The sequence below is a fragment of the Drosophila erecta genome, unplaced genomic scaffold (genome assembly GCF_003286155.1).
Source record: "Drosophila erecta strain 14021-0224.00,06,07 unplaced genomic scaffold, DereRS2 tig00000294-arrow-arrow-pilon, whole genome shotgun sequence".
NCBI lineage: Eukaryota > Metazoa > Arthropoda > Insecta > Diptera > Drosophilidae > Drosophila > Drosophila erecta.
In genome coordinates this window covers 810665-1387380 of record NW_020825218.1, presented here as the reverse complement: position 1 = coordinate 1387380, position 576716 = coordinate 810665, and the positions used below count along the sequence as shown (strand labels likewise).

The following is a 576716-nucleotide window of genomic DNA, read 5'->3' as shown; positions in this document are numbered from 1 at the left end:
ATCCATCTTTATAAAAACGATTGACATTATGTTAATTTCCGAGACACACTTCACCAGCAAATCATATATCAAGGTTGTTGGATATGATATAATTAGAGCTGACCATCCCTCGGGCAGAACTCATGGTGGCGCAGCTATTTTAATTAAACACGGCCTAAAATTTCAAATTATGGACAGCATTAGAGAAAATGCTATGCAGGCTGTCAAGATCAAATGTATGCATGCGGACGTATATGTAACAGCACTATATCTTCCCCCAAGATTTGCTCTCAAAGAAGCAGATTTTAAGAACTTTTTTCAAAAACTTGGACCACAGTTTATAGTAGGAGGCGACGTCAATGCTAAGCACCCTTGGAGGGGCTCCAGATTGACAAATCCGAAGGGAAGTGAACTGTACAAATGCATAGTTAACAACATACTTAACAACACTTTCAAACGGCAAGCCTACATACTGACCTACTGACAGTAGAAAGATACCAGACTTAATAGACTTCGTAAAGTATGCTACAGTATGGAATCCCACAATCACATATGCGAATAATGGAAAGTTTTGATCTAAGCTGAGACCACTCTCCAATAATAGTGACATACAGTACAGTAGCTCATATATTGACAAAACCATACAAAGTAATTTCTGCAAGTACTGATATCAATGCGTTTAAAAGCTATCTGGAAACTGCTATCAGTCTGGATATCTCGCTAAAATCAGGGGAGGAGATAGACCATGCTGTGGAGCTTCTCACAAACAAGATCCATAAAGCAAGCTATATATGTACGAAGCTTCCAGCCAGAAACTGACAATCAAATCAGCCCTATCTCTCAGCTGAAATCCAATAACAAATACAACACAAGAGAAATCTGCGTAAAAGAATGCAACAAAACTTTCTACCCAGCAGACAAAAGATTGTATAACAAGGCTGCATCTTAAAAAACTACTGTCAACTTTAAGAAATGAATCTCTCGCTGAATATCATAGCAATCTAGATCCACATTCTTGTAACAACGAACATAATTTATGGAGAGCAACCAAATATCTTAAGCGACCTGCAAAAAGAAAGTAGTCCGAAACTGTAATGGCGAATGGTGTAGATCTGATGACGAACAAGCTCTGTATTTAAGCCAAATGATATTGATAACCCGCAAACAGAAAGAGAAGTAGATAACTTTCTCGAGTCACCCTGCCAAATGAGCTTACCCATTCGTAAAATCGGTATTAATGAAGTTTCATCAGAAATTAAATGGCTGAATAGTAAAAAGGCTCAAGGTTCGGACAAAATAGATGGCATAACCTTAAAAAATTTACCACCAAAGTGTATATGATTTCTTACGCTTATATTTAATGCGATCTTAAGAGTTGACAACTTCTCAAGCCAATGGAAATGTGCAGAAATTATAATGATCCTTAAACCAAACAAGGCTGAAAATTAAGTGACATCGTACCGTCCCATTAGTTTGTTGTCAATATTTTCTAAAGTATGTTGCCAATCTTGGACGAATTCGCTATCATACCCGAACATCAGTTTGGATTCAGAAGAGGCCACGCAACCCCTGAGCAATAAAATAAATGAAATTTTATCAACATTTGAGAGCAAAAAATACTGCACTGCAACATTTCTTGGCGTTCAACAAGCGTTTCATCGAGTCTGGCATGACGGCTAATTATATAAAATCAAAAAGTGGTTACCTGCTCCATATTTTTTATTATTAAAGTCATAATTAGCCAATAGACACTTTTACATGCAACTAAAGAGGATGCCTCACAACTCCTGCAAGCAGAGCTACGCCTTATTGAAAGCTAGTTCCTTCTTTGGAAAATTAAAGTCAACGCCCTGAAATCTGCGTAAATAACTTTTGCATTAAGAAGAGGTGACTGCCCAGAAGTGTCATTTAATGGATCAGCAATCCCACAAAGTAAATGCAAAAAGTACCTTGGCTTGCACCTCGATCGCAGACTAACATGGAAAAACCACACAAAAGCAAAGCACCAGCAGCTAAATTTAAAAAGTTTGAAGATGACTTCGTTGCTTGGCCGAAAATCTGCAACCACTCTGGAAAATAAAGTCCGTTTATACAAAGCTAAAGCCCGTGTGGACTTATGGCATACAGCTCTAGGGTACTACCAGCAACTCAAATATTGAGATTCTACAACGCTACCAATCAAAAATATTAAGACAAATTGTTAATGCTCCATTTTATATCTCAAATATCCATAAAGACTTAGGAATCCCTCTATTATTATATCTCTATTTATGCAATTTTGGTTAAGTATGGTTTTTGGTAAGTTCCAAGTTAATATTATATTAGGTTCGACATAATTGATTTCAAATTCTTTATGAGTTTTTACATATCTGCATTCTGTATTAAATTGGTTAAGTATGCCCGTTAAGCATTTGTTTATTATTAAAGTTTTTGAAGATGCCAAATAAGTTTGATTATTTTGAACATAAAATTTATTTGTACATTTTCTATTAAAATGTTTTGATTACTATCTGGATATGGAATTATTGTACAGATTGGGGTTTTAATTATTTCTTTTGGAATATGGGAAAATATTAGAATTTCATTTGTATCCGTTTTCAGCCAGGTGGAAGTTTTAATATATAGAAGTTTTTCTGAGTTTATATTTGTTAGATAATCATGTTTTAGTAATTTATGATTAAAAATGCCAAGTCGTGTTAACTGCATTGCATCCCAAGTTCAATATCTTCTACATACTCAGTAAACTGTTGTAAATTAAATAATAAAATGTTTAATATTTGATCGCTTTCATGTAATGCACTTAATAAATTTATTAATTTTATGCCTTCATTTACTGTTTTTATGACTTCGTTGAGTTCATTAGCTTGGACGCCGTTTTCGGACAAATTTTGAATTTTATATTCTAGCTCTTCTTTATCTGCTCGATCTAAGGTTCCAAAAAGGTATTTATAAATTGTGCCCATAAAATTAGCTAAGCCGCGTTTGCTGGGCTATGCTATTCTAATGCCATTCATTTCTCTTTTTAATTTATCTGCTAAATATTGAACTTGGGATAAAGTTTCATATTCTTCTGATTGTTTTACTAAGTTATCATATGTTTGTTCTATTTTTGTAATATTTACAGATAAGTAGTGATACTCGTAATTGATTGGTAAACTTATTGATCCAGTATTAAATATAAGGTAGCCATTTTTGGCTTGAATTGGGATAACTTCAAGATTTTGTCCTTGGACATGTTGGATAAAACATAATAGAAAATAGTAAAGGATCATCAAAAATGTGTAATTATGTTGGATTGCCTTGGTCGTTTTGGGTTGTGCTGGAATTATTGTTATATTTAGTTTCATTAATTTTCTTTTTCTTTTTATATTTTGATTTATAGTGGTTTATTTTCCTGCCTCTGTTTTTCTCTTCATAATGTTTTTCGTCAATCTGTGTAATTTATCCTGTCTTTCTATATGGGTTTGTTGTCTTTGATTTTACTAATGGTGCTTATTTATATTTTCCATGTCGTATGCTGAATACTCTAACGATATATTTTCTAGTATAAATTAATAAATTAAAATAAATCGGTATTATTGTACATTTATTCACCTTTTACAATTTCTATGATGTAATTAAATAATTATCATGTTAAGGCAATGCAAAATTAGAGTTTTTACTTTTTAATTACGAGTACTTTGTACTCGATTGCCAGACTACAAATAATATAGATTGAAAATCCATAAACTTCTGAAGTGAAGGGCATATTTTGTCAAATTTACAATATATGAGCATACGTGTGCACACATACAGTGATCGGCTGTCGCTATATGCGTACAAGAGAGCTGCTTGCTCCAGAGCGCTCTCTCTCTGGCTCTTGAACAAAAATTCGAGAGAGCCTGGAGCCAGCTCTAGAGCCAGCCCGAAAAAATCGTGTGCAAAAAAATCATATGGCGTTACGCATCTTATTATTCTAGTGTCTTTGGTTTCACAGTGACTTCTTTAATTAAGTTAGAAAATGAACTGCACTCGCCAGATCTGTACAGCTTTCTTTGGGGAAATGGGAAAAATCTTGACGAGCAGCAAACGCAAAACCTCGCGGACTCGCCTTGAAAACTGGGAGAAAAAAAAAATATAACCTCTACATACGTACTTACATCTATACTCTGCATCCATATACACCAACACATATACAACTATATATATGAAAATTATAGATACCAGTGCAACTACAAAACAACTATAATTAAAGAATTTATACAAAATGCAACATAAGATAGTGATGCACAAACTTACATATTACATTCACAGTTACACATTATCAATTAATTACCATTTAACAAGATTAAAAATACTGCCATAGGAAAAAAAAATTACACAACAGAAGTAGCATTTACATGAGCAATGAGAAAAAGAAGGAACCAAACAAAGAATTAGTTAAACCGACCTTTAATTTAAATTTTCATGCATACTTTTTTATATACTTCATTTCTATTCATTTTTTATTTTCTTATTTGTTGATTATTTTTATTTTTAGTTCTGGCATTGCTAATTTGAGGACGAATGCCATTCATTATTTTTATTAGCTATTATTTTTGTGGGAGGCATGGCATTTTATTTGGTAATATACCTTTCATGGGTATATAATTTTTTAGTCAATTAAATTAAAATAATTTAATCCCAACAAAAATTCGTCTGGCCCATAGGATGGAATGAATTTATTATTTTCTTTTTATTTACACTTGCTTATGTTAACATATATTAACAAATACATACATACATAAATTGCACAATCCATACATAAAGAAAATTAAAGAATTGAGAGGACCAAATTAAAAGGGAAAGACAAGAAAATGAAAATTACATTCCACAAAGGTTAAGTTAAATTAAATTAGTGAAACAGAAATAAAAGATAGAATTAAACGAAATGACAGAAATTTAAAAAAGAAATAAATTAACAACATCAATTAGGAAAGAAAACAAATCGGTATTAAATAAATTTAATTAAAATTTACAACTGAACCGGAAATGGATTTTAAAAATTAAAGAAACAAAATGGAACAAATAAAATGTAGGTAACGTAATTACGTAACGATAAAAAGAATTAAATTAAATTAGGTTGACTAAAACTAAATTCTAATTTTGTTTACTCTTATCAGCTAGACAACATGGCCTTATATACTATATCTTATCTTATTATTAAATAAATTAAATTATTATAATGTTTGGATAAATAAATATAGTTTTACTTCTGTGAAAAAACGAAAAGTATGATGAAAGGGATGAATTTAGGGATCTACCATATAGTGCCAAAGGTACATCATGGAGGATGGGTATAGAGGCGGGTTACTACACCATCAGTGTAACCTCATTTACATTAGATATACTGGCTTAGCGGCATCATACACCAATGAGCAGTCAGAATTTCATTCTTTCTATTAAATTTTTGTATGCATTAATTATAAATCTTGACCATTTACGTAATGGGCACGGCACAATGAATTAAATTCAATGTGGCTTTCTGATCGATTGAGGGTTTTATTATTTGGCCAACGAACCCCCCAATGCCGATTGTAAGCTAGATGTAACTAGGGTCCCAATCGGCCAACAAGGCAAAAATGAAAAATATGTATCGTATAAAAAAGCGGCTCATGTGGATAGCACGGCATAGCAGAAAGTTCCAATGTATTTACAAATGCAATTGTGTAATTCCTTGCCACATCTTGATTCATTAACAGCCGTTTTTTTGATTATTGTTATGCATTGTTATATTCTTCATTATTTAATTTTAAATTTTAATCGTTATCACATAAAGATTTCTGTCCAATTAAAAAAAAATTGACCGGTACACCGAATTTGATTAAATTAAAACCAGCATTATATGTTCTCAGAAAACTATGCACAGCAATATAAAACACTTTATATTTCAAAACAACGAAACTATGATATCTATTCCATTAATGAACTAATCATTTTGATCAAAATCAGTTCTGAAGAGGAAAGGAGATTGACGGAGAGGTCAAAAGCGAGGAGTTGAAAACGAGAGACGACGCTGTGAGGGCGCAGAAAACTACGACGAAAATATATTAAACGGTGTTAAATTCTGTTCAAATTCGCATTATATCCTAAACTACCTTATCCGAGCTATACTTAGCACTATTTTTCAGTAATCAAACTATTAAACATCATTTATTAAACATCAAATAAAACAATAAAAGAGTGGGCTTTATCATTAAAAACCAAAACCAATCCCAACCAATCTGCAGCTTGCAGAGACGCAGCGCAAGTTTGTTTTCAAATGTTGCCACGCCCACAAACCGCACAAAGCTGTCACTGCCACACTTTTGAACAATGTTGTGATATTTTTCATTTTTTTTATATATTTTGTAAATTTTTATAGATTTGCCTAAACACTTTTTGTTGCCACGCCCACTGTAACGTGCACAAACCGCCCAAACTGTTACGCCCACACTTTAAAAAATAATTTTTTTTTTCATTTTATTATTTTTTTTTCCACTTTTTACCGATATTTCAAAAAGTTTTGAAATTTCTCGTTTGCACTTCCCTAGTTGAGTAACGGGTATGTGATAGTCGGGGAACTCGACTATAGCATTCTAACTTGTCTTTTTACATATAATGAACAAAATTTCGTAATTTTTGTAAACGTTAATGGTAGAAACCAATAATAATTATATCAAGCTAACGGGCTGTCAGTCTCTGAATTCGCCAATATCGGAGTTGTCCAGAATCGCTTACAATAATATTACAATTAAGCCTTTTAAAATGTTTTGTAGGTCCGTGATAACAATTCTATTCTTTGCCAGAGTAATTTCTAAAACGTACATATGTTTATTTGTCGGTTTCAAATATTTGGACTTGATTCGTCGCAGCTGCAATTTCTTTCAGGCGTTTCTGAAAATTTGATAAATTATAATAGTTAAAGTTAATAAATTAAAATAGTTCTCACAATTTCATTGTCTTCTATCAAGATGTTATTAATTTTACAGTCGCGTCCGACCTAACAGTCGTCAGTAAAAGGACTAAGATGAAATTGCGTACCCTAGAAATAGATAAAAGGGTTAAGTCGAAATTAAGTCAGATTAAGTCACCTAAACCATCTACGAAATAGTCAGAAAATATAATAAACTAAACAATTTTGTATACTTTTGTCGGTTAAAGAATATATATTAGAACTATCATTCAAACAATTTAAATCCAAATTAAAGGATCCTTTTATAAGTTTCAATTCTGTATTTTCTTCAGGGTGTAGGCGTCATTAATATTAGGGATATTAAATTATTAGGGATATTCGCGTGGGAAAGGGTTGAACTGGACCAACAGGAAACTGATATTTTGATTATATTTCCCCTTTGTAACTTTAGAAATATGAATTGTTTTAGACTCGTATAAAAAACAATCAGAAATTAAATTTAAGAGTAATTGAATTATCGAGAACCCTAAAAATGGCAGTTTAGATATATATGTGTTTACATAAGACATGTAAGATGGTTCCACATACTTTAAAGTACTATACTTTGCACTTAACATTAACATTATAAAGTCTACTAGAGAGTAGTGTACAGTGAAAGAAGAATATAAGTGCCAAAATACTTTTAAGAATGATTAAAAAATGTTAAATGAAAATAATATGTCTATACATTACGAAGCAGTAACGGCTTATGAAATAACCCCTCCATGCTGTAGATATAATTTGATCTACAAAATAATTAACATTATTTAGTAATTTGACAAAACTTTGTGTATTTTTCTTTGTAATAATATCGATAGTTCTTATAATACAAAGCCGGCTTTTGTTACATACATATCCTTACATATTTTAAACTAATTTTTATAATTTTTGTCAAGTGTAAATAAAATGTTATCTTGGCAAAACCCATGAATGTTACAAAAATTCTTAAGAAATCATATGGGTGTCAGCAATTAGATGTACAGTCACCATCTAATGTAGCAGCAACATTTCCTAATTTTCTTGAAAGGTGCATCTTTCGGCAATTAATATCAGTATCAAGTGATTCCATAATCTTAAAACAGAATAAATGGATTAGAACCAAAATTACTATAAATACAATTATTTGGCTTACCTGATCCTTATATTTAGTTATATAAATATATAACTCTTTTAATGCAGAAATGGTATCAAACTCTTCACTCTGCCTAATTGATAGTTGTTGCATAGCTGTACTCATTTCCTGGTCGCTTATTTGTGGAAGTCTTGACACATCACGGTAAAACTCTTTAACCATAATTCTATAGTTTGGAATATCCTGCCATAAAAAATAAATACAAATAATATTAAATAATTTTATGTGAACTCTATACTTATAAATAAAAAAAATTTTTTATAAGTATTTATGCTTATTATAGATATAAGTAATAGCGTAAGTAATATCATATATGTATGTATAACGTCAAAATCATTTAGGCCACATACACCCACACCTTTAAAAAAAAACTTTAGATTTTGTCTCATTTTATTATTTGTCTTACTTATTTCTGTCGATATGACGAAAATATTTTAGCCATATCATCTTTAGCGTCCACACCAACTTTGCCAACTAAATTTTGAAATATCTATTTAGCGTCTAACATTGCGTTTCTTTCTTTTTTTAAATACTTAGTAAAATGTAAAACTTAAATGTAATCCCAAAAACCTCTCCACGCTACAGAGGCGCCACTATTCAACCTGATGAACACACAAAAAAGAAATCAAAGTTACCAGTGTACAAGAGATGGAGCAATCTGCATGCAACGTTCTATTTCCTACTCCGCAATAAAATTTAGTTTATCCAAAAAAAATTCTACCCACTTTCGATGCGCATGTCAATTTACAATACTACCTCGCACAGCATAACAAAAACCAAACCGCTGTAATAGACTTTCACAAGCTTCAATAAAAGCAACATCTCTGTACTCTCTAACGAAATTATGGCTTTTTATGAAAAAATACAAATGTGTTCCATGAACAGTGGGAGGCACTTGCACCACTTCTTACCTCACAAGCCCTAATACCCACTACTACTATTCCACATCAATTCGTTTATCAAATACTTCACTAAACTGCTTTAAATAAGGAATCCTAAGCTAGGCATTAGGCTAAAGCCAAAAAAGAAACACCATTTTAAAGATATAAACCATTACTTAAAACTACAACTTTGAAACATAAATGGAACTACACACAAAATGTAATATTTGTTATATTATAAGATAGTCCCTAGTTTTATGAGCCGTAGGACTGTTGATAGTGTTTATTTGAGACAGTTTGCTTTAGATTTCAATATTAAGTTTAATTTATATAAATAAATAAATAAGTTTGTTTTATATACAAAGTAAATAATCTTTTGTCCTTTAATGGCAGTTGAAAGTATTTCAGGTTGTTATTGTTAGGTTATTAGGTTGAAGCAGTTGGTATAAACATTCTGGTATAAGCATATTTTTAAGTCTAGCAAATACTAATCTGAAGAACGATAACTTCACCACACTTTAAAACATGCTGTATTAATATCTTTGATACCGTCTGTGAACCCTGCGAATCGCTTCGTTTTTTTCTATTTTAAAAACGAAGAATTGCTCAAAATCAAACCCTCAAAACTGTCACGGCCACACTTTTGAAAAATTTTGTGATATTTTATCATTTTTGAATATAGCTTGTTAATTTCTAGATTTTTCCACCACCACTTCAACGCACACAATCAGCCCAAAACTGTTACTACTTTTAAAATTACGATACTTTACATTTTTTTTTTATTTTTTCTCATTTTTATATTTTTTTCGCACACTTTACCGATATTTCAGAAAATTTTGAAATTTCACGTTTGCACTTCTACTAGCTGAATAACGGGTATCTGAAATTTGGGGAACTCGACTTTAGCATTCTATCTTGTCTTTAAGTGGTTTCGAAAACGTTTTGTTAAAAGAAATTACTTAACTAGTTTTTATTACTAAAGCATATAAATACTATGGAAATACAAAATAAAAAATTATGTTTCTTTTACACTTACTTTTGCAAAAAGTAACTTATTCGACGGTGAATCCTTTCCAAGTCTGTGCTCTGATGTTGAGCAAGCGTCCATAAATGTTTGTGCAATGACACTTAAACAGGAATCAACAGTGTATGTTTTATTAACGTCAAATATAAAATCCGGATTCTTTATAAAATTAACCCAGAATCGAAGGGGCAGACAATTGGATTTCCAAGCGTGCACAATATCAGTATCAGCAATATCATGGCGTCGCGCAGCTTCGTCAAGTAAGTCGAAAAGCCATTTAACGGCAGGTGGCAACTCCTCATTAACAGTTAAAATAATTGAGAAGAAATCGTCAACAAATTTTTGTATAGTTCCTTTTGTGGCCAAAAGCCGTGTAAGGTAGACTTCTGGTATTGTTTTGTTCACCCTGTCAATACAATTACTTACGACATGCGACGATTGAAATGCTGGTGATCCTCCAGATAAAACGGAGTTTTTAATGTTCATATAATGATCAGGTATATTGGGCTTAACAAGATGGTAAAGTCGAGGCTGCTGTAGACCTGATTCAATATCATTGTTAATTATAATATGACTTTGTGAATTATTTATAAAATAAACTGAAAAAAGGTTAAAACAGTTAATTTGAATATTCTTTTATATTGGGCTTAGTACTTACAATTGTGGTATGGTGCCGAATTTTGGTTTTTACTGTATGGTATATGGTAATTATCATTTTGCCTTGCTATTAGTGACATTACTGCAGATTCTTTGACTCCATAATGAGCTAAAGTGTTAAGACGTTTCCATCCGTTAACGGTTTTGGTTGTTAAGTCTTCATCTTGTAATGTAAGATGACCTCCTCGGCCGTGCCTCCATTCTAAGTCTACTTCGTGTACAGATGGCCTCATGGAGAACGGAGTGTTTTTAAAAATTGCGTCAAGGATTTTAAGCTTTACTTGAGAAATGGTATCCCAATCGTTCACGCGACACTGGACTTTTTCATCAAGATCATCTTGTAAAATATGCAATATTACAACAGAATGGGTAACTTGTTCGTGCAGAAGCCTTTCTTCTGAAAGTGAGTAACGGGCATCGTTGGTTATTGCGTCCACTAAGCCCTTTTCAATTTGATGCTTTATTGCTTTGAAAAGCAAAAATAAATTTGACCCGGCGTACTCTTTAAGGTAATCGTACATACAAATTGCTAAGTAGTTTGTCAACATTTTTTCAACAACGCTTTCAGTACGCCTAAGCATTAGCTGAGGATGTTTGCTAGCAAGTGATTTATCTATCAAACGCAATAAAAGGGACTTCAGAATTTCCGTGGCATATTCCATTTTGTTCATCAAAACAACCATTAGTAATGAGGCCACGTTAACTCGGTCTCGAATTGAAAAAGATGACCGTTGAGCTTCTAATGTTTCTATAAACATTAGTAAAAAATATTTATTTCCAATCAGCTGTTCAAATTGTATCATAGCAGCGTCATAGTTAGTTTGCGGGCTACCTCCACGAAATTTTGGAGAATTTAAAATGGGATGATCTGATACACCAGGAAAAAACACCTTCATAATATAGTTGACGTGATCTAAAGTTGGTATGCCTGTGCTCTCCAAATCTGCTGTTAGGTCGGTCATGTCCGTTTGGAGCTCAGCGAATGCCTGTTTACACTCAGAACGTACGTTGCTTTCCAATGTAATCATCTGTATCTGAATGCGTTTATACTCGCGTTCTGCTTGTGTCGATTTCCTTCTGAATATTATGAGTACAATTACAAAAACGATGACAAGAAGTGCTACCGTTAATATGACGACGAACAAGGCATGTGAGAAAACATAGGGTTTATTTAAATCATACTTGAGATATCCTATTACAAAACGAAGATTTCGTCCAACTTTAACGACAACAAGAGGTAAATCAGTAGATTGATCCACACCATTTTCATCAGTTGGGAGTGGCTGTTGCTCCGGTGGAATGCATAAAAGTTGGGTAAGTGCCAGGCTGGTAATATTACATGGGGAGGTTCCAATAGTTACATTTACGTCGTACTCATCAGCTGCCAAATTTAATAGCTCGCCTTCTATGACCAAGCTGTCACCCTTGTAGAGTTTAATTCCGTCGTTTGGAAATGGCAAATATTTTGGGTCAGCTAAATAGACAATAATGCTCCTTATGTCATGGAAATATTTATTCAAGTTTCGAACTAATTGTACATTGTCCATTACAAAACTTAGTTGTAAATTTAGTTGAGTTTCATGAACCTTTACAAAAGTGGTGACATCCATATTATTGTTGACAAAATAGCTGGCCGCAGTTCCTCCAGTTGTGTATAAGCGAAAATTGTCTCCGAAGTCGGCTAGCCGTTTTTTTCTATAATATTCATTTTTAAACCTTGTTTCAGTTGGTAACGATGAATTTTGTAAGTTCATTTCGGTATCGAGTACTTTGTTCGTCTTTTTAAACGTCTCAAATTTGTAATTTACCGGGGGAGATGGACATTCCATTTGATTAGAGTTGATCACTACGCAAGAAGTTTTATTGATTCGTTCATTGTCATAAAACACCTCTAGCTCAGGCTTTTGGATTGAATTAAGATATATTCCATGAACGGTCAGGACGCGACCACCACTTACAAAACTACGTAATGGCTTAATTTGCATTATACGCGGGTCCTGTGTATAGTTAAAGATAGAGCAAGGCTGCCGCGGTGGTGTACGGAGTTGATAAGACCCAAAATTACTTCGATTCGGATTTGTATTGGTAATGCTTGGGGCTGAGATCTGGCATTCTAATGTCCTGTTCGCACCATCAATAACTAGGTGAAGGGACCGGATTGGTTCTGGTTGAGTTGCTTCTGATGTAATACAACTGACTTGGGAAGATGAAGCTTGTGTAACGTCTATATGACACTCATACTCATCTAAAAATGCTCGCACAGTAGAACCAATGTTCAAAAACTTCCCTATTAATGACAATTGTGTCCCACCCGACCTAGGGCCAATTGTGGGATATAAACCTGTTAACATCACATTCTTAAAATGAAACTGAACACTTGATTCAGTATATCCTGCATCATTTGCAACTTTTATGGGTGCCGACATTTCGTACAATGCCGCTCCAGTCCGGCATTCAATTTTTACCGATATTTCATAATTTTCTAGTTCACACGGTACAGAACCGATAAATATTTTGCCACGAACATCTTCTTCTCGTATACCCAAATTACTTCCTTCAATTGTAATAAGAGTTCCACCCTCGATTGGCCCAGATAATGGTTTTATAATATCGATTCTTGGTAAAGGACACTCGTTTTCTATAGAGGCTTTAAATCCTGAGCTGATAGAGATTCTATCTGATATGCAAGTTTCATTATATACACATGAGTTGCTGCACCAAGCACATTTATATTTTGGATCACGAGTGACACACAAACTGCAGTCAGCGTGCTCCCGATGTGAGCCCAATACGTCGCACTTGTATAATGTAATGATTGCGGTGTCCACATAGTGCTGGAAGTTCCAAGTAACTACAACCTTCGCTTGATATTCATGTGTATTAGTCTCGTAGAAATATGGTGTTTTTTCGCAAACTACAATTTTGTTTGACTCAACGTGAGCAGGGAGTAGCATCTGAGCAGCTTCAATATGTATGGTACATAAAAAACCAGCATGTGCGCTCTTGGGTTTTGGTAAATTTTCAATCTCTAGCCTAATTTCTATGGGCACTCGCACAGGTAAAAGTATTTCCGGACGATTCTTTTTTAAATGGGGGCAGTGACCAACAGTACTTACAGAATTTTCTATGTTCCGGCATTGCAATGATTTGTGAACGCACTTATTGTCAAAAATACACCAGTTGCAACCCCACGAACTTTGCAGGCACTCCTGACACTTTCCATGATGCGAGCAGTCAAAAAATGCAAAATACCTTGATACAAAATCCTTATTTGTCTCCGAACTTCTTACTGATAATGGCACCAAAATATGATCAGTGTTGGTTGGTATTAATGGTCTTTCATCTAATGGGGGTGTAGCACATCCAAGTCCATTTTCCAGAATTTCCGCATCAATGGGTGTTGAGTTCCCAAATACGCATCGGTATTTTGCATTAAAAGGTTCGGGCAAAGTTCGAATTATTAAATGCAAGTGCGTTAGTTCGGAAATTGGTATTTTGTCTGGGATAATAGATTCAAACTCTATGCATTGCTGTCCACTACCCAATGAAAGCCATCGCGATGCAGATGTATCTCGCTGGCACGTTGATCTTACAGTGCACCGCTTCTCCAAAGAACACCATCCACAAAAAGGATCCCGAGACTCCAAGCAAGCTGAACAATTCGTGTACACAGAACAGTGCTCAATTCTAAGCTTGGTTATTTTTCGTTGAGAAAGCACGTAAAGAAAATCTTTTTTAGGCGACATCATTGTATTTGGTAATATAGGGTTTCCAGCGTCCACAACTATTTCCTCGTACTCACCTGGACTTTGACCAGACAATAAAACTTTTTTGATCACTCCCATGTTTGTTCCAAGAAATGCAAGTGAATGTTGTTGATCAGTCGTTGAAGTTGCTGTGACTGACGTAACGGAAACATTATCAAAATGAAAAAGTGCGTGTGCAGTGATTGGGGATACTCCGCTTATTTTAAGTCCCACAGAGCAAAAGTTGTATATGTTACCGAGCGAACCAACTATTGGACATCTGCCATCATTAATGGTGCCCGATATATATCCCAAATTTCGATCTTTTATAGTTCCGTTAAAACACAAATGGATATTTTCAATAAACATGTCTTCAATATCTTTAATGCTATATATACACATAGCAGACTTGCTTTCTGGCTGATTACTTATTTCTTTTGAGGGCGAAAAAACAGTTATTAAGACGTGATCGTCTTTTTTTATGCCCATTTTTTGTGCCAATTTGTGGCTAGCCGTGGTAACCTTCGCATCCCGCAGAATATTGTAGTCAACGTTGTTCTCAGTTGCAGTGCATTGAACAGTTATTTCAGTATAGCTGTCGTAATTACGATCTGTAATACAAATGCGTGCCAAGCGTGTTACATAACCTGCCTCATCAGCTAAATGTGATTTTTTTTGAACAATTATAAAGTACGCATACTCAGAAGAATTAAAGCCGTATACATAGTCGACTAGAAAATGATCCCGATATTTTACATCGATATTTATAATTGACTGCTGTATTGAGAATTCTGCATAGTTTAAATTATCAAGTCGGCGGGACGAAATGGCAGGCACGTCATGGCGGTAATCACCAACATTTGTATATGTTGTCCCCACATATAAAATATCCTCTTCATTCCATGCATATCTGGCCGGACCTACAAATGCATATGTAGACGCGTTTTCATCGTTAGCAGCCAATGGAACTGCAAAAAACTGAGGAGTTGCCGGGAACCGTGGTAGGCTGTAAATTTCACAGGCTCCTGAAAATAAACATAATAAACATAAAACATTATCGCTGAATTTTTAAAAAACCTTAGTATCCATTTGACTCTTGTTGAAAAGTATTTAACGGAAGCAAGAACTATAAAAGCTAGAAATTTTAGATTAGGCATGCTGATTCTTGTTGCGCCTACACTGCCCAAGGTATTATCAAACGAATATAAAATTTTTGACGGTGTAATAAGTTTATGATAATAAAAGCGCTTGCTTATTGCATTACGTGGTTTATTTATAAAATAATATTTGTACACTAGTAGAGTAAAAGTTTTTAACATGTTGAAAGAAGCGTAGATACTACAATTATACCCGTTGTAGAGTACAAGTGTATAACAGATTCGATTAAAAAAATTTAATATTAAAGGAAAGCGATATTTTTTAAATTGCTCGTCTATCTGTCCGTATAAGCGTCGTGGTCTCGGGAGCTATAAAAGCTAGAAAGTTTAGATTTAACATTTTTTTTTATGATTTGCGTCGCATTATTGTTTTATAATATTGCACCCTTTCTATCGCTATCCAATCTTGGTAAGTCAATACTTTTAAATATTTCTATTAATTTTGCTAATTTTGGTACATATTTGTCATGCCAATTTCTATTAATAAGGCCAAAACATTTTGGTTACGCCTATTCCAACGCCCACAAACTGGAGGCAACGCTATATCTGTCACGCCAACACTTGACAAATTACTTTTATTTTATAAATTTGTCTTGCCCATTTCTATCGATTTGTCATAAACAAATTGCCACGGCCACTATAACACTCAAAGCATTTTTAATAAACTAGGTTTTAAATGATGGATCTATATCGTGGCAGTCAATAGACATTTAATTATTAGTGTAAGCGCCTAATTGCATATTCTATAAGAGCTCAGCTATAGCTTTTTCTTTTGTTACAATTTAAAAAATTGTTTTTTTTTTCAAGTTTCCTTCCTAAGTTTTTCTGTCCCCATAGTCGCGGGGTTTTTATTAGGTTTGATTGATCATTAGGTGTGTGCGACATTGGTCTACAGTGTACACTTAAAGTTATTAAGACAAATGACAATAAACTTGTATAAACAAATACGACTTCTTTTACATTTATTTATTTAGATGTAGGAGATTTTACCTTGTCGAATGCTTCCACACGCTATAAGAATACCATCGTGAGCGTAGCTTACTACGAGAATTTTGTTAAAGTTATTTACAAGCGATGTCTCAATATCTTCCGGACAGCCTCCTGCGTGGCATTGCGGTGAATCATGTATGGGCCCAGTAACAGCCTCAGCCAGCACTCGTAGGTTTTCGTTAAGCTTAAGTATTTTATTTGTAGCACCCGCAAATATAACATTGTGCATAAAGTCGAAGCTCAAGTGTGTAAAATAATTCTTAGATTGAGAGTCACCAACATTTTCTATATGGTTGCCAATTGACCGATTGCCATAAGTGGATACTGTTGCTTGAGCTGGTATTGATGGCAAGTTAAACTGGGCGACTATGTCATTTAAGGGAGACAACAGCTGTGGCGGCAGTTCTTCGATGCAGCTAACGGAATAGTTATGCGAACCGAATATGGTAATAATACACAGTCCATGTAACACATGTATGAAGTTTGCACAATAAAAGTCTTTTCGCAACATAATTATTTTTGTTTTCATGAATTGTAGTTGCTTGTAGTTGCTTTTGGGCATCAATTCCACAGATCATTTTTGTTTTTATTTAACACTACATTCTCTCCTTAATATTTTAACTTTCTAATATCGAAAAAAATGAAATGCAAATTATATGTGCCGCTGATTCACAGTTATGCATCAATATTTATAAATTAAAATTATCCATTTAGCTATTTTACATTAACTCGTTTGTTCGTGAAAGGTTGTTTAACACAAAAAACCTATTTGTCAATGTAAACAAATATTTATAAAATATTTCCAAATCAACGCTCAAATGTTGTGTGTACACTATCAGTCTAAAGCAGATTATCACTTTGGAATCGGCCTATCGCATGCAAATTAAATTATCGATAGATCGCGTAATACTGTATTTTCACGGAGCACAGAAAAAATAAGAGTTACCACTAGTATCATCTATGTAAATATCCCGTAAGTCATTCAAGTATTGAATCCTCATACAAGCAACAAAACTCCTAGTGCTTTTGATCTGTAAGTCACTTAATAATTGTTAAAAATTTTATAATCTATAAGTTTCAGTTTATTCATTTATAAAATCGAAACTAGCTCGTAAAAAAATTCACAACATATTTAGCTATGAAGAATGATAACAAAACGCGAGCTCATTATTACTCGCAAAGTAAAACTAGATTGTGTTTTTTTTTTTTCATTTTTTTTATATTTTTTTCGTTCAATTACAGTTTTGCCAAAAAGCACAATTTTGATAGAAATGATCACAAATGTTGTGATATTTTTTCATTTTTGAATATATCTTATAAATTTCTATAGATTTGCCAAAAAACTTTTGCCACGCCCACTCCAACGCCTACAAACCGCCCAAAACTGTCACGCCCACACTTTTGAAAAATATTGTGATAACCTTTAACCTTTTTATATATTTTGTAAATTTCTATAGATCTGCCAAAAAACTTTTTGCCACGCCAACTCCAACGCCCAAAAACCGTCACACCCACACTTTTGATAAATGTGATACTTCTTCACGTTATTTATATCTTGTAAATTTATATATATTTGCCAAAATACTTTTTGCCGCGCCCACTCTAACATCCACAAACCGTCTAACACTCTCCTGCCCATTTTAGAAAATGTTTAATTTTTTTCATTTTAATTTTTCCCCACATTTTACCGATATTTCAGAAAATTTTGAAATTTTTTGATTGCACTTCCACAAGCTGAGTAACGGGTATCATCTCATTCATTCCATTGTACGGTGGTTGGGTGATATGCAACTACGCTTACTATTACATTTGAGTTACTATCACAGCGATAGATTTCTTTTAGTATTTAACTTTTGAAAAATTTCAGACCTAGTGGTCTTAGCCTAAAAAAGGCTAAATTGGCAGCGCTGCTGGAGGAGCTTCGGGCAGAGCAAATTATGCAGTCGCATACTTAAGCAGAAGTATGCAGGCCCCAAAACAGGCGTCTAAAAAAAAAAGCAGCATTTAAAAAAGTGGCACAAAATTTTTGGTAACAAAATTTTGGTAGTGGTATTCACCCGAAAAAAAAAACTAAATACCGCCAAAGAAATATTTACTCGTAGAGTAAAAGAGTTTACTATTACAGGTAGAAGGAAGCGTTTCCGACTATATGAAGTATGTATACTTTTGATCAAGATCAATAGCCGAGTCGATCTGGTCCAAAATTGACACTTTAACACTTTCGGAAAATGTTAAGATATTTTTATTAGTTTTGTAAATTTCTAACGATTAGTAAAAAAAGCTTTATCCCACAATGAAACCAATCCCATGTTTGGTACCAGCTATTGTGAAATTTTTGATTTCAAAACATGAAAAACAAAAAACCAAACCGGGCTGTTGTGGAATTTTCGATTCCAAAAACGAAAATCAATTTAAATTGGTATATTCAAATATCGAATATCGAATATTCAAATATCGTTTTCCGTCCATCCGATACCCATTACTCCGCTAGTAAAAGAGCGAACAAGAAATATTCAAATTTTTCTGGCATATTGATAGAAATTTAAATATTGTAAAAATGTTTCAATGTGTGACAATTTTGGTCATGTCAACAGTTTGAGAATCTATCTCTAGAATCTGCATGCTCTATCTCAACACTCAACACACGGACATGCCCAGATCGACTGGGCTATTGATCCTGATCAAGAAAATATATACTTTATAGCGTCGGAATCGCTTCCTTCTAGCATTTACAATATATATAGCAAATCTAGTATACTCTTTTACTCTACCAGTATCGAGTGTAATAAAATATTGCCATTGCAGGTTACAAAGAGCCATACTCTAATTTGTTAATATCTATAAAAGGCCAATGAACTTTCATTAGTGAGACTGAAATTTAAAGATAATGCAAATTTTTATTTTGTATATTATACATATATATACACGGACAACACGACCACAACACAAACTTGATAGAAAGAGTATTAACTGACGAAAATTTTTTTTTGACTTTAGAAGATATTTTTATACAAATTATAGAGAAGAGATTTGCTTATGAAATTACCCAAAAACAAAACAATATAAACAATAAATTGTTGTTACAGTAGATTTTTGAACCTCTTTGAACTCATGATAAAATATATTATTTCGTTAATGTGTACGAGAGGTTCGAGTTACAAATTTCTCTTTGTGATCTCTCTCTCTGCGTTTTTGTGATTCCCACCAAAGACAGTAGATGGAGTGTGGGTGATTTATTCCCTTAAAGACGACATGCACGTGCGATTGTGTAAAATAAAATATAAAAGATAAAGAAGAACTATATGTAAAGGGATTTTTCTATTTGCTGGTTAATATTTGTATTTTGTAATTTTAAATTCAATGAATAAGAACGAAAAATTTGTATCGGCTACTAAAACTTTATCAACTGACTGGATCGGGACAAAAAAACATTACGGGGCATTACGAGACAACAAAGTCAAAAAAATAAATTATGTTTGTAATATGAAAAGTAGACCATTATGCTTATGGTAAGAAAAGGAATATAGATATGGAAATAATCAGCAAAAGTTAAGAAGCTTATGTTTAACGTAGACATAGAAAAAAGAAAAACGAATTGGAAACTATGGAAAATTATATAAAAGGTATTTATAATTATATATAATTAAAAAAAAAACATATTTATAGTTTACAACAAGCTTACATTTTGCTTTTAATAAAATTCCGGAAATTTATGTAAACAAATTAAGAAACATAAAATTAAAAATTTACCACTTACGAAAGAGGTAAACCTAATATCTAAAATATCTAACCTAAGGAGATTGCCTGGATTGTCGGCCATTATTGTTTCTTTTTCTTTTCACTGTAGTGAAAAGAGTCGCAATGGTATCGTTCTAGCAGTTATTCTGTTCTGTACGAAAGGACCAGCTCGAACTGACTTTCTCTCCTTTACTTCTTCTTCTCTATATAACATCGCACCACTCTAAGCAGTGGTTTTCCCTTCATACCGTTTAGAAGCTCTCTCATTAGAAAGCTCTATTTTTCATTCCCTTTTATCTTAATCTATTTCTATAACAATTACACTGTGAAACTTACGACTACTAATCAAATCTAGGAATTCAAAATAATTCAAGATCTTAATTTAAACGCAATAAGTTAATTTGAAAACTAAATATTTTAATAACCAAAAACAAATTTTTTTTTCAAAAAGCATTGCAATTTTAGATAAGTGTTTTTAAGTGTTTTTTTAATAGAAATGAAACTTCCGTATTAAACATTTTTCATTTCAAATAATTTAAGAAATCAAAAGGTTGCTGAAAGTAATTGAATCAGTTTAATACTCTGAACTGAATTAATACTCGAAGCCTATAAGTGCATATTCCCACGGTACGGAGCAAACTCGGATTTTTGAGCTGGAATCAGTATCGAGGGTGCCTATATGCGCAGCGGATTAGGTAACTCCAAGAGATCGGTGGGAGACCGGGAATAAAACCCAAATCGGCATCCGCAAAGACCAGGACGAACTTGGATGACAAGGACGATAAATCAGATGACGAGCTATCTCGCAAGCACCACTGTTAGGAATCTGACCGCGAAGGCCCATGCTACGCTTAGTTCGTAAGTTGGGGAACAAGCATGAGATTGTTCCGTAGTGAACTCGTGGAGAAACCTGGACGGCAAGACGATAATGCTGGGCGAACCAGCAATACCAATAGAAGTTCTTGTGGCCAAGTTTAAGCAGCCGAAAGACAGATAGGTAAACCCAACGTCCAATGTCTTCAAGGGAAAGGTGGTCCCCTCAATCTATACCTCGGCTAAGACCACACCGATCCCGCCCCAATAAAACTCTTTTTCAGAATCTTGATGTTTGATTGCAACACGCTTTAACATAAATACTAAATAAGGCACAGGTGAACAATTTTCAAAGTTCAGGCAGGCAGACAGACAAGTTAATCTCAGGCTGGGAGCCCCGCTGCAGTGAATATTTTTGTACAATCAACCGGCAAAAAAAGATCTTTAATAATATAATTCATTATCGAGAGATATCACGGAGCTGGTACATTTAACTAACGATCACATGGGTACCCTGCCACTACGGCATAACAGATAGCAAACCAGTGTATCAGGCGAGGAAAGTGATCTATCCTAAATCACGGAGACCGTGGAGCACCTAATATGCACAACAAACCTGATCAAGAATTACAATACATATTTTATAAATGTTGACGAACAGCGACAGTAAGCGAATTCGAAGACTATTTTTTTTGTCCCACAAATCGCACAAAACTCTCACGCCCTCACTTTTAAAAAATAATTAAGGTTTTTTTTCATTTATTTTTTTTTTCCCAAATTTCTACCGATATCTTTTCGCAAGGGAACATATTTATTTGTGTTTTAGGGTATGGTAACCATAGATTAACCATCCGTCACAGGGAAACAGATATACAAAGTAGCCATATAACTAGTTCGACTCGCCACCTCAAGTACTGCAGGGTTAGCAAATGACTTAGTTTGTAACAAAATGTAAGCAATCTATTTTATACCCCTTACTTGAAGACGAAAAGCGTCTATTAAATTCGTTAAAAAGTATATAACAGGAAGAAGTAAGCGTTTCCGAGCATTTAAAGCATATATATAGTTGATCAGGATCAATAGCGGAGTCAATATGTCCTAATCAGTATGTCTGTCCGTCCGTCCGTCTGTCCATCCGTATGAACGCCGAGATCTCAGGAACTATAGGAGCTAGAAAGTTAGGATTTATTAAAAAAAAAAAATTTAATTTTTTTTCATTTAATTGTATTTTTTTCATTTCTAGCGATATTTTATAAAATATTGCAATTTTTTCATTCGCACTTCCACTACCTGAGTAACGGGTATCTGATAGTCGGGCAACTCGACTATAGCGTTATCTTTTGTTTTCATATTATTGTCTTACCAATTAATATCGATATGCAAAAAAAAAATTATGATGATTACAAATATTTACCGACCTTTATAAACATTATTGAAAAATATTAATTATTTCACATAAATATAAGCCCACAAGTATGCACCGCTTTTTGTTGTTGGTAGCGCTATGTTTGTTAAGTAATTGTCAGCCAATAATCGAATTGCAACATAATCATTGTATGCAAAAAGAAACGGGTAATAAATAAACGCTGTCAAAATAATTATTTAATAAGAGTATAATTTGCATTTTAATTTCTTAAATAGCTCGGAAGACATTGTTGCATTATTTTAAAATTAAATTCTCGTTTTTGAAGAATAATAAAATGATTTTGATTATAAATACTGGTGTACAAAATATGACAGTTGCTTAATCAAAGAATTCAATGTAAATTCAATTTTTTATTGCCTATTTCCTATTGCCTATAAAGGAAGTTCAAACTAAAAAGAAAATCATTTATTGTAACTGATTTCTTGTCAGTGTAATCTAGATAACATTTTTTACTGCATCATTTGAAGATATCTATTCTCCTCGAGTAAGGACGAAAGGGATGTTGTCATATCGTTGATCACCATATTTGTCCCATGATATGGATGTGTAGAGCTGCTAACATCAGGCCACAATGTTGTGTTTACCTGCATTCCCCCCGGAGGTGCTTGAATTGGATTGGTAACTGTGCTGTTCGTCTCCATCCAGTTTTGACAACTTTGTACATATTCCAGAGTACGCTGGTATGTATCTAAATGCATAACAGAAGAATTATTCGTCTGTGTGTCACAAACTATTTTTTGTGTTTCAGAGGAAAATAATTTGGATATTGTTATTGGTTGTATATTTGCGGTAGAAATCTGGCCTTCATTATTCAAATTAGTAGAAGGAGACATTTGAGACTGACTTATAATTCCGCATTGGATTTCATTATCATGGTCTCTGTGTACTTCAAAAATATTTTCTGTTTCGTTTTGTGTATATATTGAAACTACATTAAGCTCTGGCAAGCTAGTCATCGATGAGTCTATGATTTGATTAAAATTTGGTTTTTCTGTTTGTCGTTGATATGCTGGCGGTAATGGTGTTTGCTGCTTGATATCAATGTCAGTGTTTATAATTTTTTCACACTGGTGATGGAAGCTACCGCATTTGGCATGCCCATGTTCATTTGGTACAACTAGAGTACTTGATTGTCTCTGACTGAATGAACCCCCGATCGCCGTCATTGGAAATTTGTCTTGTATTGTATTTGTTGTATTTGGTTGTATATCAACGTTAGAAGGCGGTGCTAAAATTTGTTTATTGGAGTAATATATATTTGATTGTTCTCGGTAGTGGTTTGAAGTTAATGTTTCGTATACACTAGACCCCATAGCTTCAGTTTGATGTTCTTTTTCCGTATGATTTGTGTCTTCTTTTACCAAGCTTAAGTATTGAAGCATTTCATCGGGAAGTATAAGTTCTTCAACTTCATCCAGATTTATTCTTTCGTTTGGATGTTGGTCACTAGTCATTGCCATGTCAGCCTTAATTGGAACAGTGCACAGTTCCTTTCTTAAACTATCCTTATTAATAGACGATGCTATATTATTAGTCTTTCCAACAGTAATATCAAAGCTATTCGGTGTTGTACTTAAGCGAGGAATATTTGTTAATGAATCTAAATTTAAGTTTGGCACTGGCTCAGTTTGACGTCGTAATGTATTATTCGCTATTACTTTATCAAATTCGTTTTGTCCGACAGGATTGCTGTTTTTCATGTGTAGGGAATGCATACAACTAGGAATACAAAATCGACCGCTAGTGAAATTGTGATAACAATTTTCTGAATCTTTCCCCTGTAAGCGCTTTAAATTAGTTGCAATTAAGTGGGATGATGGAGGCGGGGGAAGACTGCTATTGTCAATTCCAACACTATTAACTCCAAGATTCGGTTTATTGATAAATGCATTCGTGCTGTTGTTCGAGTCCTTGTTTATTATAGGTAATCCTGATGTGGAAGAAAATGCATAGCAATTAGCACTATTTGACATTTGGCTAGAGCGCCGTGAGCACCCTGGTGAAATGGGATCATAAAAGGAAGCTGTAGTCGTGGTACACGTGGGGCTTGGTCGCATAGTAGGTATAGAAGACACCTGTGATGACTGACTGCTACGACGACTTTGCATACTACCGTAATAAGTGCTTGCAGTGGAATTTTGACTATCACGTCGAAACTGTCCTTGCACCGAGCCGGATGCAGTGGAAATTCCTTGCTTATTCAATACTGTATTACGAGAAGTTCCTTGGTTTTGTAAGAGTTCTTCAGGAAATCCTCCTATGGCCGTGTTGGTGGGCATAGGAATTTTTATTTCACCAGCGGTACCTGGCTCCATTTTCAGTTCTGTAATACGCTGATTAAGTTCGCTGATTCCAATGGTATGATTGCTTTCCGGAATGTTGCAAAGCATAATCGTACTTGAGTTTATACCTTTCGTTTGAAGACGACTTCTAAACCGTTGCCTAGCCAAAACAGCACCTCCAATAGTCGAGGCAGACGCATGTCCGCTACCAATATTCACCATAGCACGTAAAACAATTGGTAGGTCTGCTACGTCCACGTCGTCGTCACAATTCCAGCCGTCATCCAAATTAAGATTTTCAGCAACATCGTCTGGTGAATATGTTAGCAAACTGTCAGATGCTCGAACTCCATTTACTAACTGATGGTTAGATGAGCTAATATCTGATTCTGATTTAATGCTAGGACTAGACGTGCCTAAAATTTTTCCCATATGTGAGTCTTCACTGCAAGGGCTTGAATCGATATTGTGCTCTTGAAGATTATGCCGACTGTGACTGTTGTCTCGTTGTAACCGAGAGTTTACGTCATCTAAAGGTAATCCTTTATGTTTTTTATTTGCATAAAACTCAGCACCATGGACTGTTTTTACATGTTTTCTCAAAGAGCTTGGGTCGGTGTAACGTTTTGTGCATCCAGGTGCTTTACAAATGTACGGTTTCTAAAAATAGCTATAAATTAGAAATATTATTATTTAAACAGAGGAAATGTTTACCTCATTACTGTGTGTCCTGTTTTGGTGCTTTGCACGATCACTAGCATTACTAAAGGCTTTGCTACATCCCGGATACTCGCAAGTGTATGGTTTTTCACCTGTGTGTGACCGTAAATGTGTTTTAAGGTTTTCCAAACGTGAATACGCCTTAAAGCAGCCTTCAAACTAATTTAAAGAAGTTTAAAAAAGGAATTCAAATAAATTGTTTTATATAATTAATTAATCTTACCGTGCATTTGTGTGGCTTTTCACCGGTATGACGACGCATATGCACAACAAGCATATACTGCGCTTTAAATGGTTTTTCACCGCGAGTACAATCTTCCCATCGACAGACAAAAGCTTTCTTGTTAGTTTGGATATGGTCATTATTTATATGTTTAACAAGTTCATCTTGCGTAATAAATTCAATGCAACAGCTACGCCAATGACAATTCGTTTCAATGAAATCTCCGGGCTCATCCTTGATATCCGTTGTGTCAGCATTAGCGCAATCATATTCATTAGATGGAGTAGAAGCTGTTCCGCAATTAATATACTCATCCAAACGGGTGCTTACTTTAATGTCACCAGGAATGCTTTTAATATTATTTACTACGTTGTTGTAACAGCGGTCAGACAAGTGCGATGAGGCACTGTCAGCTTCTACTTGAGCTACGGCTCCAGATGTTGATGAAGGCTGCTCAGTGACCACATCTTTAAAATGTCCTTTTTTCCCTTTACCATCATCCAAGTTCTTCAACTACAGAATCGAAATAAAATTATAAATATTATAATATTATAAACTTTCTTTATTTTTAATCATGTGAAAATTACCGATAGTGCCGCCGCTGCAATCTGGTTTGGATCCTCATTGACAAGCCTTACAGTTGAAGATGTCGTTATATGGCTAGGTGAATCGCTTAGATTAGGATGTACGTCATTTACTCTCAAACATGCAGATGCTGACATATGCCCTATAGAAAATCCGGATGCCGCAACTTGTTGTGATGTCATCGGATTTAACAGACCTGCGCTTGCACGCAACAAATGAGCTTGTATCTGTTGTAGACGAGTTGAATGTACATGAGACATTGGATTAAGGGCGTTAGCAGAAATGTGACCGTATGAACCACTAGCCGTGCTACTTCCTCGAGAACCGTTCATAATTGTAGCTAAAGAATTTGGCGAAAATCGAATCATTGAATTAATATCAAATGAATCAGAATAAGGCGATGACGAAAGGGCCCGTTTGCGGCTTATGCTGGCACGTATACTTCCTCCTGGTGGTCGAGGCCTGTTTCCATCGACGCTAAAGTGAAAATCTGTACTGGCTAGAGATGATGCTGCTGCTGCTGCTACAGCCGCATGATGCAGTTCACCCAGAGAGCTCATGCCTCGGCTGCCCAAAAAATCACCTGATCCCAAACCAAGTCCGGCAAGATGGAACGCTGATGCACAATTTACATAAGGATCTAAAGATGCAAAATCCATACTTTTTAAGGTTACTTTTATACATGTGCAAGAAATGAAATACCGTGAAATGATGAAGTTGAATTACTTCGTTGTAAAGAATACAACTGTTCCATGTATCCGGGGATTCTATAAGCCGGATGAAAGTCGTGTACATGTGGCTGTCCAGTAACATTTAAATTGTGAACGTGTTGAGGCTGATGATTGTGCTGGTGGCCAGTAGCATTTGCAAGAGTGTTTTCATTGCATATTGGTGGTTGAATTGAAGTTTTAATTGAATCTGATGGTCCAACCGTTTGAATTATTGATGGAACTGTTACCGAGCTTGAAACGTCAGTGGGGTGAAGTTGGTTTATACATGGGGATCCTGGTAATACTGTTGCCGCTGCAGCGACTGCAGCTGCTCGTCTGGATGCTAAAAACTGCAATTCAGAATACCTATAGAAAAATAAATACATTTTTTGGGTAAATTTTTAAGTTAGTATTATTTAAACAGATACGACTTAAGCTTAATCAATACGAGTGCATTTTGGTCGCAGCATATTTTAATTAAAAATTATGTGATCAGATGAACGTCTCTACGAAAAAGAAAATCAGGTAAAAATATCGTGTTTATACCCGCGTATACCCATCTCCGCCCGTTTACGGAGGGACACCCGAGATCTCAGGATCTTTAGATGCTAGAGATTCAGATGAATCGTGAAATTTCTAGTGCAAAGCTAGTTTCAAAGCGTTGTCCCGCGAATGTAACGTCCAATAATATAACAAAAATGATTTGATTATTTTTCATTTAGCCATTTACATGGCTTTTGATTTAAAATACGGCAGCCCACTTTGTGGCAAAGAGCAATTTGCTGGTAAGCATAAGCAAATACTTCAGCTACATTTATATAAAAAAACCTGCTGTAAAAAAGGGATTTTAAACTAATAAGGTTCAAGAGAAAGATCGATAAAAGTGAAAATTAAAAAAAACTGTATATCAGCTAAAAATACGTAGCGAATAACAACTTCGTTGATTTCGAATTCAACGTTGGAAAAATATACAACTCCTGAACCTACAAAGTTATACACCGTTATACTAGATTCGTAAGAGAGTATTTCTCATAAAAGGTAAAAAAAGCGTTTTTTGGTCTGATCCTAAATACTACTAAATGTTACAATTTAAGATTAGCCATGCAGATTCAAGTGACATCTCCCAAAATCCGAAAACCAAGTCACACCCACATTTTTTAAAATATTTTAATTTATTATTTGGGATATATTTTTTATTTAAATATTTTTTTTTAAAAAAAGTTTCGATTTCAATGCTAGCCTTGTCACTAATATCTTTGAATACATCGTGTAAAACTAGATAAATATTTGTAACAACTTTGTGCCAGATTAGAGACGAATTTTGTCGATTTCTGTCAACATGCCAAAATCATTTTGTGACTGCTTACTCGTTAAATTCGACTATTGCGTTCTCTATTGTTTTAGGTGAAATTGGTGGGAGAAAAATAATAGGCAAAAACCACTGAGTTCCTAAATAAATTTGCGCTATTTTATAACTTATATATATATAACTAAAGGGAAGTTTTAATTGTTACTTATCCAAACAAATTATATAATGAAAATAAACTTATATCATAATACATTTTTTTAGATTTTTAAATCAAAAATGAGATTTTTTTGATCTTTATTATTATTTCGTTTTTTAATTGATTTCCACTTTCTTTCCCTTGTGAATTTTCACATTTCGAAATCGGTTAGAATCTCTTGTCTATTGTAAGGCTTACTTTTCGAATATACATACAAATAAAAACTTACGCAAGTGGAAAATATGTTGGTAACGCGTAGGCGTCCATTTTAATGAAGTTAGTCCACAACAAGGACGACGATATTTTATGAATTCAAGAAACCGAACAGCATATATCCTTTTATTTAATATTCACCGTCGGCGTGAAAATTTTTGACAGAGAGGCATTTCATCAACTTCCACAAATTAGTTTCCACTTTTTATTAGCAATTTCAACAATTTTAAGGAAACTCTTTCATTAAAACGTTGGACAATGATTAATACATTGTAGTATATAATACTCATATCACATATTTTAATTGTGTAAGCTTATGCTCTCGGCTTTCTAGGTAATGAATTTCATCGCGAAATCTCACACGTGCATAAGATTAACAGTCCGGAACTTATATATTTATCACAAAATTTTAAGTAGGGAACAATAAAAATTAGTTTTGTAAGACAAGTCAATAATTTTCGAATGCTGCGTCTTATTCCTGTGTTTCTTACGAGTGGACTGAGCGACATTAACACAAGCTGTTGCAATGCTTCGTTAGTTTAGATGGAGCAGTTCAGATCTCTTCTCACAAATACCATTGTCCAAACACAGATACTGGTATAGATGCTTCATAGATACATGTTGGTTCACAAACATAAACACAATACAGTAACAAGTGCATTGGCGATTTAAATGTCTGTGTGTACCTACGGATCACAAACAGTCGGCGAAGGCGGGCTGATCGAAGATGGCTACACAATACATACATATGTATAAGCGAGTCAAGATACTTTTCGGTGCCAGTGCTGTTAGCCTGGATATTTTTACGCTAGCATGTGGTAAAGTGCCATTCCTTCAATTTTGTGTCACAGTCTTACTCTAATGTGTTTAAGCTCGTGCACTTGCCATTGCCAAAATATTATTATTTATTTATTGAAACAACACTTACTCTTATAACCGCTTTGTCAAGTCGAATATTCCATTTACCTATTGTATTCAATATGTCCATATCAATATATGTATATGTGTATACATAAAAATATCACAATCGATCAAGACACTCATATGTACATACATTCGGAATTGTTTCTTGTTATATCGAGACTGGTCTGGTAACGTTTGTGCAAGATTTTTGTTTTGCGATCAGGACACTTAAAGGATCGCATTTTTATCCGTATCTTATGGAGGTATTATATTGGGTATAATTGTTTTTTTAATATTATATGACGATGATATACTCGGTAATCTAAGAGCAAAAGTGAATATAAAAATAATTTGAAAGTATGTAACAATTAAAAGATTTCCAACCATATTAAGTATGTACGTACATACATATATATGTATAAATGTCCCCATAGAAAAGTCGATTAAGCCCAAAAAATGTTACTCCTCGCACTAACTCATACATACATATAACAAGATCGCTTTAGCAGCTCTTAAAAATTTGCTCATAGAGGATATGTCTAGATCGAATCGGCTGAAAAGTAATGTATATTCTTTCTTTCTATCGATTCCTTCGATCTGATACATACATTTCTACAATTAGAGTAAGCACCTGCAATGTAGAAGAAATGTTGGGCTCTAAAACGTGAGACAAAACTAACTTAAGACTTAAGCATACTTTATGAAATGTAATATCAAGTAAATAAATTCATGTCAATCAATGTACTTTTTGAATGATGAAAACGAACAGTAATTTATATACATATATGTCTGTGTGTAACGAAACAGGTATTTAATAGTCTTGGCATAGGATTTTAGAGGTACTGCTTAAACAAAAATAAAATTGCTAAGAAGTAAAGACTTTATCGAACATATAAGTACATATAATTAACAAAAGCCCAGGTTGAACAATTAAATAACATTTAGATTAGTAGTCCTTTTCACATCTGTGTACAAAATTTATATTCATATTTATGTAAATAGTTTACAGCTTTGGTAACCGATGTTTTGAAAAAGACAGACATAGAAAGAAAGGAAATAATTGTTTTCATATCATGTTATTATTTTTCGATAAACTTAGTTGTACAAGAATACAAATATGTATTGTACATAGTTTTCGGAGAAATAATCCTACGCGTCTGAAGTTTTAAATTAGGAACCACCTTTTAAAAAGATTTTAAATAGTTAATTCATATATTTATATTTTTGTGCGGTAGATGGAATGATTTTGACAATTTTTGGTGTTTCTGTAGAGAGTTTTATAGTACTCTAAAGAAAAAGTCTTTAGCAAGCCTCCATGGGTTTTGTAATTTGTGAGCGTTAGGGGGATGGCATAAAAAATAATAAAGGTACATACATAGATCAAAAAATCTAAATATCTTTAAATGTGTAGGTGTGACAGTTTTGTATACAATATTATCCTGGGACTAAATAATATTTTGTTTACTTATACAATGTTATATTATAATATATAATATATATAATATATACTATATTATTTTATATATAATACATACTATATTATATATTATACTGTATTATACTGTATTACATACTTTATTGCATTGTCGTCCTCGTTAACGTAGTGGTCTTAATAGAAAGTTGGTATACCCAGTTTATTTAAAAAATATTAACTATTCTAACACTAGCAAAACTTTCACATCCGTATCTTGGAAAAAATGTCAGATTATTACATGTACAGTGGCTCACAGCTTATTTCAACCACCGTCTATCTGAAACTTCAACGGTCTGTAAAAGCAGAACTAAAAATTTTATCAAAAAAATTTAAGCGCAACATATTTCTTGAATGTTTCAGGATATTATTTACTAGCTTATTTTATTTTTAATAATTTTTTTAGTATTTTTTAAGAATTAATAATGAAAATGTACCTCAAAACAATGCAATAGCCTATTTCAACCAGTTTGTAAAATTAGTATTTTTCTTATGCTTAAAACTATTACATTTTTTAAAAAAGTGTGTGTGACCTCCTTTGTTATTAACAACCATTTTAAGCCTTTTCGCCATCGAATCCACTCATTTTTGGGTAAGTTTTGGGGTGATTTTAACCTTAAACAGATATCTTTAAAACTCTGTCAAGACTAGAAAATAAGTTGAAAGCTTCCTAACTAAATAAATTAAAAACACCTCCTGCAAGGGTATGAATAAATATATGTACATACAAATGTACATATAGATATGTATATTTTGATGCTTCTTGTCATAGTTAAAATATACATACATACATATGTATGTAATTGTCACAATTGCTGAATATGTACATATGTATGTATATGTTTATATATCTATAGAAATTTATTTATTTGTTACAGGTCTGATTTTCACTGTTATACTTGGATATTCGATTTCATATTTGTTTAAATAAGGGTAGTCATAATGTCAATTTTATACCAACTGTTTAATAGCCCAGGACAATTAATTTCCCAACGTCAAACAATGTACATATATATGGATTGTATAGTATTGAACATATATATATATATACAATACATGTGTATGGTGTGGGTGTGTATTTCTGTCCGGCTTTAAAAGCGGAAAAATAACATTTTTCCTGCAAGTGCACAGCAGGATTGAGTATTGTATCGTCAGATAGTCTTGATACACATGCCTTTAGCGTTAGTAGTATATCTATATGTATAAATATATGTACGTGTGTGTGTATGTGCCATCCCTTTTATAATTTAACATCTTACTCAAATCTTCTCTCTATAAAAGAAGCGGACACATGCCGTGCTTCTGCAGCTTACACATACATACTCATATCTGTATGTTTGCTTAACGTGCATTCGTGTGATTTTCCAGACCTTATATGTATGTAAATATGTACACATGTATGTATGGACATATAAATATCCACACCAAAAAATCGTATTTGCAGGTACGTCTGTACGATTATTTATGTATGTACATATGTGTATATATACACATACATATGTATCTATGTTTGGTGGTCCCATTCCCTTTTTTTATGACAAACGTTTTGTCGGTTCTTGGTAACTACAAAACCAGAATTTTTGTAATACATACATATGTACATACATATTTATAAGTATTCAGTCAGAAATATATATACATGCACATTTATATATATGTACGTCTGAGTACATATTTTCCCATTCACACGAAGCTATTACCTCCCACCAACTCCACCACTCCAACCAACAGTCGGACACACACAAAAGTATGTACATACCTAAATATTTTTAAACGACTTCGCAAAACTTCATAGTCTGCTCAAAACTACCAGAGTGCGTGGATCATTCTTATACATACATATTTGTATGTATACGTATTATAAAACATATGCACATTCATAAATATTTAGTTACTTAAAATGTACATACATATTTTTTCAAGAATTAAATAACTATTTACAGATTTATGTCTGTTCATTTAATATTTTATATTTAATATTTTAATGTTTATTTAATTTTTTTCGACTTTTGGCTTGCATTGTATAGCGGTGTACCCAATGACTTTATTTTCTTCTCCTTTTCTTTGGTCCAGTACAAATTTTAAAGGCTTAATTAGTCAGCGGATCGGAACCGAAAAGGGGAAAAATGTTGGGCTTTAGCGGTATGCACTCACTATATATGTATGCACACATAGATAAGTGTGTTTGCCTATATATGTAAGTATACATGCATATACACAGACATATACAAATGTATATACATACATTCAAGCCGTAAACGTAAAATGTCTTCTTGAATCCAGTTTCTTTTTCGATTAAGACGGAGCAGGCACAGATTGAAGCATCATCATTATCAAGAAACTGAGCCGAGAAGACCTTTGAAATAATGTTGTCCGTCGAAGCTAAAAATATAAAAGGAAAAGCAGACAAACAAACAGGAGCAATAACAAAATTAAGGGAACGGTTTTAGGTTTTATATGTACATACATATGTACAATGTATGGTACATACATGTATAAATTAACCTTAACTTTTATATGTATGTATAGAGTATAGTAATTTATTAATAAAAAGTATTTACACGCTCACAACTTTTTGCTTGATTGGAGCAGGTATTTCTAATAAAGACATTCTTAAGTCTTAAGTCTTAAGGGGTTAAGGCTTTAAACTGGATATTGCATACATTCATATTTACATATGCAAGTACATATGTATGTATGTTTGTACATTCTCACAAGCGTCAATACACATACAGCCGTGTGATACTTGTATAAATATTTCGAAAAAGAAATCCGAAGAGACTATTAGTATGTATATGCATATATATGCGCGTGTGAATTAGGGCGGACTTCAGCTTTATTAGAAGTCCTGCACTACCACCTTTTTAAATTAAGTGAAAGCTCTCATCGAGGCTAGGTACATACATACATAATATGTACATAAATACATATAATTTAGAGTACTACTTTTAGTTCTCCCATTTATTTGTTAAATTATAAGAAATGTAATGAAATTACACATTAAACGGTGGCCTCGGGATAAGCACATTCTTCTGTAGTCTTAATCATGTATAATTTTTGTTTTTAAATGAAGGGTTAGATTTTTTATTTCGTTGCGTTATTGTTTTTGTCCTTTTACATAAGTCGTATCATTCAAAAACAAAGTGCGAATACCGTGGCCATCACTGTATAGAGCATAACTGATTCCACAATCAACGATTTCATGTTTGAGCATTCATAAATAGTTGATTTGGAACTTAGTCTCTAACTATTCACTGAAAAATTAAGAGGTTGTCTTTTGATAAAGAAAGTAGTATTATTTCCCTGACTAAAAGTTGATGTTCGACACGCACTATTGCTGAGAAGCTGCAAATTAGTCAATCAGTGGTTGTCAAAGTCCACAAAAGGATAAAAATGTTTGTGCTGAAAAGTTGAATGGTCGCCGTCTCTTCTAAAAGACCCTGACGCTCGACTTATGATGTCTAAAATGAGAAAAAATAGACTTTTAACGGCAAAAGATGCTTCTACAGAAATAAATAAAGGCGTGAGTCGGTGGACAGCTAGAAGAGCGCTTAGGGTAGGATTGGGCACGTCGCAGTAGTGAATACAACAAACCAGCTTTATCCGAAAAAAAATGTTAGGGCTCGGCTAAAAATCGCAAAGGAACACAAGGAACAAGGAACAACTGGACAATAGAATACTGGAAACGTGTTATCTGGTCGGGCGAATTTAAGTTTAATCGTTTTCAATCGGATGGAAAGCAATACTATTGGCGGAGACCTGGTGACAAGCTTCAAATGCATCATGTGAAGCAAACCGTGAAACATGGAGGTGGCAACATAATGGCATGGGACCGTTGCATAAAATTGACGGGATTATGCAAAGGAAGACTATTTGAGCATTTTGCAAACCCATCTTCACAATTTTTTTGTCCAGCGTGCGTACCAAGAGCAGGAAATCACTTTTCAGCAAGATGGTGATCTCAAGTACACTGCGAAAATTGTTAAAGAATAGCTCGGGAACCAAAATTTTAAGATTATGGAGTGGCCAGCGCAAAGTCCCGACCTCAAACTGATTGAAAACCTATAGTCAATCGTAAAGCGACGGCTCGCACAGTATCAGTTAGCCCCATCCAACTTGGACAGTCTTTGGGGGCGTGTAAAACAAGAATGGAATAATATGTCGAAAGGAATATTCGAAAAATTAGTTGAAAGTATGCCAAAACGTATGACAAATGTCTTAGAAAATAAGGTCTCTGGACAAAATATTAAAAATGCATTTATTATGAAGTTTTTCTTAAATGGTGCAAAACATGCCGATTTGTTTTTTTTTTAATTATTACTATTCTATAGCTTCTTCAATTACTTTATTACATACGCCTTGTTGTAATTATTAAACAAAATATAAAAGTTGTATCACTTACTTCGTTCGCTTAGTCTTATGTGCTCCCAAACATGTAAATTTTAATCGTGGAATCACTTTTGTTTCCCACTGTACATATACATATTTACAAATTATACATATATCTTAAGAAACTAAAAGACTGTAAGTTATAATGGCTCAATTGCCATGCCTAACAAGGTGTGTACTGGGAAAACACATTTTTTATAGGCGGTCTAAGTAAAAAATTGGAAATGAAAAATCCTTTTTATCCTGCACAATGAAAATCAAAATAAGATAGTTAAAAAAAAAAAAACTAATTAGCTTTAATTAACCTACGAGTTTTCTTAATTCTGACATTTATAGAAGAAGAAATCTCCAACATTGGGTGATGGTCAATAATTTATCATCAGTGAAACACCTTTAAGTCATACATGTTACTCATAGACAAAACGAGTATACTTTTACTATCGTTACTTACAACTGGTATATTAAATTTGTTGTTGTTACAGTAAAAATTTGTTGTTGTAACAGATAAAAGAAAACGTTTAATAGCGATTCAAATATGTATGTATTATGCTTCATCAACCACATGAGCGTAAAGGTTTCGAAAACTATAAGAACGATAAGCTTGATGTTAAGCATGTAGATTCAAGGGACGTAGAATTTGTGCATCTTTGTTTCAGAACATTTCCATGTTCTCACAACCCGTCAACTACTTTACGCCAAATCTTTAAATTAAGCTTAAAAACATTTTTAACCCGAAAAAATTTTCAAGCCTACATTTTTAAAAAATACGTAAATTTTTTGTTTGTTCCAATTTTTGAAAATATGCAAGCAAATGCCACGTCCACAAATTACAATTAAAGAAAGCGATAAACGATATATATAATCGATCTAAACTAATCAGTCACGGAACTATAGAGTTTATTTCTTATTTCTTAATAAATTCCAATGTGGTGTAGTGACTGACAATTTAGAAGTTTCGTTAAATTTCTTCTAAATGATTACGATGGAGAATTTTTAATTGGTGTTGGTAGGTGTTGCTAAAATGTTTTTGGCACGCCTTTATAGCTTTGGCGTTGCTACCGTGCGAACCGTAAAGGACCTGAATAAAAAATTACCCCTTCAAATGGCTAAAGAGAGTAAAGGAAGAGTGTTTTAAATTGTATTACACGATGGTATTATAACTTGTAGACTCATTCAAGCGGTAGTTCCGGTATTGCGCATACAGATGTGTATTGCCATTATTTTTAAGGTAAATTCCGTATTCATGTGGGACTAATATTTAAAAATAAAACATAAATATGTACTAACAAATCTATTTATTTGGGTTAATGGACATAGAAACATCACTATTTACTTTATGCCGATGGCAAATTCTGTGTCGAATATAACGAGTTTATTTGGGAAGTGTATACGCATTGAGTAACGTGGCTAACAAAAAACTGCAGTTCATAAAACACAAAATGATCACAAATTATTTGGTAATGTAAATTTAGATCGTGTCTACGATCTACTTAAATAGAAGGAAATTATACTTTCGATTGGGTTAAGTTGAGTAATCAAAACAAGATAATATGCTATAGTCGAGTTCCCCGACTATAAGATACCAGTTACTAAGCTAGTGGAAGTGCAAACGAGAAATTTAAAACTTTTCTGGTAAAAAAAAACTTAAACATTAGACCTAAGCGTTAGAGTTTTGGGCGGTTTGTGCACGTTCGAGTGGGCGTGGCAAAAAGTTTTTTCGCAAATCTATAGAAAGTTACTAGATATGTATATAAAAAAGGGAAAAAAATATCACATTTTTCAAAAATATTTTTTAATTTTTTTATTAGTCTTGTAATATCTATCGATTTTCCAAAAATTGTTTTGCCACGCCCACAAACCGCCAAAAAGTGCCACGCCTACACTTTTGAACAATTTTTACCGATATTCCAGAAAATTATGAAATTTCTCGCAGGCTCCGAAAACGCGACTATAACATTCCATCTTGTTTTTATTTCATGATAATGTTTTAAAAATTACATTTTGTTATCGGCCAATACCGATGTTGTTAAAACCTTTCCACACTAAACTGAGTTTCCTATCGATATCAAATAAAAGGTAAGATAAGTGTTCACACTGTGTTAAGACCAAGTTTAAAAATAAACTACAAGTTCACCGATGTAAAATATCATTATATACTATTCGTTTGGGGGACCTCTATATTTGTAAATCTTTATCAAAGTCTTCAGGCCAATTACATTTTTGCTGATATGGCCACCGTGAGAGTCCGACACGAATTCCATGATTGTAATGTGTTTTTATTTCACTTCATTAATTTTTTATTCATGTATTAATTATTTAATTTAAACTTATTTATGGTTTTGTTATATATATTCTTTGCACACATTGTATGGCAAGTTAACCGGAGGTATCGAAATAATATAGCGAAAGCCATACAAGCCACGTGGACCAATTTCAAGTCACTATTAGATAACTGAACATATAGAATGAAAACATTTTTGTTGTATATTTATTTAATTATTTTGTATATTTGTTTTTAAGAGTTTATTTCTGAAATCCAACTTCGGCGCATTGTAGGAAGATAATGAACTAAACTAACACAAGCTAATCTATTTATAAAGTTGATATATGTACTTTATTAAAATGTATCTGTATAATAAGTTTCCCGATTTTAGGAAGATTTACATATACCTCCCGTTTTTAATTTCGATTTTCTCAAGATTTACCGAATAACCGAAAAACTATGTTACTTAAACATAATCTGCGGTAATTAACATTAAACTAATATTTTTTTCATATTCCTTGGAGTTTATGTACATTATTCGACCATCAGATGTTCAATTAGTTTCATAAATGATTTTTGAATAATTGATTTATAATCTACATCTTTTGCAAATCCGAAAAGTTCACCCTACTACCAAAACAGCTGAGTAATTTATTGAGTTATGTGCCGGATATCGCAGTTGAAGGTAGATTCCGCCTTCACAATTAATTCTTTAAAGAAATTTTTATGAAAAAGTCGGAAAGTCATTAGATTTTTAAAATTGTTTCTTAGCATTATCTTAAGAAGGAAGAAGATACTCCTTTTGATATTGTTTACTACCATAACCTGGAAAACCATAACGGAAGCAAGATTGAAAATGGAATCGAGTACTACATTTTTTAATTCGTCGTCGAAGGATCAGGTCCGAATATAATAGTCGATACTTCGAACGATAAATCGGTGGTATAGTGAAGTTGTTATTTGCCGTAATTTGAAGTTGATATTTAATAAAATAAATGCGCATTTAATGCTCAACAGCAAACATTTTTCCAACGGAGTAATGGAATTGAACTATTGGTTTTGACAGATTTGTTAAATTTTTATACCCGTTACTCGTAGAGTAAAAGAGAATACTAGATTCGTTGAAAAGTATGTAACAGGCAGAAAGAAGCGTATTAAATATATATATTCTTCATCAGGATTAATAGCCGAGTTGATCTGGTCATGTCCGTCTGTCCGCCCGTATTAACGTCAAGATCTCAAGAACTTTAAAAACTAGAAAGTTAAGCATTCAGATTCCAGAGGCGCACCGCAAGTCTGTTAATAATATTATTAATAATACCGCTAAAAACTGTCACGCTCAAACTTTTGAACATTTTGTTATATTTTTTAATTTTTCTTTATTAGTCTTGTACATTTTCTATCGATTTTTCCACGCCCACTCTACCGCTCAAAACAAGAACATTTTAGATTTTTTTTTCGCAATTTCTACCGGTGTTTCAAAAAATTTATGAAATTACTCGTTCGCATTTCGCTGAGTAACGGGTATCTGATTATCGGGGAACTTGACTATAGAATTTTTTTTTTTTGGTCTAGCCGAAAAAACTTTAAAATCCTATTATATACTGGCTGTCACATTTGGAGTTAACGCTTATATATTGAACATATTTGAGAGACTATAAAATTTAGAACTATACCCCAAATAATACACAAATTTCATAAGAGTAACCAAAATCAGGTCTATCACATGGCTAATTGCTTCACTCAGAAAGCAATCCATTTAAGAAAAAAATTGTATTAATGATTGTATTTATATTTATTTAATACTTCTATCGAACTGCTTTCAAAAATGTTTTTTCTGTCACCTCTGCTATGGGTCGCAAATTACCTCATATACTGCAGGCAAGGCTTATGGAAAAAGTTATCCCGATAGATTTAATGCCAAGAGACTAACTAGTAATGCCAATCAGGAATACACATATGTCCTTTAAGTGGTGGAATATGTCTTATTCACTGATCTTTGACCCTTATTTGATTATTTAAAATTTAAATACCAAATTAAGTACTTAGGAGTGGCGGAATTAGTTTGAGATGATATCATAAGGTCTACCATAGTACACTGAACTAAATTATGTCGTAATATTCGACTATTTTAAAACTTAAAGAACACTCTTTTAACGTCTTTTAAATTAAAATATGTTGTCCCTTTTCAGCTTGTACGCCTCGGAACGTTTACGATCATACGACCTAAGACCGATATACAGCTTATACAGACCGCAGCTTAATATAATTTGTTCGTGTGTATATCGTAGTCGTCTTCGCACCTTCTCTTGTTCTCAGTAGTGTTGGGAATGGTATCCACCAAGGTGTTTGTCGTGCATTCATAATTTAGATATTTAACCAATCGACAAACCTGCAAAGACAAATACATAGACATAGTTGTATAAATAAAATCATTTAATTTAAAACATGATATTTGAGAAACGGTATTTCAGCACTTTAGTTTTCATCATAAAATGACAGAGACGAAAAATAACATCATGTTAATTTCTCAAAAATAATATATGCAACTATTACCGATTTGTCAATTTCTAAATCTTAAAATATTTGTACTAATATTATAAGCTGTGAAAAGTGGACGACTATGTAGCCTGAAAGAGGAACACACTTTCCAGCCGTAAAATAAGTAAAAGGGAAATATATTGTAATAGTCTACTTAAACAATTTTAAAAAATAATAAAAAAAAATGTTAGTTTTTCACCAATAATTTTCTGCATTTTCAACATTTTTAAAATAAAATATAAATGTACCAGCAGTACTTTTAAGCTCTCTGAATAATTTAAAGATGGAATCTGGGCGACAAAAAAACAAAATCGGGAAGATAAACAAAAAAAATCCAAAAATTGGCTTTTGTGTTGCATATTTTATTCTCATTGACAAATTAAAGGTTGAACATACCTGTGAATATTCGGATTCTTTGTATATATCTCGATCGTTTTGGAACAGAACGGCAAATTCTGTGTCGAATATAACGAGTTTATTTGGGAAGTGTATACGCATTGAGTAACGTGGCTAACAAAAAACTGCAGTTCATAAAACACAAAATGATCACAAATTATTTGGTAATGTAAATTTAGATCGTGTCTACGATCTACTTAAATAGAAGGAAATTATACTTTCGATTGGGTTAAGTTGAGTAATCAAAACAAGATAATATGCTATAGTCGAGTTCCCCGACTATAAGATACCAGTTACTAAGCTAGTGGAAGTGCAAACGAGAAATTTAAAACTTTTCTGGTAAAAAAAAACTTAAACATTAGACCTAAGCGTTAGAGTTTTGGGCGGTTTGTGCACGTTCGAGTGGGCGTGGCAAAAAGTTTTTTCGCAAATCTATAGAAAGTTACTAGATATGTATATAAAAAAGGGAAAAAAATATCACATTTTTCAAAAATATTTTTTAATTTTTTTATTAGTCTTGTAATATCTATCGATTTTCCAAAAATTGTTTTGCCACGCCCACAAACCGCCAAAAAGTGCCACGCCTACACTTTTGAACAATTTTTACCGATATTCCAGAAAATTATGAAATTTCTCGCAGGCTCCGAAAACGCGACTATAACATTCCATCTTGTTTTTATTTCATGATAATGTTTTAAAAATTACATTTTGTTATCGGCCAATACCGATGTTGTTAAAACCTTTCCACACTAAACTGAGTTTCCTATCGATATCAAATAAAAGGTAAGATAAGTGTTCACACTGTGTTAAGACCAAGTTTAAAAATAAACTACAAGTTCACCGATGTAAAATATCATTATATACTATTCGTTTGGGGGACCTCTATATTTGTAAATCTTTATCAAAGTCTTCAGGCCAATTACATTTTTGCTGATATGGCCACCGTGAGAGTCCGACACGAATTCCATGATTGTAATGTGTTTTTATTTCACTTCATTAATTTTTTATTCATGTATTAATTATTTAATTTAAACTTATTTATGGTTTTGTTATATATATTCTTTGCACACATTGTATGGCAAGTTAACCGGAGGTATCGAAATAATATAGCGAAAGCCATACAAGCCACGTGGACCAATTTCAAGTCACTATTAGATAACTGAACATATAGAATGAAAACATTTTTGTTGTATATTTATTTAATTATTTTGTATATTTGTTTTTAAGAGTTTATTTCTGAAATCCAACTTCGGCGCATTGTAGGAAGATAATGAACTAAACTAACACAAGCTAATCTATTTATAAAGTTGATATATGTACTTTATTAAAATGTATCTGTATAATAAGTTTCCCGATTTTAGGAAGATTTACATATACCTCCCGTTTTTAATTTCGATTTTCTCAAGATTTACCGAATAACCGAAAAACTATGTTACTTAAACATAATCTGCGGTAATTAACATTAAACTAATATTTTTTTCATATTCCTTGGAGTTTATGTACATTATTCGACCATCAGATGTTCAATTAGTTTCATAAATGATTTTTGAATAATTGATTTATAATCTACATCTTTTGCAAATCCGAAAAGTTCACCCTACTACCAAAACAGCTGAGTAATTTATTGAGTTATGTGCCGGATATCGCAGTTGAAGGTAGATTCCGCCTTCACAATTAATTCTTTAAAGAAATTTTTATGAAAAAGTCGGAAAGTCATTAGATTTTTAAAATTGTTTCTTAGCATTATCTTAAGAAGGAAGAAGATACTCCTTTTGATATTGTTTACTACCATAACCTGGAAAACCATAACGGAAGCAAGATTGAAAATGGAATCGAGTACTACATTTTTTAATTCGTCGTCGAAGGATCAGGTCCGAATATAATAGTCGATACTTCGAACGATAAATCGGTGGTATAGTGAAGTTGTTATTTGCCGTAATTTGAAGTTGATATTTAATAAAATAAATGCGCATTTAATGCTCAACAGCAAACATTTTTCCAACGGAGTAATGGAATTGAACTATTGGTTTTGACAGATTTGTTAAATTTTTATACCCGTTACTCGTAGAGTAAAAGAGAATACTAGATTCGTTGAAAAGTATGTAACAGGCAGAAAGAAGCGTATTAAATATATATATTCTTCATCAGGATTAATAGCCGAGTTGATCTGGTCATGTCCGTCTGTCCGCCCGTATTAACGTCAAGATCTCAAGAACTTTAAAAACTAGAAAGTTAAGCATTCAGATTCCAGAGGCGCACCGCAAGTCTGTTAATAATATTATTAATAATACCGCTAAAAACTGCCACGCTCAAACTTTTGAACATTTTGTTATATTTTTTAATTTTTCTTTATTAGTCTTGTACATTTTCTATCGATTTTTCCACGCCCACTCTACCGCTCAAAACAAGAACATTTTAGATTTTTTTTTCGCAATTTCTACCGGTGTTTCAAAAAATTTATGAAATTACTCGTTCGCATTTCGCTGAGTAACGGGTATCTGATTATCGGGGAACTTGACTATAGAATTTTTTTTTTTTGGTCTAGCCGAAAAAACTTTAAAATCCTATTATATACTGGCTGTCACATTTGGAGTTAACGCTTATATATTGAACATATTTGAGAGACTATAAAATTTAGAACTATACCCCAAATAATACACAAATTTCATAAGAGTAACCAAAATCAGGTCTATCACATGGCTAATTGCTTCACTCAGAAAGCAATCCATTTAAGAAAAAAATTGTATTAATGATTGTATTTATATTTATTTAATACTTCTATCGAACTGCTTTCAAAAATGTTTTTTCTGTCACCTCTGCTATGGGTCGCAAATTACCTCATATACTGCAGGCAAGGCTTATGGAAAAAGTTATCCCGATAGATTTAATGCCAAGAGACTAACTAGTAATGCCAATCAGGAATACACATATGTCCTTTAAGTGGTGGAATATGTCTTATTCACTGATCTTTGACCCTTATTTGATTATTTAAAATTTAAATACCAAATTAAGTACTTAGGAGTGGCGGAATTAGTTTGAGATGATATCATAAGGTCTACCATAGTACACTGAACTAAATTATGTCGTAATATTCGACTATTTTAAAACTTAAAGAACACTCTTTTAACGTCTTTTAAATTAAAATATGTTGTCCCTTTTCAGCTTGTACGCCTCGGAACGTTTACGATCATACGACCTAAGACCGATATACAGCTTATACAGACCGCAGCTTAATATAATTTGTTCGTGTGTATATCGTAGTCGTCTTCGCACCTTCTCTTGTTCTCAGTAGTGTTGGGAATGGTATCCACCAAGGTGTTTGTCGTGCATTCATAATTTAGATATTTAACCAATCGACAAACCTGCAAAGACAAATACATAGACATAGTTGTATAAATAAAATCATTTAATTTAAAACATGATATTTGAGAAACGGTATTTCAGCACTTTAGTTTTCATCATAAAATGACAGAGACGAAAAATAACATCATGTTAATTTCTCAAAAATAATATATGCAACTATTACCGATTTGTCAATTTCTAAATCTTAAAATATTTGTACTAATATTATAAGCTGTGAAAAGTGGACGACTATGTAGCCTGAAAGAGGAACACACTTTCCAGCCGTAAAATAAGTAAAAGGGAAATATATTGTAATAGTCTACTTAAACAATTTTAAAAAATAATAAAAAAAAATGTTAGTTTTTCACCAATAATTTTCTGCATTTTCAACATTTTTAAAATAAAATATAAATGTACCAGCAGTACTTTTAAGCTCTCTGAATAATTTAAAGATGGAATCTGGGCGACAAAAAAACAAAATCGGGAAGATAAACAAAAAAAATCCAAAAATTGGCTTTTGTGTTACATATTTTATTCTCATTGACAAATTAAAGGTTGAACATACCTGTGAATATTCGGATTCTTTGTATATATCTCGATCGTTTTGGAACAGAACGGCAAATTCTGTGTCGAATATAACGAGTTTATTTGGGAAGTGTATACGCATTGAGTAACGTGGCTAACAAAAAACTGCAGTTCATAAAACACAAAATGATCACAAATTATTTGGTAATGTAAATTTAGATCGTGTCTACGATCTACTTAAATAGAAGGAAATTATACTTTCGATTGGGTTAAGTTGAGTAATCAAAACAAGATAATATGCTATAGTCGAGTTCCCCGACTATAAGATACCAGTTACTAAGCTAGTGGAAGTGCAAACGAGAAATTTAAAACTTTTCTGGTAAAAAAAAACTTAAACATTAGACCTAAGCGTTAGAGTTTTGGGCGGTTTGTGCACGTTCGAGTGGGCGTGGCAAAAAGTTTTTTCGCAAATCTATAGAAAGTTACTAGATATGTATATAAAAAAGGGAAAAAAATATCACATTTTTCAAAAATATTTTTTAATTTTTTTATTAGTCTTGTAATATCTATCGATTTTCCAAAAATTGTTTTGCCACGCCCACAAACCGCCAAAAAGTGCCACGCCTACACTTTTGAACAATTTTTACCGATATTCCAGAAAATTATGAAATTTCTCGCAGGCTCCGAAAACGCGACTATAACATTCCATCTTGTTTTTATTTCATGATAATGTTTTAAAAATTACATTTTGTTATCGGCCAATACCGATGTTGTTAAAACCTTTCCACACTAAACTGAGTTTCCTATCGATATCAAATAAAAGGTAAGATAAGTGTTCACACTGTGTTAAGACCAAGTTTAAAAATAAACTACAAGTTCACCGATGTAAAATATCATTATATACTATTCGTTTGGGGGACCTCTATATTTGTAAATCTTTATCAAAGTCTTCAGGCCAATTACATTTTTGCTGATATGGCCACCGTGAGAGTCCGACACGAATTCCATGATTGTAATGTGTTTTTATTTCACTTCATTAATTTTTTATTCATGTATTAATTATTTAATTTAAACTTATTTATGGTTTTGTTATATATATTCTTTGCACACATTGTATGGCAAGTTAACCGGAGGTATCGAAATAATATAGCGAAAGCCATACAAGCCACGTGGACCAATTTCAAGTCACTATTAGATAACTGAACATATAGAATGAAAACATTTTTGTTGTATATTTATTTAATTATTTTGTATATTTGTTTTTAAGAGTTTATTTCTGAAATCCAACTTCGGCGCATTGTAGGAAGATAATGAACTAAACTAACACAAGCTAATCTATTTATAAAGTTGATATATGTACTTTATTAAAATGTATCTGTATAATAAGTTTCCCGATTTTAGGAAGATTTACATATACCTCCCGTTTTTAATTTCGATTTTCTCAAGATTTACCGAATAACCGAAAAACTATGTTACTTAAACATAATCTGCGGTAATTAACATTAAACTAATATTTTTTTCATATTCCTTGGAGTTTATGTACATTATTCGACCATCAGATGTTCAATTAGTTTCATAAATGATTTTTGAATAATTGATTTATAATCTACATCTTTTGCAAATCCGAAAAGTTCACCCTACTACCAAAACAGCTGAGTAATTTATTGAGTTATGTGCCGGATATCGCAGTTGAAGGTAGATTCCGCCTTCACAATTAATTCTTTAAAGAAATTTTTATGAAAAAGTCGGAAAGTCATTAGATTTTTAAAATTGTTTCTTAGCATTATCTTAAGAAGGAAGAAGATACTCCTTTTGATATTGTTTACTACCATAACCTGGAAAACCATAACGGAAGCAAGATTGAAAATGGAATCGAGTACTACATTTTTTAATTCGTCGTCGAAGGATCAGGTCCGAATATAATAGTCGATACTTCGAACGATAAATCGGTGGTATAGTGAAGTTGTTATTTGCCGTAATTTGAAGTTGATATTTAATAAAATAAATGCGCATTTAATGCTCAACAGCAAACATTTTTCCAACGGAGTAATGGAATTGAACTATTGGTTTTGACAGATTTGTTAAATTTTTATACCCGTTACTCGTAGAGTAAAAGAGAATACTAGATTCGTTGAAAAGTATGTAACAGGCAGAAAGAAGCGTATTAAATATATATATTCTTCATCAGGATTAATAGCCGAGTTGATCTGGTCATGTCCGTCTGTCCGCCCGTATTAACGTCAAGATCTCAAGAACTTTAAAAACTAGAAAGTTAAGCATTCAGATTCCAGAGGCGCACCGCAAGTCTGTTAATAATATTATTAATAATACCGCTAAAAACTGCCACGCTCAAACTTTTGAACATTTTGTTATATTTTTTAATTTTTCTTTATTAGTCTTGTACATTTTCTATCGATTTTTCCACGCCCACTCTACCGCTCAAAACAAGAACATTTTAGATTTTTTTTTCGCAATTTCTACCGGTGTTTCAAAAAATTTATGAAATTACTCGTTCGCATTTCGCTGAGTAACGGGTATCTGATTATCGGGGAACTTGACTATAGAATTTTTTTTTTTTGGTCTAGCCGAAAAAACTTTAAAATCCTATTATATACTGGCTGTCACATTTGGAGTTAACGCTTATATATTGAACATATTTGAGAGACTATAAAATTTAGAACTATACCCCAAATAATACACAAATTTCATAAGAGTAACCAAAATCAGGTCTATCACATGGCTAATTGCTTCACTCAGAAAGCAATCCATTTAAGAAAAAAATTGTATTAATGATTGTATTTATATTTATTTAATACTTCTATCGAACTGCTTTCAAAAATGTTTTTTCTGTCACCTCTGCTATGGGTCGCAAATTACCTCATATACTGCAGGCAAGGCTTATGGAAAAAGTTATCCCGATAGATTTAATGCCAAGAGACTAACTAGTAATGCCAATCAGGAATACACATATGTCCTTTAAGTGGTGGAATATGTCTTATTCACTGATCTTTGACCCTTATTTGATTATTTAAAATTTAAATACCAAATTAAGTACTTAGGAGTGGCGGAATTAGTTTGAGATGATATCATAAGGTCTACCATAGTACACTGAACTAAATTATGTCGTAATATTCGACTATTTTAAAACTTAAAGAACACTCTTTTAACGTCTTTTAAATTAAAATATGTTGTCCCTTTTCAGCTTGTACGCCTCGGAACGTTTACGATCATACGACCTAAGACCGATATACAGCTTATACAGACCGCAGCTTAATATAATTTGTTCGTGTGTATATCGTAGTCGTCTTCGCACCTTCTCTTGTTCTCAGTAGTGTTGGGAATGGTATCCACCAAGGTGTTTGTCGTGCATTCATAATTTAGATATTTAACCAATCGACAAACCTGCAAAGACAAATACATAGACATAGTTGTATAAATAAAATCATTTAATTTAAAACATGATATTTGAGAAACGGTATTTCAGCACTTTAGTTTTCATCATAAAATGACAGAGACGAAAAATAACATCATGTTAATTTCTCAAAAATAATATATGCAACTATTACCGATTTGTCAATTTCTAAATCTTAAAATATTTGTACTAATATTATAAGCTGTGAAAAGTGGACGACTATGTAGCCTGAAAGAGGAACACACTTTCCAGCCGTAAAATAAGTAAAAGGGAAATATATTGTAATAGTCTACTTAAACAATTTTAAAAAATAATAAAAAAAAATGTTAGTTTTTCACCAATAATTTTCTGCATTTTCAACATTTTTAAAATAAAATATAAATGTACCAGCAGTACTTTTAAGCTCTCTGAATAATTTAAAGATGGAATCTGGGCGACAAAAAAACAAAATCGGGAAGATAAACAAAAAAAATCCAAAAATTGGCTTTTGTGTTGCATATTTTATTCTCATTGACAAATTAAAGGTTGAACATACCTGTGAATATTCGGATTCTTTGTATATATCTCGATCGTTTTGGAACAGAACCTATATAATGTACAGGTAAGTGGAGGCTTGACACAAAAATATTAAATACATACCACATTCAGAAAAAACGGCTGGAACAAACATATGCCTGAAAGACGGAAGACTTCCCAGAAGCCCACAAATATAACAAGCCAAGAAAATAATTTATGCAATTTGTAGAGAAATGTATTTTATGTTTGAATGCAATACATTTAAAAAAAATACGCATTTCATATTCAATTAAACAGCTTCCTGTACGGGGGGCTCATAACCTTCGGGACGGTCGATTACGGCTCCCTCGGAGGAAACAACGGCTTCCACGGATTTGCCACCACCATCGCCATGTAGTTCCAGAAGCTTTGAGACATCGAAGCGCGGTTTCTTCAATACCTTGACTTTACGAATGTAAACATCATGTAAGGGATATATGCGCTGACAGCTCTTTTCAATATCTTTTGCAATCGAGTCCAAGGCCAGTTTGTTAACAAGCTGCTTTAGATCGGCACCACTAACTTCGTTTGTAATAATGTCGGTCATGCGAGCACGAATCTTCCGAACTTGCGATTGTTGAGCATAACATGTTTTGCGCTGAGACTGCTGATCTTTGGCAGTAAATCCGATGCAAAACACTCGCAAGAGGTACCCATCTACAGTCTTGGCTTCAACAATAGCTTCAATTAGTGTTTGCCACTTTTTAACCATTGACCTAACCAATATTGAAATTTTAATATGCACTTACATTTGTATATATAAAGTAGACAACATGGACGCTTACTAACCTGTACTTGTCTGTAGTCAAGTCCATGCCATGAAAGTTACAGAGCACATTTCGGTCTTGAACATCTTCAGCAATAAGACGGAACTTGCGAAAAGAACGTTCTGGATCAATATCTTTTTGCAAGTCCGCTAAAGACACCTCGAAAACGCGGCCCTTCAAATAATCCGATGCTATTCTTTGACCCTGGGTGCGGTTTACAAGTGTTTTACCGATTTGACGGGTTTGAAACATGTTCGGAGCTTTAACATCGTACCAATCCTTCCGCGAAAATGGGTCTACCACCTTCTTTTTACCGCCTTTCTTGCCACCCTTGGAAAGACCTTTATTTTTGCCGACTGCCATGTTCAACGAATAAACCGGAAAAGGTCGAATCACGTTGACGACGTATGTGAAAAGAAGGAAACCAGTGGTGTTAAACGCCAACACTGTCATTTTATAATTACAGACCTTTATGTACTAATACACTAATAACACATTTCAACAGGATGCGTCGTTCCGAAAATTTCTTGGCGCAGTGTAGACGGTCATCTTTTATTGATTCAAAAGAAATATACCCAATTGCTATATATAAATATATACCAAATATATACCTATACGTTTGTAGTTTTGTAAAAGGAGAAATTTAGTCTTGACTCAAAATCAAATAACTGGCAGCATAAATATTTTAATGGCTACACTAAAATTATAATTTAATACAAATCGTTAGTTTCGGTTAAGAAAAATTAGCCAGAAAGTTAAAAAAAAAACATTTTTTCTTTGTTAGTTTTTAATTAGTCTAAGGTGTTAAGATTGTTTTTCCGCTATCATTCGGGTTTTTAAAGATTAAATTATTTTGGGATTTTAAAATAAGAATTTTTTGCGAACAGACAAGCAATTTTTTGTAATTGTAATTTCGAATAATTATTTTGTGGAAATTTTTTGGACATAACATTGAATTTTAAAAATGTGTTAATCGATAAATACTTTTAAAAGCAATTTTTGACTATTTTATTAGGTCCTCCATGACCTCTACACCATTTTCCTTAAATTTTTTCTAAATTTTCAAAATTTTTTTTGTGATTTGGTTAATAAATACTTAAGTATTTATAGTTTACATTTCAATGTTTTGATGATTAAGAAAGTATCAGCCTCGTGTGTTTTTATGCAATACATACAATAATTTAGCTTAAAAAGTTTTAGATTTTTTTTTTAGTACAGTTATCCCTGTGCATGGTAGATAGGTCAGTTATATTATGTGGTCGAAAGGCTACTATATAGACTATATGACTACTATATAGAACCTTAAAATTAAAATCTGAAACGTAGCCCAAAGTCTTTAAAATTTTAGAATGCTTGGCTTCTTACTAAAAATATTGAAGCTTAAACAATTTATTAATAAATATTTAGTTTATAAATAAATAGGATTTAAAAAATTGACTTATACAATTAGATGGTAAATAATAAAAACTCAACAAATGAACACAATTAATATAAGATTATTTAGTTTTATTTTTTTCAATTTAGTTTTAATATGATCTAATAAAATATTATTTAAATATTGATGCCGTGACTATTTTTTTTTTTAATAAGGCATTTTAATATTCGTTAGTTAAAATTGCCGCTCGAATTAGCTACCGTTTACAACTGAACTTTACATATAAACTTTTATTAAATATAAATACGGATATATTATTAAAATTTGAAAAAATAGTAGCAAACGATAAGCTCTATGTATTTGTCAGTTTAAGTCAGCTTTAATTAAGAGGAACTAAGAGAAGAAACAATAAATATGGCGCGCCTTTTTACCCACCCATAATTGCGCGGTTTTTAATAATATCAAATTAGAATATAACAAAAAACATTCAACAAAATAATATTTGCATTTCAAATACTGAAAATTAGTCATTTACATAAGTATGCATATATTTTTTACTTGTATACTAGTCATTTGTACTAATAAATATACTAAATAGTTAAAAAACTTCATATGCAAAATTGAATTCTTGAGGTAGGACCAGCGCACCTAAGAATCACTAACTTTAAATATATTATCCACGTTGCGAGCTGAATATTCTTACGACATATTTTGTAGTATAAAGTAATTTATGAAATTAATTAGGTATTATTATGTACATTTATTCACCTTTTACTATTTCTATGATTTATTTAAATAATTATAATGTTAAGGCAATGCAAAATTAGAGTTTTTACTTGGTGGCAATTGAGTACAAATAATATAGATTGAAAGTCCACAAACTTTTGAAGTGAAGGGCATATTTTGTCAAATTTACAATGAGTATGAGCATACGTGTGCACACATGCAGTGATCGGCTGTCGCTGTATGTGTACAAGAGAGTTGCTGGCTCTCTCTGGCTCTTGAACAAAAATTCGAAAGAGCCTGGAGCCAGCCTCTAGAGCGAGCACGAAAATATCGTGTGCAAAAAAATCATATGTCGTTACGCATCTTATTACTCTAGTGTCTTTGGTTAAGCCCCGTATTATTCAGGCGATCAGAAACTGAAATGCAAAATTAATATACTAAACCAAAATACATAACAATTAAGAACACAAATGTAAACATGGACATTGTAATAAAAAAACGAATTTAAACTAATGATAGTAACAGCTGCTGCTAAATTAGTATTGAATGATTAAAATTCATATTCAAATTTCACCGCATTTAGATTGCTTTAAGGCAGATGTAGCGGAAAATAGACCTGGCAATACTGGTTAGAGGTTTTTCCTATGACCGCACAGTGGTCATACACTTTTTAAGAGTTGCCATCCTGGTTTCTGTACATCTGACTTTACACAATTCATAAACTACCATCTGAATATCTATTCATTTCTGGAGATGCCATCCGATTTATGCACATAAAAAAGATACCATCCTGAATTCTACACAACCCGACAGTTGGCATAATGGAGTGGATATCCTTATTTGTGTAGATATCAGGAGCTGCCGTCCCTATTTGTAAACGAATCGAGAGTTGCCATAATAAGTTATGCACTGTGTATAGATACATAACTCTAAAAATTGTGATGGCAGAGTTGAAATTAAAAATATTGGGATAAAATTTGCAAAATGTTTATCACGTACATAACCCTTTTAAAAAATTAAGTAAGAGTTCAAACCACTATTTGGAATTGAAATGTATTTATCGACATTTAGCGTAAATTAAACCTAACTGCCCTTAAAATTATACAAACGTCATTATACGAATTTAACATTTAAGAACATTAAAGCAGTCGTGTTTTGATCATATGTAGATTTAATGCACATCGACCCAATCGATAAAGGTAAAGTATCGAGAATTGTCGCCGCAGAACATCGATGTACGCTTGCTTATCGACAGTTGCCATCGTCGTTATTCCAGCTCTAATTTAAAAAAATTCGATCAACGCAGACGTGGTACGGCTCTGTAAACCGTTTTAAATCTGATAACTTTTTTAAGCGGGAATTATTTTATAGTACCATTCCTTGTTTTGTGCCTGGTTTAATATAAATTAATTATGCGCCTAATGTCAAGTGCAAAATGTGTATATATATCTGGTGTCCGTCGCGGGTGCGCGCAATTGTGCTTTGATGAATAAATATACATATATGCATAAGTTGCTGTCTTAGTATCAGTGTATGTAAGCCAAAAACAAATATATATGAGTGTTTATCGGTATTCGTGTGCTGGCAGAGCAGCGATCAAAGCTGCGTTCGATACTCGTTGACTGGCCCAAGAATGAAAACTCGTGCAAGTGTGTTGATAAAAATTATACGTATGTATGTATGCACATACAAAAATATTGTGTCTGATTATTTAATGCTTGTATAGCTTTAATTGTGAAACCACTTTTAATGAGTATTTTTCTGCCATATAACAGTGTGTTAAAAATAACATTAAAGTTGGCTGCAAACTTGTTAAAATTTTGAGTGCTGGCGGCTTTGTGGATAGATTTCTATAAAAACTAACGTATAAAGGAATATAATTTTACTTCTTAAATCTCTCGGATTTTCTAAAGTATCACTGTAAGTGTCTCTTCTAAGTTCTAATATAATAACATCCACCCCCATCGGTTCAACATGATTATACAACATAGCCAAACTTGCGCACTTTTTCGGTCTTCAGTAAGCCTTCCAGATCTGATTTTCTGTTTTAGTGGAATATTTTTATAATTTAAATATTAAGTTTGAAACTATAGAGCATATTGGCGTGTTTGTTCGTATAGATACCCATGAGCTATACATGCATATGTACACGTACGTACTCCTATGCATGTATATGTAAACACGGGATCGGATCCTCTGCTTCGAATGCAGAGAGCCGACATTACTCACACACACCCTGATGTTTGTTTATTTATTTGCTGAAAATACAGTTTTCTGTATTCTGTTTTACGCATATATTTTTTGTTTAGGCTGTCGTTTCCGTCTCTACCTGTTGATACGCCATAATCTTGTCTCTAAATAGAAACTCGTTGTGTCATTAGTCTTGAGCCGATGCGTATTCTGCTTTGTTTTTGTTATTGCCGGTGGCGTCGTCTACAAAGTTGTTACCCTAAACTAGTATGTAGTTATCTATTTCCCGCAGCACGTACTGCCTACCTATCCGTTTAGTTCCAATCTCCGACGGGCCAGTCAGGTAGCGGATAAATCCCGCTGCGTCCAAAGTCGAAATATATATGTAGTATGTACATATATATCATGCTTTTCCAAAAGGATCATTTAGTTCTGAGAAAAGTAAGAGTAAGGGAAAATTTTCCCTTGTAGGTCGATGCAATAATTATTTCAAAGTAAATTTAAGGACAAGGTTATTTAAACTGTTTGTGAAATGGACATTATGTCAATCTAGTACTACTTTACAAATTTTGGGGCGGTATATACATATGTATGTACATATGTCGATGGAGAACACATTAAATTTTTGCAAGTCCTTTAGGGAATTAACAATTTTTTTCTTAAATCCTTAACATACGCTTACTGAAAAGACAGATTAATAAATTAAATCGTTTAACATCGTTTTTGGTTTCCAAAAAGCAGGTATCCATAAATATTGCTATTCAAATATCGTTTTTTTTTTATCTATAACTCGGTTATTTTTAATTTAACTTATTAAAATTTTGGTATAACGTTATGTCTTACAACGTTAAAAAAATATTTTTTTATCCAACCTTTTCATTTAAAAAAAACGCCATGACGGGCAATATTTCATCGTATTAAATCCTTCAAAAAAACATTGAACGGTCCATCAGAATAAAAGTAGTGTTAAGTTTAGATGTTTTCAATTTGAGTCTAAACTTTTTCAAGGAATTTTATCTTTTCGTAACGACTCTGTCTTTTGTACAATGTATGTATATATCGCATAATAATAGCTCTACGTATCCTAGACTACACTGTTCTTTGGTTTACTCTTAGTTATCACTTTACACGGACCATACGCGAAGCCGAATATGTGCTCAAAATATATTTGCAACGCCAACTATAATATCCACAATTTAAAAAACGTAGAAACATAGACGATTTTTCTTGGCAGTCAAGATTTCTTTGTTTAGAATCACTCCACGACTTTAGAATGCAAAGCAGTTGCTTCCTCTTTTGAATATGCCACTTCACTTATAATGACTAAAAGACTATTAAAAAATGAAAATACCTTTACCATATTTACAAAATAATTAAGGCATGAAGACGCTAATAGATAGCACTTCCTACAAATCACTCAAAATATTTGAGTTTTTTTCTTTTATTATTTGTTTTGCAAATATGTGGGTATACCATTTTGGTCTCGCCTACTGTAACGCCCACATTATTGAAAAATGTTGTTTGATTTTTTTTTAATTCCACTTGCTTTTCAATATCTTCCATGCATTCCCATTAGATAAGTAATGATAGTCGTGGAAATCGACTTCGGCTTAGAAAAGTTATCCCTGTAAAAGGGTGAACATCAACTGCAATCCACTATTTGTCTTTTGTTTCAATATTTTTGAATAATAATTCGTGGTTGTACTATACTTTCGATGATCGACATTTTTTTTTAAAATTCGCAATCTGAAGCAATGCTTCTACATCCAAGATTTAAGACGATATCCACCAAGACAATAATTTGTCAATTGTGTCGAAATTTGTCAACCGGCTATTGATGTAATTAAAATATAACAAATCATATATACCATATTAGTTTTTTTTATGAATACTGAGTGTTATTAATATATACACTATATTTCACTAGTCAATTGCTATTTATAAAATTTTACCTTTTTGGTTTAATTTCAGATATGCCCTTGAAGACTATGAATTATTTTAAAATTTGGTACAATCGTATGCAGTGCAAAGAAGTCTCGCGAGTCTATGTAACTTCTGCAGTTGACAAAATTTAGGCAAATACGACCCAATCGTCAAAAACATGCCTCATACACACAGCAGGCATGGATCATCTGGAGATGATTTATGCAGTACTGATGAAGTGAAGATTTTTAAGGACGAAGGAGACCGTGAGGATGAAAAAATATCATCTGAGAACTTATTAGTTGAAGAAAAGTCGAGCTTAATAGACTTAACTGAAAGTGAGGTAATAAAGATTCTTAAGAATTCATTAAAAACTAAACTATTTTCTTCCTCTTATGGCCCTTAAACAATATATTTTTTGGACTGAAAATGTTTTTTTTCTATTATTATTTGGGAAGTATAATTTAAAATATGTTGCACACATAAATTATTCATTCCAAGATATAAATATTCCTAATATGTTTGTTTACATCGTATACCAAACATAATTATGGTTTAAATATAATTTTTTCTTTATACATAGGAAAAGGGTCAAAAAATTGCTAGACCGGATCACAGCCCTGTTTTTAGTAAGTATATTTATATTATTCAGTACAATATGTACATTAGTTTAGAGTATTAAGTATAATTTTTTCGCCAACACTTATTGTGCGAGGATCGCAGAGCTAATATTATACTACGTTTATAACTAGCAATTGATAAGATACTCTCCTATTGACTTCCACCCATTCTAAAAGAATACATAGTTACATATTAAGTTTTTAATTAATAAATAACAATCACTAAGAATATTTTGTAACATTATTCTTGAATAATTTGGGGTGAAATGTATGATAATATGAAATTTTCATCCAAACAGAGCTTATAAATGTTCGGCCATGCTTTGGCTGTATTGCCCAAAGCAATATATTTGATTGTATTGAGGTTCAGACTGAGCTAAAAGTTAACGTTAAGAGAGTATGTTGACTAACGTAAGAGCGATTGATGGAGTGGTAAGGTTAAGGTGAGAAGGCGCGTCGGATAAATAACCGGCTACGTTGACTTATCCTGGCATCCACCGTTTTATGGTGCTAACAAGGTGATGAAGATCGTTCACCGGCACGCTACTTACCTTCTTATATTTTGTGTTTATATACACTTATGTGTATGCGTAAAAATTCAGTAAAACTCGAATGTGTATATATGTATGTGTGTATACAAGCAAAGAGATTTTAAAAAACTTCTACACGAAGTGAAATAAACCTCCGATAAAAACCAATGGGGTTTAAATGGTTTTATCTGTCATACAGTTGTTACCATTCTATATTGTTTGCCTTAGTAATATGTGTTCTTGACTAGAATCGAAATTACCATTCGACTTTTGGGCAATAACCACCGTTCATCGAATCATCATTAGTGCTAGATGACTTTGACATAGGCATGTCTTTGGAATTATGGAGATGAGACCACACAACAATTAAAGGGAAACATCGTGCGATAGAAAGAGTTGCAGAGTCGGTAAGACCGTATGTTGTAGAGCCGACTACTCACTCATAGTGATATAGTAGCCTTTACAATGGTTTTAAACAGTAATAATTTGCGAAACTGCAGCCTATAAATATTGGTTTAAGTTTTACACCTCTTAACGAGATAAAACTATTGAGTTTTTAAGATATTGTATTTTCTTAGTTGAGTTTTTTGTTTGAAGCTGCGAACTTCAATAGTTTTTACCTCTTTAAGAGGTGTAATTGTTTGATATCAAAAGTTTTCAATGGACAAATATATGTTACCTGTCTTATTAGCTTACCTCAACATTATGACAATAACTTAGTTATTTTAAAAATAATGTACATAAATTAAACACTTAAACCACTTAAAACACTTAAATTAAACGATAAACCAGCGATTTTTTTTTCCAAAAGTGGTAGAACTAAAGTTAGATCATGCTATCTTGCATTATTTAAAGGGTTCCATTACCCTAAAATAACTTTTGGATATGCTCATACAAAATGGGTTAGTTGTTTTGAATTGGTGAAAGGTGCTAGTTTGTTCCTTAACTTTAATGGTGCTTATCTACGGAAATGTGTTGTATATAAAAAGTTAGGGAATTTCAAGGATATAATTAGAGTTTCTCATATTAAAGTGTTACAGACAGCCAAGCAAGCCGACAAAAGTGTCCACAAAATCTTGTTTTTGGAATATTTGAACGGCAACCAAAAGTGTCACCAAAATCTTTTTTTGGGAATATTTCAACGGAACGTCGGATGTTAACGCGTGGATTTTTAATAAGAATTTAAAAATATTTTTTGTTCATACTGCCCATAAGCCACATTTTTTAAATTTGTGATTTACGCATTCACTGTTTTTTCTCCTGAACCATATATATATTGGGACTATTATATACTATTATATAAAGGGACTATTAGATTTTGCATTTTTTTTGTTATTACTTGTTATGATCGGTATATTACAGCAGATTTTCATTTCTTTGCATATATGTACATATATAGTAGCCGCCTTCGCACACTCTCCTGGTGCATTTCGTCACTATTGGACTGCCGTCCACAGTGAGAAAAGTAAGTCTCTACGTGCCTCTTCTTAAAATGTAATGAGATTTTTGGTAATTACCCCTTGCCTGGTGGGCTTTATTAACTAAGTAACTCGTTGTAACCGATCCAATTAGGTATTTATATTATAAAACGGGATCAGTATTTAAATCGATCTGTGTACGTCTACATAAAAATCGACTTCTCAAAAATAATGAGAGATAGAGGGTTAAGAGTACCGTTTCTTGTTATGTCTAAACTGCTGAAGCATATTCCTTGCCGACCTAAAGAGCTTTGACCAAAAGTATATAACAGGTGGAAGAAAATATTTCTTACCCTATAAATTATATATATTGTAATCAGGATCACTAGCCGAGTCGATTTGGTTATGTTTAAATCCATATATATTTATCCATCAATATTTAAAAAAAATAAAGAAATGTCGTCCTTATTTTTTTAAAGGTTTTGCAATTCTTTTTGGAGTTATTATATATAGTGGTCCAATCTGGTCCTTGCGGAATGTTAGATTAAACTATTTTGCGTAGGCATGGACGAATAAAATGTGAAACAGTTGGTCAGACAGAAAGTCTAGGTCGACTATGCCGTTGATGCCGATTAAGAATACATACTATATTAAAAACTTGTGATAAACATTAATAAAAGGTAAAACTAAAACGTGAAATAATATTAGAAAATTTGTGAAATTTAAGAGCCTATAACTACAAAATTTTACGCTTAATAGAGAAACCAGAAAAACTCAGCTAATAAGAGTGCGAGAAAGAAATTTACTATACGATTATTACGTGCGTCATATAATGTCAACTCCAAAGTTCGCCTAATATATTTATTTTCTTATTTGACCACCAGCTTTGCGAGAAAACTAGTATAGTTAAAATAAAGCCTGTATAACAATTTCTTTGAACATTTCAGATAAGCTTGATACCCACGCTCCTAGTTTCAACATGGGATATTTAGTTTCTCCTTATTCGTATGCCAATGGTACTCCCAGTGGCTTACCGGTAACTATGGTAAGTACCTATTATTTTACATATTTTTAATATGTATGTATATATTTTTTCTGTATTATTTACAATGCCTTCTTGCGTTTAGCAAATATTATTCTGTTACACTTTTCTTTACTTTTGTATTTACTTTTAGGATTTCGCACTCACTAAATATTTCCAATCTTATCATTAAAAACGGAGTTTTATGTTATGTTATGGTTATGTTTTATAACCATATGTGTCTTTATACCTAAGCTTGAAACATTCAAAATTATTATCCAGTATTTTTATACCCGTTACTCGTAGAGTAACTGGTACAAGAAAGCGTATCCGACCCTACAATGTACATATCTGGCCATTTCCGTCTGTCTGTCCATATAACGGAACTATAAAAGGAAGAAAGTAAAATAGACGCAGGGAAAACAGGTCTTAGAAGATTCTTGGGCGGGGTAACGTTTTGTAACAAAATTGCGCTTCTTATAGACAACCAAATGGACACGGCCAAATCAAACAGGCAAGTGATTCTGATCAAGAATATATATACTTTAAAGGGGGGAACTCTTCTTTCTATCTGTTACATACATTTCAACGAATCTAGTATATCCTTTTACTTTAAGTAACGGGTGTATATATTTGGTGGTGGCTTTTATATACTCAAAAGCCTCTGGCTTATAGCTTGGTGGTTGTTCCTCTTGTTTTCTTTGATTTTGCCGTACTTCTCATTCTCATTATGCTATTGAAATATCTGCATTAATTGAAGTTATCATGCTTTTCAATGTTACGTATTTTTATAATCACATCAATGTGTAATGATTTAAGCTTTGTCATTATCTCTGTTATAGCTCTATTTTGTAATTCTGATCAATATACAAAAACAAACATGTAAAGTAATTGATAAATTAGTTCTACTAAATTGGCGCGACTCCCCACAAATAATTTATTTAGTGTTACAATGTTTGTTCTGATGCACAAATAAGAAAAAAGATCGGAAATCTGGGAAGAATAAAAACAAATATGTACCGTTCACATCTGTTTTATCGATGGGGGTAGAAACCCATATAGTGACGGTCGGCACGTTTCATATGCGTTTAGCAGCGGCGACATCAAAGAAATTTTCAGTTTCACTGAATTTTTTGCCGCTGTACTCATCGCAGCTTGTTATTATTATAGGTTGCGTGCTCCTTATTTGTTTCTTTTTTATTCGTCAACTCGTAATAGCATGGCTATTATCAGGAATCAATTGAAAGTCCACCTAAACAATATTAATACAAAAAATAGAGAATCCGGTGTGCATTTTTTGATATTATTTATTGATAAGTTTTTGTCTACCCCTGCAAAAGATATTTAAATGTAGTTTACAAATTTGTTCTGTAGTCAAGAAGACTTTTTTAAGGTATTGCCAAGCAGTCCGTCTCTTTAACAAAATTGCGAGCTTGCTTTTAACACTATGTAATTAAAACTTCTTTACACGATTTAATATATATCCAAGAAATTTTCTTATAATTTCTTGTATATCCTAAATCTATTATTGGAGCGTACTAATTAAACTGGAAGATTTAAGGTTATGTATAAACATTGAATGTGTAAATGTGTATGATAAAAATTATGTCAAAAGGATTTGCTGGCTAAGAACGTCAGTGTCTACTTTATAAATTAAAATATAAATTTCAAGTAAATTACGTCAGTGTCTACTTTATAAATTAAAATATAAATTTCAAGAAGGGTACCTGTTATTCTGTGCTCAAAACTTTGTATGTAAATGTAATATGATGTAAATTAAATTTGTATACCTGTTACTCGTAGATATACTAGATATACTACTCGTAGGTATACTACATTCGTTTAAAAGTATGTAACAGGTAGAAGAAAGCGTTTCCTACCATATAAAGTATATATATTTTCTTGATCAGGATCAATAGCGGAGTCGATGTCCGTCTGTCCGCATGAACGCCTCGGTCTCAGGAACTATAAAAGCTAGAACACACTTTAAAACAAAATTTTTGTTTTTTTTTTGTTTTCATTTAAAAAAAATTTGTTTGCCATTCCCACTCTCCCGCCACAAACTACCCAAAACTGTCAGTCCACATTATTGAAAATTTTTTTTACATTTTTGTTTGATTTTATTATTTTTTTAGGCTAGACTTCGAAATTTTCCCCTGAAACTCGTACACTTTAAACACTATAGACTAAAGAAACAATGTTCAACAACTTATAATTCGCAACCTCAAAAACTATTGCCTGGAAAAACTATAGTACAGGAGCCTAATTTCCAATTAATATACACGTGACATGTGACCATTTATTTCCCAAAATCTCCGTTAAAAATAAAATTTTAAAAAAAAATGCATATCAGAGCTTAAAACAAATCTAAAAGTTTAAAAATGTTGATGAATGGATAATGTCTAAACCCACTTTTTTCGACTTTGAGATCCTATTTCTCTGAATTCTTGTTTGATCATGATCATAATATTTGGGTACCATCGGTTCAATGATTGTTACAGTGTTTTTTTTTAATTTTTTGGATTCTTCAATTACACCACTCGTCTTGATATATTTGAAGTAATATGCTTGTGTATACTAGGCCAACAAAATTGGACTGCCTCCGTTTTTTTGTCACAATGCTGATCCGTTATCGACACCACCTCCAGCGCATTGCGGAATTCCTCCATATCAACTTGATCCTAAGATGGGTAAGTGCATAATAATTGCCATAATATAAATATAATAATAGCTTTAGGGGCAATCAGGCCATTGCAACTACGATAATTTGGTTATATTGATTTATAACAAAGTCCGGACTTATGTTGGTTCATATGTTGATCATAATTATCAGTTATATAATAACACTCGAAAAAATCCGAGAAAATGTTTTTTAAACTATTAGAAATCGTACGCTTGAAAATAATTGGTGTTTTTAATTATGGAAAATGTATCATTACGTTTGATTTCTTATTTATAGTCTATAAAAACAAATTGCAAAAAAACTACTAAAATCTTTAAAATATCATTTGCCTTATACCTTCTTGGACGAATGGGAGACAAATGGAATCCAACAACTTATACTTTTGAGTTTTATGTTTGCGGCTTGCCAATGCTTTTGTTCTTTTTTTCATAAAGTAACCCCACCAAATTATTGACTTTCTCACCCTAGTTATCATAAACGAAATTCATACAAATTATGAAGTAATAATTGCGTATGATGCGATTTCATTTGTACACATCGTTAATCCTATAGCAATGATTCTGCCAAATTTCCCTTGTGCGCTCTGAATAGAATTTGTGGTGGGTTGAAAGTGAACCCCATATAGGGCTGAGTTAGTTTGCCGATCAAATGGGAACCAGCGGCGTAAATAAAAGGCGTACACTTAAGAGGACCTATGGATTACGCGGCGTTATGGACTTTCACAATCATCAAGTAGTCATAATTGAATAATACAATAAAACTTGAACCAGGCATAAGATAGGGCAGAATCCATTACGGGTAAAGTAATTACGGACTGGACTGAGGAGGTTATGTGTGGCAGTGCAAGGAGGCACCAGAAGGAAGGAAAGAGAGAGGAGAGGAGGAGGAGGGGGAGGGGGAGGAGGAGGATGAGGAGGAGGAGTAGGAGGAGGAGGAGGAGGAGGAGGATGAGGAGGAGGAGAGGAGGAGGAGGAGGAGGAGGAGGAGGAGGAGGAGGAGGATTATTATTATTATTATTATTATTATTATTATTATTATTATTATTATTATTATTATTATTATTATTATTATTATTATTATTATTATTATTATTATTATTATTATTATTATTATTATTATTATTATTATTATTATTATTATAATTTTTATTATTAAGTGTTCTATAAAATTTGTTCTTCTTTTTCAACTCTTATTTTAAATATATATTTTATTATATATTTATATATAATATATATATATATAATATATATATATATATTTTTCAATATTATTAATAGGCTGTGGTTCACTGTACATAAGCGGTTAATTGCTGAACTAATAGAACAACACAAATAGGGGCGTTTTCCATTTTTAAGGAATACAGAGAGACCGCCCTCTGAGTGAAGTGGTTAAAAGAACTTTGCACATGACCTGAAACTACCCCCATTAAACCAAGGAAACCTTTATACAACTCAAACCTAATATAGAAAGCCTGTTTGGTATTGCCCGCTTTACATTTACCCAGAATCCACAGCAATAATATATAATTTAAGTTCTAAGTTCATTAGATCCAAAAATTTTATTTTATTGTTAAAAAATTTATTCACGGTTTCACAACCAAGCAGTGCTTTTTACAAAATCGGATAAAAGCTTATGGAGCAATTGTAAGAAACTCCAGATTATTTATTTAATACAGATTAGTTTGTAGATCGAAATGGATAAAAGTGCTTGTTAAACTAATTAAATTTAACAAAGCATTTTTAACTTTATAAGAAGACTCTTAATGTTACAGTAAAGGAATATACAATTTTTAACCACGAAGCTGGTTTGTTTTAATTTAATATAACAAATTCATAACCGAATGTACACGTATAATTCGTTCTACATTTTTTTAGTACCCGAGATCACAGCGTTAATACGATCAGACAGACAATCTTTCTCGACAGTCTGACATAGACAGATCGACTTGGCTAGTGATCTTGTAAGAAAATATGTGTACCTTAAAGGGTCGGAAATGTATCCTTCTATCTATCACATGCTCTTGAACCAATCTAGTATATCCTTTTACTTTAGAAATCACTAAAACTTATGATCCTGATTGCGTTTATATAAAATTACTTCACAGTTCCTTGTTGTTGTTATCTACTCCAAAACGGTAGTTCTGACAATCTTAGACGCCATGATTAATTTTTAAATCAAATTTCATGTATAATATGTCTGGAAATTAAGACTTAATTTTTAGTTCACAGTCGTTACCTAAGCCCATTATCAAAAAGGAAATAAGTACAGACTATATTTAGATTAAATATTTAAATATTAGTTCGTTTTGTAATAAATATAAATAAATTTGGAAAAATTTGCACATTGTTTTTAATCTTAAAAAAACAAGCGTTCTGCGGCTATAAGGTGCGAGGTGTAATTTCACGAAGTAATTTTGTTATTCTTTGTTTTACTTTATTCTTTCTTTCCCATTTCTGTCGATATACCAAAACATTTTCACCAGGCCCACTATAACGCAAACAATAATTGAATATTTTTTTTTGTTTCATTATTTCTGTAATTAATTTTATTCGATATTTCAAAATAATTTGTAAATTTCTCATTTGCGCTGGTGAATGGAATCTGATAGTTGTTTTCTGCTGATTACTCAACGTAACACACTAAAACCGTTTTTTTCTTTAGAAAACAGTTCTTGTTAGTTTTCGATCGAATTTTGAATTGAATATTTTACTAAAACATTTAAATTACAAATGAAAGTACGTAAACATTTTTTGTTTTCTGAATTATTTAATCATATTAAAATCCTTGAGTAAACTATTGACGTGCTTATTTATTTTTTTACTTTTACCTTTTAAGAAATGTACTATAATACCATAATATATATGACATTTTTTTTTATTGAAATGTCGGTTTTTCAAGATGTTGTATAGATTATTTTAAGTTAAAGTAAGCTTTTTTCAATATACGGCGTGATACAACAGTATTGGCACTTAGAGCTCAAAAAATGGTTTCCCTGTTGAAATTGATAGTAGTTCGCAAATCCCTTTTAAGGGTTGCGCGACAGACGAGAACAAATGTTAGGGGAGGACATTGCTAATAGGGCATGACCCTTTCAATGGGATATTGTAAGGGGAAAAACATAATGCTTAAAAACATGTTGCACAACCACATAATAATGACATTTTTTCTGTCGATAGATTAATTCATGCTTGCCGTCGTTTGCTATGGGACGCAGTACAGCCCGCGGGTGATTGCAGTAACCGTGTCGTCACCCTTCTTAGTTGTGATTCCTGCTGCAACGCGTAACAATTGAACTTGAAAACGACAACAATAGAACAAATTCTAGGGGCAAGAATAAGAGATAACAGTGTAGAATGAAAAAGAGAGGCCAACAAATTTTCAATTAAAATAAAAAGGCTTAGGATTGAATCTGAAATTGCCTAATAATCCTATATTTACACATCTACTTTACGGTTGATTAGAGAGAAATTTATTTTCTTTGCCCGCTGTACACATTTTTTTCGTGCTATTTTTCAAAGTTTTTTTGGGACAAGGGGTCTGCCGACAATGATTATCATTTTGAAAAGTTGTCCAATATTTTTTAATATCCTTCAAACAATGCTTTGGATTAAAATAACGCGTTACAAAATATAAATTAACAGAAATTACAAGATGGACTCTTAAGATCAATGTCCCATAGGACATAGCCTTTCATGAAAAGCTTAAAAATATAAAATTATTTCAATGTGTTTGAAAAAATGCTACATATATTTAAAAACTCGCTGCTTATAAATTAAAAAAAACTTATATTTCAGGATTAACTCGACCAGCGTTATACCCGTTTGCAGGAGGTCAATATCCTTACCCAATGCTGAGTTCAGATATGTCTCAAGTGGCATCATGGTATGTTTACTATAATGATCTTTAAGTTGTAATTAATATACATTTATTTTTAGGCACACTCCTTCCGTTTACTCTGCATCTAGTTTTAGAACTCCTTATCCCTCCTCATTACCGATAAATACTACAATTGCAAGGTAATATTTTGATTTTGGGACATTACAAGTATTTTAAGCCACCCATGCTTCTATGAATCGAAAAAAAAATAGCTTATACCCTTTTAATGCATGTTTATTATACCCCTAACTCGTAGAGTAAAAGGGTAAACTAGGTTCGTTGAAAAGTATGTAACAGGCAGAAGGAAACGTTTCCAACCATATAAAGTTTATATATTCTTGATCGGGATCAATCACCGAGTTGATCTGATCATGCCCGTCTGTCGGTCCGTCTGTCCTTATGAACGCCTCGATTCTCTAGAATGTTGAGAATTAAGTACGTAAGTTTGTTTCCAAATGTTGCCACGCCCAAAAACAGCCCATATTTGTCACTCCCACACTTTTGAAAAATGTTGTGATATTTTTTCACTTATGTATCTTGTAAGTTTCTATAGATTTGCCAAAAAACTTTTTGCACGCCCACTCCAACGCCCACAAACAGCACAAAATATTCAATAATATTAAAGTTTTTTCATTTAATTATTTTTTCCCCAATTTCTACTGATATTCCAGAAAATTTTGAAATTTCTCGTTTGTACGTTTGAGCAATGGGTATCTGATAGTCGGGGAACTCGACTATAACTTTCTATCTTGTTCTGATTTAACATGTACATATGTGACTTGTTATGAAAACGTTTTTGTTGTCCCGCTTAACTATGTGCACTTTTTTTTATAAATTTGAATAGCCATTTAAAAACTATGAATACCATTCTTATAACGAGTCAATATAGCCCCATGCATTCGTATTTTGTTTCCCAAAGAAACCAAATAGTAAATAATAATAGTAATAATAATATATAATAATAATTATATAAATATAAATAAATAATAAATGAATAATGGTTTCTGCTTACATAATTGCAAAAAAATGTTTAATAATTTTGTGGTGTCTTTAGGTCCAGATTCTTCATTTCAGACGTTTGGCTCACCACAGGCTGTAATTAAATACTGTACTTTGGGAGAAAAAGAGTATATTGCATTTATTAAATAGGGTAGTAAGAAGCATTTCCGACCCTATGAAGTTTATATTTTTAATGATAACTGATAAGGTCATTATACCCTTAAAATACATGACCCGGCAGACCAACTTACAGAATAATGGTTTTCCAACAATAATTTTGTTGGAATAAATTAAACAATTTTGTTATATTTCTGTGTGCGGTGGCTAAGTTGTCATTAAATCTCCAATTTTTAATGTTATATTTCCAAAGAATACAATTTTTTACACTTTATTTGCAGTGATTTTCCATTCCGTTTTTCACCTAGCCTTTTGCCTTCAGTACATGCCACATCGCACCACGTTATAAATGCTCATGCTGCTATTGTGGGGGTTAGCTCAAAACAAGAATGTGGTGTTCAGGACCCAACAACGAATAATAGATATCCAAGGTAAGCAAGTTACAAATATAAAAAAAATAAAAACGGATACCATAACGATAATTTTAATAATAAACTTTTAATATTTAACTGAGTGTTAGGCATTCCCATTTTACTCAGTTGAAATTTTATTTATTTATGCCGCTTTACAGTTTAATTTTGTGGGTGGGAATTTTACATCCGCCATCTTGAATTCACCAATGGCTTTTTTCAATGCATATACACACATAAGGTACGAATAGACAGACTTCTAACTATATATAAACTCTCTCATTGGTCCTCTCATGGATATAGCGCCTGCGCATTGAAGACCAACCCCTAAAATGAATTTTGAGTTTCATTTCCCCTTGACTTTAAAGTTCTTCATCATATTATTTCGAAAATTTACATAAACTCTTGGTGAATTAGCATATTTAAGTTATGTTTAAATGAGCAATTAATAATAATTTCCTTTAAAATGTATTACTTTAATTAAATTAGGCTATACATTTATTTTCCTTCTGAAAAAGAATGAACAGCTTCTCCCATACAAGTTACTTGGATTATATATTTACTAATTTACTAAATTTATTATTTGTGTTTTACATTATTTCAACGTTGTTTCCTTTATCTGAAAATGTTCAAACAATATACGTAAAACAAGAATGAAGTTATCTGAGTCAGCTTATAATCATTAGTTTTTGGCATTTAAACAGTGAATTGATATTCAAAACAATATTACATTTACTGTAACTATTACAGTCGAAATTGTTAAATAAAAGATAAAATGCAAATATTTAAACTGTTCAATCAAAAACCAAAAATTAGTTATACTCATTTTTATACCTGTACCGGTTAGAAGGGTATACTAGATTCGTTTTCGAGTCTATTAATTTATATATATTCTAAATCGGAGTATGCAGATTGTAGAGACGTAGATGCAGCACAAGTTAGTTTCAGAAGATTGACATGCCAACAAACTGCCAGGCCCAAATTTTTGGAAAATATTTTGATTTTATTATTTATTCTAGTGAATTTCTATCGATAAAAAAACTTATTTATCACTGGCGCCCACTTACCGCCTAAAACTGTACATCAAATGGCGTAATATTGCAACGTATACACTTTTCAAAAATGCTTTGTTTTAGTTTCAGAGCTTGGTGCGCAAAAAATATAGAGCCGTAGTATTAAAAATGTGTTTTGAATGTCTCAACAGAACCATCTTGACCGAAACGTATGTGAAAACTCTGAAACTTACATAAGATTAATTTATTGGTCTTTCTGTGTGTGTCGCCTCGTATAATATCTTAACTTTAGACTTGGAGCTCTTAAGCTTAACCCCTCTTGTTTTACTACTTTTTAAAAATACGTTAGCTTATCACAGGTTCTAAACAGATTAAGCTTTGGAATGTGTTATATGTCCTTATAAACGGGGTTTTCAACGTATTTTGGCACGGATCCTTCACATAATTTACATACCATTTTAAAATTAGAAAATTTTAGTTATAATATCGTATTTTTTAGAAGTTTTGGAAGTTTTTTCAGAAACGGTCATAACAGATTCGCACCTCAGTTACCTTTATCTTATCTCGTAAACTTTCAAAATACATAACACAATATATATGACATATGCAACATTTTAATAGAGTCCTATTCGGATTTCAAACACTTCTATTTATACCTGTTACTCGTAGAGTAAAAGGGTATACTAGATTTGTTGAAATGTATGTAACATTTAACAAATAAATTATATTCTGGATCAAAAGCCAAGTCAATCTGCCTATGTCCGTCGGTCAGTTTTGAAATAATACTCAAGACTACGAAAATACAAGTAATGCAAGAAGTAAAATTGTATACTAGATTCGTTGAATAGTATGTAACAGGCATTTCCGATATAAAGTATATATATTCTTGATCAGGATCAATAGCCGAGTCGTTTGTCCGTATGAACGCCTCGTTCTCAGGAACTACAAAAGCTAGAATGTTAAGATTAAGCACGCAGCTTCCAGAGACTTAGACGCAGCGCTACGTCCCACTCTAAGGCCACAAACCGCACAAAACTGTCACGGCCACACTTTCGAAAAATGTTGTTAAATTTGTTCAGTTTTGTATATATATATGGTAAATCTATAGAAAGATTTGCAACAAAAACTTTTTGCCACGCCCATTCCAACGCCCACAAACCGCCTAAAACTGTCACGCCCACACTTTTGAAAAAAGTGATATTTTTTCATTTTTTTGTATGTCTTTCTATATTTTTTATATAATTTCTATAGATTTGCCAAAATATTTTTTGCCACGCCCGCTCTAACGCCCACAAATCGACAAAACTCTCTTCCCACACTTTTACAGCATTTTTAAGTTTCTTTTCATTTAATTATTTTTTTTCCCATTTTCTACCGATATTCCAGAAAATTTTAAAAATCTCGTTAGCACTTCCACTAGCTGAGTAACGGGTATCTGATAGTAGGGGAACTTGACTATAACATTATATCTTGTTTTATCCAATACCGAAAAGAAACTTTCTTCAAAACGCATTAACGAATATCTAGTTTAATCCTCTTTATCAAAAGCCTTAAATAACAATCGGAATTTAAGTACCACTTTTTTAATCGTTTTCAGTATATAAGTGCATAAATAAATGTTAAACTTATAACCTCGAATAAATAATTCACAGTAATAATATTTTCCATAAACCCAGAAATTCTAACTTCGATAACATTTAGTTATCACGATAGTAAGTTACTTTATACTGTGGTAAAAGTCTAGTACAATAATGTATTCCTAGATATGATTTTGACATGTTGCGCCATCTACATCTGAAGACACTCAAATGTTACATGTATTGTTTAATATATTGTCAGGTAAAGGTAATGTAACATGAATATGAAATTAATTAAAAAATTACTTTAAATCTTGACCAAGATAATTTAAATGATAGGGGAATCTATTTTGACAAATTCTTCATTTATGAACAGAGAGGAAGGGCCCACAATCTATTTGCTATTTGCAAGTAAAATATTTGTAAAAAAAATGTACATAATTATGCGATTTTACATGGAAAAGTACATGCGCTTCAGTAAAAGTTTACATAACACAGAAGTTTTTTTATTGATCTAGATTTAACCATTTTATTTTTTCTTTGGATTATTAAATAGTAATTTTAATAAAAATGTGTTCATTTTAATTGAAAACTCTTTACAAAGAACGTATCAAAGTGTATGCGCAATGGTTCTCACGCATTTATTTCCTTTGGATCCGATGTCTCGTCCTTGTCTCTCTCTTGTTCGTTAAGACTTCGTACACTTTTATCGTTAAGTTTTATTTTTAAAGGCCGAAAGAGAGTAAATCAGACAATTGTTGTGGCAGTATATACAATTTTGCGAAAATTTATATAAGTGCACTATCTAAAGAGAAGCCTTGCCCACAAATAGTTGAAAAATATTCTGAAATAAAAACAACAAATGAAAACATAAAATTAAAAACAATCTTTATTCGTTTTGTCCATTAGAGAATGACTACAATAATATACCAAAATATATGTTAAATAAAAGTGTTAAAAAATTTGTGTCAACTTCTGTTTTCATACTTACTATAATAATAACATAGTACTTATTGATTTAGTAATATAAGGTAAAAGTACAGTTAAATATGTCCAAAAAAATGGAGACAGTATTTAAAGCAAATATGGACCATATTACTAGTGAACTAAATAAGTAAAATAAATTTTATTAAATGAAAATAATGAAAAAATAAAGCAAAACAAAACAAAATATTTATATGGCCTTGCATTGTAACTGGCGGCAACAGGGCAACGTTAATTAACGCAGTGATTTACATACAATTAAATAAAAACAAATAAATGCTAGTTATGACCTAACATATAGAAACTCACATAAAAATAACTGGATTATCAAAGAAATATTACGTTGTCAAAATCTCTCTAATAGTGCAAGAAATTATTATAAGCATCGAACCCTTTATAAAAAGAAAGAATGTTGTACAATGTGGGCTTTAAAAAGTCGTAACTTAATTAAATTGTAGTCATCAAGACTACTAAGATTATGAAAGTTAACAGAAGTATTTAAAATATAGACAAATTAAAGCGAAATTCTTTCGAAATGGAATGTATCCAATAATTAATATACTTAAAGTATAAAAAAAGTTAACTAATGGTTGACACCCGACGGATTATAACAGTAGGTTACTACAAATACCTATAATGCCACACTGTGAAACATCTAATGGTGAATGGACTTTGAACTCAAACGAATTAAACAATTACCAGCAAAATAGGCGCAATGAGGAACTACAAAGGAAGAAAAGTCAATCCAAAGCCAATAAAAAATCGTCAATCAATTTGAAAACGGGACAGGGGACTGTTAGTGGGTTCAATGACCAATATACGCAAATTACTGACAACATAATAGAACAAAATAATTGCAATGATTTGGAAAACATCTTTATTGTACCATCAAGTAGTTCAGGCGGAATGGAGTCATCGTTATCCGAACTCCTTTTAATTCCGCCAAAAAAAATTTCTCATCCTTGGCAAACCGCAGAAGAAAAAGAAAGTTGGCAAAATGACAGTTTTCGCCAACGAAATGAAATGTTTTCTTGTATATATACAAATAGTATGCTAAATCAGCAACAATGCCCGCAGCAACAGCTTTTGGCCACACAACTTTTATATGCTCGGCTTCTTCGGTCTCAGCTAGCTGAACAGGAATCTCAGTCGAATAAATCAAAGATGGTTCATTATTCAGGATCGAAAAAGACCATGCTTCGGCAAAATGAGCTTCTATCAACCCCATCTTCGCAGGATAATAATAACAATATTAAGTTAATAAATGATATCGAAAACAGCTTAAGCTGTGTAGATCCCCATTTGTTTGATTTATCTAATGTTCACCAAAGTCAAAGAGCAGAACACAAAAATAAGCAAGAAGATAAAAATTGTTACTCACCAAACTTAAAATCGAACAAGGAAGCCATAGATGGGTACGACTTACAACACACATTTGATTTTATCAGAGAGCAAAAAAACGTATTCATCGACATTATAAAAAAACTCGAAAATCTCTCCGAGATCTCAGGTAAATTTAGGAAAAGGTTAAGTGTGCGTCAAGGTCACATTGATGTAAATTATGGCTCTGATTCAGCCCTTGAGGAAAGTGTAGGAAGGCAAATAGATGGAAATCGCAAGTCTATTGAAAGTTTATTGGAAGAGGTAAAACGATTGTATAATCAATGGAGCAGCGCTGAGCTCTATTATGTTCGCAGCTTACAACGCTTGGGACTAACATCAGAGGATGGAGGTGAATATACACATACACCAACACATACTATTATGGCATTGGCTGCTATAGCACTGTCTAATGAAAGTGGTATTTCCCTAGAGAAAACATCTACAGTGCACTCTAAGCTCCTGGATGTTGATAGCGAGTCCGATTTGTTTTTGACCTCAGCAAAACCTAAAACGTTGGTCGAAATAGAGGATATAATATTACAACTCGCATCATCTCTTAATATGCCTCAATCTAACGCTGCTAGTACCACTCCTGGGGCCTACAGTGATAGTGTTAAAAGCGATTGCGAAGAATCAGACTCAGCACCCACTTGCATTTGGCATTCGACAAGTCGAACCTTTCGCCGCAAAAATGAGGTAGAGCCTTGTAGCACTGCAGCTGAGATTATTTTAGAATATGCTTCACTGTCTTCGACTTCTAACTGTGACACCTCACGCTTGCTTACATCTGCATCAAATATTACAGATGTTACTGAAAATTATAATGTCACAACACAATTGCCTATTATGTTTAATTATAATCGAGAAAGTTCAGCTGTGTCAATTATTACCGATCCTTCCATTTTTCCTGAGTTTTCTACTGCACCTTCACCTCCGTCGACTAGTAGTAATAGTGGATGCTCTACTGGAATTTTCGGCATGAGTCAAAATCGAAGAAAACAAAGACTTGCAAAGCGCATTGAAACTTTGACTACAAATTCTTTTAAATCGGATGCAATAAGGGGACATGGTGACAAAGAAAGCACCAATCAGCTAAAAATATTGCCATCAATTACAGCATCGACAACTGAAAATGTTTCCCATTTAATTACTAAGACATTGTCTTCGCCTAATGTCTCTTTAAGAGCGCAGGAACATTCCATTACTAACTTTTTTAAGGAACGCATAAGCGCTTTACAGGCGAATACCGGATCAATGAAGTCTGAAATTTTTCCAATGCTAGATGCCCCATACGACTTAAGTGTTGGAAGCAAGACAAAACACATGTAATTTTATATCGCCTTACTTAGTTAAACATAAGAACTAAGAACATAAAAACCCCTTTATTTCTTTGTAAAGCTGTTGAAGTCGATGCTCACTCCCAAAATTACCTATTTTTTTAGTGGACTGATGATAATTGCAAGCAGCTTTTTGTTGCAAATTATCAAACAAATTTAGTACATTAAATAAATTTGTTACAAATTTTTAAAGGGTGTGCTTCGATTTCTAAAACATTATATAATATATTTTTTTCTGTTTATATGGAATTTTCATTGTGTAGACTTTTTATTTTTTCGACTATAATACTAATATGCTTATATTTAAAAGTATTTCATAATCACCGGTTTTTTTAAAAACTTAAGGTGAAGATACTATAAAGTAAGAAAATGGGACTCTACATTTTTGTAGTATTACCGGCCAAAACTGTCCCGCCTACAAAACAATTTTGGCACCTTAAACAATCCGAACACACTCGAAAAGTTTTCTAATGATACCCAGTACTCGTAAAACTAATTCGAGAATCCTAAAACAAGTGCGTAGGCGTAGGCGACGGCGCGATCTGTGAGACAGGGTGGCTTTGGAACATGACACTGTGTCCAAGGTTAATCGAAGGGCTCTCGTTCTTTTATTATATTTTGTGCTTAGACTTTAATATATTGTGTTTAGACATTAATGTGTGTATACGAGTTTTATACTAGTGTATGTTACTTATTATTATGTTATGGGGAGTTGTGGGTGTAAGAATGCATATGTTACTATATATATTTAATCAGGATCACTAGCCGAGTCAATATGGCCTGTCCGTATGAACGCCGAGTTCTTGGGAACTATAACGCTAATAAGTTAAGATTAAGCATGAAGGTTTATAGATGCAGACACCGACGCGGATCAAGTTTTTTTTTTAATACGATTTCCTAAAATCTAACATAAACAACTAACCCATTAAAACTAGAAACAACAATCTGCTTTAATTTTTTTTTCGTCTTCCAGTCGTTAGCAATAAATTTAACCGCTTAAAAGTTACGTTGCTAACGTGGGAACAATTGGCTACGCCCTCCTTTTAGCTGAGTAAAGGGTAACAGATTGTAGACAGATTGTAGAGTTTTAAAAGCATGTAACAATTTAGTAACTTATAACTTACATATGTTTTTGTGAACAAAAAGTTGAATAAAATGTTTAACAGACTAAAGTCAACCATGTCTTATTTACTACCAAGCAGCCCAATTTTTTATTACAAAATGAATTGAAAAGGCATTGCTTAGACTTATAACACACATGTCTAGGGTATAATGAATTGCAATCATAATTTTGTTTTGTCTTTTAGGAACCTGGAAACAAAAAACCCATCAAATACCCAATCAAATGACTCTAAGGACACTTCAAATGATAAAAAAAAACCCCATATTAAGAAACCATTAAATGCGTTCATGCTCTATATGAAGGAAATGCGTGCTAAAGTTGTTGCCGAATGTACACTAAAGGAATCCGCTGCTATTAATCAGATATTAGGACGACGGGTAAGAGAATTAGTACAAAAGTTTGTTTTGTATTTCTAAGAGCGACTTAGGTTAGATCCACATTCTTTCCTATTATAAAAGTTGTAGGCCTTGTAAAATTACCCCGTTCCAGAAGACGACAATTTTAATATATTAAAATCATAAAAAGGGTAGAAATTTACGATATTTAGATAAAGAATACAAAAATATCAATCGTACTTCTAATGGATTAACTTATTAATAATACTTTTGTAGTGGCACGAACTTTCCCGCGAAGAACAAAGCAAATATTACGAAAAAGCTCGACAAGAGCGCCAATTGCATATGGAATTGTATCCGGGGTGGAGCGCACGAGATAACTATGGTTACGTGTCAAAAAAGAAAAAGCGAAAAAAAGACAGATCGACAACGGATTCGGGAGGTACTGCACAAAATTTTCAAAATATTACTCCTCCCTTCTTTTTATTGCATTTCACTTTTGTATTATTTCATTTAATCACTAACATACAAAACGTATAGCACACATCTAACATAAACAACTAACCCATTAAAACTAGAAACAACAGTACATTAAAAATACGTCTTTGTAATTTGTGTACATACATGAAACGTAAAAATATTGTAAGGTTCACAACTAAAATGAGTACACAAATAGTTCTCCACTTTGAAGTTATAAACTTTGATTTGTAGAATTAAAGATAGCTTCGTTGTGTTTAATCATAGTTAGTCACTGTAAAATAGCTTGTAATCTTAAAATTCATAAAAATCGGCCTATTATTAATTTAATTTTATCTTCGTTTTTAGTTAAGTTTTGACGCAGTAAAAAATATCGGAAGTTTCTTGATTGTGAGTCTTACATCGCTAAAGAAATGTTTTTATACATCGCTTGTTAAACTGAAAATCTACTTTTTTTAATGTTTAAATTGAGTGATGGCTTAAAGGATTATAATATTATTCAATCAATATTAGGTTTTTAGTATGAAAAAAAATATATATAAGGACACAAACCACAAACACAATCAACAAATTACAAACAATTTAAAAAAAAATCATTGAAAATCTGTTTAACTAATGGATAGAGTTTATTTGGAAAATTCATTACCTAAAGAAAAACATTTTAAGTCTACGGCCGTTTTTTGTCTTCGCTTAACTTTGGTTTATTCCTTTTTTAATCAAGTCTTAGTTACTTTCTTAAGAAAATTTAATTAATGAAGAGAAAATGGTCCTCAGAAGCTCAGAGGATCAATTTTTAGAATTGGAATATTTACAAACATTTTTAATAATATTTAATTTAAATAGCGAACTACGAACAATTGGCTGTAAAATGGTGTAATTCTAAAACTAAAAATCAAGGCAATCATGAATTAAAATATTTTCCTATATGTTTTATTTATACCAATTTATTGCTAAATTATCAAGCAATCGATGGTAATCAAGCAATCTTTTTAAACTATGTTGGACATCTGAAATACAATTGGCGAAAGCATGCGCCCGAAACCGTAAAAAAGATCGATCAGTCCAAGCTTTTCACATATTGTAATGTTGTCCAATTGTTGACCGCATTATACACGAATTCATCACTTGGAGCTATCCATCTAAGCTAGCATTCGTGATGCACAAGTAAACTGTTGACAAAAGAGTCATATGACACAGTTAACATGCATATGTAAACTGTTGACAAGAGTATCATATGATGCAGTTATCATGTTAAACTAAATATAACATATATTATTTATTTATATAAAGCAAACTTGAGATCGCAATCTAAAAAACAAACTAACTTATATGATGCACAAGCATCAATGGTCTACAATTCGTATAACTTAAAACTATTTTGTAGTATACCTTGGGGTTTTTTTTATAACATTTTAATTTACATATTGTGTATAAATTGTGTTTTTCAAGAATTTTAGGATGTTTTCGCAGTTTTGTTGAGTGGTGTTAGCTAAGACGAAGTATATGGTTTTGGACGATAAAATATATAAATTCTGGCGTGGTAAGTAAATGACATGACATAAATGACATAGTAAATGACAAGTTTTTAGGATCTGGAATACTTATAGAGCGGTCTAAATGATATTGCTGAAATTAGAAATTACTTTATTTTTCTTGTTTTTTTTGGTTATGTCGTCGGGGGCTGAAAACGTTTTGTGGAAGTGTTTCGATGATTGTTAGGGCTGGGGAGCAAAGAGAATCACAACAGAAGGCGCATTACCCAGCAACAGCGACAGATTTCTGTCAGAAGTCTAATTTGATCAAAATCGGATAACTTTATCATATAGCTAGGAAGTCAAAAAATGACTAGCTAATTAATGGAAAAGACTACCGAGGAGTAGATTGTCAAGAATCCGGGCATCAAATTTCTGGAAAAAATTCCTTTGACTACAATTTTGTGCTACCTCTAGTTTGGAATATACATTTTTTAAAATATACAAATATTGTAAAATCTAGATTTTATAGGGTTGCCAATGTTTCCATGTTCCATAAATTAGACATAATCAAATCTGTGATTTGTTTAAAAAAATAAGAATTTGGGTTTGTTCTATATTTATCATTTTTTTTCTTCATTTTATATTTGGCTGCTCCTAAAAACCTTCTTTACATCAAAACTTCTGATTCTACTCTGTTAAAGTATATTGTCATTGAACAATACATATTGCTTGACTACTGTTAAAACGAACGTTGCTCACTGAGGTGCGTTGTTCTGACTGCAATCTGCTCTCTTATTTCTGACTCACTTGATTCAATATAGACATATTGAGACCAGACAGAAATTTAAACTGTTAAAAATTGGAATATACGGTCGAAAATACTTTTTTAAATATTTTAAATTGAGATATAAATTTGTTTAAGTATTTCATTTTATTTGTTATTTGTTAAAATTTTATTTGTTTAAAAGTTTGCGAACTATGTGCATAGTTGATTTTTTCTATATACAAAATTATTTCTTCGTCTTTCTAAATCTTTCTACTCTTAATTTTGGAGCATATGAATTTTTAAACGTATTTTAAATTGGGGTACAAGAGTACAGAATCACATAATAAGAGCTTCTCATACTTGTATATTGCAGAGAGTAAGGTACCATATTATAGGTACAAGGTTTATATCTAGGCATATGTATGTTCTACAGAAAGCTACATTTCATCTTAGTGAAACATGTGCCGTTGTTCATTTTGGTCGATGTTATCTGCCAAGAGCCTTCCCAATATTTTTGATTATCAGGTGTACTCTTGATATGAATATGCACGTGAATACTGTAATGTAGGGATCCTTTAAAAAAACATCTCAAGCTTGTGCTTTATAGCAGAGAATCGACCAGGCAGTATTTTCTGGTCATCTTATTATCGTAAGGATTTTGGCATTTCTGCTTAGATGACTTGTAACCTTCAGAGTGTTTATTGTTTCAACAAATACTTCAACTAATGCAAATCATTTAAATATAGCAAAAAAGTGGCTCATCACACCGAAGTCTCCGTAATCTTTTCGAATGAGCTCTTTTAATTTTAATTATATACTGTCTTTAATTATTTACATATATGTTACATTTCGAAAGGTACAGCAAGGGCTCATGTATGTATGTTTATGGGCTCTGTTTATCTAATGGTGGAGATGGTAATATCTTTGGACAAATGACTATAAAATTTTCTTAAAGTTAAACGAATTAGAGTTTAAGCTTTGGGATCCCTCCATTTTTTTGGCAGGTGATATAGATTAAGCTTAAAAAAACTCGGTTACAAACCTTAAGCCTTAAATTACTATTATAACAGAAACAAAGCGAACGTTTTTTTGATATGGGCTATAGAATAACAGGTATTTTTTTAACTCTTATAGTGTTACCTTTTTTTTTTTTAAACGCAAGCCAAAATACTTACACATGGAAAAATTGGATGTCAACATCGAAAGATATTTATTTATACACTTATTTTTATATTGACAAATGTTGTATTTCTTGATTTAGCTAACAATTTTGTTTTTTCGGATTTATCGATAAAAAAACCCCAAGTTTTTAGAGTCAGCTTTTTTTTTGCTACATTCTAAAAAACGAACTCAGTTTGGAGTGCGCATTCCAAATTATCTTAAAGTTATTAAAAAAAAATTTTGGGTTACTCGAGTACCGCGTTTAAATGGTGTTCAAAGTCCTGGTTAAATATATATGTACATATCAGCGTAGCAATTCGTATCAATACAACTTGAATACTGTTATTATATACTATTTTTCACGAAATATCGCGTTTATCCCACTCCCAGTGGCATGCCTTGGGGCGTGAGGAGCAAGCGAAGTATTACGAGTTGGCGCGAAGGGAGCGACAACTGCACATGCAAATGTATCCTGATTGGAGCTCTCGTACAAATGCCTCTCGTGGCAAAAAACGGAAGCGGAAGCAAGATACCAACGACGGAGGTTAGATACATTTTCTTAAACTAAGCTAAGAACTTCTATCAGTTTAAATGAGGCCAGATATGATTAATTAAATATTATCAAGGTCAAATATAAGAAAATTGATTTACTTTATTTATAAATGTAAAAAAATTAAAAACATTACTTATATATAAATGTATGAAAAATACATATACATATACGCCAGTAAGATCGGAATAAAATTCTGCAAAATTGTGTTAAAGCGATTGGCATAAAAAAAAATCAAAATTAAAAAAAAAATACACTAAATTTATAAATTATAAATATAGATCTACAACTTTTTTAACATATTCATTAACAAAATTTTAATTGCATGAAAAATTTAAACCATATTATCTAAAAGTAAGTCAATTGCATGAAGAAATCAGTACATTGAAATCAATACATTTCGAAGTAGCATATAAGTACTTGCATGAAATTATAATGTCTTATTTTGCAGTTGAATAATTTGTATATACCCGCCACTAGTATAGTAAACTATATCGTATTTTTTCGAATGTTTGAAAAAGTAAGTTCACTGGGTTTCCGATCGTGCCTTCTATATATATTATCTAAATCGGTCTTACCAGCTGCCCGTTTGCTTGTCTGTCCGTATTATTTTACAGGACCCTTAGAGCATGTTTTTTTCCAAGCTCACTTAACTGTTAATAACTGTTAAAAAAAATATACGAATATGGTGTTGCTTTAAATGTGCATAGCGGGTATTGATAAGTCGAGACAGTCGACTGTATGTTGTATCTGACAATATCGCAATAAATATTTTTTTATTTATTTTGTATAACATGTATATTTCCATTATCTTACTATCAACATATAACTAACAAAGCATTAACAATGTCTTCATTAATATGTATTTTATTAAATTTGTATATTACAATTGCCTTTATATCCATAGGTAATAATATGAAAAAATGCCGCGCCCGCTTCGGACTGGATCAACAGAATCAGTGGTGCAAACCGTGCAGGTATGTTTTACCTATATTTTTGTGTACATTACTTTACATATTATTGCAAATGGATTTACAAGATTCACGCAAGGAATTATAAAAAAAAAAAAATAAAATATGTAACTTACATATTAGTGATTAGGATAAACTACAATATTTTCAAAATTCGCGAGGCCTAAAGCATGATTACTTTGTAACCAGTGATGTTTAAAGGAATATTTTCAATTTGTTTTAATGTAATTCATGTGCTCTGACTTTTGATTGATAAATTCCCTTAGGCCGTAATCTATCGTAAAATACATTACCGTACCGTCGATAACGGGAACGGGTTTTTCAACTATCCAAGTCAAATTCAGAACATATTTTCATCTATTTTTAGATTAATTTCAATTTGATTTCTAATGGGGTGAAACGGTACATGACAAATAAATAAAAACGGTTAGAACATGAATTTTAGCCAAAAAATCATAAATCATAAAAGGAAAAAGAAAAAGAAAAAGATTTAGTTTTTCAAAAACTTCTTAATGTTAAAAAATTTTCTGCCATACCTAGGGAAGTACATTTAAAATAAATTTAATTTATATTATATTATACTCTATACATATAGTATACTCTTTATATACAATTATACTCTACGAGCAAATGCGTAGTTAATCGCAGAATATATCTGAACATAACTCAACATATACTCTAGGTTAGATCACTAAACGAGTCGATCTGGCCATGCCCGTATGTCTGTCCGTCCGTATGAACGTCGAGATCTCAGGAACTATAAAAGCGAGAAAGCATGCAGATTCCAGAGACAAAGCGCAGCGCAAGTTGGCTTCCTGATACTGTCACGCCCGCTCTAAAATCTAATAACTGAACACGACTAATGACTTAAATCGGTGCAGAACCAAATTGGTTTAACGAAGGTTAGAAGTCTAGATATCTCCTTTTGATTACTTAACGTAATGCTGCGATTTCTTTATGACTTGCGTGAATTTTGCTTATATCAACTGATAGATACTCTAATTAAAAAATGATTATGCACCTATTAGACTTATTATGAAATCGTCCACATTAAAACACACTGACCAAACATCTCAGAAACACATTATTACATTTACTATAAAATGATTTAGTCCAAACAATAGGACTACTTTTATTAACTGCACGATATGCAACCTTATTTAATACCTTTTAAGACCTTCAACCTCGAACTTGATTTTGTATTTAGTTTTTCAGTTTCTTAAATATTATTTACTTATTTTAAAATTGCGGGAGGCACATTAAAATTTAGATCGTATATAAAATTCATACAGTTTTATTTTAGTCATTTTGACGACATTGTTTTTAATCGTTATTTTCGTGGCACTAGTAAAGTTACTACAATGGCATGTGGTTATGACAATCAAGGTTTAGCCATTTCAACGTAAAAAGTACAGTTCCTGGATAACCAAGCCAAATGTAGGCGCATGAAATTGTAGTTTATGTGGTGTTATCTGCTGTCCGTGACAATAGAAACACCACCCTTCATAAAGTAAGCAGCAGTGAACAAAATATATCAAAAGAATCTAGTTTTATAATACGAATACAAAATGCCACATTTAAGCTTTTATTTAGGATTTTATAGTTTTTAATTTTACAGAGAACATAGCAATGAAAAGTGTTGCACAGGTTTTAACCTTTTTGCTTTTAAGCATATATTTTTGACAAACAGGGGACTTTTTTATTGCATATTTGATATGCAAAGGAACGTAAAATAAAAATGAACAGTTTCGTTTTGTACTTCACTAATCAGCAATAAGAGAGAAGTATCACCTCATGGTATAGTTTACTCCTAGAGGCAAAGTAAGCTTATTAATAGATGTGGATTATTTTCTGTTTTTATATTCCTAGGGCGGGGGCGCTAAAAATAAGGTGTATTTTATAAGTTTTTAGGTAAAATTATTTATGTGTGTCAAAAATACATCATATATAGTTGATACAAAATATTAATGTCTATAAATACATATTTTCCCCATTTTAATAATGACGGTTAATTACATTGTTTTTGACTTTTTATTGACTCTTACCTGACCTATATCTAAGTCCCAATTTGGGTGTCATTTCATCCGTAAGCAACAATGGCAGCAGCATTGGCATCAACAGTAATGCAGCAGTCAACAGCATTGGTGTTGGCATGCTGGCACCTATTGTAAGTGGGGGTACGGTAATGTTGCCCAACTCGTCATCATCGTCCTCCTCATCATCATCCACCTCGTCTTCTCATACACATGTACAATTGATGGCTACCAGTAATGGAAATGCAGTACCATCTTTAAATGGAATAACAGTTACAGCTGGAGGAGGTGGTGGTGCAGCAAGCGCATGTTCACAACAATTGTCTCCCCAGGCACCACCGACATATGTAAATTTATAGATCCAAATAAATGAATTCAGCAACGGAATAAGAACATCCGAAGACCCAGGAATCAATAAACTAAACCACTGATGACCAGTTTTAACATCCTAAAATTGCTTCAACATCCAAACCCGTAAATAACAAATCAAACAATTAAAATAAATGCATATCAGGGTTTACAAATTAGCTCCTGTTTGTGTATATAGACTTTAAAGGCCTATATACATTTACTTATTGCATGAATTTTATTTTTTTGTTGTAGAGTTAATAAAGTTATTTCTGACTTAAATTAAAGATGGGCAATAAAAATATCATATTACTTTTCATATATTACAATATGTAAATAATATGGTTTTGTTTTCTGATAAACTATTAAAGCTTGTTACTGTAAATGTTGTTTTTTTCTAACAACCATTACCAGTTTTGTTATAATATTTCTGGGATTTAAGAAGAGTTTTATGTCAGTTTCATAAAATGCAGTGCATAGTCATATAATAAAAGAAAATTTTATATACAATACTTTTAAAGCAATATTGAAACAGATTCAAGAAAATGTTATCAAGTAGATCTAGAAAAGCTTTTCTGTTTCTCCGTTCGTCTTAGTGTTTATGAGATATCAACACTTGTGTAAACTATTCTTGGCTCCAGCCGACACAGCAGAGTCAAAAATATAATAAATAAAAACAAAGTGATCACTTATTCGAATAATCAATAACATACCTTGTTATAAAGCAATAATTTATAAATTAAATTTTTGTAATGTTTTACTTTTCTGCGCTTTAAATACAATACGTTTTGTTAAACCCTGATATATGTTTTTAAAATGGACTTAATTGTTTTTTTTTTTCTATTTGATGTGTAAAATATATAAAACTATAGAATATTTTCTTTAATGTTTAATTTATTTATATTGAGTTTACTTGTGTTGTTTTTGGTGATGCATTTTTTTTTTTTGCTTTTCATAGTATTATAAGCTCCTATTTCTTAATGTTGTAACAATTACAATATTTATTTGACTTTAAAGTCAAACTGCTTTAAATTTTTGACTCAAACCAAAAAAAAAAAGTGATATTATTCATCCAATACAACGTTAAAGCACTATACATGTTTTCGTTATGTTTTATTTCATTGAACATTAACCACAACAGTTTTTTAACATATCTTCTTAAAAAAATTGTAATCGAATTAGCCAGAAACTGAAAATGGTAAATAAATTCTTACTATGCAATTTTCCTTAGTAATCGGTATACTGTCCAACATGCACGACCAACGTGACATAGTGCGTACATAATGTGAGTAAAGAAGTTTGACACATTGGCAAAATAATGATGGGCGAAAATTGCTTTAGAGTTTGATTTAAAGTACAGTATAAAATCTGCTGAACTGTTTAAAATATATTTATTAAATTGATATTATACAAGGTGTCGGCAAATAAATTTTCAAAAACTGTAAAACTTCAATGTTGTCTTCTGAAATGATTTCAAGCAGATATATTATTTAAGCTTGAATGGTCTGTCAGCAGATTTTGTCGTCAATAATGTTAATCAAAAGAGCTAGTTTTTTGCAAATACTATCTTATAATCTATAGGTCAAACTGCTGATATTTTTTTACCTAATAGGAACATTTTTAAACCCGACTTAACACTTCGGTGGCTTGTAATCGTAAGAAATTAAAGAATACCCATAAATGAGTTATTATTGTTCATTTAAATGGACATTGTTTTAATTTAAAACAAAATATATGTTCACTTTACCGTTTGTTCTGTATTTTTTTTACATTTTCTATACATTTTTTTTGTTGTTTTCTTTTGGTACACCCCTGCAGAGGGTATTATTGACTGACCTAAATAAGAAGTTTGCAATGAAGGAAACATTTAATCAGTCGGTTCGTCGATCCGTTGTCCTTCTGTATGTCCGTCCGTCTCAACTAGTGTCTAAGTGTTAAATCTATCTGCATGAAACTTTCCCAGAAGTCATATTTTTTTTGTAAATAATATTATAGTCAAAGCACTGTATTACATATATAAACAATAATGTACGTCCTTTGTTTTTGATCTAACTTGAGTTATTGTTTTAATTTGATAAATATCGGCAGACTAGGATATATTGGTACCATAGAAACATGGGGAAATTTAAATGAAAATAAAAGAAAAGAATTCGAAGTATTCGTGTTATTTTTATATATAATTAACTAAAATAATTAGGAAGATCAAACATGATTTCATTAAAATAATCCTGCGAAATTCTATTACCCTATCTTATAAAAAAATAATTTTTATTTCGAAGGGCGCCCTAGTATTGTTCCTCTCCCCTACGTGTTAATATTTGTGAAAGTGTTTTAAAGATATTTAAATGACAATAAATAATGTATAAAAAGTCTAATTGAATGTAAATTAATATATTTCCGTTCGCTTTCGGTAAACTGAAAAGGAAGTTTAACTTTGTGATTATTCGAAAGAGAAACTCAATGAAGAATATACTTCGTGCATGCACGTGTTACCAAGATAAAAAAACCAACGAAAGATATCCAATGATAGATAGCCATGGTTTTGATATCAATTTTATAAAATAAACTAATAAAATATACTCATTTCAATGGGCACAAAGTTCGTTTTCGAAAACACACAGAAAAGCCTACATAAAGTCTACATTTTTGGTTTGTTTGTATGACCACAGACTTTGACGAAATAGGTTTGAAATGCATATAAAGCATCTGGATATGCATTTTCAGCAACTGGTATTTAAAAGTTATTTACTTCGGAAATTTGGATATTTGAAATTATTATTTAAATTTTAATATATCGAATATAAACTTCTTAAAAAAAACAACGAAAGATATCCAAAGAAAGATAGCCAAGGTTTTGACATCTATTTTATAAAATAAACTATAAAAAATTTACTCATTTTGATATACTCATTTTTTAAAATATACTCATTTTTTAATTGGTTTCCGAAAACAGACAGAAAAAGCCTACATTAAGTCTAAATTTTTTGTTTGTTTGTATGACCACAGACTTTGAGGAAATAACATTGAAATGCATTTAAGCATCTAGATATGCATTTTCAGCAACAGGTATTTAAAAGTTATGAACTTCGGAAATTTTGATATTTTAAATTTTTTTTTATATTAACAGGCAGGATTTACTTTTAAACTAAAATTAAAATAAATTTAAAAATTAAGGGTTGATTCAAAATTTTTTTTTCAAAAGGGCTCCAATTGATACTCGCAAAGTAATAGGTACTACAATTGCTAAAATATTTTTGTAGCAAATTTTTCATCCGTTCCCTTCTTTTTTATCTTAAACAAATTTACTAAAAATTGATTATAATTGAAATTTTGTTAAGGCATGATCAAAAATAATATTGGATTGCTTACACCTTCGATTATACCACGATTAATATTTTAATATATATGTATCGGATCGGATGACTGTAACTTGTAGCGCTCATAAGAATAATATAATATATTTATAAATTCTTGGTAACTCCAAATTTACAAAGTTGCAATACGTTACTTACTGTAACTATACTTTTTTCCCAAACTTTTTTCTCGTCGGATTAGTAATAAGTAATTTAAACCGAACGCGGCAGCCAACGCCACACTTTCGTTTAAGGTGTCAGTGTCGCGGCAGAGCGTCGGCAAAGCAACTCCCGGACTCGCGAGGCGGTAATAAAAAAAAATCTCGCAATATAGGCATGCTGTTTATAAGATAAAATTGTTTATCTGTTGTGTAATTCTTAAGGCTGAAATCATTGCTGCATGAATATTAAAATATTTGTTTACGGAATGCAAATACTTGGCACTGTTTGTTAATTATATATAAAAATAATTCTTATATTTAACTATATTTATTTGATTTTCGTTTTTACATAGGCGCAAAAAGAAATGTATTCGTTATATGGAAGCCCTGAACGATAATGGGCCCGCCGAGGACGGAAGTGGTTTTGATGAACACGGAAGTCAGTTAAGTGATGACGACGAAGATGACTACGATGATGATAAACTGGGCGGAAGTTGTGGAAGTGCCGACGAAACAAATAAATTAGAAGACGACGACTCAGAATCACTAAATCAATCCATGCCCAGCCCAGGCTGTCTTAGCGGATTGTCCAGTTTACAGAGCCCATCGACAACAATGAGCTTGGCAAGCCCACTTAACATGAATGCCAATTCAACAACCAGTGTTGTATTTCCTGCTACTTCTAATGCGCTTTTAATCGTCAGCGCAGACCAGCCGACTGCACAGCAACGGTCCACATTGGTGTCAATCGCGGGATCGAGCAGTGGCTCAACCAGTAGCATGAGTACAACCCCAAATAGGTCAAGTACACTTTCGCCAGTTACATGTACGACCGGCCCGTGTCTAGGTTCATCTCAGGAACGAGCCATGATGCTTGGAAATCGTTTTAGTCACTTGGGAATGGGGATAAGTCCTCCAGTAGTTAGCACGAGCAGCAGTAAATCTGAACCATTTTTTATGCCTCATCCCACAATTTGCAATAATCCTATCTTTTCATTGCCATCAATTGGTAATTGTAGTTTAAATAATTCTCCAATGGCGAACACATCCCGAAACCCTATTGGTGCTAACCCACGAGATATTAATAATCCCCTTAACATCAATCAGTTGACTAAAAGACGTGAATATCAAAATATTGACATGATTGAAGCTAGTGAGTCAAAGACTATAGTTGCCCACGCCGCTACATCCATTATTCAACATGTAGCAGTGCACGGCTACCACGCGAATCACTCGCTTTTAAATAGTAGCTTAAGCCAACATTTTCATCACCAATTAAATAACCGTACGGAAAAACCCAATAGAAGTGAGCAGACAATGCTGTCCGTAAATAGTCATTCTGTAAATAGCAGTGAATGCCATAAAGAATCTGATTCGCAGGCAATTGCATCTAGCAAGACTCCAAACGCTGCATCTAACGATAACGGCGTTATTAGCGTTTCATAACGGATTGCAATGGATTTGTAGAATTGATTCATCAAATTTTAATGTTTATGTGTGAGAAAATAATTAAAATAAAAACATACGTGCAATAATTATTATTCTCGCCAGCCCAAGCCATCTTATGAAACAAGAGGCCATCAAAACTAGTGCCACGCTTACATCGCAATATTTCGTTTTTGTTTTTTTAATATAAAAAAACATTACTATAAAGTACACTGAGTCATAGAATTTGTGCACAAAAATATTTAGGAACAATTCCAACAGAGGCCAACCTTAGATATTTCTATAAAGAAACATGACTCAAATCTCAATCTTGGCCGTGCCAAATAGAATAAACAGACACACTAAACTTAAGTTACATAAATACTTATATTGCTTTTGACACCTCATCAAATACTACTTTCATCCAGGGGTATAGACTTCAAAGCTCTATGGGTATATCAATAAAACAATTTTGTATACTTTTCTTTTTATTTTGCTTAAAATTATGGTTATTATTTTTTTTACAAAATTGTTTTTTTTTTTTTTTTTTAATTGCGATACAACTTTTGAAAATCTATATTAATAATGCCTCTCCGGCAAATATTTGGTTGTGAATATAAATTGTTTCTGCACTAAAACTATGAGAAGGCCGAAATATATGGATTTCGAAGATTAACGAATCACTTATTTAGCCATTAATTTGGTCGTTTGTCATTTATTGACTGTTTCATTAAAGAAGACAGAATTTAACAACGTCTAATATCATAACGCCACCCTCAACCCCCGTGACGTGTATCTAGCCTCAGGATTTAAATTAAATGTATCATATATATTTTAATTTTTCAATATCCTGAAACATTTATATTATGTATGCAATGCCAGGACAATGAGTGATTAAACTTAACAAAAAGGATATTGTTAGTTCCGAAGAGATAAAGACCACAAAAAGTTACCCAATCTAAGAGTCTGTGGGTGTTATGGCACAAGCCGCTTGGATGACCCCGGACACGCCGCCATTCGCATTAAAACATTAAATTTAACCTTGCTTGTAATGATAACTATAAATTGTTAAAATGTAACATGCTTAAAGTATATGATTTCACTTTAAGATAAATGATTCTATATAAATTAGTTCACTACCTCTAGAAAGTTAACGAATTAAATGGTTCATCATATAGTATGCCGAAAAAGCCGGTCTTATGTTTATTTTATTTGAATGATACGTAATGATACATAATTTTTTAATATCCCACAACATTTAACATAACTACCTAATTTTTATATGGTTATAGAATATAACTAATCCAAAAGAAATTATGAAAATACAATTATGTTTAAAAAGATACATTCTCAAATACGACTGCACGTGCACGTAGAAAGTTCGATACCGTTTTCTTTGGTTAATGGCAGACAATAATTTATTTTATATATTTTCACAGCTTAGGCTTCATAAGCAATATTTAATGATTGCATACATACAAGAAATTCATTTATAATTTATTTTGAATTCATTCCTAATTAAAAAATTGTAATAATATATATTTTATTATTTTAAATTAAACCTGAAATAATATATGTGTACAAAACATATATAACAAACTAAATGTAAATATGTATTTTCTTACATAGAACGTACTGATAATCCTTACGAATTTATTGACCATAAGACCTGATAGCCTTTATTCCGTGTAAAACTTAAACTCCTAATGAAATACCATGTCTACAAATTAAGAAATAGTTACCTAGTACGAAGAAATAGATCATATTTAAGCATATATGCAGTTTTATACTAGTCTCCATTCAGTTATTAAACATTTAATTATTTAATGTACAAATGTATTTTAAACCTCAATTTCGGGCTTGTCGTACACGGTTATACATTTCACTAATATATAAAATGTTTTTAATTTGTTAGCTATTATACAGATTTTAGGTTTTATTATCTAAAATCTTGGATGTTTGTTTATATATGTACCCTGTACTTAAAATACATATCTTGATTTTCCGGAACAACTATCCTAAAGATCCTATAATACTAGAGCCTTATGTAAATCCATCGCATACAAAACATATTTCACAAAAACATATAAAGAAAAGTATAATGAGGCCAATTTACAGGCTCTTAATTATAATACTCTCCACTCGTAGATTAATAGGGTATAGGGATTCGTTGAAAAATATGTAACATGTTGCCGATCCTATAAACTATATATTTCTGATCTGGATCTCTAGTCGAGTCGTGTCCGTCAGTCCGCATGAACGCTATGACCTCGGGAACTATAAAAGCTTGAATCTGAGACATGCATATTATAGTGACACCTACTCTAACGCTCACAAACAGGGCAAAGCTACCACGCCCACAATTAAAAAAAAAATATTTAATTTTTTTCTTTATTATATTATTTATAGATAATTACGAAATATTTTGAACGTAACATCTACCAACAGTTCAATACATTTGACAATTTTTCTTTTTTTTTATATTTTTATATTCGCCTTGCCAATTTTAATTGGCAAGCTAACAAAATTTTGAAATATTTTCCTAACACACTGAGCTGACCAACGGGTAGAGAAGGAAATCGAGTAATAGCGTTCGATTTAGTTTTTTAAATTTATCTAATACTTTATGAAACATGAAAATATAGAAAAAATGGTAAACAACAATAATAATATTTTACTTTTTTATCTTAAAATAAAAATCTTAATTTATTTGCCAGTTTTTAAATAAAAACATTTTTAATATCCTCCTTTAACTAATTTACAGTATTGTTAAATGTTGTTGGAAATATATAAAGAAAGTATTTAATAACATAAATAACGTAATATTTTTGTCAATAAAATTATATATAAATATAAAGTATTGTGCATACTATGTACTTCTTTTTTTCTTTATTGCCTTTCTCAAGCTTTACGTTAATAATAAAATTTGTAAAATATTGTAATGCACAAATTTTTAAAGAGGACATAATATATCTATTTCGATTCTTAACTGCAACATTTTAATTTCCTAAATTATATGAAAAAGGTGAAACAAACGTTAAAAATGTTCTTATAGCTTCATGTTTTAAAAATAAAGCGAATTAATAAGTTCAGTGTATTTAAACTATGAAACTATAATAAAATGCATATCTACAACTAATTAAATGATAAAAGTAGTAATAAAAAAGTGTATTGCAAAAGTTTTCTATAACTACAAAGCACATGAAGATATGCGTTTCTATGCTTGTCAGAAAATATAATTAAAAGGAATGAATTGGTCTCAAGAAGTTCCACACTTTATGAGAATATTACTCGTATAGGTTGACTCAATCAAATGTATGTAACTCATATTGATTAAGTTCTCTAGCCGAGTCTGTCCGCAAAGACATGCAGATCTCTGTTTCGCCAACACTTTTAAAAAATGTGCGAATCATAAAAAAATTTTTCTAGGTACTCCATTTATTTAGAAGTTTTATATAAACTCCGACTTAAAAGATTTTAAAGCCAATAAATGTTGGCGCCATTTTTAACATATTTAATAATAATTTCAATAAGCTTTCGCATTAGTAAGCTAATTTTCTTTTTATACTCGTTACTTGCGTAAAGTAATTGAGTACTAGAATCGCTGAAAAGTAGCAAAAAAGCGTTTTCGATTCTAAAAAAAATATCAGGAGCGATAGCCGAGTCGATCTGGCCATGTCCGTGTGAGATTTTGGAAACTATAACAGCTTGAAAGTTGAGATTAGATATGCTGATTTTAGGGACGCTGATTAAACTTGTTCACAACGTTGTCACGCCCACAAACCGCCCAAAACTGTCACGCCCACACTTTTGAAAATGCCAATTTCTATTGATATGCCAAAATTGTTAAACTTTCTTGTTCGTACTCCCACTAGCTGAGTATTCGGGTATCTGAGATTCGAGGAACTCGACTATACCATTATTTATTGTATTTTATTTTAAAACAGACAGACAATTTTTTATAATTAAAAAAGGGATATTGCTTAACTGTTTATATTATACGAAATTTTCATATCTTTTTAGATGCTAACACTTTTTTAAATATTTCTAACAATTGATATTTGACAACACATACATCTGCATGCATTTCATTATGATCAAAATTCCAATCTTTACATAACGTGCAGAAATGCTTTCCTTTTTTCCGTTGAAAGTGTAGCGCAAAGTTTTCATGACAAATGTTTATAGTTAAAAAAAAATTTTTGAAAATACAAAATCAACATATATAAGCAAATATGTCTTTTCGTATACAAATCGTATACAAATGTCTTATAAGCAATATTTTATAAAATGAGACCATAATAAAATTACAATGATATCCAAAAAAATTTTAATTAATGAAGATCATCGGACGTTACATTTACAACAAGACCAGAAATTCAACAAATATACTGCTGTGATAAATCTAATTGACGATTTATATAGGGCTCTAGTCACATAAAAACATAAGATTATAGGATTATATATATAATTATGTATAAATATACAAAATATTTATATGCATATGTATATGTATATGTATATTTATATGTATATGTATATGTATATGTATATGTATATGTATATGTATATGTATATGTATATGTATATGTATATGTATATGTATATGTATATGTATATGTATATGTATATGTATATGTATATGTATATGTATATGTATATGTATATGTATATGTATATGTATATGTATGTATATGTATATGTATATGTATATGTATATGTATATGTATATGTATATGTATATGTATATGTATATGTATATGTATATGTATATGTATATGTATATGTTACACATATAAACATTTTTAGAATATGTGTTATAATAGTTTGGTTGTCCTGATTATATAAACAAACAAACAAAGTAATGTATTAATTATTTAATCAGAACAATGTATGAGGCCATTGCCAATTTAAAAGACTGTTTAATACATATTTTATATGTTTACTCCGAAAATTTTGTCAATACATACATAAATAGCTATATAAAGCTTTAGTCTTTAGGTTTAGTACAATTCGTTAATGTGTAATGTGGGTATGTATGAAAATTAATAGCATAAGTTTTATTACATTCTATTGATGAAAAAAAATTCTGTGTTTCTTTTGTGCTTCCATTGTGTTTACTGTATTTGTAAAATTATGCTTATTATTCAATCGATTTCGCAATTTTATTTGTTTGATTGATTAATTGTAAAAATTAAAACGTCTATTTGTATGATGTAAACTTATGTGTATAAGAATTCTTTAAATAAACACTATAATAATAGTACCCCATCAAATCAATAAAATGGACCCACAACGAATATGTGAACTTATTTGTATATACATAAAATATACTTTCTAGGAGATATACATTTTTATCAGAATGGTAAAAAGTTTAACTTATTAATGGAGCTATGCTTAAAATTAATATTTAAAAATTAAATTTAATATTTATGGCATAATTATCATTTCTAATACCGCAATATTAATTATTATGTATCTGTCGGCTGAAGGATTCTTAGGCTAAGATAAGGTAGTAGAAAGGGTTGACAATGTTGTACTAAATCCATGCAGATATACAAATTTCTAAAATTAAGATAATGGTAATCAGAAATATAAAATTAATAAAATAGAATATATACACATAGGTATTAACTAATGTACGAAGTATAGAAATAATGCAAACTTACTGAAAAATAAAAAAATAATGTTGAAACCATTAACTTTTTATGTACCAATATAATGCAGAATTATTGATAAAATTTAAGCGTCATTTAGCCAAAGTAAGGGAAAAGTTGATGAATATAAGAAGCAACAGCGATGCATTTTGGCGTAAGAATTGGATAAATTACAAGAGAGAAATATATTTAAATATATTTCAGCCAGTGGGAGTGCTTTGAAAATATTGCAATATTTTTTTGTCATAGCGAAAGATTGACAAAAGAAATAGCAAAATCAAAAATATTTTAAACCATTTTCAGAAGTGTGAACCGCACCTCCTGCTAAACCGAGCGTAGGTTATACGTACATACATATATCCAAAGTAGAAGCCATATTGGAAAAAAGTATAGAACGAGGAAAAAATATATATTCAAAAATATAAGTTCTAATTTTGTGATAAAAAAGTTAGTTTCTATCGCTTTAAGAGTGACAAAGGGCCTTAACTGATGATGATACTAGATGATACTAGGCTTATCCCAGTACTAGCCAGAGGGAACCTCATAATTAGATCTACAGTGATTTAAAATTGGGGGAACTACGGAATACTACGGAAAATTTTGGGTCCAGAAGATCGTCAACCCGTGTTTTTCCACCCAAACAGCACTCACTTACTTATAGTGTAATTCGCTTGTATTGGCGAACATTCAAGTTTCTAGAGAGCTAGGTAAACAATTTCAGAAAAGGCTTGCATAAGGCTTCCGCAAAAAACCTAAGCACACAGCCAGGAATTCCGTCAGGATTGTAAAGCAGGGAGCTTTCGCCTAAAGTGGAATAAAAATTAGTTTTACGTTTAGTATTAAAAAAATAGTTTTTGTAGCACTGATCATTAGGCACGAAACAATTTACCAGTTTCATATTTAGAAATGTCAGACTGCGGTATCTTTAAATTTCTTAAAACGTCTAATACTCACATTTCTAAGGTACGTCCACTCTTTATTAATCCATGCAGGTTAGTTAGAAATAGACATAAATATAGTAAAAATAGTAAATCTGTAAATCGCAGTATACGAAATTATTACTGCAAAAGTAATATATAAGTACAATATATTTATGCCACATATATGTTAAGCCAAGCGCCCGCTCCTTGAGTGGTCTGAGAAACCAGGATTTAATTTCGTATATGAGTTGGTGACCCCGTCGACAGTTACAACATGGCACAAAAGAGGCATTGAACGGAAAATGTGTCGCGACGTGAGTTTTGCGATGACATACAATGTAATCATACATACATAGATGACTAGATGACTGCGTCAAGGGAGAGTAGGCATGACGACTATAGCAGCAGAGAGCCAGTGAGAGGGTATAGGAAGATTCATCCGTCTAGTCATTGATACCGTAGCCAAGGGAGCAGTCGGGGTCTGCGCAATCCCAGGGATTCCTGTGGAGAACTGTGATAAAAAGGGGACAGCCACCGAGACGCTGCATGAAATTATGGTTATGACTTTCGGAGCAGTTAGTAGCGCGCTCAACGCGCTTCATTAAAGCTTTTCAGATGAGAACGAAGCTGGTCTCGATTTATGGCAGTTTTCTTCCAGCTTGGAACATTTCCATGAACCACAATCGTCTAATAAGAATGTTCAGTGGACTAATAATGGGGATGTTGTGGCAGCCGACGACGGATGACTTTAAATTCAGCTAAAAGTCGACCATATTTCCAGCAGCGTGATGGCTGGGAATTGAGTTTCCGAAGGTGCCATGGACAGAGAGAGAATATTAAGAGGTGGCGCTTTTTACTTGTCTAATCACCAGGGTTATCCACTAGAATATAAACAGATTCTCTTATTATAGCAATGAGAAATTTTATGATCCGCTGTGGACCGGTGGCCGGATTAAGAAGCGACAGCCAGAAAATTTTATAGCAGCCCACAGCATTTTATGAAACCCACAGGTTCGCCAGGTTGGAATACCACTTAACTTAATAAGAATTTAATACGTGGCATTGAACTTATTAACTTATCGACTTGGGAACTCTTACAACATTCCTGAAAAATGCTACTACTCTAAAATAACCGACCCAATACGAAATTTAACGAACAAATCGATTAATTTATATATACCTTCGACTGGTATATACACGAAAATGCTATTCAGTAAGACGTTTCCATAAATTTATAGAAAGAAAAATATATTTAACTTGTCAATTGTTTGAATAATAATGGCCCATACAGCGGGTTTTTCTATATCGTTTTGAAACACTAAATTATTTTAAAACAAGTGTTTTGTCTTATATATAATTATATATGCTTACATTATTTAAAATGTAGAGCGTGCCTATATTTGATCTTCCTTGTGGCCTATAAAATGTAGTGAAAGTAAACGCTTTTACTAAAAGCACAATCATACCATTTTGGTGCTTTATTTGGGACAAACGGAATTTTTATAAAACGTGCTTAGGAAATAACTAATTTATTTTTCACTGTCGAAAATGAAAATATTGTAAGGGTAGAAATATATTAAATCATTCTTTTGTTTCGATTTTATATATGAAATTCAGCGGAACAATACTTGACTACCCACGACAGGCAGCGGTTTTATTTGGGAACAACAAAAACATTTAATGTACTTAGCAAATAATGAAAATTCGATTAAGGTTATTAAACAACGTCATATATGCCGTGTATATAAGGCATTTTTTAACTCCCCCTAAAACGACTGGAACTGGAACTGGAACAACTGGAAAATCCTCCTCTTTGCTTGATGTGAATTACTAAGTGGAATTGAAAACTACAAATGATTTAACAATTTATATAATTAGTACGCTTTTTTTTTTACTCTAATTTGTAACACTGTTAATATGGTTTTATTAAAATTGCAATTATAAATATAAAATCTAATACATTGGACAAACAATTTTGATATTCAAATAAAAAAATAAAATGGTATATTAAAAACAATGTAAAAATTGGACCTTAGTGTAGATTAATTGAACTATAGGCAACTATTTCGAATGATGATTACCGCTGATCCAATTTTCAGGTATATCGATATTCCCCTGGAATAAAATAATATTAATACTACATTTAATAAGACTTTATGTTGTCATACCCTTTACTTACCTGGTTTTGAAATTTGTTACTCATCTTTCTCAAATGTTAAGTATTGTGTTAGTATTTATCAATTTAGGATAAGATTGATTCGTTTTTACTCCTTGTGATACCTGCGTTGCAGTATATTATATATTATATATTATATATTATATATTTTAAGCATATATTGCCTTTATTTCTTTATGATCCCCGCTGCATTTAATAATAACGTGCAGTCTCCTTTTGAGAAGGTTGGATCTAGCTAAGAATCAGTAGGCATTGTGAATTGCTGTTCATATTCGGCTTGTTTTTCTGTCCTGGCAGTCGGCAAAGCCTGTTCCGGGTTATCAGTGTCAGACTCTAGATTGTTTATGCTTTTCTCCACAATATCTGCGCGGCCAATTTTGTAAAGCCCTTCAGTTAGTACATTGCCCGTGAAAATGCCTCCATGTTCTTGCCATATCTGTAACATTACCATGCCCTGCTTTACGCTGTCGTCTAATAAAGAATCATTTTTAATAAGCTCGATATCGGACTCGGAAACACCCAATGCATTTGCTAGCTGAGGCCAGTCACTTCCTAAATGGCTACATATGTCACCTAATATTACATCAGCCCCCTGAATCATTATACAAGATTTAGTAAGATCACTTTCTTTCATATTTTGTTCCATTACTCCAAATTTAATATCTTCATTGTGATTTAATTTTCCATGCACATTTATACAATCGTTCAAACTATACAGCTTATCCCGTTCAAGATGATTTCTTATATCTTTAAACTCCACTGAAACATTCAGACTACAAAGCGGCTTCAGTGGCGCTTCATCCGGTCCTACCATGGGGTCGGTCATAAAGGAGATGCGACCTTGTGGAAATTCTTGATCTTTAATGTGAGCACTAAATGAAAGCCTGTTTTCGCAAAAAGCTTGAAATTTGGTATACAATTGGTCGCCTGTCTTTAAAATGGGGACGATGTTTCCAGCGAATTCAAGATATATAGTTTGGTCTTGCAATACTTCAATATCCCTGCTTTTTGCAACTTCTGTAAAATATTCTTGTTGTTCAAGGGTCTTATCCTCTTTATCATCGGTCATGCAAAATACTGAAAATTTTGCTTCCCGTTGAGAAATTCGTTTTGCAAATATTACAAACTTGACAAGAAAGGGAACTTTGGTCAAATGACTATAAAGTTCTGTGGCCATTCGTCCTGCGTCTACGATATTGCGACAATCCATTAACCAAAAACGAGCAGAAACAGTAGTGGTAAATGTTATACTGTCTTTAACAAATGACAGCGGTGTTGATCCAGTAACATCCTCCCAAGTTGCTCGAGTTTGACCACCGGTAATGGAACACAAAAGACGAAGAGTAGGCGAACTGGAATTTCCATTGCCATAACATGCATTAACCATACTATTGGTACAAGCTTTTGGAGATGGAATGCTTAACGTAATAGCTTTGTGAAATTTTCGTCGTCGTGGTTCCACAGTGACCACGGGTGAGACAGCCACCCCTTGACCGAGCAGCTTAGAACATCCAACCAGGTCTACTGGCTGTGCCTGAAGACCGACTCGAATTTTTTTAGTTAACGCATTAGGCGGAAATATAGCTTTGACCTGGGGCACTGCTGTAGAGCAAACGGTTCCACCATCAGGTCCAATAACGTGCACCTCCTGACGAACTCGCGAAACAACGGCAAAAAAGTGGGGAACATTTTGAGTAACAATCCGAACGATACGATCCGAAGGAAATTCTTCCGTTTGATTTAAATCTTCACTTATTGTGTCCTTATATATGTTATGCTCACGCCAACTTTCTCCATTGTCGGACCGCAGTATAATAATTTCTCGCTCGTTTTTTCTTAGGGTGCCATAGTGTGGGACTTCTAAAGTTATTGGGCTGGAAGAAAACTTAATTAAATATTAGTTGGGTAAAATATCTCCCTAATATTTACCTTAAAAACATTCCATCAACAGGTGACAATTCCAAAATTCGACTCACAAGTGCTTCACCCTCCATTAAAGGAGGAGGGTTGACTACCCTTTGCGGCTTAACATAACGACAAGTGATTCGAGTGGGTTCAGCGCAGGCCTTTGGAGGCACGATAATACGCATGCCACTGTGCCGATATCCGCGCATAGACCCACCACGTGCATCTACTAAGAATGATACCAGAAACCTAATCAAGGGAATCGATTTTATTTGTTTATCCTTAAAAATGCAAGGTGTAAATTTACCCTAAATGAATTTGGGATCGGACGATAACGACGTCATCGGGTTTGTGCCCCATTTCAGATGATTTAATACATTTCACGTCCTTGGGTAGAATTTCTTGAATGAATAAAAAGTTTTCAATTATATATGAAAATTATCTTGATATGCAAAACAAGAATTATGTCTGTCAAACTATTACAGCGGTAATTGATGTTTTACACATCATCAAAGAAATTAAAAGAGCGGCACCTTTTGATAGTTAACACTACGTACATAAATAAACATACATAATTTAATTATTTATTTACATTTTTTATTAATTTCTTATTTTTAAAGAAGGGTAACTATACCATGTTTATAGAGGGAAGAACTTTATCCAACCGCTCTGAGAAGACACTAAAAACTATTCTGGCTAGATTTTTTTAAATTTAAATTTCTCTGTCCGTATAAATACTGCGATCTCGGGATCTAAAAGTCGATAAAGATGATTTAATACACGCAAATTCGAATAACACCTACGCTTTGCAAGTTTCTTACCGCCCACTCTAATGGTCATATACCGTTCAAAACTGTCACTCCCTCATTTATAAATTTTTTGTTTAATTCTTTAATATTTTATTATATGTCGATTTATCGAACAAAAAAATCGCTACGCCCCCAAAAGCCTCAAAACTGAAATTTAACCGTTTTAAAAATGTTATACTTATTTATTTTATTTTTTAAGAGTTTTAAATTTTTTTTTCTTTCACTTCTGAGTAATGGACTCGCTGAGTATAATGTACCTGATAGTCAAGAAACACTAGTACAACGTGCCACATAGTTATAGCTTCGTCATTTGTCTATTCTTTCTTTCTAAAAGCTATCGTTGTTTATTTGGTCATATGAAAATATGCCTAGCTGGCCAGAAGATGGCCTAATGTAATATAAGTAAAAAGGAGGTACTAGATTTGTTAAAAAAGTATTCAACAACTGAATAATGTTTTCGCACTTCCTTGACAATTGTGTTAAGTACAACCTTTTTACCGATGCCATATTAAATTAGGAGAATTTACCTTTCTCTACTAGTACTGGAACATCAGTTATATCGTTGTCAGTGTTTGTAGTGTCGAAATTCTTGTTATCCTGGCCGTAATTGGCTTTTAAGTCATCAGTTGCCATGTATTTGTAATGATTATGGTCCAAAAGATCATCACCAGTTTCGTCATCGGAATCGGAAAGTAAAGTTTCATGCATAACCTCGGGAGCCATTACCTTGAATTTCTCTTCAATCGCACCAATACTTGAATTAATAACGGATGTTGAAGTGACAATTTTAAGGGATTCCATAACAGTTACGTATCCAAGGTTACTAGCAATGTTAAAGGCAGTGGTCCCGTCCTAATTGAAGGATATTTAATGCATTAATAATGAAAAACGTAATATGATATATAATACGGGATATATATTATAATATTAGTTTGGCAAATATCTCCCTTCCGCCTTTTTGTCTTTTGAATTTCGCGGCTATGTACAAAGCGCTACGTATCTGGCAATACTATACATAATTTGAAAGGTCTTGACATAACCTACTAAACGACGCTATGCATGATTAGTTTGGATATGTGAATTGGCCGGTGAATCGTCCCAAACAGTGGCCAAGCCGGGATTGACGGCCAGGAAGGTTTTGCTGTGTGTTTGGTGGGATTGGAAGGGAATCATCCACTATGAGCTGCTTCCATATGGCCAGACGCTTAATTCTACCATCTACTGCGAACAACTGGACCGCTTGAAGCAGGCGATCGACCAGAAGCGTCCAGAATTGGCCAACAGGAAGGGTGTAGTGTTCCACCAGGACAACGCCAGACCACACACTTCGTTCATGACTCGTCAGAAGCTACGGGAGCTCCGATGGGAGGTTTTATCGCATCCACCATATAGCCCGGACATAGCGCCAAGTGATTACCACCTGTTCCTGTCCATGGCGAATGTCCTTGGTGGTGTAAGGTTGAACTCGAAAGAGGCTTGTGAAAAGTGGCTGTCCGAGTTCTTCGCAAATAAGGAGGGGGGCTTCTACGAGGAAGGTATTATGAAGTTGCCGTCTATTATTATAATATATATACAGAATATTAAACCTCACAAGTAAACGTTTACTTTAATTTAAGAGAATCATACAACATTGGTTGTATGTGGTCTTCTTTTTTGTGACATTTATACTTATTACTGTTATTAATTATTACTTATACTAATTTTTTTATAGTCTTGGTAGGCTATTTTTTTACTTTTGCATTTCTGTATCTCTTTTTATAGTCGAATTATCTCAACACGCTTCAGTATATAATTCAGTCGCCTTCTCACAGTCACCTTGTGCGCTTCTTCACGACTTGGACATAAAGATTAAGCCACATGACACAACACATGAGATCATCATCGCACGTTTTGGTTCAAAAAAATCATCAAAGCGATTTCCTTCTCCAACAAAAGAAACAACGAGAAAATCACTTTCTATTTTTTGCTCTGACAGCTTCGGGTCACTTCAGAGTAAGAGACCACTGAACAGCAAAACGAAATATATTCTACGCGAATAGCTTTTTTAACAATGGCTGTAAGTAGCACCAATACATGCATGGAAAGCGATCACCATACAAATATTAATTATTTCCATTATTTTTGACTAATAGCTGGAACAGGCTTGGAAAGGTTTAAAAGAAACCGACCAAATGTAACCATACTTTTTGAATAAGGCAGCATCGAAATAAAATAAAAGACTTACTTTTGTTAAAGCATTTGGATTCGCTTTATGGCGTAATAGAAGATTAATAATCATAATGTGACCTTGCTGAGCGGCTTGATGAAGCGGGGTATACCCGATATTAGTACACATCTCGATGTCAGCATCGTTTTCAATAAAAAACTTAACAAGATCGAAGTGTCCATAATGGGCAGCAATATGAAGAGGAGAATAACCATTTTTAGTGCGCTCTGATATGTTAGCACCGTGCTCCAGCAAAATCCGGGATACAGGAACATGGCCCTCCTGTGCAGCCAAATGTAATGGTGTTAGGCCATTTTTTGCAGCGGCGATGGTAACTCCATACTGGAGAAGTATTTGGACCATATCAACGTTTCCGCCTTGGGCCGCCAAATGTAACGGAGAGAAGCCACTCTTGCTAATAACATTCACGTCTGCACCAAGTTGCAGCAGCTGCATCGCAATTTCCAAATAATTTTTTTTGCAAGCTATGTGAATGGCACTTTGACCATTTCGGGCGCATAAATTCGGCGATGCGCCGTTTTTTAAAAGGATTTCTACTACTGGCTGATAATTGTAGTGCGTGGCCACGTGTAATGAGGTCACATCATTTTTCCCTTGAAAATCAATAGAAGCTCCATTTTGTAGTAATATTTGTACCACTTTCTGCTTCCCGTATTTGCTAGCTAAATGTAGGGCAGTAAACCCTTTTTTGGTAACAGCATTAAGTTCCGCACCATTTTCCAATAACACTTGGACAATATTCTCTTGCCCTTCTTTTGCAGCAATATGCAGCGCCGAGTACTTATCTTTAGATTGAGCATTAATATCTGCTCCATGCTGCAGTAATAACAGAATTATATTAATATTTCCTAATCGGGAAGCTACATGAAGTGGTGTTTGGCCTTCACGGGCAATAGCATCTACTCTTGCGCTGCGCAGTAAAATTCGAATAATATCCGCCTAAAATAAACAAATATATTTATAAAGAAAACTGTAAACAAAAAATGATTTCGGCAATACCTGATTAGAACGAACGGCCAAGTGAAGTGGTGTTTCTCCGCGTATTGTTGGTATATCCACACTGGCTTCATGTTGAAGTAAATATATTACAATATTTATACATCCTGAAATAAAATTTTTTGTTATAAATAGCTTTTTTAAATTAAGTTTTTTAAGCCCATTAAACAAAAAATATAGTACTAAGTATACCTAGAAGGTGTTAAGACTACTTATAGTCTTATATATAACTTATATAGTCTTATATAACAATTTATTAAGGAAGAAAATATCAAAATAATAGGGATACACTAAAGGATAACTAAGTAGTTTTTTTTTGTAATATTTATACCTACCCATAAAACTTGCTACATGTAAAGGTGTCAAGCCTGATTCCGTGGTTGCACCAATGCTAGCTCCGTGTTTAATGAGTAGTTCAACTATCTTAATACGGTTTTTCTTGCAGGCAATATGAAGAGGGGTGAAACCGTTGAGCGCACGGGCATTTGGATTTGCCTTGTAATCAAGTAAAAGCTTAGCAACTTTAACATGACCACAGTGAGCAGCCACATGAAGACCTGTTAGATAATCCACAGTAACTTCGTCTACTGGAGCCTTGTTATCCAATAACAAACGTGCTGCTTCATCGTGCTCTCCCTGTGCAGCCATGTGGAGTGCAGACAGACCATTCTTTGTTTTTGTCAGTATCGGGGCGTTTTGATGCAACAAATGCTTAATAACCTCTACATGACCAGAGCGGGATGCACAGTGAAGTGGTGTCAGACCATCACGAGTCGCCGCATCTATTTTTGCTCCTAGAGACAGTAATAAACTACAAACTTCTAACTTTCCCCATTTACATGCCACATGTAAGGGAGATATGTTATGTTTGGCCACATAGTTAACATCTGCTTTGTTGTTCAAAAGCAAAGTGGCAATGTCCACGTTTCCATAATGAGCTGCTATGTGCAAAGGGGTGAATCCCGATTTGGAAACGATGTCAGCATTGGGATCGTGTTGAAGTAATAACTTAGCTGCATTTACATCATTTTTTTTTGCAGCAATATGAAGAGCTGGTAAGCGAACCTTACCACGTACGTCATTCTCAAGCAAGACACCTACAATTTTGTCGTGTCCCTGCTGCATTGCTACCGCAAGTGGAGTGAAGCCATCTTCTGTAGATAATGACGGGTTTGCTCCATTTGCCAATAGGATCCGACAACAATTATCATGGTTTTCTTGTGCTGCCATATAAAGCGGCGTGAAACCATTTAGAGACTGTACGTTCACACTCGCATTATATAAAATTAGCTGATTGATAACCTCTTGCTGCCCCGCTAAAGACGCAATGTGCAAGGCTGTGTTTCCCTTTTTTGTGGCATTATCGATCTTTATGCCCCTTTTTAGCAACTCGCAGCATATATCCACATATCCGTCCTTTGCAGCTAGGTGAAGTGCATTAAGACCGTTCTAAAATACAAAAAAATGCTATAGTAATTAATGAAAGTAAATGTACACAAATATTAAGACGCAAAAATCTGTAGCTGCAGGAAATTAATTTGCATGTGTCGCGTTTTTCTTTTTATAGTAGATTCCTTAAGAATTGAGAACCAAGACTTTAAAAAATGATGTGGTTTTGGAAATAAAGCGTGAAAGTGAGTAAATTTGAGTTGTTGCCACGCACACTCCAAACTTTATACTAATTCTTGGGTGGACATTATTCTTTAGTAGTAATATAGCAAAAATACCTTCTGGTGTTGAGAATCAATAAATTTCTTTTTGTTTGTTTCGTTTTGGTCGGTTTGTGGGCGTGGCAAAAAGTTTTTGGCAAATCTATTAAAATTTACAAGATATATAAATATATAAAAAAATATCACACAAAATATCACTATCGGCGTTGAAGTGAGAAAAAGTTTTTTGGCAAATCCATAAAAAAAAAAAAAAAAAACATTTTTCAATGCGCTTATAAGTGAGCGTGGCAAAAAATATTTTAAATATATAAAAAAATATCACACAAAATATCACTATCGGCGTTGAAGTGAGAAAAAGTTTTTTGGCAAATCCATAAAAAAAAAAAAACATTTTTCAATGCGCTTATAAGTGAGCGTGGCAAAAAATATTTTGGTAAATCTGCAGAAATTTACATAATATATTCCAAAGTGAAAACCTATCAAAAAATGTTTTAAGATTGTGAGCTTGACAGTTTTTTTCGGGTTTGCGGGCGTTAGAGTGGTCGAGGCCACATTTGGAAATATGTTGTTATGTTTTTGTTTTAGTTATTTCCCTGGGTTGTCCCACGCCACAGTACGACGGGAAGGGGTGATGACGCCAGTCGTTGGTCGGCCTCTCGATCGGGGAGGGGAGCGGAGATTTTCTCTGCTTGGTATAGGTTTAGTATATGTTGGGAGAACTTTCTCCGTTATTGACTGCCCTTAAGGCTAGCCAACCAATATAAAATATGCAGCCTTCGCTGGAGTAGGATTCTTGAGCGTGTGCTCTTTATTATAATTGAAATCAAACTCAGCAAACTCCAGCTATTCGCGGCCGGCAAGCCGACCGCTCGTCCAGCAAAGTGCTGACACTAGCAAAAACTGCATATCTCCCAATACTGGGAAACCGTTGATCTGCATTTAAAATACTAGGGTAGCGACCCTGAACTTATACCGACTTAAGTTTACTCATTAACCGTGTTAACTCATATGTTTCTGGAATCTGCATGCCTAATCTCAACATTCTAGCTTTTGTAGTTCCTGAGATCGAGGCGTTCATACGGACGTTACCTACGAGTAACGGGTACAATAAGTTGAAAAACTCCTAAAACTTTAAAGTTTTCCAATAGTGCACTTTTTGGACACAAATCTTTATTTGGAAGAATTTGGGGCTACTTGGACAAACAACTTGAATGTTACTGGTAATCTAGGCCAGTAGTATTACTGGTAATGTAGGATGACGAGAATAAAGTTGACTGCCATAGTCATTTACGCCTTTGGCTCTATATATCTTTATTAAATCCGAGAGAATAAAGTGGACTGTCATAGTAATGACTATGTACGCCTTGGGCTCTATACATCTTTATTAAATCTCAATATGTTTTTGATCTTCTTGATTACATACCGCATTGCAATTGTTTATGTCCGATATTTCGCCACTGTCCAACAAATTCACCACCTTTTTAATGTCTCCGCTGCGTGCAGCACGTAAGAACGAAATGGTCGCGTCATTCTGCAAATATAATTAGGAGTTAATAAAAGAAAAACACCAAACACCAAATCACATTAGACCAGAAACAAGAAAGAATGCATTAGTTGAGTATCCCGATACCCGTTGGAGGGCGAAGTAGAAATATAAACATTTTTTGGATAATTGGCAGAAATATAATAAAATCAAACAGTAGCGGTTGCCACGCCCACACTTTTAAAAAATGTTTTTATATTTTTAAATTTTTATTAGTCTTATTTCTATTGATTTGCCAACTACTTTTGCCCCTTGCCCCTTCTAACGCATTTTGAAAATGTTTTAAATTTAAATTTTCTTTTCATTTAATTATTTTATTTACCAAGTCCTACCGATGTTCCAGAAAATGAGTATCAGGTAATCTGATAGTCGGGGAATTCTCCCCTGTTGATTTTTTTTAACTTTTAAGTATTCCTAATCATAACATTTTTCTTTCTTAATAATGTAGATGTATATACGTATGTACCATATATACAGTTGCGGAGACATTAATAGCACCATAAGCACATTTCGTGTTTGTCCCAGCGTTTCTGTATTTTCTGACACTTTTTCATCATTTTACTCACTATACTTAAATTCTACAATGATTTTCAATCGAAATAACAAAATTAGTAACAGATCTAATGGATATTTTAAAAATAATTGGCAAAACAAAAAGAAAACCTTCAAATTTAGGCGATAACAAAAATAGCACTTTTTTTCGTAGTTTGCTAAAACTAAGCAAAAAAATAAAAGAATTCAACAAATGGATTATATCTTAAGAACTATGTTTAAAAAATCTTAATATTTGGTTGCGTAACCTTTGTTGGCGATGACAGCTGCGCATCGTCCTGGCATGGAGTCCACCAAGTCCTGGCACCGTTTTTGAGGAATTTTGCTCCATGCATCCTTGAGCTCACCCCAAAGTTCCTCGATATTATTGGGTTTGGCTTCAGAAAACTTTTTTCTCACGTCGCCCAAAGGTTTTCGATTGTATTCAAGTCGGGTGACTGGGCAGACCATTTCATTACTCTGATCGATTTCTGCTCAAACCACTTTCGAGCTTTCTTGCTCGTGTGTTTTGGGTCGTTACCTTATTGAAATGTCGAAACTAACGGCATTTCATCCTCGGCATATGGCAGCATCACATTTTCCAGGATATCTGTGTAAATATGCTGATCCATGATGCTTTGAATCCAATGGATCGGACCTACTCCATAGTATGAAAAGCACGCCCATACCATTATGTTTGATCCTCCGTTCTTAGAGGTGAAGCGAGGATTATATTCAGGTCGTGGTGGACGCCGAACATAAGACCGAGAGCGTTTTCCACCAAACAACACAATTTTGCTCTCATCTGACCACAAAATGTTGCGCCACTTCTCCACAGGCCAATCCTTGTGTATCTTGGCATATTCCATTCGCTTTGCCACATGCTTCACAGTCAAAAGCGGGACTTTTCTGGGACTCCACGCATTAAAGTTGTTTTGTCTTAAGCGTTTGCATACTGTTTTCACGCTTTCAGCTATCTGAAGCTCCTTCTTCAGTTCCGTTGCCGGCTTAAAAGGCTCCTTCTTGCTTTGCCGAACCAAGCGCTTGATCTCCACAAACAGCAGTGCGTTGCGGATCATTTTGTTTGAACAACCGAAAATTCAATCAATTTTAGCGTAGGTTTTACCTTCAGTGACCATGTTTTTAATCAAATTTCTTTATTCGACGGTACAATGCTTTCCGCGACCCATGACTTTGGTCTTCGTTTGGAAAAAATTCAATTAAAACCTTTAATGCAACTCCTTTTTTCAAAATTTGTCGAAAAAAACCCAAAGCAATCACTCCTATTAATTTTATTCAGCAAATACGTGGTCAGTGCTAGTTTTGTTACCGCCTCATTTCGGGCGCTTTTGCAGAAAGTGCCCAAAAACAAAAAGAACCGTTACATTGAGAGAGTACAAATTTCTTGCTCAGAGAGACAACATAAGGTACTTATTTTTTTTATTTTTTCTATTTTCTATTTTTTTTAGGAAATAAACTTTCCACCTGCAATCGTGCTATTTTTTTAGCCGCAGCTGTACATATCATACATGTTATATGATATATACATATGTACATATACAACTATTAAATAATTTTGTATTAATTTTAATTAAAACATGAGAAAATATTAAATACATATGTATTAAGTACATACATGTACATGTATGTATGTATAACGATATGTTCAAGCTCAAAAATATACATGCATAAGTAGGCATCTGCCACTCAATTAGGAAAATTAGCACTAATTAACCTTTAAATAAACTGGAAACGCCCATATACGAATGTACATACGTATATCATTAACGTTTACATCATTAATATATTTGTGACAACAGATAATAGCAACAAACTTCATATAGATTACCTGTTTTATATTTATATTAATGTTGTCTAAAGCCATTCCATTAATAGCACAAATTTCACTTCTAGTTTGAATTTTGTTCTCAAGTCGTATATCACCAAGCGTCATAATTTATAATCAAGGCCTGAATGTTAAAAAAACATATATTTATGAGAAAAGTTCAGGTATATAAAATTTACACACTTTAAAAAAATAAAATAGAAATGCATATTTATATTTTTAATACCTATAATAATAACATCGTTTCTTATGTTCACTGTATCAATAGCTTACCTGTATTTTAAAACGAAGTAATAGAAGAGAAATTAGGAAAATGTGTTATCTTAGTTAATAGCAATATATATTACTAAGAGGTTGAACATATATATATATAACTTGGTATATATACATAGATACAATGTTGTATGTATTTAAATAAATTGTGCAGACGACTTATTACCAAAAATAGTTCGATAAATATATATACTTTTTTATATCGTGTTTCAACCATATCCAAATTTCTTTTTCGGCGATTAGTGCTGACCGTCTTTTCACCTTTTCAGTCATATTTTCTAAATTTATTAAAAAAAAAGAATTAGTGAGACTAGAGAAATTCTTGTTCTTATTTTTATTATTTTATTATTTATATTTATTATTTAAAAAGGAAACAAGACAAATTAAATAAATCCATTATTCTGATATAGGTTTGGCTCAAAGGTTTGGCTCTAAGGTTTGGCATAGTGTCACAGATCACATCTCTGTAAAACGCCTGGGATATTTGACAGATCAGTCAATTGTTTGGCCTCATGCTTGTTTTTCGCCATATGAACGTTGGTGCTTTTTTATTTTTTTTTATATCCCACAAAACGTAATAGCTAAACTGTCTTTTATGTTGAATGGCAAGCGAAAACGGCTTTAATGATATCGCCCACATTCCCCTGTGTCAAAAGTCTTGGACTGCTTCATGACGGAACATACAGACGGATTAGGTTGGACAAGACGCAGCTAGACTGTTGAAGCTGGCCTTGAGTCAGTTGTGGCTTTATTTATTTCTCTTTTCCACGGTATATCTTAGTGTTTCATTTAACGTTTTGGTATAAAAATAAACAATAAGTAAATATAATTAAACTACTTATTTGAGGATACATTTTGCTGATTAGTATTCCGTCTTTTATCAAATTCTCAAATTGCAACTGTCAAGAAGAAGAATTTTTAGTTGTATCTCATATGTATCAATTGGGGAGTTTTCGAAAAGACAAAATCCATTAAATTTTTGATTTGATGTTATACCTAATATGAATAATAAAAAAACGTCCGCTCATTTGCACCTTCACAATTCAGACCTCCTATGTGGGAAATTTAATACACCATCGTACCAAACTTTCCACTCTGTCATTGACGCTAGCTTGACGCATATAAGTAACCGTCAGTGTAAATAAAGTATTTGATCTTTTTTTTGCCAAATATATATGTTTTTGGATGCGTTTTTTTTTTAAATTGTTTTAAAACCCATCGATAAAAAGGATGCGGATACATGGTAGTTTTATGGTGAAGCCAACATAAGAATTCTAATTAGTGTGAACACATCAACCTTGCTGTAGTATCGTGTGTTTTAAGTACGTACATATATAACATGTGAAGCTACTATGAGTTTATGATGCCCTAGGAGAAGTTTACGTACATTATTTTGGTTTTAAAATAACGTATATGTACATAAAAATAAATATTCTAGAATTGATACAATGTACAACTATATATATATATATATATATATATATATATATATATATATATGGTCACCACATACGCATGTATTTAATACATGTATCGACTGGGTAGATTGTATGTTATGTCACGAAATCTAAAAGTTTTAATGAATTAATGACGATAATGATGCCATTTTACTGATTTTTGATGTAATTTAAATTAAATAATTATTTTCTTTAGCTAAGTGAAAAACTTTATAGTATAATAGCTTAAGTAACTATCTAAAGATGTCATACGTACATATATGGATATGCATATTATCAGAGCAATGACTGGTACTGCAAATGGCAATAAAATGCAATCTCATGCCCATGAATTTGCTTCTTGTATCTACGGAAATAAATTAAACTAAAACCCCCTAAACCACCTGGTCAATGCCACTAGTTTTAATTGGATGAAAAAACGTATAGCCAATGTCGTTGACAAATTAAATTCAAGAGCTTTTTGTATGTGGGTTCATCATGATTAGCGGAGTCGAGAAATTCCCGTCTGAATGAACGTAGATATCTACGTATATAAATAGAGTTATGTGCATATGTACATTATATTCAATTTGTATTAAATTTTGTATTGGATATTTTATTAGAATATATTATTTCCTTAATTTTTAATGATTAATATGTATTATATTAAGATTAATTAATTTTATTTCATGTACATCTTCATCTTTTAAAATGATACTCCTGTTCAAAACAAAATCGAAAGCAAGATTTAAATGGGAATTTTTAAAATGTAAACTTTTGTTTGTCTGTATATTTCAAAATATATATGTAAGTATTATTTCATTACACGTAGTTGCCGAACCTATGAAGTTCGGCAAAAATTATATGTAAGTTGTCAAACGTTTTACTGTATGTTGACTGAATGTAAATTTTATTGTTAAAGAAGTTTATATTGCCTCTACATGGCTTTGTTTATGATATATCAATATGCTTAATCTTAGCTCCTATGGGAACCATTGATATGGATAAAGCGAAATATGGTAGTTATCATAATCACTAATATACATATTTTTTTATACATATACATTTTTTTTTATTTATTTATTTATTTTATTTTATGTATTTATGGTCTACAAGAAACGAATAATATGAACCTTGGGCTACCACCACCTTGTTGCAAAAGCGTCGTATTTCTAAAACTTTCTCAACATAATTTTTGTTGGAAAATTTGTTCTTTTTTTTTTTTAATTTTTTTGATGCGAAGACTAACAAAAACGTGTTAAATTAAAAACTTAAATTATTTATTTATGTACTGTAGATGTTGACACGACTGTGATGCCAGCATGTGATCGACTTTCTCTGCTCTTTTAACCATTTGTGAGAGGTCCGATGATAATTTTAAATGTGAATTTGCACGAGATAATTTTTGTCTCAAGAAGACCATTAAATCAGGACCATTAAATATGAATTGTAATACGTATAACTGCCTGGAGAAACGTAACTCATGTGGTGATGATTGCGGGTCTTTACTGGAACACTGCGTACGGTTCAATAATTGATTAATACAATGCATCGATTGATGCCCACCCACTACAGTAGCTTAGAGATTCCGGTAGTGTACACTGGTGCTACTTATTTAACTTTATCTTTCTATTTATGAAGTGTGAGATGGAATATGCAGATATAACCCTTGAGAACTCCCCCTATATGGGTTTACATTTTCGCATATAATACTTTTTCGAGCTGCTGGACGTATATGAAAGCAGCCAGAATCAGAGAAAACCCGAGAGAACCTCTCACGTGATTGCTCGCTTCACTGCTTTATTGTAGGTTAACCAGGCTAGCATTGTAAAATCCTAATAGCATTCTTTCATTTTTAACTTTAGGAGTAGTAGCTCCTTAGTGTGTGTAATACCAACTAAGCGTTTTCCTTGAAATTTGGTAGCCGTTTTACATTTAGCGAGTCGGAAACCGTCCACCCCATTTGGAATTCTCTTCTGCTTTGGCGTCGTGTTGTAAACGTTTTTCATTGTTTGTGAGCTTATTGAGGATTAAGCTGGGTTTATTTCGTTATTGCAACAGTGTTTCGAGTATAATTTCGATAAAATAGTGAATGTAATACCTGTAAATAATACATTCCGTTAGAAAGAATCATCAAAAAAGTTTAAAAGTATTGTTTTATTGAAAATATGACAACATTGACATTGACAGGTTTATTAAATTCACCTTAGAATGAATAAAGTTATTCTACCTCAAACTCTTTACCAATTTTTATACCCTTTACTCGTAAAGTAAAAACCTCTACTAGATTCTATTAAAGTATACAAAAGGTAGAACGAAGCGTGTCCGACCTTATAAAGTATATAAATTCTTGATCAGAATGTAATTTGGTTCATATGAACGTCGAGATCTCAGAAACTATAAAAGCTAGAAAGAGATTAGCATGCCGATTCTAGAGGCAGCGTATATTAGCTTAGTACGATGACCCACCCACACTTTTAAAAAATATTTTTTTTTGTTATTTACCTTTTGTCTTTAATTTTTAATTTATTTTTACGATTGGAAAATTATTTTACAGCTTACGATGCAAAAGCGTTATGGATATGAGATTAATTAAAATTTACAATTTTCCCTTCTTTTCAGAAATTTATTATCACTATGTCAAGCAAAAACAACTATTGAAGAAAATAAACAAATACATGCTTTGGCATGGGTACTTTTTAATATGCCATTGAAAGAGGTTATTAATAAAATGATTGATATTACAAAAATCAATTATATACCAAATTATATCGAATATAAAAAAAATTGTTATGTTCACTACGTGATTTTTTTAATCGATACTTTTTTGCACAGGTTAGTAAAATTCACGATTCTTAATTACCAATTAAGCTCGTAATAATTTATATGAACACCGACTTTGACACTGCCAAGCAATTCGAACCTGTCATTCTAAGAATTAAATCCGAGGGATTGTATCGTAATGAATTCATATCAAGGTGTTATAAAGAAGAAACTGGAAAAAAGTAAGATACTATACAAAAATGTGCTCAATGCGTGCTTTGGTGTATGTGTATTCACATTAACACTTAACAAGTTAAATGGCGTCCTGCCCAGCGGGACCAGATTAAGCTTGAAGATTTTACAGAAGGAGTACATCAAGCAATTCTTTTTTGAGAAACGTGTGGGAAGCGGAGGAGCTTGTTTCAAGACTATTACAATTTTTGGATGATTAAGAAAGAGCTGGAGAAGAAGCATCGCAACAGGAAAACGGACCCTACATCTCTTAGGTCTGCGAGTGCAATTTTCATTTAAGCAACGGCAGCGAAAAATATTGCACTTTAAATTAGCCAAAAGTCATGTACCATTTAACTTAGATATTGAGCCTCGTCCAACATTTTTGAGCAGCTTAAGCATATCGAACTGCTCTACAATGGTATTACAAAAAATGTTCGCTTATTCCCTATGTTGTTTAAGAGAGAGATTTTACAAAGATCAGATGTGTAGCTGACATTTCCAATATTGCATAAGTCTTACAACCAAGAATAATAACAGTATATCCAAGCTGTCGCAGAATTAAATATTTGCTTGCCTTTGTAATTTTAAATTGTTCAGAAATGTTCACAAGTCAGAGCAAGGCGTGTGAGATTACCAATTCTCAAAATGAAACAGTGCAGCTACAATCGTTACCAAATCACATTGAAGAGCTAAAATTTGGAAATTCGGATGTTGAAACGGATGAGGATCTTCACTTCCCTGGAATTGCAGCTAAAAATAAAATCTTGAAGCTGAGCTGGTGGCATTCTCCTGTTGAAATGCATTATGTAGCGACAGCATTAGTGCAGCCTAAAAAAAGTGATAAGGGATCCAGCAATAAATCAAAAAAAGTTGTGAACAATAATACTTTAGCTAATGGTTGTAGTAAAACTCCGTCGAGATCTGTTGCATTACTGAAATATATTCGTCCAGACCAGGAAGAGGATAGTGAAGAAAACGAATCAAGCGTTCTTGAACCAAACGTTGATGAATTCTTTCCTAAAGACCGGCTTGACGATGGTAAGTATTCAGTCATATTTTCAGTTCGCTAATAACTTTTAATCGATTTTTCACTATTTACTCGCGAGAACAACCCTCGTTTTCTCTACAAGCATCGCGATTAAGCACAACCAGTTTTTAAATAATATTCTTTTCAGTGCATAGTAGCATTTGATTTTAGTGTTATATAGATGTATTTTAATCATACATTTTTCACATTTGTTTGTATTAATTGAAGTTTATTGAAGTTGAATTTAACTAAATTGAAGTTTAGTTTAGAGAGATCCAAAATTTATACTCCTGTCAGACTTTTGATGAAAGTTTGAGTGACCAAAACTTATTTTTCGATGAAGGGGTGTCCCGTAAATCGTTTCAGCCTTAAAAACCGGGCAAACCCCTTTAGCGGTCCTCCGTACAAATAGCTAATTAGTTTCAGGCTGTTTCATATTGCACTTTCAATAACAAGCGGGCGTTCATTTGCGCCATTTTCTTCGAATGTAATTTTAGAGTCCATAGTAAGCGACGCCCCATGGTTTACTTTTATTTATTTTCGCGGCAACTTTTTAAACAATTATCAGTCATAAAAGTGAATGACTTAAAATGGCAATTTATTAACCAAATAAATTTAATGAAATTATTTAAAGAAATAAAAACCTAAAATTTTATGAAATTAAAATGAAGTATTTGCCAATTAAATACATTCATGAGTTCATCCGATAACAATTCAGCCAATATCGAAATGGTTCGTGAAACTGTTTAAAACTTAAAATTTTTTGATGCTGTAGAGCTTTGGACGAATTTTTTTTGTTGTGGCTAAATTGAACATTTTCTATTTTTTAACTTGTTAAGATGTTAACAACTATACTAAAAGGGTATATAAGCTTCGGCCTGCCTTTTAGTTAACTAGCTTTTTGTCTTTTGAAAAAATGAACATTTGTGGATTTTAGTCTGATAGCTGAATGCTTGGCAAAAACTTTGGTTTAGGTAGGTTTTTCGGCAGTTAGATAAATAAATAACTAATTAAAACGTGGCGTATTATTATGATTCATATAAATGACTTACCTACATACATACATATGTATGTATGTATTTTAAGTTCCCATATAAATTTATTGAATGCAATTTCCTACGAAGAATTTTAAAAGTAAAAAAGCTTAAATAGGTGACCATACATATACATATAGTATATATGCATATATGATTGCATATGTAGGTATATGAAACAACGAATCTGTTTGACAGTGGTGCTATATTAATATGTACACACATATGTACACGTATTGATCAGCACATGCCAGCTGCACCTAAAATTGTATGAATAGATGTATGTACGTATATGTGTATGTGTATGTGTATGTGTATGTTTGTATGCATTAATTGATGAAGATTGTTTCTTATTGTATTCGTTATGTCCATCATGAACGTGTGGTACAAGTGGCTCAAAATTCATGTTTTCACTTAGTACATGTACATACATACATACATATGCAAAGCTTCATATATCAGTGAATTCAGTGGAGCAGTCAATATTCCTACAATAAACGTTTTTTGTTGGTACCAGTGACGCAACTACGGACTATAAAAAGGCCCATAATCATATAAGCGAATAAAAAACGTATACGAGAAGAAAAGTGTGAGTGCTTAAGCGAACAAACCATATCAAGTTCGCGCTTTGGATTCTTATCACTTCTCTTTTATCTATTGATGTTGCCTTTTCGATTAGGCGTTTAACGACTGTTCGTGACTACAACTTTTTCATTAAAATTGTCTGTTAATCGCCTTAACGATGTTAGTTTCAAGACATACTTTTATTAGATAAATTTTTAAGCTTTTTTCTTTGATGATTATCGAATTCAAATATTTTTTGTTTGTTTCACATATAGGAGTGTAATTGGTCATACTACTGTGAAATGCAATACTTTTAATATAATTTTACAAAATAAAACAGCGAGTTTTCGTATATTTAAATGCATATTTCTTCGTGTAAACCAAAGTAAGCGTACATAGGTAGGAGAAAAATATTGCAAGCAAATTATGTCAAACTACAATGATTCAAAAGGTATGCACTTTAACATAAACGAATTTAAAATATATACCACGACAACGTTTTATTACATTTTTTTTATTTTTATTACTATTTAAAGCTTTTTTACTTATTTATAGATTCAAAATCATGTACTGGGCTATTAAATCCAGATCAGGAGGATCAAATGAATGTATGCGGTTATCGTCGCTCCCTTTTGCGAACTGGTTTTTGCTGGGCATGTATCTTCTTAACTTGCGGTCTATTGCGCCTCGTGCTACATTGGTGGCGGCATTTATATTTATATGCCACTTGCTCTCAATGCTCATTGGAGGAGGCAGAACAGGTTTTGGTAACAGAGGATTATCAAGGAAAGCACAAAATGTACCATGTAAAGCAAATTCAAGTCTTAAACTCAAGCAACCTTAAGTAAGAACACACCAATTTCCACAATAAGAAAATACTAAAAGATTACGTTCATCAGGACACTATTGGAAAAGGAACAGCAGACCAGAGAAAGCAAACATATAGGATGCGATCATGTAGAAAACCTCTTGCAACTGTCAGTTCATTTTAACTCGGCGCAATTCAAAAGTACGTTCCATGTATACATATTAAGCTGCAACAATTTGCAACATTATTTTTTTAGGATGCTCATCATTACGAATTTTTCGCTGCAAACAATTAGTCTATGCTTGGAACACTAATATGAATAGTTTTCAAAGGATAAATGGTCTCGACCTAAATATTCCGTGTTCATATTATCACCAACAGCGTGGATTAACTGTCAATGAACAGATTTCAAGGCGAATTGTTTTCGGAGACAATGAAATAACTGTACCATTGCGAGATTTGAAGACATTGCTGTTCTTAGAAGTACTTAACCCTTTTTACGTGTTTCAATTATTTTCTGTAATTCTGTGGTTTACATATGATTACTACTACTATGCTTGCGTAATACTCTTGATGTCAATTTTTGGTATAACTATGTCTGTTTTGCAAACGAAAAAGGCAAGTAAATGAATTTTAAGTTATTTATAAAATATAATTCATATATATTTTTAGAATCAGGATGTGCTCCAAAAGACAGTATATAACACTGGTAATGCTTGGGTTGTTGATCATAAAGGACTGTCCAAGGAGCTTCCTACGCGAGCGATAGTACCTGGGGACATCATTGAAATTCCATCATCAGGCTGTACGCTGCATTGCGATGCCATCTTATTATCTGGAAACTGCATTCTAGATGAGTCTATGCTTACTGGTGAAAGTGTGCCAGTGACCAAAACTCCTTTACCGTCGAAACGTGATATGATTTTTGATAAAACAGAGCATGCTAGACATACACTTTTTTGTGGCACAAAGGTTATTCAGACTCGTTATATTGGCTCCAAAAAAGTATTGGCATTTGTAATAAACACTGGAAACATAACGGCAAAAGGAGAACTTATACGTTCTATTCTATATCCCCCCCCTGTTGACTACAAGTTTGAACAAGACTCTTACAAATTTATCCAGTTTCTGGCAATAATTGCATGTGTGGGATTTATTTATACGCTTGTAACTAAAGTAAGTTGGCTTCTTTATAACGTTAATGAGGAATAAAAAATAAAAGTAAAATAAATTATTACTTACAGATCTTGCGTGGAACGGATCCTGTTAAAATAGCAGTTGAATCACTGGACCTTATCACAATTGTAGTCCCACCAGCACTTCCAGCGGCTATGACAGTCGGTCGATTTTATGCACAAAAGCGGCTAAAGACTAGTGAAATATTTTGCATTTCTCCTAGGTCCATAAATGTGGCAGGAAGCATAAATTGTTGTTGTTTTGACAAGGTTCGTACCATTAATAAATACATCTGTTCTGTGTAATCGGAAATTTACGTAAGCTATGATAAAATGTTTTCTTTTTAAATTTTCCCACAAAAATAATAGTTTGCCTTATAATTTAATTTATTATTTAAACCATAATATCAAATTTAGTCATACTTATTATAATTGTACTTTTAAAATAATACAATCTCTTTAACCTATTTATATTTATTTATTTTTTCAATCTATTCAATATTCATTTATTATTTATTTATGCATAAATAGACAGTAAACCTCAAAAAATGATTAATATTTCCCCAGTTTAAAAACGAAATCACGATTACTTTACAATCAAACTTTAGAAAACTCTTTAGGAAAAATAGTAAAAATCGAAACATTTTTAAGAAAGCGAGTGTGGCATTGTTAAGTGGTTAGTGGGCGTTTCAGTGTATAATAATAAAATGAAAAAAATTATATTATTTATTTATTAATTTTATTTATTGATTTATAAATTGTTATATTCGTCTTAACGAATTCTATCATTTTGTTTAAAAACATTTTGGGCATGTCTACTCTAACGCCCACAAAATAATAAATTAAAAGAAAAATGTTTTGATTTTATTATATATCTTGCCAATTTCAATCGATATCCCAAACGTATTTTGGAATTTCTCCTTGGCATTTCTACTAGCTGAGAAACAGTAACATTACGTGGTAGACGAAGAACTAGTTTACCGCGTTTTTCTTGTTCATTATGTTCATTATACAACTCAAAAAAAAAAACAGATTTTTTAACATTTTCAAGCTTCTTAAATACAATAATTTTTAACCTTTGCTTAAAAAAATATATCATTGGTAAAAAAAAAGGAAAAGTAAAAATAACAAAATGAAAAAATAAAAGTTTTTTGGCAAATCTATAGAAATACAGGATATATAAAACAACGAAAAAATTTCAGAACATTTTTCAAAAGTGTGGGCTTGGCAGTTTTATTCGGTTTGTGGGCGTTAGGGTGGGCGAGACAATATTTGGGAAAAAACTTCCGATGCTTCTGTCTCTAGAAGCTGCATTCTTAATCTTAACATTCTAGCTTTTGTAGGTACTCTACGAGTAACGGGTATACATAAAAAAAAATGTATTTGGATAATCACTATATCCGTTCATTAAAATTAACATAATTTATATACATTAAATTTTTTACTTTATTTCAGACTGGTACTCTTACTGAAGATGGACTTGATATGTGGGGTGTTGTGCCCAAATCATCAACTAATCAATTTCAAATTCCCTTACAAAATGTGGTCCGATTGCCATACGATCACTTCCTTTTCGGTATGGTAACGTGCCATTCTATAACTATATTAAACGGCAGAATGATGGGCGACCCGTTGGATTTAAAAATGTTTCAGTCTACAGGATGGAAACTGGAAGATTCAAATAACATACCTGACACTGAAAAATATGGTATTCTTTATCCAACAATTTTAAGACAGCCTAGAGTTTGCCTTTCCGGAATGACTGAACCAGAAATTAAGCGACAATCCTCTGTAGACGATTTACTAGCCACTGTTGGAATATCGCCAGCTCAAAAAAATTTTGATCATGGTATCGTTCGTGAATTTCCATTTACATCAGCTCTTCAGAGGATGTCTGTCGTTACTCGTTGCCTTAGTGACCAAGTATTCAATGTTTACTGCAAAGGCTCTCCTGAGATGTTAGAAAAACTGTGTATACCACAAAGTTTACCAGATAATTATTCGCAAACTCTATCGGAATTTGCAAAAAAAGGTTACCGAATCATTGCCATTGCATTTAAATCTCTTGCCCACAAGATGAACTATACAAAAGTACAGCGTTTATCTCGCGAAGAGGTTGAAAACAACTTGGAATTTTTAGGTTTTGTGATCCTTGAGAATCGCCTCAAACCAGATACTACTAAAGTAATAAATGCGTTAAACTCAGCCAAAATTCGAACTATAATGATAACAGGCGATAATATTTTAACTGCAATAAGCGTTGCTCGCGATTGTGGCATAGTAAGTGCATCGCAAGCAGTTATAACAGTGCACGCAGATCCGCTTGGTGACAGTGAAATCTTTCAAACTAATACCACTGCGCTTGATACGGAATGTAATGTCGATAATAGTTCACATAAACACTACAAGTTACAATACACTTTAGATTTGGGTAGCAAGACATCTCGAGAATATTTATACAAATCAAGTTTAAATAGTAACCTTTTTGGCCAGGAAACAACTGAGTTCAGGGCCCACGACGCAAAAACTATTTTTCGTATGGAGTCGACAAATTCATTAGATAACGAATCGAGTTCCAGTTATGCAGAAAGCGTTTTGCCGACAAGTGATAGTTTGGCTAGTGTAAAAACCACAGACACTTGGACCCACAATGAAGCAGCAGAAGTTGATGCTGAACTTGGAATAAAACACTCAGAAGACGAAAGCTGGCGCCAACAATGCACATTTGCAATGGATGGTAAAACGTGGCAAATTGTAAAAGATCACTTTCCGGAGGAAAAGGAAATTCTATTGACACGAGGTTCTATTTACGCCCGAATGTCACCCGATCAGAAACAGGCACTGGTTTTAGAACTTCAAAATTTGGACTATTGCGTTGCCATGTGCGGTGATGGCGCCAATGACTGTGGTGCGCTGAAGGTGGCTCACGCTGGTATTTCCCTTAGCGAGACTGAAGCATCTATAGCGTCCCCCTTTACTTCCCGAAATCCCACAATTTCGGCGGTTTTAAGAGTTATTAAGGAAGGGCGCGCTGCATTGGCCACATCATTTGGTATATTCAAGTATATGGCGGCCTATTCGCTAGTTCAGTTTATATCTGTTATGATTTTGTATTCCATCGACTCAAATCTAACGGACAAGCAGTATCTTTATGTCGATCTTGGACTAATATCGATATTTGCCTTCTTTTTTGGTAAAACTGAATCGTTTGATGGAAACCTGGTGGAACAAGTGCCGCTCAGTTCCTTAATATCCTCCACGCCATTAGCATCCCTTTTACTACATCTTACTGTTGTAACAGGATTCCAGGTAACTTGTAAGTATATATATAAATGCAAAGTTAAGCATAACGTAATCTTATTTTTAAATACGATTATAGGTTGGATTCATCTGCATCAACAGCCGTGGTTTAAACCTTTCAAGGCTACAGATGAAGATCATTTGGGTTGCGTTGAAAACTACACAATGTTCTGCATATCCAGTTTCCAGTATATTATACTAGCTTTTGTTTTCTCCAAGGGTGCGCCGTACAGAAAACCACTGTGGTCGAATCGGCCACTCTGCTTAGCATTTATTATAAATTTGTGCATTATTGTCTATTTGGTTTACTTTGTTTACTCCAGCGATTGGGTAGCCACCTTTTTTCAGCTTATAGTACCTTCTAAGGAATTTCGATACATTATGCTTGCTTACGGAGCAGCTGCATTTATGTGCCATATTTTTGTCGAGTCATTCTTGGTTGAATATCTGGTGTTCAAAAAATACCAAGTACAGCGAGAAAAGAACTGGGTCACATCGAAGCAAAAATACATGCGTCTAGAGCATGATATATCCAAAATAAAAAACTGGCCACCCATAACGGAAGTTTATGAACCAAATAATTTTGCCGACTGGGAAAGAGAACAGCCCACTTACGTGAGTTTGCACGCTGAACAAAACCATGATACCCAGCTTGGCAAATTTCCCGGATTTTCTTAAAGAATTAAAAAAAATGTAGCCAATAATTATAGCGTAAATAATTGTCGGTGATCCCTTTGTAAATTTTACTGTAAACTAAGGCGTACTATTAGGAATTTGCATTATTAATATATTAGGGAATGTAGACAAAATTATTTAGTTCCTATTTAGTTTTGTTGATATTCTTTGTATTTTTAGTCATAGGTAATTGTACTTACATCAAAGAGAACTATGTATTAACTAATACCATTTTTGTCATATTATGTTACAAACGGTGTCACGTATTCTTGATTATAATTAAGTGTTTGATGTTTATATACATAAGCTACAATTTCCATTTAGGCTGTATTGTAAGCATTCAAGTAACTTTAATTCATTGGCTTTTTAAGCATTTGCTTCTGTATCAAATCGGTTTGACTTCGCTATAACATTAATAAAGTAAAAATGATATTGCAATGATTTTGCATAAAAGAGTAAAGTATCTACGTCTTAGAAGGTGACGACAATGGACAACGTAATTTCTTTGTTCATTAGGTTTGGCATAGAGCTCTAATGATTAAAAATTTTGCCTTTAGGGTTTTTTTCTGGGACTATATCCTATGACTACGGAACCATCACTGACGTGTTATCTATGCCAAATATAAGACCTAGATAAATTGTTTCTAATCGGTTAACATGTTGATCATCTTTGAAAATTGGTATTTTCCCTTTGTTGTTTGCAATGAAAGAAGTGGTGACGGAACGATTGTGAACAACATCCTGCGATTTTCTCAAAATCCAAAAAAAATCGATGAAAGCGAAGGAGTACTTACGCAGAACTCAGTTTTTATACTTGTACAATATAAAATAAAAGCGTTTTCGTTGAAAAGTTTGTACCAAGCTTTTTCGAACAGATTTGGCAATGTCCGTCTTTCTGTCCATCGGTTGAACGCTGTGATCTCGGAAAATATAAAATCTGAAAAGGCAAGATTGAGCATACTTCTACAGACGTAGACGTAATTCCAGTTTCTTTCGGAAGATTACCGCACTTGAACCGCTAACAAAAACTGCCACGGCAACACTTTTGAACCATTTAAAAATTTTTTAAATATCATTAAAAAATTAGGAAAAAATAATAAAATAAAAACAAAATAAATATAGAAATTTACAAGATATATAAAAAGTGAAAAAATATCACATTTATAAAAAGTGTGAGTGTGACAGTTTTGGGCGGTTTGTGGGCATGGAAAAATTATTTTTTGCTAAATCAATAGAAAATTTGCAAGATATATTCAAAAATGAAAAAATGTCACATTTTACAAAATAATGGACGTGAGAGTTTTGCGCGGTTTGGACGTGGCAACTTTTGGATCTCAACTTTCTAGCTTTTGTAGTACGAACAGACGGAAGGACATGGCCAAATCGACTCGGCTATTTGATCCTGATCAAGAATATATCAACTTTATATGGTCGGAAACGTTTTCTTATCCATAGCATTTTCTTTAATACAATCCATTTTTAGTTTTCCTTAAAGGAAAGTATGATCCATTAAAAATGCAAGGAATAATAGTTTATATTGGACTATTTATCCTGTATATTATTTTTGCACCATTTGAATTAAAATGGTATCCTAAAATTGTACACCCGGCACTTGTACAAAGAATTGTTTCATACCAATTAAAGCAGAATTAAGTATGCAACAGACAGAAGGAAACGTTTCGGACCATATAAAGTATATTTAGTCGTGATGTCAAGTCCGTTCGTCTGTCCGTATGAACGTTGAGAATATTGATATAAAGCTTGCAGCTTCCAGAGACATAGACGCAGCGCAAGTTTGTTTCAAAATGTTGACACGCTTACTCTAACGCTCACAAACCACACTAAACTGTCACGGCCACACATTTGAAATATGTTATATTTTTTCACTTTTTTATATATTTTGTAAATTTATATAGATTTTCCAAAAATTTTTTGCCACGCCCACTCTAACGCCCAAAACTCTTACGCCCACACTTCTAAAAAATTTTGTATTTATTTTTTAATTTTATTATTTTTTTCCCACTTTTTAACGATTGTTCAGAAAATTTTGAAATTTCTCGTTTGCACTTCCACTTCCACAACTCGACTATAGCATTCTATCTTGGTTTTTTTGGCTTATTTCTATAGATATGCCAAAAAGAATGTTGAACTTTCTCGTTCGCACTCCCTTTAGCTGAGTAACGGGTATCTGATAATCTCATTCTATATTGTTTTTCTTCATTGTTTTTGTTATGCATTAATCGTTAGTGTCCTAACGATTAAGTAGCATGATTTAAAGCAGAGAATCACAAATTGAACTTAAAAATTCTAGTTACCGGGATTTTTAAACATAATACATTCTTTTCTATTTCTTATAGTCGAAAAATACTGATAATAAAGCAGTCGAACCTAGTTCCTTTTTACAAAACCCTGTGGTCAAAATTAAGGGCATAATGGTTCCGGTATAAGGGTGTAAAAGGACAAGTGGTTTAGGATTTTCACGAAAAGTGGTGGATATAGTGCAAACGTACGACTCTATGTCCACCTTAAAAGTAATTATATGTATGGCTGAGTAGGGTTGTTGCTGAGAATTTTTTGGATGTCTACCTTCGGCATGAAGCCGACTAAACTAAACTAAAAACTAAACTAAACGAGTCCGACTACTTGAGACTTGACCACCCTAGCGACAACCACTTCGACACTATAAGCCCGAGAGTAATTTCCTAACCTCGAACAATTATTTTGGTTGTAAAAAATGAGGGTTGCTCATATACTACAGATACAGGTGCAACGGTAAACAGTAGCCTTGCAGTACATTTCAAGCAGTTCGTCCGATACAGTTTAATTAAAAAGACTAAAAATAATATATAAATAAAAAAAGATACAGTCGATAAAAAGGAAGTAATTAACTAAGCCTAACTGAAAATAAAACGGAATAGTTTGTAAACTTATATAAACAAATTTTTCATCAAAAAGTAAATAAAGTAAAAATCTATATACTATAATACATATTAAACTTGGAAGATGCGACATCAAAAAATCAATTAAATATTGAAACACGAATGTATTTATATAATCGTTTCATGAACCGCGTTAATATGTATTGCGTTGTTAAAGATTAAAAAATCATTTTTTTTTTGTGATTTTCTCACAAATTTGTTTAAAAACATTAGCAAATGTTTATTTTATTTAAAATAAATTCCTATTTGTATACGTTTTTCTTTAGCAATTAATTGGTTTATATACCAGAAATTTAGTTACTTTTATTGATTTTCATATAGATCACATTTACACCTTGGATGAATACTCGGAAAAATATTTGTAAGTTCAGTGAGTTTTTATTTCAATTAAAAGAAAAAGTTTTCAAAAAGTCGGTTCGAATTAAAATTTCTAGGCATATTGTGAAATATTTTTTCATTAAATTAAATTATCTATTTCATCAAAAAATATTCATATAAAATGTAAATATAAACTCGCTTCTGCTTGACAAGTGATCCCGTATTTTAGTTTCTAAATACACGTTATTTGTAAAGTAAAGATTCAACTAGATTTGTAAACAAAATTTATTTGATTAGGCTAACTAGCTAAATCGATTTAGTCATGTCCGCTCTACCGTACAGAGATCTGGTGAATTATGTATGAAAAAGAGAAATAAAATTTCTTTGCAGCACTTTAAAATAACTAAACATAAGATTGAAATCACTCTCCAAAGGCAGACAATTCGCTATTTGGGACTCTTGACTAATATATTCGAATAATAACTGAACGAACAAAAATTGTTTACTTAGAAAAAGGATATGACATATAACCTTACTTCGTCGGCAAAGAGGAATGTTGCATTACAATCATGTAAGGAGGAGAATCCTTACTATCAAGAAGCAGAGGACTCTGACGAGGAACGAGAGCTAACCAATCTTAACTGGCTTTTGAGGAATCAGAATTTAACTTGGCCGAAAACCATTGATTCCAATCCAGCCGAAATTTTAAATACGAAAAGATACGCAGAACAACCAACTTACAAGTCAAGTGTCCACGAAACACAAATTAAAATGGTTTATTCTAGGCGTGAGAGCACAGACAAAATATCGCATGTAATTTTAGAGGCTAAAGCACAAAAATCTATCACAAAGAGACCGACTCCATCAGAACGGTTTGAAACTTTCGTGAATAAAGTCAAAAGGTTTGTAAAATTGAATTTATGCCCAGAATACAGACACATAAATTTATTTTTATTTTATTAGAGACTTATCAGAATACGAAAAGTTGGCTAGCAAATATGAAACCGACGTGACCGAGAAACCGCCTTTTAATTATTCACATATTATTGGAATGGCTATGTTACAGAATGGGCGAATAACTTTACAACAATTATGTTCTTGGATAGAGGCGAAGTTTGCATTTTTTAGAGTTCGAAAGAAATGGAATGTGAGTATTATTAATTTTGTTGATTGGAATAAGCCATTCATTTTACAATTTTAAAATAGAATTCCATTAGGCATAACTTATCATTGCACCATTGCTTTCGTAACCTAAAAAGAGAAGAAAAGGGAAAAGGTGGTTACTGGGAGTTGGGAGTGGACCCAAAAAAGTGTGAACGGAAAAGAATTCGAAATAGAAAAATTTGTCATTCAACGCAAAATCTAACTGCTAAATACCAGCCTGAACACCTAACTCAAATACAACAATCTAAATCTGCTCAGCAAAATCATTCAAGATTCGTTAAAAAATCAAAGACAAATATCCTTCCAGAAAAATCTGAAACAAAATCACCAGATGTAAAACTGGCATTGACTTATAATAAACGTAATGTAGCTGGTGAAAATGATGTGCAATATGAACAACGACTATTACGAACAATAAATAAAGTTGACATTTTAAAAACTAAGTCTGAGCTTGACACTATTATATCCAACACTGAACAATTTTCAACAGATTCTCAAAACTTAAATTGCTTTCTTTCGCACAAGGTAGATACTACCAACACGGTAAGATTAATAATATATACATATATTAAGATTAAGATTATTCTTTAAAAAAATATACATTGCAGCCCACTTCTGGAGAAGAGAATTTCTGCACATACAATAATATAAATTTATTTTCCGAAACAACAACTGTGCTTGCTTCAAATTCGATTATCGTAGAAGAGCAAAATGTATCCACTGACTTATCCAGTTCTAGCCATCCATGCAACATAACAATTAATTATGATTACACTAATTTTCAACAAATAGTTGACAGCATTGACGACGACGTTGACAAGCAGTTTCAATACCTGCATGATAGCGCTGGCTACGGCCAAAACGACGATATTTTAGATAACCTTCTCGATGTTTGTGTTACGCACTATTAAAACAAACCCTAATGCAATACAAAAGCCCAATCTATTTCTTTACAAAGTTATCATACAAAGTTTCAATGAAACGGCTTGTTTATCTCTGGCGCCATACCAAAAATAGCAGGAACACTTAACCACTTCTATAGTACATAAAGCCAAAAATAATTCTCATTTTTACAAATATTGGTCTTTATTTTAAAATTATTTTATTAAAAGTAAGAAAACTCATCTTTAAGAATCATGTTTCGGAATCACCTTATTTAAAATTTAATAAATAAATTATACCCCAACCCTAAATTTAACTTATCCTAAAATTGTGAAATACTTTCAAAATAAAAGGGGTTTCTTAAAACTATTAACATGTACTTAATATTGGGAATACATATACCCAAAATCTAGTTACGCAAAGAAAAAGAAAGTGTCTTAAGTCGTAAGAGTCTTAGGAGCCTTAAGAGTGATTTTAATGCTCTTTCTCTGGCGACTACTACAGTTAAATGACATGATCCCATTAAGCCTTTACCACAAAGGTCGCAAACTAATTCATTCAATTTGATGTGTAACTGTATGTGCAATAATTATAAAATTACGGATATAACATGGGTGCGTTATGAAAGTAATGCGCATGGTTTCATTGTCACGTAACTACCTGTCGTAGCACGCTCGGACCTGTCTGAAAATTTGGGGCGGAGTCTCTCCTTTCCAACGCGCTCGGTCTCAGTTCGCTCTGAGCAATAGAAGTGGTAGGACGTGTCGTAGAGCGAAGTCATTTTTTCTGTTGTGTCACTGTGCGATGGAGCGTTCGCTGGAACAGCGGTACGCCATATAGTTTTGTGTCCGAGCGTGCTACGACAGGTAGTTACGTGACAATGAAACCATGCGCATTACTTTCATTACGCACCCTGTATATATTTAGATTATTAAAGTGCAAAATGTATGCGTAAATTTGCAATATATTCTTGATCATGATTACTAACCAATAGATTTGACCACGTCCATCTGTGCATACGTCTGTTTCTCCGTGCTCTGAATGTGCAGGTCTTGGATTCTAGAAAATTAAGAAAGTTAAGGTTAAGTATGCAGATAAAGTGACGATTATGCATGGAATGTTTAAAAATTGCTTTATTTCATTTTGATTTCACTTTTGTTAAGCTATACATATTTAAATTGGCATACAGGACATTGTAATTGATTTCCTTTTTTTTTCCTATGCGGACTATCAAAGATTAAATTTAATCCGTTACAAAATTACAAAAAAAAAAAAAACGTATTATTATTATTCAATTTCATCTTTCGGCACCTGTGATATCAGATTCGAAAGACTCTGAAAAAAAGCCTTTTGGTAAAATCGTTAAGATTTGGTCAGGAAACTATGTTGAAAGGTAACTGTTTTCGATATAATCGGCCCTTAAAGCGCTAGGAGAGAGTGTTTACGTTACCACGAGATTTGTGTCCCTGACAGAGAGATTGTAAAGGGATTGAGCAATAAAAGAAGGATACATTGATTCCATGAAGGATTATAAGCCTCACGGACGTGTGAAAGAAGTACTTCTCATTACTTTTTTCTTCATCATGGAGTACTTAAGCCCTATAGTTAAAAAATCGAAAAATTTGGCAACGAATCCAATTAAACAGTAACCTTTTTGAACTTCAGTACTTAAAAAAAATTTGTATAATGGATGGCTTCATTTGCTATACAAAAGTAAATCTGGGGAATAGTATTATGAAGAATAAGTGCTTTCAAACTTGCCAGTCAAAGCATTTAGTTTTATGGCTCATTATTCTAATGGCCGCAGCTATTAACCATTTGTGCAAGAAGAAAAACCGATTGCAGCTGTGTTGGCATCCGTTAATAATAAAAATATAAAAGCTGTCATCATCCACGGAAATTCTCTCATCAAGTTATAACGGATAGTAGTTGGCTATATAATGCGTTTTAAAAATAAACCATCAGTTGTCGGCCCTTAAGAATTAGAACCGTGATATAACATTACCCGTGGCGCCCCCCTACATTGACGTTTATTTGTTAGCAATCCGAAAAAAGACAAAAAAATCTAAAATGTAATTAAAAAGTTGCCTTCGAAAAATAAAATTTCGCCTGTCGCTGGCGTTAAAAAATCACAAAAAATAACTTTTATTCACAACTTTGAGGATCTTTCTTTTCCGTCTTCCTTTTTTTCTAACCAGATTAGTAATACAATGACATTAAGTGGTGCACATCGGCTTTAAGGCTGTGCAGGATAAACAGGAGAAGGATTTTCAACAGGGCTACAACGACCACACCAAAAGCGCTAGTCGGAAACGAAAGCGCATCCTGGCAGGCACCACAGAAGCAGCAAGCCTTTGACGGGTTCTTGCAAAGGTCTACCGTTCGGGTCACAGGACGGCAATCACACGGCAATCAATGGATTATCCAAGGAGTTCCCATCTGCAAGCGAGGCAAGACAGATCAAGAAATCAACTAGGCAGAATCAAGGTCCCTTCCTATTGGTCAAAGATTTTCAAACGCCATCCGAGTCGACCCAAATCGACCCATGATCACAAGGTGGCTTGGCTCTATGCTCATTAGCCGGCTGATCAACTCCTCTCTCATACGCATAAAGTTTAGGCTATCCAAGGAATTTAGGTGTCTTGGCTTCGTCCTGGATTGTTTGCTCCCCTGCAAAAGGAACTCAGGGGAAAGGACGAAGAAAGCACTCAGGATCTTCTATATCTGCAAAAAAAAAAAACATTCGGACGGAGGTTGGATTGCAATCGTGCATTATTTTTATGCTACAGTCGGGTAGCCTACTGTGGTCGAAAGCGGCCAACACAAAACCTTTTTGGTAAACCTCAAAATTGTCCAAAGCTCAGCACCTGCTGAATTAAGTACCAATACCTTAGGCAGGTGGTTGCAAGAAACAGATCTCTCAGCGAAATGCAAAATGCCACAGATCAATAATCCAGTGGTGGGGTGCCAAGCCGTATCAAGGGAATGTTAGGGTCGACAATCGCTGTCAACTTCTCTCAGGGGCGTTTCCAACCCTCTTCACCGTGCTACTCACTACTCACCGTCCTGGATAGTAAGGTGAGGGCCAATGGCGCCAAGCCGACGGATGCATAATCTCCAAAACGATCTGGCCTAATTAAGGTGTAAACGAACAGCCAAAATTCTACTCGTCAACAAGAAGGGACTCAGATGGGCACATGGGTTATGACGGGTTATACCGTTTTCTCGGACTTTGGCCGGTCTATAAGGACTTGGCTGTTTCGAAGGTCACTCTATCTAATAAGCCCAAATTTGTGGAGTTATGGCTGCTTCCGCGGAATTTCAAAGAGTTAGAATAAGACCTCTGCAAAAGCCGTTAAGGCCTCCAAGCGTTCTCGTCCATTATCTGGCTAAACCTATAAACCCCCATTACCAACATAATAAAACACAATATTATTCACATATATGCCAAAATTTTTAAAAATCAATTAATTTTCTTAATAGTAATAATAATAAACTACTAAAATGAACTACTGTAGCTTTTTCTTTTTTGAATATAGTATTACCATTTTAAGTAAGCATGTAATGAATTTCAAATTTTCATTGCCATGTATTATAGATGTATCAACCTTCTAATGCTCTTCGTCACCAAATATATAAATTGGATTATGGTACAGTTTTGAAGTTTTGATTTCATTTTCGCAGCATATATATTTTATTTTTATAGAACAGAAGTAGCTGTTTTTTTTTTATGACTAAAGCAACAAATGTTTTAATTGTTTGGACACATATAATAATATATCAAAGGAATTGGTTTTTAATCACTCAATCTTCTTTTTGTCATTATCCCTTCCAATCTCGGGGTATTCCAATTTAACACCGGGGTCACATGTAAAGATGGGGCAGCAATAAGGAAACGATGCAGTTTTATTGGTCTTTTCTGTGTCCAATTTACATTTGTCATTCGCCAGTGGCAATGGGCCGCAGTCTTCTACGAGTTCCAAAAGCCTACAAATAATTACATATGTTCGTTAAAATATATATTAAATTAAATATAAAAATACAATTACTTTGTATCATTTTCCTCATTTTGAACACAAGTTGATCGACCGCAGAATGGAGTCAGGTCCCACGACTTTCCAGGCTCAACAGTGGCACATCGAGTAGAAGCAAAGCACATTGCCGGAAAATCTGAAGAATTATACATTTTTTTAAGGAAGTGCGAGTGCGGGAGTTTCATCGAGCTACGGTTATATTTATTGCGTTGAAATGCTTTTGTACCTATGTATGTACATATACACTTTTAATAATAATATGGCGTTGGGAAGGGCGTGGCTAAAATAATTTTGTCACATATACATACATACATTAAAAATTTATTGAAAATAAAAAACCCACAAAAGGATACTATTTACGGCAAGCCAAAGCTTATATGTATAATAGGGCTTTTGACACAACTGATGAAACTGATCAAGAATATATACATATATACTTTATATTGACTGAAGTTAATAGATATATATTATGTATATGTATATGTGCACTGCAAGGGTTTAAATAGAGTTTGCACGGTATTGTTGGTATTTTTTTAATGAACTTTAAATGTACTTTAATAGATTTTTAATGCTCCGATCTGAACATAAAGTCGGCTTGGCAACGCGCACAAAAGGTTTAATCATCTTTGCTGAATTTGAGAATTGAGAATACTCAGTAATGCTCATATTGAACTTAAAGCTTTTAACTACTTATAATTTACAAATAGTATGATTGGCATATATACCTCTTAGAACGTCGGCAGGAATAAGGCGTTTGAAAATTCGTATTTCACCTGCTTTCGTAACGTCATCCTTTGTGATTTTTTCTTCAGCACACAGAGAGGCTGTGAAAACTGTTAAAACGAGGGCCAATACACCAAAATGAAAACTCATTTTAAAGATACCAAAGATGTTTAATATTTGTAATAATCATAAACGATCGGCTCGGGAAATAAATAAAAAAAACGATCACAAATACGATCACAACCAGTCTACATGTAGCGAAAGTTCACAATAAATTAAACCAACTGGCCACTCGCACCTATACTTATGGGGATTTCATACATACATATATGCAGCGACTACCTAAGATAAAGCTTTTGTGCTGGATTGAATACCACTTTGAAAGTTGTTACATTAAAAAAAATAAAACAGTGCAAAGCTTTGTGCTTTGGCCCGGTTTTTACCAGCATTGTCGTATACTTTTAAAACCACACGAGCATTGTACGTACATATGTATTTGTATGTTACTGCCACTCACATAATATTAGGAATCTCGTTGCTTTTCAGAGTCTACATAATATATATTCTATACCGTTTCCAACAAATTGAAATTATCTTAATAAAATTTTATTAATAAGAAGACGTGCTCAATGTATAGATTGGTAAAGTATGTAACAGGCAGAAGGACACGTTTCCGACCATATATAAGGATCATTCTTGATCAGGATCAATAGCTGAGTCGATCTGGCCGTGTCCGTCTGTCCGTATGAACGCCTCGATCTCAGGAGCAACGAGTATCTGATAGTCGGGTAACTTTTACTTCCTTTTTGATTCATACCACAAATAAAAGATGAAAACGTATTAATTTTTTTTTTTAATTTATTAAGTTCTGACAAATAATATGAAATTGGGAGCTGGTAATTATGCTGAGCAATAGCGACGTAGGCCTTCATATCTGTAAATAATCATAATGTATGTAATTTTAGCGTCCGACTGAAAGCTGTGATCTCGTAAACCAAATAAGTTCGAAAGTTGAGACTAACCGTGGAGATTCCAACGACGCCTCCGCTGTATTGTATTAATTTATATTGATTTATTTTCAATTATTATTTATCCTATGGCAGATATGATGATAGTTATGATATTATATAGACAACCAAATTTCATCAAATTAAAACTTAAATTATAAAATATTTCAATAAAACATTTCATGATAAAATTTTTTTTATCTTTATGCTGTGCCAGCTATATGATATTGCAAAATGTCGTACATATAGCCTTCAAACTGAGGGACTAATTTGCATAGGAGCGGACGGACCAACAGTCGGCCATGGCTTTATCGACTTGGATGTTGATGCTGATCAAGAAGATATAATAATATGGTCGCAAATATCTCCTTGACTTGGTTGCTAACTTCGGACCTAAATAAATATAACCTCTGCAAGGGCTTAAAAACTTTTCACATTTAAACAAAATATCGAAGGGAGTGCTTAAGGAGTGCTTTGAGCTTGAATTGTTTTTATCAAAGCTAGTAAAATATTATGTAGACGTTCTGCTATTTCTTGTTTAAAAAAGAAAATGTATCCTAAAACTATCTCTCTCTCCTTATTTTACACTTATTTTTATCGATAAGATCATAAAGGCAGATAGTCATTATAGGAAGGCATTGTCATTTCTTAGTTCCGATCGTTGGTTGCTCTCAAGATTTACATACTTGTGTATGTTTCTATATTTTCAAAAAATGTTTTTTTAATAACACGTTCTATTTGACTTTTGTAAAGTAATGTGTATAGTGGCCGGTCGTACGACAAAAGATGATCGGCGTAAGAATAAGTGAAAAAATCGGCGTTTAAGATTGTATATGTCAATGCCCATCTAGGAAACGAAAAGAGACAACGGATACCAAATAGCCGATTTACTCGACTATAGAAATCCCTTTTGGTCTGTTTATTTTTGTTTATATTTTTTTTATCGGCACATGCCAATATTAATGCATTATGTGAATAAAAGATACATCATTATTTGTAGTCTCCTTATATTGATCAGAATGACAACATTTTTGCATAATCAAGTATGAGAACGCGCCTTGATAGACACATCAGCAATCTACAATGTTTTGATTAGAGTAATAATATCTTAGGTATGTCCATTTTGTCCTTTCTACTTAAGGAAATTATAGCTTGCTTTTTTTAACATAATCATTAACAAATTAGAAGTTATGAAGAACTCAACCGAGAAAAGTCATATGGTATCTGAAATAAGTTCAATTTATTGAAGTTTCTCAAATAATATCGGTAAGAACAGCATACCTCGTCAGACTTATAAAGATGAGTATGTGGTATCAAGAATGTTGAACCCAAATCTCTTTCAGTCATTGTGTTAGAGTCCTTTTAATAGGATGACATCATAAGTCAAGAAAGTTTCACATTATATACAATATTAAATAAATTACCTCATTTAAGGCGCTTGTGCTTTTGGAATATTCCTTATTAAAAGAAATATTGTCTTCTAATCTGAATAATATTTACAAAAAATATTCGTATTATTAAACAATTAAAGTGTTTTATTAATTAATAAGTAATGTACTGATATAAATTATTTAGTTATGGTTTTGTTTTTGTTTAAGTACCAAGAAGGTTTTTATATTCACTTCACCGTTACCGACCACAGAATCGAACGGCAGTTCACGAGCATCGTGCTCGAATAATATAATATGTGTATGAATAGACTACATCAAATTTATTTATTATAAAAGCAACACAATGTTTGATTTGTAATAAATCTTATGGAAAGCAAACATGTGAAAATACCTTTTCAAAGAAATACAACATTATAACTTTAAGGGTTCAGATGCAATGGCAGTGCAAAATTGAACTATTAGTAGAACAGGTGGAAAAGTTCCTAATTAAGGTATTTTACATAATTTCAATAGTTCCATGACCCAAAAATAGCGTTTTTATACTCTCGTACAAACATGTTACTTTTCACGAAAAATTTGTTGTATATGAAATAGGAAGCGTTGAATTTTAAAAGAAATCGTTAAACTCATTTTCGAAAAATTACCAAAAAAATAAGAAAAATGTTTGGTCAAAACATATTTTAAAAGTATAGCTAAGAAATTAGAACCGAAATTACATATTGTCAATTAAGAAATTAAAACATGATCAAAAACAACGAAGGTACATTTGGTCCATTTATAATGGTCCCGTTTCGGCTTCCGGAATATAAAGAAGACAAAAGTTTCAATGTATTGAAATCAGTACGCCCTGTGCAAGGATATATTTTATAAATAGGATAGTGTACTTTTATGATTTTAGACTTATACATTTAAGCAATAATTTTAAGGACATTGATCAATACAAATACAACTACCTACTATATCATACAACTGCTTTAGGGTCGTAATACAAACCAAATGGGAAATATTAAGGAAATCGACATATAATTTACATTAAAAACCTCTGATTGCAAAATGAAATAAAATTGTGTCGCTTGAAATAAACCCATTGTTGACAACTTGGTAGACTTCAAATATTATATTGGTCAATGTGCGATACGAAATGTTAGTTGGTACGCGTATTTCATTATTTGATTTGTCGAACAATAAGAAGTATAAGCCACTCACATTGAAGTTTCACATCCTATTTTATCTGTTATCAGGGCCGATATCTCATATCCAGCAGATACTAGTGAAGCTTTGGCTAAAGTGCTACCTCTGTAGATAAGATTATCTGATAAAAGATTATCTTTTAAATGTTTCTCACATTTTGGAGCAAAATATCGATAGGCAGGCATACGATCGTCATCTTTATGCACTAATCTTTGCCTTGTATTATCCATACTAGATCTTTTACCATGATGACTTAAACTAGAATTCTGAGAAATATCGGGAAAGCAAAATTTTGCTCGTGGAATCCTTAGAGTAAAAGAACGGTTAATTTGGTCTTCGTGTTGTGTGCTTAGGTCGGTACAACCATGTAAAAAGTCATGATGTTTAAATGCACGTGTGATATTTAAACCATGTACTTTTCTAGAAGCTATCGCGTTCGTGTAAGTTTGAATTATACTTCTTTTTGTATGTGATCCTGGTATCATAAAATGATTCTTCACTCCATTATATTTCTATAAGGTAAAACCAAAATTATTATTTGAATTCTTTAAAAGTTTTAAAGTTACCTTTTTAGACATTAATGTCATGGGTTTACATATTTCACCGATATTTTCCGTCTCACGGACTGATATTTGACCAATTTTGGTTGAGGTTGTTATGCTTGGATTTAATGACGAAGATGCAAAGAATAATTGGCTTGTTTTCGGACGTACTTGTTTTTTGCGCTTGGTGATTATTAGTAAAAAGAGGAACAGAACCAATGAAGATAAAATTGCGACACTTGTAAGAATCCACAGTATTATAATTTTTAAGTTAATTTGGCAATTCGTTCCGGCATACCAAGCATTGCACTTGCACACTGCTATCCCTTGATGGCTCTTTTCGAATGAACTATTGATGCATTTGCCATTATAGTTACATTTATCGCAACCGATTATATTATCTAGGCAATAGCGACCAGGGTATAAGCTGTTTTCTGATTTATCTATGTAACCCTCCTTGCAACTGCACGTGTAACTTCCAATTAAGTTAAAACATTGCGCATTCGGGGAACAGTCATAAAAATTTTCGTTGCGACATTCATCAAAATCTACAAATTTAAAATTCAATATTTGTAAGAAGTGATTGGCAAGTAGAAATAGTTACCCTTGAATGATAGGAATTGGAGCCCTTTTCTTGAGGTGTACAATCCCGTGCCTCCAATACTAAAGTTGGTTTGCCGTAAATATTTGTTAAATACAGTTGTAAGTTGATCCTCATTGCTATTCTCTGATAGCTATATTTTTTGAAAATAATATTAATATAAAGTTAAATAAGAGTTTTTAACGCTGACCTGTAGGAGGTAGGTGACCATTAACGTGTCATTCGTTTTAGTCAAAGCAGTTAGTAGTTGCACACCGTGAAATATATCCCTATAATCAGATTGCATAACCATGCGATCAGCGGCTTCTAACAATATTTTACTATTATGTCGATATTCGATTGAGGAATTACTTTTGTTTTTATTGCTGAGATTTAATAGGTAACTTTCCGCCCAATTGGCTTGAATTCTCATTTCGTACGTATATGTAGCTAAAATAAATTACAAATAATTAATATTCATTCATTATAATTCATATTAAAAGCAGTCAGACATAATACATACGTTTGCATGGGCGATCCGGGAACAGACGTCCAAAACTTGGTCGACACTCACAAATACCTAAAGATTCGGTACTATTTCCATAGGTAACGCATATTTCATTTTTATTTAGTCTGCATGTAGAGTGGCAAGCAGTATCAGATTTTTGTTTTATTAAATCAATTCTCTGTGAAGGAGAATCTATTAGATCTGCTCTAAAGGGCATACTCCTTAAGTTGCTGGAGGCATACATATTCTGATTTGGGTTCGAGTTAGAGATTAATGAAGAGTTCGATTTGTTTATAAAATAGGTGTGCTTCGAGAAAGTTAGGCTATTTTCTACCTCGAAATTATCTATAGTCCCAGCGGATCTGAGATCATCTTTTACGATATAAGGCTCCGTTAAATAGTCTGAGCCATTCAGAATGCTAACATCAGGAATGTCATGAGATATAAGTACTTTGTGCACACTAATGCAAAGCGGTTTTATTGCATATGTTTTCGAAGTATTCACAACAAAATGCCTAAGAGATATATTTTTTGTTTCATCAATACTTTCTGTTTTGGTGAGCTGCAACGTATTTAAATAGCTCGTAGTTTTTTCTGTGATCGAATTTTTAACTGCCAGTGAAACGAAATCCACTTCCATTGATTTTTGTGTAAAAGAATTTGTATCATCCTGCATCATTTCAGATGGTTCAAGCATTTTATCATCGTTCTTTAGTTTTTGTATCAAACCATTTTTGCAGTCTTTAATATTGCATATAATCGCACTACGCAAATCTAGACCATGTTCAAAATGTGGCTCTTGTATTGAGTTCAATGAACCTAAATTATATAGAGGACTATTTGGAAGTTCGAAGTTGGATGTGTGCAGCTCGATATTATTTATCGACGTTAACACGCGAGAACTAGACTTTATAGATACACTTGATCTTAACTGAGGGACCTCCAAAACAGGTAAGGAGCTTGTAAAATTAATATATTTACTGGAAATAGATGCGTAGTAAGCGATGAAATTTGTTGTTCTCGGAACAATTGTAATGTTTTCAGAATCATGCCTTGTAAAATGTTTAATGCATGAACTTGCATTTGTCGCTAGAAATAGCTTACATAAAATTTCAGTGCAATTCTTTTTGGTAGAAGACACAGGATTTGTGCTTATCACTGAAAACCTTTTATTCAATGCAGCGTTGATGGAAATATTTTTTTTCTTATTGGTATTAAACATCAAAACACTGGATGATGATTCGTTTGGGTTTTTTGCTGTGTGATCTGGCTTTGCAAAAGGCTTAACATTTTGATTAGGAGCTCCATTGATATGTCTAGTTTGTTCACCACTATGCATGTTATCCAGTCTAGCAGTTGGTGGAGAGGGAAAGTCATTTTGAAAGACAGCGGCATTTGTAGTTATGTTACTTGGTGTCTTAATATTTGCAATGGAGATCCCGTGAAGTTGAACTTTATTATATTTTTCCTGGTCTAACTTGTTGTACTCAAGAGAAAATAACCTTTTGCGATTGGGTGTTATATAAACATTAAATTTTTCGTCTCCTATAGGTATTTTTATATGCGACATAAAAAAAGTATCAGTATATCCTTTTACGGTTGTCGCATACGGAATGCTTTCAGATTCCTTTTTAAAAGTTAAAGGGCGGGCATGCATATTAATTGTATGGCTAATTACATTATTTTTTAATTTTATTTGTTGAACAGTTGATAGTGTAGATAAAATTAGGGGCGAAACATTGGATAACGACGTCTTTATGGGGTCTTTATGGCCGTCCTGACTAAAGGAATACTCAGGAGTATTGGACATGGTAAAATAACTTTTAGAAACTGGTAGACTTGTAACAATTGTTTGTGGTATCCGAAATATTTGTAAGATGTGATGATTGTAAAATTCAGTATTGAGGTCAATTATTGGATCAAAAGAAGAAGAATATTTAAAGCTGGGGTCTTTCTGTACGAGTTTACTGGGGGGAAACCAAACCTCGGGTGGTTTGTGGTCCAATTGTGAATGAAATGTTGCACTCTTTAGATGTTTTTGATGATTTATTGGTGTTGGAGGCGGTTTTAATATACTGGCATACTCTATCTTAGTTTTTTTATTATACGAATTATTATAATTATTCAAAATATTGGAATAAATTGGATTTTTTAAATATAATGATAGCGATATTGAGTGACGACTGTTTACTGCTGTTGTATTCCCGGTAAACAATGTGTGGGAAACTCCGATATTTACATTTGGCCTTCCAAATATAACATTAGCGCTGGCCGTTATGACCTCTCCGGGTCTAATAGGAATTCCCGTGTTCAACAACTCGTTTTCATATATCCTTGACGTTTTTAGTCGAGGCGATATATTTTTTTTTGTATTCCCTACTGTGTTTATCTTCGGTGGATATATATGTAATGTATTAATATTTGGTTTGTCTAGAATGCCGCTTTTTATCCGCTTTTCGTTTAATTCTTCATATACATTTTGGGCCAATGGTATATATACTGGTTTTTCAATTACTGCTGATGTAGTTTGGCTTTGAAGCCTATTAGACTTTGGCCAACCTTTTTTATATGTTGGTCTGTACGGCTGATCTTTTTGTAAGTGTTTTTTTAATAAGTGTGCCACAACATGTAGCACCGGACGGAAACTTTCCAAACCAAATTTCTCAATAGTACTGGTCTGGGAAGTTACAGAACTAAACCGCGACTGCATTAATTTGTTTTTAGTTTGTATGTACACTTCGCTATTTTCAGACTCCAATAATATTAAATCTTTATTGTTGAAAAGGCTACTGTTGGGGCTTGAATTTTTGAAATCCTCGCTAAAATTCTCATAAAATTCACCATTTTTAGTAATTAATGTTGGTTTTCGCTCACTACTTATTGGCGTAGCGCTGAGTAAACTCATTGCTGAGCTTATATGTATATTCTGTTTCTTCGACGTGTCAAAATTGTTTAAATGTGGCGTTTGGAGAATATAAACACCAGTTACTCGAATAATTTCACCTGGCAACAATGTGACCATTGTAACAATACTTTGCCGTTGATGTTTTCTCTTCTTAAGCATAAGTTTAGATTTCAAGGAAAGTAAAATATTTGAGTCTAACAGCGAACTACACACGGTATCGGTTAATATGTGTTTTTTAAAATGAGTGTGACGCATTAATTGATTGTTGGGAACTCTTAGATCGCTTTCGCAGGCTTCCTTTGATGTGGTCAAACTAGAATTATAAATACTTGTGCAATAAGTCAGTTTTTCTAACAAGGCTTTTGTTGAATATATCATAAGATAGTCAGATTCTTCAAAATTCATTGCAAAAGTAGATGAATTTCTTAATTGTTTCACACTCGAAACAATATCAGTTACTTCTGTATTCATGTGATTTGAAGTGGTAACTGGAAGAGGCTCTGTAATAACTACTTCAGTAAGATTTTTTTTACTTGTGCTATATGTTCGAGTTCCGAGTTCATCAAATAAGGTTCTAGTAAATAATATGGAACTGAAGTAGGTTCTTGTGCAAGGCGAAATATTTATAGTTGAATGTGGAAACCAAGACTTCTCTGGTTTCGTAATTGTTTTTGTAACAGTGTATTTTGATGTGACCATCGGATGTCCTCCATCAATTGTGTTAAAATAATGATAAGTTGTTGGAAACGTACCAACTACTAGATCTGGAGTCTGAGTTTCATATAAAAGTACAGCCATTATTTGACGGTAAATACAATATAAGCTTTTTGTCTTACCCTTGAGAAAGTGACGTCTGTTATCATCGAGTTACTTGCATGAAGGTAATTTCGGTCCTCTGTAAAACTGTTGGTAATAACCATGTTTTTGGTAACCAAATGAAAGCCTCCATTTTCCACATTGGTTGTGTGATATGTGTAAGTAGTTAGACAAATTTTTCTTACAAATACGTTTTTGGGAATTATAAGTGTGTCCTATGGAATGAGTAAATAAGACTTGTTAAATTTTCTCAATCGTATAAAAAACACTTACCTGTCTAATTAAAGGCAATGTTAAAATCATCTGATTTTTTAATGTACTTGGGGCCAATGTCAAGGGCTTGTCGGATCGTACGGTTATTAAAATTGCTTGATCATTATTACTGGTTAATTTTTGGGTTGTCCTCGCTAGGTTTTCAGTATATTTCCCCTTTTCGTCGGCAATTATTAGTTCCACTCCATTTGACATAACGTGAGTGGCAAGATTGTACCTGGCTTCGTCTAATACTTTTGCCGAGACGGAGCCATATAACAAATTATTTTCGTTATCCAGCTCGTACCTTTTATTAAATTTCTCGGTCTTGCTATGTACTTTGAAACTATAACCTTCTAACTGATTGTGCTCTATAGGAATTTCAAAAGAATATTATATTTGTGAGATCACTTGGCTTACTGCGGTTTTGTTTAAGACGATATGATAAGGGAGAAAATGTGGAAAACGTAATATATTAACCAGAAAAATATTGAGAGAGATTAAATAATAAAATGCATTTTCATCTTTTTTTATTTGCTGTACAGATAGTTTAGTGGTATAGGAAAAGAAATATTGCTGTTAGCCATTAATCTCCATTATGAGTTTTGTTCATCGTAGAGTTTGATGTATATCATTTTAGATATACGGTCTATATAGGCTATACGATCTAGAGGTAAAAGTAATGAGATCAACAACATCTTATAATTTAGCTCAAAAGCGTTACTTAGAGAATTTACCTCAAAGGATTAATTGACTATAAAAAGTCAATACAATGTTGCATTCCGTGGACGCAACACTTTGGGGCGGCATGTGGGCGTGGCAATTTTTGAAAAGAACTTTCCCAACGTAAGCGTCATCACAATAGACTTGCCTAGTGATCATGGTACTTAGTTTTCAACCGTTTTACCACACAAGGAACGGGCGTGGTCTTCTTTATAAACGTTGCCGGGTTAATCTCCTAAAGCATTTGGTATTAGCGATCACTGATCGCAGCCTTGTTGCTATTCGTCACTGGTATTACTGCTGCATCATTATCACAAAGTATTGGTACCAAACTGTAGGTTTTCTAAAACTACAGAATACTAAATCGTAAGACCTCATCTGTACTTGAAGGACCTACAACATATTAAAAGTATTTTTAAGCAACGCACGCGCGCACTTATAAAATTGAAACAACAACAATACTATCCAGTTAGTCAGTACACGCTGAAGAAAGGTTTGACATCAAAGACTTTACTTACCATTAAGTGCGAAGCTGAATTTTTCCAGTGAATTGTTACTGTCTGTACCAAATCTTTATTCACGGCTTACTACTACATATTGTGGATCGGCATTGAGATAATCTTACTAAAGCATGGTTTTAGTTCTTATGGAAGAGCACAAATGATCTGAATTACGTCTTGACCTCATATAAAATGTAGATTTAATTCAATAATATTAAAAAAAAATTAATAAAAAGGGTTACAAACATCCAACAGTTCTAAAGTTTAAATACAAGAAAAAAAGGATATAAAACGAGACGTGTTCAAGATACCCGAACTGACTTGAAGCAGAACTGCAACCATTTACAAGATTCAACGCGATTACCACCTATCGACGGGTACGGATATTGGTGCTAACACTTTATAATTGACTTTGATTTAAACAATGTGATTAACAAAACAAATTCACCATTTCCAGCCTTTCATGCAATTCACGCTTTTCCAGCATCACCATACAGAGTACAGTGTTATGGACGTCAGTGTTATAGATTTCTCCTACCTCTTGCCTACGTTTCAAAGAATACAGTGCAACGTCTTACAATCCGAATAATGGGTATAGGGATTCTTAAAACAAAAAATAATACTCAAAACGGTCAAATATTATTTTTAATTGAAATTTTAGTTTAGACCTATTTTGTACAGATTTTTTAAATAAATTCAAATACCTCAAAACAACATAATTTCTTTTTATTTAACGAATATATATACATTTTTGTTATAATATATTAGTAGCCTTATTAAATAATCTCATAATTTTACATATATACATAAGGTTCAGTTTAAAGTATTGGTATACTTATTTTTTACTTATATAACCAATAACTGAAGGAATAAGTCGTAACTAAGCTACACAGTGGTTATTATATGTTTAATTTTGAAACAAATTTTATTTAACTACAAATTATCGAAAATTATTTTCTAACGTTTTTTCAAAGTTCACGTCCTTGTAGCGTCCAGGGTCCTACAAATTTGTATTTTTTTAGTAATAACATTGTTAGCCTGTTATTATTATTATTATACTCCAATTAAACAACTTACAAAGAGGTCATCTGGGTAAACTGTTATAAAAGAAATGTCGGTTATCCGGGAAAAATTGCAATGTAAACGAATCTAGTTATTTATTTTCTACATTTCCGCATTTCTTTATTTCAAGCTTAACATTTATCTTTATATATATATATATATATTATATATATAATATATAATTAGATATATATGCAATGCAACATTTTAGTTTTTTTGGGCGATTGCCAGAAAAAAGCTATCGAATCAGTTTTGGTTTTAATATTATACAAAAAAAAATTTTAAAGTTGTAAAATCAGAGTTGCTGTCTGTTGGGCATTGTTGGGTATTGAAGAAGTTCCTAGTGATACTATATTTATCTTTGACTAGTATTTGGACATCTTCCAAGGAGTGGCAGGACATATTTCGCTTACATTCTGAAGTAATAATTTTTCTTGTAAGATGAAGTGACAAACGGCCTTTAACTAATTTAAAGTAGCATAAGGTTATTTTAATTTAGAAATTATATTACTACAGATTTTATTAATGTTGCCGCCGTTGTAGATTGTCCATTAGAATTTTCAAACCAAAGATGCACATCACCTACAATGCTTTCTAATGATGCAGTTTGATCAGGTAATTCGTTAAATCCAAATTCAATCGTCAAAGAACTTCTTAGATCTTTTAAAATAACATTTTTGTCCATCATATTTTCGATCTTTTCTGTGCTAGAAACATAATTCTTAGAATTGGTTGGCTGTATTTCTAAAATTGCGTGCCTCTTCTGCAATGAAACAGAGTGCTCAAACTCTCTCACAGTTGACAATACAGTACTAAATTCACCAGGTCTACGGCCCGATACATAAAGTGTTATTATACTCGATTCCTGATGTTTCTTGCTGCCACTGTTTGTTTTTCGTGATTTTTTTCGATGGCTTTTGGTAACTTGAGACTCATTACTGACCGACACCAAATCCGAACCATATTCAACAATTTCGCTGGCATCCGACATTATTGATGACCGTGTCCCATCGTCCAAAACTTGCAGGTTTTCACTTAACAATACTTGTGGCGGAGTAGTGTTTGATATAGCTTGGACGAGTGACTCCTGCTGTTGTTGAATAAGTAAGTGCTGCAATAACAAATTATTTACATGAGCAGCCGGTCCAATAGTCTGCACACTTTGAACTGATGGCTGAGTGTTAATTATGGTATCCACACTATATTCTGTAGCTGTTATAGTCTGTGCGGTAGTGTCATAAACAGTAGTTAAAATCTTTTTTCCTTGAAATGTCACTGGAAGAATAGTAGACATCCCGTCGAATATTGTAGTAACATATGTTGAAGTGTGGGTGCGATACTCAGTGATAGGCTCAACAGATGTGGGAATCGCAGCGGATGGGACGTTGTGTTGTCCGACAGCTCCAATCAAGGGATGAGCAGGTAAGTTTAAGTTTCCTAAAAGCAACTGGGAAAGTAAAATATTGGCAAGCGGTGCGTTTTCAGTAATTTGAGGCTGTATTGTAGTTACAATGTGCTCTACAGAATACGCTGTAGATGGAATAATATGTGAAAAGGATGTCTTTCTTCCTCGAATGGTGGTTGGTGTAAAAGTTACAGAACTTGTGATAGATTCATGCAATAAATATTTTGTATGTTCGGTGGCACCAGCAATATTTATAATAGATGTTTCTCGATTTAAGTATGTGGAACTCATCCCGTTTGTACCTAATACTACTGCAAACTCATTTGGACCCACGATCTCAGTGCTTGATTTGGCAGTGACAATGTTTTTGTACTCAGTTACATGTCCGCTTACTACAGGTACAGCGACCTCAGATGGTATAAAATGTGTAACTGTGATACTTTGAAGTTCATGTTCTACGGATTGTAAATCCGATGCGTATTCGATTCGTTTTCGACCACGACTTCTTCCTCTATTTAATGTATTAGAGTTCGAGTTTCGGGAACGGGATGAACTGGATTGTCGCCCATTGTCTACACTATTTTTGTTATAGCTTACATAGCTCTTTAGTCTACGACTATTTGAATTTCCAGCAGGGCGCCTTTTTGAAGAATTTCCACTAGCTGGTTGGCGCCGAAAGTTATTAGATGTAGTGCCTTTTAAATTACCATCTTTCTCTCTCAACGTAAATTGTGGTCGCTTTGTCGTCGGTCTGCTTGGGCGAATCGACCTATGATTGGTTGCTGTTGTTGAGTCTACGATTAATGCCTGCGTATATAGCTGATGTCCCTGGGGAGAATGAAATCTTGATCCAAATCTAGAACCAGACTTATCACGAGGGGTTAATATAGTCTCAGTATTATAGTCGGAGTCCATAAGCTTTGACTCAACTTTGGTAGTTATTGTTTGGTTTTGTCGACGAAATCTGAATTTATTTCTCCTTACTGTATCCGCTTGCCGACGGAATCGATGCCCAGTTGTGAAATATGCCGAATTTTTAATAGATCGCTTTTGACGAGGAACATTTTTATCCAGATCTTGTTCTTCGACACTTCCTTCATATTCAAAATCATTGCTAGAAACACTATCGTTTGTCTTAACTGCCTTAAGGTTTTCATTTTTTAGCTGACTTTGAAAAAGGCCTCTTGGCGGAAAAAGTGTGTTTTGTGGTCTTGATCTTGGATGAGGGCCAATAGGTCGCTGAAAACTTCGCGCCCTTGGCTTGGCGGTCGTTGTCGTTGTACTGGTTGTCGTAGTCGAAATTTTTGCTCGGGAAGATAGCGGGTTTCGTCTGAGCGAAACAGCTGGCGAATTGCCAGTCTGTCGAATTGCAGGAATAAATCCACTGGGCGCATTTATAGGTCGACGAAAGCGCAGTAACGGGCTGTTGTTATTGTTCTTAATTCCTTCTTCCACATCCGCTACTTCATCGGTTGAGGTATCCTCTTCAACGCTGCCTTCCGAGCTTGACTCCGCAACGAACGTTGAGGACTGTGTCGACCTATAGCTTGATACTAGCCCTGAGCTAGTTGGCTTTATGCGCAACCTTGAGTTGGTTATAACTCCAGAGCCACGAAACACAGGAAAACTTGATGATCGATATGAAACATTTATATTTTGTCGCCTGGAACTAACGACTGGGCGAAAAGCTGAAGCAAACCGGGTGCTCGATGGTGAAAATGCGTTGCTAGTGTCATTCGCTTCGATTAAATCTGACGACAATGACTTACTTGGTCGCCCAAACAGGCGCCTGGATGACTGACTCTGCGACAAGTTAAGCTCGTTGGCATTAATTGGAACATTAGAAATAATACCCCGACGAGATGCGGTATATCTACCTGCAGATTTTAAGGCAGGCGTTGCTGTTATAGTAGGTGTGATGTCGGATCTTGTAATAATAGTAGCGCTACTTGGGACTAGTGTTTTTTGTTTAGGTGCGAATGTAGGCCGGTTTCGTGAGGCAAACGGCCGAATTACTGGTGCAAATGGTCGCTTTGAACTTTGTGGTGAATGATTAGACAACCAGTCAATGTTATCCGACTCTGGTTTCGTGTTTGTCCGGTCTTTATAAGGAACTACTGAGTCATCATTTTCACTTATGGTTAATTCTGTTATTTCAATAATATCCAAATTTTTCGTAATCATATCAGGAATTTTAACACTTGTCGGAAACAAATTATGGTCAGACTTTGTTTTTTCAAAGAAAAAACTTGATGTACTTTCAATTATTTGCGCGTATCGATTGTCTATTACAGTTCCTATAACTCTAGATTGGTATAATGTGGTCGTACTGTTTTGTATGCGTTTTCCTTCAATAAGCCTTACTAAGCCTGTTTTATACAAATTTATGTTCGATATGCTGTAATCAGGGATGTTGCCAATGATAGGCAAGCTAGATTTTTTCGACTGGTCAACGTGTAACCTTGATGTGCTACTGGTTATTTTAATATCATGTCCCTCACTATTTATTGACGATACAATTTCCGTTGTAAAATACAAAGTACTTATTTTTTCCGCATCAATTATTTGCTTATAATCATACAAAACAACATTCGGATTAATGGTTTCAATTGGATTTTCAAAATGAGCAATGGGGTGACTAGGTTTGATCATTAAAAGTGTTGCATCTGTAACTTCCATTGGATTGGATATTTCCCTGGATGTCATTATATTGGTAACGGTTTCGAGACGAGAATCAATAAATGTCGTATTAACGTCATATGATGTAGTATAATACGTATAGGTGGTATAGAATGTGGTAATGTCAGATTGAAAGTTTGGGTCTTTCAAAGTAGATATCAATGATCCTTCGGATTCGGAACTCTGATTATTCTGGGTTTTGCTATCAGTTGCGGCTGACAGACTTGATACCATATCTGCTGTTTTTAAATCGTTAACGGCTAAAGTTGTACCGTTACTGTGTTGTATGACATTAGATAAAGTTTCCTCCCTGCTTAATGTTGTAATCTCACCATCTTTAGCCAACTTTGTCCAATAAGTAAATGTTGTAAAATAAGTAATAGGGAAAGAAGAATCCTCCACACTTACTAATTTTGTAGGCTGCAAAGTTTCGGTAGCTACATTGGTAATAGTCTCATGTCGACTAATAATACTTGTATCATCCCCTACATACATTGTTGTATAAAAGGTAAAGGTTGTAAAACTTGTTTGAAGAAGAAACGTTGCTGACGGTATAATCTCCTCTGTGTTACTTTCCGAACTTACTTGGTCTTCAGTAAGGTTTTGGTTATTAAAACTAGCTGGACTTGAATCACTTACAATGCTCGAGTTTACTCCTATTCCAAATGTCATATTTTCTACCTTATCGATTTTATTCTCGACTAAAGAATATTGTGATTTTACAATATTTTGATTTGTAGTTTTGGAATTAACGACACTTATAATATTAGTTTGATCGTTTGGTACATTTTTAGTAATATAATTGGTTACAATCTCTATTCGTGATTGTACTGCAGTTTCGTTACTTGTAAAAATTGATGTATAATATGTATATGTTGTGAACAAAGTCTTAGTAAATTTTAAATCGTCGAGATAGGTGGTCATCATCTGTATAGAACTCTCTGCAGTATTTACTTTACTTTCCTGGGCTAATAGACTAGCAATTTCATCAGGTATAGTATACGTCCGAGAATGGTCAATCTCTCGAATTGCATTTTCAGAAATATGGCTCTCTTCAACATAATTTAAAGTGTTGGATTCTAATTTACTTTCAGGCAAAAATGTTGAGGAAACGATGTTTGTTAAAACCTCAGTATGGCTAGATATGGTAGTTCTAGACCCTTCAAAGAATGTGGTCAAGTATGTATAAGTTGTATATAGAGTTTTATATATTAGGTCAACTTCATCACTAACACTTTCGTCTTCTTCATCTTCGCTTTCATATTCGTTTTCTGTGGTCACTTCATAATCCTGTAAGTCTTGAACCGTTGTTTCGTCTTTATCATCATCTATTATATTAATTGACATGAATTCTCCACTTGACTTAGTAACAGTATCGTGGGGAACACTGATTATATTTAATTCTGGGTTTTGTTTTGATTGTGAAGCTTGTATGCAATAATATTTGGTAGTCTCTATAATTTCATAAGCATGAAGTGGATTCGCATTAATAACAATAGTATCCCTACCATTATTTTCTTTGTTTGTATTATTTGCCTTAGTCATTTGAGTAAGAAAAACCTGTGAAGTTGTATGGTTGCATAATTCGTCGAAATTGTGATTTTCATTACTTGTTTCAAAAACTTGATAATTGACCAAGCTGCTCTGTGTTATGTTAATATTAGTTTGATGTGTCACGGTCTCATGGACTTCATCTCCCTTTGATATTTGAATAGGTTTTACGGATTGTATTTGGTCAGCGGAATTCAAGTTTAAGCTCGTTGAATCACTAAGCTTATCAAAACTAGAGAAGGGATCATCATCAATAAATACAGTTGTAGCGCCTTCATGTTTTGGAATGCTATGTTCAAGCTGCTTCGTTCCTACTTTCAATCCAGCATTAGTAACATTAGAGGGCGATATAAGATCTTTAAATCCATTGGAGACCAATGGAACTATTTCTTTAGATAACACCGAACTGGCATTCTGCTGTTCTTCAAATGAATTTAATGCAAATGTGGTTAATGAGTTCATTGGTTTCAATTTCAAAACCAAAAAGTTGTTCGAATCATTTTTATCAAATATTTCACTAGCAATAATATTTGACCCCAATTCTTCATTTATTTTCGAACTGGTACCCATCGTTAAAGTACTCTGTGGTTTTTCCATAGTCTGAGCGATTTCTATGGGGATTGAATCATGTTGTAAAGTAGGCTTGCCTTTTATTGATGTAACGTGTCCGTAATGCAGGCTGCTTTGTGTAGTACTAGGAGAAAAAACTATTACGCTATCACCAACAATGGTGGTGAAATCCGCGAAGCCATAATACGTAACGGTTGCTAGGATTTGCTTGCGGGCGGATCTACTTTTTTGGTTATGATCTTCGTAATTTTGTTCTCTATGCGGTTGCATCACACGTTCATATTTTATTTCTTTTCTTGGAGCATGTGGGTCGAACGCGTATTGGTTAAACGTTGTAGTAGTAGTGAAATTTTCACTAGGGCTTTTTACTGTATATGTTTGCAAATGTTTAATTGATAATACCTCAATCAATCTGTTCATTTCATCTTTCTTATTTAAGTCAATCTTCAACATATCGTTGCTGTCTTGTGCTACAGATGTTATTGTTTTTTCATCATGCAAAACGGGAGCTCCTAAGGTTTTGATTTTTGTGCTTTGCTCGATTACGAAATCTGTATTACCCACGAACTCTCGGTGATGAACACCTATACTGTCATCGATATCCTGCCAGTCAGAGTCATCAAAGTTAAAAAGATCGTTGTGGCTTTGTAAAAATAGTGGTGTGTGGAGAGAATCTTCTTCACCTACCCAACTAGTAACCACAGATGGGCCTACATTTTCGTTTTCATAAAGGACTCTAGAACTCTTTCTTAGGTATTGTGCGTAAAGGCGGCCATTATTTAAAGTAGTCCCCAAAATCTTGGTAGCAAACTCTGTTGTTATTCCGTCCTGAATAAATGTTCTGGCTGTTGATGTTAAAACACCTATATCTGGGCGTACTGTTAAGAACCTTCCATGAAAATCGGCCACATGCCCTGATTCGTTATTTACCAAGAGTACCGTGGTAATATCTATTCATTTATGAAGAGATTTGCCAAAATCACAGTCATTAAGTAAAGTAGAAATTACAAGTAAAAAAAAAAAAGCGTCAAAGTCGTTCATATATACATTAGCAGAAACAGAACAATATCAAGGCGTAAGATAAAAAGTAAAGTAAGTTAATGTTTCCAGAATGTACATTCCAAAAGTTGGTGAAATCATAGAAAGAGATAAAGAAGATGAATAAGAAAATATTTTAATTGATAAAATACTATATAATTCTATAAATAGACTATGAACCAATCCTTAATTCGATTACCATTTTGAAATGCTTAAATAAGAACATAATTAAAAATTAAATTTAATCTGTAACTAATTTAAGAACAGCGCTTTTTGTTTCAAATTTCTTACCATCCCCGACTCTTGCTGGCAAACTGGGTGTCGGACTCACATAATAAGACTGATCTGTAAGTATATTAAATACCTTTTTTTTAAATATTTATTGTTTTTATGTATGTTAGTATCTAGGAAACTATATTAAAATTACAGAATTGTCACGTATTTTCTGGGTACAGAAACATTTATATATATAGACTTCACTATTCTCGTCAATTCATATTGGCAGTCAATGCATGGTTAAACAGTTTTTTGGAAAGAGTAAGAACGAACGGACGGACAACAGACGAATTATCCATATCGACTCGGTTCATAGTGTATAAGAACGTATATATACAGAGGTGGTCAAAAGTATTTACACAACGTGCTTTTTTTTCAATTGTCAACTTTGATCGCTTATTGCTGCTGCATTTGTACTCAGAAACGAACATAACGGTATTTGTCGTGTTTCTACATCTATACAGAAGCAAACGAAAAAAGAAGTGGAAAAAACTGTTCATGGGCTAAAAATAGAAGCATTGAACTGATGCTTGTCTGTTGTCAGAAGTATTTACACACAATTTTTACACGTCAAAATTATTTACACATTGCAAATTGAAGATTAGTCTTTGATTTGCATTGAGTAAGTGAAGTTCTAGTTGATGTTGATCGCTTAATTGGAACTTAAACTAACTGTTAACAGTTAAATTAATAGATTAAAAAGCATTTAATTTGTAAAATGGCAAAAACAAAGGAGCTATCAGTTGAGCATCGAGCCGAGATTGTCACTAAGTTTAAGGCTGGTACTTCTGCATCCAAATTAGCTGAGTTGTACAAAATATCACGTAAAACTGTGTACAATTTAGTTAAAAAAAAGGACACACTGGGAAATTTGGAAAATAAAAAGAGAACTGCCCGAAAAGTTGTATTGAACCCAAGAGACTGCAGACACATTATAGGAGTTGTACTAAGTAATCCCACCATAAGTACCGTTAAAATTGTTGCAGCTTCGAAAAATTTAATTGGAAAACATATTAGCGATAGTACACTGCGTCGCAGAATGAAGGAAGTTGACATCAACACCTACTTTGTTCGTGCAGTAGTTGATATTACCCCAAGAAACAAGGAAAAACGTCTCGCATTTGCCTTGGAGTATAAAGAGAAGCCTCTCGAGTTCTGGTTTGATGTTTTATGGACTGATGAAGTTGCGTTTCAGTTTCAGGGATCATTTAGCAAGCAATTTATGCATCTCCCAAAACAACTAAAGGGTAATGCCGTCCAGCCAATCAATCGGTTTGGTGGTGGCACGGTGATGTTCTGGGCCTGTTTAAGCTACTATGGATTTTGAGACATGGTACCGATAGAGGGTACCATGCCACAAGGGCCGAGTACCAACCAAGTTCTTGAAAGACATAAATCAGGCCGTACTTCCATGGCCCGCACAAAGCCCCGATCTGAACATTATCGAAAATGTCTGGGCTTATGTTAAGAGTGAGAGTATAGCCGAAATTACGGAAATTTGGTCAAAATTACCTCTTGAGTTTGCGCACAACTTGGTCCGGTCAATACCAGCAAGGCTCCAAGCAGTCATTGATGCCAAAGGCGGAGTAACTAGATATTAGTTGGCTTAACATAATCACATATTAAAATAATATAAAATATTTCGTTTAAATTCAATAAAAAACGCAAAAATCAATTAAAAAAAAGCTGTGTGTAAATAATTTTGACGTGTAAAAATTGTGTGTAAATACTTCTGACAACAGACAAGCATCAGTTCAATGCTTCTATTTTTAGCCCATGAACAGTTATTTTTTCCACTTCTTTTTTCGTTTGCTTCTGTATAGATGTAGAAACACGACAAATACCGTTATGTTCGTTTCTGAGTACAAATGCAGCAGCAATAAGCGATCAAAGTTGACAATTGAAAAAAAAGCACGTTGTGTAAATACTTTTGTCCACCTCTGTATATATACGTATATATATATTTTTTTTTTATATAGTTTTTTTATATATATAGTACATATATATATATATATATAAATGTTATTATATGTATATATATCATTGTTTTCTTATTCATTATACAACAATTTGTCGACTATCCAAGCTTTCGGTTATAATAAATAATAAAATAAATCATTGTTCGTTGTCTTTGGTCATAAAGTTTGTTATTTTTAAATGTATAATTATTCCTTTCTTATTTTTATTTTTATTTGTAATGAAGAAATACGAATACATATATTTGTGCAGCAAAGATAAACATTGAATCACCGTTAACTTAAATGTTTGCTTATTTCTTTTATGAGATTCCCACTTATACCAAACGTGGCCACGGATTAAAACAGGTTTGGCCTGTCAATACCTTAGGTAGCCAGTTAAACGCGGATACACCGAAAATTACATATATGTATACACGGCTTAGAAATTTCACAATAACTACAAGGTAGTGTGAAGTTTTTAAGATTATATAATATTTGGTAAAATTTATCGGATACATTACGACCACTAGAGCCATTTTCGTCATACTCACTAATTGCTTGGGAAGTTTCAATGTGGATCATGATCAATACGAGTGTGGTAAACAAAACACGGGTCAAGTTTAATTTGCAATAAGTAGAATATATCATCCTTTTTGTAAGGGTTGAAATGTTGTATTTTTTATGGTAAATATCCGATATTTCGTTGTCTTCACGTGGCTGAAGCATATTTAGTTTCTTTAAAATGCAAAAAAGAAAAAGTAAGAAATAATAAACAGCTTCAGATTCAATTTATACTTCACATAAATTTGCAAGACACCAAAGCGATTTTTGAAATTAATTGAATGTGTGAGAAACACGCACGTCTACCTGAAGAAACGAAAGCCAGAGAACTGATTTCACTGGCACAATAACAGACTCATCCGGTTGTTACTATGCGGTTAAGCTACACAAAGGTGGTTAGGCTGGTTTCGACAACTTCAATAATTCCCATTTAACATATATTAGCTGCCTTAAAATTGTATGTTTTGAAATGATATGCCCTACATATGTATGTCGATTCCCATATAATTAAACACTTTTTAAAAATCAATTAGTGTGAGATTATGGGATTCTAAGAATATCGAGGCACAAACTTATTATTATGAAACTATATTCATTGACTTATGACTTATATTTATTTGATCTTAAAATGCAAGAAATGCTTTTATATCCTTACAGTAAGTACATATATTTTAAAAACACTCGGTATAAAAAAAAATTATTGATCAAAACTTTGGTTTCTTCTCTCTTATTTTCATTTAATTTTCTGACGGTTTTTATGTCAGCCATATAATAAAGTCATCCGATTTTTATTAAATTAAACATCACATTTTTTTATTGAACAATGGTTTAAACGAATTATAACAATTTGTGTTCAAAAGCAACGAGGGCACATATATTTTTTTGGTTTATGACAGCTTTACAAGGTGCGTTTCAAAGTAAACAGGACTTAATAAAAAAGACAGAACTAATGGTTTTATCGGCAAAATCAAAAATTGTCTCCTGCTTTAATACAGCTTTTTGGACGGCCCAAAAGCATGTCGAACGACAGTTTTAGCTCGTTGCCCGGTATGGCCGCCAGTATGCCGGTGCAAGCCTTTTGAATGGCCTCTATGTCTGCATAGTCGTTTCCTTTCATCGGCAAATGCATTTTCCCGAAAAGGTAGGAGTCGCATGGTGCCATTTCAGGTGAGTACGGGGAATGGTTAATTTTTAAAATGTTATTTTTGGTCAAATAATCGGACACAAGCGTCCATCAATGAGACGACGCATTATCGTAAAACAAACGCCAACTTCCATCCTCCCGATATTCGGGACGAACACGTCGAGTATGGCTCACCAAACGCTTCAAAACTCAAAGGTAGAATACCGCATTAACGTTTTGGCCGGGTGGAACACATTCTTTGTGGAAAGTACCTTTGGAATCATAAAAACAAATCAGCATTGTCTTCACTTTTGATTTCTCCAGGCGCGATTTTTTGGGTCTCGGCGCCATTCAGCACTTCGGCGTTTCGTTTCGGGATCACCACGTTTCGTCACCAGTCACAATCTTGTAAGGGTAATTCGGGTATTTTTTTTGCCACTTACCACTATTCAATACCAACGGTATTAAAAAATGTATAACGTTTTTTATAAGTAACCTAATACTGCCAAAATTAATGTATTTATATTTTCTCATATGGTGAAACACAATCATTTATTCCATATTATTCCTAAAACTTATGGGGGAACATATCTAGGTGGATTGCTTTTACAACTGTAAATCTATAAACACATAAACAAAAAACTTGTTAATATACAAGGTAAGGGAATTGAATTTATTCGGCCGCTACCGGTGGTGGTCCATACAACCGGTAGTGGCCCTAATAGATGTCGAAGGTCGCTCTATGCGGAATCCAACAAATGGTGGACGAAATTGAGTCTGGAGTCCGGAGTCTTCGGTCATCGGTAAGCATCCAGATGAGTCCACTGCTTCCACAGATGAAAGTCCAAAATGCGAAAGTGCGAGTCAACCTCAGTCTATGGAAGTCTACAGAATGTACTGATGAAAATTGAGTTAAAGAAATCTAAGGCTAATGAATCATTTTTTTTATTTTAATTTACAATGTTTTCAACGATGTCCAACGCTGGCCTTTGACTGTGTTATTTCGTAAAAAGAATATTTCCCCTTTGTATTTGATTCGCCACAGTATGTTTATGTGGTTCCCATGAAGAAGTTCTTATATTTTGACAGGCTGACTCCTTCCAATATTTTTCACAACTATTTCTGTCTTAGGGTCAATCTGGGTCGTGAATTGTCTGGCTTGGAACTAATGGTAAATAATATCATTACAACTGAAAACGATGGTATCGATAATTGTCTTGTTCTATTAGCTTGCTTGTGTATATTCTCTTAATCTTTGTACTTGGTACTTATGGTCGTAGTCATCTCCAAATATAATGGGGCAACGCTTTAAATTTATCGTTTTCATCATTTCGTCATCTTTGTCCCAATGATTATGGTTGCTGGGATGATTCGCTATTATTTTTCTTGTCAATTTCTATCGATATGACAATAAAATGTAATTTCTCCCTAGCTCTCCTTATGATTAAAAATAAAATGATTATAGAATTTCTAGATTTGGTGAGAAGTATGTAAGAAGTAGAAGGAAGCGTTGTCGACTATATAAAGTATATATTCTTGGTCAGGATCAATAAACTGTTGATCTGGAGCGCAAATCGTGGGGATAAAACGGTCAACAGTTAGATGCGAGCTATGTATGTTAGAAACCATCACAGCTTATTTCGCAACCGCCACAGTAAGTTTACAAGCTTTGTTACAGTGAACAACTGGTTTTAATTTAATTAAATTTTGTTGCAATTAAAAAAAAAAAAATTGATTAGTTTTAAGCATTAGGTAATAGAAATAAAAGGTGTGCTTAATCGAATCTGCTTTCAACTTTAATAAGCTTTAATTAAAACTTCATATTAAACTACAATATATAACGGTCAAGGTCCGCGAATTTTTTGCACCTAATTTTAATTAAATTAAATTTCGTTGCAATTTGTTAATAAAAATGGATTAGATATTAAGCATTAGGTAATAATAGAAATAAAAAGTGTGGCTAATCGAATCTGCTTTCAACTTTAAATAAAACTTCATATTATACACTACAATATATAACGGTCAAGGTCCGCGAATTTTTTGCACCTAATGGCTTGAAACCATTAGTTTCCGTCACATTATCACTTTATCTATTATTTAAAGCATTTATTATGCTAATTTAAAACGTATTACCGTAAAATGTGCAGTTAGTTTTAAAAGTATAGTTACATTCTAATAAAACGTCAATTATTTGTATTTTTATTTATTTAATTGTGCTAAAATGAACAAATTTAAAAACACTGATAGTCTGTCAGACTGTGCTCAATTATTTATGCTACAATTTTTTTTTATGTGACTTATTAAATTTTCGGCGTTTTAAAATCATATCATACAGAGCGTCCAAACCTTCTTGGAGACCCTCGCCAGTAATAGCACAGGTCGGCTGTATATACCACCCCCTAAATTGCACAGAATTTGATGAAACGCTGTTAGTTTTTTTGTTATGAAAACCATTTTTAACATCTTGTTGGTTTTTCTGATCCAATACAGCAGAATTGTGGTGAGATTGCGGATATATAAATGCTGTCAAATTGTGGTCATTACTATCAAGTGCAGGTTTTATGTGAATCATATTAGAATGCAAATGACCCTCTTTTTTCTCTTCTAAAGATTTATCTGTAATACTTTGGTTTGAAACGCTACAGCCGATTAAATTAATTGTAGAAGAAGAGTCGGAACCAGGAGGCATTGATATATTCGGCACCAAGTTGTAAAGTTCGTTCAGTCCTAAAAGTTTTTCCAGCTCCATTGCACCACAAGCATTGGGCAGATCTTGCTTATTTGCTAGTATCAGCACGGGAACACCCTTTTAAATAAACGAAAATAATAATAATAATAGGTTAAATTTCATATTTTATCTTACATAGTTATTAGCAACTTCATTTTTATATATAATTACGTAAAGAAAGAAACCGCAGAGAAAGTTGCGGAGATCTCGCAGTTTCCTGCGAATACGATAACTATATACAGCTGCGAAAAATAAAATAGCACCACTTGCCCAATAAAAGTCTGAATAAGTCACCTACCTACAATTTAGGGTTTAAAAGGAGCTGAAATACCTTTTAGAAAGGGTAAACAATTCACTTATTAGGAAATAAAAAAGAACTACAATTGTTCTATTTATTCTTATCTTAAATAAGGAACTTTATTAAGAACGACAAAATTAGGCGAAAAATAAAATAGCACCACCACCTTATGAAAAATGCTTAAATTTTCAATTTCAAACTTAATAGTACCAAATTTAGTGATAACAAATGTTTGTTATTCCACTAATTTTATATTTTGAAGTGTACCTTATTAGTTATAACAGCTGCGCAACGTTTTCGCATGGAGTCAACCCAGGACCTGGCACCGTTTTAGGGATATTTTTCTCCAGGACTCCTTAATTACAGCCCAAAGGCTGTTCCTTAGTTGGTTTAGAAGCTACAACTGCGTTTTTAATATCCGACCAAAGATTTTCGATTGGATTTAGGTGTGGGGACTGTGCAGGCTACGCCAAAACAAGAACAGATTGTTTTTTTTTTACCTTGGTTTTCCTGCTGGTGTGCTTGAGGTCTTGTTGGAAGACCCAATTTAGCGGCATACCAAATTCGGCAAAGGGTAGCATCACCGTCTCCAAAATATCCATATAGACATATGGACGGTATTCTTAGGGCGCCTTACATACGATCGAGATCCCTTGCCACCAAAAAGAACCTCTGACCATAAAAAGTTCCTCCATTTACGCATGGCCAATTTAAATGTTCCTTGGCGAACTTAATGTACTTGGCTATGTGTCTCCCATTTAAAAGGGCGACTTTCCTGGTCTGTAGTACTTTTAAACCATGTTCCCTGAGATATGTTACACTGTTTCGGATATGTTGAGCACCTTTTTCAGTTCGGTAGCAGCCTTCAATGTATCCTTCCTGCTCGCGCGCACTAGCCTTTTTGCCGTTTTATAATCATTTTCTTCAACGTGTTTCGGGCTTCTCACTTTATTATTTTGTTCGAGCATTGAAGAATTCGACCAATATATCTGTATGATTTTTTTTGATATATGACTTTTTGATCATGTCACGTTTTTTCTGAAGTGCACTGCTTTCCACGTCCCATTTTAATAATTTTTTAAGGTAGGTTTTTAAAAATAATGTTGAAAATAGGAATACAAATATTAAGTTTATAACTATGTGCTTTTACGAAAATAGGCCGCCGATAAGTATCGAATATTTGAAAAAACATATAGAGGTGCAATTTTTTTAACCTTATTTTGGATCTTTCCACATCAAAAATTAATAAAAAATAAAGTAATTGCCATTTCGAAAAATTTTTTATCATATTCGGATATGGAAAATACCCATATTTATGCGAAAAATCTGTATTTCTTAATAACGGTGCCGCAACCTTTATTTATATGATGGAGAATAAAATACGATATGGTGGTGCTATTATTTTTTTCGCAGCTGTATGTACATATATAGGGGAAAAAAATATCATAAACATGAAACGAAAAACTTAAGTCAGCTCAAACACCAAAGGACTCCATAATTGAAAAAATAGGTCAGGGAAAAATAAAAAAATATATATTAATGATCATCATTAATACCAGATGTCCGTATGTCTGTCCGTCCGTCTGTCTTTCGGCAGATTCCAGAGACGTACTCGCAGCGCGAGTTTGCGTAGCCACAAACACTCTTAACGCTCACAAACAGCTCCAGCCTGCCGAGCCCACACATTTGGAAAATGTTTTGATATTTTGTAATTTTTTTATAAAACTTGTAAATTTTTGTCGTATCGCCAAAAAAGTTTTTGGCACGCTCGAAACAATGCCGTTCACCCTCATAAAAAATGTTTTGATATTTTATCCATTTTATTTTATCGCCAACAAGCCGACCAAAACTGTCACGACCACACTTTTGAACAATTTTTTTCAAATTGATTATTTTGTTTTGCAATTTCTATCCATATGCACTTCCACTAGCTGAGTAAGGGGTATCTGATTATATAGCGTTCTCTCTTGTTTGACATACATTTGTGGGCTTCGTCGGTAATAGCGTATAAAACGATACTATGGGTAATAATGTTCATGTTTTTAATTATATCTTAATTACCTTCAATATTTAAACGAAATCCAAAAACTAAATCTAATCACCGAATTTCAACAATAAATAAATAAATAGGTAGCTTTTAATTTACGGACTCAGCCCGAGAATTAAATCATATAAACGATTTTAAAATACAAAATATATGCTTTGAAAATTTAAGCTTTGAATAGGTTAATTAATATAAAAATACAATTAATCCTTACTGTTTAACTAAATTGGTCAAAAAGAAAAATTAAATTTTTTAAATTTGAACTGAAATCTTTGCCCACCAATTAGTTCTTTTTTGCACACATCCAGACTTGAAGATATAAAAAATCAAAATATTGACTTTTTAAAATTTTTTTTTTTAATTGCAATAACATTGTTTGCACAAGTGTGCAAACACACTTTAAAATTTATTATAAGTTTAAGTTTAGAAAATATAAACCCTTAAAGAATTAAGCATCCCATATCTAAAAACTAAATACTTTCAAACAAAATTGTTTTCCCACCCTTAAAAACTAGATTTGTTTTCATCGTTTACCCAGCCTTAATAAAAATGTTGTTTGCACACCTCTTAAAACTAAATATATTCAAGCAAAATCGTTAACCCACCCTTTAAAAATTGTTTTTATCGCTTGCCCAGCCTTAAAAATAAATATTTTTTAAGGGCTTACATTTTCTAAATTTAAACTTTTTTCAAAATTCTAAAGGGTGGGCAAACAATGTTATTGCTCTTACAAAATCCAAAAAAGTAAACTTTTTGATTTTTTAAATTTGATATCTTCAAATTGGACGCGAGCAAAAAAAAAAACTAATTGGTGGGCAAACATGGGCGAACGATTCCAGCTTTCAAATTTCAAAAATTAGAATTTACCAAACCCAGCTTCTTTGAGCTCTAAGTGACGACAAGGTAATCTCTCAAATTTCATAATCTATTTTAACCGATCTATGTATGTACATATATGTATGTATGTATGTATGTACCTGCACATATTTTCAGACATTTGTAAAACTTTTGTTTTAAACATTAAACTTTCTTAGGGTGGCCTGCATTTTAAGAACAAATAATTTTATTGGGTTGGTAAGTCTCCTTTACTGCGTTATCTACATATCTCGTTAAATTATTTTAACGACATAATTCTTTATAACAGCACGCAATCGTATGGAAAACGTAGCCCATGGACAGAAAACAAAAATTTCAAATTTAATACGATTTTTTATAAATTCTTCCCTTACAATGACATAAATAATATATTAATATAATAATAAAAATATATATCAATACATTAATACATAGAAAAATAAATAAGATAAATAAATAAATAATAAAAAATAAATAAGAAACCAAAATCAGTTGTAAAGAGGAAAGAGCTGTCGAAATACATAAGCATTGTCAGTCAAAAGCATACGATATTAATCGCTGTGTGGCGCACACATTTTAACATGCATACATATTTGAACTAACAAGTCCAACCCACTCGGAGGTACCACATTAAATAGGGATTTAAATGGAACGAGATTTCAGTGAGTTTTAGCTACTGTTATAAAATCTCATAAATTACGAGCCTTACGGTTTTTTTCTAATGTAATGCACAACAAGCATTAGCGGTTTATTCATTAACGCAGAGGAAATGTACAAATTGTGCCAGTTATTTCTTACCTGGTTATCAGGACATTTAGCGGTACGCATTAGCTCCATCTTAGCTTCTTCCATTCTTTCCGTATCAACAGAATCAATAACAAACAAAATTCCATCAGTGCAACTAAAAGCGATTTAATAAACCTTTACTTTACTGTCAATTTTAATCATTTAAAATATAATACCGTGTATAACTTCGCCAAAGTGGTCTCAATTTTTCTTGTCCTCCGACATCCCAAACCAAAAAATGAACTCCTTTTGCTTTGCCAAGGGTACATTGTACCTAATAGTATAAATGTCGTTTGACAACCTATAGAAGATAAATATTCAAATACACATACCTTTTCGCAGTTAAATCCAATAGTTGGCACTGTATTTAAGTACTGATCAAACTTAAGTCTGTATAATGCCGTTGTTTTACCCGCAGAATCCAAACCTAACATAACTACATGTAGAGTTGCCTTAAATCAAAAATAAGTATGTTTTATATATACTTGATAATTTTTTTTTACTACCTGCGATGGCAAAGCATCCAAAATATTTCCATTCTTTACTAAAGGTTTTACCATTGTAGCCCCCATTCTGTCAAGAAATCTCGTCGACTTCACATTACTTCTGCTCTAATACATTTGTTTCATTCGATAACATAAGATATAACAATGTTACCGATTAAATAATTTGATGTAGCTTAAATTACACATCGCTCCCACTATGCTCCAATTATGGAACTATCTTGTATAGTTATTAGTATCGCTCACGTATTTTCTCAATAGCACCGCTTGCACTATGAAAAACAATTGTAAGATGTGAATCTTATGTTTAGATCTAAATTCGTTGAAAAGTATAGTAAAAGGTGGAAGGAAGCGTTTCCAACTATCTAAGGTGTATATAATATATTAATGATCATCATTCACAAGTGTTCCCACTTGTTATCTGACACCCGTTTATTGCCGAGCTGTATTTTCTGGATTGCATTCCGTATAGCTCAACGAAGTGGTTGTACACCTTCCACTGCTTTAGATTCAGACTGGTTTTATGAGCGAATCCGCAGAGTCTTATTAAAAAAATTTATTATTTTGTTTTGGAATTTCTATCCATATGCACTTCCACTAGCTGAGTAAGAGGTATCTGATTATATAGCGTTCTCTCTTGTTTGACATACATTTGTGGGCTTCGTCGGTAATAGCGTATAAAACGATACTATGGGTAATAATGTTCATGTTTTTAATTATATCTTACTTACCTTCAATATTTAAACGAAATCCAAAAACTAAATCTAATCACCGAATTTCAAGGACGATTTCAACAATAAGTAAATAAATAGGTAGCTTTTAATTTACGGACTCAGCCCGAGAATTAAATCATATAAACGATTTTAAAATACAAAATATATTGCTTTGAAAATGTATGCTTTGAATAGGTTAATTAATATAAAAATACAATTAATACATTTCTTTGGTGGCATCAAAAAGGAGGCTCTCTCCAATCACACAAACTTGAGCGTGTAAAGATCTCAAATGAAAAAGGATTTGCTAGTGTTAGTTAACTCAACAAAAGTTCTTGAGAATTCGTGTGTAAGTAATCACAAAACTATTTTCCCGTTGATATTTATACACCTTGTTAATCGGTTTTAATACCATTTATTTTATTTGATATTTATTTGGAATCCATTTGGATATAAATATAATTTATTTATTGGATTGTTATTAATTGGATTATTTTTAAATTTGTTAGGAACTAACTAATGTTTACTCAAATATTCTTCTACATTCTTCTTCAAATATTCTTCTTCTATTGCACCAGAAGTTGCAATAATAAAAATTGACGGCAATAGTACTTCTTATTCGATGCATAACCCGCTGCATACTTCTGCAGTCTTTGTCAGCGGGAACGCAGAATGAACGCCTCGTGCATTGCCCAACCCCTTAGAAACTTTCAGTTGTAGACTGCAGATTGAAAGTGTCGCAGAGTGCCTATTTTTTCGGATAACTAGCTTCTATATGAACAGTATTAAATATAATTTAAACTACACTATACTTATAAAATAAACAACGTTTTATTCAAGTTCCCCGACTTAGCTAGTAGAAGAGCGAATGAGAAATTTCATAATTTTTGATTATCTTAAGATTTCTTATGTGTTACTTTTGAACCATCGGATTTCCTTCGCAAGGTGCTCGCATGACTTCCTGTCGGTTGGCTCAAAAAAGGTTGATCATCCTTTGAGGACGTGTCCTTTGGCCCATCACTTGTCTTTCCCGTCCAGGACTCTGTAATCCTGTAACTTGGTGCAGGATTGGAGCGAAGATGTCCTCTCCGGACTCTCTGGACTTCTTGACTACGGAATCGATACCATTCATTTAGGACAGCAATCTTTGCCTTGCCTTCAGACGGTCTTCTCCCGAGTATGACATCTCCCGAAAAGAGGAAGAACTCCTTTGTCTCGGTTCTCTTGTCATCGGGCTGATAGGCCAAGTGTTCCGACTTGTAATCTAACACCCGTTTATTGCCGAGCTGTATTTTCTGGTTTGCATTCCGTATAGCTCAACGAAGTGGGTGTACACCTTCCACTGCTTTAGATTCAGACTGGTTTTATGTGCGAATCCGCGGAGTCTTATTAATTCACGAATAGGACGTACGTAGCAGGCTCGAAGTGATCCAAGCGTTTCCGTTATAGAATAAATTCGCAAAAGAAACTCGTACGCCATCTGTAACTTGATTTCTTTTATCTTCAGGTGCCATAAACGTGTGGCTTCGACCTACTCCTGAAATTAAGAGTCGCATGTTCTACCGACTGAGCTAGCCGGGCACAGAGAATTTTTTGTTTTTTGTCAAGGACCCCATAGGGAATACCTTTTTGTACGTTCCATCTCATATATCCGGTCTACGTCGCATCGCCTTACCATGGTTTTTGTATCCATCGACCCACTCGGAGCCCTTCCGTTTTAAGCTCTGCCAGGGATCTTATTGGGGACATCAACAGTAAACCACCCATTTGGGAGTTGATGTTATCCTATACAAATTCATCCTCAGCGATCTTGTGGTTCAATTTAAAGTGCAAGTTGTGCATGTCGGAAACATAATCGCTGAAGGGTTTATTATACCCTTGTTTCCTCTCCATCAGTTCCTTACCTTCATTAATTCACTTCCAGTTGCGGAAAAAGGCCGTTTCATATCCCTGGTAAGTGAATAGTAGTCAAAATTGTAATCCTCCGCTCTATTCCCCATTAGTTGCCAATACCATTTGCTAGCTGCGCCGGCCAGTAGACTGGAATTCTCGGAAAACTTGTTGTCGACTTATTCCATCTAATTCTTGTAACCTTTCGACATGGAATAAAAAACTTTCAATGGTCATACCTCGGCCGGTTCGAATTTCAAGTTCCATTTATCTAGCCGAACCCTAATTCGGGGTGAAATGGATGACTGGTCTTCACTGCTACGCTTTGTGGAGGTATCTGTTGCGGGGTGGCCGTTCGTCTAGGCTACCTCAACCGATGCATCTGGCTGTTAAAACACTTCTGCGACACTGGTTCTCGTGGCGGGGTATCTTAATGCCTTAGGAAGCTATCCGTAGGGTCTCTGGGTAGCCCAGGTGGTGGTGCTATTCTTGGTTGCTCCGTAAAGGTTTGTGCGGCTTGCAACTCAGCCACATTCTTCTTCAAAGCGTCGATATACGTTGCCTCTCTAAATACATCAGTTCGAGTTTCCGCCGATCAGCAGAATCCGACCCGGTACCGCGGAAGCATGCTGGAGCGACCTCTAGAAGGTCATGCACGTCTCTCTTCTTGAGTGCGTGATCGGGTCATCCTCCCGGTGGGTGGTTGGATTTATTTTCTTTTCATTTTCGCCCCCTTTCAATTGTGTATTTGGGTTTCTTTACTTGAGAATCGTTTGATATTCTGCCTGGTATGCAGCTAAATATATGACACGATCTATAATAAACGTTGCTGACTACAACATCTTATAATAAAATAGGTCCGGTATTTAAGCTCCAAAAAAAAAAAAACAGAGATGTCGGTCGTTGCCCTGATATGGGCACTCGGGCAACATGTCTCCGTCTTCCACTGCTTGGGAAATTTTTCTAGGCTCATACGGGAACTGGACCACCTGGAACTGTTATTCCTTTTGTTTGTGCGCTTTTACTAGGTTCATCCGCCTGTTACGTACGCCCTATTCGTATCCTAAAACCAATCAGAATCTAATGCGGTGGAAGGGGTACAACCATTTATTAGTCGGAATTTATTCTGCTCTTTTTATATTATATTGTAATCCGTTGGATTATTATAACACTAATATAGTATATATATAGGAATCTATGTATATAGTATATAGTATAAATAGTATATTTAATGGGTTTGGACAATGTCAAAATAATTATTTGTCTAACATGTAACAATTGTCTAATGTGTTTAGACATGATAAGTAGACAAACTATAAATATGTTCTATTTAAGGGCTGCAATAAACATGTCACGGGACAGCATAAGTGGCAACTACAGATAAGTACGATTGCCGAAGTGTCAAGAGGTATGATTACGCGGGAGGTGATTAGCGCGGTCATAGGCCACAAACATAGATTTAAGATAAATCCCAGCTGCATTGACCAACGCAGACTGCAGCGTCTTACAAGCGCTGCATTATATAATTAGATGCCCTCGCAGTAGCGAGTCAGTTAGATTCAAACACCCGAATTGAACTCATTAAGTGTACGCATTAGTTTATAGTGTGAACAATAATTAATAATATGAACAAAATAGATGACAGCGTAATGGGCAGAATGCTGTACTTTTGCATTCGCCGCATAGCCCGTTGTGCCACTCGGCCGACTTGGTCAGCGGGACAACCATGGGACCGCTGACTCAGTGCCTCGTGACCGCTGCGTTCCCCTACCCATTCCATCAGGTGTTTCAACACTTCTGGGCTAACTTATACATATGTACATCACAATTACACAACACCCCGCTTTGAATGCCTAAAGTCATTACTGATTGAAATGTGGATGATTTTCCAATGCTTTTCTGATCATCTGTCACAACTATGTTCGTGCAATATGCATATGATATCTATATATTTTTATTATTCTGGATGTATCTTGGCAGTGCCTCCAACGATAAGTTTATGTACAATATGAAAGCGAACGTTTACCTTAGTCGATATTTTTAGTCACCTTTTGGACCCACCATTTATAGACCGATGCATTATGCTACGATTTGATCAGTCAGACGACAGACTTTAGTTAAAGTAAAAACGCAGCAACACAAACATGTTGATTTTAATATACCTTTTATTTCAATTTACTCTAATTAAAAAAAGGGTTATTTATGACGTTTTAAAGTCTAGGCTTCTTTTCTTGGTGAAATATTTATTGAAAAGGCGATATGGCGATATATATATACATATATATAACTGCAAGGGTATATAAGCTTCGGATTGCGGAAACAAGTTAAGCACTTAGATGGTACTACAATAGAAATTGTTCTTTTTGTTCTTCATCTGCATTCATTTTTCTAAACTGCCAGCTTCCCAGGCCGTCAAACTCCAAAATATGTGTGTGATATTTCCTAAAATGGTAGACATATTTTTAAATTTAGGGAACTTTTTATAATATAGTGTCATCTTACCACAAAGTAGGCCTGTGTGTTATGGTTAACAATGTAATTCCCATTCCTTTAGCAATTTCATAAATCGAGCTTTCAACATCTATAGATACTGCACTCGTGCATTCATCAAGAAGGGCATAGCGCGGTCTAACAGGAACAAGAACAGGAAAAAGATTTCCGATAGTCTTGATTAGCAATTCAGTATAAAAGTTTGCGATGTGAAACTTTGTTCACCGTTTTAAAACATAACATCTTAGGAATAATCGGAAAGAACATGAAAAACTTTGATCACATACATTTTTTCCCCCATTTAACGTAGAGTAAAAGGGTATACTTGATACAGCAGAGCCAGCTATTAGCTCTTCATTCAGACAGACAAACTGATGGACATACGAGCATGAAAACAAAGCGCTCTTCTCTATCTATTTATATGTCAAAACTTAATGACGCCAAAGCTGGGAAAGATTATTTAAAAAACCTTCGAAAACGGACCAAATTTCTTATTAACTTTTTAATTTTTTTTTTTTATTACCCTTGCAGACAGAAGTTTGCATCAGTGAAGGAGACATTTGCAACCAAATAAAGAATATATATTCTTGTTCCCTATCAAGACGATATAAGTATGTCCGTATTTCCGTCCGTTTCTATGCAAACTAGTGTGTCTAAAGCTTTTTGAATGAAACTTATATTATATATTATATATATTACATTATATTTCATTTTTTTAAATCTACCTTCGTAATTTTCGTTCAAAAAGTGTTTTCATTCGGTATACATAGCTGACATACGAACACTCGAATAATTAATAGATATTTAATGAACAATAAACCGAAGCTTTTTGTTTTCGAGCATACAGCATTCTAATTCGATATTAATTACTGCTAGTTCATATCTGGTTTTTTTTATCTAATTTCTATAAACATGCCAAAAAGATTTTGGCTACTCCCACTTAAATGCCTAAAATCTAGTCGAGCCACTGAACAGTTTTTTCTAGGAAGTAAATATTTCTTCGGTTACTATATAGTTTAATCTAAGAAAATGTTCTAATCAATTTCTGCATAACCTTAGAAGCAGTCAGTGCCGTCAGAGGGTTGTAAGCATACATGTCACCGCCGCTAGGTGACTGTGTAAAATTTCGAAAACAGTCGGTTTGTTAACTATAATTAATAATTATTCTGAGATCCCGACATTCTAAGGACAGCAGATCGACGGACAGATATGGCCATGTCAACTCAGTTAGTAGTAACTCGGTTATAATACGATTGTTAAATAAAAAAACGAATACCCTTTTACATTACCAGAAATTAATATGTGCAAGAAAATAAATTCATTCATACCTATGGTAAAACAAACGAGCTATCGCCATACGTTGTTTTTCGCCACCGGATAATATATCCTTCCAATCACGAACAACGTCAAAGCTATCCCTGAAAATAAGAATGGAATTAAAAGTTCCTTACCCTTTCATATAATTAACTAAATATTATTTACCGTTGAGCAATGTGCTGAAGGCTGACCATTTTCAAAATGGAAACTAGCTCGTTCTCAGTTATATGCTTGCGATTCATATCTTCCCGTGTGTCAGGGTATATAATTTGATCGCATAGGCTCCCGATTGACATATATGGACGTTGAGGAATGTAAAACATACATGGGACGTCTTTCACAGGCCTTGGTATTTGCAATTCACCTGCGTATATAGGCCAAAGTCCACTTAGTATTCTAAACAAGCTCGATTTTCCGCATCCATTTGGCCCAGTTATTAACAAATGCACACCAGGTTCTATGCACAATGTAAGTTTTGGTACAACTATATCACAGTTGGGTGTCACCACTGGCACTGCACGAAGGCTTATGGACATATTTTCTGGATCATCTGAATAGATTATGCGACCCTTTGCTATTGGTTTTCCATTCCGAAACTCAATAATACCGTTCGACTGATTGGATTCGATTACACTCGTCTTGCAATAAACTCCCAGAGCGGTTTCCTCAAACACATCCATCATACCAGCCACCCTAAATGTGTAGCCAGCAAGCGACACGATTTCCTTGTAAGAAGACATCAATCGCTCAATAGCATCTGCTGCGGAAATTAGTAAATTTCTAGCAGTAGTTAAATATTGAGTGCGTTCGCTAACTCGCGATTCCGAAATGACCGTGTTGCGAACGGTTGCAAGTCCTACGTCACTCCCTGTCAAAATCGGAAGTGATACCATAATCATTCCAGTACCCGACCAAACATATTTCATAAAAAATTGTTCAAGCATTATAAACCAAAGTTTTTGGTTAAAAATTGTAGTCATTTGATTTACAAGGCGGTTGTACGCTTGCCGTAGCTGCTGCATCTCGACCTAAAATATGCAACAAAAAAATGTTTACTATATGTACATATGTATATTTGTATACAAACTAGTCTCTGCTTTAAAACTATTGGGAATAACCTTTTGAAGAGTTTTGCATTTCCAAGTATTTATATTTGTATTTATATTTTGCGCTGCCTTTGAGGTGTTTTGTTTCAAGGCTAAAAGTTAACAGCTTAGTGGCAAATCTAAGCTATTAGATTGTTTTTATAAATGTTACTCTTAGTGTGAAAGAGTATACTAGGTTCCTTTAAAAGTATGTAACAGGTTGTCCGATTGGACAATCCGTTTGTCTGCCCTGCAGTATACAGAAATAGGTTGGATAATTACTCGCGCCGGCTTAACGTCGTGGTTGTGGGTTAGCCTTAATAAATTTTAAACACCACAAAAATATATTTACATAAAAGGGTCGTTAACGCTTCTATTTGTAACTGTTTGATTAACTCTTGATTAACATTTTTCAACAACATTTTCCCACTGTACTCAAATATATCAACTATTTCATAGGAGGTCACCATTACTTTTAGATTTATATTATTTTACGTACTTTTACAATTTAAACAATTTAATCTTTGTTCTAGGTAAAGGTTCTTGTTTCTAGAGAAAGGTAAACTCACCTTATGACCTCCGTAAAAGGCAATTTCTTCCGCATTTGTTATTATGCGGGAGTGTATATGTCTTAGATACCCATATCTATTTGCCTCTTCCGATACCAGCTGTCCAAACTTCGGTGAAACAATTCTTAATATATGGGCTGTTAGGGCAATAACACCAATTGATAGGGCTGGTCCTGAATATTGGAATAAAATAGTCAGATATGCATATCAAATAAACAAATGAAATCAATTAACCAGTTATAATGTTAGCTTTCATTTTTCTAGACGATCTCATTAGTGCCAAGCCAATAAGCATCAGATCGAAGCATGGTTTAGTCAGGCTACTATACAAATGAGCTACAGAACTTGCAAACACAGAAATATCTTCCGTAAGTCTATAAGAGAGATGACCTTATTAAATGTTTTGTAGCTTTTGAATTATTAAACTTACCTATGATCCGCGTTTTCAATGCGTCCATCCAAATTTGATACTCTGTAGTAGTTTTGATTTTTAAAATAGAGCCGATATGAGTGACGCACAAGCCGGGTTCTAAATTAAAAATGTAATCTTTATATTGCCATAAGTAGTCAAATTTTTATTTACCGGAACGCCAGAGACAGTTTACTTTCGAGAAATCGTATCATGGAATTAACGAACGTAGCAGGGATAGCAATTCCGAACCATTTGAGCAACACTAGGGCAAACTGCTTAATATCCTTTCGCACTATAAATTTAACAAGAGCCCCCTCCAAAGCGGCAACATAAATACTAAGAAACGTTCGAGAAATCAAGCAAAAAGTATGAATGCTTAATAATCCTGTTTCATAGCAGAAGGCCTGCGGAATCATTATTTTTGCCAACATTTTTAAATGTTTTAAAAACTCCTTATTTAGTCCAGGCTCAACAAAATTATTTGTAGTTTTTTTTTTAAGCTGCTGTGCAACCAATAACTTTTCAGCCTCTGCAAGCTTGAAATCCTCTTCAGCGTTACCTCTTATCGATGTTGAAAGTTGGCCATTAGGTTTTCCTTTTTGGGTCCTTACACTATACGTAGTATGAACGTTTTTTACGTAAGGAATGGTAACCTTTATGGTGAGTGCTAGTATAGCACTAGTTACAAGAGCATAGCTTAAAGCATGTTTCGTAATTCCATTATGTTCACATTTTTCTGCAATCCGGTCAACATATTTGGATAAAACACTCATTGTGGAAAGTCTAATTTGTTTGACGTTAGGTTTTATCGTTGGTCAAAACAGTTATTGGAAAATCGGACTGAAAATTATAAATAATATATTAAATTAGACATAGGTAAGAATGAAAATAATCATATTTCGATATAAAATATATTTTCATAATACTGTAAAATAAAGATTTGTTATTTCCAATTTTGTAATTTTGTAATAACGTAAACCGAAAAAACACTTAAATATTTTAAGAGGCCACAAAAATAAAGTCCGTATTGCGTGCGCTCTTATATTGGACTAGTTATTCAGGCCTTTAAATTCATTTTCTTAATAGAAACACGTAGAAATTGATAAGTTCCCAAAACCTTTGATAAGAAACACTTGTTGCCCTACAGATATCTAAGCTTACTCTTCATAGCTATATTTAAAAAAATTTATATTTCTTTCATACATTAAAATACAATTTTTATTAATATGAGCAATTATACAAATATTTACAAATTCTTTTCGGCGAATATATTTTCAAACATAGCAAGGCCAACAATTAAGTAAAATCTTAACGACACATAATAGACCTTTTAATCTAAAAGGCTTTAAACGGATTAGATTAGTAATATAGTCATGCATTTGCACCTTGTACCGACACAAGAAATAATGAAAATAAAGTATTAATTATATGTGGCAACAGAAATGTTTTCAAATATAAAATTTCCCTAGAAAGTACTAAGCTGCTGCGTGCGCTTTATATTCTGAAATGCGTTTTACATCTCAGTCTGCAGAGTAAAGCAGCTAAACCGGGCAATAATTACTTCTGAAAGAAATAACAACGCCCCCTCTACTTTAGAAAGAAAAAATTGAAACATTACAAATTATATACATTACCGTAACTTAGCAATTAATTATACATTTATTTTACTAATCTGTCGATCAAAGCCTCAAAGTTAACTTAATATTGAGGTTTGACCTTAAATGGGCTTCAATATGCATTTTGTCACTCATGGATAGACCGAATCGGCCGTTGATGATGCGGTTCAAGAAGATATATCCTTTATGGAGTTGGTAAAGCATCCATGTAACTGTTGTATACATTTTAACGAGTCTAGTTTACCCTACTAGAAAGGTATATAAGATCACGCAAGTGAATGCCCGATGACAAGAAAATTACCTTTGCAGTACGATGTGTTTAAGCACACATAGGTCTAAACAAAAACCAAAAGACTAAAAAAAACCCAAGAAGCCAAATGGATTCAGCATGGAAAAATCCAGGAAATGCTGAAGCAGGCTTCAGCAAATGGACATCCCCAAATGTGCATCAACAGAAACCAGGTACCAGTACCAATTGCAAACACACTCTATTATATCATGTGACATGTGCAGCAAGCAATTAAATAAAAATAATTAAGAATTCGAAACATATTACAGTAATTAAACAACTCTCTATTTATATATATGGAATATCGTAGAATTTTTTTTTCAAAATTATAAGAATATTTAAATAAATTTGTATAGCACAATAAGAGCAAATGAAAATATACAAAACGGAAATAACTTTAGAAAAAGAAACAAATGTTAATAAATTTGATAAAATGGCTTTAAATAATGTCTTTTTTTTAATAAGTCGAGAGATGTAAAATAAAGAACCTTTGATAACTTACTGATTAACTCAAACCAATACTGCTAGAATAAAACACCGAGTGTACAAAAAAGAATAATGATAAGTAAGCGGAAGAGGACTTTGAAACTACGTTATCGTTTTATTGACTGTAACGAAGAGCTTAGTCCATAACAGACCACATTCTCCACCAATACAACTGTGTACGGCAGTCCGCGTAGTGACGATGAGAATTGAGAGTGTGGTGTGCAAGCAACTCAATTTAAATCTTCATCGCGTTTGAGTAATAGGATTAGATCAGAAAAATGGGGTGAGAGAGAGAAAACTAACATTTTGAAAACCAAAACAAGATGGTTAACTATTAATAAATATATATTAATAGGTAGTAATAAGTAATAAGATATTTATTAAATCTTGAATTAATACAAACTTACGTATGTATGTCATTAAAATGTCATATGTTTGAAATACTAATCAAGGTACATTTGTACGGCTTTACTTGTACGTTTTAGTTTTTTTTTTTAAATTGCTATATTGATTTGATTTTCTTCATGAAGCCCTTATGATACTCAAGTATCACAAGTATCAAGTAAAAGTATATATCAGTAAAAACTAGCTTCTTGCTCCAATCTCTCTACTTGTTTATTTATTTATTAGCCGTTACTCGTAGAGTAAAACCCGCAAACCGACCAAAATTGCCACGCCTACACTTTTGAAAAATGTTTTGATATTTTGTCATTTTTGTATTAGTCTTGTAAATTTCAATCGATTTGACAAAGAACTGATTGTTTCCCCGCCCAAAAACCCTAAAACTGTCACGCTCATACGATTGAACCTCACCGTAGATATGTCACCCAAAAAATGGTTCAATCAATGCCAAGACGTTTGGCAGAAACCATCAAAAGAAAAGGGTATCCCACTTTTTATTAATTTATATTTTGTTAATGTAAGCACCGTTTTTTCAGTGTTTTTCGCATACTCTTTCTTATGCCATGTCCTATAAATTAGTACTTTTTTTTTATAAAATAAGTTAGGTACTTAAAGCTAATTGATATTATTAATAATAAATGTATTAATAGCATAAAAAAATGAAGTCGATATCATTTATATAACTATTATTTTTTGCCATTTTTGCCGGATTAAATAATCTATTTGTGGCATCAAAGTTATGCATTAGAGTGTACGCATACTTTTTCTGGCAAGTGTAAATTCTATTTTCGAAAAATTTGACAGTTCAATTCGTGACATCAAATTACATATGTACATATGGATGGGTGAACAATTTTTGAAGCAGAAAAATTATTTAGAAGGATGGTTCATATTTTTAAGCAACGTTCGACATATTTAGCGGTCGAGATCTATAGAAATGTACATTTGCATGTATGTACATACAACGAATCCAACGCAAAGGTAGCATAGCGCATACGATTTAATTTATAAATTTGTAGTACCTTTGTTGCCAATTTTATTTTTATTGGTAAAAATACTGCAGCGATGCCATTACATTTAAATTCTTACTAAAAAAAAATGTCGTTGTATATAAACGTATACATATCGATATGTACATTAGGAATAAGTATACGAAATATTTGTACATATAATACATACATAGGTTTGTATGTGTACATTAGTATAATACACAATTAGATTTCGTGAATCATGCTTGTTTCCCTAACGTTCAATAAGAATACATAAATACATCTACTTGCATATTTTGTTGGAACAATTCCGTTGCAGTTCAGTTGCATATCTGATTTAAGGCAATGTTGATTAACGATTCGTACTGTTAGAAAAACCCGTTTTTCCCGAAGGATAAAAAGCCAGGCGCATTAAAGAATTTAATATTATGAACCGAACTACACAAGAGCTTAAAGCTTTTTCTTTTCTAAAAGCGTGTACATATCCATATGTGTGAAGTATATGTAGACTGCTTTGAGCGTTTTGTACCATTTAAGTTACATTAAACGTCAATACAGGGCACTTAACTAAATGAATTATCAGTACTTCTTTTTATAGGTACATACAAACATATGCACATTTTGACATGATTTGTCCATATGATCACACCATTTCAAAATGTTTATACGATGGTTAAATGGTACATCAAAAGTAATTGATGGACAATGCATAAGCTGCGAAACACAGGTTTCGTACTTTCAGATTATACATACATATATAAAATAAGTTTATTGAGTTCAGTTACGTACTTTTCCAAATAATATTTTGTGGTAGCGCTATGCATAAAGATAGCGCCGCGTGCTTAGCTACGATTATGGAACGGTGAAAATAAAAAAACGAGTATTCATTTTTAAACTGAAATAAGAGAGAACGCTATAGTCGAGATTTCCGACTATCAGATACCCCTCACTGTGCTAGTAAAATAACAAGTTCAACATTTTTCTGGCATGTCGAACGATAGGAATACTATTTTTTTTTACCTACTCCACTGCTCGCGTCAGCCCCATACAAAAACAAGGCTGATACTTGCACTGAAAACTTAACTCTCTTAATAAAAAAATGTAGTATTAAGTATTTAATTATGAGCAGTAAAATTACATTGCCAGAAAGAGGTTAAAATTAAAATGGATTTTATTCCTAATACACTTTTGTTAACATTACAAAAATATGCTGTGTCCCGTCAATCTAATCCTTGGCGAAGAGATCTCGACGCGTCGGATCCTGGGTGTTACTAGACATGAAGTTGGAATTATACATACATATATAAATAACATATTACAGATAAAAACGTTATAAACATAACAAAAATAACGTAAAGAAAGTATTTTATCTGGATTCGACATTTAACGTCCACCATGGACACGAAATCGGTAGTCTCCCGTTGAGCATCGTCTTCTCCTGAGACTGTCATTCCCCAAGACTGTCTTTTTCCGAGACTTCCTCTCCCAGGATCCTCCCGAGAGGAGATTCCTCTTTTAGTGGGCTCAGATTTTTTAAAATCGGTTCTGTGGGCTAAGTGTTCCCCCCACCTAGGACTAATATATTATTTCACTATCTTGTGAGTCAATGGCCAACAGATTTTTGGAATTATTGTGGCCGTAACAAATTTTATATATTTCTTGAGCTATCGACCACTTTTAATAGACCGCCACGTTTTGTTCACATTTAATCAAATTTTAAAATTAGTTAATTATTCATAACTAATATGTTGTTTTTGAGTCAGTTTCTGTTCGCCTGAGTACTGGCCTGTGTACTTTAATGCCCAAAACTGTCACGCCCACCACCTTTACAAAATTTTACATTTTTTATTTTTCAATTTCTACCGATAATCCAAAAAAATATGAAAATATGAGTAACGGTTATCTGATAGTCGGGAACCTAGCATTCTCTCTTATTTCTTTTATTAAATACACCATCAAAGATTACTCATGTGTTACTGCCATTCACAGTATTAAAAACCTTAAAGCTAATTTTTTTCACTGATAGCATCTCAATATGTCTGAACGATAAAATTGTTTGATTACTTTAATAATTTACTCGTAGCTATAAATATTTAAAATTTTTTTCGCTGGGGCAGATAAAGCTATAAAAAAATTAGATGATTGTCTGATCATCAGGTTCATTCTAACTTACGAAATTCCTGCAATAGATAAATATCCTGGTCAAAATATCCAAAAAGATAAGTTAACCTAAGATAATCATAAACAATAATATATATAATTACTTACTTATAATTCCATATCTTCCTACTAAATGATGTTATGTAAATGCTGTATTTAATATTTATTTTTGCTTGGCTAGCTTATTTAAGGTAATTACATTCAAGAACATGCATACATGTTGCTTATTTTTCAATGTGTACAAGTTTATGAATAATTATAATTCGGAAATATTGTTCGTAAATACTTATCATTTTATTATTATTAAGAGAAATTAATATTCCATATAGATATAAAAATATTTACAGTTTATCATTAATATTTATATTTTATTTATGGCTTCCTAACATGAAAGTTTTTCGGTGCTGCATAGAAATCTTAAAATTATAATCTTACAATTTTATTATTAATTATAATTATTTTTAGAATCCATTTATTTTTGAAGATTTTAACAATAGAAAATAAAATTGCCTTAACTAATCAGTACTATATATTTAAAGTTTAATTGTAACAGGCTTTTTACTTATATTAAACGAATAGAAATTTGTATATTCTTAAGTAAATATTTAAATTTTCATAAGCCAATAAATATGAGTTTATTTTTGAATGTCTTAAAAAACTTATTTTGCAATGTTATATACGTCGGCCTTTTCAAAATACTTAATTTATATGAAAACGAATAATCCTTTTATGATCTTGATTTTTTTTGTTAACTGACAAAATTGTATTTTTCGCGTTTTATTGTCCTATACATATGCGTACAAAATCATTTATTTTCATGGTACGAAAAAACTCACAAAAATAACTAAAAAGATTATGCAAAATTATTTTAAAATCATAATTTAAGACAAATACTTTGAAAATAAAAATAATCAGTAAATGAAATCAAAAATATTTTTACACGGAGAAATGCTATGATATTATATTCATTATTTTATTCATGATATTATTCAGTATATTTAATTATTATATACATATTTACTAGGCAAATAATAAATGGTTGCGGACGAAATATACATTTATGAATGCTTTGATTGTTTTACGATATTGATTTTTAATAAAATATATATATCTAATGCAAAAATCAAAAGCTTTTTAGTATGCAGTTAAGCATTTAAGTTTTTTTTACAATGAAATGTTAAATTAATGTATAGTTTTAGAGTAAGCACTAGATAATTATTTACTGAATGATGGGTTGATATACTGAAAATTCGCATATATATAGATTTAATTTTGTTTTGTTTTATATATATATATATCACAAGTTTGAAGATAGTTGAAAGTGTCTATTTTACTACTTATTGGCATAAAACGACAATCAAACACGCGCTTGATTAATAGTGAGTTATAAAAACAAGATTGTTATTGTTATGACATGCAAAGCTATGTATCTCGGAAGTAAAGAATCTTAGCAATCGATGCCATTTACAGTCGCACTGCAACGAAGAGATGAAACAGCAGTCCTTTCGGAAGAAGGATTGCTTCCGGTTTGAAGAGAATTTTGATCATCTATGGACCGAAATCGTAAAAAACCTTGGTCTGCTACAAGCATACTATCGGAAGCACTGGATGTTGTGCATGAATTCGAGCATGCAGACGCCTCCGAAGCTGATGAAGTCGTGCATAGCTCCGATCGTTGTTTTCCATTATTTGGAAAATGTAATTGTGTGCGAGAACTTGAATTTTTAGTTGCTGCTACACCGACAAGTGAAGATGTTTTTCCATTCATAGGTGTAGAATTTGGTGCCGTATCTTCAATAGGAATTACAGAACCGTGATCGTTGTTTATCAAGTTTGTACACTCTACATTATTTTCCGATGTAATATCGTCTTCTTCATCGTCTTCATCCTCGGAATTGTGATCATAAGGTAGCTGTTGTAGATGGGTCTCCCTTATAGGCATAATTTGGAACAGTTCAGTTCCACTTTCCAATGACCTTAAGTTCGAATTACGTCCACTTGTTTTTTGGTAATACCGTGGTCTATCTTTATCTGGTATTCCTAACGTCTGCGCTCCATTGGCGACTATTCGTTGAGTTTCAGCCGAAGCAATTGGTGACTCAAGGGTTCGACCTAAAGCACCAGCATTGGCTATACTGCTTAGAGTACCACTTTTGCAAACGCCGTTGTAATATCCGCGTTCAAAAGAATTAAAACTAGCATATCGTCCTCCACCTCCCCCATTTGATGAAGAGCACGAATTAGCTGAATTGGAACTTCGGCGCTCATGAGTCTTGCTTTCAAAAAAATGGCGTTCAAGTGCACCGTTAAACTTTTTTTCGCGACTATTTGTAATTTTTTGTCGGTCTTGAATACATTCATTATTTGACTGAACACTATGAACTGATTTTTCTTTAAACACCGGTCTCTCGAAGATGTTAAATTCATATCTCTTGTTTTCCTGCTCTAGTGGTTCAGAATAACAATTGTTTTGTAACAATTCTACTTGCTGCTGCAAAGTCCCAGAACTTGAGCTAGAACAAACTCCATTTTGATCGTAAATATCTCTTCGCTTTTGTTCAGATTTTGCAATGGCAGTACTGTGCAAACTAAAATTAGGATTTTCGTAATGATCTGGAACAGCATCAGTTATATAGTCTGTACTCATATACGTCGGATGCTCGTGGAAACGCATTTGATGCAATTGATGTTGTTGATTATAGTCTTGGGAAGCTTGAGCATTTAAAGTACTTCCAATCGACCCCGTATCATATGGCCTTTGGTACATAGGTTCCTGTAGCTGATATTCACAGGGACGACCGTTTGAAGATGCAGCTGTTGCTTGTCCCATTGAATTTAGAGCATAACTGTCATCATATATAAGTTTTCCTGTCCGCATTGTGTATGTATGGAGATTGGTATTTGCATTGCAAATAGCTGGATAGTCAGTTTCAAAATGCTCCTGACTAGAGCTTGATGTACACGGAAGAAAAAAATTTGTCACATTTGAGTTGTGGGTGCCTGTGCCGTTTCCAACATGTTTTTCTCTGATTGCATTGCTAGGTGTACCACCATCTTGGCCATATGCACCCACACCAGAACCAATCATTCGAACATCGCCAGCAACAGCGCTCAAAGAATCGTGACCGACACTTGTCTTAAGCCCAGCTACCCAGGATATTAAAGTAATTATAGCTATCTCTATGAGACGCAGAGAGAACTGATATCCCCATTGCAGCCAGTCGACATCGACAATACTTGTTTGACTAGATGAAATATATATAGCTCCGAATATCTGAAGGGCTGCCAGTAGTACAAACAACAGAGCTGTGGCAATCGTAATGTGAATGGCATAAGACAAATTTTGATAGCCATGTATATAGTTTTGAGATTTGCTGCGAAGGATGCGTTTTAGAATGCGGTATAAGTAAAGATATAGTAGCCCCAGGCTCAGGCATATAAAAATGTAAATTATCTGACATATTAAAGTCAATACCCGGGGCGGTGGTGGCAAAATTGCCGATGGAGACATTGTAGCAGTAGGTTGGCCTTGTTGGTTATAAAGTTGCTGCCGACGAAAGTACTGATGTTGCTGCTGTTGTTGAAAATATAAGTGATGATTTTTTAAGGTATAGGATTCAACGTAATGTAATGTAATGCAAAGTACAACGTGAACTCCGCAGCCCACAACAACGGTCAGCGGTCTTATCAAAGCAGAGTATCTATTGTTTTTGTGGTTTAGGGCCTTGAGGAAGAGAAACAATATAAGAACAGAAAAAGCAACTGTTAAAAATGTTGAGGGTAGATTAAGCAAGAGCTCTGAAGTCAACAAATTAAATCTCCCATGAACATTGTATGCATCAATGCAAAGGAAAGATATTCTCAATATGCAGATCATAATCAATATCAGATGAATGCAAACAAAATATGCCTGTGCGAACAAATGAGTAAGCTTGTTATAGGTAAGCAGTTTGTAAAGCGAATATACACATAAAATAGTGAATAGTACAACTGACAGATAGATGTGAATATTCCAGGCCCATGTCCAAGTTGTGTGTACTGCCGCAGCTGCAGCTGCCCCAATAGCATTGTGGTCCACTGCGCTCGTACCAAGCTCCCTAAAACCATCAGTTGTCTTTCCTGTATGTCCAGGCTGACCCGCATTTGTGGTGGCGTATGAAAATGAAGTGGCTGATACATCTCCTATAGCAGCAGCTGCTGATGGCGTTGTCCCTGCAGTCTGATTTGCATTTTCATAATACTCCAACTGACCGGGTTGATATTTGCTATGGTTAATGTTAGGACTAACCACGGAAGGTACATCAGCATCTATAATTTCCTCGTTAGTTGTAGACTTTTCGATCAGCACAATTGGGGAAGAGGGAGGGTGCCGCATTGTAATTATGGGTCGCTGTGTTACCTGCTTCAACAAAACCGCTGGTATGTCACCGTTCTTTCCGTTTGATCCCAAAATCCGCCTAATGTTTGGTAAAACTTCCTGTCTTTTATTTGGACCAATGACATCCGGTTCATAGAACCCCTGTCCTTTTGCGCTATTTGCCTTTTCGTTTAAAAGATCCTCTCCGTTGGTACGTGCTGGTGTATTTAAAGCTTTTTTTCGTTCATTTACGGATGTATCCGACTCTGTTCCGTGGGAGAAATTTGTTTCTAGACGATGCTTTGCATCCATGCCACCCGGAGCGAAATTTAAGTCCGTAATTTTATTGACAACGGCATCGTTACTATTGCTTCCTAGGTCTGGTGGTCGAATTGGTATTCGGTCCTGGCTGGGCATCAAACTAGGCGGTGGGATGGGACGCCTATTCACTGCAATTAGACCCTCATTATTGGTACCACGTAAAGTTGGCTTGTCCGCAAATGGGTTTTGATATTCTGGTGGAAGTGGAGGTGTGAAAAAGGCCCGAGATGGCGGAGAATATGATGGAATATCACCAGGATACATTGGTATTGTTGGTGACTGGGCTCCATTTATTTTTTTGAAAAGGTTCGGAACTACAAAGATATGACATTAAAGAAAAATATTATTATAAATAATCCTATCGTACTTACTCAATGGTATTGGCGTGGAAGTATATTGTACGACGTTCCTGTGACGATCCCTATCATGTGAATGGGGGCGGTTTGGATTTGGGTATGTCGGATTGTTATTACTTTTTAGTATGTCAGCGTTGGGCGCGGATGTTGGCAAGGCATGGTCCCTTTCCAAGTCTAATTCATAATTTTTTGGACGTCCACCGACACCATGTTGTTGATGATGTGCCGAGTGATATCTGAAAACATATACAGAATATATCATTGCGTTATGAATATAGGTATTTGTTAAATGTGGTTTATTAATTAAAGAGGATTGCAATAACATACTGGTTTTTTGTTGATTATTTTAACATTGCCACATTTACTTATTTAAGTAGGTCTGTCTCAATGCTTAAGAAGATAGACGCGTTATAGGGAAAGAGTAAAGAACGAGGAAAATATACAAAGAACCGGGGGTAATGGGAATGAAAAGTTCCGTTTTTCTGGCACATCGATGGAAATTGGGGAAGAAAATAATACAATTAAAAAAATATAAAAATGTTTCAAAGGTGTGAGCATGTAAGTTTTGTGGGGTTTGAAGGCGTTCGGGTGTGGAAAGATTTGGAAACATACATGGGCTGCGTTTATGTCTGCATCCTACGTTCAACTTTATAGTTCGCTAGATCATTTATAGTTCCCCAGATCTCGACAATCATAAAGACGACAAAACGGGCATGGCTAGATAGTTGGCATTATAGGGTTCCTTCTACCTGTTACATAATTTTCATTTTCGAATCATCGAATTTAGTAATTAATATAAAAAATTAAGATCTTATTTTGTGATAAAAAATTAGTTTCGATCGCTTTAAGAACAGTCGAGAGTCTGAATATGTTATAGTAGGATAAAAGCTATTATAGTCACAACATAATACTCTGTAGCAGTCATGATCATAGTTAGAGCTAGTAATTTAAAATAAGGGGAAAGTAATTTCTAGTTAATCTACTTAGCACAACCAACCAAGTCGGGACTATCAACTTAATCACAAATATGATTACATATAAAATTCAAAACATCGTTTTACGGTTGGCTGTGTAATTAACAGTAGTCTAATGGTATAAGGAAGTAATATGGAAGTAATATATGAAGTTGCGAGGGAAGGCAACAGAAGAAAAGTACCGATTATATGTACGATTACTTGTTACCATTTCTCTCTCTCTCTCCATTGACGAAAACTCGTGAATTAAAAAAAGGTTTATTTAAGAGAATGGTTGGACTTTAGATAGATGCAAAATACTTCCCAACCCCTTACGCCAACTTCCTTACTACAACAACTCAATTTCTTTATGATTAACCGTGGCTGGATTAGAGCCAAGACTAATATAATAACTTAAATGCGTAGGGCCAAGGCAATGCCTTACTTTTTTTTGTACACGTTGTTTCGCGCTCTCTTGGCTCCAAGTTCTCTTGCATTTTATGTTTAAAACTCAGAGAGAAAGAGAGAGAGATAGCGCTCTAACCAGTCTTGTAGACATACAGCGACAACCGACCGTATTCTAATGCTTTACAAATTTGCCGAAATATTTTATTTAAAAATAACATTTATTTGAATGATGTGCTAATCTAATTTTATATTTTTGGAAAGCATGCGCTTCGTATCTGCCTACATCAATTATTGAAGAATATTTTAATAGATCATTTTAAAACTAAATTGCGTAAATCTATTACCACACAAAAGCTATAGTCGAGATTTCAGTTTCATCGATATTAAAAAGAAAACAAAAAAAAATTGTAAAAGTACAAGCCTTAAGGGTTTGGGTGGTTCGTGGGCGTTAAAGCGGAAAACTTTTTTTGGCATATCAACAAAAAATGTCAATACAATCCCTTTTGTGTGCGTGCCAACCATTTGAAGCAAACTTGCTCTGCGTACTAGAATCTGCATGCCAAATCTCAACTCTCTGGCTTTTATGGTTCCCAAAATCTCAGCGTTCATTCTCTGCTAGTAATCCTATCCTTATCCAGACACCCCCAAAATTGTCTGGATACGAATTTAGCACACTTGAGCACTTTGATCATTATACTTACAGTTGTTGGAAGCAAGTGAATTTTTTCGATCTTAAATTAATTAATTGTGCTTTATTATATTCAGTAAATACAAAAACCTTCGGTTTAAAATGGTTTTAATGAAAAAAATCTATAAAAAATAAATAAATATAGCAATAATATATACAAAAAAAAAATAATATATAAAGGCAAGAATTGAATTCGCCAAGGAGCATATGGACAAGCCTCTGATTTTTTGAATTCTTTGCTTTAGAGCGATGAATACAAGTTTTGTCAATTTGGATCAAACGAAAAAAAGTATGTTTGGCGTCCTCCGAACATGCAACATCATCCACGATAAAAAAAAATGCTTGGTCTGCCACGCCGCAGATGGGATGAGCAGCTTTGGTGGAGAGTTTGCCACATAGACTTCATGAAGTATATAAGCATAAAGGATATCCAACATAATATTAAAAGTTAAAATAAAAAAAACATTTATTACTGTATAGAAATACACTGTTTTGTCAAGTGTGCTAAATTCGTGTCCAGCTAATTTTGGGGGTGTCTGGATAAAAACGAATGGCAAAGAAAGAACACAAAAGCTAGAGAGATGAAAATAACGAAACTTCTTCTCTACTTAGTAACCTACCCGCACAATAAAATATTACTGATTCAATCATTTTATGTATTTTTGTATATACCTAAATGAATCGGATACTTCCTTCTACACGATTACAAATTTTTCAACGAATGCTATGCGCGTAAAGTGTACAAAAATATATGAAAAATGCGTTTGTAGTTTCGGAAAAAGTTGTCGATTGCCTTAAAGATTATTATATAATGCTCAATCAACGAAGTTTATTTGACCCACCCTTTTCTCTACAGCTTCGAATCTCTTCTTCTATGTTTTTTGTGTTCAGTCACAAAGACACTTAACTTTAAGAAAGCGAATGGATCACGAATGTTGTCGTCACCAAAATAATAGCTGTATAATGCTATGCCCATTTATAGCCGTTACGCATCTTATGTTATGATTATATGGTCTTTCGGACTAGAAGAGGAAGTAACAGCAGGAAAAAAATTGGGCTGAAGGGTTACTTCCCCCACAAGACCTGTTAATCCAAAATCTAAAGAAAGCACCAACTTATAGCTCATTTGATAAAATCATTTTGCAAACTCTCTTTCGTCATCGTTTCGATTTTTCGTTGCAAAGTAAAAAATTGCTTCCCCCATGCAATCAACCATCTTCGAAATTTTCATCAATGACATGTTAATATTGCGTGATTAGCGAGTTTCTCGATTATCGAATACACCTTACTCAGATAGTGGGACTGCGAAGAAGGAATTTTATAATTTGTTGCCAAGTCGATAGAAATTGTGCAAAAAAATAATTAAATGAAAAAACACCCATATTTTAAAAAGTGTGGACGGGACAGGTGGCGCTTTTAAGGGAACCGCTTATATTAAATATTCCCAGTCCATCATCGTTACAAAATCGCTCTAATACAAGGTGCGTTCCAATATAAGCACCACTTCAAAACAAACAAGATAGAATGCTATAGTCGAGTTTTCCGACTATCAGATAACCGTTACTCAGCTAGAGGATGTGCTAACGAGAAATTTCAAAATTTCCTGGAATATCGGTAGAAATTGGGGAAAAAATAATAAAATATAAAAAATATAATATATAAAAATATAATATATAAAATATAATATATAAAATAATAAAAAATAACTTAATAACATTTGGAAACTTGCGCTGCGTCTAAGTCTCCGGAAGGTGCGTGCTTAATCTCAACATTCTACCTTTTGTAGTTCCTGAAATCGAGGCGTTCATACGGACAGACGGACAAGAATGTATATACTTTATATGGTCAGATATTGTATTTGATATTGAGAGCATAAAAATCTATAAACAGAATTCACTTGCTTGTGTGAGTGAAAACAGTAAGCAAAAAAGTGTGCGTAGTTGTGCTAGAAGACGATTTTCGGTCCGAAATCAATTTTGATCTAAGAAACGAATTTGATTATTGTTTTGGTCAATTTCGATGTAATATGATCTAATAAAATATTATTTACAAATTTATGCCGTGACTATTATTTTTTAAGAAGATATTTTTAAATTCGTTAGTAATATTCGTTATATAAGCGCGCAAAATTAGGAAAATAAATTTTCTATATTTGTTCTAAATTTTTCTATTTTAAATTTCTATATTTTTCTAAATTTTAGAATAAAATTTCTAAAATTTCCTTTATTTTTTTCACAATTACTTATCGTACTTATATTATTGTGGTTTACTAAATCAGAAAATCAACTTTTATTGAATATAAACAAAAAACGGAAAATAGCAGCAAACGAAGAGCTCTATTTATTTGCCACCTTTAAGCAAACGTATTAAGAGGAACTAAAAAAGAAACAATAAATTTGGTGCGCTATTCTTCCCACAAAAATTAGAATATAACAAAAACATTTAACAAAATAATTATAACAAAAAGTTAAAAAACTTCAATGCAACCTGTTTATTGCAAAATTGAATTCTTGAGGCAGGACCAGCGCACCTTAGCATTACTTACTTCAAATATATTTTCCACGTCGCAAGCTGAATACTCTAACTACACATTTTCTGGTATAATGTAACTTATGAAATTAATTAGGTATTATTATGTACACTTATTCACCTATTAATATTTCTATGATGTATTTAAATAATTATCATGTTAAGGCAATGCAAAATTATAGTTTTTAATATTGAGTAATTGTAATTGAGTACAAATAATATAGATTGGAACGTATACATAAACTTCTGAAATGAGGTGCTTTAATACAGCTTTTTGGACGGTCCAATGCAATGCAAAATAAGACTTTTTACTTGGTGGCAATCGAGTACAAATAATATAGATTGAAACTTATACATAAACTGAAGTGAAGTGCTTTAATACAGCTTTTTGGACGATCCAAAAGCATGTCGAACAAGTGTTTTAGCTCGTTGCCCGGTATGGCCGCCAGTATGCCGGTGCAAGCCTTATGAATGGCCTCCATGTCTTTATAACAGTTACCTTTCATCGGCAAATGCATTTTTCCGAAAAGGTAGAAGTCGCACGGTGCCATATCAGGAGAGTACGGGAAGTAATTAATTGTTAAAATGTGATCTTTGGTCAAATAATCGGCCACAAGCGTCGATCAATGAGACGGCGCATTATCGTGCAACAAACGCCAACTTCCATCCTCCTGACATTCGGGACGAACACGTCGAATACGGCGCACCAAACGCTTCAAAGTAGAATACCGCATTAACGTTTTGGCCGGTTGAAACAAATTCTTTGTGGACAATACCCTTGGAATCATAAAAACAAATCAGCATTTTCGGTGATCACGGATTTTAGTAGGTCCATCATGTTCATCGTCATTTATGTCCTCACGACCACTTTGAAAACGTTGAAACCACTCCTGCATTCTGATAGACAATCATCATCAATTGAAACCTTTCGGTAAAAGTTTTACCAATTTTAAAACAAAATTTAATGTTGGCTCTTCGTTCAAAGCTCAATTTCGCACCGATGACAAAAACATACTGAAAGTTAAAACACAATATCTTCAGTTCCAATAGATACAATTTTTACTGGAAGTCGATAAAGGATGGCAGATTCTAACGCACTAGTCGACATATAGATGGCGCCACAAGAGGCGATAGATTCAAAAAGTTATGTTTACTTTGAAACGCACCTTGTAATATGGTAAGACACACATGCGTATTTGTTATACGGGGTATTTTTAAAAAATGAAAATTTATATTGAAATATTTTATGTTTTATGACATCAAGTCTATTAGGAATAATTTTCTGATAGCTAATTTTGAAACTCCTGACGGACTTGTTGACTTTGATGTCATCCGAGAGCTTACGAATTAAATCAGGGATCAGTAACCAGAATGACTAGGTTAACAAGAAGTCACGTTAATCCAACTAGATTAGGGCTTATGCGGGTATGTCTGGCAATTCAAACACTTAGTCACACTGTTGTAGCGGCAATTAAAACTTGTAACCAAAACAAGCAATTTCATCGAAATACTCCCGAAGTTCAGCCTCTACTGCTGCATTTGTCCAAAAAGTGAACGATTACTTTAATTGCCTGAATAGCAGAGTATTAATAAGTAGAGTATTATAAAATGCGCGCTTCAATTTAATACTGTTTGGAACGTCTAAGGAACGTTAAATATCACGGGATTCTTATATATTGTCTTGATGGCTTGATACAAACTACTGAAGCTATATTTGGACTCGTATTTAAGGACCACGGACCACTTTTTCTTTCTAACTAGTAGAGTTAATATTCCCATTGAGAATATATTTTCGTGCGCTTGAGCAAATGGTAGTAACGAATTTAATATAATAATTGCCAAACTAATATCCCTACACATTTTTTAATTCTTGCGCATTGCGAATCAGATGATGATGTTATGTTGCCCATAGAGTTCGATTCAATTATATATCAGCCTCGCCTTGAAAAAAAGGAAAAAAAAAACAGCAGCAAGAATGTTCTATATAATTTTCAGAAATTGTACAAGGCAATGAGAGGTATTTTGGTACACCAATCCCCATCTGATATTTTTTTAATATCTGCAAAATACGCATTAAAGTTTTTAAAAATAATAAAAAAAACAACAGTGTTTAAAAAATGTTGTGTAGAGCAATGGATTAAGTGCACAAATGAATGTAACTATTTGTCATAATGGATTTACTCAAATAATGACTGTTATGTGCATAAAATTGATCTTTTAAACAAACTTATAAAAGTTTTACTTTCTAAGCATTGCATGTAGACTGTGATACCTGATATATCTAATAAAAAAAAAAATAAACAAAATATATCGAAAAGCAATAGATAGAAAACTATGTAGCTCAGCTGGGGAACTATTTTCATGTTCATGTTTAACATTTAAATATTTCAAGCCGAGGTTTCAAAGGTCAAATAAATATACAATTGTAATGGCCGCCCCGTGTTGTTCCACGGGTACCCATACATATATTATTAATATATATTATATTATTATTATTATATTATTTTGGCAATGATCTCCCTTCCGCCTTTTTGTCTTTTGAATTTCGCGGCTATGTACAAAGCGCTACAGAGCTCGTATCTGGCAATACTAAAGGTCTTGACATAACCTACAAAACGACGCTATGCATGATTAGTTTGGATATTGCGTTCAACAGTTATAGACGTGTAAACATGGAGTTCACTAACGCCGAAGTACGCGCTATTTTAAAGTTTTCCTTCGTTAAAGGCAAATCCGCTAGAGAAACGTTCCGTGAGATTAATGGTGTTTTGGGGGATGGTACTCTATCACTTCGAACCGCGGAGGAATGGTTTCGACGATTCAGAGCCGGTGAAAACGACACCATGGATAAGCCAGCCGGCGGAAGACCTGTGACGACAAATACCGATCAAATCATGGAATACATCGAGTTAGACCGGCATGTGGCATCTCGTGACATCGCCCAGATGGGAGTTAGTCACCAAACCATTTTAAACCATCTGCAGAAGGCTGGATACAAAAAAAAGCTTGATGTTTGGGTGCCGCATGATTTGACGCAAAAAAACCTTCTGGACCGAATCAACGCCTGCGATATGCTGCTGAAACGGAACGAACTCGACCCATTCTTGAAGCGGATGGTGACTGGCGACGAAAAATGGATCACATACGACAATATCAAGCGAAAACGGTCGTGGTCGAAGGCCAGTGAATCGTCCCAAACAGTGGCCAAGCCGGGATTGACGACCAGGAAGGTTTTGCTGTGTGTTTGTTGGGATTGGAAGGGAATCATCCACTATGAGCTGCTCCCATATGGCCAGACGCTTAATTCTACCATCTACTGCGAACAACTGGACCGCTTGAAGCAGGCGATCGACCAGATCGTGTAGTGTTCCACCAGGACAACGCCAGACCACACACTTCGTTGATGACTCGTCAGAAGCTACGGGAGCTCGGATATAGCCCGGACATAGCGCCAAGTGATTACCACCTGTTCCTGTCCATGGCGAATGCCCTTGGTGGTGTAAAGTTGAACTCAAAAGAGGCTTGTGAAAAGTGGCTGTCCGAGTTCTTCGCAAATAAGGAGGGGGGCTTCTACGAGGGAGGTAATATGAAGTTGCCGTTTAGATGGAAACAGATTATCGAACAAAACGGCGCATATTTGAACTAAATCCGATCACTGTAACACTTTTTATAAAGCATTGAATAAAGAGCAAAAAAAGCGGAAGGGAGATATTTGACAACCTATTATTATATTATAATTTATGTACATATGTATATATAATTATGTAAACGGTATCTAATTAGAGCGGCAATTTTAACAAACGAACATAAAAAAATTCTTTAAAAAAATTGTAGTCACGGCTTCAATTTTAAAATAATATTTTATTAGATCACATTACAACAGAATTGATTTCGGACCGAAAATCGTCTTCTATTATTGCCTATTGCCGCCACCAAAAAAAGTGGCTGCCGTTGTGTATTGCCGTTACGCACTTGTTATTCTAATGTCTTTGAGGTAACAAATGTTTCAACGACTTACCTCTGTGTTGTTAAAAATGGTGTGGCAACAGTAGTTAGACCTAACGAATAACTTGTGTCTGGTATGCTTCGCTTAGTGGTTGAGGTTGTACCATATGCTACTTTTCTGAGAACAGCTGCGACACTGCTCTCAAGATTATTTAATTTTTCGAAATAATCCTTTTGCACTATAGATGAGGTCCCTGAAATCATGTTGATTCCAGTGCTGTTGCCGAAGTTATGATTTCCATTAGACTTTTCTTGTGAATTGGTTCTGTTGCCCGTTGAACTACTTTCCTCCAAAAGTAATGACTTCGTCAAGGAAATATGGTGAATTGCAATTAATAATATAAATAAAAAATTGACATAACGTTGACGTGAATGCATTTTAGGCGGTAAGATAGAGATAAATATGGAGCCCAAATAACGCTTTAACAGCGTAATGTAGGAATTACATTCAGTGAACGTTTTATGAGCACATATCAGTAAAGCAGCTGGTGCAATTATATCGTTTTTTAAAACTGTGATATCGCTTCCATTGGTGGTTGTGATTTCAATACGATTTTCCCTTAAGTTTCCATTTATTTCCTTGTCATAACAATTTTTGTTGCCTTAAACAATGTACAAATATTTTAAAAGATATAGACGGCACAATTAAATGTGTATACCTTACCTGATGTGGACAAATTCTTCTTCTTCACATTGATTCGAAAGCTGTGGTACGTGTCATTCATGATATCGTATTCTATGATGTGAATCGGTGACTGTATTAGTGGCTTAGCTAACTGGACTTTTAGCTCGATAGTGTATGCCGTTTGTTACACCTAGTAAAACCGTTGCAGCTTGTGACAACCTAATTAAAGGTAAATATGTAAAAGGTTAGCAGTTTTTATATATTTATGTTTTTTATTACAATTGTTGATTTTAACAAAACTTATTCTGCAGAGATTAGTGTTTTTTATATTTATATTTAAGTATTAAATAGTTTTTCAAGTCACTGGAACCTGCATACTTAGTTTTCTAACCGTTACATATAGTTCCCGAGATCTCCCGTTCATAAGAACGGAAGAACACACGGACATGGCCAGTAATACGGCTCGGCTAGTAATCCTGATCAAATTACTTATACAGAAATATTTTATATGAACACGCTTCATTTTACCTATTACACACATTACCTAACCATTTTATAAAGTTACTTGAGAACCAGGGCTATTCCTGCAGTTCAACAATTCATCACTGCTCAAAAACATCAGAAAATTGTCGGCTTCTACGCCACCAGACCCAACTGCTCTTAGCAAACTTTCGTGCACGATCTCTTCTTAAAATGTAAAGTAATAAAAGGGTGATGATTGTTAGCTTAAACGACGCAAGGTATTGAGATATTTAAACAAAATTGAGTTTTGAAAATCACGAAAAAATAAGAGAGAACGGTATAGTTGACTTCCTCGACTATTAGATATCCGTTAGTCATCTAGTTCGATTGAAAAAAATAATATATAAATACATTATATGGTCGGAAACGCTTCCTTCTACCTGTTGCGTACTTTTTAATGAAAAAAGTATATCCTTTTACTCTACTAGTAACAAGTATAAATATGGTTATATCGCATTGTGAATCCTAAAAAACTGTTTTAAATATTTTGTGTAGTCGGTTATGACAATATAGACTCGATTCAGTTAGAAGAGAACGAGTCAAACGAAGGAAACAGATACGAAAAAAAGGCAGAATGATATAGACGAGTTCTTCGATTATAAGATACCCGTGGAAGTGCGAACGAGAAATTTCGACATTAGAAATAGAAATTAGAATAGAAATTTACAAGACTAATAAACTAATGAAAAAAAATCTAAACACTTTTCAAAACTGTGGGCATGGCAGTTTTGGGTGTGGCAACATTTAGAAACAAACTAGCGCTTGTCTGCGGAAGCTGCATGCGTTATCTCAACATTTCAGCTTTAATAGCTCCTGAGATCGAGGCGTTCATACGGAGAGACGGGTATGACCAGATCGACTCGGCTATTGCTCCTAATCAAGAATATATATACTTTATATGTACATACTTTATATAGTACATACTTTTCAACAAACCTAGTACCTTTACTGTACGAGTAACTGGTATACAAATATTATGATTTCTTACCAAACCGTATATTTGAAAATATTGAAAAACAATGGTGGGTATACTAAATATTAAATACCTCCAAAGCTGTCTTTTAATCTTTAAAATTACCAGATGTTTAAATTTTGCTTTTGGTTTTAGTAGTCTATTCAGTTGAGTTAAAAACAATGGAGATATAAAAACAAAACTAGCAGACCCAAAACTTTACTGTTTTAAAAATTACGAATTTCTTTATCTAGCAAATTTTATTTGGTTTAAATCGGAGCCCTCTTTACGGAGAAAATTTAGAAAAGTAAAAAAGTCAAATTCAGCGGCATTAAAAATGTATGTATTTTAATATTTTAAGTTTGATTGGCCATGTGGAGATCCACCCGAAATACGTTAAAGAAAACATTGTGTTGCCATTTTTTAAAAATTTTACGAATATCCATAGAAATGGTTTTTTGTATTTAGTGATAGAGCGTTAAAAGGGTTAAATTAACAAGTGCAAAAGCATTAAAAGCTTAGAGAAACTGAACCCAAGTTGATGAAAATTGGTGAGCAGGGGATTGAGCTTTTTTTGTAAATACTAGTCAGTCAACTAAAAGGTAAAATCGGAACTACAGGGATGTTAATGAAATCTGAAATATGAACATTTCAGCTAAAAAAAAATGAGTTAGTGAAAATGCCCACGATATAAAGGAACAAGATGTTTGATAGCGATTCGATCACGAGTACAATATATTTAAAACTATATTTACAATATTAAAAATCGAATAGACATGTTAATCTTTTACAAAAAAAAAAAATGAAAAATGTATCAATTACTGTTTTGATCTAATTATAAGATCAAAAGAGGGCACATGCCTATTGGTTTCATTTCTAGATATCTCCCAAATTAATAGAAATATAATAAAACAAAAGTGATTAGGTTTGAAATAGATCAATTACTTATGTATATAAGTACAATTTATTTCTTTTACGGTAAGAAATATTTTTTGTTTCTAATTAAATGTTTGCTTATCCTGTTATTGGAAACGCTCATTTGTAGTATTTATAAACAGGTACTAGGCAGATGTGCATCAAATGAAATAGTTTGGATAGCAAACAGTCAAAAAAAAAACCACAGAAATTCGTGACACACGATACTGTCTAATCAATGTCAATACATATAAATAATATAAATTAGAAAACGAACTATATCAAATTCACCTTATTAAAAATGACAAATTAGTATCGCATTATTCTGTTCCGTCTGAATTTTTACTAAATTAATTTAACTCAGCCAATAAAGTCCGAATATGTTGTACACAATATACACACACGATGCAATGTAAAGTATAAAACCTTTTGTTAGATAACTTCTTTTAAATATACTGTTATATATGATACAATTATTAACGAAAACATAAATTTGAGCACTAGCGCAAAACAACATATTGGCTGTTTAACTTCAGATTAAATAGAATACGTACATGTATTCCGATGTGTACACATTAGTAATAGATGTTTATATACTTTGGTTATACAATCGGTTTTAAAATAGGCTTAAATAAGCCATTGGTTTTAGCACTACTCCTAAAAAATGCCCACTATAAACACATTTTAATAATATCTTTGACAAAAACAAATTCAGTTTATTATGACGTCTCGACTTTTCACTAAATGAAACACATAACTACAAAATGGTGGATATTATTTCGATCAATAATCGATAGCAATTGTATATCGTAGTACTTATACCTTGTCACGAAGTCCATGCATTGTGATTATTTTCTTTACAGGCTATATGCACTGATACGCTTTAGTCAAAAGCTCCAAAGGTGACAATATAATACATAATATAATAAGATATATAATATATAATATATAATATTATATATATATATATATATATATATATTATATTCAAAAAAATATATATATATATATAATATAATATATATATATAATATAATAATATATATAATATATAATATATATAATATTTTTTTTCATTTTTAAAAATTTTCATTATAATAATATATAATATATCAATTAAAATAAAATATATTCCTGAACTGTACTATGTTTAAATTGATAAAAAGAAAAAAAAAACAAAAAAATCCGAGTTTTTTATACATATATTTTGTGTTTTCCGCTTCTACATTTTATTATTTATCACAAGTTTTGTTCACTCTCTTCCTTTCTAAAGGATAAAGGTTTTAATACCAGAGAAGTTGCGTAACGGCTTATAAAATCATTTGGATGTGGTCTGTGCAACTACCGCATTCCTATACAATATTGCCACCAATTATTTAAGTGGAAATGATTTATCAAACAATTATCGATAGTGTTTCTTAGATAGCTAAAGTGTGGCCCAGCTAGATACACATGCAAAAGGCAAGACTGTAATGTGTTTTAGGGAAGAAATTCAAAAATGGAATCACTGAAGAATTCTGGTATTTAATCGGCTATATGCGACATTGGAAATTGTATCACATCATTTCTGTTTCTTTAATCTGGACGGAATTTATTGTAATTTGTCTGAGATAAAGCGTTAACGGAAATGGATACATTTGACGTTTCTGATAGGAACAGGTAATTATCAAGTTAAGAGTTAATTGAAAATATATCAATTGTTTATTTAACATAAATATGTGTTCTTAATAGCTGGTACTTTGGTTCCATGTCCCGACAGGATGCTACCGAAGTATTGATGAACGAACGTGAGCGGGGAGTATTTTTGGTTCGTGATAGCAACTCGATAGCAGGGGATTATGTACTTTGTGTGAGGTAAGTAAACAAAATAAATCTATGCAGACTTGTCATTGTGTTACAGCTCCATACTCATGGTTCTATTGCTGTTGGCTATTACTTTGATCTTTGATTTGAGAACGTATGTAAAATACATTTGCCAATCTTATCAATCTCCATGCAGACTTCGCTTTCATTGGAGATACATCTTAATTAGAGTTAAGAATAGACGACTTTTAAAATTAACCTAAACATTTTACCAAATTTCACATTCCGTGTCAGACATTACAAACCCTTGACGTCCAATTATTTAACGAAATTTATGAAGTAGTCTTTGAGAAATACCTTATGTCCGTTTGTCTTAAGTGCAGCTTACCATAAATGTTAACATACTGATATTAATTTTTCATATATTTCCCATTTTAGCTATGTACGTGCATATGTGTCTGAATCTGAAATTTAAAATAAACATATACCTACATACATATAATTATACATACATATACAAAAGTGTCGAGTTAACAACGTGTTATTATTAAGCCCCTCTCGTTTTCTCGCGCTGAAATAGCAATACAAATGTTTAGTTTGAATTTCTATAATTGTAAGCACAACACCAATTTACCGGTTTTTACTGGTACCGAGAAAACATATTTCCACCTTTTTCACGTCTTACGTTCACTTTACGTTATTTTTCACGTTAGACGTCTGCCAAATTTTCTGAGATACCCTAATTAAAACTAAACACCTTTTGTGTGGTGGCGAGACTTTCTAGACGGTCCATCCGCGATTTAAACACACATGAGACGTCTTGCGCCGGAGCCGGGAAACTAAAACACAATTCGTACCCTATTCCTTGGAGCCACAATCCTCTGTTCGGCCAACTTTAAGCGTTTGTTAGGAATCAGATTTAGACAAAATAGCGGAAGTCACATATAAGATGCTCGAAGCCTCGAGTACCAATACTACTAAATATTCGATTGGATTCGACAACGCTCAGTCATTGGATAATTCTGTAAACGCGGTTGTCCAAGCTGGGACTATCAAAGACTGCAAATTCATTGTATTTCTTGTCTGAACATGTGAAGACCTTGCAGAATAAGATCAGCAGGATCTAACCGATATTCTGATATTCACTCTATATTCATCATTCAAGAGAATTAAGATAATTAAGTTAGAATACGTTGGTTGATGACTGCATCTTGATTACCAGCGATTAGCAAGTAAAAGAAATCCAGTTATTCTGAGCATAAATTTACGATAAGAAATCAGAAATGTTTTTTTTTAAAGACTCTGACTCCGTGGTTTCTGTTACCTTGATGACTGGTTAAACAGAGCGGTAGGCTTAGCAATGTGTTGTTGCTTGCACCCAATAAAACCATGAACAACACATTCCTCGGTAACAGAAAGACGGGGCTGGCGTGCTTCAGGAGACCAGATTTATGATTTATTATAACTTAATGAGAGACTCGGCAAAAATGTTTTTGGTATAACGATAAAAACTGCTAAAACAAATAATAAAACAAAAAAAATCGAAGTAAGAAAGTAAAAGTAAAAGTAAAACAAGAGAGAATGCAATAGTCGAGTTCCCCAACTATCAAGAATTAAAAATTTTTCAAATGTGTGGCCGTAACAGTTTTGGTCGGTTAGTGGCCGTTAGATTGGAGGTGGCAATAAGTTTTTTGGAAAATTAATAGAATTTAACAAGACTATACAAAAATTAAAAAATATCAAAACATTTTATAAAAGGACAGTTTTTCGTGGCTTAGACATTTAGAATCAAACTTGTCTAAGTCTCTGGTAGCTGCAAGATTAATCTCAACATTCTAGCTTTTGTAGTTCCTGAGATCAAGTCGTTCATACGGACAGACGTATATGTAGTAAATATGTACATATATACTTTATATAGTAAATATGTAATACATAATTTATATGGTCGGAAACGCTTCCTTTTGCTTGTTACATACTTTTCACCGAATCTAGTATACCTTTTGAGTCTACGAGTAACGGGTATAAAATTCAAAATGTGGGACTAAAAATTAGAAATAGAAATTAGCAAGACTAATAAAAGATAAAAGTGATTCGGACCAAGCAGATTATACTTATACCACGGCCACACCTCCAACCTTCCAAGGGGCACTACCGTGTATCGTACGGCTCGATTCGCGAGAAGATAGATGCGATATAGAATATAGTAAACGAACGAGGAAATATGTAAATATTAATGAGATCTAATTATATGTTAAAAAAGTTAGTATTGATCCCTAGCGACAGAGAGTAAGGGATAATAGGATAAAGTCTATTATAGTGAGAACATAATACTCTGTAGCGGTCATGCAACTCATTTGTTCCAAGACAAATAAAGACTGTTAGCTAGGGAAGGTAAATTTATTAACATTAGCCGCCGTCAGCCAAACAGTAAACATGTTTTATTGTACCGATTCAATGCGGTAGGGATAAGGGATAATAGGATAAAGTCTATTATAGTGAGAACATAATACTCTGTAGCGGTCATGCAACTCATTTGTTCCAAGACAAATAAAAACTGTTAGCTAGGGAAGGTAAATTTATTAACATTAGCCGCCGTCAGCCAAACAGTAAACATGTTTTATTGTACCGATTCAATGCGGTCCCAGTGAACTCCGTATTGCGGAATCCAAACGGGTGATCCATACACAAGAATCGAACCGACTAGCGAAATAAATAAGGTTTTGGTCATGCAAAGATCACTAAATTCCTTTGACCAACTTTTTATAAAACCAAGCACACCCATGGCCAATAAGGTCAATAAGACAATAGATGAAATATGGTCTGAAAATTTTAGTTTAGGGTCAGAAGAACACCAAGAGCATAAACACATGTTATTCTGTCCAAAGAGCGTTAGTCGCGTTGGTTGGGTTGACACGACAAAAGGCCATAACTTTACACTTGGATCCATCTAAGTTTAGTACGTTATCACGGCACCATATTCAAATGCTATCTAGATCGGATTGTAATTCCGAACGACAAGAAATGTCCTTATATCGCAGGCATAATATAACATCGTCTGCGTACATAAGAACACGCGAATGCTTTATTATCAGAGGAACCATGGTGGATCCCTTGTGGGACACCGGATGTGACTCGGAGAATACAAGAACGAGAACTTTTAAAGGGGACCCGTTGTGTCCTACCATTAAGATAACTTAAAATCCAATTTAGAAGATCCACAGGGAAACTTAATAAATCAAACCTGATCAAAAGTGAATGATTAACAGAGTCAAATGCTTTACTAAAGTCAGTGTAAATGGCATCTGTTTAAAGATTATTTTTGAAGCCCTGTATTAGGAAGGAAGTTAGCTCCGAGGGTATGTGGTTGTTGATCTGCGTTTCATAAAACTGTGCTGACACGGTGATATAAATGAACTACAAAGGTGCTGGAAATGAAGAGTGATAACATTTTTAAAAAGCTTAGGGATAGCTGACATTTTATATATTAATCTGTAATTGCTTGCATCCAATTTGTTACCTTTCTTATGGAGAAGGATCACAAAGGACTCCTTCCATATATGGGGAAACTGTGAAGATTCCAGACATGAGGTAAACAGTTGCAGTAGGGGGTTAGACAGGTCTTCCCCACCTAAGCATACAGCCAGGAGTTCTGTCGGAACCTGTCGAATAGACACGCTAATAGACAATAGGCTTAACACGCTGAAGATCGTTAAGCAGCGAGCTTGCATTTAGAGTGGGACAAAATATTAAATTCGATTTTGATATTGCGTAAGAGTAAGGCTGTTTGGTAGACATAGAATATTTTGTTTGAAAAAACTGGGCAAATAGATCGGATATTGCTGGATCCGATGTTACAGTAGTATTTTGAATAAGGTCTTTACATTTCTTAGGTGTGTTAACTCTTTATTAAACCCAGCAGGTTTGTTGGCAATAGAAACACATCGAAACACATGAGTTAAAAAATGATTTTATTGCGGTATAAACAATATTTATTGCATCCGCCATTATGTTGCAGGCGTATAGATCGGACCATTTAAAGCTATATATATTATAAAATTATTTAGCGTCAGAAAGTTTGCCTTCCGAAAACAATGGATTCATCTGGTTGACTTCTCTGATTTCTCTTTTATTGCGGTACCTGTGTCTATTGTCACCTCAAAATTTGGATCATATGGATCTTCAGGTTGAGTAAGTGGTGCTACTCTGGACAGAAACACGTTTTCAGGACTTGTTACAAGACATAGATCCAATAATGGAACAAGAGAGTTTCGAATATATTTAAGTTATTGTTATATGCTATAGGAAGAAAAATATTCGATTTTTCTTCTGTGGACCACGTAGTGCTAGGTATATTTTTGAATAAATGAGTTTGCTTTATTTTCATAAAATTTTTATAATATTTTTGCTTAAAACTAGCTTAAATGTACTTTATAGTGACTAGGTTTTAAGGCATCTTTACAACTGCAAAATTTAAATTATATTTAATATCACATTTTATTGATTCAAAAAAAAAAAAAGTGAAAAAGTGGTACAAAAAACCTTGAGCATTGCCAGGTATATTAAAATCACCTAGAACTACCAATTGGTCCCTATCGGACAGCTTATTTGAGACGGATTGAATAGCGGAAAAATTATTTAGATATTCTGGGAATTCGGAAGACGGCGTATTGTAAGAGCACGTAAAATAAACAGAGCTGTCGGAAAATGAATCATCAAAAAATACCTCTGACGTGAGTGTAGACCTAACCGCAATTAAGACTCCAACTCCCAGCTTGGAGGGACGATCGTGTCTATATCCGGGGAAAACTTCAGAGCTAAGTATCTCCTGCTTTAACCAAGTCTCTGTGAACACAATGATATGGGATGCAAAGGAAAGACTATCAGAATACAATTTAGTTAACTTGCTTGCCTTTTGTATATCATAGGTAGGATATTAAGACCAGATGTTAGTTTTTTTAAGAAGAGGTAGATGAAGTGGAGGCAATGGTCTGGCCACGTGAGGAAAGTTTAATTCCCACGGCACTTTTTTCCTATTTCTCGAACTCTTTCACTACCATACTATCCGGTTAAAAATCACCAGAACATATGGTCGAAAACATATCATTAGGGACAGTTATCTGGAAAGATGAAGTGCCCCTAGCCTAAGAAAAATTAATTTTTTCCACTTTTATGTTATCGGCTTTTGCATTGTCTCGTATAAAAGACAATGCATCAGATGATGTTTGATCAGGAGAAAGCCGAGAAACCACAAAATTTATTTCTTTAGTGGAACCACCGTGAGGAGTTTTGGCACTGCAGATTGTGTTTCTGAAGGACCAACTTGCACCAGTAGTCCGGACTCAGCATTCCTTTTTGGTGGTAAACTAATCGGGAATTACTGGTTGAAAAACCATTGCAGACAAAGCGGAATCTCTAGCAGTATTAAATTGGACTCCCTCCACAACGAATTGATCGAATCTTTTTTAACTGCCGACATTATTTGAGGATTTGCTACGATCGACAACTGATCAGCTGTAGAGTCCAGTTGATCACTTGCCGGAGGCAGCGTGGCATTCCATTTAGGCACCCTACCACAAGCGGCTTTCTTGTGCTTTGGCGATTATTTTAATAGCTTAAAGCTATTAATCTGCGAATCTAGCGCGGAAAGGGGATTATCAGCTCGACGAAAAATATCTCTAGCCACGCCAAAACTGCTGGTCAGTCCTTTCAAGCAACCTTTAGTTTGGCGCATAAACGATTTCATCTCGTTCGCAACCCCTAGGCAAGCATCACAACTGTATTTTAGATCTGGGCCCTTAGCTAGGTTATAACTTGTTCGCCCTCTAAAACCTGCGCACATAGTGTGCACCATTTTATCACACAGCCAACAAGTCATTTTGGGTTGTTCAGGCTTTATTATTTGACGGCATTCGTTTTGGAAGCAGATAACATTAGTTTCCACTTTTGTTTGTTTCAGACCACTGTACAAAGACATAAAATCAAAAATTGCAAACCAGCTGTTAAATGTACCGTAAGACCGCAGTTAGCACGCTAAGAACTTTGGATTTTGTATGGGAGAGCGAGAGAGCGGGTGCACAGTGCAATTAATGTGCATACAAAAACAAGACCAAACCGTACTATAAACAATGCAAAAAAGAAAAAAAAAAAGGTTTAATTAATTGGTTTGAAACAGAATCTGGTTTGAGACTGCACTTTCTTATGAACTCGCCAAGCTAACATTCTCCGTATCTTAAATGTACAAGGAAGGGACCCCTATAAATATTCTTGATCAGGATTACAGCTGTTACGCCCTTAAGTTTGATATGTGTTTTTGTTTTTAATTTTACTTTTTTCTTGCCAACTTTCATTGGTGGTATGCCAACAAAAATTTAAAATTTCTCAATACCACTTCCACTAGCGGAAGAGCGTTCTATATTGTTTTTTTTTTGTTCCTAAAATTATTATTTATAAAGCGGCAGAGCGCCGCTTATGAAATTTAAATCTAGCAACTTCATAGTTCCCCATAAATAGAGGAGTGGTTTGTGATTCCTCTCCGTAACAAATTGGATGCAAGCAATTACAGTGGTGTCTCTAAATAATCCGGTTTCCAGTTTAATGTTGTACGTGTCAGCACGGCTTATAAAACCGTTAACCGGTTGATCTTTCAAATTTGATTGTTATTTGAATTGCAGGACGCAAATGGTCGTCTTTAAAAATTCTCTTTATTGTATTCTACTGCTACTTCATACCATATTAACCTTTCAACGACCTAGGCAGCCTTAAAAAATGGTGAACACCTACTATACTTAAATGGCTCTAAGTTTAAGCTAATGACTTTTTAACTTGTTAACCCAATACACGCTACTTAAATTCAAAGTGCTCTTTGGACGCAATGACACTTGTTGACGATCTTGGTGTCAACATTACATTTTCCAATTATATTTCGTCATATCGTTATAGTCCGTCCGATTCTTGAGTTTGGATTACTTGTTTGAAGTGCGCAATTTAAAAAAAACCTCTTAATGTTTGCCTTACTGGGCCTAAACTCGGATGAGAACTTTTTATTACCTTCTTTTTCCAGTAGAATATTGTTATTCGGCTAAACTTTTCAAGTGGATTAACTAGAAAATTAAATAATTTGATCTAACATACATATTACATTACATACATATGTATGCAGTACATGACTATAATAGACTTACTCTAAGCAAAAAAAAGGTTAGTTTACCTTTTTACCGAAATGAGACGTATGGACACTCGCGTATTAATGTTATACAATAAATTAATAATTAAAATAATATTGTGCTTTATCTTTTTTTTTTTAACTTTTTAAATTGTTGGTTCGGTTTAGTTTTAATAGACTGTTCGGATGCGTTGGAACTTATAACATCAGTTGGGTTCAGAATTTTAATTTCTATGCTATTTGTAGTCAAAGGTGACAATGTCCTTTTCTTGGAAAATAACTTAAAGTAATTAAAAGCAAAATAAAACAGGAAATTATAAGAAAAATAAATTAGTGTTCTAATCTAGAAACAAATTTTGGTTATTACTATGGAATTAGAAGATTTGGAGAGGTTTTGGGAAATGTATAAAGTGATGATATTGAGGAATAAATGTGGAAAACCATTCCTTAAAACTCGCTAAAAAAATATAAGTGGGGATGTGTGGTGAAAATTCGATTTAAAAATAAGTAAAACTTGAAAAGGTCGGGGTTAAAATATTTGTATTTGTTTGAATGGCTATACAAGCTATCTATTTATCTTATTTATCTTTTAAGGTTAAGAAGATTAATTTTCAAAAGAAAAAAATATGCGCAAATGTGTTCTGATAGCGGTACTACGTTTTTGGCGCATCCAAACAAATTCATTAAGACTAGCAGAAAGCACTTAACGGAAATTCTCAAAAATATTCTCATATGACAAACACTCTTAATAATTCCCCCTGGTCCTCGATTCTAAGGTATTTGGGAGGCTGAAGAGAAATCTGTAAATTATCTCCTTATAATAAGAAAAGGGTCCTCTGAGACAGATCAAAGGAATCGGAGTAGTCAAAGAATTCACAAACTTAAAGTTATTGCTATTGCTATATCAGTTTGGCAATTGTATAATAATAGACTGTCAAATATCTCCCTTCCGCTTTTATGCTCTTTATCCAATGCTTTATAAAAAGTGTTACAGTGATCGGATTTAGTTCAAATATGCGCCGTTTTGTTCGATAATCTGTTTCCATCTAGACGGCAACTTCATAATACCTCCCTCGTAGAAGCCCCCCTCCTTATTTGCGAGGAACTCGGACAGCCACTTTTCACAAGCCTCTTTTGAGTTTAACTTTACACCACCAAGGGCATTCGCCATGGACAGGAACAGGTGGTAATCACTTGGCGCTATGTCCGGGCTATATCCGAGCTCCCGTAGCTTCTGACGAGTCATCAACGAAGTGTGTTGTCTGGCGTTGTCCTGGTGGAACACTACACCCTTCCTGTTGGCCAATTCTGGACGCTTCTGGTCGATCGCCTGCTTCAATCGGTCCAGTTGTTCGCAGTAGATGGTAGAATTAAGCATCTGGCCATATGGGAGCAGCTCATAGTGGATGATTTCCTTCCAATCCCACCAAACACACAGCAAAACCTTCCTGGCCGTCAATCCCGGCTTGGCCACTGTTTGGGACGACTCACCGGCCTTCGACCACGACCGTTTTCGCTTGATATTGTCGTATGTGATCCATTTTTCGTCGCCAGTCACCATCCGCTTCAAGAATGGGTCGAGTTCGTTCCGTTTCAGCAGCATATCGCAGGCGTTGATTCGGTCCAGAAGGTTTTTTTGCGTCAAATCATGCGGCACCCAAACATCAAGCTTTTTTTTGTATCCAGCCTTCTGCAGATGGTTTAAAATGGTTTGGTGACTAACTTCCATCTCCTGGGCGATGTCACGAGATGCCACATGCCGGTCTAACTCGATGTATTCCATGATTTGATCGGTATTTGTCGTCACAGGTCTTCCGCCGGCTGGCTTATCCATGGTGTCGTTTTCACCGGCTCTGAATCGTCGAAACCATTCCTCCGCGGTTCGAAGTGATAGAGTACCATCCCCCAAAACACCATTAATCTCACGGAACGTTTCTCTAGCGGATTTGCCTTTAACGAAGGAAAACTTTAAAATAGCGCGTACTTCGGCGTTAGTGAACTCCATGTTTACACGTCTATAACTGTTCAACGCAATATCCAAACTAATCATAGCGTCGTTATGTAGGTTATGTCAAGACCTTTCAAATTATATATAGTATTGCCAGATACGAGCTCTGTAGCGCTTTGTACATAGCCGCGAAATTCAAAACACAAAAGGGCGGAAGGGAGATATTTGACAACCTTATACAAGTTCACATCCAAAGGGGCAATATAAGTGGTCGGTTAAAAAAATTAAAATTAAAAATTAAAAAAATCACTGCGTAAGGTACTCTACCCACACCAAGAAATTAAAATCTCCTGTGGTAGCCCGATGTAAACAGACAAGACTTTAAAAATGGTTCATAAGAAAATTTGGTAAAATTATAAAAGCTATAGGTACACAAAATTGTGCAGTGATTGATAGAACATTTTTGTTAAAAATACGTATCGATTGACACCTTGTGTTTCTAGTGGGAAACATTAAAGTCATAGCAGCATCTAGGCTTTCAGTTTGTATTTCTCTACTATAGTATGGAATGCACTTTTAGAACAGTTGATAAAATATCAATGATGAGCTCATTATAGCCAATAGCAATTTTTTATGTATGTAATTTGTCGTCAAGTATTAAGTTAGAAATTCTACGAAATAAACGAAAATCATTACGAAGTAAAATAAATTAATTTCGGATGATTTAAATTTAAATATATATTAAGATGAAATAATGTATTAAAAATGTTCGTATTTATCTAATATTTAAAAATAGCAGAATATTAAAAACTGCGACTTTCATATTTTACATTGAAAAACATATCGTAATTTTTAAGGAATTTGCGCTTATCATAAAATAATTGTTTACTTATAAAGATTTTTATTATTTAGAGAAGATACAAAAGTTAGCAACTACATCATTAACAAAGTTCAACAACAGGATCAAACCGTTTACCGCATTGGGGATCAATCCTTTGAGAATCTACCGAAACTACTAACTTTTTACACTCTTCATTATTTGGATACAACCCCTTTAAAACGGCCGGCGTGTAAGAGAGTAGAAAAAGTAATGGGAAAGTTCGATTTCGTTGGCAGCGTGAGCATTTACACAATTATCAATTTTCGTAAATAATTTAATTAATATTATTTATTAAAGGATCAAGATGACTTGCCATTTCAAAGAGGTGAAGTTTTGACTATAGTTCGAAAAGACGAGGATCAATGGTGGACTGCGCGTAACTCATCGGGAAAAATTGGGCAAATTCCGGTTCCCTATATACAACAGGTGAGTAAAACAATATCTTTGGATCTAATCACTCTTTTTTTTAAAGGGTAATCAGATTCGTTGAAAAGTATGTAGCAGGCAGAAGGAAGCGTTTCTATCGATTTGGCAAGAAACAAAATATTTTGCCACGCCCACTCTAATGCTTACAATCCGCCAAAAACTGTCTTTTATTATTTGACTTCCCATTTTTCTCGGTGTACTAAAACCATTTTGACCACTTGTCTTTTAACGCCCACAAACCGCCCAAATCTGTCACGTTGTTGAAATTTTTTAATTTTTTCTCAATTTCTACTGTAGTTCCACTAGTTAAGGGGCTTAACTTATTTTTTTTAAATATTTTTCTCATGCTAAAACACAAAAAGACTGAGTCTAATAAAATGTTGGCCTTTTTTTTGCTAACGTCTTTCTACTATACGATCTCGTTTGAAAAATGTTTTGCGTTTTTTTATGTTTGTCGTGTAAATTTTTTATAGATCTGCAAATACGCCTTTGTTACGATGACTCTAATCTCACAAATTATAACGTTTTCTTTTTAGTAAGTATTCAAAACATTTAAATCTGATAAAACACCAAAAAGATGTAACAAAGTGTCAAAGAGTCGTGAGAAATAAATATAACCGCCGCTAAATTGCGCTCTCCATCACATTTGATGACTAACTGGTGTCTTATAGTCCAGAAACGTGTTCAGGAATAGCGATTGAGTTCATTTGATAATAACCCTGTTTCTTGCTATGTAGAAATCATAAAAACCTGATTAAACAACCAAAATGTTTTAAAATATCTTATTAAACGAACAAAAATCAATTGCAGTGATACTGATTATTGTCAGCTTTATTGCTCGTCAAGCAGAAGATGACAAATTGAGATTGAGGTTGGATAAAAAAAAAACTTCGTAGACACATTGAATTTTGAAAAGTATTTCATCATTTTTAAAATGGTTCTTTTCAGTATGATGATTATATGGATGAAAACGCAATTGATAAAAGCGAGCCATCGGGATCTAGCAATATGTTTGGAAGTACACTTAAAAGGACAGATTTAAATGTAACGGTTGCAAATAAGTATTTTTATAAAAATAATGTTTTACATTTATTTTAACGTAGCGAAAACTGCCTGCATACGCCCGCGTAAAACAGTCAAGAGTCCCAAACGCATACGATAAGACTGCTTTAAAATTGGAAATAGGTGATATTATTAAAGTCACTAAAACAAACATCAATGGGCAATGGGAGGGGGAATTAAATGGAAAAAATGGCCACTTTCCCTTCACGCACGTTGAATTTGTTGATAATTGTGATTTAAGCAAAAACTCCACAGAAATACGCTAGCTAAGAACAAATGGAATAAATATTTCTTTGGACCATTTCGATTTTTAAGCTAATTGTATGAATAATAAGTTGTGAAAACCAATTGTTAACATAATCAGAAAATTAAATAATTAACTGAAATGGAAATAAACGGGTATGATGGATACAATAAACTTTTTTCCCGTTAAACATTTTCCTCTACGATTCTTATATAAAAAGTTCAACATAACTTACTACGTTATGAATTTGAAAATCGGTAGGATAATATGGATTATGTATGGATGTCCTACAGAAATATCTGCCTGATATTTTTAAAATCTATCTTAGGGTGACAAAAAAGGATTTGCTGAAATTCATTTCGACGGAATGCTGTTTTTGTTTTGCTGTGCTTGCGTATTGCGTCTTAAACATTAAGAGTCTATATTACATTTGTTGACTTTTAACAAGTAAAATATTGAGTTAACGACCCTATAAACTATAGACATAGATGGTCAGGTCCGGCTGTAAGAATGTTAAGATCTTATAAACTTCAGGAGCTAGAGAGTTGGGAATTTGACAACGCTTGCGCGTTGCAAGATTATTTCAAACAGGAATGCGTAAAGAGTGAATAGCATAAACACAGTAACTGTACTACTATTTTAAATGAAATTTACTTTCCTGTCAAAATGTATCAATATGACGAAACCATAGAAAAAGTGTAGATATTAGATATTAAACAGTTCTTAGTTTGAAGGCATAACATTGTCGGTGGACGTTCCTATTAATTTTCGGTTGATCATATAATTGCAACATTTTGAATGGTAACTTTATTTACACATTCTTTTCCGGTAATGTAAATTGTTATCTTTTAGCTCTATAGTGGATAGTATACACTGTATACAGTATTCTAGGTTAGTATTCCGTATCTTGCCAACACAAAGAACTTAGATGGTGTTGTTTCCAAATTTAAGACACAAATAGACATTGTCTTGTGATTTATTGACTGTCTTTGTGAATGAAATTGAATATGTTTGTATTAAATTGGACCATCTGTACAATTTTATTAGTGGCTACAACACATTTTTACCCAGAAACTTGAAATTTCAGTCATCATCATTGCTTACCTTATTGTATTAGTATTATCCTTACTAATCCAAGGATTCAGTTCGATCACTCTAGTTTTTAAAGCACCAATTTGTTAAACAAATACTGGATATTACTTGTTAATATATTTAATAGACAATCCACATTGGGAGTGTGGTAAATGGTCACCATTCGTAGGTATTCAATTCTGGCTCTCTATCCCATTAAGAGAAGGATGTGGTTTGATCGTGTATGTCGTGCTAATTCATGTATAGTATTTCATGACAGTAACTTTCCCATACTTAAAAAGTTGCTTGGAAAAATTTTCGGCGGATGGATTCTAGCCAATTGGACACGCTTGCTCACTACAGTTGTAATTTGTGTTGATTTCACCAGCGTGCATTGTACGTGAAATAACAGGAATTGATTATGGGAAATGACCTTAAAGTATCAACAAATATATCGCTGTTTTTTATATCCTTAAGTGTTCTATCCAATACCTCAAACGAATAAGATTGTCAAGGTGTACACTAGTCGGCAAAAGTATTTAGCCTGCGCTTGATGCCGTTAACTAAGGGTGCGCATATGACGAGCAAAGCAAAGAATGAATATTTAGCACACTGAATGCAAATTTTTATACGGTTTATCCATTGCATTCTCTTTCTACTTATATGTAAGAATGCTCGTAGCCAACCAATTTTTGTTTGGCACAAGTATTTTAACAAGAACAATTAGTAAATGGTATTCTGCTTTGAGCACGTGTAAATCAACAATTGTTTAAATTTTACTTTTTTGGATATTAAACGTTATTAAAAATCAAATAGTTACAATAGGTAAAAAGGCCGAGTTAAGTTTGTTTATTAGATCATCAATAATGTTAGCACAGTCTAATGTTGGAATTAAGGTAAAAAACATTACGGAAGAGTTTAATGTGTCAAACTGTGTATTATCAAATTAATAAATTTAAAATAACAATGACTTGAAAAACTTAAAACGAACTGGTCGTATGCACAAAATAACAATCGCTGACGACAAAATCTTTACAACCTAAGGGAACCTAAGGAAATAGAAGGCAAGCCGTTGCGAAACAGTGGAATCTAACCGCTAGTCTCCCAAAAAGTGAACGTAAGGCAATCAGTGAGCGCACAGTCCGGCGACACTTAAATTTTTTGTAAGATTGCCAACTCAGTAAAAGCAAATGGGTTGGGTGACTTGATCCCTATCTCCGGCTTTATGAACCAAGGTCAATATTTCATGACCCTATTTAAATGCATTTCCTTCTGGACATAGTCTGATTGGGGAATCACTTATCCATGCCACAAAGCCCGAATGATAATCAAGTTTCTAAAGGATGTTGGCGTTACCGTCTTAAATTGAAATAATCAATTTTACCATATCAGCCATTTTAAAAGTTTCACTGACAAAATGTGCAGAATTTATTTTGTCGAGACACCTATGGCCCACTAGTGTATTTATCCGACGAATTCTGAAGGATTAACGAAGTCCCATGAATATCGTCTTCTAGTAATCCTATTGCAATGCCTTAATTTTTTGGATTTGTATCTAACTTGCGCATATCTTGTAAAGTTAAAACAGTCCCAATAGCTATACATTTTTGTTCGAACGAAACAAGCCGAGCACGTCGGCCGAAGCCACAGGATCTTTTACAGTGTTCAGTGTGATAATTTCCAAGGCGCACAGGATAGGTAATTGTGCAAGCCAAAATTTTTACTTAAGTTGTGGATTTAAGTTAAAAAATGTTTTTTTTTTTCAAAGCGCAAATGAATAATAAACTAAAAAAATAAATAATACAATTGGCAAATAGAAAGATTATATACAAGTTTTTCAAAAAAAAAAATGTAGTCATAAGATTTTCCAGCCGCATGAATGTACATACTTGAATAATTATATACTCCAGAAATTTCAGATTAAAGAACAGAACAGCACTGAGTAGCAGTACAGATTCAATCGACATAAAAGTACTTTTACTTAAAGTTTGAAATATATATTGATCGAAAACTTGTTATATTATAGTTTAAACAAGGTAGTTCCTCCGTCAGGACAGACAGATTCAACAATCTCGAATTTTACCTCTTAAATACGAGACGGTTGATAAAATGACAAAAAAAAAATATTTTAAGGCAGCACATTGAGGTATATAATAATTACTTCAGTATAATTTTTATTTGTGTTTTCTATATAGCTTCGTAGGGTATCTAGAGGTATACATTGTAGTACCAAATGAAATACACTATTCTCTTAAAATGTATGTTGAGAAACAAAAAGAAATAGTTTTGCTACACTTTTCCCACGAGGCATTCCGTTAGTGTACACCGTCATACTTAACTCCAACTCGATATCCTGGGGACCCTCCAATGATTTCTTTAGTATCACGTTAACTTGGTTGTTGTTTTTTAAAGTGCTGTTAATGTTTATTCGACTTTATTGTAAAATTTAAGCTAAAAATATTTTTGAAATACGTACTCAAAACATCCATCTGTTGCCCTTTGAATATGGGTGGTTGCTTGTATGCGAACAATTTGAAGATCAAAATCGATATTATCATACCAAAGTGGACCTCTCAATGTAAATATGGTACGACCCTCTGGAGGTATCATTAGCTTAGAAACGAATGTTATAAAATTATATGTGTAAGCTGACGGTTTGGTGTAACAATCTTCTCCTTCACAAAAGTTAGTGCCCTGGCGGCATCGGCTGCAAGAAGAAAACCATATTAAAAGGGGGGCTTAAATGGTTAATATAACACTCTAAGCAAAGACATTTCTAATGAAATGCGTAATGCCATACGATTTTTTGTGCACACAATTTTTTTGTGTTGGCTCTAGAGCTGGCTCCAGGCTCTTCAAAAGCAAGAGACAGAGCAAAAGGCTCTAGACAGCAACTCACTTGCCCGCATACAGCGAAAGTCGACCACTGTATGTGTGCACACATATGCTCATGTATTGTAAATTTGACAAAATACGCCCCTCAGTTTATAAATTTATATAAAAAAACTTTAATTTTGTATTGCCTCAACAAGAAATTATTCGAATTCAGCATAAAAATAATAATAGCCGAATATATTCACATAATAATTTCATTAATAACTTTATGCTAGAATAATAATAGTTAAAGCTTAAGCGACGAGGAACACATATTTGAAGGCAATTCTTAAAGTGTATTTTGTTAATATTTGTGCATATTATGTGCACAGAGCTGTTCGATTGCTAAAGTATCAGTGAAGAAATTATATAAATATATCACAATATTGCAATTGTCTCCGTGTTTTTGTAATTTTGCCAGCTAATTGATTATTTCCTTAAAAAAGTTGATTCGTCCATTTGAATGCACATATGGCACAAATTTAATTTAGATTTAGATTTTTTACACCGAAATTGCAAAAATCTCTAAATGCATTACTGTCTTAGATCAATTATGATTTCGGCTCGCAAATCGTCTACTCGCACAAGTATGCACACATACACATTTCATACTTATGATTTTAGATTTTTAAGCTCTCAACATTGCGTGAGCGGAGAAAGTGAAATGTATTCTACCAATAAAGTGGCTGCATAGTGCAAAACCATAGTTGTAGTACAGTTATCATTTTCCATTAATTGTTTTACATAGGAGCATGCCAGCTATGTATATAGTTGTACTACAAAAACTTCAGTTTGAAAATTTAATTTGTTCCTACATTTCGCAACCTAAAATAAGAAAAATTAAATTACTTAACTTAGCAACTTAGAACTCTATATATCGTTCTGAATTTTGCAACTCAAAAATCATACCAATATAACATAAAATTATGGATTTTAATATATTCATATATATAAAGTAGACCGTAATAAATTCAGATAAATAAATTATTCAAATGTAAAATTTAGATCTTAAATTTCTTTCTGAGTTTTGCAGCTCAAAAACCTGGCTTAATAATTTTAAGTTTATATTTTCAACAAAGCCGTGCATACTTAAATACTCGTAACTACTCGTAAAAGGAAAATTAAGAATTTTACGCATTTTGCGACCATTTACCAGCTTTGAATTTTCGAATTTTAGTTTGTTTTGCAATTAAGTGTAAGTTATTTTGTTACTTTTTCGAGTTGCGAAATGCTAGAACAAACTAATATTCAACATTTTTGCAGAACAATCATCCAGTTTTACTTACTCTCCGGCAACTACCACATATAACTGAGCGGAACTACAGGCTGACATACAACTGGGGAAGGTATGGGAAATATGTTTGTACTCACATGAAACCACCTCAAATAGTACTTACCGATGAGTTTATCGAAAGTATTCCAACCAAATCCTTCTAGCAACCTATTTGTCATTCAGTTTTTAAAAACATCAAATAACATTCAGCCAAAAAATATCATAGAACGCCCACCTTGTGCGGTTCTCTCATCCCTTCAACGCTATTACGAAACGAAGTTCGTACTGATTTTTAGCACCGGTAAAAATGCTCAGCTATATTCTTAGATGTTGCATAAGCATTTGAAAGAGTCTGGCTGGAAGGACTAATGTACAAGATTCCCCAGAAAACAAAGTGAATTAATCTTATCTCATCAAAAGTGTGTTCTTAACCAGGTGTAACCGACTTGTTATCAATGCTGGAGTCCCCCAAGGTAGTAAGATAGGCCCCGTTTCATACACCAAATACACGGCAGACATGCCTAAAAACTATTAGCTCACAACCTGTAGGTTAGCTGCCGATACTGCAAAACTCGGAAACTCTCGATCTAGATGCCCAGCAAGGCAACAGAAATACTTGCCTGTTACCTTAAAAGAGTGGAAAGATGGTTTGCAGACAGGCGCATTAAGATAAACGAGGACAAAAGCAGACATCCTTCACTGAACAGACAAACTTGCCCACCCTGTACCCTGAACAATACATTCATCCCACAAGCAGATTTGTATCGGGGTTCACCTAGACAGCCGCCTAAGAGGACTCATATGAAGCTTAAAGCAACCAATCTTCACTGGCTTATGATTGCAATTCTCGACTGAACCAGGCCTTCCAAAAATATTGTCCTATCGTAAAATATTGTGATCATAAATAGTAAATCGACTTACACATGTAGTTTAAAGTGAAGACCAACGGAAAACTCAACTATCGTCAACAATTATGGTCTTATTTTGTTTTGATTGTGACATATTTATACTCTTCCACTTACTTTTTTTGTTCTGGGTCAATGCTGTATCCAAGTGGACAATTAATGGTAGTACATTTGTAGCTTCCTCGGATATTGGTGCAAATGTCATTCTATGGTAAATAAATATACCAATAGTGTAAGTATATACTGTTTAATTAAATAAGACTAGAAAGGAAGCTCTATTCGAAAAGCCGAATATAATATATGTATATACACCCAAAAAAAGAGAACGAAAAAAACCGAGATCGGTTGCGGGAATGTGTTCATACGTATGTATGTAAATACACACTTACACACTTACAAATAATAGTAGTATATCGATGTATATTTGTACATATATTAATAATAATTTTGATGTCGAATGTTCAAGGATTATAACTTATAAAAAGCAATGCCTTAATTTAGATGTGTGCGTTTTGCTATTTTAATTTAATATTCGACATATCCATACACATATATGTGTGAGTTTGATTAATATCGACAAAAAAGTATTGAAATACAATTTTTGTAAGTGCCGAAGGTTACAAGAAGATCAATCTCCATCAGAAGTTTAACAAACAAGGTTTGTTTTAAATTTATTAAATTTAATTTAATTTTAACAGTAGTGCAATTTGTTTCTTTAAATTATTGTTGTTTTGTTTATAAAAAAATGTTTTAATTTTTTATACACCTTCGTTTCGGCTTAAATTTTTAAATATAGAATTACTGCAAGGCAATAAAAGTTAGCTTTTTTGTTGTAATTTAATTTGTATGTTCATATTTTCTTTGCTCTCTATACGCGAAACTTTATTAAATACGTACCCGTCCAGTACAAACTTGATTAATGGAATCCGTTGCACATTCATCGACATCGCGACACGTATTCATATCTGCAGACAACATATATCCACGTGGACAGGAACATTGATAGGATCCAGGAGTGTTAATGCATAATCTTAAATATTATAATAGTAATAGAAAAAACGTATAAAACAAAATTGATAAACACACACCCCATACATAGCTTGTAATCCTTATGTACTTCGCATTCATTTATATCATTGCATGTCCGGTTGTCCTGTCCCAGTTGGTAACCAGAGTTACATGTGCATCGATATCCTCCCCAAAAGTTAAGACATTTTTGTTGACAAAGTCCCGGAATCACTTGACACTCATCGATATCAAAACATTGTGTGCTATTATTACCGTCAGATTTCTTTTGAAAGCCAGATTTGCACTCACAGTAGTAAGACCCAATAGTGTTAAAGCATTGCGCGTTTAATTGACATACACGTTGTTCTAGCGCGCATTCGTCAGTGTCAACACATGTACTAGAACCATTACTGTGCCGCTTAAGCTCATGACCTATAGGGCAGGAGCACACAAAGCCCCCGTTTCGATTACGGCAAATCTGCCTTTCGCCACAGTTGTGTTCACCAGTATCGCACTCATCAATGTCTATTGAAAATAATAAAATATTATTTTAAATGTACATGCCTAGGGAATATTCCCTAGTAATGTAACTATATAGTTACATTGATATTGAATACCTACTGAACATCGGAAATACAAATTGGTTACCCACATTAGAATGTTAGAATAAGTAAATATTTATGAATTTGTTTTGCCAAAATGTTTTAGGTATATCGATAAAAATTTGCAATATAAACAATAAAATGAAAAAAAAAAAAACAATTTTGATTTAATATATGTTTATTTATTTTGCTATATTAATTATATCGTATTACTGCTTCTACTCCCTTTCTTGTTTTAACTTATTTAACTAGTTTACTATCGGTACTATGCTGTACAAAACCAGACTTTGTAACTAAAGACTTAGACAGCAGAGTTTGGAATTTGATACTAGTTAAATTAACACTCACTAACTTATCATTTACTCACGAATGTTACTATCAAACTTCAATATTAAAAACATTATTTTTCTACCTCCAAAATTTAATTTTTTTTTAGACTTCCTTATTGTTTTAATAGAAGTTTGGCACGGCCACACTAATACGCACGATCGTTTTGTTACAGATTTTGTAAAAGTGTAAAAATGCCGCCATGTATTAAATCAACATAGCACTTTTTAGCCCGTATTTGCTTCCACGACCACTATTTTAATGGGTGGCATAATGAATATTTTAAGAAGACTATTAGAAGTTTTTATGTTTTATGAATAACGCAAAGATAATTAAAAACTCCCACCTACCTATGCAAGATTTACCGTCCGCTGTTGATTTGTAGCCGGGCGAGCACTGGATCAGGCTTTCACATCGGAAATGGCCATTTGTGTTAATGCATCGTTCATGGATAGCGCAGGGATTTTTTTCAATACATTCATTTGTATCTTGCAAACATAAGGATAATTAAAATCGAAATTAACTTTTATAATCGTTTTTGTAAGAAAGGCTTACTTTTATGAAATTAATAATTAATTACTTCAATATTTTTTAGTTATTCTACATTCAATATATTCCAGAAAAAAACAAAATAGTTAATTATATTTAAAGAAAAAAGTTGGCTTTTCTTAGGAAATGTGTTTCTTGTAACCACAATTTAAAGTACCACGTCTCACAGACGATCCGGTAATCTAATGTACACGACATCTGCATCTAATATACTAATTTTGATATACAATATAATATATACTAATAAATGTAAAATCATTGTAATTGTTGAGATATACGGGCCAACGGTAAGGCTAACATATGATCCTGATACATATGGACATATAACACTTACTTTTAACAATTTTAACACTTACCGATGCAGGCACCAAGAGTATTCCTATAAAAACCAGGAGAGCAGTCCATATGCCGATTTATGGCAAATGAATTGTTGTGTGGTGAATATAACGGGTGTACTAGTGGGTATGGGTATCGGCTATCAAAACCCCTTCGTGCGTTTTCAGAAGATGAAGGCGGAAATGTAGTTGAAGTTGCTATTCTTGTTAAAATTGTTGTGATTTTTCTATAACATCGGAATGATCCCTTCGTGTTGTGACAATCATAGTTTGAAGGACAGTTATGTGTACTAAGCGTGCATTCATCATCATCTTAAAAGAATATTGGTGTCAGTTTCACAATTATAATAGACGTCACACATGAGTATTAACTTTATGGCATTATCTTAATATTTAATATAATATAAAGTTTTTCAGTACTTAGTATCAACATTTATGTATAGGTTTATATTTTGTAAAGCGACTTTATAAACCTTCCTCTTTTATTCAAAGAGTTGGCAATTCTAAGAGGTATGGAAATTCAAAGGACTGTACAGTTTACAATTTAAAACAAGAGAGAATGCTATAGTCGAGTCTCCGACTATCAGAAAGAAATTTTATAATTTTCTGGGAATCGGTAGAAATTGTGAAATAAAAATAATAAAAAAAGACAAAAAAAAAAAAAAGGTTTTCAAAAGTGTGGACCGTTTTGGGCGGACAGAGTAGGCGTGGCAAAATTTTTTTGGAAAGTCCATAGAAATTTGCTAGACTAATAAAAATATCAAAACATATTTCAAAAGTGTGGGCGTGGCAGTGTTTACAATATGTGAGAAAAGGCAACTTTTTGTTCATAACTTTTGAATTGTAACAGTTAAAAGTAATAGGACAATAAGATAGCGGTAGAAGAAATAGGGGAGTCGTTGCAATGGAATAATACATACATCTGACATTTAGCTTGCCCCCGGGTATATATGTATAAACACATTTTTTTAACAATTTATATATACATGTATGTATGTGTATTATCCTGCTACCTATATTCAAAGTGAATTTATTTATAACTTAAGTGACCTAAAAAGTATACAAGTTTTTAAGATAATACAAATATTCACTTCAGTCGCAATATTTAATTAAGCTAGGCAAGTGAAATACCTATAATCTATTTGAATTATTATTTGTATTATTTTTATTTACCTTCTTTTCAATAATCTATTAAATTGTTTATTTTTACTAAAGGTAATTTTTCAGCGTATTAGCCTTTGACCAAACAAGAAACTCAGTGCGAGTTATGTAGTCATCAATTTACATTTTTTTTGGAAGCTCGGTACTCAAACACGGCGAGCTAGTGCTGGCAAATTGCTGCCTGAACAACGGTAAACCTATTTCCAAAGTCATTTTTCAGGACAAAGGAACTAATTTCCTATGTATCACATTTTATTCAACCAACAATGTTAAAAAAAAGTATTATTCCTTTATCTAAACAAAAATATGTATTAAAACTTTGTGTTTCGAAACTAGAAAGTAGACAGTGGAATTTTTATTTACAAAATTTTACAACATGCAATTTTTGGAGGCTTTTGAACTATATAGTTTTATATAAGAAAAGCTGTTCTTTAGGAAGGTTTCTTACCGTCACAATTCCCCGTTTCTGCATTTAAGGTATATCCTGTGCCGCAGCTTTGTAAACGCTATATAGAATACGGGATGTAACAAAAGCAACATGTTATATAAGGATTGATATACCGTGCATATATATGATCCGATCGTGTTATCACATCTCTGAGTTGGAAGGCAATTGTGATTATTTATTGAACATTCATTTATATCTATGGAAAATAAAAAAAAAAAACTAACTATTTTTAGTTAAATGAAAAACGTACTTACCAACACACTTATTTAGTGTGGCATCCAAATGAAATCCAGCCAGGCAATTGCAGGAATAGCTTCCCACTGTGTTAATACATTCCTGATTACTAATGCCATGACAGTTGTTTAATATGTTATGTGAGCACTCGTCAATATCTGTACAGGTACCGTTTTTCAAACTGAACCCTCTATCACAAGATTGACCTTCAACACACTTACGATCGTTGCACTTGTAATCATCTATGTGAATAAAATTGATTTAAATTAAAAAATCTAAAATAATAAAATTTAAATATTGCTTTAGATGGGCTTTCCAACTTTACGTTAACCGATTTTTAGCTTTTACCCGTTACTCGTAGAGAAAATGGTTTGATTTCGAACCTATAAAGTATATATTTTCTTGAGGATCAATAACCGAGTCGATCTGGCTACGTCCGTCTGTCTGTCGATATGAACGCTGCGATCTCGGGCACTATAAAGGGTAAAAAGTTGAGATTAAGCATGCAGGTTTTAGTAACGTTTACGTTGTGCACCTTTATTTCACGCCCAATCTAACGTCAACATACCTTCCAAAACTGCCAGTCCCACATTTTTAACAAATGTTTAGATTTTTTTATTTAATTATTAGTATTGTAAATCGATTTCTCAATAAAATATTTGGCCACCCCCACTCTAACGCCGACAAGCCGTCCACAACTGCAACACTCACTCTATTAAAGATTGTCGTCTTAATGAAGAATCTTACCAATTTCTATCGATATGTTAAAAATATGTTTAAAAATCTCATCCCGCTCCCATCAGCGGAGTAACTGATAGTTGAGGAACTCTACTACATTTGAAACAGTCTTTAAAGTTACCTTTACATGCATCGTAATCACGCTCATAATGAAATCCTGGCGGACAGTCTTTTGCTTTCACAGTTAAGCAGTGGAATCCGCCATTCGTATTATGGCAGTATTGTGATGATTTGCAGTCATGAAGATTTTCCCGGCATTCATCAATGTCAATGCATTTGTTATCCAGCTTATCTAAATTGTACCCACTGGGACATATTTGGGTTTTCATCGGAGAGCATGTTACGTTGTTATTATCTAACACAAACCCGGGGTGGCACTTACATTGATATGCGTCAAAAGTGTTTTCGCATATGTGAGCACAAAGGTTTTCAATTTTCCCACATATGTCATCTACCAATAAGCAGAAATAAATACTATGATTTTAAACGATATACATATACTATTTACTTACCATCGCCGGTAAGGACAATAGTTACATTCATATCTTCTTCAGAATCAACTGATAATTTACCACCATCAGTAATTGAATTAGCCTTATCAATTTTGTCGATATCGGGCTTGTCGTTAAAGTCACCAGATCCGTAACAGCACGCTCGGTATGATTCAATTGAAAAAAGAAATGAAAATAATGGATCTTTGCAATTAGCATTACTCGCTTTAACTGCCAGTCCGATTTGACAAGAACGACAACATGTTGCGTAAGAACTAGATGTAACATTTCCTTCTCCTTCGCAGCGAGTACCGTCTAAGGCAGCCAGTCGACCTAGCTCACAATTTTGATGGTCCAGTTCTCGAGAACAGCAGACTTCAAGTGTAGAATGACAAAGTCCAAGCCAAAGCTGTGGGATTATTGTTGGGGCTATGTCCATATTTTTGCAGGAGGAGGTGGTACGCGCATGCCGAAGTCCATTTATACAACATTTTCTTATATAACCCGAAATGCTGTCTAAAAAAAAAAAGAAACGCTGAGTATTCCTAATCAGGATCGACAAGCGAATGGATATAGCCATGTTCGTCTTTCGGTTGCCGAAGCTTGCTTAATTTCTTGTTCCTATTAATCTTAACTAAATTTGATACAATAAATGTAAATAACTTAATAACTTAAAACCTTCATAACTTAAAAACTTAACTTAATAACTTAAATTAATAACTTAAAACCTTAATAACCTAATAACTTAATAAATTAATAACTTAATAACTTAATAACTTATTCACTTAATAACTTAATAATTTAATAACTTAATAACATAATACCTTAATATTTTAATAACTTCAGTTTAATACAAGTCGGAAAATTTGTACATAAACCGCAACGTTGCTTCAATTCATACAATTTATACGGAGCGGTCACGAGCTACGTATGTTCTTAATGTGAGGTAAACGCCAGTATACAAATTACTTACCACTAGACATTGTGGTTGTGATATGCTCCACAATGATCAAAAAACACATAAATGCACATAGTTTATAAAACATAACGGTTCCGGACAACTAATCCCGATAGAAACAAATTTAAATGAATATTTGCTTTAAATGAACAGGTCAGGCAATGAATGAGAAAATATAGAACGTTCGTGTGCATACGCTATCTGGAATTATCTCAATCACTTAGCACCGCACATATGCATGTTTATATATGCGTGTACATACATATGTACAAATATACAATTTTAGAACAAAACGCGTGTGGGGGCCAAGGCAAGTTTTTTTTACATTTGTGTAATTGTATTTAAACATAAGCTATTTGTTACACGTACGTAACAACATTGGATTTTTTACCATGATATATTGCTGTTATATTTTATTATATTGAAAATTTATTATATTGAAATTTGATCAATGTGATTATTAGGAACTAGCGAAAGGTAGAAGCAAGCATTTAAGATACATACATAAAATCCATATATACCATACAATATTTATACATATTTCGAACTGCCTTGGTCGATTTAACCATACCATAATGAAAAGCCAATTTAAAAAGCAATGGAAATCGCTATTGTCGCATTGCTCGACTCTAAGATACCTGTTACACAGATAAATGGTGACCGTGGGTAATAAAGACAAATAAAAATTGAAAATGAATTGAAGAGTTTCAACAAAAATAGGAATAAGAAGATCGATTGGGCTAAAACTTATTTAATTGGACCCATATCGGCTTAAAATAATTAGTTAAGGGTATATTTTTTGGGTGCTAAAATATGAAAATGTTTATTATGAGTATTATCTATCAAACAAAACCAATTGTGAAAACATTGTGGAAAGCAAGGATCTTATATTAACATTTAAACTCATTCGCCAAGCTTTATACAAATATTTAATTGTTTGAATATCTCAGACTGGTCAGGCAATGGCCAAAGTAACAAAGCCGAAATCCAAAGCTATTAACAACCTTTATTTTATTGTGGAAATTGCGGATAAAGGTCGTCATAAAGCAAAAGCTGAGTAACGGGTATCTGATAGTCGGTGAACTCGACTGTAGCGTTCTCTCCTGTTATACTTGCTATAATGGTAATGTTAAGGGAAATTCGATAACTGTTATTAAATTTACTACACAGACAAGTCTGATATTTTGTTACTTAAGACCTTTTATTTAAGTCCAATTTTTAAGACAAGAAACAAAATATCAAACTAAAATAAATTCGGCTGGTAAAGACCAAGACAACATATTGATACATTTATACATAATTGAATAAGCTTTGGCCATAAACAAAGCTTAAGCTTTTCCTCTAATATCTTACAAAAAAGCTCTGACCTGCATCAAAAAGCCTGTAAAAGAGATCTTAAACATACAAAATATCAGTATAAGTCTTTAAACGTCGGTAGATCTGGTGGACTGATTCCATAGACTAAATTGAATTATTATTTGTTATTTGGAATTATTAAATTTGTATGCAGTTATGATGCACTTCAGGAAAATATTTAATATAATTACGCAGTTCGTTTTCTTATTGAAGACTTTAAATGGAAACTTAAGTGTTCAACCAGTTTTTCAAACACTTGATGACTATGAATATACTCCGCAGAACTTAAAAAGTGAAAGTCAACTGGAGATTGTTTATGAATGGAAATATTTGGATTTCCAATACTCAACTTTCGTGCAACGACAACAATCTATTTTAAATGGGTAACGACACTTTACTTGCTTATAATAACAGTTTCCTAAAATTAAACATTAATTTGAAAATAATACAGAAACAAAATGTAGTTATGGGGAAAATAATGAATGAAAAAATCTGCTGATTACATTTAAAACGTTTGTATTGGAAAAGTAACAACATATTAAATTCTTGCTCTTAGCCGAAATTTCAGTCATAAAAGAAATCGGTAAGAAGAAAACTAATTAACGGTCTTATGAAACCATGTTTCCGAAAATTTTGGCAAAAAAAAAAAAAATTGGCAAAACAAATAATAAAACGAAAAAAATCATAACTGAGGACGTGGCGGTTTTGAGCGGTTTGTGGTCGTTAGAGTTGGCCTAATTCCTTTTTTGCCAAACATCCTTGTTGATTTCTGGCTTGAATATTTTGTTTACTTTTTCTTAAACTTTTAGTTTGCTTCGATTTCTCGACCCATTTCATCAGAAGGACCAATGTCGCTATACATAGCTTGGTGAAGGAAGTTTTGGTTTCTCCAATTAAATACTAAAATTCCACGTTGCTTCCATAGTAGGTTAGGTTGGTCAAGCGATTAGTTCATTCAAAAGAAAATAAGAACTTGACACCTTAGCCCACTGTGATGCCCAGTCTTGTAATAGCTCCTTGGGGTGGATGGAACTTCCCCAAGATTCCACAAATCGGAAACCAATTTTGTTGATAAATCTTGGAAACACGCTTCTTTAAGTAGGCGTGCTGTGCACTGCAAATGTTGTGAGTTTAACTGCATCTGACATTAGATGCAATTAATGTCCGATTGACCAACGCAAGATATAGACCTGGAATCAAGACAACGTTCACCTCCCTAGGAAATCAGGTTCCCGCTGATTTATTTAATATTGTCCATTTGATTTTCTCATCTCACGAACCAGGAAATTTGAATTAAATTGAAATTTGAAATATGAATTGAAAGATATCTTGGATGGATTCAGTGTGATTGGCTTCTGGGTCATACTGATGATCCAGTAGGACAAGATTCTTTGACACGTCTAAGTCTTGCTGTTTCTGTGGTGTTGACATGTTTCTGTGTGACATGGCTTAGTCATCATAGAATCAGTGCGGACTTGCGTTTCGCTCTCCTGCAACATCTTGTTCACTATGTGAACCCCACAAGACATATAACTCCTTCCGTTGTGTTCCTTCGTCAACGATCTCTCGTTTTAAGCAAAGTAGGACGGCCTTTAACTTTACTTGATAATAATTAAAAATGTCTAACAATACGCTCTGTCCGGATCGGACACTATCTAGCGAAGTCTAAACGTATCAAGATCCATGTTCTCTTTTATGATTATGATATTATTTAGCGTGGCTAAAGTTAAAAGAAAAAGACTTATGATATGTTCCCAGTTAGCCTGTCAACTAATTTTAATGCGAGAATGGTGACACAATCCGCTACTCTTACTCCAGAGGATCCTTGACATACATATGTAGATGTTTATGGAATTCGGTAGCATGACTATTTGTTTAAAATTGGAAGATATCTCGGCAAAATTTATGCGTAATACTAACATACTTGCCTTCAGTTTGCAGTCCAATCCCCTCCAAGAAATGTTTTAGCGGAACGACCGACCGACCGACGAATTGATAAAAGTCTTTGTCGAGAACCCTGAGTGAAGAAGTGAACCACCATATGTTATATTACATTAACTTAATGAACCCTAGGTCCAACTTCTTAAATTCAACACAAGCCATAAAATGGCATAAAATGCTTTCATCTGCTCTTATATGCTAAATTTATATAACAACAAGAGAGTACGCTATGGTCCAGCTCCTCGACTATCGGAGTGCGATAGTCCTGCCTAGTAGGAGTTTGAAAGAAAAATCGATACAATATGGCCACAAAAAAAGGTTCAAAAGTGTTTGCGTGACAGTTTCGTTTTTAAAAATTCAAAATACAAAAGATTATACCAGATTTAGATACAAATAGTTATGACCGGGCAATCGTAAAGGCTTTAGAATTCTCCGGCTTATATAATAGTCTCTTTGCGCTAATGTAATTTACTAATTATTTTAATATATTAATATTTACAGAGACTTTGTATCAAAAAATAATTTACCTTTAGGCATTGATGTCCATAATAACCGACTTTTTATTACAACTCCTCGTTGGAAGAATGGTGTGCCTGCTAGCTTAGGTACACTGCCGTTTCCTCCAAAGGAGTCAAGCCCAGCAATAAAGCCCTATCCAAACTGGGAGGCTCATGGAAACCCAAACAATCCTGACTGCTCAAAACTGATGTCCGTTTATCGAACAGCTGTAGATAGGTGTAATCGAATTTGGCTAATTGATTCTGGAGTTGTCAATGCTACAATAAACTTAAATCAGATCTGCCCACCAAAGATTGTTGTTTATGATCTTAAAAGTGACGAACTGATTTTTCGGTACAATTTGGAAGCATCTCATGTGAAGCAAGATTCGTTGTTCTCCAATATTGTTGTGGATATTGGAAAAGATTGCGATGATGCGCATGCTTTCGTATCAGATGTGTGGAGATTTGGTCTTGTTGTTTACAGTCTATCTAAAAACCGAAGCTGGCGTGTAACTAATTATAACTTTTATCCGGATCCAGTTGCATCCGATTTTAATGTTTACGGATTAAATTTTCAATGGCTGGATGGCGTTTTTGGAATGAGTATATATTACAATAAGAAAATAATGCAACGCGTTCTTTATTTTCATCCAATGGCAAGTTTCAAAGTGAGTATAATGATATTACAAGAAACAAACGATCCCATTGCTTTCATTATACTCTTGCAGAGATTATAGAGATTTCAGTCAGAAATTTTCACCGCAGTAAAGTAAACTTTATATATATTATGACCTAAATCAGTATAAACAGCGAATTTTGCCGTCTGTCAGTTTTTACGCAAATACACTTTTTTATTAATTTCAATATAGACATATATATTGAGATATGATTTAATTTTAACGTATTTTAACGTGTCTATACCCCGGTATTAATTCTTTTAAGCAAGGCTGTAGTTATCTTATTTCGTTTGTATTAAAATCACAAGAATCAAGAGATTATAGACAGTGACTTAAATGCCAAATCTGGGGTTACAGCATTCGCCAGAGGAATGATTTTAGGTTTAGGTTAGGTAATTCACTTAACCTCTCTGGTTTTTTTATCTTTATTTTATTTTATTTTTAAATGGGGGTCTGCAAATACGAAGTCATAAAATATAAATAATTTTCCAATCATAATTTAAATAGACCAATTATTTGCAGCTTCAAATATATTGTAGGGACCGAAAACGATTCTGTCTTACTGTTCCACTTTTATTAATGAAACTAGCAAGCCGTTTTACTCTACGATTATCTGATGTAATAGTAATTATAAAAATACTGATTTTTCATAAGTATTCCCTAAAAACATTTTTATAAAAATATTAATAAGTTCTTAATATTTCATCTAGGAATTTATGGTGCCTCTGAATCTCTTGTTAAATGAATCTGTGTGGCAAAGGAATTCTCAAGATTACGCCAAGTACTTCATTTCGATTGGTGACCGCGGGTACAATTCTCAATCCTCTACCTCAGGAGTAACAAGGAATGGCATTATGTTTTTTACCCAAGTTCATGAAGATGATATTGGATGCTGGGATACATCGAAACCATACACTCGAGCGCATTTGGGAAAATTGCTTAATTTGGAAAACTCAAATCTTATTCAATTCCCAAATGATTTAAAAGTAGACAACGAGGAAGAGCAAAGTGTGTGGCTTATAAGTAACCGACTACCAATCTATCTTTACAGCAATCTAGACTATGGAGAAGTAAATTTTAGAATTTTAAAGGCGAATGTAAATAAGATTATAGGCAATAGTATTTGTAATCCGGTTAATAGTTACATTAATAAATCAAAATCTGCTTTTATGTTAATAGAAGAAGGACAATGTTATTGAGAACTTTGTTAAATAAACTAATACACAAAAAAATCTTGAAAATATTTGAACTGCTTTGTGGATTTGGATGCGCATCAAATGTTAATCAGCTAGTCCGGAGATCGAGATATGCAAAATACAGAGCAGAAAATACCCTTTTTGTGATTGTTCACTTGTGCAACCTAAATATGGTAACATTTATTGTACTTGTGATTTGTGGGCATAAGGGTGGGTACATTTCTTTATGGCCATACATATAGAAATTGTGGGCCCAACAGCTTAATGCGGCTTGTGGGCGTTAGCAAATGTTTTCGTGTTATTGGCATATTGATATAAAGTGGCTAGATAGCACTATGTATAATCTTCTAAACAAACTTGCATAAGTTCGAACTCTTAAGCATTTCTAATTAATGTCTAATATCAGCTTTCTATCTTTTATAATTCTCAAAATCTCGAAAATTATACGGATGGACATAGCTAGATTAACTCGGCCAGCAATCCTGCTAGAAAATGTGTATTCTTTATAGGGCCAGCAATCCCTCAACCTACGTTCTACTTTTCAACCTTTCAGCAATGAACAGTGGGCTCGAACTCAAACGTGAATTCAAATGTTAAATTACTCGTAGAAGAAAAGGTTGCTACATTCGTTCAAAAAATAATGTAAAAGGCTCAATAGGATCAATACCCCAGTCAAACTGGCCATGTCCGTCAGTCCGTATGAACGCCTCGATCTCAGGAACTACAAGAGCTGAATGTTGAATTTAAACATGCTGCTTCCAGAGACATAGACGCAGCGCAAGTTTGTTTTCAAATTTGGCCACGCCCACACACCGCACAAAATTGCGACGCCAAAACTTTTGAATAATGTGATATTTTTTCATTTTCTAAACTTCTATAACTTAGCCAAAAACTTTTTGCCACACCCACTCCAACGCCCAAAACTGTTATTTTTTCCCCAATTTCTACCAATATTCCAAAAAAATTTTGCAATATCTCGTTCGCACTTCCACTAGCTGAGTAACGAGTATCTGATAGTCGGGAAATTGCCTATCTCTCTCTTGTTTTCATTTAATTTTAGCACAGGGCCTTTTGCAGGGCCTTCGCTGTAGCCAGTTCTGTTATATTGCCTTTGTAATCGTCTATATCGGTTATAATAATACTACTAATAATTTTAGTACTAAGCTGTAATAAAGTCCTAGTCTTGTAGTTACAGATTATTTGAAATTGAAGGCGTCTGTCACAGCCATACGATAGGATGAGAATGTTATAGTCTACGTATTTAATTATTTGCTCTAGTTTAAGATGCATTTTAAGCTGCATTTATTTATTGTAGCTTGGACATGGCTATGTTAATGTATCTTGTAATGTGTGGCAAACTTTTAACTGAAATAATAATTCCCAATGCCGAACTGACGTGATCGTCTCATAAAAAAAGGCTTCTGAGAAGCATAATGAAAGTTGGACGAACTTAGTTTAAAGATTAAAATAAAGCACGTTCGAAGATTACGCATTTTTAATTTTTTTTTTTTGATACATATAAGACACTGCGACTTATAATTTTAAAAATAATAAATAAAGTGATCCGTTCCAATTAAAGGGGCTCTCATCGATGTGCTCGTTTGTCGAGCAAAGATACTGATGTACGTATACGTATAAATTTACGAGTAAATATGTTGGTATTTGTGAAAATATCTGTATTTGTGTGTGAGTTTTAAATATACATTTCCTAAATGGCTGTATGCGAAAGAGCTGATAATCAAGTAAATAAGCATGTGGACAGTGTGGAAGCTATCTTTGATGTGCAATCATATTCTTGAAGGCGGGCGTATGAATTCATGTTCGTTCTATTGGTCTATACGGATTTTAGTTTTATTATTATCATTCATTAATTCGATACTACAGCATTCTTTGCAGTAAATATTTTAAATATTTTTTAAATAGGCAAGTAAAAGAAAATATTTCCTATATGTGTAAATTAATATTATGGATAAAATGTATGTGATCAAAGCAAAATTAACAATTGTGTATGGTTCATATTATGCATTACATAAGGACAACACCATCGTACTTTATTTGAGTGCGTCTATATATACATTCAGGATAAAATCCGATGTTTTATAACTATGTGAAGCAAATGCTTTACTAAAAATTACATATATAAATATATTCATATGTACGAAGGACCTGTCGGTGTTACTTTGATACGAGTAAATTTTTACGTACATATTGATCAATTATTAATTCCTACTTTTATTATTATTTTATAGATTGGTACAGAATTGAGAAATGGATTCTACCTTAAATATTGAGGTAAGTGAAAAAATTATGAATTGATTAATTCAAATTCAATATCAGCCTATAGTCAAACTATTAACATTGTCTGTCTAGATGTTTTTTACAAAACTTGAATTTATTCTGATCTTGATTACCACTTCTTTAATGTATAGCTTGGATTTGACAATATTTTTAAAGAGAAAGTAAAACAATTTAGTTATAATAACTAATGTAATTATTATGTGACTTAAAATTTTTAAATTTATTATTTTTTTGCCATAGTAATATTACTCGTTAATAAAAAAAATAAATTTTACATACGCATATTTTCTACAATCTTAAGGAGAAAGGAATTGATACACAAAATGGAAGCCAAAAAGTTAACGCTGATGTGATTAAAATTAATCCCCAAGATAACCTCAATGGAAAACAAATGGAATCTAACATTGACAGTTGTTTGGATAAATCCGTCACTCCAGATAATGAAAATGATGACGATCTAGAAATTGAAGGAAGCGATACTGAAGACTGCAATCCAGAAGACAAAAATTCAACAGATTTAGGAGAGATCCCAGCTACCCTAATTGATAAGCCGTGTTTAGATATTGGCTCATCAGATGCGGAGAGAACTCTTAAGATGGAATACTTAGAATCCAATGACCCCATTATTATAGATTCATCTATTAAGACGGACCCATCTATATCTGTGGAAAATTTGCACACCGTTTCTGAGAATAATTTAGAGCTCAATCTACTGCCATCTACTGGCAATACTAGCAATACTATTAGTGAAAACTCGTCGATTGCGGAAAAGTCATCAGCCGCACAAGATGGATCGAACATTCTAAATAAAGGCGAAGAAGATAATAGGACCAAAGTTTCTGTATCACAGGACAGCACTAAATCTTCTGCGGAAAAAGTATTTGTATTTTTAAAAATAAATCGCTTTCAAGCTTTTGAAGTTTTGCTTATTTAACTTTATATTTATACAGATATACAGATTTGAGTAATCAATCTTTAAAAAATTATTTATTACTTAAGTTGCCTGAACATTTTTATATTTTTAAAGAAATTCAAGAAAGTATTAGCAATAAACGACCTTGACTTCAAAATAATAACTATCCCGTTTACTCGGTAGAAGGAAACGAATGCGACTCTATAAAGTGTATATATTCTTGATATGGATCTTTAAGACTTGTTCTCGCCATGTCCATCAATCTGTCCGTATAAGCTTTAAGATAGGAGTTAGTATATTCATTCAAGCATCCTGATTCTAGGTCGCCTCATGCTCTAAACTGAAAACTCCACACTTTCGGAACTTTTTTTTAAATTAGCAGGAAATGTAAGTTGCTTTCGTACTTGCAGTCTCCAACACACTTTATTTAGCTGAGTTACGGGTATATTTTCTCTATTGCTTAAACCAACCAAGTACAAAGAACACAACGTTATTTAATTTTTTTGTTATGGCCAAAGTACAAAATCGCTCCTTAAATATTTGAAATCGTTGCAGCAACAAGACAAAAAATAATTTGATTTATTGGCTTTATAGTTAGTTATAGTTTTAGACTATATTTTAGCATGATAAAAATGTATTAAACGTTAGGGGAACGCTCAGTATATATTAGAAGCGCACTTTATTGTTGTAGCAGTCGTATTTTTGATGTAATTGTTTTATCAGATTAGGATCACAGTATTTACCTTTTTATGTAATTTTTAAATTTAATTTGTTAAGTTAACAAGTGTGCTATATGTTTCCATTAATTTATCCATCGAATAGTCAGGGTTTCAGAGTATCGACTTTTCAACAATTTGTAAGATGTATTAAGCAATTGAATGACAGTGAAAGAGTTACTAAAATGGTTGGGATGGGTTTTTTTCTGTCAAACTGGCTGGTTACGGCTCCTTGCACAGTGTTTTTCACTTGCATATGTTTAATATTATAATTGTTTTATTAATCATTACTTGATTTCATTGAAAACGATGTCCCATTATTTTAGCTGTACTTGATTATTCTTATTATATGCAGCTTGCTAAATAATACTTACTGTTTCGTTCATTTCAATTGGTGATTAATAAATTACTTTATTTGTAGAATGTCGATCTGATTGATCCCAGTGCATCTGATTTGACGTCCGAAAACACTAAAGCAGACGTTTCGATAAATGAATCTGTAAGTATGACCATAATTAGTTTCATAATGACTCTACCAGCATCAAATTCAAGTGTAATACAAAACATAAACACCCCTTCATATCATTTATTTGTGACTATGTAACATTCTGAAATAGCTTTGGTTAAATTTTCATGAGAAATAGCAAGTTGGGACAAAGTTTTTAAACTCGTTACTCGTAGAGTAAAAAGGTATACTAGATTCGTTGAAAAGAATGTAACAGAAAGCGTTTCCTATCATACATATAAAGTATGTATATATATTCTTGATCAGGATCAATACCCGAGTCGATATGGCCACGTCCGTCTGTCCGTCCGTCCGTCTGTATTACAGAAAATTAAAAAATTTTTCATTCGCACTTCCACTAGTTGAGTAACGGGAATCTAATAACCGGGGAACTCGACTATAGTATTCTATCTTGTTTCAATATTTGGGGCGCGACAGTTCTGCGCGGTTCGTGGTCGTTAGTGTGGCATCATCACGAAGAAACTTGGGATGCGTCTATGTCTCTGGAATCTGCCTGCTCAATTACGAACGAACAGACATCGACCCTTTACTCTCTATAAAAAGTCCGTTAGACTAAATAAATATATTTTTGTACTTTTAGAGTGCTATTGAACCTAAAAACAGCGTTGTATCGACACATAAGCCTGTAAGTAGCATAACCTCACACTGAAAAGGTAGCAATGATCGACTTTTACACAACGTACACCGATCGATATCGAAGCAATATCAGTTTGCAGATGACTATCGATAATATTTATCAGTATTCAGAAAAAGTTGATCATCTTTTGTTTTTTATCATATAATGTTCTAAGTATATTATTATTAATTGTGCTTTATTTCCCTTAAATTTGGTTTTGACACTAAAGCTTATATAGATATATAATGCGCTTTTCAACTGATTATTTTAAAGATTTTAAAGTATTCATAATAATTTTTTATATATTTTATGTTCTAAGTATATATATATAATTAAATTAGGTTACAGTTTTTCTGTGCCTTTTGTAATTTTTTAATTCCTTAAGTTTTTGTCTGCATATTTCCATTAGTTCGGAAAAATTCAGATGAAAGTACGATATTTATCCATCGAATAAAATGCTTCTAGGACAAGTGAAAATATGTATTAATCAATTAACTGTAAAGTTTCGGAAAAATTCAGATGAAAGTACGATATTTATCCATCGAATACACGGCCTTTTCTGGATGCTTGCTTTCTGGCAAGCTTTTTAAAATGCTTCTAGGACAAGTGAAAATATGTATTAATCAATTAACTGTAAATGAAAAATTATTAAAATGGTGATAATTGGCTGATGGTGATAATTGTGATAAATGGCACCCTTGATTTACAAAAGCACGGACTTATAGCGCGAATGCCTTGAATCGCAGCAATAAAGGTTATCCTTCAATATAAATTTTTAAATTTATATTTTTAAATATTTTGACGAACATTATACATTTATCCGTGCTCTTGTAAATCAAGGTTGTAATCATATTTGTTTTAATTGAAAAGTACACTAACCTTTGAAAAGCTTTAGAAGATTTTACGATTTACGACTTAGAAGACCATAAAATTTTGATTTTGCTGTGTATTTAATGACGAATATTGTTTATTAAAATCGGTCTGTTATCAACCGAAATAAGATATAACAGTAAGGGTTATTTGAAAATAAATGTTTCGTAGATATTTACAAATTGTACAGACACAACATTTACAGCACTTACACCCAAAAAGAATGAGGAGAAGAACTTGTGAGCGAGAAAAGTTCTAGTTTAAGTAAAGTTACTATAGGTAAGGTTATGAATGGCTTTGCATAGATATGTATGAAAACCAGCTATGATCTTTCGCCTATGCCAGTAAAATTCGGCAAATATAAGGCAACCTGGCTGGTTACGGCTCCTTGCACAGTGTTGTTCACTTGCATATGTTTAATATTATAATGGTTTTATTAATCATTTCTTGATTTCATTGAAAATGTTGACCTATTATTTTAGCTGTACTTGATTATTGTATACAGCTGGCTAAACATTACTCACTGTTTCATGCATATCATTAATTTCGATTGGTGATTAATAAATTACTTTATTTGTAGAATGTCGATGAACAAACAACAGCCAGTGCATCTGATTTGACGTCCGAAAACACTAAAGCAGACGTTTCAATAAATGAATCTGTAAGTATGACCATAATTAGTTTCATAATGACTCTACCAGCATCAAATTCAAGTGTAATACAAAACATAAACACCCCTTCATATCATTTATTTGTGACTATGTAGCATTCTGAAACATTAGAGCTTTGGTTAAATTTTCATGAGAAATAGCAAGTTGGGACAAAGTTTTTAAACTCGTTACTCGTAGAGTAAAAAGGTATACTAGATTCGTTGAAAAGAATGTAACAGAAAGCGTTTCCTATCATACATATAAAGTATGTATATATATTCTTGATCAGGATCAATACCCGAGTCGATATGGCCACGTCCGTCTGTCCGTCCGTCCGTCTGTATTACAGAAAATTAAAAAATTTTTCATTCGCACTTCCACTAGTTGAGTAACGGGAATCTAATATCCGGGGAACTCGACTATAGCATTCTATCTTGTTTCAATATTTGGGGCGTGACAGTTCTGCGCGGTTCGTGGTCGTTAGTGTGGCATCATCACGAAGCAACTTGGGATGCGTCTATGTCTCTGGAATCTGCCTGCTTAATTACGAATGAACAGACATCGACCTTTTACTCTCTATAAAAAGTCCGTTAGACTAAATAAATATATTTTTGTACTTTTAGAGTGCTATTGAACCTACAATCATTACATCTAATTCGACGATCGAAAACACTAAAAACAGCGTTGTATCGACACATAAGCATGTAAGTAGCATAACCTCATACTGAAAAGCTAGCAATGATCGACTTTTACTCAACGTACACCGATCGATATCGAAGCAATATCAGTTTGCAAATGACTATCGATAATATCTATCGGTATTCAGAAAAAGTTGATAATCTTTCGTTGTTTTTTATCATATAATGTTCTAAGTATAGACTAAATAAATATATTTTTGTACTTTTAGAGTGCTATTGAACCTACAATCATTACATCTAATTCGACGATCGAAAACACTAAAAACAGCGTTGTATCGACACATAAGCCTGTAAGTAGCATAACCTCACACTGAAAAGCTAGCAATGATCGACTTTTACTCAACGTACACCGATCGATATCGAAGCAATATCAGTTTGCAGATGACTATCGATAATATTTATCGGTATTCAGAAAAAGTTGATCATCTTTCGTTGTTTTTTATCTTATAATGTTCTAAGTATATTATTATTATTATTAATTGTGCTTTATTTTCCTTAAATTTGGTTTTGACACTAAAGCTTATGAAGTAAGATATATAATTTTTATACCGAGATTAGCATTATTGCGCTTTTCAACTGAATATTTTAAAGATTTTAAAGTATTCATAATAATTTTTTACATATTTTATGTGCTAGGTATATATATATAATTAAATTAAATTAGATTACAGTTTTTCTGTGCCATCTTTTGTAATTTTTTTAATTCCTTAAGTTTTTGTCTGCACATTTCCATTAGTTGTGAGTTTCGGAAAAATTCAGAAGAAAGTTCATAACGATATTTATCCATCGAATATACGGCCTTTTCTGGATGCTTGCTTTCTGGCAAGCTTTTTAAAATGCTTCTAGGACAAGTGAAAATATGTATTAATCAATTAATGGTAAATGAAAAATTATTAAAATGGTGATAATTTGCTGATGGTGATAATTGTGATAAATGGCACCCTTGATTTACAAAAGCACGGACTTATAGCGCGAATGCCTTGAATCGCAGCAATAAAGGTTATCCTTCAATATAAATTTTTAAATTTATATTTTTAAATATTTTGACGAACATTATACATTTATCCGTGCTCTTGTAAATCAAGGTTGTAATCATATTTGTTTTAATTGAAAAGTACACTAACCTTTGAAAAGCTTTAGAAGTATTTTACGATTTACGACTTAGAAGACAATAAAATTTTGATTTTGCTGTGTATTTAATGACGAATATTGTTTATTAAAATCGGTCAATATTCGTTATCAAACAGACCGATTTTTATAAACAATATTCGTCATTAAATACACAGCAAAATCAAAATTTTATTGTCTTCTAAGTCGTAAATCGTAAAATACTTCTAAAGCTTTTCAAAGGTTTTCGGTTGATACCGAAATCAGATATAACAGTAAGGGTTATTTGAAAATAAATGTTTCGTAGATATTCACAAATTGTACAGACACAACATTTACAACACTTACACCCAAAAAAAATGAGAAGAACTTGTGAGCGAGAAAAGTTCTAGTTTAAGTAAAGTTACTATAGGTAAGGTTATGAATGGCTTTGCATGGATATGTATGAAAACCAGCTATAATCTTTCGCCTCTGCCAGTAAAATTCGGCAAATATAAGGCAACCTGGCTGGTTACGGCTCCTTGCACAGTGTTGTTCACTTGCATATGTTTAATATTATAATGGTTTTATCAATCATTTCTTGATTTCATTGAAAATGTTGACCTATTATTTTAGCTGTACTTGATTGTTGTATACAGCTGGCTAAACATTACTCACTGTTTCATGCATATCATTAATTTCAATTGGTGATTAATAAATTACTTTATTTGTAGAATGTCAATGAACAAACAACACCCAGTGCATCTGATTTGACGTCCGAAAACACTAAAGCAGACGTTTCAATAAATGAATCTGTTAGTATGACCATAATTATTTTAATAATGATGCACCAAATTCAGGTGTAATTGATACAAAATATTAACAACACTTTCATATCATTTATTTGTGCCTATGTAGCATTCTGAAATATTAGAGCTTTGGGTAAATTTTCATGAGAAATAGCAAGTTAGCCCCCTTTAATAGCACAAAACGGACACCCCCACACTATTGAAAAATGTGATATTCTTTTATTTTGTGTTTAGTATTGTACATTTCTATCGATTTACCAACCATATTTTTGCTATGCCCACAAGCCGGCCAAAACAGTCACTGCCACACTTTTGAGAAAATTTTAATTTTATTTTTATTGTATTATTGTTTATTCAATTTCTAGAAAATGTCTGCATTTCTCGTTCGCACTTCGATTAGCTGAGTAGCGGGTATCTGATAGTCGGGGAACTCGATTTATATGATTTAGTGGTCCGATCCGTCTTAAAAGCCACCTGTACAAGAAAGAAGACTGTTGGGAAACTTTTATCTAGATAGCCTTAAAACTGAGAGACTAGGATGGACGGACTTATATACCCCCGGCAGTCGATATTGATTAGAAATATATAAACAGTAGAATCCGGTTATAGCGACTTTCAAGGGACCTATGTCGTCATACCCGGAAGATGCACTAACAGAAAAATGGAACAAAACATTTTACTTGTTTATTTTATTGTTGCCATGTTCGTAATATGTTTTAACATAAAAAAAAATAATTTTTGAATCAAACAAAAAATTTAATAAATTTAATTTAATAACATAAGTTTTTCATAGGCTCGCATTTTTCTTCGACGGAGAAGCACTTTCGTTTTAAAACCATTTTATGGGCCTAATGCGCAAGTGTCGAGCTTAAACTGAATGAGCTCATCATGCGCATTTAGAGCATTAACTAACATTTGGCGAATTTACGCATTAAGTTTTATTGGAAAAAAGGTGAAAAAAACTAGAAATATAACGGGACATCTTATGGAATATAGGCATGAGGTCTGCACACGCACGCTGTAAACATTTTTGAGATTTTTTGTATTTTTTTTTATTATTTTAAATAATTACTGTAAATTATTGTAAATATTTTTATGTATTTTTTTTTTGGCACGTCGCAATATCCGGTTGAATTATGAAAAATCTCGTTGATATAAGCGGTATGTCCCTAAAAGCGGAGATGTACTAACCGGAGGTCCTTTCATATAACTTTGTATGGGGACCAACCAAGACATCGAGTTTCCGTCGCAATAACCGGACTGACGCTATAGGCGGAGTCGTTATAACCGGATTTTACTGTACTTTACTCTTATTAACTTTTGGCTGCCGACTTAATCAACTTTCCAATTTCTTAAATATGTTAGAAAGCTTTGTTATCCGAATTAGCAAACAAGTGGTCGAGAATCATATACACAATAAAATAATTTTTCAATTTCTCAATTATTACATAGCAAAACGATTTTAATAACCAAATTCTGGACATTATATCGGATATAGATATAAATATAAAAGCACAGGAAAAAATAACGCAGCTGAAGGAGCAAGAACTGAAACTCATTCAGAAACAGAACGATTTGGCAAATGAAATCCATAAGCAGCAGATCCTAGCTAAACAGCTCAGTGCACAAAATCAGCGTATACAAAAGGATTGTAAAAGAGAAGAGCTTGACTTACAAAGCCAATATGAAAATGAGCGCGGTGGATCCACCTCGACACTGTATCAGAAAAATACCACCAGTAACGTAAGTATAGTACTATAAGGAATTTTATTCACCTGTCTAAAACATTAATATGTTTTAACATTATTTATTTTGTAATCTAAATATTTGGTAACATTTTAGAAGAAACATAGAAATATTTGTCAGGCGAGTAACGGACCTCTGATAACTGAACTATAGTTACCTTCCTTCCTGCTTCAAAATAACGGGTTTAAACTATATAAATTTGTTTAATATGAAGCAGGAATAAATTGTTAAGAAACCAGTAGTTTCAAGTTTTGTATGGAGTCATCTATGTTCTTAGTAATATTGATAATTCGAAATACATTGATACGTGACCGATATCCTTTTTTGTACTTTACCTAATTCGTTCCATTTGATGTTAGGAACTGGTTGGATTTAGCCAGCTGAGGGTGATCAAAGAAGTACGATGATAAGTAAGTTAGATGATAAGTCAGACTCTCTAAGTCAGACACAAAATCGGCACAGATTGTAATAATGCCCATCGCTGTAGCTGGCTTGCTTAGTACATTACAAGATGATTTCGTTTTATACGTTTTTTTTTTACCAGAACCACCATGGGCTTTGCCGCCTGTCCAATAAAATATTTATGTAAAATGTATTCTTAAAAATAGAAGAGTCATACCTTACCGCTGACTTTATTAATGAGTTTGTAGTTCAATGATCAATGGTCAATGATAATCCAGACGTATATGGGGTTTTTATATGCCAATGTAGTTTCTGACAAAATTTTATGAAACAAGAAACATAGAAGTTATAGTGCATTTTTATTACCAGTTGCTCGTAGAGTAAAAGGGTATACTAAATTCGTTAAAAAATATATTGAATGGTAGAAGGAAGCGTTACCGACCCTATAAAGTATATATGTATATTCTAGGTCAGAATCACTAACCGAGTCGATCTGACCAAGCCCGTGTCTGTCCGTCCGTATGAACGTCGGGATCTCAGGAACTAAAGAAGCTTGAAAGATTAAGCATGTAGGATTTTAAAGACAGAAAAGTTTGTTTCCTGACAAACTACCTTTGAAAAATGTTTTGATTTTTTGCTTTTTAGTATTTGTCTTGCCTATATATATCGGTACACCATAAATATTTTGACCAGGCCCCTTCTATGGCCCGCAAACCGTCCAACGCCGCCAATACATCAGATAATGATCGAAGGGAAAGCCGAGAAACTAAAATTTGTTTGTTCACTTACTTGCGGGCATTGTACATACAAATTATATATATGTATGTACATATAAACGCTCTTTGAGGCACATGCCCAAAGAGATTCTATATTTAGCATTTTCATTTCGAGCGCTCACATTACGCTTTATAAGTGTGCGAGTTGTATTGTATATGTATTGACATATACATTTGTATTTGAAGATGTGTTTATTTATTTAAATTCACTTTGTGGTTATGAACTTTAATGAACACAGACTTCAATACATTTTATTACTATTACATTGAAATAAATAAAATAAAATTAAATAAAATATACTAGTTGTACACAAAAATATGAATTGCATAGTAAAGAAAAAAAGGGGCTATCGCCCAAGTGATCTTATCGATCCTTGTAAACGTCAAATTCTATTAAACCTCAGTAAGCAGCTTTGGCGGAAAAAGAAACTACTGTAATTCCTTCCAAAATTTGGTGTTAATCTGCATTTGCTTCCATTTCCTCAAAAAAAGATTAAAATAAATTATGCGAATTAAGTGCATACATATGTATTATGTAGCTCCTTAATCATTAAAAAAAAGTAATTATCGAAATATAAATATATAATGGTCGCAGAATGAGCAGATATATCAGAGTTTAAATTTAATTAATTATTTAGGAATCCACTAATGTGTCGAAGACGGTCGATTTGCGAAAAATATTTACACCTGCGACCGACGCTGCTGAAATATTACCGAAAAATCGTAAGTATTATGATATGATATGAACTTATTTATAAGAAAAGGTGATACGTAAGAGTCGTACTATAGTACATTTACTTTGGCTATCTAATGAACTGACTAATTTGCGCCTATTTAAATATGCATTTCTTTAAGCTTAAAACATTAAAATCGCTTGCTACAAATACGCTTGTGCAATTTCTTTACGTATCGCCTTTTAAGAAAATTTTTAATGAAAACATGTTAAGATCAATATTAAACTTATTTAAAATAGGAAAGCTATATGCCTCGTCTGCATTTTATTCTCCAACACTACACCCTACAGTGGAAGACCAAGTCGAGCTAGCAAGAAGAATTTCACATTCATTAAGCGATATCAGTAACCAAACTTCTAAGGGTCAGTCAATGTATGTCAATCGCAAAAAACGCTCAGACAATTGGGTTCATGAAGGTAGATCTCAAGGTAATTGTTTTTTTTTCAATCTTTTTTTGTCAGTTATGTTGTTAATCAATTCTTGTTCTCACAATTGTATTATTATTACACTGATTGCAAGTTTAAGTACAGTGGCCACAAGAAATCCTTATTAGTATAAAACTGAACAATCACAGGAATCCCATTTCATTTTGAATTGCCATTGCATGTAGAGTTTTTCCTAAGAACTTTTATATTTTAAAAAAATAAGCACATTAATAAAATGGCTTAACTAGGTTTAACAGAAATTCAGTTGCTTGGTTGAATGTGTTATACGTTAAATTAAACTGAATTTATTAGTATATTTAGATTTTTTTTAACAATATAATTTCCCACCCAACAGTAACGCACGTTCATTGCGTTCTAAATTGATAGTTTTCTAGTACGATACTAATTTTTCGTTCAAAGACGAAAAATGTATACGCTCCTTATGAAAAATAAGAAACATAAAAGGAAAAATGGTAAAAATATTGAATCTCCACTGGTTTTTTTATATGTAATAGGTTGGCAAATATCTCCCTTCCGCTTTTATGCTCTTTATCCAATGCTTTATAAAAAGTGTTACAGTGATCGGATTTAGTTCAAATATGCGCCGTTTTGTTCGATAATCTGTTTCCATCTAGACGGCAACTTCATAATACCTCCCTCGTAGAAGCCCCCCTCCTTATTTGCGAGGAACTCGGACAGCCACTTTTCACAAGCCTCTTTTGAGTTTAACTTTACACCACCAAGGGCATTCGCCATGGACAGGAACAGGTGGTAATCACTTGGCGCTATGTCCGGGCTATATCCGAGCTCCCGTAGCTTCTGACGAGTCATCAACGAAGTGTGTTGTCTGGCGTTGTCCTGGTGGAACACTACACCCTTCCTGTTGGCCAATTCTGGACGCTTCTGGTCGATCGCCTGCTTCAATCGGTCCAGTTGTTCGCAGTAGATGGTAGAATTAAGCATCTGGCCATATGGGAGCAGCTCATAGTGGATGATTTCCTTCCAATCCCACCAAACACACAGCAAAACCTTCCTGGCCGTCAATCCCGGCTTGGCCACTGTTTGGGACGACTCACCGGCCTTCGACCACGACCGTTTTCGCTTGATATTGTCGTATGTGATCCATTTTTCGTCGCCAGTCACCATCCGCTTCAAGAATGGGTCGAGTTCGTTCCGTTTCAGCAGCATATCGCAGGCGTTGATTCGGTCCAGAAGGTTTTTTTGCGTCAAATCATGCGGCACCCAAACATCAAGCTTTTTTTTGTATCCAGCCTTCTGCAGATGGTTTAAAATGGTTTGGTGACTAACTTCCATCTCCTGGGCGATGTCACGAGATGCCACATGCCGGTCTAACTCGATGTATTCCATGATTTGATCGGTATTTGTCGTCACAGGTCTTCCGCCGGCTGGCTTATCCATGGTGTCGTTTTCACCGGCTCTGAATCGTCGAAACCATTCCTCCGCGGTTCGAAGTGATAGAGTACCATCCCCCAAAACACCATTAATCTCACGCAACGTTTCTCTGGCGGATTTGCCTTTAACGAAGGAAAACTTTAAAATAGCGCGAATTTCGGCGTTAGTGAACTCCATGTTTACACGTCTATAACTGTTGAACGCAATATCCAAACTAATCATGCATAGCGTCGTTTTGTAGGTTATGTCAAGACCTTTCAAATTATGTATAGTATTGCCAGATATGAGCTGTAGCGCTTTGTACATAGCCTCAAAATTCAAAAGACAAAAAGGCGGAAGGGAGATATTTGTCAAACTAATATAAGCATTTGTATATTAAACGAAATCTCTTCTGAACTTGATAAAAAAAAAAAAATAGGTGACGATTGCACCTTCGACATCAGTGGTATTTTCACAAAAAACGTTAATTAACCTAGTATTTTATAACGACATACATATGTATATATGAGCAATTCTTTAACATAAATATTTTTATTTATAATTTTTTCTAACTCGCGGGGTTATCCAAGGGGGAAGAAGTCACGTTTCTAATATGGAGCTGTTTGATAAAAGCAAAATAAGTTCATACAAAAATAGGGATGGGAAAAAACAAAATCCAACTTACAGTTTCGGATGAAAAGCAAAGGTTTATAGTTAATAATAAATTTAAAAGTTTCTAATATATGGGCTAATGTTGTTCGATATTTCCAAATTGGGCGTACAGACCTTGCAGAAAACATATATTAAAAGAATGAAAATTATGTATACCAATTAGAACATTTTATGATCAAGAACATTTTTTTTTTTTGTCGATTATTCCTAGGCATATCGCTATATAGTTATGTCCGTCCGTTCACAGAAAACTAGTCTCTTTGCATGAAAAGTAAATCTCTCAAAAATAGCCCAAAGGGGTTCTCTCTATTGCAAGTAGTATATAAGTCAATAAGAGGCGAATAAGCGGTCTGTTATCATATAGGTGCCTAGGATAGGATAGGTGCCTAACATAGCTATATCGCACTATTGGAAATTTACTGACTTTTTCTGGCCAAAAACCCACGTTCTGAATGTCAGAATATTCATATATTCATAATTAATAATCTTTAGTGGTGCATACCAGAAATTATAATAAATAGATTGTCCCCCGTTACAAAAGCTTTAATATCTTTGGAACAAAGGCATTACTTCTCATTCTGTAAAGGACATTTTAATCAGTGCGCCTGTTTTAAGTGTATTTGATTGTCAAGAGCAATATAAAATATAAGATGTCTTACAAAAGCATATTTAATGACGTAACTTGACGAATGTGAGACCAGCAGAGTCCATCAATAATATAACATAATGTTTTAGATTATTTAATTCTTGTTTAGATAATTGTTATAAAAAACAGATTTTTTAACGATTTTTTGAGAAATAATAATTTGTAGAACTTAACTATTATTTTTCAAATTCGAGTAATCATTTTTTTTTTGTCGATTATTCCTAGGCATATTGCTATATAGTTATGTCCGTCCGTTCACAGAAAACTAGTCTCTTTGCATGAAAAGTAAATCTCTCAAAAATAGCCCAAAGGGGTTTTCTCTATTGCAAGTAGTATATAAGTCAATAAGAGGCGAATAAGCGGTCTGTTATTATTAGGTTGTTAGCTTATGTAAAATAATTTAATGTACAAAAACTATCAAGAAATCAGTTGCTTTTTGCTTAGTTTATAAAAAACAAACCAAATTTAAGAGCCTATACGAAAATGAGATAGAATGCTATAGTCGAGTTCCCTGACTATCAGATTTACGGCTATCTGCTAGTGGAATGCTAACGAGAAATTTCAAAATTTTCTGGAATATCGGTAAAAATTGGGGAAAAAATAATAAAATGAAAAATAACTTAAACATTTTTTAAAAGTGTGGGCGTGACAGCTTTTGGCGGTTTGTGGGCGTTGGATTGGGCAAAAAGTTTTGTTCGCAAATCTATAGAAATTTTCAAGATATATAAGAAAATTAAAAATATCACAAAATTTTCTAAAGGTTGGGCGTAACAGTTTTGGGCGGTTTGTGGGCGTTAGAGGCAAAAAGTTTTTTGGCTAACTTATAAAAATGTACAAGATACATAATGAACAAATTTCACGATTTTCAAGTGTAAGATCGAGGCGTTCATACGGACATGGGCTGCTCAACTCGGGTATTGATCGTGATCAAGAATATATATACTTTTTATGGACGGAAACGCTTTCTAAAATACACTCAGTTCTCTAAGGGATTTTAATCAGTACGAAAAATGTAAGTTTTGTATGGATCTGTACCATTGGAAAAATTCAGCAGAAAGAATATTTCGATACACAATTGCCTTCATAAGATAAATGCTTAAGATGACCAAAGCATTAATCTCGGGATCAGTTTTAATAAATGTGCAATGTCTTAATTATTTAAAAAGGTTAAACAATTATCAGATTTTACAGTTGTAATGCTCAGCTGAACGTGATTTCTGTACAGGAAGTACAAATACCTAACACCAGTATGCATACACTTGAAATGGCGTACCCAGATACATATGTGAATTATGAATAATATATTGAATAACTCATTCGATAGCCAAAAATTAAACATACGAACGGTTTCAAAAATGTACAGAATCAGTTTGCCTGCCAATGGCCTTAAAAAATTTAAACAAAGTAGTTTGCTTTTGTGTAACGGAATTCATATAGAAGTTGAAGGTTGTGGCAATAAAAGGAAATAAAAAATATCTACCGTAGATTTATATCGATTTTACATTTCTATTTAATTTTTTTGAGAATTATTAAAATATTCGTATCATAATTACCATTTTTATTTAAGCTTAAGTTTAAATACTTTTTGCTTTCCATGTATCAACGCAAAAGACTTCTAGTTAAATGCAACTAGAATTAAAAAAATGGAAGCAACTAAATAAATCTAAATTTTCAGATTTTTAGCTAAATAATTGCTAAGCTTCATATCTAAAAGTATTATATTTTAATCTTATTCAAAATTTCTAGTTGACAACATAATTTTAAGTCTTGCTTCAACGCAAGTAAGATAATAGTAAGATAATAACAGATAAGATCTATTAAGTTATAATTTTTAAGTATATACATAAACAATCATTTACATATCCAGGGAATGATGCTATAAATCCATATAAAGAAAATTCTGAAACAAATTCCACAATGGAACTTACAAAGCTGGAAAAAATACCGCTAAAGCTTATAATGAACCCAAATGGAAGAGTGCGTGATTATAATTCGCTAAAAGAATTGATTAACGTTGACGCTGGCCTTTTATCGCCTGACAATTGCGCTGAACTAATAACTGCACTTCAGCTTCATCAAGGACGAGGTAAATTTATAAAATTTAGATATGATTTGTGAAGTGATTTTATTAAGGGGAACAAAATTATTTACAGCAACTAGAGGAAACTATTTCACTTACTACATTCCTACATTTTTAATGTTAATGTTCACTCGAATTAAATTTTCAACTTTGTATATACAAAGAAATCCTTTATCGTAGTGATAATCGCAATTGCACCGCAATTAGTCGGTATTGTTGCTAACTATCAGACGCTTGACCGCAATATGTAGATATAACTAGAGGACGTAATTTATATAGTCAGTTTCTTGAATTTTTATTGGAATATGTGACTTTAGTGTAAGCCGCTCGTAAGCTGTTATTTTTATCTCATGATATAACTAGAGTCCTTAAAAGTGCTTCGAGTTTGAAAACTAAATATAACCAAGACATGTATAACTTTTTTAAATAATATTATTTGAAAATATTATTTGTTGTAAAACGGAATTAAAATCAAGCTAAATAAATAATTTAAAATTCGTTTGCCTTGCTTTATAACTGATGCTTCCTCCGCTGCTCCTGCCGCCATTTCGACGACGCCGCTGCCAACACCTTCAACTTGACTACAACTAACTTCATAAAATATAAAGGTGCCGAACTTTTTGCGAAGCGCCGCAGAAAAGCTGATAATTGGATAGTCGATGAATCCCATTCAGGGACTCAATATCATCCATCTGGTATTCCAGATTTCCTGCAGTATCATCAAAGGCCAGTTGTAAGCCCAAACATTTTGCCGGCGTATTCTGATGCTGGGAAGCATCGCGTCCAATTGAATATTCATCAAAATCAGCTAATTGAGAGGTATTCAAAACCAGGACTGCAGGTCGTTCAGTCTCCTTGGAAAGCAGCTTTGCAAACTGGTTCAGCGAGCTCAGCGTTTCTAGAGGATTCTAAGGGGCAATGTTTGGCACCTCCTGCCTTATCACCAATTCCGTATTCCCAAACTTGTTTTAAGGACTCGACGGACGCTATCGAGCCGGTTGGTTCTCCGAGACACCATGCAAATGTATGAGTCTTCCAATTCATGTACCTAAATAATAGAATCTAATCACAGGCCATTGCTTCTTCACCACGATCAGTCAATGTACCTTCGAATCCACAGAGGGATCTTGCTTATACACCATGCGTTGCGCAGGGCTGGGGAGGCCGAAATGTGGAACTACCGAAAGGTTAGTAAAATTCTTTCATATTTTGAATAATGTTTCATACTTTTGTAAGTCCATGAATAGCTGCTGAAGACCTGAGTACTGAGGTGTATTGAATTGTGCATAATTGTGTTTCATAACGCAAAATTGAACTGGCTTCAAAAGAGGTCAAAAAACGTGACTGATAATTTTTCTCAAATATAATTATAAATATAAGTATATCAAACAAAAATACCTCTTACCGAAGTACGATATCACTTTTATCTTACTGTTGAGAGGTGTTTTTGCTTGGAATCAGAAGACTTTAAGACGACATTGGTTAGTTTTGATTTTAGCATAGCTCTATGCCATAAATAAAAGCCGTTTTATATATAACAGCTATTGAAGAACTATTTATGTTTAATAAATGGGCATTATAGGCGTTGGTGTGAGCGTGACAATGGCATTTGCACATCTGGCGTGGCAATGTTCTGAAATAAACTTGCACAGCTGCATTACTTTAAATGATTAGCTTTTATAGTTCCCGAGATCTCGACGTTCATAAGGGCAGACAGATAGGTTGTTATCGTGATCGAGAAGATATGTACTTTAGAGAGTCGGAAACGGTACCTTTTGCCTTTTCGATACTTTTAAAAAAATCTATTATAACCTTTCACTATAAAACCTTTTACATAGTTGGTGGGGCGTCTAAAGAAACGTCTATCATCAATAAAACGTTGCCTGATCCAAATAGACAAATAGTATAGAGGTATAACATATTTATCAAGTGCAAATTCATTGTTAAAAGATTTTTGTATCAAAAAACAACTAATCAAACATGCATAGAATATTCTCAGGTACGGCACGGACTATATGCGTACCCCTAGCATGGAAACCCTTTTTTATTGCTGACACTTCAACAAAAAAAATGAAGAAACGCAATGCTAAGGATAAGTAACAGGACTGTAAGATATTCTTAATTTGTTGAAAACCTAATAGCTGATTAGCCCTATAACAATAGGCGGAATTCAAAATTGTTTTTTTTTTTTAGGAATTGATTTTTGGTGCTTATTTTGAACGACGAATTATACTAGCATCTTTTACTATGCACTTTTGTGTAATTGAAAATATGAAGCCTCAGGGCATAGCTGTGAGTGCTAAAATACAGTGTATAGGGAGTTTAGTATGTATATAAATAAAGAAACTTAAATCTTCATCATTGTCTCAAAATATTTAATCGCACAATATATATCGTATGTATGTAAATCCCTTTAATTCTTAGTTCTCAAGTCTTGCAAAGCTAAATAGCTTCAAGGATTCCATTTGTTATTTTCTTTAGTATACAATTATTACAAACTCTTTTCAATGTTAAGAAAGTAAATCATAGTACTAATATTTCAGACTCTTTTCAATGTAACGAAAGTGAATCATCGTGGCAAACTCATGCCCAATTCGGGAGAGCAGATGACAGCAATTATAGCTTTAATAATAATGTATTTGGTGAGAGCCTGGCATCTAACTTTGCTTTTGATGTGCAGAATCGATTACATTCCCTCGAAAAATTTCAAAAACACTTTTTGGAATACCAGCGATATGAAATAGAAATTTTACGAAACAGGGAAGGTGCTCGTGAGTTACAGCCCGAGGCTTTTAAAAGCTTTAACTATTTAACGCCACAGAATGAATATAATGTGTTAAGCGGCGAAGAATTAAAAGTCAATTGCGACTTAGATGAGAAGGTAAATGTGCGTGAACTAATTCAATCTTTTGAGAAACAAAATGCAACGAAACTAAGACATGCCGCTGCACCAATAGAAGGCAATGAAGGCAAGGTTAACATTTTTTCTGTGTCATGTTTTTGTGTACATGTATGCATATGAAAAATGTTAAATAACAAATTGTTTATACTTTTAAGAAATGCACGTTACTGATAGATAAAATGCTCGATCGAAGTTATAACCCTGTGTAAACGAACATACATATATTACATTTTATTCTCTATAAAGGGACATGTCGTTATTAATGATATATTTACACACTACACCTGCAATACAATAGTCAATGAGCCTTGGGAACCTAGAAATTTACAAATTTTTAAGTAAGAGCCATTGGTATTAAATTTATAATACATATATATGTAAATCCGTGTCAGTCCTGGTTTAAATTTATAAACATATTCATGTAACAGTTTTCTCTTTTTTTTTCCCCAGGCTTATACGTTCCGAAAGAAATATCTCTCTCTTGCTATGCAGCACCTTCACAACAGTGCGAAGGGCACGCGAAACATTTTGAGCGGTCATACGACGACACTTCTTCGTACACGTTACCAAGGACCAACTTTTCTGCTAATAAAAATTCCTTTGGAAACACTGGTATAGGACAATTTCCTTCATCAAAGCCACTGACAACTGGATTTAATACTGGAACCCCACAGCAGCAGCCTACCTTACAGCCAAGCTATAAAAAAATTGTACCTGGGCTCGAAAAAGTTGCGTCTGGGGTCAACTTCAACCAGGAATTTTTACCCACTGAAAATTTGGCTAGGTATGAACAACCTGATAAGAGAAGCTTGACAAGTGGAAGTCCACAGTACCTAAATGCACTGCAAAACTCTCAAGTACGCAATTCAACGCCAATACCTTTTGAACCTTCTTTGAATGAACAGACTTCCTGGCCTCCGAAAGGCATACTAAAGGGAACCTCACTCTCTCCGCTGCCGAACCACGTTCAAACCTTTAACACATATGCCAGGGGTTGGGGATCCATACCAGTCAAGCAACAGTCCCATTCAAATCAATACACCCCACCATTAGCTGGAAACCTACCGTACTCCGATTTTTAGGTGTTGTTTTATCAACTAAGCAACTAAGCGATTTGCGACATATACCAATTACTTAAACGATTATAAAAAATATATTTAATGTGTTTGTTTATTTGTCTTTTAAAATTATAATGGTACTACATCGAAAAATATATGCAATTGTTTCACCTGCCATGATTTTTGATGTAAATATTATTTAGGGATGCTTAGGTGGTAAATGGCGTTAAATGATAGGCGGAGATTTTGTGCTCGTAGAGTTAAAGGGTATACTAGATTCGTTGAAAAAAAATGTAACATGTAGAAGGAAGCGTTTCCAACCATATAAAGTACATATGTACATAGGTATATTCTGAATCACGATCAGTAGCCAAGTCGATCTGGCCATGTACGTCTGCTCGTATGAACGCCTCGATTACAAGAACTATAAGAGCTATAAAGTTGAGACAAACCGCCAAAACTGCCACGCCCACAGTTTTAAAAAGTGTGTTGAAATTTGTATACCCGTTACTCGTAGAGTAACAGATGGTTTAAAATGGTTTGGTGACTAACTCCCATCTCCTGGGCGATGTCACGAGATGCCACATGCCGGTCTAACTCGATGTATTCCATGATTTGATCGGTATTTGTCGTCACAGGTCTTCCGCCGGCTGGCTTATCCATGGTGTCGTTTTCACCGGCTCTGAATCGTCGAAACCATTCCTCCGCGGTTCGAAGTGATAGAGTACCATCCCCCAAAACACCATTAATCTCACGGAACGTTTCTCTGGCGGATTTGCCTTTAACGAAGGAAAACTTTAAAATAGCGCGAATTTCGGCGTTAGTGAACTCCATGTTTACATGCTGCGTCTAAGTCTTTGAAAGCTGCGTACTTAATCTCAACATTCTAGCTTTTGTAGCTCCTGAGATCGAGGCGTTCATACGGACAGACGGACATGGCCAGATCGACTCGGCTATTGATCCTTATCAAGAATATACTCGTATATACTTTATTTGGTCGGAAACTCTTCCTTCTGCCTGTTACATACTTTTTAACGAATCTAGTATACCCCTTTGCTCTACGAGTACCGGGTATAATTATATTCATCAGACCCTACCAGACCTTGTTAAGGACTGAAAAGGTCTGCAGAGGGAGGACCCTCTTCCGATGCGAATTCAGTTAGGTTCGACATTTTTTTATTTAAAGGTTACAAGCTTGCTGTGAAAATTCTGTAGTGTTCTTCTCACTAGTCCTAATTTGACTTACTGTAATTAAGTATCGCTCTTGCCTTTAGACATGTGGTCCAGCGCCTCTTGCCGTTGATGTCCCGTTGGTGCCGCGTGATTGTCCGAGAGCTAAGTGGTTTCTGTTTGTCGACTACATATTATGGTTTATTGTTGTTGTGTGCAATGATGTTCTTGTAAAAACGAAAATTATTAAGGGGGAGAACCCAGTTCGCGGTGCTAACTTGTATATTGTTGGAAATTACCATTTGGGTGAATTATTTCTGGAGAAGAATAATTGACGATCGCTTTAATTTCATAATCGAAATAACTTCTTAATAGCTAAGAATAGATTGCTTATCCATTTCGATAAACAACATAGTGATACCGAAAGCACAAGAGGTAACATACCTGGGAGTACACCTCGACAGAGGTCAATCAAAGATCCTCAGAACTATCACCGGGGCACCGCGGTATGTACGCAACGAAAACATTCAACGAGATTTGAACATCCCTCCAGTCAAAAATGCAATAGCCGAAATCAAGCGGAAATACTACGTCAAGCTTACATCGCACCCAAACCACCTAGCGAGAAGTCTGACGCATCTCAGCAGTCAATCCCGTCTCCGCCGCAATGACCTGCCCAGCGAACAAACTTTTTAGGGACGTCTCAGTTTTAAAAAAATTGTTGACAAACAATTTAAGATTTTAAAACTTATAAATAGTTATCAAATTAAAAGAGAATATAAAATAAATAACCGCACATTATAAATAAAAAGAGTAAAAAATAGGTAAACGGAGATCAAAAATCATATATGAGTATGCTTTCAGCCTATAAAAATAATTAAAAATATTTGCAAAAAAAACATATAACTTATACTTGGAATTCAACTTCTATTCTTTGGAAAAACGCACTGTGGACGGATTTGCTTATGGAAAAAATGCGAAGCAATTATGCTGGCGTTGAATATAGTGACGGAGGTTTTGACTAGAACGCGATGTATGGCCAAATGGATATATGAGCTGAGGTTTTATATATTATATTGCGGCACACAAAATGGAATTGGAAATGAAAATATATTTTAATTGTCGTGTGTGTTTCATACAGAAAGTGCGATTGGTACACGGAATTTTCGTAATTATCTTGTTAGAAAATCGTTAGATTTTCCTGCTGGAAGGAAAATAAAGGAATAACGGTAGACTTATTGTGTTATTGTCTATTGTAAAGTATTGTTCCAACAGTAAAACAACAACAGTAAAAACCCTAGTCATTATTCAAAATATTTATTGATTTGTAAAATGTCAAAAAAAAAGAACTGGATAAGCGGTATCGAATGGTATTCTTACCATCTTTAAGAAGTGGAAAGCAATAGGATACCGGTTATGATGTCATAATTTTTTTAATATGGTATTTGCAATAACCAGTCGTATTTTGGTTGGTAAAGTAGAAGGCGTAGAGATACCCTGCAGTTTCACAATTTATCGCTACTGAAAAACATCACAAAATCATCAGCAACGCCAGCAGAGCCAGCTGCTTCGGCTGCAAAGTTCACGCTCTCCCGACTCTCTCGCGCGCGATCTCTCTCCTAATTATTTAAAGCGATGAAAATGCAATGATAATGTGCTTAATCAAAATGATGGATATGCGATAATTTTTGAAGCTGGTTCATCGCTCTTTCATATCTAGCCGACTGCTGGGCCGACGCTCTCAGTCAGTCAAATTTAAAGAAACTTTAAATTTGTGACTTTCAAAGACAACTATGTACATACATATGTAGGTAAAAGGGACGGTGACAAGCAAAAGGAAAATAACAACAGGATAGCGAAATAGATTAACGGATTTCTTTTCTAAAAGGCACGTGCCCTTTTTCGCGGACCTACTTGCGTTTGATTTTTGTGAGAAGCAGACGCCATTTTTATAAAGAGCCAATTTCGAAGAAAATGGAATATAAATTATTGTAAATTAAATTTTTAAATATTTTCGAATTTAATTCATGAGTTATTTCAGTAATGCCTAAATTTTATAAGCAACAAGAAATACAACTCACAATACTAATATTTTTAATAAGCTGGTCCCAACTCCGTAGGACAACAAGACGCAGTTAACTTCGAAATTGTATGCTTGCATTTAAATCCTATGCATGATTTATGTAATAAGTAAAATGTAAAAAAAAAAAAAAATTTCAAGTAACAATACAAAGATTATGAAATAACTTTGAAGATTCATTATGGAAAGTCGATGAAAATAGGTCATAAGAACCCAAAAAAAGCGATGCAAATTTTACTCTCTTCAAAAATGAGTTGGCGAATTAAGTGATTAAAATGTACATATGTAGTTATAGAGCGATGTATCGGGTGATGACTTGAAAGTTAAAATGCGCAAAAACAGCGGTAATTGATTAATAGCGATGATTTTGCGCTGCTTTAGCGGGGTTCTTGTGATGTTTTTCTTACCGATGTTTTTCTAGGACATGTCAAAAAAAGCGTTAGTTTTCATACAAATTGAGCGCTGGTTGAGCGCTCGAGATTTATAGTACATACGTACATGCATATGTATGTAGATTCATTTTTACTTGCAGATCTATAACATAAACGGAGGGTTTAATATTTATTATATTTATTTATTTTATAGGACTATAGGAATTACATGTAGTGCTGGTTTTTGTATTAAACAGACCGCGATTTTACAATGGGTCCATCCCGAACACACTGCCATCTGAAAAAAAATTAATCATATATATATCAATTAAAACAAATCAGTAAGGTTTGCAGTATTCCACGAGTAATCTTAACTTAATTTTATATGCTCTGAAACTGGTAGCATAAATTGCTCAAATAGAGCTTGTATGCAAGCAAGGCGTCTTTTTTTTATATGTAATTTATTTTAACGGGTTAATGAAACAATTTACAAAATAAAAAAAACCAAGCAACATATCGGAAGAAATCATAACTAATTCGCATCATAACCTAAACCTAAACCTAAAGATCAACGGGCTGTAGCTTAATATACGCGCACATACAATTTCAAAGTTTCAACTTTAAAATCATTCTTTATAAAATGTTGATCAAACAAAGACCTGATAAATGACTTTTAATTTTAGTTTTTTCCTTTTTTTTTACTGGTTGTTTGTAAACAAAGAACCGCTGACGTAACGCATTCATACCTCGAACATCGTGGCTGAGTATTACCAGTAAAAAAAGTATTACCAGTAAAACAAACATTTTTTTCCTGATCAACTAGCGGGTTGTTATATATGTACATATGTCTATGTATGTTTCCAGTTTCGGGGACATCTCCTAGTGCTTTCTTTCAATAGGATGTTTCAAATTTTGAGGTTATGACTTCCTGTCATGTCAAAATCGAAAAGCTTTCAATTGAAAGCTTAATTAAGCTTAAATATTTCTCTTCCCCTTCTCTTCCTTTTATGCTTGCATGAAGCATATTTAAATATTTTGATTTAATGGACTAGACAGATGGTTTGTGTTTTGCTTTATAAATTCTTTTAAAAACAAGTATATTTAGTGGTTGGCGTATATAGTAACGGAGTTTTTGACTAAAACATGTGGGACTTAGAATGTGATGTATGGCCAAATGTATACGGATGTATGTACGTAATGTTTGGTCTGAGGCTTAAACGGTACACTAAATTTATTGAAATGAAAATAAATTTTAATTGCATTATGTGGCGGATAAATCTGTATTAGATTTCACAGTAATTTATACAGAATGTTTACCGAAATTTTATTTTCACTCCACGATTGGTGCACGGAACGTACATATGTAATTATCTTGTTAGAAAATCGTTAGAAAAATTCGACTGGAAAATAATTAAATAAAGAAAAATTAATCTTTAACTTTTTGACTTGCCGGAGCTATGACGGGAAAAAATAATATTATGACTCGAAAAATTAGTGGAAATACCCTGTTATTAGAAAACTGTTGCACTTGCACTTTTAAAATTTGGTTGATTTCTTTAAAACAACTGTAAAGATTTTATTGTAAATTCAAACTTGAAATTGAAAATACCTAACTTTCAACAAACATTTCCCTAAAAAACCACGTGACGTGCACAAGCCAGGAAAATATCAACCATACCAGCATCGTACAAAGAAATAAGTGAACGATCGTGCGTGCGTGAATTGCACGACAGACTTCCCTTCCTTTGATGCGCCTAATATACACATATAAATGCGTAGAATCTGTACAAGCGTATCCCGGCACATTACGATCCGCATTTGAAAATCGATAAGTCCTCACGTTGTATACGCTGTATACGATGTATAAATTCAAATGATTCTGCCCAAAAACACGCTCAACACAGTCTGCCATGATAAGTATGTATGTATGTATGGCAACTTAAATAGCGGAAGCATCTGAGGAAGTTTACCTAAAACTACGGGCCAATAGCCTCCTTTGGCCGCCTTCTTGGTCCCCCCCTTTGCATGGACTTTAAGATCCTGATTTAAAAATCTATGTTTAAACCAGTACGGACTTACGGCTTCCAGCTATGGGAAAACATCGACATTATTCATTCTAAGACTATTACTGGGGCACCATGGTATTCACAGATATCTTCATCCGAACCATCTGGCCAGGGGTGCAATCCACGTTAATAGCCATGCCCGTCTACAACGCAATAATTATTAGAGCCTCTCAATTTTTTGCGTCAGTAGACAGTTAGTTCAATTTAAATTAAAATGTTTAATAAGAAACATATTGTATTTGCAAGAAAGATTGATATTAGAAACAGGTTTTACGACTTATGTATGGTATATACCCTTGAAACTGATTTATTTATTTAATAAAAACTGATGTCTACGAAAAATAATCAATAGTAAAATGAGACTACAATATTTCCTCAAATATTTTCCATTTATATTTTGGTTGTTTCTATGTAACCAAAAATAACTGCACTGGAATTACTAAATACATTATATAAAACTTATATATTAACCACGCTTATAAAGGTATTTATAAGATTTTCATTTCTTCGTGTAACATTCTTCTAGTGGTTTTCCCACCGGTTCTGTGTTTTTGCAAATTAAGTTAAAGTCAAAAAGTATACATTGTCAAAGAACTGGTGTTTACCAATTTAGATTAATTTTTGATTAATAACAACAAAGGTTGATTTTAGAACGCCAAGTTATTTGTAAAACTATAACCCTCAGATCATTACTCTACAGGAAAACCACATCAAAAACATTGTCTCCCTCTCCACTCCCAGCAAAAACAACAGCAACAGTTTTTAAACCCAACACTCTGGCTCAGCCCTACCAAAAAACAAATGTCAAATCCTCCAATCTGCCGCAGGTCAAAGACAAGAGAGAATGCAATAGTCGAGTTTCTTGACTATCAGATACCCGTTATACTCAGCTAGTGGAAGTGCGAAAAAGAAATTTCAAAATATCGGTACAAATTCCTCGACTATCAGATACCGTTTACTCAGCATGTGGAATGCCAACGAGAAATGTAATCATTTTCTGGAATGCCTAATCCTAATCTCAACTTTCTAGCTTTTATAGTTCTTGAGATCTCGACGTTCATACGCACGGACAAGACCAGATTGACTCGGCTATTGATCTTGATCAAGGATTTATATAATAGGTTGTCAAATATCCCCCTTCCACTTTTTTGCTCTTTATTCAATGCTTTATAAAAAGTGTTACAGTGATCGGATTTAGTTCAAATATGCGCCGTTTTGTTCGATAATCTGTTTCCATCTAGACATTTGTATTCATAGTATATTGTTTAATACATTAAATATTATTTTTATTGAAAATAACAAATATATAAATTGCGTTTGGCGTAACTAGACGTTTAAAATGTTCTACCATAGGATCCGAACTGTGGAACATTAGCTAAGAGGAATTCTCAGCTCCGAAATGCTTGACGAGACATTGGTAGGGCACGCGGATGACTAAGTCGCAGTGATCCCAGCACGCCACATTGTTTATACCTGATGGAAACTTAACCAAGTCAGGATTCGCGTGAACGATTTTATAAAGTCCCATGGAATACAATTGGCCGATCGGAAAGACCGATCTTATATTAGTCACTAGAGATAGACTGTGGACTATGTAATTCAAGCTCTAACAGGTCATGGATATTTTAGATCGTATTCGCAAGGGATGGGAAAGACCACGGATACCAGCTGTGTGGACTGTGGATGCTGAACTGGACCACAGTGTTCAATTTGCATAAAAATAAAGAAACCTAAGACTGGCAATCGAACAAATTTCGTCAGATAATATTGCACTTAAGATGTGTGAAAGTGAAGAAAACTGGAGACCAATTTCGGATTTTTTAAGGAGAATGGTCTGATGAGAGAGGGTGTTTAAGTGAGTTCGAGCCCCACGTACCACATTTTCGACCTTTGTGTTATGATGCAGAACTCATATACTTTAAGGAGAAACACATTTATATGATTAATTATGATATAATTTGTATTAAAAGAAGAAAAATATAGAAATGATATTTTTAAAAGTAATTCGCATCCCTAAACTAAACACGAAAGCATATAAACATTTTGGTTATTAATGACCCTCTAAACTTACCTTAATGTTATTTATATATAATTATGGAAATTCTATTAGTTAGTCATCTCTCTCTAAGATATATATACTCCTTAAGACTTGAAATATATAACAACACTTTTGCTGATATGATAGTTATCATTGCAGTGTAAGCCCTAATCCGAATGGCAGCACTAGTTTGCATTGCTGCAGGCTGCTCACCTGTACGAATTAAACATTTTTAAAAATTATGAAATTATCATATTTCTGTGTTTACCGGTTAATACATGAACCCTAACAGAAGCTGGAATGGCTCCATTTGGAACACATGTGTAGTTTCCAGAGTCCCTTAATGAAGCTCGCGTTAGCATCAGTCGACTCGTTGTTCCTATATCAGTTTTTTCCGTTTCTAAACTTATTCCTCCGCGAAGTGAATCAAAGTCAACAACTGATGAGCCGTGGTACCTTTTGAGATAGAGAGCTAATTCGTCAAAAGCTCTTTGAAAGATCTTGATTTCTTACCAAATCACTGATGGTGCATGGATATTAACTGAGCAAGCCAGGGCAATAGTGCTATCCCGTTTTACATGAATTTCCGTGGATCCAAGAATTTTGGCTCGAGCCGCTTTAAAAATCACTGATAATTTTTATTTCATACAAGATATATATCCTTACATTTTGTGTCGTAAAAGCGCTTTTCAGTTTTTAAGTCTCGGAAGTCATTGTCAGCTGAAATTGAATACAAAATTAAGTTTAGTATGAGTAATTATATAAATACATCATTTTATGCGGTTAAGCCAATACGCGAATTCTTCAAGGTGAAATTAAGCAAAAAACAAGAAAGAGCTGCTCAACTATCAAATCCCTTATTAAACAACTCGGAAGTGCGAGTAAAGTTTTTTGTTGGTTTTTAAATAGGAAAGAGGGTGTATTTATTGCAATCTGATCTTAACTTTGTAGCTTTTATATTCCCCGAGATCACAGCGTTCATACGGTAAACTGCAATATGCCATTTACCTATTTAAAGCTACTTTCCCGCTTATCGGATATCGACGCCCATCTTAACTGCGACACAATAAATAAAAGAGTGTTTCATTTAGACAAAATGTTTCATTATGCCTTTCCAGCGATATATACCACAAGAATCCAGACTCAGAGTTTCTCAATGTATCTAAGCACTTATTTCACTACGCTTTTTTTTCTGAACCATTTAATTGTCAAGACTTGGTTTTCAATCCCTTTAGTTTTTTGCAACCCTTCGATTTGTGTCTCATTCGTTATTATCGGACAACCACATCAGACTTTTATTTCTTCGTTTATATATACTCGCACGCACTTCTGGTACACTTCGTCACTACGTGGACATCCACAATTATTATATATCTTTGTTATAAAAACTTTATAATAAAAGAAGGAGCTAACTTCATTTTCTATTTAAGTGTTCATATATACCTATTATTTGCAAACAAATTGCTAAATTTATTTTAGGCTCGGTATTCACTTGACACTCATATACGCCGCTGTCTCGTGGCTGTGCATAATCAATTTTTAAGTCCCAATCTTCACTGCCTGGTGGATGTATTACAGAAAATCGTTGATCGCCGGTATACGTATAAATATTCGTTGTAAGAATGTGAAGGTCCCGTTTCCGCATCCATGATACCTGAAATAATTACAAGTATTATTATGAAGATTTAAAATATAAGCAATTTTAGGACAGAGGAAAGCGCTATAGACGATTCCTCGGCTAGCCGATATAGCCGTTATAGGAATCATTATTTAAATAATGGGTCTGAAATTGACTATTTTGAGAAATTCGGGCTGAAGATCCTTACTAATGTCATTAATAAGAATATCTTTGGTTAGATATAAGCTTGCCAGAAAAACTTCAGACTTACGAAATTTTAAATTTTTATACTCGTGGAGTAAAAGGGTATACTAGATTCGTTGAAAAGTATGTAACAGGCCGAAGGAAGCGTTTCCGACCATATAACTTATTCTTGATCAGGATCAATAGGAGAGTTGAACTGGCCATGTTTGTCTGTTCGTCCGTATGAACACCTCGATCTCAGGAACTAGAAATCTAGAATGTTGAGATTAAGCATGCAGCTTCCAGAGACATAGACGCAGCGCAAGTTTGTTTCCAAATGTTGCACGCCTACACACCGCACAAATTCTTTATTGTAAATTTCTATAGATTAGCCTTAAAACTATTTTTCACGTCCACTTCACGCCCACAAGCCGTCAAAAAACTGTCACGGTCACACTTTTAAAAATTTGTTGAGTTTTTGATCGCTGGAAATAGAAGGGAAGGGGAGTTAAAAAGGGAGAGCGAGGAATTGAGTCTTCGGGAGAAAACTGGTGACCGACATTGTCTTCAGAAATGAAACGTCCTTTTTTGCGTAAACCCATATGTAGTTCAAATTTAAATCTTAAACTTGTAGAGTCGGCTTTTAATGGGTGACTGAAAGCGCTATTCAAGAAAATAAGAAATTTTGGGTATTCTTACATGAAAGAAAACAAAAAAGGGGCCTATTATAACTTACCGTTCGATTTCCCTTATTTTTAACCCGACATCTTAAAATTGCGATTTCGTCGACGACGGCCGACACATTTCTTGGGCTAATATCATCAAAGAAAGGTCGCTCAGAATTGGTTAGGTCTAAAAAGAATTTTTATTTTATGTAAAACCGAAACGGATTCTATCTTCTCCAAGTCTAAGCTTATTTACCCTTGCAGTTAAAAACGAAATATAATTGTGTATGTATCTTTTTATGAAGTTTAGTATGCATTTTAGTTTGATTTTTTGATCTTCTCATGACACCTATATTTGTAATAGTTAAAATTATAAAATTTAGTTCGTTGTCACTGTGGCCGGGTAGTGTGTGCGATTGCGATAACTAGATACATATATGTGTACATACATATACGAAAAGTTAGAATACATTTGTTATGAAAAGATTAAAACAAAGTACAGAAAAGCGCCAAAAAACCAAAACAAAAATTCAGGCGATAGAAATACTATGGCAAAAAACAACATTTAACATTTTATTTTAAATTTTTATAAACATTATTCTTTTGCAATAAAAATTGTGTTAACCTTTGAGCGCTCTAGCCTTTAACACTATACATTTGCGTATAATCACCTTTCAATTATTGTTAACAACAATATCTAATATTATTTACTAACATTTTTATTTTGTGTTCACGTTTTTGCTCGTTTCAAGTAAACCTAATAAGTATTTTATTTTTGTCTTAGTATTCAGGTATGCATACAAATTTCTCATTTAAACGCTGCAATAAAAAATACGACAAACCAAAATTAAAACAATCTCCGCAAGGGTAAATACATAAATATCATTCCAGAGGAAAGTTTTTAATTAAATGTATCTTACCATTCAAGCTTAAGTATGAAGATGCACTTATATTCTGACACCAAATATTTAAATTCAAGACTAAAATAATGATTGGTTTGATCTTAATTGGCGAATTATCCGAAAATGTGGCATGTTTGCCACGAGACATGTTGCTTTAATTCATTTGTCTTTCACAGATACATATGCTTCACTTTGAATAGAACTCCACATACCTATGTAATTATGTTAACTGTTAAGTATTGAATTAAGTTAAATATTGTACACACGCGAGAACACTTATGACGCAAGATTTTTATTTATATTTATTTAGAACAACTTTATGTCAGCATAGATTTTTTAACCTTTACTGGATTTTAAAATAATATTCTGTTTAACGTTTTTAAGTTTTGAGATCTATGTTTTTGACATGCATACAATTATATTTTCTGGCTTTTAATTTTATAAAAAGCTTTCAGTTCTTACATGTATTTTGTTGGCATCGACAATCATTATATCAATGGTAAGCTCTAATCAACCCCTATGCCGCGATTTTTAATGTGTCTGTGAGTACGACTTGTATACAGATTTTTGCAACCCTGAACATATACGCGCATGCCCATTGTTACATATGTGTTGTCTTACAATTTGGGAGAGATTATTTACTGATTTATAATTTCAGACTTTACAATTAATTGTTCATTTTTGTAGTCTTCACTTTTGGAAGACATAAACTACGTACTCTGATTTTTTGATACATAAGACTTCGCATTTAGGCATACTAATATTAACAATGGGCGAAATACATATGTACATACATATGTACTTTTTAGAACGGACTGAGATCGGATAAACGTGACGATAGCACCTTCATATCTAAAATTTCAAACATGAATTTTTTACTATTAAAAGTTACATTACCAAAAAACGGTAATAGTATATATATATACTATTATATATAGTATATATATAAATATATATATATATATAAATATATATATATATATAAATATATATAGTATATATATAAATATATATAGTATATATATAAGTATATATAGTATATATATAAATATACATAGTAGATATATAAATATATATATATATATATAAATATATATAGTATATATATAAGTATATATAGTATATATATAAATATATATAGTAGATATATAAATATATATATATATATAAATATATATAGTATATATATAAATAAAAGTTACATTACCAAAAAACGGCAATAGTAAGCGGTTCATTATGAATTAATCCTACAAATTTCAACATGTTCTTTATACCAGCTACTCGAAATGTAAAAGGTTGTGCTAGTATATACACGTATGTATGTATATTCTTGATGCCTGCCCGTGTGTCTATCGTTAAGCGCAGTAATCTTTAAACTGTAAACTTCTAATTACTACGCCAAAAAAAATTTGTAAATATTTTCCTAGTATTTCCACTAGCTGAGTACCGGATATCTGATAATTGAAAAAATCGACAATCGCATTCTCTTATGTTTTTGGTTAATACCAAAAAAAAAAAATTTTTATTTGAAGTAGAATTGTATTGTATTTGAAGATTAGTGCAAGTTAGTTTAGGGTCAGACGGCTTCGAACTAAAAATCTAGAACACTCTGGTAAAATGTACAAATTGTTTACTTTACGGAAGATAACACCGTTTCAGGTCAATGTATTTACGTGAAACTAACGTAATTTCTCATCAGAGTTTCCGCAACTATTGCATTATTTGTAATTTACAGTACTTAAATTGAAAATGAAAACACAAATACAATTTTTTTTTTCGTTATTCACCAACAGATTTGTCTGGTATAAGCACGACGATTGTGAAAATAAGGTATGTATATTTTATACATATATGATTGTACACATCTTGTTTGTAAATATACATTTAAAAAATTTCCATATTCTTGAGTGTGTTTTCAGAAAAAGTTTTCAGAACATTTATATGTATGCACATTTCTACACTAGTCGTACACAAGAGTAATGCTTGTATATACCATAAATACATTCAAAAATAAGATCTCGTAAACTTCAAAATAATTTTATGTATTTTTCTGAAAATAATGTTCCTTCTCTTAATATGTCAGGCATTTGGTGTTGTTTTGCGAGCTCTTATGTTTAAAAGTGTCTGAATTCCAAATGAATGGCATCAATATTTAACGTATTATTTTAACATATTTAAATGAAACAAATTAAATAAATAATCATAAACCTCTGGCTGGCTATGTTACTATCACTATTAATGAAGTTTGACAAAAGTACTGTTTATTCTAGAAATCCAACATTACCATTGTGTGCTTTGAAATATAAATAAAATCGCTCACATATTTAGATACCGATTCTATTGTATATGTAAGCTATCTCCCCTTAGAAAAGCAAATATGTATAAGCATTTATAAATAAATTGATGTGTTTACTCTCCGTATGAATGTTAACCTATCTTTTAAAAATATCGTTGTGAAAATATGTGATGTGCTAATGCGCTGACAATAAATATGTATCAATCTTAGTGTCAAACTTAAAAATGTGTACTCCGAACCACTTTATAAACAAAAAGAAAGTATAAAGACCTTTTGGTATATATCTATACGATATCATCTTTACATTCTGTGTCAGCCTAAAATATGGAAATTCCAAAAGAAAACGAAGAATCAGTGAACTGTTTGACGATATTGAGAAGTTCCGTGGCGGCCGTAAAAAAAAGGTCAGGGCCGTTGGATATGGTACTTGACGAGGTTAACGACGGTACAGTCGCATCGAAAATATGGTCGTTGGCACCAGAAGATCCACATTGTCCAGATGCCATCAGCATGCGTAGGCCAGTGAATTTTGCAAGTAAGCACTTTGAAGAGGCTCCTTCTCCAAATAAAGTGCGTCGTCGCAGCATAAAAGACAAGGAAAAAAAACGCGAGCGCTGGCTTCTAACTAGGAAAACCTGGAGATATATGACAGATGCAGGACGCAAACTAATTCCCGATGGTTATCAAACAGGGTCAGGTAATCATGACCTTATTGAAGATCAGTTTCAACGGGTGTGTTTATCTGAACCAAGTTTTATTTTATGGAGTCGAAGAAAATCATACCCTGGAGCATTCGGCAGTTCTAAGCGGAGATTAAAACCATTGTCGAGGCACGCAAGTGCTAGCCGCAGAAAACACACAGTTGATGCAACAAAAGATTATCATATTGCCGATCGAGTCATCGAATTATTGCAGACGTATCTTAATCTTCGTGATGCATACAAAATCACAACATTACTTGGAACTAAAACGGTTCGGCCAGACCAAACGTCATCACCTAGTGCACAAAGGCCCAACTTTAAAAACAAGAGTGCCAACCATCAAGTAATGTCCTCCGGTACATCGATTCAAAGAGAGCTTTTGTCCCATCTTAAATTGTTATCTAATTGCCCCATATTTGCACATGAGGGAATTCAATTTAAGTTTGGCGATGCAGACATTCTCGACGACAAAGTTCTTTTGAAAAAAATCTACAGCGCACTTAAGAAACAACAGCTTCATCGAACGCTACATTCCAATGATCCGTATAAAGTTAATATTTCGACTTCATTGTCTTGCCTATTAAAAAATGGAATGCAATCATCTAGAGGTAATACTGATAGTCATAGAAGCAATAAGTTACTACATGAAAATTTCCTATGTCTGAAGAATTGTGATACTAAACCAATTTTAACAAGTCTCAATAAAGTTCCGCAGGACGTTGAGTTTAAAAACAAATACCATTCGAATGGACAGAGCGTTGAGAGAATCCTGAAAACCTGTGGAACTCAAACGAATTTCATTAAACTTAGCGAGTTAAAAATTTTGGCGCAGCAGTACATCTCTATGGTTACAAATTGCGATAATACCTTGAATATATTAGAAGAGCCTACTAAAAAAAACTGTTTAAAATCTTCACATTTAACATGTAGGAAAAGTTCACTTGACGAAGATATTTCTCAGTCAGTTAGCGATACGATTAAACGGTATTTGAGCATGGCAAGAAAAAAAAGTATGCAAGATTCTGACTCAAATCGATTTAAATCTATTAACTATGATAAGAACTTAAGAAATATCAAAACAAAGCGCGTAATAAATCCACCGGGAATAAGTGCAGGATTACACAAGGCTGTACAAACTTTAAATGCTTGGCCACTCATAGCTTTGGATTTTATACGGGGAAACGAATGTTCTTTGAATCTTAAAAACGCTCACGTAGAATGGTTAAGATTAGAGGATGAGCGAAGTCAGATAAATTTAGAGTGGGACAATAATCCAACAGAATTAAGAGGTAAAGTGCATCCTCCACAAATCGCAAGTCCTGCAAACAGCCATCCATATTCCAATTGCACTTCTGCACCTACTTCGCCGACTAGTCATTCAAAGTTAGAAAAGGCTATAAGGACTTCCAGTGGACTAATCTCTTCAAGTTCTCAATTTATTTTAAATATTTTGCACGGACATAGCAATGCTGGAGAGCAATTTAACACATTTACAAACAAATTCCTGGATTCGAGTAAGTATATATGTATGCATATTTTTTATTTAATTTATATACCATTGCAGTCAATACCATGTCTAAGCTAAGCAAAAGAGTACGCCTCTCACAATTATTATCGAGATTATCCTTGAGATTGCCCACGAACTCCAATAAGCTGCAGTTACTCTAATTATCATAACTTCCTTATGAGTGGTTCCATTTGTACAATATGTTGGTGTTCATTGACGTTCATTCCTATTATTTAAGAATCTGGGAGCCAAAGATAATATAGTTGCAAAGAGTTAAAAAAACATTCTATGTGTAGATGTTACCAGAGTTTTGCATACTAAATCATAACTGTATCTTTTAAAGCATATTTTCTTTTAATATTTTAGTATATTTCAAAATTTTTATTTGGCACGTACATAGGTGGGAATTGTTGACCTTAACAAAATACTATTAACATTATTTCAAATATTTTATGCATGTGCTCGTAAGACAACTTGCGTTGCTTAAGAGTCACTCCTTTAGTTACTAAGATCAAATATAAATATGTTTGGAAAGTCTTTCTACTACATACTTCATGAGCAAGGAGTACAAAAATGAAGATCAAGAAAATTTGGTATTAAGGAACCATTTTTCTCAGTTTAAGAATCTAGGATTGCCAAAGCAATATTTATAGTTATAGAGTTATACAATTTTTTTTGTCTATAAATTTTATTATAATCATAAATAATTTATTATATATGTATTTAAAGAATATTACAAAATCGGTTAACCTGTGGATTTATGTATAGAATATGTTTTTAATATTTTACAATAATCTAATCCGATAAAATAGAACACGTGGAAAATATAATCAAACTATTTCCTTCTCGCAAAAGAGTCGTTCACTACTATAATACTCAAAACAAGGAGGAACGCTTTAGTTAAGTTCCTCGACTATCGGATACCCGTTACTCAGCTAGTGGGAGTGCGAACGAGAAGGTTTAACATTCGATAACAATTAGCAAACAAAATAATAACATTAAAAAATGTTGTATGCGTTACAGTAGGCGTGTATACATTTTTTAGCATTTCGATATAAATTAGAAAAATAAATAATATTATTAGAATAGAAGATAGAATGCTATAATCGAGTTCCCCTACTATCAGATACCCGTTACTCAGCTAGTGGAAGTTCAAAAGAGAAATTTCAAAATTTTCTGAAATCCCGGTAAAAATTGGGAAAAAATAATAAAATTGAAAGAAACTTAAACATTTTTTAAAAGTGTGGGCTTGACAGCTTTGGCTTGTGGGCGTTGGAGTGGGCGTGGCAGCATTTAAAAGTCTTTGCGCTGCGTGTAAGTCTCTGGAAGCTGCGTGCTTAGTCTCAACAATCTAGCGTTTATAGTTCCTAAAATCTCGACGTTCATACGGACAGAAGGACAGACAGACGGACAAGGCCAGATCGACTTGATCCTGATCGAGAATATATCTACTTTATATGGTCGGAAACTCTTCCTTCTACCTGTTACATACTTTTCAACGAATCTATTATACTCTTCTACTCTAAGACTAACGGGTATTAAAATATATGTTGTGTAACACACATCAAACTTTATGATGCAAAATATTGTAGTCCCTATAAAATTTCGTTTGTTTGGTAAGATGGTAAGGTCAATGGAAGAGTAATTAGGTAATGTCCAATTTGAGTTACAAATTATATTAAAATTACCGAAAATTTTATTAGGAAGCGTATAACATTATAACTTCCTTCTGTTACCTTCACTTACTACCAATTTCAGATAAGGGTCATGCAACGGCAAGTATGCAGAAGTCAAAATCGTTATCTAATGTGGGCCAATTTGTAGCAAAACGAATGTGGCGGAGTCGATCCAAAAGCCAAAATAAGCGGAGTTGCTCTAAGAACTCTACACCAACTCTAAAATGGTATCCGTCGGTGAGAAAATGTAACTTGTAATTTAAATGAAATATAAAACCTTGTCAAATCAATTTCAGGAGAATTATTTATGGATTTCAGAGTCTGGCGAATCTTTTCAAATGGTGGAGACAAATCTAACAAGGCTGTCAAAAACAGAATCAGATATAATAAAAAGTTTTGCTTTGGAAAAAATTCAGGAACTAAATATTGGGAATATTGAAGGTTAGTTAAAAATAACTTAACATTTTATGTACATGTAACAGTTTCAAGGAACCTATAAAGTAATTGTATTCCTTACAAGGATGACCTGCGGAATCGATCTAACCATGTCCGTTCATTCTTTAGTCCCTCTAAGTCCCTTGTCTATAGAGTTATGAGGAGTTTTTGGTGTATAAATAAATTCGTATTTTTATTAAATCATGATATATTTTAAAAATAAAGCTTTTAATATTACCATTCATCAAATTTATAGATTTGAAGTTATCGTCACAAAAACGACGCGCTGCGCCAAAAAAAAAATCATTGACTACAAGCTTTTTTGATAATGGAAAGAAAGATGATCAGAGTAAGTGTATTTTAAGCAACAGCCTATTATTATTAATCAACATTTTAAAAATAATTAAATCTTATTTTTCAAGAGGCTCGCGCAGTATTGTTCGGAACTTCTTTGGAATGTTGCTTAGAAAGAGACAGAAAACGAAACGTTTATATAGAAGACCGATCAAAGTATTCACTAATGTCAGTGTTTCGTGGAAGCGGTAGTAGCCCAGGGAGTGTTTTAAAGCTTAATGATAATGTAAGTGTTATGTACTCTGACAACTTTTATTATTTACTTAATTTAATGTTAAACAAGTTTTAAAAAATTAAGAGTAAAGTTTAATTACTTTGTTTGTGAGTCCTGTTTCTTATAAATGTACTTGTACAAGCTAAGCTTACCGCACAGAAGGACATTCATCCTCCTAAGTAAGATTGTGGTTTGAGTCGTGTCATCCGCATATGTAGCCACCAACAGGCCTTCCTCTAGTAGGACGGTATGTAACAGGCAGAAGAAAGCCTTTCCGACGATATATAGTAATATATAGCCGGAAATATCAATGGCCGAGTCGATCTGGCCATGACCGTCCGTAATGCCACGCCCAAACTTTTAAAAAATGTTTCGATTTTTGTTCATTTTTTTATTAGATTTTTATCGATTTGCCAAAAAAAAAAACTTTTTGTCACGCCCCTCTACCGCCCAAAACTGTCACGCCCACATTTTTGAAAAAATTGTTCGTTTTTTTATTTTTTGTTCGCTATTTCTACCGAAATTATGTTATTTCTCGTTCGCACTTTCACTAGCTGAGTAACGGGAATAGTAACTCGACTATAGAATTACCTCTTGTATAAATGTAAATTTATACATTTCGTCAAGACATAAGTGTTTGTGATTGGAATATAGTAAAGAATAGGCATTTAATGTCTTTATATATAATAACTTAATGTCAAATATATATATTATTTTAACTCGTCAAGTAGTGTTTTTGTTTAATATATAGGTATAACTATCGTAATTTCATATATTAAGGCTGCTTAACACAAATATTTGAAACATAAAATTTTAAAATATGAAACATACTGTGAAACAAGAACATATTAAAACATTTTTCATAAGTATGGTTGTGGCACTTTTGTTTTGTGGGACTTAGAATGTGCGTGGCAACATTAGTTAATAAACTTTCTCTGCGTCTATGTCTATGAGATCCCTACGTTCGGACGGACAGACGGACTTGGTCAGCTCGAATCGGCATCCTGATCAAGTATATATATACTTTATATGGTCGGAAACGATGCCTTCGACCTGTTACACACTTTTTAACGAATCTAAAATACTCTTTTACTCTACGTGTAACCGGAATGATACAAAAATGATACAACTAAAATCTGCTTGCTCAATCTCAGCCTTCTAAATTTTAAAGTTTCCGAAATCAAAGCGTTCATAGGGACGGGCCGACAGACGGACATGGACTTGGTTAGTGACCTGTTGTTACATGATTTTCAACAAACCTTGTAACCTTTTACTATACGAGTAAGGGGTATACAAATTTTAAGAAAGATTCTTTCAATATAGGCATTGCGTAAACGATGTCTCAAATAAAGAGATCTGTACTAAAGCGGTGGTAATGAACGAATCATCTCCAGGTGGGTTAAAACCCCTGAACTATTTTTTAAAACCTTTTATCATTTTTAGTAAGGCAACAAATTTTGTTTATGATCTAATATAGATTTGTCCGATCCGCATTTAAAATATAAAATTGCAAATAAAGGTTGACATATATTCTTTTTCAGGTCAGGTCATGTGAAAGCTTACCATCAAAGTCCCTTGAATACGGAATTACGGACCTTTCTGAATATTTTAGAGGCTCCTTTACAAATATATCAAAGCCTTTAGCATCGCTATCTCAGTCTGAAATGGAACACAGTGAAATTAATTTCGTTAAATCCTATCAAGAACAATCACAATTAATGGTACCAATGTTCGTAAACAACTGCATTGATTACTTAGAAGAGAATGGGTTACAACAAGTTGGACTCTTTCGGGTAAGCACGTCCAAAAAACGAGTAAAACAAGTAAGTGTTGCAAATTCACTAAACAAAAATTGAGGATTATATCTCTGTTATTTATTTACTAGTTGCGGGAGGAATTCGATAAAGACATTAATCTTGGAATTTCTGTTGATACATGCCCACATGATGTAGCCACACTCCTCAAAGAATTTCTACGTGATCTTCCGGAACCACTACTTTGCAACACACTCTATTTAACGTTTTTAAAAACACAACGCATGTATTGTAAACTTGCGTAAGCATTCAGCATTAATCAAACGAATTTCAGGTATTCGGAATCGACGCTTGCAACTAGAGGCTATTTCACATTTGATAAGACTACTTCCCATACCACACAGAGACACGTTGTATGTCTTACTAGTATTTCTAGCTAAAGTGGCAGCACACAGTGATGATATCTGGTCTACTGATGGATGTTGTTTAACTCTTGGAAATAAAATGGATAGCAATAATCTAGCCACAGTATTTGCTCCAAATATTTTGCGAAGCACTCTTTTGACATTTTCAAGGGATAAAGAGAAAGAAAATATGACCGATGCCATTAATGTCGTAAGGTTAGTTAAATATAATACTTATCTGTTTTTTATGCTTCTGATAAGGCTTAGTGTAGCCTGAATTTCGCACAACGTCATTTTCAAGACTTTTTGAAGCCAGTACCCAAACTACTATCTCGTAAAAGGTTTGTCAGCATATTCTTAATGTTTTATAAATTAAAATTATTTCAAAAATAAGAAATAACACTATAGTCCAGTTTCTCGACTATCAGATACCCGTTAATCAGCTGGTGGAAATGCAATTTTATTTAACTTATTTTTTGTTGCCAACTTTTATCGATATGCCAAAAAAAAATTTTGAAATTTCGCATTTCCACTAGCTGAGTAAAGGGTATCTGATATTCGGGGAACCCGAAAGCGCAATCGTCATCTAAAAAAGTAATCTTAGGAGTAAGTTCTCCGTCGGGAACTTAAATTTTAATTTCATATAGGCTACAACAAAAGACTTTATCATACATATATCTGCTTGAGGGATCATAAGAAAGCTTATATAAATAACTATGTTACTATAGTCTATGAACTCGACTAGCAGATACTTGTTCCTTGTCTAATCACTATGTGATTAGGAAATTTGCCTTCAGATATAGATAACGACCGAGAAGATCTACATACATATGTTCAACAGACAAATTTAACTACGTTCGTACGTCATTGATTTGTATACTTTAACGTATAAATAAGTTGTATTACATTACATTATTTGTTTAGCATTTGGAACGCCGAATGTTATTAACCGTATATTTGTTATTGGGCTAATTGATCTAAAGTTTTGTGTAGTTGCCTTCAACGAATTCTAATCAAATATAAAATACGTTTCTCTATTAATAGTAAGTTTTATCCTTTAGGACAAGAATAAGTACATTCTTTTTAAGACTCTTATTGACTGTATGACAATTGCGTCAGTGTTAGAGTAATAAAGTAATAATAAAATGATAATCATATAATAAATTGATAATGTAATAATATGATATGTAAATATTTGTGTCAGCTGCTATAGTTTTTAGCAACAAAAAAATTATATATGTTAATTTGTTTCAAATTATTTTATTTTTGTCAGAACCATGATAAATCACTATGAAGAACTTTTCAAGATATCAGCAGAATTACTGAATGTTATTTATACGCAAGTACTCGAAACTTGCCCCGAAAAGTTATATGACTTGATTTCAACGAAAGTAAATGGATCCGAATGGTAAGGTCTGAATAAAATTATGCGTTATGTTTTAAGATAAGGTTTTATTATTATTTGAATGATTTTGAATGTATGACGTTGTGATTTATAATAGTCGTGATTTGCAGACTTGTGTATTCAGATAGGGACAGCTTAAGCTTATATAATTCTTCTTTGCTTTGTTTAACTGCTCTAAGTAATGCCAATTTGATAAAATCTACAACTAGTAGATTGGTATATGTAGTCTATATTATACAATAATTTTGATATAAACTCATTCGGAGATCATCTCTATAACAACTTAAGAAAATTAAAGTCATATTTTTTGACAGATTAATTAATAAAAATATTATTCTATAAATGAATTTCATAACAGAAATTTAGCCCGCCATGTTCCCTAACAGAGCTGTTTATTCGTAATGGGCTGTTACTTATATAAAAAAAACCATAAAATATAAAAAATATAAAATTTTTTGGCAAAATAAAATATCTAAGATTTATTTATTCGGAAGGCTTTATCAAAATTTGTATATACGGTCTCTATTCAAGTATATTTTGAATAAAAAACAAGATAGAATGGTATATTCGATTTCCCCGACTATCAGATTAACGGGTATCTGCTAGTGGAAGTGCTATCGAGAAATTTCAAAATGTTCTGGAATATCGCTAGAAATTGGAGTAACAATAATAATATGAAAAATAAGTTAACAAGTTTGTAATAGTGTGAGCGTGAGAGCTTGGCGCTTTGTGGGCGTTAGAATGGGCGTGGCAAAAAGTATTTTGGTACATCTGTAGAAATTTACAAGATATATTCAAAAGATATATTCAAAAATATCATAAAGCGTTTTCGAAATTGTGAGCGTGACAGTTTTGTGTGGTTTGTGGGCGTTAGAGTGGGCGTGGCAACATTTAGACTGTGAAAACTTGCGCTATTGGACTAAAAAAACGCTTCCTTCTGCCTGTAACATAATTTTCAACGAATCTTTTACTCTACGAGTAACGAATATAAATATACACATTTATGGCTGGAATCATTTCATTTGTTGTGAAAGTAAGATTATATTATCAAAATTATGAAATGTAGCGTTGAGATTAAATATAAATTAAATTTAATTATGCATGTTTCTAATGCACTTAACGCTTTTATTTAGGACCCAACAGAAAATAGTGGACCCTCAACCAAGCAGTTTATCAGATGTCGCTTTCGAACCTCCGATTCAAGAAATGCGGTTTGTACATTTTAATGTATTTTTTCAATAATATTTAGTTACATTATATAATTTAAGGAATGACCATATCAATGATTTAAATAACATTGATTTAAAAAATTGGCAAGATAAGCAAGCAGGTCATAGTGATCTGGCGGAAAGCCTTAATGAAAATTTAGAGATTCTCACCGCTAGTCTCAGAATATCTGTTCCTGAACAAAGTCACATAAGTCCCAAAGAGTCTATAAAAAACCAAGGTAAATATATAGTTATTAATGAAAATTCAATGTATACTAACTCTATTTTTCTGTTATTGTTTTAACGTAGAACCTAAAATGCCATACAAAAAGATTTCTACGGCTAGCCCCCTAGCCAATATATCAGATGTTGGTGTCAAGACATTAGGAGCAGTTGACGACGAGCTTGAAAATAAAATTAAAATACCTACATCTAACAATTTTTTCGGCATACATAAACAGGATATACTCAAAAACACAACGTATAAGCGACAGCACCTAATTTCAAGCTCAAGACGAATAAACCAAGAACCATAGATAATGCGTATTATAATCATTTATAAATATATTTAACTAGCATTAGTCTTTTTAAAAAATACATATCCTCTCCTGCTGTTTTTGAGGAATTATATATCGCCGAGTTTTAAATCCCGTTACTGGTAGAGTAACCAAAAAGGGTTTATAGAAATTTGCGTTGTAAGCAGCACAAAAAACTCATTGTGAAAAGCCCACAGAAATCTACAGTATCTAACAGAAACATTTATACTCCTGCGTAATTTAACCGGAAACTGATCTATTTGTAGTAGTGACACGGACAGAGCAAATCCTTCGCTGATCATCTCAAAAAAGTTTTTCAACCGAATCCAGCCACCAACTCATTTACTTCCCACACCTATCCACAACTGACATAGCACCACAAGATACAATAGAATTCAGTTCTACACACCTGCTTGCTCTTTAAAGCAATTACTAAAATGTTATACCTTTCCCAAATGGAGCTATTTAGCAGGATGACCGCATCACAACAGAAATTCGCACTGATTTTGAACATCGTGAACAGCACAGCGTTATTAATAGACGTTGCACAAGCATTCGATAGAGTATGGTTGGTTAAGCTTTAATCAAGCTGGTGCCTCAAAACACACGTCATACCTGTACGAAAGAGTTTTCGCTGTAAAATTAATTTCAGGCACTTCAAGCGGTTGTACAATAGAAGATGGAATGCACAAAGAAGTGTGGCTCAATCCATATATGTCATACACGGCGGACATCCCAACAGACTACCAGCTAACAATATCCACATCCACTGACGACACCGTAATAGTATGTCGATCCAGATGCCCAGCAAAAGCTACGATGCAACTAGCCCGCCATTTAACATGTGTAGAGCAATGGCTTGCAATGCAAGCAGGTTACGTTTACCCTGAATAAACAAAGCTGGCCGCCCTTGGTTATGAAAAGCATGCGCAACCCACAAGCTTCGGTATTCATCAGGACATGCACAGACCCTGCAAATAATATTTGTTATACAGGGTGCGTTATGAAAGTAATGCGCATGGTTTCATTGTCACGCATTTTGCCAAGTCGCACACAAAACTTTATGGCGTACCGCTGTTCCAGCGAACGCTCCATCGCACCGTGACACAACAGAAAAAATGACTTCGCTCTACGAAACGTCCTACCACTTCTATTGCTCAGAGCGAACTGAGACCGAGCGCGTTGGAAAGGAGAGACTCCGCCCCAAATTTTCAGACAGGTCCGAGCGTGCTACGACAGGTAGTTACGTGACAATGAAACCATGCGCATTACTTTCATAACGCACCCTGTATATGTCGGAAATGAATCAATATTGTACTACACATCATCCTCCACCGTGTCAGCGCATCGTTTTCTGGCGCGTACTACTCGGGAGCGAGGCATGTCTGTCTTCTTCTGCGATCGAAAACTCAGTGACCGGTAACAGTATTTCAATAATGCGTAGAACCTAAGTCTACACGCAATACAAACACACTTTGGAGACTTATTTCACTCCACACACATCAATACCAACACACATAATGTAATTTTTCTTAATTCCTGGTGGGCGTTACAGTTTTTGGCAGTTTGTGAGCGTTGTACTGGGCGTGGCAAAAAGTATTTTGGTAAATCTGTAAAAATATACAAGATATATTCAAAAGTAAAAAAAAAAATATCAAAACATTTTTTGCGGTTTTTGGGCGTTAGAGTGGGCGTGGGTCAATTTGGAAATAAACCTGCGCTGTGTCTATCCCTCTGAAACATGCATTTTTAATCTTACATTTTAGCCTTTGTAGGCACCATTGACAGACTGAGAACTGTGCAGACACGTGCTATCGCGTCCGTCCGGGCTTCCTTGGTACCTCACCAATAGCGGGATCTCCGGATTACTCTGATAGGTGATCAGATCAACCTCCGCAGCAGCCGATACGCAGACAAACTTGCAACATACCCAAACTCATTGGCGAGTGGTCTCGCCAATCCTCTCCCATTCCCGACGGCCGAAGAGGACAAGGCTCTACGTACCTTACTATGTACATCTTCCTGGCCAGGTAATGATCAGAAGGCACCAAACGATACCGAAGCAAATAAATTTAAAAAAAATCTGCATAATATTGCTTACTTCTAGGACATAGCTTATGCAGATTTGTCCTAAATATAGGGCTAGCTGTTCTTAATTATAGGGACCTTTTTTCATTTATTTAGGGTAGGCTGACTTTTCCTGCCTTAGGTTAAGGTGCACTTTTCTAAAATCAAAGCATATTTTTTAAAAATTTAGAAAAAATGTTCCTAAACAGAGGGTAATTCGAAAGGGTAATTGATGGTATTCGAAATATTTTTTTTTATATATTTTTATTATATTTAATTTATAAATAAATATATATTACAATAAATATTTAATAATAGGGTTTACTTAAAAATAAAACTTAGGCTTAATAATTATTCTATTATTATTATTTAGTATTATAAATATTGGTGTTATTGTTGGGGGACAAGAGATGTCAAGATGTAACCACGACTGACTGCTGCAAAAGATCTTTCAAAAGATCCTCCATGTCTTTTGTAATGTAATTGTCGTCCCAAATAGTAACGCACTAGAAAATTCCCGAACGAAAATTAGGAAATACAAAATTTGCATTGCGCTCTTTGGTATTCAGGACGTAGATGAAAACAGCTATTCTGAGAAGTTCCATCTGTACCCGTGCATTAAGAAAAGAAAATTACCCTACATGAATATTTGTACGCGTTGATGGAAACAGCAAATCCAGTAAACCTAGACAAAAAAAGCTTAATAGCGTATTTCGCAAAGGCAAGCTAAATTATGTTTTACCATTTTAAGACGTTTGAGGGACTAAAGGTGCAAATATATGACAGTCCGCGGCACATACAAGGTATCCTATAACTAACGAAGGATTATAAATGCTTACATTGGGGACACCCAGGTCATCGTGCTGCACAGCGCACGGTCGAAGTAAAACATGAGAGCTATGCTAGTACTGTTCACTTGGAGAACCCAGCGATAAAACCAAAAGAAAGCTTACAACTTCTGGCCAGGAACTGAAAGTAATAGGGTGTTCAAATCTTCAATTCAAAGGTCTCGTCGACACAGACGCAGATCTATGCTTGATTCGCAGGAACATTTTCCTTAAACTAGGCAAAATCGAGGTCAAGAATTTGATTGAAAAGTATACTACCAAACACCGTAGTCTTTCTTCTCTTTCTTCTTTCTTTCTCTTTCTTCTTCCAGCGACATACGTTTTTCATGTTTCTTATAATATTTTCGTTTGGCGGCTTGCAAATTAAACAAAGAGTAGGAAAATGATTTGACGTACGGTAAGAGTGCCTCAATAAAAGGGTGAAATTCATCCTATGTAATGTATTACATGAATAATAATTATAAGTTATCAAATAAAAAAAATTTACAATTTAGATATTCTATGTATATACAATAAAAATACGTTATTAAATCATTCCAACAGGTATGCATATTTTTATAGTAAAATGAAATCGAATGAATTAAAATGAAATTTAGTACCATAAAAAGATAAATATAATCAAGGGAAATATAGTAGAGTTTTTTTTGTATACAATTATATATATTTCATGTGCTTATAATATATATTTCGTGTAAAGTAAAGAAATGTCAGCGAAAGACTTTTTATAGAAAAAGAAGAGAGAATGCTAAAGTCGGGTTCTTCGACTATTAGACTACTCGTTTTCGTATATGAAGCTAGTGAGAGTGCTAACGGTTTTTTGGATATCGATAGAAACTAGAAAGACAAATGATAAAATGGAAACAAATCAACAGATGTTTCAAAAAGTGTGGACGTGGCATTTTTGGATGGTTTGTGGGCATTAGAATGGGTGTGGGAAAAAATGTTGGCATACCGATAGAAATTTGAATCTGCATGACTATACTCAACTTTCTAGCTTTTGTAGTTCCTGTGATCGAGGCGTTTATACAGACACCCCTGTCCGTCTGTATGATCCTGATGAAGAATTTGCTAAATTTATATATTCTAAACGCTTCTTTATAATTTATGTTAAATTTCTTTCAACAAATCTAGTATTTCCTTTTAGTCTAGGAGTAACGGATATCAAAATTTAATACAGCTTAAAGTATCAAGTAATTTATTTATAGGCAATAATTCACCATTTCCACAAAACATGTACATTATTTTTCGGAAAATGGTTCCCCTCTAATATTACAAGAATAGGGTCGATGATGCGTATTACAACTCAATTGATTACTCTTTTTATCTTGCAGTACCAATCATCACCAAACACTTCGTATACAAGTTAACACGGTTAATGAGTAAATTTAAGTCGGTATAAGTTCAGGGTCGCTACCCTAGTATTTTATATGCAGATTCAGCATAAAAGCCTTAGGGGCCGTGCCTGGTTCCCAACGGTTTCCCAGTATTGGGAGATATGCAGTTTTTGCTAGTGTCAGCACTTTGCTGGACGAGCGGTCGGCTTACCGGCCGCGAATAGCTAGAGTAAAATAGAATAAGTTCAGTTTGATTTCAATTATAATAAAGAGCACACGCTCAAGAATCCTACTCCAGCGAAGGCTGCATATTTTATATTGGTTGGCTAGCCTTAAGGGCAGTCAATAACGGATAAAGTTCTCCCAACATATACTAAACCTATACCAAGCTGCGCAACGAAACGTTGCACATCACGAGCAGAGAAGATCTCCGCTCCCCTCCCCGATCGAGAGGCCGACCAAGTCGGGCTGACGTCATCACCCCTTCCCGTGGGACTGAGGCGTGGGACAACCCAGGGAAATAACTAAAACATAATTTACACAACATATGTATAAAAATTTGTAAATGACTCCTATAGTGATCCTGATCAAAAATATATATAGGGTCAATAGGGTCAAACACGCTTATTTCTACTTGTTAGACATGTGTTAACGAATCTAGTTTAGCCCTAGTAAAAGGTATATGTAAATACGTGCAAGGATAGTAGTGTGACAGTTGTTGAATTTTTATATATTATTTTACACCAAACAATTTTAAACGGAGAATAATCATGCTTTCTAATCACTTTCAAACAACCTCGTCAAAAGCTATTTTCACATTGATTTCGAGGAAACAGAAGGAGCGGAAAATATGTGGTATTACAAGAATCAAATCAAAATGAACAACGCAAAAAAGTAATATTGTTTTACAGCCCACGTATTAGTACATAGAAAAGTAAATTAATTATATTTATTAGATGCTGTGGAGTTTTACTACTATTTGCATTGCTAACGAGTTGAGAAAATAAAATAGGCAATCCCACATATTGTCTGCAGGGTCTATTTGGCCGAGTTGGTAAGTTGATAGGCTAGGCTCATATTTGAGGGCGAAAAGACTCAATATTGACTGCCCATGGCCATGGGCTTACGGGTTTATGTCAAACGTTATGAATTGCCGAAACATATCACAGTGCACTGTCCACTGCAGTGGACGGCAATACGCAATGAGACAGTACGAGTATATAAGCCCGCAGAATGGCAAATCTTCTACGATAGTAGGATCAAACAAATCTTGATTGAAATTTTAAATTTTAATAGGTGAACTGTAATTGCGTTGTTGATGAGTAATGGTGTTGGTTAGAATGAATTTAAAGTGCATTTCTTACATTTTTTTTATATAAATTGAAGGATAAACGCAAGTAACATATTAGGTATAATATAATAATTTGTATATAAACCATTTATAAGCTATATAGGTTTTTTAATAAATTAGATTCCAAGGAATAACAATAGCATTCCTTACATAGGCCAATTAAGTAATTAATTTTTAATTAAATATTATGTAATGAAATATTAATTACTTTAAATTAATATATTTTAAATCCATGCGTATAGCATGATCCGTCTAAAATTTATATTCTTTATATTTACCTAGTATAAAGATGTTGGAAAAAAATAAAATATAATGTCAATGTTATATAGAATTAAGATAAACATTAAGAAAGGGAACAACTTTGTATTCTGTAAAAAGGGAGAGCTAAAAAACATTGAAATCGAGATCGACTGTCTTATGACAAGCGATATGGAACATCCATTTTCAAAGCGTCACCGACGACAATTCTTTAAATGGCAAAATGTGTTTTCCATCACTATATTAAATGACACAATTATTATTTTAAACTAACTTTTAACTCCAGAAATAAAGAAGGTCTGATAATAAAAAAAATGAGATTATTCCTATAACGGGAAATCTACATAAACAAATTTAAGCATATTTTTTATCCTGATCAACAAACTCAATATGCATACCTGAGAAAAAATTATTAAAATCCGATTATTTGGGTCTTGTAATTCTTGAAAGTAAAATGTAAAATATACATATACGAACGCATAAGTTAGTAATCTATAAATTATTGCACATTTAATCTTATCTATCTTAATAAATAATTTACCGACTGTGTTTGGTTTAAGCAACACCACCAAGTTATTTTTCGTAAAAACTTTAAAAGGTAAGGTACGGCGCTTTACCTGCCCCGATGATGATGTTTGCAAATAAGAAGAAACGTCCGTCTCGACCATACAGCCTCTTAAAGTTTCTGGTATAAACATACCTCAGGTATTGTAATTTTCATTGAATCGTTTATTGCATTGTTTCCATCGAAAGCAGTCTAAAGAGAATTAAAAATTTGATTAAATTAAGGAAGAACAAGATAGAATGCTATAGTCGAGGTTCCGACCATCAGATACCTGTTAATCAGCTAGTGGACGTAAAAGTTTTATGCTCTCTGGAATCTGCATGCCTAATCTCAATGTTCATATGGACAGACGGGAGTACAGACGGACATGGCCAGATCGACTCGGCTATTAATCCTGATCTCAGAATATACAAGGTGCGTTCCAAAGTAAACAGGACTTTTTGAATCTAGCAACCTCTAGTGGCGCAATCTACATGTTGATGCTTTAGAATCTGACACCTTTAATGACTTCCAGACAAATTTCATGACATTTCATATATTGGAACCGAAGATATGGCGCGTTAAGTGTTAGTACGTTAAATTAAACATTAAACAAATAAACATACATTAAATTTTGTTTTAAAATTGGTAAAACTTTTACTGAAACGTTTCAATTAATGAAACAAGTTTATGGCGATGATTGCCTATCCCGTTGCAGAGTGCACGAGCGTTTTTAACGTTTTCAAGTTGTCAAGTCGTGAGGATATAAATGACGATGAACATGTGGGCCTACCAAAATCCGTGATCACCGAAAATTCCATAGAGACTGTGCCTGAATTCGTAAAAAATAAAAGCCGAAATCATCATTGAAATTAAATAAACTGGCAACCCACTATTTGGATCGCTTATCTCTTGATATTTTTTAAATATTATAACGTCTTTAAAAAATAAGTAAAATCGAATGGAGATATCATATCCAGCCTTTGACTTTTTTATGTTACAATGATATGAAATCTAAAATCAATTTGTATTTATGATTGGATCTGTATTTAAATCTATAAAAAGTGTTCAAGGTGCTAAGATTTCGAAATACGAGCTAAGAGAAAAAATCCGAAATGGGGATAATAATCTGAATTCCAAATAATTGTACCCACATTTCCGGTAAAGAAATATTTTAATACTAATTTAAAGAAAACAAAAGAGATCGTTATAGTAGCGAACAAGAACTTTAAAATTGTTGTTAGCAAGTCAGTAATAAAATAATTAAATTTTAAAAAATGCAAAACTGTTCGTAAGTGTAGTTATGATGGGAGAGTGGCTAAAATATTTTTGGTATTCCAAAAGAAAAAGCAAGACTAATAATAAAACGAAAAAATATCAGGCGTTAGAGTGGGTGTGCCAATATTCTGAAATATTCTTGCGCAGCGTAGGCGTCACAAGAGTTTCTAATCTTAATTTTTCTTTCCACATTTCTTTGACTTCTAAAATCAACCTCTCCGTTGTATTAATAGTTTTACTTTTTCTTTTATTGAGCTTAGATCATGACACATAGTCACGATTCGAATACTCATCTATATAACGTCCAGTCCCTGAAATAAGTTCCTAAATGAATTAAACAGTAGTCACTCCAAACGTAATCAAAAACTTACAGTCTTCCATTAATATAACTTGGGTATTATCCATGTCTGTACTAGATACAGAAAGTGGAATTACATTATGCTCCTCTTCGTTCCATCTAGTCCTGGTACTTGAACGTGATACTCCAGACATTGTAGAAATAGAGCCGTTTTCCCAAACGATCGGATAGAGAGACGACAAACATTGCATTATCGTCTCGACTAGTGATCCGGAGTAGAAATAGATTTAGTTTGAAAAAGGGTCGGAAGCTGTTCGTTCAATACGTTATTCGTGTTTTAGGAATAGTGTGGAATGGACAGTTTTTTTTTTCTACAAGCTTAGCGCAAACTTTCTAGCTGATATTATACATTTTCCCAAACGATCGGATAGAGAGACGTACAAACATTGCATTATCGTCTCGACTAGTGATCCGGAGTATAAATAGATTTAGTTTTAAAAAGGGTCGGAAGCTGTTCGTTCAATACGTTATTCGTGTTTTAGGAATAGTGTGGAATGGACAGTTTTTTTTTTCTACAAGCTTAGCGCAAACTTTCTAGCTGATATTATACATTTTCCCAAACGATCGGATAGAGAGACGTACAAACATTGCATTATCGTCTCGACTAGTGATCCGGAGTAGAAATAGATTTAGTTTGAAAAAGGGTCGGAAGCTGTTCGTTCAATACGTTATTCGTGTTTTAGGAAATCTAAATTTCCCTTTTCCCAAATTAAAACTTTTTTCCTATTGCTCGCGTGGACATACGCAAATCTTATTTACAATTCGTACTTACCGATGTAGGCTGCGAATGAAAGTGATTAAAATATTCTCTATTATTTGACGAGGGATACATTTGCGTTGTAATTCTGCTTATGTTTGAGCCAGCTGATAGCAGCTTACATCTTCCAGGATCCAAATAAGATTGGGGACTCGCTAAGGCCGGTGCGTGAAATTGCGGTTGAAGAGATGTAGTTCCTGTCATTTCGTGGTGTGAAACAACATCTGTGTTATTGGGGCTATTGCTGTTGTTTAGGTTACTTGCAAGTCTAATATTATCCGTTTGCAAGCTATTTTTCGCTATACAACTATGGTTGTTCAAGCTAGAAGATTGGGCTGTCAGCGCTAAAGATGGAGGTGGAGATTGGACTAGGGTTAGATCACTGCTACTGCGAATTATAGCTACAGCTTTTCTTTAAATATATAATTACTCCATGGGCAATTTCTTGTTTTAATTAATTTTTTTTTGGTTTTGATCGGACTTCCTGCGAGATAAATAGTAGGGGTAAGTAGTAAGCGATCTTTTAACACAAACCATATATAAATATGCTTGTTAGAAATTTATCATCCAACATAATATGGAATTAACAATTCAAAATAATTATTCATATCTAACCAAAAAGTACCGTAGCTCTCCTGCTATGACGTAATAATTAATAAAATTCGGACTTATATTTTAACTAAAGAAGACATAGAAAACATAAATAGAACTGTCTAGTGAAACCGATCAATAATCCATATGATCGTATCGCATTCATTTTATGCCCTTTTAAACGATATTAAATTATTTTAATAAATTGTTATTACAATCAAAATTATTTAAATTGCGTAACATGTTTTTTTTACTTCTGAACTTGCTATGCTTTCTTGCTCAACAATTTGGTAAATTTGGAGTAAAAATGAAAAAGCTACATAATTCCTCACCTGTGCTTACCAATCAAAAATGTAATCCAAATCTTTATATAATTTATTTGCTTTATTCGATAAAATATTTCTTTATTATTACCAAGTCTCCGTTTGTGAACAGTCTATTAAAGTTGTGTGTATATATTGATATTTTAATACAATATTATATTTTTTTATTATAAGCACTTTCGTTTTACCCTAAATTACAAAAAGCATTAGCGTAATAATTATATTCACAGCCAAATCTTATAAATAGTTATATATATTTCATATGTTTTCCATCAACCTAACATTATTATTGTACTAACATTTTTAATTTGTATTTGTTTTTTTCTGGAACTCACAATTGCAATGCAGCGACACATTCGTAAATTTTTATATTTTTCTTATGCTGTTAAAAATATTTTGGGAGAAGTAAATTTAGCCCATTCAGAAGCTTTTAAGTTTAAGGTTTAAGTTTTGTGAAATAGATGCCCACTCAATTTGACCAATTGAGTGGAGCTTGCAAAGATCTATTTCAAATTTATAATTACATATATTGCTTTACTTGGATTATTAGGGCTTTTAGTTTTGAATACTATGATAAAATCTCAGGCACTTATTATACCGGCTTTCTTTCATTCTCTTTAATTTCAACTTGCATAACAAAATCAAATTTTTAATATTTTTATTAACCGGACATTATATTAACGACCGGACTCAAACACGACTATTCTCTAAAATTTGTCTTCTTCACTTAATGTATAAAATAAACGACGTCTGGGTGTCCTGTGCTACTATTGTCATAATATTAGTTGCCTTATATAAGTTACTTTCTCAATAGTTAATTTAACTTAAGCCTTATGTAACATATTGCTTTAATATTCCATTTACTATTAAACGATTTATAAATATTTATTTGATAATATGCAGTACATATGCCTCAAATATGAATTGAGACTTTGGTTGCTTTATTTTTAAATTTTAATAATATTTTGATGGCAACGTTGTTACTATGCTCTTAGAGTAGTTAAGAGGATTTTATAGATCACAATAACATGGATTCTTAAAAAAAAATATTAGACGAATTGAAAAAGCCATAAAGCAATAATATATTTAATACTGTTTTATAGTCTGACTGTAATAGCCTGGGAATTTCAATACGTGTCTATTATTTTTTGTACTTGAACTGAAACAATATTATATATTTCTAAAATTATAATTATTATATTATATAAATTATATATATAATAAATATTAGGAAAGTAGTAGGAGAATTATCTTTGCTACAAAATGTATAGCGCTGTATATTTCAATTAATTCCATTTCGGCCTCTGGATTCCAAAAATTCCCTTTTAAACTGGCAACCCACTATTTGGATCGCTTATCTCTTGATATTTTTTAAATATTATAACGTCTTTAAAAAATAAGTAAAATCGAATTGAGATATCATATCCAGCCTCTGACTCTTTTATGTTACAATGATATGAAATCTAAAATCAATTTGTATTTATGTTTGGATCTGTATTTAAGGGTTTGTTAAATCTATAAAAAGTGTTCAAGGCCTCGAAATACGAGCTAAGAGAAAAAATGCGAAATGGGGATAATAATCTGAATTCCAAATAATTGTACCCACATTTCCGGTAAAGAAATATTTTAATACTAATTTAAAGAAAACAAGAGTTCGTTATAGTAGCGAACAAGAACTTTAAAATTGTTGTTAGCAAGTCAGTAAAATTTTAAAAAATGCAAAACTGTTCGTAAGTGTAGTCATGAGGGGAGAGTGGCTAAAATATTTTTGGTATTCCAAAAGAAATAGCAAGACTAATAATAAAACGAAAAAATATCAAAACATTATTCAAAACAGTAGGCGTGGCATCTTCAGGGGCTTGTAGGCGTTAGAGTGGGTGTGCCAACATTTTGAAATATTCTTGCGCAGCGTAGGCGTCACAAGAGTTTCTAGTCTTAATATTTCTTTCTACATTTCTTTGACTTCTAAAATCAACCTCTCCGTTGTATTAATAGTTTCTGCTTCTTTATGGGCTTATATATATTCTTTTTACCAGGCTACTTATACAGACATAACTGGGGTCCTTTTACTTTGATTTAAATACAACGCTTTTTATATTCTTAAACTAACATTATTCCCTTATTATAAATTTTAAACTTATAAGCAATAGAATTTTATGTGTTTATTTAAGGTACTCTTCTTAATTACTGATTTTCTAGTCAACATTTTGGCATGCCCAAGCCGAAGAGTTTAATGACTTTTCTTTTATTGAGCTTAGATCATGAAACATAGTCACGATTCGAATACTCATCTATATAACGTCCAGTCGCTGAAATAAGTTCCTAAATGAATTAAACAGTAGTCACTCCAAACGTAATCAAAAACTTACAGTCTTCCATTAATATAACTTGGGTATTATCCATGTTTGTACTAGATACAGATGTTGGAATTACATTATGCTCCTCTTCGTTCCATCTAGTCCTGGTACTTGAACGTGATACAGCCATTGGAGCTGAGTAAAGTGTTAAGTCTGTTGGACTTATAACTCCAGACATTGTAGAAATAGAGCCGGCATATCCCAAAAGCTTAAAATTCATGTCACATATTTGTCAATAACAACTTACATTTAATATTTATAAATTCGGAAATAGGGATGAGCATTAATTGTACATTAATTGTTTAAAACTTTCTGTCATTATAGGCGTTCAAAATGTAATTTCCTAAATACTTCCAAACTCATAGGGTAATTCGATTTTTTTTTTCTACAAGCTTAGCGCAAACTTTCTAGCTGATATTATACATTTTCCCAAACGATCGGATAGAGAGACGTACAAACATTGCATTATCGTCTCGACTAGTGATCCGGAGTAGAAATAGATTTAATAGAAATAGAAAAAGGGTCGGAAGCTTTTCGTTCAATACGTTACTCGTGTTTTAGGAAATCTAAATTTCCCTTTGCCCCAATTAAAACTTTTTTCCTATTGACATACGCAAATCTTATTTACAATTCGTACTTACCGATGTAGGCTGCGAATGAAAGTGATTAAAATATTCTCTATTATTTGACGAGGGATACATTTGCGTTGTAATTCTGCTTATGTTTGAGCCAGCTGATAGCAGCTTACATCTTCCAGGATCCAAATAAGATTGGGGACTCGCTAAGGCCGGTGCGTGAGATTGCGGTTGAGGAGATCTAGTTCCTGTCATTTCGTGGTGTGAAACAACATCTGTGTTATTGGGGCTATTGCTGTTGTCTAGGTTACTTGCAAGTCTAATATTATCCGTTTGCAAGCTATTTTTCGCTATACAACTATGGTTGTTCAAGCTAGAAGATTGGGCTGTCAGCGCTAAAGATGGAGGTGGAGATTGGACTAGGGTTAGATCACTGCTACTGCGAATTATAGCTACAGGTCGAGCCATTGGAGGCAGCATCGGCGGAAGCATTGTACTGTGATAATGAGTTGACGGTGAATTTGTCAATTTTGCAGTTCGCAGCTGTTGATGAATTTGAAAATGCGGTGAATGTCCTTGTGGGAGTGTATGTTGAAATGAATGGGTTTCAGCTGATCCTGTTATAGTAGTCGTATGACTAGTGTCTTGACAAACATAGGTGACAAAGTCCGAAATATCTTGAGGCTCCGTTGAATATTTATCGGAGCCAGCACGATTTTCTTCCTCAACGGAAGCTGGTTGAGATGGTCTTGTATTATTATGCTGGGGGTAATATAAGGTATTAGTCGGACTGGTGGAATTCGAATGTAACAAGGAGCAACTATGTTGTGGTAAAGCTGAAATGTAAACATTTTAAAATCCTATTTTTTATTAAAACGTGTTTAATACTTTTACGGTACCTTGGGGCAGTGTCCGACTATTTAAGGACGTATAGCGATGCAAGGAAATGGATGAGTCCGTGGAAGTTTTTGGATCTTCAATTGAGTTTTCAGTAGCTCTTACGATCAAAGAAAAACTACTTATGCCATTATCTGATGCAGTGCTTGTAATCGGCGGTGGGCTGCTTTGATCGATTTTGTTGGAATCATGGGCATCGCCGTTTGTGCCTTCTGTGCGTTGCAATGGACTCTGCGATAATTGTGTAATTCTCTGATCTATAAAATCAACTATACGAAGATCTCATGAAAATTTTAAAAACAATCTTATAAGCGTATCTACGTACTGCTGTATCCAAGTGGAATCGGATTAGCCACAATTGACCCAGATTGAACCAGACTCTGGGCAGCAGATATTGAAGGTTCAGAGTTAATTTGATATGTATTACACTCATAGGTAGCTCCAACGTTCTCCCTCTTTATAAGGTTAGAGCTAAGACTTATATCATTTGATTCATCTAAAATTAGATCTAATAAAATTCCATTACAAAATATTTTTTTCCCTCACAATTTATGTGCAGACTATGTAAAATGACCATTCAAAATACTTAAATTTTATTTTCAAAATCAATTTGCTTATGACTAAGAGACCCACTTTACTTTATTATTTTCCCATGGTGTTCAAACCGGATTAAGACCACTGGTGAAGAATTGTTGTCTATAACGATTTTAAAAATACGCTTCTAAATCCCATTAATGGTAATTTCCTTGACCAGCCATCTTAATATGTGCACATTCTTCCACAAATTGTTAATTTCTCAATCAATGTTTGCTTCTAAGACGACATTCATGTGTCTGACAAAAATACCCACTTCAGAATATAGATTTTCTATGATGTTGATAGTTTTAAAATATTTTTGCTGGTTAAGCATGGATTATTTCTGGCCGAATTTAAATTTTGTGTCATAGTGCAGAAATAAATTTGAGCAAAATATAAAGCGTTTAAAAAATATAAAAAATTTGCATTTAAGCTAAACTAACCCTTAAAAAAATGTATGTAACTTGTAATTAAGTATTCTGCAGAACTAAAAAATTATTGATAGGTCCTGAGAGTGGCTACCTGCTACTTCAACCCGCTACTATGCAGTTAAACAACATTTAAAGACTTTTACCAAGAAACGTTGGAATACACTTTTAATCAATATTACGGTAGACATAAAGGAGCATAAATGTTACAAAGTTAACTTGCATTTTTTGTTTACCGCTTTTCGAAGAATAATAGCTAAAAGGCTGTTTTTCGGACCCAATGTAAAATGTAAATTCTTAAACTTTCAGATCTCGCGTAGTTCCAATTAGTTGTACGAGTTTTTAACTGAGACTTAGCAGCAACTTAATAGTTCGAAACTAACATGTATATACAAATCTTTAAAAACGAACATGATAATTTCGAACTACATATGTATATACTACTTTTTTTTTGTGTGCCCGTGTGAATTCATACATATATATTGAACATATATTAAAACCTTTAGTCTACTATAACGTAATTTCTTGTTTCTAAGCCACAAGGTTAAAACCATTTATCTTCGTAAATATGCGTGGCCGAAAGCATTTTCAATTCACTTTAAAAATATATTACCTTTATAACATATAGCTTAGTATTGAAGCTACATTGTAAGTATAAATATGTGATTATTTACATAGTCTGTTGAAATAGTTTATATGAAAATAACTAGTACCTTTGGATAAGGTCCACAGTTCTTGAGAAGAAAATACTCCAGTTGCTAAAATAATATCATTACAAACTACACCATTATATGGATTTTGTCTAACGACATCATTTTTCATGTCAGCGACCTCATCTTTTCGGTTTGGATCATTACTTCGATTATAAATAGTTAAATTTGGCGATCTTACGCCCGGATTAGTCGAAAAAGTCGTATTTGTATTATTAACTGAATTATGAGTATTTATAAAGTTGGCCAAATACAAGTCCAATTCTCGAACAGAAACGTTTATATGGTACGGATTTACACATAATCCTGGATGTAAGCATTCCGGATTTTTTTCTAACCGCTCACCATCTGTGCTTTCTAATGGAATCGCCTTGAAGAGTATAACCATGACCAAATCAAGCCGCCATACTTTGTCAGCCTGTCTTAAGCAGTCTATTCGTCTCATTTTTCCTTTTTGATCGGGGTTCGAGAGAACACAAATTGATTTTCTTTTTCCGATTATAGATTGAACAAAATCCTCTCGACTTTCTTGTGTAATGTCTTTTCTGAGTTTTCCAAGAAGACGGGAAGCCCACTTTTGCTTCACCTCAGTCTTTTCATTCTAAAAAAAATATTTAGTTGTATACTTTTGTAAAAATTGTTTAAATTAATACCTGGAGTTCATCTTTACAATGTCTTTCTTCTTCCAGAGACATACGTTTTTCATGTTTCTTATAATATTTTCGTTTGGCGGCTTGCAAATTAAACCAAGAGTAGGAAAATGATTTGACGTACGGTAAGAGTGCCTCAATAAAAGGGTGAAATTCATCCTATATGTAAAAGAGGCATTAAATTAGTAACTGATCTTAATTAATTTCAGATTTCTAAGTGCATACAACTTAATGTAATACGTGTATGTGTTTTAAATATAAGCTAAATCAGGATTTAAGAACCATAGAATAGAGACTTAAAATCCCTAATTAACGCTTGCTGTATTAAGTTTTTAATACTTGACAAGACCAGAAAAGATAAAATTTATCTTTATGTAGTTAGAGGGCTTAATTCGTCTAGAAGTATATAATTGTTCGTGCAAACAATAAATGGTTAACAAAATATCGACTAAAATGTATTATATGAAAAATAAGTATAAGTTATCAAATAAAAAAAATTTACACTTTAGATATTCTATGTATATACAATAAAAATACGTTATTAAATCATTCCAACAGGTATGCATATTTTCATAGTAAAATGAATTCGAATGAATTAAAATGAAATTTAGTACCATAAAAAGAAATATTATCAAAGGAAATATATTAGAGTATTTTTTTGTATACAATTATATATATTTCATGTGCTTATAATATATATTTCGTGTAAAGTAAAGAAATGTCAGCGAAACACTTTTTTATAGAAAAAGAAGAAAGAATGCTAAAGTCGGGTTCTTCGACTATTAGACTACTCGTTTTCGTATATGATGCTAGTGAGAGTGCTAACGTTTTTTTGGATATCAATAGAAACTATAAAGGCAAATGATAATATGGAAACAAATCAACAGATGTTTAAAAAAAAGTGAGGACTTGTCATTTTTGGGTTGTTTGTGGGCGTTAGAATGGGTGTAGGAAAAAATGGCATACCGATAGACATTTGAATCTGCATGACTATACTCAACTTTCTAGTTTTTGTAGTTCCTAAAATAGAGGCGTTTATACAGACACCCCTGTCCGTCTGGCCAGATTGACTCGGCTAGTGATCCTGATCAAGAATTTGCTAAATTTATATAGTCTAAACGCTTCTTTATAATTTATGTTAAATTACTTTCAACAAATCTAGTATATCCTTTTACTCTAGGAGCAAGGGGTATCAAAACTTAATACAGCTTAAAGTATCAAGTAATTTATTTATAGGCAATAATTCACCATTTCCACAAAACATGTACATTATTTTTCGGAAAATGGTTCCCCTCTAATATTACAAGAATAGGGTCGATGACGCGTATTACAAATCAATTGATTGCTCTTTTTATCTTGCAGTACCAATCATCACCAAACACTTCGTATACACAACATATGTATAAAAATTTGTAAATGACTCCTATAGTGATCCGGATCAAAAATATATGTATAGTCTATAGGGTCAAACACGCTTTATTCTACCTGTTAGACACGTGTTAACGAATCTAGTTTACCCCTAGTAAAAGGTATATGTAAATACGTGCAAGGATAGTAGTGTGACAGTTGTTGAATTTTTATATATTATTTTACACCAAACAATTTTAAACGGAGAATAATCATGCCTTCTAATCACTTTCAAACAACCTCATCAAAAGCTATTTTCACATTGATTTCGAGGAAACAGAAGGAGCGGAAAATATGTGGTATTACTAGAATCAACAAATACAAAATGAACAACGCAAAAAAGTAATATTGTTTTACAGCCCATGTTGGACGGGAGGCGGTATTAGTACATAGAAAAGTAAATTAATTATATTTATTAGATGCTGTGGATTTTTACTACTATTTGCATTGCTAACGAGTTGAGAAAATAAAATAGGCAATCCCACATATTGTCTGCAGGGTCCATTTGGCCGAGTTGGTAAGTTGATAGGCTCATATTTGAGGGCGAAAAGACTCAATATTTATTGCCCATGGCCATGGGCTTACGGGGTTTGTGCAAAATGTTTATGTCAAACGTTATGAATTGCCGAAACACATCACAGTGCACTCTCCACTGCAGTGGACGGCAATACGCAATGAGACACTACGAGTAAATCTTCTACGATAGTAGAATCAAACAAATCTTGATTGAAATTTTAAATTTTAATAGGTGAACTGTAATTGCGTTGTTGATGAGTAATGGTGTTGGTTAGAATGAATTTAAAGTGCATTTCTTACATTTTTTTTATATAAATTGAAGGATAAACGCAAGTAACATATTAGGTATAATATAATAATTTGTATATACACCATTTATAAGCTATATAGGTTTTTTAATAAATTAGATTCAAAGGAATAACAATAAAATTCCTCACATAGGCCAATTAAGTAATTAATTTTTAATTAAATATTATGTTATGAAATATTAATTACTTTAAATTAATATATTTTAAATCCATGCGTATAGCATGATCCGTCTAAAATTTATATTCTTTATATTTACCTAGTATAAAGATGTTGGAAAAAAAATAAAATATAATGTCAATGTTATATTGAATTAAAATAAACATTAATATATTTTATTTAAGAAATGGAACAACTTTGTATTCTGCAAAAAGGGAGAGCTAAAAAACTTTGAAATCGAGATCGACTGTCTTATGACAAGCGATATGGAACATCCATTTTCAAAGCGACACCGACGACAATTCTCTAAATGGCAAAATGTGCTTTCCATCACTATATTAAATGACACACTTATTATTTTAAACTAACTTTTAACTCCAGAAATAAAGAAGGTCTGATAATAAAAACCATGAGATTATTCCTATAACGGGAAATCTACATAAACAAATTTAAGCATATTTTTTATCCTGATCAACAAACTCAATATGCATACCTGAGATAAAATTAGTAAAATCCGATTATTTGGGTCATGTAATTCTTGAAAGTAAAATGTAAAATATACATATACGAACGCATAAGTTAGTAATCTATAAATTATTGCACTTTTAATCTTATCTATCTTAATAAATAATTTACCGACTGTTTGGTTTAAGCAACACTACCAAGTTATTTTTCGTAAAAACTTTAAAAGGTAAGGTACGGCTCTTTACCTGCCCCGATGATGATGTTTGCAAATAAGAAGAAACGTCCGTCTCGACCATACAGCCTCTTAAAGTTTCTGGTATAAACATACCTCAGGTATTGTAATTTTCATTGAATCGTTTATTGCATTGTTTCCATCGAAAGCAGTCTAAAGTGAATTAAAAATTTAATTGAATTAAGGAAGAACAAGATAGAATGCTATAGTCGAGGTTCCGACCATCAGATACCTGTTAATCAGCTAGTGGACGTGAAAGTTTTATGCGGTTGATGGGCGTTAGAGTGATAGTAACAACATAATTTAACAAACTTGGGCTGCGTCTGTGTCTCTTGAATCTGCATGCCTAATCTCAATGTTCATACGGACAGACGGGAGGACAGACGGACATGGCCAGATCGACTCGGCTATTGATCCTGATCAAGAATATACAAGGTGCGTTCCAAAGTAAACAGGACTTTTTGAATCTAGCGTCCTCTAGTGGCGCAATCTATATGTTGATGCTTTAGAATCTGACACCTTTAATGACTTCCAGACAAATTGCATGACATTTCATCTATTGGAACCGAAGATATGGCGCTTTAAGTGTTAGTACGTTTTTGTCATCGGTGAGCTTCGAACAAAGAGCCAACATTAAATTTTGTTTTAATATTGGTAAAACTTTTACTGAAACTTTTCAATTAATGAAACAAGTTTATGGCGATGATTGCCTATCCCGTTGCAGAGTGCATGACCGTTTTCAACGTTTTCAAAGTGGTCGTGAGGATATAAATGACGATGAGCATGTGGGCCTACCAAAATCCGTGATCACCGAAAATTCCATAGAAACTGTGCGTGAATTCGTAAAAAATAAGCCGATATCATCATTGAAATTAAATAAACTAAATAAATTAAATAAAAATTGATCTGAACATCGATTTATCGCATTTTGACCAAACATTAGGGCTTACAAAAAGTGTTTGCACAGTATGTTCCGCACAAATTGACTGATGACCAAAAATTGCTCTGAATTCAATATTCGAAGGACATCATTAAAGAGGCAAAAAAAAAGAACCGAACTTCCTTTACAAGATTGTGACGTGATGATACGTGGTATTTTCAATATGATCCCGTAATGAAACGCCAGAGTGCTGAATGGAGTTTTGAAGCGTTTGGTGCGCCGTATTCAACGTATTCGGCCCGAATATCGGGAAGATGGCGTTTGTTGCACGATAATGCGCCGTCTCATCGATCGACGCTTGTGGCCAAATATTTGACCAAAAATCTCATGCATTTGCCGATGAAAGGAAAGCGTTATGCAGACGTGGAGACAATTTAAAAAGCTTGCACCTGGCTAAAATTCGATAGGAGACTATTTTGAATAAAATTAATTGATTTTGCCGATAATTTTTCCGATTGTCGTTCGGAAAATATAAGCCACCGTACTAATTTTCACTCGCAAGTGAAAACTACAGATATTCAATAAAATAAAAAAATTCAATAAAAAATAAAATTTTGTCTCTATATTTATGTCCAGTTTACTTTGCAACGCACCTTATCTATACTTTTTATAAACGGAAACGCTTACTTCTGCCTGTTACATACATTTCAACAATTCTAGTACATTCTCTAAATATTCTCAGCAACATTTTTTGAAAATATTCGCGTGACAGTTTTGGGCACCTTATGGGAAACTTGCTATGCTACTTCACTACTACTACGCCTACTCTACCTCTACTTCTCTAGAATTTGAATGCCTATCTCCACTTTGTAGCTGCTACATTTCTATAGATCTCGACGATCATACGGATACTGCCAGGTAGAGTCGCCTAGTGATCTTTATTAAAACTAAACATATGTATATACATTATCAAGAAAAAAAAAACATTTCGTAAAGAGTGATGATTGCATCTTCGACTCTTGTGACGAAAAAATTATTTTATTTTGCACGCTGCCATACAAAATGCTGTTTAACGGGGAAAAAATTTTAGTATTTTAAAATAACGCTTTTTGCAAACAGACAAGCAGCCCGACAAAAATTTTAATTTTGATAAATTCCCAAGATCTTAGGAATACCTATTGAACGGTTCATCGGTTTTTGGTAATATTACGCGTCAACAGCGTCATACGCCACAATTGTTAAATTGTTTTTTTTTACTTTATCCCGCCTTTCCTCCTGAACCATACAGTTTTTGGTATTATTTGTTGCTTTACTTTTCGATACGTGTATCACTCGCTATGATCGGACAACTGCGGCGGCATTTTTTTGCGTATGTATAGTTTTCATTTAATTTTAAGTCATGGATAAAAATTGCTTATATTTGTTTGTTATTGTCGTTCGTAAAATATAAACCACTGTACTTATTTTCACTCACAAGTGAAAACTACAGATATTCAATAAACGTTTCTATTAGTAACTTGATCAAAAGCGTTTACGTTCACTTCGTGTAATCTCAAATAAGATTAATTTAATTCAGTAATTTTGTTTTTTTGTAAACCAATGTAATTTTTAAAATCGTAGACTACAAAAATTACGTGTTTATAGATAGATTGTGTAGATAGTTTTATCCATTAATGTTAGACTAAAGTATATTATAGATTCGTTGAAAAGCATGTAACGTAGGAAGACCTTTGACCTTGTAAAGTATATAGATTGTTATTTAAGATATGTCAAGAACATTTTGGTCACGTCCACTCTAACGCCCACAAATTAAAAAACCCTGTAAAAACAGCTAGAGATTAATGGTCAAGTAATTAATCGATCCGCCGTTACGGATCGCTTTCCAACTTACAACAGTTGATCTAACTTAAGGTCCCATAACTCAGTAACGGATATCTGATAGTCGAGTAATTCGACTATTATTGTAGGGACAATCCACAAATAGTTGCGGAGAAATACAACATAAAAATTAAACTTTCGGCTGTCTACGTAGACTAATGTACAGAGATTAAAAAGAAGTCATTCGCTAAACTACAAACTCTAGTTTTTTCTAAAAGTCAACTCTGAAATAACCCGTTTATTTTTTTCCTTATTTTATGAGGGTCTTTGACTTTACATATATAGTTAAAGCAACTGTAAGACCTCACCGTTTTCAGTTATGTGGAAGGCACAATCTCATATTTTTTGTGAACACTTACATGTACATATAAAAAGGAAATTCGTAGCACACTGAACAATAACTGAGTAGCTGTGTTATGCAAAACTTGTGCTTATAGACTAAATTTAAAATGGGCAAATCACAGATGACTGCGTGGATTTTTGTTCTCGTCAACTGTTATTCTCTTTGAGAGACATATGTGCATGAATCCAAATTAATCAACAAATACATAAGCGAACTAAAGGGCCGGAGCGAACCAAACGTTCTAAAAATGGATACTAGTGCTCTCAGAAACTGGAACTAAATGAGAGAGCTCATTGAAATTCGAAATGCGCATGTGACACGCAACTACAGTAATATTTCAACGTGCCAGAATCATCTACTTATCGGTAATATTAATTAACATAACTTAAAGAACTCTAAAGTTTATTTTAAAAACAGGATAGAATGCTATAGTCGAGTTCCCCGACTATCAAATACCTGTTACTCAGCTAGTGGAAGTGCAAACGAGAAATTTCAAAATTATTTAAAAAATGATGTGGAATATCGGTAGAAATTGGGGAAAAATAATAAAATGAAAAAAAGAGCTTTGTGCGGTTTGTGTGCGTTAGAGTGGTCGTGGTAAAAATTATTTTGGCAAATTTATAGAAATTTACAAGATATATAAGAAAGTAAAAAAAAAATATCACATTTTTTAAAAATGTGGGCCTGACAGTTTTAGGCGATTTGTGGGCGTTGGAGTGTGCGTTGACTAACTTTTTTTTGGCAAATCTATAAAAATTTACAAAATATATTAAAAAAATTAAAAAATAACATACAATTTTTTAAAAGTGTGGCCGTGAGTATATATATTATTAGTGGGACATTTTGGTGACAAACTTGCGCTGCGTCTATATGGAAGCTTAAAGTCTCTGGAATTTTAATCTCAACATTCTAGCTTTTGTAGTTCCAGAGATCGAAGCATTTATACGAAAATACGAATAGACGTAAAAAATTAGCTAAGAAAGATTATTAGGGGAATATTGGTGTTATTAAGGTAAAGAAAATCTGCTTTAGAGGTGTATTTCCTAAAATGCCTGAATGTTGTTACTCCTGATTCCAGATTAGGCATTGAAGTCGCCGCCTATAACTTATAATCCTCTTGAATGTGAAGTAATCGAAATATGCAATATAACTCTTAAAACGTGGCTTACATACAAAGTAATAATTTGCTAAACAACACACTGTTTCGTCTAGTATTTGGAAAAGCGAGTGGTGTCTACTATTTGACTACATTCTACTTAAATTTCCTTACTTATTTGCAAATGAATTGTATTGTCCAAAAATATTATAAAACTAATGCCACAAAAAAAAACAATTATTTTAAGCTTTCTGATGAGTATTGATATACAACACTTTTCCGTAAAAGCGACTTTTTCCAATTTTTATAATTTATATGTTATGAGGACTTAGGTACTCCACACAAAGATGGGCTGCCTGAAGCCAGTTCCGCAACAAATCAGGGCTTAGTAACTGCTGTGCGGAAAGCAAGAGATTTTGAAAAATAAATCTTTGGAGAGAGGGTTTGCAGAAAGAGAATTCGGTATAGAATGGCGATTTCGATAAAGCAACGGTACAAGGTTGAACTCTAGAATGCACGAACGGTAAAAGTGGGGACATTGGATCTGGAAAGCACAGACGCCGAGGATTAACGGTTCAAGGAGGCCTATTAAACAGGCTCGACCTGGACGCCCTTCTACAACACTAATCGAGATCAGACTCTGGCCTTGACCCGGCGAGTCCGATAGTGCGAACGCAATCTTAGCATAAACCCATGTCCGTGTCAGGATTGTGGTGAAGTCGTAGATGAGTGTTTCAGGGATGGCGTGGCGTAAACCTATCGGGAGCCCGGAGCATTCATGATTGTCCCAGCAGAACATACAGAAGCAGAACGAGTACGTGTTGGAACAGTTACCTCAAGAAAGAGAATACCCTGCCTGACCACCACCGATATCCGATTACAAAAACGGCGGCTAGGTTGACGGTTGGAAGGTATAGCGGGATCAGTGCGCGAGGTATACGTTAATACTACCATTGCTGGGGTGGAACCTCCCCACGAAATTCCAGCTTGGAACAAACTCAACGGGTGGCTTGAGAAAAAGTGGTCGGCCCCAATGGAACAATCCACCATTCTGAACGGTGGCACTTTCTCAACATGTCATCAGCCCCGTACATAGCGGAACCCCATATAGCGGAGCTACGAACAATGGACACAAGGAATTGATAATCTTTATTCTCAGCTTCCCGCAACCGACTTCAAGAGGTAAGTGTTTCTGTGGGTGTATGATTTCAAAAGCACAGTAAGATTTAACCACAAGCCATGAGTAAAGAAGAAAAATAAGCGTTCAGAATCCAAACGCTGCCGGTTCAGATGCATTTGCTAGCCTTTATGCAATGCAGTTCGATTTGATGGAAAGATGAACCCAGATCGAGCGTAACCTAAGAAAAGACAGTCCTAGCAGAAAAACAAAAGCGTATTTTCTTCAACACCTCCGATCACTAGATGATTTATCAAATCAATTTAATCGGAATCATCAATAAATAGTGGCTCTTCTTTGTCCGCAACAATATGAGTATTTTTCGACAAGCCTACGCAATCAGTTTGATGAAGAATATAGCAGAATTTATGGCAAGAAACATAAGACGAGAAAATTCCAACACAAAAATTTAACAATGCATCATTGCACCAGCGTCCAGCTCAAACATAAACGATTGACTTCTAGATTAACTTCTTTCATCTTATCAACGAAAACCATTCTCTAGCCAACATTCAGAAATTTCATTTTCTGAAACAATCATTGATTGAAGGATGCGATCATGATCTGGGTCACATGGCTTTGACTTAATTTGGGTACACTGTTGCTGGGATGTCGTGGTCAAACGCTACAACAATCAATTCATGCACACTATGGCGCCACTCTTAATAAAATAAACATCGACTGCGATTACTGGTTGGTGCACCATTATAAAGAAAGCTTCCAAGTATTACAACACAAGTATGGAAGCACTCTCTATGAAGCTCTCTCAAGACTCCTACCTTTGGCATATTTGAGAAATTCCTGCTTGAACGTCTAGTCAGCATCGAGTTAATCGAAAGTCGAAACCAACCAAAGACTTCTCGGTCGCCCATTATCACACCTCCACAATAATGGGTACTCAATAAATCGAACAGCAGCTCTTCTTACTGAAACCACATTTTTCGTTTGATCGCCGAAAGCAGCACCGCACGGTTCTCTGCCAAAGAAACCACATTCTTTGTCGAAGTTTAGATTTTTTGCAAAGGACCTTGAGTTGATCGCATCAAGGCATGCCTTAACGGTCTCAGCACGGCCCCGCTCTCTGCTATTGCAGCAGCTCTTGTAATTGGTTCCAATGCGGCCTTCCAATCCAATGCGGTTCCAATCAGCTTTTCCTCCAAGTCCTTCCCTAGTTCAACGCAGGAGGAGTTATCCAAGCAAGACATGCACTCCCTAAGACCAATAAACTCATCTCTCTGTCACCAGTTAGGATGAAGAGATCCTAGGGGTTTGCAACTCACCACTCAACAACGTCCTCAATCACTCATCATCCTTCGCAAATTACACTTGTCCACGTATTTGGTCATAAAAACGCTCAGTTGAATAATCTCACACAAGCAATCACTCGACAACAGTTTTGGATTGTAAATGTTTGTTGAATGTTGATTGTTAAATGTACTCTGTTTTAAGCATCGTCCCACTCTGTTAAAACGAAGCCACTTTGGTTAATTACACTTTATCAATTGAAGTCAAAGCATTTACATAGCTATTACATTAAATTTTACATTATAGCATTTACATTATTTATACATAGCAGTATTCATTTGTCTAAAGCTATCCATTTAGAGCTGGTTACCTGTCACATTTACAGCGACTGCGGTACCAATTTCATCGGTGCAGATAAGTCTGTACAACTTTACAAATAAACTCGCGGAGCTAAACTGGTCTAGCTCTTCCCTTTCTAATTTCTTTATCAGTGTTCTTTATCAACAACGCAACACTTTTCGCTCATCCTTAACTCCTGACGATTCGGTACAGTCACAACATCTTTGTGTGTAAACAAATTTGTACTTTTTAAGGTGTTAGATCCAAACCAATAATATAAGAAAGTTTGTTTTAAAAATTGTAAGTGGGAATGTACATTTTTAAAACGTCACTTCTGAAATCATTTGTTCTTTTTAATTTTCTGAGTACTCTCGGAAAATTCCAGCGGTTCTCCAAGTGACAGTCTTTATAATGCTCCAGACCTGCAGCTCCAACGTAAGATCTAAAAGTTCTTAATGTTCCGGGGGATGCGCTAGGGCTTGTCACGAAGCGACGAAAAATTATAAGCAACAACATTAAATTTCTGAAAAAAGTCAACTCAATACATCTTTATATAGTTATCAAATCTCTGTAAAGCAGAAGTGTTAATCTCTGTTAACATATTGTATATAAATGTAAATAATTTGTAGATAATATAGGTAAAATTAGGTAAATAAAAATTAAATATTAGGTAAATAATAAAATCGGTCCGAAAGCCCATCTGTTATGTCTGATATAGTTCTGTAGCCTAAGTTTATAACTATACTATAAAAATTCTATAGTCGACTTCCCCGACTATCAGATACCCGTTACTCAGCTAGTTGAAGTGCGACCGAGAAATTTAAACGATCTGGAATATCGGCAAAAATTGGGAAAACAAATTTTGTCAAACATTTGAAATCGATTCCTTCTACTGTAACAGGTATAATTTAACAGGATCAATGTATCTAGGGGAGGTAAGTTAATTAATATAAGTCTACTTGAATAAGAAGGTAAAATAAGGTTTTTATACCAGTTTTGGAGCAAAAAGTAAAAATTTGTTAATCGATTCAATGCGATCCAAGGGAACTGCATAATTCGGACATCAGACAGTTAATCCATGCACAAGAACCGGACGGACAAGCGAAGTGTAGAAAGTGTATCACGGCCCCATTTTTCACAGCTGTCTAGATCAGATTGTAAATCTGAATGGCATGAAATGTCCTTTTACTTCAGGCATAATTTAACATCATCTGCGTACATATGTAAGTAAACGAGAATGTCTTATAAGGGATAGTAACAATTGGGAGTAGCATTTTCAAAAAGCTTAGAGATAATAATTGTAAATCTCTATAATTCTTGCATCAAATTTGATACATTTTAATGGAGAGAAATCACAAACGACTCCTTTCATATATGGGGGAACTGTGAAGTTTCTAGAAATAAAGTAAACAGTGTTAAAAGAGGCTTGCGGACAGAATCTAATCACACAGCCAGGAAAAACTGGGCAAATAGATCGGCTATTGCCAGATCCGATGTTTCCGTAGTATGTTTCTTTCGAAAAACATCGAGGAAGAGTAGGAAGTAGCAATGATTCGTTGAAGAAGTGGTTCTGTGTTTAGTATTAATTAAATTATAAAACTGCGGTTTAAATATTTATTATAACATAAAAGATAGGCTTGGTATCCTTAAATTACATATGTATAATGTCTGTATAAAGTTATCTATAAAGTCTGGACTTTACTATCCTTAGGTGTGTCAACTCTTTATTCAACCGAGCAGATTTGTTACACAAAATCAATATTTTAATTATGGGCGTTGGAGATGGAGTGCCCAAAGTGTTTGTGATAAACACATTATCAATTGAAATTGGCAAGATAAATAATAGAATAGAAATAAAATGAAACAAACTTTGACAGCTTTGGGCGGTTTTTCGACGTTAGAGTGGGCGTGGCCACAATATTGTTGGCAAAAATTTCAAGAAAACAATGGAATTAACAAAAAATCTAAGCAATTTTCCAACCGTAGGCGTGGCAATGGCGTGGGGTTTTTTTAATGGTATTCTTACCTTAATTGAGCTTTTTTAAATTAACCTGAATAATTCATATGTTCCAACGATGTATGTATCATTTTGATAATTTAGATTATCTAAACATTTTAAGATTTCCGATTCAATTCAACATAAGGTTTTGTAGTTTTGCGAAAGTTGGAGAATCGATGTATACTTTCATTCAACTACAATTATACTTAAAGTAAATTTGCTTTTGCTTGTTTTTAATGCTTTATTTGCTGCTATGAATAAATTATTTTAATAATATTTTAACAGGTATATAACAAATATGTAATTTCAAGGTGGGTTGTATTTTCGATTTTTCGTTTTTTAAACTCAGTTTTAGTTATCAATTATGTATATAATTTTTAATTCTTTCTTCTCTCTTACTGTCTCATAATTTATTTTCTCGCAGTTGACGCTTATTACGGCAATGGTTGGCTAATTTTTTAAAGGTACTTTTAAAAATGGTTTATTACTGGTTTATTGTGCTAATGCAATCTTTCTCTATGCAAGTAACCTACATGTCTATCATACGACACCGTATGCGATTAAAGAATTTTTAATTATAATATTGAACTTTTTACTCATTTTTTTTTTATTTAAAACAGTGTAACAATGTTTTTCCTTGATTTTTGTTGAACTATTTAATGTTACAATTTAACAATTCAATCGTATTATATACATTTTCATAAATTAAATGAAATTTTCTTTTTTTTTTTAATTTTGACAGATGTCTATCTTGCAAATATATATCGATAGACATATGCAACTTTCTTATCGCTTAAATGTATTACCTAACACCGGTACCGTTCCCGATTTTTAAAATGCCAAGATCGCATTCAAAAACATTCAACTTTATTTAAATTTATTAAATGCTTTTTTTTATTAAGAAATAAATTTTTTTGAAAAATCGGATAATGACAAACTGATTCCTTAATTTAAAGCAAATACAACATATACAATTTGTTTAAATATTTGAAAAAATAATCACACACAAATATTTACGTAACGCTTCTTAAAAGCATTAATGGAAATTTTCACTTGTTGTAGATTTTATTAGGATTGAAATAAGAAAACGAGATTGTTTAAGAAATTACAATATACCATGCATATAATTCTCCGGAAAATAAATTTAAAATTATTTGAATGTACTCAAAAATTGCACTTGGTCATGTTTTTGAATGGTTTGCCCTTATCACCCTTTATGCTTCAATAAAATTAAGTGATGGAAAAGAGTATTTTTGAACTTTAAGGACTTTTCCATCGAAAAGTGGTACTTCTTTGTGCAACAGTGTTTTAACAGGATTTTTTGAACGACTTTACAATCGTTTATAATAGCTTGTATAATAATAATGTCCTTACAAAACATATATATATATATATACATATATATACATATATATATACATATATATACATATATATACATATATATATATATATATATATATATATATATATATATATATATATATATATATATATATATATATATATATATATTTATGTATTAAGCACGTATAAAACTATTGCTCTTATCAAAACAAATACTTTATTGAATTTTAATGGTTTTTTGGGTAGAGGTAAAATTTTTGTAAACAATATAATATTAATTTCTGCAGATTTAAATTATTTTCGACTTTATACATTAATTCGAAATGATATTGCTATGAAAGCAACTATAATTAAACTAATGTATGCACATCCATCAATGTACGGTGTTCTCCGATATACTTGCTGGTGTTAATTATTTGTTATTAGGGAGTTCGTATTAAAGTTACTCAGGTTTTAAGCGATGCCATTGTACTACAGTTTGTCTGGGTTTTGAGATCATGTCCTGCCAATGCTTAGTTTCCGATGCTCCAGAACCGTTTTTCCCTAGTGATTGCATAGAAAAATATTGATTTTAGTAAAGAATAGTTAATATTGAGGTGTAGAAATTTTATTTTTATTTTTACCAGCTAATAATATTCGTCCTATTAACTCGTTTCGTCCAATGTTATCAAAATCCATCACCATAACATCCAAGGAACATTCTCTTATTTTTTCCCATGGTACGTTAAAACTAAACGATTCATTAAATACTGGATTTAATGTACACGTAAATATAGGCGTTTTTCTTTTCTCTACCCTTTTATCTCCAAACTGAAGCCAAACCTTTACGTAAGGATCTACAAGTAAAAAAATATTACATTTGCATTTCTGGTGGAAAGTCTTCTAGTTAATCAACAACACATTTGAATATCATATAGCTGGCATAGAAACAGTCGGAAAATTAATTAAAAACAAGAGATAATGTCATAGTCGAGTTGAAACATGTGAAATTATTGAAATCCTAATTATTTTAATGCAAACGTTTAAATTCGCGGTTAAAATATAGTTTGGAAACTTTCAATTTCCCAAATTTAGAACAACAACCCTTTTAACAATAAATTTTGTCTGAGAAAAAAACAATGTCTATACTGCAACTGCCAAATAAATTGGTAAAATAACGCGGCCAATCAGTTTTTCGCCGTAATCTAAATTTTCCAACTTTTATAGTTCAGGAGATCTCTGCGTTCACGCGGACAAATAGACGGACGGACATGGCCAGATCGACTTGGCTATTGGTCATTTTCAAGAATAATCTACTTTATTGGAAAGGATTCCATCTACCGGTTACATACTTTTCAACGAATCTAGTTGAGTAACGGATATAATTATTCCATTCTTTAATTAAGTACAAGAATACGTAATTAAAACAATAAAAATTCTCTTATATTATAAACTTGTTCTGCTTACCAGATTTTCCGTTGATATCTTTGGCCTTTAAATTCCTCGCTTTAATTAATGTTAAAGTCAAAATTGAGTTTGACGGGTGATAGCAAAGAGATGAGAGAAGTTCTCCGCATTTATCCTTTGCAGGGGGCTTTAACGCCTTCCAAAAAGACTGTTTGCCAGCAAAGTCAACCTTATTAAATAAACAATATACATTTTAGGAAATACGTCTTAGATGAATTATTTACCTGGCATAAAGGAAGAAATACTTCCCCTATGGAGTCATCTCTTGAGAACCGATCGTAATCAAAGACATGTAAGTGTAAAACCTTCACCATTTGGAATTGTCCATATAAAAACACAATAACATTAAAATTGTGAATGTTATTTAATTTATAACTTGGAAATAATTTTAATTTATACGTGTACCTAGGTTTTCCATATACCTGTCAATAACAAAAATGTAATCAAAATACCCTCGCAAAAAATTTTGAATTTCAATCAGAAGTTTACAGCGCCATGAATCACGTTACGGAGCGAATGAACATATTTTTAGTCAAAATCACTAGACGAATCGAAAAAGTTTTATCCGTTCCTCCGTGCTTAAAATTAACAATTAAAATAAAAGAAAAAAATTAACAATTAAAATTAAAATAAACAATAATTCAATATCCATATTTAAAAATACAAAATGTAATTCTGTGTATCAGGCCTTAACAATTAAAAAATCACATCCCAATCATTAATAATATACAAAAAAAACAATATAAATATTTTTGAAACCCTTTTAGATTGTTACTTCAAAACTATATCTATATCAATTCGTCTAGGAAGGTGGTCAAATATTCTTACTTTTATTAACCCTCTTTTAATAAATAATTATATAAATTAAGATCTACCTAAATTTCACACCAAAAAAGAATTCGTATTATAATATTATAAATAATCTTTCTATAGTAACTATAAACAATATATATAACAATATATCAAATTTGTTCAACAAGTTGCAAAACTTGTACTTGTAAATATAAGAATGCGAATTTGTAACTCAATAAACTGCCTAAAACTTTAAAATTTTTCTTCCAAGAAGGTCTAACAGTTCTAACTTGTTACTTACACGTGATTGAAGTTTTTGAATTGGAAAACCCTCAAAATAAAATGTTTCATTCCATCGTGGATTTAGTGTTCGTCGTTTTATTTTGGTTTCCAATCTATGCTTTTTATCTGGTAACAGCGTTACACGAACATATGGATCGGAAGTACCACTCAAATCTTTTGCTGGAAGCTCTTTTCCTTGAAGAACTTTTAAAATTAAAGTTGTGTTTTGGAAATCATACTCCAAGGAGAAATGTATTTGCCCAACATTTTCACTTGGATCGGTGCTATCCAAATACATGTCTGTCATTGAGATACTTTTATTCTAAAAAATTAAAAGAAAGGAGTTAACAATTAGTACATCGAAACGAAAGGAATTATTATCAAAGTTAGCCACTCCCCCTTTAAATTGCTCGTTGCAACGTTGTGTAAAAAATATTTGCGACAGTATAAAGAAGACATAGGTATTCACAATTAGTATCAACAACCGGTCGATTTAGCCATGTCCGTCTTTGTCATCCTTATCAATTCATTTTGCAATTCAGAAGATTATTTAAAAAATAAATTGGATTCATTCGCCTTATATACTACCAACAAAAGTTGACTATTGTGTTGCTCCTCTTTCTTGTTCCACAGAATGATTAAAAACAAGACTTTAAAAATGTCATACATGAATCTTTAATAATGTGTATTTATTGACATCATGTTTACTCGCAGAATTTAATCAATAATATTTCACAAAAAAAATTCAGTCGAAACTGAGTACTTTATAATTTCTGCCATAGGTCATACCTAAGTATCAGATAAAGTTCACACATACTTTTTTCCCAGTTTCCTCAAAGTCCGTGAAAAGGACAAAATGATAAGTTTTAAATTGTAAAACAAACGAATTTTTTAAATATTTATACGATTTTACGAATTTCTTAATGTATAAGCAAAGCATTTTTCAGCAAGAGAGCAAACAAATATTTCGAAAAGCCTTTCGGATAAGTAAACTTTTAGTAGTTAATTTTTTTAATAAATATTTTTTATCAAAATATTATGTTTACTTGATCCAGAGATATGTACACTCAAATTTTTTCTGATATTAAAATATTATAAATTATATACAATTATTTCCTACTGTTATGGAAATTAATGGAATGAATTCAATTAAATTTGAAACGAAATGAAAATGTAAAAAAAACGTTTTATAAGCTTATAAAGAACTTCTTAGCTTTAGAACTTTTAGAGTTCAGTATAACATTGATAGGTATAAAATATTGCTTGGTTTAGCATTTTTCCGAGAACCAAGCTATTTTATTATATAAAGTATTTAAAATCCCTAGAAATCGATGTCAAATAAAATGAAGGTGTGGACTGTTTGCAAGCAATGCAGATTATGAAACATCTATCAATCGCGAAACCAAGAATCTTTAAACAATTCAACTCGACTATTGATTCTGATCAAAAATATATATCGGAAACGCTTCCTTTTGGCTTTTACACACTTTTCACCGAATACAGAATACCTTTTTACTCTCCGAGTAACGGGTATAAAAAGCATTGGAAATTTTTTCAAAAGTGTGCCCGTAACAGTTTTCGTATTCGTTTTCGTTTGTGGTCGTTAGAGTGGGCGTAACAATACAGTTCTTAACGAATCTAGTACATTCTTTTCTCTACGAGTAACCAAGAAAGTGGTTGTTATTGGCGATTAAAAATGAAAAAAAAACAAAGTTTTCGACATTTTTGACATTTGCCAAATTCAAGGCTAGAATAGGGCTGATTTTGAAGCGAGACCTCTCAAAATATATTTTTAATATCCCACATTTCCTACATTTATGATTTTGTTTATTGCCAACATTGAAAATGCAATTAATCTCTACTGCACATCAGCTGTACGAATCTTTCGGTATATATGCAGAGAAACTGTGTAGCCTTCTAAGCTCGCCCCTCTCGTGCTCTCTCTCTCTCCTGTACCCACGCGCCTGCACTTTTGGCTTAGGGTTCTGCATTAAGCCGTTAATTTACAATTGGTTTCGTAACTCATGTTCGAACCAACGTTCGAACCAACAAATAAAACGTAATCCCTTGTAATCGCTCCACATGTTTCAAATGTTTCATTTCTCAAAGAAAAATAATAAAAAAGGTTATTAGCTATTATTAGGTATTTCCTATTTATACGTTAATATGTTATTACCTAAAAATCTAATCCCGCAATATAATCATTGCACGCCAAGGAAGAAAAATTGTCGCAAAACAAGAAATTTAATTTAAGCTTAAAAGGGAAATATGATTCGTGGACATACAAATTCGAGACGCCAGCTTTAACAGAACCTGTTTTTTCGCTGGGATTCCCTCGAGGAGGACTTCCCTCCGCAAGGGAAGACGATGGAACTCTACTGGTTGCCCAGGCTTGATTGACGAAACATAGGTGTGGGCCAAATGTGGTAGCTTAAAATTAAAATACCTCAGTTTTACACCCACCAAAGGATCATTAGCCGCATCGATATAATCATGTCAGTCTGTCAACTTGTCGACATTATTTTTTATTTAATAGTACTTATCGATACAGTTTGAAACGCAGTAGTAAGTGCATATGAAACATTTTATCGGTCCTATATATCTAAGTGCTGATCATAATACAATTTTTATATTTCATTGTTTTCGATTTGTAGGTTCAATATAAAAACGCTTATATACTTACTGCAGAATCTTTTGTAGTCCCATCTCCAGGATTTGCAAGTGAAGAAACGCTTTGCGGTTTTGTTTGAGAGGCTCCCGAAACGCTTTAAACGTTATAACGTATGTTATAACATAGATAAAACATAGATATTCACTCATTTGCATGATTTTCTTGAATACATACCCAATCAAAGGAGTTCTAAGACTTAAAAATCCATTTAGTTTCCTGTTAATATTGTTTTGCAGAGGAGTCGTGATAGCTTGTGTCACTGGCACTTGCGGTTTTGTAGGTGGATTACCGGAGTCAGCAATATCCTGAGCAGCCCTGAAAATTCGCATTAAAATATATATATATGTATAATATACAGTGGTGGACACTAATTTAGCACACTATGCATGGTCGATTTTCTTTTCTTATTTTCTCAGTTGTTAAAATTATTAGATCAGTAATATTTTATTGTGCGGGTAGGTTACTAAGTAGAGAATAAGTACCGTAATTTTGCAATTCGATTTTATGCAGACACCCCCAAAATTGGCTGGACACGAATTTAGCACACTTGAGCACAACTTACAGTTGTTGGAAGCATGCGTATTTTTTTGATCTTAAATTAATTAATTGTGCTTTATTACTTCGGTAAATACAAAAAACTTCGGTTTAAAATGGCTAAAGGTCGCTGGTGTACTGAAGCACAGCGAGATGTCATCCAAATCATGAAATCGCCGGGAAAATCAATTTCATATGTTTCAAAGGATCTTGGCTGCTCTTTGGCGTCCTCCGAACATGCAACACCATCCACGACACACCATAAAAGACGGTCAAGCATGGTGGAGGAAGTGTAATGTTGTGGGCAGCATTTTCTTGGCATGGTGTGGGTGAAGTACACAAGATGGATCAACGGATGATAATTTACCGTTACAGTGGCGTTTTATGCACGATAACGATCCTAAGCATACTTCACGACTAGTGAAGAGTTGCCTTCAGGATAGCATTATTGACGTTATGAAGGGGCCAGCTCAGTTCGCCGATCTCAATCCTATTCAGAATTTTCGGGTGGATGCTCAGAAGCAGATTGGACTTGTAACACCCAGCAATTTAAATGAACTAAAGAGCAATAAAAAATGGTTGGTCTGCCTTACCGCAGAAGGGATGCGCAGCTTTGGTGGAGAGTTTGCCACATAGACTTCTTTAAGTATATAAGCATAAAGGATATACAACATAATATTAAAAGTTAAATAAAAAAAAAAATTTGTTTACTGTATAAAAATACACTGTTTTGTCAAGTGTGCTAAATTCGTTTCCAGCCAATTTTGGGGGTTTCTGGATAAAATCGAATGGCAAAGAAAGAATACAAAAGTAAAAGAATACTAAGTATCTACTTAGTAACCTACCCGCACAATAAAATATTACTGATCTAATCATTTTAACAACTGAGAAAATAAGAAAAGAAAATCGATCATACATAGTGTACTAAATTAGTGTCCACCACTGTATATAAAAAAAAATAAATATATACATATATATAGTGACATATCCATAAGTCCCTTAGACTTAAGCACATGCCTACTTATTTACACACACAACAAGCATACCCAATTCTACCCTATACCTCACAATTGTAAATCAACATACCCCATATTACCCTTTATGCACTCAGCCCCTAGATAGGAATAAAAAGCAGAATCCCAGAACCAAAGCCAAGCGGAAAAACCCCAAGTAATAAAAATTCAGGATGTTATTTAAACAAATCACCCATTGGTAGACTAAACATTCTTTGCCTAATTGTCAAGTTCCCACACGTTCAAAGTTCGGACTCGCAATCTCGAAAACAAAAGTTTTAAATTTCAAATAAACAAAATCTTAAGAATCTAAGAGCACTTGTATCCAAGAGCGAATGCGAATGCAGATAATGAATTTCTCCAAGAGAAATGCAGATAACTACAAAGCTTTCTCTCTAATTCTAAAATCCAAAGTCCATATTTGAAAAGCTCGAAGCTGAGGCTTGAACGTTAATCAATCTAGATCAATAAGAGAAGTTCAGTTTGAGAATTAAATTAATAAAGTGTTGTAATTATTCAGTTAATAAAAATTATATTTTGTTGACTTATGGAAATTACCAACATATAAATGGCGCAGTCGGTAGGATCATCATTAAATACGAAGTCCTTAAGTACGGTACTGACCAGCGAATTATAACAGTGATTTCTAAATTAAATGGATCCGCAAAAGAATCTACGTGCGTGTAGATTTCATAATAAAAAAATCCCGTGTGGTCAGATAAACTCTGCAAACTAATAAAAATCCCGTGCGGGATTTTATATAAAATATATATAAAAAAATATATATAAAATTTTTTCTGTGGGTTTAAATAAACCAAGTAACAAAAAACTCGGTGCATTAAGAAATCAACAAAAAAATTACAATATGGCAGTTCCACAGCTTTCCGAAAACCACCTGAATCAACTACTGGGCCAGATTAAAGAACTACACTACACCAATGGCACACCTCCGGATTTGTCAACCAGGTCGAACAATTACTAAACCTATACCCCACCCAAGATGCCAGGCAGGCACACGTAATATATGGAGCAGTAAAACGCCTGATCACGGATTCAGCACTGGAAGTCGTAATTCAAGCAAGAGCAACGACATGGATGCGAATTAAAACAACCCTGGCAACATCATTCAAGGACCATAGACCATATGTAACCTTAGTGAGACAACTGGAAGAAACAACATACCCTGGTAGCAAAAGTAAGTTTATAGAAAAATTACAATTACAATACTTGAACATTTTTGACAAACTAGAATTAGAAAACGACCCCACAGATAAGCTAAACTACACTGAAATGTTAAAGCGAACAATTAAAACCACTATAGATCGAAAATTGGCAGATAGAATGTACATGTCATTAGCGCGTAAGGACATTGATACCATTGCTAAATTAAAACAAGCCACGATGGAGTTAGGTCAATACGACGGTAACCCCGAAAATCAATACTTTAATAAATTAGACAGGCATGAGCAAAAGAACAGAGGAAATATGAATCAAAGATACTTTAACAGCAGACATAATAGTTATGGCGCTCACTACCCTGTAACCAATCAAAATCAATACATGACTCGTCCTATACCTCCCGATCAGAGGGGAAATTATTATTCTTTTAGAAGGGAATTAAATCAAGGCAGACAAAACAATCCTCTCAATTTTCAACCTTCAACTTCAAACGTGATCAATAATAGGCCGATAAAAAGACCGTCCGTACAAAAATTCTATGCATAATCTATTCCATAATTTTTCCGATAGTTATGATTTCCTGTTAGGTCGAAAATATCTCGAAGAAACAAAAGCAAAAATTGACTACGAAAAAGAAACCGTAACTCTAGGTTCAAGAACCTACAAATTTAGGTACGAAGAAGAAAAAGTCGAAACCACACCCGCAAAATGCCTTAAACCCAAGCTTAAACCCAAGATTAAGCAAAAGGAGGAGACCGCATCAGCGGTGCCTCGCTCCAAAAGTAAACATTGACACAATGGACAATGATATAGTCAACTTCGCGATAAATAACGAATTACGCGAATGTAACGAATACAGACTCGAACATTTAAATGTAGAAGAAGTCGAACGTTTAAGGAAGGTCCTATATGAATATAGAGACATTCAGAACAAAGAAGGAGAAAATTTGACCTTCACAAGTACCATTAAACATGTTATCCAAACTCAACACGAAAATCCAGTTTACCGAAAACCTTATAAATACCCCCAAGGTGTTGACCAAGAAGTCAACAAACAAATTAATGAAATGATAGAACAAGGTATAATTCGCAAATCGAAGTCGCCTTATTGTTCTCCCATTTGGGTGGTCCCTAAGAAGGCAGAAGCCTCTGGGAAACAGAAATTTAGGTTAGTAGTGGACTATAGGAATCTCAACGAAATAACTGCCAACGACAAATTCCCCATCCCTAGAATGGATGAGATATTGGATAAACTCGGACGATGCCAATATTTTACAGCGATTGATCTAGCCAAAGGTTTTCACCAAATTCAAATGGATAAGAATTCCATCGCGAAAACAGTCTTTTCAACCGAACACTGGCACTATGAATATACACGCATGCCCTTTGGTTTGAAAAATGCCCCTGCAACTTTTCAGAGTTGTATGAACAATCTTCTGGAAGATTTCATCTACAAGGACTGCCTAGTATACCTGGACGATATTATAATTTACTCCACTTCATTGGAGGAACACATTTTATCTCTAAGGAAAGTCTTTGGGAAACTCAGGGATGCTAACTTAAAATTACAGCTAGACAAATGTGAGTTCATGAAGAAGGAAACCGAATTCCTGGGACATATTGTAACCACAAACGGCATCAAACCCAATCCAAACAAAACTAATGCAATCACAAATTTTCCATTACCTAAGACACCAAAACAAATAAAATAATTTTTGGGATTATGTGGGTTCTATCGCAAGTTCATTCCTAACTTTGCCAAGGTAGTTAAACCTATGACCCTTAAACTAAAGAAAGGTGCAGTTATCGACACCAAAAATAAAGACTACATTGAATCTTTCGAAACGCAAAAAGTTCTAATAACTTCAGACCCCATACTGATATATTCATATTTCTCAAAACCATTCTCGCTGACAACCGATGCAAGTAATTTAGCTATTGGTGCTGTGCTATCTCAGAATCATAAACCCATCTGTTATGCCAGTAGAACACTAAATGAGCATGAGATTAATTACGCTACAATTGAGAAAGAATTGTTAGCTATCGTTTGGGCAACGAAATATTTCAGGTCTTATTTATTTGGTAGACCATTTGAAATATTAAGTGATCATAAGCCTTTAGTATGGCTTAATAATATTAAAGAGCCAACCATGAAGTTACAAAGATGGAAAATAAAATTGAACGAATTTGATTACAAATTAAAATACCTTCCGGGCAAAGAAAACCATGTAGCCGACGCCCTTTCCCGCACAAAAATCGAAGAAGCCATGCTACCTGAAGTCGCAGATAGCGCAAACGCAACAGTCCATAGCGCGAGTGGAGATAATTTAAATTACATATCAATAACCGAGAGACCACTTAATTATTATTCTAGACAGCTAGAACTAGAAAAAGGAAATAACGACACGACCAACGAAAGCCATGATTTTCAAAAGTTAAAAATCAAAATAATCCATAAAGAAATGACAGTTGAATTCGCCAAAAACATCATTAAGGAATATTTGTGCACTAAGAACAGCGCTATTTACTTCCCTAATAACGAAGATTTTCTGATTTTACAGAGGGCATACACTGAAATTATAAGCCCTAACAGTTTTACTAAATTACTAAGATGTACCAAAAAACTAATAGATTTAATATTGAAAAGACATAAAGAAGTTCTACACCCAGGAATAGAAAAAACCACTAACTGGTTTAATGAAGAATACTATTTTCCAGATAGCCAAAAATTAATCCAGAATATCATTAACAAATGTGAAATCTGTAAGATAGCGAAAACAGAACACAGAAATACGAAATTGACATTTGAAACAACTCCAGAAATATTCAACGTAAGAGAAAAATACGTAATAGATTTCTATCTCACCGGAAACCAAATATTTCTATCATGCATAGACATCTATTCGAAATTCGCATCACTCATTGAGGTGAAAAGTAGAGATTGGTTAGAAGCAAAGATTTCGAAGCAAACAATTCCGTCACTACATGTAAAAACGGAGTATCCGATATAGAGAGGTTCCATAAAACAGTAAACGAGAAACTAAAAATCATTGGCAGCGAACAAAACATAGAGGATAGATGTACAAAATTTGAAACAATCCTATTTGTTTACAATCATAAACCAAACATAACACTACCAAAGAACTCCGGCAGCCCAGACTTTAATGTCCAGCAAAATAAAATCGACAAAATCAATAAACTTAATGAAAAGAGACATGAGTTTGCAATCAACACGAGATATAGACAAACTCCACTTGCAAAAAGCAAGGTAAACAACCCATTCAAGAAAACAGAACATTTCGAAGAGACAATCGCGGTAGGAAAATCGTACACTATAAGTCAAAATTCAAAAAGCAGAAGAAAATTAATAATAGTAAATACGATAATTCCAGACAACCCAAAGAGAGTTAAGCGATGCCATATACTTCCCTATATTACTTATTTGTATGATACCCTTTATCACCAATCCAGTAATACAGAAGTAAACCCACTCAATGCCAAGAATGGATACGTTATATTCCAAACAGGAACAATAGAAATTCCGATAAGCTACGAATACCATTACTTAAGTATTAAAATAACGAAGACAATGCTAACAGTTGAGAACCTAGTAGAAGAGGCAAAAGTCTTTTCAAATGTACCCCAAATTCAATATCTAGTTGAGAAATTAAAAATGGGAAATCAATGGACTAAGAATTATTAAACGAAGTAAAAGAGGTCTTTTAAATGTAGTAGGAACAGCGTATAAATATTTATTTGGCACCTTAGACCAGAACGATAGGGATGAGTTGGAAGGAAAAATCAATAACCTTTCAGAAAATTCCGTGAAAACCCAAGACTTAAACATGGTTATAGACGTAATCAACAGCGGAATAGACATTATTAACAAGTTCAGAGTAGAGAAAGAAAAGAACCAACAGATCGCGATATTAATATTCAATTTACAGCAATTCCCAGAATTAGGAATGCAGCTAACTAGGATAGGAATCTATAACCCGAAACTATTAAAACATGATTACTTGAAACAATTAAACTCAGAAAAAATGTTAAAAATAAAAACATCAACTTGACTTAAAACAGATACAAACGAGATTTTAATTATTTCCCATATTCCAAGCGAAGTCACAAAAGTTCCAATCTTTCAAGTAGTCCCGTACCCAGATGAACATAATAATATTCTAACTGAGCAAATATTCGATAAGTTCTATATTTTCAATAATCAAGTATACCATAAGGATACAGGGTTAGTAATATATGACAAATGCATAGTTGGATTAATCAAACAAGAAGAAACTCAGTGTAAATACACTAAGACTCACAAAAATTTTCAGATCAATTACATATAACCGAATATACTAATTACATGGAATCTACCAGAAACAACTATCAATCAAGATTGCACTAACAACAAAATTGTAATATCAGGAAATAATATTGTAAAGATTAAAAATTGTACAATCCAAATTGATGAATTCATAATTTCAAACAATCTAGCAGATTTACTTTCAAGTAGTCCCGTACCCAGATGAACATAATAATATTCTAACTGAGCAAATATTCGATAAGTTCTATATTTTCAATAATCAAGTATACCATAAGGATACAGGGTTAGTAATATATGACAAATGCATAGTTGGATTAATCAAACAAGAAGAAACTCAGTGTAAATACACTAAGACTCACAAAAATTTCCAGATCAATTACATATAACCGAATATACTAATTACATAGAATCTACCAGAAACAACTATCAATCAAGATTGCACTAACAACAAAATTGTAATATCAGGAAATAATATTGTAAAGATTAAAAATTGTACAATCCAAATTGATGAATTCATAATTTCAAACAATCTAGCAGATTTACTTTCAAGTAGTCCCGTACCCAGATGAACATAATAATATTCTAACTGAGCAAATATTCGATAAGTTCTATATTTTCAATAATCAAGTATACCATAAGGATACAGGGTTAGTAATATATGACAAATGCATAGTTGGATTAATCAAACAAGAAGAAACTCAGTGTAAATACACTAAGACTCACAAAAATTTCCAGATCAATTACATATAACCGAATATACTAATTACATAGAATCTACCAGAAACAACTATCAATCAAGATTGCACTAACAACAAAATTGTAATATCAGGAAATAATATTGTAAAGATTAAAAATTTTACAATCCAAATTGATGAATTCATAATTTCAAACAATCTAGCAGATTTTACACAAACAATTTACATTACTAATAATGTTACAAAATTAGAACCCATAGAGTATTTACAAACCAAAGAAATAATAAATTCACATGTAAAATACTACAATGTATTCCAAATAATATGTGTGACAACTTTTGTAATTATAACTATAAGCCTAATTCTGTACTCAACATATAAGTTTAAAAATATACCTAAGAAAATAATGATAAAATATTGTAAACCAAAAGAAGAACATCCGCACCCAGAAACTTTTGATAATATTCAATCAGAAAATAATTTAATTCAATCACATAATTTTATGTTATACCCAAATTGTCCAAATTTAGTGACCTGAGGACAGGCCAAAAACAAAGGTTGGGGGAGTGACATATCCAAAAGTCCCTTAGACTTAAGCACATGCCTACTTATTTACACACACAACAAGCATACCCAATACTACCCTATACCTCACAATTGTAAATCTCGGCCCCTAGATAAGAATAAAACCGTCAGCAGAATCCCAGAACCAAAGCCAAGCGGAAAAACCCCAAGTAATACGAATACAGGATGTTATTTAAACAAATCACCCATTGGTAGACTAAACATTCTTTGCATAATTGTCAAGTTCCCACGTTCAAAGTTCGGACTCGCAAACTCGAAAACAAAAGTTTTAAATTTCAAGTAAACAAAATCTTAAGAATCTAATAATTTTCACTTGAATCCAAGAGCGAATGCACTTGGATCCAAGAGAAATGCAGATAACTCCAAAGCTCTCTCTCTAATCCTAAAATCCAAAGTCCATATTTGAAAAGCTCGAACCCGAGGCTTGAACGTTAATCAATCTAGATCAATAAGAAGAGTTCAGTTTGAGACTAAAATTAAGAAGGTCGTTGTTCTCCAAAAATAAAGTGTTGTGGAAGTGGAAATACCAACATATAATTATATATATATTAGCGGAAATTAATATTCCTCTGCCATTTTCGAAAGTTTATGAAGACGTTAATGCAGCGTTAATTCGATTACAGCGAAAAACACTTAAGATCATCGTACATCGATGCAATCGCAATATTTATCACGCCATTAAGCTACAGGCCATAGCTTAGTATTTACCTTTGTAAATAGCAATATAAAAAAACATTAAATACATATATTTTTAATCAGTATCAGTACCTCAGTCGATTTAGCTATGTCCGTCCAGCTTGGACGGAATAGTTGTTGGTATACAACTACATTTTTAATTATCACTAATTTACATGTCATAAGAAAAGTACGGAAATGATCTGCTTATTAATGGAAATCGTTGTTTTACTCGTTGTTATTCGTAGAGTAAAGTGTACACTAAAATACTTGAAGAGTAGAAACAAGTAGAAGGAAACATTTTCGACACTATAAAGTATAAAATATATATAATATATATAATATTATATATATATATATATATGTATATATAATATAAAGCCGCGTCAAATTGACCATGACCGTCTGTCCGTCCGTATCAACGCCCCGATCTCAGGAATTAAAAAAGCTAAAAAGAGCTTGAGAAGAAAAAAAGAGCACGCAGATTCCAGAGAAACAGCCGCAGCGAAATATTGTTTCCCTTCAACCGCCCCAAACTGTCTTGACCACACTTCTATTATTTATTTATGTATTTAATTATTATTTGTCTTGCCAATTTCTACCCACGCTTTTGACAATTGTTTTAATAATAATTCGTTTTGGCATTTGTATTGCCCATATAGGCTACGACAAAGTATCCAAAAGACCACCCAAACTTTTGTTTTTTTTAATTTGATATGCGAAGTTTTTTAAAACAAAATGTTAGTCAATTTCAGCAAATCTATGACCCTATCTTATAAAGAATATATTTCGGAAAGTAACTATAAAAATATGTGTAATATGTCAATAATTGGGGAATCTTAAGGAAGGGAATCTTGGGGAATTAACATCTATACAATTACAAAACGCTTTTTAAAAACGATTAAAAATGTAAAAAAAGAAAATCATTGCTTTCTTCCCAAATGTGGGTGTTTTTTGTTATTAAGTATCTATGTAGTGAATATTACTAGCCCACCAGCCCCAAAACGTCAAATTTGTACTATAACACTTTCACCGCTTATTTTACTGAATTTAATAAATGTATGCAATAACGCAAGTACACAAAGGTTTATTCAACCTTTCCTTCAATATCGATTATATACTAGCGCAAGTGTGTGTACTTATTGAGTGCAGGCCCGCGATCTACCATCTGGACCTATGTAATAATACAATTAAACTAACACAAGTTATTTATAGATATCGAAATAAACAGCTATAGAGCTATATATGATTATATCATATTGGACTGTGGTTCCTGGGTATGAACTGATTACCAAATTTACCGATAAGAAACTATCATCTGGATTGATATAATATATTTTCTTGATCTAAGAATTTTTTAATCTTTCTTTGTTAAAGCTAATCATTTGCTAAGGTAATGTAATTGTAAAAAAATTAAATGAATAGAATAAAAAAAATTCACACGCAAAAATCGTTGACATTGTACAATCGATTATAATTAATTGATTATTAATTTGGAGCTATCAATGAATATATATGACTACACATGTAGTCACATACTAAACGGCAAATGAAAATTATGCAAAAATACAAAACACGAACTTTATACTTACCGCAGACTATAACTACTAGATTCCTCGTCTTCATTGGGTTCAATAAACTGTAACTGGGATCTTTTATGCCTCCACCACAAGTATCCTCCAGCCAGAAAAAGAGCGATTGCAATAATTAAACCCAATATAGCCAGGCAAGCTATAAGAACTATGCTTGCCATTTCTGCAATAGTAAAAAGTAAGGGTAACATTTTAATGCATGAAAATTCAGGTTAAGGAAACGAAGAAATCGATTATGTAAGATATAATATCATGCATACATATTTATTTCATGCAGATAAAAACGTAACTTGTAGAACTAAGGCGTTTAATAATATATAATAACAACACACATCTTATTTAAGGCCAAATACATATATTATACCACAGTCAATAGTAAGTAAGTCGTACTTTAAAATGTAAATAATATATTTTTGCTATTTAGTGGCTTTCTATTTAATAGAGTACACATTGCTGATTCAACTGATATAAAGCTCGAAAAATTTGGTGCAAAATGTTATTATTTGTTTGTTATTAGTTCGGTGGCACAATGGTTGCAGCTGCCGGAGTGCTCAATTGAGTAATGAGCAGAACAAACTAATAAAACATTCAGGAAAATAGTTGAAGTACTCTCTGTTTAAACACCGTTTTGTTAGATTGCGTGTTGTTATTAAAAATTTAAGTGTTTCCTTCGAATTTAATAAAAGGCAAGCACTGTATTTTACTTCAAAACTACTTTATTCTTAAAACAATTTGTCGTATAAGTTAATATCAAGCAACTACTTATGCCAATGAAAACACTTTGAATACATTTTTTTATAAGAGCTCGATTGCGTGAAAAGCTCGACTCTGTGCGCAAGTCTGTTGAAAATACTAGTGTATGTACGTACATAGGTACGAGATATATTGCGAAGTACTTTGAAGCGTTCACCGTTTTCCAAACTACATATAATTGTGGCTTAGTACAATATGCATGGAGTTGTCCCAGTCATTAGGAATATCTAAATACTGCACTTCGGCAAAAAAAAAACTGAAGGAAAATTCTGAAAACGTCTATCTAACATTTCTTTGAAAAATGCATCGAAAGGTCGATAATATAGTTATCGCGATACACTAATGTCCAAAAATAATATATATACAAAAATTAAGATTCTGATCGTGAGCGATAGGTACGCGCGAACAAAATGTGCTCGTTGGCCCCAATATTTTAAGGAAATAATATTCAATTTTTGCGTTGTTACACTTTAAACTTAAAGTACATATGCATATGTGTTAAAATGCTCGATACTGACGACTATTAAAAACACCGCTTGGGAAGCAGAAATAAGTATCTAAATTTGTGGTGGATCTCTTTTCAATTTAAAACTTATACATATATGCAGAAGATTTTATACGGAACATCAGACAGGCAAACAAAACGAACAACAACTTTTACTTTTTTTTGTCTTTACTTGGTGTGTCACTTCTTTGTATGAAACTTATTGGGCAGATACCAGGAGGTATATTTTTAAATAGCCTTCGTAAGGATATTATCAATTACATCCCTTACCAATCCTTTGGCGCAATTCTCAGAAAAACTCTGTTTTAAAATAAGAAGATAATATCTATTGAAGAATTGTTGTGAAAATTATTGCTGTATATCTAATGAGTTAACTCGATTTACCAGTTCCAAAGCTTAAAATAATCAATTTTTTAAGCAATAGGAAAATGTTTCATTTGTAACGTACGTAATGGCTATTAACGTAATAGCTGCTTATCTCGTTGCATTGGCATAGGCATGTGTGAATATGTTGTAAGAACTATTGGACGCTGTTGTTTGAGCAGCGATTTGGTATATTTTAAGCAAGGTGGTATAATTTTTGAGTCCGAGTGCGGTCATCCTGATGACAAATCGTTTTTATCCAGTGCTTTTCGGAACTGCGAGTCAGCATATGCATATGTATATGTAGTAAAGTTTTAGGTTGCCAAGATGATTATTACAATAAAAAATCTCCAACAGCAAACTTTTACTATAGAGTTTGCCCCGGAAAAAACGGTATGTGTTATATAAAGGCATATTCGAATATATTCACATATATGTACATATATACAATTATTGCAATATTCATGTATGTATATACTTGAATTTGCTACAAATAATTTGTGATACCTAATAAGCAGTGTTTCCGTTTAACAAGGTTTTGGAACTCAAAAAGAAAATATTCGACGAGCGTGGTCCAGAGTACGTCGCCGAAAAACAAAAACTGATTTATGCTGGCGTCATATTGACTGATGACCGTACCGTAGATTCATACAATGTTGATGACAAAAAATTCATTGTGGTAATGTTGACACGCGATTCATCTAGTTCAAATCCAAATCAACTTAGTGTAAAAGAAAGTGACAAATTGATTAGTACCGATGATTCAAAGGATTCAATGCCTGGCGAAGAAGCCAACCATAGTAATTCCCCTTGCACCAAAAATACGGAAGAGTCCGTTTTGCCAAGCGAAACCACACCGTTATCTACTGACAACTTGATTGGTGATTTGGCCCAGGCTTCCTTACAATCGCGCGCTGAATCTAATTTGCTTATGGGTGAGGAATACAACCAAACTGTCCTATCAATGGTGGAAATGGGTTACCCACGAGAGGAGGTGGAACGTGCGATGGCTGCTAGCTATAACAACCCGGAAAGAGCCGTTGAATATCTCATTAATGGCATACCTGAAGAGGAAGGTACTATTGACAATGGCGTCAATGAATCAACGAATCCTAGTGTAATCGCCTCCGGACCACAAACTGTGTCGGCATCCTCTGTAGAGCGTCCAGCAGAATCAAATTCAGGTAACTAGACAATGTTTAGTAGTAAACTAAAAAGATGGGGTGCATCGAGGCAAAAACTTGTGACAATCGCACCTTCAGCATGCATAATTTGTGATATCAACTAAATGTAGTGAAATAATACTGTTTTGTTCGTGCTGCTTAATAATATTGCTTATAACTTAAATTGCACATACCTTAGGAAGTTTATGCATAGTCAAATATACAATCATTAAAGAGATCTTAGTACTGGAAATATACATATGTACATATATAGTAGTTAAGGACTCACTTAAATGTTTGTGCGCACACTACCTCGCAGTATCATTTACATACATACACCAACAGGTACTCAAGAAACAGAATTCACCGAATTTTTGTCACAATTATCATCAAGGACGGGGTAAACCTATATGCTTTAAGTTAATTAATTAAAAAATCATTTTTCAGACCCCTTTGAATTTTTACGTAGACAGCCACAGTTTCTTCAAATGCGTTCCTTAATATATCAAAACCCTCACCTTTTGCATGCGGTATTGCAGCAGGTAAGTACAATAATAATTATGTGACTCGTAAAGCTTACCTATTCTTACGAATAGATTGGTCAGACAAACCCAGCCCTTTTACAACTTATTTCGGAGAACCAGGATGCGTTCCTTAATATGCTAAATCAACCGATTGAACGTGAATCAGAGTCAAGCACGACAGTACCCGGCGTTTCAAGTGCGGGAACTCATTCAACTCAGGGGAATGTTAGTAACCTGTTTTCGTCAGATTTAGGAGCCGCTTCAGCCCAAAGATCAACCGCGGGTACAAGTGCAGCTCAGCAAAGCGGTAGCTCAGCGGAACACGAAGATTTGGAACAACCTTTAGGAGCCTCAACCATTCGTCTAAATCGCCAAGATCAAGACGCAATAGAACGGGTATAAGACTGAATAATTGTATATAGACTGTCGAGTTACATAATATTTTTTTTATAGCTTAAAGCTCTTGGATTTCCAGAGGCCCTTGTACTACAAGCGTACTTCGCTTGTGAAAAGAACGAGGAACTAGCAGCTAATTTTTTGCTTTCTTCTAGCTTCGATGATTAAGTTGACCAAATGTAAGAAGTTATACATATAAAATACACCGGAAGCGTAACAATTAAAGTTAGATGTTTTAAAATTAAATGTACAATGTCAATCAAAAATGTTTCTATATTATTTTAATACGTCGGTGTATTTCTATGCTTATGATTTTGTTGAACACAGCAGCCATAGGTGAAATACAGGAAATAATTGTTTAAAAAACGTATTATACCATGTCAGTATCATCAGCATAAGTGTTAAAACACATTTTCCTATTCGCGTTTCAGGCGGTGGTGTAGACTGATCATGTATGCTAATTTATCAGTTTGTTTTTTTTTTTATTAAACGAAATTATTTAACTTGACTAGCGTACTATTATCCTTCTTGGACAACTTAATCTAATCTGTATCAATTTAAACGATTCTTAATATCTAAGTTATTTACAAAGATTATATGAATTCGATTATTAAAGAAATGGAAATAGTGTTAACGTTATAATATTTAGGAATTTATAATTAGGTAGGATTTATGTCAAGTCCCGGTCGGTCAGGTCTTGAGGGTGGTGGCGTTTCAGTCTTCTCGTTCTTGTCCGTTGGCTTTGGGCTGCGATACTTAGTCGTCTAGCTAGACTATTAGGATGTGATTCTAGTCTGTCATTGTACTTTTTCGCTATGTCCCGAATCCTGTCTCCAATTTTTGGCACCTTTAGATCACGTTCAATATCTCTGGTTCTCATGTACCAAGGAGCGCCTGTGATCTGCCTCAGTGTTTTTGCCTGAAGAACCCGAATTTTATTCAGGTGCGTTTTGGCAGCGATTCCATACACCTGTATGGTATAAAATAGACCAGGAGCTAATATGCTCTTGTATATATTATTTTAACCTTGTTGGCGAGGGAAAGTTTGTTGCGGGCAGCAATTAACCAGGCCATTTTGGAGACATTAGTTTTAAAGGACTTCTGTATGCCTTCCGAAGGTTAAACTTCTATCTAGAATCACACCAAGATATTATTTGCATGATGACTTGTGGTCAAGAACTCTTCTTTAAGTGAGACACAACGGCAACTACTTAGTCGATTTTTGAAGGTGACGTTTACACATTTGTCAGCATTGATGCAGACGTTCCACAACTCTGCCCAATTCTGGAATGCGTCCAGGTACTCTTGCAGTGCGTCCGAGGCCTCGATAATGCTGTTGCTTTTTGTCAGAACCGCAGTGTCTGCATATGTTGCAATCAGCACATATTTACGATCTAATCCTGTGACTGCTGTCTGGGTGGGCATGTCCGCGGAGAAGATGGAGTATAGAGTAGGGCCTAACACGCTTCCTTGAGGTACTCCAGCTTCGATCACTTTAACGGAAGAAGTGCATCCATCGGTCGTCACACGGAAAGTACGTCCTAAAAAAAAGCTCATCACAAGTTGATATAGCTGGGGTGTTAGTATTTTCTTTGCTTTATGTAGAAGACCAGGATGCCACACTCTATCAAAAGCTTGTTGAATGTCTAGAAAAGCTGCTACTGCATACTCTTTTCTTCTAGGGCTTCTAGCGCAAAATTGACAACCCTATGGAGTTGCTCGGGTGTTCCATGATGTGTCCGGAATCCGAATTGGAAATCAGGTATCGCCAATACTACACGCTCAACGTCACGCATTCTGTTAAGAATTATCCTTTCCATAATTTTACCAAGGGAGGGGAGGAGGCTGATTGGCCTATACGAGTCTACCTCTATTGGCTTTTTCCCTGGTTTCAGTATCAGGATTATGTTTGCAGACTTCCAGACCTTTGGGAAATAACCCTCGAGTAAAGCGCTGTTAAAAATGAGTACCAGAAATCTTAGAGCTTGATCAGGTAGGATTTTTATCGTTCTGTTGTCGAGAAGGTCATGACCCGGGGCTTTTTTTTTACTTCAACAAGGAAACAAGTTGTTTCAGTGACAGAGTGACAGGATCCGCGGGCATTGCCATTTGAAATGGCGTTTCAAAAGACTCCGTAACCAAACAGCACTGATTCGCATCGGCAAATGCGAGTGGCTTAAATCTTTCCTCCAAGATGCTTGCAAACACTTCTGCTTTGTCCTGTGATGTGCGGCAACAACCACCAGACGGGCTCCTTATAGCGGTTTTCTGAGAAGCCTGAAACTTGAACTTGAACTTTTCGTGATTCTCCACAGCGAGAATTGTGAGGAGGCATCGGTGCCCATGTTCTCCAAAAGGTTGTCTATCTGATGCTGTTTTCTTTGGGTCAGCACTTTATGGAGCCGATTAAATAGCCTTCTGTAGATCTGCTGGATTCGGAAATCTCCTGTCCTTGCTAACTCCCTTCTGACTTTCCGTTTCAGGCGAAGAAGGTCCACTATTGCAGAAGGTAGGAACTGCTGAACAGAGGCGTGCGCATTGCGTGGAGTTCTCGGTGCAGCATGTGCTGCTGCTTCTGTCAGTTTTTCCATAAATGAGCTTATGGCGTTGTCAATACCTTCTGTACCTTGAATTTCTATGTTTAAGTTGATTAGTTCAGACAGGTGATCCTTAAAAGTCTCGACATGAGTACCAGGAGCTAGGAAACGGGAGCGTAGAGGCTTCTTCAGTGGAACGATGTTTAGCATTGTAGTCTCCACCTGCTATAAATTTGTCACCAAGTGTTCCAAAAGTGACTCAATATTAGCTTTTATCAAACGCTCGTTGGGTGGGAGATACACCGATGCTAAAGTAACCGTTCACTCTGAAGTCTGTAGCTGCACACTCGCTACCTGCCGGTCGTTGGTTTAGATTGGAGGTTGGGTACAATGATTCAAGGAGGAGCGCACTATGACAGTGGCCCCACCTCTGCTGTTTCCACTGGGGTGGACGGCGTGGTAGGTGGAGTAACCAGGTAGAGAAATGCGCTGTCCTTCCCGCACGTGTGTTTCAGTGGCAAGCATGACATCAATATTTTGCATTCTTAGGAAAAGCTGCAGCTCCTCAGAGTTCCTAGCTAGTCCACGGTCATTCCACAATCCGATTTTTATTATTGGTAGGGTCAATTTGACGTCCGTGATATGAGGATCTGAACTAGTTCTCTAAAAGCGTTATTGGATTCCACAGTCTCCTCTATTAGTTTGAACATTTTGTCCATTCTCGAGTTTTTATCCCGGATGGCGCTTTCCAGCGCCCGAAACTTTTTTCCAAGGCCTAAGTCTTGAGGTGAGTCTAGTTCACTGTGGTGTTGGCGAGTCGCAAATGATCCAAATTGAGGACCTTTGGGCCGTGCAATATCGGTGTATGAAATATTACTTCTGATGGCCTCAGCCGGAATGAATCCGTGAGTACAGCTTTCACCTTTTTTAGAGCTGACAGTGTTGCCTTGACCAACAAAAGTAGGGAGTCTTGGCTTTGGCTTAAGCTTCTTTCCTTTTTCAATTCTGACAGGGCAGTTTTTGTCCGTTGAAGCATGATTACCGCCGCAGTTGATGCACAAATAATTGTCACTCGTGCATAGCGTAGAGCCAGTTGCGTGGGGCCCAGCACACTTGCCACAGATTGGATCCTGGGACGATAGTTTTTGGAGTGCCCAAAAATGTGGCATCTCAGACATTGGAGTACTTCTTTCCTGCGACGAGCGTGTTCTATGGTGACTCTGTGTCTTCCAAGTTGCGTTACCTTTAGAACTTCAGAAATTTTTAAGCCGTATTTTATATTAACGAAGAACAGGTTTTGCCTGGTCTTGTCGTTGATAGCCGCTTCGTCATCCCCATCACAGATTTTTTCGTTCTGCAAGTCTCCTTTTCTCGGACAATATATGTTGAGAGTTTCGTAGCCAAGATCAGCAAATGCATTCTTAATTTGTTCCTTGGGAACACTTGCATGCATTCCCTTGAGCACGACTCTGTAGGGTTTGTCTTCTTTTAGTTGATGATGCCAGAACTTACAATTAAGAGAAGTTAATCTCCTTACAACGGCACGGAAGGCCTCAGAGTTGACCGTGTATATCCGTGACACTCCGAAGTATAGTTGCTCTCACCAGCACACGAATTCAGCGCCAGTTCCAGTGCGTGGGGATTGTTGATGTTTGGGACACAAATGGCTGGAGGATTTGAGGATTGTCTGCATTATCAGCAGCTGGAGTTGTTTCTTCTTCATCAGAACTACTTTTAGGCAGGTCTACTTGCATAGTTCGATCTGATTCTTCAGCCAAGGCTGCAAATCGATTATTGCTAAGTGAAGACAATGAGGGTGTCTCAACATTAGATGGCATCTTCTGCAGTTGCGACGCCTGCTTTTTAGTTTTCTGATCTTTTTGAAACGTAATTGTGTTTCCCTTACGTTTTCTGCCCTCAGGTATGACTGATTGGAACGAGCACTTGTTCGTAACATTCGCTGTTTGAGCGATGGGAGGTGCTGATTCAGAAATCGTAGGTGTTCCAAGAGACGTTATTGGGGACCTATAGGAACTTGCTGCTGCTACCACAGTATATGAGCTTGTGGTCGTACAGTTAGCTTGGGTCGTGGTTATGGTGTAGGTAACATTGGTGTTACTACTAGTTGTTACCGATGGGAGAGTGTACATCGCTTGCGGCGGTAAGGTATCATTTGATGATGTTGCGCCATTTGATATCTGTGTGCGAATTGTTGCAGGGCTTGCTCCGGCTACTTTTCTCATCTCCGCTAGTCTTTATCTAGATAGGGAGTGAGTCACTGTTTTATTATCCATTATTACAACTGATATAATTTATTCCTAAATAACACACTGTAAACAACTTCGCTAGTTCGAGCGAAGATCAAACGGTATCAGTCTCACGCTTCGAATGTTCCCAGCTATCGAATGTTCATTCTCCAATGAACAGTTATGGACGACACAACACTGGATATACTATGATGGACGGGGATCAGAAATATGCAGCGACTAAGTTGCAAATTTCATACATTTTTTCCGAAGCCGTTCAAATATATCGATATGCGAAAGGGCAGATGGGTAACGGACGAATGCAGAGTACATTGTAGATAGACGCGAGTACGGATCTACGCAAGAATATATGTATGTACATAGAGTTGGTAATATTACGAATAGTTCATTCCAATAGATTATGTGCTGCAATAACGATAAATTGAAATATTGCAACTAAAACAAGAACTTACTAAATAAACTTGATTGAAGATAATTGCGACTTTCCTGACGACATTCTCCCGACTATCCTCTCTAACTCCCTATATTCGCTGATTTCTTGTATGCTATCGCTGCTATCTTACAAAAGTATGTAGAAAAGACACTTGAATAACAAGATGCGTAACGGTCATACGTTGGTCTTGCACTATACAACCACTTTTTTGGTGGCGGCATTAATTGCTATCTTCCCGCTCGCGTAAAATTGAGAGCATACAAACCTAGAATTAGTATTCACTTGCTTGTGTGAGTAAAACAGTAAGCAAAAAAGTGTGCAAGTTGCGTAGTTGTACTAGAAGACGATTTTCGGTTCGAAATCAAACGAATTTGGTTATTGTTTTGGTCAATTTCGTTGTAATATGATCTAATAAAATATTATTTAAAAATTGATCCCGTGATTATTATTTTTATAAGATGTTATTTTAATATTCGTTAGCTAAAATCGCCGCTCGAATTGGCTACCGTTTACATATGAACATTACTTATCAACTTTTATTGATTATAAACGCGGATATATTATTAAAATTTTAAGAAATAGTAGCAAGCGATGAGCTCTATGTATTTGCCAGCTTTAAGCAAAGGAATTAAGAGGAACTAAATAAAGAAACAATAAATTTGGCGCGCTTTTCTACCCACCCAAAATGGAGCGGTTTTTTAAAACATCAAATTAGAATATAACAAAAACATTCAACAAAATAATTGCATTTCAAATAGTGAAAATTGATATGCATTGGTATGCATATTTTTTTTACTTGTATACTAGTAATTTGTACTAATAAATATACTAAATAGTTAAAACACTTCATATGCAACCTGTTTATTGCAAAATTGAATTTTTGAGACAGGAATCACTAACTTCAAATATATTTTCCACGTCGCAAGTTGAATGAAGACTGGATAACCACCCAACCACCTGGCTACCAAACTTCTGGACAACAGCCAATCCCTCACCCAACATTAAATTATAAATTTAGCCCTTACACAAGTACATCCTAGGTACTCCCCATATGTTAATGTTAATCTGGAACAAAAATTCGAGAGAGCCTGGAGCCAGCACAAAAAAATCGTGTGCTAAAAATCGTATGGCGTTACGCATCTTATTATTCTAGTGTCTTTGGTAGTACAATAGAGTTTGGAAGTATGATAGAAGTAACTTTACCCTGCAGTTCCACAATTCATCGCTTCTCTAAACAACGCACAGCCGACCATCTAACCCCAAAAAAAATTTGAATTGATGAAAATTTCCGATTTAATTCATTCAACTCACAAAAGTGAGCATCTAAGGTAATACATACATTATTACATTTTTGTGTTTGTTATACTAATTGTTTGTATTTATTGTTCCATCTTAGCCGTTCTGCACCTTTCAGAACTGGTGCATACATACCTGGGGACAGCCGGTTTTGGTAGCCAAGGCTACTTTCTAAGCTTAAGCCGGCAAAACCTTCAACACGTCAACCCCGATTACTACACGCCATCCCTATTTGTATTTTTCAAAATCTCACCAATTTATTTACCATCTATTTCTTTACGGCAGGAGTAAAAATGCAATGTTAATGGCTTGCTGCGGCAAGCCCAAGCCAAGTCTTCATAAACAGGAAAAAGAAAAATATTTTTGCATTATTTTTTGTTTGATCTTCCGCACTAGGCATGCTTTATTTGCATTCTCGGCCTCTTAAATCAGTAAAATATACAGAAAACTAAAAAAAAAGTTGACGTCGGTGCCAAACTAGACATAAATTGGAACCTTTTATACTATAATTTCTTAAATGAAAATTCATTGTGCAATGCATTTAAAGTAAATAATTGTTATCCGAGAGATTAAACCCTTAACTTTTACTTCATCCTATTTGTCAAAAATGTTTGTTCGCCTATGCTAGTGCTTATGTCCAAAAGTTATAATCAGCGGAAGCAGTGCACCGCAAATCATAATAAACAATTCACTATATTTTAATGATTGTATACTATTGCCTCCACATATGTCATTCGTAGCATCGCGGGATTCCTCTAGCAGATGATAATCATGCTGATCGCTCTTCGTCAATCCCCCCTGAGTAAGCTCTGGTAGAACATGGACAGTTGCTACGTACAAAAATGTTCCAGCGGAAAATAGCATAGCAATACCAGTGGCATTTACAGAATTTAACGTATCCTTCTGCTCCTGGCCGATTCCAAAATAAGTTAGAATAGTCAAAAGGGGAGCCGACAGTGAAAACAAGACTAGGTGTCTGCGAATTTGATGTCTGTCAACTTTTTCGTGAAGTAGGAAAGTCACTAACCCAAATGCTGCTGGTGCTTTATGAAGCATTATAGCCAAAAATACAATTATCTCAACGTCTTGATGGCTAGTGGTGGCAGCTGCTCCCAACGCAACTCCATCAGCTGCAAGGAAACATGAATTTAAAGAATTGCTAGGTACACAAATATGAGCATGTTTACCTGCGGCATGCACAACCAATCCTAGAGTTAGTGTGGCATTGTTTTTTTTATTAATTCCAACATTGCTCTTTCGCTGAGAGATGTCCACCAACATCATGAAGACAAATCCAAGCACAAGGGAAAGTCCAATGGTTTGTGAGTAATCTGGTTGCTCCGGAGCCGATGTTCGATTTTGGGATTGTGCACTCCCGACATACAATGATCGAATACCCTCTGGTATAATAACGACTAGAGCAGTTCCCACTAACAATCCAGCTCCTAGCACAGTGACACATTTTAGTTTTTCCTTTAATGACATTTATTGAGTAGTAAGAATACGTAAAATCAAAATTTGTAGTTTTAAAAGTGCCCTTGTATAATACCAACCTCGCTTAATTTCATCAACATCGGTATGCTACCTGCCAAATACGACCCCACAAGCATAACCAACACTAATAATATGAGAATTATTGTCTCCTCAGCCATGATTGCCCAATTTAATTTAAATGGGCATAATATCATAAAGGTTACATGTTTTTGCCAACTCAATCAATTACTAGAGATGAACGTGATTAACATTTTAAAAACGCTTTTACGGCAACCAACTGTGGAACGTAATACCATATTCTACAAAAACACTTCAACCTAATTAGCATCTCAACGAAGAAAGGGTTGCGGCAATCAAACAGAGCACACCAATGTTCCAAGACAGTTAATGGTTCCAGTAAGTAATCACAACCTACGTTTCAGCCAATGGCCGATTATTGAAACTTAATGAATACATTTGAGAATGTCCGACTAATTATACATCGACGTGGTGCAGTAGAATTCAGAAAACCACTCTTCGATGTTGAGTAATAGTTCCTAAACAATTTTTTACTTGATGGAGAACAGAATTCTCTTATGAATATTTTTTGGATATATTAAGCTTACCTCTGAAAATCGTCTTCAGGGAATACGGTTGTGAACAAAAAACAAGGTTCTGTTTAGGGTCTGCTTAAGAAAAGTTGCGTTTCTCCCAACTTTTGATATATCGGGTTTTTTATTTTTCCCATGTATAAATGGCGTTTTGTCTACGCATGGCTATTGACTTATCTTATTGCTTTTGTCTATATACATAAATACTTTTTATTTTATTCTAATGTATTATATCAAGTCAAATATTAATCTACAGCAGAGGTGCCCACACAAATTGAATGGCATTTAAGACTTCCACTGGGTTTGGTAAGTACGTAAGTTACAGTTTACCGTGATAACAGATAATCATATCAATTATCTTAATTTAATACTATTTTTACCGGGTAATACAATAAAATAAAGTATGGTACCAAAAAGTTTGTGGTAATGTAAATATAAAAAAAAATTACGTTACTTTAAGATTATTGGTTTTAAAGATTACCGTTTGTTCCGTATTTCTACTGCGGTAACTAAGTTTAACCAATGACCAATAAAAAACTGGTGTTGGTTATAAGTTTGGTATAAGTATATTATTAAATTAAATTTTCACTCAGAAATATACCCCAACAATTGTTTTGGAATAATCTATCGAATGGAGCACAGAATAAAAGACATATATTTTGTTGTAAAGTTTTCTTTAACGTTTGCTTTTCTTAGCGATTGTTGTTACCTTTTAAAGGTGATTCTAGAACAACAAAAATAACTAAATACTTTTAATAATTAGAGATACATTGATCAAATGTAATCAAATCAAATATATGGCGTTCCGTGAGAATGTAATTTAACTCAGTGCACAACTTGTATTATAAAATTTACATGGAGCAGTTTGGTTACCTAAGGTCATACTAATAAGCAGCATTGTTGATTCTGGTCTATTTATTGTCAAATAGGTAAATACTCGTCAAATATGTAATAAATAGACCTTTCATAAGTCGGACGTTTAACGGATGGGTCCCCCTTCTTTTTGATAATATAGTAACATTTTATACGTTTATATAAACACAACTAACTAAACTGCTTAGACAAATGTTTATTAAGATTGTTGTGTATTATGTATGTATGTATGTATATGTGCATTTTATGTACATACATGCATAAGTACCTGGAAGCTTATTAATTTACGAAGTTTTAAGAAAAGAATATTGGAAATCCGGTTTTCCTCTTTAAATAAAGGTGTGCAAATATTAAACAATAACAAAGTTATTGCCTATATTTCGAATATAAATTATTATACCAGTTACTCGTAAAGTAAAAGGGTTTACTATATGTGTTGAAAAGTATGTAACGGGTAGAAAGAAGCGTTACCACCAATGGTTGCGCATTGATTAAAACTGGCCACGAAATACGATTGATTAATTCCTGTTTCCATATTATTTTTCTGCACGTTTACACTCGCGTCCTTTTGAAATCCTGTCCAGTAGTATTACCCGCGTCGAAACACTTGTCTACTTGTTTCACTTGTTTTCCTTGTGCTCCTGGAAATCACACTAGCCGAATAGGAACAGCTCTTTTGGATCGGCAACGTGAATTTTCTTCTTTTTGCAACCTTATACAGCTTGGCAAAGTTAACCATTGGCCAAAAAACCCCAGTGCATATTGTTCGATACGAACCAATGCCTTGCCTTGCCTTGCATAAACTCCGACAACGCTCAGGAAGACATGTTTAGAATTATTTCGTACGTGTTGGCAGTCCACTCCACAAGTGGTTTCTCTACGCCGTCGAAGCGGAAAGGAAATGGGTACTAATTCGCCTGTGTATTTCGTATCACCAAACTTCCATATCTTTGCTAAAAGGACGACATACCGTCTGCGTTGTTTATTCTCATTCTCTATCGATAGCTTTAGCTCAGCAACAGGTAGAAGAAGCGAGAAGCGTGACCTTTCCCAAACGATTGAGAACTTGGGCTGAGTTCTTAAGGCGTGCGCCGTGCAGCCGCAGCTTGATCGCCAGCTCCGATAACCCGTGTAGCGGATGACTGAACGTAGACGAACGGATACTAGGCTTACTCCGGGCGAAGCTACAATATGCCGTCTGTACCGACTTGCTGCAGCGATCCACCCCTTAATACTTTCCTGACTAATCGGACAGCTGCCTTATGTTGCTCACCCGTGTTCTGATGACTTCTAGCGCCGAACCCGTTTATATAGTATTTATAGTGGGGATATTTCTCAAAATCTTCATTCTCACAGTCCAAAGTAAAAATATTTTTACTGTCACTACGCAGATGTTTTCCGTCATTTTGCCGTCTGGCGCTTCAGCCCATCTCAGGTCGTTCTGTTTATTCTTTTTACCACTACCACTATTACGCACTACCGTTACTACGCGCTAATTCTTCACAGAAATGGCAAAGCGAAGTTGATTTTAAAGTAAACTAAACTCACACTGCCAAAAAGTCGAAATTTGTATTACCTAAGTAAAAACGCGCCTTTGTAATTTTTCCTATCGTGTGTATTTATTTCAGTTTAATCCTCGTAAATTTCATGAAATGGGTAATTGCTTAAAAGCTAGCACTTTAGATGACATTTCACTTTTACGCGGCAATGACAGTACTAACGGGCCAATCAGCGGGACACAGTCAATGTATCATGTAAGTACCAATGCACGGTTTTAACAATAATCGACAACTTTGAATGAACTTCAATATTTACCAATTATTTTGCGTTTATGACCAACAGTAAATTTCAAATGAATGACTTATTCTTCAACAGTTTCACTAAAAATGGTTTAAATGGATGGCGTAATAGCACCTCAATGTTGTAAAAATCCTGATTTTGCTTTTACAGGAAGCAAACGGATTCCTGGTCAGTAATATTTTTAAAATCAGGGGTATGTATAACATTTAGTCTTCAAAATTCATATTTCAGATTAATTTTTTAAAATATTTGTAACAAAGATATAAGCAAAATAATGTTGTTTTTAAAACTCGCATATACATTCTCCAAAAACAATCTGAAAAAATAAAATCTTATCTTATGGGATTCGTCTAACAAAGTGCCACTCTGTTACTGGCTATGCTTGAACTTCACATTCGATCTTCTTTTTCGAAGTAAATAGGAGCAGTTCTCGAAAATAAGAAAGACAGATGGGTGGGGGAATAAAAGAGAAGAAAATTAGGGTCCAGAAAAAAAGGCTTCTCAAAACACTTTTTAAAATGTGCTTTAAAATTATGTAAGATGATTTAAATATTAATAGTAAAAATACAATGCACTGCTTTGAATTTCTGAGGAATTTAAATTGCACGTCATGAAAAACGAATTGCTCGGAGATCACTGTGAATTTCCGGGAGTTCGACAAAGATTCCTTAGGGATTGGTACTGAAGGGTATTTCTTTAAGAAAAGGTTATTTGTATATGTGAGTTTTAAACTTTTCAGTATTTTGCCGTTAAATCCGATAAAATTATAAAATTAAATAAAAATGCGAATTTGACTTGAGAATTTTTTAAAAATAGACTGAACCAGAATCTTTTTACCTACTTCTGACGTTAAGACTGGGCAAAAACAGGATTCTTCCAACTCTGAGATTCTTTGTCCGAATCCTTGCTTCAGGGAATGTCCAAATATACTTAAAACAATATCCGAATAATTTAATGAAGGCCTCATTTTGTAACATAGTGTTATTTATTACCTTTCACAATTAAAAAAAAATTAGAAATAATTTAACTTGTTCCTAATTCTGCTCTCCGCTGTCGAAGTTTTTACGTGACAAGGCAAGAACGTATAATAACAAATCTTTTGGCGATAACGTTTCGGCAGTATGAAACGTATCTAAAAAATTGGTAATAATAATAAAAAAAACAATAATATATGAAAACTTTTGCTATAAATTTTATAATATAATTATAAATTTTTTTTTGACAGAATAGAAATATTTACAAGACTAATAAAAAAAGATAAAAATATTAAAATCATTTTTAATAGTGATGGCAGTTTTCGGCGTTTTAAAACGTTCTAAAATCAACTTGCGCGGCGAAGGTGTCACAAGAGTCTACATGTCTAGTCTAGCTTTTATAGTTTCAGAGATCTCGACGTTCTCCAGACGGACATGGCCAGATCGATTCGGCTATTGATATTCCATTTACCTGTTACAGACTTTTTAACGAATGTAGTATATCCTTTTACTCTACGAGTAAAGGGTATAATTGAATTCGGTTCAGGACAAAGATTTCATTTAAAATTACGCAGAGTCGTAAACTTTCATTAAAACACAGGTTGTATCTTCTAAGTCGATTAGTATGAATAAATTAATGCTCATAGTTCGAAAACACGAGATATCCTTAGATGTCCGTCATGTTTCCTACCATGTATTAGTGATGGCAAGAGTTGGCAGACCAAATAATCAACTTTTATAAGCTAGGCCACACTCTACCGACCCAATCAGCTCCAATTCTCCAAAATCACTCACATTTTCATAAACTGCTCCTCTTAGTATGCGTATTCAAAGAGCATTAAAATTTCGATAATTTTTTCGATCAAGATCATTCATATTGATGGCAGCAGATTTGTAATTCTACGGATCTATAGTTGTCTTTTTTACTGTAGTAGAATTATAAAAGAAGCGGTTGTGGCCTTATACAGATTCTTTGCCGTTGTTATGTGTGAGTTTTATGATTTTGAAGAAAAGATCGCACGTAACACATTAATATAGGTGGGTATTCATATCAGCGGATCACTTCTTGCCGTTCTCTTGGAAGGTCCGGCAACTTTAGTAAGAGCGCTATGTGGGGTCACAGCTTACTGTAGGAATAAAAAGTAAGCCAGAAGAAAAAGTGGTCCTGGTTTCTCACTACGTCATCAAAGATCGAGACTGAATCGCGACTCAATTACGATTTTTACGATTACGATAATTATTTTTTTAATATAATCCATTTTGTGAACTCACTAAAATTGAAAAAAAAGAAGTTATAATACTATCGTATTAGCTTAATTAAACCTAATTTACTAAAAGTTACATTTTGTGTCTCAACGTTATATTATTATAAATATATTGTTATCTATAATTCAATATTATTGATAACAATGAATTAGAGGTGATTATATAGTTTTATCACTTGGATTTAATAAAATTTAATTTCAGCAGGACGAGCATTATCAACGAGAACTTTACCCTTCCACGTTGGCTTCGGCAACGCGTACGCCATCTTCCAATAATCGTCAACTTTCCGATGAAAATCAAGTGAAAATTGCAAAGCGTATTGGATTAATGCAGTACTTGCCAATAGGAACATACGACGGGAGCTTGAAAAAGGAACGAGAATGTGTTATTTGCATGGCTGAATTTTGTGTTAATGAAGCTGTGCGTTATCTTCCTTGCATGCATATTTATCATGTTAATTGTATAGATGATTGGTTGTTGAGAAGTCTTACTTGTCCCAGTTGTTTAGAGCCTGTTGACGCTGCCTTACTGACGAGTTATGACTCGGCATAGCGTTATGAAAACAATAATTTTTAATTTTCTTCTGTAATGTGTTTTGGGATAACAATATATCTTTTGCTTTCCAGGTATAAATTATTATTTTATATATTTAAATTGTTTATTGTTTTATCATCGAAACGTGTTATAATATTTAATTCATTTTAGACTAAACTAAAATTATCCATAATTGCAATGCTGGGGAACTTAAAAATTTGAAACCTAAATTAGTTTGTGTACATATTTAAATTGTTTAACCAATAAGAATTCGATAATCGGTATTAAATTAGTCGTGATTTAATAAAATGTGAGTTTTATTTAAATCCGTCAGTATTTCTTTTTTCTAAAGTATGGTGTATGGTTCTGGGTAGCACTTAACGACGCTCGTCTATGCGATCATTCATTCCTTGGTAAATGACCAGAATTCCAGACCTTTGACTATACAAATAGCTATAAACTCTAAGAACGCGTAGATTTAGATGAATAAATTCGTGCTGTTGCTCACCAAAGTGTAACTGAGTATCCTTGCCGAAAAAGCACGATCGTTTAAATCGTTCACGTAAGCATCTCACCGGCAGAAAAATTTGTTGATCCACAGTTGATCCGTGCTCTTGCTACTAACCTTCCATTTCCATGAGTAATTAAAAAAAAAACATGGTTTTTCATTTACTCATTTATTAAATGTAATACGATATAATATTCATTTGTGGCTCCAATGTGTGAGATTAAACCGTTCCGCTTAGATTTTGAATAAGTTATAGGAAAAATGTTTATAATCAATGTATGAATATGCATTTGCATTACAATTATATTAATATTAAGTAACTTTTATATTTTGTTAGCACACATATTAACAAAAAAATTCGAAAATATACATTTTCTTTACGGATTTATTATATTAATATTATTTGCTGAGCTACAAAATGATTTTTAAACAATTATAGCTGCATTTTCTGTTATCTTGAACAAAACATTTTTATAAAAATTCAGAAGCAATTGTTTGTGCACTCACACATAAGCTGTGCTTGGGATTTCTTCGAATTGTTATTTTTCAGAATGTGTGCGGTTTGTATGTTTATATGAATATGCCAATGGATGCCAATGAGTTTTAAACTGCGGTTTCAGTATGACTGTGGGATGATAGACGTTCGACATCAATTTCGGGTATGGTCAGCTCATCAGGTATATTATCGGCATACTCAATGGAAGATGTTTCCGAAAGGCGTTTGCTCAACGAAGTCTGCTTACGCAGCACCTCTGCCAGGGATGTGTTGGTGTGATCACCATAACGGGCGTCCAGACCCTGTCGGAATGCGTTTACCACACGAATCTACGCGTACATTTAGTAAAAAGAAAAGAACAACACCAAGAACAGTGACAAAAGAGACATAAAAAACAGTATAAGAACAAATTTTATCAGTCAAGCTAAAGATCCAATTATGCACATATGAACATACATACGTTCTTTATGTATATGTATAGTTTAAATGAAATACAAAGCAGATGCGCACACATGAATTGTAATTCAGATGTTAAGCTAATAATAATAATATCCAAATAAAATTAACTCAGACGGACAAATAATCGGTAACGACACTTCATATGTGTTGCTTATCCTTTTTAACTTCGCGTGTAAGTTGGTATAACTCGGACGACAGTAGTCTAGTAAATTACCAAATAATCAGCAGTCTAAAAGCAATGTTTGTTTAATCATGCATTATGCAACAACTATTTTTTGATTTTCATTTAAGTGGTGACGAACAAACATATTAAACAACAAATTAAATCGTTGTTCTACAGGATAAAAGTTAAGCCAGTGAGCAAGAAGATCCAACTAAAATCATAATTACCAAAGAAGTGGAACCATATATATGTTGGATATATTCGGGATCCCGAACCATTATTTTTTTTAATTAGGTAGTTCGTAATTAGGTAATTAGGTTCTATTAGGTGGGTTAAGAAATTCGCCATATTTGTTTAAGCTTGTGGCCGACACACAATACGCCTATTATATTACCTTGTCTTCCAAATAGAGCTAATTATTACGGACAAACAGACGATTTAAACAGAAAAATTAAAATTGTGTCCTTAATGAATGACAAACGTATTACAAGTATATCATCATAGCTCATTCTTATAGTCACACTTGGCCGAGATGAAACTTAATATTTCGGCTTATTCTAAAACTGTAATAATAACATAAAACAGAATTGTGAAGGCTTACAGCTTGATCAGTGTTGCTCTTGCTATATGGGACCGGAATTAAGCGTTCTTGCAATTCGCCGCCTATTACCTTTAAGAATGAAGAGAAAGAGAGGGAGATAGAAAGTAACATAGAAAAAATAAGTGGGAAAGAGTAAAATAGCCATAAAAAGGTTGAAATGTATTTAATTTAGTCGCTATAAAATGGATCACTACTAACACTTTGGCTTTACTGTATTATTGTTCAATTGTTTATAAGCAAATAAATATATGTTTAACTAATTTGAAATTTGGTGTTCAAAAGTATACAAAAATATGTAATTATCATAATAATGTACATTTTTGTAAAATAATCAAAATACAAATATTCATGTAATAGTTAAAGTGAAGTATATGGTTAAGATTTTTACATACTAATAATTCTGGAAAGGACACACTAGATCTGTTATTTGAAATTTGGCAATTATTTTTTATATATTCTGAAGATTATATAAAACCTTTTCAGAATCGTCCTGCAAAATGTATTAACATCCCATTACCTATTTTTTGCTCATTTACGTCAACGAGCGCTTTATTAAAAGGTGAATAGAAATAGATTATTCTTTATTCATTTGTATGCGCCTCTTTATTAATAATAGTTTTTCCCTAGTAGATGGATTAAAACATATATGAATATTAAATCATATAAATTTCATTACATCGTAAGATAGATCGCGTTTACAAACATTTTCAGTATAAATGTAAAACTTTGATAGTATATCATTATTAGATATGGAAAAAAAACACCATTGGAATTTGGTGATGTTAATTTAAAAGCTGCGATAAAAGTACTGAACAACGCTGTTATGTTGACAAACAACCATATGCTTAAAACTTCGTTAATACTACACATTAATCAGAGAAAATACACATAGGATTTGAAAGGTTGTTAGTAAAAATACAACTACTAATGTAATAAATTTTTTTTATGCAAAAGACGAAGTTAGTTTCGTAAAATGCATGCTTGCTTACATTTTCTAGATTGAATAGTTAGGCATTATAATTAGAGAACATCATTTTGTTGAACATTTGGAAACCATTGGTTTACTTTCTATGGGGTGTTCTTAAAAGGATGAAGATAAAAAACAATTTAATTTATATAAATTACATCTTCGAATTTGCTTACTATACATGCAGTTTTAAATTCAAGTTTGCTCCTTTAAAGTAAAAAGTTTAATTGAAAAATGATCGCGCATACACTTTTTTTTTGATTTCATATATTTTCTAAAAACAAACATTGAGTTGAGGCACTCATTTTGGGATTGCGTTTAAGAAAGCATGTCCAGTCTTATTTGGAATTGTTATTAAGCTTAGCCACGATCTGGTGCCTCAAATGAATACAAAGTCCACTTTAATTAGGACGCTACAATATTTCAAACACCCACTAAAACTGTTTAAATTCGAGTCTCATTCTGTCCATTGGAATGTTTAGTTTCGTTGTTACCACGTATTTGTTGTTGTAAAGTTTGTGCGATTTTAGAGAAGCTTTGGCTCGAGGAAGGAGCGTCAGAGGGCATTGCTGAGCGCTGGATAGTTAGTCCGTTGTGCATGGTACGCTGTTGCTGTTGCGGGTCTTCGTCAATATAAGATATGTCCGGCGGCAGCATGGCACTTGACACGTTGTGTTGAGTCTGCGGTGGTAGTTTTGGTTGCTGTTGTTGCTGGTGGTTGATGTAATTTGGTTTGAGTAGATTATAATTGTACAACGGGTAACCACCGCCCACTGCAACTGGGATACCCGTACGGGGACTGCGTAAGCTATGTAAACTGTGCATCGATCGTCGTTCATTTAGGTCTTCCAATGTCGAGCGGAAAGCACGAATCACACGCAACTGAAACAAACAAAATTAGACAAAAAACGAACAAAAACGGAAACATAAGCATAAAGGAAACAACGAACGAAACAACATTACAGTTTAAACATATACATATATATTTTTGCATATACTTCATGTAAATTCCTATAAAAAAACACAAATTAAAATGATTAATAAAAAATAGAACATAAACAAATCATTTTCTCAGGCGTCTATTAAGCGCGTTCGAAACAATAATTTAAGTATTAATCTTAGCAATCTAAGTTCTTTGCATGGCCGGTTAGGGTGTTGTTTTATACATACGTGTAGTGTACACATCAAAATACAGTTTGTTGACATGCGTATATAATGTTTTATTAGATGAGGCGGACGTAAATTTTTAAAATTATCTGAATAAAGCGGACGATCAAATTTTTATAGAATTGGATTTTTTGTTTTGTTTGTATTTATAACATAGTTATCCAACAAAAAAGTACTTTTTGCCTTTAAGCGTGGATACTGTTTAAAAGGATATATTATATTGCAAGCAGTTGTAATATAGTCTGTGCACGTCAATTTTCTACATTTTAGTACCTGGAAAAGGTATTTTACTAGATGTAGAAACAGGTAACACAAAGGCGCATGCTAAACCGTTTAGTTTTCGCGCTTTTAATTTATCTTGTTTGAAAAATAAGTTTAAGTCCAGTTTCTCGGCTCTTAGATTACCCGTTTGTTATTTGAGTAAGTGCGGCTATATTTTGTAAGAAGCTTTCACAGCACAGCCGTCACAAGAATCTGCATTTTTAGTTCAACTTCAGTCCTCTTAAGTCGTTCCCTAGATCTCGACGTCCAGGCGGAAGAACAGACATACCAGCGGACTTGGCTAGTGCTCCTGATCAAGAACCTACATACTTAATTAGATTTCGTCTCCTTGTTTAACTTGAAAATTTTGTTTTGTTATTGAAAATAACGCTCACATTTTCTATGGATTTTATTCATTAAAGTCCTGTCCTTTTTCTTTCATCTATATTTGGGTAACTAGGATATCTATGTCCCTAAATATGTCATCCATAAAAATTGTCCATCTTTTGGGGGAAAACGTTAACTCTTGATAATTAAGTGATATACATGAGACAGATTTATATTACAAAAGTTAAAACCAAATGGTTTTACAAGACAAATATGTATCGATAGTTACATTTTATTAATTGTAAGAATTGGATTTCGTTTAAGTTTGATTGTATGATGTGTATGTTTATGGAGACATTCTGATGAAAATAATAAGTTGGAACGTAAAACGTGGTATCAAAAAACAGTTACAAATTCTTTTTTATTCGTTGTGAGAAATAACTAAAATGTTTTCGACATGTAATTAGGGATTTACAATTACAAAATTTTGAAGGAAACAATAAAAAGAAAGGAAGTCAGCTTTGGCAAGGAAAAGCATACATACATATATACCGTTGCAGTAATAATATATTTAAAAAAACAACTGAAAAGAACACCTCATGATAAAGCACAACGAAACCATGATTTATGTTATCATCATTATATTTCATATATTTTCCGATTGCTCCTAAAGCAGATATATGGCGTAGTCGTCCGATTTTCATTAAATTGAAATTTGAATTGAATATTAAAGAAATTGATGTATACTAAGATAGAACACAATGATCAACGAAGGTACATTTTTTTCCATCTATTTTTCGACTAATCCTATGGCGGTATGATAAGTCGGTATGATTAGTTGCCATATCGAAAAATGGTTATCCGATCAGTTCCGTTCCGATTTATATACTACCTGCAATAGAAATAAGGAACTTGGGAAAATTCTATATAGATACCCTTTAAGCTATGCATCTCGAAACGAACGGACGGACTGGTGTGCGGGAGATGGAGATATGCCAGCAAAAGAAAAGGATTTTTAGATTGTTCACGATCGTCCTACGGATTGCTTCATTAATAGTAGCTAAGGACTTTGTATATACTAAAGGTATAGTGTGATTTAGATTTTTCGTGATCAAACTGCAAAGAAAGTAGTTTCCAGAGACTTAGACGCAGTGCAAGTATGTTTCCAAATGTTACCACGCCCACTCTAACGCTCATGAGCCGCACAAAACTGTGACGGCCACACTTTTGAAAAATGCGACATTATTTCTCTTTTTTATATACATTGTAAATTTTTATAGATTTGCCAAAAAGAAACTTTTGTTCACGCCCTCTCCAACGCCCACAAACCGCCCAAAACTGTCTCTTTTAAAAATGTTTTAAGTTTTTTGTCATTTTATTATTTTTTTTCCAATTCCTACCGATATTCCAGACAATTTTGAAAGTTCTCGTTAGCATTAGCACTAGCTGAGTAGCGGGTATCTGATAGTCGCGGAACTCTACTATAGCAATCTATCTTCTTGTGTCATCAATAGGAATTTGCAAATAACACAAATAATAAAATAACATATAATATTTAGCATGTTGGAGTGATAGTTTCGGACGGTTTCTGGTCGTGAAAATCTCAAACGCACTTGCGTACTAGTCACTAGAATCTACAAGCTTAATCTACCCTTCATATTTTCTATAGTTCCGGAATCTTGACGATCATACGAACATGACTCTAGTATATAACTTTTTACTCTACGAGTAATTGGTTTAGTCAAAATAATTTTAAACGGCTTATTTTCATCTCCTCGCACGCCTCATAGTTGCATAATGGGTATCTGATAATCGACTATCGCGTTCTTTCCTTTTTTTTTTGTAACTGTTACCAAATTTTTTTGATTTTAAATGAAAGATTACTACATTTTCTTGTAAATATCACGAACAAAATAGGACCCTATTTTAGTAATATGTAACCTGCTGTTTATGGCTCAATTTAAAAATTTGCTATTAGCACACATATATAAGAAGATAAGAAGATTTTTAAAATAGTTAATTTAATTTGTAAAATAGTTTATATAAAAAGGATGACATCAACACGTGTTAAGAATTTTTTATGATAAATAAAGAAATACGACAAATTGTTGGCTCACAACAAATTTTGGGATTTGACTAAAAAGATTATCATTTAAACCGAATAGTGAAATATTAAAATTTTAGTAACAAAAATATTTATTTATATTTATAATATTGTTATATTTTTATATTTATACATTTGTATTTGTTTTAACTGGTTTTTTAATAAGAGTCGGTCATCCGTTTCTTGTAATGCTAAAAATTACTTTATAATAATAATAATATCGAACAAATTAGAACACCCTGGTCTTAGGGGCGAAATTCTGACAGCATATGGTATTAGTTCTGTGCTGGTAAAATTGGACGTGAAGTTCGGCAAACATTTTAGGAAAATGTAGGTACATATGTACATATATGCGAGCAGAGCTTTACACTAAGCAGCATATGTACTCATTCACAATTGTGAATGATTGACGATTTGTACTACTAAAGTATTTACTTTTATCGACGTGCATGGTGGGTTTGTTAATAAGATTTTAAGTAAAGTAAAAAAGATTATTTTAATTACGTACGTTTGAATGACCTTTTGTAAGTTTAGAGTTGTATATTTTTGAAGGTAGTTGTAGAAGAAAGTTTAGTAAAAATCAGAGAAAAGATAGTAAACATACAGAACTTGAAGCAGAGCAGAAGACACGTTTAGTCCCATGTTGATGTTGTAGTTGTATATTGTAGTTTAAATTAGTAAATTAAGCATCTATAGATTGTGAGCGATTGATTGATTTTTGTTAGATTTATAGTTGTTTTAGCATTCAGTAATATTCAGTAATATTAAGTATAGAAGTATGTTTAATATAAATTTAAGTTGCCGTAAATTATTTCATTTTTTATTTGAATACTATTGTTTTGTTACATTCGAGTAGTGACAATTTAATTGATTATGCTTACACACATTTTCAGAACAAAAATTTAAGAAATTTATATGTAACTAAATATAAAGATAGACATTCTGTCTACGAGACTATATTATCGGTTCAAGAAGTTAAGTACCTATACAATTTTACTATTGTCATTGTGATCTACTTTGTTGTGGTCTACTTTTAATTCCAACGCCATAAATTTAAGTTATAATGAACATACGAAAATTTAATCACTATGCTTTTTAAAAATGTAACGTTAAACACATACTTCATTTTAGCACTTAGATTAGTGTTCGAGTTGCGAGGATAATTACGGGTTAGTTTTAATATTACATTTATGTAGAGCTTGTTGATATTTTATTGCAACTGTCAATTACACCTCAGTCTCTCGTATTGGTTCCGCCAGCTTTAAATTACAAAAATTAATAACAAATATCTCATAATTACTTTTGAAACAAACGATAATCAAAATTCAAAGCGGATCAATCAATTATGTAAATTTAGAATTTGAGAATATTAATAATAATTGTAGAAAATGATCAAGAAAGTAATATGTATAGACTGATATATATGTATATAAATATATATGTATTATGCGTAGATCGATTTCATAATGACTGAAACAAAAAGTAAATGTAGGTTTGTGTAAAATGTCATAGATTTATACGTAAAACAGCTTACATTTTAAATATCACCTTACTGTGTCATTTGGTTAAGAAATACACTAAGTTATCAGACCATTTATATACGCATACACATAAAACTTTAAATAGCGGTAGAAAATAACAATAACAATAGAAAAAGCACACTCTGCCTGGATTCTTTGAGTCATGTACATGTACTTCTTAAATTATCGCAATTGTATAAAAAAGAATGACTCCCTTTTCTCTAAGGTTAGTTTACCAATCCAAATACAGTGGTGGAAAAAAAAATAGAAACAAGAATCGCTCCTGCATGTAAAACAAAATTACTAGTTATGTACGAAGTGTGTGTGGATAAACCGTTAGCACATAAGCCACTCATAAGGGTACTTTATTGTGCTCTTCTTTTTGAGTTGATTTCGATCTTGTTATTTGCGGTACATAGCGATATTTGAAGTGGTCACGTGTTTGAGCTGGAAAAAATAATAGAAACAAGCTACGTTTCTGCGATTTGTTTGAGTTTTTCCCTGTTAATTTTGTAAGTAAATCAATATATTAAATACTTTCAGGTATGTTTAGCTCATAATAAGTGATTTTGTAAAAAAAAAAATGGTTAATTCTGAATGAATTCAGTATTTATATTCAGAATGGGGCGCGGAGTGCACTGTTCACCTGTAGAACGAGATATTATACAAAAACTAAAAAACGAAGGAAAAACAATAAGGGGAATTGCTGAACTTATGCACTGCTCTGCAAAAAATAGTGTTTTCCGCGATTCATTATAAAGATACGAAGGAGAAACGGGGCAGGAAGCGAGCCACATCCCAAAAGTTCGACGACGAACATCCAAAAAAAATCCTTTTATGTCGTCGACGGACCTGAAAAATACTTTCCAGACATCAGTGTCAAGTCGAACAATAAGAAATAGACTAATTGGAAAGAATTTGAAGGCACACTCGGCTAGGAAAGTTCCACTGCTTAGTAAAAAAAAATATCGCTAAAAGACTGTCTTTTCCAAAGCGACACCTAGACCGTAAAAACTGGAATAATGTTCTATGGTCTGATGAAACTAAAATTAATTTGTTCGTATCTGATGGTAAAATACGTCCAGACGTCCAAAAAATACCACATTTGATCCAAAGCACACAAAAAAAAAAAAAAAACAGTAAAACATGGTGGAGCTAACATCATGATATGGGGATGCTCTTCTGGAGTTGGTCCGATATTCCGGATAAAAGATAGGATGTGTGCTCCCGACTACTTAAACATATTGGAGAATGTTATGAAACCATAAGCTGAGTAGGAAATGCCCTTAAAATGGGAGTTCATGCAGGATAATGATCCGAAACATTCGTCAACCCTTGCTTAGAAATGGTTTCAGGACCAAAAAATTAATGTTATGGAGTGGCCTGCTCAATCCCCGGACTTAAACCCCATAGAACATTTATGGGGAATATTAAAAAGAGGAATTTGAGGTTTTAAATCTAAAAATAAGGAAGAGCTGTGGAAAAAAGTTAAGTCAGAGTGGTATGCCATTAACCCCGAAATTTGCGCCAATTTAGTGAATTCAATGCCCCGTCGATGCTCAGCAGTTATAAAAAATAAAGGAAATACCACTAAATATTAATATTAGAACTATTTTTATAAGATAATTATAAAAAATTACGTTTTTCTTAGTTTTAAGAGTTTTGTTTCTATTATTTTTTTCCAAGCGCCAAAAATGAAGTTAATTATTTTTAGTTAATATAAAGATGAAAAAAATATTTTTGTTCCTTAATGTAAAATATACTTATACATGAATTTAAAAAATAAAGATTTAAAAATATTACTTTCGTTCTGAGCACAAAATTTAAAATCAATGATTCAACCAACGTGTTTCTATTATTTTTTCCACCACTGTATATATATATTTGGTATATATCTATTTAGTCAGCTGGCGCCTAAAATAGGTACCTTTCCATTTTACTTTACTTCCATTTTAAAATACATAAAAGCAAAAAAGAAAGTTCTTTTTAGGAAAGGAGTGGAATAATGCGAGCTCGGTGATCACCAACAAATGTGTGTAGTTTCAATAGGACAGTGACACATGCTACAGAAAGTTTTTGTCTGTATCAGAAACAATTAGGTTTCTTTAAGTTTCCTTATATCAAGTTGATAGTAACCACACTCTAGTATGAACCACAAATAATATTCTGCACATCAATCCCGCTAATTAAACTACTTCTGCTAATTAAATTTACATCTTGGTGAAGAAGCAAAGAAGTAGAATATTGCGTAATAGAGATAGTGCAAAATTTTGTACATCTATAGTATTGTTTCTGTCAAAATAAAATATGCGTTTTATTCTTGTATAAGTTATAAATGTGTGTAAGTTATGATACCCAGTTTACATGTAAAAATGATAGTGCAAAATGAAAATAGTAACGCACTGACAAAAATAAACCGTCGAAACAAAAATTTTTACCGGAGTTCAACGAGCTACAACTTTTAATGATTAATAAGAGTTTACAGGCTGCAGAAAAATCTCCAAATAGTCGTATATTGGCGATCTTTTTGCATGAATACATTCATGTTAATTTACCTAAGCTTCTAAAATAACAAAACTTTTTACTTCGAAAATTACGGTTGAACAAAGTTTTTCACGAGTTAAGAAATTACTTTTATTATGCTATGGATATATACATAAGATTCATTTGTTATTTGCTTATTTGACTCTGAGACCGAGACAGTTAAATTCAATTTATATTATTGTATTTAAAGGAATTACATAATAGTAGAAATAAGACACAAGTAAAACAAGCGTTAACATCTCTATTGACTGCACCCTCAGTCTCAAAATAGGAAAAATATTTTTTAGCAATGGCCTTTTAAACGGTTATGGCAATTATATGTTTGGAAATTCCATTTTTTACAAAAAAAAAAAAGAATTGTAGTACTGTTAAAAGAGGACATTCACAAAACCAAGGTTACGATTTTTAAAAAAGTCTTCCGAAATAGGTAGGTCTTAATACAAAGCGTACCATATAGGATGACTATAGTTTGTTGGGTTGGCTTGACGTCAGAAAAACTCCTCACTAATGCTTTGCTCATTTAGTGGAGTTCGAGTAACTTTTGTACATCTATAGTATTGTTTCTATCAAAATAAAATATGCGTTTTATTCTTGTATACTACATGTAGCGATCATTTAGCTTATATCAAGGAGAACAATTGAATTCGTATTGTTTTTTCTTAAAAATAAACTATTGTGACAGATATAGGACCGAGTCCATCCGTTCGACATTGTGATATATGTAGTTAAAAAAGAGTTATGAACCATTCTGTATTGCAGTGGCTAAGGCTCACGTTTTTTAGATAACAACAGGACCATTAAACGGAGCACCGACAGATTTCGATTTGAATCGGATCCGGATCCTTTTTTAACCGGGTTTAGAAATTAAAAAAATTAAACACTTTTTTCATGTTGACAAACGCCTAATATTTGGGATATGTGAGTTTGCAAAAACAATAAGCGGATAAGCATGAAAAAATACACTCTTACGTTTTCTAAAGAATGCCTAAATTTAAATGAATCTTATTGAAGGCACGCAAAGATAGTGTCGAAACTGGAAACAAATAAGAAAGAGGTCGGAACCGACCCTGTAAATGTTAAATTATAAATTAGGATTTATGAAATATTTAAAAAAACGTTATTATCTCCGATATCGTCATGTTGCCGAACAGATTTGCAAACCGGAAGCCTATCATAAATCGTCAAGGTTCGAGCCCCAAACCGAACCAAAGACAAAATAATATGGGCTTACATCCCTGGTTATAAAGCCGTGCTAATTGATAAAATTAAAAGAAATAAGATATTTAGCAACTTTTGGTTTAACGCAGTCGAAAAGATATCAACATATTAAATTGGCAAACGAAGACAGATCTATGAAATACATAAGCATATCACAATCTTGATCAGAAAAAACAGCAAGTGAATCTGGTCGTTATGATCTTTTCTTTTGTTGGGCGTAAGTGTTAGAGATACTTGTTAGCCTCTAATCTATACGCTTTGTACTCTTTTAAACTGTGTCCTTTCCAGAATGGTACATATATGTACATTTTGCTATTTATACTAAGCAAGAAAAACGGTGAAAAACGTTAACCTAAAATTATGTATTACATAAATATGTATTTACAGTTAAAAAAAACCATTTAGGCAAGAGCCCTTAGTTTTTCGTTAATGTATACATAAGTATGTTTTCAGACATGTGACAATAAATACATATTAACATAAGCAACACACATTAAGTTCTCATTAATGTCAGGGTGCGAATATAATAAAGAAAACAATTTTAAAAACAAAACTTCGATAGATAGAGATGATTTTGGTTTTTGATATAACAAAACACTGTCTAGCTGCCAATACATAAAATTATAGACAATTCTTACCGGTACTGAAATCTGGTCGTTAGTTGAGTTTGCATGTGAGTTTTCAATTGCAATTAATGATGGTAATGACGATAGTCACACGTACAAAGAAAATTTGTTATTTTTTTAGGTTTATTAATTTGTTTTGTTTTTATGTTTCATATAGTTTTCCAATTAGTTTTTTATAGTAATTTATGTTGTAGGTTGAATCAATCGGGAATGGATTAGCAATAATTATATTAAAGGGACGAAAAATATTGAAATAAAATTAGAAGGTTTAGCAACATTTTTTGCATGGTGTTTATGGTGATTGTGGTTCTTGTATTGCAGATATATTTGCAATCAAAACTTTTACATCCGGTATTACAAATAATTTTGTGATGTTGATTTAAACATTCCGATAAACATCCATCATTATTTGATTGACAGCGTTTTAAGTTTTATTTCCAAATACTTATCCAATGTTAAAAAAAAAAGTATCAACACATGAAACCAACAACATATCGATCGAATGAACTATTACTATTAGCATTAAAGAATTTTTTCACCGCCTCGAGTGAATAAAATAGCAGACGTATACGAGTATAGCAGATAGTAGTATAGTAATATTATTATCTTGGTGGTATTTGTTCTAAACAAATTCGGATATTTACGTTTATCTCGGATAAAAGAGTTAATTCACCAAAACTAACTAATTCCATTTTCTTAAATATGAATACTCTGAATACTATGAATAAAAGCTTTCCACCCTGTTCCAATTTCTACTACCAAAAGGATTTCACGGAAATGAATTGTCCTCTGATAAAAATAAATTTACTTCACATGTAAATAATATTTTTATTACATTTCATGATGTTTAATGGTCAAAATCACGGGACCTATTTTAAAAAACACAATTTTAAATTATTTCGTCTTTAATAAGAAAGAAAAATAATTTTTTAAATAACTAGTTATATTTATAATTTCATATTATTCGGGGGAATAATAATTATAATAATAATTATCATGACGTTGGGCATGGACTTTTTTGTTTTGACTTGGGTAACTATTATGAAGGAGTTTACAACTCTATTTGTGAAAAGTTGGGAAAATACGAAATCGAATAAACAAATGGTTTTGGGCAAAACTTAATTCTCCTATGTTTTGAATCGTGCGAACGAAAATCAAATCAGTTGCTGTTCAGCCGTCAATTAAGTTCGTGCTTTCTCTTCTACACTTAAGGAATGTTTTGCGTAAACTTAGAAAATAATTTTTTCTTCATTGAAATTTGTGATGTAAATGAGGAATGCCTTATTTGTTTTTATGTTATTTTTTATTAACTAATTGTTTCAGCTGTGAGAATTTTGTTAAGTTTGAAGTATGCTACTTTCGTTTTTTCTTTCGTACATTAACGCAAAACCTATATGTTTTTGTACTTGCGTTGATTTAAAGATACCGTTTTCTGGCAGAATCACGAAAACGCAGTGGAGAACTTTTATTTTTTAGATCTATGGGAGGTCATATAGATTTATCTTCTCATTTGTTTGAATAATTACGGGCGTTTCGCAACATTGTCCCGCTAAAAACATAGCACTGCCAAACAGTTGACTTCGATTTAAAAATGTTTAGAAAAAAGTGTTTATTGCTTATTGCTTCGAATTTATGAATTGCATTTGTTCACATTCCATTACAACTCATTAAAAAGCGCACCAACATCTCAGCAACTATAGGGCTATAAAACTTTGTGATAGCATACGCTTTTGCTCAAGGCGCACTAATGGCAGTCAGCGGTTTAATTTGGTTAATATGGCGGTTAACGTCCCTATTTTACATTGTTAACTCAGAGCAAAAATTGGAACAGGCCAGTTTGTTTATCGACTATGCTGGAGTATTTTGATTTAAATAAAAGCAGAAGTAATATACGTGAAGTTGTACAAGAAAAATAACAATTATACGGAGCAGGAAAATATCTTGGATCTGTTTAAGTGATAAACGTGGAAACACTTTTCTTATTGACACGCCCTTACGCTTCATGCTGCAATTTTATTTTAAATTACATATTTAAAATGAGACCTTCAAATTTAGTAACTTCTCAAGTCAGCATGAGATCGGTTGTCTTTTAAGCTAGTGGGAGTGCGAAGTAGAAATTTCAAAATTTGTTTGGCATATCCATAGAAGTTAGCCAGACAAATAATCTAATCAAACAAAATCAAAACAGTTTTCAAAAGTGTGGGCATAACCGTTGAGGTGTGTGCCATCTTTCTGAAGCAAACTTGGACAGTGTAGGCGTCACTAGCATCTCCATGCCTAATATGAATATGAATGACCTAAGGAACTAAGATAACAGCGTTCATTCGGACGGACAGGAGGACATGTCCTGATCGACATGGGTTGTGGTTTTGATCAACGATGTATATACTTTATATGGTGGTAAGCCCTTTCACCCACCTGTTACATACTTTTCAACGAACCTTGTATGCTTTTTACTCATACTTTTATAAAAAAGACCTCAGCTATGCAATTTTATCTGCCCCATCTACATGAATAAGAAACTAAGCTCTCCTCTCTCCCCATATCTTGTACTATCGCACTTGCCCTTTTGTCCTAGGGTTTTGCTGTTTTCTAAGCAAAAGTCTGCTTAAACTAAACTACTTTTTAAGCCCGCAACATCTAAAATAGTCGTTTTATCTTAAATATTATTTAAATAATTAAGGTTATTAGCTTAACGCTGATGACGAACTCCTTGGCATTATTTTATTATCATTATTTTGCGCTTGACAACTTTTAAAACTGCTTAACAAAATACAAATTGAAATCTATAGAGAAGTTCCACTACAGAGAGTGCAAGTGAGATGTAGGTATGTAAGCAGAAAAGCGACTATTCTCTAGATTTTCCACGAGCGTCACCTAGCGGAGATTCAATTTAATGCTTATCTCCCTATGATCTTATTGACTGTGGTACGCCCTAAAATCTAAATTTATTGATGACTTAGAATCTAGGAGGGCTAACTAAATTATTACTAAAACATTATTCAACATTGGAGGAAAGACAGCTTGGCTATTGGCTATTGGCGTTTAAAAATCCATAAAAAACATAGCTTTTAACTATTTCTTTATTTCTAATTAAACTAAATATTTTTTTAATAAAAACGTTAAAAACTGCGGGCACGGGAAAACTAGTTTTTTTCTCAGTTTAAGTGTATCGAAATTTCATATAAGAGACAAGGGGACTTGTTTTGTTTTAGTTAGGCTTAAACATTAGTTTCCACTAATTTCCAAAATATTATTTTTCGCACTTTCTTTTCTTAATATGCTATATCAAAGATCATCGAAATAGTTTTTAATACATATATATGTCGGAGTATAAAGATTATGCATGAACTTGAATTATTTCATCATATTTTGTTTTGCGTCTTTGCATTGTGGTTGTCCGTCTTTTTTCTGCAAGTACCGTTGGAGCGGGGCGACAACGACGCGTCGCCTGTCTAGTTGCACGACGATGCGTCGCGACGTTGCCGCCGAGTGTGGTTCGAGTTTTCGTATAGGCTGTTAGAAAACGAGCAGGGCAGTATGCTGGAGTGATCGCCTGTGAATAGTTCGAAACGCGCTGCGCTCTAATGGGAGACGAAGAGAATTCGACATCAGAAGTGGGATCGGGCCCTATACCTTCAACAGTACTATAATGCGTACTATAATGGAACTACAAAATAAAAATTTAATTGAACTTGTGCGGGCCATACAAACAACGGCATCTGATGCGGGGCAAAGTAAAGCGGTGCAACTACCCAAATTCAACCCAGACAAGGCAGGCGCAATCGCTTCATCGTGGTGTAATACCGTTGAAATTATTTTGAAAGAAATTGCATTAAAAGGCAGCGCGCTGGTAGTGGCATTAAGTTCAGCACTAGAGGGCAGCGCTTCGCAATGGCTCTCCCAAGTGTGTTACGCTGACATGACCTGGCTCGAGTTTAAAGAACTGTTTATCCATCGCTTTGACACTGTAGAAACACCAGCCGCCATGTTGCTAAGTATGTTGTCTAAACGACCGACTGACGGCGAATTGCGCCAAATGGAAACTGAAGAAATTGCTGTGTCCGTCACTCTCGCGTTGCTGGCAAATGTTGATAACCGTTTGCAGCGTTTAAGTTTTACATCAAATGTTCAAACCAGAGGCGATTTACAGTCCGAATTGAAAGCGTTCACTTTTAATAAACGGAAAAATGGTTCCACGGAGCAACAAACAGAAACTTATTCTAAACGGCAAAAGCAGTCATCTATAGAGTGTCATTTCTGCGGAAAATTCGGACACAAAATGATTGAATGCAGATTTAGGAAACAACAAAATCAGTTTGCCAACGACAAAGAACGACATGACAGACACGATGGTCATCAACGCGGAAAATCAAGTGTAACTTGCTACAAGTGCGGTGAACAGGGTCACATATCTATCCAATGTGCAAAGAAGGAAGCTGATGGGAGCAAAACATCCAACCGAGAAAAGCGAGTGGAGCAGTGCAGTGTTGCAGCACCTAAGGGATTCTTAAATCATAGAGGCCAAATTTTCGAAATCACGTTTGATTCTGGAGCTAAATGCTCGCTGCTGAAAGAAAAGCTAAGTACTAAATTTTCTGGTAAAAGATTTAATAATATTGTTATGTTAAAAGCATAGGCAGTAATGGAATATGTAGTACTTTGAATTGCATTGCATTAAAATTTTGTTTTATGTAAAAGGCGATGATCATATGCAGAACGATATTGTTATTGGTCGCGAAATATTAAATCAGGGTTTTGATATTGTCATTTCGTCAAACCAATTTAAAATTTCGACAACCAAAATAATTAATTTGTGTACCATCAGTGATTCAGCCGATATTGATACTGAACTTGATGAACAAGATAAAATAAAACTACATTCATTGTTGGCAAAGTACTCAAATTCTCTTATAAAGGGTATCCCATGTACTAAGGTTAAAGTTGGCGAAATGAAAATAAGATTAATTGATCCAAGAAAGACAGTTCAAAGAAGGCCATATCGATTAAGCCCATGCGAGCGAGATTTAGTTCGAGAAAAAATTAACGAATTGCTGAAATGCAATATAATTAGACCAAGCTGTTCACCTTATGCAAGCCCTATATTGCTGGTAAAGAAAAAAAAATGGTTCGGATAGGCTTTGTGTTGACTATAGGGAGTTAAATTCAAACACAGTCGCTGATAAATACCCTCTGCTACTTATACAGGATCAAATAAGTAGACTTCGAGGAGCTTATTATTTTACATGCTTAGATATGGCTAGTGGTTACTACCAAATTCCCTTAAATGCGGATTCAATTGAGTATACAGCGTTTGTGACACCCGATGGCCAGTATGAGTTTTTATCTATGCCTTTCGGGCTTAAAAATGCGCCGTCGGTATTTCAACGTTTAGCAAGCGAGCAAGCGCTCGGGGATCCTGCAAATTCTTATGTTATCGTCTATATGGACGACATCATGATAACTACATCAACACAATGTGAGGCGTTAGAAAGATTACAAATTGTTCTAGATGTTCTGACAGAGGCCGGGTTTTCATTCAACATTACGAAGTGTTCCTTCTTGAAAACATCGGTTCAATATTTAGGCTACAATGTTAGTGCTGGCGAAATTCGCCCAAACCCTCAGAAAATGGTTGCGTTGACTGCTCTCCCGCCTCCAAACTCAGTCACATCGCTTAGGCAATTTATTGGATTAGCAACTTATTTCAAACAGTTTATTAAGGGATTTTCACAGTTGATGAAACCGTTATAATATATTTATTAACGTCAGACAAAAATAAATTTATTTGGAAAGCGGAACATGAACAGATACGGAAAAAGGTTATTTCTACTCTTACTGATAAACCAGTCCTTGTTATTTTTGACCCAAAATATCCAATTGAGTTGCATACGGATGCAAGTTGCAGTGGCTATGGTGCAATTTTATTACACAAAATTAACGACAAGCCCCAGGTAATAGAATACTATAGCAAAGCTACTACACCTGCAGAGTCAAGATACCACTCGTACGAGCTGGAAACTTTAGCTGTTGTAAACTCCATCAAATATTTTCGGCATTATTTGTTGGGTAGGAACTTTACTGTTTTCACTGACTGTAACTCTTTAAAGGCGTCAAGAAATAAACAAGATTTGACCCCTAGAGCCCAACGTTGGTGGGCTTATTTGCAATCATGTACATTTGAAATTCAGTATACAGAAGGGAAAAGAATGGCACATGTTGACTTTTTGTCAAGAAATCCTATCTCCCCGAAGTCTACTAATGCTGTAAAGGTGATTGAAGAGAAGACAGTTAACTTAGCCGAAATTTCAAGCAACTGGCTCATTGCTGAACAGCGTCGAGACTCGGACATAGCCGAAATCATGAGCAAATTAAAAGATTGTTCTCTTGCTGAAGATATTGCGAAAACCTATGAACTAAGGGCAGAAGTTCTTTACCGAAAAATACAGAGAAATGGCAGAACACTCTGTTTACCAGTGATACCGCGTTCCTTCAAATGGTCTGTTATAAATCAGGTGCATGAGTCAATAATGCATTTAGGTTGGGAAAAGACACTAGATAAAGTTTACGATTTTTATTGGTTTGACAATATGTCAAAATATGTTAGAAAATTTGTTGACAATTGTATCACATGCAAAATGTCCAAATCAAACTCAGGAAAAATTCAGGCCGAATTGCATCCAATCCCAAAAGTCAATATTCCTTGGCACACTATACACATCGATATAACAGGGAAATTAAGTGGCAAGAGTGACCAGAAGGAGTATGTTATTGTTCAAGTAGACGCTTTTACCAAGTATGTCTACCTTAGTCATAGCCTTAAATTAGACAGTGAGAGTTGCATAAAAGCTGTTCAATCGGCCGTTTCGTTGTTTGGAGTACCAAACCGAATAATAGCTGACCAGGGAAGGTGTTTTCCGGGTGCAAAGTTTAGTCAATTCTGTTCAGATCAGAAAATAAACTTGCATTTGATTGCCACCGGGGCTAGCCGAGCTAATGGTCAAGTTGAACGAACCATGAGCACCTTGAAAAAAATGTTAACGGCGGTTGAAACTGGAACGCAGTCTTGGCTGGACTTGTTAGGGGAGGTGCAGTTGGCAATCAATTGTACAACTAACCGTGTGACGAAGGCAAGTCCTCTTGAAATGTTATTGGGAAAGGTAGCACGCCCATTAGGATTACTTCCACTTGGTGACATAGAAAATTATGTTGATCTGTCAAATGTAAGAGCACAAGCTGAAAAGAATGTTTTAGCCACGGCAGTTTATGACAAAGAACGATTTGATAAAAATAAGGCTAAAGTTCTTAGACACAAAGTAGGAGATTTTGTGCTACTTAAAAGCGAAGAGAGGCATCAAACCAAGTTGAGTCCAAAATTCAAGGGGCCTTTTGAAATAATACAGAGTCTGGAGGGTGACAGGTACACTTTAAAGTCCCTAACCAATAAAAGAAATTATAAATATGCACATGAAGATTTGAGAAAAATGCCAGAGGGGCAAGTGCCCGAGGAGTTGAATGTGTGTGAAGAGAGCGAAAATGAAAATGTTGAAGCCACTGAAGAAAGTGAAGCACACCAATAAAGGTGATGAAAGATTTACTGCTGGCCAAAGAAAATGGCAGAGTAACAAGACCAGATGATAACAAGACAAGAACTGATGTTTGTTTTGATCATTTGTTGAATTTTGTAGTTTGAATGTTGAATGAAGAAGAATAATTGATTTTGTTAAAAATTACATTATAGTAAGAATTATGTCAAGATACTGGTTAAGAAGGCTTGATACTGTTTTGTGAAATTAACTTGATGAGGAAATATTAAATCTTTTGTTTATAAAAAAAAAAAAAGACAAATAAATAATAATAAAATTATAAAAAAGACAATTGAATGGAACACGAGGTCGTGTTAGAGTCAGGATGGGCGTGTCGGAGTATAAAGATTATGCATGAACTTGAATTATTTCATCATATTATGTTTTGAGTCTGCAAGTACCGTTGGAGCGGGGGCGACAACGACGTGTCGCCTGTCTAGTTGCACGACGATGCGTCGCGACGTTGCCGCCGAGTGTGGTTCGAGTTTTCGTATAGGCTGTTAGAAAACGAGCAGGGCAGTATGCTGGAGTGATCGCCTGTGAATAGTTCGAAACGCGCTGCGCTCTAATGGGAGACGAAGAGAATTCGACATATATATAAATCGATTTTACGGCTCTGTTTAGTTGTCTCCCTACCCATTACATATACATTGCCCATCGTCACCACATGGACTGACGTCCACAGTGTATTTATGCACGGTATCAAAAAAAATCCATTAATTTGCTTATCAATATCCATCCTCATATTAAAATTAGTCGAGTCGGACCATTTATTATATTATTAATTTATTATATTTAGAGCAAGAAGCTATTCTAAATTCGTTGAAAAGTAGGAGGAAGCGTTTCCGACCTCATAAAGTATACACATTCTTAATGAAGTTTATTAGCCAAATTGATGCGGCTATGATCGTCTGTTTTCTGTGATCTATGATCTCGGGAACTGTAAAGCCTAGAATGTTAAGACTAAACATGCTGATTCTAGAAGGTAGACAGATACAGCGCAAGATTGGCTCAGATTGCCCCTACAAAACTGCCAGTCCCACACTTTTAAAAAATTATGTTTCTTTTAATTTTATTATTTTTTTTTTTGTTAATTTCTATGGATATGCCACGCTGAGTTAAGGAATTTATAACTAAAACCCTTTAACTGACAACGAAGGCGAGTGTAGTGTTATTTTACTTCACTTACTAACACAGAATTCACTTAAAAACAAGAAGATATTATATAATTATTATATTATATTATATATTATTATATTATATTATATATTATTATATTATATTATATATTATTATATTATATAATTCATTATATGGGTTTGACCAAATAAATAAAATTTATGATGTAAACAAAAACAACACTAGAAATTCTTTTCTAATATTTCATTTAATTTCTATGGCAGTTATATGATATTGTTTTGACAAACCCGCAAATATGTATTGTCAAAGACAGGGATTATCAACAGGTGCTTTAGGATCGAAATCATCAAAAATAGGATTTCTTGTAAAATTTATTTTGTTCGATTATTTCTATTACATCTATATAGTGGTCCGACTTATATACTGCCGCAATATATAAAAGACTTTTGGAAAGTTTCATGCTTTATAGCTAATAGACTGATTTGCGTTAAACGCAAACGGACGGGCATGGCTATATTAACTCAGATGTTAAATTGATTAAAATCCCAAATGTTATCTCATTCACTGCGTTGCAAACTTCTGATTGAACTTTATAATACCATAAAACAATATAAAAACATTCTAGTGAAATAAATTAAATTTTAAATTGTATGATTCGCATTATTTACTGTCGTAGTTCTTTTAGTAGTAAGCCATCACCAGTATCTTTAAATTAGTATGCAACGAACCTAAAGATTAGCGAGTATAGTTTCATAAAATATACAGGTAGTATAAGAGAAAGAAATGTACTTATGGCAAAAGGATTCCGAATACGGAAAAGATTAGCGAATATAATTTCAGAAAATATACAGGTAGTATAAAGGAAAGAAATGTATTCATGACAAAAGTATTCCGGTAAATAAAATTTTCATTTTACCTAATGACATTATTTTTTTTTTTTTAGGAAAATTACATGCATGTTGTTAAGGAAGTAAGAAACTGAAGAAAATCCATTTTTTAGGTACTACAAAAAGGATATACCGATCGTATAAATATAATTTTCAAAAATGTAACAGGTCGTGAGACATAAAAGTCATTGAAAAGTATTTCATTGTATTAGGAGCACATATCGACACATTTATTTTACCTTATATTTCAAATAAGCTACGATATGATAAAATATATTTATAGATGCTGGGGTCAACTAATGACAATATATATAAGTTTACAAAATCATGAAGTGTTTATTTTGTAGTTTGCTCAAGTAAATATGATAACGATCGATAAGAAAAGACTTTTGTCCAATTCATTCATTTTAAAAATAAGAATTAGTTTAAAAATGTTACTAGAAACAGATTGCAACTGGGTAGACGAAAAACTGGAAGGAACAGATAAAGCTAGAAAAATTTGAGAATCAAAGATACAGAAAAGCATTGAAAGCTGTATCTTACCAGAGCAGTGTAGTTATTTTTTAAAATCAATCTACAAATGTTATCAATCTACAAAAGTTATGTGGGCAGAAGCATGAAGAGCTTTTTACTATGCCTACCTAAGTAAATTACGCATTTTAAAATGATAAGTCGGAGCTTCGGCTTGCCGAGTATTTTAATATGTTTAAGTGTGAGTCCTTACTTTTTACTTAATTTTTTTTTAATTTACGTGAATGTATGTACAAATTCAAAATGTACAAATTGACAGAAACCCCAAATACAAGGTTTTAGTTCTTTTATAAGAACGAATAACTGATTCAAAGACGGATAATTCATTGTCTAAGCCGCAAACTGAATTTTACCCAATACATGGCAACGAAAGTTGGATAACTAGAGTATGTTATTAAATTATTAAAGTTATTAAATTTTATATCGCACCTAGTTTTCATTTAAAATAAAATTATTGGGACCAAACCGTATAGGCCCATATATTATGATTCGCGTGAATAAATCTTATTGACGTATGCTATTTTTGTCAGCGTCTAAATAAAATATAAAGTATATATATATATAAATTTTTATATACTATATTATATATATATATAAAAATATATATATATTATATATTTATATAGTATATATATATATATATTATATACTATATATATAATATATTTATATATTTATTTATGTATATAATTAAATATTTAAATATATGACTAATATAGCATGTAAAATACCCATATAATAAATGTGAAGAATGTATAGAAGTACAAATTTAAGAAAATATATAACAATAAAATAAAAATTTCAAAACATAAACGAATATGATAAAAAAAATGTTGATCCTCTTTTTGGTAATTATTTTCAAGTTCTAGTATTCAAATAAATGATGGTTTTGACGTGACACTTACTTGTGTTTGCAAACGAGTTAGGCCACGAATCCACAGAATTTGTCCAGCCCTAGGTTTTTTATCAGAATCAATTGAGTCAAAGCGTTCCTCACCCAAATTCATTCCATCTGTGTACTCCTCGGGATGACCGCGACCCCACCTGAAATAAAAAAAACTTTAATAAAAAATTGCTTATTTCTTATAATTTTATAATAATAAAATAAACATATAACTCGAAAGTTTGATAATATTTAAAGATTTACTTTCGGACATCGCCTCGCGAACACATAAATCAATCATATGCATGAAAACAAATAAAAAATAAAATTGCTGACAAGAGCCTTTATGCCTCGAAAACGTGTTCTACAGCAAAAACAAATAGACGAGATCCGCGTTCAACATCTGAGAGGCTGGTGTGAACCGATACATTGAAATTACCAAAAAGACAAATTTATGGAAATAAGAATAACACAACGGAGTATTCTAAATAGAGTTCCTTGACTATCAGATACCCGTTGCACAGCTAGTGGAAGGAGTGCGAACGGGAATGTGAGAACGGGAAAATTGAACAGAAATTGGCAAAAAAAATTTATTGAAACAAATTTTAAATTTTAATTTAAGTTAGATTTTTTAAAAAATTTTTTTTAAATATGTATATAGATAGAAATTTAAAAGACTAGTAATAAAATGTACAAGCTTCAATACCGTTTAAAAAACTGTGAGCGTGGCAGGTTGTGGGCGTGGAAAACAGTTTTTTGGCAAATCAATAGAAATTTACAGCACTAATAGCACTAAAAATATCAAAACATTTTCCAAAAGTGTGGGTGCAACTGTATTGGGCGGTTTATGGGTGTTAAGTTGGGCGTGGCAACGTTCTGAAACAAACTTGCACAGCGTAGCGGAAACGCGTTCTTCTTCCTGTTACATACTTTTCAACGATTATAGTATACCCTTTTATTATACGAGTATCGCGTATAAGTACCGGCCACTGAAGTTTTTAAGGTACTTTGTGGCACCTGCAACACAAGCGTCAACAAATATTGAATTGAAAATGCTCAAGGGGAATATAAGAACAAATTAACATTTTTGATTTTTAAACGCCCACCGCGAAGAGCAAGACAAAAGGAAAATTGTCATTCAAAAGTTTATCTCCACTCGAAATTAGACCCATTGATAATGTGGGCAAACAAAGTAGCTCCTAGAAATCATTAAACTACCCTCCAGCCCAGTTAGACTGGCAATAGAATAAGAGACATCTTGCATTGGATTGTTATCCGCTCTTCAAAATCCAGGGGGACACTTCAATAAATCCCAAAATTGTCACACCTACAAGCCAGCCGACAAGGCACTACATTTCTATATTAACATTGGACGTTTGCATACATTTTGATAAAATAACTCCCACGAATCAATAAAACCGTAAAATTTTCTGGAATATGGGTAGAAATTAGGAAAAAATAATAAAATGAAAAAAAACTTTAAAATTTTTTAAAAGTGTGGGAGTGAGAGTTTTGTGCGGTTTGTGGGCGTTAGAGTGGTCGTGGTAAAACGTTTTTTGGCAAGAAAAGTATTTATGAAGCCACCAACAACTATCAAAATACTTAATAAACTTGTTTCAATGCTCTAAGAATAAGAAAATATTTATGAGGCCGATATATAAAAATGCTTCTGACCCTAAGCTCTTTTTAAAGAACTCTTTTCGGCTTCTCTATTAAACATGTTTTTTCTTTATAGAATAAAAAATACTCGTATACTAGTATTTACTAAATACATTACTTAAACAGAATAATACTTTTTAAATTAGGTACTTAAGCAACTATATTTTTAATACGTAACATTACTTACATTTGGGGATTAGCTTTAAGGTAACTTATTCTACCCTTACCCTTCAACAATTTCAAATATTTTTTTTATATTTTAAGAAGATTTCCTAATAATAAGACTATATTTGTAAATTAAAAAATAAAAAACTTAATAACTTCGCATTTATTTTGGCTGGTTATATTTAAAAAAAAATACATTATTTTTTATAATAGTCGATAATAATTATTATTTCTATAGCAACCCAAAGTAATTAAAGAATACCATAAACATATTGGTATTTAACTTAATTATAGACTATATCTTATTTTGGTTATCAATTATACAAATGTTTATGTAATAAACTTATGCAATCGAACTTGATATGTCTTAAACCAATGATCATTTATAAACTGTTATATATATAGTCGTAATAACGTCAAACATTTACTCACGATAATATCTTAGGTAATTTTCTTGTAGGCACTGAAGTAATTAGTTGTCCCCAGACAAGTGTACCAATTCCGAAAAATATACACCATAGCCACTGATCTAATGATAACGCCTTTGTTGAGAAAGCCATTTTACCATATTGTATGATTAACACCTTAAATGTTGTAAAAATTATTTTAATGTATATGTATATAATGTAATAATATATTACAGCATACCTGTGATATCATAGTGAATATCCATATGGTGTAAAATATGGGATTTGTAAGAAGACCTTCAATGACATTGCGCTGCCCATGGATTTTTCTAGCGTTTATTTCATTGAACAAAGTCATCATGACAAAGGTATTAAAGATAATAGTAAAATGCTGTGTTGGTCCAGCGTTTAGTTCTTGTCCGCGTCCAGATTCAATGTCGAGTATAATATCGCCTTAAAGCATAAAAATATTATATTTCAAAGACAGCAATGATTATGAATATAACTTACCAACAAATAACAGTCCAAATATTATTATTAACTGATACAGCGCCTGACCCAATATGTTCTTCATCATTGTGCGGGAAATTAAAGGTTTTGTACGGCCATAGGGTTTACGGAGCAGCAGATCTGGTGTAGGAAACTCTGTTGCTAATGCAAGTGAAGCCAACGTATCCATTATTAGGTTCACCCACAACATTTGTACTGCCTGAAATTTTGCATTGTTTTTAGTAGATTTCTTTTTTCCTTCAGTAACTTACTTTAAGCGGTGAATCTTGCACAGCACACGCACCAATAAATGCAACAATTACAGCGACTACATTTACTGTTAACTGAAACTGCAAAAACTTTGCTATAGAGTCATATACATTTCGTCCCCACATTACAGCTTTAACAATGCTGCTAAAATTATCATCAGTTAAAATAATATCGGAAGCTTCTTTGGCAACATCTGTTCCGGCTATACCCATAGCAAATCCTACATCGGCTTTTTTTAAAGCTGGGCCATCATTTGTTCCGTCGCCAGTTACAGCAACAACTTCCCTGTTTTCACTAACGGTGCTGTCAATGATACCTATAAAGACATGATTATTGTGAATAATAGTAACTGTTTTAGATCGCTGAAACTTAATTATAAAACTATTTTCAATTTTGAGATATTATCTAATATTATTATCTAATGTGCATTTTTGTTTTGCAAGTCTTAAATAATTGAGAGGAACGAAATTTTTTTTTTAAATATCCTTAAAAAAAATCCTTTTGGCTCTTTATTAATAATACTTTACAAAAACGAATTCCTTTTCTTCTTTTTTTTTTTTCTTCAGTTTTTAAATTATACAAGTTAACCAAACAACTTAAAAAATTCATAAGATATCACTTTTCAAGTCCAGCATTCAATTTTTAAACGAAAGAAAAGTTTCTTATTGTGTATCAATGATATTTAAATGTAATGCGTAAACTATTGCAAATCAGTTTGTGCTCATTTTATTTACGTTATACTGAAAAAGTTCAAACTTTAAACATTTTATACTACAAACACTGCCATTATAAATTCATTTTTTTGCGCATATCCCGATTACTTTTATATGTCAATTCGGAATACCGAGTACGTTCTATAAATAAAAAGGAAACTACTACAAACCTTTTACTAAAGTATACTTGTCAGTTGGGGATGAGCGTGCTAAAACCCGCAGTTTGGGCCATACTTTATCAATAAGATGTTGCTGAATCTGTTCATAAATACAAAATGTTAGGGCAGGTGCCAAATAGTGAGTACTCTTAAACATACATCTCCATTGCTATCCCGAATACGCCTATTAAACTCCTTGCCTTCCAGAATAAGAAAGTCATCATTGGGACGCAAAATGCCGCATTTGCTGGCTATTGAACGTGCTGTGTTAATATTGTCTCCAGTGACCATGCGAACGGTTATACCAGCGCGTTGACATTTTCGAATTGCGTCTGGTACTTCGGGACGAACAGGATCTTCTATACCAACCACACAGAGGCATGTAAGATTTGTCATAATGTTTTCCTCATCATCCCAGTTAGGTTCGCCATCAATATGCACTTCGTTAATTGCGGCTTTTCCAGGCACAAAATCGCGGTATGCTACGGATATGGTCCGCAAGCCGTCACAGGCCATTGGTTCTATAACTTCACGTATTAAACGCTCCTGCATCTCTCTTGTAAACTTCTCCAAAGTGCCCTCATGTCCATAGATAAAAGCACACCTGCAATGATTTCATAGCATTCAAAATAATTTTTCAGTAACACTGTATCTTTTTTAGGGAATTAAAAAGTAAACCCAATTAAGTCTTCGGGTGCGGAAAGCATTCATCGAATCTAGTTGAAGCTCATTTGAGTTTCGCTTTTAAGCTCGAGTTTAGCTGCAGTTAGAGAAAAAATTACCGACAACAAAATCGTCCTCGGTGGACCTTTTTAAAAAGGTTTTTTTTTTGCCATTTAAGTTTCGTTGACTTAATTCGTTACTGCTAAAGAGGTTATAGAAAATTTAAATTGGCAAACGGGCAGGAGTCAACGAAAGCTAAATGGGTTTTTCGAAGCCTTTCGAAGCTTAAGACACTGTTGCACTGTGTAATAATACGAACTTTTTCATAATAATTTCAGAAGCTCCTTTAGTATACAGTCGATATCCTCCGTTAGGACGGGGTATCACAGTGCCCATGCTCTTGCGAACGGAATTAAATGTATACACTCGTGTAAATTTGTCCTCTGTAATTTCGTCTCGAATAGATTGATACTTCACACCTAGCCCTTGGACAAATCCCAAAAGAGCACACTCCGTTTTATTGCCAACTTGAATTGGTAAGTCTCCTGGGTTGTGTCCAGCCTTAAAAAAGAGAATATATTTATAGCTAAATAGGCTAGAAATTAAATATAAATTACCATTATATTTGAGGTGTAAGCTGAGTTAACAGATATTCCCATTGTAATTAAATTTCCAACTTGTTGTGGTATATCACTAAGGGTTGGCAAAACCTTGCACAATTTTTCACAAATGTAGGATTGTACAACAGTCATTCGATTGGTGGTAAGTGTACCAGTCTTATCAGAGCATATGGCAGTGGCATTACCCATAGTTTCACATGCATCCAAATGACGAACCAAATTATTGTCCTTCATCATTTTCTATTCAAAGAAAAGCAATTAATTGTGGTTCTATTTACTTACATTACACTAACCTTGACTGAGTATGCTAGAGATAGGGTTACTGCCAAGGGAAGACCCTCGGGCACGGCTACTACTAATACTGTAACACCAATTATCAAATGCTTCACCAAGTTATTAGCATAAGTGTTTTTCCATGGCTTCTCGTCAATAACAAACGTTTTAATACAAAACTGAATGATCAGAATTATAACGGTAAGTACGGCAATGGTAGATCCAGCGTATCCAATCTGTATAGCTAATTTTGTCAGTTTAGCTTGAAGCACAGATTTTTCTTTTTTATGTCCTGTTTCAGCCGCTGTTGACGACGAGGATTGCGGCAAATGATTTCCTTCAGATTCAGATTTGGTCACCTCACTTGTGGCTGGTGGGCGTTGAGATGGCGCTTGTGACCCCTTTATTTGCGATCGACCGTCGCTTTCACCTTACATTGTGAAAAATAAAAAATATAAAACAATAAAAACATATAAGTTTACTAGTTGTATTTATTTATTTAGTTAATAAAATAAAATTAGATTCTTTGTGTTTGAGTGCCTTATTTAGATTATTATTCCCCATGTACCATTGTGTTTGAGCGTATTTTGTATTTTTATACCCTTGAAGATGCGCGTATTTTAGTCAAAAGTTTTCAAAGCTAACCCCATTTATGATATGGTTTAGACCGTTCGTTCGTCTGTCAATCCGCCCGCTTTTGCGAAAACTAGTTTCTCACCATTAAAGTAATCTACACGAAACTATTTTATTTACTGTAGTATATATATAATCTTATATATAATATATATACATATAACAAAAAAAGTTAAAAATATGTACCTTCTTATTTTTTGATATAAATCGGTATACACTAACTTTCTGGCGTATAATTTCGGCTTGTGTCCATACAAACATTAATTGAAAATAATAGAAAAGAAAGTATAGTTTTGTTGCTTTTACTAAAAATGTATTCTTATTCGGCATAAGTCACTTCTTAATCCCGTTACTCGTAGAATAAAAGCTAGATTCGAGGAAAAGTATGTAGCAGGTAGAGGGAAGCGAAATACTAGCCGACTCGATCTGGTCATGTCCGATCGCGGAAACAATGAAACCAAATAAGTTGAGGTTAGACATGCAGACTTTAGTGGTGCCTACGCTGCGTAAGTATGTTTCAGAATGTTACATCGCCCACTCTAACGCACACAAAACTGCGACACCCGCACTTCTAAAAAAATTCTGTATTATTTTTATCGATTTGCTGAAAAAAAATGTTATATTTCTTGTTCGCAATAGCGTTCTCTATTGTTTTAAATTTAATTTGTGCAAGAGTATGAAAGTTCGGCTTTCCTTAGCCAGCTTCCTGTCTTGTTTATTATTAATTTCATTGAAAAAGCTAAAAATTTAATTTAAATATAATCCGACATCATGTGTTATAGGCATGTGACAAATTATTCATCTGATTTCATCCGCGCAAACCATTTTCTTCATGTTATTAATACCTCCAAAATGTTGTTTTGGCAAGATGATCGGGGAATGAAATTTTAACACGTGAGTTGTATTTTTTTTTAATATTCAATTGGGACCTATATTGAACAAATCTGAATTTTATTTTTCCTTTAATAAGCTTTAATTTACTTTTGACAATGAAAAAAATAATTCAATTTAAAAACCCTTTATTTAATGAGTTTTGGACTTGGCGTTAAGCCGGAACATTATTTGACTCCTAGGATTCCGAATTATGAAACACTATTTGTAGCTGAATTTTAACAACAAATGACAGTCAACTGGTTCATACGGATACAACAGTAATTTTAATAAAATGTCCCTAGCAAGTAAAGGAATTTGTTGTTCAGTTAAATGTAAATTGAAAAATAGTTATCAAATTAACTTTCAAGTTTTGCCAAAAATACCGTAGATAAAACAATTTATGAAAAACCTAGAAATTGTGTTCTATTATTGTACTGTTATAAAAGTAATAGAGTAATAGTAATAGTATAAAGTTATACTATTGCCCTTAAACATCAGTTTTAAGTATATTATTACTCGCTAAAAATATGTTTGTTGGTTTCTAAAATAATAAATATAAGTATTATGCTTAAATTCACCTGTCAGATTATTTTGCTTGTTGGACCTTTTCGCTTCTGGGATCGACAATATTTTATGGTTTTATTTGTTGAAGATTGGTTGGTTGTATTGTGGTAGGTTGCAGGTTATATTTGGTAGGTTGGTTGACAGATTGGTTGGTTGATTGGGTTGATGAAGGATGATGGATCAATCAATTCACATCATGTTTTACACATAAGGAATATGTGAACAATTGAAATATGAAAAAATATCAACAAAAAAGAAAACAAATAATAAATATATGTATCAAAATAACATTGATATGAACTTTTTTATATACTTGGTTTTTATAGTTGGTTTCAAATCATACAAACTAATATTTTCAATAATTTTAATTGTACTTACCCTTTTTCATCTTTTTAATTTCCGCTTCCTGTTCGTCAACTGCAGCACCAAGGAGCGTAAAAATTATACCAGCTTGTGAGTTCACTCCTACGGCTGTGACAACCATTTTGCCGCTTCCTTCCATAACATGCGTGCCTGATAGAACCATGGGATCAACATCTGGCCCCTTTTTGACATGATCAGATTCGCCAGTCAACGAAGATTCGTCCACCTAAAGAATTAACAATTACCACCATCAATAGAAATGAGATACGCCTTTTTTATTACACATTTTCTTACATATAATACCTAATTATTTCTTTACTGATGCAATAGTCTCTTAACTTACCTTTAAGTCGTTACTTTGAATAAGACACCCATCAGCCGGCAATAAGTCTCCATATTTAACTTGAGCAATATCGCCAACAAGAATATCACCAACTGAAATTTGGCACACCTCCCCTCCTCGGATAACTGAAAACTTGTGCTCGCCCTCTATACGATTTTGCAGACCTCGAAATTGTCTTTCTTTTGAGTAATCATTAAAAGCTGTCACTATAACTACTACAATAACAGAAATAAGAATAGCCAATCCTTCAATCCAACCATGGTGTTCTTCCTCCTCTTGTAACACAGCTTCAGATTAAAAGCATATTAACATACATTTTATTATGGACCAAACTTATCAAAATTGAACTACTTACGCGCATCCTCGTCGGCGGGCTTATAAAATGACAAACCAAGCGAAACTAATGCAGCTACCTCTAAAATAATAAGGGTCACATCTTGGAGAGCCTCCCAGACAAGTGTCAAAAAGGTCTTTGGTGGCTTCGGTGGTATTACATTGGAACCGAATGTTTCACGTCTATGCTCTTCGTCGGCTTTCGATCCACTTAGGCCTTATGGTGTAAATCAATTGAAGTTAATCAATACTCAATATAAATGAAATAGATTAATATTGTAAATGGAAAACAACTTACCTTCATTGGGAGATGTGTATAACTTTTTACATAATTCGTGAATGCCACCAATTTCCGCAATCTTCATTACACCCTCACGACCACGATGCTCCATGAGCTCACGCAGTTGTTTGAGTGAAATACCATATTGCGCCGGTCTTCCATCTATAGTGGCCATTTGTTATGGTCTTATCTGTATTTGAAAATGTATAAATTCAATAGATACGTAACATCAGAATAGCACAAATTAGAGTATTGTATTTTTTATGAGTACTTCCCAAAATGGGCCATTTTTGTATGCGTATATTTTTATACTTTCGACTTTCTGAAATCTTTATTCATTAAATATGTGTGGCTTCGGCAGGGGTGTTTGGTTTTATATAACTTAATATAAATGGAAACCTTAGATAGCATTGTTTTTGTGTGGAAACACCTGTTTAAGGCTAATGAAAATATTGTTGATTTAGTACAACACGAACAAAAGGGCAAGTTGAACTTTGAGGTCCGATTTTACGGAATATTTGCTTCGTTGAATTTGATTGTGATCATCCTCCCAATATACAGAGGTGGTCAAAAGTATTTACACAACGTTTTGATCGCTTATTGCTGCTGCATTTGTACTCAGAAACGAACATAACGGTATTTGTCGTGCTTCTACATCTATACAGAAGCAAACGAAAGAAGTGGAAAAAATAACTGTTCATGGGCTAAAAATAGAAGCATTGAACTGATGCTTGTTTGTTGTCAGAAGTATTTACACACAATTTTTACACGTCAAAATTATTTATACACAGCTTTGTTCATGGGCTAAAAATAGAAGCATTGAACTGATGCTTGTTTGTTGTCAGAAGTATTTACACACAATTTTTACACGTCAAAATTATTTATACACAGCTTTTTTAATTGATTTTTGCGTTTTTTATTGAATTTAAACGAAATATTTTATATTATTTTAATATGTGATTATGTTAAGCCAACTAATATCAAGTTACTCCGCCTTTGGCATCAATGACTGCTTGGAGCCTTGCTGACCGGACCAAGTTGTGCGCAAACTCAAGAGGTAATTTTGACCAAATTTCCGTAATTTCGGCTATAGTTTCATCGCGCTGGCGATCACTTTCAAATGTCCTCTGACTCTTAACATAAGCCCAGACATTTTCGATAATGTTCAGATCGGGGCTTTGTGCGGGCCATGGAAGTACCGCCTGATTTATGTCTTTCAAGAACTTGGTTGGTACTCGGCCCTTGAGGCATGGAGCATTGTCCTGCTGCAAGATTCTGTCATTCGTGGAGAACAGTCTATTTCCTGAGGTTAATGCGTGCTCATTTAAGATATGGAGGTATCCTGTTTGATTTAGTGTACCCTCTATCGGCAACATTTCTCCACGGCATTACCAGTCCACTCCATTACTAATGGACGGCATTACGCTTTAGTTGTTTTGGGAGATGCATAAATTGCTTGCTAAATGATCCCTGAAACTGAAACGCAACTTCATCAGTCCATAAAACATCAAACCAGAACTCGAGAGGCTTCTCTTTATACTCCAAGGCAAATGCGAGACGTTTTTCCTTGTTTCTTGGGGTAATATCAACTACTGCACGAACAACATAGGTGTTGATGTCAACTTCCTTCATTCTGCGACGCAGTGTACTATCGCTAATATGTTTTCCAATTAAATTTTTCGAAGCTGCAACAATTTTAACGGTACTTATGGTGGGATTAATTAGTACAACTCCTATAATGTGTCTGCAGTCTCTTGGGTTCAATGCAACTTTTCGGGCAGTTCTCTTTTTATTTTCCAAATTTCCCAGTGTGTCCTTTTTTTTAACTAAATTGTACACAGTTTTACGTGATATTTTGTACAACTCAGCTAATTTGGATGCAGCCTTAAATTTAGTGACAATCTCGGCTCGATGCTCAACTGATAGCTCCTTTGTTTTTGCCATTTTACAAATTAAATGCTTAGTTTAATCTATTAATTTAACTGTTAACAGTTAGTTTAAGTTCCAATTAAGCGATCAATATCAAATAGAACTTCACTTACTCAATGCAAATCAAAGACTAATCTTCAATTTGCTCTGTGTAAATAATTTTGACGTGTAAAAATTGTGTGTAAATACTTCTGACAACAGACAAGCATCAGTTCAATGCTTCTATTTTTAGCCCATGAACAGTTATTTTTTACACTTCTTCTTTCGTTTGCTTCTGTATAGATGTAGAAGCGGGACAAATACCGTTATGTTCGTTTCTAAGTACAAAAGCAGCAGCAATAAGCGATCAAAGTTGACAATTGAAAAAAAAGCACGTTGTGTAAATACTTTTGACCACCTCTGTATGTATGCATCGTAATCAACCAAATTTGATGGGTCCAATCAATGGAATTTTATAACTAATTTGTGAATCTTGTTAATGAAATCCCTAGAGGTACAAGTCTCAAATTGCAAGCCAAATGGAAAATTATTTATGAGATTTAAGGCTTTTAAATGGGTGGTTTTAAAACCTAATTATAACCTTTACTCGTAGAATAAAAAGGGTATACTAGATTCGTTAAAAAAAATGTAACAGGCAGAAGAACACGTTTCCGACCATATAAATACTTTATAAGGATCAATAGCCGAGTCGATCTGGCCATGTCCTTCTGCCCGTCCGTCTGTCCGTATGAATGCCTCGATCTCAGAAACTTAAAAAGCTAGAATGATTAAGCAGCAGCTTCCAGGGACATAGACGCAGTTGCCACGACCACTCCTACTCCCACAAACCACCCTAAACTGTCACGCCCACACGTTTATTAAATTTTTTTTTATTTAATTATTTTGTCCCCATTTTTTTACCGATATTCTAGAAAATGTTTAAATTTCTCGTTTGCACTTCCCCTAGCTAAGTACCGGGTATCTGATAGTCGGGAAACTCGACTATAGCATTCTATCTTATTTTTTTTTTGGAATTGCTACAAAAGGCTCTGCGATGCAAAACGCAAATGTACATATGTATGTTTGTACTTATCTACTCATTGTGTCTATTTGAGTACACTTTATTTAAATTTGAATATTAAAGAAGCCAGACAACAACAATTAATATTTAAAATCAAGAAGAAAATATCGTTTACTTTATAAAAATTCGTAGTAATAAAGATGTAACTAGATATTAATAATTTTCAACTGTAGATTTAGTTTTGAAAGGTGTTTAGAGTGTTTAAAGCCCAAGCCGTATACTGTTGTGATACAAACAAATAAAGTTTGTGACGCACTTCAGGTTCAAGATAATGCAATAAATATCTGGCTGAAAGTGGATTGATCCGATACGTTTTTTGTCAGGAAAGCGGTATTATATAAACTTTTCTTGTCAATGATAAGCTGATTAAACAAACGACCTAAAACTATTAAAAATTAATTTTGACCGAATTATTTAAAAGCATTCAGTTGTGCTCAGAAAAATATCCTAAGGAGTATATAGTTATTATAAAAAAAAATCTATGATTCATATTTTAATGTCATATTGTAGCTAAAGATTGGTTTGACTGCTTTAATTAAATTTTTAGCTAAAATATTGCAGTTGAATTCGATGCAACATACGTGTTTCATACGTCATATGATTGTTTTAAAATGTGTAACTCATAGGCTTTCAATTCTAAATCCTATACTCGTTCAAAAGATTGCAGTATTTTAAGATTTATTCAAGCGGAACAATATTAGCCGATTCACCACCATAAATTAGTATAGAATTTGTGAGAAAGAAAGTTCTTAACATACATGTAAGTAAACTCTAAAGGTATTTTTCTTCAATTATTTTGTGTAAATATATCCACAAGCGTTTTCCGATTCCCTTATTAGGAAAACAATATAGAGAAGGACGTAGTCGTTTTCCTCGACTATCAGATACTTTTCACTTTGCTGGTGTGATGGCAAGGAGGTTATGGACGTGGTAATAAAATAATATTGAACATTGTAGCTGTCACTAGAATATGCATGTGTAACTTTCAACACTTGTCAACAGTTCGTCCTTTGACTGCAAAAAAAACTATTATTTTAACACAATTTTATTGAGTTATTGACCAGGTGCGAACGATTTCCATAAATAGATATTTAGGCATATATACGTCTGGTACATCACTTTGAATCAGTCCTATTTGACAAAAGAGGATATCGTATTTGAACCATTTCATGTAGTTCTTACAAGAATTATACGGTAGCCGGTAACTGGGCTCCACTCCACTCTAATTTTTGCATATGTCAAATGTATATACATACATAGGATATATGTATATAATTATTTACATATGTACACCATACCCCGCATACCAAAAGAAATTGTCTGCAATACCATACGGTTATATACTTAATAATGAAAACAAACATATTTTAGGTAAAAGGTTCATAATATCAATTCAAATTCGTAGATATATTCAAGACTTGTTCAAACGAAGAGCACATCACCTTACAGATATTGTTTAACTCTTCACCATCAGGAATCTTACGTCATACGTCACGACAAGAGCTACATACATATGTATGTATATACATAAGCACTTGTGTTGGCCATATTGGCAATGGAATAAAAAATGAATACATACGTATTTATGAAGAACCTTCAAGCAAATACAAATTGTCCACATTAGTACTGATCTGATTCTACGTGAGTAGATCAGCAATTTTCAGCTTTCATTTCAGCTTTAATTTTATTTGGATATGTTCGGAAAATTATAGGATTGTGTGATATCATATTTATTTCCTGACAACATTATATTCTTTTGGGTACCCTTTCCTTTTTCTGTTATTTATAAAAGTATCCTTGCAATACATACACAATTAGAAGGCGATTTAATTGCACACGACTCAAGGTAACCGCGGCAAAGTATAGCGAAATATTGAATTTAAAGTACTGGCACTGTGACGCCTTCCCTTTCAGCAATATTTATTTTATTCACTGGGAAATATTTATCGATATATCGATATTGAACTCATTTACTATCGAACTCATTTAGTTTTCATAAAATTAGAAAAGCCGATATCAATGTATTTTGTATATTTAACAAATAAACTTGATTCCGCAGTTAATGCTTTTCACCTTAATTTTTTAGTTGAACTGGTCGAGAAGCGGCGATGCCTACATCTAAGTATACACTGGACTGCGGCATAAACTAAGCGACACAGTTATTTAAAGAAAAGTATCTGAAAGATAGCTGTCCAGCTGTTTGTCTTGATTGTCGCATCAGCTTATCATTTGCTTGTCTATCTTACGTTAGTACTGCGGCGTCCACCTACCTGTGCGATAAGCAGCATAAACACTAACCGAAAATATATTTGTTTGTCACTACCACAATTATAATAAGAATTGTAGAAGTCAATACATAATTCACATATTGTTTATTAAGTCCATACTTGTGCAACCAAGATCGTTATAAATGCAATATAAGCGAACGTTCACAAATACTATAGGAAATAAAGCGCATATTTTACATTTACATTTAACATTTAAACATAACACTTAGTAAAAATTTATACTCGCTATTGTAATACACGTAAACATTATGCATGGGACATTAATATTAAACTTAGCTATGAGGTTGTTATAAAATTTTACATTTAATAAGCGAATAAGCTTATCTTAATATGTTACTAAAAGCGTTTGTGTCCGCAGCACAATTTTAGGCTTAATAGTATATTAACCCGAATTGCCTTGATCGTTATATCGGTTTACGTTATGAGTGTGTTACTTTGTAAAAGGATCACTGCCATTCGACTTTCAATTATTTCTCTTTGTACATACTAAAATGTTTTTCTATTTCCGTTTTTAAACGATAACCCTAAATATAATATAATTGTATTACTGGTTGTACCAAAGATAACTTGCTATATCTGTAAGAATGAACATAAAAAAAAGTTACTCTCTGTGACAGAGAGGAATTGATAAGAAATTTTGATTTTACCACTTTTGAAAAATCCGCTAGTTAACAGGAAAACAGCTACAAAAAACTAAATTTTCTACGGTAATAACTTCTGAACACCTGGGACATTTGCTATATGTCACTGATAAAGTATTTCTTAAGCTATGTCACACTATTTCACTTTTTTAAGGGTTTCTCAATAACGAGCCATCTATTAATTTTTAAATTCGAAACTATTTAGCGCTTATGATTTCATATTTCTTCAGATTTCCCAACACGTGATATACAACGCTCTGATAAATTCAAATATATTGGCTGATGTGGAAACGTTTCGTTATTCTCTCAAATAAGTTTATGCACTGCCACTTCTATTTCTTAAAAATTTAACTTTTTACAATCGATGTATCGATATTTTTAGTTGAAATTTTTCACCTCTAATAAGTACGTGCGTGTGGTGTAGGGCTCAGTTCGGCATTTAGTTTTGTTAATTCTTAATTGTGTTTTTCTTTATTGAACATTAAATAGAAAAAATTGTTGTACAGAATTTAAATATGTACTTCATATGAAGAATTACGCAACCATCAAATTTTCAAAGATAAATTGGGTAAATTGTAAAATTTTGCGCTTTGGCCTAATCCACTATAGGGAAGCGTCTAGTTCCAGCATTGCCAGGCAAAAATAATATTGTTAGGTATATAGAGTATTTCATGTCTCTGCTGTATTTAGTATTTTGCAACGCATAACGCATAAGTAGACAAATAGTTGGTATATTCATACTCTTTCAGGTGTAAGCATTTGTGCTCGCTTTTCTTATTATTTATTTATTCATTTTTAGTAGGGGGTATACACTTTTTAGACATTCACAGTCAAATTCATTAACTCGATCTATCTAGAGTAGAAAGTATACGATGTATTACTTGAATTCTTAAATCAAACTATTTTGAGGATAAGCAGTGCTCTAATTCACAGAAGTTAAACTGTACAAGTGATAGTTGTGAGTTTTAAAATATTGCCCGGATTCTTTGTTAATGGTTTGAAAGGTGTTGCATTCAAGAATCTAAAAACTAAGTATGTTTTTTAATCCTAATAATAAACCTAAACTTGTAATTTCGCAGGTGAACTACACTCCGTGAAAGGAAATGCAGATATAACTTGTAACTGTATACAATAATCCAGTTATATATATTTTCAAAACGATAAATTTCTGACCATAATATGGAAGGCTCAGACTTTGTGGCTCCAGCTTTTTCTTCAGGAGAACGAATATCGGCATCTGATCTAAATACGGAGCATATTCTTCAAGCTGAGAATCACGGTTTTGAAAATCGGATTTCTATGGATATAGATGTCCCTGATGGGCACCAGCAGGACAGCAACTTAACCGGGTTTCGGTGGAAGCGCGTTCTTAACCCAACCGGACCGCAGCCCCGCCCGAGACATGGACACCGTGCGATAAACATCAAAGAGCTCATGGTCGTCTTCGGCGGCGGAAACGAAGGAATTGTTGACGAGTTGCACGTCTATAATACTGGTAAATAAATTGGGACAGATGCGGTCTGCTCAGATGTACAGTGGCTCGCATTTCGGGCAGTTGGCAAATCAAAGTTCAAGTCGGTATTGCTGCTAAACTAAGAAAGATAACAGGAAAATTTAAACGCACTATTTAAACTAGGAATATTGACATATTCAATAAACAATAACCATTAATCATAACTATAGAAACGAACAAAAAAAATGTATAGGCTTCTTTTATGCCGCAGCCAATTTCGTGTAGTTTTTTTCTTAACTTTTTACCGCTTATTTAAAGTTAATATTTTGTATGTAATTTTTTTTAGTTCAGGACATCTTTGAGGCAATTTCCCATGAAAAAAAAATTATTTTTTAATGGTTTTCACTGAAATTCTTCACCATTCCTCCAAGATAACCCTGTTTAGGTAGTTTTTGATGGAAATCTTCCTTTTCCTTAAGGCTTTGTCTAATTTTGTGCATACATTTTTGATCACATTTAAGTCTGGACTTAAAGGAATTTAAAGGAACGTATTGCCATCCACTATACTTGGATACTACTATCTTGGATACGGTTGTCCCAAACGATCCCTTATATAATATATTGCAATTTGATTGGGCTTACGGACACCATTTCTCCAATACCCCGCTGACTTATTTCACTTTTAATGTGTTTGAGAACACATGGATGTGCCAAGTGGCCTTTCGGTGATATCCCGGAATGATTACATTAAAGTGCGTTCAAGCACAGAATCCCATAGAATATATTATGTATAAGTATTCAAAACGTTAAAAAAAAAAAAATCATTTAATTTGGGACTAGTTTCACCATTTTTTGGATATAAACATACTGCACGAAATAAGCTGCGGCATAAAAAAAAGCTTATATTTTGGTTTTTTTTTATCTTTCTGTTTTATTGAGCTAATTTAGAAAATTGTTTTTTTTTTTGTATTTAAAATTTAAAAATTCAGTGTTAAAATACCCCATTTACATTTTTTTGAAACCTCCAAAGCTGCGAGTCACTGTATGTAGAATCGTATTCGGTAAGCCGAATTTCTAAAAACGAGAACAGTATATCAACATTGTAAGGATAGGATGTGTGAGCACTCGCTCGATTGGCTCAAATATTTATTTTAATCAAAACATACATTAGCAAAGAGTTGTTACTTAATTTTTAAAATGTTTAAGATTTTAGATAAATATTAAACTTTTTTTGAGTGTAAAGTCTGCATTATGAAAAGTTTTGAATAAATTAACATGTTAAAGGAAAAAAGGAACGACATAAGAGTGATAACATTTCTATATAAAACTTCTAGCATCAGTTCAGTTCTATAAAATGTACGTAATACATTTTGCGTTATAATTTATCTAGAAACGAAGTCTTGTCCTTGTAGAAAGAATAGCGCAAGCATGTTAGATTGACAAGAAAAATGTTACAGTGAATTTATAATATTCAAAAAGGTAATACAAATTTAGTAAACTAGCATGGAAAAATAAAAATTTCTCAGTTTCTCGAGAATATTATACCTGTTACTTAGCTAATGGGAGTGCGAAAATTTCACCTTTTTTTTGGTGATAGGCATTGACAAACAAAAATAATAAAATGAAGAAAAATAAACAAAAGAATTGTATGTGTGGGCGTTAGAGTAGGAGTGGCCAAAATGTTTTTATTATATCGATAGGCATTGCAAAAACAAAAAATTAAAATGAAAAAGGTTTCAACACATTTTCCAAAACTTTAGGCGTAGAAGTTTTAAGCGTGAAAATATGGGCTTTCCGCTAGAATTTGGCAAGACAAATAATGAATTTAAAAAAAGGCAAAATATTTTTAAAATTGTGAGACTGTCGGTCCGTTCTTCCGGATGAACGTCCAGTTATTTAATTCTTAAGACATCAAACAAATTAGTCTTCCAAACATAGAGACGTATAAATTCAATGTATTTGTATTTGTTCACATATTTTCGTTTTTTAATTAAAGTTACTAATCAGTGGTACGTCCCAGTGCTAAAAGGAGATGTACCGAACGGATGCGCTGCTTATGGATTTGTTGTAGAGGGTACTCGTATGTTTGTTTTTGGGGGAATGATCGAATACGGAAAGTATTCAAACGAGCTCTATGAGCTACAGGCAACTAAATGGGAATGGAGGAAAATGTACCCAGAGTCACCGGACAGTGGGGTGTCACCGTGTCCTCGCTTGGGTCACAGTTTTACAATGGTTGGTGAAAAAATATTTCTCTTTGGCGGACTAGCAAATGAATCAGACGACCCAAAAAATAATATTCCAAAGTAAGTAATATGTGTTCGAAAGAAGGATTGTCATGATTTTTTAATATGCTCCGTAGATACTTAAACGACTTGTACATACTGGATACTCGAGGAGTTCACAGTCATAACGGAAAGTGGATAGTACCTAAAACATATGGGGATAGTCCTCCACCACGAGAGTCACACACAGGCATTTCATTTCCTACTAAAAGCAACGGAAATTTAAATCTTTTGATTTATGGTGGAATGAGTGGTTGCCGCTTGGGAGATTTATGGTTGTTAGAAACAGGTAACATGATTCAATTTTTTTATTTTATGATTTAATTCAATATGTATATACATTATTTAAAGACTCAATGACGTGGTCAAAGCCGAGAACTTCAGGAGAAGCGCCGTTACCGCGCTCGTTGCACAGTTCTACAATGATTGGCAACAAAATGTATGTGTTTGGTGGTTGGGTTCCCTTGGTGATCAATGATTCAAAATCGACAACAGAGCGTGAATGGAAATGTACAAACACTCTTGCTGTCCTTGACTTAGGTAATTATATTTGTCATATTTACTGTAATTATTGTAAGTGTTTATCCATGAGGTCGTTCTGATAGGATTAGAGGATATATCAGACACTTGCATCTAAGTTTATGCAAATGTCTTTAAATTAATTTATTTTAAACTATACTAACTATTCCTAATGATTAATTTCAGAAACAATGAGATGGGACAATATCACATTAGACACTGTAGAGGAAAATGTTCCGCGTGCTCGTGCTGGCCACTGTGCAGTTGGTATTCAAAGTCGTCTATATGTATGGTCAGGTCGTGATGGTTACCGCAAAGCATGGAACAACCAGGTTAGGGTGAGCCATTTTATTTCTGAACACACTTTTTACCTATAGATATTACATAAAAGATTTCCGAATATTTGTCAGTGCTGTAGATTGAACCTTTGTCTCTTAAGTTTCTCTTTATTCTCAACGTATTTCTTGCACATAGCCTGTAAGCGTTTTTCGACGTATGTATATACAAAATAAATATATTACCTTCACAGGTTTGCTGTAAAGACCTGTGGTACTTAGAGGTTTCTAAGCCCCTGTATGCAGTAAAAGTTGCGCTAGTTCGCGCCTCTACTCACGCCTTGGAGCTCTCATGGACGGCGACAACGTTTGCAGCCGCCTACGTTTTGCAAATCCAAAAAATTGAGCAGCCACTAAATACTAGCTCGAAACCGTTAAGCAACAACATTGTTCAACAAGGAACCACGACAACTGCTGAAACTTCTGGAATAAATGTTTCAACAAATAGCTCTGGGAGTGCTATAGGTCTAGGTGTCGAAGCCACTTCTACAGTTTTAAAACTAGAAAAGGAATTTTTGCAACCGACTGGATGTCAACCAGAAACAAATGTTCAACCATCTGTAAATGACTTGTTGCAATCAATTTCACCACCTTCATCGCCAACGGCACGTGCTGATAAGAAAACGCTTTCATCAGGGGATGGAACTCCCTTTAACTTATCAACATCGGTAACTTCAGTGCAGCCTCAAATATCTGTAATCAGTAGTACAGCCGTAGTAACGGGCAACAACACAGCGTCTACAAGTGGCGCCATTAATAGTATATTGCAAAAGTTTCGACCAGCTGTTACTGCTGTAAGAACGTCCACTACTACTACGGTATCTACAGCTACCAGCACGGCAGACACTTTGTCTGTGCGAGTACCAAGTACGATGGCAGCAAACGTTGTTCTCAGCTCCTCCAGTAGTACTTTGCGTATTGTCCCAAGCGTAACTGCATCGCAATCATTACGCCAATCTACTTCTCAAGCAAGTGGCAGCAACTGCAAGAGCAGTTCTGCAGTCAATATATTAAAAACAGCTCTTCCAAGCGTCGCAGTACAATCTCAGCCTGCATTATCGGCCACCACCTCCATTGGTGGAAAGCAGTATTTCATTCAAAAGCCGCTTACACTTGCTCCAAATGTTCAGCTCCAATTTGTTAAGACCAGTGGTGGAATGACTGTTCAAACTCTTCCAAAGGTCAACTTTACAGCTTCAAAAGGAACGCCTCCACATGGCATTTCAATTACAAACCCACAGTTGGCGTCTGGTACTACCCAAATTCAGGTAAGCATGATAAGTATACATATAAAAAAACGGAACTATATATAAAATTAAATAGATTATTTAAAAAATTATGTTTAATCCAGTAAGATAAACTTTAACTACAGTTAATGTTACCTGTAAGTACGTCCTTGTTTATACGAGCTTACCGAAAAGTTTGACTAAGTTAGACCAGGTATGACCACAAAATAAAACAAGAGAGAACGTCTCGACTATAAGATACCCGTTACTGATCTGGTAGGAGTGCGAGAAAGAAATTTAAACATTCTTTGTGTATACCTTTATGATATGTTCATTTAATTTTGAAAATTAAATCACTGTGTCACTTAAAACAACGCAAGTAGATATTTGGTAATTTTTTCCCGATTATTACTAGGGCAGCAATATGATATAGTGCTCTGATTCTGTTTGCTAGCACTTAACCTGGAACCTGGAATAGAAGGAACACTTTTTGGAAGTTTAATGCAGATAGCCTTAAAACTAAGAGACTTGTTTGCGTAGAAATGGGCGGACGGACATAGGGAAAGAACAAACTAGCTTCAGGAGAATATTTACTTTTGCATGCGTTACTATGAATGGTTGGCTAGCGCCATCTCTCGTAAAGCGTTACGAATGAATTCCAACACCTAGTAAATATGTGGTTTTATGGAATGAAATGACCGATTCTACCAAATACTTTTCACAACTGCTTTTATTATAAATTTGATGACTCGCATTCATTGCTAATTCTGTCAATGTTCTGTCAATTCTGTCCTAGCTCTCATTCAAATATCTGATGGCCACCACACCCTTAGCATTTTCTTCGGTTTAGCGAAGTGGCTCAATGGTTGCTCGTGCCAATTTTCTTTCATCGAAAGATACTCTTATTTCTCATATCCTACCGAAGATTGGTTATATTTATACAAATCTTTCAAGTTCGTCAGCTCTAATTTCATGTCACATGTACCCTGTGCATACGAGTTTTCGTATAGGCTGTTAGAAAACGAGCAGGGCAGTATGCTTGAGTGATCGCCTGTGAATAGTTCGAAACGCGCTGCGCTCTAATGGCAGAAGAAGAGAATTCGACATCAGAAGTGGGATCGGGCCCTATACCTTCAACAGTAGATGGACCATGGCGTACAATTATGGAACTACAAAATAAAAATTTAATTGAACTTGTGCGGGCCATACAAACAACGGCATATGATGCGGGGCAAAGTAAAGCGGTGCAACTACCCAAATTCAACCCAGACAAGGCAGGCGCAATCGCTTCATCGTGGTGTAATACCGTTGAAATTATTTTGAAAGAAATTGCATTAAAAGGCAGCGCGCTGGTAGTGGCATTAAGTTCAGCACTAGAGGGCAGCGCTTCGCAATGGCTCTCCCAAGTGTGTTACGCTGACATGACCTGGCTCGAGTTTAAAGAACTGTTTATCCATCGCTTTGACACTGTAGAAACACCAGCCGCCATGTTGCTAAGTATGTTGTCTAAACGACCGACTGACGGCGAATTGCGCCAAATGGAAACTGAAGAAATTGCTGTGTCCGTCACTCTCGCGTTGCTGGCAAATGTTGATAACCGTTTGCAGCGTTTAAGTTTTACATCAAATGTTCAAACCAGAGGCGATTTACAGTCCGAATTGAAAGCGTTCACTTTTAATAAACGGAAAAATGGTTCCACGGAGCAACAAACAGAAACTTATTCTAAACGGCAAAAGCAGTCATCTATAGAGTGTCATTTCTGCGGAAAATTCGGACACAAAATGATTGAATGCAGATTTAGGAAACAACAAAATCAGTTTGCCAACGACAAAGAACGACATGACAGACACGATGGTCATCAACGCGGAAAATCAAGTGTAACTTGCTACAAGTGCGGTGAACAGGGTCACATATCTATCCAATGTGCAAAGAAGGAAGCTGATGGGAGCAAAACATCCAACCGAGAAAAGCGAGTGGAGCAGTGCAGTGTTGCAGCACCTAAGGGATTCTTAAATCATAGAGGCCAAATTTTCGAAATCACGTTTGATTCTGGAGCTAAATGCTCGCTGCTGAAAGAAAAGCTAAGTACTACATTTTCTGGTAAAAGATTTAATAATATTGTTATGTTAAAAGCATAGGCAGTAATGGAATATGTAGTACTTTGAATTGCATTGCATTAAAATTTTGTTTTATGTAAAAGGCGATGATCATATGCAGAACGATATTGTTATTGGTCGCGAAATATTAAATCAGGGTTTTGATATTGTCATTTCGTCAAACCAATTTAAAATTTCGACAACCAAAATAATTAATTTGTGTACCATCAGTGATTCAGCCGATATTGATACTGAACTTGATGAACAAGATAAAATAAAACTACATTCATTGTTGGCAAAGTACTCAAATTCTCTTATAAAGGGTATCCCATGTACTAAGGTTAAAGTTGGCGAAATGAAAATAAGATTAATTGATCCAAGAAAGACAGTTCAAAGAAGGCCATATCGATTAAGCCCATGCGAGCGAGATTTAGTTCGAGAAAAAATTAACGAATTGCTGAAATGCAATATAATTAGACCAAGCTGTTCACCTTATGCAAGCCCTATATTGCTGGTAAAGAAAAAAAAATGGTTCGGATAGGCTTTGTGTTGACTATAAGGAGTTAAATTCAAACACAGTCGCTGATAAATACCCTCTGCTACTTATACAGGATCAAATAAGTAGACTTCGAGGAGCTTATTATTTTACATGCTTAGATATGGCTAGTGGTTACTACCAAATTCCCTTAAATGCGGATTCAATTGAGTATACAGCGTTTGTGACACCCGATGGCCAGTATGAGTTTTTATCTATGCCTTTCGGGCTTAAAAATGCGCCGTCGGTATTTCAACGTTTAGCAAGCGAGCAAGCGCTCGGGGATCCTGCAAATTCTTATGTTATCGTCTATATGGACGACATCATGATAACTACATCAACACAATGTGAGGCGTTAGAAAGATTACAAATTGTTCTAGATGTTCTGACAGAGGCCGGGTTTTCATTCAACATTACGAAGTGTTCCTTCTTGAAAACATCGGTTCAATATTTAGGCTACAATGTTAGTGCTGGCGAAATTCGCCCAAACCCTCAGAAAATGGTTGCGTTGACTGCTCTCCCGCCTCCAAACTCAGTCACATCGCTTAGGCAATTTATTGGATTAGCAACTTATTTCAAACAGTTTATTAAGGGATTTTCACAGTTGATGAAACCGTTATAATATATTTATTAACGTCAGACAAAAATAAATTTATTTGGAAAGCGGAACATGAACAGATACGGAAAAAGGTTATTTCTACTCTTACTGATAAACCAGTCCTTGTTATTTTTGACCCAAAATATCCAATTGAGTTGCATACGGATGCAAGTTGCAGTGGCTATGGTGCAATTTTATTACACAAAATTAACGACAAGCCCCAGGTAATAGAATACTATAGCAAAGCTACTACACCTGCAGAGTCAAGATACCACTCGTACGAGCTGGAAACTTTAGCTGTTGTAAACTCCATCAAATATTTTCGGCATTATTTGTTGGGTAGGAACTTTACTGTTTTCACTGACTGTAACTCTTTAAAGGCGTCAAGAAATAAACAAGATTTGACCCCTAGAGCCCAACGTTGGTGGGCTTATTTGCAATCATGTACATTTGAAATTCAGTATACAGAAGGGAAAAGAATGGCACATGTTGACTTTTTGTCAAGAAATCCTATCTCACCGAAGTCTACTAATGCTGTAAAGGTGATTGAAGAGAAGAGAGTTAACTTAGCCGAAATTTCAAGCAACTGGCTCATTGCTGAACAGCGTCGAGACTCGGACATAGCCGAAATCATGAGCAAATTAAAAGATTGTTCTCTTGCTGAAGATATTGCGAAAACCTATGAACTAAGGGCAGAAGTTCTTTACCGAAAAATACAGAGAAATGGCAGAACACGCTGTTTACCAGTGATACCGCGTTCCTTCAAATGGTCTGTTATAAACCAGGTGCATGAGTCAATAATGCATTTAGGTTGGGAAAAGACACTAGATAAAGTTTACGATTTTTATTGGTTTGACAATATGTCAAAATATGTTAGAAAATTTGTTGACATTGTATCACATGCAAAATGTCCAAATCAAACTCAGGAAAAATTCAGGCCGAATTGCATCCAATCCCAAAAGTCAATATTCCTTGGCACACTATACACATCGATATAACAGGGAAATTAAGTGGCAAGAGTGACCAGAAGGAGTATGTTATTGTTCAAGTAGACGCTTTTACCAAGTATGTCTACCTTAGTCATAGCCTTAAATTAGACAGTGAGAGTTGCATAAAAGCTGTTCAATCGGCTGTTTCGTTGTTTGGAGTACCAAACCGAATAATAGCTGACCAGGGAAGGTGTTTTACGGGTGCAAAGTTTAGTCAATTCTGTTCAGATCAGAAAATAAACTTGCATTTGATTGCCACCGGGGCTAGCCGAGTTAATGGTCAAGTTGAACGAACCATGAGCACCTTGAAAAATATGTTAACGGCGGTTGAAACTGGAACGCAGTCTTGGCTGGACGTGTTAGGGGAGGTGCAGTTGGCAATCAATTGTACAACTAACCGTGTGACGAAGGCAAGTCCTCTTGAAATGTTATTGGGAAAAGTAGCACGCCCATTAGGATTACTTCCACCTGGTGACATAGAAAATTATGTTGATCTGTCAAATGTAAGAGCACAAGCTGAAAAGAATGTTTTAGCCACGGCAGTTTATGACAAAGAACGATTTGATAAAAATAAGGCTAAAGTTCTTAGACACAAAGTAGGAGATTTTGTGCTACTTAAAAGCGAAGAGAGGCATGAAACCAAGTTGAGTCCAAAATTCAAGGGGCCTTTTGAAATAATACAGAGTCTGGAGGGTGACAGGTACACTTTAAAGTCCCTAACCAATAAAAGAAATTATAAATATGCACATGAAGATTTGAGAAAAATGCCAGAGGGGCAAGTGCCCGAGGAGTTGAATGTGTGTGAAGAGAGCGAAAATGAAAATGTTGAAGCCACTGAAGAAAGTGAAGCACACCAATAAAGGTGATGAAAGATTTACTGCTGGCCAAAGAAAATGGCAGAGTAACAAGACCAGATAAATAATGCAAGCACAAGTGCAAAACAAACTGATGTTTGTTTTGATCATGGCGTGTGGGGCATTGAGTTTGTAATGTTGAATGAAGAAGAATAATTGATTTTGTTAAAAATTACATTATAGTAAGAATTATGTCAAGATACTGGTTAAGAAGGCTTGATACTGTTTTGTGAAATTAACTTGATAAGGAAATATTAAATCTTTTGTTTATAAAAAAAAAAAAAAAACAAATAAATAATAATAAAATTATAAAAAAGGCAATTGAATGGAACACGAGGTCGTGTTAGAGTCAGGATGGCCGTGTCGGAGTATAAAGATTATGCATGAACTTGAATTATTTCATCATATTATGTTTTGAGTCTGCAAGAACCGTTGGAGCGGGGCCGCCGAGTGTGGTTCGAGTTTTCGTATAGGCTGTTAGAAAACGAGCAGGGCAGTATGCTGGAGTGATCGCCTGTGAATAGTTCGAAACGCGCTGCGCTCTAATGGGAGACGAAGAGAATTCGACATATACACCAAAAATTCATGCATTCATTTTTGCAGATATGTAGGAGTGTTAAGAAAAGTATTTAATATCATAATTTTAAGCATAAAAATAAAAAATTATATGCTACACGCAGTTTCCCTTTTCAAGTGCTGCTTAGCCACCTAAATTTCACAGAGTTACCACAGATCCTACTCAAGTTTTCTCGCATTTTGTCTGAATTCATAGACAACATTCGTGTGTTAGAGGATAGAATTGTTGCCACAAGGCCCACAAACCGACCAAAACTGTCATGCACTTCTAAAAAGTTTCTTGATATGCCAGAGAAAAGTCTAAATTTGTCGTTCTCACATCCACTAGCTTAGTAAGGGGTATCTGATAGTCGTTGAACTTGATTATTGCGTTCTGTTTTGTTTTATAATTATATTGTAAACTCTATTGCGTTAATAGATTAATTATTTAATTATAAAGATTGGTTTCACTCGTTATCTGCATATAATCTATTATGTGTCTTGTGAAATGTTGACATTGCAAATATATTGACTCCATGATTTGTAAGTGCTTCTCCCATTTCCGTTTTTCCTAATCGTATTGTGTTGAGAAAGTTATGATGATCTTTACTCAGAAGTTTTCTACCCACGAAAGAAGACATTTGCGGTAATCAGTATCCAGCCGCAAATCTACGCAAACTAATCTGTCTGCTTGCAAGCTATCTGCAAGAATCTTTTCCAAAAGTCTTCATTTTATTGCAGTTAGTACCATTTTTTAGAAAGTATATCAGTTCGCTTTCAATTTAATCAAAATCGAATGACTACATAACGTAGCTACCATAGAAACTATCTATAACTATAAGTTTATACTATAGTTTCGATGTTATAAATAAAGAGTTTCTTATTATTATTCTACTAGGTTTCCAAGGTTTACTAACCATATTTATATTTCTTATTTGCCAGGGATCGACATTGACCGGAAATCAACTTCAAAAACCCATTGTGTCCGGAAACGTCATAAAGCTTGTATCGCCACATACGATGGCCAGTGGTAAATTAATTATGAAGAATTCAAACATCTTACAAATGGGCAAAGTAACGTCAAACGTAATGGGTGGAAAACCAGCATTTGTTATAACTAATAAACAAGGAACGTCCTTGGGAAACCAGCAGATCATTATTGTAACCACTGGTGGCAGCGTGCGATCCGTACCAGCTAGCACAGTTATGACAAGTGCTGGTGGCTCTGCATCAGGGACGAATATTGTTAGTATAGTTAGCTCAACGTCGACCACGCCGAGTCCACTTCAGGCATTAAGTGGACAAAAAACTTTAATATCCAACCAAAGTGGAGTTAAGATGCTGCGAAATATATCATCGGTACAAGGATCATCTTCAATGTCTTTTGGGCAAAAGCAAAGTGGCACTCCCATTCACCAAAAAACAGCATTGTATATAGGAGGCAAAGCTGTTACTGTTATGAGCACCAATGCAAGTATGGTTGCTTCTGGAAATATCTCAAATAAAGTTATGGTACTACCAGGAACCAGCTCGAATAATTCTCCTGCTTCTACAACGGCGCTGAGTGCCAGAAAAAGCTTTGTTTTCAATGCCGGAGGTAGCCCTCGCGCCGTCACTATAGCAACTAAAAGCGTTAATGCAAAATGTATCCCCCAAGCACAAATTAATAATCATTCAGTCGCCTCTATGAAAGACAACGATCCAATGGATGATATTATTGAGCAGTTGGATGGAGCCAGAGATCTGTTAAAGCTTTCCGAAAGTGAAGCTCAGCCTGGATCGAAGGAAAATGATAATAATAGTGACAACGCAACGTCTTCATCTGCGTCTGCTTCCCTTCATACCGGAGGTGATATGACAGGCTCATCGAGAGCTCAAAACCCTACAGTAACGGATCAGCCGGTTGATATTATTGAAGATGTATCCGGTGTGAGCAGCACAACTGACGTTAACGAAACTACAATCTTAAGTTCTGATACAATAGAATCGCTTAAGATATCGGAGAAGGAACACGGTGATGTGGAATCAATGGTACGTGCATATGTATTTTTAACACGAGGTAAAAGGGTATACTAGATTCGTTGAAAAGTATGTAACAGGTAGAAGGAAGCGTTTGCGACTGTATAAGGTATATATATTCTTGATCAGGATTAATAAGCGAGGTCGGTCTGGCCATGTTCGTCTGTCTGTCCGTCCGTATGAACGTCGAGATTTCATGAGCTATAAAAGCTCTTCGGTTCGCTGACTTAGATTATTTCGGCGAGGTCGGTCTGGCCATGTTCGTCTGTCTGTCCGTCCGTATGAACGTCGAGATTTCATGAGCTATAAAAGCTCTTCGGTTCGCTGACTTAGATTATTTCGGTTGATCTTTGATTTGTTTACTGGACTCAATACTCTTTTTATTTCGGTGTAGCCATTCAATCCAGTTTGCAGTGTTTTTGGCTTTATTATTGATTCAGCAGAAAACCATTCGGGATTGTGAGTGATTGGCCGTGCCCGATTTGCATTTAGTGACGCCTTCGTCTTGCTCTGTTTTTTGTAATATATATACATATATATTCAAATCGTTGTGCGAATTCCTTTCTTTTGTACAACTATTTTACTTAAAAGCAAGTTAGGATAAAAATAAAAAACAACCAAGCCGCGTACAATATAGACAGCTGCAGTCAAAATAATAGTAGTGCCCACAACAAACAAACAATCGAAAAATACACCTTTCAAAACGTGTTTACAAATTTTATCAAACAGCATCACAGCCAAATAAAACATTTTAAGTTTAAATTATTAAATCTATGTAATAGTCTTATATTTAATGTTTATTTTAGTATTTTGTTGAATATCCTTTGTTTGCAATAATGAACGCACAGCGCTTATGCATGGAATCAACCAAATTCTGGCATCTCTTTACAGGAATAGAGTTCCTAGTACAGCTTCCCAGAGTTCAAAGCTATTGCAATCCCTGACATTGCTCTCTATTTAATTTACACCAAAAATTCTTAATTGGATTGAGATCGGGTGACTGTGCGGGCCACTTCATAATATCGACTTGATGATTGGCTGCGAACCACTCCTTGCCGAGTTTACTTGTATGCTTTGGTTCATTGTCCTGTTGGAACGTCCAAACAAGTGGCATGTCCACGGAGGCATATGGGAGCATCACGTCGTTTAAAATTTTAACATATAAATAACGGTTCATAATGTTTTTGTCCCAATACACTGGTCCAACTCCGTATTACGAAATACTCGCCCAAATCATAATCGATGAACCACCTTGCTTAACCGTTCTTAATATATATTTTGGAAAGAAAGCATATAAGGGTGGTCGTTTAACAAACTGCTGAGAGCCATGGCCAAACTAAACTATCTTGCACTCATCCGACCACCAAATATTCCTCCACTTCTCCAAAGGCCAATTCAAGTGGTCTCTTGCAAACTTCAAACGTTTGCCTGCATGTTTTTTTGTTAGTACAGGCACTTCTTTTAGACTTTTAGAAATGAAATCTCTGAGACGTCTTCTTATTGTTTCCAAACTAACATTAGGATTACAAGTTTTATTTAGTGCTGCAGCAGACGCGAAAGGCTCGATTCTTGCCTGTCTTGCTAAGCGATCTACTGACCTTTTGTTCAATAACTAGGGCCGACTTCGCATTTTCTTTGCTGATTCATATTTGATAGCATTTCTAATCATAGTAATAGAGCACCCGATAATATTTTGCACTTCGACATAAGTGCTTCTTTATTCTTAGTAGAACAAAAACAAGAAGAAAACCGAAAAAAAACGTTACATTCTTATAGAATAAAGAATTACAGTTATTTGTGTGAAAAAATATTAAAATATGTGAAGGAATAGAGGAAATAATGAGAAATAACGTGTTCCTTCACCGGCACTACTATTATTTTGACAGCAACGGTATATATATATATAGATATACCAGTTACATTATCGGCAAATCTTCGTAAACTTTGAAAAAGGTTGCTGCTTATTAATCTTTTAAATATATGTTTTCTATAGGGTAAAAAATCACCAGCTTTCGATGATTGTCTTCAGCCGACAACTTCGGACACGGAGGCAGCTACCATCCTAACCACAATTAAGTCTGCTGAGGCTTTAGTGCTGGAAACTACGGAAATAAGCAAAGACGCTACCGGATATACTTTAGGTAGTTCCAAAGAAAATCAAGATGAAAATAAAAAGTTTAAACAGCGGCAAGAATCTTCACCGTCACAAAATGTACACCAATTCCAAAATGGTTTGTTTATATTTGTAATACGCTTTATAAGTTCAGAATGTTTTGTATATATTATATTATATTCATACAGTCGATGGCTCACAATTAGAGGCTCTTGCTTCCGCTGCATTACTGCAAGCTGCAACATCAGACGCCACAGCATTGGCTTTGAAAGAATTCATAGAACGTCCGGACAGTGAATCAAATATCAGAAGTAGCAACATTACTGATGTTCAACAAAAGAATGTATGTATAATTTACCAACCTATTGCTTATACATGTTGCTATTTTTATATACAAAACAATTTTTTTCTTTAAATTACATTTTAATAACTGCAATTTTTTCAAAATATTTATTAAAGGTTTGAAAACATTTATGTTTGTTTTTTATATTTTACAGGTTCAATCCACCGTGGCTGTCGTAGTTCCAAACACCTCCCAAATCGAGAACCAAAAATGGCACACAGTAGGCGTGTTCAAGGATCTTTCGCACACAGTAACGAGCTACATTGATTCGAATTGTATTAGTGATTCGCTTCTTAACGGTATAGATGCGGATAATCTTCCAGATTTCAGCAAGTTTCCACGCACCAATTTGGATCCTGGAACGGCTTACCGTTTCAGGTTGAGTGCTATCAATTCTTGCGGACGAGGAGAATGGGGAGAGGTTTGTGATTCACTAATTTTATTGGCGACATTATTCAAGATTTAAAATATGTACTTCTTTTTATTACTTTAAAAATTTAATAGTCATATACATTTCAGTATATTGAATTAATATGTAAAAAAGTATGTAAAATTTAGAAGAGAACTTTCCTACCATATCAGCATTTATATTGTTGGTCAAGATCACTGGGCGAGTTAATCTGCCTAGGACTGTATAAAGCAAAAAAGTTAGGATTAAGCATGCAGTGAACGATAGAAAGATTCTAACGCTAACAGCCTGCAACATGATGACATGGCAAAAATTTTTCAAAATGTTTTGATTTCTTTAATTTTATTTGCTATCTTGCCAATTTCTAATTGGTAAAACAAATAAAACGAAAAATCATCTCAAATTGAGGGTTCGTGGACGTTAGAATAGTGTTTAGACAGATGTTTTGACAGAAATTGGCTAGACAAATAAAAAACAAAAAAAAGTTAAAACATTTTTCAAAAGTATGGGCGTGACAGTTTTTGGCGGATTGTGGACGTGGCAAACACACTACAAATTTACAAAACAAAAAAGAAAAAAAAACGCTTTTCAAAAGTGTAGATGTGTGGTAGTTTTGGGTGGAATCTGCATGCCTAACTGCGTGTTCTAACTTTTATAGTTTCTGAGATCTCGACGTTCATAGATCCCTTTAAAAAATGAAATATATCATAGGGTAGAAAATGCTCCTGTTACATTTAAACGAATCTAGTATACCCTTTTACTCTACGAGTAACTAGTATAAAAATGTACTGTACATCCTATATATTGTTTCCGTATCCTCAGATATCCAGTTTTAAAACCTGTTTACCAGGCTTTCCGGGTGCCCCCTCAGCTATTAAAATTTCGAAGGATGTAAAGGAGGGCGCTCACTTAACATGGGAACCACCACCGGCTCAAAAAACGAAGGAGATAATTGAATATTCAGTATACCTTGCAGTTAAGCCGACTGCCAAGGATAAGGCATTGTCCACTCCACAATTGGCTTTTGTGCGGGTTTATGTCGGTGCGGCAAATCAATGCACAGTGCCGAACGCTTCACTATCCAATGCACATGTGGATTGCTCAAATAAACCAGCAATTATATTCCGGATTGCTGCACGGAATCAAAAGGGATACGGACCTGCCACTCAAGTTAGATGGCTGCAGGGTATTTGATTTAATTTGATTTGATTGTTTAGTTTAAAGTTATTGATTTTTTAAAATCTTGTTTTGCAGATCCCGCGGCAACGAAACAGCAAGCACCCACAGTTACGCCAAATCTAAAACGTGGACAAGAAAAAACCACTATTGGAAGCAGCAACGTAGTAAACACCTTCTGTTCACCACACAAGCGTGGACGCAATGGATTGCATGATTGACATACCGATTAGTAGCATATTCACTTATATATACGCTGAGAAATTATGGCTTCAATGTAAAGCTTGCAATTAGCTTTGCCGTTATTACAGCTTCCAATAGACTCTACACTGATTACAACGATACTTGAATGTTGCGATTAATTCAGTTTTCTAAGAGACTATTAAGTATGTGTGATGCATGTACATTAAGCCAGTTTGAGTTTGCTCAAATGCTGAAAATATTAAATTGATATTGACAATTTTTAGCAAACATTACTTCAAACTGAACATTTATAAATAAAGTTGTAGCAGTGTAAAATATGATGTAATCTACCACGTAGAAACGCCATTGTTTTCTGGTAAATAATAATATATAATAATATCTTTATATTGAACTCTACGACGACCATTTTAAAAAATGCCACTATAGTGTGCATGCTAAACTCCGGAAAAAAAAAAATTATTTTAAAAAACATGTAAAATAATATACAATAATAGTTTTGAAATAAAAACAAGAGAGAATCTTGAGAGATTTTGACGATCGAAGGGCGGAGAGACGGACATTGCCAGATAACTCGGCTAGTGATTCTGATCAAAAAAAATATATATATTTGGAATTTGTATGGTTGTATAGTAATAGTATTAGTACGCCCTTCTACTCTAATAATAACGTTTATAATGATGGCTACCACCCACACCAAAATGACGGAGTGTCGGATTTTGCAAAGAGTTTTTGCTTGTCATTCGACAAGACTTAAATATGTGTTGTGTGTAAATTTACACCGCAACTGCCCCTTCGGACCCAATTTTTAAAATATAATATGACACTCACTGCTCCGCTCCTAAACCTTATATTTTTTGAAGTTGGTTATGATCGGACAACTACAGAAGCTTTTAATATCTTCGTGTATATGTAGACTCGTCTTCGCACACTCCCTTGGCTCGGCTCGTCACTATTTATATTGATTGTTTTGATTTTTTTGATCTGCCGGACTTCATAGCTCTTTTTTAAAGCAGTAAGTAAAGCAGTATTTTTTAAAGCAGCAATTGCAACTACATAATTTGTTTATAGATTAAAATATGTAATTTTTGGTTTTATCAGTTTATATAATATTTGATAACATGAAAATTGTCTTGTTTAGCTGTGAAAGCTTTAAAGTGAAAGAAAACTTATTCAAAACACGCCGACAAACATTAACAAAATTGTAATTGATAAATTGGAATATAATTTGTCTGCCATATGCCCATATGCCGCCTATACGCCGGCGTAGAACATTTATTTGAAAAAAGGAAATGCGCTATAGGAAATGTTGAGTAGAAAATATCCTAGAGCAACCGACTCATTCCCGAAGTAGCGAGTGATGTGTTGAATACATACATTTTTTTATTATCTACTATTTTTTATTTATATTATTTTACTATATTTATATTTCGAGATCTACATGACATGAAAATCAAATGAGCACTGCTGCAGAATCGAATGTCATGAAAGTTCAAAACCGGACGCTGCGCATGATTGCAAATGCGGATTGGTACACCAGAAACGACCACCTAGCTAAGGACCTCCATATTCCCTCTGTCAGAGAACAGATCAACCGCCACTCGAGCCGATACAACGAACGCCTCACAGATCACATCAACCACCTGTCAGCCTCCTCAGAAGAACGCTTAAACAAAGACACCCTGACGATCTCTGGACAGAAATTGGGTTTCCTCTGCTCTGTTTATGTATTGACGTCATATTTTCCCATTTTCTTTTACTTAACGTATTATAGCCATTAAGTCTGATGATCGACGTTTAAACAAATTTATATATTACAATAAAAAAAACAATGTTACTCAATGTACCACTGTGCACCGAAAAGAAAAAAAATTACTGTAAATACCATTATTGTTAACTTTTCCAGTCAGAGCGTCTAATGAACAACTCCTCGTAAAGCGCTCAACAGAAAACCAAAATAAAAGAAAAGTCTGCTGCTCAAAGGGTGCATGATTTTTCGGAACGTAAAAAAAATAAACCGTAAAGAGTTATTGATCAACTAACATTAATCTGAATAGGCCATGCCAACCGATTAGAAATCCTCAAAATTATTTTCACGTCAACAATGTCTTTTATTTGACGGACAAATCGAACTCATGTAATTCTGATCAAGATGAATGTGGTGATGAACTGCGCTATTACCAAGGTCGCTTTTAAGGTAAAAAGAGTTTATGTAAGTTTTTATACCCCTTACTCATTAAGTAAATGAGTAAACTAGATTCGTTGAAGGAAGCGTTTCCATAAAGTATATACTCGTATTTTTTGATAAGGGTCAATAGCCAAGTCGATCTGGCCATATCCGCCCAAAGCTGCCTGGGCGTGGCCTTTAAAAAATGTGATATTTTTTAATTAACATATAAAAAATGTAAATTTGTATAGATTTACCAAAAAACTTTTTGCCACGCCCACTTTAACGCTCACAAGCCGTGTAAAACTCTCACGCCCACACATTTAAAAAATTGTTAAGTTTTTTTTTAAATTTATTTATTGTTTCCCCAATTTCTACCGATATTCCAGAAAATGTTGACATTTCTCGTTTGCACTTCCACTAGCCTGAGTAACGGGTATTTGATAGTCGGGGAACTCGACTACAGCATTCTAACTTGTTTTTATTAGTCTTGTAAATTTCTATCGATTTGCTAAAAAATGTTTGGCCACGCCCTCTCTAACGCCCAAAACGGTCATGCCCACACTTTTGAAAAATGTGATATTTTTTTCACTTTTTTATATATGTACATATGTACCTTGTAAATTTATATTATTTTTCCTAAAAACTTTTTGCCCCGCCCACAATCCGCCCAAAACTGTTCCGCCCACACTTCTGGAACATTTTAACATTTTTTTTAATTTTATTATTTTTCTTTTTGATTCGCAATTTCTACCGATTTCCAGAAAATGATGAAATGATTCTCATTCGCACTTCCACTAGCTAAGTAACGGGTATCTGATAGTCGGGGAACTCGACTATAGCGTTCTCTCTTGTTTTTTATTGGTTAGCTATTCGTGCTCTAAAACATTTGCCCCTTTGACATTTAAAGTCATTACAAAATTCCGTTTGAATGATTTTCGCGCTTTATCTTCACTTATTATAAACGTAAACATAACACGAAAGTTTTTACATTTATTTTTCTGCCGACATTAACGGTAGATGATATTGCACAATGAATAGGGTCGTTTTTAACTTAGGGCATCTTTGCCTATTTAAACTTACATACATACATACATAATCTCATTTACATCAATTGCCATAAATTTATTAATTTATGAATTTATGAATTTAATCATTCACATGCATTTAATCCCATTGTATCATTTGCAATCGACGCAATAGGAAAATCGTTGTACTTGATTTTGTATATATCCTTATTCCACATCCCTAGAGGTATGAATCGCTGTGCCTCAGGAGTCCGATGGTCGTTGATTCTCTTGCTGATTCGAATTCGCATGGAATCGATGTTGTTGGTTTCTGCCTCCACTATTGCCACCAGCATTGCCGTTACTACTCTGGTTTTGATCCGCCTCGCATTTTACGCCGGTGCCTGGACCAGATCCAGTTGCCAGTCGGAACGCCGCTTCGGTATGCGAGCGTAAGATTACTTCAGCCTGGTGCATTCGGAGCGCTGTTTCCGTACTCGGATGGTGGTGGGATGTGTTATGTGTCTGGGGGTGTGGGTGGGTCTGTTGGTTGGTAGGAGTCACGGCGTGCTGCGGGTAGTTTGACGTGTGGTGGTGATGATGATGGTGGTGCTGCTGCTGGTGCTGGTGGAGAACTTCTATCGCATGCATTCCTCCTAAACTCGGGTCCGGCTCGAGTGAACCGCGCATCATATGCACGTTCATGTTCATAGCGATCGACGCGGCAGAGGATGAGTCATTCTGCAAACTTGGCACATTTATATTTGGTGAACTTTGCGAGCGAGAGTTACTATTGCTGGGGTGGGTATGGACTAGTAAATGGGACAACTGTTGCTGCTGGTGCTGCGGAGCCTGCTGCTGTTGATGTGCGTGTGCATGCGGATGGATATGTGGTTGGTGTGCCTGGGTGTGATCGCCATGCTGAAAAATGGATTATAGATTATTATACATTGAATTTGTATAACGAAAGTAAGTAAATCAAAATTTGTATGTCCTATAGCAATTATACGATTGATGTTTAAATGCTAGTACTAGGTCGGTCAGAGTACCTTGATTTCTGGAAATTAAAGACTGATTTATTTAAGACTTCTAAAAACATGGGTGCTTCTACGAAATTTAGCACGTAACAATCCAGTTGGCGAGTTGTTGTAAACAGACAGATAGACCGAAAGACTGAAATTGCTGACCATGCTTCATTTCACATGTTACATATTTTTCAACGAGCTTAGTATACCATTTACTCTACCAGTATACAAATAATTCAAGAGAAATCTCAAATCGTACGTATGTACATAGTATGTATGTACATGTATGTACATAGAATGTAACCTGGTGCCTGGTATATTTTAAGCGGAATTTATTTTGAATTATTTAAATATAATGCAAACTTATTAAGTATATATTCGATTGATATAAGAGTGTAACAAATAGAAGAAGCGTTGTTTCTGTTTAAAACGCTGTTTAAAAGCTTTTTTCACTGTGCGTAAAGCGAACAAATGCGGTTGCTAACTACATATGTATGTACATGTATGTATGTATTTCCCTTTCGCCCCCTCTCCTAGCAGCAAAACGGATTTGTCCAAAAAAAGATATGGTAACCGATTGCTTTCTGACTTCTTTGCAAAATTGTCTGCTTTCTCCTTGTATATTATTCTTACTTGTGGTTGGTAGGAGGTAGCGCCGTTGCTGGAATTGTTCATTCGCATCGCAGCGGCCAGATTGACCACGGCGGCTTGAACCGCCGCGCTGGGCACTGCTGAAGTGTCCACTCCGTCTTGTGGCCGCGACGCAGCAACTGCGGCAGCAGCAGCTGCCATTAGCGACATCCGGTTGGCGACGTGCAGTTCCGCGTCCATGGTGTATTGGCCGGATCCCGGAAGTCGAAGCTCAGCCATTTTGTGAGAGCTGGAGTTGTTGTTATTTGTGCAATTATTGTTGTTATTCGTGCTACTGCTAATGTTGTTCTGGTTGCTGTTTTCATTTTCACTTAAGCCATGCTCGATGTCTTGGTCTTGATCTGATGTGGTCGATGACGAGAGGCGTCCGTTTGAAGAGCATTCCGAGTTAGCCGAAGGGGAAGGGCATTTGGAGTTGGATCCTTCCGAGTTGTGAGCTCCCATAGGCAAAACGTTTCCGGCATCCGCAATTCCGATCCTTGGACCAGCGCCACTGCTGGCGGCTAAGGTTACCGCTAAAAGGGATTCTCGTTCTCGCTGTTCCGCCGCTGCCCGGGACTAAAAAGTTAGATTATATTTTTTGTTTATATCAATCGTTGTTTATTAAATATTTGTAGTATATGCTTTGAAAACTTACCAATACGTATTGAGCGGCAAACTGATGTTTCGGATCCATGCGCATTGACTCCATATGGGTAAGAAGGCCTGGACAAAAAACGAATAGAGTCAATCAGAAAAACTCCTTAGGATCAATTATATTGGGGAGTACCGTTTTCATGTGTGAAGACTGCCTGACAAACGCTACATGGCCACATCCGCAGGCTGTTTGTAAGTTGGGAGCTCTCGGCGTGGCATGCAAGATGTTTCCTTAGGGAACCCTCGTTGACGTAATGTTTGCCACAAACTGGGCAAGGATGGTTGGCAGTTCTTCGTTTGCCCAAAAAACTGTCGATTAAGCTAGACCCAACAGTGGCCTGATGCGAGTTCGATTCAGTTGTGCATTGGGTAGCGATTTGTTCATTGCTAGGTCCAGTTCCATTTCCGTTGCCATTGCCCGTAGTTACCTGATTGAGCTCGCTTAACTGGGATGAGGCTGAACAGAAAAGAACAATACGAAATGAAATGGTTGGTTGATTAAGATATACATATATACTGATATATTAATTTAAAGTTAGCGCAAAAAGTAACTTGGCGAAATGCACGAGGAGATTGAGGAATCGCAACTATGTACATACATATGTAACACACATGATAAAATTTAAATTCATTTAAATTTAATTTCATGAAATCGACCAACCCATATTTGTTTTAATAAAGAAGACTGCGAAATTTATAATCCCTAACTATTGATATACTAATATATAAATTTAAAGTTATCGCAAAAAGGAACTTGGCGAGATTGTGGAAACGCAATTATGTACAACTATGTACATATGTAACACACTTCATAAAATTTAAATATGCTGTGATCATCTGATAATAAAAAGTACAAACTTTTTGGTTGTTTTCATGTAATCGACCAATCCATATTTATATTTTATTAAAAAAAACTTTGCGAACTTTCTATAAAAATGATAGTTTGAAGGGATTAAGCAACAACAAGAGAGAACCTTCTAGACAGACTCAGCTGCTAGTGGCCATCTTTAAAATTGTCGGCGTGACAGTTGTTTCAGTGGCTTCTGAGCTTTAAAGTGAATAATCTACTAATCACTAATTGTGATCTTCAGAATCTGATAATGTAGTAAAATAGGTTTACGTGTATGTGTATATATATTAATTTAAAAATGATATGTTACTATAGCAGCTTTACATCGAATTTAAGTTCCCTTCAGCTAACTTCGTTGAAATCAGCAACAATTTTCTTACCTGAGCCACCAGGTGGGGGACTCTTTTCCTTATGAACATGTTTCATGTGGTCCACAAGGGCCTCAGTGCCAAGGAAAAGTTTATGGCACACAGGACAGGACGTAGCGTTTGGACCACCTATTAGAGCGGCATGCTGCTGCAAGACACCAAGATGCAGCTGTAGCTCCTGTTCGCAAAGCGCGGTGTTTTACGGTTGCGAGAAAATTATTGATAGGTGGAGAAGGCAAATGGGATAGATACAAAGATCAGGTTCGAGGTTCAGGACGATATCAAAGGATGTTATATAAAAGGCAATGAAAAAATTTGCAAGCACCTTGGCATCTTGGACAATAACGCGTACTAACCTTTGATGTATGTGTGCGCAGGCTAGATTCAGTGGCGAAACCCTTTCCACAAATGTTGCAATGAAAGGGACGATTTTTAGCACGTTCAACCTGAGCGTCATGGTTTCTCAGATGCTGTTGTAGATTTGAAAGCTGTATAAAAGCTCGACCGCAGTCTGGCAGATGGCATTTATAGGGTCGTTCTCCTAAAAAATCATAATGTTTAAAACTCTTAGATATTTTCTCTTTATCGGAATAAAAGTGACACTAACTATGTTTTTTGTACTCTGAATTTGCGGAGATTACTTTATTTTTGGGGTGCTTGATAATTCAGCATCAAAGAGTCCTCGATTATATGCACATAGGCATCTATTTTGAAACACAAATTAAAAGAAGTATTTTACAAAGTGCACCGAAAACGCTTTTCGGAGTTCCACGACTGAGTACGTTTCGTTAGTTGTCGACTGAATAAATTAAGCTGCATTTATATCTCTCAGCATTTTATATTTTGAGTCACGTCGACTTGGGTAAGTCCGTCCGTCTGTGTGTGAACGTAAAGGTCTCCGTTCCCGATTTTTCGTTCTCAAATCAAACCCTTTGGGTAAAAAACGTAGAAAAAATAAATTGATAAATAACAAAATTAAAGCAGATCTTATTACTCTACCAGCTAATGTGGCTTTTTATTATAGATTTGGTGATTCGGTCGAAGACAACATGATTCAAGAGGTTCATGGAGCAATGGAGTTGGTGTGAGGTACGTATTTTTAAAAGATAATACGTAAAAGGGTATACTAGATTTGTTGAAAGGGATGTAATATGGAGAAGGAAGCGTTTTCTACCATATAACGAATATATATTCTTGATCAGAATAATTGCCGAGTCAATCTGACCATGTCCGTCCGTATGAACGTCGAGATCTAAGGAACTATAGAAGCTAGAAAGTTCTGGTTAGGATTGTACATTCCAGAGACAGAGACAAACAGCGCATGTTTGTAGAACCATGTTGCCACGACCATTCTAACGTTTTCAAACCGCCCAACACTGCCATGCATACACTTTTCGATGTGGCGAAAAACTGTTTGCCACGCCCACTCTAACCCCCACAGTTTTGAAAAATGTGTTGAAATTTGTTTATTTTATTATTTGTCTTTTATATTTCTGTCAATATGCTAAAAAAAAATATTGGCCACGCCTACTGTAGGGCTCACTAGCCGCCCAAATTAATTCTAAGGTCCATTCCAAATATTCTATTCCAAATAATAAAATGTTATATAGTGTATTTATGAATTTATTTATTTAAATCTGTTTTCGGTATTTAAATCGAATTCCTTGAAGTATTATGATTATGATTTTCCTCACAAAAGTTGATTTTTAACACAAATATAATTAAAGGCTCAAAAGCCGATATAAGGAGCGAAAGCCCGCCACGATATGGCGTAATAGTTACAACGCCTAATTGACTGACTGACTTTACTTAAAAAGACTAAAAGCGAGCGCTCGAAAATAATGCACACGACTACTTAACATACTTTAAGACCCCTTTGATGCGAGTTGCTGCAACAGCTGGTTCCAGAAGAAGTGCAAAAGAGACAGTGGCGAATTTCAGTTTTAAAACGAAATTAATTTCATTTAATCGCGCAATTAATTAAAATGTGGAAGGTCAGCAACAACATCAAGGACAGAAGGATCTGGCGACTAAAACATTTAGGCTACTTAGTGACACTTTGCATTTGAGTAAAACTAAATACAAATAAATAGTCGCAATGTGCAGTCGTGTATACGAAACTGCGGTCGAGTCTCACCCTTGGGCCAAAGAAAAGACCACGTCCGCGTCCCAAGAGCAACCCTTCGCCAAGTCGTCGACTAAGATATCTGGAATAAGTGCGGGCTTACACCTCAAAGGCACGTAGTCGATGTCTAAACGACACTTCATTGGAGCTGCCTATTTAAGCGCCTTTAACGCCTTTAAGACTGCACTGACTGGGCTGCAGCTCCAATAAGTGCGAAGCCCTTCCTCGTCTAATGGTCTTTGCTATCCATTATCTATCTACCCGCACCGCGCCGTCAGCGTTTAAGAAACCGGCCGGGCCAGTACACTGTATGGCATGATTACCCAATCCTGCTCCGCGGCGAAGGGAAACCCGTCCGTAAAAAAAGGTAGAATTCCGTCGCTGCCTAAGGTACTCTATTAAGGGGAAAGGGACCAAACTGGTTTTCAATTAAAGCGTTTTTGATTTCTTCTTGGGTGTGTCCAAGGCAGTGGCAAGGCGCAGAAGTCATAAATGGCAATTGTAAGTTTGCAATCAGGTGTGAACAAGAAATGGTTAAGGTAAGCGGAAAATAATTGGGACTGACATTGAATGCAGCTAATGACGTCGAATACTTCTTATGGCGCCAGATACATTCATGTATTCATCCCCTCCAGCTGTCCTAATTCAACAAACTTTGTGAGTCCCAGCCTCGAGGGTGAAACGGGAACGGCTACTGGCTCAAAAAGCTCTTCAAGTTTATTTAATTATCTTTGTCATTTCCATTTGGTAGGCATTACCCAGCTGCAAAGATGTGTTGAATGCGAGTGGAAAAACACAAGCCCTTATTAATATACGGAGAGATTTGTAGAAAGAAGGCGAAGTCCAAGGTCAGTCGAGGCTCTTTTTTAAACCAAAATAATTTCATAAATAGTGCTGGACTGAGGCGAGTGCTCATTTTAATTATTTAAGGACAAGCTCTGAGCATTTTTAATCATCTTGGTAATTAAAACTAATACAATTAGAAATAACTTATAATTTGTCAAATCGGGACCGGAATTACCCAACAATATTTGAGTCCGGCCACTCGTTAAAATCGAGTAAGCAAGCCAAAATTGTTTAGTGCTTACGCTTACTTGAAAAGAAGTTACAAGTTAAAGTCCGTAAGCCAAAGGTTGCGTAAGGGCTGTGAAAGAACAATATACGTATGTTGAAATGAACGCCATAGTTAAAACTATATAGTTTCCTGTCTATGAGATACACGCTACTCAGCTCGTGAGATTTTTTGGCATATCAATAGAAATGAACGTTACATTGGACGTTGCGAAAATGTTTTTTGTTTACCGATGACCAGAGAAATAATTAAATTGACAAAAAAAAATCCAGGTTTTTCAAAAGTGTGCGTGTGGCAGTTTTATTTTTGGCTTGTGGGCGTGGCAACATTAGGTGTTTTTTGCGTCTAGGACTCTGGAATCTGCATGCCTAATCTCAAAATCTATCTTTTAAAGTTCCTGTGATCTCGATGTTCATTCAGACTGCCAGGCAGGCGGACAACGTCAGAGCGTCTCGGCTAGTGATCCTGAACAAGGATATACATACATTCGCATACTTACTAGGGACTGTTTAACAACAGTATTTCTTAAAATACTGGTAGCTTGGTGGTATTTTAACGAATTCGTTTCTTAAAATAATAATTTATTTGTACGTTTTTTTTCTCTAACTTTAAGTAGACATTACAACAATGGTGAAACAATTTGAAGTTTGGAGTTAAGAAGTTACATACCGTTACTAAGTAATGTAAGCATGTGTACCAATTTTACCCGTTACTGGCAGAGTAAGAGGGTATATTAGACTATTACTTATGAACATCGAGATCTTAGAAACAATCAGAACTGTAGTTGAAATACAAAGTAAGATTCCAGTAACGCCTACATAATGCAAGTTTCCTTTCGCAATTTTTCACGTCTCTTTATTTCTGGCGCTTTAGATAGGATGCACGTTTATAATGTACTTTTTAAATTTATAATTTGTAACTCAGCTAGTGGGTAGCAGTGTTTCAATAAATGTAGAAACTGGCAGGATTGGCCAAATTGTGCGCGCTCAAGTGGGCTTTGCAGTCTTTTAAAACAAACTAGCATTGCGTTCCTAAAATCTACGTGTATAACCTGAACTTTTTTGCTTTTATAGCTCCGTGATATCGACGTTCGGGTATAAAACCATTGGCACTCATCCTTTATAAGATCGACAATGTCACCTCACTACGTCAAACTTTGCACTAAAATTCCTTATTTATAACAACCAAAAGAAAGCTATTTTCGAGTTCCCGACTATCAGATACCCGTTACTAAAATGAAAAAAAAATATAACAATTTAGAAGAGTGTGGGCGTAAGAGTTTTGGGCGGTTTGTGGGAGCTAGAGTGGGCGTGGCCAAAAGTTTTTTTGGCAAATCTATAGAAATTTACAAAATATATTTAAAAATGAAAAAGTTTCACATTTTTTTTAAGTTGTGGGCGTAGAAGTAGGCGTTTCAAACAGTGGCAAGTCTGTAGAAATTTATAAAAATATATAAAAATATGAAAAAATAGTGTGACCGTGACAGTTTTGTGTGGTTTGAGGGCGTGGCAAAATTTGAAAACAAACTTGCGCTGCGCCTATGTCTCTGGAAGCTGCATGCTCAACATTCTAGCTTTTGTAGTTCCTGAGATCGAGGCGTTAATACGGACAGACGGACGGCTGTTGATTCTGATCGAGAATATATTTACTTTATATGGTCGGAAACGTTTCCTTCTGCCTGTTACATTCGTACTTTTCCACGAATATAATATACCTTCTGCCTCTACGAGTAACGGGTATACAAATATATCCTCGAAAATATTTATTATGGTTAACCAAAAAATGTTTTTAATTCTTTGCTGGTCAAAAAACGTATAGTATTGCACCGAGCCTTGTTTTCGCTTAATATGCGTACTTCTTCAAATGGTAAAAAGCACATTTTCAATATATGTGCGGTGCGATTACTCACCTGTGTGCAGGCGCGTGTGTTGCTGGACGTGCGACAACTGCTTAAATCTACGATCACAGTAGGAGCACTTGTATGGCTTCTCTCCAGTGTGTACCCTGATGTGTTGTACGAGCTGGTGGTTACTGGAAAAGCTCTTCATGCATTGCTGACACTGATGCGGCTTAGAATCCGAGCTAGGCGTAATACTGCCACCCAAATTGGCCGAGCCGGTCACGCCGTGGGTTGCCAGGCCGACGCGGGGAATCTGCTGCTGTATTTGCTGCATCGCGCTTTTGTGCATAAAAAGCTGCAAGTGCAAACAACACATTCAAAAGAAGCTAATTAGCTTAACAAAACAATTTTCAATATGTTCTTGGCCGAAGGTAGTGTACACCTCAACCTCAAGACCCCATTATATCTTTCAGTACCGGGCTTACTGTCAGTGTGTCTTATATAACTAGGTATATTTATAGACTTCTCTTCTTCACCTTTAATTTTTTATTTTTTGTGTACTTTCGATAAAAATGTGTACCGTCGCATGTCGGACATGTGAAAAACATGTCAGCAAAATCTTAAACTCTTGTGGAAAGTCGAAATCAAAATTATTAATAGTAAATAAACATATATGCAGTGGTATGATAACGTTTTTGGTTTCACATTGTGAGGTCATCACACGTTTTGCTGATTTTTAATATTTTATCATCGGGGCCAATAACAAGCCAATAAATACACTTAAAAACCAATCCGAGCACGTTCTCGATCTATAAAGAATCTCATCCTATGTTATACGTGTATGGCAATTATACAATTATTTTAGTGAACGTGTAGTCTCTGTACAAAAGAAAATATAAGGAAAGGCTCGACTATTGGATACTCGTTAGTCTTAATACAACTTTTCTGCTTGAAGAGAACAAATTTTCTTAAAGCATCTGATTTATTATGTCAGAGCAGTAAACGGAATAAATGAAATCCTTTTTGATGAGAAGGCATAACATTTTAAACATATTCTTTGATATAACTATTCTCGATGGATTGTTAATCAATACATAATTAAAAGTATCTTGTTGTTGATTCGAAACTTTGGAGTGTTAAATTTTAAGAACTCACAGTCTATCGAAAATCATTATTATTTTAAAATATTTGGAAAACCTCTTCAGAATTTTTGTTCATTTCACACAATCTGTACGGCCACATCTAAAACAAGAGTTTCTCGTCTATTAGATACCCGTTACTCAATTAGTGGGATTGCGAACAACATTTCAACATTTTTTTTTTGGCAAATCGATAGAAATTGGTCCAAAAATAATAAATAGAAACGGAAACGCTACCTTTTATCTTTTACATACTTTTCAACGAATCTAGAAAACCTTTTACTCTCCGAGGAAAGGGTATAAAATGTATTTGCAGTCCAAAAACATTTGCAGGACACCCTAATCTTGTAGAGGCATTATTGGGCGCATATTGGGTGATATATTCAAACTTCTAGTCTTCGAGTCTACAAAATTGTACATACTTTGCCCTTCTTAAAGTTGATAAAACTGTATTATGTCAGCGTTTTCTTATTAATTACTTTTTTAACTCCGTTTATCCCAAAAGTCTGCTAGCCTTTACCATCTTTTGCATAAGTTTTCGTTGCTACCGGGCGGTGACCGGGTGGTAAAGACCGGTTGTATGATCGACGGATCACTTACGTAATCTTAGTTGCCAGGTTGCTTTTCTAGTCTTTTGAAGTCTAACAACCCATTCTTTAAGCAGGTACATTTTTAGCGTATCAAGCTAGTTTTATGATGAATTTGTAAAGATTTTGTGAGGTAAAATGTATTTATCTTACTACACTGGCGGCACTTAAATAGATCGTTATGATATACGGAACGAAACGGCACGTCACTTTCCGATGTCGCAAGTTCCATCTCCTTTATTTTCTTTTCAGAAAGTAGTTCGGGAGTAATATCAGCGCTCATAAAAGAGAATAGAATTAGGTGCAGTGCGGTGACGAGAAAAAAGGACAGGCTGATTTCGTGTGGCTCTCTGGTTGGTTGGCGGGCAAGCGGTGGTTTGTTTCCACTGGTAGCGGCATTAGCAACCTTCCATCGTATCGCCGCGACCACTCGGGTTTGGTTCGAGACAGACTGCACTTTTTATACACTTAGTTTTGGTGGGTATATGGATGGTAGAGGCAAGCACGACCAAAGCGGGCAGTCTTCGTTTTTTTCATAAGAGTTAGTCGAGGTGTAAGAGCGACAAATACATATCACAGGACCAACAGTAGTTGCGAATTGTCGGCAAACGGGACTGCTATAAAATAACAGGTCCAGTCCAGGACAGATCATTTAGGGACTGTACAAGGTAATTGCTCTGCCTTTGGCGATATTTCACCAGAGTGGAAACTAAAAATTTATAACCAACTTGTTTTAATCACTAATCATTTAGGCCAAGAGATGTGTCTTTTTATCACAAAAATGCGTTACATTATACGTTTTAAAGTTGGTCGGCCACAGGAACTATTAAATAATGTTATTATTTAGTGTTACCAATTCCCCATAAGTACTGAACCTTGCCAGTTGAAAAACAAAACAGCTAAATCGTGAAAAGAGAGGAAGTTAAAGACAATAAGAAGAAAGGGAAAGAGAGCGCCATAAGAATGTTGCATTTTCATGCCCATGCATGCATTTTCTTTACTCTGGTTCCCCTTCGTTCGCTTACTTTTTATTTCCAATTCCCCTCCACTGTCTTCAGCAAGCAGTCGACCCCTAGTGCCAGTGCCAGGGACGCAAACTCAAAGAGGGATGGACTTATGTCCGCCGGACCTCTTTCGCTCTATCTTAGGGGTAGCAGGAGGCGGTAACCATCGCTTCTTTTCGCTCCGCTCGCCATGTGGTCGAGGTGAGTGAAATAAAAATGGTTGAAAAAACGTGAGGGGTGGACAAATGAGTTCGAACGGGTGCGAGTTCGTTTGTTCTTATGTGAGCGGCACACATACATGCAACGTATATATTGACGCACACATATGCAAGGCCATGAAAATATGTTTACGTCTGCTCCTAAGTCGTAGAAGACAAAACATTTGAGGGAAGGTCAAACGTTTGGGACGGGGTGTCCTTAAATGTACGGAAAGGCGTCGTTTCTCTGCTTACTGTACAATTTGTTCAATTTCAGCTAGATATGTACGCATAGCAGTGTCCGTAACGAGATGCAGAAAAACTAACGGGCAAAAAAGTGGAAACGAAGATATTTTGTAATACCTATGTTGGTTGTCCTATTACTTTTTCGATACTTCCGATTTGTAAGAAAATTAGAACTTATATTACAGCACAGAAAATTTGGGTTTTACTTTTTGGACCGAAAGAATTTTCGTTCTTTTGGAGCATGCGGCATAAAGTATTTGATAAATGTAAGCTTCAACTAACTTTCCTATTTATACAGGCTAGCCTGAGTATGTATTTGTACTTAAGATGCAATCTTATTCCGTCCAAACCAATTGTAATAATTTTGTTGAAAAATGTGAGATTGCGCTTTATTACAAATGTATACTAAATTTAAAAAAGATAAAAAGATGTCTGAGCCAACCGATTAAAGTCGGATAGTAAACTTTATACCGGGTATGAAAGCCTAAACTACATTTAAAATAAAACAAGTGGTCGTGTGACAGTCACGTTCAAATGAAAAGGTTGAATTTAGTCAAAACTTCCCCGCATAAAAATTGCAAATAAAGGTAAATAAAATAAAACAGTGAATAATTTGAGCTAAACATATTTAATTAGTAAGTCTTTGTAGTTTTTACAGTTTTTTTAAAATAATTGAATCAAAATAACAATTATTTGTACACAATATACGTGATATATTCAAGAACGGGTTATAAATCGGCCAATAAAAAAGTAAAATGGAGGGACGGTGCCTGGCATTTCATTTGTAAATGACTAGATAATAAAGATTAAAATAAATATAGCTAAAAAGGCAGTTCAGTTAACTTAAACATAACAGTTAACCCAGCATAAAACTACTGTTTTAAACCTTAACGCGGTTTTAAGTATACATAAATATAAAGTAACAGATTGTGGTCATCTACTGGTCTGTGCGACAGCTCACATGTTACGTTTAGTTAGTTGTGCGTTAGTGTTCGGTGATGTGCTGTTCTGCAGCTGTGTACATGTGTCTTTGACGAGGAAGAGTACTATACACAACGGAACAGATGCCAACTCACTCGTTGCAGGGTTGACCAACATTCTTCGAGGGTGCGTTCACTGATCGCTGCTGCGCTGCTCGACCGGGATAGCTGAAGCTGAAAAACAAACAAGAAATACATCATTATCTTTCATGCGGAGGGTGGGGAACAATACCGGTGCTGAGGTTCACACATCTATCCAATCAAGGAGCTATCCCATATATGTACATATGTGTAACGAGGTTGCCTTTTACCACTCCTAGGTGTAGCTTAGTTAAACTTTTAAAATGCAAATAACGGATCTTAGAATTATAAAATATGTGGATTCCTGTCTAAGTTTCTTTGTTAAAACTGGTAATTTCCTCCCCAAACTTCGTTTTCGCTATTTAACACGAAGATCTAGTCTTTTGATTTCTACAGCAAAGTGCTCACATCTAATCCAACTAGTATCCTAATTTCCAACTGTATCCTAATTTTTAAATTATATACCACCACCGAAATTTTACTCTTGGAGTAAAAGGATATACTAGATTCGTCGAAAAGTATGTAACAGGTAGAAATACTGTAAAGCATTTATTATCTTAATCTGGATCTTTGGCCGAGTCAATTCAGCCATTGTTTCTCCGTCCGGACATTCTACTAACGCAAACGCTGTAAGGTTTTTATTCAACACACATTATTAATAATGTTTTCATTGCATTTCTTTCTCATTATTTATGTTGTAGATCTTAATCGATATGCAAAAAACATTTTTTATACGCCCACTCTAACGCCCACAAGCTGCAAAATGCTTTCAAGCCCACAAAATCTTACACTTTCAGAGTGTTTTACTATCATTGCCAATTTCTATCGCTATTCTATTTTACATATATTAAATTCACATATACATACGTATATTTCTTATGCTATTTCTGAATTAAAGTACGGAACAAAAATTTGGTAGAAATGTATTGTATTGTACTCCTAAAGCCATTATAATATAATATTTACTCCCGTTATAATGGTTATCGCAGATTAAGTCTCTTTGAAAAAATCTTGAAGTAGATTGTGAATGTTAAAAGAGTAAAGAAAAATTACATCGTGTTCCTTTTCACAGTCAAGGGTCATTGTTTATATGATACGGAATAGAGAGCCGATCAAATCGAAATGGAACGAATACCACACAGCTCCCTTCCAGTGTGTATATTTTCAATTTAATTCGAAGATTTATTTTGCTGAGCTGTTTTCTTTTTCCAAGTTACACACAAAATTTGCCGCACTTTTTATTATATTTATCATGTTAAGCGAATTCTAGCATCGGTTTGTTGCACCGGCGACGCAATACCATCATCTGCACCATCTCTGCAAGACAGCATTCATCCTGATTTTTGGAACGGAAAGATTTTCTTGCAAAAGCTTATTTGACCACGGTTGCTATTCATCAGTAGTGCAGTACAGTGCAGTAGTGGTAAATGCAACAAAATTACTTGGCCCGCGAGCTCGAAAAGTGCTAGTGCCCGAACGAACTGACTTTAGATTTGTTGGAATATTTAGCTACACGAGGCACACCGGAGCACACAACCTTACGGTCTGATGTCCTTTCAACTTCTGCCGGCTCGGCGAATTATCATCACCAAACGGGACACTGCGTGACTGCCAGGGGGTTCTTCTTAAACTATCCTGTTGTTGCGTCGTTTTCGTCGTCGACAACGTCGCCTCTGCCGCTGCCGTCGCCACCGTTAAGCTTCTAATTCGGCATCTCTTTCTCTATGCGTTATTATTGTTTTCTTTAAGAAATAAGCACGGACGGAGCTATAAAAAAAGACGGCAAGGAAAAGCTCCCGAAAGAATGGCATCTTGCGCTCTCATTTCTCTCTCCCCACGTACGGAGTGGGTGGATGGGAGACAAGTCGAGGAAAATAAAAATTATGGCAGCGGCAGAGTAAACGTCTGGACTAGAAAAAGTGAACTGACTTGTATATCCTTTTATATAAGTGTGCGAGAGTGTGTGTGTGCCATTAAGCTGAGCCCGAACCTGCATCCCCGTTTCGGCCCTCGTAACTTACTGTACAAGTACACGAAGGTGAAGACTCTCAGACTTCCGCACACATAGGAGGAACATCAAGTAAGCGACTATTCGACAATGGGGGTTGCTTCAGTGCTTTAAGAAAAGGTACCTGAGAACTAAGCAAGACTGCTCTTTCTTCCTTATTCTCTCTTATCCTCTCGGTCATCACTCTCCCTCGCTTTCACTCCCAAATAATAGTTTCCAATACGTCCAACCTCCCATATTCATTGCCCCTCACTAATAATAGTAGAAAATAGTAGAAGAGAAACGACAAAGCTACCTCAGCGCCAGGAACTCTGGCACACGAATGGCTCCAAAGACATAAAAGGCTTCAGAATTCAACCAAGAAAAAGTTTGACGATATTTACCCCTTTTAATATGCTTTCCAGGGAGCTTTCCAAATATCCCTCAACAGGGATGTTTTGATCTACTCTTATAACTTAAGTTTACTGAATTAGGGGCGGTAAAAGAGAGGCCTCGAATCAAGAGAAAAAATTTAATTAAGGGAAATTCGTTGGACATTGCAGACATACGACACACAGGAAATAACGAACCCCTCTACTACAAAATATCAGTGGTAAAAAAAAAGTTGTTCACTTAAAACGTTTGTGAAAGGATGAACAGGCCTAAACTTTCAAGGTCGTTAGTTTTGATACATACAATCCCTAAAATCACTTCAGCTGCATCCGTACGAAGGATGTCGTTCTACTATTATTTTAGAACTGATTATAAAAGTTATAGTTATTCATTATTTCTGTGCACAGTAAAAGGGTGTACTACATTCGTTGAAAAGAAACTAACATGTGAAATAACCCTATACCGTAGATACAGTCAAACCGGCAATGTCCGTCCGTCTGTCGGTCTGTATAACGCTTTGATCTCGGGAACTATAAAAGCTAGAAAGTTGAGATTAGGCATATAGAGTCTAGTTGTTTTTGCACTTTATAATTTGTCTTGTCAATTTATATCGATATGACAACAACACCTCCAAACCTCTCAAAAACTGTCACCCCTTCAATTTTTAAGAATGTTTTGATATGATGTTTTCATTTTTTTATTTATCTTTTCAATTTCTATCTCCTAATGGCTGAGTAACGGGTATCTGATTGTCGATAAACTCCGCTATAGCGTTCTCTCTTGTTTTTTTTTATTCCTCTTGTTTGAACGGCATCCAACAATCTATTATTAAGTTTCCCAAAAATATGTAGAAATCTACTCCATTTAGAAGAATGCAGAATAAATTAAAAAGTGGTAAAATTCGTCGGTCGGACGGTGGAAAGAAAATCTTCATAATAATACCTGAATTTCATTGGTCATTTTGTCGTTATTGTATTTGATGTCGGGCGTCGTGCTGCCGCCGGATGGCGTTGTGGAGTGCTGAGGGGACTGCTGACCCTGCGAAAAGGTCTTGTTGATTGTTGTAGGCGCAGATCTGCGTCCTGCGCCCGGATTAGAGCTACCACCTGTTCCAGGGGACAACGGTTTGCACTGACGAGCCTGTAATTCACGGCCAGTCCCCGTCAGTTGCTGACTCTGCATACTAGACTGCGCGTCGTCGGTGGACGCCGCACTAGGTCCTCCGAGTCCGATGATCAGTGCTCGACCTTCAGGTTCCGAGACTTCTCTAGCCTGTGGATCGCCCACGTCGTAGAAGTTACCGGCGTACTGGTGCTGGGACTGTGTCTGCACCAGCGGCTGCGGACACACGTCCAGCGGCTGGAGGAGCGTCTTAGCATCCATCTCCTGCTTGGGCTTGAGCCCACATAACGCGTTTAAGGACCCTTGACCGTAGTTGCGAAGGTTATTTTGCACCTGATCTCCTATTGGCGAGAGGTTATTCTGCATCGCCGTGGACTTGAGGTGGGCCGCCGCAGCAGCGGCTGCAGCAGCGTTAAACAACAGGTGGTGGCTGCTCAGCTGGGGCGACTGCGGGCCTCGGAAGGAGTCGGATCCATAGGACTGCTGCTCTAAATGCTGCTGCAGAATGTGACTGGACTCTGCCTTGCTGCCCACATTAGGATTGGTGCCGGAAATAGGCATGGAACTGCTGTTGCCCACTGCGCCCGATACTGCGGCTGGTCCTTCTGGGTGGGCTTCGACCAACTGTTCGTGCTCCTGCGGAAGGGAGTGGTGCAGGGAGTGGTGGGATATAGGCTGTTGGTTCGGGGGGGATGAGTATTGGTGAAGCGCCGTTTGCAGACCAAACGGGGCACGCGCCTGCTGCCAGAAGTCTGCAGAGTCCATTTTAAACATTCGAAGAAGATTTGTTGGGAAATGGATAATATAGATTTCCCAGCTCGTTGCGCTCGACCGATCTTTTCGATCAAGAGGACAGCTGCTTGAGACCCCGAACACGGATCTGTGTTGCCAACTATGCGTAGTTTGGGCCTGGTTAAAGCATCGTAATTTCATATCATTTCATTGCCTGCAAAGAAAATGTTTAATGTTAATTAAATTAATGTTAAATGTTTATTAGCTTAAAATTGTTAATGTTTTTTATGTTTTTAATGTTTTTTAATTTTCGATAAATCTAAATACATATATACATAGTTTTAAATCTGATTATCGTCCAAAATGTAAATACAGTCAGAACGAGAGGACCAAATTTCTTTTCAAGTACATATAGTATTTCTTTTGAGTAAATAACGGGTGGCGTTTAAAATTCGTTATTCACATATGAGTAGATTATTTAAAGTAAAAACAAGAGAGAATGCTATAGTCGAGTTCTCCGACTATCAGATACGAGAAATTTCAAGATTTTCTGGAATATCGGTAGAAATCGGTAGAAATTAAAAAGGGTGGGCCAATTTTACAAGACTAAATAAGAAAATTAAAAAATATCGAAATATTCAAAAGTCTTGGTGTCAGTTTAAGGCGGTTTGTGGGGTAGCGACATTTGGAAACAAGCTCTATGTCTTTGGACTCTCTACCTATCATAGTTCCTGAGATCAAGCCGACAGACGGCCATGGTCAGTTCGACTTGGCTATTGATCCTGATCAATAAAACATATACGTTATATACGTTACTCTTCGAGACACGGTTTCATAACTTCTTGTACATAATAGAGTTTTCGTCCTTTTAAAAAAACAATTATAAGTGAGATGTGCGTAGGTATCTTAAAAAATATATTTATCCAATGTTTAAGAAAAGCACGAAAAATTCATTTATCAATTTTACTTTGAAATGATTTAGGCATGATCAACATTTTTGGGGGAAGTATTAGTGATTTTACTAGTCGATTTTGGAATGTTGGCTTTTGAGTTCTAGATTTAGCACAAACTGGTTTATATGCTTGAAATATTTGGCGACAAACTAATTTGACAATTTTTGATAAAGTTTTGAATGTTTTTGAAGAATTTACTATCGGTCCTTAGTCCAGTTAAAAAAACAAACCAAAATTGCTGTATTCCTAGATTTATAACTATTCAATTATGGACAATTGGATTCAAAAAAAAGCGTAGGTATTGCTTAATTAACCCAAAAATAAAGTTTCTTGTATATTTTTGTATACGGTTAATGCAAATCGTTTAACGCAAAGGTTGTAGAAGTGCCGGTGCTGGGGCGATTAGCCAGGTTCTCAACAACTTAATCTACAAACATGTAACCAACAATATTGGTATTACGGTTATCATAGTTGTTTTTGGTTAAATGTAGAGAAATATATTAATAAAAATATTGAAGATGTAGTTGCGGCGAAATAAACACAACACGCAGGTCAATAAGAAACTAATTCTTGAAAACTTAGCTCCGCACTAGCTCCTTAAATCCATGAACACTTTGGCGATTAATGGGGTGTAACATAGTCAACGAATTGTTTAAATCACTATTGTATACAACATTTAAAAGCAACTTGTTATTCATTCCTTGTTAACGAGACCGCAGTTCTTGTAAACAAAAACTAAAATTAAAAACCATAAATAAACCAAAATTTGTGAATAAAATATCAGAACCAATATTCCGTGAAAACAAATGAATAGTTGGTAAATTATTGCGTTATTCGACTGCTTTTACCTCTCACGAGGTTCTTTTGATGGACAAATACAGTGACGGTCTGTATGCACGGCCTCGATTACGGTTACTATTACGGCTGAGACTTGAAAGTCGCTTCCAGCAAACAACTACAGATAACCTGGCGGCACGCGAGTCATAGAAAAACTAATTTGGCCGCCGCCTTGGCCAAGTATAAATATGACTGTTGCTGGGGGTTCAGACACGTCTCGTTTAGAAATAGAACTTGCACGCAAAGTGGAGTCGGCCTGAAGTCGAGTCATCGCTGTCGCCATCGTCGGTGGCGCAAAGTAAGCCAAACGTCTTCGTTTCAGGACTCAGCGCTAAACCCTTCGGTAAAATATCTTCGTTCCGTCTTCGTGTTTACCAAAAATAGCATCTTTGCTCAGCGGCACGAGTTTCTACGGATACGGATATTAATGCTCTCTTTCGAATTGCTCTTAGTTGCCAATTCGGACCACCTCGGAATAACGGTCAAGCCGGTAACAGAAACCTTATTCTTATTAAACGTATACAAATGTTTATGTACGAGTATATAAGGTATGATCGCCAATGTGCGTGCATGGATTATATTTTAAAATGGGATTTGGGATCAATAATTACCTTGAAAGCAAACGCGTATCCTCAGGCGATTTCAGTACGATGCCGGTTACGGCGCGGGTGATGGGTAGCATACCAATCAAGTGGTTAATAGTCCTATATACGACAATCCTATTGACTTTTTACGTACGACGGTTTTGTAGTTAGAATGACCGTTCATAAATTGGGTTTTTGATGTATTATTAAAAGTCATTTAAACTTAAGGCCGGAATAAGGCACACGTTACGGTGTCGCGATATATTGGTTATAAAAAGTCATTGATCACCTATTTCTCCCCAAACATGGATTTAGATTGATGCAGTTTCTATTTGAATTTATTTACTTATAAATTTTAAAATTTTGTAAACGTTTTAATCACAATTTGTTACCCGATACCTTCTACTATTTTGACGCCCAAAAGTATCACTTAAATATCGGATTTGTATTGTTCGGAAATACCTACATACATATATGCACATTGTGACGCTCCTATAATTTAATATACATATATAAAAAAATAATATGATAATAAAATTTTAAAATATTTCGAGGATCAGCAAAAACGGATTACATTTGTAACTTATATAAATAGTTCAAAACATCGTCCGTTATTTTACTGAAGAATGATATTGGTGTGGTGTTTTTATTATCTATAGTATCGTTATCTTTACTTTTATATACTATTTTACGTACTGTTTACTACACTAACCACTATCTTTCATATATCTATTCACGCTTAATAATACATTTAAAGTAATATTTTTTGAATATTGCTCCTATCATTAAAAAATAAACTTGTAGAGACTTGTAGAGCGTGTAGTTAAATATGGGTTTGGTAGTGCTAGCTGTAGGGTATGTGATATTCCAAACTGTCTGTTCCGGTGTCAGTGTGTCTTCGGTAATCATTCAGGGAATGTATTTTGTAGCTGTGGGAATTTATCCTGTGATAGTTTTAGAAATATCGGCGTAGACTACGAATATCTAAATGTTTTATTATATGCTGTTTAATTTAAGATTAAAGGGCTAGCTTTCCATACAATTTAAATAACTATATATACACAAATAAATTATCTTTTCAATCAGTAGCCTAGCTTGGATTATTTATTAATTATTTAAATCTTCACGTAATCGTTACTCAAACCTACAGTAATCCTTTTAAAGATTAAAAGTGTTTCGCGTAAAATTGGTACGCTTGCTTGTAATTTTTTTTTAAATATTGTATTAATTTTATAATTATTTTTCGTCGTTTTGTACTTTTGATTTCAATTTTGCAACGTTTTTTGTTGTAAATTATATTTTTTCATTTTTCTCAAAAATAAATTTTTAAACGTTTTTTTTCGTTGGTCGGTTTTTATGTTGAGTTATTTTGGTTTAGATGTTATTTTTCGGATTCGTGATGATGTCAATGTTGATGTTGTTCTCCCTTTTCGGTAATGGGTATAGAAAACTTAGATAATTAATGCATCTGTTCTATTGCGTTTAAAACTGAAAGATGGCTGAGTTGAGTTAAGCTTGTCGATTTTATCGTTTGTTATGGATTCTTATTCAACGTTAAAAAATATTTTTGGTCTATTGTGTTTGATAAAATTATGATGATCTGAAATTAAATTAAAAGACATTTTTTTTCATATTTTCAAGCTGAATTCATTAAAACAGAAATGCAATTGTAAGCATTTGCTAAACAATTCATTTGTGCTTTGACTTTTTATTAAATAATTTTATTTATTGGTTGGTTTTTTAGCACAGTCCACAATCATTTTATATCTGGTTTATGCACATTTGATAAAATAAAAATGCTCCGCGAGGTCAGGACGATCCGCAGTCGGTTGTTCTACTCCATGGAATATAGCGTTTCTGAATGCTGCATCCAAAATAATTGAGAATAAAAATCATCGCCTCGACAATACGTTGTTTCGCAAGCTAGAGACTGGGAAGGAGACAGCTGGGTGCCGAATTGGGGGAATGGCTGGGAGGCAGCGGTGTGCTTATTATAAAATAAAAATTGTGTGTGTTAAACAAAAAGTGACAGCGGCGGCAGCGGCAACAGCAGCGAAAGCGTCGGATGTGAATTCAGGTCCTTGCACTCGGACAGAGAGACGGCGCCAGCGCCGGCGCTGTTGGCAACTGCAGTTGCAGTGTCAGTTGTATCTGCATTTGCAGTTGCAGTTCCACACTCAGAGAAATTGAAATTCCTCTGAAGCTAGGTTGGGCAACTTTCGAGAGAAACGGCGAAAGTCGTGCACTAAAAGATTTCCTTTTAATTTGTAAGATCTGTGAGATAGTGAAATAGCCATTCGACATTTCCGATTCCAGATATACCCCTTAGGGTCTATTGCTATTCATATTGCTCCTCGACCTGATATTACTTTATGACCTGATGAGGCTTCCAGTCTATCCCTGCCCGTTCGCTTCTCCGCATAAGGTGCAGGATATGGCTTTCTGGTCTCCAACTTTTTTCGAGTGCATTAAGCTGCATACTGTTGATGCCCACCGTCCATTCACTCCCTGTGAGCGTGTGTGTGTATGTACAGTGTACAAAATATATGTATGTCTAGCCCATGACGCGTTTCAGATGCATTTTCGTTGCATCATCCCTTACACCGCCCGCGCCAACTGATAACTCTCACACAGACAGGCGGAGGGGCTGTTGCACTCGTCGATGGTCGTCGGCTCCCGTCAGCGCTGCACTTCCGCAGTAACATCCCTTATATGGCGGCGGTGCAGCGTGATGACCACTGCAACCACCCAGCGAACCGCCCTCCTCCATGCTGTTTTGCTGCAACCACAGCAGAGGCCGTCCTGGTCGGTGGAATGCATGATTTAATGTCTGCTTCAAGGCCTCTCTGGCACCTCCTGTCCCTGCTACTGCCCCTGCCCCTGCCAGTTCCTGTTCCTGTCCACGTCCTGCCATCTCCCTTCCACCGCCGGACTGCCCACTGTTTCTGTCTAGCTCGAGTTGTGCGCTGCACTTGTGCATGTGTGTGCGATCTGGCTGCATTCGGTCTGGTCTTCGTCACGGTGCGGCAATATGCATTTTAATACTTATGTAAAGTCCTTATGTACAAACACGTACACGTTCAAGTGGGCGGCTCGCAAAGCACATAGACAGCCGCCAAACACTTCGAACCTTACCTTTTCAAAATGCCTGTATGGCCGTGAATGCTGCAGAACGTATGTATGTATGTATATATTTAGCTAACGTTAGCTGCCACCTCTGCTGCTCAATCGATTTTGGTCTGTGGCAATCGACCTCTATCGATTTTCTTTAATATTATACATATTTTTGTTTGTACATACATACATGCATGTATGCCCTTCCAAAGAGCTCTGCAGAATCGAAAGAAAAGTGGAAACCTCGGGTGATGTACATATGTTTAAAAGAATTTGAAAATATTATTTTGAAATGAAAATACAAATTATCTGTCAGCTTAGTTTTGCTTTTGTGTGCAATTGACTTCTTGGAAATTATGTGCTATTTCCTATGCATATCCATCCATATACACCTCCAACCCGACTGTGTAATCCAAAATGTCCTCCTTACGCAATGACTATAGCCGTCTGGTTCCTCTAGATTTCTTCTCGTCCGAAAATACGACGTAATGCCACTCCTTAGACCAGGTCATATGCGCTCGAGGGGTGCTTCTTTTCGAAACTTATTAAGAGGCAGTTTTTACTCATTTTTTTTTTAATCTACAGCTTACTTAATCACTTCATTTTTTCTCGAATTTTGGCGGAGAAGTCGTAGGAATCGGAAGCTATTCGAAATATGGACCTTGGATCTGCCGCGGTAACGACTCGGTTATTGCCAGCTTTATAGTTTTTTCTATATTTTTCGATAACATTCAATAATTAAAGCAAACTTTTCAATTTAACATACAAAATTTTGTTCCTTCGTTTTTTCCTTTTAAATTATGGAATATAAACAAAACTGCATTGGGGCACTGATTAATGATGCAAATAACGTGTTCAATTTTGCGCCGAAAGTAAAATAAGGCAGAATTTACAAGATAATGGTTCTTCTTACGACCTCTTTTTTATTGTCAAAGGGAGAGAGAGAGTGATGCTTACATCAGTAAACAAAACACAACATGGAAGAATTTTTGTGCAATGGCAAAATACAGAACGTAAGAAGAAACGGAGCCATGCAGGGGCGCTAATCTGATGACGCGCAGTGTATGATACTGCATACATATGTATGATCAGTAAGATCGGATTAGAGCAGTCGTACTTGTTTGATCCCGATCAAGATTAAATAAATACTTTATAGTTCCAGGAAAGGTTTTAGGTATTATTACCTACTGAAGATTCTTATTTTGTTTATTAATCTATGGTTCAGGCTTAGCGAATTTATAGTCCATTCACGGCGCAATCGCCTGTCCAGTTTAACTACAAATAGTCTATGTTCATATATGTACATATGTTACGATACAAAAGTCTAAGGAATAATCAGTTTTGGGGCCAAAGTCGTCGCCGTGCCCCGCGCAAAAGGGCTCACAGTGCACAGCTAAATACTAGGACAATCCGAGCATACCAACTATACAAACGCATTTCACTCAATTGCTTATGCTGGGGACTTGTGCTCAGAAAGTAGTTCTTTAGCTTCCTCTTCCTCACTGTCAAGCAACTATAAAAATTATGTCCAGTTTATCCAGCAGTGCAAAGCAAAAGAGATAAATCGACGACCCGGACCAATACTACTACTCTTTTTCCTTTGCTTATAATAGTCATAGTCTAACTAAGTACAGTCAACCTTAATAAAAGAAGCGGTCTCGAACTGAGGGATATAAACACAGTTTCTGATTGTCCGCACTCTCTTCGTAGGGGAATAACGCAATGCATGCCTATGTAAAACAATACATAGACATGCAGATTTAGATTCCAACCTCTAATTATGTACATAAAAAAGCCCAGCGCTTTACTGTATACGAAGTGTACCAAATGCACTTGTGCATATGCATGTGTGTGCATGCTGAGTTTGTGTTAGAATGCACATGTATGGTAAACTCATAATTGGTGCGGGTTCGGTATTTGTGTACGAACGGTCATAATGCTGCACTTCCACTCCGTGTATGTGGCGAGCTTGCACGAATTAATACTTATAAATTAATAAGCATATTCAAATTGCGCGCATCCTTCCCATCTCTCTTCTTGTCTATGTACCGGGTCATATATGGGCTTACATGTGTATAAGTTACAAATGTAAATGCGTATGTTATTAATTTTAGTATTTGTGTACTTCAAGAGTAGGCACACATATTATAGATTATGAAAATGAGCACTAGTCTCGTCTCTTCAAATCTATTGCAATCGTTAAAGCGAAATATCCAATTGCTGATCAAGCTGACAAAATATCCATCCAAATCGATCGATCGAATGTCTGTCTGCTTATAAATGCTAGTTTGTTTCCCTTTTCGCCTGTGAACGGCATTCCAAGTATGATGTGGCGTCAATAAATACGAAGTTCAATAGTTAGCATTCCCATCGACAGCTGTCATTTTGGTGCTGTGCAGCAGTATGATTGGGATGGTTAAATTATTATAAAAAATATAATTATATTACTATAAATTATATAAAATTACATATAAATTATAAATATAAGTATATTATTTCATATCCGTGGCTCGAACTCGTTAAATAGGGTTCCCCTTCACGGCAACTAGAAAACTAGTTGAAATCGGATAAAGAATTAACATTAAAAAATACACATTTGTTTTACACACATACTAGGGGCTCAGACAAAATCTCCTTCTGAAATCAATCAAGGAAGTTTACCCCTATTTACTAATTACAGTACAATTCTCCCGCCTAGCACCACATTCTTCATTTTCTGATATATGTACATACATATGTACATACGTTATCACACGCATTCGGACGGTACACCGCTTCCAGCAGCCGTAACTGATATTTGCTTTTGCATAAATAATAGTTGGAGTACAAAGAATGCAGCTCCGCATCTATGTTGATGGTGTGCATATGTGCACCTACTTATGTGTATAAATTAAATAAGTTATTATGCGAATATTGTACTCACGTATATAATGTATGGCGGCAATACATATGTACATATATGGCAGGCCACACATTCCCATTTGCGGGACGGTTTTTTGTTTGCTATGTGACAAGTGTGTTAGTGTGTTCCTGTATGATTATCTACATGTGCACCAGCTTTATCTACTTTATTCGTAAAGAAGTTGTTGGAAAATAATTTCAAGATGAGTTTCAAATAATAAAAATCAATTATTGCAATGGAATGATTTTATTATATAAAATAAATTAGTTCTTACGGCTCAAAATGTCATGTCTTTTTTCTCTTTTATTAATATGTATGACTTTATTCCTAAATATATTTTCAAGATAAATCGCAAACTTAATTTTCAATATAAAATAAGAGGTGTTTTGTTCTTTTGAATTTATTTTATGTTTTTGCCTAAAAATTTGACACTGACACGTAGTGACGATTAGTGCTGTGAGAGTGTGCAAAGACGACTTATGTACATACAAAATGGTCACACAAAATTTTTTAAAAAATTTAATAGTTTTAAGCATAAGAAAAAATACCAATTTAAGCTGTTTTGAGGTACATTTTCATTATTAATTTTAAAAAAAATACTACAAAATTTATTAAAAATAAAATAAGTTAGTAAATAATATCTTGAAACATATAAGAAATTTGTTGCGTTTAAAATTTTTTGATAAAATTTTTTTTTCAGCTTTTACAGACCGTTGAAGTTTCAGATCGACGGTGGTTGAAATAAGCTGTGAGCCACTGTATAAGCGTAGGATTGAAGTTTTTCTGTCGTGGTCGGTCGGGTTCGGATTGGAGTGCAACATTACTACCACGGTATTTTCAAAGCTAAAAGGTTGCATACCACGTAGTGATAGAGACGTAGAATCGATATTTCGATCCGCATACTGAGATTGTCCCAAAGAGGATTAGTTTAGATGAAATTGAGTAAAAGTCCAAAATGAACATTTTGAATGCTGGAGCTGTTTGGGCTTAATGCCCCACCTTTTTAACACTATTCAAATACTATTCAAATACTTCATCCTAGTCCGTCGTTCTGAATGAAACCTTCGTTAGCTGTAGAGTCCTGGAACCAATTTTATTTTGTCAAGCTGATCTGCCAATTATTAAAATATGTAAGAACATTCCAAGAACAATAATAAGATATTAGAAAAAATTCGATTTAAAATCGATTATGGACATCGGGTTGCTATGGAAAGCTCAAGTATGTATACATATATTTAATTAGTATATTTTTTAAATGAAATTGGGGTCGCACGCACATACATAACTTTATGTATTCAGAAAGAATGACATCCATGGGAACATGCACACACACATATACATATGTAAGTACATATAAATTAATATTCTAGGTGCAGATGTAAACGTATACAGGTATTTGAGGGCAGCAAGTGTAAGTACATAGTAATTGGCATACATACATACCTTATACGTAAATACATACGTATGTACAGACATTCCGTGTGCAGATTTCAAATAAAATGCTTTGGTAATAGTTACGTATGCATGCAAGTGTATTATAATAGATATGCATACATTTTATTGCATTGATATAAAATTGCATATACGAGTATGTATGTTCCAACATAAAAACATGTTTGTAGTGAAATGAACTGAGTATTAGGTCTTCCTTAAAATTATATTTAGAATGACAGAATAGTGTTTCAAAATTTAATTGTGTTTCAAAAGATTAGGGCGAGAAGAACTGTAAACTGTAAGCGTAGGCCATGCTACATACATATGTAGCTTAGATTAGTTTAGTATTAGTTCGCTTAGTCGAAGCTAAATATAAGGCTTTATGTCAACAAGAAACCACACAAAAAGTACCCCTTATTTTTAGCAAAAAATGTTGATCTGGTAAATAAATATTCATCTTTTGATGGTTATTATTCTACATTTGCATACATTATATTCGCCGTTGATTTCAAGAAACCTACATATACATACGTGTATGTAGATCAGCCGCAATAAGATTGACGCATATATATACATACATACGTAGTTCTGATAATTTGAATTCGCGAATCAAATGTGTGTGGCGAAACCTTCGTACACAAACCTGTGTACGAGTTGCCCACTGCTTCGAAACTAAGTAGAAAGTTGTAATTTGGTTAAATGAACAAGAAGTTGCATTCGTTCTCACAGCTTGCGACAATTTGGGGCATACTTTCACGCACTTATCATCCCAATTGGCCAACAAGTAAAGGGGACGAAAAGGCCAAGGGGAATGTTTTTAGCATACTCGGACACTGTTTAATAACTATAAAAAACTATATGGCGAAGCCAGCAATCGCGATCACGATTTGCGGTCAAAAGCAGATGGTGGAATACTTACCCAGGGAGAGGATAGAAGTATGAAAGAAAAATGAGTGGAGCACGGCACATACACATGGTAAAGCGACCTGTACCTGTATCAATAAATTACATTTGTATACGAGCATGTGCAAGTGCACAGCTGTTTCCGCGGCTTTGATCTGACTAAAATGTGAAAAATGGGTTAAACTTTCATAATATAACACTTGTTGGTTCAAATGCTTCTTATATATTTCTATCTGTCGGTCGCAGATAAAGTGGCGTCTGTACCAAAGCACGTTCTTCATTTCGACTATAAGTGCTTCACCGGTGAGATACGTTTGGCTACTATCACCCAAGACATAGTGGTATAGGAATACAAGCAGATGCAATCAGGCACGCACCGCAGGTACACACATACATATATCAATGAGGAATAGTTTCTGATGGCACATTCATGATTTAAATAAATCGTAGAAAAGCTAATGACCCTCGAAATTGCATTTCAAAGGACATTTGGCGGGTAAATATTCTTGATCTTCCGCCTGGTTCTATGCTCTGGTACAAATATATTGAAGTTTTTGGGGAAGAAAAATGTATATGTGTACTGTACGAAAAAGGCTTGGATAAAAAGGCTTCCTAAGCCTGGATACGATTTTTCTCGGTGTACGCACGATAGATACACACATGTGTAGGGTCACGAAGGCGCAAGCGCAGCCAATTGGCAGCAGTATCAACCCCTGAAGGGTCAGGTCACCCAGCCCCAGCCCCAATCCGGTCCAGTCCCGCGTTCAAGTTTCAAGGGGACAAAGAACCAGATGGCACCGACGCTGATGCGAACGCGGCTCCAGTGCGTAACGGTACCCGGTACCTTTAGCGGTATCGGTACCAGTACCGGTATCAGCGATCAGTGTCAGTGGTTCAGTGGTGTCCCGTTTGCGCCTAGGGTTGCTGCTACTTAGTAATTTATGCATAAAGCGGACAGCTAGCTGCAAAAGGGTCAGAGCGCGTTGTTCAGGACAAAGGAAAAGTAATCACTCTGACAGACATATGTAGGTAGATGGGTCAGGGAACGCAAGACCTCGACGTGTTAAAGGGTTGATATTCGGACACTGATTTGCCCACAGCTTTGCATCCCTCGGGCTTGAATCATTTACATATTCTACGTTCAAATTCTCTTTGAATTTTGCACCTTTCAAACGGACCCGGAGATCGAAACTTATCGTACGTAAATATACTTCTCCTCTGTGGAACTGAACGCTGCTGTCGCGTGAGTTAGAATAATAATAATTTGACCGAAATAAAGAGGAGCACTTTGGAGCCTGGAAACGCATTTCCGCTCTTCTGTCTCAGTACCGTTAGTTAGTGCTAGGACAACTTCCTTCAACCCTATTTGATCTATTTTATAGATTTTTGACAAAAATGTAAACATCGTAGTCCAAAACAATATATAAATATTCCTATTCCAGCCATATCCATTCGAATGCATACCATTTTCGGGCTCAGTTCAACTTGGCACCTGGGCCACAGGAACTACTGAAGTTATCTATAGTAGACAACCGGGTAAAAATCTAAAAATCGGTTTAAAATCTAGCTAAAAAGATTTTCATTAAAATATAAAAAAAGCGTTTGCGAGGACTTAATAAAAATGTGAAATCGTGGCACAAACACACTGCCATTTTGTTTTACTCGTATAGTAGAAGCAGCCCCTTTACACGTCCTTCCAACTGCCCACCACCCATCCGCAGAACAAACCATCCAAAAATCTATACATACCCACCAACCGTCCGGTGAACCGACCGCCCGGCCAGGCGACTACCCTTTTTGTTCATGAGATCCAAGTCATCGTTAGTTGTAGTTGCCCTTTTTGTTGTTTCTGTTTTATATTCTTTCTTTATCTCTTTCTTTTTCTTTATTTTTTATATTTTCTGTTTTGAATAAATGTTGGCATGGCGCGCTTCCTCCCGCAAGAAAACCAAGCGAGGGCTGCCAAGGCCGCCTTGATGGATGACGATAGCAGTGCCATGGCAATGGAACCCCCTTGCTCCAAGTTTGAGTTGAGCTGAGTTGAGTTGAGCAAAGTGGCGTGGAGTTCGAACGGGGTAGGGAGACAACTTCGCGCAAATAAAATGTAATTGAGGGGAGAATAAGCCTAAGACGATGCTGCCACTGACAAAACTTGTGATTGTCGACCGGCCTTTTACTGGGATAGGAGGGTAGGGTTACTCGGGCTGGGGAATGGGGTTGGTAACTCTCTGATAATATTAAACCGGACGCGGCCCAGTTCTGGGCATGCTGAAAACAATTTAAAATTTAATTTCAGCAAAGAGCAGAAAAATCAACAGAAAAATGGTTGTGGGAAAAGAAAGTGCGATGAGAATATTTCGAATTCGTCCCACTTCCATAGCTGTAGGAAAACCTACACCCTGGCAGGAGTATTTTGGTTCCAAGCAAGAGAGAACGCAATAGTCCTTGACTATATTTTCAAAAGGGCGTGACAGTTTTCGGTGGCTTACTCTACGAGTAACGGGTATAAAAAGAATATCGCCTCAGTTTGTTGAAAATTCCTATTGGAATTTATATTTACATTTAGCTCATTAATTTTTATGTCTACTTATTGTTAGGTTTTTGCATTTTGTTCTTCTACTTTTTACATGTTACATTTTACTGAAACTTAAGAGGTCCTAGATCTAGATTTACCTGATGAATCGATTTACCATCACTCATTGCATGCAACTTTCCCGAAACCGAAATTTTCTTTTGCAGGTTCTTTGTGAGTAATAAAATGTCTCAAATATCAGATACCGTGATTAAGGCCACCAAAATTGCCAGCACCGGAGGTACAAAAATTGCTCACACATTTTAAACAAATTATAAGTATTTGAATTGCCTTGCATTTGTACAATATTCCAAAACACGTAATCGCTTCGGTGTAAAAGATCTGCTTTCTTAATCTAAATATATTGAGATCTAGACGTTCAGACGGACAGTGGACATGGATAGATCGACTTTAGAAGAAAAACGTAAGCAATTTATTAAGTATATATATTTCTTATTAGGATAATTAGCCATGTCAATCTAGCCTTGTCCAGCTGTGCGTCCATCTGTCCTTGAAATCTAATCTAAGATTTCAAGGTTAGAATACAGTCTTCAGCAACGCAAGGAGTGCAAGTTTGTTTTAAAACATTATCACACCCACTCTAACTTTCACATACCCGTCCGGGTACCCCGTACATTTCCATTTGTAAATCGCAATTACATTTTGGCCATGCCATTCAAGCTATTATATTTAGACAATATAAGTTGGGGTTAGCATGCATACAACATTTTACTATCTTTTAAAACACAAAATAGCTTTAGTTGCTTGGGAACAGAGGATATGTAACTTTTTCGTTAGGTTTACAAGTTGAATTTTGAAATAGTCGTCGAACACTTTAACACAATATAAATGGTTCCCAGGACACAATAATATCGATTATAAAAGCAGCAACGCATAACTGAGAGAAAATAGCGAAAATCTGGAGGAACGAACTATAACAGATCAAATGTCAAATGAAACTGTCAACATTTTCGAATAGTTAAGCCCAGAGTTATTGTTGTATGTTTATATGTTTACATACATGTTTATATATGGAGCACTGGCTATGATCAGACTACCACAGCATACATATATTAAATTCTTCTTCTATTATGTCGTCATATAACGTACTGTCCGAAACAACAGAAAACGCCGAAATAAGAGCGCTGCCTCTTAAAAAGAAACTAAAGAGTCATCGATTCCTCAACCAAAACGGAAAAGCAGAGACACCTAGCGGTTGGTAGATATACTCAAATTTATTCTGACCCTTCAGTAAGTAGTTAGTAACGTGCACTTTAAAATTTATATTTTTAATGTTGCATATATAAATTTATACTCAACGTTATTTTAAATTATTACCCTCCCCTTCCGCAGCATTGCGCAAAAAGTAAAATGCAGGATATACATTAATTTACATTTTTATATGATAGCACACCTACGACCAAGGCAAAAGTGTGGTTGTCCCACGCAAACTTGGTCTCAGTTTGAAGCTAACGGCGTGAGAGTTCTAGCAGTCTTTTTTTCGGTTGCAGGTAAGAAGTTAATGGTTAGAATCGCACTTTTTTCGACATTCGGTTTTAGTCTATTGTATCTATTGCATAGATACTGCAAAATAATACAAAGTTGTGTCACGTGTATAACCTATACCCTTTAAATTAATTACAAAAGCTATATCTTAATTGTATGTACCAATGCTGTTGCTTGGGGAGTAAAATAAAAAAAAGCATGACCATATATTACAATCGCTGTTAGTTTTAATACCGTCAAAAAAATTTGAAGATGTATTTTCTCATCGCAATAACTGCTAAATATACAACATGCCTAACCTATCTACTTGTGAGTGAAATTAAACTTTTAAATGACCTTATATAGATTATATTTCTGAATTACAAAAATATCCAAATAAGATAACTAGACTTAAGGAAATCTCACCTTAAAATGGAAGACGTAAAGTCATCTCAAAACTCATTAGGTTATGCATTGTATAATCTTAACTGCTCAATTGGGGGTCGGTCGCAAAGTAGTTTTCCTTAATATTTCGATCCATTTTTATACCCGTTGCTCGTAGAGTAAAAGAGTATACAAGATTGGTTGTAAGTATGGCACAGGCAGAAGGAAGCGTTCCCGAGCTGTAAGTATATATATTCTTGATTAGGACTAATATACCAGTCGAGCTGGTCGTGAACACCTCAATCTCAGGAACTATAAAGGCTAGAAAGCATGCATGCAGCACGCAGCGCATGTTTGTTTCCAAATGTTGACACGCCCACTCTAACGCGTTACGCTTTTGAAAAATGTTTTGATATTTTTTTATTTTGTATTAGTCTTGTAAGTTTCTATCGATGTGCAAAAATACTTTTTGCACCTCTATTGCGTACTTTATCGCCCACAAAGCGCCCAAACTTGTCGCGCCCAAACTTGTCACGCCCACGCATTGACAATTGTTTAATTCCCAATGCCCAAAATTCTTTTCAGCTGCCTCGTTTTCTTTGGTAGTCTCAAGGAGAATGGGTTTTACAGCTTACCACGTTAGTAGTTTATACGACAGATGAAGCGCTAGCGAGGCCAATAGTTCTATGGGGTCCGCGATCCTTCATATACAAATTTACATAAGTACACGACATTACTGAACCAGATTCCCACCCGAAGGTCCTATGACTTGGGCTTTCAGATAATCTGGCCTAGGGCTTTTAGCATTTGCCGTGCAGGACATTTGGTCAGCTTTTTGGGTGTACGGATTTTTTGAGCATGGAAAGAGGAGGTCTCTCCATGAGAGGAGGTTTTCCATGAGAGGACTTTCCCATGAGGTACCTCAACGTAGAATAAGATCCAATGCGAAAAAAGTGAAAGGAAATTGGGCTGGGTGCTCGCAAAGGTTCTGACCAGGAGGGGGTGAATCAACAGGCGGATGGCTCAGTAAAGACCCTTCCAGAGATGCGCAGATAATGGAGATGGGGTACTTTTTTATTCATTGCTGTTTTTCAATACTGTTCTACCGTTTTTTTCATTGCCTTCTCATATCTTTCGGAAACATTTTTTTCTACGGTGTCGGATTTTTTCCAAGCACGGACTTTCGTGTATTAACGCGTCTAAAGCGGAGTACAAATCTGACCCCAATTATGGCATAAAAAACTTCCTTATTTAGAATGAGTTAAAAGTCTCCAATCGAGAATTTATATAAAATGCGAAAAAAAAACCGAATCATTTAGTGCTAAAAGTAAAAAAAAATAAACATTTTAAATATAAGTAATATATGTAAATATATATAGGTATATATATATTTATTGAAGTAATATGTATCGTATGATGCTATTAAATAAAATTCAACTTACTGGTCGGTATACTTTTTGTGTATGTATATACTAATATGGAGCTTTCAAAAAAGCTAGACTCCAAGCCAAAACAGGAATTGTGTTAATTAAAATTCTAAGTGAATGCTGCAACTTCCTTCAATTCTTCCTGCAGGTTTGGACTGCTTTGGAATGGCTCTGGAGTCATTCAAATAGGGTTAACCAACGCGGCGTTCTGCTGTTCAAGCAAACAAATTAATTGCAATAAATAGCATTTTCTGCTTTAGTCTGTCTAGTACCAACACTGCCAACACAAATTGAATAACAGGCACTTATGTAATCGGCTTCGCACAAATGGGCGAAACCGCGTCCAATTATTCGATGTGCTGAAAAAACTCGCAACAAGGCCCATCGCAAACGTGGTTGGGGCAGAGGTGGGTTACTTGTTCAACAGTAAAATGCAAACGCGAGCAGTGGTTTGTCCACGGGGCTCAGCCACGAGTTTTTTGTGCCAAAACATTTTCACACTTGCGATTTTAAGTGGCATCTGAAGCAACAGGAGATCCCTATTCACAGCACCATTTTTTCGAATCCCTTTTCACTGTTTTGTCCGGACCGACCTTTCGCTTACCCTTACCTGCAGCCTGTCCTCCACCTCCTCTCCATTTTCACTGGCCATGGCGGCATGTTAATTAACGTGAATTGCGGCACTCCTGAGCCACTGGACAGGCCGGCGGTCGTGGCTGGTGCGGCGCACAATATTTGTCCAACAACATAATGTGTTTGTTTAACTGGCACGGTGAAGGGAGTGGTTCACTCGTCGGTCCCAGGTCAGTGATTGACCAATGGGTGTGCATTAAAAAATGCTGAAAAAGTCAACCAGACATTTAAAAGTCGGAAAATCGCGGCAATTACTTCTCTTGAGCCCCTGCGATCTGCGTGCCGAACTCCGTCCACTCACTTCCACTCACTTATTAGTTATTTCCCGAAACGATTTTTTGCTCAGCTCCCTGAAAATAAATCGGATTAATTTGACACACTCAAACAGGTCAGAAGTAAATTAAGTGTTTAGTGCCTCTGCCACTTTTAAGCAACTTCGGCGATTGCCCCTGTGCTCCTAGGATATTGTAGCCCTACTAGTCTTTAAATGTAATGCTTTCTGTTGATACTTCTTCGTCTATAAGAATGATCTCCAATAAGAAAACCGTTTTGCCCTCCGTCTCCGTCAAATCATAGATGTCGCTTTGATATTGGGCATGTGCCCTTCACTTTATTCATGGTTTTCATTTCCCACAGAGGGCGCCTGTAATGTTTCAATTCATGGTTATAATACCAAAAGATTAGTCAACTTTTAGGCTGCGGAAAATTTACCCTTCACTCTTCTCTCTGCACTCCTCACTTTTGTTTTTCTTTTCTTCTTTCTATCAGTGTAAATTTTCACACCTAAAATAAATGCAGTGTTCTCTGGCTCAAAGGCTGGTACATGTATACCAAATAGTGATAATTGATTATATATGATTGTATGTAGTCGACCTCCTGGTTTTTACAGAATTGGAATCACCGAATAACTAAGTGTAATCAGAAAAATAATGAAACATTTCTTCTCCGCTTTTTAGGGTTATTCCTAGGCAGCTGTACAAATGGTGGTCCGATCAGGCTCAAAGGAAAACGACTTTTGGGTGTTTCATTCGTTGCATACAAAAACAGACGTACGGACAGGATGACATGCTTACATCGACTCTGCTGTTGATAATGATCAAAAATATATCACTATGGACGGCTGCTGAATGAATAAATTTTATATTGTGTACTTACTGTTAAGAGTGCGATCCCCACTTGTTATCCCCCTTACTCGTAGAATCTGTCCGTCCGTCTGCCTGTCCGTATGAACGCTGTTAATCCTGTCTAGCTTTGCAGATTACACATCAGTTGGTTGCCACGTAAAAGCTAGATTAGTTATGCAGATTCCAGAGACGTAGAAGCACCGCAAGTTTGTTCTCTGATGTTGCCACACCCGCTATAACGCCACAAACAACCAAAAACTTTCAAGCCCACACATTTTGAAAAATGTTTTCATTTTTTTTGTTTTATTAAATGTCTTGCCAAATATATGTCTTCCCACAACCGCCCAAAACTGCCACGCCTACGCATTGGAAAAAATATTATCGTTTTTTCCTATTTCTATCGCTATACAAGAAAAATTTTACAAATTTCTCGTTCGAACTTCCACTAGATGAGTAACGGGTATATGATATTCGGGGAACTCTATGCCAAAGATATGCGATATACCAAAGAATGTAGAGGTTTCAACAACCTCGCACTTCTATTTGAAATCTTTAGGGGTTGAAGGACGAAGAATATTACGTAAGAGATGTTTAGAAAAGACAAGGAAATGAATTACTTGACCAGTTGACCACCACCGATGTGAATTCTAAATTTGAATACAAGAAAAATCCAAGTGATAAGTAATTCGTGTACCTAAAAAGAAACAACTGGTTTTTAATTTTCAACTGTTGGGAAACTAAACCCGTTTTCGGACATTGCCAGCTGAACTCGCCAAAATGCAGAACAAAATCTGAATTCAACAGAAATGAATTTGCAGCCGGTCGACCAAATTTCCGAGCTTGTGTCCCTTTTTCTGTGTTTTTCAACCCTTTCTCATTATATTAAAAACTAGGGTTTTATAGATTTTATGGACTCTTTTTGACTCCTTATTAGCATAAATTTTTTCAATAGGACGAAACTGGACACGAGCTTGACCCGTTCATGGATTTAGGCGACATCTGCCAGTAGCGAACTCACCATTTAATGTTAAATCAAGCGATTCGGGAAGTTTCGTTTGGGGTGGGCAAGAACTAATCTTTATACCGTTTAGAGTAAAAGATTATACTAGATTCTTTGATAAGTATGTAACAGGTATAACGTAACGTTTCCGACCTTATAAAGTATATTTATTCTTAATCAGGATCAGTAGCCGAGACAGTATTTTCCAAATTTGATCGATATTCCAATAAAATGTTGAACTTTCTCTTTCGCACTCCAAATAGCTGAGTTACGGGTATCTGATAAGTCGACTATCGCATTTCGCTCGTTTTATTTGTTTTAAAGTAAGCGAAATCAATTGTTGGCCAAAAACCTGAAGTCTAAGTCCTAGTTCATTCTGTTTAATTCTACGCGACCTTACAACCTTCTAGATGGTTCACAAATACTGATTTTACTTAGAAGTTTGCAAAGCATTGCAGAAGTCATTTGCGAATATATAAAGTATATAATCAATATCAACAAGCAGGGCGATATAGCTCTCTGTCCTTCGGACTGCCTTAATTTTTTGATTTAACATGTTTCCATGCAAATTAATGTTTTTGTACATTTTATAAAGTGTTTACAGTGATTCTATATTCGTTGGAAGTTATAAAACAGGTAAAAGAACAGGTTAGCAGTCTCGCTAGATATTGGCTGACTTCAAAGCTTTAATAATAGCTTTATATACATAATATTATATATAAAACTCCGTTCGCCTAGCAGTTAAAACCTTCTGAATTGTCCACAATTTTAAACATTTTGAGCTTACTTCCTTCGTAATTCAAAAATATTTTTCAGTATGCCTGCTGTATAAAGACATTTCTTGCCATTCGGACTTTGAAAAAGGTGGTCAAAAGAATTGATGATCCCCACATGACTAAAATCTTATTCATTTCGCTATACTCGTACTGTCCGATTCTTGACTATGGATCACCTGTTTGGAGTCCACAATACGGAGTTCACTCCCACCGCATTGAATCTGGTCAAAAATCTTCCTACTGTCTGCCCTACGACGTCTAAATTGGGATACAGACTAATGTTAATAAACTTGCCTTCCGTAACTAACCGTAGAACGATATTTGGAACAAGATATTTGGAATAAGATTACATCGTGGTGAAGTGGATAGCCCCGATTTGGTCCAAACTTTTCTGTTCCAAGCAGAGTCACTAGAAGTTACGTACCCTTTATTTAAAATCATTGTAGATCTTACTATGATCTTACTTAGGGGTATTACCTACCCCTACATAGTATGACTGTATGACTGTAATAGACTATATTCTTTTATCGCGTCTATCTTCTCGCGAATAGATACGTACGATATAAGGCACAGTCCCTCGGTCAGTTGGGGGGAGGACCTCGGATGCGCTTTAGAAAGAAATGTTTTCAACATATCGATTAAAACTGAAGGGTCAGCTTTGGCTTTCTGTCTTATTTTACTTTGATTACCTATTAGCGTTGCCTTGTGTCAAATCTCAGTGCAAACAAGAAAGGAAACTAGCTTCGACAAACCGAAGCTTCACATGATATGGTGGACTGATTTGAATTCAACCGCGAAATTATGTATGAAGAACTATACTGAATTTAAGCTCTCTAATTTATATGAATATATATAACATATACGAATATATATATAATAAAAAAGTTTAATTTTCATCAAATAATATAGACTACACCCATTAAGGGGTGGACGTTCTAAAATTCGAAACCCATTGTGATTTCCTTCTTTAAAATACGATATTATATAAAACCACCCCATACAGTACTCTTTCATAGCGAAGGTCGCCATTTTCATCTTGTAATAACGGATACCTTACCAACCAAACATATTCACCCCCATTCGTATGGTCGAAAAGTAATAGCAAATATGCTTTTTTAAATAAGCTTTTTTACTAAATGTCGCCTTTTAACCAAAAATAATTTTTTTTTTCTTTTTTTTTCTTTACAATCAGTTCAAAAATAAATTTGACACGGTTTAAGACTTTCCTCAAGAGAGCAAGATTCGGTGAGGTAAGTAATATATTACAAAATGTTATGTATTTAATGATAAAATATGAAATATGAAATAAAATATACAAATGCAAAGGCAATTAAACATATTTGACCAAATTTGTAGGCCAATTATTGTGCCAGCTATTGGAAAAAAATTCGCGCTGAAAATTATTAAGGGTAAGGTTAAGGGATAAAATACTCAGCTTAATCAACACAGATTGTATTTCAGATGCGGTTACATTTTACCAATGACCCTCGGACGTTATTGGCAAAAAAATATTAAAATATTAAATTATTAATTTAATTATTACTCTAGAGTAATGGAGTGGTTCTGACAATGTTTTGTGCTTCGCTAGATGTTGTCGGAATGAATATATCTTATAAAGGAGTGGTCTTGGCAATCTTCTGAAACATGGCAGTCCTCCCTAAATCGTTGGACTTCTTTTTATATATTATGGAAGGCGTAAAAATGTAACAGCAATGGAATAAGGTAAGATGCCAGCATATAGGGACTGAAATCTGTAAAAGATTTTGGGCAAATCGATAGACTTTTATTTTATTTTTTTATTCTACGAGTAACGGGTATAAAAAGTTATAATGCAAATGTGTCTAATTAATTGACCGATAAAAAATCAAAATTACTCAATATTTCAAAATGGTTTTCCAATGTATCCGAGAGGTCTATACTGATCTGAAGTTACTAAGTACACATTCCACGAGGTCAACAAGAATAATTAAATGGCATTGAATCAAACCATAGTTTTAGATATTCCGCCAAATAATCAATACACTATAAAGTTCATAACCCCCCAGGTTAAGCAATGCAAGGTCCTTATTATACCCGTTGCTCGTAGAGTAGGGTGTACTAGATACGTTGAAAAGTATGTAACAGGCAGAAGCAAACGTTTCCGACCATATAAAGTTTATATATTCTTGATCAGGATCAATAGCCGAGTCGATCTGGCCATGTCCGTCCGTCTGTCCGTCCGCTAACGCCCACAAACCGCACAAACTCTCACGCCCACACTTTTAAGAAACTTTTAAGTATATTTTCATTTAATTAATTTTTCTCCAATTTCTATCGATATTCCAGAAAATGTTGAAGTTTCTCGTTTGCACTTCCACTAGCTGAGTAACGGGTATCTGATAGTCGGGCAACTCCACTATAGCATTCTATCCTGATTCTGATTGAAAAAGCGTTGATTATTTCCCCGAACTTCCAACCTTTTTATAGGAAATGAGGAGAAAGGGAAGTGCCTGTATCTTTATGTACAAGCACAGTAACTTCGCCTCTGTTCTCAGATGAAATGAAAAGAAGCACATGGGTACGCGTACGTACATACATACTTAAAGGCGAGACGTTGCAACACTCTTAGTGCCTGATTGGAAATTTATTGGAACGGACCAAGTATTGGTCCGCATGTAAAGAAACAAATTTGTTGTACTGTGTAATTGTGGATCAATTGGGGAACTTGTATAATGTATATATAATAATTTATAATTTATATTCTTAGACTTCCTCAAGATCTACACTGCCTCTTTTTAAAAGTTTGGATAAGACTTGCATTAATGCACAGCAATGCGTATCGTAGTTTCCTGATTAATTTGAATTGGAAAACAAAAGTATTTCTTACTCTTAGAGTAAGAGATTCATTAAAAAATATGTGATATTTAGAAGGCAGCGTTTTCAACGAAACTATCACTGTCTCTTGTTCTTCCTAAAGTTGAGTAACAACCTCATCAGCATTTACTTGTAATACTCCATGGATAGCACATGCCATACTCATTTTACACTTCATTTTCTACTGGGGGCCCATTTACATCCGCACAGCAACCACATTTTCGCGTACAGAACGAGGTGTATGAGATAATGGTTTGGTGCTTTACATACAGGCATCTGCGCACAGATATACACACACATATTGCACACACACATGCCGCCTCCATTTTTGTTACCGCCAAATGCCATAGCTACTTTTTTGTTGAATATTTTCAAGCTACTTTCTTCAATTCCTCCACCAGCGGAGGATTTTTTCGTCCTTTCCCTTTGTTGCCTCTTTTTCTCTATTTCCTCTTTCGTATATGGCGACTTATACTTATGCTGCAGAGACCGAGAACGCTTGCTGGTGCTGTTTTTTAATGAAACACAACCCACTCAAGTGGCGGCTTAAGTTTCCAAATGCCAAAAGGAAGACGGCGATACAACTGTGGTGCGGATGGGATAGGTGGGAATGGTTTTGTAAGGTTTTGGATGCTTTTGGATGGCTTGGGGTTCATGGTTTGGGACGAGAGAAAGGGGTTAGATCTGGGGAGTGGGAGTGGGAGTGGCAGTGGGAGCGGGAGTGGGGAATGCGCAATCGAGTTGTAGACTAGGACTAGGGGTGCGTTCTCCCGCCCGTGTCCCCTTGGTTTTATATTTATGCAGAGCGAAAGGGAGCAACTTATTGCGAGACTAAGAGCAGGAATAAGGGCAGAAACGTGCACGAGCGGGCTACAAGAAGGCGTAGAAAGTTTGGAAAAATGAACACAAGCCTTGTGGATAAGATAAAGGATAATTTTCTGTATAATGTGAGTCTACGTGCTATGTGCACGTAAATACCTACATTCATACAGGTACGCATTTTTTTCGTACTTACAGGACGTATTAAGAAAAATGGTGCGGGCTCACATTATTTCATAGGCGAGACTAAATAAATGCTTAAAAACGGTATTTTTTTACTATATTTATTAAATCTACATTATTAAGGTTTCTATGATTATAATAAAGGACAAACAAATCTGTACTTTATAAATATTTATCAAATACTTTATTACACGCAAATTTAATAGCTACATGGTGGTTATGTTGAAATCTCATACGAGCTACATACATATGTAGGTACATTCAAACTTCTAACACGACAGCTTAGATATTCATAACTTATCATATGAAACTAGTAACTAATTTGTCAGTTGCCAACTTAAGGATAAATGAATGATTTTAAAGATATCTATTACGAACTAAAATAAGGTACCATACCTTTTTGCCTAAACCTGATAAGATCTTAGGAAATAAGTCCCCTCCGACGGCTGAAGAGAATCCACCCGACCGATCTACCTACCCGTGTTATATAAATACTTGTATACCTTTGCAAATAGTACTTGTAAATAATTGTTAATTGCTAAATAGTTGAATAAGGTCCTTTGCACCATGTACATGTTTTCCTATTTTCCTCGTCCGGTTATGTTCAGAAGGCACTGAACGATTCCGACGCAAATAAGAAAAAAAAAAAAGAAATCTGTGAATGCTAGGGGAAAAAGTGTTTATAAAATTAAAAAAGGGGGTTTGCTGAATAAGATCAATTTGTGATCATAAACAACGAAACTTCCGACAGTTAAACTTTAAAAGAACAACTTATGATCGTAAGCAACAAAACTGACCGCTTTTTGTTTAGAAACGGAAAACTAACGCTAATCTTATCGACCTTGTCTATCAATCAGTAATAACTTAGATTTCTTGGAAAAATTTTGAAAACATAGTTAGCAAGCTGGCAAGGAAATATTAATTTGCTTTAATTAGCTTTTTTCCAACTGTTTGTTCTAGGCAGGAGATCAAAATGACTTTTTACTGAATTTGGAAGAATAACAGATTTCTTCTTTTAGATTCGTTATTGAAACAATAGGTTTCTGGCTGTAGAGTGTATATATTTTTTTCACCGAGTCGACCTACCTACCTACCTGTCGTTCCGTCAGCCTGTATGTCCGTACATATGGTAAATGAAATTTCGGGAAATTACGGTCTAAAAACTGGAACTGGCACGCAAGTCAAGCAAGTAGTGCCTACGCAGCATTTTTCCATGTTTTGAGGTTGTATTTCTTGGAATTCTAGCTTCAGAAAATTTATTTCTTACCGTTTTGTAATGAAACAAATCAATATATTTAAAGGCGTCATTTCGTACCACAGTTTTATTTAAATTATATATAATCTATAATCCGGCCCGTTCAGTCTTATATCAGCAATAGATAGAACACGGACCGACGTAGCAATTTCGAATCGGATGATCCTGATCACAGCTAGAAGTTCTCTTCAAGTACTCTGCCACCTACTCCATTTTATCAAATATTAACACTTAACACCAAAATGTTTTTCTAAATATAAATTCATACCCCAATATGAATAATCGGGGCTGTGATGTAGCAATCGGGAAATGATTTGGACAAAACCAAATTCAGTAGAAATAAGAGAACTGTATTAAGCAGTCAATAAATTGAGGTATTCAGTTTATTTTGGCTTTTAATATATACAATTTTAAACATTGCCTTTTCATTGGAAAAATGAATATTCAAGAATATTCCATAATCATTCAAATTTAAATTTGCTACAATTGCTACACATGTCGGGAGTTGCCACCCTGATTTGTTCTACATTCAATTCCAATCTATAATATACTTGCCATAAAATATTTAAATTTTGTTCGTTTTATGTGTACAAATAACAAATAACGAAGCTCCCTCCGGAAATTCGATTGTAGGTTGATTGTTGCATACTCATAGGCTGAGACTCTTTAAGGCCACGCCATCTGATATCTAACCCCTAGCCCGAAAATAGGCAACGCTCGTCAGATCTCAAAACATTCGCCAACACAATTTTTGATGCATAGTTTTCGGCGACTGTACCGCTCTTCAATTGGACTTTCCAATTTTCTTTTTCGTTTCCGCACTCCAACGGCGCTTGTTCGGAGGAGGGGAACGGTGGCATTGTCTAAGAAAGCAAACGAAAACCTAACGAAAAATAACATGGCAGCATGCTGGGCCGCGATTGAGAAGGAGTTGCGGCGGCGGCAGCGAAAAAAAACGTGGGTTCCAAAGAAAACGGACGAGAACGAAGGCAGAAACAGCTGGGCGGAGCTACGTTTCAAATATCAAGCCAATCCCCGGACTGAGAGCAGGCGACGTTTTGCCTCTGCCTTCCGCCTCTGCGCGAGTTTTAATTTTACAGAGCCAAAAGCTGAACTTGTTTTTATTTTTAAAGTTTCTTTTCCGTGCACCACCCACCAGAATAGGGAACCGCCGAGAACTCAAACTTCTTAGTTTGAGAAAGTGGTGCTGGCACTCAAAAAATTTATTTGTAACCCCCTTGTGTTGAGAGACATCATCATTACTTTGTGAAAATTTGGCAATGCTTTAAGCGAATTAAATATAGTTTTGCTTAGTTCCAGTTTGGAAATCGCCAGTTCGCAAGTATCACGTTGTTCGCAAAAATGTGTTCAAGCTCGCTCAGCTTTAATGTTTATAATTCGCCTAGGCTATTTCGAATTCGCTTAGGAAAAGCTTTGGGAAAAGCTCAACACGTTAAGCTTTTTCAGGACTAATTTAAAATTTCGTACAACCCTTTTTTGTCTTAGTAGAGGTAGCGGTGAAGCCCAACCACCCCACAATTTTTTACGTCAGCTAAAAGCTGAAAGTAAAATTACAAATTTAAAGTCCCCATAAATTAGAAAATAATAAAAATGCAATAGACCTTAATAGACCTCAAGTAAATAAACAATACCCGTTGCTCAGACAAAAAATTTAAAAATAAAGATGGCATCTGATATAGATGTCGCCCTGTATTATTTGACATACGTATCTACAAATATTTTTATTTACTGGCAATGACGTCACTGATGATGTCACAATGACGTCATTACAAGCCTTTTGTTGCAGAAATTATATACATACAAACATTCCGAAAGAAGGAACTCCTAATGAACTACAATTATACAAGATTATAGACACGACTTTTGCTCTGGAAGTAATTGTTTAAAAAAAAGGACACTTTTTTTGTTAAGTTTGAAGACATTTCTTTTTGTTGAAACCCCAATAGCCTAACATTTGAACGAATTAAAAAATGCATAATGTCCAGAAATATCACAAATTAGTAAATAAATCTTAAGTCATTAGTAGTTAACCTAAGGCCTAATGAGAACAAGACTTTTATTTTACAATAAGTCCCAAAAAATCCAAAATAGTCCCCAAATGATTTTTGACTGTATAAAATAGTTGTATACATGTTTTCATACCCGCTCTTCGTAGAGTAAAAGGGAACACAAAATGTATTGAAATTATGTGTACATAAATTCTTGATCAGAACATATATTCTTGATCGTCGATGGCAATGCCCATATATCCTTCCTTGTGTCTGCCCGTTTGAACGCTGTGATCTCAGGAACAATAAACACTAGAAAGTTTACGAATATTTATTTGACGGACAGACGAACGGACAGACGGTCTTCGCCGGATCGACTGGCCTATTGATCCTGATCAAGAATATATACATATATATATATATATATATATATATATATATATATATATATAAAAGTTTCCTGAAAAGTTTCCTTCTGCCTGTTACATACTTTTCAACGAATGTAGTATACCCGTTTAATCTACTAGTAACGGGTATAGGGTAGACCTAGAAAAGTAGGTCTATTAAGAAGGTAAGTAAGTATGTAAAGAAAAGTAGACCAGCGTACTCAGAGGCCTCAACTATTCATTTGAAAATAACCGTTTTTGATTTCCGGACGAAAATGTTGATATTTTCAGACGAGAGCAGTATCGGGGTTAAGATTGTTGAAGAAGTCGTGAGGGGAATGCTGAAAAAATTAGAGGGAGTAACAAATGAGAGCAAAAGCCTATCTAAATGTTATCCTATCTTGATATTAATAAATTTGGGATAATGAAACCCTTCCCACTATATTAATGTAAATTTGTGGGATCGGTTAGGGAATGAGTTCATATATATGTATTACGTATTTATTACGTAACTATACTTACGTATTTGTGTCGATTATTCAACCAATATAACTTATTAAAAGCTGTGCTTTAATTTATGTGTGGGCATTTTATGTTATTTTAATTTAATATTCGCCATATCCATACATACATAAGTATGTGAAGGTATTATTACTTTGGACACAAACAAAATTAATTAAATAAATTTTTGTAGGTACCAGGCTTCAAGAAGATTAATCTCCATCAGAAGTTTGGTTAGGGTATGTAACTTTCAGAAGCATTAGCAACGCCACGCGGATATAACCCCCAAATTACGTTTTTTTTTAATGTATTAAATTGAATTTAATTTTAACAGCAATCGTCCTCTTTTCTTTCTTTGCAGATTATTTAAAATAAGTTACATTATTGATAATTATCTTCAAGAACAATGTATATACATAAATACACTACGTACATATACATATGTATATACATACATATATTACGTACATATACATATGTATATATGTACGTACATTATGTGAAATTTTGTGAAGTATAAAAATAATGTAACATTTATGTTAAATAAAAAGCGTTTTGAAATAAATAATTTATATTTTGGATTGGCAATTGGGACGGAGATCGGTTCGTCTCGAAGGCGAGAACTAAAAAAGAACTACTAAAAAGTAAGTAACGTTGTTCTCGATACCAATATACCAAAGACATTTTTTCAGTATCGATAAAAAATATAAATGGTCTTATGCGACCTGAGAATGCTTCAGTCTTGATCTGAGTATGTATCGGTTTTGGCTAGATTGAGATCGAAAATACCCAAATCGAGATCGATGAGAACGGTCTGTTCTCTGGGTGGTATTTATATGCGTTACTCGTACAGTAAAAAAGTATGCTAGATTCGTTGAAACAGGCAGAAAGAAACTTTTCCGACCATATAAAGTATATATATCTTGATCAGGATTTTGCCACGCCAGTCTACTGTCCACAAACCGCCCAAAACTGTCAAGCCCACTCTTTTGAACAACTTTCTTTTTCATTTCCTAATTTTATTCGCAATTTACCGATATTCCAAAAAATTCTGCATTTTCACTTCCACTAGCTGAGTAACGGGTCGGGTATCTGATAGTCGGGGAACTCGACATTAGCATTCTATCTTGTTTCTGCTAGGGTATGTAACTTTCTTGTTTTCAATTCATTCTTTTCCAAAACCTTTCAAGCCAGGCCTAAATTAACGCCCACAATCAAAAATTTTGTCCTCTTGTCGTTCTTTTCCTTTAAATTTGACCTTTTAAGTAGATCAAAATTTTTAATTTGACCAAAAGGTTAATCAAACTTATGAATCAAAATGGGAAGGATTAAAATAATTAAATTTACTTTATACATTGAATACTTATTCCTTGTGTACAAACACACTATATGTATAATTTTTCTGTATCTGAAGTCAAAGGCTACCTGACAAACGCATCGCATACCTCAGACCGAGACGGAGATTACTTTATAGCACGCCCGCCTTGTCATTTTTCCGCGAGAACAATGACTTGAGAAACGTCAACCAATGCCGAACCAGGGGTTGGCTTTCGGCTTCCTACTGTGCGTTTTCCAGGCATTTCTCTCATTTTCTTCGCCTTCTTTTTCTTCGAAGTAAGCGTAGCCGCAAGTTTCTAGCTGCGCTGTTTAACATAATGAGGGTGTTTTTGTATGTACAACCTCTACCACATACTCAGAATTTTATGTAGAAACTTTTGTGTATATAGCGATGGGGATTGAGGAACCATACAAGTACATGCCTGGGCTTAATATACGGTCTACTAATGTGTATAGTGTGCATATTTCGAACACATGTGCGCTAAGTGTTCACGAACAAATCCCAAACTTTCTTCGACCCTAAAACCTTTTCCACCGACGACTGCGACGACTTGCGTCGCGGTGCTATCTGTTCTCTGTTTATGCGTCAGAATTCTTTAATTCTGTGCGCCATTACAATATCAACTTTACAATTTTGGGCTTATGCAAGGAAACTCACCCCTATCCCAAAATCCCGCCCCACCCAACCAACATGTTCCTTAAATAGCGTGCGCGACAAGCGGCGAGACCACGCCCCTTGAACAGCCAGCGAGAATTTTCGTTGGCGTTGGGAAAAATATCCTCTCAACCATAGCTGTACATAGTGTGGAAACGCCTTTTCTTAGGGACGGAAAAAGAATGGCTAGAGTTATGGTATTTTCAAAAGTTAATAATCTTCCTTGATTGCAGGATTTTCATATTTAAAGTTTTTATTTTAAATTCACAACAAGTGAGAACGGTATTTTCAAGCTCCTCGACTATCAGATAGCCGTTACTCAGCTAGTGGTAGTACAATGTTCATGTGCTAGAGATCCTGATTAAGATATTTATACTTTATAGGGTCGAAAACGCATCTTTATAGCGATTAATTTATAATTATATCAAACAATTTGGAATACTCGTACGCTCCTTATCTACAAGCAACTACTGATATCTATGCGTAAATCTGGCAGCGCAATTTCACCTTTCTAGCTTTTCCAGTCTTGAACCCGGTCTTGACCCTCATATAAATATTATAGATCCGCTCGGCCTAGTCCAGAATATACATACTTTGTTAGGGCTGAAACACCTCCTTTTGCTTGTTATTTGATTTCGACGGTTTCAATGAATTTTTGATTTAACAAAACAGCCAATACTTATATAGAAGATATTGTTACTCCCCTCAATAACTTATTTTTTCTCGGATTCCTTTATTAATTACTTTACCATTATCGCCTTTTTCGAATTAAGATTAAAAATCTTTAGATATTAACATTTTTATTTCGTCCATTAATGTAAATTGTTCAAGGTATAAATATACCTATAAATATTAAATATTACCTATAAATATTAAAGCTATTTTAGTCTCAATAATCGGCAGTTTTTTATCTTCTGCGGAAGCAACTCCAAGCACCGTCGTGTACACCTTCTACTTCATATATCTTAGCTGAATTAAACTAGTGAACTGACTGACTGGAATCGCCGCAACAGGGACGCATACTAAAGTATACCTCCCAGGTTGCAGTTAAGGCTCTTCGAATGCAATAAGAGCTGACATATGCTCTTCGGCACTGACCACTACCAAGTGGGCTCGGTTGTCGTGCGCATGCTTGGACAACAACGTCCGGTCGCCGGACCGTATCTGCCAGGTAGATTATAGGTCCAAGGAACACTCACTCTTCCGTTGCCAAAGAAGCTCTTACACTTGGACTCACAGTTGCCTCGTCCTTCAACCTTGAAAAATAATGCAAATACTTTTAGCGAGTGCAATGGATAGTAGGATTTGGAATATGTTGTAGGCATACTACCTACGTATTATACTGTATTACCGAAAGTCCTGCTTATGGAGCTAGAAAAGGCATATGTAGCTTTGCTTCAAAACGAGGCATTTCATTGTTATACCCCTTCTTCGCAGAATAAAAGGGTACTCTAGATTCATTGAAAAGTATGTAACAGGCAGAAGCGTATGCGTCACTTGAATGCGTCACTTTCTAGCTTTTATAGTTCTCAAGATCATAGCGCGGAAAATATCATTCGGTAAATGGACTAGAGCTCTTACAGCGATGAAATTTTATATAATATGAAATATAATATATATAATATATAATATATATATAATATATAATATATATAATATATATATAATATATAATATATATAAAATATATAATATATATATAATATATAATATATATAAAATATATAATATATATATAATACAATCAGAACATTTATGAAATGTTGATCAGTATCTGTCTGTATCGGTGTGTTTTGAAGCTAGATATCAGCATAAGCCGAAAGTCTTGTATTGCAGGTAGTATACGAGTATATATATATTTAAGTCGGAGCGGATCGGATCGGACCACTTTATCATATAGGGGCCCTAGGAAAATTCGGAAAAGCAAAACAAAAGATGAGTTCTACTTTGGTATACACTAGTTTTTTTTTCAATAAATTATACTATCATAGTCTCCGCAACTTCTATCGGATTGACCAAAAACATTGGGTATTTCAAAAGTTGTCACACCAACAATTTTTAATAATTCTTGAATTCTTTTAATTAATTATTAATGTATTATACCCGCTACTCGTAGAGTAAGATATACTAGATTCGTTGGAAAGTATGTAACAGGCAGAATGAAACGTTTCCAACCATATAAAGTATATTTATTCTTGATCAGGACCAATAGCCGAGTCGAAATGTCCATGTCCGTCTGTCCGTATAAACGCCTCGATCTGAGAACTGCAAAATCTAGAATGTTGAGATTAAGCATGAAGCTTCCGAAGACATAGACGCAGCGCAAGTTTGCTTCCAAATGTTGTCACGCCAACTCTAACGCCCACAAACCGCCCAAGACGGTCACGCCCACACTTTTCACAAATGTTTTCATATTTTTTCGTATATGTATTAGTTTTGAAAATTTCTATCGGATGCCCAAAAAACTTGTTACCACGCCCCTTGCCCGCACGAAATTGTCACGCCCACACTTTTGAAAAAATTTTAAATATTTATTTTTCTAATATTTGGTATTTCTACTGATATTCCAGGAAAGGATGAAATTTCTCGTTCGCACTTCCACAAGCTGAGTAACGGGTAACAGATATCAGCATTCTCTCTTGTTTTTTTATAAAAGTGTTTTGTCAAGATGTACTTTGTTTGATTTTATTTCCATCACAAAAATGGTTAAAAAATAATTTTGTTTTGCTTATTTCAGATTCCTCGGGAAATCTCTTCTTAACCGAAGCCTTTTAATGAAAAAAGTTGTATAATCAGGTTCATTGAGATGTTCTTGCTCTTGGTGTTGTCCGAACAACTTTTGTGAGAACTAAGTCGCAGCCAAAAGGGGTGGAATTGGCCAGGCGTCTTGACTACTGACAACGGTCAAGTAATTTTTGGGTTTAATTGTCTTTATGTAGCCAAGAAAAGAATATAATTCTATGAGAAAATTTACTGGAGTAACTGGTTTGGGGTAGGTTATCTTTTCAGAAATGAAAATTAATTCTAAAACTGGCTTTTCTCCCTTTTTTTAAATCAACTCATAGTCAAGAAGAACACAAAGATATATGAAGCTGATAAACGGAAAATAAGAAAGCCTAAAGTCTTGCGTAAAAGTAACCGACGGCTGATAATAAAACGCGAAATTTCCGCTTAACCTAAATAAAAAAGCATGGGCAAGGAAGAAGAAGGTGTGCAATCGTCAGCCTGAGCAGAACATAGTAAGACATTCAAGCCAATAGGAACCAACCGAATTGCTACTCATCTCCTAAGCAAATGCGTGCCATTGGTGAACGTTGCTTCCGCGGTTTTCTTCCGCGTCTTTTTATAACTCCTTTTTATACGCGTTACTCGTAGTGTAAAAGGGTAGCTAGTATGAAAGGTAGAAGAAAGCGTTTCCGACCGTATAAAGTACATATACGTGTATTCTATATGCATATATATTCCTGATCAGAATCACTAGCCGAGTTGACCTAGCCATGTCCGTCATTCATTAGAACGTAGAGGTCCAGGAACTATAAAAGCTAGAAAGTTTGTTTCCTGATGTTGCCGCGCACACTCTACGCGCACAAACCGCCCAAAACTGCCAATCTCAAACTTTTGAAAAATGTTTCGATTTTTGTTTGTCTATACCAACAACATTTTGGCAACGCCCCCCTTTTAAACGGCATTTCTTATTTTTCCCCCAACTTATATCGAGAAGAAGCCAGATAATTATGAAATTTCTCGTTTGCTCTTCCACTAGCTTAGTGTCAGGTATCCGATACTCGGTAAACTCGACTATAGCCTTCTCTCTTCCTATATGATGTAGTGATTCCATCTGACTCTTTCCGAATTATATACTGCTATAGAAAAAAGCTACTTTCTAGCTTATATAGTTTCTGTGGGCGAGACGTTCATACGGACATGGTCAGATCGAGTCGGCTAGTGATCCTGATGAAGAATATATATAATTTGCCGTGTCGGAAACTCTACCTTCTACCTGTTACACATTTTTCAACGAATCAAGCTTACATTTTTGCTCTACGAGCAATATAATCAAACAATATTTTATGCATAGACGTTAGGGCATGACAAACATATTTTTAAGAAATCGATGGAAATCGGCAGGACAAAAATAAAATGAGAACAAGAGAGAATGCTTTAGTCGAGTTCCCCGACTATCTGATACCCGTTACTCAGCTTGTGTAAGAGCGAACGAGAAATTTCATCCTTTCCTGGAATATCAGTAGAAATTCCAAAAAACAAAAAAGTTTTTTGGGCATCCGATAGAAATTTACAAGACTAATAAAAATACGAAAAAATACTATATGAAAACAGCGTTAGAGTTGGCGTGACAACATTTGGAAACATGCTTAATCTCAACATTCTAGGTCTTGCAGTTCTGAGATCGAGGCGTTCATACTGACAGACGGACCGATATCGTCTTGGCTATTGATCCTGATCCAGAATATATATACTTCATATGGTCGGAAAAGTTGCATTCTGCCTGTTACATACTTTCCAAAGAATCTAGTACATCTTACTCTACGAGTATAATACATTAATAATTAATTAAAAGAATTCAAGAATTTTTAAAAATTGTTGGTGTGACAACTTTTGAAATGTCCAATGTTTTTGGTCAATCGATAGAAATTGCGGAGTCATAGTCTATTGAAAAAAAAACTGGTGTATACCGAGTAGAACACATCGAATTCAGGGTACTTTTGTTTTGTTCTTCCGAATTTTCCTAGGGCCCCTATATGATAAAGTGGTCCGATCCGATCCGGACCGACTTATATATACTCGTATACTACCTGCAATACAAGAGTTTTGGCTATGTCTCATGCTGATATCTTCAAAACACACCGATACAGACAGATACTGATCAAGAATATATTATTATATTAATGTACTTTATACGGTCGCAACTGTGTACTTCACTTCATTGCAAACTTCTGACTGATTCTCAGCAAATGTATACAAATGTTAAGAAATGACACTTTTGGATATTATAGTAACCGTAGCCTTTTTTTTTTTGGTATATATATCATAAGAAATCGGGAAGACAAATAATACAATCAGGACATTTATGAAATGTGCGGGCGTGACAACATTTTGAAATAAACTTGCATAGCGTATGCGTCACTTGAATGCTTGGTATCAACTTTCTAGCTTTTATAGTTCCCAAGATCATTGCGCGGAAAATATCATTCGGTAAATGGACTAGAGCTCTTACAGCAAAGAAATTTTCAAAATGGTGTAATCTTATCAATTAAAGGTTCCATTCAAACAAACAAACAAGTTTCAATTCAAACAAGTCTCAAAATACTCAGTAAAAAGTATTCTTACAACCTTCTGACTTGTTTGGTAAATAGTTATATATTTTTTTTAGAGAATGCAATGCTCAGTTAATGTACTTTTTATATTATAATAAACATTATAAAATATTTCGCGTTGGTTAAGTCAACCATCTGTACAATAATTTATATTATACATTTTTAACGATTAAATTAAATACAAATGACAAGATAGAATGCGTTAGTCGAGTTCCCCGCCTATCAGATACCCGTTACTCAGCTAGTGAAAGTGCAGGCGAGAAATTTTAAAATTTAATACAATTTCGGTAGAAATTGGCGAACGAATGACAAAAAAACTTAAACATTTTTGAAAAGTGTGGGTTTGACAGTTTTGCGCGATTTGTGGGCAAAATCTTTTTAGGAAAATTAATATAAATTTACAAGACTAATAATAAAAATGGAAAAATGTTGGCGTGGCAACATCATAATCATTGCGTTGCGTATATCTATCTGGAATCTGCATGCCTAATATCAGCTTTCTAGCTTCTTTGGTTCCTTAGATCTCGACATTCATACGAACAGACACACGGTATAAAAAGGTTATAAAACCCGAAACATTTTCTAAAAGCATGCAAGGCATGAGGACAAGTCTCTGGCTTTAGGGATGTACATACATATAATAAGCTACTGGCGCATGAAATTTACCTTTTTATCTCTTTTTTCTCGTTAAACTAATGGTTTTTTCTTAAAGTGGTACAAAGAATCTTTCTTCTACAGGTTCTAAAAACAATTCTCGTAATCAACTTTTATTTCTACAAATGTTTTTACTTTTGACTAAATAAATGCACGAACAAGCAGCTTCGAAATTGCACAATAAAGCATGTTCAGCTTTATCGAAGCATGACAATAACTATGATATTTGCTGCAAGGACATATTAACTGAGTATACATGAGGTGTCATTCAGCACGGATTTGCTTCAGATGACGGTATACATTTTTTTTATAAAAAAAAACAATCAACTTTCTCATTTGAGACCTTAAATATATTTTTATGAACCACAATCCCCAAGGACCCCAATATAAAACTGTAAATAGCATGTAACTTGCATATATTTTCAATACGCTTGGAAGTACAGTCGAATCACAAAAGCTAAGAAACAGTTCCTCTGTAGATGTACTTCATTTCACGCGCTTCAAAAATATTCACAAAACTTTAAGGCCGAACTCTTAGAACGACATATAAATACGTATATAACCACAGTTCGCGAGATTTTCCTAATTATGGTGCCGCAGTACATATTTAATTTGGCACATACATACATATATGTTGTTTCACCCCTATGTATACACACTCGCTTGAGCGAAACAACACCTAACTCAAAGGAAAATCATTAGACTTGCTCTACGACGTAGGCGGTAGCGCTATTTGATTGGTCGGCAGAGTTCGCGCTGCCTCCATACTTGAGACAAGACGTTTGGCTCAGACCTCCAGAGGCGTTACACGCGAGAGCTAGAAGAAATTTATGAGCATGGACCGCGTCTGTAAGGAAGCGGTGGATCAACCCACACCACTTCAGCGGGGCTTAAATTTATAAACTAGTATACATACACGTATTCATGTGAAAGTGTTGGTGTTTTAGACTGGATTTATCCCATGTCCCAACTCTTTAGCGCCTCAGATACCAGCAACTTACAAGCAATAAACTTTATTTACATACTTTATTGAATAGTCGATAGCCAGATTATAAACTATTTTGTCTTCAGGCCCATCGTAGTTATAACAGAATACTGTACCAAATTTAATGCTCCAGTAACCATGGATCCAGTAACCATGTACATGTAATACAAACACTTCCATCACACCCGTCTATCTATCTGGACCCACTGCTGCTTCCTCTGTTCTCCTTTTCTCATTCCCATTTCCCCAATGTATTGTAAGAATTTTGAAGATTATAATCCTGAACGATCGCACACCCAACAATACATGTGCGCAAGTACACAATAGCAACTAATGCAATCTTAGCCAAGCTAAGAAATATAACGCTAATCATTTCTTACCCAAAAAATTTAATAACATTAATACATGCCGCCATAACTGAATGGAGTAATAATAATACCGCATTAGAATACTTTATGATACAAAACCACAGGTATTCCTACGGCAGCTAAATGATATATATTTTCAATTCTGCTTTCAATAGTGTCAAAATCTGAAGTCAGTTATTGTTGAAGCTGCAGATGGCGTTATCACTTTTGGCTCACCTCGTGAAGGGGGGTTTTTATTTTAGTGGTAAGACTTGCAGACGATATTCTACTTATATGTATGTGTATTCCACTATTTTATATTGACGCCCATGACCATCCCATGATTTCCAAATCATAATTCGATTAAAAAAGTGTTCGGCGTGAAGAGTTAGTTAATTAGTTTTAATGGTCGAGTCTGAAAATCGAAAAATCTGTAGAACAAATCAATACTTTTAAAGGAAATCCAAACTAGAAATATGAACACATTCTTATGAATGGAATCCGTAATTTCCGTTCTACCGAATCAAAAAACAAAATCTTATAGATGTACGTACAAATTTGAACGAAAGCATTAAACGGATCTTTTGAACTCTTCGTTTTTCGTATGTAGACAAAACGCCATAGGTATGTAATGTCAAAATGCCTAGTTTATGTAGTGTAAATTATAAAAATTATACATTTAAATGGATGCCAGCACCATCTGGTGGTTGAATTCGCTGAACGCAATAGTGCGGCTACTTGACCCTAGATGTCGCTTACTGGAGAGAGTGAGTCTTTTTCCATTCCTTCCAGTCAAATTCAGTTTTCCCTTAAATTAATTTCCTTTATCTCTCTTGAAGGAGAAGAACAAAAGCGCACTTCTCCTTTAATTTTCCCCTTTGAATTCCACGATGTTTGTAACTGGATACAGCTAAAAATTCTCATTTCTTCGCTCACTCCCTCCGTAAAATATATAAAATATATACAGCTTGTATTTTTAAAAATAGTAATAGTGTAATAACGATATATAACGATTAATAATAAAAGAACCCACATTCCTACAATTACCCCTCAATTCAATATGAAGGATATTATATGCTTTTTGGATCTACAACAATGCGGTTGGGCGTTCGTAGGCCAAGCATATTTAGTATTTAGCTAATTATATTATTTAATTGGAATGTGATAAATCAAAATTAGCAAAGAGCACAAACAGTTCCGAGAAAATCCGTGAAAATAATCACGAGGTTTCCAGCCAAAGTCGAGGCTGGACACACATTCGTCCCCTTAAATGTATAATGTTTAGATATCGAAAATTAGATAAACTACTCTCTATAAACCAATCAAATTAAACACTTTAAAAGATTTCTTTCTGAGTGCAACAACCGTTTTCACACTGCTGCTCTTTACCCTAGGTTAGTTAGGTTAGTTTTAAATCTAAGGAGATATGTATGACATCAAACACCATACATCCGTTGTTTGTCGAACTGGATCACTTATATAATTTGAGCACATATCATTAACGAACGCATCGAATCAACAATTTATGTTGCATTTCAAAATTTGCACTCAGATGCTGAGTTGCTGTAGTTACGAAAATGCAAATCATTAAATAAAAGGTAATTTTCGTGTTTTAATACTGTTTTGTAAAATTGTGAAAATTCTAAGATATTGTAATTCTTAAATTCCACGGCTAGTGCAACTCGAGAGCATCGTAAGTTAAGTTAAATTATCCGAGTCAGTACGACTTTACTTTTAAGTTCAACAAATTTTTAATGCTATTACTACCAGATAGTTATTCAATCAATCATCATTTGTGTTCATCATGTAATACATCAATAAAATATCTCTAGATACGGTTTAATTTTCAAAATGCTGCCCACTTTTGCTTTGTAACCCATTCGGCATGTTTAAGAAATTTAGAGAAAATAATTTAAATAACCCGAAAAGCCACCACCATTCAAGAGTAGCGTCGTGAAAAGTGTAAGACCCAGACCCCAGAAGCAATGCTCCTACACTCTCAACCCTCCATCTATCAGAATCAGAATCCTTTGTACAAAAAATCCCCATCGAGGGCAGCACTGCCTCTACCAAAGAAAATCGGTTTCCATCGCACTACGGCAGTACGATAGCGCCGAGCTGAGCTTCCACGCCATCATCATCAATATTTGAATTTAAAATTTCGTTTTTTGCAAACACGCGCCATGTTTATTTCTTTTCTTTTGATTTTTCTCGCCTCCAATACCGGCTCTTTTCTGCGTCCCATTTTCTATCGGCCCGGCCCATTTGGACAACCGAACAACCAACACCCACACCACCATTACCACCACCACCCAGCATAGCAACTCAATTCTAAGGTCCATTTCCACCCCCATGCCGACTTGGCCCAGAATTGCGTTTTGTTTTATTACGCGAGCATTTTCTTTCATTAATAGCCGCGAGGCATTAAATTTTTAAATCATCAACTTGCGCATGGAGAGGAGTGGATGCACGAGGAAGCACGGCCAAGAAAGAAGGAAACGCTGGGGACCGAAAAGAGACGGAAAATGGAAAATGGAGTGGGATGGGATGGGATGGCCATTCGATGGAGGGCAGGAGCAAGTACCGAGAGACTTCACTAATGATGTTCTCGGTACAGTCGCGTATAATTTTGTACAGTGGTCCCGGGAAAGGCGATTTTCCTCCACTGTTGAATTAACATCATTGACTAGATAACAAGTTACTCTGTGTCACCAAAGCAATCAGGTAGGGACCCTCTGAAACTGCTTCGCCCAAAGCTCGTCCAAGAAGCTGACAAGTCTCAGTAGGAATAGTGTGTGCCTCTTGCTGGCACGATACCATCATATGCAAATGACGAGATCTTAAACTGGCAATAACCAACCCCACTGATTCCTATATGCCTCACTGAGTCAATATCGCTCATGAGGAACTCAGGCTTGCAGCTGCGCTCCGGTCTTCCCATGACTGTGTCCTGTTCCTGCTCCTAGTCCTCATTCTGGACGTTACGTCACTGGACACTTAATGGTCTGACCAAGGGGACGGGACACATCGTGGAAACTGGTTTTCACACGCTAAGCCAAATCAATCCGGAACAGCGATCGGGGTTGGGTTATCTGGGTTGTCGGGCTGGGCAAGGCCGAGCCAGATGGCCATGCGAGTTGGGGTTGGGTCAGTTGGTTGAAATTTGCATAAGCGTTCGACCTTCGGCAACTGAAATACGGACCGCTATAAAGTGGTCAGACTGGTTCTGTTGTGTCTCAAATCAGACATATGCAACAATTGAGCCTTTTTCCTTTACCCCTTGGCCCGAGCCTGGTTTTCCGTAGCGCAACTCACCACACGACCGCTCTCACATGTGAATATGAAGTCTCAGTTGCTTTTGGCAAACATTTTTCCCTTACATTGTCTCATTTAGGGTTTCGCTTCGAACCGCCGCAGTTGAGTGTTAAGGAAGCTATCGCAAGCATGTGTTTATCGACCTACGTTTGTTTTGTAGAACATTGGTATCTACATTTGCTCGAATAGAAGTCTAATACTCCTAGTGTATACTAACCCGTGTAAAACCGACCTGAGCCCACGGTTACTATATTCATTCTAATGGTATCACTGACATGGTCATACACATACTAGAATGAATACAATGTACCCCCCATGTTCCGTGTATTCCGATTGCTATCAGTTATTAAAAAAGTATATTGCAGTGAAATCAAGCAAGAACGCTATAGGTGAGGGCCGCGACTATTATACACCCATTACTCAGCTCAAGGAAGTGCGAAATATATGGAGATAAGTTAGCAACAAGCAAGTCCTGTACCATGCACACATTGAATGCAAGCTAGTAGTAAAGATACTGCTTTATAGTGTTCATGCGCACTAACATCACTTGCTAATATTTTTCAGTGAACTTTAACAGTTAACTTTTAACAACCTAATGATCTGCTTTCAACAACGTTGGTAATTCCATTCAAACTTTCCAAATACATACATCAATCAAGTGAGCACAATCAAATAAGAACGGGCGTAAGAGGGGCTCGACAGTCTACTGAACCAATTATGGGTGCCGAAGTTCATACGGATCGAATAGGTTATTAATCCTAATCAACAATACGCTTCCTCTAGCTGAAACATACACTTCTTTAAGAATATAGCGTACCCTACTCCCATCAGTAACGGGTAAATACATAATTTTTCTAATACATAATTTGTTTCTTTACGATCAAGACGGTTATCTATGGATTAATCTCTTTGAAGATTTTAATAGAGGTTAACTTCAAATGCATATTCACTAGATAAGAATAGGGCCATTATATTACATTAGTATTAATTAAATAAATATTTATAATTATCAATATTTACGTAAAGAAGTAAAGTTAAAGTTAAAGACGTAAAGTTAGCTTATCACTTAAAAATGGTCTATGATATTTATACCCTATACTCCTAACTAACTTTATGAAAAGTACTTAACGGGGAGAAGGAAGCGTTTCCGACCCAATGAATCTGCCAATTCGATCTGGCCATGTCCGCCTCTCCGCGCGCGTATCCGTCCATATGAACAATGTGACCCTCCTTTGCACTATAAATGCTAGAAAGCTATGATTGAGAATGCTGACTCGCCCACTCAAACACCCATAGCCCCACCAAATCTGTCACGCCCCGGCTTTTAAAAAATGGTTGGATTTTGTCTTGAACATTTTTATGGAAATACCAAAAAGCTGTCTCATTTAATACTTTAAAAACTGTTTTCGGTACTCTTAAAGTGGGTGCGCGAAGTTATATATAGATTATAAGAGAAAACTTGTAAGCTGTAATTTCAAGTAATCAGAAATTTGCCTATTTGTTTCGCATGTTTCTTCGTCTTGGCATTTAACCATCCAAATTTAATACAACGAAAAGGAATCGACAAAATATATAGCGCGGCATGTTTACTACAACAACAGTATGTACTCATACATTTATACATAAGTTTTAAATAATTTTTTGAAAACTCCTGTTGGGGATTTATCAAATTGTTTTCCAATTCAAAAGGTCTCAGTTATCTTCTAGCTTTTGAATAGGGATGGAAAGATTTATTTTCTAGGGCACAATAAAAATGTAATATTTTCTTCAAACAAAAAAAATGGTTCTTAAAAACTAAACACAAGTCAATAAAGTCTATGGGCCTATCGATCAATTATCTTTCAAATGTTTCTAATAAAACCATAGAAATGACGAGAGTTTAGCAAATAATTTTATATAAAATATCCCCCTTTCTTTGTTTTATCTAAATTTTATTCTCAGATGATGTTCAATATACATACTTTTTAACACTTATGTATGTACATACCATTTGGGTTGTACCAAATGTCTTGCACATACATAAATAACACACATTTTAGAAAAGGCATTCGCAAAATCGTGCTCTTTCAACAGTTTATGTATTTATTTTTTCTCTACACCATTTTGTTTAGTTCGCAGAAATAGGAGTGTCCCATTTGTCGGCTTTCTTCATTTTTATTATTTTTGTTTTTGTAATTGCAAAACTCTTCCGCAAAATGAGGGTGGATTTGTACTGTAGATGGTTCCAACAAATGTTCTGCCAACCATTTTGTTTTCTTTCATTTCCAGAATACTCACCCCAATACGAACGTAATGAGATGCGGCAACTCAATAACAGTGCAATCGCTGTTTCTTTTTGTTTATACATTTTTGTATTGATTATGTGATTGCTAATATTTATATATTTTGTAAATTTGCTTTAACCATAATATACTTGGACGTTATGGGTATGAACGAAACACATATACAATCAGTTTACGTTCAACTAATAACGCGACTAGCCACTTGAGGAAATCAATATAAGAACAGTACTCTTAGGTAATGAAAAAAGAATAATTTAGAAATGTACATGAACTATTACGCCTCCAGTTAAAACTATTTCATACACTATGTACAATGTTCAAATGGTCGGTAGAGCCAATCAGTCTAAAAATAGCAAAAATATAATTTTAACAAAATGTAGTTTGAAATATAAAAATCTATATCTTAGATTATCTTTCTAGTTTTTACATTATTTCACCAATATGTTTTGCCGCAGTATTATGTTAGTATCACTAACATTGATTTATTTGGGATTTTAAAAGTTAATAGAACAATAGAAACTCTTATCTTATCTTACTATTTACTTACATTTTTAGACTTTTTAAAGTCACAAAGTGTCGATTCGCATTATGAATTCTCGCATAACATCTATGTACACATATATACCAAAAAAAAATTTTATTAAATCCAATGCCAATAAAAAAATTTAAATGCAAAATAACTTTTTAAATGCAATTTAGGTGAAAGAAAATTATAAAAATTACAAACAGCGTAAAACTGTGCCGCACACACTTTTGAAAAGAATGTAATTTTTCCAAATAATGACTTAAAAATTTGAAAATGAATGCAAAGATATTTTTATTGAGAGTTCTGTTATTTTATTGAGAGTAATTTTAAAGAAGGAAGAACGTTATAATCGATTTCAGATACCTGTTATTCAGTTAATGGGAGTGCCTTGCAAGGCACTATATTGGCAAGACCACAATAAAATGAAAAAAGAAAAATAAAAATAATTTTCAAAGTGGGTGTGACAGTTTTGGCAGTATTAGTGGGTGTGTCAAAATGTTTGTCAGCATAAGAAAGAACCCCGAAAAAATGTTCAAATGTGTGAGGGTAGCAGTTTTGAGGGGTTGGCAATTTTCTGAAACAAGCCTGCATTGCGTCAGCGTCTCTAGAATCTGCATGTCTTATCTTAAGTTTCTAGCTTTCATAGTTCCCAAGATAACAGCGTTTATACAGACAGACGGACATGGCTAAAAATACTTGGCTAGTGATCGTGATCAATTAGATAATAGTGACGTTAAAAACTTCATCTGTTTCCTTGTAGCACATGTACTCCGTATGGATAAAATATAATAATAAATAAAACAAATAATAAATAATGCTAATAAAATACAACTAAATTAAATGCACATGTTATTTTAATGGAAACAGTAAGGGCCTTCATAAAGAGAGCCTTCATTGCTCACCTAGGACTCACAAGGACATCTTGGAAGACCGTACACATGTGGGAAAAGGGTTACAGCTTGGTCGCAAGTTAGTTCTTCACTTCTCGAAACGTCTCGGAACAAACGTGCCGCTGACTTTAAAAAGCCGAGAGAGCGATGAATGAGGAGCAGAACCAAAACCTTCCCAAGCGAAAAGTCAGGGGAAGAAAAAAATCAACTAAAAGTGTCAATACGATCTCAACCGAAATAAGAACTCTCCAAACCGCAGGTGATATTCTATTCAGGCTAAAGATAGAAAGTAAAGCTTGGAAATAAAGGACCTACATATACAGCTTGGTGAGTGAAAGGGAAGTCATTCACCTAGACGCCAACGTTGTGATTATGTACGTATACACGAAGGTGAATAATTTCGGTGTGTAAATAAGCATCTATACACCTTAAGGTAACCTAGCATTGCCCCAAATAGTAAGGGTTAATACGTGAGCTTGGTAATAATCAGCAAGCTGTTTTCAAAGGAAATAAACTGGTAGCTGATATGTTGTTTACATATGTGCAACTCAAAAAAAAAAAACAATATTAATAGCTGCTTTCTGATTTTGAGTAATAGAATAGGAGCATTTATACCCGATATTGACGGTAAATTTAGGAAGATACAGAGGTCACATTTGAGATCCATGGGACTGAAAGCATTAAGAGCGTGGTCGACTACACCTTGTTCGCCATAGGAAAACTGAATTACAGCATCAAGTTCCGAAACTTTCACACATTAGTTTTGGGCGGTTTGTGGGCGTTAGAAGGGGCATTGCGAAAAGTACTATTATGCAAGTCAATAGAAATTTACATAACTAATAAAAAATATCATGCATTCTTAATCCCAACTTTTATAGTTCCTTAGATCGACTCTGCTACTGACCCTGATCAAGAATATATATATTTTATATAGCCGGAAACGCTTCGTTCTGCCTGCCACATACCTTTACTCCAAGAGTAACCGGTATTACTTAATTACATACTCTGCCATTTTTGGAAAAAACATTGTTTATCAACTCATAATTTTTTTTCAAATGAATAGGGTTTATCTTCACCGTAAACCACCTTATTTCGAACGGGCACCGAAGACTGGATGCCACGCCTCACCTGAAAATACTTTTGGCTGAAATGTATAATATTGTATACTAGCACAGCTGCGACTTTCGTCCCAATTTAGCAGTGAGTGATGCTTATCATCCCATGCCAATCGAAGATACCCAACCGATGAAACAATTTTCCGTTACCTTTCCTTAAAAACAAACAATGCGCAGTGGTTTTTGAATTACCTTTTTATGGAAGAATTTACAGTTCTCTTAATATTGACTACAATAAAGTTGAGAGCAATATATATCAATAGCGTTTTACATATAATATATATATATTTTTTAATTTCATTTAACACAGAGAGCAGCGCACATATTAAATAATAACAGAAAATAGCTGCTGGTAACTAAAATTTCGATGTTTAAGTATTTGTACATATTCGCGGATTGATGAACTATTACATTCAAATACAGATTCTACATTTAACTTAGACGTGACTTCTAAAAGTTGAAAATGAAATATGCTGTTTTCAACGTTATCATTTGCATATCCAAATGTTTATTTTCTCCGTTGTAAAAACATCTACGGAAATAAGCTTAAAAAAATCTTATTTAGAGATGTATGTCTTATTTTGTAGACTAGTAAACAACACATGGCGAGGGCGGCCAAAATCAAAATGTTTATTTGTTGACAAAAAACGCTGGATTTGGGGATAAATTCGTCGGCATTGTTATCATGTTGCTCTGGTGCTGCTGGTGCATCTGCTGTTGTTGTTGACTTCTGGTGTTGGTCGCATATAACTGCTGCTGAAAACTATGATATTGCTGGGCATACTTCAGGTCCGTGGAGGAGGGACCTACGAAATTGATACCAGAGACGCCGTTAGAAGCACCAACACTTCCGGCAGTTGACATTAAATTATTATTGGTAGGTCCAATTAAAGACTGACCCTGCGACTGCCCTTGCCCCTGTAGTTGGATCTGCCCTTGTGGCGCTGCCAATCCAGATGGGTTTTGACACATTCCACTAGGTAAGTTTTTCAGGTGTTGTGACTTGGGCAGATTGGACTGTTGCGATGATGCAAACAAGGGTGGTCCAGCGTTGTTGCAGGTGGCGTTGTTGAAAAAGGATGAGGGATCCCCGACACAGTCAAGACCATCCGATGACTGTGCAAACTGATTTTGCCTATTAACGGCTTGCATCCGCGGGCCCATTGCATGTGGTCGCATGGTATGTGGACGCATGGGCCTTATCATAGATGGTTGAGCAATATTCATTGAGACGTCATGGCCAGCTAATCCACTCTCTTCGTCCATAATGGACATTTGATTGCAATTCTGAAAGAAGTTAATGCTGTTGTTTGCCGCAGGGTTGTTTGTGATCTTGTTCTGATGCTGCTCTCCCGAGGAATTCATTAGCATCGCTCCTGTTCCCGGTCCCACCATCATTCCGGACATTCCAGAACCACCGTCGATTCCAGATTGTGGGCATACCGGCGATCCATTACCTACAGTAGCCATTTGTGGGTTAGCATACCTCTGCAAGAACTCCAGACTAGGTGGCATTCGCACATTGTTAGCTCCATTGTTGTTATTGCTGTTGGCGTTCTGTGCCCTTACTGGCATGTATTGTATGGTGTTTGGTGTACTCGCCTTTACCTGTATATTCGGATTAAAATTCGAACCAAAATTGACTGGCATTCGACCCATCATTCTGGCCCCTGGTGGCACAATGCCTTGAAAATTTGGAGAGTTTGCTGATCCACAGCCAGGTATTCCAGCAGACCCTATGGAATTCTCTCTTAATACACCATTGGGGGAGTTAGGATTAAAGCCATTTGGACCGCCTGGAACGCACATTTTAGGATTTAGCATTCGCGGACCCATTGAGTTCATGACGACATTCATTGAATGACAGTTATTTTGATTTATGGCATCTATTCCAGATCCATCTAGTCCCGAAATCATTCCATGCTCAATATTGATGTCAGACGGTCCCGGACCGCCCATCATAGTCATACCACCAGTTCCGGCTGGACTTCCCATGCTGGACACGCAACTTGTTAGTTGTTGGGACATTTGTGCCAAAGAAGAGATTGGATCGAAGTTTTGAGTCATCTTGCTAGGTGGCGGCTGATTGCCGCTATTCGGATTTAGCGGGATATTATCGGAGCGCCGACTAAATTGTACGGATCCTCCTTGTGCTGAAGATTGACGCTGAAATAAAAGATAAATTAACACAGAAACATTAAATAAAATATTTAAATATTACCTCCATCTGTATATTGGTAGAGCCTATTTTATAGGCGTTTAATGCTGAACTCGAATTGCTTTGCATATGCGGGTGTGGGTTAAAAATTACACCAGGACTGGAGGCAGCAAATCTTACATCTTTGTTTGCCTCTATTAGACTATTTACTGGTGACCGATGACCCTGGGGGCTTGGTCGCCTACTTTTTATGTTATCACCTGAGAAAATATTATTAATATTATAATATTAAATATATACATTTTTATAGATTATATTTAAATAAAAGTGATTTTAAATTAACTACATTTGAATGTTCGTATTAAATAGTAATAATAGCCTGCATATCAATTGTGCTTTATAAATGGATAGGTGGTACAGAAATCATTTATGTCTATATATAATAATAATTCGAGAGTTTATCCAGAAATAAACAACTTAATTCACATTAATTGTGATCTTCACAATAATTATAAATTCTTTATCGCCTCGGAAAACTTTTTTTTTTGTTAAATAATATTCAACGAAACTAAAACAAAAGATTCCTGTATTTTTATCCAATTTCATGATATAATAAGTTATTACTAACTAAATATAAATAAGTTATTACTAACGTAATATTTTACTTATTTATTAAAAAAAAAAACAAGAGAGGATGCTATAGTCGTTTCCCGACTATCAGATACCCTTTACTCAACTCAACTCAAGAGCGAACAAGAAATTTCATAATTTTCTGGAATATAGGTAAAAATTTAAAAAAAGGGGAACAATTTGATTTTTTCCAAAATGTGGGATTGACAGTTTTGGGCGTGCCAAAAAGATTCATTAAAAATATGAAACATTTTTCAAAAGTGTGGTCGTGGTAGTTTTGGGCAGTTTGTGGGCGTTTGAGTGGACGTGGCAGTACCACTTAAAAAACTTGCGCCTAAGTCTCTGAAATCTGCACGCCTAATCTCAACTTTGTAGCTTTTATAGTTCCTGAGATCTCTACTTTCATACGGACGGACTATGGATCCTGATCAAGAATACATACAGTGGTGGACACTAATTTAGCACACTATGCATGGTCGATTTTTTTTCTTATTTTCTCAGTTGTTAAAATGATTAGATCAGTAATATTTTATTGTGCGGGTAGGTTACTAATTAGAGAATAAGTACCGTTACTTTCACCTCTCTAGCTTTTGTATTCTTTCGTTGCCATTCGATTTTATCCAGACACCTCCAAAATTAGCTGGACACGAATTTAGCACACTTGAGCACTTTGATCGTTATACTTACAGTTGTTGGAGGCAAGCGAATTTTTTCGATCTTAAATTAATTAATTGTGCTTTATTACTTCGGTAAAAACAAAAAACTTCGGTTTAAAATGGCTAAAGGTCGCTGGTGTACTGAAGCACAGCGAGATGTCATCCAAATCATGAAATCGGCGGAAAAATCAATTTCATATGTTTCAAAGGATCTTGGCTGCTCTCGAAAAATGGTTTATAACGTTTTGAAACATATTGAAAACAATAGTAATGCAAAAAGGCAAAAACAAATACGCCAACCCCGTAATACCAAATCCTGGCAGGACAGTCTCATTCAAAAAGCGTCCAGAGCTGATCCCTTCATAAGTTCAAGGGCGATTAGAAATTAAATTTTATTAACCCAAGGACGATAAGACGTTTTAATGAAAAAAATCTACGTGGATGTATAGCACAACAAAAATATATATAGCACAAAAAAAAAAAAATATAAAGGCAAGAATTAAAATCACCAAGGAGCATATGATCAAGCCTCTGATTTTTTGAGCAAATGTGCTTTGGAGCGATGAATCCAAGTTTTGTCAATTTGGATCAGACGGAAAAAAGTATGTTTGGCGTCCTCCGAACACGCAACACCATCCACGATACACCATGAAAGATAAGCATGGTGGAGGAAGTGTAATGTTGTGGGCAGCATTTTCTTGGCATGGTGTGGGTGAAGTACACAAGATGGATCAACGGATGGTTCAACAAGTCTATACAAAAATAATCTCTGATGTTATGATCCTCTATGCGGATGATAATTTACCGTTACAGTGGCGTTTTATGCACGATAACGATCCTAAGCATACTTCACGACTAGTGAAGAGTTGCCTTCAGGATAGCATTATTGACGTTATGAAGGGGCCAGCTCAGTTCCCCGATCTCAATCCTATTCAGAATTTTCGGGTGGATGCTCAGAAGCAGATTGGACTTGTAACACCCAGCAATTTAAATGAACTAAAGAGCACAATAAAAAAAGCTTGGTCTGCCATACCGCAGAAGGGATGCGCAGCTTTGGTGGAGAGTTTGTCACATAGACATCTTTAAGTATATAAGCATAAAGGATATCCAACATAATATTAAAAGTTAAAAAAAAAAAAAATGTTAAATGTATAAAAATACACTGTTTTGTCAAGTGTTCTAAATTCCAGCCAATTTTGGGGGTGCATAGACCATGCATAGTGTGCACCACTGTACATACATACATATATATATGTTACATACCTTTCAACGAATCTAGTATATCCTCTTACTCTATGAGTAACGGGTATAATTACCAAAAATATAATATAAAGTTTTGATTTACCTGCAGAGGACTGACCGAAGGAGTCCAATTCCTTCGGGGATAGATGGGATAGAGGGGTACTTGGGTTGCTGTTTAAGTTATGCGTAAGAACGCTTGAAGGTCCGGCATTTCTGCTTCGGTTTAGATTTGACGGCGATGAGGTGTCTGCCTGAAAACAGTTTTTGTTCGCTGAGAGCACTGTTATTGTGCCTGCCTGAGCCGCCGATGTATTAGGTTGTGTAGCAGATCCAGATAATGATCCTGTTCCATCTATGCTGGGAGAATTGGTTGGCAAGCCCAGGACTGCTCCAGTTGCGCGCGGTGATGGTAGGGATAGGTTGTTTGGACTCGATGGATTCGGTGATTGAGTGGCTATTGGAACTGACGCAGATCGCTGGGTGGAGTGGTAAGGAGGTGGAGGACCTTGCAGGGTTCGCATCTGGCTGCTTGACGAGTTTCCAATAGTTGCAGAAGGAGTTTGCTGTTGCGGTACTACAGTTCCGGTGACTTGTCTTGGTTTGCCCCCCTTGAGGCGATCTTCGTAAAATTGCTGTTGAATCTTCGACCACTCCATTTGAGCAACTCCCCCTTGATGTGAATGGGTTAGACCATCTTGATTTAAACCTTCCTTAGACATATCTGGCGCCGTTCCGATGACGTTGCAGCTTGTGTTGCCAAACGAAGCGAGCATTTCCGTTGAGCTTCCCATCATATTGCCATTCGAGGCGCCGGAGCTTGAGCAATGCATATTGACATTTATTCCAGCTACAGTAGTTCCAGTGACAGTCGCAACTCCTACTCCAGATCCACATTGCACGCTGGTTTTTTGACTAATGTTACATCCCATTACAGCACCCATATCTGATATAACATCTCCTTGAAGCATTACATCCTCCGAAAGTCCCGAACTTGTCCCCGACAAGATCTCCGATTTTGCGCTACCTGTCATATTCAGTTGTCGCATTGTCGGATTTATAATAGATCCGCTTCCGCCACTCGACATGCCCATCATTAAATCACCTGGAATTTTCTGTATCTGTGGGATTATATTGGCTCCTACTGAATTTTCATTTTCAGGAAAAAGAAATTGATTCATTTTTTTTAATTTTGCCAACTGTTCTTCCCGATGCTGCCGCTGCTGGGGTGTAAGGTTTTCGTCTGGAACCTTAACTCCTTGCAGTGAAACAATGTTGTTTTCAGGCGTCAGACATGGATCGCTTCCTTTTGTAACCTGTCCCAAATCAACGCCAGCTGCTTCCAGTATCTTTATTGCCTGTGACTCGCTGGATGTACTGATACTGTCTACGTGCTTTCGTGAGTTTTGTCCAGACCTACTGGTGTTTGCGGCTCCGCCATCCCAGCACATCAGTTCAGTTTCATTGCCCATAGGGTCTGACTGGTCGACAAAAGAGTTGCTTGGCGCGCTTACAGTACTACGTTTGCTGTTTTCATTTTGATTGAATTGGGTTTTCAATACGCCTACGGTCTTTGAATGTGGCTGCTGTTGTGTTATCTTTGTAACAGGATTGGGAGGAGTTGGTCCAACCTGTCCCATGCCTATCCATGGCATCCCCAAGGAATTGTGCCTCTGCAACTTGTTTATCTTTAGAGGGTTTTTCATAAAAAAGTCTTCCAGGAAGCTTTTTGTTGCTGGCTGGGTGCAGTGATACGCAATAATAGTTTGAAACTGACCGCTTAAAACCGATTCGGCCCCTTTGTTGGCCAGCTGAGTTGAAAACACGAATATGTGATTTTGCTGTTGCATGTAATCCAAACAATTACTGCTACCCGAGGAGATTCCATTGGCGTTGGCTGTCAATAAGTTCCCCGCCCCAACTCCAAGTCCGATTCCGGCTGCTGGTCCTACTCCGCTTACCGATATGCTCGAAATTGGAGGATTATTTAAAGATTCACTGATAAAATCGGGGTTCAACTGATTGCAGGCTTCCATTCCCATGTCATCATTATTCATTATCAAGGAGGAGGGCTTTTTTTCAGTGGCACTGTCGCTTGAAATTCTCTCTATTTTGACTAAGTAAAATGAAGAAATAAAGTATTTATTAAAATACACCATAAAACCAGAAAATAAATCATCAATAGAAAAATCCGTGTGGGCGATTTTGCAAAAAGTGGCGAATCGGACCAGGAGAGTGGGCTAAGGCTATATATACCGGTCCGGTTTTAATCGAAAGAAAAAGTTATCTATACAAATTAAATCAAAAAACCGTGATTAGTATTTGAAACTCTGGGAGCGGAAAATTGTTAACCATTTTCCGTTACGCCATCCAAAAATTTGTAGAACTAATGTGGCTCAGCTAAGACGAAGATTTTCTACATTTCATATCCCACCCATTTCTCCTAAACAAATCATATATGTATATAATATAGTGTGCTGCTTCAGATAACTTTACAATGCGGTTATTTATAGTAGTCTCCTTCGCTTACAGTGATTTTACATGTTTGGAAGGGTATTTCCTAATTCAGAAGATATTTAAATTCCGTTCAATTAATCGATTTTATTATACAAATTAGCAAGAAGAGAACGCTGTAGTAGTTATTAGCCTCTACCCAGTAATATTGAGCATATTTGAAAGAAATTTACACTGAGTTAATATTTACTGCCAAGGAAACATATTTAGAATTTCTCCATGGGATAAAATGTTTTCGCTTAAAATTATGTCGTCAAATCGTTAAGAATTGATTAGACAAATAATAAAAAGAAACCCCAAAATATTTTTCATGAGTGAAGCGTCACTGGACTTCCTTTTTAATTTACAATCAAAGGGTATAATAATAAAAATTGGTAAATTAAATACATTTTTTCTCCTTTCTTTATATGGATCTCTAAAAATGTACTTACCCGGCGTAGCGGAGTTTTCCTGTCCATTACCTATTGAACCAAATCCAACAGGGGACATCGTTGGCGAGTGATTTTCTCTTTCTTCTTTTTTCATATTTACTAAACTGGCTAAGACATCAGTGGGCTCTTCCTTGACAGTCAGACTGGATGTAGACCCTGTTCCGCAGCCGCCGCCAGCTGCAGTCCCTTTTGCTTTATTAGAACCTATTTCTGAAAAGGTCATTTTTGGCTACTTTTATAAATCTTTTTATGGAATATTAGGGACAGCTTTAAAATAAAATGCACTTTTAAGCCACCTATAGCAATTATGCTACTGCCTAACATGGCTATTAAAAATTCTTCAATGCTTTAACTAGAAAATTATTATGACATTCCAATTTGCAACTTTTTCGATTAATAACTTTTAGAATTTCCGAAACTGAGAGTTAATCCAATTTTGGATTTTTCATGATGTTTGATTATATAAATCAATAACATACATAATTCCATCAAGGTGAAAGAATATTTTAACTGTTTTTTAATATTTAACTGTTAATATTTTAAATGTTTTACTGTTTTGATTCGAGGTTTGGAAATTTTAGTCAAGTTTACAAGTTTGTCAGTTTTAAATCTAAAATTATACATATTGTGAAGAAATCAAATTAGATGAGTGCGAAGGTAAAAGTAAGAGTGTGTGAATTCTTTAGGCAAATTGTAAATCAGTCTTACCGGCTTCCTCGTCCTTCGCACAACATTTCTTTTTCTTTGATTGCTCGTCACAATCTATCATCTGAGTAAGGCCCAATGTAGCAGACACATTGCTGCTGTTCGAGTGTTCACTGCAGTTTTGTGGAGAAGCGACCAGGCACGAGTTGATGCTGCTCGAAGAGTTTTGCCTCAGCATAGTGGGTCGCTCGGACGCAATATTTCCACCTCCTCCGACTGCGACTCCTGCAGTGGCAGCATTATCACTAGATGATAGTCCGTTTTTCTCTGTCCCTTCGTCTGGCGTCACTTTTATTTGATCTGGAAACAGGGAGTTATTATAATTCTTCACAAGGAAAAATCAATACATAACACTTACCAGGCGACATAGTAGAAAACGGTTCGTTTTTAAGGGTCTTTGGAGAACTTCTGTTGGTGGCCGAGACCCCATTCCCAACTCCAGGATTTGATCCAGATGCACTTGTTGAGGCATCGGAGTTTGGTTGCGGCTGTGCTTGAGCTGGACTGCGGGGAATTGTTGTTGAGAGCATTGTAGTAGCTCCTACAAATTGAATCCCTTCAAATCGACCTTCCTAATATCGCTTGTGAGTTTAATTGATGGAGTTGTATTGAAATTCCATCGTTCGACTGATTTTGCAGTCGGCGAACACAGTTGTGCAAATGTAGACGAAGAACTGCACTTATGCACTCAACCACTTATATGCGTGTTCTTACATCTCACAAATATAACACGAAGCAAAACCCGAGATCATTTTGAATTTTATTGTAGGCTTTTATATTATTTAATTTAAAATTGTTCAATGTGGAATTCGGTCACAATTTTATGTATATGTACATATGCATTGACACTTGCGAGCAACTTATTTAGCTAAAGTAATTGTGGGCATATATCTTTGTACCTTGACCACGCGCTTTGTTAGCAGGAGACGAAAATTGCCAAAATTATTCGGAATAAACAGATTAGCCCGTATAATAAGAAAAACAATCTAATATATAAAAAATGTAATTACTGTCCTCATATGTGACCAGACTGCAATAATACGAAAAACCCCAGTTTTGACTTATTAATATTTCCTCCATACTAAAATTCAGGATCTGGTAGCTTTAGAAGTCATAAATAATCAGGGTATTCTATAAAAATACACCATACAATTTAGACCCGTTAAGTTGCTGTGACTATTAAACATAACCACAAGGCGTATTCCCATATTTTGATTCTAAACTAACTTCGACACTTTTGCAGATGTTTTAATGGAAACACGATATTATGTGATAATTATAAGGTAACGATAAATTCATGAAGAATCCATTATAAGAAATACAGCATTTTCCCTCCTTTGATCTGAACATTTTGTGAATATTGGTTGTAGAAAGTTTCGTTTTGGTTGAGTTCATAGGTTTTTTTTTTATTATATCTGAGCGATAATCGGGATATTGCACCTCTATTTCTTCTATATATATCTGACAGCTGACGTTGGTATTCTGCCCAATATTAATTTAACCTGTAAGAAGAATAAAAGATTCTTTGAAAAGTACGTAAAAAGCAGATGGAAGCGCTTCCAACCCTAAAAAGTACATATATTCTTTACAAAGATCAATAGAGGAGTCGACCTGGCCATGTCTGTATGCCTGGCCGTATGAATGTTGTAATCTATGAGGTTGAGCATGCTAATTATACTGATGGTTACGCTGTACGTTGCCAAGCCCTCTATAATTCCCACTAATCACGCAAACTAGTCATACTCAATTCTTAAGAACAATTTTACATATTTTAGGCTTTACAAAAATTTTTTTTACAAAATTTCAATCCACTCTTGTCTAATATCGGCATGTAAATATGTTTTTAATTTATATTGAACAATGCCTTTTGCAATAAACAAGTTTGTTGCTTAAACGAATGCCAGAGCAGCTTTGGCTCCGCGTGCGTTTATATGAAAACATTGCATTCTTGATATGAATGCTTTCCTCATATATATAATTCTTTTATATAAACGCTGTTTTGCCGTTAACAAATTTGAAAATGTTTTTTTTTTTTTTGTTAATTGCAGATGATTTAAACACATCGAATTCGGCAATTAGGAAGTTAAGCAAAATTTTCTATGAAAAACAAACTCATAGATTCAATCGAAATTTTAATGTTCTGAGAAAATCGTTTTTTATAAAAATTACACAAATCGAAAGCAATAGGAATATGGCAAAATAACTCTGATTTACTGCATATATATAGAATAGATAGATTGGATTCAGTGGGAAAAGCCTATTATCCAGTGCCACAGCAACACATTAATATACAAAATTAAAAGGACGTCAATTATTATCCCTTTATTCACAAAAACGGAGCTGAAAATTTAAATTATATAATACTCACACTATGTTTAAAGCCCCTAAAATTTGTTCTTAAGATTAGCCACTGATAATTGTTTTATTCAGGGCTTCATATCGTTTTATTATCCCACCTGTTTCTCTGGGGAATTGAAATATCGGCCCTGTTACAGATCCATTTATGATGGATTTGAAAGAATGTAAAATTTCATGTACGTTTTCAAGACTTTTTTCCAAAACATTTAGAAACATTAAATATTTAAAAATTCCTATCAATTTTTTTTTTAGGTTCACTGATGACTTAAGTTAATTAGTCAACAAAGTCTAATTTTTCAAAAATCACGTTTTGGATTCCGATTACATTTGCAATAACACTGGGACTTAATCAATACCAGTCCTACTAGACCGTTTTTTCTTTTTGGTATTTTCCACATTGCACCGTTAACAATAAGAAAGAAGTTCGCTAATGAGCTAGTGGAAGTCAAATTTCAAATTTTTTCTGGCATATCTATCGATAGAAATTGGGAAAAACAAATAATCAAATGAAAAACATAACAAAAATTGTTTTGATGTGTGGGCGTAACAGTTTTAGGCGGCTTGTAGGCGTTGGAAGTGGACAAAGTGATTTTGGTATTCCGATAGCAAAAAAAAAAAAAAAAAAAAAAAAAAATACTTCCCTTAGTTTTGGGCGGTTTGTCGGCTTAGCAAGAAGATTTATAAAATCAAATATACCTTATAAAAATATTTTAAAAAATGTGGGCGTGACAGTTTTAGTCAGATTGTAGATGTTAGACTGGGCTTGGCATCAGGAAAAAAAATTGTCTCTTGAATCTACATGCTCAATCTCAATCTTTATATGTAGATTTTATAGTTGCTGAAATCTCGACGCGTATACGGACGGACAAACGGAGATGGCCAGATCGACTCGGCTACTTATCTAGATCAAATATATACATATATATGAAATATATAAATATTTATATATATATACATGCAAATCAAAACGGCTATAGAAATAAAAGTAAACTGAAATAAATTGTGGTATTTGCAAAACAAAAATATATACATACACTTTAAATATTTTTGACGCGTTTGACAGACGGGTGTTTAAATTATTTATTGCTTTGCAATGGGAATTTAAAATGTATAATCACTAACTAACATAACTATACATATACAAAGAATGAATTTTCTTTTTTTTATTACTTTTATTTTATATTTTATTTAAATTTAAATGTTTTGGTGTGGGGGACATCAACATGAGGGGAGTACCTAGGATGTACTTGTGTAGGGGTATAAATAAAAATGACTTGTACAATTCGCTTTTATACGAAAAAAAAAAGCTGGCTGCCCAACACTGCCACAATGGTCGCGCCAGCGCCTGAATAAAATCAATAAATCAATACTAAAAGTAATTGTAATCCCTAGCGTCTGTACTCTTTCAAAACAGGCATCATTACGCTGCTACGCACAAGTATTTATAAATTCGGAGAATACTGAATACACATTTGTGTAAACAATAGGACCTGTAAACAGTTGTATGATACATTAGATGGATCTTTTAAATAAAAACGCGTTGGCCATTTTAAAAATTCGTCTTCAATCCTGTTCTGTTTAAAGTGAAGCAACTTATGTACACATAGATCCTGTGCTTGTTTTGGTTGATGAAAGTCGTTAGGATATTCGGAAAGATTAAAGTCTTACTGCCTAAACATATACATATATATACACACACATATATATATATATATATATATATATATATATATATATATATATAAGTGTATAAGTGTATGCTTTCAACTACAGATGTACTCATTATAAGGTAATCAGCTGAAATTTAACCTTTGGCAGCAGAGCTCATTAGCTGAGCGGAATAATTGAGTTCCCAACCGAAAACAACTGCATTGCTTTGTGTCTAGCTACATATGTATGTATGTACCTGTATTTAAGAATATATGCTCGGCTTCGCTGATAAGGTTTGTCGTTAATATTTTTAGAAACCTGTGAGAAGTCTGGTTTAAGCTGTTGTAGCGTAATAACCATGCGAGTTTTGAAAATCTGAAAACATAGGTCGAAGTCTGCTTGCTTAGAAATGCCTTTGTTTGGCAAAAAGGATTCTGGCAAGAAAGCCAAGGCGAAGGACATAAAGGAGCTTAATAAGCAAGTGTCAATTGAAGAGAAATACAATCTTCACGGACTTCTTGGGACGTACGTGCTAAGCAGGAACATTTTAAAGTACTTTAATCATTAACCATTTTTCACCGCTTCATTAGTGGAGCCTTTTCAGAAGTACGCCTAGCTGAAAGCAAAGATCCACCAGGCGAACACTTTGCAGTGAAAATTATCGATAAGAAAGCGTTAAAGGGAAAGGAAGAATCTCTGGAGAATGAAATTCGCGTCTTGAGAAGGTAAGAATCTAAATAATTTAGAGTTGACGATGAAGGAACTTTAAATACTAAATCATCTGCCGTATAGTATAGAAACCCGTTATAAATAAAATGAAAAGCAAAATATATTTTGTGCCTGTAAACGGAAATAAAATATGAAATTTACCAATAAGAGTACAATAGTGAAAGACAAAAATGATCAATGTCTCATTTGACCTTCAAACTTTGAACGAAATAATTCCTTGTTATACATGTTAGAATTCGGATTTTTTAATGAAGTTTACAAAAGAAATTTTGTTTGCCAAAGCTAGCTTCTATACTTGTTTACCCCTCAAAAAGAATACCTCGAATTGACGTGTTAGCATAGTGTACTTTTATTTTTAAATATTCTTTTAATTTTTTTGAAATCATTTCCGCTGATAATAGTGCAGTTAGGAAATTATGTTTATAAAAGATCGCTATCGAAGTTGATTAGAGGTCGCACGTTTGATATTAATTATACCCGATACTCGTAGATACGCCTACAAACAGCCACAAACTGACATTGAAAAATATGTTCATTTATTTTCACTTTATTATTGGTCTTGATAATTTCAATTGATATACCAAAAAAAAGTTTTGCCAAGATTACTCTAACGCCATATTTTTCATTTTGTTATTTTCTTGTAAATTTCTATCGATATGCCAAATCAATTTTGAAATTTCTTGTTTGCACTTCCACTAGCTGATTAACAGGTATCTCGAAAAACTAGATTGTAAATTAAAAAAAAAATTTTTTTTTTTCAAAATGCATTTTATTTTACATACATGTTGCATAATGTTCCTGATGATAATTATACTAATTACTAATAATAATACTATATACTCCGCATAGGAAGTAAATACTGTTAAAATTAAATTACCAGGGGTACGTTTCTCACGCTTAATGTTAAACTAAATAATAGAAATTAAAGAAAATTCGACACAAAAATTATTGTTAATATATATTCATAATTATAAGTTCGTATTACTTATTTACAAGTTGGAGCATTTAATTATTAATTAATTGATCTTGTCCTCTCACATTTTTCGCACCAACAAAATAAGACTTCTATTGATAAGGAGAAGAAGCTAAAATATTTTCTTTTTAAATTGGTTTTTATTTAACATAAATGTTACATAACATATTTTCTATAACATTAATTCCAGAGAGGATCTGATCTCATTTTCTCTGCGGCATTCTTTCAGTCACCCTCAAATCCCTCTTTTAAAATCTAGAAACCGAGGCTGCTTTTGCTAGAAATTATCGACACTGAGATCGTTTTTCTTATGAGAATATTTTAGACCACTGAGTACGCTGATACAACAGATATCTGTTTTATTCCTTCTAATTTTTTCTGGGTGTTTGGGTCGCCTTTTTTTTTTTTTTTTTAAAGATCACATTTATTAATATCACAAATATACTTTAAACGAACTTGAAAGTTCAAATATATTTGACGTAAATCCTATTTTAGATCAGGTCATTTGAAAAATTTTTGTGATTTATTTAAATTAACAAAGAAGGCTCTGCTCTGAGAGGACTTCTGATACTGATTAAGAATATACATATATAAACATAATTCATATATATTTAGATTTAAATAAGAGATTTTGGTTGAAATACAAAAATTAAAAAAAATTTTTTTTACCAAAGTTAGTATGAACTAGTTCATAGTCTTTGCTCAAAAATCTTTATTTCCTTGCCTTTTTAATTTGATTTTCTTGTTTTACAAACTCGTTCTTGTTGTTTGCTTAATTTACTTTCTTTTCATGTTTAGGTTCAGTGCAAATCATTTCGACGGCAAATGTCCAAATGGAACGCGGTGAGTTCATATCCCAATCCCATTTTGAACTTACTGTGCACTCGCATATAGAAATCAGTCTAAGATAAGCGATTCGAGGCTTCTGTTACATCACATTATATTAAAAAGAGCGTCTTAAGGCTGAACTGTACGTTAGATATTGAGTTAAAGGAGTATTTAAAATCTTTTGGGTTTTCTTACATCCCACGAGGGCGAACAATTATTGCTTGTATTTTGTTTATTCCAGCGATGATACCCACAGAAAATCAAGGGACTACAATTTTTCTTTCAGGTTAACTCATCCAAATATAGTGCAACTCTTGGAAACGTATGAGGACAAGTCAAAGGTGTATCTCGTTATGGAGTTGTAAGTTAATGTTATCTGTATCTAGTTGTCTTACTTTTATTTTTGGTACTTAAAGGGTTACTGGTGGGGAACTCTTTGATCGCATTGTCGAAAAGGGGTCCTACACTGAAAAGGACGCTTCTCATCTTATAAGACAGATACTAGAAGCGGTTGATTATATGCATGAGCAAGGTGTCGTCCATCGTGATCTTAAGGTAAGACAATGTTATTTGATTTTTGTCTTGAATGATCATAATTGTCACGTAGAAGAAAAATATATATATGTATAGGCAGCGGATCTCTAAGCTATATAAGGTTTAACAAAAAGTAATAGATATCAGCCTCTCCAAGGCAATTTTTTCTTTAAAAAAAAACGGATGAACAAGGTTTTGTAACGCCCTATTTTTAATTAAATGATTTTAATTGTGTCATAGCCAAACCGAGGCCTAGAACTCCAAAAGTACTTTTAAGTCCTATCCCAGACATGCTTGACATGCTGCGTATATGCCTATATACAAATAACTTACACAAAGAATTAATAATTTATTTAATTGCCAAAATTCGTGTATGCAATTTAAAAATTTTGTTTGTTTCTGCAATTATAACAAATGTAAAATATAATACCAAACAGATATTGTGCCAATGCGATATTTCACCTATTTAAACAAAGAACGGTCCATTAAGTAAAGTATTTGTATTAAATACTATATTAAATTGTTTCTTGTTTGTTTTTTAAAAACCTATGATGATTTTTTATAGCCGGAAAACTTACTCTACTATAGTCCTGACGATGATAGCAAAATAATGATTAGCGATTTTGGCTTATCTAAAATGGAGGATTCTGGAATTATGGCTACAGCCTGTGGAACTCCAGGATATGTGGCTCCTGAGGTCCTGGCGCAAAAACCGTATGGAAAAGCCGTCGATGTGTGGAGTATTGGAGTGATATCATACATTCTTTTATGCGGCTACCCTCCATTTTATGACGAAAATGATGCTAATCTTTTCGCACAGATTTTAAAAGGTGTTATATAAAAACAGTGAAGGAACCTAACTTCGGTAAGCCGATGTTTATAGATAGATCCCTGCACAAATCAACAGTGTTCGAAACATGTTTTTCTTCCAAATATTTTTACAGTACGATTCTAATATGTTCAAATAATCAAATCCCATGTTCAAAAATAATCCCATATTCCAGATTCTGTGGTTAAAATTGTAACTGTGAATATGTTGAAATTCTGATAATTTTCGATATCACATTCCTGATTTGGGATAAATTTTAAAGATTTGCAAGGTTGAGTTTTAAAGACTTAAACATTATATTAATATATAAATTGCAGGGCTTTTGATTAAAGCCATAATTTTATTGATCATGCTTTGTGTTCAAAACCTTACCAAGGCTTATACCAATACCAGATATACCTTATACCAGACACCAATACAACTTCCGTCCAGTAGGTTGGTTAAATTATGGTTTTATAAAAAAAGAGACTTTTATTTACCAAGAATCTATAATATAATTAATAATTATAATTATATATAAATAATTAATAATTATAATTATAATATTAATATTATATATAAAAAATATTAAATATATATATCATATAAGTATAATAAGAATTTGGGCTTTGGAACAATTGACACAAAATCTTATTAAGACTATTTTGAACACTTTCTGTGTTTATCTGACTAAAATATTTTTACGTAAATACTGTTGATTCACGTAGGGTTCTATTGTATGCCCTTGCAGAACTTTACGATGACATGTTATATGTGTATGTACATGTAAAATATAATCGTCCGAGCCTTAATCCCTTTTTTAATATACTTCTCGATTAAATAGTTAGACAACAATTATATTACCCTCTGCACGAATATAAAACCATCCCTTGATTAAGGCAGGTTTCTCTAATAAGCTTGTTTTTTAAAATCATTGATTCATGTTTATGAATAAAAGTTCATAAATTAGACATATTTATTTTATTCTATTTGTGATTTTGTTTATTTAAGAGCCGCCTCAAAATAACTGCCGAAATACGCTGGGTGACAAATAACTTATGAAGGAATCATATAATTGATAAAATGATTTTAGGAGACATTTGCGACTATATAAATAATATTTATACTTAATTAGTATCAACATGCCTGTCTGTCCGACCGATTATGTGCAAACTAATCTCTCAATTTAAATGCTTTCTGTATGATAGAAGCAGAACGGCTGATAATATTCCATAAAGTAAATAAAGTAATAAAGTAAATGTAATGTAATATTTTGTTTTTATTTTTAATGAACAAATTAAAGATTATAGATTATATACGATTTGTTGAATTTTATGAGACATGAATAGTTTTTTTACTTTTGTTTTACTTTTACTTTTTAAGTTCAGAAAATCAGAGCTTGTAAATTGTTCTTTCTTCCTATATGATTGATCACGTATTAACAAAATTATATTTATCTTAGGCGACTTCGAATTCGATTCACCCTATTGGGATGAAATAAGCGAGTCCGCAAAGCATTTCATTAAAAACCTTATGTGTGTGACGGTAGAGAAGCGGTATACTTGCAAGCAAGCACTTGCCCATGCTTGGTAAGGATTAAACCAAAAAAAAATAGTATATATTATTGTTATTATATTATATATAAAATGTATCGTTATAAACTAGGATTTCTGGAAATGAAGCTAGCAGCAGAAACATTCACGGAACCGTGTCAGAGCAATTAAAGAAAAATTTTGCAAAATCTCGTTGGAAGGTCGGCGTAATAGATTATTTAAAATAGCAATGAATACATGTTTTAAATTACTTTTTTAGCAAGCCTACTACGCCGCTACAGTAATCCGCCAAATGCAGCGAATGGCGCTTAACAGCAATAGCAATGCTAATTTTGATTCTTGCAATAGCAGTAACCAAAAAGACTCTACAACTCCAACGGCAGCGACTGGAGCATGGACTTCTGATGTTCTCTCATCGCAGCAATCTGCACAAAGTCATGTACAAGAAGTCAGCAAGTCGGGAGGCAGCACAAATGCATCACAGTAGCGAAGTTGATATTCAAAATAATGTTACATATATGATGTTTTGATTACATTTTTGAATTTTAACTATTGTTCTAGTCTAGTAAAAATCTCGTACTTACGAATCGGATAATTTTTCAATTGAAAATGCCAAACAAAACAAATATGATGAGCATGCGCACCTGCACCGTTTCATCTCTTGATACTATTGAAGGCGTAAGGTTACTGCTTAACTAACACTATACGCTGTTAGAATTCAAATTGACGATTTACATTTTGGCGAAAGTTTTATTATTAAAGTCCAGAACTTACTCAAACAAATTATACGCTGATGCTTTGAAAGAATTTCTTTTGTTACTCAGTTTCCAATGTTTAGCAATTTTTAGGTATCTTTTTGAGTTTTTCTGAATTCGATAAAATATTTGACTTTTTATGTTACAAATCTTTTCAAACCAACCTTTGCAGCAATCTTGTATATTAATAAGAGTAAATTATTTTTGCAAACTTTATACTTACTTTTTTTTAGCTTTTAAAATAATTGTGATGGTCTTGCACTATTATTTTTTTTGTAAGGTCTTTTTAGATTATCATCTACTATTTTATTACACTTTTAGTGATAAATACTTATTTAAACATCTATTATTTCTAGCTTTTTGTTGCGTAGAATAGTAATAAAAGAATAATGAAAAGTCAGGACAACATTAATCCAAATTTAAAAAGGGTACGAGGAAACCCTTGTAAACCTCCGCGTTCCAGCATTTTATAGATCATTCTTTGAGATTCACCTTGCGACAGACAGTAAAATGGCCAGATTTTTGTGCTGAAAACGTCAGCTAATCAGTAATCATATATTATTTGTCATGTCACGTTTTCGTTTGACGTTGACTGGAAATATTTATTAATACGATGGGATAAAACCCAATTCACAACTTTTATTAATTTGATACTTATTAGTATTAGACTAGTAGGCTAATATTTTCTTGTAACAAATATTTATATTGAACCTCCAAAATGTGACCTCAACCAGGAAAATATTTTTTTTTTTTGTAAAACAAAACTTAATTGTGGTTTGTTTCTAAATGTATTATTAAATAAGATTATACTCGACTTCGAATATTCGATGCTTAGAAATAATACGGGTTTTAATTTACGCAGAAACGTTGTGATCATAAGCCCTTTTTATACTCGTAGAGTAATACCAAAGACATTACAATAACAAAATTCGTAACGGCCATACATTGGTTTTTCACTATGCAGCCACATTTTGGTGGCGGCAATAATTGCTCTCTTCCCGCTCGCTAAAAATTGAGAGCATAAGAATCGAAAAATAGAATTCACTTACTTGTGTGAGTAAAAACAGTAAGCAAAAGAATACGCTAGAATATGCTAGAATACGATTTTTGGTCAATTTTGATCTAAGAAACGAATTTGATTATTGTTTTGGTCAATTTCGTTTTAATATATATATCCCAGAAAATATTATTTCAGATGTTGATGCCGCGGATATTATTTTAGTTTTCTAACTATTGCTTTTCGTTATATTTTATGAATATATGTATATTTATTATAGGTCATCAATTATTTAAATATTGTTTAACATGTAGAAACTATTACTCATTTTTCCATTTATGAGATAGAACGCTGAGTTTAGTTTTTTTCTATCAGCTTGCACATTTATAAAATAAATACAAAAATGCAACCTGTTTATTGCAAAATTGAATCCTTGAGGCATAAGCCAGCGGACATAAGCACCACGTCGCAAGCTGTATACCCTAACGACAATTATTCTAGTATAAACTAATTTTTGTTATTAATTAGGTATTATTATGTACATTTATTCATCCGTTACTATTTCTATGCTGTATTCGAATAATTATCATGTCAAGGCAATGAGAAATTTGAGTCTTTTACATGATGGTCGATCAAAAATAATATAGATTTAAAGTCCATTAACTTGTAAGTGAAAGGCAATTTTGTCAAATTTGCACAAGCATACGTGCAATACACATACAGTGATCGACTGACAGGAGAGAGGTGCTCTTTACAAGAGAGGTGCTGTCTTTAAAACGCTCTCTCTCTGGCTCTTGAACAAAAGTTCGAGAGAGCCAAGAGCTTTCTCTAGGAGCCAGCACAAAAAAAAAGTAAACGGTAAAACGGTATAATAGATTCGTTGAAAAGTAAGTAACAGGCAGAAGAAAGCGTTTAGATTTTTAATTTTTGTATGTGTCTTGTAAATTTCCCAAAAAACCAAAATCTTGACTTTTATACGGACGAAACTGTTTTTGGACACTATTGAGTGCCAACACGAAATCAAATATTTGGTAAGTAATTTTTTAAATTCCATTAGAGTGGGGCAATTTCCTAAAGTCTTCAGAAACAATCTTAATTCTTCAGCTTCTATAATTCCCGAGATCTCGACGTTCATACGGTCAGATCGAATCGTCTACTTATCCTGATCCAGAATATATGTCTATATCGACTCGGCTCTTAATACTAAACTTATATGGTCAAAAATGTATCCTTTACTGCGTGGCAAACTTTTGACCAAAATAAATATATCCTCTGTAAGGATATGAAATAATTTGGCTTATTAAACTTTAAGATTTCTATATATAAGAATTATCGGAATTAAGCAATTAGATGGGTATAGGTAAGATAATCACAATACCGTTTTTTCTGTTTTAGAAATTTATAAGCTTGCCAGACAGACTCTAGTACACCAAAGACATTAGAATAACAAGATGCGTAACGCATATTTTTGATCGATTGCCACCATGTAAAAACTCTAATTTAGCAATGCCTTGACATGATAATTATTCGAATACAGCATAGAAATAGTAAAAGATGAATAAATATACATAATAATACCTAATTCATTTCACAAATTACTTTATACTAAAAAATTTGTCGATAGAGAATTCAGCTTGCGACGTGGAAAAAATATTTGTAGCTAGCAATTCTTAGGTGCGCTGGTCCTGCCTCGAGAATTCAATTTTGCAATAAACAGATTGCATACGTTTTTTTTTTAACTATGTAGTATATTTATTAGTACAAATTACTAGTATACAAGAAAAAAATGTATACTTATATTATCATGCAATGATACCAATGATGACCAATATTCAGTATTTGAAATGCAAATATTATTTAGTTGAATGTTTTTGTTATATTCTAATTTGATATTTTTAAAAACCGCGCAATTTTGGGTAGGTAGGAAAAAGCCAAATGTATTGTTTCTTCTTTTAGTTTCCCTTAATCTGTTTGCTTAAAGCTGACAAATACATACAACTCCTCGTTTTGCTACTAATTTTCCAAATATTAATAATATATCCACATTTATTCGCAATAAAAGTAGATTTTCTGATTTAGTAAAGCACAATAATATAAGTACGATAAGTAATTGTGCTAAGTAGTGCAAAATAAAGGAAATTTTTTAAGTGTACTTATTTTCCTAATTTTACGCGGTTATATAACGAAAACCAGACTAAAGAATATTAAAATAACTTCTTTAAAAAATAATAGTCATGGCATCCATTTTGAAATAATATTTTTTAGATCATATTACCACGAAATTGACCAAAATAGTAATCAAATTCGTTTCTTGGATCAAAGTTAACCCCAACTTCGGACTGAAAATCATCTTCTAGCACAACTACGCACACATGCACACTTTTTTCCATACTGTTTTCACTCACACAAGCAAGTGAATTCTCTTTTCCGACTTTTATGCTCTCAATTTTTAGCAAGCGAGCAGAGAGCAATTATTGCCGCCACCGAAAAAGTGGCTGCATAGTGCAAAAACAATGTATGGCCGTTACGCATCTTGTTATTCTATTGTCATTGAGTACACCATGCACTATTGTAAATTTTACATGTTTTTTTTTTGGCATAAATTAATATCTCGTGAACTTTTTAAGATACGATGATAATTTTTTTATTAGTCTTATACCCACCTCTACAATTATTTTGACAAAGTGTCGGACTTGTAAGTCTTATTTCTGGATTCTGCAGCCTCTTCTCCAAAATATCCGACAGAAAGAACTGGGTTTTCAAGAGTCTGTTTGGAGTGAACCAGAATCTTGTGAAAGGTCACTGTCATTGGAAGCCAAGGAAGCTTGTCAATAATTAGATCCCCGGTTTTAAAAATAATTAAAAAAAAAATAAAAATATTGGCAAAAAACAAAAAAACCATAACTTTATATCAAATCAGCGGATAAGAAGTTCGATTGCTGATTTTTCATTGCCATTGTAATAGCCTCCTCTTGTATGATCTAAAAGATCTTGTAGGCTTACTTTCGCTATATAAATATAAATATATAATATATAAATATTGGCTGGACGGCATCATTTTTTTAGCCACTGCCTTATAGTTGGGATAAATTGGTTCCTTTCTGTTCTTTGCGTCCTCTTGAATCGCACAGTACTGGTCCTTTGTAAGCCCATGTTGATCCAGAACTAAGGCCAGAGTCTCTTCAGCGAGAGAGCGCACAGGATTTTGTACGGGCTTGCTTATCCACTTCCTAATGATCTTCGCTTTAGCTGGGTTAATGGATAGTATTTTTAGTACTGCAGCCAGATTTCTGAACCCATTCTTACGTGCAGCTATACTCGACGCTTGCAACAATAAACCAGTGCTATGTTTCTAGAGCCTGGTCGGTTGCTTGCTTTCTCTGTCCTCTTGCTCGTTTCAACCCGAATGTTATTTTTGGACGACCAGCTTAACAACTTCGCTTGAATTTCCAAGTAAGTTCAAGCTAAGATTGCCTTCCGACCACGGATATTTTGCTGCAAGTCTATCCCGTTTGCTATTGCACATTTTCCAATTGCGCAACAAATTTACATGAAACATGCGCGCTTTTTCCCATAAATGACATTGATTCATTTCCAAAAGGCTCACAAATAAATTTGAATGTTGCATTCAGTTTCTCACAAGCTAGCCTTTCACGAAAAGGCGCAAAAAGTCGCAAATTATAACTATATGTTCGAATAGGGAATTAATCACTCTACAAATAACACACTTACTCAACAAATTTCAACAATTTTTTAAAACTCTATTAAAAGTTGAAATTTTATTTTGAAAGTTGGACGAGCTTGTTAAATACACAAATTGTTGGGTTTACACGCACAAAATAAGCAACATATTAGTAAAACACATGGTACACACCTGAAGAATGAGTATTCATTTCAAGTTTATGAGTCTTGTGGTTTAAAAGATATGAATTTAATTATTCACTAAAAAAAAATAGAGGCTTACCGATGGCACGTGCTTTATGTTTGCAACATCGACTTTTGTAATTTTTAACATAAGACTGTTAATGTTAATTTCCGTTACATAACGTAATGCTTTGATCAATTCTTAACCCGTTAAGAACATAATTTTCATAAATTTTAAGAAATTTAAAAAACACATTTATGCCAACAAAACAGGTCAAATTCCCATAGTGCCATGGTTACTCAACGACATGTGTACACAAGTTTTGATATTAACATTCTTATCGAGAAATAACTTTCTTTCTTACTAAATAAATATACTATTTATAATATAATTTATATTATATTAATATATAATTTTTATTAAGTCATCCGGCACGTTTAATGATAGTATTTGTTAGCCCACCTGTATATTTTTTTATCGATGTGTTTCGAGGGGCATTATATATTATTATTTTTACAGTCCTTAGTTTATTACAATATCTTTTCATTGATGTATTACTCTTCAAAATCGGACGATTAGGTTTTCGTTTTTGTTGTATACATATGTATGTGGAAGTCGCTTTTTGATAATTTATTCCACTGTAGTGGATTTTAATATATAGCAAACAGCTTAAAACACTCTCTAGATTGGATCGTCCTTATAAGACCTGTCGTCCACAATAAAATGTTGTATGCTAGCAGGTAAGCCTTATTGCTCAGCATTGCTAAGGCGTATTAGTATGCCTGTGGCAGGCAATTCTATATTATATTCCTTATATCAAAAGTTAATCTATTTAACAAGAACGTTGAGCTACAGGGTGCGTTATGAAAGTAATGCGCATGGTAACTACCTGTCGTAGCACGCTCGGACCTGTCTGAAAATTTGGGGCGGAGTCTCTCCTTTCCAACGCGCTCGGTCTCAGTTCGCTCTGAGCAATAGAAGTGGTAGGACGTGTCGTAGAGCGAAGTCATTTTTTCTGTTGTGTCACGGTGCGATGGAGCGTTCGCTGGAACAGCGGTACGCCATAAAGTTTTGTGTGCGACTTGGCAAAAATGCCACTCGGAGCTCTGTCGTTTAGATTCTGGATCGTACTCGAACATCCAGGATTCATCCCCAGTTACAGTAATATTTAAAAAACCTGGATCATTTCTAATCGATTCCAACAATTCTTCACAGCGCAAAACTCGAACGTTTTTCTGCTCCTCCGTCAACACCTTCGGCACAAGCTTCGCACAGACCTTTCGCATTTGTAAATCCTCCGTCACTATTCCATGTACCGCAAATGTTGACAAGTTTAGGATGTCAGCGATTGCCCGGATGCTTAACCGACGGTCTGAACTCAAAGTTTCTGAGATCTCGAAATGGACTCCTCCTTAAAGGCCTCTCGAAGCATTTGATAAGTTTCCGATGCATTTTTGCCAAGTCCTACCACATCTATTGCTCAGAGCGAACTGAGACCGAGCGCGTTGGAAAGGAGAGACTCCGCCCCAAATTTTCAGACAGGTCCGAGCGTGCTACGACAGGTAGTTACGTGACAATGAAACCATGCGCATTACTTTCATAGCGCACCCTGTATGTTGAGAACAATAATAAAAATTAAAAAATTTGGTGTTGCGAATTTTATTAAGGTAATAACTTGATATACGACCGAAAAACCTAATAGTTGTCAAGGTAAACGTACAAAAAACAACGTATAATAAAACTATAAATAAACAAACTTGACTCTAAATAATTAGAAGTCACTTTTTTTTGTTTCGTCTTTTTTTTTTTTCAGACCCGTGAATTCTTTTTTTTGTTACACAAACACGACAGAACCAATCGTCGTTGTCCTTCGGTGCAAAGGTTATACCAACACAAATCCTAAAATAAACGTTTTTTAAGTAAAAGTAGGATAAAGTTAGCTCAGTGCAATTATACCAATGATACCAAGCGTCGCATCCGTCACATCCAATCATCGCAGATCCATCGTCGACCTTTCCACAAGCGGGGCAAATCCATATTCGGTTACCCTCGGCGTCAACATATGACGATGGACGACTTGATTCCGTAATTTGCATAGCATTTGCATTTTCTTCGGATATATTTAGGGGAGAACTACATAATCCACTTTTTGGCACTGTTCCTGTACTATTGCTTATTACTGGTACACAGTTATTCATTATCGTACCAGGCGCCAACATCAACTGTTGTGGTAATAGAACGGAACTAGCCGAAAGCGTGGAAGAGGCAGCATTGCTGTTACTAGGGTTTAATAACCAACCGACAGAATTAGATGACGTTTGACTAACAGGAAGTGACGCGGTACGCAGCGCTATTGGGGCAGGTACTGGTAAGACTAACGTAGAACTGTTTCCTAAAAGCAGTGTATCAGCTGGAATAATATAGTTCTATTAAATTGTATATTAGTAATCGAATAATAACTTTCCGTACATGGTTTGTTTTTAGGCGGCCCGGTTACCAATGGGGAAAAACGAGCAAGCTCCGGAGAATTATCCCGTTCACGCTCCTTCTTTTCTAACGGAAAAATAGTTGTTTGCTTTAGTTTCCCTGCATGTGACAACTCATTTTCTGAAGACGAAATTAATGTAGATTTTCCGCTAAGTTTCAGTGTAAGTTTTGGTATTTGATTTGGAGACTGGTGTAACTTTGGAGACATTCCACTTGTGGCATCTAACGGTGGATTTATTGTCATGGAACTTGATTTCAATACAGGTTCAACGTTACTAGGTAAAGGCACCTTGGTAAATTCTTCTGTGTCATCTGGTATATGGACTAAAATCTAAAATATTTATTTATTAAAGTATAAACATGACTTTGAAAGATTTTGATGATTAAGCTGGTCCTAAGCATATTTACATATATATATATTTTTTTTAATTTAATTTTGGGTTTACGGAATAAGTTCAACAAATTTACTGTTTTAAAAATGTTTTCCAAATAACTTGCAATTTTTAAATGAGTTTGTGTAAACGTTACCACGACACAAGCACAAACAATAATAAAATATATTTTTTTTTATATTAAGGAATTGACACCAACCTGCTTATCTTTATCCTTTTTCTTTTCTTTTTTTTGCCTTTTATCAGTGGCTTTTATTTTTCGGTCAGATTTAAAAGATGGTAAACCAATCCGATCCTTTCTCTTTGATTTGTCTTTTTTCTCTTTTTTTTTTTTAATTTTCCCCTCCTTCACTTTCTTTAGCTTTTTATGATGTTTGCGTATTTTGGGTTCCAACGCCATTGGTCCAGTTGGTGTTATTGTAATATCTTCGTAGTTAGAAAATGTAGACAAAATACGGTGCTCTTCTGAAATTTTCATTTGATTCGGTACAATATTGCTTCCACCTAAGCTACTGAAAGAAGCTATTTTTGTGGAATTTGCCGAACCACTCATTCTCGACAAAGGAATTAGATCTGCGCCCCCAGCTAAACTGAACTTGTCACCACCCATAAAATTTGGCAAATTAAATTGCGGAAATGATGAATGTGGAGATAGCGTGTGCGTTACGCTTTTTACATCGGGAAAGCTCAATTTAACAGGTTTTTTTAATTTTTTAATTGATTCGTTAGAGCTTAGAGACACAAGATTTCTTAGTTCCATGTTGGATTTGTCTTCACCAATAGATGTAGCTGAAATAAACGAGGGGGGCTGTGATTCTGCAAAGCTGGTTCTAACATAAGTTGGAGATGATATTGGGGTTTTTCTTTGAACCATCTGCGTGTTGTGTAATGATTCATCTGAATCATCTGAAACCTCAATTGGATCATCAGGATCTCCAGATGCCTGTTTAAGTGGTTTCGTGTTCATTTTGCTTGTGGCCTGTGCAGATGATTTTTCAAAGCAAGTGCTGGCACAAGATACGCTTTTACCTACAGTTACAAATAAGTTATTTTTATATTAATAATATATTTACCTTTAAACTTACGGTCAGTAAATTTCATAGAGTCGGGTATCAATGGAGCAACGTTGCAGTAGTTTCGATCCATTTGCAAGTCAGTTTGCGTGGAAGGACGGCTCAGAAATTTATCAGTATCAGTAACTAAAACAAATTTTCGTTAATAAATTTGAATATTATTTTATGTTTCGGACGGCAAAAAATGCATTACAATTTGGCGTTAGTGAATGTCTCATTTTCGAATTTTTTTACTCTTGCTTAAAGTACACTTCAAATTTTAATGCAGAAGCAGACGCACCGTTTATATAATAATTTAATAAACAAGGAGGTGGTGTACTTATAATAATTAAAATAATTTAACAAATTTGTTTTATTATATAGAAAAAAATGTTCCAAAACTAAAGGGTTATTAATTGTAAGTCGATTTTAATTTCACATTGTTTCCGCGGCAGTTAAATGCTCTTAATGATCATTTCTTTTCTAAAAGTTAAGATGCTTGCAAAATATAAAAATATCTTATTTTACGTACCAGTAGAATCTTTAATTGATGGACAACGAACAGTATCCGCAACAGATCCTTCTGGTCCAGAATACTCTATGAACGGTGAAATAGGGATTTTGTTTCCGTGATTCCCAAAACCGACTAGACCAGTGACTGCAGGAAAAAGCCCGGGCCCAGTAGGAATAAGACCAGGTCGTGGTGGAAATTGCAATAGTGGAAGTAACGGAACCATTCCAGTTTGATTTCCAGGGTAAATTGATGCATTTGATAAGGCGCTGGAAACAGTTACAAATTTATCTGGACATTGTATATCATTATTTTGTTTGGTGGCACGAATAGAATTATTCAGTGTTGATGTTTTTTCAGGAGAACAGCCCTTGTTGAATTTCATTAAATTTTCTGGTATGCATGTATCGTATTTTGATTTGTACTTCTTTTTTTCCTTTTTAACTTTTGCATACAAGTTTTCCAAAAAATCATTCGAAGCCTGTTCGGTATTACACAAGTTGAGAGGTTCTGTTGGCGGAGATACGTTTAAAGAACTTTGTGTAATTAACACTGGAGATGATGCTAGAGGTAGTGTAATAGTTTGACTTGACTTTTTCTGTTCGACCGAATCAATTAAAGATTGCGATACAAAATTTGTATGTTTTATAACATTTTTCCCGCCAGGTTTGCGACCTCGCTTTTTTGGCTTTGTCGGATCAATAATTGACATTTCAACGTCTGCTTTAGTTAAAGGTATAGTTCGATCAAATATACCGCAAGGGTTGAATTTCATGCTCGAAACGTTTATGCTTTCAGAATTTGGACCAAGTGAAGGTGTAGGCGTTATAGTAGTCCCAGATGGAAGACTAATTAATGGCGGAGTAGTCATTGTGCTTCCAAATACACATAACCCTATTCCAGGAGGTACTGCAATCGCTCCATCTTGCCGTGATGTTCGTGGCTTAGAAATTTTCTTAAAAACGTCCAATTTACTTCGTTCTGGTTCTGATGCGATTTTTTTTGCTGGCAATAGCACTGGCGATTTTTGAATTACACATGGCTGCACTGGATTAATTGAACTTTGAAAATTACTCTCAATCTGGCTTATTGCTGTAAGTGGCTGACTAGGGATATCAGCTTGTAAAGCATTTTCAGTATTTGTGTTAGCTTCTATGGCAAGACAGTTCGAAGTTTGAGAATTCTGCAAAAATGATAACTCGTCAATGTCCGGTTGATGATCCTTTTGTTTATGTTTGGACTGCTTTTTGAATATTTTTTCTAAATGTTTTTTATTACTGTCGGATGATCCTCGATTGAATCGTTTTTTAGACTTTTTCATGTTTTGCAATTGGTTACTTGAGGTGTCACTTTGGTTCATTGAGGTCTGTTGATAAATTTTTAACGCTTTTCTTTGGGACTTCTCCTGAGATTTTTCAAAGGTGTTAATTATCTGTTCGCTTTTGCCCGTCTCGCATATTAAATCATGTTTCTGTTTCTTGTACTTCTTAGGTGTTGTAGCAGGTAATATTGTTGACATCGGATGGATGTTAGACGAATATATTATTGAAGACTCTAAATGCGCACTTGTCAATAATGCAGCATTTTGTGTGATCTTAGTTTCTGAGAATTGCTTGGGAATGATTTTTCGTGGATTTCCTGCTGTTTCTCTATCAGAAATAGCCAGGTTTGGAGAGTTTTCTACCGGATTTACAATTATCGACGATGAAAGAGGTGCATCCAAACCTAAAAATTTTTCTAAAAACACCGATACATAAAAATCTTTTAATCTGTGGTATAAGGATAGGTCCTACCAACTATATCCGGAATGAAATCTTCGGGTAGCTTGCCTTCAATAGCTGGACTTATGAATCCCCCGCTTGTCATTACAACGCTGCTCATTTCGCGGACTGAGCGACCAACATCCAAGTCAAAGGCATTTGGCTGGAAGGTCATGACCGCATTAGGGGAGATAGAATCAATGTGCCTGGTGCCCAACTTATCGGCCACACTTTTTAAATTTGAGCAAAACTCTTGCTTTTCCGAAAATTCTTTTTGAACTTCGTTCTGAATTTCACGCAGTTCAGGGTCCTGCATTGGTGGCAAATACTCAAATATGTAGACAGGTCGGGTTAGAGTTTCTGCGTTTCCAGGCTTAAGGAAGTTCATGTTTACGGATTTTCCAATGGGAAACTGCGGTACATCCCGGATAAATCCAACAGGCTCCACATTACCTATGTAGTCCAATAGTTCTTGAACATTTATGCTGAGATTTTTTATACTGAGGCGTGCATCCTTAAGGTTAGGCTCGATCCGATTTGCTATAATCAATAATATAAATTGATATCATCTAATATTTTTGTATAAACGTTACTCGTAGAGTAAATGAGGGTACTATGTTCGTTGATGGAAACGTTTCCGACCATATAAAGTATATACAGTGGTGGCGATTTGTTTGAGTTTTTCCCTGTTAATTTTGTAAGTAAATCAATATCTTAAATACTTTCAGGTATGTTTAGCACATAATAAGTAAATGTAAAAAAAAATGGTTAACTCTGAATGAATTCAGCATTTATATTCAGAATGGGGCGCGGAGTGCACTGTTCACCTGTAGAACGAGATATTATAAAAAAAACTAAAAAACGAAGGAAAAACAATAAGGGAAATTGCTGAAATAATGCACTGCTCTGCAAAAAAAGTGTTTTCCGCGATTCATTATAAAGATACGAAGGAGAAACGGGGCAGGAAGCGAGCCACATCCCAAAAGTTCGACGACCTTTTGATTCGAACATCCAAAAAAAATCCTTTATCCTTAAAATCCTTATGTAGTCGACGGACCTGAAAAATACTTTCCAGACATCAGTGTCAAGTCGAAGAATAAGAAATAGACTAATTGGAAAGAATTTGAAGGCACACTCGGTTAGGAAAGTTCCACTGCTTAGTAAAAAAAATATCACTAAAAGACTGTCTTTTGCAAAGCGACACCTAGACCGTAAAAACTGGAATAATGTTCTATGGTCTGATGAAACTAAAATTAATTTGTTCGGATCTGATGGCAAAATACGTCCAGACGTCCAAAAAATACCTCATTTGATCCAAAGGACACAAAAAAAAAAACAGTAAAACATGATGGAGGTAACATCATGATATGGGGATGCTTTCCCACGCTTTTTAGTTTTAAGAGTTTTGTTTCTATTATTTTTTCCAAGCGCCAAAAATGAAGTTAATTATTTTTAGTTAATATACAGATGAAAAAAATATTTTTCTTCCTTAATGCAAAATATACTTATATATGAATTTAAAAAAATAAAGATTAAAAAAAATTACTTTCGTTTTGAGCACAAAATTTAAAATCAATGATTCAACCAACGTGTTTCTATTATTTTTTCCACCACTGTATATTCTTGATCAGGATCAATAGCCGATTCGATCTGGCGATGTCCGTCTGTCCGTCCGTCCGTATGAACGCCCAAAACTGTCACGCCCACATTTTAAAACAGGTGATATTTTTCAATTTTAAATATATATTGTACATTTCTATAGATCCGTCAAAAAAAACTTTTTGCCACGCCCACTCCAATACCCACAAACCACCCAAAACTCTCACGACCACACTTTTAAGATATTTTTTTTTTTCATTCCAGAAAATGTTTAAGTTTCTCGATCCCACCTCCACTAGCTGAGTAAAGGGTATCTGAGTCCCCCCACTGAGTCGGGGAACTCGACTATATCATTCTATCTTGTTTTATAAATATTATTATCCTTTTTTGTTTTCTGTTTGGCTTTAATAGGAATTTTTTTATCTCTTAAAAATAAATCTATTTAGTAGCTTTACCCAAAAAACTCCAACATTCCTCGCCTATCATATATTCTGTACTCAGATGGTTAAAGTTCGATGGGCGTGACAGATTTGGGAGGATTTTAGCATAAGAATGTCGTAGTAACTTTTTAAACAACTTGGCACAAAATAGACGTCTATAGAATCTGCATGCTTAATCATAACTTTAAAGATTTTATACTCCCCAATCGAGATCGTTCAAACGGACGGACACACACACAAACATCCTTATCAAAAATATACATGTATTCTTTATAAGGCTAAAAACGTTTTCTACTCTACTCTTTTACTCTACAAGTAACAACTATATATACTCGGGGCTCCTTAATTTTAATATCTGCTCGGTTGCGTTGGTTTTACCACTTACCGTGCTCCATTTGTCCATGCATGTCTTGCGCGAATTCCTGTACAAACTTCTGCAATATGTCTTGCAACAACTCCAAGGGTGCACTTAGAGTGCAGCTGTAACCAATAGTTTGCGTTATTTGCGCAACGACGACAAGAGCCAAATCTGAAGCGTATCTGTCTGCCATCGCTTTCTTTCATGAGCTACCCTTTTTTCAGAAATGCTCGGGAATGCTGCGAATAGATTCGAACGTCCACGTTCTTTAACTTCCTATGCAAATTGATTGACTTGGTGTCTATACCTATATATACGAACTAAAAATTATTGATGTAAGGTCGGCGATAATTGTATCGATATTATATGTGGTGGCTCTTAGCACGAAGGAAAATATATCGATATTTTGGAAATTATTATTAATAATAAGCTTTATATAAACTCAATTTCTCATCATCTAAAAATCTAAACGTTTTAGGCATACTTTTTAAAATAGATATTAAGCTATGGAAATATAATAAAAATGTGTCGAAATGAAGAGAGGTAATTATTTTATCCGTAATAATGTTTAAGCCTCCCACAAAAAATCACCAACAAATTATAAATGAAAGCAAAAATCCTACCAGCAACTGATTTTATATTTATTGTGCAAGTACATGCCAATCACATATTAGTGCTGTTGGTATTTTGCAAATAAGGCAATTAAATTGAATGTCAATCGAAGTCTTATATCCCTTTCATAATAAATCTTGTGAGCAATTTCTCCAACATAAAGATTTCAGGTAATTTAGTGGAGACAGGGCATAATGTGTATAGATTTAGAACTATTGATATGATTACTGGTGCTATCTTCGATCACTTAACCATAAAATAAGTATCTTTAGATTCTGTATGGGTTAGGTATTGTTTCCAATATTTGCTGTAGTCGTGTTTTTATATAAAGAAGCTGAGTAAGAAGCGTGTGAACAGGTCTTCGGCCTTTAATATTTCATAACAAATGTGATACCGTATGTGTTATGATATACAGAAGTGGTCAAGAGTATTTACACAACGTGCTTTTTTTTCAATTGTCAACTTTGATCGCTTATTGCTGCTGCTTTTGTACTCAGAAACGAACATAACGGTATTTGTCGTGCTTCTACATCTATACAGAAGCAAACGAAAGAAGTGGAAAAAATAACTGTTCATGGGCTAAAAATAGAAGCATTGAACTGATGCGTGTCTGTTAGAAGTATTTACACACAATTTTTACGCGTCAAAATTATTTACACAGTGCAAATTCAAGATTAGTCTTTGATTTGCATTGAGTAAGTGAAGTTCTAGTTGATGTTGATCGCTTTATTGGAACTTAAACTAACTGCTAACAGTTAAATAATTAGATACAACTAAGCATTTCATTTGTAAAATGGCAAAAACAAAGGAGCTATCAGTTGAACTTCGAGCCGAGATTTAAATTTAATGCTGGTACTGGATTGGTCCAGCCAATCAATCAGTTTGGTGGTGGCACGGTGATGTCCTGGGGCTGTTTAAGCTACTATGGATTTGGAGACATGGTACCAATAGAGGGTACACCAAATCAAACAGGATATCTCGATATCTTAAATGAGCACGCATTCACTTCAGGAAATAGACTGTTCTCCACGAATGACTGGATCTTGCAGCAGGACAATGCTCCAGTACCAACCAAGTTCTTGAAAGACATAAATCAGGCGGTACTTCCATGGCCCGCACAAAGCCCCGATCTGAACATTATCGAAAATGTCTGGGCTTATGTTAGGAGTCAGAGGACATTTGAAAGAGATCGCCAGCGCGATGAAACTATAGCCGAAATTACGGAAATGTGGTCCAAATTACCTCTTGAGTTTGCGCACAACTTGGTCCGGTCAATACCAGCAAGGCTCCAAGCAGTCATTGAAGCCAAAGGCGGAGTAACTAGATATTAGTTGGCTTAACATAATCACATATTAAAATAATATAAAATATTTCGTTTAAATTTAATAAAAAACACAAAAATCAATTAAAAAGCTGTGTGTAAATAATTTTGACGCGTAAAAATTGTGTGTAAATACTTCTGACAACAGACAAGCATCAGTTCAATGCTTCTATTTTTAGCCCATGAACAGTTATTTTTTCCACTTCTTTCGTTTGCTTCTGTATAGATGTAGAAGCGCGACAAATACCGTTATGTTCGTTTCTGAGTACAAAAGCAGCAGCAATAAGCGATCAAAGTTGACAATTGAAAAAAAAAACACGTGTAAATACTTTTGACCACCTCTGTATATAAGTCCAATGTTAAAATTGTTTATCTTCTTCAAAGGACAAATCCTTTCACTTTTCAGACAATTATTAAAGTACTCAGTATCTACTTCCACATTGAGCTGGATGACGCGTTCACTCTCTTTTAAATCCAATAAAAAATTAGAAATGCAACCATTAAACTCGAACATTGATAAAGCAACAAACTTTTTTGTAGAGAGCGGGATCTTAGGATCCGTTAACTTTAAAGATTCGCATGACTTGATTAGGAAGACGTCTACCATTCACATTGATTCAACTCTTAAAAATCAGGTATATAAGGAAGTCTACTCTGATTCCTAATGAATGACACGTGCACACCTATGGGCACAATAATAAGTGTATAGGTATCTCTTTCTTACTACGACGAAAGATTTCATAGGAAGACCTTCCACATTTTATGTCCGTCACTTTTTGAGTAACTGACAACATATGTATGTATGTACATATCTCCGTCTGTATGTCCATATGAATGCTGGGATCCAAGGAACTATCAAAACTATCCCTGCAGAATGTATTCCTTGTCTCCAATAGATACCGTGATCCAAATTGTGTCATTGTTTCTCTATATTATTTCAAATTACAAAAAAAGAACATGCCAGATACCTATACACCTCTTATTGTATTCAAGTGTGTATATCGGTGCGCATGTACATATTTCAAACACTTTTTAAATACAGATACGAAAAACATCGTTGGGTATGCGATCGAGGGTATTTAGCGAAAAAAATGCATTGAACAATTTCGACGATACCCTTGTAAATCTTCAAAACGAAATTTTTAACATAAGAGATTCTTTAATCAATGGCGAGACTAAAATCATACTTCTACGTACTGAAATTGGCAAATTAAAGGTAAGGAAACGAATTGACCTTGTTTTTTTTTTAATTATCTATGCAGCAGTTTTTTGGCATTATATAATATTTGTTTTAGTTGGTCGAAATCGCAAGAATTCGAACCATAGAAACAGACCTAGACTTTAAATCTATGTTATTTTATATCGATTGCCACCATGAAAAACTCTGCATGCCTCGAAAATTTGGTAAAGACAATGACATACCGCTGTGTTCATTGAAATAGCAGTGCATGAGAAACTATGAAATAGCCTACGAAAGGTGTCCCCAGTTAGGCAAAGACCTATGTATAGAAAGGTTGAACCTCGCCAAAACCCACTTAAACTGGAGAGTCTCCAAATCAGTCTCTAGACCATTGAGTCGAAAATAATGATATCTTGTAGACAGTATGTCAGTCAAACCACGGAGTACCACACAAACCACACTCTCAAGACTGTCAGGCGTGGTGGACGTGAAATCCTGTTCTCTGTTTATTTTTCATACATACCACACAAGCCACACTCTCAAGACTGTCAGGCATGGTGGACGTGAAATCCTGTTCTCTGTTTATTTTTCATACAATGGTATGAGTCCCAAACATATGATTGGTGGTATTCTGGACCAAAATGTTATGTAAATATACTTACTAATGTTTTGCTGTATTATACTGAATTGAATATGCCCTTAAAATGGACACTGCAACAGGATAATGATCCTAAACACACGAGCAATGAGGCTAAGAATTGGCTTACCCAAAATGAAATAGACGTAATGCCGGGTCTAGCACAATCTTTCGATATAAAACCGATCGAAAACCAAATGACTCCCTGACTTCTAAGGCTAAGCTTTATAAAGTTGTGCAGGATGCATGGGCTCAGATTCCGCCCAATCGGTGCCACGAATTGGTGGACTCCATGCCGCGTGGGTGTCAGGCTGTAATAGCCAACAAAGGATAGGCAACAAATATTTGTTGCATTTTCTCCTAACAGTGCTATTTTAGTGAACATCAGAATGTATGCCTATTTTCGAAACTATTGAAGAAATAAAACATGAATGGAAACATTTGTTAAATTGTTTGAAATTAAATACCTAATGATGTTATAAAGAAATTTTTTCCATTAAAAGTGTAAATCATACAAATCAATAAATACAGGTGTATGTCCGCACGACGTGCTTAAAGAAATCAATTTTGCAATTAACATATACCCGTTACTCGTAGAATAAAAAGTACCTTGAAAAGTATGTGACAGGCAGAAGGAAACGTTTCCGATCATCAGGATCAATTGCCGAGTCGATCTGGCCACAATATCTGGAACTACAAAAGCTATAATGTTGCACGCAGACTAAGTCCAGAGACTTAGACGTAGCGCAAGTTTGTTTAAAAATGTTGCCACCTTTTTTGTCAAGCCCAATCTTACGCCCACAAACCCCACAAAACTCTCAAGTCCACACTTTTAAAAACATTTTAAAGTTATTTCATTTTATTTTTTTCCCAAATTTCTGCCGATATTCCATAAAATGTTGAAATTTGTCGTTTGAACTTCCAATAGTTGAGTAACGGGTAACTCGAGTACGTAACTCGACTATAGCATTCTCTCTTGCTTTATATTTCTTTTATAATAATTAATTTTTAAATATGTTTCATAAAATATATTTTTAAAGTCAATTTTGCAATTAAATTATTTTTATATTTATTTTAAAACTATTAATTTTTAAATATGTTTTATTTTACTATACTATTATTATTATTATTACTATATTATAATTGTGTACGTATATGTGCACGTGGTCTGTGATAGCTGATAGACAAAAGAAGTAAGTCAAACTCAGCATTCTATCTCACAAAAAAAAAAAACAGTGATAATTCCTGTGTTAAATATTTAAATAATTGATGATTGGAAATAAATAAATAAAATATATTGAAAAACAATATTTAGAAAACTAGCTTAGCTCACATATGTTCCATATTATTAATAGTATTAGATGTTTTTAACTAAGGTGTATTCATAAAAAAATCGTAGAAACCATAATAATCGCAGCATTAGTTTTTAAATAATTTTGTATTAGATCATATTACAAAGAAATAGCTGAAGACTAAGTAAATTCGTTTCCTAGACCAAAATTGATATCGGCCCGAAAATCATCCAGCAAGTATTACACTTTCTTGTTTATTGCTTTTACGCTCTCGATTTCGGCCGCTGTCAAAAAAGCAGGTGCATTGTTTAAAATGTATGGTCGTTACGTATCTTGTTATTCTAACATCATTGATATAACTCAGTTTGTTTGTGTATTAACTGCAATTGTGTCAATCACAGTAATTGTTCGTTGACAGTTCGATTTCGTGCTTCTTAATCAAAATGGCTTCGGGAAGTCCGTTAAATAGGCCGGTTTACAATGCGAAATCCTCGATCAATCCTTAGAAAACGCTTGTAGCTCTTTCCAAATTGGTTTGGCAGCAGAAGCAAATAAGGCAGCAAGGGCTTAGTTCGACGATTATTTATTTGATCAAATTGATTACTGTCTGTAATAACTTTAATTTTTTCTCGTTAAAATAAAGACTGGTCAACAAAGTTTTGCCAAGCATCATTGCTAACCACACAAATAATGAATGGTTAAGTGAGCAAGCAACTTTAGCTGATAAAACTAAAGTTGTAAATGACTAAAAATACATTTTTCCGAATTAGCTGATACACTTTATTTATTTAAATCGATTGACTGCATTTTACAAAAAAAAATTTTTCAATCCAATTGAATTCAACGTTTAGCTCTGTAGTATTCACGCTTTGAAATCATTCTTATTTGTATACCCGAAATAAGAATGAACGCTTTATTTTACTAAAAATTTAAGAACCCTCTGTATGGGAAAAATGTATTCAATATTAATGGGTATAGTAAAATCCATGTTAAATAAATATGTAAAAAGTCAATTTATTATTTGAATAATTATAAATGCTATTTTAATTTAAATTTGTCTTATCTTTCAGCAGGCACTACAAGCAATAATGAATGTGCAGATGAATGCTCTTGACTACTCTGATGAGATGATCATGAAAATAAAAGATTCCACGCCGAATCTTTGTTTATTTTGCAAACCTAATAGTCTTTATAAACGGATCACCGAGTTTTAGTCCTTTAACAAAATCATTTTTAACAAATATTAATATGAAACAAAAATGTAGTTCAAAGAAAGAACAACAATCTGTACAATACAATGGCACAGAAAGTATTTTATAATTGGTATTTATAAATAAAAAAAACCATACACATTTCAATTTAATTTTCTTATTTGGCTTGCTCTTATTTTTTAGAACAATCTCTGCCGAAGCTTTATTAGTAAAAGTAATGATACACTTTTAGAGTATAATTGTATCTATTACGTTTGAAATAATAGCAAGTATATACAATAAATAAAATAACGTTTTTATAACATATTTTAGATACTTAAATAAAGTTTAATAACTTATTTTTACAGAAATCACTTTTGAGGTTCAGGACACACAAATTCCCGAAATGAAAATTACGCCGGGATCATTGGCTGTACAACTAATAACAAAGTATATATTGAAAAACTTAACGCATTTTATTAGTGAGAGGTGGTTATTAAATATAAATGAAAATTGGCTATTACTAAATTTTCAGTTAAGTACGACAATGTGTCCTACTCCATGGCTTTTAATTTACGATATTTTAATTTATTTAGTAGAGAAATTGGTAGAGGCATCCAATATTTGTGTTTTTATAGTTCTTATCTTGTACATATAAACATTCAACATAAGTTTTGGGATTTATAATTATTTGATGGCTTTTTATTTTATGAAATCATAAATAAGCTCGATGACAAATTATATTTAAATGAAATAAATACCCACAGTACATATTAACGAAACTGCCGCTGGGTTACACTGTCATTTGAAAAACAAAAGTTATCTTTTTAAATATCTAAATTGAGTTACAACGATGAAATTGACGTCTCCCCTTAAGGTATATATATATTCATCAACAGAGTCGATCTAGCCATATCTGTCCGTTTGTTAACATAAATAACTCTTATTTTTTTAGCATGTAGTATTTAAGTTGGAACGGACCCAATCGAAATAATATGCTAAGAATAATCGGCATACACTTCGGTATAGAGCACTTAAAAAGTTAGTTTTATTAAACCGGAAGACTATGCCATTTAACCGCCCTAGATGTCAAGAGAGAGATTAGAATCTCAACATTCAGCACCAAAACAACATTTTCTGAACCAATACGCATGTGAACCAATTACAAAAGGCGATTTAGGAGCTAGACAAAAAAATTGTAGGTTAGAATTTGATGAAATCCAGGTGTTATTTGCGAACGCTTTTAAAATCCATTGTATTTACTTTCGGATAATATACATTTTCTATTGTAAATGGCAAAAATAAGAACTTTTGTTTCTAAGTACAACAAAATATTGACTCACAATAAAGATATGAATGCTATTGTTCGTCACACAGCAGTCCAAAAATAAACTAAATCAGTTTTAGAATTTAGCCACCATATTTAATTTAGCCTGGAGTTATTTGATTATTCTAAATTATGCCTGTAACGACGAAGTCGCGCACTATTTTCAGTTTTTGGAGCACCCGGTGGTGGTAAAATGGTGCATTTAGGGTGTAGCTCAGAAGAATATTCTTTGGTTGTAAAATTATTTAGTTCTTCTATTTTTACGACATGAAGTCCATCATGTCCAGTTTTTTCTGCGTTTATTACAGTGCAGTTATCATCAGAATTTTCAAACATTGCATTTGGAATGCCACGGGTTCTTAAACAAATTAATATTCAATTAGAGTGCAATATACTTTTCAATATAAGGACATACCTGCTAGAAGTTCGAGATCGAGGTCTTTGGAATTTTAATGGCAATTGTGTTGGGTCCGTGACATACTTTCCTTCAGTTGATTCCCTACGCCGACGTAAGCCTACATCAATATAGTTCATTAGTTTTGGAAAAATATAATTTGCAATTCTTCAAATAAAAGTTTATCTTCCTTTTGATAAAAATAAACGGGGTAGATTATTCATGTTTTGGCCCATAGATTATATACAAATGTCAATCAAATTTTGTGACAATTCTTTTATAGTTATTATATAAACTTCGGAATCTATTTTTTAGAAAATAAATCAAATACAAATTTTAAAGTTTACTTAAAAAACAAAAAGTCAAATTCCAATTTTTACGCGTGTGTTCATTTTGGGTGAACAACACTGATGAACCCTTAGACTGACGAAGACAATTTAAAAAAAGTACTATTAATATTAATACTAATATTAAATAAAGTCCTTACTTTTTTTTACCAAAAAAGATCATTAATTCGATAAATCCCTACAAATAAGTTAATTTTGTAGTTTTTGTATAAACTTATTTACGTTAATAATTACATAATAGTTAATATTTACAATCTCTATTGAAATCAACAGTAAATGTACTACAATTTTAAGATAAATATTTGGCACACCTGGTGTAAGATCCGTTATATTAGGAGGATATTCTAAAGCAATGGAGTAAGTGGTTTTTCGAACAGGTATAATATCCATTACTGAATCTGGCGTGTCAGACTGTGGATGGTAAGGGACTTCCTGTGGAACTTCAACGGACTCAAGTGTCTTAGATGCATTTATAAAATCAGAACCTGCCCAAGATGCACATTTTGATTGGCGTACTGGAATTTTGCTTGGATTCAGTAGCGGTAGATCACATCCTGACTCATTCTCTCCGAAACCGTCATTGCTGCCTTTTGTAAGTTGAGTTTTGGGGACAGCTGCGCTGCTATTTTCATGATCACTTATTATGTTGCTCATTAGAATGTTTCCATTTAACTTTAGTTTATTTCCCCCGGTAGAATATAGGCTACATAAACTAGCTCCGATTCGCTCTTCGGTTGTGTCCTTGTCGGGTGGTTTCATACTTTTACTAATTGCCTCCATTTCATCACTGTTTATAACGACTGGATCAGAATGGTTTTGTCTTTCATTAGCGGTTTGAGTATTTTTAACAGCTCCCATTGCATCATAGTAAACAGAATCATCCGGATGAGAGGTTTCTATATAGAGGAACACAAAAAAGGTGTTATTCATTGTTAAGAAACAAATTTTATGACTGATTAAGAAAAAGATCCAAAAACAGAACTATAATACCAAAAAGAATTGATTTAAATTAACATTTAAATAACATCTTTGGCAAGAAAAAAATTCTGCTGTGAATTACTTTCATAGTAGGCTAGTTAAAAATATATCACTGCCAGTTTGCTATACTTTATAGATCATGAGAGAAAGCAAAACAAAACAAAACTATCCGTTAAGCAGCTAGTGGAGGTGCGAACAAAAAATTCCACTTTTTTTATTATATTATTTATTGCATATCTATAGGAAATAATAAAATAATGAAAAAAATGTTACATTTAAATGTAACGTGACAGTTTTAGGCGGTTTGTCGGAGGTAGAGTGGCCGTGGCAAAAATATTTTAAAATATTTATTTCGATAGAAATTTACAAGACTAACAAAAATCGTTCTAGCTTTCGTACAGAATCCGAAGCAGTTTTATAATTTCGTTAATACTAAGCGCAAAACCTCTTCTTACCATTCCTCGCTATTTTTTGAAACAACATATTGCACGCTACCTCATTCTGAACAGCCTTATTCTTACGCGATATCAAAGTCGAATTTAATATTTTGACTCACTCTAAAGAAAGGCTCACTACTCCGAACCTGTTAAGCCTGTCTACTCGACAGGTCCTGACGGAATTCCTGGTTGCGTGCTTTGTTTCTGTACTGAAGTCCTATGCAAGCCTTTTTTGATATGGTTTCCTTATCTCTGGAAACTTATAGTTCCTGTGATCCCGACGTGCATACAGACGGACAGACTCCGTCCGGTCAGATCGACACGGCTATTGACCCTGATCAAGAATATACACTTTATACTTTATATGCTCGGAACAGCTTTATTCTACCTGTTACGTACTTTTCAACAAACCTAGTTATTCCCTTTTACTATACGGGTGTAAAAACATACAAAAGATTCCATAAAGTCGAGAGCCTCCGCTGTCATAATAATTTCATAAATTCATAATAATTTCATAATGTCATAATTTTCAAATAAACAAAAAGGGCAGCTGATAGAAATGTGTACATTGCATGTTAATATATACCGTTTAGGTAATTGTAAATTTTAGTGTAAATTAAGGTAATAACTCAATTTAAAGAAATTTCTTGCAAAATCTTAAATATTGAATTAAAAAAAAATGTTATCGATACAAATTGGATAGACCACGAGTAACGGGTATAAATAGCAGCATTATTATGATGGCCTACACTTTTACCAAAACTTAATTTTATTAAGTTATGTAATGTCAATGAAAGATATGTATATGATTTGAAATGTGGCAAACATACTGATAAAAAATATACACCGTGGGGTATTTTTTTATTTATTCCTCAACCAGCAACAAACTTTTGACTAAGATTTCAGTATTCCATTAAATGATATGAAAAACATGAAATCATTCACACATCATTCCCACAAACTAAATTAAACTAGTCCACAAAAAAACTGGTGCAATTGTGAGGAATGTTTGTCACTGTGGACGGCAGTCCATGTAGTGACAGCGATCAGGAGAGTGTGCCAATTAGAATTTTGATTCGTTAAATTATTTAAACAGTATTTTGTTGCTAGGAAAAGAAATAATAATATAAAATTACCTTTAGGGATAACACGAATTTCTAGTCGCCCACTAATGCAACAGTTGTTTTCCTGGATCGCTGATCCTAAACCCAAATTTCTTTGGCATGTCTTTGTCTGTACTCGCCAGGGCATTTTAGCGTCCTCAGCAAGCATTGCATCGGAATTCGATTGCACTAGTTGGTCATCAAAAATATCGTTAACTGAAACATTGGGAAGGCTGCTTCGATGTTTCGATTTATCATGACTGTCATTAGTATTATTTAAGTGAAATGCTGAATCCTTTTTAAAAGGAGATGGTAGCATATTCCTTAAAACCAACGAAGTGGTAGGCTTAGCCTTAGCTAAATGAGTGCTTTCCGAATATGTTTCTCGCACGCAGACATTCCTCGCAATATCCATGCGATATACCTAAAAAATGTAAATAATTAATATTACCTTTGGCTTCTTGGGCGCATTGAACAATTTAAGTGGTTTTTTGTTCTTTAACAGTTTTAGGGTACTAATACTTAAAATGTCTTCCGATAAAGTTAGAAACAAAATAACGGCATGCCAATATATATATATATATAATTTTACGGTTAGTGATTTGTTAAATATGCTTACTGTGTCATCAAATGCGGCTTGTTGCACAGCCGGAGGCTCCAAGCTCTTTCGTAATACACTACCCATTGCAGGCTCGGACCAGCAGTTTGGTATGGAGATTCTTAAAGCTTCATAATTCTCAATTCCTTTTATATTCAGTGTGTACCTATAATGAGCATATTATAAATCATGATTATCAATATATATTTAAAACAAGACTATATACATATATACTGTTCCAAATTCTATCGACACGCCAAACACATTTTGGTCACAAACTTCCCACGCCCACACATGGGTTCAAGAAATCAAGAAAATTTAATTTTTGTATTTAAACATTTGTCGACTAAAGCGTTCTCTCTTGTTAAACCTTTTACTCGTAGACTAAGAGCGTATACTATTAGCGTATTCATTGAAAGTTACAGGTAGAGGGAAGCGTTTCCGATTATATTAAGTAAATATAATATTTAAAAGCTAAAAAGTTAGGAGTAGGCATACGGATTCCAGAGGCGCAGAAGCTGCTGTGAGTCTGTTCTCAAATGTTGTCACGCCCACAAACCGCATCTTGTTAATTACTATCGATTCTAAATAAAATTTTTTATCACGCCCACTTTAACACCCACAAATCGCCCAAAACTGAGATGCCGACACTTTATAAAACTTTTTTGATATTTTTTCACATTTTATTAGTTTTGTAAATTTCTATTGATTGTAAAACAAAAATGTACCACGCCCACACTTTTAAAACATTTTTTTTATTTTGTTATCGATTTTCCTAATTTCTAACGATATGCCAGAAAAATGTTAAAATTTCTGTTTTTAATTGCCACAACCTGATAGTCGGGGAACTCGACTGTAACGTTCTCTCTTGTTTTATATATGTATAAGTTAACTGGAGTAATTTACATATTGCTTATGCCCTTAGCTTTTGAGGGAAGAGCTAAGCTTTGCTGAGGAACGTAGGGTAAAGATAAGAGATCCATTCTGTAATAGGCAGTCGATATTTGGAGATCAAAAGCGTCGGTCATCGCCACGCACAAACATACAAATTCGTCTCATTAAGTGCAGACCGCACAAATTCTATTATAATTGTATACAAATAAAATTATACAAAAACTTCTAACGATAATTGGCGCCCAACTTAATCTAAAACCCACGATATAAAAAGGAGACAACTAAATCTAAAACCTACAATGTCAAAGGGAGACGACTAAATCTCAAACGCACGATATCAAAAGGAGAAACACAACAGCTGGAGCAGACCTACTCAAACAGCGATTAAAATACAAAAAGCACTATTTTAAATCATCACTCAAGTTGTAAGTACAACGCCCCTTGATTAATTATTAAAAAATAAAAATTTTCATACACACGTGAAGGTTATTGAAGGTTATAAATAACACATTGATGAGTGTCAGTGATAAAGAGATAGACGACTTAATATCAAGTTGGAATAGAATATTAAAAGAGACTAGCCAATTAGATACCGCAGGCAAAAAAAACGCGAAAACAGAAAAGAAAACAAGTGAAATGGAGTATCAGCGAATCAACTGAAAGCAATAGTAGAAAATGCCGTTGCTGGCGCGCTTGCAAGTCAAAAAGAATTATTTGACAAAGAGTTACAAGCGATTAATGAGCGCATAGCAAAATTTACAGAAGTTGAAACTTACACAGATGCTGAAATCATACCAGGTGTAGTGTGTAATGAATCTCTAGACATAATAAAGTCGCTGCCAGACTTTGAGGGCGAAAGTGATACATATGTGTCGTGGAGAAAAGCGGCTCATGTCGCTTTTAAGGTTTATGAAACATACGAGGGTAGTTCAAAATATTATCAAGCCCTTGGTATTATCCGAAATAAAATTAAAAACTCTGCAAACAACGTGCTAGCTTCGTTCAGCACACCGTTGAATTTTAAGGCAATAATCAATCGCCTTGACTTTACATACGCTGACAAAAGGCCCATCTACTTAATCAAACAAGAGTTGTCTACGTTGAGACAGGGTGATATGACACTCACCGAATTTTATGATGAGGTCGAGAAAAAATTGACTCTGCTTACAAATAAGACTATAATGACGTGCGATAAGCCCTTGGCGATGTCACTCAATGAAAAGTATAGGGCTGACGCGTTACGTGTATTTATAACAGGCACAAAGAAGTCATTGAGCGATATCCTGTTTGCCAAAGGAGCCAAGGACTTACCAACAGCCCTTGCTCTAGCACAGGAGGTTGAGTCAAACCATGCGTGATATCTATTCGCTCTGAACTACTCAAAAAGCTTGCAGGACAAAGGTCCGAAGCCGGAAAAAAATACTGATAGGGATAAGCACTAATATGCAAGGCAAAAACCCCTATTTTAGTAAGCGCCAGTCTGTGCCCAGTTTTGACAGCCAGGCAGGTCAAATACAAGTCCAGGCACCGACTCAGCTGTTTGATACTGACGTATCTATGCGAACCGTTCAATCGAACCAACTTAGACAAGCACCAATCTTGAACCAGTGTAGCTTACCCCAACTTCAACATAACTCAACTGAACAGGGCAGGCACAAATTGGCTATGAACATGCAGCAAAAAGACCAAATAGTGGCACTGCCAGGTTTACAGGACCGAAACAACAAAGAGTGAACCATTTTGCCCAAGAAGAAGATCTAGAGGAGTCAGATGAAAATGATTATGAACAAGGGGCAACAGCAGCTGTTGAGGATATTGAACACGAGCCTACAAACTATGACGATGTGCATTTTTTAGCCAAAGGTCCTTGCTACCGTTTATAGAAAGAAAGATAGAAAGAAAGAAATCTTAATCGACACCGGCTCTTCAAAAAACTATATACAGCCCCCCACAGAATTTAAGTACATAACGCCGGTACAAAAAGAATTTACAGTTAAGTCTCTTCATGGTTGCAACACGGTAAAACATAGATGCATTGTTGAAATTTTCAACAAGACTATTCCCTTCTTCATTCTACCGTACCTCTCAAGCTTTGACGCCATATTAGGATTTGACACGCTAACACTGCTAAATGCAACATTGCACTTAAAAAATAAAATATTAAAAATCGGAAACTCAGTCGAACCAATTAAGTTTGTAAAATGTAATAGTAGTAATTTCTCTGATATAAAAGACATCGTAGTACCAAACCAGATAGCCGAAAAATTCCACATAATGCTAAAAGACCGATTGGGTGTCTTTGCAGTCCCAGAAGAGGCGTTGCCATTTAATATTAACGGAATAATTAACGGAAAAAGACCAACCAGTATACTCAAGACTTTATCCATATCCCATGGGCGTAGCAGACTTTGTAAATGAAGAAACGAAGGCGTTGTTAAAAGACGGAATTATTTGACCTTCGCGATCACCCTACAACAATCCGGTTTGGGTTGTCGACAAAAAGGGTACAGATGAAAAGGGAAATAACAAAAAGAGGATGGTTATAGACTTTCGGAAGCTAAACTCAAAGACAGTGGACGACAAATACCCGGTGCCAAATGTTGTATTCATCCTATCAAATTTGAGAAAATCCAGATTTTTTACAACATTAGATCTAGAGTCAGGCTTTCATCAAATCTTACTTGCAGAAAATGATACGGAGAAAACCGCCTTCTCAGTTGCACATGGAAAATACGAGTTTTGTAGACTTCCCTTTGGCCTTAAAAACGCACCCAGTATGTTTCAACGTGCCATAGATGATGTACTCAGGCTCCGAATAGGAAAGTCTTGTTTTGTTTACGTTGATGACGTTATTATTTTTTCTGAGCGACTTGAGGACCATCTGAATCATATTTGTTGGGTACTAGATAGACTACTTGAAGCTAACATGAGGGTGTCTAAGGAGAAATCGAACTTCTTTAAGGAAAGTGTCGAATATTTGGGATTCATTGTATCCAAAGACGGCATCACAACAAATCCTAAAAAAGTAGAGGCAATCCTTAACTATGAAGAACCCACTAATTTGTTCAACGTTAGATCCTTTTTAGGGTTAGCAAGCTATTACCGCTGCTTTATAAAGGACTTTAAAGATACCCATTATTTTAGATGATAAGCAACGCTCTGCATTTGAGAAACTTAAGAATATCTTAGTGTCCGAAAATGTAATGCTACCCTACCCAGACTACACAAAGCCTTTTAATTTGACTACGGACGCTTCAGCTCTTGGCCTGGGAGCGGTTTTATCACAAAACTGCAAGCCTATTATGATGATATCTAGATCCTTAAAAGGTAGAGGCTTGGTTTCGCAACAAATGAACGAGAGCTTCTAGCCATTGTATGGGCTTTAAAAACATTAAAGGACTATCTGTATGGCGCTAAAAATCTGAATATTTACACAGACCACCAACCATTAACGTTTGCCGTGTCAGATAAAAACACAAATGCTAAAATTAAAAGGTGGAAGGCATATAGAGGAGCACAACGCAAAAATTTTGTATAAGCCAGGGAAGGAGAACCATGTCGCAGATGCACTATCCAGACAGGCCATCCACGCTTTAGAAAGCCACCTCCAGTCAAATATGGCAACGATACATAGCGAAATATCGCTTTCATACGCAATTGAAACAGTCGACAAACCGGTCAACTGCTTTAGAAATTAAATAATAATAGAAGAAGGCACAGCGAATAATACTCGCACCTTTATTATATTTGGCAACAAGTCAAAGCACGTGATACAATTCGTAAATAGGGAATCGTTAGTAGGCAGAATTCGCGACGTAGTGAAACAGGATGTGGTGAATGCAATATACTGCGAATTGCCCATACTGGCATTCATCCAGAACAGACTTATAGAAGAGTTCCCGGAAACGACTTTCCAGCATACAAAAAAGTTGGTGATCGACGTTTATAACAAAGAGGAACAAAAAGAAATAGTAGCCATTGAACACAGCAGAGCGCACAGGGCAGCGCAGGAAATTGTTAAACATATTCTACAAGATTATTTTTTCCCAAAAATGGCACAGCTGGCAGTCAGTATAGTAGGTAACTGCTTGGTTTGTCAAAAAGCCAAATACGTACGTCATCCGCAAAAACAAATCCTAGGGTGAACACCTATCCCTTCACAAATCGGCGAGACATTGCATATTGATATTTTCTCTACGGACGGGAGATATTTCCTGACCTGTATAGATAAATTCTCAAAATTTGCAGTCGTACAACCCATAGGTTCTAGAACGATAGTCGACATAGAACCTGCAATAATGCATTTAATGAACCTCTATCCAAACTCAAAAACAATATTTTGTGACAATGAACCATCTATAAACTCTGAGTCAATCAGGTCACTATTATCAAATCGGTTCAATGTTCAAGTGGAAAATTCACCACCCCATCATAGTACCTCAAACGGACAGGTGGGAAGGTTCCACAGCACACTGTTAGAAATATCACGATGCCTAAAACTAGATAAAGGCATAGTTGATACGGTGAATCTCATACTTCAAGCAACCGTGGAATACAACAGAACAGTATATTTAGTCACTAATAAAAAGCCGATCGACATTATTCATGCAATGCCCTCAGGATTTGCAGAGGAAACCTCAGAGAAAATTGACAGAGCACAGGAAATACAATTAAGAAGAATTAATAAATCAAGATGTGACAGAACTTTTCAGGTCGGGGACACTGTCTTTGTAAAGCAAAACAAACGGATCGGAAATAAACTTACCCCACGCTACAAAGAAGAAAAAATTTAAGCAGACATTGGGACAAGTGTCTTAATAAAGGGGAGGGTAGTACATAAAGATAATTTACGTTAGGATTATTATTTTCTTTGTCTAAGTCCGTCATTTATACTTTAGTAGTGTCAATTCGCCAAGAGTTTACTCACCTAAACATTTGTTAACGTTACACAACTACAACAAACTTTCAGTACAATATAAAAAATCGTCAACTCCTTAGGTACAGCCTTAAAGTAAATCTTGAACGACCGTCTCTTATGATTTCAAAAACTTTAAATTCACGTAACAGGAACCTTTCGACCCAAAAATTAAGCAGCAAAACAGCAATAGACATTACAAATAAAAAGCACAGCTTACAGAAGAATAACTCAGAATAAAAAACAAAAACCCATTAGTGTTATTAATCGCCTTCTTCACCCCATTCCTATATCATAATAAAAAACAAATTTAATCAACGAGCGTTGTACATTATTTTATATTATCACTATTGTTAACTATCAACGTACTTGCAGTGTATATCTTTTGTATTCTATAATAATTTAAACAAAGCGTTAAAGAAAGCTCTTAAATCCTACTGGCATAAACGACATATCCGATTGCGGCAACCTGAGAGAACAAATCGACAACTCAATCACCGAAATACATTGGCGGAGAGCCACCAACTACTCTATCCAACGTGCGCATTGTAACGACACTACAAGACCACCAAGGCCAACGTCAAACAAAGCACGGATCGCCATGATTCCCGTTCATCATCAACCGTATAATTTGAAAAGACTGAGAACAGCCTTCATCCTAGTAGGGGAGGAGTTAACTGGAGTCATTTACATATTGCTTATGCCCTTAGCTTAATGCAAGCGCATCGGAGCTTTTGAGAGAAGAGCTAAGCTTTGCTGAGGAAAGTAGGGTAAGGATAAGAGATCTATTCTGTAATAGGCAGTCGATATTTGGAGATCAAAAGCGTCGGTCATCGCCACGCACAAACATACAAATTCGTCTCATTAAGTGCAGACCGCACAAATTTTATTATAATTGTATACAAATTATTGTATTCAAAAACTTCGAACGATAATTTATATACGACTTACCTCTTCGGTCTTTCCATTGCTTGGACTGGAAGATTTGTTGATTTGCTTGTATCAGCGACGACATGTTTCGCAAATGGTTTGGCTTCATTTAGGGGCAATGATATATCCAGTTTAATCAATTGCTCCAAATTGGGTTGCAACTGCGAGGCAAAATTTAATTGATAAAATTTATACATAATTTATAATAAACGAAACATGTGCCAATATTTTTTAGTTAATATATGCTTAATATTTAAAAAAATTATGAAAAATGGTTATCACTACTATAGGAAAGACATTTTAAGCTTAGTATTTTTGGAAGGTTTTAAACTTACCTGGTGTTCTCTATTCCATTCGTTATCAGTAGTATCCTCAGAGTCATCGAACTGACTCTTCCATTGCGATGCCAACGTGAGAGCTCCTCCTTTGGTTACTTGTTGCAAAGCAGAAACGTTCTCGTCGTCTATTAAAGCAAATTGAGTGACCGAATGATCACCTGCAACGCTGCTTCTGGCAGTGTTGCTTCCGGTACCAACTCCTCCACTAACTGTCGATCCACAGTTTATCCTTTGACTTGAATTGGTATTTACTCCAGAGGAAGATGGGCGTAAATTGGTGGATGTTGCAGAACGGCGATTAATCGGCGGCATGGCTGCCATTCCAAAAATTTGAACATGCTGGGTGCAAAATTTTGTGGACGAGCTGCTTCCACCTATTGGAGCAGCATTGGTGCTGGCAGTACATTGATCTTGTTTTCCTGATAAATCCGACACTTGCTGGCCATGACCTCCACCCGCTGTTAGATCATGTACACTCATTGGCGGGGCTGTGAGCACACGTAGTCGCCCAAATGTTGATTTTTGTTCCTCCGCTGACCGATTGGCCTCAGAGGTCTTTTCGTGTGTTACTGTCCCAGGTCTCTGTGACTGCTTATTGGTTATCTCAGGTGAATTATATTTTTTTATTTGAGACTTTTGATGCTGTTCGACCCCGCTCAAGTAAGCTCTGCCAGCTATCTCAGTATCATTTGATTCTAAATGTTTTTGTTCAAATATACATTTTCCAGCAATATCAACTATATTATCACACTCTCCATTAGGTTTCATTGGTAACAATTTTGTCGGTGCCCTCTCTTCCAACTTTGTATACTGTAAAAAATTAAGTTTAGAATGACAAGCCGAAGTGCAAGGACCGTAGCGCTTTTAACATTACATTAAGAGAGTATATTTGAAAAGTCTTGGAAAAGTATGTAACAGGTAGATAACAGGTAGAACAGTTTTTTGTTTTTTAATTTTATTATTGTTTTTCCCAGTTTTGATCGATATGCCAGAAAAATGTTGAAATTTCTCGTTCGCACAAGGGAATTGCTGACAGTCGGGAACGCGACTTTAGCGTTCTCTATTATTATTATTATTATTATTTTGAAATAAAAGCCTACACTATTTTAAAAGTTTTCTTAAAGTCAATCACAGTAGGTGAACGCCTTGATCACGAATAATACTTAATTCATCATCTTCCACCGTCGTACTACCGTTAAGTAGAAAAATTTCTGATATAAAATAATGTGACAAATACTGGCTCCATTTACACAAAAATTTTTAAAAATAATGTACCTAGTTTTATTTTCATCACTAAGCTGCAGAAGAAATATCGTTCTACTAAAGTCTTCAAATGAGAATCAGAATGCTTAGACCTAACTTAATTGGCCGATGTCTCAACATTATAGGGTGAAAACGTGTTCTTCTACCTGTTCATAACGAATGTTTTGAACGAATCTGGAATACCATTTTACTTTACTTTACTAATATAAAAATGACTGGCAAGAGCAGAGATCAGAAGTCTTATGACTGTAAAAAATATAAAGAAATTTGTTTCATGATCCATAAAAGAAAAAGTAGATTTGAAATAGGCAACCTTTGTCAAGATGTCTGTCAACATAAAATTCCTTTACGATATGTATCTATCTTCATATAAACATAAAAAGGTACACACAAATAATAATGAGCAATGTACCACCGAAGACATTGGAATTTGAGGATGATTTCGTGGTAACTACATAAGAATGAAACATTAAAATCTTTGAATGTTAACAATTTTGGTTTTTTTCGCTCTAACTTTTTAAAACTTTTTTTTCGATCACTTTTAAAAAGTGGATATTTTATAAATGATTTTCCTAATTGCAGGAAAGATCTCTTTCCTTTTGGTGTTGAGAGTTCATACATGCTTGAAGTGGTTACATTACCTGTACATCCTCCCTTTGGTGCACTTGGATATTTGGTATGGCTACTTGGGAATTTGTGGTTAATGTAGACTGCTGTTGCAGTCTTTTTGTTGTGATATTTTGATTATTTGCAGTATTACCATGTGGTACGATGGCGTCACCAGATCCTTTTGCTGGAGTTGCTAGTGAAGTTGCATTGCAGTTTTTATCAACCTTTAATATAACAAAAATTTGACCGAATTCCAATACTGATTTAGTTTTACTTCACTTACTTTTTCTTTTATATTAAGGGGATCGGTCGCTGTAATATGGGCGGTTTCGATTTCAGCTCGCTTCCGTGCCTTGTGAAAGGGTAAGAATGGATTTAGAGTTAAAAAAGACTTAATACGAATACAAACAAACTAAGATGTGTTAGAGAGATTAAATTAAAGAGTGACAATGCACGCTTGCTTTAACGACTTTAGTTACAAGGCTAGATTTTTGAAGATATGAGCCCACTTTAAAACTAGATTAAATATCTTTATATACGCAATAGTCTAGTTCCTCGACTATCAGATACCCGTTACTTACATTTTTTTTTTATCATTTCGATAGAAATACGGGAAAAAAAGTAAAGATATCAAGACATTCAAAACTAATTATTAAACGAATTTAGCATAGCCTTTACTCTACGAGTAACGAGTAAAAAAATCGGCGCCACCTGAATTATGCAATTTTGAATATTTACCTTTTTAAAGGTACTGCACAAATTGGGTCTCGCTTTACAAAGTAAACAACTAGTGACAATCGCACCTTTAACTTATTCAGCGCGCTACAATATATAATGCCAGAATAGGCAAATAAATAGTGCAGAGCGTATTGAATGTGTACATTCAGATAAATCATTCTTCCTTTTATTTTAGAGCCTTTTAAAAAAGCGATAGTCAGTAGATCTTGACATCGGTAATAGATGTTTTGTTTTCGTGCCACTACGTGGACTGCTGTCCAGTGTGAGCTCATAATAAATTAGTAAATAATATAAAAATATGAGTTACGTACTTTAAGTTTCCTTATATTTCCTTATTATATTTTACTAATTTGCTTTGTAAATATCGGGCAATACACCAAATAAATTTGTGAAATAACTCACGTAATCTGTGCCACTTGCGTTAGATGCTGCCACAGTCATTTGTGTAATATTTCCGTGCATGTAATCGTTTTTTATAGGAATTGATGGGTTGCTTGTTGCACTTATGTTTCCAATCGCCGTGGAATCCACTTTTTCCCAATCATATGGATCCGACTCTTTGACGCCACGTCTTTTCATACACCTCTCAAACAAACCGATAAGCATCTATAGATGTCAAAACATTATTTTATTATATGAAGTTTCGTTTTAGGTTTATCTTCGACTTTTATTATATGAAGTTTCGTTTTAGGTTTATCTTCGACTTACCGCGTAGTCCGGGCGGTCTGCATATGTAAGCGATTGAATGTGCTCCAGAAATTGCTTCAAATCTGAAGGCAAATGCTTTAACAATATTCGGTGGTCATATTTTTCCTTTGTCAACCCAACTTGCTCCTTGTCTTTTATTTTTCGCCATGGCAATTGTCCATTTACAAACTCAACGAGCATATAAAACAATGACCACAGATCATCATGGCGTCCCATTTCTCTATTTCGGTGTGCATTAATAGAAGCATAACGAACCGTACCACGAAAACCGGCAGCAGCTCTTGGACACCGCACTTCCCCTGTGCCAGTGGTATACTGACGCGCCAATCCAAAGTCAAGCATATAGACACGTCGACAATTATAAGGCAAACGACCCACAGAAAAATTGCTCTAAAATGCAAAAGAACAATAATTTAGATTTTTTTGTTGACCACCTGGAAAAAATATAAACTTTACAAAATTAATATTACCGGTTTAATATCACGATGAAGAAATCCCACTGAATGAATGGATTCAATGGCCTTTAAAATTTGTAACCCTAACCTAAGTGTTGTACTAAGCGAAAAGGCGCCTCGCGGCTGAGCTCGACGGAGTTCAGCTAAATTCTTTCCTTGAAGCTGCATCACCACGTAGTTAAATCGATCATTCCGCCCGCATCCGATGAATCGACATACGTGCTCCTTGCCCTGCAATTTCTTAAGAACTGCGACTTCCATTTTGAGCACCTGTTTGGGCTGGCGGGCGGACTCCACTTTAAGTGCGACTTGTTCACGGGTAATTAGATCTTGACCCTCGTATATCTCTCCAAAGCCGCCTCCACCAATTTTACGGACTACCTGCAAGGTATACAATTTTAATAAAATGACTACATGTACATATGAAAGTCTATGCTATGAAAGCCTCTGAAAATTAAGGACTATACACGCCTATACACGCATTAAGTATAAAACAGACCTTCCATCGCTCCTTTACAACATGACCTGGCTGCAGCAAATCCTCGGACGTCATTTTGACGGACTCCTTATCCTTGGCTTCTACCAATATTCTGGCCTTTCCGGCGACTGCAACCTGAGTTTGGGGTAGATGAAAATCTGAATCGTGAGCAGGGTGGTTGGACGTTGGGACCTTAAAGGTCACGCGGCTTCGAACCCCTAAGCGGTTGTTTTTTGCTGGCAAAGTTGCTGACCGCTGCAGGACATTTGGGTACCGACACTCCTGTATTGCATTCAAGTCTGCATCCGTATCTGCAAACGCGGCTGAGTTTATCTGATGCAGAAGACGGGTTTGCAGGATGGCACCAACAAGCGGCGGTGGTTTAGATGGGGGTGGCGGGTGAAGCCTTAACAGGTTCTTTTGGCAATTACGGTTAGGAATTAGGTAATGATCCTGGTTGGAAGAAGGCTGACATGATTGATTTCCATCGTCGGGTGCGGCTGCATTTTCGTCGTTTCTAAAAAATAAGTGAATTGCATTTAATTGAAAATTTCCATTTCTACATTATCTTCAAAAACAAAAAAAAAAGGGTGGATGTCCATTCCAATGCATCTTAAGAGCGGCTTACAGGGCGTACTATGCGCCTATAACCCAAAACATCAGTAAATTACGCTATGGCATTGGGATCGTTTTGGGCGATCTATAACGCACTAGGGATGGGAAAAATAAAATAATTTGAAAGAGATAATTTCAAAAGGCACGGCTAAGAATAAAGCTGGAGAAACATCGATTAAAACATCGATGCCCTGATGTTATGTAAAAATCGATATTCAACACATTTTTTTGCTCTGCCCGTATATGAGGATTACAAAAAAGTCTAAACTTTTTTATAAAAAGCGCTGTTCCTTAAGGTTTTTAACCAGTTATTGTAAACAAAAATGTACATATGTACATGTTAATCTCAGATCTCGTAGCTAAGCAGTTCGGAAACTTGTCAAATATATATATAAATATAATTTATAATTTAATTTATAATTTTAAATATAAATAATATTTATATTAAATATAAATAATATTTATATTAAATATAAATAATATTTATATTAAATATAAATATATTTGTGTAAAATAAATACCAATACTTTCATTTTTTAATTTAAAACGAATCCAAGAAAATAATTTTTTGTAATGGAACAATAAACATAACAAAAATAAAATAACGATGATTCGTCTAACTCCCATGGCAACAATAAAATTCGAACATTTTAAGTCTCTTTGATTTCCTTTCTTCACTAAATCAAAATAGACGCTTTACTGTTTTAACATTAAATATTTCGATTAGTTGGTTGTTTTTTAGTTTGGAAGCAAATAACAATTAGAGAGATTTGGATATCTCACGACTATTGTAAATATGTGAACTACACCAAAACATCGGAAGCTATATGAGCAAAATACTCATAAAAAACCAATAGTTGTAATAAACATCATCGTCGTCATTAAATTCGAATTTTATTGTTGCCATGGGAGTTAGACGAATCATCGTTATTTTATTTTTGTTATGTTTATTGTTCCATTACAAAAAATTATTTTCTTGGATTCGTTTTAAATTAAAAAATGAAAGTATTGGTATTTATTTTACACAAATATATTTATATTCGAACATTTTAAGTCTCTTTGATTTCCTTTCTTCACTAAATCAAAATAGACGCTTTACTGTTTTAACATTAAATATTTCGATTAGTTGGTTGTTTTTTAGTTTGGAAGCAAATAACAATTAGAGAGATTTGGATATCTCACGACTATTGTAAATATGTGAACTACACCAAAACATCGGAAGCTATATGAGCAAAATACTCATAAAAAACCAATAGTTGTAATAAACATCATCGTCGTCATTAAATTCGCTTTTTTTCTTAAAACCTTTCTTAACATCCTTCACAGAGAGTGTTTGTTTGAAAATACAGAACAGCTGACAAAAGGCCCACGTCTGATATTTAATGATCAAAGATGCGCAGGTAAACTGCGATACTCACGCGATACCCCATACAGAAAGTACTTGGGAAAAAACGCAACATTTTTCCAAACACTAGGTGAATATGCTGGCACATGTGAGATTTCAACATAAGTAGAGGCAAAAACAACTGTCTTGTAAACAGTCCCTTAAACATTAAGGTACACATATGTATATCTAGGGTATTCCTTTCTGTCCTTTCCCTCAATGTTATTTTTTTTTAAATATTCCTTTAAGTTAGTTTATTACTATTTATTTATTTAACTACTATTTATTTACTACCCTTTAAAGTATTGTACTGTTGTAGCAGGAAATATACCGAGCCTATAACGCACTTGAATTTAGATGTTATTTAAAAATGTTGCACAATTAAAGAGGACACCACTAATATGTTTCTTTCTAACACTTATTTAGTTTATCTACTTACATATGTATCTGTTTGATCACAGCTAATACAAAGTAAAAGTAAGTAAAGTAAGTAAAGGTAATCTACATTTGCAGTTAAGCCGGAAATTAAAGCACAATGAACGGACAGGCATATGGAATTGTATCGATTTTCATGTATTTTGTAGAATTGACATTGGCAGATAATATATAACTTTATCTCGTCTTTAAAACTTTAACGATGTATGTTATATGTCAAAAGTTGTATTCAATACAGCTTATTTATTTTCGAATTCCGTATACGAAGGTAATTAGTTATCCCACCCTTTAAAAGACATCACCTCTCTTGATAAGAGTTTTTACACCACGTCAAAAACCATGCTAATTGGTAAATCGTGTAACATGTATATGACCAGAAATTGAGGATTTAAATCTAATCGTCTTTACAAAATCGGCTCCACAAAATAAAACAAAATATTTGTACGTACATTTTATATTCAAGGGAACTTATGCCCAATTTGTGTGTTGCACATTTCACCCCTGCTTAAATTTTTGTTGGCTGTTAAAACTCGTTTTTTTTTTTTTGGTTTAGTAAACTTATACATACCAGCCGAATATAGATTTCACTTAGAACTTTAAAAGAATTTATTAAATTTTTTTGAAGTTTAAAAGTATCGCTTTCCTAAGAAATTCCTTATATTCGCGGTGTATGACAGGATAAAACACATGCCTCAAATTTCCGTGATGTTTGGTTGGCTTATTTTATTTTGCACACAGTACAACATAAATATAATTAATTATAGAGTTGTTTGATAATGTATATTAAAGTGTTTTCACGGAACAAAATTCATGTATCGATTTGTAAGCTTCAGTGAGCTTTTCCGTCCAAGTAAAGTTCCCTTTTAGTTGAACTCAAAGCCAGCTGACAACAAATAAGCTATCTTTCCAGGAAGGAATTGCGCATGCTCATTATAGTTTCATGCGTCGGGACCTATTCGATTACAGCCGATAAACGAATGATATTCAAAACTCTTTATATTCTTAATTTATGCTACGGATAGAAGATTCTATTAGAGCTAAACATACATATGTATAATGACAAGCGTTTGCATAATTAAATAAGTAGAAATTTAAAAAAAACATAAATTGTCATGCTTATTTTTTCTTTTGGCGGTAAATTTTGAACATTATCGCAGTGCCTACGACCACATGTCATAAATGTTTCTGGTATAGTTATGGTTTTGCTTCATTGTAAAAATCCTTTTGACTTTTATACAATATTCAATTATCGGTCACCCTAATCATTTAATTGTTAGATGTTTAGTGTTTTATCTACGTCTTGATCAGAAAGCAGCTACATATATACATATGTAGCTTATTGGTGAAAAAGCTGTTAGCGCCTATGACCCATATAAACATATAAAAGTTGTTATATAAATATTTTGTGATTAAATAAAACCACCATTTAATAATTATACATAAAAAATATACTATTCAAAATGTAAATTAATTTTAAATTAAATCGTTAGAGTCGTAATGAAACAACAACACAATTGTGTTTAATTATTGTTTATCTCTTTTTTATTGGAACAGTGTGCCTTTTAATTATACCCGTTACTCGTAAAGGTAGATGGTCCGTATGAACGCCTCGATCTCAGGAATTACAAAAGCTAAACTCTTGAGACTAAGCACTCAGCTTCCAGAGAAAATTGTTATCAAATGTCCTACGCCCACTCTAACGCCCAAAACTGTCACGACCACATTTTTAAAAATTGTTTTTCATTTCTTAATTTTATTTGCAATTTTTACAGATATTCCAGAAAATTATGAAATTTCTAACGGGTATCTGATAGTCGGGAAACTCCACTATAGCATTATATATTGTTTTGTTTTTCATTTTACTGTTAGACCATCTGAGGGCCATTTGGAAATAAAAATATTACGTTTAAAGTCGGTTTTTCAGAACATACAAGTAATAAAAAATTATATTTTTGATTAAAATATTAGAAGTTGTTTTCAAATAAAAATCTATTGATTTATGTAAACAATTTAGGAAAAATAGATTTGATTTGGTGATGCGATGATTCGCAAATGGGACTTGTGGTAAAATTAATTTAAAGTACTTGCCCTCGATTTTTTAAATCGTTTATATTTAGATTTGCATTAAATTGTGTTTTACATTACTGCAGACACCAAAGAATTCTTGCAAGGAGTGACATATAATTTTCGTTTTCCTGTAATTGCTCAGAATTTAAGATCGTTTATAATATATTTTTGTCCAAGTTCTTTAAGTTCAAGTTCAGTGGTCGAGTCGATCTTGCCTTGTCCGTCCGTTCGTAAAAACGTTGAAACTCTAACGCCGACAAACGTTTCTAACGCTAAAGATTTCGCAAATTGAAATTTAATTTACATCTTAGCTTACATTCTTTATCTTAGCTTACATTTCCTCATGTCCCAAGAAGCTGTTGCACAATTTAGATAACTTCGCGGTTTTGTGTCTTAGGACCGACTCTAGTCTATATTTATGTAAAGGATTTTTAGACCTGTACTGGTGTACTGCTGTACTACTGTACTGCTTCTGTTCTTGTTAGGGCGTACGCACATATTAGGTTAACTGCAAAAGTTTAACCGATAGAAAAAAAATAGTTTTCCAATCTAATTCCATAGTTTATCCTTGATATTATTATGTCGGACAATGCTTTATTCCCGTCTGACTAAAATAATAATATAATTTGAAGGGAATCGCACTTTATAGAAAATTATTAACACTAATTTTATGGGCCATTTTCGGTTTCCATTTTTGGGTTTTATAATTAAACCATTTGAGTTTAATGTTACATACTATAGAAGTTAAAGAAAGAGTATAAGTCGAAAACATACCTGAGGTACTCCTGCAAATGCATGCTGGCTGCAATCTGTGCTGTTTTTAAACTTGAATATTTCGGAACCTAGATTTCATTTATTTTTTTGTTTCTCTGCTTTGAGAGGTTCAAAATACAATCGATTTGTATCTGTATTTTCAGAACTTTAAGAACATATACAAGTGTGATATTGTTTTCAATTGATTATATGACAAATTTTGAAATAATAAAGGCTTACTCTAGAAGTACGAGCCTATTCATAACTGTAAGAGGGAATAATTTGAGCATGATATAATCATTTGCTTCTTATAATTTGAATGCAAAAATACTTTAAATTGATTGACACAGAATTTTATTCCATTCTTTTATGTAGGATTTTTAAACAATTTATTGTATTTGAAATCCTGTATACAAATATTTAGCTTAGCACACCTTGAGTATCTTCTTTATTTATGATTACGTTTATCTACGCTGTATAGGCAAATGTGTCTATTTTTAAATTCTGATTTAATTATAGAGGAGTTCGGAAGAACTTCGAACAAATATCAACGCGGAATTCACGTGATCCAATTTTATTCATTTGTTCACATGAGCACGTTTGTAGGTATATCTGTGAACTTTTTATTTTTGTATTATTTTTAAAACGATCACTAATAATTTTATTAAAACGAACAGCAAAAGGTCGATGAGAATTTGGTACAATTGAATTGGCCTTTCTAAAATATTTTTTATTGACGACAAACCTTTTGTTTGCACAATAAAAATAAATTACTATCCAAAATCTTCCCAATTGTGTACGAAAGCTTTTACTTAAAAACAAATATATTGCTTCCCGCTGTATCTTTCGGCATACTACGGTAATCAGAAATGAGTGTATATGTATGTAGGTGAAAACATAAACAGCTATCTTTAGCCATTCTTGCAGCCATTTGAGACGATCTGTCCAAGAACGAATTATTTTAAAATATATATGATTTGTGTTCGTATTTAAAGGAAATTAAATTTTTGTAAGGAAAGTCAGGTGTTAGAACGTCACTTTATTTTTGTACATTGCTACGATTATATTCCCTTTCCTTTAATTTCCTCTTTTTCGAACCTTAACAATTAATAAAGTTCTGGAAAGCAAACCGGTACGTAAACATACTAAAACCACGTTCCGGTTCAAACCAGGGCTTATGAAAAGTATATACATATCTACAGCGACGCTCTTGGAAGCTTTCTGAACATGGTTTCTTCAAAGATTAGACAGTCTGGCTAAAGGCAATATTGCGATATTTTTACAAGTTGACTTCAACATCTGATCTAGGCCAGTCAGAGAGTTGCCAGACAGTTATGCGACAGATGTTCAAGCTGCAAAGCCACTTATTTTTCATTTCGCGCCACATTTTAAAAGGCTTATTAATTTTTTGAATACGCTATCGATTATATATGTTTGTATAACTCAATTCAATTATAATAAAGAAAAAAGAAACAAATTTTCTGCAACGTATATCTTGTTGAAGTTGCTAAACAAATCAATGTATTCTTGAATGGTGACTACCCTTAGTAGTCGAGTGGAAGAGCACAAAAAAAAAAAAACAAAAAGAGTTGGAGTTCTGTGGCGTGTTCTGAAACAAACGTGCACAGCGTAGGCGTCACTAGAGTCTAGTCCCAACTTACTAGCTTAATAGTTTTCGAGATCTTATCGTTCATACGGACAGATAAAATGAGAAAATATAGTTTATGTCTCTGGAATCTGCATCTCAGGAATCTCTGAAATCTCGACGTTCATACGGACGAACAGATGGACATGGCCCGATCGACTCGACTAGCTATCACGATAAATTTATAGTCGGAAACATTTTGACCCCCCGATTCACACGATGTTATGATTCACAGCCAACTCATACTTCGCATTTAAAATTAACGTACTTTCGCGGCAATCGATAGTTTTTTCCAGTACTATACAGTTGCCATCACGAATTCTAAGGTCGTGCACCGTAAATCGATCCTAATCGATATTAAATATTGGTTGTAAAACTGGAAAACAAATTAAGGAAATGACTTGAACTAGACAAAATTCCAATAGGTGGCTCTGCTTATTGAATATCAAGGTTTTTTCTATAACCATATAAAAGCACGGCTGCAAGTTTGTTCTTTGCTTGCACTGGTCGGCTTATTCCACAAAAAAATATTGAACGCAAAAAGAAATTATACTTTTTTAATTTTTTTATCTTATACGTTAGTTCAATATGACAAAATAATAGCTATGTGTGTTCATATGTAGCTTGGACAGTACCATATGCTATATGCTAGCGCTAGGATCTATCCATCGTGATAAGAAGATGCATTTCTGGACAAATTGATTTAAACTTAAGAAAGTATCTTGCGTAACATTTATAGATTGATTCTGACACTTTTTTGGTGTTTTGAATGAATTTTAATTGCTTATGTACTCAACGTTTACGTGGGCGTTAGCGTGGGCATGACCACAGTATATTTAGCATATCAATCGAAATTAGCAAAACTAACTGCACTGCCCTCCTAGAAATCATAGTTATAGGTCTCGAGGCGGCTAGGAATTCCGGTTAATAATTTATTTATTTTATATGGTCTATAAAGGTTTGTTTCACCTCTACCACTCGTTTAACACTCCAACGACTAATAGCCCCCTTAAATCCACTATAAAAATGAGTCAGTTAAAAAATTATGATTACGAGCCGAAATTGCGACTCACTAAAAATTCCTAAGCCTAAGATTAGGAAATAGGACCTCTACATTGGAATAAATCGATCGGTTTCAACTAGCATGCAGCATTCTTTCAATTTGAATGTCCTATGTCTGCGAATCTCTGCTTCAGGGACTATTTTCGTGGCCCGATTCCGTATTTGTGTCCGATGCACAATCAAACAAGCTTTGAGTTCCGTCAAGCAAATTTTTTCATGTTTCACAGTGAATTTTCGTTTATTATATATTCTTGTATACTTTATTATTTTTTTAAAGAAGTATTTCATTTTATTTACCAAATTTATTGCTGCAACTATACACGTAATATTTGGTATCTTGAAATACCAGAAAAAAAGTGTAAATTCGTGAGGGTTAAAAATTGAACAACGCATAGTTTTCCGCTTCAAATATCAAACAGAAAAAGGGTTAAAACGTTTAAGTTCTTGTGACAGCTGAACTGATTTTCCGAAGGAACATTTTCGGTGGTGTGGATGGATTCGACGGAGATGGTAATAATGTGCAGTAAAATCAATATTGAAATCAATATAAAAAACTGTACCCAGCAGCAGTTGTTTGTCACCCTCAGTAAAAAAATACACCCCCAAACATATACTTACAAGTGCTAAGTATATACTCGTATGTAGTTGAGTACTAAAAACTTTGATCGAGGTTTACTGCGAATTTAAAATTTAAAATCAAGAAAGGAAGCTTTCCTATAGTATTCCATATATTCCGACTGAAATCAATATACTCTATGCAACACTTGATATTATATCCGTTACTCGTAGAGAGAAAAATTGAGAACAGAATAAAAAAATGAGATCGAGGCCTTAATCATTCTTATAAAAATAACCCTTCTTGATTTCGAGACGAAATGTCAAAAATTTTCAGTCGGAAACAGTATCGGTATTGAAGAATTAGTGAGTTCCCCTGACTGAAAAAATTAGAGATAGAAACAAATTAGAGCCAAATCCTCTCTCGAAGCTATCGGCAACCTATCTATTTTAGCTTCGCCTTCTTGTTGATTAAACTATTACGTTGTTTGTGCAAAGTATTAGTAGTATTATTAGTTAGTATAATCTTTAAGAACATTGTATATACATAAGCCAATGTGAAATGTTGTAAGATATAAGAATAAGGTAACATTTATGTGAAATGTTATTTTGGCTTGGTAATTGGGATCGAGATCGGTTCGTCTCGATAAGGAGATCGGTTCTCCCCGATACCAACTTCTTTTCGTTTCGATAGTAATACGACATTTTCTCAATATCGATAATAATTATCGATAATCATTTGCAGCCTGAGAATGGACCCATTCTGACCCTATAAAGTATATTACATATATTCTCAATAAGGATCTCTAGCTGAGTCGATATAGCTATGACCGTCTGTACGTCCATCTATATGGTCATCCGTCTGTCTAGAAAAATGTCACGCCCCAAAAATGTTTTAATACTTTTGGCATTTTATTATTTATATTGTCTATATGAAATACCCTATTATTAATTGCAGCGATAATGAAACAAATGCATTTTAAACATTTTGTCCAAACAAGCATCTGATTACTGTGCGCTGCAAGAGAGTGACACCTGTTGGCCACTTGTAACCCTACTTGAATTATGACTTTTGGATTAATAATTATCCAAATCTCTGCCATTTATAAGTATATTACTACATTTATTATTACTCTTACCAAAAATAATATTGCATATACATAGTTACGCCAGTCGCACCAAAAGGTTGCTTGGCTTTTCATTACTGTTAACATCGCCTAGTTTTATAATTTTTCGTTTGATATAAAATAATTGGTTTATCCTGCACTCGCAGCTGACTCGATTTTTACCTGCAATGGCAGAGCTCCGATCGTCCTTTCTTGCTACAGTCAGGGTCAGTGGGCACCAGAAAGAAGAGTGGACTACAGCGGGAAAAGCATTCCTCAAAGCGACAAGTAGGCACATACATACATAAATGCTGCGTGCGTACACACACTGACATACATACCATGCTCCCGCTGTGTGCCCACATACATGCATACATCCATCCAACCATGCATACACACTACATACATGCATACATTTGTACATTCCATGGGCACTGGGGATGCTTCACGTTCATCACCGTGGATGATCTCGTTTTTTATGTACCTACCTAAGCACATACATACAACGCCGAGTTTTTTGTTTTCGCTTTTTTAATTTTTTACTCAGGGTGGTGGTGTTCCGACTGCACAAGCAGGCGGAAGGAAGGTGGCAAAAAAAAGCCCACTTCGCCCGATTCTCTTGGTCTCGTGCCCAGGACCCAGGTCCCCGGTCCCCGGACCCAGGTCCTTTTCTCCGTTACTGGTCCCCGTACCCTGTTTTCGACGCGCACTTTGCCTTTCCTCTGCACCACCACCAACTTCATTATAATTTTGTCGGGGTAGTTTTTTTTGTTCGCTCGTGACGGTGGTCCGCAACGTTGGTTCGAGAATACGCTACGCGGTGGATGGCACATAGAACTGGATTTGTGTGGACTCGAAGGGAATTCAGTTGAGACCAAGCTCAACCACGAGAATGGCACCCCCAAAGTTTTTTGTCGGTCTGTGAAAAATTGGATAAAAAATTCTTGGCAGTTTTAGCATCTGAAATTTCCAGCATTGAATTATGGAAAATCGATTTTTCGGTCTTGCAAAAATGAAAGGACATCTACCCTCGTCACATCGATATGTATTCAAGCATGCATACATACATGTGTGCAAATGGCCAAGAGTATAGGCGTTCTTGATTTGTGTACATTTTGCAATTCATCGGACTTACATATTTATGTAACGATGCTTCTACTTATTAGCGATGCCGCCTGATATTACAACTGCGTTCTGAGCGAACATTTGTGGCAATATGGAAAGAGTGTAAGTCCGCTTGGCCGTTAATAAAAGTAGACATAATTTCATTAATATTTAGGACGGTGGGCTTCACAGAACGCACTAAATCAGATGTAGGCGGTGGTCACGATCTGCCCCATTCCAGGAAAGCAATAATTATTTATTAATAAATACTTATCTGAACGTGAAAAGGTAAGCAAACGTATAAATCAAATATCCATACGGCGAATAATTGCAATGATTCCTCGTTTAAAGCAAAAGGTTGATTTTAAAATGCATGATCGTAAATGCATTTTTTAATCACGCTTATTAATACAATTTATTTAAAATACCAATAGTAAAGACTGATTATAACTGCAATTACCGATTCTTTTTAAAAAGTCATGCTATACCCGTTAATCGTACAGTAAAAGGGAATACTAGATTCGTTAAAAAGTACGTAACAGGCAGAATGAAGCGTTTCCGACCATATAAATAATAAATATTCTTGATCAGGATAAATAGCCGAGTAGATCTGGCCATGTCCGTCTGTCCGTATGAACGCCTCGATCTCAGGAACTACAAAAGCTAGAATGTTGCGATTAAGCATGGAGCTTACAGAGACAAATATTGCAACACCCACCCAATAAATTTGAATCAACATAATGCAGTAGCCACAAAAAATGTATGCATACCTTCGGGCTGAATCGCTTGGAGTATATGTACATACATATATGCAATATAAATTTGATATTTCTAAAATAGTTTTTTCTATAGTATTCACTGAAGTAAGTTATTGTGAAAACGATAAAATGTGTCATTGTCATTTCAGCATTCTGCGAACATCCTAGCGCGAAAAATACCTAATTGATAATTCCAATGCTTTTACAAAGTTTTTACAGACTGATCAACTGCTAATAGGTATTATTTTATTAAACAATAATACACATTTGACAAATTTTACATTTTGCACTTCGAAATGCTGCAGAAAAATAAGAAAGTAAGATCTGCTTTGATTTATTTAGATAACAAACAAAAATATTAACAAGTATTAATTAAAATTAACTTCTGACAATTGTAAATAGGAACATATTAAACAAGAATACTTCTTAACGAGCTGAAATTATTATAATTATACACTTGGTAATTCAAGTTTCAAAATTCATATAAATCAATTATTTATTTGTTTAATTTAAGAAACGAGGAAATGAGTACTGATGTTTATGAGGATCACAAGACCAAGCGATCTATCCATTTTCGGGTTTTTGCATTTAAAAATAGAAGTATGTAGATTGAAGTGATTCTTAGTAATTCTTATTATATGATGTTTAAATTTGTATACGTTTAAAATGGTGTATATAAAATAACTTTTAAAGGAGACAGCGAAATTCAACAAATAAAACGTCATTCTATGCCATTTTCTATCGGTATACTAAAATTATTTTTAACGCCTACAAGCCGCCCAATCCTATCACGCCCACACTTTTGAAAAATGTGCTATTTTTTCACTTTTTTATATAAATTGTATTTTTTAAAAGATTGCCAAAACACTTTTGGCCTCGACCACAAACTGCACAAAACTCTCACGCCCACACTTTTAAAAAATTAAAATTTTTTTCCTTTTATTATTTTTTTTTTCCAATTTCTACCGATATTCCAGAAAATGTTGAAATTTCTCGTTCAAACTTCCACTAGCTGAATAACGGGTATCTGATAGTCGGCATTCTATCTTGTTTTAGTTTTAAATTTTTACCATTCCTTAATTTTTTAATAAATGAACAATACTTTGGATATGAAACCAAAAAACCGTTTAATAGGTAACTTTATGTTTTTTAATTTTATTTATTAATTTATTCGTATTCAAATCGGTAGCCAAAAAGCAGTTTTATTCACACACCTCGCTCTTAATATTCTTTGCATTTTCCGCCTGAGAATATACGTGCTTTTAGTGAGTGAAAGGAAAAGGTGGCAAAGGTCGCCGAGAGGGGTATCTCCGTCGCCGGGTCAGCATCAGAATCACGAATCACGTTAATTGCCTTTGTTTCATTTACCTCGATGCAAACCGGAAATTTACAGGAACTTAATTTGTACGTCGCCTGCCTAACATTTCTATGGGCTGCCGAGATGGCCATCTGGCTAGGGTGTTTGGTGATGGGGGTGTGTTGCGTCGACAACTGTTTGACCTTCCTCTTGTCGTTCGTGCGTGCCGAGATATACGATTAACTGCGTTAATATCGATGATACAAACTTGCTTGCTCCAGCCGTCGTTTTTGCAATCACTATTGAAGAGAAAATAAGGACTTTCTTCAAATCCAACTTTTTGAAAATTGATTAGGTGGCACCTCCGCAGAACCTTAATAAAATATATTGTGGAGTTCCCAGACTATCAGATAGATACCCGTTACCCAGCTAAAGTGCTAACGAGAAATTTCAAAATTTATGGAATATCGGTAGAAATGGGGAAAAAACAAAAAAATGAAAAGAAACTTAAAAATTTTGTAAAAGTGTGGGCGTGAGAGTTTTGTGCGGTTGTGTGGGCGTTAGAGTGGGCGTAGTAAAAGGTATTTTGGCAAATCTATAGAAATTTACAAGATATATAAAAAAGTGAAAAAATAAACATTTGTCAAAGGTCTGGGCGTAACGGTTTTGGCCGTTGGAATGGGCGTGGCAAAGAGTTTTTTGGCAAATCTATAGAAATTTACAAAATATGTATATAGAATAGTGAAAAAATATCGTCGTAACAGTTTTGTGCGTTTTGTGGGTGTTAGAGTGGGTGAGGCAACAATTGGAAGGAAACATGAGCTGCGTCTGTGTCTCTGGAAGCTGCATGTTTAATCTCAACATAATAGCATTTGTAGTTCCTGAGATTAAGGCCGGACAGACGGACGGCCATATCGACTCGGCTATATTGATCCTGATCAAGAATATATACTTTATACTTTATATGGTCGGAAACGAAACTTTTCAACCTAGTATACCCTTTTACTCTACGAGTAACGGGTATAACAAAGCACTACAGAACGCTATATTCAAGTTCCTCGACTAACAGATAGCCTTTACTCAGTGGGAGTAACAAGAAATTCCAACTTTTTTTTTTTTTAATTTCAATACTGTGGCCGTTTTGGGTAGTTTATTATTCCCCAACTCTGGAAATTTAACACGTAGTTTCATAAAGTCACTTTCAAAATATATACTTATTATGATATAAATGATTATACTGCCGTTTCGGGAAATACATCTGGTCATAGATTTAATTTTGATTTAAAAATATTCTTTAAAGTGCTGTTTAAACTTATTTATTAGTCTATTTTATTTGCAATGTTGTATAACCATGCTTTATTTCAGGTTAGATGTTTGAAATGCAGTGAAGAAGACATTCGCTACCATTTAAAGTACATATGTATATATATTTTCTTGATCTGTCCGTTTTAATGCTGTCCAAATAACACTTTTCCACTATACAATACTACTACTATAAATCGGTCGTATAATCTATACTATATAATCGCGTTGGTATACATTACTTTCAGACGATATATCAAATAGATCAAAATCGATCTGGTATATCATAAAGCTGTCATAGGAAAAGGCTTAGCGAAGAAAGTGCCTTCTTTATCTTCCATTATCAAAAAAAAACACTAACAAATTATCAAGCCTGAAGTTTGTGACGGCATTAACTAAACCATCAAAAGATGTATAATTTATATGAAAATCGAACAAATATCGATTCCAGTAAGTATGTAATTTATATTCATCGTATTCAATCGTGGTGACTGTCCTGACTTCTTCAATACGCAGTGTCATTAACGTATAATTAATTTCGATATGGTGGAGTATTCGCGTTCTAAGCCTAAGACACATTGTCCCTTTCCCCATGCCAAAGTGGTCATAAAAACCACAAAGTAACCATTGATTTACTGGAGAGCGTAATTACGAGGAGTACTCTACGCGTTCTGCGACACTTACTGTTCCCAAGCAGCAAATTTCAAATACATTCATCGACATACATATTAGTTGTGCTGGCTGATAATTCTCTTTTTGCGAATAAGAATTCATATTCACGAAATCCATTCACCCCCGGTTTTCCCTGAGGCTAACGCAATTGATAGCATCAATTATTAAGACACATATAAGAGTGTTTGCTTCCACTTAATCTATTTATGCAATTTGTGCTCCCAAATAATAAAATGGGAAATATCAAAACATATTTCAAAAGAGTGGGTATCAAAGGTTTAGGCGGTAGAGTGGGCTTGCGGTTAAGTGTCCTTTGAAACAATCTTACATCTGCCCTTGATACCGAGATAGAAATTTGTGTCTCCTAAAATCAACAGTAAATTTTAATAATACATGCATGTACTCTACATATATGTATGTACACTCTACAGTTTTAATGAAAATTTGTTAGTTCTACCGCAAAATATATATTATATATTGACGCTTGATATTGAAAGTTAAAATTTTTCTTTTACTTAACTGTTGTTTAGTTTTAGAGAATAGTAATGCTGCAAATGTCAATTAAACACTTAAAAACAATTTAAATAATCCCATGCTATAAAACTAATTTTCATAATTAGAAAATCAGTGGTGAACTATTAAAATCATCAACTATTATCGAATAGTCGAGGAAGAGCATTTTTCAAATTATTGTTAAATTAAAAGACAGCTCTTGACATGGACTGCCATATGTTGCATGTATACTGAAATCATTTAAAATGTCAGTCTCCTTTTGAAAAACCAGACAATGCTAGCTTACGTACATCCACGATAATAAAACCATTTAACAGGCATTTTTTCGAGTCGGGAACCACCTTAATGGAAAAGATAGAACAAATCTGAGGCCTCGAATGAAGTTTAAGAGGAACATTAAGAGGACCATGGCATAAAGTCCAACTGAGCTAAACATATTTCACGGAAATTAAATTAATTATGAAACGATAAACGGCAATTATACTGGCAGTTCTGGTCAAGGTGGCAGGAATTCTGAAGAGATTTAACTACCTAATCTGCGGTCAACCGGACCCAAATTGTATGGGGGATATGGTTTCCTTGTTAATTGTTTTAAAAAAGCTTTGAATTTGGAAATTGGGGGTGGCAGCCGTGGTTCCATATAGGTGTTTGACATCCGGAATTAGAAAATAATAACAAATTAAGCCCGCATAGATGTATTTTCGCATTAATTAGGGATAATGAAACGCAAACCATTGAATTTGAACAAGCGTCGTTTCTTAAATTGACACCTAACAAATTCAATTGGAAATTCATGCCGCTCAATTACTGCGTTTTGGCCCGTATGGCCGACGGATTTATATTAACTATGGGAAAAAATTTATAACATACGGAAAGCAGAACTTCAGAACAATAATCATTACTTGCCTTAGACCAAGCATTTTGTCACAAGAGAGAACGCTATAGTCGAGTTCTTCGACTATCAGATACCCGTTAGTTAGTCAGCTGGGGGGAGTACGAACGATAAAGTTTAACAATTTTTTTTGGCATACCGATAGAAATTGGCAAAAAAAAAAATAATACAATTAAAAAAATCAGCAAAAATTTCAAAAGTGTAGGCGTGTTGGTTGGAAAATGGAAATACCAATAATAAAATAAAAAAATATCAACACATTTTTTGGACGTGGCTGTTTTAGGCGGTTTTGTGGTAAATCGATAGAAATTTTCAAGACCAATATAAAACTGAAAAATATCAAAACTTTTTTAAAAGTGTGGGCATGGTCGGCGGGTCGGATAACTATATTCTATAAATATAATAGGATAACTTATACAACAATATTACTATTAAATTTCTTCTAATCATACCCACGCCTTCCCTGCGGTGTAGTACTTTTCCTTTCCACTACGGCTTTTCTAATGTATAATTTTTAAGAATATTATTCCTCTAATTGCTAGGAGGTAAGCAATCCTTAATAAATGTATTAATGTATCGAAATCTAACGTATATTATGACAAATGCTAACCGACTGTGGCTTGAAAAGATATTTGTGCGCGAGGTTAGGATGTAAGGGTGAGCGAAATTTGAATCAAATATTTGCTGATGCTTCAAAAGTCTTCATGCATAATTTCAACAACCTACCTAAGCCGGCTGTGAATATACGCCCAAATAAAGTTACCTGGTAAATTTTTATTTGTTTTTAGCACGAAGCAAGTTATATGAAATCGACTATGGAGGATAGTGAATACCCCGATTTCAATTATTTTGTTTTCATTAAACAATTATTTGTTATTATTTGCTACAAGGAAAACGACAAATTGGGTTATTAGAAAAATTGTAATATAGTGTTTTCTGATTATCTTTGAGACTAGAGGGTGGGCTCTGTTGTGATTTACATTTGTATACCTTACCTATGGAAATTGCATATTCCTTGCCCGAAAGCAGCTGAAGGTAACGTCAGCACGATATCGTAGTTAAAATATGCAAAATTATTTTTAATTCATTCTGAAAGAGTCAAACAAAGGTCCGTCCATTCATCTAACGCCAGTTAAGGTGTGGTTGCCATAGAAAAGATACGAAAAAGATTTATAAATAATGAATGGGCATACGTATTTGTGTATTACAGTTGTAATTGATCAAACGTACTTTTTTTTTAACTTTTTGATATGTTGATATTGCGATGCCTATATATTCCCTTATTGCGTGATAAGAAAACGGATAAATCAGATGCTTCGATGCATTACTAGCTACCAGTTGTTATAATACAAGTAATTTCATAGAAATTAGCTAATAAAATAATGAAATAAAAAAAAACCAAAACATGTTCTAAATGTGCGGACAAGGGAAATTATAAAATAACGGAAATGACCAGATAGTCTTTACTAGGATTATAATCCAGAATATACATATATTTCATAGAGCCGGAAATACTTACTTCTACTTGTAACATATTTCAAAGAATATAGTATACGCTCTTAACCTACGAGTTACTAGTGTAATAATTTCGTGACATATGAACTGGTTAGTTTGGTTTCAGAAGATCTGAAGACATTCACCCCTCGTGAACGTTCACAGTCCCATGTTCTATTCTTTATAACATCAGCCTACGTACCTTTTAATTTATTCATGCTATTGGTCAAAATATATAGTCCATGAATGCGGGTAAGAAAGTGAATCTTTCAAACAAGAAACCAAATCACTGGATTTAAAATTATGGTACAAACAGTAAATTTTACCGACCTGGGGTATCATAGTATACCAAATTAATCCCAAAAGGGTCAAATAATCCAGTTGGAATAGGCCTCTCGTCAATGAAAAAGAGAACAATCGTCGTATCACATCAATAAATTGTCGGCTGGGCAACTTAAAAGTGTCGGGCCACATGCCGAGAACATAACAAAGGAAAAGAGTTCAACTTTAGAAACAGAAAACAAGAAAAAATGTTGCAGACGTATTTTTTGACTGTGAAAGACTACTTAATTCTTCAACCAGTTGCTGTCTTGAATTATCTGTGCACAAATATTACTTTACTTTATTAATACTTTATTAATTTACAGCTTAAGCAACTTGTTTTTATACCCTTACTCGTAGAGTAAAAGGGTATACTATATTCGTGGACAAGAGTGTAACATGCTTAAGGGGTGAATACCCCTATAAAGTAGTTATTGGGAACTATAAAGGCTAAAAAGTTGAGATTCATAATCTAGGGGTTTGATTGCAACTTGCAATTATATATTTTCAAAACACTTGTGTATAGAAGTGTATTCCATTTTTAGATTAATACTATGGGCGGCTATAAGATACAGTGGTGCGACACTGCCTGTTATACTAAACATCTCATAAAAAAAATGTAGGGTCAAGCCGACAAGCAAAGATCGATTTGGCTATTATCTTTACATGGTTTTTGTGTTTAATATAGCAAATACAAATGTAATCACATGTAGGCATACCGATGAATAATTTAAATATTGATCTGTACGACTTTAAATACAAGAACCCGTGATTTTCAAACCCAGTGACCACGGAAAGAAAAGTTTGTCTGAGAGTCAAAACGGAGACCTCGTTAAAAACTTGTTTGCTCACCTGTATTTATTTAAAATATCCAAACACAAAAGCGTTTGCATACTGCATATCTGAGTTTGTATGTTTATAAGGGAATGTGTACCCAACACGGTAATTGTACATAAGCATGTGATAAACACGAAAATTTGGTTTCTTTTTGAATCCAAACAATACATTCAGAATTTCGGTGCACTTACCGTTTCATAGTTTACCAGCTCCTCACATTTCCAAGCATATTCCAATTCAGTAGAACATCCTTTAGGGAATAGGTAGGTCGCTGGAAGGAATAATAGTTAAAAGCCGAGGCCCAGGCCTATCAGAATTATTTGCAAATGACTTTAAGTCGATATCCAGTTTGTGTATGTCAATTTTATGTGTGCATGTTACTTATGGAGATACTGATTAAAACGTGGAGAGTGTCTGAAGATTCACGTCTTAAAACCATTGCTATATATTTTTAGGTTCAATGAAAGTTAATATATATGTTACTCGTAGAGTAAAAGGGGATACTAGATAAAATAACAATACTCAAGTAGAATGAAGAGATCCCGAAGCCTATATATATATATATATATATGTACATATGTATATGCCTACGCACTCTCCTCTGAAGCCCTTCGTGTCTACGTGCTGCTATCCACTGTGATAAAAACATATACTAAATAGTCACCTGAGCGTTTCGTCTACTAGTTTTTGGTTGATTTTAGATATGTACATGAAATATGAATTTGTAGTAGGATGCACAGCTTTCTTTTACCAATCCCTCAAACCCAAAGCGTAAAGCCAAAATATTGCTATAGACAAAATTCTGTACATATTTTCATATATGTATATATTTTCATATGTGTTCATATGCATACTTTAATACCTTTCCGTGCATTAGCGGGTATGTAAAAGTGAGAGTAAACGCGCTAAAAACGAAAGAGAGTCAGAAAGGGTTTTATCTATTCCTTTCCCCTGTGACATGCGTGTTATATTCATTTCTAGTTAAAAGTGTAAACGCAGACGCGAATTTTGGGATAGACTTCTACGTAAATATGTATGTATTTTTATGCTGTATCTTGCTTTGTTGAAATACGAATTTATGTATACGATTAAGAAGGCAAATGCAAAACCCCGAGTGTCCGACAGTTAGTGTACTGATACATGTATGTATGTACATATGTGCTGTATATTTATTATTCATTATTTTGGAAACTCGTATTGGAGCTCCAAAAAATCCTTCATATATTTTATATATTGTATGTAGGTATGTATATTTTGCCATTGAGCATTAAGAGATTCGACGACTAGTTCTCTGCTTGTGAATGTATACAAACTTTAGATTTATACATCTTAAATAATTTGTATTTTAGATGTTGTAATACCAATGTTGACTTACTAACTTAACTTGTTGTTAAGATAATATAACCGTGCAAATGTATATACATGTATATACATACATACATTCATATAAATAATCATTAGTAGAGCAGATTTTATTAATTTACAATTTCTTACATTTACATCTAAATGTATTTTTAACAGATGACGTTTTTTAACTAAGTTTATGTTTTGGTATAAATATTTTCTTTTAAAACTATTTGGAAATGTGGGTACAGTGGGTCAGCTGAAGTATCCAAAAAGTGACAGAAATAAAACTAACATTATAGTTTTACAGTGTTTGGCTGGAAATTAAAACCCTCAATCAATATTTCAACTTAATTTTAAATAAAGTATTGAGCTTGAGCTAAACCTTTACCGCCGGAGTAATTATTCAACAAATTATTAGATTTTATGAACTATGTTCCGTGAACCATAATCATAACTTTATAATTATTCGTAGAGTGGAAGGGTATAATAGATTCATTGAAAATCTTGCAACCGCCTGACCCTATAAAGGATATATAATCTTATCAGGATCACTTGCCGAGTTCGTTTGTCCTTCGAGATTTTGGAAACTGTAAGAGATAGAAGGTTCATATAAAGCCTACAGATCCTGTTGACAACCAATGTCTTTTGATGTGTCAAAACTTTTACGATACTACCCGTTACTCGTAGAGTAACTAGATTTATTGAAAAGTATGCATTCAGGATGCGCTTCCGACCCTATAAAGTATATATGTATATTCTTGATCAGGATCACTATCCGAGTCGGATCCTCGATCCTCACGCTCACAGGATCACTAGCCGAGTCGATCTGGCCATGTCCGTCTTTCCGTATGAACACCACGATCTCAAGAACTATAAAGTTAAGACTAAGTACAGATTCATTCATTCCCGATACTCGTAGAGTAAAAGGGTGTACTAGATATGTTGAAAAGTATGTAATAGGCAGAAGGAGTTTTTGTTTTGAGTGTTTTGAGTATTTTGAGTGTTTTGAGTTGCAAAAAGTTTTTAGGCAAATCGATAGAAATTTACAAGACTTACGTTACTCTTACAATTGAAAAAATATCACATCATATTTCAAAAGTGTGGTCGTGATAGTTTTGTGCGGTTTGTGGGCGTTCGAGTGGGCGTGGCAACATTTGGAAATAAACTTGCGCTGCGTTTATGTCTCTGGAAGCTGCATGCCTAATTTTGTAGTTCCTGAGATCAAGGCGTTGACTCGTCTATTGATCCTGATCAAGAATATTTATTATTTATATGGTCGGAAACGCTTCCTTCTGCCTGTTACATTCTTTTAAAGGAATCTAGCATACCCTTTTACCCTACGAGTAACGTGTATAAAAATCTAAGATTGGGTATAGCTTAATCGTTTTGAATATATGTACTACAAAAGTGTATGTAATGACAATGTGATGTCAATCTGATATTATATATATATATATATTTATCCTTATAAAGAGGGTCCTTCTAAAAGAGGACCTTAATATAAATATAGGTTAGTTAGGCTAAGTCAAGTTAAATTCTAATAATATGGTTTTAGAATAAGTAATAGAAAAGGTTGAGCAACACGAAACATGTGTGTAGAGATATTTCGGTTCAAAAAAGGCATTGTGATGGTTTTATACCAGTTTAATTACTATAATATTTCTGATCATTCTGCAGACAATGGGATGTGGAACTTGCCGTGTTGGAACTTTTAACATCCGTCGGCAATAATACAAAAATAATGAAAGATGATTGCCCAAGCTGCACCCACACAAAACAAAGACACACACACATGCACACCAACAGACAGAAATTAAATAAGGAAAAGAGAGGCTCGCTGTGAAAGCATAAGCATTGGTACACCGTTTTATCACATCATCTCCCGTCTCGCTCTACCGTAATTACCACTCTGCGTGGCAATAATTACCCCATTACGGAAATCTCACAAAGTCTCCCAGTCTCTCTTGAATCTTGCTTTGTACGCATGACTCGATTTCGTTCGGTTCGGTCCGGCTTTCGGAGAACAGAGCCCGAGAGCACCGGAGCGCATTGAGCAGCAAGTAAACAAGTAAGCCTGCCTCTCAGTTCAGTCGAAAAAAAACGTTGAATGAGTCAGATGCGGGTCGGATGGTGAGTTTTGGTCTCTCAAAGTTGCGGTTTCGTTGTAGATCTCCACTATGTTATATTCGCCGTTGGCGTGACTGTAAGTCTAAATGTGACTGTGACTATTCGATTTTTAAGTGCGCCAAACCGTAAAAAGTGCGAAGAAAACAACAACCAAAGAGTGAAACTGAATTGTGATCTGTGATCTGAATTGTGTTACCTGTGTAATCACTCATTGCTGGCTCAATCTTAATCCTGCGGATAGTGATATCTATGTAAAGTTCGTTATGGGTGCGCGTTGTTATTGCGCGTCTACTTGAGTTTTCCACCGCTCACCATTTACACACCTCGAATTGTGTTGTGGCGAACAGAGTATCACAACAAAATGTAAAACGTATAATAACATAAATGCAGAAGAACGCACACTAAACCTTTCGACTAGTTTCAATCAATTCCAGTGTGAGCTCACCCTCTCTTTCTGCCACCACCTGCAAATGGATACATTCGATTTGAATATCTAATAACAAAGAGGGACCAAATCTGCGGCACATCTTGGTGAAAAATTCAGTTCGCCTGCCTCTACATGGCTAAATCAAATCGAAAATATATTGTATGGGTGCATGCTAACGGTGCAGTATACAAAACAATACACTCACCCTTATTCGTATGTACTTGCGGGTACGGGTCTCTAGCAACAACTTCAATTAACGGACCAGAGCAGAATTCCATTCCAATTCTAGTAAAGAGAGATGGCGAATCCTGAACTACTTGATGTATTGAAGCTGGCGAAAACGGATTCCTTCCGGAAATAGTTTTTTATTTTTAATTGCATTATTTGCCGAACGATCCCAGCCGAGTAACGCCGAGCTGTTTTAAGCCGAGTGCATCGAGGGTGCGCGAAAGGAAGTCCCAGGAAGGAAAGAAGCTGAAAAGAGCACACCACAGGCACAGGCACAGGAAAAGGGTGCTATGCCGTGCTAGTCGGTTGTTGTATGTTCTCTATGAATTCCCTTCAGCGAGTTAATGAGCACGTGGTCCACGAGAGAAGTGTATGCAAAAACGCTCTGTCTCTATTTCTGTCTCTGTCATGATAGCTCTCCCCTGTACGTCGGGCTATCTGCACTGGGGTGGGCGGATGGCAAGGGATGGGAGGGAGAGGGAGCAGGAGTCCCCACTTGTGACTGTGTCTGTCAGTGTGCGTGTGTGAAAATTTGTGTATAAAAAAGAGACAACTGTCTCGTTTGCGATATAAGCAGCCAACTAGGAGTAAAAGTGTTGATATTAAAAAGTATTAGGAGTAAAAGTGTTGATATTCAAAATGCAAAAACCGAAGAAGTTGGCAAATTAAATCAGTGGGCGTAACGCGCGCGACTACACTTACCGAACCACACACTTTTCTACACTCACACTCTGAGGGGAGGTACCTACACACTAATTCGCACGATTTGCTCTTTTGAAACACCGGACAAAATATGTTAAGTGATAAAAATCGAACCTATTCACGATCGAGTCCTTGGCGAAACCACCTTTATGTTGCCAACTGGCTGCAGTAGGTCGATCACCTTTCGGCTGTCACCTGCCACTGGTCACGGCAATTACACCCGCATATACATATGTACATATATATGTATGTACATACGTACATATTGGGTTCTTTTTGAGCCTGCCGTCTTCTCCCTAACATCCTGCCTATTTACCACCTGTCTTTAGATGATGGCTTCACACAAATGCAAAATCAAAACCGCAGACCCTAAGCAACGCCAGTAGAATATGTTGATACCAATGTCTGAAGAATATTTACAATTTATAGATCCACATCATATAGTATAATTTGTGTGTTATAGTTACTTATGATAGATAACATTTTCAGGACAAAATAATAGTGGAATTGTTCACAAAATTACTCTCTAGGTGCCGCAGGCTAATTAACTCGCCCACGTCTACAAGCGCTCGATTCAAAAGTTCCTATAATATTTAAGCCTAAAGTTAAAACATAACATAGTACAAACTATCGCCGCTAACTTAAAGTAATTCACAATTGAACTAGCTAATAACGCAACATACTCCGAGTCCAAACACACGCCTATGTGCAAACATAAAAACATCAAGCAGAAATCAACGAAGATCGAATGCCCTCGTTTGAGGGTCCAGCATTCCAGTCATCCAATGGCTTTTGGATTCAAATTTTCATAAGGACTACAGGTGAGTAAAATATTAATTTTGGTATGGTTATTTGTCTAGTACACTAGGTGAAATCGCTCCATTGTATATAAATTATCTTATTCTCGTATTAAAGGATATTCATAAAATAAAATGTCTCGTTACTATTTAATGTACTAGACATTAAATACAACAAGAAAGTATACAGTATTCTTGTATATAGACTATTAGATACCCTTTACTCAGTTTCATAAACAGCAAGAGCCGAGAACAGAAGAAGGGCAGGGAACGGAAAAGAACACGAGGAGACAAGAGAAGAGAAGGAGAGGAGAGGAGATGGAGAGGGAGAGGGAGAGGGAGAGGTGAGGGGAGAGGGGAGGGAGAGGGAGAGGGAGAGGGAGAGGGAGAGGAGAGGGAGAGGGGAGCGGGAGAAGGGAGAGGGAGAGGGAGAGGGAGAGGGAGAGGAGAGGTGAGGAGGGAGAGGGAGAGGGAGAGGTGAGAGTGAGAGGGAGAGGGAGAGGGAGAGGATAGGGAGCGGGAGAGGGAGAGGAGAGGAGAGGGAGAGGGAGAGGGAGACAGGGAGAGGGAGAGGGAAGAGGGAGAGGAGAGGGAGAGGAGAGGGAGATGTGAGAGGGAGAGGGAGAGGGCGAGGAGAGGTAGAGGGAGAGGGAGAAGGGAGTCTTCTTTCTCTTTCTCTTTCTCTTTCTTTCTCTTTCTCTTTCTCTTTCTCTTTCTCTTTCTTCTCTTTCTCTTTCTCTTTCTCTTTCTCTTTCTCTTTCTCTTTCTCTTTCTCTTTCTCTTTCTCTTTCTCTTTCTCTTTCTCTTTCTCTTTCTCTTTCTCTTTCTCTTTCTCTTTCTCTTTCTCTTTCTCTTTCTCTTTCTCTTTCTCTTTCTTTCTCTTTCTCTTTCTCTTTCTCTTTCTCTTTCTCTTTCTCTTTCTCTTTCTCTTTCTCTTTCTCTTCTCTTTCTCTTTCTCTTTCTCTTTCTCTTTCTCTTTCTCTTTCTCTTTCTCTTTCTCTTTCTCTTTCTCTTTCTCTTTCTCTTTCTCTTTCTCTTTCTCTTTCTCTTTCTCTTTCTCTTTCTCTTTCTCTTTCTCTTTCTCTTTCTCTTTCTCTTCCTCTTTCTCTTTCTCTTTCTCTTTCTCTTTCTCTTTCCTCTTTCTCTTTCTCTTTCTCTTTCTCTTTCTCTTTCTCTTTCTCTTTCTCTTTCTCTTTCTTTCTCTTTCTCTTTCTCTTTCTCTTTCTCTTTCTCTTTCTCTTTCTCTTTCTCTTTCTCTTTCTCTTTCTCTTTCTCTTTCTCTTTCTCTTTCTCTTTCTCTTTCTCTTTCTCTTTCTCTTTCTCTTTCTTTCTCTTCTCTTTCTCTTTCTCTTTCTCTTTCTCTTTCTCTTTCTCTTTCTCTTTCTCTTTCTCTTTCTCTTTCCTTTTCTCTTTCTCTTTCTCTTTCTCTTTCTCTTTCTCTTTCTCTTTCTCTTTCTCTTTCTCTTTCTTTCTCTTTCTCTTTCTCTTTCTCTTCTCTTTCTCTTTCTCTTCTCTTCTCTTTCTCTTTCTCTTCTCTTCTCTTTCTCTTTCTCTTTCTCTTTCTCTTTCTCTTTCTCTTTCTCTTTCTCTTTCTCTTTCTCTTTCTCTTTCTCTTTCTCTTTCTCTTTCTCTTTCTCTTCTCTTTCTCTTTCTCTTTTCTTTCTCTTTCTCTTTCTCTTTCTCTTTCTCTTTTCTCTTTCTCTTTCTCTTTCTCTTTCTCTTTCTATTTCCCCCCTTTTTCACCTGTTACCGGATATCAAAGCCTCAAAATTTAAAAAAGAAGTTATAAGTTACAAATTTTAAGTTACCGATTTTCTGACAATTTGTTGGAAAAAAAATATTTTTTTTTATAATACTCTTTATAAAAGAATCCTATTAATTAGAAATGGCTGCAAGTTGAAATTAAAAACGACCGAAAAAACAAGGATTTGTAAATATTATTTTCTGAGAACACGGAGTTTCGGCTAAGCGCACCAAATAAAAGCTATTGGTTCATCATGGCAAGTCACCCTTTGGGACCTTTTAATTACTAGAAAACTTCTAATTAGCCAATGACGATGAAGCTGCCACAGCTAGGGGGAATGGGACTACTAGTCACTTGTGCTTGGACACGCGAGTTGGTTCAACGAACGAGTTTACCGAAATAAGCTGAGCCGAACAGAAAAAAGAACAAAGCCGAGCAGAGAACTAAAATCAGCCCAGTAATTAAGCACAGAACAGACAAAAGCAATGATGACGAGTGCGAAGCTTAGAGAGCTTATTGCTCTCGCTCTTTAGCTGTTAAATCTCTGATGATGCCAGTGCAGAAACAGTGGAAACATGGCAGAAACAGCGGAAATGGAATCAAAAGAAGAGTAAAGCAACTGAGTGCGACAACCGCCAAAGCGCGACTTGATTGGTCGGTTGTCGCTAGTTAAAGTCCGCGGCTCCCGCTCCTTTCCCTTCTGTTTCGTTTCGCTACTTACTCCTCCTCGCATTTTCTCTTCTCTTTCTCGACTCTTTGCCGCACGTCCGCACCTGCCGCCCCAATCCTCTGCGGTTGTATTTGCTTCGCTATTTGTGTTTTTCGTCATGTGTGGGTGGCTGGGTGGGTGGTTTAGAGAACATCGTTAATTGACGCCGTTAGAATCACACCCCATTGGCGTTGTCACTGGCTTGGGATCGGCATACCCGATTCGTTGCCGCTAGCAGAACTCTGTCCATAGAAAGAAAGGAGAAACCTTCGCTTTGGCGAAATTTTAATTACTAGGACAACCAATTAAGCACAAACGCTTCCACACTCCAACCGTCTCACTCGCACGCTCTGGATATTCCCTTGTGCGTTAGCCAGTGCATGCACAAGAGCACTTTGAATTACATATATGTATATATGTATGTTTATATATGTATATATATACATATATATATAGATGATTATGTTTGCAATACGTGGGCGCTCGCATGGGAACCAATTAAAGGAAAGTAAATAGGTAAATAAAACAGAATAGAGTGTGCGCTCCTTGTGGATAAGTTCATACCTATTTATGCTTCCTACTAATTGCTGCTTATATTGCCGAGTCTGTGCCTTGCCTTAATGTACATAAACTTACATTTCGTTATTTTGTGGGTATCTAAAAACCATCAACCCTCAATCAGGACCTTAGATCCGCTTGTACCCCGGGCGACTTCTTCGCGTGGTGAAAGATAGAGGCAAATTTCAAAGAAGAGACGCAAAAATCGATAATGACGAACAACGATATTAAAATAAAAAAGACTGTGGAATCACAATAAACAACAAACGAGAGACCTTCCTTCTGAAAAATATACGAGCGTGTATATATGTACGCGTACATATGTATGTATGAACATTCATGTAACATTTACAAGCCGTGCCCGTGCCTGAGTGTAAGAGAGAGTATACCTTGTGGAGTTGTGAAGTGGGGATGAATAGGTCGAATATATGTCTGCTCTTTGCATACAAGTGTAGATGTGTTGAATGGGTAAATAACCTGGTGATGGTTTGGGACATTTTTGACGGCATGGGCCCCGAACACACCAATATGTGGGTGCGGCGGAGAGGGGTAAATTTCCGTTTTTTTTTTAATAGTAAAGTAATAATAATAATAAAGTAACTATTAGATATCAGTTAAGCAATTTAAGAGATGCTCAAACTTTTAGAAGTATTAAAATCAAAGCGCAGAGTCATAGGATCTCATCACCGCACAATCACCCACAAATAAACAATGTTTAAGGTAAGGGTGGTTTGTGTGACAAGAAAAATGATTCAAAAATCGTAGGAATAATTGTAATAAAAAATTGCTCAGAGCAGCGAAATATGAAAAAAGCAGTGTAGGGAAAGGAGAGAAAGAAAGGAAAGGAACACAACAACAGAAAGTGGCCGAAATGTATATATGTCCCAATGCTCCCTGAAATACCACGTTCGGGTAATTGTGTTCTTCATATTCCCATCTCCGTCTTGTACTCCATTTACCCATCATCCTCCCGTCTCTGTCGCTCTGGACCCACACTCACACCCACACCCGCAGCTCGAAGTACTTTGCTTTCCAACGTTGCCATAAGGCACGACGCCGACGACGACAACGACGACGAAGGCCCTTTTTGGAGAGGGCCGAGAATATGCAGAAAGGAGACACCATCATCATATTCTGACGAGACGCCGAGATACAGTCGGTAGCGAAGCCAAGCGCAAGCAGCGCATTATGTATAAATTATTTATTTACATACACATTATATTTCTACCCGCGCACCGTTCGCTGATAGGAGAGGGAGAGGGGCTGGATTGTGGGCGTAGCGAATCTTCTCCTGGGACCTAGCCGAACGACCGGTCGCCACGGTGTCTCCTCCAGGCACCCCCAGCCTCTGCCTCCACATCTGTCTCAACTTCTACCAAGACCCGCTTCGTGAGTGCGCATACAATTACAATTACCGCGCAGAGATATAAACGCACAATGGCAGACGAAAGGGGTACGCGAAATGAGACCCAAACAACAACAAGGATGAAAATAGAAATTAGCAACAAAGCCGACAACGAACCCGAACCAGAGGCCGAAACCAAGCCGAGCCTTGGAAACCTGTTTTTTATGCCGTTCTGCTGCTGTTGTTGCGGTGGCGCAAGTTTCTCAAATGGCAAAAGTGATTTTAGTCAGGGCCACGAGTAGAGAGAAGGGAGTAGTAGTAACGAAATTGCACTCTCTCTCTATCTTCTGCTCTTTCCTATATGTTCGTCAATTGTAATTAAATTAAGAGTATTTCTCTCGCTTTTTCAGTCTGCTCCCACCCCTCACTCACCCAACCTCGCGCAGCGACCCAGCTCCAACCCCCCTTACCAGCAACCCAACGACAGAAAATTTCGCTCCGCAGCTTTGTCTCGCATCTCTTTCTTTTGAGTGAGTACTGGTACACCTATGTATATGCGGGCGAATGCCGTACGCACGCATACGAGTGGGAGCGAGGCAGAGTGCGGTGGCAATGATTTAGTTGTTCTCATTGTTTTTTCTTGTTTGGATAAATGAAATAGGATTGGTAGGGGTGGAGAACTGAAGCGTGTTCTGGAACATTTGCTTGACTTTCCTTTCTCTCGTTGTTCAAGGGTTTGCTATCCTCCGCTCTCAATTATTTTAGTTCTCTCGTTGGTAACCCTAAACCTAATCCCGCGCACAGTGCGCGTCAATGAATGTGAATGTGGATGTGGATGAGAGTGTGAAAGTTCGGCTAAAAACAAACAAGCGTACGAGCTGAATAGGCGTGGCGTAAGAAATGGACCGATGCAGACTCTGACTCTGATTACGACTCAGATTTCGAATTAGGCTCACCCCGGACGAACGACGACTGACGAAGACCTTGCGATACAAATCTGCATATCATATGTAATTGTCGGCCATTAAATGTGCTCCAAGCGCATGTGTACTGATATGTACGTGTACACATATGCATGTACATACAGATGTGAGCCTGTTGGCTAAATCTTTGTACTGCGTTCTCATATGCAAACATAATGCATGTGCCACATACACGCACATATAATCAATGTTCATGTGTTAGTATACTCCCCCTCGCCCCACTCACGTAAAACTTTTTGCTCATACAGAAGTGCCATATAAATCGCGCTCGGACAGAGTCGGAGAGCATGTGCCAGTGTGTGTGGCGTGTGAGCTGAGCACTTCGCACACCACTGCGGTCTTCGACTACCGCATAGCATCTTCTGATTGGTCGTTTTAATGTGCGCTGAGTGCTCCCGCAACCCCCCACATCCCCACCCTCGCGTCACATCTTTCCTTCTTGCTCTCCCCTCGGTGACTGTATTAATTACGATTACACATACACGCAGCAGCAGCGCTCCGGGTATTTTAATTGGTTGAGCCATATATGGAGCTGGGAAAGAATGGAAGAGATTTTAGCACATCGAGCTTATTTCAGAAATACATACTTTTTACTATCCTTTAATACGTTACACAAATATTTTGTATCCAGATTACATATGAAAAGGAACCTTTTTGGTTAGTAATCATTTCGAAATCGTGTTACGAATGCCAAATTAATTTCCCTCCTACATTATTTTAGACTAGTTTCAGTAAATTAGTCAGTAGTTACAAATTCGTTAACAGATTATAGCGCGGATTACATTTCCAAAAAGACCGGAATTCGCAATTATCGTTTAATTTCAATTTGGATTTTGGAAACATTCATCATTATTAAAAAGTTATTTATATCACAAAAGTACCAACATTATGGTCAACGGTTACACTACAAGAATGAAAATTATGTTGCAGAGTGTAAAAGAGGATACACTTGTAAAGACCTCAGAAGGCCAAAAAAATGGCCAATAAAATTAGGTTTAGGCAATACGACGATTCATAAATGGGTTGGTTATTCTTGTGGAAAGTCGGAAGTTTTTACATAAAAGAAAGTTCGACTATTTAGTTTAAAACTAAATACATACTTTTAAAATTAAGGACATTAATAAATATCAAATCCCCCGGGGTGGTACTGTGTATCTATATTTTATAGCTTATTGCTTAATTGGTGTATTTTGAAATTGTTAGTATTCTAGTCTAATTTAATAGTCTAAAGTAGTTTCCGACATTGTGTGTATATTTGATCAGCATCACACATGAAGACTTTCTAAACATGCTATTTATATGTTGAGCTTAATAACATGGAATCATATTACTGTGGTCTCATAAAAACTTGCAACATTTTCAATACATAACAATAAGTTTTCAGTCTCGTTTACAATTCTATTTTTTACCGTACATTCTTATAGATTAGACCACTTCCACTGTCTCTTTTAAAATACGGAAAACACTGACAGCCTTTAAAACTGAGAGATTTAATGGCATATAAGCAGCAGACAGTCGAAAGACATTGATTTCGACCAAGAAAATATGTATGTTTAAGAATTTCGTAAATGTTGCCTTATGGCGTTTTCACTTCTGAAATTACTTTAGACAAAATAATCTTGTATAAGCATTTTCGAGTAAGAAACCATTAATACATCGATCATTATTTACTAATTTAATATTACTCTATATTTAATACATGCAATTAAGTCATTCAAAAACAAGATTTCCCCTGCGCTCAAAACTCCCAACGGTTGGGTTAGCCATAACCACACTGCCTCACGTGAGGGGCAAGTGCCAGTCGATAGTTGAGAGTGGGTCAAGATATGTACATATCCGTATTTTCGTATAACTTGTCCATTGCTTCTTGGTTTGTGTTTTTGTTTGGCTTGCGCTGGCCTTGTGTTTCCGTGAGCATGTGCGTGTGTTTTAGCACCTACTTCCCGTTTCATTGAGTTAGTGGGGCTTTTATCTTTACGGTCAATAAAGGTTTTGGCAGTTCCCGTCTTGTTGCTGTTTATATTGTCGTGTCCTTGTGTTTATGTTCCTTTCTTTAAGGATATCACTTGCAGTAAGAAACACACATGTGTGCGTTTGAATATACATATGTATGTAGTTCGGCTTTTTGAATGCTGAACTAAGTAAATGCTTTTAAGCAATTGCAGGTCGCCTTCTACTTATGAACGTCTTTCGAACACTGCCTACATCAGAGAAAAGGTAAAACGAAAGTAACAAAACATTCCAAACGTACGAAGAGGAAGCCTATTCGTTACACTAATGTAAGGACATTTGTGTACACATTATGTACTGCATTATTAAAAACGTGGAATTAATGATAACCCATTATTCATTGTTTTTTTCTATATAATGCAGTTCGTGTAGAACTTATTTAAAAAAGAAACTGTGTTATACCAAACAAGAACATTCAAAAAAACCATAAAATATATTTATATATTTTTGTTCAGTATCAATAGTGGCAATACTGGCAAAGTCCGTCAGACAGACAGTCCGTCCATATGTTTGCTTTTCAAGAAAATGAAATGCCACGTCCACACTTGAAAAATGTTTTGATATTTAATTTTTTTTATATATCGTAAATTGCTAAAGATTTGCAAAACAACATTTTGCCACGCCCACAAACCGCCTAAAACTGTCACGCCCAAATTTTTGGATAATTATATTTTTTTCATTTTATTATTTGTTTCCCAATTTCTACTGATTTTTCAGAAAATCTTTAAATTTCTCGTTTGTAATTCCACAATCTGATAGTCTGGGAACACGACTTCTTGTTTTTGTGAACATATTTTAAGCTTGTACATTCACAATTTCACCGTTTTTCCTCCTAAACCATATATGTAATTTCCTCAAAGTCTTGGTATGCATTCCATTCAGTTTTTTGGTACCCTTTCGATTGGTGTATCACTCATTATTATCGACCATATCTGCTGTATTTGTGTATATAAATCTTTGTGCATCTTTGTGTATATAAATTCGTCTTCGCACACTCTTCTGGTGCGATTCGTCACTACGTGAACGTCTACAGTGATATGTATGTATGTATATTGTTAAAGTCTTGCTCTTTGAAGAAAATTAATATAAATTCAAAAACTCGCTACCGAGCAATGAGCGGTTGCTAACGACAGCTGAAAACCCTCTCTGGCAGGCAAACCCTATTTTGTTGAAACTAAAATTTCCAACGAATTCGTATTTTAATGTGCCCATAATTACAGTTACCGTATAATTATTAGAGAAATTATTATTAAATTGGCGAATCATTATCATCATCTTCTTCGCCTTATATCACAAGCTCAAAATAATCTGGGATGGAAGGGTGCTTGATAAAATATATGTTTGTGCTTAAATTTATTTGGGATAGGTATGAACATATGTATGTATGTATGTAAAACGAATCCGAACCTTTATGCATGCATTTTGGAAAAGTGCTGAGAGTTCAAGTTGTTAATACATTTAAAATATAATAACATTGAAAATTTGTATCCACTTGTTTTTTTTATGTAATCTATATAATTACGTTTGTAAACGAAATGTTCTTTTAAAAGTTGTATATGCCAACTTATCAAGAAATAAATTTTAAAATTACATACACGTGTATATACGGGTCCAAACCTTGGTGTAGTTTCAATTTAATTATTTGGATACTTCTTACTGGTAGAATTAATAGTAAACTAGATTCGTTGAAAATCGTATAACAGGTAGAAAGAAAGCGTTCCCAGCCCTATAAAGTATATATTATATCTATATATCAGGATCAATAGCCGAGTCGGTCTGGCCCTGTCCGTCAATTCAATTTCAAGAACTATAAAAGCTAGAAAGTTGAGATAATATATTACATGCGGATACCAGAGACATTGACTTAGCACAAGTTTTTTTTCTGTTGTTGACACACGGGTGGCCGCGATTGTTTTCTCCTTTACAAGCAAATACAAATTTCGTTGTCTTAGACGATTTAAAATCAAAGAGAGTGCCGATCAACAATATTTAATAATAATTCGTATATCTAGACTGAAATTCTTTAAAATACTCTCCATACAGTGACCAATATTCAAATAGCATTAGGAACTGTACATAACACTTGGTCATGGCCTAAGAAAAAGTAAAGAGCTTCACCTTAATTTATAAAACCCAGCCCTTCCCTTCAGCAATAATCACTCTTAATTATGAGTGAAGTAGCGTCTCCACAACTTCCGCTGCGTTTATAACGATTCCATTGCTTTCAGTCATCTTCGTTTGGTTTAAATCTTGCTCAATTTAAAAAATCGTCGAAACAAGTTGAGACAGAAAAAAATATCCGAAATATCTTTGATTAATGTTACTGGATATATATTTTTTTAATATTTATAATGCAGTTATTCAAAAATAATTTATGCTCGTCCATAAAATAATACATTTTATATATATTCGTGATCAGGATCGAAAGCATTTCCCACCACACCAACTACCGATATATACGTGGAAAATAATTTATGCTCGTCCATGAAATAATACATTTTATATATATTCGTGATTATCGAAAACATTCCCCACCACACCAACTACCGATATATACGTGGAGGAAAATATTTATTTAAAAAAAAAACGTATTTAATTCACGAGCGCCCAGACATCAAGTAAGTTTTCAACTCTGCAACTTAATGCTTAACTAAATTAACTTTTATAGACATAAATCTTTAATGGTTCTTGAGATTTTTTTTTTTGAGAGTCCCACGGCTAGAACTCCTGCCCAACCGATCGAGCAAAAAAGTTAGTTAGTAGACCGAAAAAAGTTAGTATTGATCGCTTTAAGAGCGGCAGAGAGTCAGGATTAGAAATAATAGGATAAAGTCTATTATAATCAGAACGTAATACTCTGTAGAGTATCTACAATGATTTAAAAATTAGGGGTAAGTAGTTTCTAGCGAATCTGCTTGGAACAGAGAAGTTTAGCCGACTAACCAAGTTGAGACTATCAACTGCACCACATTTCAAATTACAAATAAAGACTGTTGCAAGCATTGTTCTACGGTTAGCTAGGGAAGGTAAATTTATTAACATTAGTCTACTGGAATAAGGAGGTTTGCATACCAATTTAGGCGGCGAAGGCAAACAGTAAGATGTTTTTTTACTGATTCAACGCGGTCCGAGTGAACTCCGTTCTGCGGACTCCAAACGGGTGATCCATCCTCAGGAATCGGTCGGACTAGCGAAATATGGTCTGACGGACGTTTATAAATCCATACGACTTTGTTTAAACTAAAACCGAATTTATACATATATTGTCGCAAGTGATATGTAACAAAATAGAACACTTTATGATACCAAATATCGGGCGCAAATTATGTTCTTAATATTTTTTTCTGATTATTATTATATTATATTATATGAACTTATATACTACCTGCAATAATGCAAATTAATGCAACTTTTGGAGAGTTTCATCTCAACGATCTTGATTTTATTATTATACCCGTTACTCGCACAGTAAAAGGAAATAGTCTGTCAGTCGGGGAACTCCACTATAGCATTCTCTCTTGTTTTCGATCTCAAATATAGCCAAGATAGCCATTCCCCGTTTACAAATGACTATAGATTTTTTATTTGATCGATTTTAAGAAGTCTTCTCGCTTTCGAGAAGCAACGAATTCTCTCCCAACTTAAAATGCATATTATTTTTATAAATAAATGATACAATATTTTTATATTTTACAAAATTTTATTTTATCTCATTTCGACGTTTGAAGACGTTTGTGTAGACATATGGACGTGGGTATATCGACTCGGTTGTTGATACATACTTGTTTTGTAAGGTTGCCCAATTCAACACCTACAAACCAGCCAATCCAATCACGCCCACACCTTTGAGAAAAACATTTTGGCTCACAACCAGCAAAAAGTTGTATCGATCATCATTTTGAAAAATGAAATCTCTTACTGGCACATTAACTAGCTGAGTAACTCTTAACTGATAGTCGAGGAACTCGACTGTATCCTTCTCACTCGTTTTTATTAATTTTCCGACTGTTTATGCAGCAACATATATGAAATACTCTTTAGATTTTTTGCAAATTAAGAATTATACATTATTAGAAAGCTGGTGTATACCGATACTGCGTAGCCAACCTCTGACTGAAATTAATAAACCCTCTACAAGGGTATAAAGCAGCCTTTGGAGAAGTATGATAAAAGTGTCGGTGTCACCATTAAAACAATAAGTTTCGGATTACAAAGTTAGTGACCATTGTTAGTAACAATTACAAAACAAGTATTACGAATAATTTTAAACATACATAGAGTATTTTTGAAAAATTTTCTCCAATAACATTTCTGTAAGCTTCATAAGACAGTGTACATGCTCTAAAAATCAACGCACCTTAAAGACAATTTATATACTGTCATATAGAGCCTAGACTGAGGCTTTACATCTGAAGCAAATTTGTATTTCGATGAAGACTGGTCTAAAACTGCCTTGAATTTAATCTCCACCGCTACTGATAAAGCGAAATTCCTAAATGGAATACAGTTCTTACTTCAAGAGTAAGAATAATATTATAAAAACCTCTGAAAGGGTATACAAAATGTTACAGAAATAATCTGTTTAGGGTCCATGTGTACGTGTCTGGTGTTGGCGAGCACAACTTTAAAGCGGTAAAGCTGCTTCAATAACAGAAATATCCGTTTGTCACGATGGGTGTCACTGGCGAAGTACGTGTCCCGCTTTTACCCAACCCGTGTTTTCCCAATTTAACGAAAACTCAGTGATGCTCTGTGAATTTAAAATACTTTAACAGCTTTTATGTTTTGTGGGCAAGGGCTACCAAATTCGTAGTGTCCACTTTTACATAACTTAGCACATGTCGATGACTTTTTTGGGTACTCCAGTTTGTTCGCTACAAGTATCGATAAATGTTTAATGTATAAGATAGATTTTTGCGATCTAGTGCATTTATACATAGGTATAATAAGGAGTATGTAGTTAATTCAAATTCTAAAATGCTAGTTTCTTCTTTTCAGAAAACTCCTATTCTGTTAAGGGGTGACTATGCGATTGACTCAATAAATTGGTAAGTTCTACTTAATATTACACAATATTTTGGGTTTTAAGAATTCAAGTTTAGAATTTTCAAAAATATATACGAATGTATACGAATGCTGAAGATATATTTTAAAATATCATTGTCATCATAATATTTCTTTAGACCAATTTTGTTATGTTCAACAATTTGGCCGCTGGTTTGCAACTCACGGTGTGGTGGTCACATAGTTACAAAGTGTTTACCAAACACTGAGCTCCCGATTTAACGGCTTAACAGCGCAACCGTCCCGCCATTTCTGTCTTTTCAAACCAGCTAAAATCACAATCCCCAATCCAATTTCGACTTCAGTACCAGTCTCTACTCACAAGATCCGTATTGTGTTCAGCCTATGGAGCTCCATACATCACTTTGTTCTCAGAAAAAAAAAGGCACAGAAAACAATTCCTTTAATAAAATACAATACATTTTTCTTCATCTTTGTTTTTGTCCCCTTTTGATATTGTATATATACGTGTGTGTTTTCAGTTTTATTATTTCTGTATTGCTGTATTACTTCTTTTTTGATGCCCTTGTTGGTTCTTTGAATCAAAATTCCAATTCCCGTGGAAATCCTCGTCTTCATCCTGTGTGCTGGTCATTGCTATTTATGATGTCAGGGATTCAAATTGTTAACTGCCACTTCACCAACACGACTAATAACTAGTCCTTTGCTAGTTGTATATGTGTTCATATACGTTCTTTTGGTATTTACCTTTATGAATACGTCATACGAGGTGAATACATCAAAGGCAAATGGTTTCAATAGAAAAAATAAATCAAAGATCAAATATAAGAAGTTCATTAAAACGAGAGTCGAAGATTATATAAAAATTGAATAAAAATGTTCATTTAAATTTAATAGAATTTAATTTTAATATTTTTTTATTTTTTCTGGATACATGTATGACAAAAGTAATAAGGACTACGTTAACACTCGATCTTCGGCTGCAGTTGTTACCTTTTTATGGCAGGCAGGCCTGCAATTAACATATTCATGCGGCGAAAACAATCGGCGACAATTTTAATGAACGTTAAAAGTAAATTTATTGGCCTTTTTCTGTACTCCATTCGTAAATTTTGAAAACAGTTCATCAAGTGAAACTTTTTGATCTCGTCTCGATCCCAGGAACTCATACCGCTTAGCTTTCGCCTTCTGGTTTTCTTTATGTCGCTGTCCTTTGCCTCCCCAGGTATATCGTATCGATTCATTGATCTTACCGAAATGAATGATTGTGGGGACTCTGGAAGAATCAAATGGGCACATATACATGCACATATACATACATGAATAAATACTTCTAAAAACGAATCAACACAAACAAAGCCAGCGACAAAGGGGAATAACAATGCAAGCTCAGCCTCGGACATCGTCTGGTACCTCCAGACCCACGGCAAGTGACACTTTTGTTTTATATTCGCAACTTTTTATGCTGGATCTCTGAGAACAAAAGACGATTTCTTAGTAAAAAAAAAACTGAACACAATCACAGACATACCGATTGTGTATTGTACTTGGTGATTGTACCTTCCCTTACCACCACCCTTATCGAATCCTTGTGCTCGTATTGCTAAAGAGCGCCTTAAGCTGTATCGCCTTCGTTGGAGTCTCAACCACTATACTTCATTATACCGCAATGGAATAATTTGAAATTTGGATTATATTACAGAGTACGAGAGAAATTTTTGAAACATACTTGACTTTTCGGTATTCAAGCTCTATTTAAAACAGAACAACACATGCATTTACATTGTAGGTTTAGGTAGAAACCTCAAGCTCAGGTTATTACTTATTAGGCATTCCGTGCGGTCGCTCAGAATATATACAAATTACTGCGATGACAACAAAAGAAAAAAATAGAACCCTAACGAGCCAGGTAATTACCAAGCCCAGTTCGACTGGACAATTATCTGAAATGAGTTTTCCCAACTGCATTATACCTATTTAATGGTAACTCTGGCTCCGATGACAACTTAAATACTGTGTGTGCGTGTAATTGCACACGAGCATACTGCACTAACACATGCCATTTGTGTTTATGTGGGCGATTGCGATTGCTACCAGAATTGTTGATACCGTCAAAATCACTTAGCCAATAAATCGCATGCAAAATTGTTTGAAGGTAAACTATCGTAGATGTGTGATTGTAAGATAATAGCGTTTCAAAACGGAATTCACCAAAAGAATTCACAGCCATACAAAAAAAAAAAAAAACAAAATTTTTTGGAAAGCATGAAGCACGATACTTCGCAAGCTTCAGACTGAACGCTAAATCCCCTTTGCAAGAGTATAACAAGAGAGAACGCTCTTGTCGAGTTCCTCGAGCGTGTCAGTTTAGGGCGACTTGTGTGCGATAGTCTGGGCGTTGAAATGTTCTGAAACAAACTTGCACAGCGTAGGCATCACTAGAATTTGCATTCTGAATCTGAACTAGCTCTTATAGCTCACATATGGACATTCATACGGACGGTAAGATGGACAAGGCCAGATCGATTCGGTTACCTATCCTGATCAAGAATGTAATGAGAATAAAATGAATATAACGAGAAACGAGTATAGAAAAATAATAAAATGGTAGAAGTTTTATTCTAGGATGCTAAAAGTAGGATGTATGAGACTACTTGATATATTTTGTATATCTTGTATACATATATACAAGATTTATATATATATTTTATATTTATAGCAGCCCTATTATCTTATTTTTTTCTTTTACCTTTCCTTATTTATTTAAAGGAATATTATTTTTTTAAGGTTAGTATCCATTTCTTGCTTTAATGCGATTTGTGTATGTATCATTTTTATTTTAATTTTTAATCTTTATTATTATTTTTTTTTTTTTTTTTAATTTTTAGTCTTTATTATTATTATTTAAAAAAAAAAAATTTTTTTTAATGGTGCCCATTGTTATTTTTTTTTAAATTCATATATTATTTTATTTATATAATTCATAGATTCTTGCTTCTTTTGAGGAAAACAATAAATTTGGCTGATTTATATGAACGGGCCTCATATAAAAACTTTATTTCATAATTTTAATTAATATTATTAATATTAATATTATTATTTCATTAATATTATTAATAGATTCTATTTTAAGTGATAATCACAATTTAATTTGGACTGAATGGTCTAATATTATTAATTCTTTTTAATAATCATATAAAAAAACATTATAAACGGAATGAGGACATAATATTATTACATTAATATTATTTATTTGCTTTGGGACTAACAGCACCTTTCGAACGGAACTTGCGACTGACGGCGGGACAACATGTCTACTAAAGAATAAATATATTTTAAATCATTAGAAAAGCTTACCCGCAAATGAGTTACAATTCTTTCGACGAATTCAGTATATATATAGGAATTGGGACAAAAGCTAAGAAAATTAAAAAAAATTAAAAATTTGTTTTAAGTGCGTGCATCGTTGTGCAGTCTGTGGGTATTACAAGAGGGTTTGCCAATATGTTTTCGGTATACCGATAGAAATTGACGAGACAAATAATAAAACGGAAAAAAATCAATACATTTTTTAAATGCCACATTTTTAACCTTTTAGCATTTATAGTTCCTGAGATCTCGACGTTTATACGGACGGACATCGCCAGTGATCCTCAGAATACTTATATTTTTATGTTATGTTGCATACCTTTCATAGCTTCTAGTATCTTCGAGTAACGGTTAAAAAAATGTATAAATTTAAATTCTAGCACAAGACGATAACTAAGTGTTTTTTTGCGCGCTTCGGTCGGGTTTCACGACACATCTCTCCATTCGCTAACAGATAGGTGCGGTATAGGAAACCGTAAGTATCGTGGAAAACATATAAAAATAAGTCAAATCTAATTTAATGTTAAAAATGTTAGTAATGATCGCATTAAAAGCGGTAGAGTCAGAATTAAAAATAATAGAATAAAGTATGTTATTATATAGTCAGAACACAATATTCTGAAGGGGTCATGTAAGTCATAGTTGGATTTTAAAATCAGAGGTACGTATTACTGATTTGCTAAAAATATTCCACATTTGTTCGGAGAAAGAAAATTAACATTTCGAAAATTGGAGCTGTTGGCCCCAACAATGGCTGTTGCCCCATTACTACTTTTGACAACCATTGAATTCTGGCTCAAAATAAGCATGATAATATGATACTCCGTTTAAAAAGATATTCATGAAACAAGATTTTAAATGCGGCTTTGAAATAAAAGCGTTTGTCCCTTTATTTCATTATTTATTCGGCTGTCTTTCTTTCTGTCCGTCATTCTGAATGAAATCTTTGTTTTGAAGTGTTGGAAGAACTTTTTCATTACTAAGCAGCTTAAGCTGGACATTTTTGGATCTGCTACTTTTTTAAAAAGTCACTATTTTTATCGTATTTTCGCGCAACATTAAGCGTCCTATGCGGTCCATTTGAAATTATTTGCTTTTAAATTATTTGTAAAATGTCTGTTATATGATTATTATTCGTCCGAAATGGTATCATGTATTTTTGGAGTCGTAGGTGCCATCGTCAATTTCATCTTACCACGTTAAGAGGCGATTTTGCAAAAATATTTATGCAGTTCGTGCATTATTAATTTTGATAAATACCATAACATATCAAAGCAATCACCAATAGATTGTAGAGATAAAGGATATCTGGCATTAGCTTCTGTATACTACATAATATGTTGTCAAATATATCCATTCCGCCTTTTGCATGCTATGCATGATTAGTTTGGATATTGCGTTCAACAGTTATAGACGTGTAAACATGGAGTTCACTAACGCCGAAATTCGCGCTATTTTAAAGTTTTCCTTCGTTAAAGGCAAATCCGCTAGAGAAACGTTCCGTGAGATTAATGGTGTTTTGGGGGATGGTACTCTATCACTTCGAACCGCGCACGAATGGTTTCGACGATTCAGAGCCGGTGAAAACGACACCATGGATAAGCCAGCCGGCGGAAGACCTGTGACGACAAATACCGATCAAATCATGGAATACATCGAGTTAGACCGGCATGTGGCATCTCGTGACATCGCCCAGGAGATGGGAGTTAGTCACCAAACCATTTTAAACCATCTGCAGAAGGCTGGATACAAATAAAAGCTTGATGTTTGGGTGCCGCATGATTTGACGCAAAAAACCTTCTGGACCGAATCAACGAATGCGATATGCTGCTGAAACGGAAGGAACTCGACCCATTTTTGAAGCGGATGGTGACTGGCGACGAAAAATGGATCACATACGACAATATCAAGCGAAAACGGTCGTGGTCGAAGGCCGGTGAATCGTCCCAAACAGTGGCCAAGCCGGGATTGACGGCCAGGAAGGTTTTGCTATGAGCTGTGAGTTTTCCACTATGAGCTGCTCCCATATGGCCAGACGCTTAATTCTACCATCTACTGCGAACAACTGGACCGCTTGAAGCAGGCGATCGACCAGAAGCGTCCAGAATTGGCCAACAGGAAGGGTGTAGTGTTCAACCAGGACAACGCCAGACCACACACTTCGTTGATGACTCGTCAGAAGCTACGGGACCTCGGATGGGAGGTTTTATCGCATCCACCATATAGCCCAGACATAGCGCCAAGTGATTACCATCTGTTCCTGTCCATGGCGAATGCTCTTGGTGGTGTAAAGTTGAACTCAAAAGAGGCTTGTGAAAAGTGGCTGTCCGAGTTCTTCGCAAATAAGGAGGGGGGTTTCTACGAGGGAGGTATTATGAAGTTGCCGTCTAGATGGAAACAGATTATCGAACAAAACGGCGCATATTTGAACTAAATCCGATCACTGTAACACTTTTTATAAAGCATTGAATAAAGAGCAAAAAATCTCTTTGACAACCTTATATGACAACCTTATACAACATAATGTGTATAGTATAATGCATAATGTGGTCGAGTGTACATAATTTTTCGTCAGAAAACTATATATAACTTTTTCATGTTTATCAGTTTTGACTTTGCTAAGAGGGGCTTCTGGGTAATTTTATTTACATTGCTGAACAAAATATTAGAAAAACAGGATTAGATCTGAGAAAAAATTACTTTAAAAATTCCGTGAGGATACTTTTTTAGTGTCCCAAATATTTTGTAGTCTATGAACTGTGAATTTGAACTATGGAGTTTTATTTCGTCACATATCTATAATCACACATCAAATGGGGCACAGTTCAGCATTCTATCAGCATTATAAGGAGCAGTCATTAAGAAGGTAATTTCAAATAATTTTTTGCATTGATAGGCATTGATCAAACGGATAATTTCATTTCATAATTTCATAACTTATATGAGCGTTTGTGTAAATAGAAAATGGTAAACATATATGTATACGACATAAGTAAGATACGTTGACTTTGATAAAGTTTAATTCACATTAATTGGAATTTTCAAATTGTCGTCCTGTTTTTATAACCTTGCAGATTGATTTCAGTCTGAAGTTTGCGACGCAGTGAAAGAGATATTTGTGACCATATAAAGTATATATATTCTTCCAGTATCAACAGTATCCGTTTCTACGCAAACCAATCTCTCAGTCTTTATTTGTTAAGTAAGAGACTATACTAGATTCGTTGAAAAGTATGTATAAGGTGGTAGAAAGAGTTTTAGACCCTATAAAGTATATATATTTCTAATAAGGATCACTAGCCGGGTCGATCCAGCCATGTCCGTCAATCTATCTGTCCGTATGAACGTCGAGATATCAGGAACTATAAAGCTAGAAAGTTGAGATTAGCCAAGCAGATTCCAGACACATAGACGCAGCGGATCTTTGTTTCCTGATGTTGTCACGCCCACGAACCGCCCAAAACTGTCATTTGTGTTGTCAATTTTTACCGGTATTTCTATCGATATCTCAAAAAGAATGTTAAAAATTCCTCGTTCTTACTCCCATCATATAATAGTCGAGGAACTCTAATACAGCGTTCTCTTGTTTTTTTTTTTTTTTGATAGGACTGCTGAAATTAAAATCGACGAGTCTTCTAAAAAACCAATTCCCTAGTGGCAAAAAAAGCATAACAAAGAGTACAAATTTTGACAAGTCACCCTTTCCACCACGGAATTGGCCTTCCTGATGAAAAAGTGTTCAAAACGATACTGTACGCTAAAGGTGCGATGAAAAAACGCACTGTTCAGGCAAAGTTTAAACCTGGCTGCCGTTCTGGGTTCAAAGTACATCCAGAGTTGTTTGCATACGAGCTCAACTGCAACCTCAACTGGAAGCCTGAACTGAACAGCCAAAACCACAGTTGAAACTGAAAGCTGCAGTCGAACTCGCGAGCAAATTCAAAACGAAACACCACCGGGCTGTATGCCACTTGATGGTGGTGGTTGATATATCACGGAATTTGTATGTGGGTGTATTGGCTACATAGGAATACGCAAACTAAGCCTGCAAAAGCGACTGTGTGAAACCAGTTGAGGAATATGAAGAACAGATAACAACGACTCCAGAGAAATAAAGACATACAACAAAAAGGCACGCGCGAATAGTCCGAACGAGTCTGAGAAGGGACGGGATGGGTGGGGATGACAGCAGCGAAACCTTGACTTCCTTTGTGTTGTGCACAGCCACAAGGCAGTGAACTTTTCTATTTGTGCCTACACCAGTACAAACGAGACAATAATTTTGTAAAGTATGCGTATAAGCTGTGCCGGGATATCATCTCCCCTCGCCGGATGACGGATATTAAAAAGGTGCCTTTACCTCGACTATCAGATACCCGTTACTCCGCTAAAAAATTGAACGTAAAAAAATTTGAAATCTGTAAATTTTTAATATGGGACCTTTATTTATTCAATTTTATATTGAGCATATATTACAAAAAAAAATTTAAAGCATAATTTTAATGAAACGATCTTAAGTTTATTAAATCGTCTAGGAATTATGGCACGAAAAAGGGCCAGTGGAATTAAACTTCCCTCACGTGGCCAGACTTCTGCACCATCATCCTGTTTTACTTCTAATTTTATATATGGCTTTAATTGGTCTGATCTTTACGCTTGCAACAATATGTCGGATGCCATAAATATTTTGTATACGGCCATTAACTCCGTTTTTAACTCTTGCGTTTCGATGTACTATATGTTCATGTATAAAATATCTCCTTGGTACACTTAAGAAATGTAAAGTCCAGACTATATACCGGATCTATCTATCTATCTTTTTGAAAATACTACGGTAGCATCGTATTAGGCGATAGCAGATCTATTGCCCAATGTTTTAAAACAACATATATATTACGTTACCTCATTCTGAACGGCCTTATTCTTACGCGGTATCAAAAATTCCAATTTAATATTTTGCCCCACTCTTTGTTCAGAGTGCAAAGCCTTAGAAAATTTGTTAAATTTGTTAAGAAAATTTCAAATATTAGATTACAAGATCCCGGTTGATCTTTTAAATTGGATTTTAAGTTATTTGAATAACAGGGCGCAAAGGAACCTCTTTACAAATTATCTTTCTTGTATTCTCCGGCGTCCCACAAGAGAGCCACCTTGGTCCGCTCCCTTTTACTGCTCTTTGAACAGAATAGCTCGGGTTGTTCAGGACCCTTAACTAAATTTTTCAGATCATATATCGTCTGATGTCAATAAAGCCAGGCGTGTGCTTGATTTTATAACAAGGTGGTGAAAGGAATTTGATGATCTTTACATGACTAAAACAAAAAAATGGAAGGAATTAAACGTTAATCATATAATAAATGGATCATATAAAGCCTTCAAATGTCCTCGGCTATCCGTTCCTTAGCCAGCGGTTTTGTAACTAAAAATTTCAACAAAATTTTAGAAAATCTATAAGCGTTGGCTGGACAATCTAGTATACATCTCACATCATCACCAATAACCATAATTATTTTGTCCGAAAAAGTAGTTATAGCGTTTTTTCTCTCTTAGTGAAATTTTTAATGAGATATTGAGAATTCATAAATAATTTTAAACTTGGAATCGTATATACTACAAATGTATATTTTTTACTATTTTTCAGGTCCCATAATGGTAATGAGTACGGCTCTCCAATGTCCAGTTCTGATGTGGAAACTTTTAACGGGAAAATAGTTTACAATCTTGATGGCAGCGCATACATCATCGCTACAGATAATGCCAATGGATGTGGATCAGGGTCTGGCCAAATCTGTTATGCTTCAACATCGAATTCACTAATAAACTTGCCAACGGCTAAAGATCGTGGGCAGGGAGAGAAAGAAATAGAACACCCGCCTCAGTATCATCTAGAGCAAAGCGAGAACAAACGGCAGGAGAAAGCTGTGCATACTCGTCCTGGCGTCGAGTCCTTAGGAGGCGCTTCATACAAATCGAGTCCGAAAATCCATTCCTTTCGTGTGGTTACCGCGCAAGATGCTAACTCAACTTGCCAAGATCAAATCCGAGCATTTAAAATCCAGAAACCAATTTTAATGTGTTTTATATGCAAGTTGTCATTTGGCAACGTTAAGTCTTTCAGCTTGCATGCAAACACTGAACATCGACTCAATTTGGAAGAGCTGGACCAGCAGCTACTTAATCGCGAGTACTCCAGTGCCATTATTCAGAGAAATATGGATGAAAAGCCACAGATATCCTTTCTACAGCCCTTGGCTAATGATAACGCCTCTGCTGATAGCGATGATACCGAGAAGCTTCAAACAGCAATTGAGGGCAGTGACGCCACTCTGCCTCCGTCTCCGCAGCCAGTTATCACCAATGACTCTGAACTCGAGCCCGAAAATAAGCAAGAGACTGAGCAGAATCAGCTCGTTAACCAGGATCGGGAGCAAGAGTCTGAAACGGATCAGCACACTAGTAATAGTAAAATGGCGGCACCTAGTGCATATCTCCCATTATCATCGCCTAAAATAGCGGGAAAATTAACTGTGAAATTTGGTTCCTTAAACTCAGCAACAGCAAAGACTAATAACCTATCAAAAGTTTCCTCAACCAGTTCACCTTCATCGACATACGCATCCGGGGAGGTCTTATCACCCAGTACTGATAATATAAGTAACCATAAGTCAACACATTGCAACCAAGAAACAGAGCCACCGTCGTCGTCTTCGTCAGAGGTGGAAATGAAGATTGGCTCTATGTCCACATCACCTCAAACAAATGATTCGGATGTTCCCTGCTCAGGTTTTTTGCAACTGCAGCACATGACAACTGGTGGTGTATACACGCCTCAAGTCAGTTCCTTCCATTCATCTTTAGCAGCACTGGCCGCCAACGAATCGAATGAGAACCGGGTAAAGCTGATCACGGAGTTCCTTCAACAGCAGTTGCAGCAGCATCAAAGTTCCTTATTTCCAAGCCCGTGTCCCGATCATCCAGACCTCAAGGGTATGGACTGCAAAACCTGCGAGCTCCTCGACATTCAGCAGCGGTCAAAGTCACCGTCCTCTTCACATCACCAGTTTTCCCAATCTCTGCCCCAGCTGCAGATTCAGTCGCAGTCCCAGCAAACCCCACATCGGTCACCTTGTAGCAACAGTGTTACCCTGGCCATATCACCCAGCACCTCCTCGGTGGCCAGCGCTGGAAATGCGTCGAGCGCCACATCCAGCTTTACAATCGGCGCCTGTTCCGACCACATCAATGGTCGTCCCCAAGGAGTAGACTGTGCGCGGTAAGCAATAAGTTTGAACTTAGTATGCAGTAGTAGTTCGGGTTTCAGTCCGATTCCGGGGGATGGATAAATTTTTGTGGATGGGAAATCATGGGCCTTGCTGCAGGCATTTAATCGCTGATTGGTGAAGGGTTGCCTTTGAGGACCGCACATACCACGTGGAGGGTGCGAGTATTGAGCTCTTGAAAGGGGTACGTTCCTTCATAATGCCGTAATATGCGTAATTATTAAGGATATTTGAACTTGTGACTGAAGCCGGAAACTTTTTGCCACTGTTGAACAATAAGTCATTAGGCCAACAGAAGTAACGTCATAGGTTGATTGCTTGCCCGCTGGACAGGCTTACATGCTGTTCATTTATACGCAAATGACGATTGGGTTGATGATAAAAAGCCCTCCGGTTAGTTGGATCCCTCTAATTGCTTCACACTTCACTTAATTATGTTTACTTCCAAATCCCAACCGACATTGTCAAAAAATAACACTGAAAATATTTTCTAGTGAATTCGTGCAGAAATTTGGAGAGTGTTGAATTTGTATATGATGGAAAAGAAAATGAAAAAGGAATGCCCTAACAAATGCAATTATGTTTACAACCCACAGGTGTACCAGTTTATTCATGTCTTAGATTTATATGTTGTTGAACATCACGGTTGTACCACGGTGAACATTTAGGTTGCTTCCTATACTAAATGTAATAATTAAAATGGTAACTTTTATATTTAAATACGCGAACGGGAAGCGAACAAGTTGATAAGAATATACCATCAATATCAATTGTTAAATGGACTACATTTATTATAGCGTTAATTTAATTGTTCCCATATATTCGTGGAATCTGTTCTTGTTAATAAGGTCCACAGCACTTTTAGTCTCAGATCCCATGGATATATATTATACGCCTGTATATTTCAATTAGCAGTTTGTTGGGAATCTCTGTTATTATCATATGATCTGCAGGGAGGGGCAAGTTAAATATTGCAGTGGCGTAAATTTATGATGGCGGCTGAATCAACAAAAATTAAACCAATTGCGCTGATTTCACTTAATAAATTTTCTGACCGCCTGTCCGTCCGGTCCCCAATTGTTACAATTTAATGGTGTCGCCTGGGTCGAGGCAAACTGTCGGTTCGCTATCATTATAAATTTTCTGTCACTTTGCTAGGTACCGATGATACTACTGCTAATGAATATATTAAGGTGCCTTCCCCACATTAGATGGCCGATTATTGTTCAAATTGAATCGCAGCCGGAAAGAATATTAAGAAGTAAATAAAAAAATAGTAATCTAATTAAGTCCAATCGAATCTAATCAAATTAAACCGATTGTACATTTTTAACTCTCTTTTATGTTACATATTCTGTTTCGTTGTTTATTGATTATCATATTACTATGCCTTTTTTAAATTTCCTCAGCTGTGAAATGCTTCTAAACTCAGCGCGATTAAACAGCGGCGTGCAAATGTCTACTCGCAACTCCTGCAAGACTCTTAAATGTCCCCAATGCAATTGGCACTATAAATATCAGGAAACATTGGAGATCCACATGAGGGAGAAACATCCTGATGGGGAGAGTGCCTGTGGTTATTGCCTTGCAGGTACTAAGTCCATAAACTTTACGAAATACTGCCTAGACTTTTAATATAAAAATATTAAATATAAACATTAAATATTTCCCAATTTTACTACTTAGTAATGTAGGGAAGAAAAGAAAACATTTTATTTTTTACCGATTGCTAGTTTAGTTTATTGAGCACATTGTGGTGCAGTTTGTATACCCTTGCAAGCGGAGCAGATCAGCATTTTTTCGTCCGTCCATCCATGCGTGCGTGTTTGTTTCTACGTGTCCTACTATATTCTCTAAGTAGATACAATCTGTTTGTAACTGTTGTTTTTAAATGTCTCCTTTTTGTTGCAAGTAGTACGGGTCGGATTATAAGTTATATCATACAGCTCTGCCACAGGAAAAATACGAACATTAACATTAATAATAATAAATAAAATTAATAATTAACATTTCTATTTACTTAATATTGGAGGATCCGATAATTCTATGAAAACGAACAAAATTTCAGTTGCAGGGTTAACGACAATTACCCTTGTCGGAGTTAGCTTTTTTTGTTATTCTTTGTTCCTTATTATCTAGCTTACGGAATGGCGTTACATTGTTTTTTCATTACAGTTTGTTATGTGGTTTTTACCTCGGAAACATTCTCCTATGGAGGAGTATTTAACGTTATAATCTAAGCTTGGATATAATTTGTAAAATTATTTTAAATCTGTTACCAATTTATTGAAACCCTTTTCTTATGGTACAGGACAACAGCATCCTCGGCTGGCACGGGGGGAGTCCTACTCTTGCGGTTATAAGCCGTATCGCTGTGAAATCTGTAATTACTCCACGACCACCAAGGGTAATCTTTCCATTCATATGCAATCGGACAAACATCTGAACAATATGCAGGAGCTAAACAGCTCTCAAAATATGGTTGCAGCTGCGGCTGCTGCAGCGGCGACTGGCAAACTGCTGCTCTCTAGCTCGCCCCAAGTACCTGCTGCAGGTCCATCCAACTCCGGGTCTGGCGCAGGCAGCTGCTCATCCAACATTGTCGGCGGGAACGCATCCCTTAGCGGAAACGCAACGCCTGCCGCCACTGGAGCAAATAGTTCCAATGCTAATACCGGAAGCAGTACGAACAACGCCGGCACAAAGCCAAAGCCATCATTTCGATGCGACATCTGTAGCTATGAGACTTCCGTGGCCCGCAACCTGCGCATCCACATGACCAGCGAGAAGCACACCCACAACATGGCAGTGCTGCAGAATAACATCAAGCACATCCAAGCATTTAATTTCTTACAGCAACAACAACAGAGCGTTGCTGGGAATATTGCTGGTCACAGCTCCGGAAGTTTTATGCCCGAGGTTGCGTTGGCTGATCTGGCGTACAACCAGGCCCTCATGATCCAGCTCCTTCACCAACAGCAACAACAACAACAACATCAGCAGACAGCTAATACCAAACTATCACCGTCATCTTCGCCCGTGAGCACTACGGATCAGTTTACCTTTTCTCCCAAGCCAATGAAGCTCAGTCATGGAACAGGAGCTGGAGCTAGCTTGGGGTTAGGAATGGCAATGGGAATGGGAATGAGCCACTCGAACGAAGTGCCTGGCGATTTATCAGGGGATCCTCATCCGCTGACAAAAACTGATAAGTGGCCCACGGCTTTCTACAGCTGCCTAATCTGTGATTGCTTCAGTACGAATAACCTAGACGATATGAACCAGCATTTGCTGGTAGATCGATCCCGGCAATCCTCCAGCTCATCCTCCGAAGTAATGGTTATTCACAATAACAACTATATTTGCCGGCTGTGCAACTACAAGACGAATCTCAAGGCAAATTTTCAACTACACAGCAAGACCGACAAGCACTTGCAGAAGCTTAACTTTATAAACCACATCAGAGAGGGCGGTCCCCGAAATGAATATAAAATGCAGTATCAACAACAGCTTGCCACAAATGTAGTGCAACTTAAGTGCAACTGCTGCGACTTCCACACAAATTCTATACAGAAGCTGGGCTTGCACACACAGCAGATGCGTCACGACACAATGCGAATGATATTCCAGCACTTACTGTACATTGTTCAGCAAAGTGAAATGCACAATAAGTCGTCGGGCTCGGCGGAAGATGATCCTCAATGCTCCTGTCCGGATGAAGATCAGCAATTGCAGTCGTCCAAGAAACTTCTCCTCTGTCAGCTGTGCAACGTTACCGCTACGAACCTGCATGAAATGGTCCAGCATGTGAAGGGAATGCGACACATGCAAGTCGAGCAATTTATCTGCTTGCAGCGTCGCAGTGAAAACCAAGAAATACCCGCACTGAACGAAGTTTTCAAAGTGACGGAATGGATCATGGACAACGAAGGTACGTGGAGCACATTATTATTTCTTACTAAAAAATAAAAATTGGTAGGCTTTTCGGTCGGAATTAAAAAATTAAACAAAAATTTGAAGTATGGCCTGGGGCTATTGGCGGCTTGTAGGGGTTAGAGTAGGCGCTGACAAAATACGAATAGAAATTGGAAAGACATATATTCAAATGAAATAATTCCAGGACCTTTTTTAAAACTGTGGACGTGACAGATTTTTGACACGGTTTGTGGAGCATGGGGCAACAAACTTGAGATGCGTCCGTCTATGCCTCTGGAATCTGAATGCTTTCTTGCTTTTATAGTTGATGAGATCTCGACGTTCATACGGACGTACTTATCGTACAGATCGTACTTATACCCTTTACTCGTTGTACAAAAGTTGTAAATATTCTTGATCAGGATCAATAGCCAAGTCGAACTGGTCACGTCCGTCTGTCCGCATGAACGCCTCGATCTCAGCAAAAGCTAGAATGCAGCTCCCAGCGCAAGATTGTCTCCACATGTTGCCACGCCCACTCTAGTGCCCACAAACCGCAAAATACTGTCACGCCACACTTAAAAAAAAATGTTAGTTTTTTTTTTCAGTTTATTATTTTTTTTCCCATATTTCTACCGATATTACAGATAATGTTGAAATTATATAGAATTCTGAATTTTTTTTTGGTTTTAGTTAATTTACAGAAATAAAACACATTATGATTTTAAACAAGGAAGGTACATTTTTTATCTCGTTAATTCAGACTCTTATTTCTTTCCCGATTTATAACCTGTATTCAATAAAAAAGAAGACTTTCGGGAAAGTTTTATACAGATAGCTATACAAATAATGGACTAGTTTGGGTAGAAAAGGACACACAGACTCGGCATATACTAATCAAGGAAATGGGTCTTTCACTGCGTTGCAAACTTCAGACTTAAATCAATATAACCTAGAAGAATTTTTAAAATTCTTGTAAAAAATAATAAAGTAATACAAAAATCGTTTCAAAAAATTGTGATTATGCTTTTTGAGGTATTCGGGCGTGTCCAAAATGTTTTTGTTATATTGATTTAAAATGTGCAAGTTAAATGATAAAATGAAAAAAAATTGGAGAGGTGTGCGGGTGGGACAGTTTGTGGGCGTAACAATCAATCGAAAAAAAAACTTCCAAACTGCGAGACCCGGACATTCATACGCACAGACATACCTTATAACGATCTACTATACCCTCTTACTTTACGAGTAACGTGTATAAGCAAAATATTTGTAACAATAAGGTATGGGCGTGACATCTTTTGAAACAAACTTGCGCTGCAAAGGGGTTTAGGAATCTGCTAGCATAATCTAAACTTAATGGTGGGGAAAGGCCTCCTTCTGTTACACACTTTTCAATGAATCTAGTATTTCCGCTTATTTTCCTGATAATAACCGTATCAGGTCGTATAACTCACATTAAAGGAGCCCAAAGTTGCTCAAAAACGAAATATATTCATATATTTATAAAGTACAGAGTTTAAAGGATAGGTATATTAGGAATGCTTGTTCATCATGCATATATCAAATGCTTCTGAGCATAAATACAAACGCTACTCATCAGTCTCCCCTTCCTCAGACCATAACCATATTGTATTGTATAATATGGTTCGTTCGTTCGTAACTCATCATTAGGCGCTGATTTCAGTTCAATTTCTTCTTCCCGCTCTTCGATTATTATCGTCTTGGCCTGCGACTGCGCCCTGGCCTCGTCCTCGTACACATCCTCACGTTTAGGGCTCCGAATCATCGTCGCGTTTACGTAAATTCTTCTCTGTCTTTCCTCTCGTCTTCGCCCCCTCTTTTCTTTAGCGACTTATATGCGTTCTGAGATTTATACGCTGACGCTGACCCTTAAGGAAATTATTACAAATTACTTAAGAATGCAAAAACGATTATGTGTATCCATCGAATTTGCAATTAGTGACGTGCACACTCTGCTCCACACCAGTCTCAGCCTCAGTCTCAGGCTCAGGCTCAGGCTCAGGTTCAGGCTGAGTCTGCAGCCGATACTCAGGCTAGTCTTTCTTTTCTTGGGCATGGGTATTCGAAGTCCGCAATCTAAAAGGCCAAACAAATTTACTCCACTCCGCAGTGTGAGATTCCCATATCAGATGCGCGGCGTCGTGCAGGGCCGAACCGCAGGCATAGCACCTAACCACAGAACACCAACGCGACGCCGAACCCCAAACCCCGAACTGTGAGGCCGAACCTCGCAGAGACACAACAAACAGTCGCCGCTCCACCGCCACTTTTTGCGTACATACGGATATGGCAGAACACATAGCAGTACTCCGCATCGCATTAATATGAAGCCAGGCCAGATTCGCACTTGCCCTTGCCCCTCACCTGCGCCCACTTATTTTCAGATGTTGATAATTGCACACGCTGCTCTACACTGATGTAGGGTGTCTCGGGTCTATATGCAAAACGAAATACTTGCGAATGTAGACAATAAGGTCCAAACGATTTCTGCCGTCTCTCTTCGGCTAAAGAGCCTTGTGCCTGCGATTCCAAGAGCTGTTTCCCTGCGATCACCGGCCGATGTTTCCCCTTTGTGTCCATTTGTCGCTTAATTCTATTTATTTCTCTGTTGATTAGTGAGCTTTGCACCATTACTAGTGGTCTCTTTGACATTTGTAACTACTTTAACGTTAACTAATACTAATATCCGAATTTGCTTTACTAGTACGAAGTGACATCAAAATAGCTATAAATAGCTTCATTTTCACATTCATTTCCACAGATTTTCAACGCCTAAAACATCAACGTTGTATATGTACGTTTAAAATTAAAAACTGTAGGGTAAACATCAGAGAACTCTATAGGCGAGTTCCTCGTCTATCACATACCTGATACTCAGCTAGTGGCAGTTAGAACTAGAGATTTCAACATTTGTGTGTTATATCGATAGAAATTAACAAAGAAAAATAATAAAATGAAAAAAATTTACATTTTTAAAAGTATGGGTAGTGACAGTTTGTTCAATTTGTCGTCGTTAAAAGGGGTCGCGGCCAAAATGTTTTTGATTTACAGATAAAAATTGGCATAACAAATAATCAAACAGAAAAAATTCAAAATATTTTTTTTTCACTGTGGCCGTGGCAACGTTCTGAAACTTGTAAAGCATAGACTAGAAATTCGCGACATCACAGCGTTCATACGGACAGACAGACGGACGACAACGGGCCGATTTGGGCTATAGTCGAGTTCCCCGACTATCTGATACCCGTTACTTAGCTAGTGAAAGTGCGAACAAGAAATTTTAACAATTTCTGGAATATCGATAGAAATTGGGCAAAAACAGAATAAATGGGCGTGACAGTTTTAGGCGGTTTGTGGGCGTTAGAGTGGGCGTGGCAACATCATTTAACAAACTTGCACTGCGTCCATGCCTCTGGGATCTGCATGTCTAATCTGAAATTTCTATCTCTATAGTTCTTGAGATCTCAACGTTCATACGGACGGACAGACAGACGGACGGACACGGCCAGTTCATCTCGGCTATTAACCCTGATCAAGAATATATATTAAGGGAAAATATTAAAGGGTCAGAAACGCTCACTACTACCTGTGACATACGTTGCAACGAATCTATTATACCCTTTTACTCTACGAGTAAATGCTATAAATCTTATTATTAAATCCTCTTAGAGGAACATTTTTAATTATTAATAAGAAGACGTTTCATGTAGATACCTTTAAAACCATGTATACTTTTTTTTTTTTCGTTTTATTATTTTTTATGCCAATTTCTCTTGTTTTAATTGTCTTTATAATTTATATTGATATTCCAAAAACATTTTGGCTACGCTGATTCTAACGCCCACAAACACTGCATATATATATTTGGAATGTTGTTTTAGAGACGATTAGCACAAGTCTCTAGCCTTCGAGGTTCTGAAATCATGGGAGTAGGAGTAGCAAAACCTGCAGGCTTTTAAAGAAATTTGTGGGCGGTTTGTGGGCGTTAGGGCATGGATAAAATGTTTTTAGCATATCAATATAAATTATAAAGACAATTAAAACAAAAGAGAATGCTATAGTCCAGTTTCCCGACTATGAGATAGCCGTTACTAAGCTCGGGGAAGTGCGAACATTCAACATTTTCTGGAATATTAAAAATTGGGAAAAAATACCAAAATTAAAAAAAAAATTATACATTTTCCAAATGTTCAGCGGTTTATGGACGTACCTAAAATATATTTGACAAATCGATAGAAATTTACAAGACATCAAAAAAATATCTTAACATTTCTTTAAAAGTGTGGACGTGGCAGTGGAATTGACAAAAAGTTCGTTTGCAAACCGATAGAAATTTATATGACTAATAAAAAAATGAAAAAATATCAATACATTGTTCAAAAGTGTCGGCGTGGCAGTTTTGGGCGGTTTGTGGGCGTTAGAGTGGGCGTCGAAACAAACTTGCCCTGCGTCTATGTCTCTGGAATCTGTATGCCTAATCTAGCTTTTATAGTTCTTGGACAGACGAATATGGCAAGATCGGTTCTTGATCAAGAATAGTTAATAGAGTCGGAAACGCTTCCTTCTACCTGTTACGTACTTTACAACGAATCTAGTTGATTCTAGTGGATTCCTATTACTCTACGTTTAACAAGTATAAAAAACATAGTTTCGTTTTTTTATCATGAATATATAATAAACGGATTGCCGAATCTAGCTTTGTTTTTGTCAAAAATATGCGTAGGTTTCACTAGAATCGGACGTGCTGGACACAGACTTTTGAAAGAATCTGCTTCCCCTTACTGTAAGAGTAACTCTACCGTATCCATTAAGTATATCACTAGGCATGCGGCTTATTTCATTTTCCTTCCTTATCTCATTAAGGTGTTTTTTTTTTTTTTTTGCAGATGTTTCTTTTGCATCTGGCCTTAATTTGGCTAGAGCCACAACCAATGATGCCACGTCGGATGCCAGCTATGCTGAGGCATCATCTGCGGCTGGAGCCCCTGCCATTCCGGATGTCAATATGTTTTCACCAACATCTCCCTCAAGTTGCGCAACATCTTGCGACAAGAATGTGAGTCAAATTATTTCTCCAAGCGTAAATAATCTTGGTTCAGGCGTCCCTACAACAGTATTCAAATGTAATCTCTGCGAATACTTCGTTCAATCTAAAAGCGACATTGCGTCTCATATTGAGACAGAGCACTCATGCGCTGAAGGTGATGAATTTATAAGTATACCAACCAATACGGCTGCTCTGCAGGCTTTCCAAACAGCTGTAGCAGCAGCTGCTCTAGCTGCAGTGCATCAAAGATGCGCTGCTATAAATCCACCGACCGTCGAGGAAGATAAGGACATAGATACGAATGTCAGTGACGGCCCTGTAGCCATTAAGCAAGAGCGCATCGAACAGGAAGTGGATCGTATGACATCAATGGAGGAAACTAAAGACTTGGCTTCTCAAGCGACGGAATCTGCAGCTCCAAAATCGTCTAAAGCTATAGAAGCTCAGATTGGGGTACAGTGTCCGCTGTGCCTCGAGAACCACTTCCGAGAAAAACAGTACTTGGAGGCCCATTTAACCAGTGTTCATAGCGTTACCAAAGATGGCCTTTCTCGGCTCTTACTTCTGGTGGATCAGAAAGCTTGGAAAAAAGAGAGTGAGAGCACAGATCTACCATGCCTCTCAGCTAAAACTCCATACGCAAATACAAATGCGCTAGAGAGATCACCAACACCTACTGAAAATACCAGCAATATTAGCCAAATTAAATCGACCTCAGCTAACCCAAACCTCCCAGTGGCTTTGCAAGGACTTTCCTGCCATCAGTGTGAGGCGAGCTTTAAGCACGAGGAACAGCTACTTCAGCATGCACAACAGAATCAGCATTATCCTTTGCAAAACGGGGAGTATTTGTGTCTTGCAACCAGCCACATCAGCCGTCCTTGCTTCATGAGCTTCAGGACCATTGCAGCAATGGTCAGTCACTTTCAAGATTCACACATGAGCCTGGTTATCTCGGAGCGCCATGTCTACAAATATCGTTGCAAACAGTGCTCCTTGGCATTTAAAACCCAAGAAAAACTTACCACGCATATGCTCTACCACACCATGCGGGATGCCACAAAGTGCTCTCTTTGCCAACGCAACTTTCGCAGTACACAGGCGCTTCAGAAGCACATGGACCAAGCACACGCTGAGGAGGTAACCCCATCAACAAGAACAAACAGTCCTCATACGCCGATATTAAATACTGAGGAGACCCAACAGCATCTTCCATCGGAGTCCCATGGAGTAGAAAGAGGTAAAACCAATTCATTACTAACAAAATAAGAATTCCGATAGAAAAAAAACTTGATTTGTTTTAACAGTTGCAGTGAATGATGTCTCACAGCTTGAATTGGAGATGCAGCTAAACAAAGAAACCAGACAATTGTCACCAACTCCAATGTCTCTCGATCCCCAATCCCATCAGCAATACCTCGCTACTTTCGCGGCTTTGCTCAAACAACAGCAGTGTAACCCAGATGCCGGAGGCCTTCATCCCGAAGCTCTGTCGATGTCCGCCGGAGAGCTTTCCCATCACTTGCAGGTAGTTAAATTTTCCCAAGTGATTTGAATCCATAAAGGTCACACCGCTAATAAAAATAATTATTTAAGGGTCTACAAAATCTTCAGCATATGCAACAGCAATTTGGAGCCGTAGCTGCCGCATCAGGACTTTCAATTAACCCAGTTGATATGCTTAATATAATGCAATTTCACCACTTGATGTCCCTTAACTTCATGAACTTAGCACCCCCCCTAGTATTCGGTGCCAATGCCACCGGCAACGCATTATCTGCGTCATCAGCACAAAATAACAGCATTACGAACTCCACCGCAACATCTGCTTTAGGACTAGGTGATACACACCTTACCAGTGGTGTCAGCTCCTTACCGGTAGATTCGGTTAAAGCTACCACAGTCCCAGCTCAAACTCAGCTCACTGTGAACGCAAACTCTCAGGTACAATATTAAGATAATAATTGTTAAACCAACATTCGAGACTAATGATTTTGAATAAGATTAAAACATATTGAGCCGTAAAACGTATTAATGTCAGGATAGGAGCGGCTGGATCGGACCAATTTTCGTTTATGTTTCAATTTTGGTTTTATTCTGATCAAAATCGGATGAAGCGGACTCCCTGTTACTCTACGAGTATAATAGATTCGTTGAAATGTATGTAACAGGTAGAAGGGAGCGCTTTTCACCCAATAATATATATATTCTTGATCAGGATCAATAGCGGAGTCGATCTGGCCATGCCCGCCAGTCGGTTCGTCCGTATGAGCGTCGAGATCTCAGGAACTATAAAAGCTGTACAGTTGAGATTAGTCAGGATTAGATTTAAATTCCAGAGACATAGACATGTTGACCCATGCCCATTCTAACTCCCACAAACTGCCCAGGACTGCTACTCCCACACTTTTGAAAAATCGATATACCAGAAATATGCGCTATCTTTCCATCCGTAAAAAGTTATATAAAATTATATGATTCTAGAGAAGAATTAGTGTAAGTGTAAAAGAAAAAATTAAAAAATTGGGACTGATTAACATCACCCACAAAAAAGATTAAACAATTCTTGTTAAAATACGCTTCGTTAAAAAGATATTCCTAAAACAAGATTTCGGAGAACCTTTTAGATTTAACATCTTTGTCGGTTTGTTTGTTTGTTTGTCTGCCTGTAACAAATTATAATTTAAACACGAAAAATAATTTTTTGTTTGATAGAGATAGAGATTAATAGGGATTGTTTGATACAGATAACATCTTTAGATCTAAACTAGATTTCCCATATTCCGTGTGGATAGAATTTTGGAAGTGAAAGAGTAAAATCTAAATGAAATAAAAAAATTTTTCAAAATTGTGCGTCAGTGTGCTCGTGGTCAAATTATTTTTGATCGATTAAAATGGTAAAAAAAAAAATATAAAATTACAGTTCTGTACGCGTGGCGTAGTTCTCAAATAAGCTTATGCTTCGTCTATATAAACTGATGGAGGTACAGATTGAAATGGCCAGATCAACACGGCTGGTTATCGTGATCAATAATGTCTAGGATCAGAAAAGTTTCCTTTTATACGATACAAAACGGTTTTAACGGTTATTAGCTATTTTTATTTTATCGAATTTTTATTTTGATTTTTTTTCCAGCTGGCCAGCAACCAAAAACGAGCTCGAACACGTATTACAGATGATCAGCTAAAGATATTGCGGGCCCATTTCGATATAAATAATTCGCCAAGCGAAGAGAGCATTATGGAAATGTCTCAGAAAGCAAATTTACCAATGAAGGTAAGGCTGCTCAGGATTGAGTGATAGATCAGATAAACAAAATGTATTTTGCAGGTGGTTAAGCACTGGTTCCGGAACACGCTATTTAAAGAAAGACAACGCAATAAGGACTCTCCTTATAATTTTAATAATCCACCATCGACCACTCTGAATTTAGAAGAGTATGAACGTACAGGTCAAGCCAAAGTTACACCTTTAAATGACACTTGTAGCGTCGCAGTAACAGCGCCAATGTCTGCATCAACTATTTCATTACCACCATCTGGTAATACCAATTTAATCTCTAAGGAAAACTCAACTACGAAAGTACTTGCGGCGGGAAAAGTCCTAGCAACAGGACCTGTTACATTTCCTGCGACTGTTCCAGTTTCAACTCCTGTATCCCGTCCAGAATCAACGAACTCGAGCGGCAATATATCCGACTATTTAGGCAACAATATATTTTTCGGACAGCCCGGGGGCAAAGACCAGGTCTTACCATACTCTGTAGATGGGCAAATTAAATCAGAGCCGCAGGATGATATGATTGGTGCAAATGATTCTGCATACCAAACAAAGCCGCATTCAAATTTTAGCTTTTTAAGACACCAACAGGATCTTGCGGATCCCCCAGAACAGGGCTTGACAAATCAAAACGCGGATACAGTCCAGGACCAATCCCTACTAGCGGGCTCTGCTCTTGCATCACATTGTCAGAGTCAACAGCAAATAAATATATTTGAAACTAAATCCGAAAGTGGGAGCTCCGATGTAATGTCACGCCCCCCTTCTCCGAGTTGTGGTGCTACCGGAAATATTTATGGCAGCATGAATGATTTAATTAACCAGCAATTGGAGAACATGGGTAGTAACATGGGACCACCAAAAAACTTGCAGATTATTGGAAAAACCTTTGAAAAGAACGTAGCTCCAGTGGCGACCACAGGCAGTGCTAGTACTCAGTTCGAAAGCAACTCTTCAAACTCATCGAGTTCCTCATCATCGACATCAGGCGGCAAGCGAGCTAATCGAACACGTTTTACAGACTACCAAATAAAGGTTTTGCAGGAGTTCTTCGAGAACAACTCATATCCAAAAGACAGCGATCTCGAATATTTAAGTAAGCTTTTGTTACTGTCTCCACGTGTTATAGTGGTTTGGTTTCAAAACGCCAGACAAAAGCAACGTAAGATTTATGAAAACCAGCCAAACAATTCCCTGTTCGAAAATGAGGAGACGAAAAAACAAAACATTAACTATGCGTGCAAAAAGTGTAACTTGGTATTTCAAAGGTACTACGAGCTAATACGTCATCAGAAAAATCACTGCTTCAAAGAGGAAAATAATAAAAAGTCTGCTAAGGCACAAATCGCTGCTGCTCAAATCGCACAGAATTTGAGCTCGGAGGACTCCAATTCTTCCATTGATATACACCATGTTGGCATTTGTCCACCAGGCTCAGCAGTTGTTTCGCAAACTCTGTCAACGCCGGGCTCGGCAGCTCCTCTGCCGGGACAGTATGCACAGCATTCATTTGGCGCATTACCCTCGCCACAGCATTTGTTTGCAAAGTCTTCTTCACTTACTGACTTTAGCCCATCCACGACTCCTACGCCGCCACATCGAGAACGCAGCAACAGTTTAGATCACCCTCAAAGACCTCCCAAGTTTGATTGCGACAAATGCGATCTAAAGTTTAGCCACTTGGAAAAATTGCGAGAGCATCAACTATTACACCTGATGAATCAAGGAAGCATTTTTTCAGATGCTGGTCAGAGCTCTAACCCTGATGCCAATTTTGGACCGTTCGGCAGCATTTTGCAAAGTCTACAGCAAGCTGCAGCTCAACAGAAGCAGCCACACCATCAACCACCGCCAACAAAAAAACGCAAATACTCGGACTGCTCTTCCAATGCAGATGAAATGCAGTCTTTGTCGGAGCATGAGGTTTCACAGAAAAAACACGAATTCCTGTACAAGTATTTTATGCAGAACGAAACGAGCCCAGAAGTAAAAAAACAGTTCCTCATGCAACAACAACATAAGAAATTAGAACAAGGAAACGAGTCCGATTTTGAACTTGATTTCCTAACTAACTTCTATCAACAGAGCGAATTAAAGAAAGTCAGTAGCTATGACTACTTACTACAGTACTATCGCACACATGAAGAGGCAAAATCTAGCCAACAGCAAATATTTAGCTCCAGTAAAAAGCCAACTATCGAGTTTCTACTTCAGTACTACCAACTTAATGAGTCGAAAAAGTTTTTTCAGTTAGTTGCCTCGCCCCAAATAATCCCTGATCTCCCAGGCTACAAACCATCTTCGGGACTGCAAAAACCCGAGTCGGATGATGGCCCCAATATTGGAGAAACATCATTGGAGCAGGCAACAGAACTACAACGAGAGGAACACCTATGCGTAGACAGGCCAAGCGCAAAAAACGACTTATCTATGAACAAGAACAAAGTGGAAAATATTAATAATAACAACATTAGCATTAGCGTGGGTCAAAGCGATTCAACCGAGACGAACGGTAGCCCTTCGGGAGAAACAAAAGAAGAGTTTCCGCAGGAACCTTCCTTAATAGCGATTGATGATGATAACAAGTATTTATGCACAACATCCAAACAAAACGATGAAAAGGAAAAGTCGCAGTACTTACATAATCTTGAAGACTTTCTGGATGCAACAATGATAGAGAACAACTCTCAGACTTTAACTTTTAATGATGACGAAAAAGCATGCCAAAAAGATGAACCCATTCAAAATTCCAATGAAATGGAGAAACGGTCCTCTGTGTCACCGGTTAACGTTTCATCTAAGCAAAATAAGCGCTTACGAACAACCATACTTCCGGAGCAATTAAACTTTTTGTATGAATGTTATCAATCCGAATCAAATCCAAGCCGAAAAATGCTCGAAGAGATATCTAAGAAAGTTAACTTAAAGAAACGCGTAGTTCAAGTAAGTACCATACTACATAGAAGTAACATAGAAGTCTACAGTCTTTTAAAATAGGCATTCAAATATAATAGTCAAAATATTTCTTTTGAAAATTACTGTTTTCCTTTATAAATATGATTTTGCTGTTTTCTAGCAAGAAATTAAGCTTTATTCGTCACGCAAAGGCTTATATATTCTGTCAATAATTGTACCTTAAAAAAAAAACTCATGTCTACGGAATAACTCTAGCCAAGTAGATTTGGCCAAGTCTGTCCGTCTGTCTGGCCGTCGGATTAGGGCCTGGATCAGGGGAGCTAGAAAGCTCAGATTAAGAGCGCCGATCGTAGTGACACATATTTTGCCCGCGTTTGTCACGCGCACAATATTTAATATTATACAATATTTATTTTAGCAGAGTCTAGCAAATTGACTATAGTGTTCTTCATTGTTATTTCAATAATTATTACTGCAGGGTATATTACTGCATTGGTTTGCCGAAGCTAGTTTGCTTTCTTGATTCTTATGTTATAAATATTAACCAAACACAGATACACTGATTTATAATTTTCCTGTTATTAATTTTTTAATTTTATTTTTTAGTGAAAATGCAACACATACCTATTAAATTATAGGCAACCAAATTAAACCGTTTTTTGGTTACACCTGATTTTTTTAAGTAGTGCTTTCCAGCTGGCTTAAAAGAACTAAAGGTAAATAATTCAAAACCTAGAACTGCTCTTAAGCTTTATTTAAATGCCGAAATGGACACACATGCAATTACAACGATACAACTATTTTATTCTTTAAGGTCTGGTTTCAAAATTCACGGGCCAAAGACAAAAAATCAAGAAATCAGCGACATTATGCACACATATCCGACGATAATAGCTACGATGGCTCTAGCGGGAAGGACGTTGCTAGCGACCCAAAATCCAATGGCGTAAACGGCGTGGATACAGACCACGAAACAAATTTACAGGACTGTCAGCTATGTCAAGTCAGTCAAGTGAACATCCGTAAGCATGCTTTTAGTGTCGAGCATATTTGCAAAATGAAGAAACTGCTCGATCAAACTACTGAGCTCTATGCACAGAGCAATGGCAGTGGAAGCGATGACAACGAGTCTGACAGGGAAAAAAGATTTTATAATTTATCTAAGGCATTTTTGTTCCAACATGTTGTGTCAAACGCGACAAGCCACGCTATTCATGCACCTAGACAAGATTCAGATGCTATCGCCGAAGGGAACTGTATGCTTACCTATGACACTAATGGTGGGGATTCCAAGAGCCAAATCCAGCATAATTTGCCTAATGAAGTCGTCCCTGAAGATGCACGTAAAATCGCTAGTAATCAGGAACTTATGCAGCAGCTATTTAACCGAAACCATCTCACCGGTAAGAGTTTCGGGAAGATAAAAAATCATCTATTTGATCTTATCTGTTGATCAGATTGACATATACCAATAAACCTTGTTTATTATTTTTCTAATACGTTAGCTGTCTGTTTTTTTGTAATTAAAAAAATTTTATTTTGGTTGCTGCCCACACCCAATTTGATAGTTGTTTCCAGAATATTCAAAATCAAATACCAGTAGGAATATATTCGTAACGCCTCGCAAATTGAAATTTTACAAAATAGTTTATACTAAAAACGAATATCTGTAAGCAAATAATGTATGTATGCCTGCGTGTGAAAAACTACAAAAGTATAGTTACAGAACTTATTACTCTTAGTGTGAGGTTTTTTTTTAAGTAAGTGCAGGAAAATGTCAGTTAGCAAGTAATTTTTCATTCGCACTTTAAGTGTCGAGGAAACACTACCTGTTACGTCTCCCTTAATCTCTCTTACGATTTGTCTCCAAAGTTACCTATTCCGATGCGTTTTTGATGCAACAGTAGCAAAATTATAGGCCTATTTAAAAAAATACCGCAAATTAAGATTTTGGTGCTACAAATACCGATATTGACACTTCATTAGTGCTTAAATAGCATTATATTATAAATGTATAAGCCAATAAACACAATAATCGAATCACATTAATATACTGAAAAATGTACAAAAATAAACATTTCATTTTATTCAAATTCTTTTATTACTGACTTGCGTTTTTATTGTTATTTAGTTGTTGTTTTAATAATACTTTGGTTTGTAAATTTAATATTGAATACAAGTTTTCAGTTGGAGTAGTGTAACGCAATCATCTAATGATATATTCAATGGCTGATATCAGTGGCTAAATCAGTAACTCTTATTTTATTAGTTATAGGTGGAAAGTAAATCTGAGTGTTTATATGGCCTTATAACCGTGGATAGTGGTTAAAATGTAGGTAAGTTGGTCTACCCAAATTTGTAATAACCCGTTAAACATATTCTACCTTGCAGACTACAAAAGGATAAATATTTGCATAATGAGACGCGAAAGATACGTACACTACAAAAATATGAACAGAAACAAACCAACTACGAAAACTGAAAAGTTCCTATTTTAAAGAAATTTATAACAACATTGATATTCCATCAATCAAATGAATATAATATAGATATGTAGGAAATTCTTGCGGAAACCTATTTCAACATTAGTAAGAATCTCTTAATTATACGGAAGTGTTCCTAACTATTCGAAATATAAATTAGCAATAAACTTAAGGTATACACAATTGAGGCAATCCTTAACAATTCAAGATGGAGGACATTTTCTTGATAAGTTAAAATAACAAGTAGCTCCAAACAGAAATATGATATTATATAGATGCATACATAATGAATTAGATTTAGTGAAATGTAAACTGAGTTCCTAGCATTTAATTGCTTTATGCCTTTGTTTTTTATATTAGAATGTAGCCAATGAATACTAAGATCTGCTTCAGTATGTCGAATATAAAAGCTGAAATATATACATGCGTGGTTCCTATTTTATTTAGAAAAACTGTACATGATTAAAAAGTATATTATTTACGTCACTATTATGCTGAGAAAATCGTGCCAATAATTTATTCAGCAATGCATACATGTTGCATTGAAACCACATATAATATACTCAAATTTTAACAAATTCCAATTTCCGAACGAAAAGAAAATGTTCCCCGTTTGAAAAATGAAGATCAGAGATATAATGAAAGGGGCTTTAGTTAAAACATGAATTTTGTTTCAACCTATGTCACAGTTGTTAAATAATTATTATGGCGTATTAAGCAATTCTTACACAGTTACAAAATTTTTTAATCTATTTTTTATTCCAATCATATATTTGTTTATAATTTAATTTTTAAGAAAAAACCAACGTAAAGTTCTAGGAGAGACAGGAGTTACTATTTCAAAATTGTATAACGTTTTTATCAAATCTTCCAATACAAAACTTAGAATTAAAAGCAAAATCTCAGCTTGTATGGTACGTTAACTTACTTCTTTAATTTAAAGGTTCCTTGTCGATGTAACTAAACATAACTGGAAAGGAAACATATAGACCATAAATAGTTACAAGATTTTTAAACAAAATAGTATTTGACTGATTTTACACAAAGAAAAAAAAAGAATTTGAAAAACAGTCTTATATTTATATGATTTCATTCTGCATCATGTATGGACATTTAACGTACTCTTTTATGTATAAGTTTATTGTTAACGGCAATAAAATAAACATATGTTGCGAAACATAAGAAAATCTACTAAGAAGTTCCTATAGAATTTAATAAAAAGAAATAAAAATATATTTACTTGTAAGTTCAGGAATACTGTATATGACATTATTTTCTGTTCATCTCGCCTTAAATTTACGACAGGCAATTTATGTAGAAATAATTACATATGTCCATTCTAATGTTAGAATATTGCAAATATGTGAATGTTTGAAATCCCAAATTCAGTTTGTAAAAGAATTATTTTCATACATACGTACTTAGGCCTTCATAATTGCCAAAAAGCACAGATTTGCATATGTGGACAGAATACCAGACTATTTTATATTATTTATATAATATATATATAACATATAATATATATCATCATATATATATATATTATATATTATTATACATATACATATATAATATACATTAATACATTCAAATTATGACTTTGAAATAATCAACTTCAGTTTTTTCGAAAAAAACAATCTTATTCAAATTTATAAAAAGCGACACACAAAATAATATGAGATTTTAAGATGATATCAAAACTTTCATTGCTCAATTGATAGCCACCATACATACAGATGTATGTACGTTTAAATATATAACATATCACAAATATAACTAAAACAAACTTGAAACTATTTTTTTCCTTTGTTTCTATGATATTTTTTTTTTAAAGTCAACGATCATATTTATTATTTATTT

The 576716-nt window shown here is 34.5% G+C and overlaps 32 protein-coding genes and 7 long non-coding RNA genes across 180 annotated transcripts; 16 read left to right on the top strand and 23 right to left on the bottom strand.

Annotated features, from left to right (window-relative positions):
* Positions 1 to 7584: 7584 nt before the first annotated feature.
* Positions 7585 to 17412, bottom strand: LOC6555880 (plexin-B). 3 transcript variants are annotated; one of them, XM_026983500.1, is made up of 6 exons: positions 16519 to 17412; positions 10627 to 15396; positions 10395 to 10567; positions 9981 to 10265; positions 8064 to 8246; positions 7585 to 8003 (listed from the first exon to the last, which is right to left on the bottom strand). In XM_026983500.1, the coding sequence occupies exons 1-6, from the start codon at positions 17078 to 17080 to the stop codon at positions 7896 to 7898; spliced, it is 6081 nt and encodes a 2026-aa protein (XP_026839301.1). In that variant the 5' UTR covers positions 17081 to 17412; the 3' UTR covers positions 7585 to 7895. The 3 variants fall into 3 exon arrangements, with proteins under 3 accessions (XP_026839301.1, XP_001982757.2, XP_026839302.1); XM_001982721.3 differs by having other exon boundaries at positions 7601 to 8003; positions 9981 to 10567; XM_026983501.1 differs by lacking the exons at positions 7585 to 8003; positions 8064 to 8246 and adding an exon at positions 9769 to 9824 and having other exon boundaries at positions 9981 to 10567.
* A 5255-nt stretch (positions 17413 to 22667) lies between these two features.
* Positions 22668 to 37481, bottom strand: LOC6555879 (transcriptional activator cubitus interruptus). Of its 3 annotated transcripts, none has more exons than XM_026983220.1 (6): positions 37397 to 37481; positions 27008 to 27381; positions 26308 to 26945; positions 25721 to 26233; positions 25492 to 25656; positions 22668 to 25437 (listed from the first exon to the last, which is right to left on the bottom strand). In XM_026983220.1, the coding sequence occupies exons 1-6, from the start codon at positions 37456 to 37458 to the stop codon at positions 22945 to 22947; spliced, it is 4245 nt and encodes a 1414-aa protein (XP_026839021.1). In that variant the 5' UTR covers positions 37459 to 37481; the 3' UTR covers positions 22668 to 22944. The 3 variants fall into 3 exon arrangements, with proteins under 3 accessions (XP_026839021.1, XP_001982756.1, XP_015008714.1); XM_001982720.3 differs by lacking the exon at positions 37397 to 37481 and adding an exon at positions 28750 to 29297; XM_015153228.2 differs by lacking the exon at positions 37397 to 37481 and adding an exon at positions 28750 to 29294 and having other exon boundaries at positions 25377 to 25437; positions 25492 to 25589.
* LOC113564653 lies at positions 32608 to 33552 on the top strand. 2 transcript variants are annotated; one of them, XR_003408185.1, is made up of 3 exons: positions 32608 to 32854; positions 33181 to 33304; positions 33360 to 33552. It is a non-coding gene; the product is annotated as an uncharacterized LOC113564653 (long non-coding RNA). The 2 variants fall into 2 exon arrangements; XR_003408184.1 differs by having other exon boundaries at positions 32612 to 32854; positions 33391 to 33552.
* Positions 37482 to 43973: 6492 nt separating the features above from the next.
* LOC113564654 lies at positions 43974 to 45373 on the bottom strand. 2 transcript variants are annotated; one of them, XR_003408186.1, is made up of 3 exons: positions 45211 to 45373; positions 44604 to 44662; positions 43974 to 44058 (listed from the first exon to the last, which is right to left on the bottom strand). It is a non-coding gene; the product is annotated as an uncharacterized LOC113564654 (long non-coding RNA). The 2 variants fall into 2 exon arrangements; XR_003408187.1 differs by lacking the exon at positions 44604 to 44662.
* A 3337-nt stretch (positions 45374 to 48710) lies between these two features.
* On the bottom strand, positions 48711 to 49740 carry LOC6555878 (40S ribosomal protein S3a). The gene is made up of 2 exons (XM_001982719.3): positions 49320 to 49740; positions 48711 to 49246 (listed from the first exon to the last, which is right to left on the bottom strand). Exons 1-2 carry the CDS (start codon positions 49658 to 49660, stop codon positions 48781 to 48783), a joined length of 807 nt encoding a protein of 268 aa, XP_001982755.1. The 5' UTR covers positions 49661 to 49740; the 3' UTR covers positions 48711 to 48780.
* A 2861-nt stretch (positions 49741 to 52601) lies between these two features.
* Positions 52602 to 88850, top strand: LOC6555877 (protein pangolin, isoforms A/H/I/S). Of its 19 annotated transcripts, none has more exons than XM_026983406.1 (13): positions 52602 to 52929; positions 53174 to 53318; positions 55560 to 55854; positions 56095 to 56140; positions 59027 to 59124; positions 61682 to 61790; positions 65578 to 65665; positions 65719 to 65799; positions 67057 to 67206; positions 74787 to 74979; positions 75214 to 75379; positions 80274 to 80343; positions 86586 to 88850. In XM_026983406.1, the coding sequence occupies exons 3-13, from the start codon at positions 55690 to 55692 to the stop codon at positions 87676 to 87678; spliced, it is 2259 nt and encodes a 752-aa protein (XP_026839207.1). In that variant the 5' UTR covers positions 52602 to 52929; positions 53174 to 53318; positions 55560 to 55689; the 3' UTR covers positions 87679 to 88850. The 19 variants fall into 19 exon arrangements, 18 of the variants coding, with proteins under 18 accessions (XP_026839207.1, XP_026839211.1, XP_026839206.1 ...); XM_026983405.1 differs by having other exon boundaries at positions 52603 to 53068; XM_026983404.1 differs by having other exon boundaries at positions 52603 to 53072.
* A 6996-nt stretch (positions 88851 to 95846) lies between these two features.
* Positions 95847 to 108453, bottom strand: LOC6555876 (ankyrin-3). Of its 2 annotated transcripts, none has more exons than XM_026983182.1 (11): positions 108211 to 108453; positions 107941 to 108061; positions 105441 to 105548; positions 102683 to 103796; positions 102351 to 102454; positions 101349 to 102290; positions 99652 to 99976; positions 98623 to 98716; positions 98340 to 98564; positions 96414 to 98284; positions 95847 to 96349 (listed from the first exon to the last, which is right to left on the bottom strand). In XM_026983182.1, the coding sequence occupies exons 2-10, from the start codon at positions 108043 to 108045 to the stop codon at positions 96646 to 96648; spliced, it is 4656 nt and encodes a 1551-aa protein (XP_026838983.1). In that variant the 5' UTR covers positions 108046 to 108061; positions 108211 to 108453; the 3' UTR covers positions 95847 to 96349; positions 96414 to 96645. The 2 variants fall into 2 exon arrangements, with proteins under 2 accessions (XP_026838983.1, XP_026838984.1); XM_026983183.1 differs by having other exon boundaries at positions 108164 to 108224.
* Positions 108454 to 109320: 867 nt separating this feature from the next.
* On the top strand, positions 109321 to 121679 carry LOC6555875 (probable cation-transporting ATPase 13A3). Of its 11 annotated transcripts, none has more exons than XM_026983186.1 (10): positions 109321 to 109453; positions 112269 to 112365; positions 112482 to 113681; positions 115824 to 116112; positions 116168 to 116277; positions 116333 to 116694; positions 116749 to 117252; positions 117321 to 117521; positions 118707 to 120567; positions 120631 to 121679. In XM_026983186.1, the coding sequence occupies exons 3-10, from the start codon at positions 113243 to 113245 to the stop codon at positions 121227 to 121229; spliced, it is 4365 nt and encodes a 1454-aa protein (XP_026838987.1). In that variant the 5' UTR covers positions 109321 to 109453; positions 112269 to 112365; positions 112482 to 113242; the 3' UTR covers positions 121230 to 121679. The 11 variants fall into 11 exon arrangements, with proteins under 11 accessions (XP_026838987.1, XP_026838986.1, XP_026838988.1 ...); XM_026983185.1 differs by having other exon boundaries at positions 109321 to 109593; XM_026983184.1 differs by having other exon boundaries at positions 109326 to 109532.
* A 2179-nt stretch (positions 121680 to 123858) lies between these two features.
* Positions 123859 to 126847, top strand: LOC6555874 (forkhead transcription factor HCM1). 5 transcript variants are annotated; one of them, XM_026983194.1, is made up of 6 exons: positions 123859 to 124180; positions 124487 to 124526; positions 124994 to 125385; positions 125447 to 125630; positions 125690 to 126190; positions 126256 to 126847. In XM_026983194.1, the coding sequence occupies exons 3-6, from the start codon at positions 125003 to 125005 to the stop codon at positions 126556 to 126558; spliced, it is 1371 nt and encodes a 456-aa protein (XP_026838995.1). In that variant the 5' UTR covers positions 123859 to 124180; positions 124487 to 124526; positions 124994 to 125002; the 3' UTR covers positions 126559 to 126847. The 5 variants fall into 5 exon arrangements, with proteins under 5 accessions (XP_026838995.1, XP_026838994.1, XP_026838997.1 ...); XM_026983193.1 differs by having other exon boundaries at positions 124874 to 125385; XM_026983196.1 differs by lacking the exon at positions 124487 to 124526 and having other exon boundaries at positions 123859 to 123920.
* A 3458-nt stretch (positions 126848 to 130305) lies between these two features.
* Positions 130306 to 131593, bottom strand: LOC6555873. Its single transcript, XM_001982714.3, has 3 exons — positions 131289 to 131593; positions 130579 to 130699; positions 130306 to 130516 (listed from the first exon to the last, which is right to left on the bottom strand). The coding sequence occupies exons 1-3, from the start codon at positions 131434 to 131436 to the stop codon at positions 130330 to 130332; spliced, it is 456 nt and encodes a 151-aa protein (XP_001982750.1). The 5' UTR covers positions 131437 to 131593; the 3' UTR covers positions 130306 to 130329.
* A 502-nt stretch (positions 131594 to 132095) lies between these two features.
* LOC113564657 lies at positions 132096 to 132344 on the bottom strand. Its single transcript, XR_003408196.1, has 2 exons — positions 132309 to 132344; positions 132096 to 132220 (listed from the first exon to the last, which is right to left on the bottom strand). It is a non-coding gene; the product is annotated as an uncharacterized LOC113564657 (long non-coding RNA).
* A 939-nt stretch (positions 132345 to 133283) lies between these two features.
* LOC26526325 lies at positions 133284 to 153225 on the bottom strand. Of its 6 annotated transcripts, XM_026983253.1 has the most exons (13): positions 153102 to 153225; positions 152792 to 152975; positions 150298 to 150351; positions 140500 to 140849; positions 140247 to 140441; positions 136521 to 140181; positions 136209 to 136447; positions 136022 to 136151; positions 135442 to 135965; positions 134891 to 135387; positions 133718 to 133778; positions 133575 to 133652; positions 133284 to 133517 (listed from the first exon to the last, which is right to left on the bottom strand). In XM_026983253.1, exons 2-13 carry the CDS (start codon positions 152964 to 152966, stop codon positions 133482 to 133484), a joined length of 6000 nt encoding a protein of 1999 aa, XP_026839054.1. In that variant the 5' UTR covers positions 152967 to 152975; positions 153102 to 153225; the 3' UTR covers positions 133284 to 133481. The 6 variants fall into 6 exon arrangements, with proteins under 6 accessions (XP_026839054.1, XP_026839055.1, XP_026839052.1 ...); XM_026983254.1 differs by lacking the exons at positions 133284 to 133517; positions 133575 to 133652; positions 133718 to 133778; ... (2 more) ...; positions 136022 to 136151; positions 136209 to 136447 and having other exon boundaries at positions 139688 to 139723; positions 140163 to 140181; positions 153102 to 153212; XM_026983251.1 differs by lacking the exons at positions 133284 to 133517; positions 133575 to 133652; positions 133718 to 133778; ... (5 more) ...; positions 140247 to 140441; positions 140500 to 140849 and adding an exon at positions 143090 to 149918 and having other exon boundaries at positions 153108 to 153207.
* Positions 153226 to 156111: 2886 nt separating this feature from the next.
* LOC6555871 (ADP-ribosylation factor-like protein 4C) lies at positions 156112 to 161265 on the bottom strand. 2 transcript variants are annotated; one of them, XM_015153226.2, is made up of 5 exons: positions 161139 to 161265; positions 160968 to 161087; positions 160812 to 160909; positions 160648 to 160750; positions 156112 to 156730 (listed from the first exon to the last, which is right to left on the bottom strand). In XM_015153226.2, exons 1-5 carry the CDS (start codon positions 161205 to 161207, stop codon positions 156200 to 156202), a joined length of 921 nt encoding a protein of 306 aa, XP_015008712.1. In that variant the 5' UTR covers positions 161208 to 161265; the 3' UTR covers positions 156112 to 156199. The 2 variants fall into 2 exon arrangements, with proteins under 2 accessions (XP_015008712.1, XP_001982748.1); XM_001982712.3 differs by having other exon boundaries at positions 156197 to 156730; positions 161142 to 161265.
* Positions 161266 to 165940: 4675 nt separating this feature from the next.
* Positions 165941 to 174260, bottom strand: LOC6555870 (ATP-binding cassette sub-family D member 2). 7 transcript variants are annotated; one of them, XM_026983260.1, is made up of 9 exons: positions 174186 to 174260; positions 169786 to 170454; positions 169633 to 169731; positions 169437 to 169576; positions 169203 to 169375; positions 167714 to 168576; positions 167560 to 167649; positions 166244 to 166369; positions 165941 to 166183 (listed from the first exon to the last, which is right to left on the bottom strand). In XM_026983260.1, exons 2-9 carry the CDS (start codon positions 170385 to 170387, stop codon positions 166084 to 166086), a joined length of 2193 nt encoding a protein of 730 aa, XP_026839061.1. In that variant the 5' UTR covers positions 170388 to 170454; positions 174186 to 174260; the 3' UTR covers positions 165941 to 166083. The 7 variants fall into 7 exon arrangements, with proteins under 7 accessions (XP_026839061.1, XP_026839062.1, XP_026839059.1 ...); XM_026983261.1 differs by having other exon boundaries at positions 174150 to 174213; XM_026983258.1 differs by lacking the exon at positions 174186 to 174260 and adding an exon at positions 173983 to 174179.
* A 2322-nt stretch (positions 174261 to 176582) lies between these two features.
* Positions 176583 to 192990, bottom strand: LOC6555869. 3 transcript variants are annotated; one of them, XM_001982710.3, is made up of 5 exons: positions 192742 to 192990; positions 189838 to 190017; positions 189187 to 189775; positions 180606 to 180826; positions 176583 to 180548 (listed from the first exon to the last, which is right to left on the bottom strand). In XM_001982710.3, the coding sequence occupies exons 2-5, from the start codon at positions 189896 to 189898 to the stop codon at positions 177004 to 177006; spliced, it is 4416 nt and encodes a 1471-aa protein (XP_001982746.3). In that variant the 5' UTR covers positions 189899 to 190017; positions 192742 to 192990; the 3' UTR covers positions 176583 to 177003. The 3 variants fall into 3 exon arrangements, with proteins under 3 accessions (XP_001982746.3, XP_026839012.1, XP_026839013.1); XM_026983211.1 differs by lacking the exon at positions 192742 to 192990 and adding an exon at positions 192479 to 192735; XM_026983212.1 differs by lacking the exons at positions 176583 to 180548; positions 180606 to 180826 and adding an exon at positions 186140 to 186182.
* A 580-nt stretch (positions 192991 to 193570) lies between these two features.
* On the top strand, positions 193571 to 205886 carry LOC6555868 (adapter molecule Crk). 4 transcript variants are annotated; one of them, XM_026983219.1, is made up of 7 exons: positions 193577 to 193846; positions 193919 to 194041; positions 203998 to 204217; positions 204278 to 204406; positions 204880 to 204941; positions 205355 to 205450; positions 205510 to 205534. In XM_026983219.1, exons 1-6 carry the CDS (start codon positions 193815 to 193817, stop codon positions 205446 to 205448), a joined length of 660 nt encoding a protein of 219 aa, XP_026839020.1. In that variant the 5' UTR covers positions 193577 to 193814; the 3' UTR covers positions 205449 to 205450; positions 205510 to 205534. The 4 variants fall into 4 exon arrangements, with proteins under 4 accessions (XP_001982745.1, XP_026839019.1, XP_026839017.1 ...); XM_001982709.3 differs by lacking the exon at positions 204880 to 204941 and having other exon boundaries at positions 193571 to 193846; positions 204013 to 204217; positions 205510 to 205886; XM_026983218.1 differs by lacking the exon at positions 204880 to 204941 and having other exon boundaries at positions 193574 to 193846; positions 193947 to 194041; positions 205510 to 205886.
* Positions 205887 to 208924: 3038 nt separating this feature from the next.
* On the bottom strand, positions 208925 to 219066 carry LOC6555867 (fibulin-1). 2 transcript variants are annotated; one of them, XM_026983433.1, is made up of 13 exons: positions 218702 to 218892; positions 217750 to 218244; positions 217359 to 217688; positions 216520 to 216741; positions 216379 to 216461; positions 216266 to 216323; positions 214678 to 214968; positions 214123 to 214260; positions 212924 to 213368; positions 212733 to 212865; positions 211953 to 212041; positions 209260 to 209490; positions 208925 to 209197 (listed from the first exon to the last, which is right to left on the bottom strand). In XM_026983433.1, exons 1-13 carry the CDS (start codon positions 218772 to 218774, stop codon positions 209035 to 209037), a joined length of 2751 nt encoding a protein of 916 aa, XP_026839234.1. In that variant the 5' UTR covers positions 218775 to 218892; the 3' UTR covers positions 208925 to 209034. The 2 variants fall into 2 exon arrangements, with proteins under 2 accessions (XP_026839234.1, XP_026839235.1); XM_026983434.1 differs by lacking the exon at positions 214678 to 214968 and having other exon boundaries at positions 218702 to 219066.
* A 968-nt stretch (positions 219067 to 220034) lies between these two features.
* On the top strand, positions 220035 to 224384 carry LOC6555866 (protein yellow). 2 transcript variants are annotated; one of them, XM_001982707.3, is made up of 3 exons: positions 220035 to 220425; positions 222485 to 223151; positions 223871 to 224384. In XM_001982707.3, the coding sequence occupies exons 1-3, from the start codon at positions 220199 to 220201 to the stop codon at positions 224357 to 224359; spliced, it is 1383 nt and encodes a 460-aa protein (XP_001982743.2). In that variant the 5' UTR covers positions 220035 to 220198; the 3' UTR covers positions 224360 to 224384. The 2 variants fall into 2 exon arrangements, with proteins under 2 accessions (XP_001982743.2, XP_026839236.1); XM_026983435.1 differs by lacking the exon at positions 222485 to 223151 and having other exon boundaries at positions 220303 to 220425.
* A 1110-nt stretch (positions 224385 to 225494) lies between these two features.
* Positions 225495 to 246548, top strand: LOC6555865. Of its 6 annotated transcripts, XM_026983427.1 has the most exons (17): positions 226068 to 226175; positions 226253 to 226279; positions 226606 to 226648; positions 226956 to 227531; positions 228705 to 228782; positions 229390 to 229434; positions 230876 to 230956; positions 231569 to 231649; positions 231853 to 231933; positions 233464 to 233544; positions 234991 to 235281; positions 237101 to 237185; positions 237436 to 237624; positions 242199 to 242417; positions 243020 to 243435; positions 243484 to 243598; positions 245764 to 246548. In XM_026983427.1, the coding sequence occupies exons 3-17, from the start codon at positions 226625 to 226627 to the stop codon at positions 246393 to 246395; spliced, it is 2994 nt and encodes a 997-aa protein (XP_026839228.1). In that variant the 5' UTR covers positions 226068 to 226175; positions 226253 to 226279; positions 226606 to 226624; the 3' UTR covers positions 246396 to 246548. The 6 variants fall into 6 exon arrangements, with proteins under 6 accessions (XP_026839232.1, XP_026839231.1, XP_026839228.1 ...); XM_026983431.1 differs by lacking the exons at positions 226068 to 226175; positions 226253 to 226279; positions 226956 to 227531 and adding an exon at positions 225495 to 225978; XM_026983430.1 differs by lacking the exons at positions 226253 to 226279; positions 226956 to 227531 and having other exon boundaries at positions 226042 to 226175.
* On the bottom strand, positions 233895 to 236303 carry LOC113564660. 2 transcript variants are annotated; one of them, XR_003408208.1, is made up of 3 exons: positions 235909 to 236303; positions 235620 to 235849; positions 233895 to 234029 (listed from the first exon to the last, which is right to left on the bottom strand). It is a non-coding gene; the product is annotated as an uncharacterized LOC113564660 (long non-coding RNA). The 2 variants fall into 2 exon arrangements; XR_003408209.1 differs by having other exon boundaries at positions 235620 to 235998; positions 236171 to 236303.
* A 3641-nt stretch (positions 246549 to 250189) lies between the features above and the next one.
* LOC6555824 (zwei Ig domain protein zig-8) lies at positions 250190 to 266247 on the bottom strand. Of its 9 annotated transcripts, none has more exons than XM_026983465.1 (9): positions 259673 to 259741; positions 257483 to 257676; positions 256634 to 256749; positions 255540 to 255750; positions 254763 to 254816; positions 254610 to 254712; positions 254365 to 254552; positions 254130 to 254309; positions 250190 to 250290 (listed from the first exon to the last, which is right to left on the bottom strand). In XM_026983465.1, the coding sequence occupies exons 2-8, from the start codon at positions 257610 to 257612 to the stop codon at positions 254173 to 254175; spliced, it is 939 nt and encodes a 312-aa protein (XP_026839266.1). In that variant the 5' UTR covers positions 257613 to 257676; positions 259673 to 259741; the 3' UTR covers positions 250190 to 250290; positions 254130 to 254172. The 9 variants fall into 9 exon arrangements, with proteins under 9 accessions (XP_026839266.1, XP_026839265.1, XP_026839264.1 ...); XM_026983464.1 differs by having other exon boundaries at positions 257483 to 257693; positions 259673 to 259693; XM_026983463.1 differs by lacking the exon at positions 259673 to 259741 and adding an exon at positions 257927 to 258015.
* On the top strand, positions 258779 to 269992 carry LOC6555823 (rho GTPase-activating protein 6). Of its 5 annotated transcripts, none has more exons than XM_026983460.1 (14): positions 258779 to 259076; positions 259258 to 259294; positions 263727 to 263881; positions 263941 to 264085; positions 264336 to 264428; positions 264502 to 264659; positions 266189 to 266470; positions 266533 to 266683; positions 266736 to 267021; positions 267078 to 267146; positions 268079 to 268213; positions 269344 to 269421; positions 269479 to 269657; positions 269728 to 269992. In XM_026983460.1, the coding sequence occupies exons 3-14, from the start codon at positions 263750 to 263752 to the stop codon at positions 269952 to 269954; spliced, it is 1935 nt and encodes a 644-aa protein (XP_026839261.1). In that variant the 5' UTR covers positions 258779 to 259076; positions 259258 to 259294; positions 263727 to 263749; the 3' UTR covers positions 269955 to 269992. The 5 variants fall into 5 exon arrangements, with proteins under 5 accessions (XP_026839261.1, XP_026839262.1, XP_026839259.1 ...); XM_026983461.1 differs by having other exon boundaries at positions 259074 to 259123; XM_026983458.1 differs by lacking the exons at positions 258779 to 259076; positions 259258 to 259294 and adding an exon at positions 259350 to 261975.
* An 11818-nt stretch (positions 269993 to 281810) lies between these two features.
* On the bottom strand, positions 281811 to 292304 carry LOC6555821 (nuclear factor 1 X-type). Of its 2 annotated transcripts, none has more exons than XM_001982702.3 (9): positions 292059 to 292304; positions 288955 to 289094; positions 285860 to 286015; positions 285210 to 285807; positions 283818 to 284000; positions 283495 to 283761; positions 282662 to 283431; positions 282033 to 282228; positions 281811 to 281972 (listed from the first exon to the last, which is right to left on the bottom strand). In XM_001982702.3, the coding sequence occupies exons 2-9, from the start codon at positions 289033 to 289035 to the stop codon at positions 281923 to 281925; spliced, it is 2301 nt and encodes a 766-aa protein (XP_001982738.1). In that variant the 5' UTR covers positions 289036 to 289094; positions 292059 to 292304; the 3' UTR covers positions 281811 to 281922. The 2 variants fall into 2 exon arrangements, with proteins under 2 accessions (XP_001982738.1, XP_015008710.1); XM_015153224.2 differs by having other exon boundaries at positions 283495 to 283749.
* Positions 292305 to 299529: 7225 nt separating this feature from the next.
* Positions 299530 to 315921, bottom strand: LOC6555820 (synaptotagmin-7). Of its 7 annotated transcripts, none has more exons than XM_026983271.1 (9): positions 315903 to 315921; positions 315034 to 315196; positions 304611 to 304751; positions 304449 to 304530; positions 301785 to 302087; positions 300916 to 300996; positions 300692 to 300860; positions 299869 to 300081; positions 299530 to 299788 (listed from the first exon to the last, which is right to left on the bottom strand). In XM_026983271.1, exons 2-9 carry the CDS (start codon positions 315192 to 315194, stop codon positions 299688 to 299690), a joined length of 1251 nt encoding a protein of 416 aa, XP_026839072.1. In that variant the 5' UTR covers positions 315195 to 315196; positions 315903 to 315921; the 3' UTR covers positions 299530 to 299687. The 7 variants fall into 7 exon arrangements, with proteins under 7 accessions (XP_026839072.1, XP_026839070.1, XP_026839068.1 ...); XM_026983269.1 differs by lacking the exon at positions 315903 to 315921 and adding an exon at positions 315823 to 315896; XM_026983267.1 differs by lacking the exon at positions 315903 to 315921 and adding an exon at positions 315643 to 315854.
* A 930-nt stretch (positions 315922 to 316851) lies between these two features.
* LOC6555819 (UV excision repair protein RAD23 homolog A) lies at positions 316852 to 319003 on the top strand. The gene is made up of 5 exons (XM_001982700.3): positions 316852 to 317047; positions 317190 to 317838; positions 318265 to 318359; positions 318414 to 318737; positions 318795 to 319003. Exons 1-5 carry the CDS (start codon positions 316982 to 316984, stop codon positions 318903 to 318905), a joined length of 1245 nt encoding a protein of 414 aa, XP_001982736.1. The 5' UTR covers positions 316852 to 316981; the 3' UTR covers positions 318906 to 319003.
* Positions 319004 to 325638: 6635 nt separating this feature from the next.
* On the bottom strand, positions 325639 to 327088 carry LOC6555818 (zinc transporter ZIP9-B). Its single transcript, XM_001982699.3, has 3 exons — positions 326824 to 327088; positions 326458 to 326743; positions 325639 to 326400 (listed from the first exon to the last, which is right to left on the bottom strand). The coding sequence occupies exons 1-3, from the start codon at positions 326956 to 326958 to the stop codon at positions 325895 to 325897; spliced, it is 927 nt and encodes a 308-aa protein (XP_001982735.1). The 5' UTR covers positions 326959 to 327088; the 3' UTR covers positions 325639 to 325894.
* A 1119-nt stretch (positions 327089 to 328207) lies between these two features.
* LOC6555817 (RING finger protein 11) lies at positions 328208 to 333105 on the top strand. Of its 3 annotated transcripts, none has more exons than XM_026983329.1 (3): positions 328208 to 328283; positions 329856 to 329981; positions 332472 to 333105. In XM_026983329.1, exons 2-3 carry the CDS (start codon positions 329880 to 329882, stop codon positions 332817 to 332819), a joined length of 450 nt encoding a protein of 149 aa, XP_026839130.1. In that variant the 5' UTR covers positions 328208 to 328283; positions 329856 to 329879; the 3' UTR covers positions 332820 to 333105. The 3 variants fall into 3 exon arrangements, with proteins under 3 accessions (XP_026839130.1, XP_001982734.1, XP_026839129.1); XM_001982698.3 differs by having other exon boundaries at positions 332469 to 333105; XM_026983328.1 differs by lacking the exon at positions 328208 to 328283 and adding an exon at positions 328445 to 328566 and having other exon boundaries at positions 332469 to 333105.
* A 628-nt stretch (positions 333106 to 333733) lies between these two features.
* LOC6555816 (plasma membrane calcium-transporting ATPase 3) lies at positions 333734 to 370769 on the bottom strand. Of its 11 annotated transcripts, XM_026983361.1 has the most exons (19): positions 370658 to 370768; positions 365614 to 365785; positions 365338 to 365532; positions 364983 to 365269; positions 364655 to 364865; positions 364291 to 364326; positions 362227 to 362636; positions 361931 to 362173; positions 361633 to 361874; positions 360810 to 361254; positions 360663 to 360750; positions 359782 to 360095; positions 359531 to 359729; positions 359262 to 359473; positions 359046 to 359197; positions 356812 to 356950; positions 345775 to 345786; positions 335029 to 335097; positions 333734 to 334134 (listed from the first exon to the last, which is right to left on the bottom strand). In XM_026983361.1, the coding sequence occupies exons 2-19, from the start codon at positions 365768 to 365770 to the stop codon at positions 333913 to 333915; spliced, it is 3633 nt and encodes a 1210-aa protein (XP_026839162.1). In that variant the 5' UTR covers positions 365771 to 365785; positions 370658 to 370768; the 3' UTR covers positions 333734 to 333912. The 11 variants fall into 11 exon arrangements, with proteins under 11 accessions (XP_026839162.1, XP_026839163.1, XP_026839164.1 ...); XM_026983362.1 differs by lacking the exon at positions 345775 to 345786; XM_026983363.1 differs by lacking the exons at positions 345775 to 345786; positions 364291 to 364326 and having other exon boundaries at positions 370658 to 370769.
* Positions 370770 to 371862: 1093 nt separating this feature from the next.
* LOC6555815 (host cell factor) lies at positions 371863 to 389764 on the top strand. 8 transcript variants are annotated; one of them, XM_026983351.1, is made up of 13 exons: positions 371863 to 371918; positions 372593 to 373008; positions 374963 to 375272; positions 375329 to 375540; positions 375603 to 375791; positions 375957 to 376108; positions 376300 to 377373; positions 383901 to 384989; positions 386971 to 387208; positions 387279 to 387433; positions 387588 to 387854; positions 388665 to 389028; positions 389097 to 389764. In XM_026983351.1, exons 2-13 carry the CDS (start codon positions 372693 to 372695, stop codon positions 389237 to 389239), a joined length of 4509 nt encoding a protein of 1502 aa, XP_026839152.1. In that variant the 5' UTR covers positions 371863 to 371918; positions 372593 to 372692; the 3' UTR covers positions 389240 to 389764. The 8 variants fall into 8 exon arrangements, with proteins under 8 accessions (XP_026839152.1, XP_026839156.1, XP_026839149.1 ...); XM_026983355.1 differs by having other exon boundaries at positions 371883 to 372081; positions 375957 to 376102; XM_026983348.1 differs by having other exon boundaries at positions 371883 to 372081.
* Positions 389765 to 392366: 2602 nt separating this feature from the next.
* On the bottom strand, positions 392367 to 420504 carry LOC6555814 (zinc finger protein ZXDC). 7 transcript variants are annotated; one of them, XM_026983247.1, is made up of 10 exons: positions 420172 to 420504; positions 408517 to 409642; positions 405210 to 405287; positions 401030 to 401315; positions 396280 to 396464; positions 395936 to 396101; positions 394839 to 395162; positions 394707 to 394774; positions 394052 to 394627; positions 392367 to 393314 (listed from the first exon to the last, which is right to left on the bottom strand). In XM_026983247.1, the coding sequence occupies exons 2-10, from the start codon at positions 409627 to 409629 to the stop codon at positions 392658 to 392660; spliced, it is 3453 nt and encodes a 1150-aa protein (XP_026839048.1). In that variant the 5' UTR covers positions 409630 to 409642; positions 420172 to 420504; the 3' UTR covers positions 392367 to 392657. The 7 variants fall into 7 exon arrangements, 4 of the variants coding, with proteins under 4 accessions (XP_026839048.1, XP_001982731.2, XP_015008698.1 ...); XM_001982695.3 differs by lacking the exon at positions 420172 to 420504 and adding an exon at positions 411230 to 411461; XM_015153212.2 differs by lacking the exon at positions 420172 to 420504 and adding an exon at positions 411230 to 411461 and having other exon boundaries at positions 395936 to 396071.
* Positions 420505 to 421210: 706 nt separating this feature from the next.
* LOC113564656 lies at positions 421211 to 421800 on the top strand. Its single transcript, XR_003408195.1, has 2 exons — positions 421211 to 421398; positions 421598 to 421800. It is a non-coding gene; the product is annotated as an uncharacterized LOC113564656 (long non-coding RNA).
* A 28434-nt stretch (positions 421801 to 450234) lies between these two features.
* Positions 450235 to 452566, top strand: LOC113564655. The gene is made up of 3 exons (XR_003408191.1): positions 450235 to 451029; positions 451750 to 451792; positions 452461 to 452566. It is a non-coding gene; the product is annotated as an uncharacterized LOC113564655 (long non-coding RNA).
* Positions 452567 to 455181: 2615 nt separating this feature from the next.
* LOC6555812 (protein BCL9 homolog) lies at positions 455182 to 464468 on the bottom strand. Its single transcript, XM_026983418.1, has 6 exons — positions 463697 to 464468; positions 463342 to 463638; positions 462634 to 462843; positions 459795 to 461804; positions 457227 to 457423; positions 455182 to 457171 (listed from the first exon to the last, which is right to left on the bottom strand). The coding sequence occupies exons 1-6, from the start codon at positions 463866 to 463868 to the stop codon at positions 455636 to 455638; spliced, it is 4422 nt and encodes a 1473-aa protein (XP_026839219.1). The 5' UTR covers positions 463869 to 464468; the 3' UTR covers positions 455182 to 455635.
* A 2493-nt stretch (positions 464469 to 466961) lies between these two features.
* Positions 466962 to 473742, top strand: LOC6555811 (calcium/calmodulin-dependent protein kinase type 1). 10 transcript variants are annotated; one of them, XM_026983421.1, is made up of 11 exons: positions 466963 to 467134; positions 467470 to 467590; positions 467661 to 467871; positions 467937 to 468071; positions 469847 to 469891; positions 470118 to 470237; positions 470293 to 470431; positions 470976 to 471240; positions 472681 to 472807; positions 472884 to 472971; positions 473031 to 473742. In XM_026983421.1, exons 3-11 carry the CDS (start codon positions 467756 to 467758, stop codon positions 473256 to 473258), a joined length of 1263 nt encoding a protein of 420 aa, XP_026839222.1. In that variant the 5' UTR covers positions 466963 to 467134; positions 467470 to 467590; positions 467661 to 467755; the 3' UTR covers positions 473259 to 473742. The 10 variants fall into 10 exon arrangements, with proteins under 10 accessions (XP_026839227.1, XP_026839226.1, XP_026839222.1 ...); XM_026983420.1 differs by having other exon boundaries at positions 467470 to 467594; XM_001982692.3 differs by having other exon boundaries at positions 466966 to 467134; positions 467470 to 467594; positions 470163 to 470237; positions 473031 to 473578.
* A 6289-nt stretch (positions 473743 to 480031) lies between these two features.
* LOC6555810 (transcription initiation factor TFIID subunit 3) lies at positions 480032 to 487372 on the bottom strand. Of its 5 annotated transcripts, XM_026983233.1 has the most exons (9): positions 487295 to 487372; positions 487015 to 487226; positions 484624 to 485130; positions 482852 to 484567; positions 482353 to 482466; positions 481467 to 482296; positions 480858 to 481206; positions 480345 to 480798; positions 480167 to 480287 (listed from the first exon to the last, which is right to left on the bottom strand). In XM_026983233.1, exons 2-9 carry the CDS (start codon positions 487178 to 487180, stop codon positions 480167 to 480169), a joined length of 4257 nt encoding a protein of 1418 aa, XP_026839034.1. In that variant the 5' UTR covers positions 487181 to 487226; positions 487295 to 487372. The 5 variants fall into 5 exon arrangements, with proteins under 5 accessions (XP_026839036.1, XP_001982727.1, XP_026839034.1 ...); XM_026983235.1 differs by lacking the exon at positions 484624 to 485130 and having other exon boundaries at positions 480032 to 480287; positions 482852 to 483099; XM_001982691.3 differs by having other exon boundaries at positions 480032 to 480287; positions 487015 to 487351.
* Positions 487373 to 487786: 414 nt separating this feature from the next.
* LOC26526214 lies at positions 487787 to 493387 on the top strand. 11 transcript variants are annotated; one of them, XM_026983395.1, is made up of 4 exons: positions 487791 to 487887; positions 489327 to 489555; positions 489963 to 490136; positions 493100 to 493387. In XM_026983395.1, exons 2-4 carry the CDS (start codon positions 489370 to 489372, stop codon positions 493241 to 493243), a joined length of 504 nt encoding a protein of 167 aa, XP_026839196.1. In that variant the 5' UTR covers positions 487791 to 487887; positions 489327 to 489369; the 3' UTR covers positions 493244 to 493387. The 11 variants fall into 11 exon arrangements, 10 of the variants coding, with proteins under 10 accessions (XP_026839196.1, XP_026839193.1, XP_026839192.1 ...); XM_026983392.1 differs by having other exon boundaries at positions 487792 to 487937; XM_026983391.1 differs by having other exon boundaries at positions 487792 to 487937; positions 489305 to 489555.
* Positions 493388 to 493587: 200 nt separating this feature from the next.
* Positions 493588 to 516043, bottom strand: LOC6555809 (tau-tubulin kinase homolog Asator). Of its 2 annotated transcripts, XM_001982690.3 has the most exons (15): positions 515731 to 516043; positions 515007 to 515151; positions 509753 to 510248; positions 509269 to 509634; positions 508799 to 509188; positions 508493 to 508696; positions 507636 to 507704; positions 507385 to 507576; positions 505478 to 506290; positions 505164 to 505303; positions 498425 to 498569; positions 497839 to 498229; positions 495599 to 496183; positions 494962 to 495061; positions 493588 to 494904 (listed from the first exon to the last, which is right to left on the bottom strand). In XM_001982690.3, the coding sequence occupies exons 2-15, from the start codon at positions 515027 to 515029 to the stop codon at positions 494667 to 494669; spliced, it is 4152 nt and encodes a 1383-aa protein (XP_001982726.2). In that variant the 5' UTR covers positions 515030 to 515151; positions 515731 to 516043; the 3' UTR covers positions 493588 to 494666. The 2 variants fall into 2 exon arrangements, with proteins under 2 accessions (XP_001982726.2, XP_026839190.1); XM_026983389.1 differs by lacking the exons at positions 515007 to 515151; positions 515731 to 516043 and adding an exon at positions 512615 to 512669.
* A 15806-nt stretch (positions 516044 to 531849) lies between these two features.
* LOC6555808 (zinc finger protein 2) lies at positions 531850 to 576352 on the top strand. 10 transcript variants are annotated; one of them, XR_003408202.1, is made up of 14 exons: positions 531850 to 532020; positions 533905 to 534195; positions 546519 to 546568; positions 555556 to 557187; positions 558604 to 558785; positions 559506 to 561125; positions 566017 to 567417; positions 567485 to 567705; positions 567774 to 568121; positions 569314 to 569454; positions 569509 to 572400; positions 573188 to 573776; positions 574643 to 574709; positions 574765 to 576352. XR_003408202.1 is itself a non-coding variant. In XM_026983417.1 (14 exons), exons 4-13 carry the CDS (start codon positions 555587 to 555589, stop codon positions 574657 to 574659), a joined length of 9012 nt encoding a protein of 3003 aa, XP_026839218.1. In that variant the 5' UTR covers positions 531850 to 532020; positions 533905 to 534195; positions 546519 to 546568; positions 555556 to 555586; the 3' UTR covers positions 574660 to 574705; positions 574765 to 574783. The 10 variants fall into 10 exon arrangements, 5 of the variants coding, with proteins under 5 accessions (XP_026839218.1, XP_026839216.1, XP_026839215.1 ...); XM_026983417.1 differs by having other exon boundaries at positions 574643 to 574705; positions 574765 to 574783; XR_003408203.1 differs by lacking the exons at positions 574643 to 574709; positions 574765 to 576352 and adding an exon at positions 572980 to 573089 and having other exon boundaries at positions 573188 to 573268.
* LOC113564659 lies at positions 547606 to 548116 on the bottom strand. Its single transcript, XR_003408207.1, has 3 exons — positions 548077 to 548116; positions 547877 to 548018; positions 547606 to 547821 (listed from the first exon to the last, which is right to left on the bottom strand). It is a non-coding gene; the product is annotated as an uncharacterized LOC113564659 (long non-coding RNA).
* Positions 576353 to 576716: the final 364 nt, after the last annotated feature.

Bases quoted from the DNA above. Each gene is read 5' to 3' on its own strand.
- LOC6555814 (XM_026983247.1), bottom strand. From the start codon at position 409,629: ATGAAATTACGATGCTTTAACCAGGCCCAAACTACGCATAGTTGGCAA. The intron at 401,316-405,209 runs GTGAGTTGGCAT...TTGCACTTGCAG, and splicing joins GTTGGTCAACCCTGCAACGA to CTTTTTATGCACAAAAGCGC. The intron at 394,775-394,838 runs GTACTCCCCAAT...TTTTTTGTCCAG, and splicing joins AGTCTTCACACATGAAAACG to GCCTTCTTACCCATATGGAG.
- LOC6555880 (XM_001982721.3), bottom strand. From the start codon at position 17,080: ATGCCCAAAAGCAACTACAAGCAACTACAATTCATGAAAACAAAAATA. The intron at 15,397-16,518 runs GTAAAATCTCCT...GTTTATTTTCAG, and splicing joins GTGTGGAAGCATTCGACAAG to GAGCCTGTGAAATTTACAGC. The intron at 8,247-9,980 runs GTAAGTGTAAAA...TTTTTATGGCAG, and splicing joins ATAAGTTACTTTTTGCAAAA to GATATTCCAAACTATAGAAT.
- LOC6555871 (XM_015153226.2), bottom strand. From the start codon at position 161,207: ATGGGGGCTACAATGGTAAAACCTTTAGTAAAGAATGGAAATATTTTG. The intron at 160,910-160,967 runs GTATGTGTATTT...TTATACTATTAG, and splicing joins TTGGATTTAACTGCGAAAAG to GTACAATGTACCCTTGGCAA. The intron at 160,751-160,811 runs GTATTATATTTT...AATCGCTTTTAG, and splicing joins CTTTGGCGAAGTTATACACG to TTGCACTGATGGAATTTTGT.
- LOC6555865 (XM_026983427.1), top strand. From the start codon at position 226,625: ATGGATTCTACCTTAAATATTGAG. The intron at 231,934-233,463 runs GTAAGTAGCATA...CTTTATTTGTAG, and splicing joins TTGTATCGACACATAAGCCT to AATGTCAATGAACAAACAAC. The intron at 237,186-237,435 runs GTAAGTATTATG...TATTTAAAATAG, and splicing joins TGAAATATTACCGAAAAATC to GAAAGCTATATGCCTCGTCT.
- LOC6555873 (XM_001982714.3), bottom strand. From the start codon at position 131,436: ATGAGTTTTCATTTTGGTGTATTGGCCCTCGTTTTAACAGTTTTCACA. The intron at 130,700-131,288 runs GTATATATGCCA...ATAATTCTTCAG, and splicing joins TCCTGCCGACGTTCTAAGAG to ATTTTCCGGCAATGTGCTTT. The intron at 130,517-130,578 runs GTAATTGTATTT...AATTATTTGTAG, and splicing joins AATGAGGAAAATGATACAAA to GCTTTTGGAACTCGTAGAAG.
- LOC6555868 (XM_026983216.1), top strand. From the start codon at position 193,815: ATGGATACATTTGACGTTTCTGATAGGAACAG. The intron at 194,042-203,997 runs GTAAGTAAACAA...TTACTTATAAAG, and splicing joins GATTATGTACTTTGTGTGAG to ATTTTTATTATTTAGAGAAG. The intron at 204,218-204,277 runs GTGAGCATTTAC...TATTTATTAAAG, and splicing joins AGTTCGATTTCGTTGGCAGC to GATCAAGATGACTTGCCATT.
- LOC6555818 (XM_001982699.3), bottom strand. From the start codon at position 326,958: ATGATATTATGCCCATTTAAATTAAATTGGGCAATCATGGCTGAGGAG. The intron at 326,744-326,823 runs GTTGGTATTATA...ATGTCATTAAAG, and splicing joins TGTTGATGAAATTAAGCGAG to GAAAAACTAAAATGTGTCAC. The intron at 326,401-326,457 runs GTAAACATGCTC...GTTTCCTTGCAG, and splicing joins ATTGGTTGTGCATGCCGCAG to CTGATGGAGTTGCGTTGGGA.
- LOC6555869 (XM_001982710.3), bottom strand. From the start codon at position 189,898: ATGAATGACACGTACCACAGCTTTCGAATCAATGTGAAGAAGAAGAAT. The intron at 189,776-189,837 runs GTAAGGTATACA...ACATTGTTTAAG, and splicing joins GAAGAATTTGTCCACATCAG to GCAACAAAAATTGTTATGAC. The intron at 180,549-180,605 runs GTAAGTACGATA...ATATCTTTGTAG, and splicing joins TTCCACGCCAATACCATTGA to TTCCGAACCTTTTCAAAAAA.
- LOC6555821 (XM_001982702.3), bottom strand. From the start codon at position 289,035: ATGTTTATACCAGAAACTTTAAGAGGCTGTATGGTCGAGACGGACGTT. The intron at 283,432-283,494 runs GTACCGTAAAAG...TTTACATTTCAG, and splicing joins TAGTCGGACACTGCCCCAAG to CTTTACCACAACATAGTTGC. The intron at 282,229-282,661 runs GTAAGTACGAAT...ATGAATTTTAAG, and splicing joins TTCATTCGCAGCCTACATCG to CTTTTGGGATATGCCGGCTC.
- LOC6555816 (XM_026983356.1), bottom strand. From the start codon at position 365,770: ATGGCCACTATAGATGGAAGACCGGCGCAATATGGTATTTCACTCAAA. The intron at 360,751-360,809 runs GTATGTTTAAGA...ATTTATGAACAG, and splicing joins TTCGGGATAGCAATGGAGAT to ATTCAGCAACATCTTATTGA. The intron at 360,096-360,662 runs GTTTGTAGTAGT...ATGTCTTTATAG, and splicing joins CAAGTATACTTTAGTAAAAG to GTATCATTGACAGCACCGTT.
- LOC26526325 (XM_026983251.1), bottom strand. From the start codon at position 152,966: ATGCTTCAGCCACGTGAAGACAACGAAATATCGGATATTTACCATAAA. The intron at 150,352-152,791 runs GTGAGTATGACG...ATATACTTACAG, and splicing joins TGAAACTTCCCAAGCAATTA to ATCAGTCTTATTATGTGAGT. The intron at 149,919-150,297 runs GTAAGAAATTTG...ATAAATGAATAG, and splicing joins GCCAGCAAGAGTCGGGGATG to ATATTACCACGGTACTCTTG.
- LOC6555820 (XM_026983271.1), bottom strand. From the start codon at position 315,194: ATGGCAAGCATAGTTCTTATAGCTTGCCTGGCTATATTGGGTTTAATT. The intron at 300,997-301,784 runs GTAAGTAACAAG...CAAATGGTGAAG, and splicing joins TTCAAAAACTTCAATCACGT to GTTTTACACTTACATGTCTT. The intron at 300,082-300,691 runs GTAAGCAGAACA...TTTTACTTGTAG, and splicing joins AGATATCAACGGAAAATCTG to ATCCTTACGTAAAGGTTTGG.
- LOC6555870 (XM_026983260.1), bottom strand. From the start codon at position 170,387: ATGAGTGTTTTATCCAAATATGTTGACCGGATTGCAGAAAAATGTGAA. The intron at 166,370-167,559 runs GTATGAATGAAT...TGTTCCTGTTAG, and splicing joins GCTCGTTTGTTTTACCATAG to ACCGCGCTATGCCCTTCTTG. The intron at 166,184-166,243 runs GTAAGATGACAC...CTACCATTTTAG, and splicing joins ACACACAGGCCTACTTTGTG to GAAATATCACACACATATTT.
- LOC6555815 (XM_026983351.1), top strand. From the start codon at position 372,693: ATGGAAGGCTCAGACTTTGTGGCTCCAGCTTTTTCTTCAGGAGAACGA. The intron at 376,109-376,299 runs GTGAGCCATTTT...TTACCTTCACAG, and splicing joins CATGGAACAACCAGGTTAGG to GTTTGCTGTAAAGACCTGTG. The intron at 384,990-386,970 runs GTACGTGCATAT...TGTTTTCTATAG, and splicing joins ACGGTGATGTGGAATCAATG to GGTAAAAAATCACCAGCTTT.
- LOC6555808 (XM_026983415.1), top strand. From the start codon at position 555,587: ATGTCCAGTTCTGATGTGGAAACTTTTAACGGGAAAATAGTTTACAAT. The intron at 558,786-559,505 runs GTACTAAGTCCA...CTTATGGTACAG, and splicing joins CTGTGGTTATTGCCTTGCAG to GACAACAGCATCCTCGGCTG. The intron at 567,418-567,484 runs GTAAAACCAATT...TTGTTTTAACAG, and splicing joins GTCCCATGGAGTAGAAAGAG to TTGCAGTGAATGATGTCTCA.
- LOC6555876 (XM_026983182.1), bottom strand. From the start codon at position 108,045: ATGACGCTTGGTGATATACGACTTGAGAACAAAATTCAAACTAGAAGT. The intron at 102,455-102,682 runs GTAGGTATAAAT...ATTTTATTTCAG, and splicing joins ACATGTAGCAAGTTTTATGG to GATGTATAAATATTGTAATA. The intron at 102,291-102,350 runs GTATTGCCGAAA...TGTTTATTTTAG, and splicing joins TGGCCGTTCGTTCTAATCAG to GCGGATATTATTCGAATTTT.
- LOC6555875 (XM_026983187.1), top strand. From the start codon at position 113,243: ATGTTCACAAGTCAGAGCAAGGCGTGTGAGATTACCAATTCTCAAAAT. The intron at 113,682-115,823 runs GTAAGTATTCAG...ACTTATTTATAG, and splicing joins TAAAGACCGGCTTGACGATG to ATTCAAAATCATGTACTGGG. The intron at 120,568-120,630 runs GTAAGTATATAT...ATACGATTATAG, and splicing joins AACAGGATTCCAGGTAACTT to GTTGGATTCATCTGCATCAA.
- LOC26526214 (XM_026983395.1), top strand. From the start codon at position 489,370: ATGACGCGTTCACTCTCTTTTAAATCCAATAAAAAATTAGAAATGCAA. The intron at 489,556-489,962 runs GTATATAAGGAA...TTTTAAATACAG, and splicing joins ATTCAACTCTTAAAAATCAG to ATACGAAAAACATCGTTGGG. The intron at 490,137-493,099 runs GTAAGGAAACGA...CTTATCTTTCAG, and splicing joins CTGAAATTGGCAAATTAAAG to CAGGCACTACAAGCAATAAT.
- LOC6555879 (XM_026983220.1), bottom strand. From the start codon at position 37,458: ATGGAATGTTATAGTCGCGTTTTCGGAGCCTGCGAGAAATTTCATAAT. The intron at 26,234-26,307 runs GTAATTTTCACA...TCGATTCTGTAG, and splicing joins TTGCAGCGGCGGCACTATCG to TTGAAGAACTTGGATGATGG. The intron at 25,438-25,491 runs GTAAACATTTCC...AGCTATTTTTAG, and splicing joins ACAGGACACACAGTAATGAG to AAACCGTACATTTGTAAAGC.
- LOC6555819 (XM_001982700.3), top strand. From the start codon at position 316,982: ATGATTATTACAATAAAAAATCTCCAACAGCAAACTTTTACTATAGAG. The intron at 317,839-318,264 runs GTAACTAGACAA...ATCATTTTTCAG, and splicing joins TCCAGCAGAATCAAATTCAG to ACCCCTTTGAATTTTTACGT. The intron at 318,360-318,413 runs GTAAGTACAATA...TCTTACGAATAG, and splicing joins TGCATGCGGTATTGCAGCAG to ATTGGTCAGACAAACCCAGC.
- LOC6555824 (XM_026983465.1), bottom strand. From the start codon at position 257,612: ATGTCTCGTGGCAAACATGCCACATTTTCGGATAATTCGCCAATTAAG. The intron at 254,713-254,762 runs GTAAGGATATAT...TGATTTTTAAAG, and splicing joins GCGCTTTTACGACACAAAAT to CGGCTCGAGCCAAAATTCTT. The intron at 254,553-254,609 runs GTAAGAAATCAA...CTATCTCAAAAG, and splicing joins CATGCACCATCAGTGATTTG to GTACCACGGCTCATCAGTTG.
- LOC6555874 (XM_026983196.1), top strand. From the start codon at position 125,003: ATGACATATAACCTTACTTCGTCGGCAAAGAGGAATGTTGCATTACAA. The intron at 125,386-125,446 runs GTTTGTAAAATT...TTATTTTATTAG, and splicing joins TTCGTGAATAAAGTCAAAAG to AGACTTATCAGAATACGAAA. The intron at 125,631-125,689 runs GTGAGTATTATT...ATTTTAAAATAG, and splicing joins GAGTTCGAAAGAAATGGAAT to AATTCCATTAGGCATAACTT.
- LOC6555877 (XM_015153150.2), top strand. From the start codon at position 71,396: ATGCCACACTGTGAAACATCTAATGGTGAATGGACTTTGAACTCAAAC. The intron at 74,980-75,213 runs GTAAGAGAATTA...ATACTTTTGTAG, and splicing joins ATCAGATATTAGGACGACGG to TGGCACGAACTTTCCCGCGA. The intron at 80,344-86,585 runs GTATGTTTTACC...GTTTTTACATAG, and splicing joins CAGTGGTGCAAACCGTGCAG to GCGCAAAAAGAAATGTATTC.
- LOC6555878 (XM_001982719.3), bottom strand. From the start codon at position 49,660: ATGGCAGTCGGCAAAAATAAAGGTCTTTCCAAGGGTGGCAAGAAAGGC. The intron at 49,247-49,319 runs GTTAGTAAGCGT...AATATTGGTTAG, and splicing joins TTGACTACAGACAAGTACAG to GTCAATGGTTAAAAAGTGGC.
- LOC6555823 (XM_026983458.1), top strand. From the start codon at position 260,085: ATGGAAATTCCAAAAGAAAACGAAGAATCAGTGAACTGTTTGACGATA. The intron at 263,882-263,940 runs GTGAGAAAATGT...AATCAATTTCAG, and splicing joins CTCTAAAATGGTATCCGTCG to GAGAATTATTTATGGATTTC. The intron at 269,658-269,727 runs GTAAATATATAG...GTTTTAACGTAG, and splicing joins AGAGTCTATAAAAAACCAAG to AACCTAAAATGCCATACAAA.
- LOC6555817 (XM_001982698.3), top strand. From the start codon at position 329,880: ATGGGTAATTGCTTAAAAGCTAGCACTTTAGATGACATTTCACTTTTA. The intron at 329,982-332,468 runs GTAAGTACCAAT...ATTTAATTTCAG, and splicing joins GGACACAGTCAATGTATCAT to CAGGACGAGCATTATCAACG.
- LOC6555809 (XM_001982690.3), bottom strand. From the start codon at position 515,029: ATGCATTTGCAGGAGTACCTCAG. The intron at 507,577-507,635 runs GTAAGTGAAGTA...GTTATATTAAAG, and splicing joins CCCTTAATATAAAAGAAAAA to GTTGATAAAAACTGCAATGC. The intron at 494,905-494,961 runs GTATGTCCTTAT...AATTTGTTTAAG, and splicing joins CGATCTCGAACTTCTAGCAG to AACCCGTGGCATTCCAAATG.
- LOC6555811 (XM_026983426.1), top strand. From the start codon at position 467,756: ATGCCTTTGTTTGGCAAAAAGGATTCTGGCAAGAAAGCCAAGGCGAAG. The intron at 468,072-469,846 runs GTAAGAATCTAA...TTTCATGTTTAG, and splicing joins GAAATTCGCGTCTTGAGAAG to GTTCAGTGCAAATCATTTCG. The intron at 470,432-470,975 runs GTAAGACAATGT...GATTTTTTATAG, and splicing joins TCGTCCATCGTGATCTTAAG to CCGGAAAACTTACTCTACTA.
- LOC6555866 (XM_001982707.3), top strand. From the start codon at position 220,199: ATGATGCACTTCAGGAAAATATTTAATATAATTACGCAGTTCGTTTTC. The intron at 220,426-222,484 runs GTAACGACACTT...TAATATTTACAG, and splicing joins CAACAATCTATTTTAAATGG to AGACTTTGTATCAAAAAATA. The intron at 223,152-223,870 runs GTGAGTATAATG...TATTTCATCTAG, and splicing joins ATCCAATGGCAAGTTTCAAA to GAATTTATGGTGCCTCTGAA.
- LOC6555810 (XM_026983233.1), bottom strand. From the start codon at position 487,180: ATGGCAGACAGATACGCTTCAGATTTGGCTCTTGTCGTCGTTGCGCAA. The intron at 481,207-481,466 runs GTTGGTGTCAAT...TAAATATTTTAG, and splicing joins AAAAGGATAAAGATAAGCAG to ATTTTAGTCCATATACCAGA. The intron at 480,799-480,857 runs GTACGGAAAGTT...ATATTATTCCAG, and splicing joins GCCGCCTAAAAACAAACCAT to CTGATACACTGCTTTTAGGA.
- LOC6555812 (XM_026983418.1), bottom strand. From the start codon at position 463,868: ATGCTCTCAACAACAATTCCCCGCAGTCCAGCTCAAGCACAGCCGCAA. The intron at 457,424-459,794 runs GTAAATCAAAAC...ATATTTTCTCAG, and splicing joins CTTCGGTCAGTCCTCTGCAG to GTGATAACATAAAAAGTAGG. The intron at 457,172-457,226 runs GTAATATTTAAA...CTTTTATTTCAG, and splicing joins CTACCAATATACAGATGGAG to CGTCAATCTTCAGCACAAGG.
- LOC6555867 (XM_026983433.1), bottom strand. From the start codon at position 218,774: ATGTTTTATAAACTATGTGCATTTATGTGTTTTTTGATCATTGTGGAG. The intron at 209,491-211,952 runs GTAAGTGGAAGA...TTCTTCTTGCAG, and splicing joins ATTGACCCAGAACAAAAAAA to CCGATGCCGCCAGGGCACTA. The intron at 209,198-209,259 runs GTACGTATTTCA...AAACATTAACAG, and splicing joins GCAACAGATGGATGTTTTGA to CACTTTAAAAAACAACAACC.